Below are 576,716 nucleotides of genomic sequence, written 5' to 3' on the forward strand. Positions count from 1 at the left end.
CATCTCAGTGTTTTCCCTCTGACTTGACGCACATTGTCTAAATGGCAAACCAATTCAGAATTAAAATGCTTTTGATTAAATTGCATATTTTTTGTGTGGACATGTCTACATAATAAAAAGAATATTACACGGTGGCGCAAAGATATGAAGTTTATCTTCTCGTGTTGAAAAATATTTTCACCACTTGAAGATAAACTTCAAATCTTCGCACCACTGTGTTATATCATCAATGTATTTTTCATTCAAAATGAAAAGGTCACATTTTGTAAGTCATGTTACAAAATGTTCAAAGAATCTGATTAAAATATTTGGTGTTTTAATTACAACTTCAATAAAAATATTTTCAAAATGTTTGCAACTTGATCAACACTTTAATTTGCATGTTGCACCATGTGACCAAGACCTGCACATCCACTGTTGCATTTTGTTTTTATGTTTCCTGTTTCAGTGCCATATACTAATTTTATTCCTGTCGTTGCACAAATACCTCACACAGGTCTCTAAAGTCTCTCTGTAGGATTATGTTAACTATGACCATGACAACTATTTACACTTGTTATTTCATTAGTTATTCTAATTTGTTATCATTTACATTTTATCTAAAATCTAGGGCGGCATGGTGGTGTAGTGGTTAGCACTGTCGCCTCACAGCAAGAAGGTCCGGGTTCGAGCCCTGTGGCCAGCGAGGGCCTTTCTGTGTGGAGTTTGCATGTTCTCCCCGTGTCTGTGTGGGTTTCCTCCGGGTGCTCCGATTTCCCCCACAGTCCAAAGTAGTCAGGGGGCCATTTCTGAAATGGGCTTCCGTGAAGACTTTTGCTGCCATGTCAGGGTACAAGATGACAACCTATTTTTTTTTGTAAGAAGGGACCCTCAGGTGAAATTCTGCAGTGGTTGTCAGGCTGAAAAAATGATTTTGTGACTTTTAGGAGCTATTTCAGGGGTAAAAAAACGTTTTGTGTAACACGCTAAACTACAGAAAATGGTGATTATCTCGGGAACCGCAAGGGCCACAGACAAAAACTTGGTATCAAATGAAAGCTGACACTTCTGGGATGTCTGTAGAAGTGTCAGCATGTACATACCTATTACACAATAGGGGGAAAATGGAGCTTGAACATGTAAAAAATCAATCTCCGCCTAAAGTGTACCACTTTATAAAGTTAATATCAGCTTGGAAACACAAGATACAAACTCAAAACCTCTACCAATCAGTACTCCCATCTAGGGGAAAGAGGTGTGCCAAATGTCAGGCATGTATTGTGAAATGGGACAACACTGCACAGGTTTTTAGCATTTATTGACCAGGCGGAAATCTAGACTTCCAATTAAGCCTATACCATTAGGTCCTATTTGACTTAATTCATATACCTGACTGTAAATCCAATTATATTAATAATGATTATAACAATTATAAATGATCTCAATACGCAACTACTGTACTGTATCAAACTAGTGATATATAGTGTGTGTGTGGAATAGAAAACAATAAGTCAACTAATTTTATGTTTTAACCAAAAAGATTGTTTAATAAAAATAAACACACTTTATAAACTTAAAGGAACTTGGACTTCTTTAGGATATCAGAACTTTCATTAGCAGCATGGTAATGTTCATCAAAGCCTGCTGGTAGAAGATTGGTCTGTTGTACTCCGAAGACAATGGAAATTGTATGTTGAAGAAGATGCTGATATCAGAAGACACCTACTGTTTAAGTCATGTCCACATTTTCAGTCAAAGTCCTAAACAGGAATTTAATAGAAGAGTTTGGGGTTAATTTTGTTAACACATAATATCATGTCCTGGACACTCCCTGATGTCTGCCCTGATCTTCAATGCTACCCAGTACAGCCAACTCAATATCTGAGCATCCTTGTCAGTTCCACAGCTAGTCATGGTTGCCTCTTGGGTGTCATCCAGTACATTATCTGTTGATTTCTTCATGTTAAGTATGGCAGCCTCAGCCGTCATTTCAGGGAATATCATTATGGAATCGGTTGGCTTTCTTGAATGCACAAATAGTGCTTTTCCATCAAGCAACCGGTCGAGCTTTTCTTTAAAATGCTGACGTCTGTAACATCCTGGATCCAAGTCAAAGTCTGCAAGCAGCTTACAATATCTTTCCCAAACTGTCTTCATTGAGTATATTTGACCTCTGGCAAGTCCTGCTCTAAGCTCATCTGCTGCATTTTGTAAACAAATGGAATATGGATCATTTTCTCCTGACGATGTACTCTGGTACTTCCTTAAGAATGCCCTGTAGCAGATAAGATGGTACTTGCCCTCTGCGGCAATCAAGTCATTGACTCCTGCTAGCCTTGGTCGTAATTCTGTGTCTTGCTGAGCTAGGTGAAGAATCTTTTCAGATGTACTCAAGACTTGGATGTTGCGCAGTTTCTCTCTGTGCTTCTGACAAAATATACATTTTTCCCAAGTGACTGGAGATACTGATTGTCTAGTGGAGCGGGGGCAGAAGGTGCTTGTCGTTTCCTGTGGTGTACTTGCTTTTTCAAAACTCTTCTTAAGGCGAGAAATGTAAGTAACATTGGTAAAAGCAGCATAGCATGTTTTGTGCCATTTGATTTTGTCTTTTTCTGTGTCTAGGAATGCTTGGATTCGATCCAGAGCATCAGCATATTCCACATCTTTGTATTTTGCTCTTTCACTTGCTCTGACTCTGATACGATTCAGGCCTTCCTCAGATGGTTTTGTTAGCTGCTTCTCTTTCATGTACTTTCCATGGTCTTTTTGACAAATGAAACATTTCTGCCAATTTATACCTCTTGCTATTGGATCTTCTCTGGGTTCTAAGTTTACTGCTCCCTCTGTTTCCATGTTAACTTATCTGAAAAGCGAGGAAATCATTCAACCTTCTTTAGCCTGCTTGTATCTCTTTATATTTCTGTTAGAGCTTTTATATCTCAAAAACTATTGATCATTTGAGCTGAGTAATATGCTATGCTAGTTTAAAAGGTTGCCAACACTTATCTAGAAGAATGTAGAAATGAGCATTGTGCAGAAATAAAAATTTCCAGAACATGTGTACACATAAACATATAGTTATTACCAAGGTACATTAGCTTAATTACCTAGCTGTGAAGTTTAGCTTCTTACGTTTTCTGACATGTTGTGGTGGAATCTGAATTGTTGTAGTAGACTATTAGAAATGAGTGAGATGTTATTAATGAATTCCTGTGAAAACACCGTCTGTGATTATCTCCACTGAACCTCTTTCTTCAGCCCTAGCACATCTGTGGTAACAAAACAGTGCACCTGTGGCGCAATACTCCTTTGGTATGTGTGTTATTCACTTTATTAAAGGTTATATTTGCACATAAGATGGATTCTATTGGAAGCATTTTCAAGAGTACTGTAGGGGAATAAGAATAAGGAAACAGAGGTAAATTCCGATTTTGCCACTTTTAAAGATATAGTCATAAAATGGACAAAATCTCATTTTCCAAGCTGACAACCAGTCTAGATTACATCCCTAGGGGTCAAATATTAATATTTTATAGGTTGTCAGCTTGTACCCTGAGATGGCCACATTGGTTACAATGTCAGTTTTGGCCCCCTGACTAAAAACATGCAGGTTAGGTTAACTGGTGACTCTAAATTGACCGTAGGTGTGAATGTGAGTGTGAATGGTTGTCTGTGTCTATGTGTCAGCCCTGTGATGACCTGGCGACTTGTCCAGGGTGTACCCCGCCTTTTGCCCGTAGTCAGCTGGGATAGGCTCCAGCTTGACTGCGACCCTGTAGAACAGATAATGAGATGAGATGAGATCTAAAATCGACTACAGCGCTTATACGTAATATTGCCACCTCACAGATACAGCTTTCAGTCCTGAGCTTGGGTTAATACGTGTGTAGTTTTACACATACTCCCCATGTTTGTGTGGGTTTCCTCTGGGTTCTCTGGTTTCCTCCTACCATCCAAAACATGCATGTAGGTGGACTGGTTAAGCTAAATTACACATAGCTGTGAATGAGTGTGTGAATGACTGTGTGCATGGTGTCCTGTGATGGACTGGCCTTCTCATGCCTTGCGCTCAGTGTTGCCAGGACAGGTTCTGGATCCAGGACCAGGATAAAGCACTTACTTTGGATGAAAGAAGAAAGCTTGTTCATATGACAAAGTTCAAGAGATTCAAGAATTGTCCACCTTGCTGAAAAGTACAATACAGTCCAGAGGTGTCCACAAACGCCGGTGACCGGCGGTTTTCTCCGCCTACACAGACGGTCTGCGCCGGCTACTTGATCCCAGAAAAAAAATAAATGCCTTTCAATATTCAAGTGATTTATATCATTTCTGCTGCCCATAATTTGCTGCAAAGCCAATTATTCCACCATGATATCATCTTCGATTCAGGTCTCGCATGACCGAAAGCGGCGCCATATTTGTTGATCGATTCTCGCGCTCTGATTGACTGAGCCAGACCACATGGCCATGCTGTAGTGTATGTAGTTATGTTACAGAGCCAGGCAGCATACTACAGAGGGTAACTGAGAAAGCCAAGCACACACACATCTGGAGGGAAATTTCATACAGTGGTGCTTGAAAGTTTGTGAACCCTTTGGAATTTTCTATATTTCTGCATAAATATGACCTAAAACATCATCAGATTTTCACACAAGTCCTAAAAGTAGATAAAGAGAATCCAGTTAAACAAATGAGACAAAATATTATACTTGGTAATTTATACAATGATACAAATATTATACTTGGTCCAGTACAATGTCTGTTGTTGCCCAAATGAGGATGGGTTCCCTTTCTTCTTCATGTCGTCTGAGGGAGTTTTTCCTTGCCACCGTCACCACAGGCGTGCTCATTGGGGATAGATCAGGGAAAAAATTAGCTCATATTTTAAGTCGTTCAAATTCTGTAAAGCTGCTTTGCGACAATATTTATTGTTAAAAGTGCTAAACAAATAAACTTGACTTGGCATTGAGGTCATAACTCTTGAAGATATTGTACTAGACTACCCTATATTTGGAGGCGTTTCTAATATACTGACCCCCACATGTATGTATATATGAAGTACAAAGAATTAGAAAGACCCTTCAGTATAATGCAGTTCAGTACAACGCCAGATTTAACTATTACCACAGTAATCAACATATAGTGGAATGTACAAATTTCTGACAATATCAACAAAAACTGAACATTATAACCTTAAATGATTAAAGCGAGATGGCCTTTCAATTTCAGAAAACTGGTCAAATTTAGTTCCCTCTGAAATTTGGTCATTGTGATGTTCGTTTATTTCTGCAATATCGCAAAAAAAAAAAAACAGGCTATTCTGTGGCTGGGAAGTTATTTAATTTCAGGTGACTCCCGAGCAAATAATGTGCATGAAATCGCTCACTTCACGCAGTTAGGTAGACAGAGGAAGTCTGTGTGCACATACGCAGGTTTATCTTCTTTTGGGTTTTATGGCAGTTGGCATCCACAGTGTTGCATTACTGCCATCTATAGGTTTACCTTTGACTGTGCACTGACAGTTACATCATTCTGTTGCTCAACAAACAACTAATCACACCAAGGTGCTCGCTGACCGCCGATCTTTCTTAGTTTGGTCCTGCATTTCCTTTTCTTCGCAATATAATGTCTTTTCTTCTCACTTTCCGTTACTTTAGTCGGCCTTTCGCATTTCATTTGCATCTTCCATTTTTTCTCTCCTGTTTCAAATTTGTATCCCACAATGCCTTGTGCAAATGGAGAAAGCCCACCACATGATGCATGACATAGTATCTTGAATTGGGTCATGGTGAAGCAGGAAAAAATAGCTGAGAATTTAGGGCCATGTGGCCTTAAATTCATTAATTGTTCTATTTAAAAAAAAAAAAAACTATTAAAATTAGAAGTCTGTGATTCGAATTCAGTAGCTTTTGGTCCACTAAACAAAAATAATTGGGTGTCAGGGAAGATTCTTTTTATGACCTACACCTGAAAAATCTGAAAGGCAGTCTACCTTTAAGAAGCCCTTGAGTGGATATAAATTATTTAAAAAGGTATATAATTATTTCATACTGTTTCTAGAGAGCATCACAGGCTAGCATTACCACCAGTAGATTTAAGTAATAACAGAATGATATTACAACAGTTTGATCACAAAATCCCGAAAATAAAGAGTAAACGTTGTACTCATTGAAGGATACCTTGAGTAGGATGGCCTACAAATTCAACCCCATGGAATTATTCTTTTGGATTGGAAGAAGTTCAGAAGCCTGGGAGTGTATTATCCAGCTTGGACATGAACTTTGATTCCAGGTGCACCATTGTGATTCTATGAAACTGATTCTGGATCTGCATTTAAATAACCCAGTTACCTCTGAGAGAAGAGTCAAACTTGTCAGACATCATTACAGTAGGGCCAGCCTTAAAAAATTCTTTGTTGGTGGTAACCCAGTTGGGTGTTAAAAATAAATAAATGAATAAATAAATAAATAAAAATTGTGGGTGAAACATTTGTTGTAAAAAGAAAAAAGAAAAAAAAAACTTTTAGGCCTGCCGAACGGCCCCTATCGTTCACCGTACCCGTATTGACTGTTGCCAAAACAAATACATGTCACGCCTAGTGACTGGTCCATTTGACACAGTGAAAAGAAAGCTGCTGTCTCATTGGTTGTTCACTGTGTTTGCTAAAATGCTGTCCAACGACCATGCCAACTGCAAGTTGTTTTTAATATCCATAGCAGTGAATAATGACACTAAAATATGCAATAAAGTGGTGCACATTGATTGTTCTTGTCTCGTCTCGTCTTCATCCACTTTATCTGGGGCCGGGTCGCGGAGGCAGCAGTCTGAGCATGGAAGCCCAAACTTCCCTTTCCCCAGACACCTTGGCCAGCTCCTCGGGAAGAACACCGAGGCGTTCCCAGGCCAGCCGAGAGACATAGTCCCTCCAGTGTGTCCTGGGTCTTCGTCGGGGCCTCCTCCCAGGGGGACATGCCTGGAACACCTCCCCAGGGAGGCGTCCAGGAGGCATCCGAAAGAGATGCACGAGCCACCTCAGCGGATTCCTCTCGATGTGGAGGAGCAGCGGCTCTACTCCGAGCTCCTCACAAGTGACTGTGCTTCTCACCCTATCTCTAAGGGAGCGCCCAGCCACCCTGCGAAGGAAACTCATTTTGGCCGCTTGTATCCACGATCTTGTTCTTTCGGTCATTACCCAAAGCTCATGACCATAGGTGAGAATCGAAACGTAGATCGACTGGTAAATCGAGAGCTTCACCTTTTGGCTCAGCTCCTTCTTCACCATGATGGACCGGTAAAGTGACTGCATCACTGCGGAGGCTGCACCAATCCGCCTGTCGATCTCATGCTCTATCCTTCCCTCATGTGTGAACAAGATCCCGAGAAACTTAAACTCCTCCACTTGAGGCAGGACTTCTCCACCAACCTGGAGAGGGCAAGCCACCCTTTTCCGGTCGAGAACCATGGCCTCGGACTTGGAGGTACTGATTCTCATCCCAGCTGCTTCACACCGGACTGCAAACTGCCCCAGTGCATGCTGAAGGTCCTGGTTTGAAGAAGCCAACAGGACATCATCATCCACAAAACACAGAGATGAAATCCTTTGGTTCCCAAACAGGATTCCTTCCGGCCCCTGGCTGCGCCTAGAAATTCTGTCCATAAAAATTATGAACAGAACCGGTGACAAAGGGCAGCCCTGATGGAGTCCAACATGCACCGGGAACAGGTCTGGCTTACTGCCGGCAATGCGAACCAGACTCCTGCTCCGTTCGTACAGGGACCGGACAGCCCTTAGCAAAGAGCCCCGAACCCCATACTCCCGAAGCACCCCCCACAGAATACCACAAGGGGCACGGTCGAATGCCTTCTCCAGATCCACAAAGCACATGTGGACTGGTTGGGCAAACTCCCATGAACCCTCGAGCACCCTGGTCCAATGTTCCACAACCAGGACAAAAACTGCATTGTTCCTCCTGGATCCGAGGTTCGACTATTAGCCAAATAGTCTAAATTGATTGTTCTAAAACTTTCAAAAGTGTTTTCATAGAAAATGTAGACAAATATCAGATATTTGTATAGATGAGGATGCTGATCTTAGTCACGTACATGTTTTCATTCATACAAATGGTGCAAGGGGGAATGCAAGACCTACTGCCAGTGCTGATGAACTTGAGATTGACTTGACTTCTTAAGTTTCACATTTAACTCTGTAGTTGAGATGCAATAACTGCTTCAGTTTTACTTTTTGCAGATATTACAATGTCATGTTGTATGTTATAGGTTTGTGACATTTGATACTTTAAATTGAGATATTTCTGTGTCAGACATTGATTTTTTTTCTGGCCCTATGGAGTGTTAGAAAGATTACTGAAGTTATTCAGTGCAGATCTATAGTTTGTGACATTATATTAAATGGAGGGTTTGATTTAGATATCGAACTGTGTGTTGTGTGTCACATGTAAGTGACAGTTTGATACTCAACAAAGTTATGAACTTGTTCTGTGTCCGATATTAAATTTTTCTAAAGCATTATCAGATTATTTGCATGTCATAAAATTATTTGCTGTAAAATGAATTAGACTGTTGAAAGGCTTGTCATGTATGTAATGTATGGGTTTTTATGTGGCCTGTCTGAAAAAAAAAAAAAATTCTCCACAAATACCTGGTGATCTTGAACGGGCAAAAAAAAAATTTTTGCTGCCTACCTACTGGAATTTTTCATAGCATGTTACAACCAACAAAGAATTTATTAAGGCTGGCCTAAATTTGTTCCCATAAAATGTGGCAAATTACCCATTTAACATGAATCTATGTAGATCCTTTACTTTAAGATTATTGTGTTCTCCTTTTAATTTACACCTGAGGAAGACTCTTAGTGGTTGAAATATTATCAGGCAAATTATTAAGTAAGGATAAATATTGGCTATACAGATATACAGTGTGACATGCTACATAATATGTCCAGTGTTAGATGGGTCATCGCAAAAACACGGACTAACAAAATCTCTGGCAGCTCACAGTCTGCACCATGCACTAATTTACTGACCTCAACCCAGCACTCACAAACCCAACACGATATAATCTGACAGCAGGAGCTACAACCACTGTTTCACAGTTTACTCAGACAGAGAAACAGTGAAAAAGGCCGGTTATGCCATCTGAATCTCTTGCTGTGGCCTCAGTGTCATGTGAACAGAAACATGAAACTACATCACGTTGAATGAAACCGAGAGCAGCATGAACTGTGGTTAAGCCCAACAGCAACTTCTTCAGAGAAACTCAGAGCGGGCACAAAACACACTAACAGACTATCGATGGAAACAACGACGAATTTAAAATAAGAGAGAGAGAGAGAAAGGGAATAAGACACTCAGTTTTTAAGTGTAACGAGACAAATCATACTGCCCCCCTCCCAGTTTATAAAAGCTAAAAACATACACTGCTTTTAACAGCATGTTACTTGAGTAATAAAACATTACTTGGGTACAGTTTACTTGAGAACACGATGTGCAGTATTGTATCTCATACAATGGTGCTTGAAAATTTGTCAACCCTTTAGAATGTTCTATATTTCTGCATAAATATGACCTAAAACATCATCAGATTTTCACACAAGTCCTAAAAGTAGATAAAGAGAACCCAGTTAAACAAATGAGACAAAATATTATACTTGGTCATTTATTTGTTGAGGGAAATGATCCAATATTACCGTACATATCTGTGACTGGCAAAAGTATGTGAACCTTTGCTTTCAGTATCTGGTGTGACCCCCTTGTGCAGCAATAACTGCAACTAAACGTTTCCGGTAACTGTTGACCAGTCCTGCACACCGGCTTGGAGGAATTTTAGCCCATTCCTCCATACAGAACAGCTTCAACTCTGGGATGTTGGTGGGTTTCCTCACATGAACTGCTTGCTTCAGGTCCTTCCACAACATTTCCATTGGATTAAGGTCAGGACTTTGACTTGGCCATTCCAAAACATTAACTTTATTCTTCTTTAACCATTCTTTGGTAGAATGACTTGTGTGCTTAGGGTCGTTGTCTTGCTGCATGACCCACCTTCTCTTGAGATTCAGTTCATGGACAGATGTCCTGACATTTTCCTTTAGAATTCGCTGGTATAACTCAGGATTAATTATTCCAGCAATCATGGCAAGCCATCCTGGCCCAGATGCAGCAAAACAGGCAAGGCAAGTTTATTTATATAGCACATTTCATACACAGTGGCAGTTCAATGTGCTTTAACAGAAGTAAAGACAAAACAGTGAACAAAAAAATAAAATTCCATAAAATAAAAAGGGAAGAAGAGAGAGAAAAATAAAAATAATATGAGAATTAAGCAATAAGAGAAATAAAATAATAAAATGAAGTAAAAGTTCAGTAAAAAAAAAACAGCAAAATAAAATGAAGTAAAAGTTGAGTAAAGTTTAAAACATGTAAAGATGATGACATTTATCAGTTAGCAGAAAGCATCTGAGAACAGCTTGGTCTTTAGTCTAGATTTAAAGCTGCCAACAGCAGGAGCATTTTTGATGTCCTCTGGAAGTTGGTTCCATAGCTGTACTGCATAGTAGCTAAAAGCTGCTTCACCACACTTTGTTTTAACAACAGGTTTTACCAGTAAATTTTGCTGCTGCGATCTGGTAGATCTGATTGGGTTAAGCCGCTGCAACATATCAGAGAGGTAATTGGGCCCTGTACCATTTAGAGACCTTGTGATGACCTGGCGACTTGTCCAGGGTGTACCCCGCCTTTCGCCCGTAGTCAGCTGGGATAGGCTCCAGCTTGCCTGCGACCCTGTAGAACAGGATAAAGCGGCTAGAGATAATGAGATGAGATAAGACCATTTAGAGATTTGTACACCAGTAGCAATGCTTTAAAGTCAATTCTGTAGCTTACTGGAAGCCAGTGAAGGGACCTTAGAATTGGAGTAATGTGCTCTGTTCTTTTTGTTCGTGTGAGAACCCTAGCCGCTGCATTTTGAATCAGCTGAAGTCGTTTGAAGGTCTTTTTTGGCAGTCCTGTAAAAAGGCCATTGCAGTAGTCAACCCTACTAGAGATGAAGGCATGTATAAGTTTTTCCAGATCATTTTTTGACACAAGTCCTCTTAATTTGGAAATGTTTTTAAGGTGATAAAATGCCGATTTAGTGATTGCTTTCATATGACTGTCAAAGTTTAACTCACTGTCAATGAAAACAAGATTTTTAACCATATCTTTTGTTTTAATCCCCTTTGTATCAAGAATAGTGGTAATCCTGAGTCTTTCATCTTTTTTTCCCAAATAGAATTACTTCTGTTTTATGTGTGTTCAGCTGAAGAAAATTTTGTGACATCAAGTTGTTGATTTGGTCGATACACTGGTAGAGACATTCAAGGGGGGCATAATCATTAGGTGATAGAGAAAAGTAAATTTGGGTGTCATCTGCATAGCAGCGATACAAGATTGAGTTGTTCTTGATAATTTGTCCAAGTGGGAGCATATAAAGGTTGAATAATAATGGTCCAAGGATAGACCCCTGGGGGACACCACAGATCAAGGACATTGATGTTGAGATACAATTTCCCATGGTAACAAAGAAGCTTCTATCTTTTAAGTATGATTTTAACCAATTGATAACTTTACCAGTCAACCCAACCCAGTGTTCAAGTCGATATAGCAGTATATTGTGATCAACAGTATCAAAAGGTGCACTGAGGTCCAGTAACACCAGGACCAATGTTTTGCCTGCATCAGTATTAAAACGTATGTCATTTATAACTTTAATCAGCGCTGTTTCGGTGCTGTGATTGGCACGAAATCCTGACTGAAAGTTATCAAAGCAGCTATTTGATATCAAGAAGGCAGTTAATTGATTGAAGACAATTTTTTCAAGGATTTTCCCGATGAATGGTAGATTTGATATTGGCCTGTATTTGTTCAATACTGAAGCATCCAGGTTATTCTTTTTAAGTAGGGGCTTTACAACGGCTTTTTTCAGGGACACAGGAAAAATGCCAGTCTCTAGGGATGTATTTATGATCTGAAGCACATCGATAATTATGAGGTGAAAAACAGACTTAAAAAAGTTGGTGGGCAGAATGTCCAATTCAGATGTTGAGGAACTGAGATTTTGTACAGTTTTTTCAAGAGTCTCGTAATCAATCAAACACAATTCTGACATTGTGTTGAAATTGTCTGTCTGTGTCACTGGTGATTGCAGCTTTTCAGTTATTTGCAACTGAGATATATTATGAGCAATATTCTGCCGTATTTTATCAATTTTACCTTTGAAGAAGGATGCAAACTCATTGCATTTATTAACTGAGAGAAGTTCAGGTGCTAATTGTGGTGGGGGATGAGTTAGCTTCAAACCATGATACTACCACCACCATGTGTCACAGATGGGATAAGGTTATTATGCTGGAATGCAGTGTTTTCCTTTCTCCGAACATTATGCTTCTCATTGAAACCAAAAAGTTCTATTTTAGTCTCATCTGTCCACAAAACATTTTTCCAATAGCCTCCTGGCTTGTCCACATGATCTTTAGCAAACTGCAGACGAGCAGCAATGTTCTTTTTGGAGAGCAGTGACTGTCTCCTTGCAACCCTGCCATGCACACCATTATTGTTCAGTGTTCTCCTGATGGTGAACTCATGAACATTTAACATTAGCCAATGTGAGAGAGGCCTTCAGTCGCTTAGATGTTACCCTGGGGTCCTTTGTGACCCCACCGACTATTGCACTGCCTTGCTCTTGGAGTGATCTTTGTTGGTCGACCACTCCTGGGGAGGCTAACAATGGTCTTGAATTTCCTCCATTTGTAGACAATCTGTCTGACTGTGGATTGGTGGATTCCAAACTCCGTACAGATGGTTTTGCAACCTTTTCCTGCCTGAGGAGCATCGACAGTGCTTTTTCTGAGGTCCTCAGAAATCTCCTTTGTTTGTGCCATGATACACTTCCATAAACATGTGTTGTTAAGATCAGACTTTGATAGATCCCTGTTCTTTAAATAAAACAGGGTGCCCACTCACACCTGATTGTCATCCCATTGATTGAAAACATCTGACTCTAATTTCACCTTCAAATTAACTGTTAATCCGAGAGGTTCACATGCTTTTGCCACTCCCAGATATGTAATATTGGATCATTTTCCTCAATAAATAAATGACCAAGTATAATATTTTTGTCTCATTTGTTTAACTGGGTTCTCTTTATCTACTTTTAAGACTTGTGTGAAAATTTGATGTTTTAGGTCATATTTATGCAGAAATATAGAAAATTCTAAAGGGTTCACAAACTTTCAAACACCACTGAATTACTCACCTCACTCTGCGGTAGCTTGTTAGGGGGATGGGGGGCAGGAAAGCTGGTAAGAGTAGATTAGATTGTATGATAAAAGAGCATCAGATACGGTCTACAACATTATACTTCAGAAAGTCACATCAAACTGTGACACCAAGCCAACCACCTCTTCAGTCTTTCCCATGCTTGTAGCTGAATAAAAAAACAACACAGACTGGGCTCGAATCACAACAGAGCTTAATTTTGATTGACAGCACAGTAAAGTTAGCACATTAAATGAACAGTAACACAAAACAATGTGGGCGGCATGGTGGTGTAGTGGTTAGCGCTGTCATCTCACAGCAAGAAGGTTCGGGTTCGAGCCCCGTGGCCGACGTGGGCCTTTCTGTGCAGAGTTTGTATGTTCTCCCCGTGTCCGTGTGGGTTTCCTCCGGGTGCTCTGGTTTCCCCCACAGTCCAAAGACACGGAGGTTTGGTTAACTGGTGACTAAATTGACCGTAGGTGTGAATGTGAGTGTGAATGGTTGTCTGTGTCTATGTGTCAGCCCTGTGATGACCTGGCGACTTGACATCAATTGCCTTGACCAGAAGTGTAAAGTGATTAAAAGTAAATACCTTTCAATGAATAAAATTGATCGATTTCCTGTATCTTTGACTTTCACATTAAAATGCAATTAAATTCTACACATTTCTTCACAGCTGATTTTATTCAAGCAAAAACTGAGTAAAATCCAATTATTAAATCATTCAAGTTGGTTGAATTCAGCTGAATGTGATTCCAAACTGCATGAAGTCTTTTTTTATTATTTACAGGTTACTATTATTTATTAATTAAATATTAATTAAGCCCTGTGATGACCTGGCAACTTGTCCAGGGTGTACCCCGCCTTTCACCCATAGTCAGCTAGGATAGGCTCCAGCTTGCCTGCGACCCTGTAGAACAGGTTAAACTGGCTAGAGATAATGAGATGAGATGAGATGAGAATATTAATTAACCCATATCCCAGTTTTTACAGTGTACAGGGGAAGCCCACACAATTGGAGGGCTGGCCCATCAAAAAAAGCACATTTTAGTGAGGTATATTACACTGCAGTTTTCTTCATTCATCACAAAACTAGATGTGTGTCCAATGGAGCAAAGATGCCCCTGGCTGAGCAGTTTGATAGAGAATGTAATTGTTGCTATTGGAAAATTTCCTGAATGTCTGTGGGTCACATCCAGTTTGATTCACTAAAAAGTTATGCAAGTTCATATTTTCAAATCTATGACCCAGTTTAAAGTTGCATGAATCTTGAATCACCTTTGGTGGGTGTGGATGGATAACAACACCCCAAAAGTTCCCTAGGCAAACCTACAAACCATATTTGGTGGCTGAGCATCAATATCAACACCCAAAAAGTTATGTGAGTTCATATTTCCCGACTTCTGACCCAGTGAAAAGTAGGTCAAATGTAGGTCAATCTCGCCGCCGTTCAAACTCGTGCTATGTCATCCCCAGATAGACCCCAAAATGAAATTTGGTGCACGTAGGTCAATTTTAACTGTTAAAAATTTGTGTGAGCGTTCTGGATGGACAGATGGACGGACATAGTGAAATCATGATGCTCCTGCCGACTAAAGTCAGGCCAGGGGGCATAATCAAAAAAGAGCTCTCCCAGAGTAGTAAATAAGAATCATTATGATTGACCTTGCTCAGCAACCAGTGTAAACTTTTCTGTGCAATGTGCAGCTGTGTAGCAGGCTAGTTCAATAAAGCGTTCATTTACCTCTCAGCCACACCATACTTTTCCCACCTGTCACTCATGTACACTGTTGTCAGGGGATATAATAAAATGAAACGTTATCCAGTTTCTGTCTCTTGCACTGTCAGAGTGGAAATCACACTCATCTGAAATTTGAAGAGCAAAACTGCAGTTCATTTAGGAATACATGTTGGAATTCAAAACATTCATTTTTTTAATCGCAATAAAACACTTTAAACATTGTGGTTGTGTATCTTTCATCATAGGAATTAAAATAGGCCTGGTTTCCTTTTCAGTCAGTCAGAATACAAGGGCTTCCCTGCAAATCTTACCAATAAAAATATTTTGAATATAGTCACTTTTATCTCGTACTTTCTATTACTAGATTACAATAAACCAAATATAAGATTATTAAACTTGTGATATTTCTAGGCATTTTATTAATTTCAAGCTATATGTTTTCTTACTTTTTTGGTAGATATGTTTGCAAGAACTAAATGCTTAAAATTACCAATTTTTTATGCTAAAAGAACAAGACAAATTAACTGCTTGAAATGAGTAAAAAAATCTAGAAATAAGTTTAATTTTACTTTTGATTTATTGTAATTATGATAGGAAATAATCGGAAAACCAGGGTTCCTACAGATATTTTATGTTGAATTTACTGCCTTTTTACTACCTTCACAATTTTTTTTACTACCACAGCGACAATTTGGATTTGGACATTTTCTCACAATTTAACAAGGTAATATTTGAGTGTATGTGTTAGTCCAAGTGAATGCGCTACATACAAGTTAGTGACAACTCTACCCAAAGAGTTGGATTGATGAGACAAGATAGAAAGAAAATCTGAACGTACCGGTAGTGTAACTCTTTCCCTTTGGATGCATAACAGAACCTCCCATTGCTAGGGCTACACATGGAGTAATGCATATTTGTAAAAAAGAAAACAAACTTCCACATATAATTTATAATTTTATTGAACTGTGAAACTGTGGCCCATAACCTCTTAACAGGTACACAGATTTGCACTAAACCTTGTGTGTCAACACTTCACATTAGGTACAAGATCTGATTACATTTTGTCGGCCAACACTTTCAAGATGGCCAACATTTTGTTTGTTGAACAATCTTTTGAACAGGTGAACAGATTTGCACAAAAAATCTAATGTGCTTAGGTACATCAACTCATTACATTTAGATCAGGTCAAATGGCAAACACGAACCCACACACACACACAAAGCGCACCAGGCGCACGCACACATGGGTGCACACACACATGACAAAGACAAGACACACACCCTAAAGATACAAAACACACATAACCCAAGCCCTATTTTGGCAGTCTCTCAACACATTGCCAAGTTTGCTTAAGATAGTCATTTGCACCAGTCCTGTAGTCGTGAAGGCCCGTGGGCAGAGTCAACACCTTCCTCCCAGAGATCAGTGTTTTAGAGGGTTCATCTTAATCATTTGAACAGTTCAACAGATTTGCTCATCACATTTTGGATGCCTCAAATGGCGCGCGCACAACGCACCAGGCGCGCGCACACACAATGCACCAGGCGCGCGCACACAACGCATCACATGTGCCTCAGTTGTTTGACCTTTTCTTCGATCAACTGTTCAATGAACGCCTCTCGCCGATTGCCATCTACCGCCTTTAGCCAGTCTTTAAAATCAGGTTCCTCCAGCCAGAGGTCTGAAAATTTGCATTTCCCCATTGTTTAATTCTCGTGCAGATGTCGCCAGTCGGGTTAACAGATAGATTTGACTAGAGCCGTATAAACAAAGTCAGTCTCGTACTAAACAATCTCTGGTATAAATTTATACTGGATTCGACCGTTATTGGAATTCAATGCGCATGCGCCACCAACTCCTCACTGCGGTCCTCCTCGATACATAAAAATAAATTCGCCCAAATGTAGTAATTTATGGATATTATGGCATGCAGGTTAATTAAACGAATTAGAAAACACATAGGGCGGCACGGTGGTGTAGTGGTTAGCGCTGTCGCCTCACAGCAAGAAGGTCCTGGGTTCGAGCCCCGTGGCCAGCGAGGGCCTTTCTGTGTGGAGTTTGCATGTTCTCCCCGTGTCCGTGTGGGTTTCCTCCGGGTGCTCCGGTTTCCCCCACAGTCCAAAGACATGCAGGTTAGGTTAACTGGTGACTCTAAATTGACCGTAGGTGTGAGTGTGAATGGTTGTCTGTGTCTATGTGTCAGCCCTGTGATGACCTGGCGACTTGTCCAGGGTGTACCCCGCCTTTCGCCCGTAGTCAGCTGGGATAGGCTCCAGCTTGCCTGCCACCCTGTAGAAGGATAAAGCGGCTAGAGATAATGAGAAAACACATAGGCCCAGTTGGATGGGGGTCAAAAAAATTTACTACCATGTCAGATTACGTTTACTACCTTTTACTACTTTTTACTGGCCATAATTTAGCTTATTTTAATTAACTACCTTTTACTACCTTTTAAAACCCCGCGGGAACCCTGGTATCAAGTTATGTTCACTTGCTAACCTGTCAGTGTTGTTGTTTTGCTGTAGAGTTATGTGTAAATTAGATGATTTAATAAATCTGATGCGGCACAGAGCTGTTCTGGCTATATCTTCTGTTAAACATGAATAAACATGAATTTAATTAGACAGACTATTATAATGGTTCTCCTTACAGATAAGAAATCTTCACTGAAATTAAACTTAGCTAAAATAATAATAAATAACTAAAAATAAATAAAAAATTGTGATTTGTAGATGTTCCCTCACAGTTTAACATCCTAATCCTATATAACTATGGGCAGCATTATGTTTTGAATTCATAAAAAAAAGTTAGGTTTGACATGATAGGCCTGCAAATATTAACAATTAAGCTGCCACTAGTAAGATTTAATAAGAAAAGTTGCAAACAAAAAGAAAAGCCAATCCATTTGAATTAGCTTAACAGCATTATAAAACAGCAGGATTTAATTTCATTGGTGTGATTTCGTTGAAATGTATTATTCTGCACAACTTGGTGCATTTTGTGAAAGCTTCTTTGTTGTGTACATGTTAAGCCTATAGTTTGGTGAAGGTCCTGAAATGTGTTGATTTTATCTGCTCGAGTTGTAACTACAGGAAACAACTGACATTTGTGATGACAATACAATGTGTTGTGAATGGGACACAAGTAGGCTTATGCCAGGATCAGATTACATGATATTTTTGTCTTTTCATGTTAGTCACCATGTCAGTTTCAGCCATTATCATCTCTCATATTATCCATCATGTCAGTTTCAGCAATCACAGTCATCATTCCTTCAATGGAATGATGACTTGGACCCTGTCCAATCGTCATTCATATCCTTGAGTGACGTCGGAAAGGAGGGTCAAGAAATTCTCGATCATGGCCATGAAGGAACATGTCACAGAAAAGGAACAAAATTGTCAAAATCAGGCTGACATTGAAGACTTTCTGCAACCATTTAAGCTCTTTACAGTGACTGCTGGCATTTCTTTTCAAATCTTTACCCACTCAGTTTTCCCCAGGCCCACCCCACTGTTCAATTTCTGGCCAGGGAGCATGTTACTAAAAAATGTGCTTTCACATGTGTTTTTTTTTTACATGAGCTCATGTTAATTACATAATCATGTTATAAATATAAACGAAAAATGTACATGATTTTTCTGTAAGGAAAGACACTCTTGTGCATTGTAGAGTATTGTAGCAGCAGGACTGAGAAACCATCAGATAGCTACAACAGTGCAACTCCCTCCCTGCAGCAACCAATGGCATGATGAAGCTGCGCTCAGGTGCCACCCATTTTCAGTGTGTAAAGCAGGGAATGCCAGGCGCAGCACTCACACTCACACACTCTCACACACACACACACTCTCACACACACACACACACATCCTGCTACTTTTGTGGATTATTGTTTTTATGGCAATGTTTCTGACCTACTTTTTAATAACCACATTTTGTACTACTGTAAGTATTTCACATCATTCTGGGGATGAAAAGGGATTTTATGTCTCTTTCTCATTATCATTAGTGTTATAATGTTAGTCATGTAAAACTCTTCAGAAATTTCCTTTTTGGTAAATGCTTGGCTGGAATTCCCCAGCAACCACAACATTACATTGATTTTCCCTTTTTTTAATGATTTATTATATTTAATTTTTCCATTAAAAATATTAATTTTTCATTGTTTGTTTGATTATTTGATCATTTTGATGTTCTTAATTTTTTTATGGATATAATTATGAATGTGTGATTTATATTTGTGCATAAATAGGTAATCTGGGTTCAAGCTGATAAAGGAGAACTGCAAACGCTCCGTCGACAGAAAAGAGAATGGTTCACCCCTCCAAAGAAGCTGATGGAGAATGTGGATTATACCAATCAAGAATTCATTATGAAAGTGAGCATTTATATTAATAAGACAACTTTCTTGGAGGTTATGTTTTTGCCTCAGTTTGTTTGCTTGTTTGTTTCTTTGTCCGTTTCCAACATACCTCAAATAGTAGTGGTATTTCAAAATAGATTTTGATGAAATTTTGAGGAAAGGTGGGCCATGGGCAAAGGAACAACTGATTACATTTTGATGCAAATTCAGATCTGTGGCTTGACAGAAGTATGCACTCTACCGAGTGCACTTCTAGTTAATACATGACATCACATTTTTACTTATCATGAAGATAAAGTAAAGGTAAAACTAGATACAGACTGTGACTAAAGTCACAGTAATTTGTGCTAGCTGTTACAAACTGGGATGTCAGGTCACCGTGCCCTATAGATCCGGAATGGTAAGAGACATGACGCTTAGTGACAAAAAGTTGCATCCTGCCACCCTGAACAAAAATTAAAAAAAAAAAAAAATCATGAAAATTGATAGTTAGTAGTGATTGGAAAAAAAAATCCCATTTTGCATGGATCACTCTGGTTTGGCGATCCAGATCTCCACCAAAAGTTATAGCAACATAATTCAGCCCAGAGGTATTCTTCATGTGAAATTTGGTGATGACTGATTGAAAACTGAGGGAGAAATAGTGTCCTAAAAATAATACGATAATAAAAAGAATAATAATAATAATAAGAAGGAGTAATTTACAAAGATCCTCAGTGAGAGTAATAGTTTGTGCCAGCGCTGCAAGCACAAATTAATTGTACATGAAGTGAAACATTAAAGTGCATCCAGGTTGTACTGCAATTCTGACAATAAATTGTTTACAGGTACAAGAAAATTAGAGTAACTTCAATTACTTTTTTTTTATGCTGCTATGAATAATGGAGTTCCTCCTTTTGTACTCACAGGCTCAGTTTAGACTTTAGATCAGAGTTTGGATTTTCAAAGTAAGATTTAAATATAAAAAGTGAGCTGTTCATGATTGAATTTAAAGTGGGGAATTTTACCCATTTTTTAGAATTTGTGGTAATTGTTTAAGTTACCAAATATTAAGAGCCTCAAACAAGGAATTGGCCTTTTGTTTATGTACACGATAATCATCTGGTTACTTCTGTTTTGTTGTTATTTGTGCTCAGCACTGGTCCAAATGTCTAGAGCTGATCAAATCATTGTCTACAAGTTTAATTATAGTTTATTTATATTTAGTCGACTTGCTGTGAAGAATCGCCAAGTACACGGACATCAAGGAAGTTGGATTCAGGTTCATCACGATATAATTGTTTCGACTTTGACACCGACAGCAAGTTTAGTATTAAAATGGTTGATGGCAAATAAAATATTTCTAGGATTTTATTTACAAAAATAGTTATAACTAGATATCATGATACTGGTGATGTTTGTTTCCTTAAATAACATCATTACATAATTTTATACTATCGGTTATGTCTCTGTTTATAGTAACTGCTTTTAACAACAATGTGTTGCAGAGCTTATTTAATATAAGGTTTGAGTATTGAAAGTTTGCTGCACTGATTTATTTTCAAGACAGTACTGCACCATATTAGTTTGTCACAGATGTCATGAGCCCTAGTTCCTTTTGAAATCATTGAGCCTCACTGATCTGGACATGAATTCGGTTATTTGGAAATCGTTCACAGAGACATTCACACAAGAAATATGGCATTTATATAAATCCAGTTTCAGTTTGATTTAGCTTATTAAAACATTTAGTAAGTGATCACTAAATGAGGCACACTGTATAAGAAATAAGAAGTATAATGTGGACCATTTTTATTCATAAAACATAGTATGATTAACTCTCAACAAGTAAATTAATTTCCCTTCAAGTACATATCTAACCTAACCATGTCTGTTACCAGTTACTAAGCCCAAAAGCTAAAGATGTCTTACAACCTGAGGATTTGGGGGGGGGGGACAGTTGAGGCATTCCTGAAAGAAGATCAAACAAAATAGATGAGTTTCACTATGCAGTGTTGTCAGTCCTGTGTGAATGCATCACTGCATCACATTAGATCAGGCCAAAGATAACAGATAATGCATGGGACACACTGCAAAAAACAAAACAAAAATAAGGCTACATCCACACGACAATGGCAACGAGATTTTAAAAAAAAATATCGCGTCCACATGGGCAACGGATCAGTAAAATATCAGGTACATATGGCAATGCAACGCTTGCTGAAAACGATGCAATACACATGCCATACCTCTACGTGCGCTGTAAGACGGTCCCATCGGAGACACCAGAACAATAGAAGAAGTACGGCGCATGCGCATAAACCCCTTCTTCTACCCGGCGTCATAGACATATAAACATAGACGCCGCATTGAGCCTGGTGGCCTGTTGCTGGGATATGTCAGGGTGTCCGCCATATTGGATGTGGCAAATCTTCCCCGTAAACCAATGCAAGTAAATGGACTGAATTTCATAAAGCCCCTTTCTACAATAATGTATAACTCGATGCCTTTTATTCACCCATTAAGACACACACGTATACATTTGGGAAACAAACAGGCATCAAAACATATATAACTTTTAATGTGATGGTTATAAATAGTGTGTGAAATACCCGTCAATATTCCGTGGAAGGTGTGACCTAAATTTCCTCAACATGCAGCAGGAATCAGGCTATCGGAAACTTTTTTTTTTTATTCCACTGCTACTATCGTAGGCTACTAACGATATCTACACATCAAGGCATGTTTTGGAGCTCAGCGGGGATCGTGTAGAATAATGTGCTGTGCTTACGCTGCTGAAGCCGTGCCGTCTCCGCATCACTTTCATTAAATGCCGTGCAGATAGGCTATAAAATGTCTCCAAAAACAATTTTTGCAATATACAGTGCTATATGGAAAAAATTCAATTAAACCATATTACAATGGGATTGCTCCATGTGATTGGAAGCATATCAGACTGTGAAGCAATCGCTTCTATTTTTGAGTGTGCCATTACCATCTGACAGCTGGTGGTGAAATTGGTTGGGTGGGCTATGAAAAATTATAAATTTATTTATAAATTATAAATTGTTTGGAGACAGGTTTCACCGAGCGACTATTATGCGCGAGACTTCATATTAGCCACAAAGTCAGAAAAATCTGTTCGTAAAATTACGTTATAATGACCAAATACAATGAAAAGTATTTTTCCAGTCTCACCTGTGAAAGGTAATCCCATGTGATCTCGTTTGGACGGTAAACCTGTTGGTACAGTTAAACGCAGCACATGAATGAGGCATCTTTATTCTCCACTTTGCCCCATCCAATATGGCGGCGAGGATGACGTATGATTCTACGCGGAAGGCGGCGTCTATGTTTATATGTCTATGCCCGGCGTGAAGCACTCACAGTCGTGGTTGTGACGTCATCGTAAACAAATCCGTTCTACTCATCCAGATGACTTTGCAACGGCGCCGTTGCCAGATCTTTCCACTCTGGAACCCGTTCTCAAAAGATTTCGTTTTGGGGCACCCAAAACGCCGGTGCCGTGTGGACGCCAGGACGAAACGATAAACAATTTTATCAGATTCACCTGAATCCGTTGCCGTGTGGACAGGGCCTAATTTTCACAGAATTTTTTTTGCCCTGAATCATCTCTTACTTATCAAATGACCCATAGTACAAGAATAAAACAGATTATATCAGGAGTCCTGAGCATTGTATACGAGTTTCTAAGGAATCAAACAAACATCGGGGACGACATGTTGGCATGTCTGTCTTTGGTTATCTATCATTCAGGCATGATGTTAAGCTTGTGTTTTCCAATGAAACTGCCACCATGTTTCATGTCATGACTTATAGATGTAGTATTGTAAATCAGAAGGGTTAAGACAGAATTTAACACCACAGGATAATCTGGGATGGTCATCATTTAATATGTGTTATGGAGAAAATGTAAAAAAAAATAGCTATATTGTTCAATTAGACAAAAAAGAATTTGGACACTCAGTAGTGGCTTTATGAAAGATCAGTTATGGTGTTTTAGTATTTAATTTGCCATCCTTTGTTTTGCAGACCTTCTTGTCACAGAACGTATAACTTTTGCATATTTTGGCAAACGTTAAAGACGTGAACAGAAACTGTTTCAGTGGAGCCTTTTTGGAGAATTCCATGAGGAAAAGGGGTCAGAACAAGCAAAAAAAAATTAATTGAAAAAAAAAATTGGGTGATAGGAACGGTATTGTGTTATTGTTGCTTGTTTTCTACTAAAAAGTTTTCTTGGTTTTATGAAAACTTGGGTTCAGACATACTTGATAAATATGTAGATGGAAATTCAGATGAAGTTCAGTGGGAGTGCATATAACTGTCAAATACAGGCTGTCTCGCCACAAAAATAATATGTCTAGCCGACTTTGTCCCTAAATCAAGTGTTTTAATGCAAAAAAATAAAAATTCTGGCAGTAATTGCTTGTGCACAAATGGCCTCGATCTCATGTGACTGTCTGATAGCATCAAAATGTACCAAAAAAAAAAGAGCTGTCTATTTGTGATGAAAGCACTGCAATTTCTATCTGGAGAACAAATATTGCTTATTTGGCCTAAATTTGAGTCCCAAAAATCATAACAGTGCACTAAAGAGCAGGGCAAAATTGCACACTGTAAATTATCTGGTACTATAAATGACATAGCCTTATGTAATACTATTTAGTGTGATTCTGTTTAGGACGCAAACTTTAAATTGCTAGCTGTTGTTGAAAACCAATAGAATTTGGCTGTTTGAAAGGATAACAAAAGTATGAAGGAATGAAAACGGGCAAAACAATGGGTAATAGTACTGATATTACACTCCAGTAGACATTGTCTTTACCAAACCACCAAACACTGCATGGCATAAACAAAGATTCCCTTTTATCATGTATATTGGGTCTGCTTATAGATCGAGAGTAAACAGAAGTTGGCATCAGTGGCTATGCGAAAGAGTCAGATCATTAAGTTGTAAGTGCTGTAGCCACTATGTAAGGAATAAAACATGACAGGATGTGCTGTTATACAGTCATGGGAAAAGAAATTATGCCCTCTTTCAATTCAAGGTTTTTATTTATCAGGACCTAAATAACAATTGGGTGGTCTCTGAACCAATGTCTCTGAACTTTCTCAATGCAAAATATGAGAACCTTCTGAAACAAGTTGCAGAGCAGGATACTAAGCTTAAGGCAGTTACTGCAGAGAAGAGTGTTCTGAAACATGAAAAAGGCTTTGAATGACCAGAAAACGTGGCAAAATGAACTGAACAATATGGCTGCCACAAACGCCTCGAATTTCGTGGGATTCCAGAGATCATCAAAGACACCTTTCTGTTTTAGCCAGCATTACCTTTTTCAGCAGTTTGTGCTACAGTCGCTTTTCTGTGGGATTGGACCATCTGGGCTAGCCTTTATGCCCCATGTGAATCAATAAGCCTTTGACACCCATGACCTTGTCGCCGGTTCACCAGTTGTCCTTCCTTGGACCACTTTTGGTAGGTACTAACCACTGCATACTGGGAACACCCCACAAGATGTGCCATTTTGGAGATGTTCAGACCCAGTCATCAAGCCATCATAATTTGACCCTTGTCAAAAACACTCAGATCCTTATGATTGCCCATTTTTCCTGCTTCCAACACATCAACTTCAAGAACTGACTGTTCTCTTGCTGCCTAATATATCCCACTCCTTGATCCCTTTTTTATACGCATGTGTGTCTTCACTTTATATTTGTGCCTCCCACTCTACAATGGCTTGTTATTATTGTATTGCATGGCCATGCCACATAGCTATATTAGCTTGGTAGTCATTTTCTAGGTGGCATTGTACCTAACATATGTAAAGTTTCTTTCTTTTTTTATTTACCAGTGTGTGGCAGGAAATAAACTGTTATCTGTTCACCATACTTAACGTTTGGTCTAGAACTAGAGGAGGGGGTTTGGAGGGTGGGAGCAAAGAACTAGAGACCAGAGGTTTAAGCTGAGATACATGAAAGGTAGGGTGAACGCGTCGCATGGTGAGTGGTAATGCCAGTCTAACAGAACATGGGTTGATTACCTTCTTGATGAGGAAGGGTCCAAGGAACCTGGGTGCTAGCTTGCGAGAGATGGTCCTAAGTGGCAGGTGGCGCGTGAAGAGCATAACTTGTTGACCTACTCGGTAGGTGGGTGCCTTGGAGCAACGTTTGTCTGCCTGCCTCTTGGATGCGAGTGTGGAGCGAATGAGTCTTCTCTGGGCCAATGCCCACGTCCTCCTGTAGCAGTGTAAAGAGCTGGGCTGAAGGTACAGTGACCTCCTCCTCTTGGCTGGGGAACAGTGGTGGTTGGTAGCCTAGTGAGCACGGGAACGGAGAGAGACCTGTGGCAGAGGAAGGGAGAGTGTTATGTGCATATTCAATCCAGGGTAGGTACTTGCTTCAAGAACTGGCATCCCTGAACACCATGGACCTGACTGCAACCTCCAAAGCCTGGTTCACCCTTTCTGCCTGGCCATTGGCCTGTGGGTGGAAGCCTGAGGAGAGACTACAGGTGGCTCCAATGAGTTTGCAGAAGGCTCTCCAGAACTATGCAGTGAATTGAGGACCCCGGTCAGAAACAATGTCGGCAGGCAGACCACGTCAGCAGAAAACGTTGAGTAGTTCTGCGGTCTCTTTGGCTGAGGGGAGCTTGGGCGGAGATATGAAATGGACGGTCTTAGAAAAGCGGTCAATAACAGTAAGGATACATGTGTTGCCACCTGAGCTGGGGAGTCCTGTGATGAAGTCCAGGGCGATGTGAGACCAAGGTCGATGAGGAGTTGGAAGGGGTCTTAATAAGCTGGCAGGGGGTCGATTGGCTCTCTTATTCCGGGAGCACGTGTCGCAGGCTGCCACAAACTCCTGGACGTCCTCCTTGATGGATGGCCACCAAAAGCGCTGCTGGATGAGAGGCAGGGTTCGGGTGGCTCCCGGATGACAGGCCAGCTTGGAGCCATGACCCCACTGCAGCACATGATTTTGCACAGGACAGGGAACAAACAGATGGTTACGAGGAATGTTGTTGGAGTTACCTTCACCGGGGTCCTGCTCCAGGGCCTTCTGCATGAGCGTCTCAACCTCTAGAATAGCGGCTCCCACCAGGCAGCTTGGAGGAAGGATGGTCTCAGGTGGCTTGGACTCTTCTTGGTGGGAAGAGAACATCCTGTACAGGGCATCGGGTTTGCCATTCTTGGAGCCTGGGCGGTAGGAGAGCGTAAAGTTGAACCAGGAGAAAAAGAGAGACCAATGGGCTTGACAGGAATTGAGATGTTTGGTGGACTTGAGGTACTCCAGGTTTTTATGGTCAGTCCAGACTAGGAAAAGGAGCTCAGACCCCTCAAGCCAGTGCCTCCACTCTTCCAAGGCTAGTTTCAAGGCCAGTAGTTCTCAGTCGCTGATGTCGTAGTTCTGTTTGGCTGGGGATAGCCAGCAGGAGAAGGAGCATCAGTGGACCTTGTTGTCGTTGGCCCTCTGGGATAGGATGGCTCCGACCCCTGACTCAAAGGTGTCAACCTTGACGATAAACCGCTTGGTTGAATTGGGTATGGTGAGAATGGGTGCTGTGGTAAACCTGAGCTTGAGAATGGAAGACTTTATCTGCTTCCTCCCCCCACTTGAACTTGGTGTTGATCGAGGTCAGGGCTGAGAGAGGTCTGGCCACCATGCTGAAGTCACGGATGAAGCGCCTGTAGAAGTTGATGAACCCCAGGAAGTGCTGGAGCGCTCATCTCGAAGATGGGGTGGGCCAGACAGTGAGGGGGTCCATCTGGATCTTTGCTGGAGAGATGATGAACCCCAGGAATGAGACAGAGCCTTGGTGGAACTCCTTCTTTTCTGCCTTGACGAACAACTTGTTCTCAAGCAGGCGCTGGAGGACCTGACCCTGATGTTCCTCCAGGGAGCGGGAGAAAATCAGGATGTCATCTAGGTACACGAAAATGAAGATGTTTAAGAAGTCCCTTAAGATGTCAGTAACGAGTGCCTGGAAGACTGCGGTCGCGTTGGTCAGGCCGAAAGGGACCACAAGGTACTCGTAGTGACCAGTGGTGGTGTTAAAGGCTGTCTTCCACTCGTCCCTCTCCCTGATCCTGACGAGATGGTATGCATTGCGCAAGTTTAGCTTAGTGAATACCTTGGCTCCCTGGAGTAGTTCAAAGGCCGTGGTCATGAGCGGTAGTGGGTAGCAGTTCTTGACCGTGATGGCGTTGAGACCCTGATAGTCAATGCAAGGGTGGAGCGACTTGTCCTTTTCCAAGAAGAAGAATCCCGCCCCTGCTGGGGATGAGGAAGGGTGGATGATCCCAGCTGCCAAAGATTCGGGGATGTACTTCTCAATGGCTTGCCTTTCGACGGGAGAGAGAGTAGAGTCGTCCTCTGGGTGGCGCTGTCCTGGGTAGGAGGTCGATTCCACAGTCATAGGGTCTGTGAGGAGGGAGGGACACTGCTCAGGTCTTACTGAAAAGAAGTTTGAGATCCAGATATTCCATAGGCATGTGAGAGAGGTCGGGGAAATCGCCGGCTGAAGGCTGCAGTGGTTTGGTGGGAGGCAGAGCAGAGTTCAGACAGGAAGCTAGGCAGGACTGGCTCCAGCCTAGGATGGTGTTGTCAGCCCAGTTAAGGTGGGGGTTGTACTGCATTAACCATGGTAATCCTAGGACGATGGGTATGTGGGGGTTGTTCATGACGTGAAGCTGGATGGTTTCTGAGTGGTTACCGGAAATCCTTAGGGTGAGTGTGGCAGAAAGGTGGGTGATGCTTGTCAAGCCAGTGCCATTGAGCGTCAGGACAGTGAAAGGGACGTCAAGTGCAAGTAGCGGGATTCCCAGATGCTTGGCAGTAGCAGAGCAAATCAGGTTCCTGTCCGCCCCTGAGTCGATGAGGGCCTGGAAGTGGTGATGCTGGTTGTCACAGATAATGATGACAGGCACTAATGGATGATTAGCAGGGGACTGGTTCTGAGCATTGCCCACCAGGGCCCCTTGATTCACTGGTGGGCTCGTCCTTTTAGTGGGCAGGCTCGGTAGATGTGTCCCAGCTGACTGCAGTAGAAGCAGGCCCCCGTGCTCCGCCGACGATGTCGTTCCTCCGCTGACACCCGAATCTGGTCTACCTGCATGGGTTTGACGGACGAGGCGGGCGGTGGGGAGGAGGTGAAGCTGGAGCGGTTCTTCTCTCTCCTCTGTTGCTGGATCCGCGCGTCAATGCAGTTGGCAAGGTCCATAAGGCTGGAGAGGTCTGATGGCAGTTCCCGCGATACCAATTTTCCTTGATGGCGTCGGACAAGCCGTGCAGGAACGCGTCAATGTAGGCGTTCTCGTTCCAACTGCATGAAGCCGCCAACATCCGGAATTCGATGGCATAATCCGAGGTAGACTGGGACCCCTGCCGCAGCTCCATGAGCTCTCTGGCCGCCTCCCGGCCAGACAGAGGGCAGTTCAAAGTTCGCCTCATCTCCTCGGAGAAATCCTTGAAACTGGAACAAAAGGGTGCATTGGCATCCCAGACTGCTGTTCGCCACTCTCTGGCCTTGCCGGTGAGGAGCGTTATTGTATATGCTACCCGGGAGTGCTCTGTGGGGAAGGCCAGAGGTTGTAGTTCTAGGATCAATGAACATTGAGACAGAAACGATCTGCAGGTACCTGGTTCTCCCTTGTAGGGCTGAGGCCAGGGCTCGAAATTAACTTTTTTTCTTTGTGTCCCCCAGTGGTCCCGAATTCTGTGTTGTATTGTCCCGAATGGAAGCAATAGTGTCCCCATTTTTTTTCCTCTCTGAAATAACCAGTGGTTTATATTATCATATGAAGTTACTATTGTATTTGTAACTATGCGATTTTGAACCCTTTATATCATTTTTACAATAAGTCACAAAACACAAGTGACACGTCCTATACATCATCTACTTCAAAATTACAGTTATTGCATTTTCAGTTTATTAAACTTTGGCGATCTCACTGTATGAATAGATACCCGTTTATTTAAAGGAGCCAACTAGCTCATTCAGAAAATGTTTCAACTCACTACATCTGCAGTACACTTTAGTTGAAAATAAGACCCCTTTTATGTTCATTTCATCTATTTATACCTTGAATATCTGTTGGCATTTATAAGGCCAACTTATAATTTTCACCATGACCGTTATCCATTTTTATGAACTTTCCGTTATCCATTACCGTTATCCATTTTTATGAACTTTCCGTTATCCATTACCGTTATCCATTTTTATGAACTTTCGCTGCCGAAACGTGGGTGCAAATGTTAGCAACATCAACATAGTGCCAGGTCCTAGCCTAGTTGTGCTGTTGACTGACTAAACTTTCTGAACTAGAAAGACACCAAGAAAACTCACTTATTCTGTTGAACGGTATCTTCCGTCAATATCATCCACATCATTCCTGTTGTATTTTATAACGTGTCTAACAGTGTTCATTAAGTTCATTCAGTTGCTAGCGTTGCCTGCAGACCAGCCCTATCCACAGTAGTTCCTACCTAACCATAGCATCATAAGTCATAACCTAATAATCACAAATAACTTACCACATTGACAGGCGATGACACTTTGGATCCTGAAGGTCCCGGAGACGTTATGTCTGGGCTTTCAGTTTCTTCCCCGCGGTCGGTCCGCTTCAACCACTTAAGCATTTTTGTTCTGGCAAGAGTCGGCGCAGCGTGTGCGGTAGCAATTCCATTCCAAGTCCATATAATGCAGACTCCGGCTGAAGATTCTAGAACAGAATGCGCTGCTCTGTAGCCTACGGATGCAGGTGCATCGAAAGTGTAGCTACTAATGTATTTTTCGCTGTTAACGTTTTAAAATTAAAATTGACAAATTAGGTGAATGTCTACGTATGGTTTACGGCTTTGTAAATAATATTAATGTAGAACTTTTTTTCTAGATCTATTTTTTTCCATTGTCCCGGGATTGTCCCAGATATGATAATTTTGTGTCCCGATGACATTTTTTATGGTCCCCGGGACGTCGGGACACCGTTAGTTTCGAGCGCTGGCTGAGGCGCTGGAAGTCTCGGTTCGTGGAGAAAGGCAGTGGCAGGAGCTGAAGTAGGAGACGGCTGAGCAGGGGTAGGCACGGCTTGACAGCGCTGCATCTGCATGGTGAGAAGGTGGAGTGCGTTGGACAGGGTGGCGAGGTTCTGGGTAATTTGTTGTAGGTCTTGTTGGTGGGTCCAGAGGAGAGTCTCTTGCTGCTGGATGGCCGTTCTCAGATGAGCGAGTTCCGCTGGATCCATGTTGGCCAGAACGTACCGTTAGGGTGGTTGGAGGTATGGTGAAGTTCGGATCCAAAAGCAGAACACAGACAGTAATCCAATAAATAAGACGATTTAATACAGGGAAGAAAGGGCGTGGCAAAAGGTAAACAAACAGGACTCCTTCTGCTTAACTTTGACAAGATTGAAGTATTTGTACTAGGACCACATGCAGCTAGAAGTAAGTTTTCTGATTACACAGTAACTCTGGATGGCCTTTGTTTCTTCACGTGCAGCAGTAAAAGACCTCGGAGTGATTATTGACCCCAGTCTTTCATTTGAAACTCATATTGATAACATTACCCAGATAGCTTACTTTCATCTCAGAAATATTGCTAAGATAAGAAATTTAATGTCACTACGTGACGCGGAAAAACTAGTTCATGCTTTCGTTACCTCCAGGTTGGATTATTGCAATGCCTTACTGTCTGGATGTTCCAATAAGTGCATAAACAAGCTCCAGTTAGTTCAAAATGCAGCAACAAGAGTCCTTACTAGAACTAGAAAATATGACCACATCACCCCTGTCTTATCCACACTGCATTGGCTCCCAATCAAATTTCGTATTGATTATAAAGTACTACTGTTGACCTTTAAAGCACTGAATGGTCTTGCACCACAGTACCTGAGTGAACTTCTGCTCCTCTATGACCCGCCACGCCTACTTAGATCAAAAGGTGCAGGCTATCTGCTGGTACCTCGTATAGTGAAGGCTACATCAGGGGGCAGAGCCTTTTCTTACAAAGCCCCACAGTTATGGAACAGCCTTAAATGATATGGAAACATATCTGTTTCGTCAAGCCTTTTGTTCATGGTGTTTATGAGGTAAAGGTGTAGATCTGGAGGGTCCTCAGACATAGTGTGTTTTGGTAAACTGGGATGTATGGATGCTGTCAGTCCCCACTCGCTTGCTCACTCGAGTTTGTTGACGGTGTAGTGGCTGGCTGCTTTATGTCCCGGGGCTCCCTCATGCCTGTGTTACCTTCTGGCTCTCCCCTTTTAGTTATGCTGTCATAGTTGGTTGCCGGAGTCCCTGCTTGTACTCAGTGCAATATGTACTGTATACTGTTCCTACTTATTGAGGTGACATTGGGCATACCTGTGTTTTCTCTCTCTCTCTCTCTCTCTCTCTCTCTGCCCCCCTCCAAATCTGTCCCTCTGAGTTACATGTTGGTCCTGGGATCGAGATGCTGACCTCTTCTGCTCCTCAGACCTGCTTGATCCATCCTGGTGCCCTGTGCCTGGTTGGAGTCTCATCGCATCGCTCCTGTGGAGGACGGCCCCATGAGGACAGTTGAAAGTCACACCTGGAGGACATGCTGGACTCTTACAGTAATGCTTTTATGGCTGAGGACTGCAGTTGACTTGCTAACTTTAGGACTGCAGTTGTCATGAACAGTTTTGCACTCAAGTTTCCATCAATGAAAAGTTTATAACATCAACGAAACTGACTTCATGTTAAAACTGTTAATATTATAGTCATGCTGTCTGTTGTTGCCCAAATGAGGATGGGTTCCCTTTTGAGTCTGGTTCCTCTCGAGGTTTCTTCCTCATGTCGTCTGAGGGAGTTTTTCCTTGCCGCCGTTGCCACAGGCTTGCTCATTGGGGATAGATTAGGGATAAAATTAGCTCATGTTTTAAGTCGTTCAAATTCTGTAAAGCTGCTTTGCGACAATGTTTATTTTTAAAAGCGCTATACAAATAAACTTGACTTAACAGGACAAAAAACAAATGGCAAAAATAGTCTGGGCAAAATGAGAACAAACAACTTGACAAAAACATCAGACAGGCAAAGACAAAAACGCTAGCGCAAAAAACCCTGAACAAGAAAAGACCCTTAGTGCAAAAAAACAAACCAGAAATAACCCTTAGTGCAAAAAACCATGAACCAGAAAAACACTAGTGCAAAAACCATGAACAAGAGAAAACCGCTAGAGAGAAAATCCATGAGAAGTAAGAGAGGCACAGAAATGGCGAGAGTAGCAAAACGAGACATTCTGGCAAAGTATGAGTCTGAGAACAGCCTTTAAATAAGCAGCAGTAAAAACCAGGAAGTGAGTTCAGGAGAGAAGGAATTCCTGTCCCGGATCTGGATCGGCGCTGGCGTGAGAGATCCGTAATCTCCAGAGTGGATGTCCGGGGTGGAGCATGACAGTGCATGATGACCAAACATCTCCATCTTGGTCTCATTAGTTGAAAGAATATTGTTTCAGAACTTTTGTGGTTTGTTCAGGTGCAATTTTGAAAACCTAAGTCATGCTTTGTATCCTTTTTGGAGAGAAGGAGCTTTTTCCAAAACACCTTTCATGAGCGTCATATTGTTCAGTCTTTTTCTGTTTGTACTGTCAAACACAAACATTTAATGTGCTTACAGTGGCCTGTAGGTCACATGATGCAGCTCTTGGGCTTTTATTTATCTCTTTGAGCATTAAACGGTCTGATGTTGGACTGGATTTGTTGGGATGCCCACTCCTGGGAAGATTGACAACTGTCTTGAAGGCTCTACATTTGTAAATGATCCTTCTCGCTGAAGAATGGTCAATTTCGAATTGTCTGAAGAAGACGGCCTTGTATCCCTTCCCAGATTGATGAGCTTCATCAATTGCTTCTCTGAGGCCATGGCTGATGTCTTTTCTTTTTGGCATGAAGTAGACACACAGCTGTGTACTCCAGAACACCAAACTATCAGAAATTCCACTTTTATAGAGGTAGTCACACTTCTTAAGAATTAACTTACTCTTATGCATTTCATTGGTAACATCTGGCTGCAAATTACTCTCTTAATGATTGCAAAAGTGGGAAGGGTGTACTTATTTTTTTTCTCACCTGGGTTCTGATTGTTGGTTTACTTTTTTGGGGAAAAGGTAACATATTGAAATCTGTTGTGCATTTTGTGGTTATGTATTTGTTTATTGAAGTTGATGAGGACCACTCTCAAACTCAAACTTTAGTTGGTGGCTTCTTTCTTGGAGGTGAACCTTTCAGTCCATGGCAATGTAAAACTCACTTGACTGTGAACAGTGTTACAGCATCTTCCAATTCATGGCAGGCCTGTGCCTTGGTGGTTTCCTGGATTGATCCTGACTATCTGAACCACCTTCCTCTCAGCTGAGTGTAACAGTTTGAGTCTTCTTCCAGCAAAGTGGCTTGGCAAGGTGGCTACATCTTGCACGGTGGTGTAGTGGTTAGCACTGTCGCCTCACAGCAAGAAGGTCCTGGGTTCAAGCCCAGTGGCCGATGAGGGCCTTTCTGTGTGGAGTTTGCATGTTCTCCCCGTGTCCGCGTAGGTTTCCTCCGGGTGCTCCGGTTTCCCCCACTGAAGCGGAAGCAAGATGGCGCCAGTGTGTCTGCCGTCAGCTCCGTGAGCTGCTACCTGTCCGATTTGCGCTATGTCTGTTTATGCTGCTACTCATGCTATGCTGCCACTGCTCTGCTGGCCCTACCTGGATTTATGATCGTCAGACTCTGCTACATCTTAGAAGCGCACTGGTGACCACCGATGGGTCTCTTATTCCATACATCGAATGTCATCCTCCATCTGTCTACCCCACCCTGGATTGTGTCCTTCACCTACCTTGTTGTAGTTCTCTACGGAAGAAGCGCCGCAGGCGCCGAGGCAAGCGTGGAGGCGTCCAAGTGGCAATGAGGAAAATCGCGAGTGTTTCTCTCGCCCAGCCTGGGCCTCGTCGGCTCTCTGCAGTCCATCTAGGCCGGACAGATCTCTTCCTGGCCCGTCGTTCGTGGGACCGCTGGTACTCCTGCCATGTTCTCATCACTCTGGAGGACCAACCTCAAACACCTGTCTGCTCTGCCCGCCCGAGACTGCGGATACGTAGCGGTGGGGTGAATTCCTTGAACATCCGCCCTCTGGAATATTCCCCTTGTCCTCAGGCTACGGTCCACTTCACTGCAAAAGTCGCCCTGGTCAACAGCAGGTCTGCGTCTAACAAAACTTTTGTTCTAAATGACTTTTTCTCCCTTTACAACCTGGATTTCCTGTTTTTAACTGAGACATGGATTAGCGCTGGAATTGGCCAGTCTTCTGTCTTTAGTGAACTCTGCCCGCCTCAGTGCTCGTTCATTAGCACACCCAGGTGCGCTGGAAGAGGAGGCGGGGTAGCGCTCATTTTTAAAAACAGTCATAATTTACGGACACTCTCTGTGGGGAGTTTTGTCACATTTGAACTGCAATGCGTAATTGTAGAATGTGCTATGTCACTGCTGGTATGTGTACTCGTCTACAGGCCTCCTAAGCACAACAAAAACTTTATAACAGAATTCTCCGACCTTCTCTCCCACCTCCTGTCATCGCACGATCGCCTTCTTATACTTGGCGACTTTAATATCCATGTCTGCTGTCCTGACAGACCCATGGTTAACGAATTCTGTGGTGTAATAGATGCCTTTGGTCTTACTCAACATATAAACAAAGCTACTCATATCTTGGGACATACACTCGACCTTGTTCTATCCTATGTTTTTTCTGTGGATAACATTGTGATTGAGGATGCCATTTTCTCTGATCATAAACCTATTATGTTTAATGTTAGTCTATCAAATGCTCTGCAAACTGTCAAAACTCAAGGTCGTCACTCTCGCCACATTAACACTCAAACTGCATCCCAGTTCTCAGATAGTTTCATCAGTAACTCTGTTGCAGCTACCATTGCAACAGCGGCATCATCCTCTTCTGGGCCAGACGAATTAGTCAGTCTTTTTCAATCTTCTTGCTCTTCCATACTTAACTCTGTAGCTCCTCTCACGTTCACCCGCCCTAAGCTAAAGTCTCAATATTGGTTGGACGAGGCCACCCGCTCGCTCAGGCAAGCCTGCCGTAAAGCTGAAAGGAAATGGAAAAAGGACCATCTCACTGTTTCCTATGAAATTTTCCAATCGACTTTAGCTTCCTTCCAGACAGCGGCTAAAAAAGCCAGAACTAAGCACCTCTCTGACTTAATTAGTACACACTCCAACAGACCCAATATTCTGTTTAGCACTATTAACTCTTTTCTTAACCCTCCTAACTCTCCAGTTGCTGGCGTATCTACTGAGACCTGTGAAAAATTCCTCAAGTTTTTCACTGATAAAATAGAGAACATCAGATCAGTGTTTACACCCTCCTTATCAACTGCTCTACCTGTTCACTCTCGTGCACTAGCTATTTCTACTTTTAACTAATTTCAGCCCATCTCTCTCAGTGAATTGCAGGAACTAGTTTTACATATGAAACCCACTGGATCCCCCTATGATGCCATTCCTTCCTGTATTATAAAGGATGTTTTTGATGCTGTTGGGCCATCGATTCAAATAATTCTAAATTCATGTCTCACATCTGGCACTGTCCCTACCTTTTTTAAGTACGCAGTCGTCCAACCCCTGCTTAAAAAACCCAACCTCGATGTCCAATGTTTGCAAAATTATCGCCCCATCTCCAAGCTCCCTTTTTTTCAAAAGTTTTAGAAAAAGCTATACTGTTACAGCTGATTCCGTTTCTGTCCACCCGTAACATATTTGAACCTTTTCAGTCAGGATTCAGATCCCTTCACAGCACTGAAACAGCCTTGCTTAAAGTAACTAATGATCTGCTCCTCACTTTAGATTCTGGTGATAATGCCATTTTGGTTTTACTCAACCTTAGCGCTGCGTTTGACACTGTTGACCACAACATCCTTCTCAGCCGTCTAGACCAGCAGGTGGGCATCAGAGACACTGCTCTTCTCTGGTTCAGGTCCTACCTTAAACATAGGACCTTCTCTGTTTCCATTGGCCATTTCTCTTCATCAACTGCCTCTGTCTCCTGTGGGGTCCCCCAGGGGTACATCTTGGGTCCCATGCTTTTCAGTCTCTACATGCTCCCACTTGGTGACATCATTAGAAAGCACAACATTTCCTTTCACCTTTATGCAGATGATTCTCAATTGTATTTGCCCTTAAAATCTAGGGACTCCATCCAATCTCTCCTTGTCTGTCTCGAAGACATCAGAAATTAGATGGCTAACAACTTTCTCCAGCTAAATGGTGACAAGACTGAAGTCATTATTTTTGGTCCCTCCAAGGCAAGATGCACTACAGTGAACAATTTAGGTCACCTCACTCCTCATGTCACACCCTCTGCTAGAAACCTGGGTGTCTTCCTTGATTCCGATCTCTGTCTTGACAAACAGATTAGCACTGTGGTCAAAAATAGTTTTTACCAACTCAGAGTGATTTCCCGTCTCAAATCCTTCCTATCTCATAACGATCTTGAAATAGTCATCCATGCTTTTATCACATCACGACTGGATTACTGCAATTCTCTTTATCTTGGCCTCCCTCAAACCTCACTTAGACGTTTACAGCTGGTCCAAAACGCAACTGCACGTCTGTTAACTGGCACCAGGAGACGTGAGCACGTCACTCCCAGTCTTTTTCAGAATACAATTTAAAGTCTTATTATTTGTTTTTAAAGCACTCAGTGGGCTGGCCCCAGCCTGCATTAACGACCTTTTACAGTCTCACTCAGTCCAAAGGTCTCTAAGATCCTCTAACACAGGGCTTCTTCATGTACCTCGCTCGCGGCTGAAGCAGAGAGGTGACAGAGCTTTTTCTGTTGCTGCTCCACGCCTCTGGAATCAGCTCCCACCGGACATCAGATCTGCTCCCTCCATCTCTGCCTTTAGATCTAGGCTAAAAACCCGTCTCTACTCCTTGGCCTTTCCCTAACCATCAGCTTATTGTTATTGCTCTTATTATAGTTTTATTTTATTTTTTTTTTCTTTTTGATCATTTGTTTTTTAATACTGACTCTGTACAGCACTTTGGTCAGTGTATGCTGTGTTTAAATGTGCTATACAAATTAAACTTACTTACACCTCCCAATAACTTGTACTTACATACAATTCTTTGAACTGATGGTCTTAGAGTCCGCAGTTGTTTAGAAATACTGTAGCTCAAACAATATTCATTTGTGAAAATCTATGATCCTCTTTCTAACATTTGCACTGAGATCCTTCAACTTTCCCATTGTACTGTGTGTTGGTCAATCCAATGAGTGCTGCCAAACAAACCCTTTTTATCTTTCGATTACGTTCATTATGTCTTATATTGAATATTGTTAGTTTTTTCTTTTTTATCAGACATCTAATTTTTTAGGTTTGTTTACCTTCTGACATGTTTCGACGTATGACTGTCGTCTTCCTCAGAGTGTCACCGGATGTTATTGGTGACGCATCTTTTATCAGCTGATGTTTCCGAAGGCGTGGCCTTCCTGTCTGGATTGACAGGTCGGTCACGCCTTCTACTGTCGGTTCGTCCCCTGCAAGATGGCACTCCAGGTATGGGAGAGCATGTATGCTCCCTCATTTCGGTTGATGGTCCTCGGGCTTCGCTTACGGATCTCTATGGCCTCCCTGATCCAGCGCTGATGTTTATTATCTTCTGTGCGGATGACTCTGGCATTCCCCCAGTCTATAATATGATTTTCCCTTTTGCAATGATCTGTTATGGCTGACTTATAATTTTCCTGTTGTGCCTTTTCTTTTATTGTTCGGGTTTGTCTTGTAGCTGTCTCCTTTTCGCACTCTTTCTTATGTTCATTTTTTCTTGTGTTGAAACTCCTTCCTGTCTCCCCAATGTAAGTTTTATTGCATAATTGGCATGGAATCTCATATATGGTGTTGCATCTGTTGTCCGGATGTATTCTGTCTTTAGGATGAACCAGGATCTGACGGAGTATTGTGTGTGGTTTGACAGGTGTGTTAATGTTGTGTTTCCTCATTGCTCTTTGAATGCGTTCCGTTAATCCTCTGATGTATGGTAATGTCACTACTCCCCTGTGTTCTTGTTTGTTGGTTTGTTTTTTCTCTTTCTTCTGTGTTTTATTGTTTTTGACCTGTTCCGCCCCTTTGGATATTGCCCATTGTGGATATTGACATGCCTTCAGTGCGTGTTGTATATGTTGTTCTTCCTGTTCTTTGTCCTGTGCATCTGTAATTATTGCTGCGCGTTCATGTAATGTTCTAACTACGGATATTTTGTGCATTATGGGGTGTTCGGAAGTCCAGTTTAAATATTGGTCGGTGTGTGTGGGTTTCCTGTTTACTTTTATTTTGATATCCCCCTCTTCTGTGTGATGTATTTTTAAGTCCAAAAATGCTATTGACTGTTCCGTTTCCTCTTCATGTGTGAATTTTATATTGCCGGTATTGTCTATAGTATTGAGATGGTCGGTAAGTTGTTGAGTGTGTCCCCTCTTTACTTTTTCCAATATGTCGTCCACATACCGTTTCCAGAGTGTTGGTCTGTATTCTGCTGGTATTGTAGTGAGTGCTTTCTGCTCCAGGTCTTCCATGAAAAAGCCGCACATGATGGCTGATAGTGGGTCTCCCATGGCAAAACCTTCCTTTTGTCTGTAAATTGTGTTCCTGAACTGAAAGTATGTGGATGTGGCGATGAATTGAAGGAGCTGAGTGATGTCTTGTACAGTGAGATTTGTGCGTTTCTTGAGCGTCCTATCTGTTTTTAATCTGTCTTGTACTACCTGTATGGTGGCTTCCGTGGGTGTTCTGGTGAAAAGAGATATGACATCGTGTGAAATGAAAAAAATGCAACAAGACGAAGTTATGTTTTTTAGTTCTTCTGCCAGTTGTTTTGAGTTTTTGCAGTGTTGGTCTGTGAGTCCTAGTAATGGTTTAATTATTTCCGTGAGTGCTTTTGATAAGTTGTATGTGACTGAACCAATGCTATCTACTATGGGGCGTAATGGTGTTCCTGGTTTGTGTATTTTTGGTGTACCGTAAATCCTGGGGATGACATTGGCTGTGGGTACTAAATGATTATATGCCTGTTTATCCATTTTATTTTCATCGAGTAGTGGTTTGAGTAATGCTTTAAGTTTCTTTTTCTTGTCTTCTGTTTTGTCTTTTCTTAATATCTCGAAGGCATTGTCACTGAGTAATTCCATCATTTTGTGTTCATATTCTTCGGTGTCCATAATAACTACTGTTCTGCCTTTATCTGCTGGGAGGATTGTGATGTCTTTATTTTTTGCTAACGTTCTCATGGCTTTGGCTTCCTGTTTGGTGATGTTACTGGGTGGTGGTTTGGCCGTTTTCAATATACCAGCTATTGCGTTTCTTAGTGCTGCTTTTTGTCCCTGATCCTGTATTTTCTCACATGCTAATTCAGTTGCCAGAATGAATTCATCATGTGGTATGTTGTTCGGTGTGACAGCGTAGTTGAGTCCTTTTGCTAATATACTGCGTTCTGCTTGTGAGAGTTTGTACCTTGATATGTTGTGGATCCATTTTTCGTTGATGTGTGCATGCTCCGGTTCTGCCTTCTTTTTCTGTGCAATGAGTTTGTCCAGTTTTCGGATTTGTCGGGTTTTTGTCTCTGTGAATTCCTGCTCATGTATGTCTGCCAAGTGTCCATGTATTGCTATTTCCATTTCCTTGTTTTGGGGAAACCGGCGTTTGAAAGTTTCCATCTCCTTATGTAGTTCGCTGTTGATATTATTGAGTTTGTCAGTTGTGCACCGCATCCGTTCTTTTACCAGAGTCTATGTAGAAGGCGTGACCGACCTGTCAATCCAGACAGGAAGGCCACGCCTTCGGAAACATCAGCTGATAAAAGATGCGTCACCAATAACATCCGGTGACACACTGAGGAAGACGACAGTCGTACGTCGAAACATGTCAGAAGGTAAACAAACCTAAAAAATTAGATGTCTGATAAAAAAGAAAAAACTAACAATATTCAATATAAGACATAATGAACGTAATCGAAAGATTAAGAAGAAGTTATGGAGATGAAAGCATCAAGGAGTTTCGCCACCTTGAAAGACTGACACGGAAACGGGCACGCTACAGGAATCACCTGAGATTCAATCTGCGCTGCCGGGATGAAGAAGTCGTACCGGCCAGCCTGAACATCAAGAACCAGATTCCAACCAGAAATGCGGAAAAGATGATCAGGAAAGTGCGGATGACTCTGGTAAAAGAACGGATACGGTGCACAACTGACAAACTCAATAATATCAACAGCGAACTACATAAGGAGACGGAAACTTTCAAACGCCGGTTTCCCCAAAACAAGGAAATGGAAATAGCAATACATGGACACTTGACAGACATACATGAGCAGGAATTCACAGAGACAAAAACCCGACAAATCCGAAAACTGGACAAACTCATTGCACAGAAAAAGAAGGCAGAACCGGAGCATGCACACATCAACGAAAAATGGATCCACAACATATCAAGGTACAAACTCTCACAAGCAGAACGCAGTATATTAGCAAAAGGACTCAACTACGCTGTCACACCGAACAACATACCACACGATGAATTCATTCTGGCAACTGAATTAGCATGTGAGAAAATACAGGATCAGGGACAAAAAGCAGCACTAAGAAACGCAATAGCTGGTATATTGAAAACGGCCAAACCACCACCCAGTAACATCACCAAACAGGAAGCCAAAGCCATGAGAACGTTAGCAAAAAATAAAGACATCACAATCCTCCCAGCAGATAAAGGCAGAACAGTAGTTATTATGGACACCGAAGAATATGAACACAAAATGATGGAATTACTCAGTGACAATGCCTTCGAGATATTAAGAAAAGACCCAACAGAAGACAAGAAAAAGAAACTTAAAGCATTACTCAAACCACTACTCGATGAAAATAAAATGGATAAACAGGCATATAATCATTTAGTACCCACAGCCAATGTCATCCCCAGGATTTACGCTACACCAAAAATACACAAACCAGGAACACCATTACGCCCCATAGTAGATAGCATTGGTTCAGTCACATACAACTTATCAAAAGCACTCACGGAAATAATTAAACCATTACTAGGACTCACAGACCAACACTGCAAAAACTCAAAACAACTGGCAGAAGAACTAAAAAACATAACTTCGTCTTGTTGCATTTTTTTCATTTCACACGATGTCATATCTCTTTTCACCAGAACACCCACGGAAGCCACCATACAGGTAGTACAAGACAGATTAAAAACAGATAGGACGCTCAAGAAACGCACAAATCTCACTGTACAAGACATCACTCAGCTCCTTCAATTCATCGCCACATCCACATACTTTCAGTTCAGGAACACAATTTACAGACAAAAGGAAGGTTTTGCCATGGGAGACCCACTATCAGCCATCATGTGCGGCTTTTTCATGGAAGACCTGGAGCAGAAAGCACTCACTACAATACCAGCGGAATACAGACCAACACTCTGGAAACGGTATGTGGACGACATATTGGAAAAAGTAAAGAGGGGACACACTCAACAACTTACCGACCATCTCAATACTATAGACAATACCGGCAATATAAAATTCACACATGAAGAGGAAACGGAACAGTCAATAGCATTTTTGGACTTAAAAATACATCACACAGAAGAGGGGGATATCAAAATAAAAGTAAACAGGAAACCCCCACACACCGACCAATATTTAAACTGGACTTCCGAACACCCCATAATGCACAAAATATCCGTAGTTAGAACATTACATGAACCCGCAGCAATAATTACAGATGCACAGGACAAAGAACAGGAAGAACAACATATACAACACGCACTGAAGGCATGTCAATATCCACAATGGGCAATATCCAAAGGGGTGGAACAGGTCAAAAACAATAAAACACAGAAGAAAGAGAAAAAACAAACCAACAAACAAGAACACAGGGGAGTAGTGACATTACCAAACGTCAGAGGAATAACGGAACGCATTCAAAGAGCAATGAGGAAATACAACATTAACACACCTGTCAAACCACACACAACACTCCGTCAGATCCTGGTTCATCCCAAAGACAGAATACATCCGGACAACAGATGCAACACCATATATGAGATTCCATGCCAATTATGCAATAAAACTTACATTGGGGAGACAGGAAGGAGTTTCAACACAAGAAAAAATGAACATAAGAAAGAGTGCGAAAAGGAGACAGCTACAAGACAAACCCAAACAATAAAAGAAAAGGCACAACAGGAAAATTATAAGTCAGCCATAACAGATCATTGCAAAAGGGAAAATCATATTATGGACTGGGGGAATGCAAGAGTCATCCGCACAGAAGATAATAAACATCAGCGCTGGATCAGGGAGGCCATAGAGATCCGTAAGCGAAGCCCGAGGACCATCAACCGAAATGAGGGAGCATACATGCTCTCCCATACCTGGAGTGCCATCTTGCAGGGGACGAACCGACAGTAGAAGGCGTGACCAACCTGTCAATCCAGACAGGAAGGCCACGCCTTCGGAAACATCAGCTGATAAAAGATGCGTCACCAATAACATCCGGTGACACTCTGAGGAAGACGACAGTCGTACGTCGAAACATGTCAGAAGGTAAACAAACCTAAAAAATTAGATGTCTGATAAAAAAGAAAAAACTAACAATAAACCCTTTTTATGTTGGCACTGAGAAGCTACCAGCTGTAGTCAATCAAGATCACAAAAAGTAAGTTAAGAGGCCTTGGCTGTGGCAAATTAAGACATTTTGGAACTTTCAGCACCATTGAATTCATAATCTAAATAGGTGTGCATATTTTTGACCCTGTATGTATAATTTTGACCTTGTGTTTATTTTAGAAAACTCAAAATAAATTAAAATTTGTGCATCAAATTCTTTTTTTAAGCTGTATGTTGTACAGTTATTCTGCCACAGAAAAGACATTCATGTCCCTGTATGGAAACTTCTGACCTCAACTGTAAAATCATAGAATTGAGGGGACTCTCTTTTTTCCATGACTATTGGAAAATAATCAACAAAAAGGTGGTGGACATTTGTTACCACATGGTATTTGATGATTTTCCCATAACGGTATGTACTGAAGTATTTTATTCCTTTTATACCACAGCAATTTGCCAACAATTACAACCTCACCTCAGAAAAAGTTGGAACGGTACATTGAAATTAAAACTGAAAACGGTGTTTTGTAAACAATATTTGACCTGTCTTGCACTCAAAAAAACAGCACATTATTGATGTTTTACCTCATGAATTTTATTTTTTAAAAATAAGCACTTGTTTCAATTTTGATTTTCATCTCATCTCATTATCTCTAGCCGCTTTATCCTGTTCTACAGGGTCGCAGGCAAGCTGGAGCCTATCCCAGCTGACTACGGGCGAAAGGCGGGGTACACCCTGGACAAGTCACCAGGTCATCACAGGGCATAGACACAGACAACCATTCACACTCACATTCACACCTGCGGTCAATTTAGAGTCACCAGTTAACCTAACCTGCATGTCTTTGGACTGTGGGGGAAACCAGAGCACCCGGAGGAAACCCACGCGGACACGGGGAGAACATGCAAACTCTGCACAGAAAGGCCCTTGCCGGCCATGGGGCTCGAACCCAGGACCTTCTTGCTGTGAGGTGACAGCGCTAACCATTACACCACCATGCCGCCAATTTTGATTCTGACGATACATTTTTTTCAAAAGAGTTGGGACAGGAAAGCATTTCCCATTTTATAATGTTGCCTTCCTTCTCACGACACTAAGATGTTTAGGGACTGAACACCAAGTGCTGGTGTTATTTTGTCCCATTCTTCCTGCAAACAAAGTACGGGGTCGTTGTTGTCATATTTTTCTTTTCAAAATTTGCCATACATTCTCTATTGGGGACAGAGGGGACACACCCTCTTCTTCCACAGCCATGCCTTTTTGTTGTGTCCATAATGTGGTTTTGCATTGTCTTGTTGAAATATCCCTGTAAATGATGTTGTCTTGAAGGCAGAATATGTTGCTCCAAAATCTCAATGGACTTTTCTGCATTAATTGTTAGGGTTTTGCTGGGATTCGAACCTGGTTCGTTGGTGTGATAATCCAGCAAACCCCCACTAGGCTACCAGGGGGATGACTCAAATGCAGAGGCGTGAGGCGGAAATAGAAAAAGAATCAAAAAGGTTTATTTATACTATATACACTATATACAGGGCAAAGCAAAAAACAACAAAGAGTATAATCTAACACTGGGAAGACAAAGGGAAAAATAAAATATCAAAAGTATAAGGTCCAAAAAGGAAAAGGCAAAAATGCAAAAGCTCAGAAGATCCAAAAACAGTCACTACTAAATCCAAAAGAAAAGCAAAGTACAAAACAAAGAACACAGTACAGAGGAAACTGGAGATAAACATAACAGCACAAAGACTCCGTGACAAGAGGACTGAACTCAGGGGTATAAATACACAAACTAATTAAGGACACAGGTGAAGATAATCAGGACAAACAGGCAATTAACAAAAACACAAAACACAGGAACAGTGGCGGCCTCTAGAGGCCAAAATAAACATGACATGAAAAGGAAATAACAGCGGCCTCTAGAGGCCAAAACAGTCCTAGTCCTAACAGGACCCCCCCCTCTAGGAGCGTCTCCTGACGTTCCCAGGGCGATCCGGATGGGCCGAATGGAAGTCCCGACATAGTTCTTTATCAAGGACATCCCGAGCAGGAACCCAGCAGCGCTCCTCAGGACCATAGCCCTCCCAGTCCACCAGGTATTGCAACCCGCCGCAGACCCGGCGGGAGTCAAGCAGGCGATGCACAGTGAACACAGTCTGCCCCTGGAAGATGCGGGGGGGTGGGGGGTTCCTAGGGGCAGGGGCATACGTAGACGTCAGTACGGGCCGCAACAGGGAAACATGGAAAGTGGGGTTGATCCTCAGAGTCCGGGGCAACTGGAGCCGGTAGGAGACAGGGTTCACCCTGCGCACCACCTTGAAGGGGCCAATGTAGCGAGGAGCAAGCTTGTGGTTCTTCACCCGCAGCGGAAGGTCCTTAGTAGACAGCCAAACCCGCTGCCCAGGGCGGAAAGCGTGTGCAGGTCTTCTATGGCGGTTGGCCTGAGTCTGGTTGGTTTTGGAGGTCTGTATGAGGGTCTTCCTGACCTTGCTCCAGGTCTTGCGACACCGTCTCACATATTGGTTGACCGAGGGCACCCCCGCGTCCTCCTCCTGGTCCGGAAACAGAGGTGGCTGGAACCCGAATTGGCACTGGAATGGCGACAGCTTGGTGGCCGATGACTGCAGGGTGTTGTGGGCGTACTCTGCCCATGGCAGCCAGGTGCTCCACGATGTCGGGTTATCCATAGCCAGGCCTCGCAGGGTGGTTTCCAGGTCCTGGTTGAGCCTCTCCGTCTGACCGTTGGACTGTGGGTGAAACCCAGAGGAGAGGCTGGCAGTGGCTCCGATGACCTTGCAGAACCCGTGCCACACTCGGGAGGAGAACTGGGGCCCTCAGTCTGAGACGATGTCCTGTGGAAGACCAAAGACTCGGAAGACATGATTGAACATAAGTTTAGCTGTTTCAAGAGCAGAGGGGAGTTTGCACAGTGGTATGAAGCGGCAGGCCTTGGAGAATCTGTCAACTATGACCAAAATGACCATGTTACCTTGTGACTCAGGGAGACCCGTGATGAAGTCGACTGCCACGTGGGACCAGGGATGCCGGGGAATGGTCAGAGGATGCAGGAGACCCTGGGGACGCTGTCGTGGGTTCTTGGTTCTGGTGCAAACCTCACAGGACAGAACAAATGACCTTACTTCCTTCTCCATGTTAGGCCACCAGAAGCATCTTTTCAGGAAGTCCAGGGTCCTCCGAGCTCCCGGGTGGGCGGTGAGAGGGGAAGAGTGACCCCACTGGAGAACCTTGGCCCGGGCTTGACGTGGGACGTACAAGAGGCCCGGTGGCCCCGTCCCAGGACCAGGGTCCTGGCGTTGGGCTCGTCAAACAGCCTCCTCAATACCCCAGCGGACAGGGGCCACAATCCGGGACACCGGAATAATAGGCCCAACTTCATTCTCCCTGTTAGTGGCAGAGAACAGCCTGGACAGTGCGTCAGGTTTGGTGTTCTTGGAGCCGGGGCGGTACGAGAGGGTGAAGTCAAACCGACTGAAAAACAGGGCCCACCTAGCCTGTCGAGGGTTCAGTCTCTTGGCTTGCTGGAGGTACTCCAGGTTCTTGTGGTCAGTCCAAACCAGGAATGGATGTTGCGCTCCCTCCAGCCAGTGCCTCCACTCCTCAAGGGCCAGTTTGACCGCTAGCAGTTCTCGATCCCCCACATCGTACCGGGACTCCACAGGACACAGGCGGTGGGAGAAGTAAGCGCAGGGGTGCAGCTTTCCTTCTGAACGTTGAGAGAGCACCGCGCCGACACCACTGTCCGAGGCGTCCACCTCCACGATGAATGGTTGGGAGGTGTCCGGGAGGACCAGAATGGGTGCCGTGCAGAAGCGGTCCTTGAGGTCTTTGAACGCCTTTTCCGCCTGAGGAGACCAGACATAAGATCCACCTGTCCTTTTGGTGAGGTCTGACATGGGTGCTGCCACAGAACTGAAGTTCCTGATGAACTTGCGGTAGAAGTTAGCGAATCCTAAGAACCGCTGAACCTCCTTAACGGACTTGGGAGTAGGCCAATCCCGGACGGCCAGGGTCCTGGCAGGGTCCATTTGGAGTTGGCCTGTCCGTACAATAAATCCCAGAAAGGAGACCTCGGGAACATGAAATTCGCATTTCTGGGCCTTGGCGAACAGATTGTTCTGTAGCAGCCTCTGGAGAACCTGGCGGACATGGTGGCGGTGCTCCTGCATGGTCTTGGAAAAGATAAGGATGTTGTCGAGGTAGACAAAAACGTACAGGTTAATCATGTCCCTTAAGACGTCGTTGATTAGGGCCTGAAAAACAGCTGGTGTGTTGGTGAGTCCGAAGGGCATCACCTGGTATTCGTAGTGCCCAGACGGGGTGTTAAAGGCAGTCTTCCACTCGTCTCCCTGCCGGATACGGATGAGGTGGTATGCGTTCCGTAGGTCCAACTTGGTGAAGACGGTGGCGCCTTGGAGCAGGTCGAAAGCTGTGGACATCAGCGGAAGGGGATATCGGTTGCGCACAGTGATCTTGTTCAGGCCCCTGTAGTCAATACATGGTCGGAGCCCCCCATCCTTCTTGTCGACAAAGAAGAAGCCGACTCCAGCAGGTGAGGTGGAGGGTCAAATGAACCCAGAGACCAGGGCATCTTTGAGGTATTCCTCCATGGCCTTGCGTTCTGGCTGAGAGAGGGAAAACAGTCTGCCACGAGGAGGGGTAGTCCCAGGGAGCAAATCAATGGCACAGTCGTAGGCCCGGTGTGGAGGAAGAACGGCGGCCCTGCTCTTGCTGAATACCTCCTTGAGATCCCAGTACTCTGTGGGAACTTGAGATAACTCGGTGAGATCAGGGGGCTCGGCAGGAGACACAGGAGAGCTAGAGAGCAGACAAGAGGCATGGCATGCAGGGCCCCATTCCACAACCTGGCTAGTTACCCAGTCTATGCGAGGGTTGTGGCGAGTAAGCCAAGGAAGGCCTAGAATAACTGGGAACTCAGGTGAAGGAATCAGGTGCAGGGATATTTCTTCCTTGTGACCTTGAGACTGGAGGAAGACTGGAGAAGTAACTTGGGTGACTCTTCCATCACCTAACGCTTGGCCATCGAGGGCAGACACAGACAGTGGGACTTCAAGAGGTGCAGTCGGAATATTGATGCTTTGGGCGAAGTGAATATCCATAAAGTTCCCAGCCGCCCCTGAGTCTAACAAAGCTTGACAAGAGTGGACAGACTCACCCCAGGAGATGGAGACCGGGATGTAGATTCCTTGGCCAGGGAGTCCGGGAGAGAGGGTAGGCCCCGTCACAACCCTCCCTCGGCTGGACGGGGCGGTCCTTTTCCCAAGAGTTCGGGACATGATGCTCGGAAGTGACCTGGCTTGCCACAGTAGATGCAGCACTTGTCCCTCCTTCTGCGCTCCCTCTCAGATGCGGAGAGGCGAGTACGACCCAAAACTTGCATGGGTTCTGGACAGTCACTGAAGGAGGTAGACGGTTTCCAGGTAGAGGTAGGGAGGCTGGGGGGGCTCAAGGCTTGGTGGCGTTCTCTCATCCTGTTGTCCAGATGAATAGCATGTGAGATGAGGGTTTCGAGGTCACTTGGGCATCCAATAGAGGCCAGACCGTCCTTGATGGGATCAGACAGACCATGGTGGAAGGCTGACACCAGGGCAGTCTCGTTCCATCCACTTACTGCTGCGAGCGTTCGGAACGAGATGGCGTAATCTGCGACGCTTCCTCCTTGCCGGATGGACATGAGCTTTCGGGCTGCGTCGGTACTGATGTCCGCCTGATCGAAGACCCGAAGCATCTCTTCAGAAAACAGCTGGAAATCAAGGCACTCAGGTCCCTGTCTTTGCCAGATAGCAGTAGCCCAGGCTCGTGCCTTACCATCTAATAAGGTGATCACAAAGGCAATCTTGCGGCAATCCGTAGTGTAGGTGGTAGGCTGAAGCTCAAAGGTGAGTTGACACTGGGTAAGGAACTCTCGGCACTCACTGTGCTTGCCGTCGTACCTCTGTGGTGCAGGAAGGCTGGGTTCGCGAGGTGAAGAAGGCAGCATGGCAGGAGGCACAGGAGCAGGAGCAGGAGCGGGAGCTGGGGCTGGATCAGGAGATGCAGGCAGAGATGTCAGCTGTGCCAGGGTTTTCCCGATTTGCTGAAGCAGTTCCTCGTGGCGAGCAAGGGCCTCACGTTGGCTGGTGAGCGTCCGTCCATGAGCGTCCATGGTCGCTCCGAAGCGTGTCAAAGCTGCCATAATTCCCTGAAGGTTGGCCGGGTAGACAGTTGAAGTAGCCTCTGCTGAGTCGGTCATGACGGAGTCTTTCTGTTAGGGTTTTGCTGGGATTCGAACCTGGTTCGTTGGTGTGATAATCCAGCAAACCCCCACTAGGCCACCAGGGGGATGACTCAAATGCAGAGGCGTGAGGCGGAAGTAGAAAAAGAATCAAAAAGGTTTATTTATACTATATACACTATATACAGGGCAAAGCAAAAAACAACAAAGAGTATAATCTAACACTGGGAAGACAAAGGGAAAAATAAAATATCAAAAGTATAAGGTCCAAAAAGGAAAAGGCAAAAATGCAAAAGCTCAGAAGATCCAAAAACAGTCACTACTAAATCCAAAAGAAAAGCAAAGTACAAAACAAAGAACACAGTACAGAGGAAACTGGAGATAAACATAACAGCACAAAGACTCCGTGACAAGAGGACTGAACTCAGGGGTATAAATACACAAACTAATTAAGGACACAGGTGAAGATAATCAGGACAAACAGGCAATTAACAAAAACACAAAACACAGGAACAGTGGCGGCCTCTAGAGGCCAAAATAAACATGACATGAAAAGGAAATAACAGCGGCCTCTAGAGGCCAAAACAGTCCTAGTCCTAACATTAATGCTCCATCACAGAAGTGTAAGTTACCTTTGCCAAGGGTACTGACATGATGCCATACCATGACACACCCTGGCTTTTGAACTTGTTGCTGGTAACAGTCTGGACGGTCCTTTTGACTTTAGCCCGGAGCACACAGCATCCATTTCTTCCAAAAAAGACCTGGAATACTGATTCATCTGACCACAATATACATTTCCACTGTGTGATGGTCCATTCCAGATGCCTCCGAGCCCAGAGAAGTTGATGGTGCTTCTGGACACAGTTAACATAAGGCTTCCTTTTTGTTCAGTAAAGCTTTAACTGTCATTTCCGGATGTAACTTTGTATTGCAGAGCTTGACAAAGGCTTGCCAAAGTAATCCTTAGCCCATGTGGTTCTATCAGCTATAGATGAATGACGGTTCTTGATGCAGTGTTGTCTGAGGGATCGGAGATCACTGGTGTTCAGATTAGGCTTGTACCCTTCCCCATTACACATCAAAATTCTTCCAGATTCCTTGAATCGTTAAATGGTATTATGCACTGTAGAGGGTGAAATATCCAAATCCCTTCCTATCTTTCTTTGAGGAACATTGTTTTTCAACATTTCAATAATCTTCTCATACATTTGTTGACTAACTGGAGATCCTCATCGAATCTTTGCTCCTCAAAGACTAGGCCTTTCTTGGATACTGATTTTGTACCAAATCATGATTACAATCACCTGTTTCAAATCAAATCATTACTTAATTGTTTGCTTCATTACTAGCCCTAAATCGCCTCTGTCCCAACTTTTTTGGGAATGTGTTGCATTTATGAAACACAAGAATGGATGTATATTAACAAACGACATGAAGCTGACCAGACAAAACATGAAATATCTTGGGGTCATCCTGTCTGCGATGAAATATCAGTCAAAGTTAATTTAAAATCGTTGTTTTCCTTTGTTTATTTGCATTTTCCATACCATCACATTTTTTTCTGGTTTGGCGTTGTATATATTTTTTTATTTATTAAAGAATGGCAAATTATGTATAGTTTATAACAAGTTAATAACTGTCATCACTTATGCTTTAAAAGCTATAAACAGTCAGTTCAGCATTAGTTTTTCTTTTTACAATTAGAAAAAATGCAGCACTTTATGATACACATAAACTACAATGAGCAAACTCTTCTGTCTTGAAGGCTTTCCCCATGGCAGAAAACTTCAAGATTATTTACAGAGATGGTTAAAGCATTATCCCCTAACTGTTACAGAGTGAGACTAGAGACTCCATAAATGTCAATTTCACACCAGGAAACAGCAATATAAGAACATGTTTCTTTGTTCAACAAAACAATATTCAAAAATATGTTAATTATTAGGGTTTTTTTTAAATTGTGCTGTTGCTACAGAAACTATAATATCTACAACGAGCGTGATAATATAAACTTGTGATTTCTTTTGCAGCCTGCAATTCTGTTGCTAAACAAAATTAACCAATACCTTCTGACAGTGGCGGCTCCTGAATTTTTTTTCAGGGGGGGCAATTTTCCCCCGTTATGTCTACACACACCGTAAATGTCCACAGGACTGAAGTAAATTGACCTAGGTAGCAAATCAATTGGCCGAACTTGTTTTTGCCTGGTAAATTCAGATATCAATACAGACAATATCTCTGCTCTCCACTAGGTGGCAACACTAAACAAGTTAAAGGTGGCAAACTAAGGTAGCCTAGTAAACTAGACCCACCCGCCTAGCGGCCAAAAATATTTTTGCCTACGAGTGGCAAATATTCACATTTAGTCTGGCTTGCCAGGCTAAAACTAAGGAAGATTCATTGTGAAGCCTTCAAAGCAAAACATTTGGCATCACAATCAATTAATATTACATTACTCATTTATTTTCTCATTATTCCAGTATTCTATAATAAGTAGACACAAATTCTTAATTATAAACATATTCTAATTTCTTCAATTCTAAAGAATGCAATTAAAGTGGCAGGATATAAATCCAAAACAAGTGTTTATTTAAGTTTTGAAAAAGATGAAGAAAAGCATAACCATCAAACAAACATGTGCAGCTTAATTATGTGTTTTTTTTAAATGGAATTGCACCATTTTAACAACAAATAATTCTAAATAAATTCTGCAGTTTTTTTTCCCAAGAATTCCTCCAGAAAGCCATGCCTTAAAAGGAAATTTAAAGTATTACAAGCATGTCAATGAACACAAAAGGCTTTAGTTATTTAGCTATATACACACAAGGTTACACAAGGTTTTGTAGTCAGTGCAACTTGGCTTAACAAGTTGGAAAAAAGGTAAGGTGCTGCTGGCTCCAATGAACACATATACTGTACAAAATATAAAAACTGAAAATATGCTTAATTTACACCAAGTCAGAGAGAACTTGAGGCTACTGAAATATTCCAAGCATGGCAATGTTAAGCTGCCATTGGTAAAACACACACAAAAACAACTTTTGCCTAGTAAATTCAAATATCAGATATCACTGTACCGTCTGCTGTGCTACTTCCAGGGCGGAAGAGAATGCAAGGGGAGCAAAAACGAGCATTGACTACATCACAGCCAGCCAGCCAAGTTTTCCGGTGGCACCAGTTCTTGTTAAAACCTCTTGAGTAGGTCTTCTCCCCCTTCGTAGACACTTGCTTGATGTTTAAATTCGGTCTAGGAGGTCCTAGCTGTTTGATTGCCGTTTTCTCCTCATTGGTACGACGACTAAAGGGAACTTCTTTCAGAGACGCTATCGTATTGTTGCACTCAACACTCGCCGCCATCTTCCCGCGCAAGTTGCGTTTTCCAGCCCAAAATTATGTTCAAAACCCGCCAAAATGCACTTAAAACCAATCTGGCAACACTTGCGCGGCATAACAGGTGTATGACATAAGCACGCTGCTTGTGCGAGCACATAAAACCTAATAGAAAATGCATTGGGAGCAGGATTTTCGAAAAAAACGTATGTACCATTAGTGTCAATGGGAGATTTTGGGGCAAATCTGAACCTAACAGAAATCGCCCCAAAAGGGCGTGGCTACACCAGGCGCGACCTTAGCCTGATTGGACAATGACATTACTGTTGGTAGTAGGAGTAGATAAAAAAAAAAAAACTCCCTCCCTGTTTGGGAGTGCGTCGCCCAAATCGCCCCTATTAACGAGCCGCCAGTGCCTTCTGACCAGTCAGAATTGAGAATGGAACAGCATTGTATTATAAATACATTTATGAAGAAGACTCACAAGTCGGTAAAATGCTTTGATGCCTGTAACAGGTAGAAATTAAATTATGTTGCATTCATCTACTGTATATATGAAATTGTATGTGTTTGATTTCAGATCCAATGGGGTGAAGAGACCAGGGACAATCTTACATATTCTCTCATAGGATCTGCGGTGGACGAAGGATTATTCACCGTCAACCCAAAGAATGGCTATGTCAGGATCCATGGCATCTTGGACAGAGAGAAAACCGCGACTTATGAAGTGAGTCTATCCTCTGCATAGCCGTGAGCAACATCACATTTTCTGTAATGATAGTGAAGGTAGTGATTTATTTGAATTATTCAAATGTTAAGTAAAAAGCTATTTATTAATTTATAGTAAGAATAATGTAGCACAGTGGTGCAGTGGTTAGCATGGCCACTTCACAGCTCCAGGGTCCACGATTTAATCCTGAGCTTGGGTTACTGTCTGTGTGGAGTTTCACATGTTTTCCACATGTCCATGTTCCTTCCAGGACCCCAGGCTTCCTCACACGATCCAAAAACTTGCTGTGGATTGGCTATTCCCGTAAATAAGATATGTGCTATATGTGCATTCACACCTTGCGCTCTCACCAGGACAAAGCAATTACTGAAGATGAATGAATGAATGAATGAATGAATGAACTCATCAGCAGCTTAACATTAAAACAAATGAACATTTGTATTCACTATCAGAAACCTTATAGAGCAAAACCAAGACAAAATACATTTCTGCAAATCTCTACATCAGTGGTCCCCAAATGGCGGCCCACGGGCCAGATCCGGCCCAGGCACGGCAAATTTTTGGCCCGCCACGTCACATCTGAACAAAGGTAAACAGCGCCATCTATGGCCATGCATGATTAGCGATCTCCCCACTTCAGTGGGAGACATCTCTGCTAGTCATCAAGAGTGAGTGAAATCTTATCTAAGCTTATGACAGTCGTGACAACAGACCATGGCAAGTACAAAAAAACGTAAAGTCGATAGCGAAAATCGTCAGTTTAAACCCGACTGGACGGATCAGTTTTGTTTTATTTTACCTGAGCATCCAAATGCTAAGCCAACATGCCTGATATGCATGCAGACTGTAGCCGTCTGCAAGGCTGACAATATCAAGAGGTACTTCACTACTATGCATGCCGCTATTTTTAATTCAAATTATCCTGAAAACTCAGGTAAACGCAGACAAAAAATAGCCAACATGCATTCCTCATTCAGGCGCTCCGTTTTTACCATGGAGAAATCTACCACAGCACAACAAAGGGCTAGCGCAGCCTCTTTATGTGTTTCCTGGAATCTTGGGAAAGCAAAGAAACTGATGCTGTATTGGTAAAACAGTGTGCAATCGATATGGTTGAAGAGGTTTTATGTCACGACGAGGAAAACAAGCAAAATATTGTGGACCTACCAAAGCAGGTGCCATTGTCGGCCAACACCACAACAAGAAGAGTGGAAGTTTTAGCCAAGGAATGTTCATCCAGACTAAACACTGATCTGATTAAAACAGAGGCCATGTCACTGGCAATAGACTCTTCTTGCGACCGAACCGATATAGAACAGCTATCGGTATTCATCAGATTTTTTTGATGGAAATACATTTCGGGAAGAGCTACTTTGTTTGCTGCCTCTGCCTGGGCGCACAACTGGGGAGATCCTATTTAATGAGCTGACTCAGATCTTTGCGAAGACTGGCTTGGATGTGAACAAAATCATCGCTGTCGTTACCGATGGAGCCCCATCTATGGTGGGACATCGCAAGGGCTTGATGAACAGGCTTTCCGCAATTAACCCAGGGCTTTTGACATTTCATTGTATTATTCACCAATCAGTGCTATGCGCTAAACTTGACAAGGAAATGAAAGTGACATGGATTCGGTGACAAAACTGGCAAATTTTGTTTGGGAGAATTCAAGTCTGCAACACTGCATTTTCAGAACATTGTTGGAGGAAATGTCAGTGGAACACACAGACCTTCTGCTACATAACGATGTTTGCTGGCTTAGGGGCTCATTTCACAGAGTACGATTTGGAAAAAAACACGCGCGACTATGATCGCAGCTGTTTTCCCGTAGTCGCGAGCAAAATCCGTGCAACCTAAACCCATTATTTTCTCTGTACGCTCTATGTTATCTCGTTCGACCTTCGATGTGTACGCTCTACCTGCATCTTATACGCTCTGTAGATGCTTTACATACGCTCTACTTGCGTCTATCCACTCGATCTGATGCGATCTTAACACGACCAAGGCTCATTCTGTTCGACCAATCTGCGACACAGCGTTGATCTCTCGGCGATCTATCCTCGCAAGCGCGCGACCTCGGCCGATCAAGGCTCAATCTTGGCCGATCTAGCTACGTACGAGTTGCAACGTACCCTCAATCAATACGATTTAACCTGCGATATAAACGTTCCAGCCTCGCTCTGTACGCTCAATTCTCGATCTTTTCTAGACAGATTCTCGCCTGAGCTACACGCAAATTTGTCACGGTCGCCCGGATTTGCATGCGACCCACTGCAACCGTATAAAAAGGCCCGGCGATCGGTGGCCGACCATCAGTTTTTGACCAGCCTCCAAAGGGACAACATGGACCCAATCGCTCTGCATCATGCTATGTTATTACAGCACCGTCAGGGGTAAAAGTAACTTTTATTTCTTGCCGGTACTATTATTTTGAGTCATAGTGCACGCGCACAGCGCGCGCTGGAAAATACACCTAATTATTTATTATTGTCTACTTATCAAGCATTCACTAAGACTTCTTATCACTCAGTAGTACTAGTATAGTACTTTATCACACTATCACTCTTTCATCCACCTGTATCAGTTTTTGATTATAAATAAATTGCAAACATCATTTCAACAACACAATTTAATAATTTTTTTTTAGCTGAACAGTTGAAAACTAACTTTTCATTCTGGACATTGGACACAGAACAGTGTAACAGAACAGAAACGTGAAAGTTTTTAGGTAAAACACTTAAAATAAATTCCAAACAGGCTTGAACGTTTGAGAAAGTGCATGCATTCTACAGCAAGTGCGTGTGTTCTCAGTGCACATGCCATGCATTGGTAGCCTAGTTATTCTGCTCGCTCCAACCAGACAGTAATCTAGAATCTTTGCCCCAACTTCCACTCGATTTACGAATTCTGATCAAAGTAATTTTTAAATAGTCTATCATGAAACATTAACATGTTTCTTTATATGCCTTTTTATTTGGGAGACTTTGCAACTAACGTCTGTCTGCTAAAACACTTTGATTACCAGCTATTACCACGTTATAGCACAAGATCTGGTTAAGCCATATGCGCGCTGTAACCAGCGTGCGTACGGCTTAATTTTTTTTTTTAGTATTTACATTTTTTTTTCAGAGACAGTATATTTTTCTTTCCGGTACGGCCAAATCTTTTAGTGGTACGCCGGACCAGCCAGGACCGGCTTACTTTCACCCCTGAGCACCGTGCCCTGCAACTGCAGCAAGACTCTCTGACAGGGTTTCCCATACATAGACCATTGTGTGGCGCAGCGCCACACAATGGATTCCTATCACCACATAATCAGACTTGCGATTTTGAAAAAAAAAAAATTCCGTTGCATATCGTTCCGTTCATTCATAGTGCTCTTTCGTCTCGTTCACATGCGCGCGCACACACACACACACACACACACACACACACACACACACACACACACACACACACACACAGAGCCACGGAGAGGTGTGTACACAGGTCTGCTGTTGCGCATACACCCGGTGCCACGGTCTGATCGTGCGCTGGTATAAATTTACCATGCGCATGCGCAGACCGATTTTTTTTTTTCCCGGTCAACTTCCAGGAAGTCTAGACTGGTGGTAAATTCAGACCGTGACACTGGCCTTATTGCATTATCCCGTTTATCCCGCTTCAGCATTCATGCAAGTTATTAATAATGGCTTGACATTCACAATAAATAAGGATTTCCCACTAGCCTAAATAAAATGCATTACCTTGCACTTACAATCAGGTACCCTGTGGTGGCACACTTATGTCGTTCATATACATGTACGGATGTCATATGGTCGCAAAAGCCATCAAAAATCAGGTCAATGCATTCCCATATTCTCTGAAGTATGGAGGTTCTGCTTTGCGCATGGGGAGTTCCACTATGATGATGATCTCATGATTTAATAAAAATAATTTGTTTCCAACCAAACTTAAGTGGTCTTTAATTATTTAAGAAAAGCATGTGTGACCATAACCATGTGTCTGTGGCGCAATTTGAACAGAAGGAGGACTCTGGGTTTCGTTTCTTTTCTGCATTCAATCTCTATTTGCACAGTGATTTACTACAACCAGAAATGTCACTTCTGCAACAGTGAATACATGCACAAATTAATACAGCTGAACAGAACATATTCTATTTGCAGAAATTTCTTTCTGCCATTTTGCCAAGAAAAAAAACAACAACTATGCAGCAGGAGGGAAGATACTGAGAACCTGAAGGAAACCCACACTGACACAGGGAGAACACACAGACAGGGTTCTGAACTCAGAATCAAAACAGACCCTGCAGCTGTAATGTGGGAATAATAACCACTTGAAAAAGATACTGCAATAAACTTCAAAAGTTAAGGATAATAGAATCGACAATTTGTATGCTTCAGCTCCTACCCCTGCTCTTTATAAGAACGCCTTCAGCTTCAGTCCAAATTTGACTTGGTATCCACAAGTAAAACACAGATGCAGTTATTCCTTGCTAAACAACTTTTCTTTGAGGCCCTGTTTACATTATTTCGAATCAGCGGATCATCAGATTAACGTTTTTAAAACGATTCGCGTGCACACAGAAATGCCAATACACGATTCCCATGCACACAGCAACGCCAATACACGGATACGCTAATCACATGACTAATTAGACGGCACGTCACACGATCCCAGTGCATATCGGGCATGCGCAAGTCACTCACCACTTGCAAGTGGAAGGATGGCAAGCGAACACCTTCTCCAGCAGATAAACACACCTGGCTGTGATGTTCATGTTCTCACTGAGTTTAAGCGCCTGAAGGAGGTTGAAATGTGTAAATAAACCTCAGTGCAGCTCAGCGCTTCCTCCTGCACTCCAAATCACTCCGCCCTAAACAGCGAGTGCCCTCTGGAGGGTGCGCACTCCGGTCCTGCGCAGCTCACAGAGCGCGCGAGTGAAGCGCACGAGCAGTGATTCGGGACTGAGCCGCTGTGTGTGTGATCCCAACGCCAGCGAATCAGGATGGTGGATGTCACAGTGACATTGTCCAATGACGACGTCAGCTAGAGCTCAACACAGCGTATCCTCGTTTCTCAATGTTTACACAGCACCGGATCAGACACGAACTGGATTGAATACGTGGGCTCTGGCGGATTCCCGTTTCCCGGCGTTTTAATGTGAACGGACAGTGCATCCGCAAAGAAAATGAGACAGATACGGTCTAATGTAAACTTGGCCTGAGACTGGGGATAAAGCGGGAAGTGTACTGTTCTCTCTATGTGTTTTGCTCTTGCGTGAACACAGATAGCCAGCCAAACTCCTTATTCAAGAGCCAGGAAGTGAGCGGCTTGCTCCTTTAATATCTTCTCACACTTAAGTCAACATTTCTGACTGCATTGAATTTGGTGTAAAACTAGAAAAGAAAAATACAAAAAAAGTCTTCATAAACAACCATGTAAATATCAGTATCAACGTACCGACTGCTTGATATTAACTCAACAGTTATTAGCACAGCAGGCTAGAAAACAAGGCAAATTAGCAGGTATGTAACACTTATAACCATTGCTTTCTGAGAGATTAACTGCATTGACGCGGCCGTGAGATGATGCGCGCACACATTTTCCCTCTCGTTTAGGTTTTTACTTCCTACTTCCGGTTAGTCGGGAGATTTTCAAAATAAAAGCGCCGCAAATACATAAAAAGGTAAAAAACAGTAAATCAACATTTCAAAGTCATTTTGAGTGTCTTTTAAACATCTCATCTCGTTATCTCTAGCCGCTTTATCCTTCTACAGGGTCGCAGGCAAGCTGGAGCCTATCCCAGCTGACTACGGGCGAAAGGCGGGGTACACCCTGGACAAGTCACCAGGTCATCACAGGGCTGACACATAGGCTACGTTTACATTACGTCGAATCAGCGGATCATCAGATTAACGTTCTTAAAACGATTCGCGTTTACACTAAAACCGTTAGCCGTGCACACAGCAACGCCAATACGCGGATACGCTAATCACATGACTTTAGACGGCGCGTAACATGATCCCAGTGCATTTCAGATGGCGCGTAACATGATCCCAGTGCATTTAGGGCATGCGCAAGGCTCACCACTTGCAAGTAGAAGGATGGCAAGCTGCGCAAGGCTCACCACTTGCAAGTAGAAGGATGGCAAGCTGCGCAAGGCTCACCACTTGCAAGTAGAAGAATGGCAAGCCTAATACACAGATACGCTCGGCTCCGCAGGCATCCTGCGCTCCAAATCACTCCGCCCTGAACAGCGAGTGCCCTCTGGAGGGTGCGCACTCCGGCCCTGCGCAGCTCACACAGCGCGCGAGTGAAGTGAACAAGCCACGATTCGGGACTGAGCCGCTGTGTGTGTGATCCCAGCGCATATCACTTACTGATGGCAAGCCTAAAGACAATCATAACTACACAATGGGCAGTATTTGCATCAGTATTTGCAGTATTTTCATACTTTTATACTCTTTAATGAAAGGTGATACAAGGCGGAAGTCCGCGCCGTTTTTCAGCAGTCGCGTCACATGACCAACGCCAGCAAATCAGGAAGGTGGATGTCACAGTGACGTTGTCCAATGAGACGCCAGCTAGAGCTCAGCACAGCGTATTCGCGTATTCTGAATGTTTACACAGCACCGGAGCTGACACGATCTAGATTGAATACGTGGACGCTGGCGGATTCCCGTTTCCAGGCGTTTCCAGGGGGTTTAATGTAAATGGACAGTGCATCTGCGAAGAAAATGAGACAGATACGGTCTAATGTAAACGTAGCCATAGACACAGACAACCATTCACACTCACATTCACACCTACGGTCAATTTAGAGTCACCAGTTAACCTAACCTGCATGTCTTTGGACTGTGGGGGAAACCGGAGCACCCGGAGGAAACCCACGCGGACACGGGGAGAACATGCAAACTCCACACAGAAAGGCCCTCACCGGCCACGGGGCTCGAACCCGGGCCTTCTTGCTGTGAGGCGACAGCGCTAACTACTACACCACCGTGCCGCCCGTCTTTTAAACATATTAAACATATTCAGGGCAGAACAGGAAGATTATTAGCACATCAGGCGCATGCAGCCACACTATCCAGATTGATCCCCAAGATCAAATCTGTGTCAGGTGAAATTACCTCAGATCCTATTGAGATTAATAAGATATTTTGTTCTTTCTACTCTAACCTCTACTCCTCACAATGTCCTTTAGATGTTTGGGATGGAGATAACCCTCTAGATAAGATTGTTTTTCCTAAACTAAACGAGGATTTGTGTAGGGAGCTGGGAAGTCCAATTTCTATCAAGGAAGTACAGGAGGCAATTATGTCACTTCAGAACAGTAAAACTCCAGGCCCTGATGGGTTCACTGTTGAGTTTAAGCTATTCTCTGCCACCATTGCACCAGCCCTCCAGAGAATGCATAATGAATCCTTTGTTGAGGGCCACCGGCCTCCTACCCTGTCGGATGCCTCTATTTCTCTCCTGCTTAAGAATGATAAAGACCCCTTCATGTGCGGTAGCTATAGACCCATTTCCCTCTTAAATGTTGACCTAAAGATCCTAGCCCAACACCTACAGCGGGTCCTATCAAGTATAATATCAATTGATCAAATGGGTATCATGCTTGGAAGGCACTCATTTCATAACACAAGGAGGCACCTAAATATCATTAATGCTCCTAGTTCGAACACTCCAGAAGTGATTATCTCACTAGATGTGAAGAAGGCCTTCGACAGGGTAGAGTGGAGCTTCCTTTTTTTTTTGTTTTGCAGAAATTCGTTTTCAATCCAGAATTTATATCTTGGATCAAATTGCTTTATGCCAGCCCAGTCGCCTCAGTCCACACAAACAGACTCCAGTCTGCCACATTTCCCCTCTATCATGGAACCAGACAGGGCTGCCCTCTTTCCCCCCTCTTATTTGCCATAGCTATTGAGCCTCTAGCCATCTGGCTGCACCAGGAGGGTGGGTTTGAGGGCATCACCAGAGCTGGGAAAGTTAAAGGACATGGGACATGAAACATAAATGCACGCTATATCAGTTTCTTTCCATTAAAAATATGAATTAATTGCATCAACAAATACAAAATCATCTATTAAATTCAGCAAAATCGTTATATTCGTGATGATTATATGGCATTTCTGCTCAAGCTCTGATTTGCATATTTTACAACCGGAAGAGCCGCTGTCACGTGATCATACGTCACAAAAACTTTCGGGCACAGCACAAGTGGGTAGATGAATGGAGAAGTGAATGACAAGAAAATTGTTTTTTATAGTCTTTAACGTACATTGAACATCATGGTGTATTGTGCTGCTTATGGTTGCAATAATTCCAATGGGAAATGCCCTGGAGTAAGTTTTTTTGCATTCCCCAAGGACCCGAAGCTGAGGAAAGTGTGGGCTCACTACTGCCGTAGAAAAAACTTTGCACCTACTGTTTCCCACAAACTGTGTTCGGACCATTTCACTGAGGATTCTTTCAACATTAATACTCAGGTACTGAGCGATATTAATTGCCAAGCCAAATTTAAGAGGCCGTATAGCCGGGTTCATGGAGGCAGTGATAGCGCCATAATATACAGGGCCTAACATTCCTACAACTGTAGAGACAGTCAAGAAATCCTGTAACATTAATGGACATTTAAATAGGAACAGTCCACCGTACTTCCATAATGAAATATGCTCTTATCTGAATTGAGACGAGCTGCTCCGTACCTCTCCGAGCTTTGCGCGACCTCCCAGTCAGTCAGACGCGCTGTCACTCCTGTTAGCAATGTAGCTAGGCTCAGCATGGCCAATGGTATTTTTTGGGGCTGTAGTTAGATGCGACCAAACTCTTCCACGTTTTTCCTGTTTACATAGGTTTATATGACCAGTGACATGAAACAAGTTCAGTTACACAAATTGAAACATAGCGATTTTCTATGCTATGGAAAGTCCGCACTATAATGACAGGCGTACTAACACCTTCTGTGCGCTTCGACAGCGCATTGATACCTTCACTCGGAGTTGTACCATTATCTTTTAGACAGGGCGGACGGACCAGGGCATTCGCCCGCCTGGCCGTGCCCGACGAGGAGCGCTCTCGGCCGGCTTGGGAGGCAGACGGCAGCCCCTCCTGGAAGTGTGGTTTTACCATGGGCCTCATGCGGAAAAATGCCGAGGTGCATTCGCTAAGCGACTGAAAGCCGAAGTAAGGATTAGTATTATAATTTTGGGTGTATCAATTATTGATTATCATAATTCTGACTCGTTTCGCCATTTTGAATGTTTTCATCTCGGACTCTGGAAGCATTGTATCTCAATCAATCTCGAAAAATATCAGCAAAAAAAAAAACTAGCTTGCAACGGACTTTAGCTAGATCTATGATGAACTTTCAATGTATGATACAAAAATAATACTTCTTTCAACAGATTATTAGCCTTTGAGCAGAATTGTTTTTAACTTACCAGGAAGTGTTATCGAGCTGACCGCTTTTAGTTTCATGGGGATTGAATGAACTCTCACTCTCAGAATCATCTGACCTGTCAGAGTAAAGACAAGATCCATGTTCATGTGAATTTCCAGCTATCGGTTCGAATTGATAGGGTCTAACTTCACATCTCTGTGAAACATCGGGAATGTCACTGTCAATGGTGTCCATTTCGGTAACCTGTTTACATTAGATTCCCAAGCGCTGGCTCCTTGGAAAGTTTTTGTGACGTCACGGGTCACGTGACCACCTAGCTAATTAACGAATCATTGTTTTACGTTGATGTATAAAAAAGTTGAATAATGTGATGATTTTCACATTTTTGACGCCCTGCAGTGATTTAGATGGCATTTCTTATGTCCTTTATACATAATTATACCCAGAAAAAAATCCATGTCCCATGTCCTTTAATAAATTATCGTTGTATGCCGACGGCCTCCTTTTATACATGTCTAATCCAGCTGCCTCTCTCCCCATGGTTCTAAGTATCTTCAACAAATTTGGGTCCGATTCAGGCTATAAACTTAACCTCCACAAGAGCAAACTTCTTCCCATCAATTCTCTGGCCAAAAATATAGCCCCATCTTTTTTCCCTTTCAAAAATGCTACAGACGGATTTAAATATTTGGGGGTGCATATTACAAATTCAATCAATCAACTTTTCTCCAAAAATTTCCCTCCTCTCCTTGAGAGGTGTAAACTAGACTTTGGTAGCTGGTCTGGTCTCCCACTATCCCTAGTAGGTCATGTTAGTTTAGTTAAAATGGTTGTTTTACCCAAGTTTTTATATCTTTTTTCACATATCTCCATCCTTATTAAAAAGTCTTTTTTTAGATCACTCAATCAATTAATAAGTTCCTTCCTTTGGGGAAATAAAAATCCATGCATCAGAAAACCAGTGCTACAGCTCCCAAAGGCTCTTAGTGGCTTAACAATGCCGAATTTCTTACACTATTACTGGTCCTGTAATATTCATCAACTTTTATACTGGATTACTAACACAGCAGACGAAGAGCGCCCTGCATGGGTGGAGATGGAACATGCATCCTCTAAACTCTCTCTTCATTCCCTGGTTTGCTCCCAGCTCCCTTTGATGGCCTCCAACTTTACCTCAAACCCAGTGGTAACTAACTCTGTTAGAATCTGGATTCAAATTAGGAAAAACCTAGGCCTCCATAGGGCCTCAGACCTCTCCCCCATTGTAAACAATCACCTATTTCTGCCCTCTTGCATTGACCTTTCGGACTTGGTTTGACAAAGGGATAACTAAATTTAAGGACCTTTACAACCAAGGGACTTTTATGTCCTTTTCTGAGCTCTCAAAGAAATTTGATTTGCCTAAATCCCACCTATTTCTTTTTTTTTTCAGATAAGGCATTTTATTCAGAATCAGAATCCCAAATTCCTTAGTCATCCCCCGGAAACTCTGGTTGACTCACTCTCTTGATCCTGAACAAAAGTGACTAATTTCTAGCATTTACAGCCTTATCAATTCTACTACTGACACCCCAGCGTCTGGTCCCAAGGATTCTTGGGAGCAAGAGCTTGGAACCACACTGCTTGATGATTATTGGCAACACATTTTACGGTTGGTTCACTCCTCTTCAATCTGTGCGAGGCACGGCCTCCTACAGTGTAAAGTTGTACACAAAGCTCACTACACTAATTTGAGGCTATCTCGGATTTACCCCAATGTAACTGACTCATGTAATAGGTGCAAACAATCTCCAGCTGACCATTCCCATATGTTTTGGTTCTGTCCCAGGCTTGCCACATTCTGGTCTGAAATCTTCAAAACTCTTAGCACAGCATATAACACTACTATCTCTCCTGAACCTCTCTTGGCTTTGTTTGGTGTCCCCCTGCAGCCTTTTACCTCTAAAGTCGTGCAGACTGTTCTTGCCTTTGCCACTCTGTTGGCCAGGCAACTTATACTCCTCAATTGGAAACACCCTCATCTTCCATCTCATAGAAGGTGAGTGAAAGAGGTATGACTGTCCATTAGACTTGAAGAGCTTAGATTTTCCCTCAATGGCTCCTTAAACTCATTTGAAACGACTTGGAGATCTCTCTTAAATTATATTGAATCCTTGACATCTCTGCCTGACTGTGACAATTGAGGCCCCGCTTTTGTTTAAATTTATTTATTTATTTATTTATTTATTCATTCTTTTTTCATTGTTATTTTTAAACATTTTTATTTCATTGATTTATTTAATTCATAATTTTCCTTATTTATGTATTTGTTGTATGTATTCTGTATTGTTTACATGTTGACACTGATTTACATTGAGAACTGTTCTCTTCTGGGTGGGGTGGGATTGTGGGAGGAATAAAAAGACCGGGAAAAAATGATAGACTGGAAGTCCTCTCTGTCATATTGCACTGTCATTTTGTTGCCTGTGAAATTGCTTCCAACAAAGAAAGTTAATAAAAAAATTGAGGATGTGCATCAGATGTTTTTAGCTTCACTGTTGATCGATGGGCCTTAAAAATGATTCAACAACCCATTTGTACAAACCATGAATGCAAATTAGCTGTGCATGACTACTGTAAGAGTGTAGAAACACATACCTAAGCTAGAATTTCATGTGGTGCAGTTGTGGCAAATTTTTAAATTGAGTCATGTCATCCATCCATTATCTATAACCACTTATCCTGTGCAGAGTCGCGGGCAAGCTGGAGCCTATCCCAGCTGACTATGGGCGAGAGGTGGGGTACACCCTGGACAAGTCACCAGGTCATCACAGGGCTGACACATAGAGACATACAGCCATTCACACTCACAGTCACACCTACGGTCAATTGAGAGTCACCAGTTAACCTAACCTGCATGTCTTTGAACTGTGGGGGAACTGGAGCACCCAGAGGAAACCCACGCAGACACAGGGAGAACATGCAAACTCCACACAGAAAGGTCCCCGTCAGCCACTGGGCTTAGATCCAGAACTTTCTTGCTGTGAGGCGACAGTGCTAACACCACGACACCACCGTGCTGCCCATTGTTCATTTCAGATTTGGTCAAATTTGTTGAAGTATAATTTAAATAAATTAATTTGTTCAACTGAACCAAACTACTACAAAATGAATAGTGCTCACAAAACCCTAATTTTAAACAAAACCCTAACCCTTTAAAACCCTAAAGAAACATCTGGATCACATGCTGTATAGAATGCTATGTTCAGTACATGCAAGAATTCCAAGAACTCTTAAGCATTTACATGAATGGTGTGTGTGTGTGTGTGTGTGTGTGTGTGTGTATTTTCATTTAGTTAAAAGGGAGAGTGATACTACCAGAAGGAAAACTCGCTAAAAAGGACCTCAATTTGAGAATCATAGTTGAAGACAAGAATGATGAAGACCCTTATTTTAATATTTCGTTCACTGGTTCTGTTAATGAGCTCAGTGACAAAGGTACATGGACTTTTTTTTTTATTCTTATAATGTGGGGTTTCTTGTTCCCGATAACAGCAAATCCAATAGTATTTTACTCCATAGCAATTTGCCAACATTTTTTTTATTCACCATGTCATAGTTTTAAACATTTTATATTTACATTTAAGGTTGTAGAATATCCACAAGACATCCTGTTCCTGAATCGTGTGCATTATAAAACCGATAAACATCAAGCTTCCCTCATCAGCCTATTTTTTTCTCTTTTGAAATTAATAACACAAAAAAATGCAGATGTCATTTTACAAAAAAAATTAAAAATAAAGCCCTGAATGTTTTTCCAGGATTAGCAAACTTCCTGACTTTTACAAAACACTGACACTGGAAACTCCTGCCTTAAATGTTTTTTAAAAAGTCCTCACAAAAAACTTCACCAGATCAACAATTATGTTTTTTTTTTCCCCTGACACACAATTATTTTTGTTTAGTGGACTGAAAGCTACTGAATTGAAATCACAGACTTCCAATTTTATTAGGTTTTTTTTTTCTTTAAATAGAAGAATTAATGAATTTAGAGCCACATGGCCTCTGCTATTTTTTCTTGCTTCACCAGGACACAATACAAGATACAAATCGTCATGCATCACATGGTGGGCTTTCCCTGTTCGCGCAAGACATTGTGGGACACAAATTTGAAACGGAAGAGGAAAATGGAGGATGCAAATGAAACGGGAAAGACTGACTACAGTAACGGAATGCGAGAAGAAAAGATGTTATGTTGCGAAGGAAAGGAAACGCTGGACCAAACTAATAAATATCGGTGGTCAGCGAGCACCTCGGTGCGATCAGCTGTTTGTTTAGCAAAAGAATGATGTAACTGTCAGTGCACAGTCAAGATAAACTTGTAGACAACAGTAATGCAACACTGGATGCTGCATGTGGGAAAACCCAACAGAAGTAAAAGAAGAAGAAGAAGAAGAAGAAGAAGAGGCTCCAGAGAATGCGCACACCAGACTTCCTCTGTCTGTTCGACTGTGAACAATTTCATGCACAATATTTGCTAGGGAATCCCTTCAAATTAAATAACTTCCCAGCCACAGAATGACCTGGGGTTTTTTATTTATTTATTTTTACAGTAGATATTACAGAAATAAACATATCACAATGACCAAATTTCTGAAGGAAACTAAATTTCACCGATTTTATGAAATCTAAAGGCCATCTAGCTTTAATATAATACTGTGCATTGCAGGTGCACTCCTGTCAGAGCTGTTCTTCTGGAAAATTAATAAACATTTTCTGACCAATCAGAATCAAGAAATCAACAGTGCTTTGCTATATTTTAATTTCCTATCAGCTGCACATAAGAGTGTCATTAATAATAAGTGGTTTCATAAATGGCCATATCTGTGATGTCTCAGGAAAATATTTTGATGTAATTTGTCACAATATCAATTTTGCAACATCATATTTGACATTCTGATTTTTGTTGGGAAAAGGGGAATATGGTCCTTTATAAATGTATCTCATATGGTTCTGTTTCAATGTTAATACTTTTTCTCCTAGACACCTCTGTAATTACAGTCACAGCTTATGATGCAGACGAGCCAGGAACACCAAATTCAAAAATTGCATACAGGATTATTCAGCAGGAGCCGGCGAGAGAGTCAATGTTCAAAATTGAGCGATCGTCTGGTGAAATCAAAGTCAAAATGAACACTCTGGACAGAGAGGTGAGCACCTCAGTCATAAAAAGCAGACATCACAATCACTATTGTGCAGTAAGTTCATCAACAGCCTTGTTGAAAGTGAGCAATTCCAGGAAGAGAACCCTGTCAAAGACATTAAATATTAGACAATATTTAGTTAGAGAAGATTAGAATCTGAGCTTCATACAATCTGAGTTTTATTATCCAAGGCTTTCTTATGCAGTGTCAGAATTATTGACATCCTTGGTAAAGATGGGTAAAAAAAATGTCTCTGTGGTTAATTAGCTTAATCTCATACTGTGGGTGGTAAAAGAGAGCAACTGGACTTGTTTGAAGATTCTTGAAGAGGTTTCACCTCTCATCCGAAAGGCTTCTTCAGTTCTATCTGACTAATAGGGAGTATCAGGTATTTATCCTCTCATGGATGAAAAGCAATCCTAAGGTGTCGTTGAGCCATCCTGCTGGTGTGGGTCACTGGGGGCTGGGTGTGAACAGCCTCGAGAGTCGTTAGGGTGATCAATGGATTGCTGGTTCTCTCTGTTCTCCTGTGAGTCACTGAAAACAGCTGGGTTTTGGTGTGCATTCAGGCCCTGTCCACACGGCAACAGATTCAGGTGAATCCGATACAATTGTTTATCGTTTAGGCCTGGCGTCCACACGGCACCGGCGTTTTGGGTGCCCCAAAACGCAATCTTTTGAGAACGGGTCCCAGAGTGGAAAGATCTGGCAACGTTGCCGTTGCGAAGTCGTCTGGATGAGTAGAACAGATTTGTTTACGATGACGTCACAACCACATGACTGTCAGTGCTTCACGCCGGGTAGAAGTGTAACGAACTCGATGCGAGTTGTCAACAAATCCTGTAACTTGGTTCATGAAACGCACTTACAAAATATTTTCACTGTGAATATTTATTGTGTAATGGTGCAAAGTGAGAGAGAGAGAGAGAGAGAGAGAGAGAGAGAGAGAAAATAGCCCTTAGGGCAGAGTCAATCCCGCCAGCAAAAATAGGGAAAAAAAGGAGCGATCTCACCTCTTCAGATGTTGGTTTAAGTCCTACAATACATTCCTCAAAAAGGGCGTAGAAAAACAAATTAATCCATCAACGTGTAGCATTCAATTTATTCCGGACCATTAAAGACGCCGCCTTCCGCGTAGAATCATACGTCATCCTCGCCGCCATATTGGATGGGTCAAAGCGGAGAATAAAGATGCCTCATTCATGTGCTGCGTTTAACTGTACCAACAGGTTTGCCGTCCAAACGAGATCACATGGGATTACCTTTCACAGGTGAGACTGGAAAAATACTTTTCATTGTATTTGGTCATTATAATGTAATTTTACGAACAGATTTTTCTGACTTTGTGGCTAATATGAAGTCTCGCACATAATAGTTTATGCGCATGCATCCTTACTTCTTCTATTGATCTGGTGTCTCCGAAGGGACCGTCTTACAGCGCCCCTAGAGGTGTGGCATGTGTATTGCATCATTTTCAGCAAGCATTGCGTTGCCATATGGACCTGATATTTTACTGATTGTTGCCCATGTGGACGCGATATTTTTTTAAAATAACATCTCGTTGCCGTTGTCGTGTGGATGTAGCCTCAGTTGTCTGGGAAGTGTGCCAAGGACTGCATTGTAGGTGGCTGATAAATGATGTCTTAGACCCCCACCTCTGTTCAGTGATGGCCGTTCCAGGTTGACAAAAATGGCTTCTTTTTTAACTTTGACAGATTTTCTAATTATTGTGTTTACACTTAGCACTAAAAATACCCAATGTGCATTACTCAAATATGTCACACAACCACTGAAAATACTTTAGACAATCTTTAAACTATAGTAACTTTAAAATGATACAATCTGCTGGAGTAGTCTGTGCTCTCTCCTAAATGAGTTGTAATCCTTAATTTATGTTACCAGGGTGTTTTCATGGCATTCAAACTGGGGAATCCTGCCTCATGGCAATATGAGACATTCTCCTGAGCTACTGATATTTTTCTATTGCGTGCTCCTTTAATGCAAGACAGAATTCAAAACAATTTTTAAATTGTTAATATTTATGGGTCAAGACTATTTTCAACTTTTTCTTACACAGACACAAGAAATGTACAAACTGATAATCACAGGCACAGACATGGACGGACACTATACTGATCCTCAAAACAAACCACGGACAGGAACAGGGACTGTGACCATCAACATACTTGATGTCAATGATAACATCCCCATATTAGAGGACGGCTCTGTGAGTGGGTTTTTTTCTCTGGATTTTTTTCTTATAATGAATAGCTAATGTTAATTGTGTCAGAATTATATAAATCTCTAATAAATTATTTAGTGCATATTGATCTTATTCAAATGGCTTGATGGTGATTGCTAGCTTGGTTAAAATATGTTGTTACATACATGGCATTTGAGTGAAAGTTTGATATGTTGCTATATAGCAGTGGCGGCTGCTGGTTTGTAAAACGGGGAAGCCCATTTTACGCATTCATCGTAAAACCTGTAGGCCGGATATCAAAGCATGGAAAGGTGTGCCCCATTAGCATAGTGAACTAGACAACCCTACCTAGTGGCAGAAAGTATTTTTGCTTGTACATTTCATGTTATAGTCTGGCTTGCCAGGCTAGTGCCTCATATCCTTAATCAAAAATATCAAACATCCAAAAATCACTGGCTATTCAACGAAGAGCCTTGAACATCATACCCTGATATGCAACACAGAGTCTTTAACACAACACCCAGCTGTGCAACACATCCTTGAACATCTTCTGCAACACAGTCTGGAAATTCATAACCAGGTAGGCTATGCAACACACAGAACCTTGAATATTATACCCAGGTATAACCTATAACACAGAGCCCACCATTCTCTTAACATTACTGAACAATATACACACTTCAGATTCATGAACATTATATGATGCACACTATTTATACACAAATTCTGCCCTCCGCTCCTTTTCCAGAAAATGGTCTGTGACCCTGTCATACTAGCTGGTTGTGCTTTCCAGAGACTTCACCAATTTCTGTTAGCAGCTAGCACTGCAGATCCCAATAATGCTCAAGCTAGCCTACAACCAGATTGAACTACAAATGAAATAAATGAGTGAATTCGCGAATGATCAAACTGATAGAATGGATGAAAGTTAATGGAGCACAACGAGTAATATTTACATTTATTTACAGAGTAATGTACAGAGACATCAATGAGAAGAAACGTTTATATGAAAAGAAAGTCGGACAGCACTTTGGCACACGACTACACTTTCTCGACATCCGCTGGGGACTGACTGATCATACTTCCGTGTTCCTCGCCGACGCCGAAGTACAGACCCCGCCCTCCTCATGTCTTTCAAACACTACCTCCAATAATCCTTCATCAGCCCAGCTTCTTGTCCCTCCCACTGTCTCGTTTAGTCCCAGAGAAGCCCGGCTTCCCTGGAAGTGACGATTTTGTCGATTTTAACCAATAACAACTAGCCGAAATTGGCTGTTCAGAGCCCTCTCATAGACTGCAACGGATACCCGGCTGCCAGCCATAGAGCCCATTGAAATAAGAAAGGTTACAGCCAGTGTTGCCAGATTGGGCGGTTTTAAGTGCATTTTGGCAGGTTTTGAACATATTTTGGCTGGAAAACGTCAGCAGTATCTGGCAACGCTGGTTACAGCCTGGCAGCAAAGGTGATTCTCGTAGCAAACTGCAAGTTCGTCAGACATCACTCAAATAAGTTACAGGATAGTTATGAACGTAAATACAATCTTGGGCATATATTATGTTATGCAAGTTATTGTTTTAATGAGAATTCAACGTCGTAGATGCCACAGTTTGGGGAGAGAATTTTAGGGGAAGCTCGGCTTCCCTTGTTGTCTCTGAGAAATCGCCCCTGCTATATAGTGTACGCTTGTGCCATAATGTTGAAATTCAGTGTATAGAAGGTGCTGCAAATATCTTGCATACAACTGTTTTTCCTCCTGTGGGACTGGGATACAAACAGCACCAATCAAACTCTGTAATCAGACTCTCAAAACAGAACACAAAACATCCAACTCATGGCTGAATGCTTCTTCTCACCATGTGTGTGTGATGTTTGCAGTGCATTATTTAGTGCATATTGCAGTGGATTATTTAGTGCATATTGATCTTATTCAAATGGCTTGATGGTGATTGCTAGCTTGGTTAAAATATGCTGTTACATACATGGCATTTGAGTGAAAGTTTGATATGTTGCTATATAGTGTACGCTTGTGCCATAATGTTGAAATTCAGTGTATAGAAGGTGCTGCAAATTTCTTGCATACAACTTTTTTTCCTCCTGTGGGACTGGGTTGCAAATAGCACCAATCAAACTCTGCAATCAGACTCTCAAAACAGAACACAAAATATCCGACTCATGGCTGAATGCTTATTCTCACCACGTGTGTGTGATGTTTGCAGTATGAGGGGACTGTGGAGGAGAATAGAATGAATACGAAAGTGGAAATGGAAGTCCGAATTAAGGCCACAGACAAGGATAAGATTCACACGGAAAACTGGGAGGCTGTGTACACCATCATTTCTGGAAATGAGGCTGGTTACTTCGATATCAGCACGGACCCCAAAACTAACGAGGGCATCCTAACAGTCAAGAAGGTAAGATAGATAATTTACACAGGTGACACAACAGATGAAAACATTGAACATCATGGAAAGCTTTATTTCACATGAAAGTCCAGCGTGAATCTGACTCTGGAAATAGTGGAGGTCTTTATTGTGTACATTCAAATAAATTAAATGTCTATTTATTAGTCTAAATAAATCGTCTAAAATATCACTGGCTGAAACTGAAAGTAATAATCACCTTTTTTGCACAAGCCAAATGTTTTGTGATTTCCACTACAATTGATGAACAGAGTATTGGTCAGGTTATCTTGGATGTTTTGCAGTCATGGAACCTCTTTAAAGATAATCAAAATACAATAAAATCTGTTGATAGACTTATTTATTGAACATGTTCCAAATATTAGGCTCATTATTTACAATGATGTGTTGCCTCTTTTTTCTATTTATCAAACTTACTTGCTTAATCCAGATAATTCAGCATTAAATATATTCAAATGACCCTTAAAAGAGGTTAATAACTAGAACAATTCAGTAATAAATATAAATAATTCAAGAATGGTGGGTTGAGAGTTCCACCACTGTCACTAAATTTCAAAAAGCAAAGAAATTACAACTCCCTTGGCTCTTCCTCATGGACTCCATTTTAAAAACCATGGGTCTAGTCCTGGGGGCGGCATGGTAGTGCAGTGGTTAGCACTGTCACCTCACAGCAAGAAGGTTCTGGGTTCGAGCCCAGTGGCCGACGGGGGCCTTTCTGTGTGGAGTTTGCATGTTCTCCCCGTGTCTGTGTGGGTTTCCTCCGGGTGCTTCAGTTTCCCCCACAGTCCAAAGACACACAGCAAATTCCTCAGTGTTGAATTAACACCCAGAGTGTTTATATAGGTCCAATTGGACCAGTGGCAGCTGGTAGTCCTTCAAACGGGAGGCTGGTCAGTTACGATATTTCCAGATTTAAAAGAAAAAACACATCAATTTTGCCCATACTCTTGCCTCTGATCTGGCTAATTGTTGGCAGGGTCACAAACTGTGAAATAACAGGTTCTTTTGGCCCATTAGCCTACTGTCCAATATACATGATGGTGGTGTTGGGGGGGGTATATTTTAACATTTTACAGTATATTTTAAAATTGTGGCATGTTGTTTAAAAACTGATCATTATTGAAAGCAGCTCTTTGTCAGCAACCTCAGCAGTAACAGCAGAGTGTTCTGGAATAGGCACAAGCACTGACCTTGGGGAGCCAAACATAGAGCTGGGTGCCACACATTTCATTCAATGACACTTTCCCTATATTTTACTTATTTTGACTGAGAAATGTTTTATTGACAATTTTGATAACCCTTCACTTTTAATCCAGGTCTGTAGTGTGAAATGTTCTCGGCTGTGTTTTTGTTTAAAAATGTTTTCCAAATTGTAGCTGTGTTTAATTCATATCCAGAGAAATATATATTCCAATATAATATACTCAGCATAAACATTTTAAATAGATTCTATATTTTTAGTCCACCCATGACATATTACTAAAGTAGCCTATTTACTGTTGTTGATGTGGGTCACTTGCTGTTAGCCAATTCACTTTCTCGTACCAGGAGAGCTGAAAGGAACAAGTATTATTTCCTACCTTTTTCACCAAGTCAATTTGAGGCGTTGGTCTACCCTGCTCTTTAATTTTAATTTTTTCCTCGAAAGGAAGACTGGCAAATGGCTTCGCCAAAATTAAATCAGCAATGCTTGGCATCCGTGTGCAGCTTTCTTGCTAGCTGACTAGCCCCCTCAAGTTCAAGTTCAGTCACTCAAATATACAAAATTTCTGGAACTAAGATAGCAAACTTGACAACACTATATTTACACTTTATTTACAATGAAAATATATACAAACTAAAATAGCTGGTAGAAACCGTATGTAATGAATGAAATCGAAATGTAAGCTGATCTCTTACAATACACCACAGCACTTGCGAATCTGCATGGGACTGAACTGAAATTCACCGCTGCCTGTCTATAGTTGAAACGAGCTGTCAATCAAAGAAAATATCCAGCCGCTTTCACCAATCACCAGTCTCCTCACGGAAACTGCCATGTTCCTCCCACTGTGAGGCTGGGAGTCCGTGGGGCGGGCATTTTCGCAGTATTTGTCCAATAACCGTCTTGCATTTTGAGATTGAAAAGCGCATAGCTCCCAAATGCCATTGAAGTCCACTGAGGCTGGGCTGCATCGCGCTGTCATGAGGGGGAAAAACTCATGCACACATTAGGCGAACTGGGGAAAGTTATAACGGAATGATTTTGCACTGTAGTTGGATTGAGCACATATATTTCTATGATTCTGGATCTGAAATGGCAATGTTATAAAGTCGGCTATAACATAAGCCTAGCGCAATTCATCCTACACGATGTTCGTCATTTTTAGAGGAGGCTGAGCCTCCCTAGTTGTCTTAGAGCAATTGCCCATGAATTGGACCTATATAAACACTCTGGGTGTTAATTCAACACTGGGAATTTTGCTGTGCATGCAGGTTAGGTTAATTTGTGACTCTAAATTGACTGTAGGTGTGAGTGTGAATGTGAATTGTTGTTTGTCTCTATGTGTCAGCCCTGTGATGACCTGGCAATTTGTCCACGGTGTACCCTGCCTCTCGCCCATAGTCAGCTGGTATAGGCTCCAGCTTGCCCGCGGCCCTGCACAGGATAAGCGGTTACAGATAGTGGATGGATGGGTCTAGTCCTGTTCATGTTGTGATTTGGTATGAATTAGCCAAAACCTCCAATATTTTTGTTGATTTGCAGTTGTTTTTGCATGCTCATGAAGGAAAATAAAATTTAATCTCTGCCTTCATGACAAATTTTAGCCTGCATTATTATCACTTCCTGTGATATTAATATTACCCAAAAACTGTATATTAGTAGCAAAATGGAAGAAGCAGACAACTGTGATGAAACTGTTTATGAGGGAGGATTTTTGATGTCTAAAAAATGATGCCAGTCCTCTTTTCCCCATCAATCTCATCATCCCTGTGCTTTTTTTTTTTATCCCTCGTGCTCACCGAACATACTTAGAAAATTCTGCATCACTACATTGAAAAATAAAGAATTTCATCATAATTTTTGGTTTTAGAATGTTGACTTTTTAGTCTAGGACCTTTTTAGTCTTGCACACGATTTAGGAGAGGATAACTCAACTGTTACAGGCTAATTTGACCCCAAGGAATAACTTGGGATGTGTGCCAAAATCGCTATCTGGGGCAAACAGCCTGAAAATGACCGATCCCCATACCCAAAAACCAATAAAATGAGGTATTGCACATACTTCTGTGGTGAGTGGTTCAAAAATTGATATTTTCAATATGGCTACCGGCAACCATCTTGGATTGGTAATTTTTGGCCTGTTCGCCCCAGATAGCGATTTTGGCACACATCCCAAGTTGTTCCTTGGGTTCAAATTACCCTATAACAGTTGAATTATCCTCTCCTAAATTATGTGCATACATTCTCACCAAGGTCCTCTACTATTTGCAATTTTGTGCAACACCTACACTTAAAACATTAATGATGTGTGGAAACATTATGTACGAAGGATAAGACCAGAGAAATATATCAAAATGTATACGCATATGAGTGATGTTGACCATATTTCATAAAAATAAAAATCCTTGAATTCTCACTACCTTCTTATTAGCATACTTTAAACTGTATACAAACTGTAACAGCCTGAATTATGACTAAACTTAAGAATCATACTGTCAACCAAAGCCTATAACATTTATTTACTTTCTACTCTTTCTCTATAAACCCTTATTTAAAAAAAATCTACTTTAATCTCATTGTACATGTTTATAGTGACAATAAAGGCATTCTATTCTATTCTCTTATTTTATTCTCTGATTTATTTTTAATTATCTTTTAAAGGAGCTGAACTATGAAGAGTTGAAAGAGATCGATCTGGAAGTGGTGGTCGACAACAAGGCGCCTTATCACAAGTCGGTGGTGATTGGCGAGCGCAGAAAATACCGCATTAAGATCAGAGTGCTAAATGTGCCTGAAGCCCCTCAGTTCGTCCCCGCTGTCAAAATTGTCTCCATCTCTGAAGACAGTACCACCATTGACCTGAATAAGGTCATCACCATCTTCACAGCCAATGACACTGATACACAATCAACGGCCACTAACATCAGGTGAGAAATATGAACTAAAATTCCAGATGTGAAAGTGTTTCAGATATCAAAATGGAGATTTTTTTTAAAAAATCTAACATAAGCTACCATAAGCATTGTGTTAAATATTAGTGTATACATTATTGATCTCCAATAGAACTGAAGTGAGTGTTTGAATTTATTGTTGAAAATTTAAAGACTTAATTTCCTTGTGGGAACAAGGTCGATTTATTTATGGACAGTGGTGGTTCAATGGTTAAAGGCTCTGAGTAACTAATCAGTATTTCTGTATTTTACATTACTGTCCTGTAATGTACTTTATGTGTGAGAAATAAAGTCCTCTTCGTCTTCTTCGTCTTCTTCTTCTTCTTCTTCTCTTTAACATGACATGTTTACATAGTCACTTGTCTCAATTCTGGGTTTGGCCAGAAAAATCGAGGCTATCAAAAAAATTCCAACTTATAAATTCCCACTCAGATGATTATGTGGGAGCTGACTTTCTCTTTATTAATGCTTCATTACTTATCAATAGATGTATGGCTAAGCCTGAATATCTATTTAGATATTATAGCATGTCAAATTTAGTTATTGCTGCACAAATTAATTACTTTATTAACCTTCAGAAAGCACTTTATCCTAGTCATGGCTGCAAAGGATCCAGAACCTGTCCTTGGATGGGATGGCAGTCCATTGCAAGGCACTATGCACACAAACATTCACACATTCATTCACAATTTAGAATAGCCAGTCCACCTCCAAGCATGTTTTTGGACCACCTTTATTAAAGCATTCATATGAAAGAAGGTAATGTTGGCCTGAACTGTGCACCATGGATTTAGTTCACTTTTAAAACTGTGGCTAAGGTGAATATAATTCATTAATATTTTAACAGATGAGAGAAGAGAATTCGAAAACTTTGCATACTGGAGTGGTCTACATATTAAATAATTTATTAAAATAGCTTTTGGCAAGATATTTCTCTTATTCTTTCTGTTTTATCCTGAATCATATAAACCTAGTTTGTTCATTTTAAGTAGTGTTAATTCTTGCAGCCACCTCACGGAAGAAGTTTTGATATTGTGCAATTGTTCTCTTGCTGTAATTAACATTGGATTTTATACTGGATCTTTGTTTAAAGTTATGGCTAAAGGCTGAAACTGTTGTCAGGGCTAAACATTATCATTATTTTATTGCTGTAGGTATCTAAAAGGAAAAGATGTTGACAACTGGGTGAGCATTAATGAGAAAACAGCTGAGATCAAACTCAACAAATATCCAGACTACGAGTCCAAGTTCCTGATCAATGGAGTTTACTACATGACAATCTTAGGCATCACCAATGGTAAGTTAGCCAAAGATGGGAGCAGCCATGTGGCTGGTCTTTCAAGAATGTGCAATATACAACCCAGTGATACAGATGATAGGATTAGGCAACTGTGACGAGGTCAGGAATTACCTATGCTGTACAGAGGATAATAATTAATGACAGGGAGAGTTGCTTATTTTCATATGAGAACACATCCTTTAATGTTGTATTCCTTTTCATGCTTTTTATTCCTTTATATACATTTTAATCCCTTTATATACATTTTATATTGTGGAATGTCCACCAAAAAAAGTTACATAGTTCCTTTTATCACTTACATACTGTATGTTATAGCAGTGTAGGTGCAATAGGCTTATCAAATCAGTCTCATCAAACCAGTCTCATAAATTCATTAAACATTAATTCAAGCATCTAATAGTTTACAGCTAAACTTAAAATGAATCAAATCAGTCTCATGTAAAAAGGGATCAGTCTCATAAAGTCATTAATCATTAATTCAAGTATCTAATAGTTTATAGCTAAACTATTAAAATCAATGGAATAACTTGGTGGTGATGTTGCTATAGTTTAATGAGTATTGTAGCTCTAATGTAATACATTTACTCTTGATCTATAACATTCATACAACCAAATGGGTGAAGGCAATGAGAATACTTTCCTTGGCAGAGGTTGGCACTTCAGTGAATATTGTAACAATAAACAGGACACAGTTTATTCCAAAGATACCATTTATTGAAATAGCTGACAGGAATTAGCGAACTAATACTGGTCAGATATGGCAACAATAGCAGCCAAGGAATAATTCAATATAAATAGTGATACAATATATACAAATAAGAATCAGTAGTGTGTATGATAATTAAGGCACAAATGGTGATCAGAAGTAATAAGCTATAGCCATTGTTACAGTGTAGGGGCGAGTGGATGTTAAAATGTGATAGGGAAACTACGTGTGTGTGTGTGTGTGTGTGTGTGTGTGTGTGTGTGTGTGTGTGTGTGAGAGAGAGAGGGAGAGAGAGAGAGAACAATGTTTAAGAGGGCACTGGTAAACAGATCCAAATCATGAGACAAAAGGCAGTATAAAAAAAACAGGCAAAGGTCAGGCAAGGCACAAACAGAATATCAGAAGCAATTATTATTAGTAGTAGAAGCAGTAGTAGTAGGTTACATTTATACAGCACCTTTCTCATACCCAAGGTCACTTTACTATTATAAGGGGGGGAGTCCACCAAAAAAAAGGGCAAGATATCATTCCAATGCAGTCCACAGTACAAATAAAATCAAAAAACAGAATCAGCAGAGCGATAACAAAAGGCTGGGTAAAGTCAAATGCAAGGAACTGTGCATATACATCGCAATAAACAGTGAGAGTTGAAGTCCTTAAATAGTGAGTTGGGGTGATTGTGAACATAATGTCAGCACAATGTTCGCAACAAGATCAGATGAGCACAAATGGTCCTTCCATTCAAATATTGGGCATAAGTGAAGACTGGATTATATAATGGCAGAATGGTATGTCAAATGTGTTACAAAGAACTGCAGAGCATACCCTATGCAAAGCCAGCCTTTTGATTCAGACCACCAGATCGTAGTTTTGGATGCCCACTTCCTGAGAAAGAAAATGGTCAGAAAAATCTTTTACAAAAAGTGGGTCTCCAGTGCAGTACATCCAGATCTTCATCACCTAAGAGATGATGCTTCCATTCAAGATGCATAAAGTGCTGATCTTGATTATCTGCTAGCAACTGAGTTATCAGCATAAATGGTTAAAGAAATTGAAGAGTTAGTCACAAATGCCATACAATAGGCTTCTACAGAGACAATTGCTAAGCAAATTAAGGATGAAATCGGAAAACCATGGATAAGTAATGATTATCAAGCACTCTTAGTGCAATACCATGATGAAAAAGACCCAGTAAAAAAAGAAGACAGCCTATGAGGTCAGGAAACTTTGCACAAAATTAAAAAAAGAACCACCTATTTTGAATCTAAGGCAAATGAGCTGAATCTCATGCATGAACAATGCAATACCAAAGAGGAGTTCAGATTGATGAAGAAACACACGTCACTGTCACGTGTGACTAGGCCACTGATTCAGCCAAGGAAACTGGAAGAACATTTCTCAAAACACTTTTCTGGACGTCCCTATGATCCACAGCCTGAACTAGAGACCCTAAGAATTATCCACATCTGCTACCACCAGATGACCTACCTACTATTGAAATATCTACACCCAGTCATGGGGAAGTTGAAATGAGCATGAGGAGGCTATAAAATTGCAGATGTCAGGGCACCAATAAAGTATATTCAAAACAAATGAAATACTCAAGATCAGAAGTCTTGATAAAGTATATCATACTATCTGTAGGTATGATATGGTCCTGCCTGGAAGTCCCCACCAAGTAATCAAGAAAAAGAACAGCTTTATTTATCACACGTACATTTAAGCACAGTGAAATTCCTCTCTGCATTTAACCCATCTGAAGCAGTGAACACACATGTGCACACATGTGAACAATGAGCACACACACATACCCAGAGCAGTGGGCAGCTATGCTGTAGCACCCAGGGAGCAGTTGGGCATTAGATGCCTTGCTCAAGGGCACTTCAGCCCAAGGTCACCCCAGGTTAACCTAACTGCATGTCTTTGAACTGTGGGGGAAACCAGAGCGCCCAGAGGAAATCCACACAGACACAGGAGAACATGCAAACTCCACACAGAAAGGTCCCTGCTTCTGCTGGGCTCGAACCCAGAATAGTGCTGCCAAAAGGATGAGGTCCCACTGAGATTTGAACTCGGATCACTGGATTCAAAGTCCAGAGTCCTAAACATTACATTAACAGCATATATAACCTGTTTGCATAAGAGAGAGTTGAAATCACTAGCTGAAAATTATAGAGGCTTAAATAGAAGTGTGACAATTTCTAAAGTGTTAATAATAATAATAATAATAATAATAATAATAATAATGGCATCCGTCTGTCTCGGGAGACAATGGACTTTTGCGCCTTGGGTCAGTCAGTGGTAGAGGCGCAGCGCCTGCTGTGGCTGAACAGTCCAATTCTGGAGTGGCAGGTCTTGCTGCAGTTGCTGCATGTAAAGGCCTCAGAGGGCAGTGAGTCCACTCTTTGTTTCTTCTGTTGTCGTCTCTGGGTCCACTGCTCCTCTCTCCTGTGTTCGCTCTGTTGGATGCCGAGCTTGACTCTCATCCTCCAGCCATTGCAGTCAGCTTCCAGCTTCTCCCAGCTTGATGGGTTGATGTTGCAGGCTTTCATGTCCTGCTTGCAGACGTCTTTATAGTGCAGAGTTGGCCTGCCCATGGGTCTCGTACTGCTGGCCAGCTCACCGTACAACAGGTCCTTGGGGATGCGGCCATCTTCCATATGGCTCACATGGCCCAGCCAGCACAGGCGGCACTGGGAGAGCAAAGCAAACATGCTTGGTATGTTTGCCTGCTGCAGGACAGCTGTGTTGGAGATGTGGTCCTGCCAGGTGATGCCCAGGAGTCTTCTAAGGCAGCGGAGATGGAAGATGTTGAGCCGTCTTTCCTGGCAGGCGTAGATTGTCCAGGACTTGCTGCTGTAGAGCAACATGCTGAGCATGCAGACCTGGGATACCTTCGTCTTGGTGTTGGTGGTCAGCTTGGTGTTCTCCCACATTCTCTTGGACAAGTGGACCATTGCTGTGGCTGCCTTGCCAATGCACTTGTTGAGCTCTGAATTGAGGGAGAGGTTGATGGAGATGGTGGAGCCCAAGTAAGTGAATTCTTTGACCACCTCCAGTGTGTAGTCACTTCGGCAGATGTTCAAGGCATTGCTGACGTCTTGGCCCATGATGTTGGCCTTTTTCAGACTGATGGTCAGACTGAAGGCATTGTAGGCAGCTGCAAAGCAGTTGATGAGTCTCTGGAGGGCTGTGTCAGTCTGTGCAGTCAGAGCAGCAGCAGCAGCAAACAACATCTCCCTGATCAGGGCTTGGCATGTCTTGGTCTTTGCACGTAGTCAGGCCAGGTTGTACATGCTGCCATCGCTCCTTGTGTGGATGAAGATGCCGTCCTCAGATACAGCAAAGGGGTGGGACAGAAGCAGGGAGAAGAAGATGCCAAAGAGGGTGGGTGCTAGGACACAGCCATGTTTGACTCCACTGCTGATTGGGAAGGGGTCAGATGTGGACCCGTTGAAGAGGACTGTGTCTGTCATGTCTTCATGGAAGGATGTAATTATCCAGAGGATCTTGGGTGGGCACTCAATCTTTTGGAGAAGAGCAAACAGTCCTTTCCTGCTGACCAGGTCAAATGCCTTCGTCAGGTCTATGAAGGCAATGTAGAGGGGCTGTTGCTGCTCTCTGCACTTCTCCTGCAGCTGACGCAATGAGAAGATCATGTTGACAGTAGATCTCCCAGCCCAGAATCCGCACTGAGCTTCAGGGTAGACTCTGTCAGCGAGGGTCTGAAGTCTGTTGAGCACCACCTGGGTGAAGGCTTTCACAAAATTGCTGAGGAGAGAGATGCCTCTGTAGATGTTGCAGTCGCTGCAGTCTCCTTTATTCTTATACAGGGTGATGATGTTTGTGTCCCACATCTCCTGAGGTACTGATCTCTCCTCCCAGCACTGGCAGAGAAGTTGATCCACGTGTTGAAGCATGGCAGTCTGCTTGCCAGCCTTGATGACTTCAGGTGGGATGCCATCTTTTCTTGGAGCTTTGCCACAGGTGAGTCGATGGCCTTGATGACTTCAGCTTTGGTAGGAGGGGTGACAAGTTCCACCAGCACAGGAAGGTCCTCGATGCTGTCCAAGGCAGCCATGGTGACAACGTTTTCCCTGGCATAGAGTTCCTGGTAGTGCTCTGCCCATCTTTCCATCTGCTTGCTGTGGTCTGTGATGATGTCTCCTGTGGAAGATTTCAGTGGCCCAATCTTGGAAATGGCAGGCCCAAACGCCTTCTTCATGCCATTGTACAGGCCTTATATATTGCTGACATCAGCAGAGAGTTGAATGCTCTGACACAGGTTCAGACAGTACTCGTTGGCGCAGTGTTGAGCAATCTGCTGGGCATCACTTCTGGCTCTATGGCGGGCAGCTAGGGTCTTTTCCAATGGGTCCCTCTTATGAGGGATGAGAACTGTTCTTTTGGCCTTAATCGCAGGTTCAAGTTGGGTCAAGCTGGCTTCAAACCAGTCAGGGTTCTTCTCTTCTTTCTTGCCAAAAGTGTCCATTGCTGAGGTGTAGATGGCTTTGTGAATATGTTCCCATCCCTTTTCAGCATTTTCTGTAGGGCAGTCCTGGAGAGCCTGGCTGACTGAGTTGGCAAAGCAGCCAAGCAGGTCAGGGTCAAAGGTTCTGGTGGTGTTGATGCGTGGGTGGCCGTTCTGGTTGGAGCGATGGATCCTCTTGGGCTGGATATGCACTATACTCATGACCAAGGAGTGGTCAGTATCACAGTCTGTACTGTGATAGCTGTGGGTGACAAGCACGTTGTTCAACGCAGGCCATCTGTTGATGGCAAGGTCCAGCTGGTGCCAGTGCCTAGATCTGGGGTGATGCCAGGAGACTCTGTGTTGGCGCTTGGTGATGAAGAATGTGTTGGTGATGCAGAGATTGTGGTAGGAGCAATGTTCCAGAAGTCTTTGCCCATTCTCGTTCAGTTTGCCAACACCTGAGGGCCCGAAGCAGATCGGCCAGGATTCATGGTCAGTTCCTACTCTTGCATTGAATCACCCAGGAGGAACAGTCAAGTCAAGTCAAGTCAAGCTTATTTGTATAGCGCTTTTAACAATAAACATTGTCGCAAAGCAGCTTTACAGAATTTGAACGACTTAAAACATGAGCTAATTTTATCCCTAATCTATCCCCAATGAGCAAGCCTGTGGCAACGGTGGCAAGGAAAAACTCCCTCACACGACATAAGGAAGAAACCTCGAGAGGAACCAGACTCAAAAGGGAACCCATCCTCATTTGGGCAACAACAGACAGCATGACTATAATATTAACAGTTTTAACATGAAGTCAGTTTCGTTGATGTTATAAGCTCTTCATTGATGGAAGCTTGAGTGTAAAACTGTTCATGACAACTGCAGTCCTAAAGTTAGCAAGTCAACTGTAGTCCTCAGCCATAAAAGCATTACTGTAAGAGTCCAGAGTGTCCTCCAGGTGTGACTTTCAACTGTCCTCATGGGGCCGTCCTCCACAGGAGCGATGCAATGAGACTCCAACCAGACACAGGGCACCAGGATGGATTAGGCAGGTCTGAGGAGCAGAAGAGGTCAGCATCTCGATTCCAGGACCAACATGTACAACCCCGATTCCAAAAACGTTGGGACAGAGTACAAATTGTAAATAAAAACGGAATGCAATTATCTGGAAGTTTCAAATTTCCATATTTTATTCAGAATAGAACATAGATGACGTATCAAATGTTTAAACTGAGAAAATGTATCATTTAAAGAGAAAAATTAGGTGATTTTAAATTTCATGACAACAACACATCTCAAAAATGTTGGGACAAGGCCATGTTTACCACTGTGAGACATTCCCTTTTCTCTTTACAACAGTCTGTAAACATCTGGGGACTGAGGAGACAAGTTGCTCAAGTTTAGGGATAGGAATTGTGATATTTTGGTATTGTACCAAGGGATGAAAACATTAATAAATCAAGGAGACCGATTTCGCATGACCAATATGTTTACTTGGGTCTTCAACACATTACATATTGTGTAGTTCTGTTGTACTTGACTTAGGTCCAAACTAACAAGGATGCCACCAACAGGTAAGGAGGTAAACTACAACTACAATACATCACATCTCTCTCCTTAAGATAGATATTCCCTTAACAGTTCTATCCTGTAACTTCTGTTAATTAATGACTTGTCTTTGCAAACCAAAACATATTATTTCTTGTACTAAATAAAACTCTCTTACTTCACTGTTTAACCTTACAACTAAATGTTCCTTGGCAGTATTACTTTTTTCTATTACTTAAAATTCACAACTTAAACAATGCCTTACAGAAACAGAAAATTGCAAAAACTTTTTTTTTCTTCAATACTCAAGTTCTTGGAGAGTAACGTGATGGTGGTTTGATCACTCTGCCCACTCGTGACCTCTTGACCACGTCTTCATTCACGGTAGGTGTTGCAGATGTTTTCACAGGTGACGATGCAGGTGTCTGGAATGATGCGTCACTTTCTGCAGGTTGTCTTTCTCCTGGATCATAGTCTTCCAGATGTGGAGGACTCTGTGTTGTGAAAGTCTTTTCTCTGGTTTTCAGCAGGTGTCGCCTGTTTCTTCTGTAGGTGTTTCCATCAGGTGTTTTGATGACGAAGGATCTTGGCGTATCATGACTTTTCAACACAGTTGCCGGTTGCCAGTTGTCTTTCACTCTTACTCTGATCTTTTCTCCTTCCTCAAGAGCTGGTAGATGTCTTGCTCCACAATCAAAGTAATGTTTCTGTTTCAGCTGTCTGTCTTTGATGTCCTTGTGTGCGTTCTTGTGTATCTGCGGTTTCAGGAGCTGTGTTGATGTAGACAGTTTTGTTTTCAGTCTACGTCCCATTAATAACTGAGCAGGAGACAGCTTAACGCCATCTAGTGGTGCATTTCTGTACTCCATCAAAGCAATGTATGGGTCGTTCTGGCACTCAGCAGCTTTCTTTATCAGATTCTTGACTGTCTGAATTGCTCTTTCACTTTGTCCATTAGACTGTGGAAATCCTGGGCTGGAAGTGGTGTGTACGAATTCCCAGTTCTGTGCGAATGTTCTGAATTCTGCACTTGAGAATTGTGGACCATTGTCTGACACAACTTCATCCAGAATTCCATGTCTTGCGAAGATGGATTTGAGAGCTGTCACTACATGTGCACTTGTTGTCTGTGTGAGCTTGGCGATCTCTGGAAACTTGGAAAAGTAGTCCACACACATCAGATAATCACCTTGATTGTAGTGAAAGAGATCAACGCCAACTTTCGCCCATGCTCTGGCTGGTATTTCATGGCTGATGAGTGGTTCTTTGGTGTTATTGCATTTGAACATATTGCAGACTGAAGACTGCATAACAACATCCTCAATCTCTTTTGCCATTCCTGGCCAGTACATAACATCTCTGGCTCTTTCTTTGCATTTCACGATGCCTAGGTGAGACTCGTGAACTCTCTCCAGCATGTCTGACCTCAAGATGTGCAGTACAACAACTCATGAGCTTTTGAAGAGTAGGCCATCAGAGCATGTGAGCTCTTCTTTGAAAGTCCAATACTTCCTGACCTCTGGTGGAACGTGTCTGATTTCTGCAGGCCATCCGGTCTGAACGCAGTTCATCACCAGTTGCATCTCTTCAACCGCTGCTGTTGATGTCCTGAAAGCATTCAACTTCTCGGTTGAGATTGGCAGGTAAGATGACAAGACATGAACTTGCAATTCATCTTCCAGGAGTGGTTCAGTGTGCTCTTTGAGATAGGCACGGCTCAGTCTCATCTCATCTCATTATCTCTAGCCGCTTTATCCTTCTACAGGGTCGCAGGCAAGCTGGAGCCTATCCCAGCTGACTACGGGCGAAAGGCGGGGTACACCCTGGACAAGTCGCCAGGTCATCACAGGGCTGACACATAGACACAGACAACCATTCACACTCACATTCACACCTACGGTCAATTTAGAGTCACCAGTTAACCTAACCTGCATGTCTTTGGACTGTGGGGGAAACCGGAGCACCCGGAGGAAACCCACGCGGACACGGGGAGAACATGCAAACTCCACACAGAAAGGCCCTCGCCGGACCCGGGGTTCGAACCCAGGACCTTCGTGCTGTGAGGCGACAGCGCTAACCACTACACCACCGTGCCGCCCGGCACGGCTCAGTGTGTCTGCTATATACAACTCTTTGCCAGGTTTATATTTCACTTGTAGATCATAGGGTTGCAGTCTCATGAGCATTCATTGTAGTCGAGGAGGAGCTTTCTGTAGTGACTTTTTGAACACTGTCTCTAGGGGCTTATGGTCAGATTCAACATGCACAGATTTCCCATAGATGTACTGGTTTAATTTCTCACAGCCAAAGACAATAGCTAAAAGCTCTTTCTCAATCTGAGCATATCTTTTCTGACACTCAGTGAGAGACCTCGATCCAAATGCTACAGGCTGTCCTTCTTGTAGTATCACTGCTCCTAATCCTTCAGTACTCACATCTACTGACAGCGTAATGTCTTTGCTGACATCAAAGTATCTCAACACTGGGGTGTTACTCACCAGTGACTTGAGCTTTCTGAAGCTCTCTTGCTGCTCAAAGTCCCAATGCCATGCTATGTCACTTTCTTACAGTTTTTTCACAGGTGCACTCACCTCTGCCAAATTCAGTATGAATTTTGCCAGATATTGCAGCATTCCCAGGAACCTCATCAGAGCTGCTTTATCTTCTGGTTCCGGCATGTCCTGTATCGCTCTGACCTTTTCTGGGTCGGGTTTCAATCTGTCTGCTGACAAGACATGTCCAACATAGCTGACTTCAGTTGAAGTGAGAGTTGAGGATGTCATGAACAATATAAGCAGGTTGACTGTCAAGGGTGAGGAGTGCAGAAGGTGAAGTGGAGGAAACACTGGTGGCTAAGAGACCAGGGACGGCAGGTTTCAGGCATGATACCTGGAAGGTGAAAATTTTTAAGCTCCTGGGAACTGCCATTTCACAAGACTTGAAATGGGAATCAAACATCAACTCCATTCTCGTCTCGTCTCGTCTCGTCTTCATCCGCTTATCCAGGGCCGGGTCGAGGAGGAAGTAGTCTGAGCATGGAAGCCCAAACTTCCCTCTCCCCAGACACCTCGGCCAGCTCCTCGGGAAGAACACTGAGGCGTTCCCAGGCCAGCCAAGAGACATAGTCCCTCCAGCGTGTCCTGGGTCTTCCCTGGGGCCTCCTCCCGGGGGGACATGCCTGGAACACCTCCCCAGGGTGGCGTCCAGGAGGCATCTGAAAAAGATGCCCAAGCCACCTCAGCTGATTCCTCTCGATGTGGAGGAGCAGCGGCTATACTCCAAGCTCCTCCCGAGTGACTGTGCTTCTTACCCTATCTCTAAGGGAGTGCCCAGCCACCCTGCGACGGAAGCTCATTTTGGCCGCGTGTATCCGCGATCTTGTTCTTTTGGTCATTACCCAAAGCTCATGACCATAGGTGAGAGTCTGAATGTAGATCGACTGGTAAATCGAGAGCTTTGCCTTTTGGCTCAGCTCCTTCTTCACCACGACAGACTGGTAAAGTGACCGCATCACTTTGAAGGCTGCATTGATCCACCTGTCGATCTCACGCTCCATCCTTCCCTTACTTGTGAACAAGATCCTGAGATACTTAAACTCCTCCACTTGAGGCAGGACTTCTCCACCAACCTGGAGAGGGCAAGCTACCCTTTTCCGGTCGAGAACCATGGCCTCGGACTTGGAGGTGCTGATTCTCATCCCAGCCTCTTCACACTCGACTGCAAACCACCCCAGTGCATGCTGAACGTCCTGGTTTGAAGAAGCCAACAGGACAACATCATCCGCAAAAAGCAGAGATGAAATCCAGTGGTTCCCAAACAGGATTCCCTCCGGCCCCTGGCTGCGCCTAGAAATTCTGTCCATAAAAATTATGAACAGAACTGGTGACAAAGGGCAGCCCTGCCAGAGTCCAACATGCACTGGGAACAGGTCTGACTTACTGCCGGCAATGCGAACCAGACTCCTGCTCTGTTCATACAGGGACTGGACAGCCCTTAGCAAAGAGCCCCGAACCTCATACTCCTGAAGCACCCCCCCACAGAATACCATGAGGGACACGGTCGAATGCCTTCTCCAGATCCACAAAACACATGTGGACTGGTTGGGCAAACTCCCATGAACCCTCAGGCACCCTATGAAGGGTATAGAGCTGGTCCAGTGTTCCACGACCAGGACAAAAACCATATTGTTCCTCCCGGATCTAAGGTTTGACTATTGGCTGAATTCTCCTCTCCAGTATCCTGGAGTAAACCTTCCCGGAGAGGCTGAGAAGTGTGATTCCCCTATAATTGGAGCGCACTCTCGGTCCCCTTTTTTAAAAAGAGGGACCACCACCCCGGTCTGCCACTCCATGGGCACTATCCCCAACTGCCACGTGATGATGCAGAGGCATGTCAGCCAAGACAGCCCCACAACATCCAGAGACTTGAGATACTCAGGGTGGATCTCATCCACCCCCGGTGCCTTGCCACCGAGGAGCTTGCAAACCACCTCAGTGACTTCAGCTTGTGTAATGGATGAGTCCACCTCTGAGTCATCAGCCTCCACTACCTCAATGGAAGACGTGATGGTGGGATTGAGGAGATCCTTGAAGTATTCTGTCCACCGCCCGACAATATCCCCAGTTGAGGTCAACAGCTCCCCACGCGCACTGTAAACAGTGTTGGCAGAGTACTGCTTCCCCCTCCTGAGGTGCCAGATGGTTTGCCAGAATTTCTTCGAGGCCGACTGATAGTCCTCCTCCATGGCCTCACCGAACTCCTCCTAATTCCGAGTTTTCGCCTCCACAACTGCCCGAGCTGCGGCACGCCTGGCCTGCCGATACCTGTCAGCTGCCTCAGGAGTCCCAGAGGCCAACATGGCCCAATAGGACTCCTCCTTTAGCTTGACAGCATCCCTTACTTCCGGCGTCCACCACCGGGTTCGGGGATTACCACCACGACAGGTACCGGAGACCTTGTGGCCACAGCTCCGAACAGCTGCATCAACAATGGAGGCAGAGAACACGGTCCACTCAGACTCAATGTCCCCTGCCTCCCTCGGAAGCTGAGAGAAGCTCTCCCGGAGGTGGGAGTTAAAGACCTCCCCGACAGAGTGCTCGGCCAGACATTCCCAGCAGACCCTCACCATACGTTTGGGCCTGCCAGGTCTGTCCGGCTTCCTCCTCCGCCAGCGGATCCAACTCACCACCAGGTGGTGATCAATTGACAGCTCAGCCCCTCTCTTCACCCGAGTGTCCAAGACATAGGGCCGGAGATCAGATGAAACAACAAAGTCGATCATCGACCTCCAATCTAAGGTGTCCTGGTGTCACGTGCAATTATGGACACCCCTATGCTCGAACATGGTGTTTGTTTTGGACAAACCGTGACTAGCACAGAAGTTCAATAACAAAGCACCATTCAGGTTCAGATCAGGGAGGCCGTTCCTCCCAATCACGCCCCTCCAGGTGTCACTGTCGTCGCCCACATGAGCATTGAAGTCCCTCAGTAGAACAGTAGAGTCCCCGGTCTAGAGATGAAAGTGGAGCAAAGAAAAAAACCTTGAACTTTTGAAAGTCAAACTAAGATTGGGGGGGCAACTTCCCCCGAAAATGTTTTAATAACATAACACACAAAACCCTGCATTCTAGTGCATTTTAGTACTTATTTTCACTAAAACAAGTTATAACTTTTAAGCCTTTTTATATCATGTACATTAATGATTAACATGTCAAAAATATCAAATTTAATTCCCCTAGTTAATGAGTACTTTTCAGGAGTGCATTTAGAAAACATGGTGATTTTCCTGGCTACACAGTTAATTACTTTGAAAAAAATCATACAGTTGAAGGTAAACTCAGCAAAATCCCAAAAACAGTACTGTTAAAAAGTAAAGGCCTGTTAGAGTTTCTAAAGCTTTCAGGTTTCAATGTTGGGGACATTGAGCCTCGTTTATCAGTCTTTTAGTAGAGTTGTGCATTTCCTTAAGCTAAAGTGAACTAAAAATTTTCCAATTCATATTTATGCGAGTTGAAGCCAATTGTTTACATTAGTTCATATTGTCTGTAAATTTAAACACACCATTGAATACCAAATTGCTCATGTAAATCAGGGGCTTAGCTAGGATTTTTCAAGGGGGGGGTCACACACTGACTGGCAGCCTGAGTACATTATGTAACAAAAAATAATTACCATTGCTAGTTTTAGGTAGCTTAGAAACCGGCTCTTCCATTATTGCTGTTTCTTCCACGTTTTCTTGATGTTGTGTTCTAGAAATGGCACTAAAACTTAGCTTCAAAACCACAAAATCTGGGCTGCCAACTCTCACGCAATGAGCGTGAGACACACGCATTTGACTGTCTTCACACGCTTACACGCCATACCTCCGATTTCTCACGCTAGAAAAAAATCTAGATTATCTATCTGATCTCGGCTACCCATTGCGTCGCGCCAACCACTTGCGATTGATTAATTATGCCTTACGCACGGCTAAACAGGCAGAGAGGTGTTCCATCTGTACACACTCCCCTATGGTAGGTGGTGCACCTAATGATGCTGCACTCGCCGGAAGTTGGATAATTGCCTACCGTCAATTTAGAGGAAGAGGAGGGAGAAGAAGGTATCCGAGTTGAAGACGGGTGTCTCAGACAGGTTTGTACATATGTATGCCGATGTGTGGCGTTACTGGCATAATTATGAACTTATATAAAGTTTCTTAATTGGTGTTGTGAGAATATTTAATGCCATATCGAGAGCTGTGTACTAGGCATGCTAAATCATTATAGGCCTACTGCCGTGCCAAAGCCTCTATCTTCCCCAACAAGCAGCACAGGAGAGCACCTCCTTAGCACACGTTTATTAAGCGCATTTTTAGTTTGTTTACTGTATGTTATCATACTTTATGACTTTATTTGAAGCCATACTGGAAATGTTGTAAAACAGGGCTTTTCAAAGTGTGGGGCGCGCCTCCCCTAGGGGGCGCCAGAGTTCTTCAGGGGGGGCGCAACGTGAGGAAAAATAAACCAGAATAAGTTACTATTGCGGACATTTAGCAAACTTCAGCTAGCCTTTGCCAGAGACAAAATGGATCAATTTTTAGTACCTAAAGCTACCTAAAGCTGAGTGAGGAGACAGAGTCTGGGCCAAGCAAAAAAAGAAGAAAGTATGACCACGATTATTTAAAGTTTGGATTTTCATGGACTGGATCTGATGATGCTCCACTGCCACAGTGTGTTGTCTGCCAAGAGGTGCGAGCTAACAATGCTATGAGATGTTTAAAATGTGTAAAACAAGAAGCTTTTTTTTTTAAAGCACAGATGTTTAAAATGTGTAAAAGAAAAAGATGTTTTTAAAAAGCACAGATGTTTAAAATGTGTAAAAAAAGAGGTTTTAAAAAGCACAGATGTTTAAAATGTGTAAAAAAGAGGTTTTAAAAAAGCACAGATGTTTAAAATGTGTAAAAAAGAGGTTTTAAAAAGCACAGATGTTTAAAATGTGTAAAAGAAAAAGATGTTTTTAAAAAGCACAGATGTTTAAAATGTGTAAAAAAAAGAGGTTTTAAAAAGCACAGATGTTTAAAATGTGTAAAAAAGATGTTTTAAAAAGCACAGATGTTTAAAATGTGTAAAAGAAAAAGATGTTTTTAAAAAGCACAGATGTTTAAAATGTGTAAAAAAGAGGTTTTAAAAAGCACAGATGTTTAAAATGTGTAAAAAAGATGTTTTAAAAAGCACAGATGTTTAAAATGTGTAAAAAAGATGTTTTAAAAAGCACAGATGTTTAAAATGTGTAAAAAAGATGTTTTAAAAAGCACAGAGGTTTAAAATGTGTAAAAAAGAGGTTTTAAAAAGCACAGATGTTTAAAATGTGTAAAAAAGAGGTTTTAAAAAGCATAGAGGTTTAAAATGTTTTAAAAAAAGAGGTTTTAAAAAAGCACAGATGTTTAAAATGTGTAAAAAATGTCAGGGACCAAACAGGAGAGGAGATCAAATGCATTCAAACCACAGTTTATTAATAATAGGGGAAAGGGGAATAGGAAAAACATGTGTGGATGAAGTCCAGTGGCAGGAGAACTGAGAGGCAGGGATGGCTGGTGGTGACATCTGAGGTCTCCCATCCAAGTACTGACCAGGCCCGACCCTGCTTAGCTTCAAAGATGAGACAGGACCAGGCGTAGTCAGAGAGGTGGGGCTGTAGGGCTGAGCGAGCTGGAGATCAGGTGAAGGTACAGGAGGGGCAGGCAAGAGGCAGAGTCGACAGAACAGAAGGCAGATCAGGTTACCGGGGCTGGAGAGCAGACAGAGTCAGACAGAACAGGAAATCTTCACGAGTCAGAGTAATAGGAACACAGAGCAGGTTATCAGGCTGAGAGTTGCAGACGATCTGACACAGGGGCTAGGGAGAACTGCAGCTTAAATACACACAGGGGGAGAGCAGGTGATCGGCAACAGCCAATGACAGTCACTGAAAGATAATAAGAGGAAGTGAGTGCGGGTGTGGCCGGTAATGCTGAGTGGAGATGTTACCTGAAGAGAGAAGCCCACAGGTAGGACCATGACAGAACCCCCCCCTTAAGGGAAGGCTCCAGAAGTCCCTAGCCACAGATCACCAAAGACGGGTGGGAAGAGGGGGAATACCGGTGGAGGGTTAGAACTCCTCAGACCGGTCAGTGTCCATAGCCTCCGCACCCTCTTCACCATCAGAAGAATCGTCATCCAAGGACCCCCGCCCAGGATTCGGTTCGGTGTCAGGCTCAGGCGCTGGAGCAGGGTCTGGAAGTGGATCCGCACGGTGAGAACCCCTACATCGGCCCCGTCGGATGGAGGGCTGGTCGGGGTGTAGCCGATGGAAGTCGGCGATGAGGGTTGGATCCAGAATCCTTCCAGCGGGAACCCACATCCTCTCCTCAGGGCCATAGCCCTCCCAATCCACCGGGTATTGGAGGCCCCTCCCTCTGCGTCATGACTTCAGCAGTCGCCGGACGGAGTAGACCGGGCCACCGTCGATGAGACGAGGAGGAGGAGCAGCTGGGACCAGCGGGATCTCATGCACTGGCTTGATCTTAGAGACGTGGAAGGTGGGGTGCACTCTCATGGACTTGGGCAGTCGAAGCCGGACAGCAGACTGGCTGATTATCCTCTGGATAGGGAATGATCTGACGAACCGAGGTGCTAGCTTACGAGACTCCACCTGGAGGGGCAGGTCCTTGGCAGATAGCCACACCTTCTGGCCCACCCAGTAGGTGGGCGCAGGTGTCCTCCGCTGGTTGGCGCCAGTAGAGTAGCTGATGACTGACCTGAGGAGTGCAGCGCGGGCTTGAGACCAGGTGTGGCAGCATCGGCATGCATAGGTGAGGGCAGCCGGGCAGGTGACCTCTCCCTCCTGGCTGGGGAATAGGGGTGATTGGTAGCCATACACGCACTGGAATGGGGACAGCCTGGTGGCTGAGCTGGTGAGGGAGTTGTGGGAGTATTCCACCCACAGCAGGTGCTCGCACCAGGCCCTAGGGTTGCGTGACGCCATGCACCGAAGTGCCTTCTCCAACTCCTGGTTCGTCCGTTCTGACTGGCCATTGGACTGGGGTCAGAATCCGGAGGTGAGGCTGGCGGTGGCCCCGAGTAGGTGACAGAACTCCTTCCAAAAAGAAGAGGCAAATTGCGGCCCCCGGTCCGAAATGATGTCCTTTGGCAGCCCATGGATGCGAAAGACATGTTGCAAGACGATCTGGGCAGTCTCCTTGGCTGATGGTAGTTTAGGGAGGGGAACAAAGTGAGCCATTTTGTTAAAGCGGTCCATGATGGTGAGTATGACCGTCATCCCGTTAGAAGGGGGATGACCCGTAACAAAATCCAGGGAGATGTGGGACCAGGGTCGCATTGGCACGGGCAGAGGCTGGAGCAAACCGGCAGGAGGCTGGCTGGAGGACTTATTTTGGTTACAGGTAGGGCAGGCTTGGATGAAGTCTTGCACATCCCTGCCCATAGTAGGCCACCAGAACCGTTGGGTGAGCAGGTGGTAGGTGCGAGTGGAACCAGGGTGGCAGGCTAGACGGGAGTCATGTCCCCATTGTATAACCTGGGATCGCAGGTCTGCAGGAATGAAGAGGCGACTTGCGGGGCATGCACTGGGGCTGGGTTGGTCACGGAGGGCTTCCCGCACTCGTTCTTCGATGTCCCAGGTCAGCGCAGCAACAATACAGGGGTCAGGCAGGATGGGAGCCAGGTCCTTGGAGGGGGCATCACCCTTCTGGAACTGGCAGGAGAGTGCGTCAGGCTTGGTGTTGCGAGATCCAGGCCAGTACGAAAGGGTGAAATTGAATCGAGTGAAAAAGAGAGCCCAGCGGGCCTGTCTGGGGTTGAGTCGTTTGGCGGTGCGGATGTATTCAAGATTCTTATGGTCTGTCCAGACCAGGAATGGGACTACGCATCCCTCCAGCCAGTGGCGCCATTCCTCCAGGGCGAGCTTGACCACCAGCAGTTCCCGATTGCCTACGTCGTAATTGCGTTCGGCCGGCAACAGCCAGCAGGAGAAGAACGCACAAGGGTGGAGCTTGTTGTCATCCACAGACCTCTGAGAGCACTGCCCCGACTCCCACATCCGAGGCGTCCACCTCAACGATGAATTGCCGCTCCTCATCAGGCAACAGGAGGATGGGAGCAGTGGTGAACCGAGCCTTGAGGGTGGCAAAGGCTTCATTGGTGGCCAAAGTCCAGGTGAAGGACTGTTTGGTGCTGGTCAAGGCGGTGAGAGGTGACGCAATGGTGCTGTAATTACGAATGAATTTCCTGTAGAAATTTGTGAAGCCCAGGAACTGCTGAGGCTGCTTCCTGCTCTCTGGTACTGGCCGTGAAGTAACTGCAGAGACTTTGGCAGGGTCCATCTGGATGCTCCCTTCTGCCACGATGTACCCCAGGAACCCCACAGACTTGGCGTGAAACTCACACTTCTCTGCCTTGACAAAGAGGGAGTTTTCCAGGAGACGATGGAGCACTCACTGGACATGCTGGGTTTGTTCGGACAGGGTTTTAGAAAAGATCAGGATGTCGTCGAGGTAAACGAACATGAACTTGTTCAACATATCTCGCAGGACATCATTCACCAGAGCCTGGAATACCGCTGGCGCATTGGTAAGGCCAAACGGCATCACCCGGTATTCGTAGTGACCGGTGGGGGTGTTGAACACGGTCTTCCACTCGTCTCCCTCCCTTATCTGAACCAGGTGGTAGGCATTCTGGAGATCGAGTTTGGTGAAGACCGTGGCTCCCTGGAGCAGCTCGAAGGCGGAGGTAAGCAGTGGGAGAGGGTATCGGTTCTTGACGGTGATGTCTTTGAGACCCCTGTAATCGATGCAGGGGCGCAGGGATCCATCCTTCTTTTCCACGAAGATGAACCCAGTGCCGGTGGGAGAAGAGGATGGACAGATAAGGCCGGCAGCCAGAGAGTCACTGATGTAGGTCTCCATAGCCTTCCTTTCCGGGGCGGACAGAGAGTAGAGATGACCCTTGGGTGGTGCAGTGCCTGGGAGGAGATCAATTGCGCAATCGTAGGGCCGGTGAGGAGGCAAGGAAGTGGCCTTGGTTTTACTGAATACCTCCCGAAGGCTGTGATAACACGCTGGGACATTAGTGAGGTCAGGGGCAGAGCTGGCAGATGGAGTATGGGTGTTTAGGATGGCGGCTCGTAAGCAGGTCTGATGGCAGTCCTTGCCCCATTCTCTTATCTCTCCAGTGGCCCAGTCGAGGTGAGGACTGTGCTGGCGGAGCCATGGATAGCCCAGGATGAGAGGTTGGCCGGGGGAACGGAGCAGGTGAAATTGGATGGTTTCATGGTGGTTGCCTGACAGAGTTATCGGAACAGGGGCAGTGAGGCGGGTGACGGTGCCAAGGAGATGGCCATCCAGCGCCCTGGCTGGAACTGGAGAGGATAGGTGGTGGCTTCGCATGCCCAACTGGCGTGCAAGCTCAGTGTCCATGATGTTAGCCTCAGCGCCAGAGTCAACCAGGGCGGCCAGGGTGTGGGTGGAATCCGACAGACGAAGGTAAACTTGGAGCATAGGTTTCTGGCTGGTGGAGGATTGGAGGATCATTGAACCCAACCGGGCCCCTCCTATGTCCGGTAAGCTCTGGCTTCTCAGTGCGGTGATGACTGGCTGAGTCTGGCGGGCCCTCTCTCGTCGACGGGTCTGGACCCGGTGGTCAATGCGGACGGCCAGGGCGATGGCCTCGTCGAGTGTCGACGGTTGCTCGTACGAGACCAATTCGTCCTTCATGTAGTCGGCCAGGCTGTGCAGAAAGGCGTCCACCAGCGCCTGCATGTTCCACTTGCTGCGCCGGGCCAAGGTCCGGAAATCGATCGAGTAGTCAGCCACTGTACGTCCGCCTTGGCGAATACTTATCAGCCTCCGGATGCCTCTACTGATGACGAGCCCAGGTCGAAGACCTTAATCATCTCCACAACAAACAGGGAGAAAGAGGCACATGCCGGTGTCCGGCGTTCATACTTAGCAGTCCCCCACAGGCGGGCGCGGCCAGTCAGATGAGTGATGACAAAGGCCACCTTCGCTGCCTCCGACGCGAAGGTTCTGGGCTGTAGGTCGAAGATCAACCGGCAGCTGGTCAGGAAAGCACGGACTTGGGAGGGGTCACTGTCAAAGCGCTCCGGACTGCCGACCTTGGGTTCCGGGGCATCGAGTGCAGCAGGAGCACCTCCCGGAGGCCCAGGGGGTGCTAGGGCAGTGAGCAGCTGGAGTGCTTGGTCCAGTTGTTGTTGCTGGAGCTGATGGCCATGCTGGATCAGGGTTGTAACATTGGCAGACATCCCCTTCGGTGTGCTGCAGCCGGTCAAGGGCAGAGGGTTTGGGTGCTGACTCCATGCTGGTCAGATCGTTCTGTCAGGGACCAAACCCAACCCTGCTTAGCTTCAAAAATGAGACAGTACCAGGCGTAGTCAGAGAGGTGGGGCTGTAGGGCTGAGCAAGCTGGAGATCAGGCTAAGGTACAGGAGGGGCAGAGTCGACAGAACAGAAGGCAGACCAGGTTACCGGGGCTGGAGAGCAGACAGAGTCAGACAGAACAGGAAATCTTCAGGAGTCAGAGTAGTAGGAACACAGAGCAGGTTATCAGGCTGAGAGTTGCAGACGAACTGACACAGGGGCAAGGGAGAACTGCAGCTTAAATACACACAGGGGGAGAGCAGGTGATCGGCAACAGCCAATGACAGTCACTGAAAGATAATAAGAGGAAGTGAGTGCGGGTGTGGCCGGTAATGCTGAGTGGAGATGTTACCTGAAGAGAGAAGCCCACAGGTAGGACCATGACAAAAAAAGAGGTTTTAAAAAGCACAGATGTTTAAAATGTATAAAAAACATGTTTTAAAAAGCACAGATGTTTAAAATGTGTAAAAAAGATGTTTTAAAAAAGGACAGATGTTTAAAAATGTGTAAAAAAAAAGATGTTTTAAAAAAGCCCATATGTTTAAAATGTGTCAAAGAAAAAAATAAAAATGTGTGCAACAACCATTTTTTTTTTAAATACGAATGGAACATTAAGTATAGCAACAACAAAAATTGTAAGGGGGGGTGCGCTGTTGTTTATTTGCTCTCTGAGGGGGGGCTGACTCTCCCACACTTTGAAAACCCCTGTTGTAAAATAAAGCAAGTAAGAGATAATATTACAAATGCAAGAAGAGCCATTAGCCACCATACCTATTGTTTATTTACAGGGTATTTATTTTTAATTATTTATGATGTATGTAATTGCTCAGTTAAAGTAAATAAAGCATGGTCACCTGTAATATCAAAGAACTTGAACTTGTTGTGAATAATTAAAAAAAAGAGAGAACAATATACTGAGGAAACAGGGTTTCAATGAGGGCAAGACAGGTAGAGAATATTTGTCAGATAACAGGCCCTGATGAATGCTCTATTAATAATAAGAAACATAGATAAGAAATAAATTAATAAGAAATATATTAATATAGCTTATTTAAGTAGGACCAGAATTTTTAAGCCCAACTTTGTATGCACATTCCCACCTATGGCCAAGGTTCAGCCTTTTTGTGTTTCAATACTGTTCAAACTTAATCATTTTAATGTTTCTTGTAGCACATGCACATTTTGCTTACTGTTTAAGCATTTTATTTGTTCTTTTGCTGTTGATATTTTTCCCCATGCCAATCTTCTGCTGAACCCAGTGGTGGGGAAAGCCCTTAAATGCATAATGAATAGTCAGTGAGAGACAATCTTATTTTTGCAACAGTTATTAAAAACTTAACATTTAGTTTCAATTCAGAAGGTGTTTAGGCTTAGCTGATGTAATATTTTCAAACATGAACTTGCCTTTAAATCTGAAACACAGGTCTATAGGGCCACAGGAACATTGGCAGTCATCTGTAGTTTTCTAGTGTGGGGGCTTTTAAGCCAAAACTTGGTGCTTTTGTTGGCCACAAGCTGAAGGCCTGGCAAGTCAGGGTGTGTAAGAATGTAGGTATGGCACAGCAGGCCTCGTCTCGTCTCGTCTCGTCTTCTTCCGCTTATCCAGGACCGGGTCGCGGAGGCAGCAGTCTAAGCATGGAAGCCCAAACTTCCCTTTCCCCAGACACCTCGGCCAGCTCCTCGGGAAGAAAACCGAGGCGTTCCCAGGCCAGCTGAGAGACATAGTCCCTCCAGCGTGTCCTGGGTCTTCCCCGGGGCCTCCTCCCGGGGGCACATGCCTGGAACACCTCCCCAGGGAGGCGTCCAGGAGGCATCCGAAAAAGATGCCCGAGCCACCTCAGCTGGTTCCTCTCGATGTGGAGGAGCAGCGGCTCTACTCCGAGCTCCTCCCGAGTGACTGTGCTTCTCACCCTATCTCTAAGGGAGCGCCCAGCCACCCTGCGAAGGAAACTCATTTCAGCCGCTTGTATCCGCGATCTTGTTCTTTCTGTCATTACCCAAAGCTCATGACCATAGGTGAGAGTCGGAACGTAGATCGACCGGTAAATTGAGAGCTTCGCCTTTTGGCTCAGCTCCTTCTTCACCACAACGGACCGGTAAAGCGACCGCATCACTGCGGAGGCTGCACCGATCCGCCTGTCGATCTCACGCTCCATCCTTCCCTCACTCGTGAACAAGATCCCGAGATACTTAAACTCCTCCACTTGAGGCAGGACTTCTCCACCAACCTGGAGAGGGCAAGCCACCCTTTTCCGGTCGAGAACCATGGCCTCGGACTTGGAGGTGCTGATTCTCATCCCAGCCGCTTCACACTCGACTGCAAACCGCCCCAGTGCATGCTGAAGGTCCTGGTTTGAAGAAGCCAACAGGACAACATCATCCGCAAAAAGCAGAGATGAAATCCTGTGGTTCCCAAACAGGATTCCTTCCGGCCCCTGGCTGCGCCTAGAAATTCTGTCCATAAAAATTATGAACAGAACCGGTGACAAAGGGCAGCCCTGCCGGAGTCCAACATGCACTGGGAACAGGTCTAACTTACTGCCGGCAATGCGAACCAGACTCCTGCTCTGTTCGTACAGGGACCGGACAGCCCTTAGCAAAGAGCCCCGAACCCCATACTCCCGAAGCACCCCCCACAGAATACCACGGGGGACATGGTCGAATGCCTTCTCCAGATCCACAAAGCACATGTGGACTGGTTGGGCAAACTCCCATGAACCCTCGAGCACCCTATGAAGGGTATAGAGCTGGTCCAGTGTTCCGCGACCAGGACGAAAACCGCATTGTTCCTCCTGGATCCGAGGTTCGACTATTGGTCGAATTCTCCTCTCCAGTACCCTGGAGTAAACTTTCCCTGGGAGGCTGAGAAGTGTGATTCCCCTATAATTGGAGCACACTCTCCGGTCCCCTTTCTTAAAAAGAGGGACCACCACCCCAGTCTGCCACTCCAGAGGCACTGTTCCCGACCGCCATGCGATGTTGCAGAGGCGTGTCAACCAAGACAGCCCCACAACATCCAGAGACTTGAGATACTCAGGGCGGATCTCATCCACCCCCGGTGCCTTGCCACCGAGGAGCTTGCAAACCACCTCAGTGACTTCGGCTTGGGTAATGGACGAGTCCACCTCTGAGTCATCAGCCTCAGTCTCCTCAGTGGAAGACATGACGGTGGGATTGAGGAGATCCTCAAAGTATTCCTTCCACCGCCCGACAATGTCCCCAGTCAAGGTCAACAGCTCCCCACCCGCACTGTAAACAGTGTTGGCAGAGTACTGCTTCCCCCTCCTGAGGCGCCGGACGGTTTGCCAGAATTTCTTCGAGGCCGACCGATAGTCCTTCTCCATGGCCTCCCCGAACTCCTCCCAGTTCCGAGTTTTTGCCTCCGCAACTGCCCGAGCTGCAGCACGCCTGGCCTGCCGATACCCGTCGGCTGCCTCAGGAGTCCCGGAGGTCAACATGGCCTGATAGGACTCCTTCTTCAGCTTGACGGCATCCCTTACTTCCGGTGTCCACCACCGGGTTCGGGGATTGCCGCCACGACAGGCACCGGAGACCTTGCGGCCACAGCTCCGAACAGCTGCGTCCACAATGGAGGTAGAGAACATGGTCCACTCAGACTCAATGTCCCCCGCCTCCCTCGGAAGCTGGGAAAAGCTCTCCCGGAGGTGGGAGTTAAAGACCTCCCCAACAGAGTGCTCGGCCAGACGTTCCCAGCAGACCCTCACCATACGTTTGGGCCTGCCAGGTCTGTCCAGCTTCCTCCTCCGCCAGCGGATCCAACTCACCACCAGGTGGTGATCAGTTGACAACTCAGCCCCTCTCTTCACCCGAGTGTCCAAGACATAGGGTCGGAGATCAGATGACACGACTACAAAGTCGATCATCGACCTCCGACCTAAGGTGTCCTGGTGCCACGTGCACTTATGGACACCCCTATGCTCGAACATGGTGTTCGTTATGGACAAACTGTGACTAGCACAGAAGTCCAATAACAAAACACCACTCGGGTTCAGATCGGGGAGGCCGTTCCTCCCAACCCCGCCCCTCCAGGTGTCACTGTCATCGCCCACGTGAGCATTGAAGTCCCCCAGTAGCACAATGGAGTCCCCAGTCAGAGCACCCCTCAGTACCTCTCCCAGGGACTCCAAGAAGGCCGGATACTCTATACTGCTATTTGGCCCGTAGGCACAAACAACAGCAAGAGCCCTCTCCCCAATCCGAAGGCGCAGAGAGGCGACCCTCTCGTTCACTGGGGTAAACTCCAACACATGGCGGCTCAGCTGGGGAGCTATAAGGAAGCCCACACCAGCCCGCCGCCGCTCACCATGGGCGACTCCAGAGAAGTGGAAAGTCCAGCCCCTCTCGAGGAGCTGGGTTCCAGAGCCCAAGCTGTGCGTGGAGGTGAGCCCGACTATCTCTAGCCGGTACCTCTCAACCTCCCGCACAAGCTCAGGCTCCTTCCCCCCCAGCGAAGTGACATTCCATGTCCCAACAGCCAGCCGCTGTGTCCGGGGATCAGGTCGTCGAGGCCCCTGCCTTCGACTGCCACCCAATCCACACTGCACCAAACCCCTACTGCTACCTCTGTGGGTGGTGAACAGCACAGCAGGCCACTCCAAAAATCCACCAGAATGCAGGAACATCTACTAAATCCAAAATCTCAACCCTCCCCCCATTGTCCATCTCCAGCTGGACGACCCACAAACAAAACACCAGAATGCAGGGGGACAAATGAATATCAAACTGAATACAAAATTCCCACTTATTGCGTGGTGTGCGGAAAAATTTTGCCGTCGACCCCCCCCCCCCAAAAAAAAAAAATCTCACTCCAAGGAATTTTGAAAAGTTGGCAGCCCTGACAAAATGCAACTTTGATGGAAAAACAATATATAATAAAATTGCTTACCTCTCTTCACGTCGAAAGAAGGAGGAATGTTTTGCTTGTTTTGACATGGCGAATTATTAACACGAGGAAATACTTGTAATTTGCGACTAAAAAGACTGCAGCTTCACTGGCAGCTTGAACATGCTTTCTAGTGCGATTGTGTTGTGCTTGTGCAGAACGGTGTCAGTCCTGCGCGCCTTAGCACGTGCACCTGTAGGCGCGCCTTGGGCGCACGTGCCTAACGAGCTCCAGCACACGTGCCGTTAACAAAGAACACCTGTCTTTAATCAATGAACTATGTTTGGGCTATTTAAGGACCGCGCCCATGCAAGGACAATGCAAAGTATTACGCTGCATCTAGGAACGTGAAAAATCCAAAAAATAAATTTCTCCATTCGGAAAACCAGAGATTTTCAAGAGTTTTGTCAAATATCCAGATTTCCAGGTAAATCCGGAAGACTTTCATCCCTGCCAGTCTGAGCACCTCTCAGTACCTCTCCCAGGGACTCCAAGAAGGCCGGACACTCTATACTGCTATTCGGCTCATAGGCACAAACAACAGCAAGAGCCCTCTCCCCGACCCGAAGGCACAGAGAGGCAACCCTCTCGTTCACTGGGGTAAACTCCAACACATTGTGGCTGAGCTGGGGAGCTATAAGCAAGCCCACACCAGCCAGCCGCCGCTCACAGTGGGCGACTCCAGAGAAGTGGAGAGTCCAGCCCCTCTCGAGGAGCTGGGTTCTGGAGCCCAAGCTGTGCGTGGAGGTGAGCCCGACTATCTCTAGCCAGTACCTCTCAACCTCCCGCACAAGCTCAGGCTCATTGCCCCCCAGCGAAGTGATATTCCATGTCCCAACAGCTATCCGCTGTGTTTGGGGATCAGGTCGTCGAGGCCCCTGCCTTCGACTGTCGGCCAATCCACACTGCACTGGCCCCCTATGGCTCCCTTTGTGGGTGGTGAACCCACAGGAGGTTGGGCCCACGTCACCGCTTCAGGTTAAACCCGGCTGGGCCCCATGGGCAAAGGCCCAGCCACCAGGTGCTCACATACGAGCCCCAACCCCGGGCTTGGCTCCAGGGTGGGGCCCCAGCTGTGCCATACTGGGCGACATCACGGTCCCTGTTTTTTTTATTTCCATAAGGGGTTTGGTGAACTTCCCTTAGTCTGGCCTGTCACCTAGGACCTGTCTGCCTTGGGAACCCCTAACAGGGGCGTAATGCCCCCGACAACATAGCTCCTAGGATCATTCAAGCACACAAACCCCTCCACCACAATAAGGTGCCAGTTCTTGGAGGAGAAAAAAATTCTAAAAAAAAAACCAGCACAGGATGTATTATTTGTGGTAACTCAAAGTATAGTCTACCACAGGAGCTGCTAACAGTTCTACACCACAGTCACTGAATCGGTCCTGTGCACATCCATCACATTCTGGTTCGGAGCAGTTACAAAACAGGAGTGGAACAGACTGCAGGACATAACCTTTTCCAACTCCTCCCCTCCAGCAGGTGCCATAGAGCATTGCACAGCAAAGCTTCCAGACATAGGAGCAGTATGTGTACTGTATATTTTTGTATATTGTGTCTAATCTGAAAATAACCTGCATATTGTCTGCATATCTTTTATGGCCTACATTGTCGATATTGTAGCTTGCATATATCTTAATATCATGTAATGTCTATATGCTGTCCATTACATACACATATACAGTGCTCAACATAAATGAGTACACCCCCTTTGAAAAGTAACATTTTAAACAATATCTCAATGAACGCAAACAATTTCCAAAATGTTGAAAAGACAAAGTTTAATATAGCATCTGTTTAACTTGTAACGTGAAAGTAAGGTTAATAATATAAACTTACGGAGATTACACATTTTTCAGTTTTACTCAAATTAGGGTGGTGCAAAAATGAGTACACCCCACAACAAAAACTACTACATCTAATACTTTGTAAGGCCTCCATGATTTTTAATGACAGCACCAAGTCTTCTAGGCATGGAATATGAACAAGTTGGTGATATTTGCAACATCAATCTTTTTCCATTCTTCAACAATGACCTCTAGCTTTGTATAAGCACACACATTGCGAGGGCAGTACAGTAAAAAGATACTACACGGCAGGCTCAAGCATTAAAACACAATATTCAGCAAACATGAGTCTACACTCAGGAAAAAATTATCTTAAAGAAGATACCACTACACAGCTAGAAAAAGCTGGTGGAGAACAGCAAACAAAGGCTGTAGATCAAGCAACAAAGAAGAAGGTGACTCATAAAGCATGTGATGCTAAGTCCCAGTCATCCAAAGCATCTACTAGATACTCATCATCATCCTCTTCAGCTACAAAAGTCTATGCTAAGGCGAAAGCTGCGAAGGATGAATTAGCTTTCACTGAATGAGAGGCTGAGATGATGAGGCAGAAAGCTGAGCTGGAAGCAAACCTGCTGAAGCAAAAGGCTAGCTTCGACACTGATCTACATCTCCTACGGTGTCAAAGAGCTGCTGCTGCAGCTGAAGCTGAGGCTACAGCCTTTCAGGAGGCAGAGGTTGAAAGCGGGGCATGCAGCCAGCTTCCAGATGTCAAAGAAGAGCCCTTCAGCAGAATTCAACATACTAGTGAGTACGTCCAACAACATTCTAATATGTTCATCCAGGAACAGCCTTTGGAACCTGTAGTCGTGGAGACACATGAAAGAAAAATGGATAAACAGGAAATACTGGACACTAAGCATAGAGTTTCTCATGACATCCAAAGAAACACACAGCCAGTTTACAGAGATATGAAAAAAGAACCAACAAGGAGTATAGGTCTGAGTGACACTTACCCTTATGGTACTCAGCACACAGCTAACATGAAAGAGAGTACTTACCTGAGTCTAAAGGTGCACAAAACTTCGCGAGATATCTTATCAGAAGAGAGATGGTTAGTGCTGGTCTTCTGCAATTTGATGACAAACCAGAAAATTACTGGGCATGGAAGGCCTCTTTTCTGAGTTCCACGAAAGACTTGAACCTTTCAGCCAGGGAAGAATTAGACCTGTTAACCAAATGGCTGGGAGCTGAATCGTCAGAACAGGCAAAGAGAATTTGTGCAGTGCACGTCCTCAATTCCGCTGCAGGTGTTGCCATGGTTTGGCAATGTCTTGAAGAGTGTTATGGGACTCCCGAGGTCATCAAAGACATATTGCTCAAAAAGACTGAGAACTTTCTGAGGCTGACCAATAGAGATACTGTTAAGCTGAGAGAGCTAAGTGACATTCTCCGTGAATTGGAGTGCGCTAAGCAAGATGGTGCACTGTCTGGGCTCTCATATTTGGATACAGCTCGTGGGGTGAAACAAATAGTGGAAAAGCTCCCTTATAACCTCCAAGAGAAATGGATCAGCTTTGGAAGCAAGTTTAAGGAGGATTATAGAGTGGCTTTTCCTCCCTTCTCTGTCTTCTCAAGGTTCGTTGAACAACAGGCAAAGATAAAAAAAAAATGATCCAAGCTTCACGATAACTCCCAACAGCAGTCATGTCATTTCCAGGATCAAAAAGCCTACAAGGTACAGTGGTAAAGGGTTTGTGGCTGTACATAAAACTGACATCCCTTCAGAGTCATCAGGCATCCAAGCCAGTTCTGCGCTGAAGAAAATGGAAGAACCGGACCGTCAGTGTCCAATACATAAAAAGCCTCACCTGCTGAAAAAGTGCAAGCTCTTTAGAAACAAAACTCTAGAAGAGCATAAATCATACCTCAGAGAGAATCACATCTGTTATAGATGTTGTGGGTCTACTCAACACATGGCAAAAGATTGTAAAATGACTGTCAAATGTTTTGAGTGTAACAGTGACCAACACATTGCAGCGCTGCACCCGGGTCCTCCTCTTCTGACCACACAGAGTGTGGTGGATGACAGAGATGAGAGCGGGGAGCAAAATGAAAGCCCACCATCTTCAGTCACCTCCAAATGTACAGAGGTTTGTGGAAGTGCAGACAGTGCATGGTCTTGTTCCAAGATCTGCGTGGTGAAAGTATATCCTGAAGGGAGAAAGGAGAAGGCAATCAAGATGTATGCTGTGTTAGACGAACAAAGTAATAAGTCTCTCGCCAATACAGAGTTTTTCACTCTTTTTGAAGTAAAAACTAGCTCTGCCCCTTGCACGTTACACCATCGGGGACACTGCTCTTCTCTGGTTCAGGTCCTACCTTAAACATAGGACCTTCTCTGTTTCCATTGGCCATTTCTCCTCATCAACTGCCTCTGTCTCCTGTGGGGTCCCCCAGGGGTCCATCTTGGGTCCCATGCTTTTCAGTCTCTACATGCTCCCACTTGGTGACATCATTAGAAAGCACAACATTTCCTTTCACCTTTATGCAGATGACTCTCAATTGTATTTGCCCTTAAAATCTAGGGACTCCATCCAATCTCTCCTTGTCTGTCTTGAAGACATCAGAAATTGGATGGCTAACAACTTCCTCCAGCTAAATGGTGACAAGACTGAAGTCATTATTTTTGTCCCTCCAAGGCAAAATGCACTACAGTGAACGATTTGGGTCACCTCACTCCTCATGTCACACCCTCTGCCAGAAACCTGGGTGTCTTCCTTGACTCCGATCTCTGTCTTGACAAACAGATTAGCACTGTGGTCAAAAATAGTTTTTAGCAACTCAGAGTGATTTCCCACCTCAAATCCTTCCTATCTCATAACGATCTTGAAATAGTCATCCATGCTTTTATCACATCACGATTGGATTACTGCAATTCCCTTTATCTTGGCCTCCCTCAAACCTCACTTAGACGTTTACACCTGGTCCAAAATGCAGCTGCACGTCTTTTAACTGGCACCAGGAGACGTGAGCACATCACTCCCATTCTGGCCTCCTTGCACTGGCTCCCAGTCTTTTTCAGAATACAATTTAAAGTCTTATTATTTGTTTTTAAAGCACTCAGTGGGCTGGCCCCAGCCTACATCAATGACCTTTTACAGCCCCACTCAGTCCAAAGGTCTCTAAGATCCTCTAACACAGGGCTTCTTCATGTACCTCGCTTGCGGCTGAAGCAGAGAGGTGACAGAGCTTTTTCTGTTGCTGCTCCACGTCTCTGGAATCAGCTCCCACCGGATATCAGATCTACTCCCTCCATCTCTGCCTTTAAATTTAGGCTAAAAACCCATCTCTACTCCTTGGCCTTTCCCTAATCATCAGCTTATTGTTATTGTTGTTATTATTATAGTTTTATTTTATTTATTTCTTTTTTATTTTCTTTTTGATCATTTGTCTTTTAATACTGACTCTGTACAGCACTTTGGTCAGTGTATGCTGTGTTTAAATGTGCTATACAAATTAAACTTACTTACTTACTTACACCCTGAAAACCTGTGGTGGGAAATTGGAGACTTCCGGTAGGAGAGCTGCTAATTTCACCATTGAGTCTGTGGATGGGAAAGTAAAGCTTGCCTTACCCCCCCTTGATAGAGTGCGACATAGTGCCAGATGATAGGACAGAAATCCCCTCCCCAGAGGTTGCATACCATCACCCCCATCTACGGTCAGTTGCTAGTAAAATTCCACCTGTGGACCAAGATACATCAATCCTCCTGCTCTTAGGGAGGGACATCCTAAGGGTACATAAAGTACGTGAGCAAATCAATGGGCCCCACAGCATGCCTTATGCACAGCGGTTAGACCTAGGTTGGGTCATTGTGAGAGATGTGTGCTTGGGCACAGTTCATAAGCCATCAGAGGTGAATGTTTACAAAGCAAATGTTCTGAACAACGGCCGCATATCCTTCCTTAGGCCATGTCCAAACAACATCCACGTGAAGGAAGACTACGGTGGTATGACACAGCATCACAGTGTAATCTTCCCTGCATGCGACGTGAATACAAGTCTCGATGTGAGTACAGACAACCTAGGGTGTTCTGTGTTTGACAGGTCCAAGGATGATAAAAAACTAGCACTGTCCATAGAAGATAAAGCCTTCCTAGCTCTCATGGATTCAGAAGTCTACCAAAATGAGGAGAATAGCTGGGTGGCTCCTTTACCTTTTCGGGTTCCTAGATGACACCTTTCAAGCAACAGGGAGCAAGCTTTGAAATGCCTCTGCTCACTTCAGAGAACCCTGGAGAAAAAGCCTGAAATGAGAGAACATTATATCAAGTTCATGCAGAAGATGGTGGACAGTGACCAAGCCGAGCTTGCTCCGTCTTTGGACAAAGGGAAAGAGCACTGGTATTTGCCAACCTTTGGTGTGTATCACCCGAAAAAGCCCAAACAGGTATGTGTTGTTTTTGACTCAAGTGCTGAATGTGATGGAACTTCACTTAATGATGTCCTCCTTAGTGGACCAGACTTGAATAACACTCTGCTGGGAGTTCTTTTGCGGTTCCGTAAAGAACCCGTCGTTCTTACAGCAGATGTGGAGCAAATGTTTTATTGCTTTGTTGTCCAAGAAGAGGACAGGGATTATCTTTGGTACCTCTGGTATGAGGATAATGATATGTGACAGTGAATGTGACCGAGTACAGGATGAAGGTCCATGTGTTTGGAAACAGTCCTTCACCTTCTGTGGCCATCTACTGCATGAGACGAGCAGCACAAAAAGGTGAACAGGAACATGGTTCGGATGCAAGACAGTTTGTCGAGAGGCAGTTTTAGGTAGACGACGGTCTCACTTCAGTTGCCACACCTGAAGAGGCAATAGATCTCCTCTCATGAACCAGAGAAATGTTGGCAGAATCTAACCTGTGACTGCACAAAGTGGCATCAAACAGTAGTCCGGTAATGGAAGCATTTCCAGTAGAGGACCGTGCCAAGGATCTGAAGGATCTGGACCTTGGAGTGGATCCTCTCCCCCTTCAGAGGAGCCTGGGTCTCTCCTGGAATTTGGAAACAGACAGCTTTACCTACTTGGTGTCCTGTGAAGAAAAATCATACACACAGAGAAGCGTGTTGTCAACGGTCAACAGTTTGTACAACCCTTTGGGCTTTGTAGCTCCTATAACAATGCAAGGGAAAGCACTTCTCCTGGAGTTGTCATCTGAACAGAGCGAGTGGGATGCTCCTCTCCTCCCACAAAAGGAGGCAGAATGGAATTCATGGAGAGACTCTTTAAAGGCTTTGGAAGACTTGCATATAAAGAGGTGCTACATACCAGTTTCGCTGTCCTCAACACAGACAAAAGAACTGTGTATTTTCTCAGATGCTTCCACAGTTGTGATAGGAGTGGTGGCCTATCTGAGAGCTGTAGACACTGAGGGACAGTATCATGTCAGATTTGTCATGGAGAAGTCAAAATTAGCTCCTCGCCCCGCTCACACCATTCCGCGTTTGGAGCTCTGTGCAGCAGTGTTGGCTGTTGAGCTATACAAGCTGATAAGCGATGAGATGGACATCGAGATAGCCACTGTCAATTTCTTCACTGACCATAAGATCATTCTTGGCTACATTCATAACTCTACAAGAAGGTTTTACCTCTATGTCTCCAACCGGGTAACTCGGATTAGATGATCTACACACCCCAACCAGTGGTACTATATACCGACAGATCTGAATCCCGCTGATTGTGTGACCAGATTTATGCCAGCATGCCAACTCCAACACAGCAGCTGGTTGTCAGGTCCAGCTTTTCTCCATCAGGACAATGTAGCGGAGATATCTGAATCTAATATTTTCACCCTTATTGAACCTGAAGCTGATGATGAGATTCGTCCAGAGGTTACTACTCTGGCAACCAAGGCATCGGAGTCTCAGTTGGGCTCCCAACACTTCGTGCGATGCTCAAGCTGGAGAACACTCTATCACACCATAGCCAAACTCATTCACGTTGCGGCATCCTTCAAAGGAAAGTCAGATAAGGCTGAAAGGAAAGGTTGGAAGTGTTTTGGAGGTGCATCCAGCAAAAGTGAGCTTTTAAAAGCCAAAGCTGTGATCATCCGCTCTGTGCAGCACAGTGCCTTTAAGGAGGAATTTAAATGTCTTGAAGGCGGACAGACCTTCCCTAAGCAAAGCACACTCAAAAAGCTCAATCCGATTGTGGATGAAGATGGTCTGCTTCATATCGGAGGACGTCTTTCTTGTGCTGATCTGACAAAAGAAGAAAAATACCCACTGATCATTCCACACCCACACATCACATTGCTACACTACTTGTGAGACACTTTCACGAACAAGTAGCTCACCAAGGGTGACACATTACAGAAGGAGCCATTAGATCAACTGGATACTGGATAATTGGGAGCAAGCATCTGGTGTCTTCTGTCATTCACAAGTGTGTTACCTGCCGCAGACTGCGAGGAAGTTTGGAGGGCCAGAAGATGGCTGACCTTCCTGACGACCGACTCACACCTGAGCCTCCATTTACCACTGTCGGCCTTGATGTCTTTGGGCCATGGTCTGTCATGACATGTCAGACAAGAGAAGGATTTGCGGACAGCAAACGCTGGGCTGTGTTGTTTACATGCATGTCAACCAGAGCAGTGCATATCGAGCTGATAGAAACTATGTCAACAGACAGCTTTATCAACGCTCTCCGGAGGTTTTTTGCACTTTGTGGTCCAGCCAAACTTCTGCAGTCTGACAGAGGGACCAATTTTGTAGGAGCTTGTAAAGAATTGAATATGAACACAGAAGACACAACAGTCAAGAAGTACCTCCAGGAGAAAGGCTGCTCCTGGGTGTTTAATCCCCCTCATGCTTCCCACATGGGTGGCTCCTGGGAAAGGCTCATCGGAGTTGCCAGGCGCATCCTGGATGCAATGTTGCTTCAGACGGGACCAACACGTCTCACACATGAAGTCTTGAGCACTTTCATGGTGGAAGTCATGGCGATCATGAACGCGAGACCTCTTGTGACCATAACCACTGACCCAGATATGACTATGGTGCTCACCCCAGCGATGCTCCTTACTCAAAAGATGAGTGCAGTTTCAGCCCCTTGTGGAAACTTTGACACGGCTCAATTGTATGGCAAGCAGTGGAAGCAAGTTCAGTGTCTTGCTGACACATTTTGGAAGAGATGGAAGGGAGAATATCTATCTACGCTACAGAGCCACAGGAAGTGGACAAAAGACAAACCGAATGTCAAAGAAGGAGATGTCATCTTGCTGAAAGACAGCCAAGCCCACAGGCATGAGTGGCCAATGGGACTGGTTGTTAAAACTTTCCCAAGCAGTGACAACAGAGTCCGCAAAGTAGAGGTGCGGATTGTAAAGGATGGGACAGCTAAAGTGTTCTTAAGTCACAGAGATCGTAGTCCTTCTTTCAGAGACTTAATGTGTATTGTTTCCAGAAGGCATTCCTCTTTAAATTTGTGTGTATTTGGAGTGATATAATGTAATCTTATCAAGCAGGGAGTGTACTGTCTAAGGGTTAAAAAGTTAAAATGTTAAGTTAAAGTTCATAAGTTAATAATTAAGTAGGTTTAAAAAAAGTATATTTTCATTGGTCCAGAGAAACCGCGTCAGACTGAGTGGTTTTTTCATTGGTCCAGAGAAACCATGTCAGAGTGAGTGGTCTTTTCATTGGTCCAGAGAAACCGCGTCAGAGTGAGTGGTCTTTTCTTTGGTTCAGAGAAACTGCGTCGGAGTGAGCGTTCGGCTCGGTAAGTCCGGCTGTGCTGTGTTTTTTCTGTTGCATGCTCAGTACTCATGCTCAGGTGAGAAAAGTGAGCACAGACAGCTAAATAGACTGCTGAAATCATATTGTTAGAGTTTTCCTACGCTTTTGCCTTGGAGAATATTTATCTGTAAGTATTATGTGTGAACAGGGTCATATCATATATGATTGTATATTTTTGTGATTAAGATATGATTAGTTATGTTTTTGGTGAATATACTTTGCTAACTTTCAGTAAATGCTAGCTTTTTTTCATTTTGTGGATCGATGGATGCTAATTGAAATGTACTTATACAATGTTACTTGTACAGTGTTTTAAATTGTGTTTCTATCTCTGTAATAATTTCAGTTTTACGGGGAGAAATTGGAAAAATAGAAGACTTCATTAAAGGACAAGAAAAGTCAAGCCTTGTGGTTTTTTGAAAGACTTCTACTCGTTATCTGACTGTCTAGCTTTGTATAAGCACACGCATTGCGAGGGCAGTACATTTAGTATGCATTTTTCTTTGTATTCCTCACCTTTGCGACGCCATACAGATTTGAAGCCATCGGTTCCAAAAACATTTATCTTGATCTCATCACTCCAGAGTATAGAGTCCCAGTAGACTTCATCTTTGTCAGCATGGGCCCTGGCAAACTCTAGGCGGGCTTTTTTGTGCCTGGGCTTTAAGAGAGGCTTCTTTTGTGGACGGCATCCATGCATGCCATCCCTCTGCAGTGTACGCCGTATTGTGTCACGGAAAATAGTCACCCCAGTTTGGCTTTCTATTTCTTTAGATAACTGCAGTGAACTTGCATGCTGATTTTCTTCAACCCTTTTTGTTGTGTATGGGTATTTCAACTTCACCTCCCATGATACTTAGAGTCATGGGGGGCTATAAAAGAAGACAAAGCTCCCCACTTTCGTTCTCTTCCATACTGCAAGGGGATTGTAGAAAGTCTACACGTTATGTAGTAGCCTAGTGATAAATAAAGTTAAATGTTTTATAGCACTTCTGCCTCCGCCTCCATTAATGTTTTGTAAGATGCGTGCTCCACTTGGACACTACAAACTGGCGATGAGGATGGGATTTGTTAACCATGAAAATTTTTTGGAAGTGGAACGAAGATGCTAGAACTTTATTGAAGCTAGCAAGACACTAGCATAAAGATGGCAGTTTTCAGCAGTGAGATGGGCTTGTGCTTCAATGAAGGCAGTGAAAGTTTGAAGACCTATGAGCAACATTTTGCACAGTTTGTGGAAGCCAACGGAATTCAGCAAGAGAAACAAAAGGCTGTTTTCTTATCTGTGGTAGGTGCAAAGACCTTCTCATTGCTCACAGACTTGCTAGCACCAAAAAAGCTGTCTGATTGCACATTAGAAGACATTCTAAAAGCACTGAGAAAATTTTATGTGCCAGAGAAAAACACCGTAAGTGAACATTACTCATTCTGTGCACGAAAGCAGCAAAGTCAAATCAAATCAAGCTTATTTGTACAGCGCTTTTAACAATAAACATTGTCGCAAAGCAGCTTTACAGAATTTGAGCGACTTAAAACATGAGCTAATTTTATCCCTAATCTATCCCCAATGAGCAAAGTGGAGAGTCACTGGCGGAATATGTTGCCACACTAAAAGGACTGTCGACTACATGTGAGTTCGGTGAAAAGCTGGAAGAGCAGCTAAGGGACCAGTTAGTTTATTGAATTAGCAGTAAAGAGCTACGAACTAAGCTGTTAAGTGCTGCTTATGGAGAATAGTTGAAATGGGCTAAAGTAACCGACATTGTGAATAATTTCGAGTCCACCACTAGCAGTCTGAAAATGTTTCAACAAACCCCGCTAAGAACAGATAGTGTGAGCAGCTACAAAGGAAAGGCTCATGCGTGCCAAAAGGAGCCGGATAGGAAACAAAAGCCAAACGCCAGCGGTGAGAGCATGTGCTACCGATGCCAAAGAGGAGGACAGCCACCTGCTAAGTGCAAATACAAAGACTTTCAGTGCCGAGCGTGCAACAAGAAAGGACATCTTGAGCGAACATGTAGAAACGCATTGACCAAATAATTCGTCAACCAGGGCGGCAGCCCATGAGCAGCCATGAGAAGCGCCCAAACAGAGAGAGACACCCACTATGTCATGAGGGAACCACCAGACCAGGGACCAAGTACTGTGACGCTGAGTCAACAGTCAGCATTGCCCTTGGATGGAATGGCGAACACGCTAGGACAGCCTCCAGGGCCTGAGAACTGTGCGGACATGGAATTGCCAGGGGTCACAAAGGACTTTGAACTGTTTGCAGTGAAAGGTGACAGTGAGTATGTAAAGCCCTACGTGGTCATGGTGAGATGCAATGGTATTAAGATAAAAATGGACCTAGACACAGGTGCAGCTATGAGCATAATTTCAGAGAAACTGTACAAACGGAGTTTTAAGAAGTGTAAACTGTAGCCATGTGATGTGCATCTTAAAACATACTCTGCAGAGCCAATTGTACTGATGGGTAAAATCCAAGTGAAGGTGCAGTGTGGAGATCAGACAGAACAGCTGACTTTATTAGTGTCAAAGGGAAGTGGTCCAACACTAATGGGTAGGAATTGGATTCAGTACCTGCGCTTAGACTGGTCTAGAGTGAATCATGTACCAGTAGCAGATCCTCTTTCAGAGATGTACAAGAAATACTCTCATGTGTTCAATGCAGATCGTGGAGTCATTTCTGGGGTAAAAGCAAAGCTAAGGGTAATGGAGAACGCAATCCCAATATTCTGCAAGGCTAGATCAGTGCCTTATGCCTTGAGCTCAGCCGTTGACAAGCAGTTAGCAAAGTTGCAGGAAATGGGAGTTTGCACTTCAGTGGAATATAGTGAATGGGCAACTCCAGTTGTATGCATACCAAAAAACAATGGTGAGGTCAGAATTTGTGGTGACTATAAAGTAACCATAAATCCCTGGTTAGAGGTGGACAAATACCCTCTTCCTAAAACACAGGATCTTTTTGCCAGGTTAGCTGGGGGCAAATACTTCACAAAGCTAGATCTCACACAGGCTTACCAACAGGTGGACCTAGATGATGAATCTCAGCAGTACTTGACCATCAATACACAAAAGGGGCTCTACCAAATGAATAGGTTACCTGATGGAATAGCTAGTTCACTGGCAATATTCCAATGTATTATGGATCAGATACTTCAAGGCTTACCAAGTGTTGTGTGCTACCTTGACGACATTTAAATAAATCAAACACTGGGAAAATGTTGAACAGGTGTTAAAACGACTACAAGATAGAGGCATTAGGGTAAATCGAGACAAATGTAGCTTCTGTCAACTAAGTGTAACCTACTTGGGACACAAAATTGACAGTGAAGGATTACATCCAGTACCCGAGAATGTGGAAGCGATAGCCAACACGCCAGTTCCTAAGAATGTCACAGAGCTTAGGGTATTTTTAGCGTTATTGGCATACTATGGGAAGTTCCTTGAGAACCTTTTAACAGTCATTAAGCCAATGACAGTGTTGCTACAGAAAGACAGTCCATGGAACTGGTCCACCAATTGTCAAGCAGCTTTTGAGAAGGCTAAAGCACGGTTGTCGTCTTCAACCGTTCTAACTCATTTTGATCCTGAATTGCCAATTTTGTTGGCTTGTGATGCTCGTGCATATGGTCTTGGAGCTGTGATATCCCACCAAATGACTGATAGTAGTGAAAGACCTATAGCATACGCTTCACGCACTTTGAGCAAGACTGAAGTAAATTACTCACAAATTGAGAAGAAAGCATTAGGCATAATTTTTGGTGTACAGAAATTTAGGGATTATCTCTATGGCAGGAAATTTGTATTGGTAACAGACCATAAGCCACTGGTGAAGATTTTGGGGCCAAAGACGTGGGTGCCAGCATTAGCAGCTGCCTGCCTACAGAGATGGGCTTTATTACTGTCAGCTTATCAGTATGACAGTCTACAAAGCCTCCTTAGAACATGCCAATGCAGATGGGTTATCAAGATTACCCTTACAGAAAGAGGCGCCACAAAGCAACTGTAATTGAGAATTTAGAGAATTTAGAGTGTCTTGGTTGGAATTAATTCCTGTATCAGCCAAAGATATAAAGAAAGAGACAGACAAAGACATAATACTTACCAAAGTGAGACATTTAACACAGAATGGATGGCCAAAACATGTGCTGGATGATGAATTGAAATCAGACTGGAACAGATGTGAGGAACTCACTGTAGAAGCAGATTGTGTCTTGTAGGGTTTAAGAGTAATAATACCTAGGGCACTGAGACCTCAGATGTTAAAAGAGCTACATGAAGAGCATTTGGGCATTGTTAGGACAAAGTCATAAGCTAGAAGCCATTTTTGGTGGCCCAGTCAGGATATAGAAATTGAAGACATGGTGAATAGCTGTCTGATCTGTCAAAAGAACAGACATGCACCTAACAAAGCACCAGTGCACTCATGGAAGTGGCCAGAGCTGCCGTGGGAGCGAATTCATATACTGTAGACTTTGCGGAAAAGGGAAAACATCAGTTTCTGTTGGTTAGGGATGCCTATTCACACTGGCCAGAAGTTAAAGTGATGACTAGTACCACCGCTACAGCTACTGTCGAAGCTATGAGGGGTCTGTTTGCAGCTTATGGGCTCCCTCAAGTGGTCGTTTCAGATAACGGCCCACAGTTGGTCTCAAAAGAGTTTGAAACATTTTTGGAAGCTAATGGGGTTAAACATATCAAGTCTGCCCCGTACAGTCCAGCCTCTAATGGATTGGCTGAGAGGTTGGTTCAGACTTTTAAGCAGTCATTGGACAAACAGAAAGATTCTGGACATTCCTTACAACATTGCATAGATAGTTTCCTGTTTAGTTACAGAAACACACCGTCCTCATCTACAGAGAAAGCGCCTTCTCAGCTTTTCCTGAAGAGAAGTGTCAGGACCAGGTTATCACAAGTTACACCAAAATTCTCTGTGCAGATGCAAGAAAAACAAGCAAATGTCAAAAACAACCAGACCCGTGTGAGAGTCTTACAACCAAATCAAGCAGTGCTGGTTAAGAATTTCTGGGGAGGGGAAAGAAAGAAATGGAAATCGGGTAATAGAGCGAGTGCTAGGTCATGTGACTTATTTGGTAAATGTAGAAGGACAAACAAGCAAAAAGCACATAGACCAGCTGATTACTACCAAGATTTCTGGTCAATGCACAAACACTGAGAATGTTGAGATTGCAGAACATTTGTATGACACTCCAGAAACTGAGATTGTACCCAGTCTTGAACTGGAAGAAGATGAATTAAATGAGTGTGTGGAGGGACAAGTGAGCACCCGACCACAGAGAGTCAGGCGAGCTCCTGAACGTTTGAATTTATAACTAGGAATTGAAATGTAAAGATATCTAAGGAAGTTATCCTTGAGGAAAAGATGCAGATGATTTTTGTGTGTGTGTGTGTTCGTACACTGGAATGAAAATGATTTGTAAGTGTGAAGGTAAACATTGTTGTTTTGAGTTACATGAAATGAGTGAGGTTAAAGGTTCCCGGGGAGGAATGTTGTGTATGGGTATTTCAACTTCAGCTCCCATGATGCTTAGAGTCATGGGGGGGCTATAAAAGAAGACAAAGCTCCCCACTTTCGTTCTCTTCCGTACCGCAAGGGGATTGTAGAAAGCCTACATGTTATGTAGTAGCCTAGTGATAAATAAAGTTAAATGGTTTTTTTGTTTTTTTTATTCATATCCAATACAATTATACAAAACAATGACACTACAAAAAAAACAAAATTAACAGTGAGGAATAATGTGTATATGGAGATGTCCGTGTGTGTGTGTATATAAGGAGTAGTACTGACTTACTGTTGGACTGGGGAGATGGAGGCTAGATCGCAGAGAAGGAGGGTTACAAAGGAAATGAGTAATATTATCTTTATGTAGGATAATAATAAGAGAAATAAGAATAGGGATAAGAATAAGAAAAAATTTGATTAACTGACTGATTATAAGGATTGCCTGGGCACCCAAGTATGACCACAGTGTCGTCCCGCCCCCGCACAAGATATACCACAATGAGACAGCAGAGGGAAGGCCCTGCGTGCTAACCAGCCCACGGCCCTTGGCCCAGGGCCCCCAGCACCCACGACCCACCACACCTCAACTCCAGACCATCACACAACACGCCGTATTTGTCCTATATAAGAATGTAAATGGCTATATTGTGGGCTTTCTCTAATGTATTGCATTAAAAGAAGTGTGCGCTCAGGGTGAGTCTCTGCCCAGATTTCGCCCTGCACGCCACAACAACCCTGCGTACTCATGGATATATGCCTCCTCTAAATTGTGTAAGCATTAAAAGAAGTGAGGCGTGCAGTGAAACACCTGCAGAGGGATAGACTAGGGCAAGGGAGGCGTGCATGCAGATGCCTCTGCAGGTGTTTCACTGCACGCCTCGCTTGCCCTAGTCTATTTGTTGATCTTGTTATTGGTAGATGTATGATGTATGCAAACTAATATGTAGTGCATTTAAAAGAGAATAAGGCGTGTTGCATATTGCCAGGAAGAGGTATGTGTGTACATGCAAAGGGCGAGTGCACGGCGGGGGCCCAGAACCCACGAATACCCCACAGGACTGATCAACACCGGTCCCACGTGGCAACCTGACAGGACTGGGCTGCCCGAGCCACCCATGGGGCCCAGGCAGAACAGGGATGAGTGAAGTAGAGAGAGACAGAGAGAAAGGAGGAAAGGAGAGGAAAATTTTAAAAAAATCAAATCAAACGGAACATAGAAAAAGCAACAATCCCAGTCATAAAGAACTCAGCAGGGAAGCTAACCAGCTTACCTGAAGAAATAAATCCGGTTTTCTACAATTTTTATAATAAACTATACTCTTCAGAAATAAACCCCAACCAGGACGCCATTGACTCATTTCTTAACAGCATCACCTTACCACAACTTAATGAAAACCAAACAAATAAATTAGAGTCACCTATAACTCAACAAGAACTGTTCGAGGCTCTTAAACGTATGCCTAATAACAAAGCACCAGGTCCGGTTGGCTTCCCTGCTGAGTTCTACAAACAATTTTGGTCCATTTTGGCTCCACTTTTTATCAGGATGATCAATGAATCAAAAAAAAAGACTACCAGCTAGTATCACCACAGCTTCAATGTCACTTCTCCTTAAGCCCAGTAAGGATCCAACAATGCCATCCAGCTACCGGCCAATCTCCCTACTCAATGTTGACAATAAAATAATCACCAAAATGTTAGCACACAGATTAGAAGAGGTCTCCCCATCCATTATCCACCCAGATCAGACTGGCTTCATCAAAGGCAGAATTTCTCCCTCCAGCACCTGCAGATTGTTTAACATAATGTATCACTCCTCAAGTTTACAAGAAAAAAACATTATAGCAACTCTTGATGTGGAAAAAGCTTTTGATAGGGTCAACTGGAATTTCCTGTTTTCCACATTAGGGCAGTTTGGTTTCGGGGAATCGTTCATTAATTGGATTAAGATTCTCTATAGGCCTCCCAACATTCAAGGATAGACGACTCCACTTCTCCTCGGATGGATTTCCCAAATAGCATGAAAAAATTGCTCCCAATGGCTACACTTTCCTTTTCCAGCCCAAATCTGTCGCGACAAGCAGTGTATCCAGTACATCAAAATTGTGTTCATCCAGGACTTTCAGCTGGCTACAAATCTTTTTCACCATCCAAAAGATACATGTCATCTCCAGTCCTTTCACCCTCAAACCAAATGGAACATTTAGAAAGTCTTGTTTGATGTAGTCTGGGTCCCTGCAAATGGATGTAATGTTGAAAAAAAGCTGGGACCCGATGATGATGTTGACCCTATTCCTGTGTTGATAAGAATCAGAAAACATAGAGCACATTTAACCCTAGGGGTGAACCAATCTAATCTCCTTCCTGTTTTAAAACAGCATCAGAGTGCACAACTAAATATTGCTTCTAAAATTTCTGTAAAGCTAGCTCTTCTGAATATTAGATCACTTTTAAACAAGTCATTTTTAATTAATGATCTCATTTGTAAACACAATCTTGATTTGTTGCTTCTAACTGAAACCTGGCTGGATCAAGCAAATAGTGCTACCACCCTTATCGAAGCAGCTCCCCCAAATTTTAATTTTTTGAATGTTACCCAACAAGGGAAAGGTGGAGGGATCGCAAATATATTCAAAGTCTCTTTTCAATGTAAACAATCCTCACTTGGTGATTTTACGTCCTTTGAACACTTATGTGCACTTGTTACATGCTCTCCTAACATATTATTATTAACTATTTATAGGCCTCCGAGACATTCAGCCAAAGTCTTTCTTGAAGAGTTTGGTGAACTGTTATCAGTCATTTGCTTAGAGTTTGATTGTCTTATTATATCTGGGGATTTTAACTTGCATATAGATAATACTGATAACATTTATGCCAAAGAACTATTTGAAAGTATTGATAACTTTAACCTAGTACAACATGTACAGGGACCGACCCACTCCCGTGGTCATACTCTTGACCTCGTCATCACAAAGGGTCTTACTGTTTCTACTACTATTGTTGACCTGGCCTTATCTGATCATTTCTGTGTTTTCTTTGAAGTTTCTATGTCTCCTCACATCCAGAATAGCTCAACGACTATAGGTAGGAGAGTCATAAACGACAACACATGTGTTCTTTTTGAGCAAGCTCTCTCACAGAACTCAACCAAAATGTCAGACTCTGTAGATGATTTACTGGAATTTTTTAATTTAAATATGACCCAAATTATGGATGATATTGCTCCATTCAAAATAAAAAGAGTCAATGATAAGCAGAAAGCACCATGGAAGCAGTACCCGGCTGTTAAACTGCTAAAGAGAGAATGTAGAAAGACTGAAAGAAAATGGCGCAAATCTAAACTTCACATCCATTATCAAATCCATAAAGAGATGCTTTGTAATTATAATTATGAAATTCGTAAAGCAAGACAGTCTTTCTTCTCCAACATCATCAGCAGGAATATGAACAATGCCCGTGTGCTATTTTCAACAGTAGAGAAGCTAACTAATCCCCCACCACAATTAGCACCTGAACTTCTCTCAGTTAATTAATGCAATGAGTTTGCATCCTTTTTCAAAGGTAAAATTGATAAAATAAGGCAGAATATTTCTCATAATATATCTCAGTTGCAAAAAATTGAAAAACTGCAATCACCAATGACACAGATAGATAACTTTAACACAATGTCAGAATTTTGTTTAATTGATTATGAGACTCTTGAAAAAACTGTACAAAATCTCAGTTCTTCAACATCTGAACTGGACATTCTGCCTACCAACTTCTTTAAGTCTGTTCTTCATCTTATAATTACAGATGTGCTTCAAATTATAAATACATCCTTGGAGACTGGCGTTGTTCCTGTGTCCCTAAAAAAAGCTGTTGTAAAGCCCCTTCTTAAAAAAAATAATCTGGATCCTTCAGTGTTAAATAACTACAGGCCAATATCAAATCTACCATTCATCGGGAAAATCCTGGAAAAAATTGTCTTCAATCAATTAACTGCCTTCTTGATATCAAACAGCCGTTTTGATAATTTTCAGTCAGGATTTCGTGCCAATCATAGCACTGAAACAGCGCTGATTAAAGTTATAAATGACATACGTCTTAATACTGATGCAGGCAAAACATCAGTCCTGGTATTACTGGACCTCAGTGCAGCTTTTGATACTGTTGATCACAACATACTGCTATATTGACTTGAACACTGGGTTGGATTGACTGGTAAAGTTATCAATTGGTTAAAATCATACTTAAAAGATAGAAGCTTCTTTGTTACCCTGGGAAATTGTTCCTCAACGTCAATGCCCTTGACCTGTGGTGTCCCCCAGGGGTCGATTCTTGGACCATTACTTTTCAACCTTTATATGCTCCCACTTGGGCAAATTATCAATAAAAATTCAATTTTGTATCACTGCTATGCAGATGATACCCAAATTTATTTTGCTCTATCACCTAATGACTATGCCCCCCTTGAATGTCTCTACCAGTGTATCGATCAAATCAATAGCTGGATGTCACAAAATTTTCTTCAGCTGAACACAGATAAAACAGAAGTAATTCTATTTGGAAAAAAAGATGAAAGACTCAGGATTACCACTATTCTTGGCACAAAAGGGATTAAAACTAAAGAAATGGTTAAAAATCTTGGTGTTTTCATTGACAGCGAGCTAAACTTTGACAGTCACATGAAAGCAATCACTAAAACGGCATTTTATCACCTAAAAAACATTTCCAAACTAAGAGGACTTATGTCAAAAAATGATCTGGAAAAACTAATACATGCCTTCATCTCTAGTAGGGTTGATTAGTGCAATGGCCTTTTCACAGGCTTGCCAAAAAAGACCATCAAACGACTTCAGCTGGTTCAAAATGCAGCGGCTAGGGTTCTCACACGAACAAAAAGAACAGAGCACATTACCCCAATTCTAAGGTCCCTTCACTGGCTTCCAGTAAGCTACAGAATTGACTTTAAAGTATTGCTGCTGGTGTACAAATCTCTAAAGGGTACAGGGCCCAATTACCTCTCTGATATGTTGCAGCGGCCTAACCCAATCAGATCTACCAGATCGCAACAGAAAAATTTACTATTAAAACCAGTTGTTAAAACAAAGTGTGGTGAAGCAGCTTTTAGCTACTATGCAGTACAGCTATGGAACCAACTGCCAGAGGACATTAAAAATGCTCCTGCTGTTGGCAGCTTCAAATCTAGGTTAAAGACCAAGCTGTTTTCAGATGCTTTCTGTTAAATAATCAATATTTTTACATTTTTTATAATCTTTACTTTCTCTGCATGTTTTAAATTTACTTTAATTTTATTCTATTTTATTCCGCTGGTTTCTTTTTCTCCTTTTTTTGGCAATTTATTATTTTATTTCTACTATTGTTTAATTCTTATTATTTTCTTTTAATTCTTTTAATTCTTTTAATTAATTGTTTTTAGATTAAAAATAAAATGATTGTATGTAATTTTATTTCTCTATTGTTTACTGTTTTTGTTTTTACTTCTGTAAAGCACATTGAACTGCCATTGTGTATGAAATGTGCTATATAAATAAACTTGCCTTGCCTTACACTTCACCCTCAGCCACAGTGATCACCAATGGACTAACATGACACAGTTTCACTCTGCACCGGGGAACTAGACAGGGATGCCCACTCTCCCCTTTATTATTTACCATCTTCAGTGAACCTCTAGCTGCTGCCATCTGTCAGAACCCCCACATTAAGGGAGTTCAGACTCTAAATATGCATCATAAAATCGGCCTCTATGCCGACGACATCCTACTTCTTTTTCAAGACCCCATAGTATCAGTTAAAGAAACCATTACATTCTCTAATATTCCTGAATACTCAATCAATTGGAATAAGTCTGCAATTCTTCCATTACACTCCAACAGCTGGGATGTGACAGCCCATTCATCACCTTTCCCACTATGTATTAATTATATTACATATTTAGGGATAAAGGTTTCCCCCAGGCTGTCAGATATATTTAGTCTAAATTTTACCCCCCTGCTCAATTCAATAGATGACCTCCAGCGATGGATGAACCTTCCACTATCCATCATGGGCAGGATATCAGTTGTCAAAATGTCAATATTACCCAAAATAAATTATTTTTTCTCAATGATTCCAACACAGCCCTCCCCTTCCTGGTTTAAATCACTTGACTCAACAATTATTAAATTCTACTGGAAAAATAAGACACCAAGAATCAAACTGACCACTCTACAAAAACCTAAAATACTCAGAAGACTAGAGGCCCCACACTTCCAACATTATGCCCTGGCCAACCAGCTTCGTTACATATACAAATGGTTACTTCCCACCCCCTCAGACAACACCTGGTTAGACATAGAACAAACCATTTTCAAGGATATTCAGATCTCAGACCTTCCTTTCTGTAGTCAGTCAGTTAAAAAACATCCATCCTTCAAAGCACTAACAATATCATCTAGTCTGACAGCTTGGTGGAAATTCTATCACATCACTGATTCACCTGTAACACCGTCAAATCGCACCCCGAATTGGAATAACCCCAATTTCACTGTCAACAAAAAAACACTCAGTTTTCTCACATGGATAGGCAAGGGCATCACTCAACTTCATCACATTATTCAAGACAAAAATCTGGCTTCATTCCCTTGTTTGGTCCAGAAGCACGGCATTGAGAGTAAACACTTTTTAGAATACCTACAAATTAAATCATCTATCCAAGCTAAAATTAATATCCAGACAGCTAACCTAGACATCCCCTCATCAATCATGGAGTTGATCAACATTCCCTCCCCCAAAAAAAATATTTCCAAAATATACAAAATTATATCTCGTTTAGAAAAACTTTAAGCCTACCATATCACAAATGGGAATCAGATTTGTCCATTACTCCCGGTGCCGACTTCTGGACCCAAATCTGTAAAAACATCTACCTCATGACAAAAAATAGCAATCTACAATTAATACAGTACAAGGTTCTTCACAGATTTCACTTCACTGCACAGAAACTATATAAAATGGGCTTTGACTCTGATTTGTGTTCTCACTGCATGCAAAATAACCCAGACACATACATTCATGTTGTCTGGCATTGCACTCCAATCAACAGGTTTTGGATAAGTGTCACAGAATCACTCTCTACCATTCTTGGCTGTCACATGCCAGCAACCCCTTCCCTATGTGTACTTGGTGATACAACCGCAATCAATCTAAGCACCTCATGCAATAAAATACTGCTAGTAGCACTGACTATTGCCAAGAAAACAATTCTCATGAACTGGAAATCAAGGAATACTGTACACATCACTCATTGGAAAAATTTGTTATCGGATTATATATCATTGGACAATATATCCACTCCAAACTTAAACAACACTCAGGATACACCCTCCCCTTGGACACCCTTCATCACCTTCTTACAGTTATGACCTGACCCTCTGCGCCTGAGATCCAACTCACAACTTTACATCCACATGTAAATAGCTATATAAAATAGGGCGGCGGATGGTAGCTGGAACAATTATTTTTACTATTATTATTTTTTTATATATCATCTCATCTCATTATCTCTAGCCTATATAATCTCTCTTCCCCCCCTCCTTTTTTAAGTTAAATGTTTTATAACACTTCTGCCTCCACCTCCATTAACGTTTTGTAAGATGCGTGCTCCACTTGGACACTACACTTCTCATCAGAAGACGCTCCTGTCGAGGTGTTAACTTCCATGGACAACCTGGACGCCTCTGTGAGATGGTTGCAGTTCCAGATTTCTTAAATTTTTGTACCACCTTTGCTACAGTATTCTGACTGATAAGTAAAGGTTGGCTGATCTTCTTGTAGCCTTCACCTTTGTGGTGTAAAGAAATTATTTTCTTTGGGGAATTCTGAAGAGACAAGTTGAGCATCACACTCCATCCAGCATCCAGTCACTAAAAGAGGTCATTGTTGAAGAATGGAAAAAGACTGGTGTTGCAAAATGTCACCAACTTGTTCATTCTATGCCTAGAAGACTTGGTGCTGTCATTAAAAATCATGGAGGCCATACAAAGTACTAGATGTAGTAGTTTTTGTTGTGGGGTGTACTCATTTTTGCACCACCCTAATTTGAGTAAAATTGAAAAATGTGTAATCTAAGTTATATTATTAACCTTACTTTCATGTTATAAGTTAAACTGATGTTATATTAAACTTTGTCTTTTCAACATTTTTGAAATTGTTTGTGTTCATTGAGATATTGTTTAAAATGTTACTTTTCGAAGGGGGTGTACTCATTTACGCTGAACACTGTACATTTTATTCTTTTTCTGTATCACTAGAGAGACACCAACTGCCATAATCAAATTATATATATATATATATATATATATATATATATATATATATATATACACACACACACACACACACACACACACACACTGAGTTATATACAACTGTAAAACCATGTATAGATGTATCAGTTGTAAAAATATAATGTCCTAAATATTCTAATGTCTCAAATTTTTCCATAGATTTTCCACCCAAAACTGCGACAGGAACTCTTGCAATTCAGGTGCAGAATTTCAATGACCACTGTCCGGTTCTGACCAGCTCAGTCGAAACGCTGTGTTACGGCAACAGGGAACTGAAAGTCACAGCCATGGATAAGGATAAACACCCCAATGCTGAAGCTGTCGAATTCAGTTTGGTTACAAAAGAGAACTGGAGCATTGAGCGTCTCAACGGTTAAGTTTAAAGCTCTTTTAAAGCAGTTTAACATTAATGCTGTAACACTTTCATTATGTAAATGCTCAATTTAATAACTCATACTTGTTTTTCTGATGAATTCCTTTTCCAGAAACAACAGTCACTCTGCGCAGTCAGGAGATCCTGTGGCCAGGACATTACACAGTGGCACTGGATGTCCAAGACCAGGAGGGAAAGTCCTGTGAGGTTCAAAAGCTTCAGGTAGCCGTGTGCACTTGCACTGAGGCACAAGTGTGTCAACATAGGGCACAGACCAGATCAGGCAGTAGACTGGGAACAGGTGGAATTCTGGTAGCACTGCTAGGAATCCTACTTCTTTTGTGTGAGTACCATCACCTCAGTATTTTCATGTTCACCACTGTTCTGTGTTTTTCTCTTAACGTATCTACTGATTCTGATGTTCAGATGGAAATAATGTTCTGAGTCCGAGTAGCATGCAAGAAGAGGCAGGATGTAAAGTGTAATAAAGCAAGAAAATGCAGCTTGGACACAAAGTTAGAAATATCCATGATAAGCCTTTGTGACAAAACAAAGAAACATTAGGGTATACATAGACAAACTAATCAAGAACTAACACAAAACAGGTAGACACAGCTGGATAGCAAACCAATGAAAGGGCATGTGCAAAAACAAGCACATGATGCTTGGCACCATGACAACTGGAGCACAAAGGGGGAATATGTGACAGCACGTATGCTGAATATTTACTTTCAGTAGCTGTCACCTTTGGATATATTTCTCTGAACCAGAAAAACAACCTGGATAGAACTAATAATTATTTAATATGACATTTTAATGCCAAATAAATTATTACAAATGCCTTGGAAAATCTTTACACCTTTATTTTTCCCTTATCCTCTTTAGGCCCTTTAGGATGCATAAGGCCATTAAAGGAACAGTCCACCGTACTTCCATAATGAAATATGCTCTTATCTGAATTGAGACGAGCTGCTCCGTACCTCTCCAAGCTTTGCGCGACCTCCCAGTCAGTCAGACGCAGTCAGACGCGCTGTCACTCCTGTTAGCAATGTAGCTAGGCTCAGTATGGCCAATGGTATTTTTTGGGGCTGTAGTTAGATGCGACCAAACTCTTCCGCGTTTTTCCTGTTTACATAGGTTTATATGACCAGTGATATGAAACAAGTTCAGTTACACAAATTGAAACGTGGCGATTTTCTATGCTATGGAAAGTCCGCACTATAATGACAGGCGTACTAACACCTTCTGCGCGCTTTGGCAACGCATTGATATCTGAGCTCCGTATCAATGTGCTGCCGAAGCGCGCAGAAGGTGTTAGTACACCTGTCATTATAGTGCGGACTTTCCATAGCATAGAAAATCGCCACGTTTCAATTTGTGTAACTGAACTTGTTTCATATCACTGGTCATATAAACCTATGTAAACAGGAAAAACGTGGAAGAGTTTGGTCGCATCTAACTACAGCCCCAAAAATACCATTGGCCATACTGAGCCTAGCTACATTGCTAACAGGAGTAACAGCGCGTCTGACTGCGTCTGACTGACTGGGAGGTCGCGCAAAGCTCGGACAGGTACGGAGCAGCTCGTCTCAATTCAGATAAGAGCATATTTCATTATGGAAGTACGGTGGACTGTTCCTTTAAGTGCCCTCTTCTATCCCCTTCTGTCTTTAGCTGCCACCTCAGGCTTTTACAAAAGACCTACTTGAGTCCTTGCCTCTCTTTCTCAACACTCCTCTTTCAGGTGGTCTGTCTATTCTCCTTTGCCCCTCCGGTGTCCATGTGAGTGTGACCTTTGTTTTGTTGTTATTCCTCCTGAAGATGTGTCCTGTGTACCTCCATTGTCTGGCCAGTGGATTCTCAGGATCCTCCTAAGGCATTTCCTGTGGAACACACCCAGCCTTTTGCTATCTGCTACAGTAACCCTCCATGTTTCAGCACCAGAAAGTTAAATGGATACTAGATTGATGCTAAAGAGCTTGAGCTCCATGCTGCCTGTAGGGCATAGAAAGCAGTACCTGGTATTGTCAGTCTCCTTTGGATGTTTAGATGTCCTTTCTTTGGCATGTTAACAATGAGGGATCTCTTCCAATCATCAGGCACTTTCTGCTCTTTCAGTATGTCACTGAACAATGTAAAGAGTTCAGGTAGAGCTTTCTCTAGGCTCACTTTAAACATCTAGGGTGTGAAGTTGTTGATTCCTGCTCTTCAGTTTCTTGAAGGATTTTTCCACCTTTATGCTCATCTGTACAGTATGTTGACACCATGGTTGCACATGTAGATTTGCAGGTCCTCTGGGATGAGGATGTCGTACTGTTGTGTTTCCTCAGCCTTTGTTTGCAGCTGCTTATAGAAATCATCCTTCCCTTCATCCTCTGCCTCATTAGTCAAGACATACCCTGTAGAAACTGGTACTGATGGTTCTATTGCCTACTGGGTTCTACTTCAGTAGTCTCACTTCATCGTCCAGGACTAGTCCAACACCTCTGTGGTGTTCTCTCTCATGTCCAAAGCCTTTCTGAACCCTATCCCTCTGATCTCACTCAGCCCCAGAATGCTTAACCTGTATCAGCTAAATTGTTTCACAACATTTGTGGTCTTTCCCACCTGGGACATTGTCTTCATGTTCCAGCATCTTACAGTGTTTTTGGTGTGCTCAAGGATGCTTTTTGTGACTCCTTGTGGCCTCTGGCTTCTTGTAGACTTTCCCCAGGTGCCTTCATTTCCCAGTGGAAGTATTCATCATCTGGGATTCTGCAGATCACATATTCACATCTCTGAGTGGTGTCACTTGTTGTAGTGGTATTCTTAAAGCAAGACATGACTGGCATCTTTTCCAACCAATGCCTGGCAGATAGCATGGATTTGCTGTTTGCATTACCTTCTCCGAGCCACAGGTTCAAATTATCAAAGGCACTGGCTGGCCACTCTTTCCTACTGCTACTCTTTGTTACCAGGGTCACCATGTGGAGGTTGTTGCATGTTACTTGTTGGAAGAACGTATTTGACTCAGAAGGCATTCTCGATGTTTTCATGGCACACCTAGTGGCATCAGTGCACCACACTGAGAGCCACACCAGCATTCTGCCCTGTTTTCACCTTTACCCTTGTTTAAAATAAAATGGAAGAATCTGCAAATATGCATGAATGGAAACAAGCTCCAGCTAACCAGCTACTTAACTGCTAGTAAACTAGGTTGCATTTAATTTTCAGTATCTGAATGTGGATGTGTGTCATATTCTCATTGGATTTTTTGTGTGTTTATTTGATTTTTTAATATACCACAACAACTAGGATTTTTAGACTAACAATTAAAGTTCATCTATCTCATTAGGTAGCTAACCATTTAGCAGATCTCTAAACTTGCCCATATTTGTCACAAGGTGAAACAAATGGTATATCAGTTGCTGAGTTCTCATTTTATTTATGTAACAGTAGTCAAAATGTACTTTAAGAACCAAGATTTTTTAAATCAATCTTCTTTTTTTTTAAACAATACTACGGTCTCTGTTTTAAATTTAAAAACGGGAATTTTTACATATTTGAACTAAACACCAGTCTGTGTCACTGGAATGAGCTATCCAAGAGAAGTTGGGCATTTAAAAATTATATCTAGTTACAATGAGTTAAATTGAAATAGGGAAAGTAATGGAACATTTATGATCTATTGCATGTTTAATATATTGGACATACAAATTATTAAATTTACTGTCTTATAATTTGCTGTCATATTCTGAATACTATGAGAGTAAGAGAAGTTGGGTAATGGCTTGAGCTGCCTGAAGCAGTGAAAATTGTTAAATGTGTTTGCAGTGATTCCACTGCTTTTGCTGTTTTGTGAGTGTGGAGATGCTACAACTCTTGATGGTTTCAAGGCCTTCCCCTATGAACAAAGCCAGCAACTTGTCATCGATTGCACTGAAGGCAAAGGAGAGCTTAAGGTAGTGTGTGTTATGCATTTTCAGGTTCTCAATTGGTACAGCTATTTAATAGCACTTCTACAACCCCAATTCCAAAAAAGTTGGGATGCTGTGTAAACTGTAAATAAAAACAGAATGTGATAATCTGCAAATCATGGAAATCCTATGTTTCATTGAAAATCATACAAAGACAACATGGCAAATGTTGAAAGTGAGAAATTTTTACTGTTTTTTGAAAAATATATGCTCATTTTGAATTTGATGTCAGAAACACGTCAAAAAAGTTGGGACAGGGGCAATGTCAATAAGCTTTTCAGCCTGCAGCTGACTTCCTCCCCGGTGGGAGAGGTAATCCATCACCACCATCTGCGCCCCCAGCCTGTGGACCACCCTAAACCTAAAGGGCTGCAGAGGTAGATAAGAGCTGATCCATGTGTTGGCATGGTCTGAACAGAGGATAAAGGAGTGCCTCAGTGGGTAGCACCGGAGGCTGAGGACCGCCCACTTGATGGCCAAACACTCCTTTTCAATGGCGCTGTACTTGGGCCCTGTCCACACGGCAACGGATTCAGGTGAATCTGATAAAATTTATCGTTTCGGCCTGGCGTCCACACGGCACCGGCGTTTTGGGTGCCCCAAAATGAAATCTTTTGAGAACGGGTTCCAGAGTGGAAAAATCTGGCAACGGCGCCATTGCGAAGTCGTCTGGATGAGTAGAATGGATTTGTTTACGATGACATCACAACCACACGACTAGAACAAGCAGCACTCTCGCGCGCATCATTCATAACAACAGAAATTGAAATTGTTTACACATTAACCTGACTGACCTGCCAGACAGACAATTTACACCTGCTTTGATGAACAGAAAGTACAGCCTTCCACACAAAGCAACAGTTACCGGACTATAATGGAGGCAGAGGGGAAAAGGGTCAGAAGACCCTTCAACAGACTGTTTTGTATGAACCACTGCATTGCATTCACTTTTGTATACAGCTTTTCTTTTAAATAAACAAGTAACTGAACCATTTCTTGAATTTCTTTTTTTTATTGGATAAGAATGCTTTTGGGCGGCACGGTGGTGTAGTGGTTAGCGCTGTCGCCTCACAGCAAGAAGGTCCGGATTCGAGCCCCGTGTCCAGCGAGGGTCTTTCTGTGTGGAGTTTGCATGTCCTCCCCATGTCCGCGTGGGTTTCCTCCGGGTGCTCCGGTTTCCCCCACAGTCCAAAGACATGCAGGTTAGGTTAACTGGTGACTCTAAATTGACCATAGGTGTGAATGTGAATGGTTGTCTGCGTCAGCCCTGTGATGACCTGGCAACTTGTCCAGGGTTTACCCCGCCTTTCGCCCGTAGTCAGCTGGGATAGGCTCCAGCTTGCCTGCAACCCTGTAGAAGGATAAAGCGGCTAGAGATAATGAGATGAGAAGACTGCTTTTCAAAATGTTCACACACAATATAAAAAGTTATATAAATTATATAAAAATGCTTTTCAAAATGTTCACACAATAAGAAAATTGTTATATAAAACTATGCACACTAATAAAACTAATTTGTACACACAGAAGGCACGATTTCCTCGCGTAGTCACAGCCACCATCTTGTTGTTGTGTGTTTGTTCCTGTGAGTGCTTCATGCCAGGTAGAAGAAGGGGTTTATGCGTGTAACAGACGTTGCGTTGTGTTGTTCACCAGTCTTTTTATTCTGAAGAAATGAGACACAAATACACTGCTGAGGATGGGCTGCAAATGTCCAGTGGCATTGGCGCTTACATTTCCAAAACGAACTGAAAGAGGCCAGTGCCTCGTTCCCATAACTACCTGCGCTCTTAAAGGGCCAGCGCGGAATTTCCCCACCACTACACACAATGGCAAGTGGAAAAAAATAAACCCGTTACATGCACATGCGTCCTACTTCTATTGTTCTGGTGTCCCCGATGGGACCGTCTTACAGCGCACGTAGAGGTGTGGCATGTGTATTGCATCGTTTTCAGCAAGCGTTGCGTTGCTATATGTATCTGATATTTTACTGATCCGTTGCCCATGTGGACGCGATATTTTTTTTACCTGCTAAAAAAAAAATCTCGTTGTCGTGTGGATGTAGCCTTAGTCTCTCACCCAGAGAGTTTCCGACTAATCTACAGCACTGGGCGCTCCTCCCCCTGCACCATCTGGATCAAAACGACCCCCAGCCCTCTGTCCAATGCATCAGTCTACAAAAAAAAGGGGAGATAGATGTCAAGGGAGTGTAATAGTGGCCCACAACAAAAGTGCAGCCTTTACCTAGGTGAAAGCCCATTGGCACGGCTCTGTCCATAGGACTGGATCTGGTGCCCCTTTTGAGAGCAACAACAAGAGGCCTTTATTTATCACACATACTCTCAAGCAGAGACTTAGCACACAGTGAAATTCCTCCTCTGCATTTAACCCATCTGAAGCAGTGAACACACACCCTATCATAAATCTACAATAATAGCCAGCCAGCCACAGGAACTGTCTCACCCCTTTTAGGTCTTGGGCCTCAGACAAGTCACAATTGCTTCAATCTTGTAAATTTGGGGATGCACCTACCCCTGACCCAAGTGGAAACCCAGATACCATACTTCCACCCACCCAATTGCACACACCTACGAGTTAGCTGTGAGCCCCATGTGCCTCAATGACTCCAGAACAGCCCTGAGGTGTTTTACATGCCGTGGCCAATCATTGCTCTCTCTCATTTTATATATATATATATATATATATATATATATATATATATATATATATATATATATATACATACACATACATACATATACATACACACACACACACACACAATTCTGTCCTCGAGATAGCGCATGAGACGTTGGAACGTTGCTGGGCCCCCGAATAACCTGAACAGAAGGGTAACAAAGGGGTGGAAAAGGCTGTTTTTTTCATGGGAAAGGGGAGTCAAGGGAATTGTGGGTGGTAGAAATGGGCAACTGGACTTGCTTGAAGATTCTTGAAAACGTTTCACCTCTCGTCCAAAAGGCTTCCTCAGTTCTGTCTGACTAATAGGGAGTATCAGATATTTATCCTCTCCTGGATCAGAATCAGAATTCTGATGACCAGCTCATCTAAGGTGTCATTGAGGCATCGTGTTGGTGTGGGTCACTGGAGGCTGGGTGTGAACGGCGAGTCATTAGGGTGATCAAAGGATTGTCCGTTAGGGTGATCAATGGCAATCTGACTCTCTCTGTCCTCCTGTGAGTGACTGAAAACAGCTGGGTTCTGGCGTACACCCAGCCGTCTGGGAAGAGTGTCCAATACCGCCTTGTAGATGGTTGACAAATGATGTCTTAGACCCCCACCTCTGTTCAGTGATGGCTGTTCCAGGTTGACAAAAATGGCTTCTTTAACTCCTCGCTCATACCAACGATCCTCTCTGGCTAAAATGCGTACATTACAATCCTGAAATGAGTGTCCTTTGTTGTTAAGATGAATGTAGACAGCCAAGTCCTGGCCTGAGGAGCTGGCTCTCCTGTGTTGGGCCAAGCGCCTGTATAGCGGTTGTTTGGTCTCACCAATATACGAATCCGTGCAATTCTCACTGCACTGAATTGCATACACTACGTTGTCCTGTTTGTGTCTGGGTATTCTGTCCTTAGGGTGGACCAGTTTCTGCTTCAGGGTGTCACTGGGTCTGAAATGTACCGGAATGTTGTGTTTGTAGAAGATCCTCCTGAGTTTCTCAGATAGACCAGAAATGTAGGGAATGACAATGTTCTTGCGTTTGTTCCTGTTATCATCCTTGTCAGTTATGTTCCTTTTTATGCTCTTTAGGAAAGCCCAGTTGGGATAACCGCAATTCTGAAGTGCTTTCTTGATATGATTCTGCTCCTTCTCTTTTCCCTCTAATGTTGTAGGAATGTTCTGAGCCCTGTGTTGCAAGGTCCTAATGACCCCCAATTTATGTTCCAGTGGGTGGTGAGAGTCGAAAAGTAGGTACTGGTCTGTGTGTGTGGGTTTCCGGTAGACCTCGATACTAAGGCTTCTGTCTTGTCTAATGTGTACATCACAATCCAAGAAGGCTAGATTATTCCCACGGACATCCTCCCGAGTGAAGTTAATGTTGTTATCCACTGCATTGATGTGTTTCGAGAAAGCTTCCACCTCCTGGATTTTGATTTAAACCCAGGTATCATCCACGTATCTAAACCAATGGCTGGGAGCAACTCCTGCAAAAGTGGTCAAAGCTATATGTTCCACTTCCTCCATGTATAAATTGGCCACAATAGGGGACACTGGTGATCCCATGGTGCATCCATGCTTCTGTCTGTAGAAACTTTCATTAAACTGGAAATAAGTGGTAGTCAGGCAGAGGTCAAGCAGGGTGCAAATCTGATCCGTGGTGAGTTTCATTCTATCCAGTAAGGAGCTATCCTGAAGGAGTCGTTTTCTTACAGATTTGACTGCTTTTGTGGTGGGAATGCAGGTGAACAGAGAAGTGACATCATAGGAAACCATGGTTTCATCTGAATCTAGTTTGAGGTCTGCAACTTTAGAAGCAAAATCTTGGGAATTTTTGACATGATATGGTGTATTCCCAACCAGAGGAGCCAAGATATCCCAAAATATCCCAACTTTTCTGGAAATGGGGTTATTAATAATGTACACAAGTGCAGACACCTGATTAGCTATCATAAGCTTAAAAGTCCAAAAAAAAAAAAAGGTTGTTTTATTGTACATGGGCAGCCAATATAGCTTCCAGGATGTGATAAATTTGTTGATAGCCAGGTACCAGAAGTGAAGTGTAGCCAATGTAAACATACTTGTAAGCCTGGATTTAGTCAGTTGAAAAAGAGTATTCTTCAAGTCAGTATGGACAGTGGAGAAACCGGATATCTGTATGAACCTCAGAAAAAGAACAAACAGCATCTGGTAAATGATTTCAGCAGCAAATCATCAGATGATTCTCATGATGAAATCCGTGGTGCTTTGCAAGTGCAAAGTTGGGAAGGCAGGAAAAAGGGTTCAGCAGCTATCTGGTGATGATGTGGAAAGTGTGCCAAGCAGAAAACTGATATTGAATGTGTTTGTTGTAAAGACCATGACCTTTTATGTGATACAATACAGGCACAGTCATTGAATTCTTTCATCTCATACTAGTGATATATCTATCTACTTACTTACTTACTGTGTGAATACAGGTATAGACATACAATGTGCCACAATTGTTTGTTTATTTGGTCTAAATATAGGCTAATGACAGCTTGAAGCTGAGTGCGAGTTTATAGCAGAGCGGAATAAAGCGTGGAGCACCAGACAATGAATTTTAGATCTTTATTTATGTAAGATAGATGTGTTTTTTTATCCAGTGCTTATTTTTAAATCTGCATTTTACAAAATAATAAGAATTATTTTCTGACACTATAGTTTGATGTTTGTTTGAATGTTCTTTGTTTGAATGGTTTGTCTGCAAGTTGGGATGTAGCTCCGGACCTAGTTTTGGGTGTCGGTTTCCTTCAGGTCTTGGTCCACTATGGGTGATGCCTGTGCTACTTGCTGTGGACTGTAGTGAGCTCATTGCTCTTTTAACATCAGGGTTGTCCAGCACTCTGTGTGGCAATGCTTCTTTGCTTGGTACGGTGTTCCGAGCAATGTTTCCCAGTGGCATTGTGGTAGCTGTGCAGATGGTTTGGGACATATAAGTGCTCTGTGTGGCGGTGCTTCTGTGCTCACTTTGTGGATCTATGGCATGGTGTTCCTGGCAATTTTGCCTGGTGGCGTCGCACCAGCTATGCAGGCTATGTGGGATTTACTTTCGTTGCACCTTCTGGTGGGACTGTGGGTAGCTACACCATTGGAATTGCACCCTGACCCTTTTTTGGTGGACTTTTTTTTTTTGTAATTGTTAAGTGACCTTGGGTGTGAGAAAGGCGTTATATAAGTTGAACTAATTGTTAATTATTATTAACACATTTTACATTCCTTGGGAGCTCCACTTTTAGCCAGTGCCTAAATACATACATACATACATACATACATACATACATACATTGAATGTCTATACTATTCTAGTTTATTGGCTTGCATGGCCTGAATCCTTTTTCTGTGGATAGCATCGGAATATTGTTGGCACAGCATCAGGTTTGAGTCTAGCATGACCTGCGTAGCCCAAGAACTCGGCCTGTAGATTCTTTTCAAAGCGATCAGGCTCAAAATGCTCCTCGCATCCAACAGAATTTCTCCCAAAGAAGAGGGTTTCTAAAGTGTGGCCTGTTCCCAAATTGTGTCGCCACTGTTTAGCAAGTCGACAATGTTGCTCGGTTGTCAGCAATAGAAGACAGAAAAAATGCTTTCCCTTATGATGTTTGTTATTCGTTCTATCCAGTAAGGAGCTATCCTGAAGGAGTCGTTTTCTTACAGATCTGTAGATCTCTTTACTACAGATTGTACCCTGGGGAAGCCGTGCCTCTCATATACAGACTCCCCAAGATTCACAAAGAAGGAGCTCCTCTCGGACCTATCAGCAGCAGTATAAACTCGGTCACATATAACATTGCTAAACACCTAGCCACCATCTTGGCTCCTCTGGTTGGGAATACACCATATCATGTCAAAAATTCCCAAGATTTTGCTTCTAAAGTTGCAGACCTCAAACTAGATTCAGATGAAACCATGGTTTCCTACGATGTCACTTCTCTGTTCACCTGCATTCCCACCACAGAAGCAGTCGAATCTGTAAGAAAATGACTCCTTCAGGATAGCTCCTTACTGGATAGAACGAAACTCACCACGGATCAGATTTGCACCCTGCTTGACCTCTGCCTCACTACCACTTATTTCCAGTTTAATGAAAGTTTCTACAGACAGAAGCATGGATGCACCATGGGATCACCAGTGTCCCCTATTGTGGCCAATTTATACATGGAGGAAGTGGAACATATAGCTTTGACCACTTTTGCAGGAGTTGCTCCCAGCCATTGGTTTAGATACGTGGATGATACCTGGGTTTAAATCAAAATCCAGGAGGTGGAAGCTTTCTCGAAACACATCAATGCAGTGGATAGCAACATTAACTTCACTCGGGAGGATGTCCGTGGGAATAATCTAGCCTTCTTGGATTGTGATGTACACATTAGACAAGACAGAAGCCTTAGTATCGAGGTCTACCGGAAACCCACACACACAGACCAGTACCTACTTTTCGACTCTCACCACCCACTGGAACATAAATTGGGGGTCATTAGGACCTTGCAACACAGGGCTCAGAACATTCCTACAACATTAGAGGGAAAAGAGAAGGAGCAGAATCATATCAAGAAAGCACTTCAGAATTGCGGTTATCCCAACTGGGCTTTCCTAAAGAGCATAAAAAGGAACATAACTGACAAGGATGATAACAGGAACAAACGCAAGAACATTGTCATTCCCTACATTTCTGGTCTATCTGAGAAACTCAGGAGGATCTTCTACAAACACAACATTCCGGTACATTTCAGACCCAGTAACACCCTGAAGCAGAAACTGGTCCACCCTAAGGACAGAATACCCAGACACAAACAGGACAACGTAGTGTATGCAATTCAGTGCAGTGAGAATTGCACGGATTCGTATATTGGTGAGACCAAACAACCGCTATACAGGCGCTTGGCCCAACACAGGAGAGCCAGCTCCTCAGGCCAGGACTTGGCTGTCTACATTCATCTTAACAACAAAGGACACTCATTTCAGGATTGTAATGTACGCATTTTAGCCAGAGAGGATCGTTGGTATGAGCGAGGAGTTAAAGAAGCCATTTTTGTCAACCTGGAACAGCCATCACTGAACAGAGGTGGGGGTCTAAGACATCATTTGTCAACCATCTACAAGGCGGTATTGGACACTCTTCCCAGACGGCTGGGTGTACGCCAGGACCCAGCTGTTTTCAGTCACTCACAGGAGGACAGAGAGAGTCAGATTGCCATTGATCACCCTAACGGACAATCCTTTGATCACCCTAATGACTCGCCGTTCACACCCAGCCTCCAGTGACCCACACCAACATGATGCCTCAATGACACCTTAGATGAGCTGGTCATCAGAATTCTGATTCTGATCCAGGAGAGGATAAATATCTGATACTCCCTATTAGTCAGACAGAACTGAGGAAGCCTTTTGGACAAGAGGTGAAACGTTTTCAAGAATCTTCAAGCATGTCCAGTTGCCCATTTCTACCACCCACAGTTTACTATGACCTAGATGATTGAGAATCTTCACAGACATGAGTCAAGGGAATCTGCCAATATCCCTTTATTAAATCCAAAGTCAAATAAAAATGAGTCATACTTAACCAATTGAGCAACTCGTCAATGCGAGGCATTGGGTACACATCAAATTTAGCCACCGCATTGACCTTTCTGTAGTCCACACAGAACTGGACCAACCCATCAGCATTGGGGACCAAGACCATCAGGCTGCTCCGGTTGCTGTGCAACTCCTCGATTATTCCCATTTCACCCATGGCCTCGAGTTTGTTCCGAACTACAGTTTTCTTGTGTTCGGGGAAGCCGTATGGGCAGCTACACACCACCACCCAGGGGCATCTCAGTGTGTGTTGGTCTATGAGGTGGGTGTGACCGGGAATGGGCGAGAACACATCAGAAAATGCAACTTGGCAACCTCTGCGAGTTGGGACAGCAAGAGATGATCTCCACAGGGGACCAGGGTGGGTTGAGCAGCTACATTCATTTTTATCTCTGGCCCCAGCTCCTCCATCTCTGGAACTACCATCGCCAATGCCATGGGAATCCCCTCGTTCCATAGGTTAAGCAGATTGAGGTGGTATATTTGCAGCGCCCCAACTCTGTTCACTTCACCTCATAGTCAACATCCCCAATTCACCATATGACCTTAAAGGGCCTTTGCCACTTGGCAAGCAATTTAGAGCTTCATGTGGGCAATAGCACGAGTATTTTATCTCCTGGTGCAAACTCCTGCAGGCGCACACCCCTGTTATACAGCCAGGACGGACATTCCTGTGCCTGCTGCAAATTCTCATAGGTTAGATGACTGTGTGTAGAGTTTTGCATGCAGGTTGAGAACATATTAAATTTCATTTTTACTAGTAGAAGGTCCCTCCTCCCAATTTTTGTGCATGACATCCAGGATGCCATGTGGCTTATGCCCGTACAATAATTCAAACAGAGAAAACCCTGTGGACACTTGTGGAACCTCTCGTACTGCGAATAACAGGGGCTTGAGCCATTTATCCCAGTTGTGTGTCTTTGCTCATAAATTTCATTCTTAAGTCTTAAAGGGTTCCGTTAAATCACTCAAACAAGCCATCTGTCGGTGGGTGGTAAATGCTTGTGCAGATTGATTTAACCTGCTGTAACTCAGTTTGTGAAGGGTGCGTAACAAACAGTGCCTTAAATAAGTCAGGATTTCTTTCAGATTCCCAACACACAAGATGATTTTAAATAGTGCCTCAACTATTTCAGCACCAGTGTAGCACTCGGTCAGGAGAGGTGAGACACTGAAGCACTTGGACAGGCAGGTCATTTGGAGAAGCTTTTATTTAAGGTTTTCAGCTTGAAACTTCAACTGTTCACACACACAGGGAAGCTTCCCTCATCTCTGCTTCCTCCTTCCATGTAAGCCCTCAGATGTCACTGCAAGACACACATCATTAATGAGACACAGGTGTCATCACTTTGCCACTCACCTTCCTCAGCTTCACCCTCCATTCACAAATTGGTGCTTGACCACATCCTCATTGCCACAAAATATAATAGCCAATTTTGCATTTACTATTGGTGATTTTGGGTAGTTATTATCCTTAGCTCTTAGTGACATGGAGGGTATATTACCAGTCTTACCAAAACCTGGCCATCAATGAAAGAATGGTAGCCACAAGGTCTAGAACTGTGAATTTTGAGAGTAATTAAGCCAATGTTTGGAGTGTCTGAGCCAATGGAGGCTGCAGCAATCACTGAAGTGTCACAGATGGCAGAAAAGAGGCCATGATATCTAGTGACAAATTGTGGACACCAAGTTCTGCTAAGAAAAACAAAGCCTCAACTGGGAGAAAACACTGGGTATTCTGCCTTCAAAGGAAATATGGCAAGACTATTTACAAGTACTTGTATATATCTTGTGTCCATGTGTATTATAGTGGACCATCTTTGTTTCACTGAGTGGTGATGTCAAGGATAGTCAAGCTCAGTGATGACCACTATATTCTGACTTGAGGTTTTTTTTATTCTTTCTTTGCACTTTTGTTCACGTTTTGCATATGCTAGTTTATATTTTACACTTTTATACTTTTGGTAAATAGTTATTTTTGCCTCCTAAAAGCCAACCCCCACATACATGTCAGAGGTGGAAACGGCGCCTTCTGCATGCCTATATTGTATTGTTAACAGGGTTCTGGTGTTAATTTCATGAATGCCTAAATGAGATTAGCAAATTTTAGACTTTGTGAAAGTACACATTTTGTAACTGAGAGTTTCATGCTGTTTCATTTTGTGCCATTTGGAGATTATTTTGTCATTTGTTGATGGTTTGTGCCATTTGGACATGTTATTTTGTCATTTTTAGCAGTGCTTGCAGTTTCTTTTTGTCTATTTTTTGAAGTTTTTTGCCATTTTAAGAGCTTTGTGCCATTTACAGAGACATTGTGCCAATAAGAAGTTTTGTGTCATTTAGAGATTTGTGACACGATGTTTGTTGGCGTTTTGTGCCATTTGGACATGTCCTTTTGTCATTTTTAGTAATGTTTACTATTTCTAGAAGAAGTCTGCTATTTAAGACTGTCATTTCTAGAGGTAGTATGGCAATGGAAGAGGTTTAGTGCTTTTTAGACATATTTTTCAGATTTGGATAACCTTACACAGAATTATAGTGATTGAGGATAACTTCTTCAAATTCTGGATGCTTATGGACCAGCACTTGGGGTAACTCAGTGAGCAGAAATGGGACTGATCTCATTTACTCTGAAGATATGTTTGTCTGACAAAAAAAAAAAAAAAATTATTGATTGAAACTTTCTCTAAAACTGTTGCCCTTAGTAAGCTAGGTAAAAACATCAGTTCTTATGGAAAAACTGGAGATTCCTCAAGCCTGTATATCAGGGTGCAGGTACTTACAGATATAGGTGCAGGAGAGAGTGGGTGCTTCACAAACTGGAAGCCAAATCCAAATCAATAGCTAGAAGACATAGTCAGGGTTGAGCAAGGTTCAGTCAATGTACAAACAGTATATCAGAGGTCAAAGTCATAAAATCAACAGAAAGTAGGGTCGAAGTCAGGAACTGTAATCAAAGGCTTGGTACAATCAGGCACAAGGATACAAAACAATATTTCTCAACCTGAGTGAATGTCAGCTGAGCTTATATAGAGGGGTGATTACTGGGAAGATGGGAAACAGGTGCACTCCTAATATTCCGGAGAGGAGGGGTGCTGTGGCTCTTGGGAAATGTAGTCCAAAGTGGCCATGTTCGGATGCTGCTCTGAACTCATATTTTCAGCGCTGTTATTGACACCGTAGTGTTTACTTTCAAATGAGCCATTAACTACTACTCTGGAGTATGACATAAAAAAAATTCAATACTGAACATGGGTGGCAACAAAACAGGCAGGAATTCCTTGTTTTTTCTTTTTTCGGCCTCTGGTAAAAAAGGGTTAATGACAATCTACAGTGTCTTGCAAAAGTATACATCCCCCTTAGTGTTTGTCCTGTTTTTTCACATTACAAGCTGGTATTAAAATGGATTTTTGAGGAGTTAGCACCATTTTGATTTACACAACATGCCTACCACTTTAAAGGTGCACATTGGTTTGTTATTGTGACACAAACAATAATTAAGATGAAAAAACAGAAATCTGGAGTGTGCATAGGTATTCACCCCCCTCAAAGTCAATACTTTGTAGAGCCACCTTTTGCTACAATTACAGCTCTTGGGGTATGTCTCTATGAGCTTGCCATATCTAGCCACTGGGATTTTTGTCCATTCCTCAATGCAAAACTGCTCCAACTCCTTCAAGTTGGATGGGTTCTGCTGGTGAACAGCAATCCTCAAGTCTGACCACAGATTCTCAATTGGATTGAGGTCTGGGATTTGATTAGGCCATTCCAAGACATTTAAATGTTCCCCACTGCTAAAGTGACACTCCAGTGTCACTTTAGCAGTATGTTTAGGGTCATTGTCCTGCTGGACCGTGAACCTTCATCCCAGTCTCAAACCTCTGGCTGACTCAAACAGGTTTTCCTCCAGAATTGCCCTATCCATCTTTCCTTCAGTCCTGACCAGCTTTCCTGTCCCTGCAGATGAAAAACATCCCCACAACATGATGCTGCCACCACCATGCTTCATTGCAGGGATGGTGTTCTCAGGGTGTTGGGTTACAAACATATTTTTTTATAACCCAACCCTGATCTATACTTCTCCACAACTTTGTCTCTGACCTGTTTGGAATGCTCCTTGGTTTTCATGTTGTTTGCTTAGTAGTGTTGCAGAGTCAGGGTCATTCCAGAACAGGTTGATTTATACAGACATCATGTGACAGATCATGTGACACTTTGATTGCACACAGGTGGATCTTAATCAACTAATTATGTGATTTATGAAGTGAATTGATTGGACCAGCTCTTATTTAGGGGTTTCATACGAAAGGGGGTGAATACCTATGCACACTCCAGATTCAAATTCAGACAACTTTATTAGTCCCCAAGGGGGCAATTCAGTTCAAGCAGTTCCTGAACGTAAAAAACACCAACAGCAACAACCATGGCAACAAGCAGCAGATAGCAGACAGGAGTACAATGTGTCAGAAACAGCAGGCCAGTACATAATTGTATGGAGTGGCACAGTAAAGTAACAAAAAAATAAATAAATAAATAAATAATGATAAATAAGTGGGCACACAGAGATGCACTGCACATACATAAATACAAAAGTTACAAAATACGACTACCGCTAGCCAGGTTTAAGAGCCTAATGGCAGATGGGATGAAAGATTTAGCGTATCTATTTGTCTTCCTGATAGGTGCTATAAAACGGCGGCCTGAAGGCATCACCGTGAACTCAGAGGACAGGATGTGGCCATGTTGGGAAGTTATTCCTTTAGCTTTAGATTTCTGGTTTTTTCATCTTATTGTTTGTGTCACAATAAAAAATTAAAAATAAAAAGTGCACCTTTAAAGTGGTAGGGATATATATATATATATATATATATATATATATATATATATATGTATACACAGTGGGGCAAAAAAGTATTTAGTCAGTCACCAATTGTGCAAGTTCTCCCACTTAAAAAGATGAGAGAGGCCTGTAATTTTCATCATAAGTATACCTCAAATATGAGAGACAAAATGAGAAAAAAAAATCCAGAAAATCACATTGTCTGATTTTTAAAGAATTTATCTGCAAATTATGGTGGAAAATAAGTATTTGGTCAATAACAAAAGTTAATCTCAATACTTTGTTATATACCCTTTGTTGGCAATGACAGATGTCAAATGTTTTCTGTAAGTCTTCACAAGGTTTTCACACACTGTTGCTGGTATTTTGGCCCATTCCTCCATGCAGATCTCCTCTAAAGCAGTGATGTTTTGGGGCTGTCGCTGGGCAACACGGACTTTCAACTCCCTCCAAAGATTTTCTATGGGGTTGAGATCTGGAGACTGGCTAGGCCACTCCAGGACCTTGAAATGCTTCTTACGAAGCCACTCCTTCGTTGCCCGGGCGGTGTGTTTGGGATCATTGTCATGCTGAAAGACCCAGCCACGTTTCATCTTCAATGCCCTTGCTGATGGAAGGAGGTTTTCACTCAAAATCTCACGACACTTGGCCCCATTCATTCTTTCCTTTACACGGATCAGTCGTCCTGGTCCCTTTGCAGAAAAACAGCCCTAAAGCATGATGTTTCCACCCCCATGCTTCACAGTAGGTATGGTGTTGTTTGGATGCAACTCGGCATTCTTTCTCCTCCAAACACGACAAGTTGAGTTTTTACCAAAAAGTTCTATTTTGGTTTCATCTGACCATATGACATTCTCCCAATCCTCTTCTGGATCATCCAAATGCTCTCTAGCAAACTTCAGACAGGCCTGGACATGTACTGGCTTAAGCAGGGGGACACGTCTGGCACTGCAGGATTTGAGTCCCTGGTGGCATAGTGTGTTACTGATGGTAGCCTTTGTTACTTTGGTCCCAGCTCTCTTCAGGTCATTCACTAGGTCCCCCCGTGTGGTTCTGGGATTTTTGCTCACCATTCTTGTGATCATTTTGACCCCACAGTGTGAGATCTTGTGTGGAGCCCCAGATCGAGGGAGATTATCAGTGGTCTTGTATGTCTTCCATTTTCTAATAATTGCTCCCACAGTTGATTTCTTCACACCAAGCTGCTTACCTATTGCAGATTCAGTCTTCCCAGCCTGGTGCAGGTCTACAATTTTGTTCTGGTGTCCTTTGACAACTCTTTGGTCTTGGCCATAGTGGAGTTTGGAGTGTGACTGTTTGAGGTTGTGGACAGGTGTCTTTTATACTGATAATGAGTTCAAACAGGTGCCATTAATACAGGTAACGAGTGGAGGACAGAGGAGACTCTTAAAGAAGAAGTTACAGGTCTGTGAGAGCCGGAAATCTTGCTTGTTTGTAGGTGACCAAATACTTATTTTACCGAGGAATTTACCAATTAATTCATTAAAAATCCTACAATGTGATTTCCTGGATTCTTTCCCCCCATTCTGTCTCTCATAGTTGAAGTGTACCTATGATGAAAATTACAGGCCTCTCTCATCTTTTTAAGTGGGAGAACTTGCACAATTGGTGGCTGACTAAATACTTTTTTGCCCCACTGTGTATATATATATATATATATATATATATCCCTACCACTTTAAAGGTAATGTGTACTCAAGGGTTCAGTACTAATATCCTTCTGCAACTAGGCTTTAATTTGCTAGTTCATGTTATTTTGTTTAACTGCTTAAGCTTATATAATCAAAAGGCAGCAGAACATATTTACATCTGTAAGTCAAGCAATGTTTGTACTCTAGATGTTTAGACTGTAAACCTACCCACTATGTTGGATGATATACAAATCCAAAATGCCATCTTGTGTGAACAATAACTGTGATGCATCTTCGACTTTCTCGAAATATTATAATTCTCTGGAGTCCTCTGCCAAGTCAAGATGAAGGGAAAAAGTTGAAATTTGTGGTTTTAAGCTGTATATGTTAAAGCCATCCAATTATACAGAGGATTTAGCCTCATTACCACTGATTGAATACTCTGATATTGTGAATGATCTCATTCAAAAAAAAAAAGTGCATAAGTAAAACAAAGTTACCGGGTTACTGGAATGGCATTGCTAATATCTCACCTGGCTAACTTGACCCACATTGTTCTCCTTGTGTATCCAAACTCGCTAAGGTTTGCACTGCTTCTAATCTGGCTTTCTTGGCAGATCTTTCATCTATCCTGTTGCTTCTTGATACTGTGAGACGAGTTTTTGTCTTGATCTTATCATGTCCTAATTTGAGTGTTGGTGCCCAATCTGGATTTGTTTTATCGTGTAGGTTTGCTGGTGCTCCTGCAAGGTGAGAAGCAGAATGTTCATGTTAAAGTTCAGTAATTCAATTTAATTAGCAGAAAACATAGCTTTAATTAGTAATGAACTCTTACCAGTTATAAAATGGTCACCATGCACATGGGTGTCATTAGCTTTTTCCTCAGTTAAGTCCTTACAATGTACATTTTTAAACCACAGCACATGACATTCTCTGAACAGTTCTTCATCAGTTTTGTCAACAGTTTTAATTATTTTGGGAATTCTTTCTGAAGAACCGTTTCTCTTTGTCACGAGTAGCATTATTACCGCAATTGTATCCTGCACACAAAGTAGGCATTGTCTTTCTTCAAAGGCAAAGAAATCAAAAGAAAATCACAAAGCATCACAGCAACTCACATGTGAAGCGCCGCTATCTTGGTTATTGTTATCACCCAACATGGCGGACTTCCGGTTTGGAAAATAAGCATGATGTCACAAGCACACGAAGAATAGCATAGAACAGACAGGATGGTACGAGTTGTAAAAGATGGTATGTGTATGTGTGTTTGTGGCTTCAAAGGCCCACAGTAACATCCTTAACTTGGTTACAACTTTGGGGTGAAGAACTTTAGTATAAGGGGTTTTTTGTAAGCAGGGACAGACTGGGACCAAAAAACGGCCTTGGACTTTCCCCCCAAATAGGCCCACTATACTATAGTATATTATACTATAGTGCTATAGTAAAGTGCTATAGTGGCATATTGTCTGTCATAACAAAACCCACACAGATGAACTATTTATGATTGTTTATTCAAGAACTCAAGAACATCTAATATTCAAGAACGACTAAACATCACTTGCATCTCCTAAACAAAAATGAACATAGACATTGTCTTTTATACTGCTATTTTACAGTCACTTCTATGCTTGCATTTTAAAGAGAAATATGTTACAGACAATACAGTGTGTGATTCTCCTCACAGTATGTAAGCCATTTACGGTTAGTACCATCTCTATAGCTGAACAATCTTTGTAGAGACAGGTTTTTGGGATTTTGCTGGGGGTGGTAACTGAAAAACGGCTCCAGGCTGTAACTGTCTGAACTGGGGCGGCTGAAATATTGGGGCACTGATCCCTCATTTTGGCACTTTCCTGGACTCTCCCTGTCATCTTTTGAGCTGTCACTATCTTCAACCTCAATAAACAAACAAATGAAAAGATGAAGTTGGATGCTTATGCTATTGTTGATTATATCTAAACTATGCAATGGCATCTAGGAAAACCCTTCACACTGTGCACTGACATATGCTTGATTAACATTTGTTTAAGAGTATTATTCGGAATGACAGCCTTTAAACCTGTACTTATACCTCAAAATTCTATTTTTAAAAACCAGTCAAAACTTTGGATAAACGTAGCATTTGATACTTAGGCTACAGACAAGAAGAATAAAACGGATTTAGGAAAAACCTCCAAATCTCAATTACATTTTTAGCCTTTTAGGCCTATTCTGTGTAAGCATTAGCCTGCTTGACACATTTTATAGTTTTAATATTATGCTGATTTTTTGGTAGGTAAGCCTGACAAACAGATCTAAAATTAGGCTATTAACAAATTGCACAATGCAATGCTGCTGTGATTAGTTATGATACCATTCGACCAGGGGCGGCACGGTGGTGTAGTGGTTAGCGCTGTCGCCTCACAGCAAGAAGGTCCTGGGTTCGAGCCCCGGGGCCGGCGAGGGCCTTTCTGTGCGGAGTTTGCATGTTCTCCCCGTGTCCGCGTGGGTTTCCTCCGGGTGCTCCGGTTTCCCCCACAGTCCAAAGACATGCAGGTAAGGTTAACTGGTGACTCTAAATTGACCGTAGGTGTGAATGTGAGTGTGAATGGTTGTCTGTGTCTATGTGTCAGCCCTGTGATGACCTGGCGACTTGTCCAGGGTGTACCCCGCCTTTCGCCCGTAGTCAGCTGGGATAGGCTCCAGCTTGCCTGCAACCCTGTAGAAGGATAAAGCGGCTAGAGATAATGAGATGAGATGAGACCATTCAACCAATCATCCTTCAAACAGCATTTGTAGCCTATTCCACAGACATTCCACCACGCACCACGAAAGAGAAGACAAAGATAAATAGTGCCAAAATGGAAAACACTTCTCCCCCTCAAACTTTTGGATAATGATAGGGTAGAGCTTTGGTTCTCTTGAACATAAAGAGCCTAATCTGCATGAATTATGCAGAGGTGAACATATGAAATCGTGGCCATTTGTGCTTGCCTATCTATTTATAATTGGCTTGCTTGGTAGTTACATGTTTGTTTTGACAGCAATAAACCACATATTTCTCATCATCACACCGTAAATCCAGTCAATAGAAGATTAGCCTACTATAAGAGGGGTCTATGAGTGGCCTTTACGTAACCTGTTTTATGCTATAGTTTTATGTCGTTGTCACTTACCGGTACCTCCTCCTCCGGTGAAATTCCCTCAGCTGCCTGCCCCTCATCATGACTATCATCATCAGCATGTGGTTGGTCAGGTTGGATGTCCACCTGGTTCTCAGTCTCGCTCGGTGATAACGTGACATGAACGTTACTGCTGCTGCTTGCAGTTGCACTGCTGCCAAAAAGCTCTGTAAGCTTTCTACATTTTGAAGCATCTTCTTCAAGTGACTTCACTTTCTTTTGTTTTAACTTTTCCCACCCACCTTTCTCCTTACGTTTTCTGCTTGCCATCTTTCTGTTGACAGACACTAACGTTACTCTTCTTTGTTGGCTTTTAGGCCTATGGAATAATGATTGACGGATAAATTATTGTCTTAGCACCACCTGTTGTTAGTTGATAGACTGAAAATTTTGGTTATTGAACAGGGCCGATGGCTGTAGACCGGACAGCCATTCTGGACTTTTCCAGAATGCACAGATTGCCAGTCCGCCCCTGGAGAAGCCTGTAAGTAGGGAGAGAGTGTGAGCATTGAACAAGTGCTCATGGGGTAACACCTGGGTATGAACCTGAAGTTTCAATCAAACCTTCCTCTTCCCTCCTCCAAGTTTGTGCCTGCTTGCATCTTTATTCAAAGGGATAACAGAAAATTTACTTCACAAGCCAACATTTATTTAACTTCTGGTATGTCAGCTGTAGTTGACTCTTAATTGCAGATTTGGTAGCTAGTTCCCTGTGCCGCCCTACTTTATTTAACTGACAAAAGTACAAAGAAAATATTTTCAATAGTTTTATTGACCAACTTAATTGTATTTTGTAAATATAAATGAAGTTAGAATTTGATGCTTGCAACACACTCAAAAAAAAAAGTTGGGAGAGAGGAAAGGATCGTGGTAAGCATTTTGTGCATTGTGAAATAACAAATCACAGATCTTTGTTTTTAGTGCATTTTGGAAAATATCCCAACTTTTCTGGAAATGGGGTTATTAATAATGTACACAAGTGCAGACACCTGATTAGCTATCATAAGCTTAAAAGTCCAAAAAAAAAAAAAGGTTAAGTTTTATTGTACATGGGCAACCAATATAGCTTCCAGGATGTGATAAATTTGTTGATAGCCAGGTACCAGAAGTGAAGTGTAGCCAATGTAAACATACTTGTAAGCCTGGATTTAGTCAGTTGAAAAAGAGTATTCTTCAAGTCAGTATGGACAGTGGAGAAACCGGATATCTGTATGAACCTCAGAAAAAGAACAAACAGCATCTGGTAAATGATTTCAGCAGCAAATCATCAGATGATTCTCATGATGAAATCCGTGGTGCTTTGCAAGTGCAAAGTTGGGAAGGCAGGAAAAAGGGTTCAGCAGCTATCTGGTGATGATGTGGAAAGTGTGCCAAGCAGAAAACTGATATTGAATGTGTTTGTTGTAAAGACCACGACCTTTTATGTGATACAATACAGGCACAGTCATTGAATTCTTTCATCTCATACTAGTGATATATCTATCTACTTACTTACTTACTGTGTGAATACAGGTATAGACATGCAATGTGCCACAATTGTTTGTTTATTTGGTCTAAATATAGGCTAATGACAGCTTGAAGCCGAGTGTGAGTTTATAGCAGAGCGGAATAAAGCGTGGAGCACCAGACAATGAAATTTAGATCTTTATTTATGTAAGATAGATGTTTTTTTTTATCCAGTGCTTATTTTTAAATCTGCATTTTACAAAATAATAAGAATTATTTTCTAACACTATAGTTTGATGTTTGTTTGAATGTTCTTTGTTTGAATGGTTTGCCTGCCGGTTGAGATGTAGCTCCGGACCTAGTTTTGGGTGTCGGTTTTCTTCAGGTCTTGGTCCGCTATGGGTGATGCCTGTGCTACTTGCTGTGGACTGTAGTGAGCTCATTGCTCTTTTAACATCAGGGTTGTCCAGCACTCTGTGTGGCAATGCTTCTGTGCTTGGTACGGTGTTCCGAGCAATGTTTCCCAGTGGCGTTGTGGTAGCTGTGCAGATGGTTTGGGACATATAAGTGCTCTGTGTGGCGGTGCTTCTGTGCTCACTTTGTGGATCTATGGCATGGTGTTCCGGGCAATTTTGCCTGGTGGCGTTGCAGCGGCTATGCAGGCCATGTGGGATTTACTTTCGTTGCACCTTCTGGTGGGACTGTGGGTAGCTACACCATTGGAATTGCACCCTGACCCTTTTTTGGTGGACTTTTTTTTTTGTAATTGTTAAGTGACCTTGGGTGTGAGAAAGGCGTTATATAAGTTGAACTAATTGTTAATTATTATTAACACATTTTACATTCCTTGGGAGCTCCACTTTTAGCCAGTGCCTAAATACATACATACATACATACATACATACATACATACATACATACATTGAATGTCTATACTATTCTAGTTTATTGGCTTGCATGGCCTGAACCCTTTTTCTGTGGATAGTGTCAGAATATTGTTGGCACAGCATCAGGTTTGAGTCTAGCACGTCCTGCGTAGCCCAAGAACTCGGCCTGTAGATTCTTTTCAAAGCGATCAGGCTCAAAATGCTCCTCGCAACCAACAGAATTTCTCCCAAAGAAGAGGGTTTCTAAAGTGTGGCCTGTTCCCAAATTGTGTCGCCACTGTTTAGCAAGTCGACAATGTTGCTCGGTTGTCAGCAATAGAAGACAGAAAAAATGCTTTCCCTTATGATGTTTGTTATTTTTGCAACCAGAAGCTTTACACTCTGCTGTTTTTCAAAAATGTTTTGTACATCCGGCTATATTGCGTTGTCGGGAGCAGCAACCCAACTAAGATACAAGAAACCTTGAGTGTGCAGGAACACAAAAGAATTTTAAAGCACTGCTTTATGCAACGCAGTGTGACAATACAGGGTAGTCAAAATGCATTTGTGTAAAATGTTTATTTTTTGCTGTGGGCATTCTTTAAGATCACAAACAATGAATAGGAAGCCAAACAGTATTTGCCCTTGAAGATGGCAGATTTTATTTGGATCACAAGGAAGATCAATATGTTCAAGCTACATAGCAAAAGGTAAACATTACTATGTGTAAAGCAATAAAAACAAAACATTAAATGGCTTCTTAAAACTAAGATGTTGCTTCTTGACTTAACCAGAAAAAAAGACTGTTGAAAAGAGGAAGAAAGTTTCAGTCACTACTACAGTAGCTTTCTACTTTTTTTTGTGATGGTAGGTATGTGATTTTCAGACAGAGACATTAATCAATATGTCTGTGGCTGCATTAGACAGTTTGATGTTGTACACTATCTTTAGCACCACCCACATATCCATGCTCGACTCACATGGGATCTAGACAAACAAAGTAACCAAATTCAGGACAAGAAGCTTGTCTGGAGGATTATTGCTAATTCACAGACCACACCACCCAGGGGCAAAGTGCTGTAAGTGATGCAACTTGCCTCATGGTTAAAAGTTTTTGGATATCAACCGTGCCAAAGACATCCATCACTGGGAGTCCAGGAGAGTGTAATTGGTCTTGAAAGAACTGACTATGTTTACAATGTAGATTATTATTATTTTTTAATTCTAGTTGTGTAAGTTTTGTTGAAATCCGACCAAAATTACATGGTAAACTGCAGTGTTCTATCTCCCTCTTTCCTCAGGAACTACCACTGCTATCTCAGAGACCCATTGACAGCAGCGGGAAATTCGAAGCTCAATGGCAAACAACTGAAAACTGGAGAAAGTATAGACGGGAATCTGAAGAGCAATACATAAATCACCAGTGGCATGTCAACCAGTATGAGGGTGCCTATGTTGAAAATGCAATTGTAAATGGAAGACATTCTGAAAATGTTACAGTGGACACCCTTGAAAGCATGGCTTTAACCGAGACCTTCTTAGGCAACTACTTTGGAAAGGTTAGTATTTTTTCACAACCCAAAAGAGAACAGAACCTTAATCCAGAATAACTGCATGTTATGCATTAATTAGTCTCACGGTGCAGACATGATCTCAAAGTAGTGGCAGTGTATAACCACAAACATACACACTGTAATACAAGATTGTCTTGATTGGAAATTGAGTTGAGATTTAGAGAGTGCCTGTTGGCACAGTGTGTTGTTCACACTAATTCATTCATTCATTCATTCATTCATTCATTCATTCATCTTCAATAAGCACTCCATCCTGGTATGGATCACAGTGGATTTGGAGCCTGGGTGTGAGGCATAAATACACCCTGAATGGAACACCATTCCATCCGAGGCCACCATGCACACACTCAAATCACATACTTATTCACACCTAGGAACAATTTAGAATAGACATTCCACCTACCAGCATGTGTTTAAAGAGGTAGGAGAAAAAAAAAAAGAGAGAACCAGCAGGACAGCTACATGGGCAAGAACATTGAAAACTCAGTGGGAATCTCAGGAGCTGTGAGGGCCCAATGCTACCTACTCTATTACAGTGCTACCCTGTTTGTGCTCAATCTCACCATAATTCACTGCCAAGTTTTTGAAAGGCTGTCCCTTGAAATGTGTTCTTTTAGAGAGAAGACTATGCCTTCATAACATTTAATTTCACTTTATGGCAAAGGATTTAGGTGGAATATTAGTTTTCACATATACACAAACACTGCGAATACATTTCAAAAATAAAAAGTTTCTGAAGGTGTCTTTTTACATCTACAAAAGATGCAAAAAAAGAATTAAATTCCATGAAAAGAACCTCCAAAAACTGTTTAAGGTTTTTTTTTTCATATCCTGCTATTTGATTGAAGCCTACAAAGAATTTGTTTGGTCTGACAGGTTGACTGATGAAGTTGGTGTTGTGTTTTCTTTTTTACTCTCTAGCTGGACCAATCTGATCTTATTTTGAGTGTAAATGTAGTTGTTATCTGCTGTGTGAATGAGACATAGTTTAGCAGTGTTGAGTTCTGATGTCCTGTGTGTTGTTGCAGAAAGCACTGGATATAGTGAAGCAGGAGGCTACTGCAAACGAGCTGCTGAGGTTTGATGATGAAACCTGCAACTCAGTCACAAGCTCCTTAGAGGACCTCTGTGACTATATAGATGATAAAGATGATCTGGATTTCCTTGATGACCTCGGGCCTCAGTTCAAAAGGCTTGCTGAGATTTGCTGTGGCTCAGCCATTGAATTCGAGGCCAGCTCCACTTCCATGCCTCCCAAAATGGTCTCATCCAGTTCACAAGTGGGTGTCAAAGTAGAAGAAGCTGTTGGTGGTGTCCACAGTAAGGCGACCTCTGTTTCTGCATCCAGCTACTCCTCCACTATGCAAGACACCCAAACTACAAATTATAGAGAGAGTATTATCAGTGGAGGCACCACATCAGCAACCACCATAGGCCAAACGCTGCTCGTACAGCAGCCACCTGTCTACGTTTCCCCTACCCCAATGTATGTGGTGGAACAACAACATCCCACCCTTTTTTTGGCTTCTGGTCCAGTACCAGGTGTTCAAGAAAGCAATGTGGTGCTGGTGGAGAAAGAGGGTACCAACATGGTAATGGCTGCCCAGTACACCCTTCCCAGGCTGGGGTTGCAGCAAGCACATACTAAAGTGCTGGTGGATCCAGGTATTGGAGGCACAGTGGTGCATGGGTTCTCAGGCCACCCTGAGCCTCAGGGCACTATTTCTGGTACCTTTCAGGTTGTAGACAGCATGGAGCCTCTACATGTGGTGCAGAGCTTCTCGCACTCCAGCATCAACAAGAATCAGAGTATGAAGGCCCAAGGGGAAAGTGGAGGGATCATGGCTTTTGGAAATGCATCAGTTATCCCAAGTGCCCTTTCAATGTCACAGTAAGATGTGTCCCTGTTTATTGTGTCAAATGGTAGCACTCACAAAGAGATGACAGAGGAAAGGGTTTCAGTTGTCGAGAAAAGTTTCCAGTCAAGCACCACCTCCTAATGCCTTGACAAAGATACTCAACATTCTACGTGCAGACCCTTATTTTCATGATTCAGCCGTTTGTTCTGTGAAGAACATCCCACAAACCTGATTAACCAGAAGATCAAATTTACACTTAATAAAGAGAAACATGAACAATTTTTCAAGATCCATGAATTAATTGAGAGAGATGGGCATAATTAGTCAAATAATGTCACATATCTGTGAGGCTGTTTGTTATAAAAGTTTAATCAGGATTGAGTAATTGGGAAATTGTTTGTAGTGGCAGTGTGTTCGAGTATTCAGCTTGAATATCCATCACTAATAATGATCAGGACAGGCTTTTTAGGAGGTTTTGATATCCTGATGTGTATTTCCTGTAACTTAGATGGGTATCAGCCATTACATGTATCATCAGTTTATTTCTCACTTCAGATAACAGATAGTGAGTTTTGTTTGTTTGATTGATTGTTTCTCTGTTACTTTTATATTTCTAACCCAGTAATGGAAATAGATTGCAAGATTGTGTGCTTTTGGTATCTGACCTGGGTAAATTTGTGCTGTAAGTGTGCTAAATATCTCTTCATGTGCCAGAATAAACAGGAAGCCATGCTCTGTGTCTTCTTTCGAATTTGAAACCAGTTTTTCTATGAAAGACAAGAACGTTCCCTCCCTAACCTGTATTTGAAGATGTTATCTGTAGATGGAAATATTCACCTGTGGGTTTTTTTAAGCAAATTATGGTGTCAAGCTGGGTGTTGTCCAAGACTATGACCCTGTCCGTCATGTTCATCTCAGTTTATCAGCAATCAGATCGACTGTATCCCAAACAATACACTGTAGACCAGGGGTCTCCAACCTTTTTCCCACAGAGAGCTACTTTTAGAAAATAAAAATGACGGAGAGCTACTCATGTTTTTTTTTTTTTTTTTATATATTATGCGTGACATTTATTCATACAACTATCACACACTTCAACCTGGCTGTCTTAAATGTGTTTGCATGAACATTTGCAAAATACTGCCAACACTCTCACACTCAAAATATAGAAAATGTTACTCAATATCAGTATGCATGTCTGCATTTCTTTATCTTTTTTTTTTAACTGCAAACCTACTAATAAAGTCACTTAAACACAGGCCTCTAACACTCACACTTTGTGCATTAACATATGCTAAATTTAAATTTGAACATCAGCATGTGTAGCATTTATGCATTTCTTTATCTGTTCAACTATCACACACCCACTATGAATCATTTTTTGCATTAAAACAAAACACTAACATCCAATACTCCAGTCTCATTCCTTTAGTTTGCCCACACCACTCTTTCCATCATTTATCCACTAGCTTAGGCTTAAACAAGCACTGTTTTAGTGAGACACTTGACACTGCATGGAGCCAACAAGAGAGCTATATGCTGGAATGTACCCACTTAGGTTCACTCTTAAGGAGTCTTTCAAATGTTCATCAGTGAGTCTTGTTCTGAGTTTAGACTTCATGACATTCATGTCAGAAAAGGCAGATTCACAAAGGTAGGTAGACCCAAACAAAGCAGCTATCTTCAGAGCTGCTTGACACATATTCTTATATTTTTCTGGCTCAGCCAAGGTCCAGAAATGCTTTGCATATTGATGAGATTTAAACTGGATGTCATTCTGGAGGTTTAAAAGTTCAAGTTCAATTTCAACTGGATTGACACAGAAAAGTTCTGCCATCTTTCCAGAAATCTCACTTATGTCCACATCCATGAATGGGTTGGCGATAAATGTCACACAAGGCTCAAGTCTCTCAAAGTCTCTGAATCTGTCTGCAAACTCCTGTCCAAGCCTAATCAAGAGGTCACAGTACTTTCCTGTGTTCAAAACACTCTGTGCATCTGCATGGGTTTCCAGAACCTTTGAGATGGAGGGGAAGTGTTGGAATCTTTTGGCATTTAACTGCTGGACGAAAAAGGCCAGTTTTGCGCTGAATGCATTAACAGCGCTGATCATGTTAAGCACGTCTTTGTCTTTTCCTTGCAACTCTAAGTTCAAATTATTCATTTTCTCTGTTACATCTGTCAAAAATGCAAGATCAAGAACCCACTCTGTATCAGCTAACAGTGTGGCATCCTCCTGCCTCTCTTCCAAGAAAACCTTGATTTCATCCAGCAAGGAAAAAAATCGTTGCAGTACCTTACCCTTGCTGAGCCATCGGACGTCAGTGTGGAGCAGGAGATCTCCATACGCCGCATCGCATTCCTCCAGGAGTTGTTTGAATGTCCTGTGTTGCTTAGCCTTTGCTCTAATGGAGTTGACAATCTTAACAACCGGCTTCATGACATGATCAAACCCCATGACCTTTGCACAGATGGCCTGTTGGTGAATTATACAATGATAGTCCAGAAATGTAGGAAAATCTGGGTCCGATTTGCATTGAGCGATAAATCCAGCGTGATGACCAGTCATTGCGGGTGCTCCGTCAGTGGTTATGGACACCAGTTTTTCAAGAGGTATCTTGTGTTCTGTGAAGTAGTTCTTCACGGCATTGTAGATATCGACTCCCCTCGTAGTAGTTTTAAGTGGAAGTAAAGTCAAAAACTCTTCTTTCACAGTGAAATCATCAAAAGCCATCCGAATGAAAAGCGCCAGTTGAGCTGTATCACTCGCGTCAACAGACTCATCACACTGGATTGAAAACCATTTACAGCGATTAATGTCAATTTCCAACTGTCTTGCAGCGTCCGAAGACAGTGCAGACACTCTCCTTGCTATTGTATTAGCACCAAGTTGTACATCGGCAAAAGCAGACAAAATCTCTGTCTTACATTTATGGTCCTTGAATAACGTTTCAGCCACCGCTGTCATTGCCTCCTTTATGATGCAGCCATCAGTGAAGGCCTTCTTGTGTTTTGTCAGGATGTGTGCCACTTTAAATGAAGCCTCTGTGCAAGCATTAGCCTTCTGTACTGTTCTGGTAAAAAGAGACTGTTGTCGTTGCAGCAGTGTTTTTAACTCCTTGATATTTTCTTTTCGTTTACTGCTACCGGCTGGAAAGTCCTGTGAAAAGGTGCTGTGGACTGTGGTGAAATGGCGCTCAACGTTGCATTTTTTACCAACCGCCACACTTACTCCACAGATCAAGCAGACACACTTATCCTTCACACTTGTGAAACAAAAGTCTGTTTCCCAGTTATCATGAAAAAAGTAGGTTTTCTGCCTCTTGTTTTTTTCAGTAGCCATGACTTTCCACTAGCTTGCTAACATGCAAAACTTGCGTCTGGCTAATAATGACTCTGCTAGAGACTCTGGTAACGCCCTAACCAACGTCACTGAATTACTTTGTCAACAACCAATCAAATTAGACAACAGCGTATTGGTAAAACTGATCGGCAAACAATTGTTTTATTCCAGCAGGGGGCGGAATAAATGTGAAATGTGTTTTTTGTGAAAATCTGTGTTTAATAATTATTTATTTGCTCAGCCTTTGGCGAGCTACTCCATAGGGGGCGGCGAGCGACTGGTAGCTCGCGAGCGACGTGTTGGAGACCCCCGCTGTAGACAATGTGTTTAATATTATGATCACAGTTCATTCTTGTATTTTGTCCCTTTAGAATGCAGTATGTGCATGTGCTGATGTCATGTTTTAATATCACAGTAGTTGCTTTAGCACAGTGGTGTAGTGGTTAGCACTGTCACCTCACGGCAAGAAGGTCCTGGGTTCAAGCCCAGCGGCTGACAAGGGCCTTTCTGTGTGGAGTTGGCATGCTCTCCTCATGTCTGCGTGGGTTTCCACTGGGTGCTCCGGTTTCCCCCACAGTCCAAAGGCATGCAGGTTAGGCTAATTGGTGGCTCTAAATTGACCATAGGTTTGAATGTGAATGGTTGTTTGTGTCTGTGTGTCAGCCCTGCGATGACCTGGCGACTTGTCCAGGGTGTACCCTGCCTCTCACCCATAGTCAGCTGGGATAGGCTCCAGCTTGCCTGCAACCCTGTAGAACAGGATAAGCGGCTACAGATAATGGATGGATGGATGGATGGATGGATGGATGGATGGATAGTTGCCTTAGCTTTCATCACGGCTTATGAAAACACCACAGTCATTTTAAAGAATTTCAAGGTATGAAGAAGGTGTGTGATGGTGACAGATTTATGTGACTTGTTGAACATATGAAAGCATTGTTCGTCTCAAGTATGACTTCATAATTGTGTTAAATTATTAAATTTCTGAACCATTTTAACCTGAGAACTGGAAATGTGCTAGAATTTTTAGCTCATCCGGCTGACAGGCCGATGAGCTTATGCCATTATATGTTGTCCGTCCGTCTGGCATTGTCCGCATTTCATGAAAATTGCTTCTTCTTTCTCAGTTCTTCACTGATCTTTATTCTTTTTGGCAGGAAGGTAGGTCTGCCTGGGGTGCATATCGCTTCTACCCAAATTTGCATAATTGAAATCAATAATGAAGATACAGAGTAATTAAGCCCTAATGAGCAGTTTCCACACAAATCGCTTGTTCTCCCTCAAATCTTCACCGATTTGTATTCTTTCTGGCATGAAAGTAGGTAGGGGTACCTCGGGTGCATATAACTTATACCCAGATTTGTTGAATTACAATTATTAATGAGGTTATGGACTAGTTAAGCCTTAACGAGCAGTTCAACAAAAATTGCTTCTTCTGGGTTAATTCCTCACTGTTTTGGATTCTTTCTGGCAAACAGGTAGGTATTCCTATGGTGTGTGTATGTAGCTTCTACGCAGATTTGCTTCATTACAATTATTAACAAAATTAGAGACTAATTAATCCCAAGCAATTTCCACACAAAAACAATCCCACATGCGGCAGATTGGAGGTGCTCCGACAACAGGAGGAACCTACAGTACTTGCTACTGTACCAAGACAATGCAATAGCCTCTTTCACGTCAGGTGGTCTGTACATCGGACCTACTCCCCAACACTCCTGTTATTGGCTACTGAAAATGTGTGGATTTTTCAACTGGCAACGCTTGCCACGTCGTCTACCATGCATGTGACATCAGGACTACTCTAGTGTTTACTGGTGTGTAAACACTGAGCTCCAGAAATCTCTGAAGCAAAACAATCAAGTAGGCATGGACATGAACAGTGGAGGGCACCTGCAGTTTAAAATGCAGTACTGAGTCTATATATAACGCTAATACAGTGACCTTTTGTGCCAAGTACTACCAGACTATACCCTTTGGATATATAGGGACATTTTGGTGTAAATTTATGGACAAGACTGATGTCAGAAATTTTAAAAATATTTGAGCTGGACTGGTTGAAAGTAGAATTGTGCAAGCTGACCCACTTTAGATCATTCCTTCTGGACTAGATGGGGCCGGATTGAGCTATGCCATCACTGACAGTCTCGTTGCACACAGTGGTGCTTGAAAGTTTGTGAACCCTTTCGAATTTTCTCTATTTCTGCATAAATATGACCTAAAACATCATCAGATTTTCACACAAGTCCTAAAAGTAGATAAAGAGAACCCAGTTAAACAAATGAGACAAAAATATTATACTTGGTCATTTATTTGTTGAGGAAAATGATCCGATATTACATATCGGTGAGTGGCAAAAGCATGTGAACATCTAGGATTAGCAGTTAATTTGAAGGTGAACTTAGTTGTTTTCAATCAATGGGATGACAGTCAGGTGTGAGTGGGCACCCTGTTTTATTGAAAGAACAGGGATCTATCAAAGTATGATCTTCACAACACATGGTTGTGGAAGTGTATCATGGCACGAATAAAGGAGATTGCTGAGGACCTCAGAAAAAGCATTGCTGATGCTCATCAGGCTGGAAAAGGTTACAAAACCATCTCGAAAGAGTTTGGACTCCACCAATCCACAGTCTGACAGATTGTGTACAAATGGAGGAAATTCAAGACCATTGTTACCCTCCCCAGGAGTGGTCGACCAACAAAGATCACTCCAAGAGCAAGGCATGTAATAGTCAGCGAGGTCACAAAGGACCCCAGGGTAAGTTCTAAGCAACTGAAGGCCTCTCTCACATTGGCTAATGTTCATGAGTCCACCATCAGGAGAGAACACAGAACAACAATGGTGTGCATGGCAGGGTTGCAAGGAGAAAGCCACTGCTCTCCAAAAAGAACACTGCTGCTCATCTGCAGTTTGCTAAAGATCACGTGAACAAACCAGAAGGCTATTGGAAAAATGTTTTGTGGACGGATGAGAACAAAGTAGAACTTTTTGATTTAAAGGAGAAGCGTTATGTTTGGAGAAAGGAAAACACTGCATTCCAGCATAAGAACCTTATCCCACCTGTGAGACATGGTGGTGGTAGTATCATGGTTCGGGCCTGTTTTCTGGAACTAGGCCAGGACGGCTTGCCATGATTGATGGAACAATGAATTCTGAATTATACCAGCTAATTTTAAAGGAAAATGTCAGGACATCTGTCCATGAACTGAATCTCAAGAGAAGGTGGGTCATTCAGCAAGACAACGACCCTAAGCACACAAGTCGTTCTACCTAAGAATGGTTAAAGAAGAATAAAGTTAATGTTTTGGAATGGCCAAGTCAAAGTCCTGACTTTAACCCAATTGAAATGTTGTGGAAGGACATGAACCGAGCAGTTCATGTGAGGAAACCCACCAACATCCCAGAGGAAACCCACCAACATCCCAAAATTCCTCCAAGCCGGTGTGCAGGACTGATCAACAGTTACCGGAAATGTTTAGTTTCAGTTATTGCTGCACAAGGGGGTCACACTAGATACTGAAAGCAAAGGTTCATATATTTTAAGTTCGTTTCTTAGACAAGGATATTTTTTAAGCTTGTTACCTTGTTAACAGTTTCGGCGAGAATCTCCCGCCTTCTTCAGAAACAGTCACCAAATGTCGAGTGGTGACGTGCCTTATCAGCTGATGTTGCGTGCAGGAGGCGTGAACGTCCCGCCCAATTTGACAGGTAGTCCACGCCTCCTGCTGTCAGGTCGCTCCTCCAGGACGGCGCTCCAGGTGTGCGACAGTGCATACGCTCCTTCGTCCCGGTTCATCGTCCTCTGCGCCCGCTTGCATATCTCCACTGCCTCTAAAATCCAACGCTGGAATCTATTTTCTTCAGCGCGAATGACTCTGGCCTCTTCCCAATTCATTATGTGATTTTGCCGTTTGCAGTGGTCTGAAATGGCTGATTTTAGGTTTTCTTGGTGTGCTTTTTCTTTTTCGGATCTTGTGAGTCTTCTTGTTGTTTCTTTTTCACATTCTAATTGGTGTTCTTTCCTTCGAGTATGGAAGCATCTGCCCGTTTCACCAATATAGACTTTATTACATGAACGGCAAGGGATTTCATATATGACGTTGCATTAAAAATAAGTTATGGAGAAGATTGTGCCAAAGAGGTACGCTACCTGGAAAAGCTAGGAAAAAAATTGGCACGACAAAGAAACCATCTCCGCTTCAATCTCCGCTGCCGAGACGAAGGTGTCATTCCAGCAAGCCTCTACATAAAAAATCCGATACCAACAAGAAACACGGAAAGGACCATCGAAAGAGCGCGAATGACTCTAGTAAGAGAAAGAATCAGATGCACGACTAACAAAATCAACAATTTAAACACAGAAATAGCACAAAGAAAACAAGAATTCAAACGCCGGTTCAAATTCAGCAGTGACATGGAAAAAAATATGGAAGAACATCTGAATGCAATACAAGAACAAGAGTTTTCAAAAACAAAAACACGCCATATTAAAAAACTGAACAGACTTATCAATAAGAAACAAAATAAATGCAAGGACAAGCAAACAAACAAAAACTGGATTTGCAACCTGTCTAAACACACACTAACAACAGCAGAACGCACTATACTCTCACGGGGACTAAACTATGCCATCACACCAAATAAAATCCCGCATGAAGAATTCATACTGGCTACGGAACTAGCGTGCAACATGATACAGGACCAAGGACAGAAGGCCGCATTAAGGAACGAAATAGCAGGCATCCTCACCTCAGCTAAACCGCCACCCAGAAACATAACCAAACAGGAAATGGAAGCCATCAGAACACTCACAAAGAACAAGAAAATAACAATATTACCGGCTGATAAAGGGAGGACCACGGTTATCATGGACACTAATCAATATGAAAAACAAATGAATGAAATGCTCACGGACCCAAACACATATGAAGTATTAAAAAAAGACCCGACGGAGGAAAAGAAAAGAAGACTAAAGCTATTACTCAAACCGTTACTGGATGACAACAAAATCGATAAACAAACATACAACCACCTCATCCCCACAGCAAACATCACCCCCCGGATATACGGCACACCGAAAATTCATAAACCCGGAGCACCACTAAGACCCATAGTAGACAGTATAGGATCAGTTACTTACAACCTTTCCAAGACGTTGGCAGACATAATCAAACCACTCCTCGGACTCACGGAATACCACTGCAAAAACTCAAAACAACTGGCGAAAGAATTAAAGGAAATCAAGATAAAAAAGGATGAAATGTTTGTATCGCATGACGTCATATCCCTCTTTACAAAAACACCGGTCACAAACACTCTCAACATAGTAGAAAACCGGTTAAAAGCAGACAGAACCCTGAAAAAATGCACAAAACTTACAGTACAGGACATAACAAAACTATTACATTTCATTTCCACTTCCACATTTTTCCAATTTAGAGGCATAATCTATAGACAAAAAGAGGGATTTGCAATGGGGGGACCCGCTATCTGCCACTCTATGTAACTTTTTTATGGAGGATCTGGAAACCCGAGCCATAGAAACAGCACCGGATGACTGCAAACCTATCTTCTGGAAAAGATACGTTGATGACATTCTTGAAATAACCAAAACAGGCCACACACAACAACTCACGGATCATTTAAACTCCATAGACAAGACAGGCAACATCAAATTCACACACGAAGAGGAAACGGACAAGACAATAGCTTTTTTGGACTTAAAAATACACCACACAGAAGAAGGGAACATTAGAATTACAACATACAGAAAACCTACACACACCGACCAATATCTTCTCTGGACATCTGAACATCCCATCACACACAAAATGTCAGTAATCAGAACACTATACGACCGAGCACAGAACATCACGGAGGAGAAAGACAGACAGGAGGAGGAACAACACATCCAACAGGCATTAAAAAACCGCCAATATCCACCGTGGGCAATTCGGAAAGGGAAATTACAGACACAAATAGAAGAAAATAAACAAACAAGAAAAAACACCGAAAAAACAAACCGGGGCTTTGTCACACTACCGTACATAAAAGGAGTCACAGAACGCATCCAACGATCCATGAGGAAATACCACATCAACACCCCGGTCAAACCATACAAGAACCTCCGACAGCTGCTAGTTCACCCCAAAGACAAAATACAACTGGACAATAAATGCAACGTCATATATGAAATCCCTTGCCGTTCATGTAATAAAGTCTATATTGGTGAAACGGGCAGATGCTTCCATACTCGAAGGAAAGAACACCAATTAGAATGTGAAAAAGAAACAACAAGAAGACTCACAAGATCCGAAAAAGAAAAAGCACACCAAGAAAACCTAAAATCAGCCATTTCAGACCACTGCAAACGGCAAAATCACATAATGAATTGGGAAGAGGCCAGAGTCATTCGCGCTGAAGAAAATAGATTCCAGCATTGGATTTTAGAGGCAGTGGAGATACGCAAGCGAGCGCAGAGGACGATGAACCGGGACGAAGGAGCGTATGCACTGTCGCACACCTGGAGCGCCGTCCTGGAGGAGCGACCTGACAGCAGGAGGCGTGGACTACCTGTCAAATTGGGCAGGACGTTCACGCCTCCTGCACGCAACATCAGCTGATAAGGCACGTCACCACTCGACATTTGGTGACTGTTTCTGAAGAAGGCGGGAGATTCTCGCCGAAACTGTTAACAAGGTAACAAGCTTAAAAAATATCCTTGTCTAAGAAACGAACTTAAAATATTTGTAATAGTTAGACATAATGAACATCCACTACGTATTAAAAAGGTTCATATACTTTTGCCACTCACAGATATGTAATATTGGATCATTTTCCTCAATAAATAACTGACCAAGTATAATATTTTTGTCTCATTTGTTTAACTGGGTTCTCTTTATCTACTTTTAGGACTTGTGTGAAAATCTCATGATGTTTTAGCTCATATTTATGCAGAAATGTAGAAAATCCTAAAGGGTCCACAAACTTTCAAGTACCACTGTATCCAGCTATGATATGATGCAGCCTGATGCAAAGTAGAGTTATTCTTACTATCCTATTTCCAATGATTACACATTTTAAGTTAACATTTATCTGTTTATAGTTCCATATAATGTTGCACAATGCAGTGCCAGCCCAAGCTAGGGTCCAAAGCAGAGTTTGAATTGGGGGCCCCTGACAGAGATACATGTTTGGCATGCTTGAAACTGGTACAGGCTGTTCTGATTGGTACTTGTTTTGGCTAGTTAAATCCTTGAGATTTAACTTCGCTCACACATCTGCTCTCTGTTTCCATAAGGTTATTCTGACCAGTGATGTAATGTTCCATCACCCATTGATCTTACTTTGTCATACACAGATAACCTGGCTTCATAAATCCCATCTTCCAATCATTCAGCTACAACACTCTTGAATTTGGATATATACTCATGTTTGTCCTACAATAAACTGAGAAACATCTCTGAACAGCTGTGTCTGCGTCAGTGACTGTTGTTCCTGGATCCATAAGGAAGAATCGCCTGGGTGGCAGATGTCTACATTCCTAAATCATACTTTGTCAATTCAACCTCCTTCAGTACAGACACATCAAAACCGATCAATCCCCCACTGCCTTGGTGCTGCTAATAATATCGACTATTGTCAATGCTTGATCATTCACACGTGTCTGGAACAGAAGGTTATTTTCATTACAGAAATATATACCCAGCAACAAGTTAATTTTAACTAGCTAGCCAGAGAAATGAGGGAGAATCTCGCTACTGTTATATTTTGCTAACTAATTAAAAATTAGCTTAAAATGATAGCTGAACATTCTTCTTCCTTCTTTTCGCTTCTCCACATGTATATGTCCTTTTTTACAACATTACTTTTTTACTGCTTTTTCCATCAATTCAGAGGAGAGGACTGTTACCTGACATAAGTCTGACTGACTGTGCTTGCATCAAAATGCAATGTCCATTACAGTGTGCATGCACATGAACATGACACCAGCTCTGACTGAGGCAGCAGGAGTCAATTAAACCAGAAGTATTAGCTAGCCAGCCTGTTAATATAATATTGCGTGTTGTATGATTACCATTGACATCATATGTCACACACAAAAACATTTCATGTTCTCTTGTGAGACATTTCAAGTGCTCTTGGGGCCCTCTGGTGGCCACAGGGGTCCTAAACAGGCACATCGCTTGCTTATGCATCAGGTCAACCCGAGTAGAACATCCTTGGGACAAAGTTAGTTCCTGTTATCACTCATGTTATAGCAGCTATATACAGCTGTTCCATTTAGCATCCTTTCTTGAAGTTAGTAAAACACAAACAGCTTTTCATATTATCAAATGTTAAACAAAAGCTTCCTTCACCATATCAATGAGTATATGGTTTTCTTTGTCAAATAATGACAAATTTAATCAATTTATTATTTCAGCAAGCATTGTTGATAGAGAAAATTAATCACCTTTTGAATAATCAGATTTAGGAATTCAACAGTGCTATGGTATCAGAACAAGTTTATGTCAGATTAGTTTTTATCATCCAGAGAAGAGTGATTTACTGGGATATAGACACTCGTATTTTTCATACGAACTACATCTGGGACTGGAGTCACATATTTTCCAATATCCTCACTCATGAGGAAATTGATTAATTGTTTTGATAAATTTGGGTACTTTTTGTTTGTGAATGCGTCTATGTCATTAAAAGAAAATCACATCTTGGCTTGAAGATATGAAGTTTATCGTCTCGTATTGAAAAACTTGTATTTTTCATACAAAATACATCCCAGACCTGAGTAACATATTTTCCAACATCTTCACTCTTGAGGATATCGATGATTTCATCTCGGTGTTTTCCCTCTGACTTGACGCACGTTGTCTAAATGGCAAACCAATTCAGAATTAAAATGCTTTTGATTAACTTGGATATTTTTTTGTGTGGACATGTCTACATAATAAAAAGAATATTACACGGTGGCGCAAAGATATGAAGTTTATCTTCTCGTGTTGAAAAATATTTTCACCACTTGAAGATAAACTTCAAATCTTCGCACCACTGTGTGATATCACCAATGTATTTTTCATTCAAAATGAAAAGGTCACATTTTGTAAGTCATGTTACAAAATGTTCAAAGAATCTGATTAAAATATTTGGTGTTTTAATTACAACTTCAATAAAAATATTTTCAAAATGTTTGCAACTTGATCAACACTTTAATTTGCATGTTGCACCATGTGACCAAGACCTGCACATCCACTGTTGCATTTTGTTTTTATGTCTCCTGTTTCAGTGCCATATACTAATTTTATTCCTGTCGTTGCACAAATACCTCACACAGGTCTCTAAAGTCTCTCTGTAGGATTATGTTAACTATGACCATGACAACTATTTACACTTGTTATTTCATTAGTTATTCTAATTTGTTATCATTTATATTTTATCTAAAATCTAGGGCGGCATGGTGATGTAGTGGTTAGCGCTGTCGCCTCACAGCAAGAAGGTCCGGGTTTGAGCCCCGTGGTCAGCAAGGGCCTTTCTGTGTGGAGTTTGCATGTTCTCCCCGTGTCTGTGTGGGTTTCCTCCGGGTGCTCCGGTTTCCCCCACAGTCCAAAGACATGCAGGTTAGGTTAACTGGTGACTCTAAATTGACCGTAGGTGTGAATGTGAGTGTGAATGGTTGTCTGTGTCTATGTGTCAGCCCTGTGATGACCTGGTGACTTGTCCAGGGTGTACCCCGCCTTTCGCCCATAGTCAGCTGGGATAGGCTCCAGCTTGCCTGCGACCCTGTAGAACAGATAATGAGATGAGATGAGATCTAAATTCGACTACAGCGCTTGTACGTAATATTGCCACCTCACAGATACAGCTTTCAGTCCTGAGCTTGGGTTAATACGTGTGTAGTTTTACACGTACTCCCCATGTTTGTGTGGGTTTCCTCTGGGTTCTCTGGTTTCCTCCTACCGTCCAAAACATGCATGTAGGTGGACTGGTTAAGCTAAATTACACATAGCTGTGAATGAGTGTGTGAATGACTGTGTGCATGGTGTCCTGTGATGGACTGGCCTTCTCATGCCTTGCGCTCAGTGTTGCCAGGACAGGTTCTGGATCAAGGACCAGGATAAAGCACTTACTTTGGAAGAAAGAAGAAAGCTTGTTCATATGACAAAGTTCAAGAGATTCAAGAATTGTCCACCTTGCTGAAAAGTACAATACAGTCCAGAGGTGTCCACAAATGCCGGTGACTGGCGGTTTTCTCCGCCTACACAGATGGTCTGCGCCGGCTACTTGATCCCAGAAAAAAAATAAATGCCTTTCAATATTCAAGTGATTTATATCATTTCCGCTGCCCATAATTTGCTGCAAAGCCAATTATTCCACCATGATATCGTCTTCGATTCAGGTCTTGCATGACCGGAAGCGGCGCCATATTTGTTGATCGATTCTTGCACTCTGATTGACTGAGCCAGACCACATGGCCATGCTGTAGTGTATGTAGTTATGTTACAGAGCCAGGCAGCATACTACAGAGGGTAACTGAGAAAGCCAAGCACACATACATCTGGAGGGAAATTTCATACAGTGGTGCTTGAAAGTTTGTGAACCCTTTGGAATTTTCTATATTTCTGCATAAATATGACCTAAAACATCATCAGATTTTCACACAAGTCCTAAAAGTAGATAAAGAGAACCCAGTTAAACAAATGGGACAAAATATTATACTTGGTCATTTATACAATGATACAAATATTATACTTGGTCCAGTACAATGTCTGTTGTTGCCCAAATGAGGATGGGTTCCCTTTCTTCCTCATGTCGTCTGAGGGAGTTTTTCCTTGCCACCGTCACCACAGGCGTGCTCATTGGGGATAGATTAGGGATAAAATTAGCTCATATTTTAAGTCGTTCAAATTCTGTAAAGCTGCTTTGCGACAATATTTATTGTTAAAAGCGTTAGACAAATAAACTTGACTTGACTTGGCATTGAGGTCATAACTCTTGAAGATATTGTACTAAACTACCCTATATTTGGAGGCGTTTCTAATATACTGACCCCCATATGTTTGTATATATGAAGTACAAAGAATTAGAAAGACCCTTCAGTATAATGCAGTTCAGTACAACACCAGATTTAACTATTACTTACCACAGTAATCAACATATAGTGGAATGTACAAATTTCTGACAATATCAACAAAAACTGAACATTATAACCTTAAATGATTAAAGCGAGATGGCCTTTCAATTTCAGAAAACTGGTCAAATTTAGTTCCCTCTGAAATTTGGTCATTGTGATGTTTGTTTATTTCTGCAATATCGCAAAAAAAAAAAAAAAAAAAAAAAACAGGCTATTCTGTGGCTGGGAAGTTATTTAATTTCAGGGGACTCCCGAGCAAATAATGTGCATGAAATCGCTCACTTCACGCAGTTAGGTAGACAGAGGAAGTCTGTGTGCACATACGCAGGTTTATCTTCTTTTGAGTTTTATGGCAGTTGGCATCCACAGTGTTGCATTACTGCCATCTATAGGTTTACCTTTGACTGTGCACTGACAGTTACATCATTCTGTTGCTCAACAAACAACTGATCGCACCAAGGTGCTCGCTGACCGCCGATCTTTCTTAGTTTGGTCCTGCATTTCCTTTTCTTCGCAATATAATGTCTTTTCTTCTCACTTTCCGTTACTGTAGTCGGCCTTTCGCATTTCATTTGCATGTTCCATATTTTCTCTCCTGTTTCAAATTTGTATCCCACAATGCCTTGTGCAAATGGAGAAAGCCCACCACATGATGCATGACGTAGTATCTTGAATTGGGTCATGGTGAAGCAGGAAAAAATAGCTGAGAATTTAGGGCCATGTGGCCTTAAATTCATTAATTGTTCTATTTTTTAAAAAACTATTAAAATTAGAAGTCTGTGATTCGAATTCAGTAGCTTTTGGTCCACTAAACAAAAATAATTGGGTGTCAGGGAAGATTCTTTTTATGACCTACACCTGAAAAATCTGAAAGGCAGTCTACCTTTAAGAAGCCCTTGAGTGGATATAAATTATTTAAAAAGGTATATAATTATTTCATACTGTTTCTAGAGAGCATCACAGGCTAACATTACCACCAGTAGATTTAAGTAATAACAGAATGATATTACAACAGTTTGATCACAAAATCCCAAAAATAAAAAGAGTAAACTTTGTACTCATTGAAGCATACCTTGAGTAGGATGGCCTACAAATTCAACCCCATGGAATTCTTCCTTTGGATTGGAAGAAGTTCAGAAGCCTGGGAGTGTATTCATCCAGCTTGGACATGAACTTTGATTCCAGGTGCACCATTGTGATTCTATGAAACTCATTCTGGATCTGCATTTAAATAACCCAGTTACCTCTGAGAGAAGAGTCAAACTTGTCAGACATCATTACAGTAGGGCCAGCCTTAAAAAATTCTTTGTTGGTGGTAACCCAGTTGGGTGTTAAAAATAAATAAATAAATAAATAAATAAATAAATAAAAATTGTGGGTGAAACATTTGTTGTAAAAAGAAAAAAGAAAAAAAACTTTTAGGCCTGCCGAATGGCCCCTATCGTTCACTGTACCCGTATTGACTGTTGCCAAAACAAATACGTGTCACGCCTAGTGACTGGTCCATTTGACACAGTGAAAAGAAAGCTGCTGTCTCATTGGTTGTTCAGTGTGTTTGCTAAAATGCTGTCCAATGACCATGCCAACTTCAAGTTGATTTTAATATCCATAGCAGTGAATAATGACACTAAAATATGCAATAAAGTGGTGCACATTGATTGTTCTTGTCTCGTCTCGTCTTCATCCGCTTTATCTGGGGCCGGGTCGAGGAGGCAGCAGTCTGAGCATGGAAGCCCAAACTTCCCTTTCCCCAGACACCTTGGCCAGCTCCTCGGGAAGAACACCGAGGCGTTCCCAGGCCAGCCGAGAGACATAGTCCCTCCAGCGTGTCCTGGGTCTTCGTCGGGGCCTCCTCCCAGGGGGACATGCCTGGAACACCTCCCCAGGAAGGCGTCCAGGAGGCATCCGAAAGAGATGCACGAGCCACCTCAGCGGATTCCTCTCGATGTGGAGGAGCAGCGGCTCTACTCCGAGCTCCTCCCAAGTGACTGTGCTTCTCGCCCTATCTCTAAGGGAGCACCCAGCCACCCTGCGAAGGAAACTCATTTTGGCCGCTTGTATCCGCGATCTTGTTCTTTCGGTCATTACCCAAAGCTCATGACCATAGGTGAGAGTCGGAACGTAGATCGACTGGTAAATCAAGAGCTTCACCTTTTGGCTCAGCTCCTTCTTCACCATGATGGACCGGTAAAGTGACTGCATCACTGCGGAGGCTGCACCAATCCGCCTGTCGATCTCATGCTCTATCCTTCCCTCACGCGTGAACAAGATCCCGAGAAACTTAAACTCCTCCACTTGAGGCAGGACTTCTCCACCAACCTGGAGAGGGCAAGCCACCCTTTTCCGGTCGAGAACCATGGCCTCGGACTTGGAGGTGCTGATTCTCATCCCAGCCGCTTCACAATGGACTGCAAACTGCCCCAGTGCATGCTGAAGGTCCTGGTTTGAAGAAGCCAACAGGACATCATCATCCACAAAACGCAGAGATGAAATCCTTTGGTTCCCAAACAGGATTCCTTCCGGCCCCTGGCTGCGCCTAGAAATTCTGTCCATAAAAATTATGAACAGAACCGGTGACAAAGGGCAGCCCTGACGGAGTCCAACATGCACCGGGAACAGGTCTGGCTTACTGCCGGCAATGCGAACCGGACTCCTGCTCCGTTCGTACAGGGACCGGACAGCCCTTAGCAAAGAGCCCCGAACCCCATACTCCCGAAGCACCCCCACAGAATACCACGAGGGGCACGGTCGAATGCCTTCTCCAGATCCACAAAGCACATGTGGACTGGTTGGGCAAACTCCCATGAACCCTCGAGCACCCTATGAAGGGTATAGAGCTGGTCCAGTGTTCCACAACCAGGACAAAAACTGCATTGTTCCTCCTGGATCCGAGGTTCAACTATTAGCCAAATAGTCTAAATTGATTGTTCTAAAACTTTCAAAAGTGTGTTCATAGAAAATGTAGACAAATATCAGATATTTGTATAGACGAGGATGCTGATCTAAGTCACGTACATGTTTTCATTCATACAAATGGTACAAGGGGGAATGCAAGACCTACTGCCAGTGCTGATGAACTTGAGATTGACTTGACTTCTTAAGTTTCACATTTAACTCTGTAGTTGAAATGCAATAACTGCTTCAGTTTTACTTTTTGCAGATATTACAATGTCATGTTGTATGTTATAGGTTTGTGACATTTGATACTTTAAAGTGATATATTTCTGTGTCAGACATTGATTTTTTTTCTGGCCCTATGGAGTGTTAGAAAGATTATTGAAGTTATTCAGTGCAGATCTATAGTTTGTGACATTATATTAAATGGAGGGTTTGATTTAGATATCGAACTGTGTGTTGTGTGTCACATGTAAGTGACAGTTTGATACTCAACAAAGTTATGAACTTGTTCTGTGTCCGATATTACATTTTTCTAAAGCATTATCAGATTATTTGCATGTCATAAAATTATTTGCTGTAAAATGAATTAGACTGTTGAAAGGCTTGTCATGTATGTAATGTATGGGTTTTTATGTGGCCTGTCTGAAAAAAAAATTCTCCACAAATACCTGGTGATCTGGAACGGGCAAAAAAAAAAAAAATTGCTGCCTACCTACTGGAATTTTTCATAGCATGTTACGACCAACAAAGAATTTATTAAGGCTGGCCTAAATTTGTTCCCATAAAATGTGGCAAATTACCCATTTAACATGAATCTATGTAGATCCTTTACTTTAAGATTATTGTGTTCTCCTTTTAATTTACACCTGGGGAAGACTCTTAGTGGTTGAAATATTATCAGGCAAATTATTAAGTAAGGATAAATATTGGCTATACAGATATACAGTGTGACATGCTACATAATATATCCAGTGTTAAAAACACGGACTAACAAAATCTCTGGCAGCTCACAGTCTGCACCATGCACTAATTTACTGACCTCAACCCAGCACTCACAAACCCAACACGATATAATATGACAGCAGGAGCTACAACCACTGTTTCACAGTTTACTCAGACAGAGAAACAGTGAAAAAGGACAGTTATGCCATCTGAATCTCTTGCTGTGGCCTCAGTGTCATGTGAACAGAAACATGAAACTACATCACGTTGAAAGAAACCGAGAGCAGCATGAACTGTGGTTAAGCCCAACAGCAACTTCTTCAGAGAAACTCAGAGTGGGCACAAAACACACTAACAGACTATCGATGGAAACAACGACGAATTTAAAATAAGAGAGAGAGAAAGGGAATAAGACACTCAGTTTTTAAGTGTAACGAGACAAATCATACTGCCCCCCTCCCAGTTTATAAAAGCTAAAAACATGAGAACATGATGTGCAGTATTGTATTTCATACAATGGTGCTTGAAAATTTGTCAACCCTTTAGAATGTTCTATATTTCTGCATAAATATGATCTAAAACATCATCAGATTTTCACACAAGTCCTAAAAGTAGATAAAGAGAACCCAGTTAAACAAATGAGACAAAATATTATACTTGGTCATTTATTTGTTGAGGGAAATGATCCAATATTACCGTACATATCTGTGACTGGCAAAAGTATGTGAACCTTTGCTTTCAGTATCTGGTGTGGCCCCCTTGTGCAGCAATAACTGCAACTAAACGTTTCCGGTAACTGTTGATCAGTCCTGCACACCGGCTTGGAGGAATTTTAGCCCATTCCTCCATACAGAACAGTTTCAACTCTGGGATGTTGGTGGGTTTCCTCACATGAACTGCTCGCTTCAGGTCCTTCCACAACATTTCCATTGGATTAAGGTCAGGACTTTGACTTGGCCATTCCAAAACATTAACTTTATTCTTCTTTAACCATTCTTTGGTAGAATGACTTGTGTGCTTAGGGTCGTTGTCTTGCTGCATGACCCACCTTCTCTTGAGATTCAGTTCATGGACAGATGTCCTGACATTTTCCTTTAGAATTCGCTGGTATAACTCAGGATTCATTGTTCCAGCAATCATGGCAAGCCATCCTGGCCCAGACACAGCAAAACAGGCAAGGCAAGTTTATTTATATAGCACATTTCATACACAGTGGCAGTTCAATGTGCTTTAACAGAAGTAAAGACAAAACAGTGAACAAAAAAATAAAATTCCATAAAATAAAAAGGGAAGAAGAGAGAGAAAAATAAAAATAATGTGAGAATTAAGCAATAAGAGAAATAAAATAATAAAATGAAGTAAAAGTTCAGTAAAAAAAACAGCAAAATAAAATGAAGTAAAAGTTGAGTAAAGTTTAAAACGTAAAGATGATGATATTTATCAGTTAGCAGAAAGCATCTGAGAACAGCTTGGTCTTTAGTCTAGATTTAAAGCTGCCAACAGCAGGAGCATTTTTAATGTCCTCTGGAAGTTGGTTCCATAGCTGTACTGCATAGTAGCTAAAAGCTGCTTCACCACACTTTGTTTTAACAACAGGTTTTACCAGTAAATTTTGCTGCTGCGATCTGGTAGATCTGATTGGGTTAAGCCGCTGCAACATATCAGAGAGGTAATTGGGCCCTGTACCATTTAGAGACCTTGTGATGACCTGGCGACTTGTCCAGGGTGTACCCCGCCTTTCGCCCGTAGTCAGCTGGGATAGGCTCCAGCTTGCCTGCGACCCTGTAGAACAGGATAAAGCGGCTAGAGATAATGAGATGAGATGAGACCATTTAGAGATTTGTACACCAGCAGCAATGCTTTAAAGTCAATTCTGTAGCTTACTGGAAGCCAGTGAAGGGACCTTAGAATTGGAGTAATGTGCTCTGTTCTTTTTGTTCGTGTGAGAACCCTAGCCGCTGCATTTTGAATCAGCTGAAGTCGTTTGATGGTCTTTTTTGGCAGGCCTGTAAAAAGGCCATTGCAGTAGTCAACCCTACTAGAGATGAAGGCATGTATAAGTTTTTCCAGATCATTTTTTGAGACAAGTCCTCTTAATTTGGAAATGTTTTTTTAGGTGATAAAATGCCGATTTAGTGATTGCTTTCATATGACTGTCAAAGTTTAACTCACTGTCAATGAAAACAAGATTTTTAACCATATCTTTTGTTTTAATCCCCTTTGTATCAAGAATAGTGGTAATCCTGAGTCTTTCATCTTTTTTTCCCAAATAGAATTACTTCTGTTTTATGTGTGTTCAGCTGAAGAAAATTTTGTGACATCCAGTTGTTGATTTGGTCGATACACTGGTAGAGACATTCAAGGGGGGCATAATCATTAGGTGATAGAGAAAAGTAAATTTGGGTGTCATCTGCATAGCAGCGATACAAGATTGAGTTGTTCTTGATAATTTGTCCAAGTGGGAGCATATAAAGGTTGAATAATAATGGTCCAAGGATAGACCCCTGGGGGACACCACAGGTCAAGGACATTGATGTTGAGATACAATTTCCCATGGTAACAAAGAAGCTTCTATCTTTTAAGTATGATTTTAACCAATTGATAACTTTACCAGTCAACCCAACCCAGTGTTCAAGTCGATATAGCAGTATGTTGTGATCAACAGTATCAAAAGCTGCACTGAGGTCCAGTAACACCAGGACCAATGTTTTACCTGCATCAGTATTAAAACGTATGTCATTTATAACTTTAATCAGTGCTGTTTCGGTGCTGTGATTGGCACGAAATCCTGACTGAAAGTTATCAAAGCAGCTATTTGATATCAAGAAAGCAGTTAATTGATTGAAGACAATTTTTTCAAGGATTTTCCTGATGAATGGTAGATTTGATATTGGCCTGTAGTTGTTCAATACTGAAGCATCCAGGTTATTCTTTTTAAGTAGGGGCTTTACAACGGCTTTTTTCAGGGACACAGGAAAAATGCCAGTCTCTAGGGATGTATTTATGATCTGAAGCACATCGATAATTATGAGGTGAAAAACAGACTTAAAAAAGTTGGTGGGCAGAATGTCCAGTTCAGATGTTGAGGAACTGAGATTTTGTACATTTTTTTCAAGAGTCTCGTAATCAATCAAACACAATTCTGACATTGTGTTGAAATTGTCTGTCTGTGTCACTGGTGATTGCAGCTTTTCAGTTATTTGCAACTGAGATATATTATGAGCAATATTCTGCCGTATTTTATCAATTTTACCTTTGAAGAAAGATGCAAACTCATTGCATTTATTAACTGAGAGAAGTTCAGGTGCTAATTGTGGTGGGGGATGAGTTAGCTTCAAACCATGATACTACCACCACCATGTTTCACAGATGGGATAAGGTTCTTATGCTGGAATGCAGTGTTTTCCTTTCTCCGAACATTACGCTTCTCATTTAAACCAAAAAGTTCTATTTTAGTCTCATCTGTCCACAAACCATTTTTCCAATAGCCTCCTGGCTTGTCCACGTGATCTTTAGCAAACTGCAGACGAGCAGCAATGTTCTTTTTGGAGAGCAGTGACTGTCTCCTTGCAACCCTGCTATGCACACCATTGTTGTTCAGTGTTCTCCTGATGGTGAACTCATGAACATTTAACATTAGCCAATGTGAGAGAGGCCTTCAGTTGCTTAGAAATTACCCTGGGGTCCTTTGTGACCCCGCCGACTATTGCACTGCCTTGCTCTTGGAGTGATCTTTGTTGGTCGACCACTCCTGGGGAGGCTAACAATGGTCTTGAATTTCCTCCATTTGTAGACAATCTGTCTGACTGTGGATTGGTGGATTCCAAACTCCGTACAGATGGTTTTGCAACCTTTTCCAGCCTGAGGAGCATCGACAGTGCTTTTTCTGAGGTCCTCAGAAATCTCCTTTGTTTGTGCCATGATACACTTCCACCAACATGTGTTGTTAAGATCAGACATTGATAGATCTCTATTCTTTAAATAAAACAGGGTGCCCACTCACACTTGATTGTCATCCCATTGATTGAAAACATCTGACTCTAATTTCACCTTCAAATTAACTGTTAATCCGAGAGGTTCACATACTTTTGCCACTCCCAGATATGTAATATTGGATCATTTTCCTCAATAAATAAATGACCAAGTATAATATTTTTGTCTCATTTGTTTAATTGGGTTCTCTTTATCTACTTTTAAGACTTGTGTGAAAATTTGATGTTGTTTTAGGTCATATTTATGCAGAAATATAGAAAATTCTAAAGGGTTCACAAACTTTCAAACACCACTGTAATTACTCACCTCACTCTGCGGTAGCTTGTTAGGGGGGTGGGGGGGCAGGAAAGCTGGTAAGAGTAGATTAGATTGTATGATAAAAGAGCATCAGATACGGTCTACAACATTATACTTCATAAAGTCACATCAAACTGTGACACCAAGCCAACCACCTCTTCAGTCTTTCCCATGCTTGTAGCTGAATAAAAAAACAACACAGACTGGGCTCGAATCACAACAGAGCTTAATTTTGATTGACAGCACAGTAAAGTTAGCACATTAAATGAACAGTAACACAAAACAATGTGGGCGGCATGGTGGTGTAGTGGTTAGCACTGTCATCTCACAGCAAGAAGGTTCGGGTTCGAGCCCCGTGGCCGACAGGGGCCTTTCTGTGCAGAGTTTGCATGTTCTCCCCGTGTCCGCGTGGGTTTCCTCTGGGTGCTCTGGTTTCCCCCACAGTCCAAAGACATGGAGGTTAGGTTAACTGGTGACTAAATTGACCATAGGTGTGAATGTGAGTGTGAATGGTTGTCTGTGTCTATGTGTCAGCCCTGTGATGACCTGGCGACTTGACATCAATTGCCTTGACCAGAAGTGTAAAGTGATTAAAAGTAAATACCTTTCAATGAATAAAATTGATCGATTTCCTGTATCTTTGACTTTCACATTAAAATGCAATTAAATTCTACACATTTCTTCACAGCTGATTTTATTCAAGCAAAAACTGAGTAAAATCCAATTATTAAATCATTCAAGTTGGTTGAATTCAGCTGAATGTGATTCCAAACTGCATGAAGTCTTTTTTATTATTACTATTATTTATTAATTAAATATTAATTAAGCCCTGTGATGACCTGGCAACTTGTCCAGGGTGTACCCCGCCTTTCACCCATAGTCAGCTGGGATAGGCTCCAGCTTGCCTGCGACCCTGTAGATCAGGTTAAAGTGGCTAGAGATAATGAGATGAGATGAGAATATTAATTAACCCATATCCCAGTTTTTACAGTGTACAGGGGAAGCCCACACAATTGGAGGGCTGGCCCATCAAAAAAAGCACATTTTAGTGAGGTATATTACACTGCAGTTTTCTTCATTCATCACAAAACTAGATGTGTGTCCAATGGAGCAAAGATGCCCCTGGTTGAGCAGTTTGATAGAGAATGTAATTGTTGCTTTTGGAAAATTTCCTGAATGTCTGTGGGTCACATCCAGTTTGATTCACTAAAAAGTTATGCAAGTTCATATTTTCAAATCTATGACCCAGTTTAAAGTTGCATGAATCTTGAATCACCTTTGGTGGGTGTGGATGGATAACAACACCCCAAAAGTTCCCTAGGCAAACCTACAAACCGTATTTGGTGGCTGAGCAACAATATCAACACCCAAAAAGTTATGTGAGTTCATATTTCCCGACTTCTGACCCAGTAAAAAGTAGGTCAAATGTAGGTCAATCTCGCCGCCGTTCGAACTCGTGCTATGTCATCCCCAGATAGACCCCAAAATTAAATTTGGTGCACGTAGGTCAATTTTAACTGTTGTGTGCGTTCTGGATGGACAGATGGACAGACATAGTGAAATCATGACGCTCCTGCCGACTAAAGTCAGGCCAGGGGGCATAATCAAAAAAGAGCTCTCCCAGAGTAGTAAATTTAAGAATCATTATGATTGACCTTGCTCAGCAACCAGTGTAAACTTTTCTGTGCAATGTGCAGCTGTGTAGCAGGCTAGTTCAATAAAGCGTTCATTTACCTCTCAGCCACACCATACTTTTCCCACCTGTCACTCATATACACTATTGTCAGGGGATATAATAAAATGAAACATTATCCAGTTTCTGTCTCTTGCACTGTCAGAGTGGAAATCACACTCATCTGAAATTTGAAGAGCAAAACTGCAGTTCATTTAGGAATACATGTTGGAATTCAAAACAGTCATTTTTTAAATCGCAATAAAACACTTTAAACATTGTGGTTGTGTATCTTTTATCATAGGAATTAAAATAGGCCTGGTTTCCTTTTCAGTCAGTCAGAATACGAGGGCTTCCCTGCAAATCTTACCAATAAAAATATTTTGAATATAGTCACTTTTATCTCGTACTTTCTATTACTAGATTACAATAAACCAAATATAAGATTATTAAACTTGTGATATTTCTAGGCATTTAATTAATTTCAAGCTATATGTTTTCTTACTTTTTTGGTAGATATGTTTGCAAGAACTAAATGCTTAAAATTACCAATTTTTTATGCTAAAAGCACAAGACAAATTAACTGCTTGAAATGAGTAAAAAAATCTAGAAATAAGTTTAATTTTACTTTTGATTTATTGTAATTATGATAGGAAATAATCGGAAAATAAGTATCAAGTTATGTTCACTTGCTAACCTGTCAGTGTTGTTGTTTTGCTGTAGAGTTATGTGTAAATTAGATGATTTAATAAATCTGATGCGGCACAGAGCTGTTCTGGCTATATCTTCTGTTAAACATGAATAAACATGAATAAACATGAATTTAATCAGACAGACTATTATAATGGTTCTCCTTACAGATAAGAAATCTTCGCTGAAATTAAACACAGCTAAAATAATAATAAATAAATAAAAATAAATAAATAATTGTGATTTGTAGATGTTCCCTCACAGTTTATCATCCTAATCCTATATAACTATGGGTAGCATTATGTTTTGAATTCATTAAAAAAAAGTTAGGTTTGACATGATAGGCCTGCAAATATTAACAATTAAGCTGCCACTAGTAAGATTTAATAAGAAAAGTTGCAAAAAAAAAAGCCAATCCATTTGAGTTAGCTTAACAGCATTATAAAACAGCAGGATTTAATTTCATTGATGTGATCTGCTCAGCTGCCAGATTTCGTTGAAATTTATTATTCTGCACAACTCGGTGCATTTTGTGAAAGCTTCTTTGTTGTGTTCATGTTAAGCCTAAAGTTTGGTGAAGGTCCTGAAATGTGTTGATTTTATCTGCTCGAGCTGTAACTACAGGAAACAACTGACATTTGTGATGACAATACAATGTGTTGTGAACTGAAGTGAATTGGGCCACAAGTAGGCTTATGCCAGGATCAGATTACATGTCAGTTTCAGCAATCACAGTCATCATTCCTTCAATAAATTACAAATTGGGCCCTGTTCAATCGTGATACATATCCTTGAGTGACGTTGGAAAGGAGGGTCAAGAAATTCTCGATCATGGCCATGAAGGAACATGTCGCAGAAAAGGAACAAAATTGTCAAAATCAGGCTGACGTTGAACACTTTCTGCAACCATTTAAGCTCTTTCCAGTGACTGCTGGCATTTGGCATTTCTTTTCAAATCTTTACCCACTCAGTTTTCCCCAGGCCCACCCCACTGTTCAATTTCTGGCCAGGGAACATGTTACTAAAAAATGTGCTTTCACATGTGTTTTTTTTTTTTTTTTTTACATGAGCTCATGTTACTTACATAATCATGTTATAAATATAAACGAAAAATGTACATGATTTTTCTGTAAGGAAAGACACTCTTGTGCACTGTAGAGTATTGTAGCAGCAGGACTGAGAAACTCTCAGATAGCTACAACAGTGCAACTCCCTCCCTGCAGCAACCAATGGCATGATGAAGCTGCGCTCAGGTGCCACCCATTTTCAGTGTGTAAAGCAGGGAGTGCCAGTTGCAGCACTCACACACTCTCACACATACACACGCACGTCCTGCTACTTTTGTGGATTACTGTTTTTATGGCAATGTTTCTAACCTACTTTTTAATAACCACATTTTGTACTACTGTAAGTATTTCACATCATTCTGGGGATGAAAAAGGATTTTATGTCTCTCATTATTATTAGTGTTATAATGTTAGTCATGTAAAACTCTTCGGAAATTTCCTTTTTGGTAAATGCTTGGCTGGAATTCCCCAGCAACCACAACATTACATTAATTTTCCCTTTTAAAAATTATTTATTATATTTAATTTTTCCATTAAAAATATTAATTTTTCTTTGTTTGTTTGTTTGATTATTTTGATGTTCTTATTTTTTATGGATATGATTACGAATGTGTGATTTGTATTTGTGCATAAATAGGTAATCTGGGTTCAAGCTGATAAAGGAGAACTGCAAACGCTCCGTCGACAGAAAAGAGAATGGTTCACCCCTCCAAAGAAGCTGATGGAGAATGTGGATTATACCAATCAAGAATTCATTATGAAAGTGAGCATTTATATTAATAAGACAACTTTCTTGGAGGTTATGTTTTTGCCTCAGTTTGTTTGCTTGTTTGTTTCTTTGTCCGTTTCCAACATACCTCAAATAGAAGTGGTATTTCAAAATAGATTTTGATGAAATTTTGAGGAAAGGTGGGCCATGGGCAAAGGAACAATTGATTTAATTTTGATGCAAATCCAGATCTGTGGCTTGACAGAAGTATGCACTCTACCGAGTGCACTTCTAGTTAATACATGACATCACATTTTTACTTATCATGAAGATAAAGTAAAGGTAAAACTAGATACAGACTGTGCCTCAAGTCACAGTTCTTTGCACTAGCTGTTACAAACCGGAATGTCAGGTCACCATACCCTATAGATTCGGAACGGTAAGAGACATGATGCTTACTGACAAAAAGTTGCACCCCGCCACCCTAAACATTTTTTTTTTTAATCTTGTCCAGGGTGTACCCCGCCTTTCGCCCGTAGTCAGCTGGGATAGGCTCCAGCTTGCCTGCGACCCTGTAGAAGGATAAAGCGGCTTGAGATAATGAGATGAGATGAGATGAAAATTAACAATTATTAGTGATTGAAAAAAAATACCATTTTGCATGGATCATTCCGGTTTGGTGATCCAGATCTCCACTGAAAGGCATAGCAACATAATCCAGCCCAGAGGTATTCTTCATGTGAAATTTGGTGATGACTGATTGAAAACTGAGGGAGAAATAGTGTCCTAAAAAAATCATACGAGAATAATAATAATAATAATAATAAGAAGAAGAAGAAGAAGAAGAAGAAGAAGAAGAGATTAATGTACAAAGATCCTCAGTGAGAGTCGTAATTTGTGCCAGCGCTGCAAGCACGAATTAATTGCACATGAAGGGAAACATTAAAGTGCATCCAGGTTGTATTGCAATTCTGACAATAAATCGTTTACAGGTGCAAGAAAATTAGAGTAACTTCAATCGCTTTTTTTTTTTGTTTTAATGCTGTTATGAATAATGGAGTTCCTCCTTTTGTACTCACAGGCTCAGTTTAGACTTTAGATCAGAGTTTGGATTTTCAAAGTAAGATTTAAATATAAAAAGTGAGCTGGTCACAATTGAATTTAAAATGGGGAATTTTACCCATTTTTCAGAATTTGTGGTAATTGTTTGTTACCAAATATTAAGAGCCTCAAACAAGGATTTGGCCTTATGTTTATGTACATGATAATTGTCTGGTAACTTCTGTTTTGTTGTTATTTGTGCTCAGCACTGGTCCAAATGTCTCGAGCTGATCAAATCGTAGTCTACAAGTTTAATTATAGTTTATTTACATTTAGTCGACTTGCTGTGAAGAATCGCCAAGTACACGGACATCAAGGAAGTTGGATTCAGGTTCATCATGAAATAATTGTTTCGACTTTGACACCGACAGCAAGTTTAGTATTAAAATGGTTGATTGCAAATGACAAAATATTTCTAGGATTTTATTTACAAAAATAGTTATAACTAGATGATATGATACTGGTCATGTCTGTTGGCAGGGAAGTTTTTCCTTAAATAACATTACATAATTTTATACGATCGGGTATGTCTCTGTTTATAGGAACTCTGCTTTTAACAACAATGTGTTACAGAGCTCATTTAATATAAGGCTTTGTAAGTTTGAGGATTGAAAAAGTTTGCTGCACCGATTTATTTTCAAAAAAGTACTGCACCATATTAGTTTGTCACAGATGTCATGAGCCCTAGTTCCTTTCGAAATCATTGAGCCTCATTGATCTGGACATGAATTTAGTTATTTGAAAATCATTCACAATCATTCACACAAGAAACATGGCATTTATATAAACCCAGTTTCAGTTTGATTTAGCTTATTAAAACATTCTGTAGGGCGGCACGGTGGTGTAGTGGTTAGCGCTGTCACCTCACAGCAAGAAGGTCCGGGTTCGAGCCCCGTGGCCAGCGAGGGCCTTTCTGTGCAGAGTTTGCATGTTGTCTGCGTGGGTTTCCTCCGGGTGCTCCGGTTTCCCCCACAGTCCAAAGACATGCAGGTTAGGTTAACTGGTGACTCTAAATTGACCGTAGGTGTGAATGTGAGTGTGAATGGTTGTCTGTGTCTATGTGTCAGCCCTGTGATGACCTGGCGACTTGTCCAGGGTGTACCCCGCCTTTCGCCCTTAGTCAGCTGGGATAGGCTCCAGCTTGCCTGCGACCCTGTAGAAGGATAAAGCGGCTAGAGATAATGAGATGAGATGAGAGATATTGTTCGAAATTAGACAAAAAATAATTTGGACATTCAGTAGTGGCTTTATTAAAGATCAGTTATGGTGTTTTAGTATTTAATTTGCCATCCTTTGTTTTGCAGACCTTCTTGTCACAGAACATATAACTTTTGCATATTTTGGCAAACGTTAAAGAGGTGAACAGAAACTGTTTCAGTGGAGTCTTTTTGGAGAATTCCATGAGGAAAAGGGGTCAGAACAAGCAAATAAAAAAAAAAATGAAATGGAAAAAAAATGGTTGAGAGGAACTGTATTGTGTTATTGTTGCATGTTTTCTACTAAAAAGTTTTCTTGGTCTTATGAAAACTTGGGTTCAGACATACGTGGTAAATATGTAGATGGAAATTCAGATGAAATTCAGTGGGAGTGCATATAATCGTCAAATACAGGATGTCTCTCCACAAAAATGTTTAGCTGACTTTGTCCCTAAATCAGGTGTTTTAATGCAAAAAAATACAAATCCTGGCAGTAATTGCTTGTGCACAAATGGCCTCAAGCTCGTGTGATTGTCTGATAGCATCAGAATGTGCCCAAAAAAAAAAAAGAGCTGTCTATTTGTGAGGAAAGCACTGCAATTTCTAATTGGGGAACAAATATTGCTTATTTGGCCTAAATGTGAGTCCCAAAAATCATACCAGTGCACTAAAGAGCGGGGCAAAATTGCACACTGTAAGTTACAGTGGTGCTTGAAAGTTTGCGAACGCTTTAGAATTTTCTATATTTCTGCATAAATATGACCTAAAACATCAGATTTTCACACCAGTCCTAAAAGTAGATAAAGAGAACCCAGTTAAACAAATGAGACAAAAATATTATCCTTGGTCATTTATTTATTGAGGAAAATGATCCAATATGACATATGTGAGTGGCAAAAGTATGTGAACCTTTGCTTTCAGTATCTGGTGTGATCCCCTTGTGCAGCAATAACTGCAACTAAACGTTTCCGGTAACTGTTGATCAGTCCTGTACAAAGGCTTGGCGGAATTTTAGCCCATTCCTCCGTACAGAACAGCTCCAACTCTGGGATGTTGGTGGGTTTCCTCACATGAACTGCTCACTTCAGGACCTTCCACAACATTTCAATCGGATTAAGGTCAGGACTTTGACTTGGCCATTCCAAAACATTAACTTTATTCTTCTTTAACCATTCTTTGATAGAACGACTTGTGTGCTTAGGGTTGTTGTCTTGCTGCATGACCCACCTTCTCTTGGGATTCAGTTCATAGACAGATGCCCTGACGTTTTCCTTTAGAATTCACTGGTATAATTCAGAATTCATTGTTCCATCAATGATGGCAAGCCGTCCTGGCCCAGATGCAGCAAAACAGGCCCAAACCATGATACTACCACCACCATGTTTCACAGATGGGAAAAGGTTCTTATGCTGGAATGCAGTGTTTTCCTTTCTCCAATCATACCGCTTCTCATTTTAACCAAAAAGTTCTATTTTGGTCTCATCCAGCCACAAAACATTTTTCCCATAGCCTTCTGGCTTGTACACATGATCTTTAGCAAACTGCAGACAAGCAGCAATGTTCTTTTTGGAGAGCAGTGGCTTCCTCCTTGCAACCCTGCCATGCACACCATTGTTGTTCAGTGTTGTCCTGATGGTGAACTCATGAACATTAACATTAGCCAATGTGAGAGAGGCCTTCAGTTGCTTAGAAGTTACCCTGGGGTCCTTTGTGACCTCGCCAACTATTACATGTCTTGTTCTTGGAGTCATCTTTGTTGGTCAACCACTCCTGGGGAGGGTAATAATAGTCTTGAATTTCCTCCATTTGTACACAGTCTGTCTGACTGTGGATTGGTAGAGTGCAAACTCTTTAGAGATGGTTTTGTAACCTTTTCCAGCCTGATGAGCATCAACAACACTTTTTCTCAGAAATCTCCTCAGAAATCTCCTTTGTTTGTACCATGATACACTCCCACAAACATGTGTTGTGAAGATCAGACTTTGATAGATCCCTGTTCTTTAAATAAAACAGGGTGCCCACTCACACCTGACTCTAATTTCACCTTCAAATTTACTGCTAACCCTAGAGGTTCACATACTTTTGCCACTCACAGATATGTAATATTGGTTCGTTTTCCTCAATAAATAAATGACCAAGTATAATATTTTTGTCTCATTTGTTTAACTGGGTTCTCTTTATCTACTTTTAGGACTTGTATGAAAATTTGATGTTGTTTTAGGTCATATTTATGCAGAAATATAGAAAATTCTAAAGGGTTCACAAACTTTCAAACACCACTGTAATTACTCACCTCACTCTGCGGTAGCTTGTTAGGGGGATGGGGGGACAGGAAAGCTGGTAAGAGTAGATTAGATTGTATGATAAAAGAGCATCAGATACGGTCTACAACATTATACTTCAGAAAGTCACATCAAACTGTGACACCAAGCCAACCACCTCTTCAGTCTTTCCCATGCTTGTAGCTGAATAAAAAAACAACACAGACTGGGCTCGAATCACAACAGAGCTTAATTTTGATTGACAGCACAGTAAAGTTAGCACATTAAATGAACAGTAACACAAAACAATGTGGGCGGCATGGTGGTGTAGTGGTTAGCGCTGTCATCTCACAGCAAGAAGGTTCAGGTTCGAGCCCCGTGGCTGACGGGGGCCTTTCTGTGCAAAGTTTGCATGTTCTCCCCGTGTCCGCGTGGGTTTCCTCCGGGTGCTCTGGTTTCCCCCACAGTCCAAAGACATGGAGGTTAGGTTAACTGGTGACTAAATTGACCGTAGGTGTGAATGTGAGCGTGAATGGTTGTCTGTGTCTATGTGTCAGCCCTGTGATGACCTGGCGACTTGTCCAGGGTGTACCCCGCCTTTCGCCCGTAGTCAGCTGGGATAGGCTCCAGCTTGCCTGCGACCCTGTAGAAGGATAAAGCGGCTAAAGATAATGAGATGAGATGAGAAGTGTAAAGTGATTAAAAGTAAATACCTTTCAATGAATAAAATTGATCGATTTCCTGTATCTTTGACTTTCACATTAAAATGCAATTAAATTCTACACATTTCTTCACAGCTGAATGAACACTGAATGAACCCAGTGTTCAAGTCGATATAGCAGTATGTTGTGATCAACAGTATCAAAAGCTGCACTGAGGTCCAGTAACACCAGGACCAATGTTTTGCCTGCATCAGTATTAAAACGTATGTCATTTATAACTTTAATCAGCGCTGTTTCGGTGCTGTGTTTGGCACGAAATCCTGACTGAAAGTTATCAAAGCAGCTATTTGATATCAAGAAGGCAGTTAATTGATTGAAGACAATTTTTTCAAGGATTTTCCCGATGAATGGTAGATTTGATATTGGCCTGTATTTGTTCAATACTGAAGCATCCAGGTTATTCTTTTTAAGTAGGGGCTTTACAATGGCTTTTTTCAGGGACACAGGAAAAATGCCAGTCTCTAGGGATGTATTTATGATCTGAAGCACATCGATAATTATGAGGTGAAAAACAGACTTAAAAAAGTTGGTGGGCAGAATGTCCAATTCAGATGTTGAGGAACTGAGATGTGAGAGAGGCCTTCAGTTGCTTAGAAATTACCCTGGGGTCCTTTGTGACCCCACCGACTATTGCACTGCCTTGCTCTTGGAGTGATCTTTGTTGGTCGACCACTCCTGGGGAGGCTAACAATGGTCTTGAATTCCCTCCATTTGTAAACAATCTGTCTGACTGTGGATTGGTGGATTCCAAACTCCGTACAGATGGTTTTGCAACCTTTTCCAGCCTGAGGAGCATCGACAGTGCTTTTTCTGAGGTCCTCAGAAATCTCCTTTGTTTGTGCCATGATACACTTCCACAAACATGTGTTGTTAAGATCAGACTTTGATAGATTCCTGTTCTTTAAATAAAACAGGGTGCCCATTCACACCTGATTGTCATCCCATTGATTGAAAACATCTGACTCTAATTTCACCTTCAAATTAACTGTTAATCCGAGAGGTTCACATACTTTTGCCACTCCCAGATATGTAATATTGGATCATTTTCCTCAATAAATAAATGACCAAGTATAATATTTTTGTCTCATTTGTTTAACTGGGTTCTCTTTATCTACTTTTAAGACTTGTGTGAAAATTTGATGTTGTTTTAGGTCATATTTATGCAGAAATATAGAAAATTCTAAAGGGTTCACAAACTTTCAAACACCACTGTAATTACTCACCTCACTCTGCGGTAGCTTGTTAGGGGGGTGGGGGGGCAGGAAAGCTGGTAAGAGTAGATTAGATTGTATGATAAAAAAGCATCAGATACGGTCTACAACATTACACTTCAGAAAGTCACATCAAACTGTGACACCAAGCCAACCACCTCTTCAGTCTTTCCCATGCTTGTAGCTGAATAAAAAAACAACACAGACTGGGCTCGAATCACAACAGAGCTTAATTTTGATTGACAGCACAGTAAAGTTAGCACATTAAATGAACAGTAACACAAAACAATGTGGGCGGCATGGTGGTGTAGTGGTTAGCGCTGTCATCTCACAGCAAGAAGGTTCGGGTTCGAGCCCCGTGGCCGACGGGGGCCTTTCTGTGCAGAGTTTGCATGTTCTCCCCGTGTCCGCGTGGGTTTCCTCCGGGTGCTCTGGTTTCCCCCACAGTCCAAAGACATGGGGGTTAGGTTAACTGGTGACTAATGCCGCTTTTCCACTACAAACGCGGCTGAGCCGTGCCGTGCCGAGTCGAGCTGAGTCGAGCTGAGCGGGGCTGTTGGAGTTGCATTTCGACTACAACCGCGCTGAACCGTGCTGGCTGGAAGTGGGTGGACACATTGGGTGGAGTTAGCGAAAGTGGGTGGACGTCATGTGATGCCGTTAAGCAGCGCAAACAGTGACATCAGTGACAGTGGCGGAACAAGTCAGAGCCGGGCCGGGGGCGGGGCAAATGACCGGGCCCTTTATTAAAGCTTATCATAACATCATTTTAGGCTACAAAATGTCCGCAACTGCGGTGTTTACCAATTTCAACACTACGGGGTGCAACTATGTTATTTAGTACATCAAGTCCTTCAAACGAACATGTAACTCAGAAACAAAAAACATTAGGATACTGTACATGGCTCATAATAAAACATCAATAGCCTATACTGCGCACATTATTTGAAGGGCATACGAATGAGCGCTCAGAGGTTGCAACGCTGACAGGAAGAGTCAGAAATAAAAGGAGGGCAGTGCAAACCTCACTGAATGCACTGTGTTTACCAATTTCAACACTCCGGGGTGCAACTATGTTATTTTGTACATTAAGTCCTTCAAACGAACATGTAACTCAGAAACAAAAAAAACATTCGGCGACATACTGTACATGGCTCATAATAAAACATTAATAGCCTACTGCGCGCATTATTTGAAGGGCATACGACGAGCCTTGCGCTCCGCGAACTCGTCCACGATGCTCTGTATGTCACTGATTCAGTGATCTTTGAAGCGGTAGCCTCACGACCCGAATAGTAAACAATAAACATGGAGGACATGGAGTCGTTAGTGTTGCTGGTCTCGGTGCTGTGGCTTGTTGTCACCGACAACGCGGACAGATACTGGCAAGAGCGTATAGATGAGGCGAGGCGCATAAGGCTTCAGAAATTCTCGTAATTCATAATTATTCTTCTTCCGGGTTTGTGGTGTTTACAGATCCCAGCGCGCTCGCGGGGCGTGTGTGGGCATGTGAGGACACGCCTCCTCACCAATCAGTGCACAGGGGAGTGTCTGCTCACGCCCCCAACCTCAGTCGGCACGGTTTGGCTCGCTTCAGCCCCACTCCAAAACGGTGCGAGTTTTAGGGGCTAAGCAGGGCTGAAACGAGCTGAGTCGTGCTGGTTTTTGGTAGTCGAAACGCGAGCCGTGTCGGGCTGAAGTGAGCTGAAGCGAGCTGAAGTGAGCTGAAAAAGGGTAGTGGAAAAGGGCCATAAATTGACCATAGGTGTGAATGTGAGTGTGAATGGTTGTCTGTGTCTATGTGTCAGCCCTGTGATGACCTGGCGACTTGACATCAATTGCCTTGACCAGAAGTGTAAAGTGATTAAAAGTAAATACCTTTCAATGAATAAAATTGATCGATTTCCTGTATCTTTGACTTTCACATTAAAATGCAATTAAATTCTACACATTTCTTCACAGCTGATTTTATTCAAGCAAAAACTGAGTAAAATCCAATTATTAAATCATTCAAGTTGGTTGAATTCAGCTGAATGTGATTCCAAACTGCATGAAGTCTTTTTTATTATTACTATTAATTAAATATTAATTAAGCCCTGTGATGACCTGGCAACTTGTCCAGGGTGTACCCCGCCTTTCGCCCGTAGTCAGCTGGGATAGGCTCCAGCTTGCCTGCGACCCTGTAGAAGGATAAAGCGGCTAGAGATAATGAGATGAGATGAGACTATTATTTATTAATTAAATATTAATTAAGCCCTGTGATGACCTGGCAACTTGTCCAGGGTGTACCCCGCCTTTCACCCATATTCAGCTGGGATAGGCTCCAGCTTGCCTGCAACCCTGTAGAACAGGTTAAAGTGGCTAGAGATAATGAGATGAGATGAGAATATTAATTAACCCATATCCCAGTTTTTACAGTGTACAGGGGAAGCCCACACAATTGGAGGGCTGGCCCATCAAAAAAAGCACATTTTAGTGAGGTATATTACACTGCAGTTTTCTTCATTCATCACAAAACTAGATGTGTGTCCAATGGAGCAAAGATGCCCCTGGCTGAGCAGTTTGATAGAGAATGTGATTGTTGCTTTTGGAAAATTTCCTGAATGTCTGTGGGTCACATCCAGTTTGATTCACTAAAAAGTTATGCAAGTTCATATTTTCAAATCTATGACCCAGTTTAAAGTTGCATGAATCTTGAATCACCTTTGGTGGGTGTGGATGGATAACAACACCCCAAAAGTTCCCTAGGCAAACCTACAAACCGTATTTGGTGGCTGAGCTTCAATATCAACACCCAAAAAGTTATGTGAGTTCATATTTCCCGACTTCTGACCCAGTGAAAAGTAGGTCAAATGTAGGTCAATCTCGCCGCCGTTCGAACTCGTGCTATGTCATCCCCAGATAGACCCCAAAATTAAATTTGGTGCACGTAGGTCAATTTTAACTGTTGTGTGAGCGTTCTGGATGGACAGATGGACGGACATAGTGAAATCATGATGCTCCTGCCGACTAAAGTCAGGCCAGGGGGCATAATCAAAAAAGAGCTCTCCCAGAGTAGTAAATTTAAGCATCATTATGATTGACCTTGCTCAGCAACCAGTGTAAACTTTTCTGTGCAATGTGCAGCTGTGTAGCAGGCTAGTTCAATAAAGCGTTCATTTACCTCTCAGCCACACCATACTTTTCCCACCTGTCACTCATATACACTATTGTCAGGGGATATAATAAAATGAAACATTATCCAGTTTCTGTCTCTTGCACTGTCAGAGTGGAAATCACACTCATCTGAAATTTGAAGAGCAAAACTGCAGTTCATTTAGGAATACATGTTGGAATTCAAAACAGTCATTTTTTAAATCGCAATAAAACACTTTAAACATTGTGGTTGTGTATCTTTTATCATAGGAATTAAAATAGGCCTGGTTTCCTTTTCAGTCAGTCAGAATACGAGGGCTTCCCTGCAAATCTTACCAATAAAAATATTTTGAATATAGTCACTTTTATCTCGTACTTTCTATTACTAGATTACAATAAACCAAATATAAGATTATTAAACTTGTGATATTTCTAGGCATTTAATTAATTTCAAGCTATATGTTTTCTTACTTTTTTGGTAGATATGTTTGCAAGAACTAAATGCTTAAAATTACCAATTTTTTATGCTAAAAGCACAAGACAAATTAACTGCTTGAAATGAGTAAAAAAATCTAGAAATAAGTTTAATTTTACTTTTGATTTATTGTAATTATGATAGGAAATAATCGGAAAATAAGTATCAAGTTATGTTCACTTGCTAACCTGTCAGTGTTGTTGTTTTGCTGTAGAGTTATGTGTAAATTAGATGATTTAATAAATCTGATGCGGCACAGAGCTGTTCTGGCTATATCTTCTGTTAAACATGAATAAACATGAATAAACATGAATTTAATCAGACAGACTATTATAATGGTTCTCCTTACAGATAAGAAATCTTCGCTGAAATTAAACACAGCTAAAATAATAATAAATAAATAAAAATAAATAAATAATTGTGATTTGTAGATGTTCCCTCACAGTTGAACATCCTAATCCTATATAACTATGGGTAGCATTATGTTTTGAATTCATTAAAAAAAAGTTAGGTTTGACATGATAGGCCTGCAAATATTAACAATTAAGCTGCCACTAGTAAGATTTAATAAGAAAAGTTGCAAAAAAAAAAAAGCCAATCCATTTGAGTTAGCTTAACAGCATTATAAAACAGCAGGATTTAATTTCATTGATGTGATCTGCTCAGCTGCCAGATTTCGTTGAAATTTATTATTCTGCACAACTCGGTGCATTTTGTGAAAGCTTCTTTGTTGTGTTCATGTTAAGCCTAAAGTTTGGTGAAGGTCCTGAAATGTGTTGATTTTATCTGCTCGAGCTGTAACTACAGGAAACAACTGACATTTGTGATGACAATACAATGTGTTGTGAACTGAAGTGAATTGGGCCACAAGTAGGCTTATGCCAGGATCAGATTACATGGCCATGAAGGAACATGTCGCAGAAAAGGAACAATATTGTCAAAATCAGGCTGACGTTAAACACTTTCTGCAACCATTTAAGCTCTTTCCAGTGACTGCTGGCATTTGGCATTTCTTTTTAAATCTTTACCCACTCAGTTTTCCCCAGGCCCACCCCACTGTTCAATTTCTGGCCAGGGAACATGTTACTAAAAAATGTGCTTTCACATGTGTTTTTTTTTTTTTTTACATGACCTCATGTTACTTACATAATCATGTTATAAATATAAACGAAAAATGTACATGATTTTTCTGTAAGGAAAAACACTCTTGTGCACTGTAGAGTATTGTAGCAGCAGGACTGAGAAACTCTCAGATAGCTACAACAGTGCAACTCCCTCCCTGCAGCAGCCAATGGCATGATGAAGCTGCGCTCAGGTGCCACCCATTTTCAGTGTGTAAAGCAGGGAGTGCCAGTTGCAGCACTCACACACTCTCACACATACACACATACACACGCACGTCCTGCTACTTTTGTGGATTACTGTTTTTATGGCAATGTTTCTAACCTACTTTTTAATAACCACATTTTGTACTACTGTAAGTATTTCACATCATTCTGGGGATGAAAAGGGATTTTATGTCTCTCATTATCATTAGTGTTATAATGTTAGTCATGTAAAACTCTTCGGAAATTTCCTTTTTGGTAAATGCTTGGCTGGAATTCCCCAGCAACCACAACATTACATTAATTTTCCCTTTTTTTAATTATTTATTATATTTAATTTTTCCATTAAAAATATTAATTTTTCTTTGTTTGTTTGTTTGTTTGATTATTTTGATGTTCTTATTTTTTATGGATATGATTACGAATGTGTGATTTGTATTTGTGCATAAATAGGTAATCTGGGTTCAAGCTGATAAAGGAGAACTGCAAACGCTACGTCGACAGAAAAGAGAATGGTTCACCCCTCCAAAGAAGCTGATGGAGAATGTGGATTATACCAATCAAGAATTCATTATGAAAGTGAGCATTTATATTAATAAGACAACTTTCTTGGAGGTTATGTTTTTGCCTCAGTTTGTTTGCTTGTTTGTTTCTTTGTCCGTTTCCAACATACCTCAAATAGAAGTGGTATTTCAAAATAGATTTTGATGAAATTTTGAGGAAAGGTGGGCCATGGGCAAAGGAACAATTGATTTAATTTTGATGCAAATCCAGATCTGTGGCTTGACAGAAGTATGCACTCTACCGAGTGCACTTCTAGTTAATACATGACATCACATTTTTACTTATCATGAAGATAAAGTAAAGGTAAAACTAGATACAGACTGTGCCTCAAGTCACAGTTCTTTGCACTAGCTGTTACAAACCGGAATGTCAGGTCACCATACCCTATAGATTCGGAACGGTAAGAGACATGATACTTAGTGACAAAAAGTTGCACCCCGCCACCCTAAACATTTTTTTTTTAATCATGAAAATTAACAATTATTAGTGATTGAAAAAAATACCATTTTGCATGGATCATTCCGGTTTGGTGATCCAGATCTCCACTGAAAGGCATAGCAACATAATCCAGCCCAGAGGTATTCTTCATGTGAAATTTGGTGATGACTGATTGAAAACTGAGGGAGAAATAGTGTCCTAAAAAATCATACGAGAATAATAATAATAAGAGGAAGAGTAATGTACAAAGATCCTCAGTGAGAGTCATAATTTGTGCCAGCGCTGCAAGCACAAATTAATTGCACATGAAGGGAAACATTAAAGTGCATCCAGGTTGTATTGCAATTCTGACAATAAATCGTTTACAGGTGCAAGAAAATTAGAGTAACTTCAATCGCTTTTTTTTTTGTTTTAATGCTGTTATGAATAATGGAGTTCCTCCTTTTGTACTCACAGGCTCAGTTTAGACTTTAGATCAGAGTTTGGATTTTCAAAGTAAGATTTAAATATAAAAAGTGAGCTGGTCACAATTGAATTTAAAATGGGGAATTTTACCCATTTTTCAGAATTTGTGGTAATTGTTTGTTACCAAATATTAAGAGCCTCAAACAAGGATTTGGCCTTATGTTTATGTACATGATAATTGTCTGGTTACTTCTGTTTTGTTGTTATTTGTGCTCAGCACTGGTCCAAATGTCTCGAGCTGATCAAATCGTAGTCTACAAGTTTAATTATAGTTTATTTACATTTAGTCGACTTGCTGTGAAGAATCGCCAAGTACACGGACATCAAGGAAGTTGGATTCAGGTTCATCATGAAATAATTGTTTCGACTTTGACACCGACAGCAAGTTTAGTATTAAAATGGTTGATTGCAAATGACAAAATATTTCTAGGATTTTATTTACAAAAATAGTTATAACTAGATGATATGATACTGGTCATGTCTGTTGGCAGGGAAGTTTTTTCCTTAAATAACATTACATAATTTTATACGATCGGGTATGTCTCTGTTTATAGGAACTCTGCTTTTAACAACAATGTGTTACAGAGCTCATTTAATATAAGGCTTTGTAAGTTTGAGGATTGAAAAAGTTTGCTGCACCGATTTATTTTCAAGAAAGTACTGCACCATATTAGTTTGTCACAGATGTCATGAGCCCTAGTTCCTTTCGAAATCATTGAGCCTCATTGATCTGGACATGAATTTAGTTATTTGGAAATCATTCACAAACATTCACACAAGAAATATGGCATTTATATAAACCCAGTTTCAGTTTGATTTAGCTTATTAAAACATTCTGTAGGGCGGCACGGTGGTGTAGCGGTTAGCGCTGTCACCTCACAGCAAGAAGGTTTGGGTTCGAGCCCCGTGGCCAGCGAGGGCCTTTCTGTGGAGAGTTTGCATGTTGTCTGCGTGGGTTTCCTCCGGGTGCTCCGGTTTCCCCCACAGTCCAAAGACATGCAGGTTAGGTTAACTGGTGACTCTAAATTGACCGTAGGTGTGAATGTGAGTGTGAATGGTTGTTTGTGTCTATGTGTCAGCCCTGTGATGACCTGGCGACTTGTCCAGGGTGTACCCCGCCTTTCGCCCTTAGTCAGCTGGGATAGGCTTCAGCTTGCCTGCGACCCTGTAGAAGGATAAAGCGGCTAGAGATAATGAGATGAGATGAGAGATATTGTTCGAAATTAGACAAAAAATAATTTGGACATTCAGTAGTGGCTTTATTAAAGATCAGTTATGGTGTTTTAGTATTTAATTTGCCATCCTTTGTTTTGCAGACCTTCTTGTCACAGAACATATAACTTTTGCATATTTTGGCAAACGTTAAAGAGGTGAACAGAAACTGTTTCAGTGGAGTCTTTTTGGAGAATTCCATGAGGAAAAGGGGTCAGAACAAGCAAATAAAAAAAAATGAAATGGAAAAAAAATGGTTGAGAGGAACTGTATTGTGTTATTGTTGCATGTTTTCTACTAAAAATAGAATAGAATAGAATAGAATAGAATAGAATAGAATAGAATAGAATAGAATAATCTTTATTGTCATTGTACCGGGAGATACAACGAAATTGAGGGTGCTCCCACAGAGCCACCATACACCAGAAATAAAATGCACATAAGAGACACAGGATATACAATAAAAAACGTCAGGGAATAAAAACATCAGGGAGTTAATTATAGTCTCAAAATTGAGACATAAAATGTGCAATTTGCAGATAAAAAGCAATAAATATAAAGTACTTAAACAAGAAGCGGAGGTAGATTTGTTGGTTGTTGGGGTGGAGGTGTTTATGTGAGTCCGTTTGTGAGAGAGTGTGTGTGTATGTGTCCATTGTTGTTGGCAGTCCTGATGGCCCATGGGAAGAAGCTGTTTGTCAGTCTGCTGGTGTGGGACTTTATTGACCTGAAGCGTCTCCCCGAGGGCAACAGATCAAACAGGGGGTGGGCAGGGTGTGAGGGGTCTCCTGTGATGGCCTTGGTTCTTCTGAGGCAGCAGGATGTGGAGATGTGTTCCAGGGTGGGCAGAGGGCAGCCGATGATTTTTTGGGCGGTGTTTATGACCCTCTGCACCGCCTTCCTATCCACAGCTGTGGACCCTGCGTACCAAACACCCAGACAGTACGTCAGCACGCTCTCCACAGAGGAGTGATAGAAGGCCAGCAGCAGCTTAGTGTCCAGGTTGTTCTTCCTGAGAACACGCAGAAAGTGCAGCCGCTGCTGAGCCTTCTTTACTAGGGCCCTGATGTTAAAAGTCCAGGTGTGGTCAGCGGAGATGTGGGTGCCCAGAAACTTGAAGGTGGTGACAGTTTCCACCCGTTCTCCATTTATGAGGAGGGGGGGTGGTCCTGTCTTTTCTTCCTGAAGTCCATGATGAGTTCTTTTGTCTTTTGGACGTTCAGGGTCAGGTTGTTCTCTGAGCACCAGAGCGACAGTTTCTCTACCTCAGCCCTGTACGATGTCTCGTCCTCACCACAGATGAGTCCAACCACGGTGGTGTCATCCACATATTTTATAATGTGGTTGGTTGGGTGGGTTGGAGAGCAGTCATGGGTGTACAGGGCGTAGAGTAGAGGGCTCAGAACACATCTTTGAGGGGACCCAGTGCTGAGTGTGAGTGTGGAGGAGTGGTGGGGACCGAGTCTTACAGTCTGTGGGCGACTCATCAGGAAGTTTTTAATCCAGTTGCATATGGAGAGAGGAATCTGTAACTGCATGAGTTTGTTGAAGAGAATGTCCGGGATGATAGTATTAAACGCAGAGCTGTAGTCCACGAAGAGCATCCTCACATAGCTCTTCTTGTTCTCCAGGTGGCTCAGCGCTGTATGGAGTGTCAGGGCGATGGCATCCTCCGTAGACTGATTTGCCCTGTATGCAAACTGGTGAGGGTCGAAGGAGGGAGGGAGGCAGTCTCTGATGTGCTGGGAGACCGATCGCTCTAAACACTTCATGATTACAGACGTCAGGGCTATTGGTCTGTAATCGTTGAGGCTATCTATGGCAGGTTTTTTGGGGATGGGGATGATGGTGGAGGCCTTCAGACATGTGGGGACGGTGGCATGTGTCAGGGAGAGGTTAAAGATCTTGGTGAGGATCCCTGCCAGTTGGTCTGCACATGCTTTAATCACCGCCCCTGGGATACCATCCGGACCAGCAGCTTTCCTGGGGTTCACTGCTCTCAGGTTTTTCCTCACCTCGTGCTCCAAGAGAGAAAGAGGTGGGGTGCTGGAATCAGGGGGAGGCAGTGATTGGAGGTTTGTGGTGGTGGTCTCAAACCGGGCAAAGAAGTTGTTCAGCTCCTCTGCCAGTGTGCTGCTGCTGGGGGAGGCGGGAGGGGTTTGGCCTTTGTAATTGGTTAGGGCCTGGATGCCCCTCCACATCTGTCGTGGGTTGTTGTCCTCCAGGTATCCCTCTATTTTCCTCTTGTAGGAGTCCTTGGCCTGTTTGATGCCCCTCCTCAGATCAGCTCTGGCGGTGCTGTAAAGAGCTCTGTCCCCCATCCTGAAGGCCGAGTTTCGGGCTCTGATCAGGGTCTGGACTTCATTTGTCATCCAGGGCTTCCTGTTTGGGAAGACCCGGATGCGTCTTTCCTCTGTGACGTTTTCTACGCAGCATTTGATGTAGAAGAGGACAGACTCGGTGTATGTGTCCAGGTCCTGATCCTCAAGGATGCTCCACTCTGTGCAGGCAAAGCAGTCCTGCAGTTGGAGGAGAGCATTTCCAGGCCAGGCTTTGATGGTCTGAGTGGCTGGTTTAGTTTGCCTTCTGAGGGGGGTGTAGGCTGGGAAGAGGAGCAGAGAGAGGTGGTCTGATTGTCCAATGTGGGGGAGGGGGGTCGCTCTGTAGGCATGTTTGATATTTGAATAAACATGATCAAGTGTATTTTCTCCCCTAGTTGCACACTTGACGTGCTGGTGGAATTTGGGGAGGACAGACTTGAGACATGCTTTATTAAAGTCCCCAGCGATGATGTGAACGCCATCCGGATGAGCCCTCTGATGTTTGTTTACGATGTGTAGCAAAAGGCCGAGTGCCGTGCTAATGTTAGCATTGGGAGGGATGTAAACAGTGGTCACGATGGCTACCGTTAGCTCCCGTGGCAGGAAGGAAGGTCGGCACTTGACAGACATGGCCTCTAGATCCGGTGAGCAGTGGGTGTTGATTACCTTGCTGTCTGAGCACCAGTCCTCGAGCACGTAAACACACAGTCCCCCTCCTCTGCTCTTACCGGAGGCTTCGTTCCGGTCATAGCGGTGGATGGTGCGGCCTGCTAGTTACACTGTAGCGTCGGGGATTAGCGGGTGTAGCCAGGATTCACTGACGATCAGCAGGCAACACTCACGGATGAAGCGGTTGTATGTGATCTTGGTCTTATGAAAAGTTTTCTTGGTCTTATGAAAACTTGGGTTCAGACATACTTGGTAAATATGTAGATGGAAATTCAGATGAAATTCAGTGGGAGTGCATATAATCGTCAAATACAGGATGTCTCTCCACAAAAATGTTTAGCTGACTTTTTCCCTAAATCAGGTGTTTTAATGCAAAAAAATACAAATCCTGGCAGTAATTGCTTGTGCACAAATGGCCTCAAGCTCGTGTGATTGTCTGATAGCATCAGAATGTGCCAAAAAAAAAATGAGCTGTCTATTTGTGATGAAAGCACTGCAGTTTCTAATTGGGGAACAAATATTGCTTATTTGGCCTAAATTTGAGTCCCAAAAATCATACCAGTGCACTAAAGAGCGGGGCAAAATTGCACACTGTAAGTTACAGTGGTGCTTGAAAGTATGCGAACCCTTTAGAATTTTCTATATTTCTGCATAAATATGACCTAAAACATCAGATTTTCACACCAGTCCTAAAAGTAGATAAAGAGAACCCAGTTAAACAAATGAGACAAAAATATTATCCTTGCTCATTTATTTATTGAGGAAAATGATCCAATATGACATATGTGAGTGGCAAAAGTATGTGAACCTTTGCTTTCAGTATCTGGTGTGATCCCCTTGTGCAGCAATAACTGCAACTAAACGTTTCCGGTAACTGTTGATCAGTCCTGTACAAAGGCTTGGCGGAAATTTAGCCCATTCCTCCATACATTACAGCTCCAACTCTGGGATGTTGGTGGGTTTCCTCACATGAACTGCTCACTTCAGGACCTTCCACAACATTTCAATCGGATTAAGGTCAGGACTTTGACTTGGCCATTCCAAAACATTAACTTTATTCTTCTTTAACCATTCTTTGATAGAATGACTTGTGTGCTTAGGGTTGTTGTCTTGCTGCATGACCCACCTTCTCTTGGGATTCAGTTCATGGACAGATGCCCTGACGTTTTCCTTTAGAATTCACTGGTATAATTCAGAATTCATTGTTCCATCAATGATGGCAAGCCGTCCTGGCCCAGATGCAGCAAAACAGGCCCAAACCATGATACTACCACCACCATGTTTCACAGATGGGAAAAGGTTCTTATGCTGGAATGCAGTGTTTTCCTTTCTCCAATCATACCACTTCTCATTTTAACCAAAAAGTTCTATTTTGGTCTCATCCAGCCACAAAACATTTTTCCCATAGCCTTCTGGCTTGTACATGTGATCTTTAGCAAACTGCAGACAAGCAGCAGTGTTCTTTTTGGAGAGCAGTGGCTTCCTCCTTGCAACCCTGCCATGCACACCATTGTTGTTCAGTGTTGTCCTGATGGTGAACTCATGAACATTAACATTAGCCAATGTGAGAGAGGCCTTCAGTTGCTTAGAAGTTACCCTGGGGTCCTTTGTGACCTCGCCAACTATTACATGTCTTGTTCTTGGAGTGATCTTTGTTGGTCGACCACTCCTGGGGAGGGTAATAATAGTCTTGAATTTCCTCCATTTGTACACAGTCTGTCTGACTGTGGATTGGTAGAGTGCACACTCTTTAGAGATGGTTTTGTAACCTTTTCCAGCCTGATGAGCATCAACAACACTTTTTCTCAGAAATCTCCTCAGAAATCTCCTTTGTTTGTACCATGATACACTCCCACAAACATGTGTTGTGAAGATCAGACTTTGATAGATCCCTGTTCTTTAAATAAAACAGGGTGCCCACTCACACCTGACTCTAATTTCACCTTCAAATTTACGGCTAAACCTAGAGGTTCACATACTTTTGCCACTTACAGATATGTAATATTGGTTCGTTTTCCTCAATAAATAAATGACCAAGTATAATATTTTTGTCTCATTTGTTTAACTGGGTTCTCTTTATCTACTTTTAGGACTTGTGTGAAAATTTGATGTTGTTTTAGGTCATATTTATGCAGAAATATAGAAAATTCTAAAGGGTTCACAAACTTTCAAACACCACTGTAATTACTCACCTCACTCTGCGGTAGCTTGTTAGGGGGGTGGGGGGGCAGGAAAGCTGGTAAGAGTAGATTAGATTGTATGATAAAAAAGCATCAGATACGGTCTACAACATTATACTTCAGAAAGTCACATCAAACTGTGACACCAAGCCAACCACCTCTTCAGTCTTTCCCATGCTTGTAGCTGAATAAAAAAACAACACAGACTGGGCTCGAATCACAACAGAGCTTAATTTTGATTGACAGCACAGTAAAGTTAGCACATTAAATGAACAGTAACACAAAACAATGTGGGCGGCACGGTGGTGTAGTGGTTAGCACTGTCATCTCACAGCAAGAAGGTTCGGGTTCGAGCCCCGTGGCTGACGGGGGCCTTTCTGTGCAGAGTTTGCATGTTCTCCCCGTGTCCACGTGGGTTTCCTCCGGGTGCTCTGGTTTCCCCCACAGTCCAAAGACATGGAGGTTAGGTTAACTGGTGACTAAATTGACCGTAGGTGTGAATGTGAGTGTGAATGGTTGTCTGTGTCTATGTGTCAGCCCTGTGATGACCTGGCGACTTGACATCAATTGCCTTGACCAGAAGTGTAAAGTGATTAAAAGTAAATACCTTTCAATGAATAAAATTGATCGATTTCCTGTATCTTTGACTTTCACATTAAAATGCAATTAAATTCTACACATTTCTTCACAGCTGATTTTATTCAAGCAAAAACTGAGTAAAATCCAATTATTAAATCATTCAAGTTGGTTGAATTCAGCTGAATGTGATTCCAAACTGCATGAAGTCTTTATTATTTACAGGTTACTATTATTTATTAATTAAATATTAATTAAGCCCTGTGATGACCTGGCAACTTGTCCAGGGTGTACCCCGCCTTTCACCCATAGTCAGCTGGGATAGGCTCCAGCTTGTCTGCGACCCTGTAGAACAGGTTAAAGTGGCTAGAGATAATGAGATGAGATGAGAATATTAATTAACCCATATCCCAGTTTTTACAGTGTACAGGGGAAGCCCACACAATTGGAGGGCTGGCCCATCAAAAAAAGCACATTTTAGTGAGGTATATTACACTGCAGTTTTCTTCATTCATCACAAAACTAGATGTGTGTCCAATGGAGCAAAGATGCCCCTGGCTGAGCAGTTTGATAGAGAATGTAATTGTTGCTTTTGGAAAATTTCCTGAATGTCTGTGTGTCACATCCAGTTTGATTCACTAAAAAGTTATGCAAGTTCATATTTTCAAATCTATGACCCAGTTTAAAGTTGCATGAATCTTGAATCACCTTTGGTGGGTGTGGATGGATAACAACACCCCAAAAGTTCCCTGGGCAAACCTACAAACCGTATTTGGTGGCTGAGCATCAATATCAACACCCAAAAAGTTATGTGAGTTCATATTTCCCGACTTCTGACCCAGTAAAAAGTAGGTCAAATGTAGGTCAATCTCGCCGCCGTTCGAACTCGTGCTATGTCATCCCCAGATAGACCCCAAAATTAAATTTGGTGCACGTATGTCAATTTTAACTGTTGTGTGAGCGTTCTGGATGGACAGATGGACGGACATAGTGAAATCATGATGCTCCTGCTGACTAAAGTCAGGCCAGGGGGCATAATCAAAAAAGAGCTCTCCCAGAGTAGTAAATTTAAGAATCATTATGATTGACCTTGCTCAGCAACCAGTGTAAACTTTTCTGTGCAATGTGCAGCTGTGTAGCAGGCTAGTTCAATAAAGCATTCATTTACCTCTCAGCCACACCATACTTTTCCCACCTGTCACTCATGTACACTGTTATCAGGGGATATAATAAAATGAAACGTTATCCAGTTTCTGTCTCTTGCACTGTCAGAGTGGAAATCACACTCATCTGAAATTTGAAGAGCAAAACTGCAGTTCATTTAGGAATACATGTTGGAATTCAAAACAGTCATTTTTTAATCGCAATAAAACACTTTAAACATTGTGGTTGTGTATCTTTTATCATAGGAATTAAAATAGGCCTGGTTTCCTTTTCAGTCAGTCAGAATACGAGGGCTTCCCTGCAAATCTTACCAATAAAAATATTTTGAATATAGACACGTTTATCTCGTACTTTCTATTACTAGATTACAATAAACCAAATATAAGATTATTAAACTTGTGATATTTCTAGGCATTTAATTAATTTCAAGCTATATGTTTTCTTACTTTTTTGGTAGATATGTTTGCAAGAACTAAATGCTTAAAATTACAATTTTTTTATGCTAAAAGAACAAGACAAATTAACTGCTTGAAATGAGTAAAAAAATCTAGAAATAAGTTTAATTTTACTTTTGATTTATTGTAATTATCATAGGAAATAATCGGAAAATAAGTATCAAGTTATGTTCACTTGCTAACCTGTCAGTGTTGTTGTTTTACTGTAGAGTTATGTGTAAATTAGATGATTTAATAAATCTGATGCAGCACAGAGCTGTTCTGGCTATATCTTCTATTAAACATGAATAAACATGAATAAACATGAATTTAATCAGACAGACTATTATAATGGTTCTCCTTACAGATAAGAAATCTTCGCTGAAATTAAACTTAGCTAAAATAATAATAAATAAATAAAAATAAATAAAAAATTGTGATTTGTAGATGTTCCCTCACAGTTTAACATCCTAATCCTATATAACTATGGGTAGCATTATGTTTTGAATTCATAAAAAAAGTTAGGTTTGACATGATAGGCCTGCAAATATTACCAATTAAGCTGCCACTAGTAAGATTTAATAAGAAAAGTTGCAAAAAAAAAAGAAAAGCCAATCCATTTGAGTTAGCTTAACAGCATTATAAAACAGCAGGATTTAATTTCATTGGTGTGATTTCGTTGAAATTTATTATTCTGCACAACTCAGTGCATTTTGTGAAAGCTTCTTTGTTGTGTACATTTTAAGCCTATAGTTTGGTGAAGGTCCTGAAATGTCTTGATTTTATCTGCTCGAGTTGTAACTACAGGAAACAACTGACATTTGTGATGACAATACAATGTGTTGTGAATGGGACACAAGTAGGCTTATGCCAGGATCAGATTACATGATATTTTTGTCTTTTCATGTTAGTCACCATGTCAGTTTCAGCCATTATCATCTCTCATATTAGCCATCATGTCAGTTTCAGCAATCACAGTCATCATTCCTTCAATAAATTACAAGTTGGACCCTGTCCAATCATCATTCATATCCTTGAGTGACGTCGGAAAGGAGGGTCAAGAAATTCTCGATCATGGCCATGAAGGAACATGTCGCAGAAAAGGAACAAAATTGTCAACATCAGGCTGACATTGAACACTTTCTGCAACCATTTAAGCTCTTTCCAGTGACTGCTGGCATTTGGCATTTCTTTTCAAATTTTTACCCACTCAGTTTTCCCCAGGCCCACCCCACTGTTCAATTTCTGGCCAGGGAACATGTTACTAAAAAATGTGCTTTCACATGTGTTTTTTTTTTTTTACATGAGCTCATGTTACTTACATAATCATGTTATAAATATAAATGAAAAATGTACATGATTTTTCTGTAAGGAAAGACACTCTTGTGCACTGTAGAGTATTGTAGCAGCAGGACTGAGAAACTCTCAGATAACTACAACAGTGCAACTCCCTCCCTGCAGCAACCAATGGCATGATGAAGCTGCGCTCAGGTGCCACCCATTTTCAGTGTGTAAAGCAGGGAGTGCCAGTTGCAGCATAGTCCGGGAGCCAAAGGCCCAAATTTGGCTGAACCTGGCTTCGTCGGTTAAAGTTTTTTTTTTTTGCTGTTTGTTGTTGTCCAAGGTCTACTCATTAAGATAAGAGAGGGTGCCCGGTGATATCCCTTGGGCAATTCCGGATATTGGCCCTTTATTGTTGGATGTGCTGCAGTCATAGCCTAAATTCTGACATTTTGACATTCTTCACTTTATGTTCACCAAAGTCTATATATCATACTTATTTTTGTGTTTGTTAACATAATAGGATGAGTTTAAGGCCTGGGGGTGGGGTTCCAGCCATGGTTGGGGGTGTGGCCATGCAATTGGGGGCGGGGCTTATACCAAAAATCCCTTTATTACTCTATTACTTTGGTTGTTAATGCGAGCCTTAAATTATTAGGCATACACTCCATTGTCATCCTTGTGTTTACTTCTGCAGGGGCATATGAGGGACACAATTAGCTAATTCAAGCCAACTTGTGTAGCTATCTTGCTAACTCTGTCAGTCACACTGCCCCCAAAAGATCACAGCACGCATAAGCTAAGCAGAGAAACTATTTGACTGTAATCATGAAAGAGCAGTGACATGTACTCACTGCTCACCAGTGAACTAGACCCATAGTTTCACAACACTGGCTAGCACACCCAACTCTCACCTAGTAAATGCTAGTCACTGATTTTTTTAAGCTAATACATTAAGCTAATAGATTGCTTATTTTAACGATATTGACTGTTGAAATAGTAATGTCCCTGGTTCCCTAGTAAAATTCAGGGCACTGTCCCCGATTATCATCTCAAAAGTCTGTTAACCTTACCCTCACCCCCACTCCAAACCACACTGCTTGTGGACTGAGAGTCATGTGCACTAGCCAGTCCACTGACTAGCACGACTTTTAAAACGTTGGGCAGTAAGGTTTCCTTAAGCTAATACATTAAGCTAATAGATTGCTTATTTTTATGATATTGACTGTTGAAATAGTAATGTTCCTGGTTCCCTAGTAAAATTCAGGGCATTGTCCCCGATTCACCCCCACTCCAAACCACACTGCTCTTCCACTGACTAGCACGACTTTTAAAACGTTGGGGAGTAAGGTTTACTTAACATTCTCCTCTTTACTAGCTGGCATCCAGTACATAAGCATATTTTTACAGACACTAAGCAATGGCAAAGGGTTTAGAGGTTTTTTTTTTTCATCTGAACTCTTAGTTCTTTCCTTAAATAGTTTTTGTGTTTTGTGTGTGTGTTTGCATACTGTATGTAATTATTTTACATAATTATTGCTCATTAGTGTGTGTGCATGTGTATGTGTGTGCGCGTGTGCATGCATGCATGCATGCACGTACATGCTTTATGTACTGTAGTTCTTGTATCAAAATTGTTAATTTTGCAAATTTATGAAAGGGTCAATTACACGTTTGACTAATTTGAATGACAGTAAAGCGTGAATACTGTACAGCCAATTTGGTTAATTGAAAATCAGTATCTTTTGCTATTCTTGTGTGTGTGTGCGCATGCTGTATATGCCATTTTGCATGCTTGATATATTGCATACTGTAGTTTTATAGTGGATCACTGGTGTGAGTGTATATGCATGCTGTATATAGTTCTATTGCATGCTGTATATAGTTCTTTTACATAGTGGATCACTGGTGTGAATGTATATGCATGCTGTATATATTTCTATTTCATGCTGTATATACAGTAGTTCTTTTACATAGTGGATCACTGGTGTGAGTGTATGCATGCTGTATATAGTTCTATTGCATGCTGTAGTTCTTTTACATAGTGGATCACTGGTGTGAGTGTATACATGCTGTATATAGTTCGTTTACATAGTGGATCATTGGTGTGAGTGTATGCATGCTGTATATAGTTCTTTTACATAGTTATTGGTCATTAGTGTGTGTGTGTGTGCATGCTGTATATAGTTCTTTTGCATGCTGTATAGTTCTTACATAGATATTGATCATTATTTTGTATTAACTGTAGAGTTTATGTAATACTTGTATAAAAATCGCTAATTTGGAAAAGTTATGAAAGGGTTAATTAATCCACATTTGATGTATTTGAATGACAAATATAGAGAAAAATGTGAATACCTATCAGACACAGCCAACTTGGTGCATTTAATATCAGTATTTACACTGATATTATTTTTTTTGTAAGTTCTTCCATTATTTGGGCATATAGGGCATTAAAGGGTTAATATATTAAATTGCCCAAGGGATATCACCGGGCACCCTCTTAAATCTTGAAGAGCTACCTCAAATCTATAAGATAAAGCAAAAAAAAAAAAAACTTTAACCAAAAATTCCGGGTCCGACCCCATGGCTCCCGGACTAAGCACTCACACACTCTCACACATACACACGCACGTCCTGCTACTTTTGTGGATTACTGTTTTTATGGCAATGTTTCTAACCTACTTTTTAATAACCACATTTTGTACTACTGTAAGTATTTCACATCATTCTGGGGATGAAAAGGGATTTTATGTCTCTCATTATCATTAGTGTTATAATGTTAGTCATGTAAAACTCTTCGGAAATTTCCTTTTTGGTAAATGCTTGGCTGGAATTCCCCAGCAACCACAACATTACATTGATTTTCCCTTTTTTAAATTATTTATTATATTTAATTTTTTCATTAAAAATATTAATTTTTCTTTGTTTGTTTGTTTGTTTGATTATTTTGATGTTCTTATTTTTTATGGATATGATTACGAATGTGTGATTTGTATTTGTGCATAAATAGGTAATCTGGGTTCAAGCTGATAAAGGAGAACTGCAAACGCTCCGTCGACAGAAAAGAGAATGGTTCATCCCTCCAACGACGCTGATGGAGAATGTGGATTATACCAATCAAGAATTCATTATGAAAGTGAGCATTTATATTAATAAGACAACTTTCTTGGAGGTTATGTTTTTGCCTCAGTTTGTTTGCTTGTTTGTTTCTTTGTCCGTTTCCAACATACCTCAAATAGAAGTGGTATTTCAAAATAGATTTTGATGAAATTTTGAGGAAAGGTGGGCCATGGGCAAAGGAACAATTGATTAAATTTTGATGCAAATTCAGATCTGTGGCTTGACAGAAGTATGCACTCTACCGAGTGCACTTCTAGTTAATACATGACATCACATTTTTACTTATCATGAAGATAAAGTAAAGGTAAAACTAGATACAGACTGTGCCTCAAGTCACAGTTTTTTGCACTAGCTGTTACAAACCGGAATGTCAGGTCACCATACCCTATAGATTCGGAACGGTAAGAGACATGATACTTAGTGACAAAAAGTTGCACCCCGCCACCCTAAACATTTTTTTTTTAATCATGAAAATTAACAATTATTAGTGATTGAAAAAAATACCATTTTGCATGGATCATTCCGGTTTGGTGATCCAGATCTCCACTGAAAGGCATAGCAACATAATCCAGCCCAGAGGTATTCTTCATGTGAAATTTGGTGATGACTGATTGAAAACTGAGGGAGAAATAGTGTCCTAAAAAATCATACGAGAATAATAATAATAATAATAATAATAATAATAATACTAATAATAATAATAATAAGAGGAAGAGTAATGTACAAAGATCCTCAGTGAGAGTCATAATTTGTGCCAGCGCTGCAAGCACAAATTAATTGCACATGAAGGGAAACATTAAAGTGCATCCAGGTTGTATTGCAATTCTGACAATAAATCGTTTACAGGTGCAAGAAAATTAGAATAACTTCAATCGCTTTTTTTTTGTTTTAATGCTGTTATGAATAATGGAGTTCCTCCTTTTGCACTCACAGGCTCAGTTTAGACTTTAGATCAGAGTTTGGATTTTCAAAGTAAGATTTAAATATAAAAAGTGAGCTGGTCACAATTGAATTTAAAATGGGGAATTTTACCCATTTTTCAGAATTTGTGGTAATTGTTTGTTACCAAATATTAAGAGCCTCAAACAAGGATTTGGCCTTATGTTTATGTACATGATAATCGTCTGGTTACTTCTGTTTTGTTGTTATTTGTGCTCAGCACTGGTCCAAATGTCTCGAGCTGATCAAATCGTAGTCTACAAGTTTAATTATAGTTTATTTACATTTAGTCGACTTGCTGTGAAGAATCGCCAAGTACACGGACATCAAGGAAGTTGGATTCAGGTTCATCATGAAATAATTGTTTCGACTTTGACACCGACAGCAAGTTTAGTATTAAAATGGTTGATTGCAAATGACAAAATATTTCTAGGATTTTATTTACAAAAATAGTTATAACTAGATGATATGATACTGGTCATGTCTGTTGGCAGGGAAGTTTTTTCCTTAAATAACATTACATAATTTTATACGATCGGGTATGTCTCTGTTTATAGGAACTCTGCTTTTAACAACAATGTGTTACAGAGCTCATTTAATATAAGGCTTTGTAAGTTTGAGGACTGAAAAAGTTTGCTGCACCGATTCATTTTCAAGAAAGTACTGCACCATATTAGTTTGTCACAGATGTCATGAGCCCTAGTTCCTTTCGAAATCATTGAGCCTCATTGATCATTTTCTGTATGTGGCATGAAATAAACTATCTGTTCACCATACTTAACATTTGATCTAGGGGGTTTGTGGTGACATGCTGTGTTGCCAAACATCACACTGTGCATGATGACCAAACATCTCCATCTTGGTCTCATTAGTTGAAAGAATATTGTTCCAGAACTTTTGTGGTTTGTTCAGATGCAATTTTGAAAACCTAAGTTATGCTTTGTATCCTTTTGAGAGAAGGAGCTTTTTCCAAAACACCTTTCATGAGCGTCATATTGTTCAGTCCTTTTCTGTTTGTACTGTCAAACACAAACATTTAATGTGCTTACAGTGGCCTGTAGGTCACATGATGCAGCTCTTGGGCTTTTATTTATATCTTTGCACATTAAATGGTCTGATGTTGGACTAAATTTGTTGGGATGCCCACTCCTGGGAAGATTGACAACTGTCTTGAAGGCTCTCCATTTGTAAACGATCCTTCTCACTGAAGAATGGTGGATTTTGGATTGTCTGAAGACGGCCTTGTATCCCTTCCCAGATTGATGAGCCACAGCAATTGCTTCTCTGAGGTCATGGCTGATGTCCTTTCTTTTTTGCATGAAGTAGACACACACCTGTGTACTCCAGAACACCAAACTATCTGAAATTCCACATTTAAAGAGGTATTCACACTTCTTAAGAATTAACTTACTCAGGGGCGTGTCTAGGATTTTTTTCTTGGGGGGGGGCCAAATAGGGTCACAATCTGTAGAGGGGTGGCATATTGTATTGTAGGGGTGTAACGATACACAGAAATCACGATTACCTCGGTTTTGGGGTCACGATTCGTTTCGGTACAGTATAGGAATAACATGTTAAACCATTTGCTTGCTCAGCACGTTGTTTATTAAACCAAAACTCTGTCACACATGATCACAGTAGCACAAATCACGGACAAGTTTCCTCATGAATATTTAAAATCCTTCCCTAACCACCCCAATCATGAATGAGTACCCTCTTGAATATTAAAGAGCCACTGCACATGTAGTGGCAGCATGCAATCATGGCCTATGTAAACTGACTGTAGGCTCCCGTTCGATACAGCACTGTATTGAACCTAACGTTCGATTTCGAGCGGTTCGGTAAATGTACTTGTACCTTTACATCCCTATTGTATTGACATAAAATGGTTTAAAGTGTCCTATGACAGCCTCTGATTTTAGGTGATGACAATAATAACCAGTAGACTACATTATAAGTAATATGACTTTATTGATGATTAATTAGTGAGATAATTATTACTGAGTTTATTAACACATTTAAGCACAATTTTACAAAAAAAATAGAGTAAGTACTATTGGCCCAGATCAATGAAAAGATTAAACTAGCCAATAATATATAAAATAGCAAAAGTAGCTCAACCATCTAGGCCTACAGCAGCAAAAAGAAACATAGGCCTAGCCTTCTTATTAATCCAAAATATAAGAGTAAACAATCACAGACAATTTCCTAGACAATGAATGCTTCATTTCTACATTTTGTAGTACACCAATGTGGACTTATTTTAGCTGTATACGCCTGTTTCCGTGACTGTGAGCAAAGCGTCCAAAAAAGTCATCTAGGTTCAACAACCTTGCCCTTCTCCTCTCAATACTGAGCACTCCAAGGTTACTAAGTCTGTCATCAGTCATTGTTGTTCGCAAATGATTTTTAATAAGCTTTAGTGCTGAGAAGCTTATTAAAAGACATTCAGCCTCAACGCGATGGGGTGATATTTTTTGACGAGGCTACTGTCTGCATGTGGGGCTGCGTGTTTTTTTTTTTTCCCCTTGAGGGACGTAGCCTAGTTCAGGCGGCTGCTCAGGACACCGACCTGACTCAAGTCAAATCTATCAGGCTGTGTTAGAGGTGTGCCAAAGGGAAGTTTGTTTATGCGCGAAAAAGTTACTGTACTTAGATCCTCTTTGCACGAATTCATTCCTGGAGAAAAATGAGAATGAATGGGCTGAATTCGGTACTCGCACATGTGCGACCTTTCTATTTTCCTGCTCGAACCGTCTTTTTTGGGACCCATACGCGAGTACATAACTGCACAGCCACACACGGACTGGCCATTGGGAGTAGCGGGAGTTTTCCCGGTGGGCCGGTGGTTCAGTGTGGGCCGGCGGAGAAAAAAAAAAAACAGTTGCGCGCTGGCCTTTAATATGATAAGCAATGTTAACAGTTTCTTAAAGAAACTGTTAACATTGCTTATCATATTAAGAGGATAGTTTCTTTAAGAAACTGTTAACATTGCTTATCATATTAAAGGCCAGCGCGCAACTGTTTTTTTTTTTTTTTTCTCCGGGTTAATATGATAAGCAATGTTAACAGTTTCTTTAAGAAACTGTTAACATTGCTTATCATATTAAAGGCCAGTGCGCAACTGTTTTTTTTTTTCTCCGCCGGCCCACACTGAACCACCGGCCCACCGGGAAAACTCCCGCTACTCCCGATGGCCAGTCCATGTGTGTATGCTGATAACATACTGTCGAGCTAATGTTGCTAACGTTAGCTCCTTAACTTCAGCTACACAAACGTTACCTAATCACCTGCGAAATTCCCAATACATTAAACACTAACATTCACACTTTTTTCACACTTTGGACATTCTCACTTACCTTAATTAATCTTTGTGTTTAACCACCACAGTGGTGGTGTTCTCAGGAACCATACCAGCTTGATGAACATGAAAGAGGTCCAACTTCTTCTGTTGTGATTGGATGAAATTGATGTTCTTCCTGTGCGGCCAATAACCTATTCGCAAAAGCAGTTATACTGTTGCGTACAAAATAATTAAAAATAATATTGCCCAACATCAAAACACTTTTAAATTGTACTTTTATACATATACATGGAAAAATAAATTTTGCAATTAATTAAACCCTCCTTTTTTCTCCCTTACTGAGGTGGGGAGGGGGGGCCACTTAGGGTGGCCAACCAAATTTCAGGGGTAGCCAATGCCACCCCCGGCCACCCCGGTGGCCACGCCCCTGAACTTACTCTTATGCATTTCATTGGTAACACCTGGCTGCTAATTACTCTCTTAATGATTGCAAACTAGGAAGGGTGTACTGATTTTTTTTTTTTCTCACCTGGGTTCTGATTGTTGGTTTACTTTTTTGGGGGAAAAGGTAACATATTGAAATCTGTTGTGCATTTTGTGGTTATGTGTTTGTTGATTTGAAGTTGGTGAGGACCACCCTCAAACTTTAGTTGGTGGCTTCTTTCTTGGAGGTGAATCTTTCAGTTCATGGCAATGTAAAAACTCACTTGACTGTGAACAGTGTTACAGCATCTTCCAATTCATGGCAGGCCTGTGCCTTGGTGGTTCCTGGGTTGATCCCGACTATCTGAACCACCTTCCTCTCAGCTGAGTGTCACAGTTTGAGTCTTCTTAAAGCAAAGTGGCTTGGCAAGGTGGCTACACCTCCCAATAACTTGTACTTGGGTACATACAATTCTTTGAATTGATGATCTAAGAGTCTGCAATTGTTTAGAAATGGTTCCAACAATATTCATTTGTGTAAATCTATGGTCCTCTTTCTAACATTTGCACTGAGATCATTCAACTTTCCCACTGTACTGTGTGTTGGTCAGTCCAATGAGTGCTGTCAAACAAACGCTTTTTATGTTGGCACTGAGAAGCTACCACCTGTAATCATTCAAGATCACAAAAAGTAAGTTAAGAGGCCTTGGCCGTGGCAAATTAAGACATTTTGGAATTTCAGCACCATTGAATTCATAATCTAAATAGGTGTGCGTATTTTTGGCCCTGTATGTATAATTTTGACCTTGTGTTTATTTTAGAAAACCCAAAATAAATTAAAATTTCTGCATCAAATTATTTTTTTAAGCTGTATGTTGTACAATTATTCTGCCACAGAAAAGACATTGATATCCCTGCATGCAAACGTCTGACCTCAACTGTAAAATCATAGAATTGAGGGGACCTTCTTTTTTTCCATTACTATTGGCCCATAATGGCATGTACTGAAGTACTTTATTCCTTTTATACCACAGCAATTTGCCAACAATTACAACCTCACCTCAGAAAAAGTTGGAACGGTATGTTGAAATTAAAACTGAAAACAGTGTTTTATAAGCAATATTTGACCTGTCTCACACTCAAAAAAAAAAAAAACAACAGCACATTATTGATGTTTTACCTCATGAATTTTATTTTTTTAAAATAAGCACTTGTTTCAATTTTGATTCTGACAGTACATTTTTTTTCAAAAGAGTTGGGACAGGAAAGCATTTCCCATTTTATAATGTTGCCTTCCTTCTCACAATACTTAAAGATGTTTAGGGACTGAAGACACCAAGTGCTGAAGCATTTCAGGTGTTATTTTGTCCCATTCTTCCTGCAAGCAGGTCTTAAGGTGTGCAACAGTATGGGGTTGTTTTTGTCATATTTTTCTTTTCAAAACTTGCCATACATTCTCTATTGGGGACAGAGGGCACACACCCTCTTCTTCTACAGCCATGCCTTTCTACTCTGTCCATAATGTGGTTTTGCATTGTCTTGTCAAAATATCCCTGTAAATGTTGTTGTCTTGAAGGCAGAATATGTTGCTCCAAAATCTCAATGCACTTTTCTGCATTAATGCTCCATCACAGAAGTGTAAGTTACCTTTGCCAAGGGTACTGACATGATGCCATACCATGACACACCCTGGCTGTTGGACTTACTGCTGGTAACAGTCTGGACAGTCCTTTTGACTTTAGTCTGGCGCACACGGCATCCATTTCTTCCAAAAAAGACCTGGAATACTGATTCGTCTGACCACAATATACATTTCCACTGTGTGATGGTCCATCCCAGATGCCTCTGAGCCCAGAGAAGTTGACGGTGCTTCTGGACACAGTTAATACAAGGCTTCCTTTTTGTTCAGTAAAGCTTTAACTGTTATTTACGGATGTAACTTTGTATTGTAGAGCTTGCCAAAGGCTTGACAAAGTAATCCTGAGCCCATGTGGTTCTATCAGCTATATATGAATGACAGTTCTTGATGCAGTGTTGTCTGAGGGATCGAAGATCACTGGTGTTCAGATTGAGCTTGTACCCTTCCCCATTACACATCAAAATTCTTCCAGAATCCTTGAATCGTTAAATTATATTATGCACTGTAGAGGGTGAAATATCCAAATCCCTTCCTATCTTTCTTTGAGGAACATTGTTTTTCAACATTTCAATAATCTTCTCATGCATTTGTTGACTAACTGGAGATTCTCATCAAATCTTTGCTCCTCAAAGACTAGGCCTTTCTTGGATATTGATTTTGTACCAAATCATGATTACAATCACCCGTTTCAAATCAAATCATGACTTAATTGTTTGCCTCATTACTAGCCCTAAATTGCCTCCGTCCCAACTTTTTTTGGAATGTGTTGCATGTATGAAACACAAGAATGGATGTATATTAACAAACAACATGAAGTTAACCAGACAAAACATGAAATATCTTGGGGTCATCCTGCCTGCGATGAAATATAAGTCAAAGTTAATTTTAAAATAATTGTTTTCCTTTGTTTATTTGCATTTTCCATTCCATCACTTTTTTTTTCTGGTTTGGGGTTGTACATTTTTTTTTTTTTTTATTAAAGAATGGCAAATTATGTATAGTTTTACTTGTTAACTTCTTTATAACAAGTTAATAACTGTCATCACTTATGCTTAAAAAGCTATAAACCGTCAGTTCAGCATTAGTTTTTCTTTTTACAATTAGAAAAAATGCAGCTCTTTATGATACACATAAACTACAATGAGCAAACTCTTCTGTCTTGAAGGCTTTCCCCATGGCAGAAAACTTCAAGATTATTTACAGAGATGGTTACAGCATTATCCCCTAACTGTTAGAGTGAGACTAGAGACTCCATAAATGTTAATTTCACACCAGGAAACATCAATATATGAACATATGTTAATTATTAGGGGCTTTTTTTTTTTATTTTGCTGTTGCTACAGAAACTATAAAGTATTAGAACGAGCATGTTAATATAAACTTGTGATTTCTTTTGCAGCCTGCAATTCTGTTGCAATACAAAATTAACCAATACCTTCTCACCAGTCAGAATTGAGAATGGAACAGCGTTGTATTATAAATACATTTATGAAGAAGACTCACAAGTCAGTAAAATGCTTTGAAGAAGAAGAAGAAACCTTTAATTGTCACATGCACACTTCAAGCACAGTGAAATTCATCCTCTGCATTTAACCCATCTGAAGCAGTGAACACACACACAGAGCAGTGGGCAGCCATACTAGAGCACCCAGGGAGCAGTCAGGGGTTAGGTACGGTACCTTGCTCAAGGGCACTTCAGCCCAATGCCGCCCCACATTAACCTAACTGCATGTCTTTGGACTGTGAGGGAAACTGGAGCCTACAACAGGTACAAATTAAATTATGTTGCATTCATCTACTGTATATATGAAATTGTATGTGTTTGATTTCAGATACGATCGGATGAAGAGACCAGGGAAGATATTAGATATTATCTAATAGGATCTGCGGCGGATGAAGGATTATTCACCGTCAACCCAAAGAATGGCTATGTCAGGATCCATGGCATCTTGGACAGAGAGAGAAACGCGATTTATGAAGTGAGTGTATCCTCTGCATAGCTGTGAGCAACATCACATTTTCTGTAATGATCATGAAGGTAGTGATTTATTTGAATTATTCAAATGTTAAGTAAAAAGCTATTTATTAATTTATAGTAAGAATAATGCAACGCAGTGGTTAGCATGGCCACTCCACAGCTCCAGGGTCCATGATTTAATCCTGAGCTTGGGTTACTGTCTGTGTGGAGTTTCACATGTTTTCCACATGTCCATGTTCCTTCCAGGATCTCAGGCTTCCTCACACTATTCAAAAACTTGGTCTTCAGTGGATTGGCTACTCTAAGCTTCCCATACGTGTAAATAAGATATGTGCTCCATGTGTATTCACACCTTGTGCTCTTACCAGGATGAAGCAATTACGGAAGATGAGTGAATGAATGAATGTGCTCATCAGCAGCTTAACATTAAAACAAATGAACATTTGTATTCACTATCAGAAACCTTTCATAGCAAAACCAAGAAAAAAACAATTTTCTACAAATCTCTACCTTATAGTATGTTTACTGTAAAGACAAAAAGTGTTGTTGTTTTTATTTATTTTATTTTGCTTGACTGTTTGGCAGGCAACTGTCTTGCATGAACTTGTCCACTATTCCAGGGCTTCTTGGACTTTTGCAGCCAGGGACCCATTTAAATGTACAAAACAAATAATCCAAGCACCTGTTCAAAGATTCAAAAATTCATATTATATATAATATATAAAGATTTTTTTTTTTTTGGTGTGTATGCACTGACTAAAAGCAGAACTCCCAATGAATTTTAACACTTGCCCACTGGATAATGAAAGTTGTATCTTTATTTACATAAGATGGTTGGCTTTTTATTCTGCAGTTATTTTTAATTTGCTTTATAAAAGATAGCATGGGATTATTTATTGACACATTTTACATGTTTATGAGATACATACGATCAGGTACCCTGTGGAGGCACACTTATGTCGTTCATATGCATGTACAGATGTCATACGATCGCAAAAGCCATCAAAAATCAGGTTGATGCATTCCCATATTCTCTGAAGTATGGAGGTTCTGCTTTGCACATAGGGAGTTCCACTATGATGATGATGATGATGATGATGATTTAAAAATAATTTGTTTCCAACCAAACTTAAGTGGTCTTTAATGATTTAAGAAAATAGTGATGTGTTTGGCGGCACGGTGGTGTAGTGGTTAGCGCTGTCGCCTCACAGCAAGAAGGTCCGGGTTCGAGCCCCATGGCCGGTGAGGGCCTTTCTGTGTGGAGTTTGCATGTTCTCCCCGTGTCCGCGTGGGTTTCCTCCGGGTGCTCCGGTTTCCCCCACAGTCCAAAGACATGCAGGTTAGGTTAACTGGTGACTCTAAATTGACCGTAGGTGTGAATGTGAGTGTGAATGGTTGTCTGTGTCTATGTGTCAGCCCTGTGATGACCTGGCGACTTGTCCAAGGTGTACCCCGCCTTTCGCCCGTAGTCAGCTGGGATAGGCTCCAGCTTGCCTGCGACCCTGTAGAACAGGATAAAGCAGCTAGAGATAATGAGATGAGATGAGATGATGTGTCTGTGGTGCAAGTTTCATGCTCTGCTCCGGACATCCACTCCGGAGATTACGAATCTCTCATGCCAGCGCCGATCCGAATCCGGAACGGGAATCCCTTCATGCCTGCATTCACTTCCTGGTTTTCTCTGCTGTTATAAAAACACCATTCATAGACAGGAACTTTGCTGGACGCTTGGAAGGCAAAAAAAAAGGAGGTGCGAAGGGCTGGAGAACACGGTAATCGGGGTAAACGCGGAAGGTTTGAACTCTAAAAACTTCAACTGTACAGTGAATGTAAAGTGGACAATGGCAGAAGAATCAGATGGTTATAGACAAGATAAAGAGGAGGTGGATGATGATATGTTTTGGGAGGAAGTGAGGAGAAGGCAAGTGAGACGACGAAGATCAGATGGTAGCAATAGTAGCGGATCTGTAGAAACAGTTAAGAGAAGTAAACCTATGAGTAAACCTGGGCCCTGTACTACGAAGCGGGTTTTCTGGCTTACCAGGGTAACTTCGAGAGTAACTTGATCACGTGCAGCGTAACTTCCCGATTAACCCATACTACAAAAGTTGGCTATGTTCAAACCGAGGTATGCTGCCATGGCAACTTGCGCTGCATCTCAAACCTGCTCATCTCAGGTTATGTTCTTGGTTAACCCAAGGTTTCCGATTAACCACACCCTTTTTAAACACCACCTCTCCACCGACATTTCCTCTAGAGAGAATGCCAGCGTACCTGGATGACCCGTGCGATATCGGAGCGCAGATTAGAGATGGGATTTATGGCTCTTTGATGGGATCCGCATCTTTGTGATCCGTTCTTTGAAAAGAGCCGTTCAAAAGACTGGCTCATTTGGCTCTTTTTAAATATTTATTCAGTTTTAAGAAGACAGCGTCTAAAGAAGCCAGATCCCTCTGCTTAGACAGTGACATCAATATTTCTGGACATACCTTTTATATAAAGCAACCTAGACTTACGTTATTGTAACCCCTCAATGCTCATAAATAACCATTAAAAAACAATGAGGGCTTCAATGAATGTCCATGCAGAACGGCTTTTCTGTAAAAAAAAAGAACCCACTCAAGAACATAGTTATCAAGAACGCAAGAATATTTTATAGAAAAACACTTGTTTTACAAAAATATTTAAGTCTGAGATACAAAATAGATACAACTACAATAAATATAACACAAGAACTAGTTATCACACAAGAACATTTTAATAGAAAAAAACAAACTTTCTATATTAAAAATATTGAAATTGTAACAAAAATAGATACAACTAAACAGTCAGATAAATAGATAAAGTTATAACAAGAACACAAGATTATTTTAATAGGATAAAACAAACTATTAATGCAAAAAATATATTATTATTAGAAAAATAGATACAACTAGACAAACAGATAAATAAATAAAATGCACAAAAATAGAACAAACAAAATGACGATAGAATAAATTAAATGAACGTCCGTGCAAAGTAGTTTTCCCACAATATTATCATTAATATCACACAACAACATTATAAACTATATACAAAACAACTTGAACTATTAGGCAAACAGATAAAACTTGAATAAATAAAAGGCAAATGAATGCTTGCTTGCACGCGCACACACACCATTATGAATGATGTTTTTATATTTCATTTTCACCTGTTGCCAGGTGCGTTTGGCACTGCTGTTGCCTCTGAAATGTTCACAGGACATACACCAACTTAGTCAAAGGGACTGAACAGTCAGTCATCCTAATTCATGTGACTCTGTGCACATATCAGCTTAAGTAGGCTACTCCATGAATTTACCATACCAAATTTTATTCAGGATTTTTCGGACATTAAACAAGCTATATATGACTGGGGCCACGTCGAAGGACCATTTTCTGTGACTTGTGATTGATCATGAAGCTTTCTCTCATCCTGTACTTCTGTTCTGGAACATGTAGAAGGGAGAATGTACTTACTCATTTACCCGATCGGCAATCCGTTGCCAACATGCTTGCTGCTCCTTAAGGCCTCTGCATGCTCTTGCGACAAGGCTTTCGCAGATAGCTTTTCGCAGACAGTTGTAATTTATCGTTTAGCGGGGAGTAATAGGCGTGCGCGATGTTATTCACCGGCACAACGCAAGGGGGCGCGAAGTCGCTAGGAGTAGTTGGTGGGTGTGGTTAGTGGAGTGTTTATCCTCCGGTTACTTATAATGACTAGAACTTTTTTTTTATTATAATGACTAGAACTGGAGTCGTATAGATGTACGTACTTCCTCACTTCCTCAATCAACCGCTCTTCGTGCTGCTCCATCTTCGCTCGTGTTTTTAAAAATGCCGGTCGTGAAAACAAAACAAACCGGGAAAGTAGGGAACCGGAAGTGCGTGTACAGCGGATGTAGAGTGGACCAATCAGAGCCCTCTTGTCTGCGGCGCTGTCTGCGAGGTTTCTGCGGTGGTCACAATTTCTGGGAGGTGCGCGCAGAGCGTCTGCGAAGGTGGGGGGGCTACGCAGACACTGTCTGCGACGCTATCTGCGAGGACTGGGTTGTCAGCATAAATTGGCCTTTATTGGCAGCTGCTGTGTTAGATTTTGCTCTTAATGTTGTTTTGAACTCCTCGTAGCTTTGCATTATGACAGCGCATTCTTCCTCCGTGAAGTATAGCAACCGTGCCATTGTGAACAGTGGTGATTTGTGCTGATAACCTCCCCTTTAACATGAACGCGCATTAACCCTGATTAGGTTAAACCAGGTTCAACAAATCAACTTCATAACTGGCGTCGTAATACCGTTTAACCCCAAACAAGATAACCAGGTTTTGTCAACCCCGGTTTAGCGGGGGAACCCTGGGTTACTTCTGGGTAGGTTAACCTCCGTTCGTAGTACAGGGCCCTGATAAGGAACCAGCTTGGAAAGTTATCATAGTTTTTGAACAACAAGGGCCAGATTTACACCCCATTCATGTCACCAAAGCCATAGAAAAAGAAATAGGTAAAATCAATCATGCATGCTTCTTAGGAAATGGAAGACTAATGATTTTTGTGATATCTGAAGATCAGAGAAGGGAAATCTTAAAGAAAACATCACTAAATACATATAAAATAACATCACACGTCCCAGGAGCAATAGATAAGAAAAGAGGAGTTATAACAGGGATTCCAGTTTCAGTATCCATTGAAGATATTAAGAATAACCTGAAAGGAGGAGAGATAGTGGATGCAAAACGACTCACCAAAGGTAAAGAGAAAACAGAAAGCCTATCGATTTTACTTTACTTTAAAGATGAAATGCCTGACAAGATACAAATGGGTTTCATGTGCTACCCAGTGAGAGAATATATTCCTCCCCCTTTGCGATGTTTTAAATGCCAACGATTTGGACATGTAGCAGCCCAATGTAAGGGTAAACTTAGATGTGCAAAGTGTGGAGAAAGACATGAATATGGGAAATGTGGAGAAAATGTTCAGTTAAAATGCTGCAATTGTGGAGGTCAGCATAGTGCTGCTTATGGAGGATGTGAGAGGCAGAAAGAAGCAAAGGAGGTCCAGAAATATAAAGTAACTTATCAAGTCTCATATGCAGATGCATTAAAGGAAATAAATAAAGCTAAGAAAGACACGAATGCTAATAGAAATGTCTCTCCATCAAAGCAAGTTTCTTGGACTCCAATAAGTTATGCCCACAGCTCTAGCTTTGTAAGACAGAATGATGATGGGACCAATATGTCTCAGCTAACAAAGGTAGGCCTAACAAAGTCTAACCCAGAGCCAAAATGTTGTGAATGTAAAACACACATTACAAATGACACCCTTTTGATTAAGGAAAATGAATTTATTGCATTCATTTGTACCATAGTAAATGTTACAATGCAACACTCTAGTAAGAGTGACCGAATTAGATCAGTTGTAAAAACTGCAAATGATTTTTTGGGTATTATAACTAAAGCTGATGAAATTCATGAAATGTTAAATAGCAAGTATGGAGAGTCACAAGTTGGTTAAATGCCTAATGGTTTTTATCATTCTCCAGTGGAATGCAAGAAGTCTGATTGCAAATGGACAGGAGTTTAAAAGGTATGTTGAAGAATTAAGCAGTAAACCAGATGTTATATGCACTCAGGAATCATGGTTAAAACCACATTTGGATTTTGTCTTAAAAGGTTACAACAATATAAGACAGGATAGAATAAAAGATAGAGGAGGAGGGTGTGTGACCTTTATCAAAGAAGGGATATCATACAGACATTTAAAAACAGCTGAAGAGCATGAATGTATTGTGAGTGAAATTTTTAATGGTGATAATGGCAAATATACAATTGTTAATTATTATAACCCATGTAAAGCCTTAATAAATGGGCTGTTGAAAGATATTTTCAAAAGATCTCATAGAGAAATATGGTGTGGGGACTTTAATGCCCATAACAGTCTATGGGGAAGTAATTATACAGATCTGAATGGGGAAGTTGTAGAAGAAATGATAAATGACAGAATGCTTGTATGTTTAAATAATGGTACTGGTACAAGGATAAATGTATACAAAAATAAAACATCATGTATTGATCTAACTCTGGTAGACAGGAAATTAGCCAGTATATGCGAGTGGGAAGTTGATCTAAATACAAGCATTGGTAGTGATCACTTTCCAATATTTTGCAGAGTAGGAATTGAATTGAAAACTGAAGAGAGTTACATACATCACAAGTGGAATTTTATTAAAGCAGATTGGGAGAATTTTTTATATAGTTGCAATAATGAAATGAAAAACATGCCAGAGAAAGATCAAACTATAGATCAGGTGAATAATAATATAACCATTCCTATTATCACTGCAGCTAGTCAAAGTATTCCTATCAGTAAAAGTCAGAAGAAAAAAGTGAATGTCCCATGGTGGAATCAAAAGTGTCAAGAAGTCATTAAAGACAGAAACAGAGCTTTCAAAATATTGTGTAAAACATTAACTATGGATAATCTTATGGAATACCAAAGGAAAAAAGCTCTAGCAAGGAAAGTGATTAAACAAGTCAAAAGGGAATCTTGGAGACAGTTTTGTGCTACAATAGGTAGGGAGACAACTTTGAATAAGATGTGGATGATGGTTAAAAAAATGTCAGGCAGGTATAAGCCATCAAATATTCCTGTGTTAATTAGTGACAAGAATTTACAAGCTATATCAGACAATGAAAAGGCTAATATGTTGGCTAAAATATTTGCAGACATACATAAAGGAGATCATCTTGACGAGTGTTATAAAAAAAGGAAAGAGGAAATTTTAAGAGCAAATAAAGGTATATTAAATGCTAAAACAGGAACAGGGTCAATACTTGATGAAGACTTTACATTACCAGAGTTAAAAATGGCTGTTGCTAATACAGCGTACTCATCACCAGGAATTGACAAATTGTTATGCCATGTTTAGGAAACTCCCTGACAAAATGCTGGAAAAGATCCTTGAACTATTTAATAAAATTTGGAATGAAGGGAAATTATCCATATTATGGAAAAAGGCAGTAATTCTTCCATTTCCTAAACCTGGGAAAGATTACTTTCTGGAAAAGGAAGACTTGCTTAAAGGCTATCAAACAGGATTTAGAAGAAGTAAATCAACTAGTGATGCTCTTGTTAAACTTTGTAATGAGGTTGAAAAGACATTAGTTATGAAAGAGGTAATGGTGGCAGTTTTTCTGGATATTGAAAAAGCTTATGATACAATGTGGAGAGAGGGACTATTAGTCAAATTGGAGAAGATTGGAATTGATGGGAAAATGTATAATTACATCCTTGACTTTTTATCACATCGTAGCTTGAGGGTCAGAGTAGGAAATGGACTATCAGATGAGATCATGGTAGAAAGTGGTATTCCACAAGGGAGCGTCATCAGCCCTATTTTATTCAACCTCATGATTAATGACATATTTGAGAAAGGAAGAGAAGGATTATTGTATGCAGATGATGCTGTGATTTGGAAAAGGGGGCGTAACATTTCACATATTGTGGAAAGCATACAAAAAGAGATGCAAATACTAGAACAGGGGGAATAGACTGGGGATTCAAGTTCTCTATACAAAAATCTAAGGTAATGTTTTTTACTAAAAAGAAGGTTCCAAAGACTTATAAAGTAATGTTATATAATCAAACACTTGAAAGAGTAAAAACATTCAAATATCTGGGGATGGTGATGGATGAAACACTTACATGGAAACATCACATAGTACATATAGAAACTAAGTGCAAAAAAGTATTAAACCTTATGAGAATGATTTCTGGGCAACACTGGGGTGCGGATAAAGAATCACTCATGAACATATACAAAGCACTAATCAGATCAACCATAGATTATGGATGTATAGTGTATAGTTCTGCATGTACAACATCTATTAGGAAGCTTGAAAGAGTTCAGTTTAAAGGCCTAAAGGCCTCTGCATGCTCTTGCGACAAGGCTTTCGCAGATAGCTTTTCGCAGACAGTTGTAATTTATTGTTGAGCGGGGGAATAGGCGTGCGTGATGTTATTCACCGGCACAACGCAAGGGGGCGCGAAGTCGCTAGGAGTAGTTGGTGGGTGTGGTTAGTGGAGTGTTTATCCTCCGGTTACTTATAATGACTAGAACTTTTTTTTTTTTTTATAATGACTAGAACTGGAGTCGTATAGATGTACGTACTTCCTCAATCAACCGCTCTTCGTGCTGCTCCATCTTCGCTCGTGTTTTTAAAAATGGCGGTCGTGAAAACAAACCAAACCGGGAAAGTAGGGAAACGGAAGTGCGTGTACAGCGGATGTAGAGTGGACCAATCAGAGCCCTCTTGTCTGCGGCGCTGTCTGCGAGGCTTCTGCGGTGGTCACAATTTTTGGGAGGTGCGCGCAGAGCGTCTGCGAAGGTGGGGGGGCTACGCACACACTGTCTGCGACACCGTCTGCGAGGACTGGGTTGTCAGCATAAATTGGCCTTAAGGATTGCCTTAGGAGCAATCAAAACAACGCCTACCTGTGCACTGTTAAGGCCAATTTATGCTGACAACCCAGTCCTCGCAGACGGTGTCGCAGACAGTGTCTGCGTAGCCCCCCCCCACCTTCGCAGACGCTCTGCGCGCACCTCCCAAAAATTGTGACCACCGCAGAAGCCTCGCAGACAGCGCCACAGACAAGAGGGCTCTGATTGGTCCACTCTACCCGCTGTACACGCACTTCTGCTTCCCTACTTTCCCGGTTTGTTTTGTTTTCACGACCGGCATTTTTAAAAACACGAGCTAAGATGGAGCAGCACGAAGAGCGGTTGATTGAGGAAGTACGTACATCTATACAACTCCAGTTCTAGTCATTATAAAAAAAAGTTCTAGTCATTATAAGTAACCGGAGGATAAACACTCCACTAACCACGCCCACCAACTACTCCTAGCGACTTCGCGCCCCCTTGCGTTGTGCCGGTGAATAACATCGCGCATGCCTATTCCCCCACTCAACAATAAATTACAACTGTCTGCGAAAAGCTATCTGCGAAAGCCTTGTCGCAAGAGCATGCAGAGGCCTTTAGTCGAGGCTGAGGAACCCCCAATTAAATTAAGATTTGAGAAACTGTCTTTAACATACTGGGTTAGGCTTATGGGGAGTACAAATAATCCTGCTCTGTCTGTGCTAAACAACAGTTGGGAATACCAATTAAAGAGTCCTGGTTTTGGGTGGAAAGTTAATGACATGGGGGAGAAATATGGAATTAAAGACTTTAGCTTTAGTCCTGCACTTGTTTTGAGCAAAGTTCCCCCATGGATGTTGCCAGTCCCAAAAGTTGATCTAGAACTGCTGAAAGAGAAAATGGAACAAACTAATGAACGGGCATTAGCTATGTACTGTGAAAGACATCTTATATCTAAATACTATGGGTTTGTAAAGATATTTACAGATGGGTCAAAAGATATACAAAATGGTCATTGTGGAATTGGGATTTTTATCCCAAAATTTAACAAAAGTTATGGATATAGATTAAGTAATTTTTATCACTATACACAATAGAGTTAACTGCAATAATTACTGCACTGAGATGGATTGAAGAAATCAAACCACTTAGATCTGTTATATGCTCTGACTCACTTGCAGTTTTGCTCAGCCTTGAATCAGGTAATACAGTAAGAGAGGATCTGGTAATTGAGACAAGACATTTGCTATTAAATATTAGAAACCTTGGAATATTAGTTCAATTTTGTTGGGTCCCAGCACATGTAGGAATTAAAGGAAATGAAATGGCTGACAAAATTGCCAAGAAAATGCTGGAAAAAGAACATATAGGAATTAATATCTCAATGGGGAAGGGAGAAGCAAAAACTAAACTTAAGTCAGAAATGCTGATCAAATGGCAACATGATTGGAAGGCAGAGCACAATGCCAGGTTCTACCAATCAAATCAGGGAAATGTTTGGGGGAAAAGGGCTACAGGTCTCAACAGAAGGGAAGAGGTTGTGTATAGTAGACTAAGGTTGGGTCACACATGTCTTAATGGTACATTGCAGATAGTAGGGAAGAGTAATGGGTTATGCAGGTACTGCCAAGTTAAAGAGGATGTAGATCATGTTCTATTTAACTGTTACAGATACTCAGAACCAGGGCTTTGAACCAGAATTTTTTTCCTATTGGTTCGTTCCGAACAGAAACGGAATTTTAACGTTTCCGGTTTTGGGTTCCACCATTAAATAGACGTTCCCGAACCGGTTAGAACAAAAAAATTTCGTTCCCGGAACGGTTAATTACATTCCCTGTCAGCTGTTTAACAAATGGCTATAAAATTATGTCTCTGTCTCATCCAGCTTAAGCCAAATGTAGGCTAATTCTATTACAACCTTCATTAAATAAGACAAGAAATAATTCAAAACAATTATTATTTCAAATGTTGGCGATTTGGATTCTCAGTATGTCTTCCCATCTACACAAACAGAAAAAGTGCCAAAAATGAAAGATAATTCGTTTAGTGTGTTACCAAAGGCTAGTCAGGCCCTATAGAGCAGGGGCGATTCTAGCATCTGATCTTTGGGGGTGCTTAGCCCCCAGAACTGACAGAGGCACCTGGCTTGAACGACAGTGTTTCCACGTTTATTCCGCATTTAGACAGACTTAACTAGACAAGAAGACTAGACTAGCAATTCTGCAATGTTTTAATAGAAGCTGACCCAATAAACTATGATATCTACACATTTACAACCACTGACACAAATATTTACGTTATATTTTTAACAAGACCTACTACTGCATTTGTAATGTTGGAGCTATTCATTTTTGAACAGTGGTAATTGTTAATTAATGTGTTGTTGTGTATTGTGTAATAAGTGTGTATTATTATGATTTTACATTAGTAAACGCTATGTTACATTAAATAAAATTGACTAACACACGGTGGTCTAGCACCGTAGCACTTGTACAGCTCTGCACAAAAGTATCTCGATATGGATGATAAATGTCGTTTTTATCATTCTGTTCATAGACCAGAGAACATCAGTATTGCATTATGCATATTATTGTGTTGTGTTTAACAATTGTAACTCCAGTCCGTACCTTCACATTTCCCTATGCCAGTAATACTCAGGTGCTACTTCGAGTTCCTCATCGGCGTGGAATCCAGTTAAAAAAAACACCATGTCGTAGCAAGCACTCACGCGGACAGGCAACCCAATCAGAGGGGACGCAAGGAGGCACAAAATACCTTTGTATTTTACTGGTCATAGAACTATCACGTAACAGGTGAATTCAAGAACACACACACACGCCCGCGCACACATTCATTGCGCAGTGCGCAAGGGCACTTATTTCTGAAAATTACGTCCAAAAGCAGTGTTTTTGAGGGTGCTGAGCTAGGGGGTGCTCAGCTCGTTTTGGGGGGTGCTTGAGCACCCCCAAAAATAGGCTAAACACGCCCCTGCTATAGAGGGCTACCGCATGACGTCACCGCGCCGCGAGATTTTGTTAGGCGCCATATTGGAAGACCAAGTACACATCTATGCAAGTACATACATTCATAAAACAAACTACACCTGAAATGTAGCCAGGGCCGGTTCTGCCCTAATCTGGACCCGGGTGCAACATCGCGCAAACCCCCCCCCCCCCCCCCCCCCCCCAAAAAAAAAACCCACCAGTCTAAATCAGGACAACCATCACATAACTATAACTATAAACATTTTATATCAACTATTTTAACTAAATGGGCTATAATGAATAAGCCTGCAGGCAGCCACGGCGGGCTGCCTCAGAAAAGTAACCATTCAATGACACAACTGAAAGCCTGCAGCCATGGTGGGCTGCCTCAGAAAAGTAACCATTTGTCCTACCGTAAAACTCGTTTTGCATTTTCTGCCTCCTTTTTTGTATTTTCGACCCTCCGTTTATTTTCTTTCCTTTTCTGAAAACCCGATTTGTGTCCAGACATTTTGTTCTGCTACCAATGAACTAACTCGTCAGGTCTCGTCTCTCGAGCCCGCGATGATTCCCGTGGGAAGGGCAACAACTGATACATTTTTACAAACAGCCAATAGGGAGGTTGCAACATTCAGGCTCTTCTTTGCTCAGACACTCAGTAATGCACTTACTCACTTATTATCACATGGAGACGTGATAGTAGTCCACCTTCCCGCTCTCTCCATTCAGTCAGCAAACGTCACACAGGAAGTGAACCCCAGCGGGTCATAGAAACTTGCGCACGAGAAGAATGACTTTTTTTATTTGTAGGCTACGGAAACTTTGAGGAACGAAATAAAAACCGGTATTAACTGGTTACCATTATTTTTAATAAGCGTTTCTGTTCTGGAACATAAAAAATAATAAAGTTTCTGGTTTCGTTTCTGTTCCATGTGAAATAGAAAAAGTTCCCGGTTTTCGTTTTCGTTCCTTGAACCGGTTCAAAGCCCTGCTCAGAACACAGACGACAGTGGAAAGAAAGAGAGGCAGAAAATGGAATAGTGAATATCCTGAAAGAAGTAGGAATGCAAAGAGAAAATGAAATCCCTATTTATTTTTCTCAATAACTCCGGTCTAATGAAAAGGATTTAATTTTTGTTTTGTTTTGTTTGTTTACTTGATCAAATAGCCATAGTCTGCTAAGTCCCTTTACACACTCCTGTACAGTAGGTGGCGGTATGCACCAAAGCGATGTAATCTGCCAATAAACTAAGAAGAAGAAGGAACTTTGCCAGAACATCTTGCTTTGCTTCTAGATGTTTCTGCGCCTCTGTTATGTTTCATGGTTGTTTGCTCAAGCTCATTTTTCTAGTTCATGGTTTTTGCACTAAGGGTTTATTCTAGTTCATGTTTTTTTGCACTAGGGGTGTTTTCTTGTTTTAATTTTTTTGTTCTAGCATGTTTTGTCCTTGCCTGTTTCGTGTTTTTGTCTAGTTTTCTGTCTCTTGTTATTTGGATTATTTTTGCCATTTGTTTTTGTCCCGTTTGTTTACCCTTGTGCCATGCCCTTTTCCCTGATTAAATCTCTCTATTTATTTGATTACTGTCTGTGTTCTGCTTGTGGATCCTTATCTCAGCACACCTCCACGACCCCTAACAGCAAGTTGAATAGAAGGAGGACTCTGGGTTTCTTTTCTTTTTTGCATTCAATCTCCATTTGCATAGTGATTTACTACAACCAGAAATGTCACTTCTCCAACAGTGAATACGAGTACAAATGAATACAGCTGAATGGAACATATTCTATGAGCAGAAACTTCTTTCTGCCATTTTGCCAAAAAAAAAAAACTATGCAGGAGGAGGGAAGGTACTGAAAGCCGGAAGGCAACCCACACTGACATAGGCAGAACACACAGACAGGATTCGGAACTCAGAATCAAAACAGACTCTGCAGCTGTAATGTGGGAATAATACTATCACGCCACCTGCTTGAAAAAGATACTGCAATGCACTTCAAAAGTTAAGGATGATAGAATCGACAATTTGTATGCTTCAGCCCCTACCCCTGCTCTTTATAAGAACGCCTTCAGCTTCAGTCCAAATTTGACTTAATATCCACAAGTAAAACACAGACGCAGTTATTCCTTGCTAAACAACTTTTGAGACTGGGGATAAAGCGGGAAGATTATTAGCACATCAGGCGCGTGCAGCCACACTATCCAGATTGAGCCCCAAGATCAAATCCGTGTCAGGTGAAATTATCTCAGATCCTCATCTCATTCTCATCTCATTATTTCTAGCCGCTTTATCCTGTTCTACAGGGTCGCAGGCAAGCTGGAGCCTATCCCAGTTGACTACGGGCGAAAGGTGGGGTACACCCTGGACAAGTCGCCAGGTCATCACAGGGCTGACACATAGACACCGACAACCATTCACATTCACACCTACGGTCAATTTAGAGTCACCAGTTAACCTAACCTGCATGTCTTTGGACTGTGGGGGAAACCGGAGCACCTGGAGGAAACCCACGCAGACACGGTGAAAACATGCAAACTCCGCACAGAAAGGCCCTCTCCAGCCACGGGGCTTGAACTCGGACCTTCTTGCTGTGAGGCGACAGCGCTAACCACTACACCACCGTGCCGCCCCTACCTCAGATCCTATTGAGATTAAGATATTTTGAGGATGTGCATCAGATGTTTTTAGCTTCAATGTTGATGGGTGGTCCTTAAAAATGATTAAACAAACCATGAATGCAACTAAGCTGTGCATGATTACTGTAAGTGCATATACATACAGTGGTGCTTGAAAGTTTGTGAACCCTTTAGAATTTTCTATATTTCTGCATAAATATGACCTGAAACATCAGATTTTCATACAAGTCCTAAAAGTAGATAAAGAGAATCCAGTTAAACAAATGAGACAAAAATATTATACTTGGTCATTTATTTATTGATATAAATGATCCAGTGTTACATATCTGTAAGTGGCAAAAGTATGTGAACCTCTAGGATTAGCAGTTAATCTGAAGGTGAAATTAGAGTCAGGTGTTTTCAGTCAGTGAGATGACAATCAGGTGTGAGTGGGCACCCTGTTTTATTTAAAGAACAGGGATCTATCAAAGTCCGATCTTCACAGCACATGTTTGTGGAAATGTATCATGGTATGAACAAAGGAGATTTCTGAGGACCTCAAAAAAAGCATTGTTGATGCACATCAGGCTGGAAAAGGTTACAAAATCATCTCTAAAGAGTTTGGACTCCACCAATCCACAGTCAGATTGTGTACAAATGGAGGACATTTAAGACCATTGTTACCCTCCCCAGAAGTGGTTGGCCAACAAAGATTACTCCAAGAGCAAGGTGTGTAATAGTCGGCGAGGTCACAAAGGACCCCAGGGTAACTTCTAAGGCCAAGTTTACATTAGACCGTATCTGTCTCGTTTTCTTCGCGGATGCACTGTCCGTTTACATTAAACCGCCTGGAAACGCCGGGAAACGGGAATCCGCCAGGGTCCACGTATTCAATCCAGATCGTGTGTGGTCCGGTGCTGTGTAAACATTGAGAATACGCGGATACGCTGTGCTGAGCTCTAGCTGGCGTCGTCATTGGACGTCACTGTGACATCCACCTTCCTGATTCGCTGGCGTTGGTCATGTGACGCGACTGCTGAAAAACGGTGCGGACTTCCGCCTTGTATCACCTTTCATTAAAGAGTATAAAAGTATGAAAATACTGCAAATACTGATGCAAATACTGCCCATTGTGTAGTTATGATTGTCTTTAGGCTTGCCATCCTTCCACTTGCAAGTGGTAAGTGATATGCACTGAGATCACACACACAGCGGCTCAGTCCCGAATCACTGCTCGTGCGCTATACTCGCGCGCTCTGTGAGCTGCGCAGGGCCAGAGTGCGCACCCTCCAGAGGGCACTCGCTGTTCAGGGCGGAGTGATTTGGAGCGCAGGATGCCTGCGGAGCCGAGCGTATCCGTGTATTGGTGCTGCTGTGTGCACGCGAATCGTGTATTGGTGTTGCTGTGTGCACACTAATCGTGTATTGGTGTTGCTGTGTGCACACTAATCGTTTTAAAAACGTTAATCTGATGATCTGCTGATACGGTCTAATGTAAACCCCACCTAAGCATCTGAAGGCCTCTCTCACATTGGCTAATGTTAATGTTCATGAGTCCATCATCAGGAGAACACTGAACAACAATGGTGTGCATGGCAGGATTGCAAGGAGAAAGCTACTGCTCTCCAAAAAGAACATTGCTGCTTGTCTGCAGTTTGCTAAAGATCACATGGACAAGCCAGAAGGCTATTGGAAAAATGTTTTGTGGACAGATGAGACCAAAATTCTATTTTGGTTTAAATGAGAAGCATTATGTTTGGAGAAAGGAACACAGCATTAGAACCTTATCTCATCTTTGAAACATGGTGATGGTAGTATCATGATTTGAGCCTGTTTTGCTGCATTTGGGCCAGGACGGCTTGCCATCATTGATGGAACAATGAATTCTGAATTATACCAGCGAATTCTAAAGGAAAATGTCAGGACATCTGTCCATGAACTGAATCTCAAGAGAAGGTGGGTCATGCAGCAAGACAACGACCCTAAGCACACAAGTCGTTCTACCAAAGAATGGTTAAAGAAGAAGAAAGTTAATGTTTTGGAATGGCCAAGTCAACATCCTGACCTTAATCCGATTGAAATGTTGTGGAAGAACCTGAAGTGAGCAGTTCATGTGAGGAAACCCACCAACATCCCACGTTTGAAGTTGTTCTGTATGGAGGAATGGGCTAAAATTCCTCCAAGCTGATGTGCAGGACTGATCAACAGTTACCGGAAATGTTTACTTGCAGTGATTGCTGCACAAGGGGGTCACACCAGATACTGAAAGCAAAGGTTCATATACTTTTGCCACTCACAGATATGTAATATTGGATCATTTTCCTCAATAAATAAATGACCAAGTATAAGATTTTTGTCTCATTTGTTAAACTGGGTTCTCTTTATCTACTTTTAGGACTTGTGTGAAAATCTGAGGATGTTTTAGGTCATTGTAGAAATAGTTTAAGGTGGGTGGAGCGCAGAAGCACGGCAGGCCAGAACTGAGTTCTCACAAAAATTTTTATTGCACTTTTCAGCGTCTTATTTTGCTCGCACACACACACACACACACACACACACACACACACACACACACACACACACGAGTGTTCAGGTTGGGGAGAGCTCCCTTCTTCTGCTCTCCCTCTCATCTTCTAGGGTGTGGTCACTGGGGAAGACACACAAACACAGTCCCATCAGGTGCAGTGATTCTGCCACTTACCTTCTCTGACTCCGCCCTCCATTTACAGACCGACGCTTGACCATGTCCCCACTGCCACATACCCCCACTGCCTGACTCAGGCCGGGGAGCCGTCCAGCCTGCAGCTGACTCCCCCCCTTGCACCCCCGGCCTGTGGACCACCTCGAACTTAAATGGCTGGAGTGCCAGATACCAATGGGTGATCCGCGCGTTGGCATCCTTCATGCGGTGGAACCACTGCATGGGTGCGTGGTCCAAACAGCGTGTGAAAGGGAGCCCCAGCAGGTAGTAGCAGAGGGCAAGGACCACCCACTTGATGGCGAGGCATTCCTTTTCTATTGTGCTGTACCTGCCCTCGCGCACCAACAGCTTCTGGCTGATGTACAGCACTGGACGGTCCTCCCCCTCCACCTCCTGGGACAGAACAGCCCCCAGCCCTCTGTCCTACGCTCCTGTCTGCAAAACAAAGGGGAGAGAAAAGTCAGGGGAGTGTAATAGTGGCCCCCCACACAATGCAGCCTTTACCTCCGAGAAAGCACACTGGCATTGCTCCGCCCACTGGACCGGATCTGGTGCCCCCTTTTTAGTCAGATCAGTCAGTGGGCTGCTGACGTCCAAATAATTAGGTATAAACCTACAATAGTAGCCAGCCAGCCCCAGGAACTGTCTGACCCCCTTTTTGGTCTTGGGCCTTGGGCAGGCCGCAATCGCTGCTGTCTTATTGATTTGGGGACGCACCTGCCCATTGCCCAAGTGGAAACCCAGATACCGTACTTCCACCTGCCCAATCGCACACTTCTTCAGGTTGGCTGTGAGTCCCGCTCGCCTCAGTGACCTAAGGACGGCTCTTAGATGTTCTAAGTGCCGCGGCCAGTCATTACTATAAATAATAATATCATCCATGTATGCAGCCTCATAGGTGGAATGGGGGCGGAAGACCCTATCTATAAGCCGCTGGAATGTAGTGGGCGCCCCAAACAGCCCAAACGGAAGCCTGATGAACTGGTGTAAGCCAAACGGTGTGGAAAAGGCAGTTTTCTCTCTGGATAGCGGAGTCAAGGGGATCTGCCAATATCCCTTTGCAAATCCAGTGTCAAATAAAAATGAGCCCGGCCTAGTCGATCGAGCAGCTCTTCAATACGAGGCATTGGGTACGCATCACATTTAGACACTGCATTGACTTTTCTATAGTCCACACAGAACCGGACCGACCCATCGGCCTTGGGAACCAAGACCACCAGGCTGCTCCAGTCACTGTGGGACTCCTCGACAATGCCCATTTCGAACATGGCCTCGAGTTCTTCCTAAACCACCTTTTTTTTTGTGTTCGGGCAGTCTGTAAGGGCGGCTGTGCACTACTACCCCAGGGGGCATCTCAATGTGGTGTTCTATGAGGTGAATGCGGCCGGGCAGGGGCGAGAACATGTCAGAAAATTCTGTCTGCAACTGGGTGACCTCCGTGAGTTGGGTTGGAGAGAGGTGGTCTCCACAGGGGACCGGAGCGGTGGGTGATGTCAATTTTCCTTTTTGAACTTCCGGCCCCAGCTCCGCCTTCTCTGGAACCACTGACACCAATGCCATGGGGACTTCCTCATTCCAAAGTTTTAACAGATTGAGGTGGTAAATCTGTAATGCCTTAACCCTTGTCCATTCGCCTTACCTCATAGTTGATGTCCCCGACTCGCCATGTGACCTCAAAGGGTCCTTGCCACCTGGCAATCAATTTGGAGCTCAATGTGGGCAACAACACGAGTACTTTATCTCCCAGTGTGAATTCCCTAAGGCGCGTGCCCCTGTTGTACAGACAGACTTGACATTCTTGAGCCTGCTGCGAATTCTCCTGGGTTAGGTGCGTGAGTGTGTGGAGTTTGGTGCGCAGGTCGATAATGTATTGAATTTCATTTTTACTTGTTGAAGGTCCCTCCTCCCAATTTCCATGCAGCACATCTAGAATGTCACGCGGCTCATGCCCATATAATAATTCGAATGGGGAGAACCCTGTGGAGGCTTGCGGGACCTCTCGCACTGCGAATAACAGGGGCTCGAGCCATTTATCCCAGTTGCATGCATCCTCGCTTACAAATTTCCGAATTATGTTCTTGAGGGTGTGATTGAACCGTTCGACTAAGCCATCCATTTGTGGGTGATAAATGCTGGTGTGGATAGGCTTAATTCCCAGTAACCCATACAGTTCACGCAGTGTGCATGACATATAAACGTAGTGCCTTGATCAGTCAGAATTTCTTTGGGGATTCCGACTTGGGAGATGACGCGGAAGACTGCTTCTACAATACTACGTGGTGAGATATTGCGAAGAGGCACTGCTTCCGGATATCGCGTTGCATAGTCCACCACAACTAAAATAAAGCGATATCCTCGTGTTGACTGATCTAATGGCTCAAAGAGATCTATCCCAATTCTTTCGAACAGGGTCTCGATTAATGGCAGAGGGCGCAAAGGCGCTTTTGGAATGGCTGTGGGATTTACTAACTGGCATTCGCGGCACACTGTACACCACCTACGGACATCGCCGTGAATCCCTGGACAATAGAACCGGGCCATTATTTTGGCTAGTGTCTTATCCTGCTCCAAGTGTCCGGCCGTGGGATTAAAGTGAGCTGCCTGGAATATACATTTCCGGCCGCTCTTTGGGATTAAAAGCTGTGTTATCAGTTCCTTAGTCTGAGTGTCCTGCATCACTTGGTGTAACCTATCCTTAATAATGGAGATATAGGGGAAGGACGGGGTGGCGTTTGGCTGGAGCGTTTGACCATCGATTACTCTCACTTGGTCAAACGCATGCTGCAGAGTTTCGTCTCACGACTGCTCTAACAGGAAATCTGCGAGGGATTCCCTGAGAGAGGGAGGAGGAGCCTGCTGCTCCTCACTCTGATGCAGTGATGATGTAGACGGCTCTGTGACAGCTGCTCCCGCCAATGCCACACCGGGACCTCCCCCCATTAAATTATGGCAGGCCCCACTCTTCACTAAATGTGCCATTAATTCCCTAAATCCTGGCCAATCAGTCCCCAAAATTATCAAGTGGGTAAGGCAAGGATTAACTGCCGCCTTTACTCTAAATTTCTCCCCTCGAAATAGAATGTGGACTGACACTAAAGGGTAGTTGTGAACATCCCCATGCGCACACAACACCTTCATCAATTGTGCTTTCCCCAATGCCTCGTCTTGCACCAGGCTTTGGTGGACTGAGGTCTGATTACAGCCGGAGTCCACCAATGCCTGATACATATCCCCTTGGATACTCACCGGTATGCAATACTCTCTGGCCCAATCAAGGGCAGTCCCTGGTCCATCGGGGATCCAGACCACCGCACCCACCTCCATCACCGAGCACTGATGCTGGAGGTGCCCCGGCTCCCTGCAGCACCAGCATACCGGCCCAGGCTCTCCCACTGCACCAGTGTTCCAGAGCTCACTCACCTGAGGGGGGGAAGACACAGACACAGAAGTAGAAAATGGTAGGGCCCCGCGGGTGTGGCAGGCCAGCTGGGGTGGAGCCGGCCCCCGCCTCTGCGGTGGGGGAATGGGGCAAGGACGAGGAACAGAAGGGGAGAGAGAGAGAGAGAAAAGAGGGGAGAAGAGGACATACACTGTCCTGCCATTGGAACAGCCACCAGCACAACGGCCTGATCCAGCGACGCCGGGCGATGGCACTGGACCCACTTCGCTGTTCCTTCTTGAAGTCGGGCTATGAATTGTTCCAGCGCCACCAGGTCGATTATTCTCTTTCATCAGGGCTTTGGGCGGGGAGCTGTAGCGCGGCCAGCTGTGCCTCACCCGTTAGCAGGGGGAGGAGGCGCGCCGTGCGCTGTTCCACCGGCCAACCCCACGCCTCTGCTGCCTGCTCAAAAAGAGCAAGGAAGGCTTTGGGGTCATCATGTGGACCCATCTTCATTAGGGTGAGGTGGGGAGGGTCCGCAGCGGTGGTGATGGTGGACCCTGCCGACATGAGCAAGTGCTGGAACACCTGGCGATCTTCCTGCTGCGCCAGGACCAGGGCTTCGAACTGTTGTTCCTGCTCCTTCTGGAGGGCGACCAGCACCTGGTGCTGGCTCTGTTGGGCCGTGGTGAGGGCATAGACCAGGTCCTTGAAGGGGGAGGACTCCATGAGGCTGTTCTCTTCTGTACTCCGTCCCGGGTTTCGGCACCACTGTAGAAATAGTTTAAGGTGGATGGAGCACAGAAGCATGGCAGGCCAGAACTGAGTTCTCACAAAAACTTATTGCGCTTTTCAGCATCTTATTTTGCTCGCCCACACACACAGGTTGGGGAGAGCTCCCTTCCTCTGCTCTCCCTCAATTCTTATAGGCCACGTTCACTGGGGAAGACACACAAACACAGGTTAATTCCCATCAGGTGCAGCGATTCTGCCACTTACCTTCCCTGACTCCGCCCTTCATTCACAAACTGCTGCTTGACCACGCCCCCACTTTCTATATTTCATGCAGAAATATAGAAAATTCTAAAGGGTTCACAAACTTTCAAGCACCACTGTATACCTAAGGTAGAATTGTATGTGGTGCAGTTGGGGCAAAATTTTAAATTTGGTCATCTCATCCATCCATTATCTGTAACCACTTATCCTGTGCAGGGTCGTGGGCAAGCTGGAGCCTATCCCAGCTGACTATGGGTGAGAGGTTGGGTACACCCTGGACAAGCCACCAGGTCATCACAGGGCTGACACATAGAGACATACAACCATTCACACTCACAGTCACAACTATGGTCAATTTAGAGTCACCCACTAAGACTGTATGGTGTTACCCAAATAACAAGCCCTGGATAACACAGGAAGTCAAAGCTGTCCTCAACAGGAAGAAGGCCATCATTGGGAGCAGGGATAGGGAGGCGATGAAAGCAGCACAGCAGGAGGTGAAACACTGCATGAGGGAAGCTAAGGACAGCTACAGGAGAAAGGTGGAGCAGAAGTTGAAGGAGAACAGCATGAGGGAGGTCTGGGAAGGTGTGAAAACCATCACAGGCCACAACACAAAGACCAGAGTCATAGGGGGGACAGTGGAGAGGGCGAACGAACTGAATAACTTCTTCAAGCGATTCAACCAGTCCACGTCCCCCCACCCTCCCCCTCACTGCAGCCATCTCTCCTTCTTCCCTCAACACACCTCCCCCCAGTCATCGCAACAGCCCCCTCCTCCTCTTCCCTCACCTCAACACTGACTCCTCCATGCATCACTAGCAGACCAGGTCAGAGGTCAACTGAGGAAGCTTCACCCCAGGAAAGCAGCAGGCCCGGACAAGGTGTGTCCCCGACTACTGAAGACCTGCGCTGCTGAACTGGGTGAACCACTCCAATGTATCTTCAAACCTCAGCCTGCAGCTGGGGAGAGTGCCCACCCTCTGGAAGACATCGTTCCAGTTCCCAAGAAGAACTGGCCCAGAGAGCTGAACGACTTCTGATCAGTGGCACTCACTTCACATCTGATGAAGATGTTCGAGCGGCTCTTTCTAAGCCTCCTCAGACCTCAGGTGCAACATGCTCAAGACTGTCTGCAGTTTGCGTACCGGGCAGGTGTTGGTGTGGAAGACACCATCCTCTACCTGCTACACCGAGCCCACTTGCATCTGGATAAGGGAAATGGCACAGTGAGGATCCTCTTCTTGGACTTCTCGAGTGCCTTCAACACCATCCAGCCCCTATTGCTTCAGGACAAACTGAACAGGATGCGAGTGGACCCATGCCTGGTCACCTGGATCTCTAGCTACCTCACTGACAGGCCGCAGTATGTCAGGCTGAAGGACATCATGTCTGACACTGTGATTAGCAGCACCAGAGCACCCCAGGGCACAGTGCTGGCCCCTCTTCTCTTTACCCTGTACACCGCAGACTTCTGCTACAATTCGGAGCTGTGTTACATTCAGAAGTTTGCCAATGACACAGCCATATTGGGGTGTATCAGGTATGACAGAGAGGAGGAGTATAGGATCCTGGTGAGGGGCTTTGTCATTTGGTGCAACAGGCCTTAGGAGGCTGCGGTCCTTTAACATCTGCAGAAAACTCCTGTGGATGTTCTGTCTGTGGTCACCAGTGTCCTATTTTATACCATGGTACTGGGGGGGCAGCACATCCAAGAAGGACACATCCAGGCTGGACAAACTGATCAGGCGGGCCGGCTCTGTGGTCGGCATGAAGCTGGACTCTCTGGTGATGGTGGCAGAGAAGAGGACTATGGATAAACTACTGAACATCATGGAGCATGCCAGTTACCCTCTGCACACCATCATCAGCAACCAGAGGAGCCTGTTCAGTGACAGAATGCTCCTTCCCGAGTGCAGGACTAACAGACTTAAAACCTCCTTTGTCCCTCATGCCATCAGACTGTACAACTCCCCTCTGGGGGGGAGGAGGGGTAACAGAAGGTCAGAGGATGGGAAGGAGCAGTAGCCTAGCCTGACAAAAAGCAATACTGGGCAATGTGCAATATAAATGTGCAATACCTCTCCTGCTGGACTTTTTTCATATCTTTTATTCATATATTTGTATATGTAAATATTTATCTAGAAGTTTTCTAAATACTTTATCTAGAAGTTCTCTCTTTTTTCTATTCTCTGTTTATCCTGTAATGATGCTACTGGAATTTTATTTTCCCTGAGGGAACCCTCCCAAAGGGATCAATAAAGTTCTATCTAATCTAATCAGTTAACCTAACCTGCATGTCTTTGAACTGTGGGGTAAACTGGAGCACCCAGAGGAAACCCACACAGACATGGGGAGAACATGCAAACTCCACACAGAAAGGCCCCTGTCGGCCACTGGGCTTGGACCCAGAACCGTCTTGCTTGAGGAGACAGTGCTAACCACGACACCACCATGCTGCCCCTTGGTCGTTTCAGATTTGGTCAAATTTGTTGAAGTATAATTTAAATAAATTAATTTGTTCAATTGAACTAAACTACTACAGAATGAATAGTGCTCACAAAACCCTAATTTACATATATAGGACTTTTTTCCTCACCCAAATTTGCATGATTTCCACAGTTATTCTTTAGAAATCACCTGCAACACATGTCTGACAGAGGCCTGAATGTCTTGCATTATACAGTATTAGAATTTGCTCAAAATATAAACTGAATACATGTTGATTGAAGCATTGTTTTGACAGATACTGAAACATCTGGATCACATGCTGTATAGAATGCTATGTTCAGTACATGCAAGAAATCTCAAAACTCTCAAGCATTTACATGAATGGTGTGTGTGTGTTTATTTAGCTCAAAGGGACAGCAATGCTACCAGATGGACAAAAGGCTCAAAATGACCTCAAGTTCAGAATCATTGTTGAAGACCAGAATGACTGGCCCCCTTCTTTTATTATTTCATTCACTGGTTCTGTTGAAGAGCTCAGTGACAAAGGTACATGGACTTTTTTTTTTTTCATTTTATCATAATGTGGGTTTTCTTGTTTCCCTATAACAGCACATTCAATAGTATTTTACTGCATAGCAATTTGCTAACATTTTTTTTTTTATTCAACATGTCATAGTTTTAAACATTTTATATTTACATTTAAGGTTGTGGAATATCCACAAGACATCCTGTTCCTGAATCGCATGCATTATTTCATCTCATCTCATTATCTCTAGCCACTTTATCCTGTTCTACAGGGTCGCAGGCAAGCTGGAGCCTATCCCAGCTGACTACGGGCGAAAGGCGGGGTACACCCTGGGCAAGTCGCCAGGTCATCACAGGGCTCGCATGCATTATAAAAGTTATAAACATCAACCTTCCCTCATCAGCCTATTTTTTTCTCTTTTGAAATAAATAACACAAAAAATGCAGATGTCATTTTACAAAAAAAAAAAAAGCTGAATGTTTTTCCAGGATTAGCCAACTTCCTGACATTTACAAGTTACAGCACTGACATTTACAGCACTGACACTGGAAACTCCTGCCTTAATTTTTTTTTAAATCCTCACAGAAAACTTCACCAGATCAACAATTATGGTTTTTTTTTCCCTTGGCTAACTAACAACAATAAAATAATACATATGAGCTTTTAGTCTAGAAAAAAAAAATGTTTTCAAGACAAGTGCATTAAAGGTGTCCTTCCTTTCAGATTTTTCAAGTGTAGGTCATAAAAAGAATTTTCCCTGACATGCAATTATTTTTGTTTAGTGGACCGAAAGCTACTGAATTTAAATCACAGACTTCCAATTTTAGTTTTTTTTTCTTTTTTTTTAAATAGAAGAATTAATGAATTTGGAGCCACATGGCCTCTACTATTTTTTTCTTGCTTCACCATGACACAATACAAGATACGAATCATCATGCATCACATGGTGGACTTTCCCTGTTTGTGCAAGGCATTGTGGGATACAAATTTGAAACGGGAGAGGAAAATGGAGGACATGAAGGAAACGTGAAAGACTGACTACAGTAACGGAAAGCGAGAAGAAAAGACGTTATGTTGTGAAGGAAAGGAAACGCTGGACCAAACGAATAAATATCAGTGGTCAGCGAGCACCTCGGTGTGATCAGCTGTTCGTTTAGCAACAGAATGATGTAACTGTCAGTGCACAGTCAAAATAAACTTGTAGATGGCAGTAATGCAACACTGGATGCTGCATGCGGGAAAACCCAACAGAAGAAGGAAAAGAAGAAGAAGCAGGGCTCCAGAGCATGAGCACACTGGACTTCCTCTGTCTGCTCGACTGTGAGCAATTTCATGCACAATATTTGCTAGGGAATCCCTTCAAATTAAATAACTTCCCAGCCACAGAATGGCCTGTTTTTTGTTTTTTTGTTTTTGTTTTGTTTTTTAGATATTACAGAAATAAACATATCACAATGACCACATTTCTGAAGGAAACTAAATTTCACCAATTTTATGAAATTGAAAGGCCATATAGATAAGATAAGATAGCCTTTATTGTCATTACACAGTCACCCATACAATGAAATTGACGTGCCACAACTGAAGGTGTATTAAAAACATAAAAACAAGAACACATAAAAACAAAAAATTGCTCATGTCATGAAAATGGAACGAACAAATAAATAAATAAATAAAATCAACAGGCGACATCGTGGTGTAGTGGTTAGCGCTGTTACCTCACAGCAAGATGGTCTGGGTTCGAGCCCCGTGACTGGCGAGGGCCTTTCTGTGTGGAGTTTGCATGTTCTCCCCGTGTCCATGTGGGTTTCCTCCGGGTCCTCCGGTTTCTCCCACAGTACAAAGACATGCAGGTTAGGTTAACTGGTGACTCTAAATTGACCATAGGTGTGAATGCGAGTGTGAATGGTTGTCTGTGTCTGTGTCAGCCCTGTGATGACCTGGCGACTTGTCCAGGGTGTACCCCACCTTTCGCCCGTAGTCAGCTGGGATAGGCTCCAGCTTGCCTGCGACTCTGTAGAACAGGATAAAGCGGCTACAGATAATGAGATGAGATGAGACTTTCTGGCCAATCAGAATCAAGAAATTAATAGTGTTTTACTATATTTTAATGTCCAATCAGCTGCCCATAAGAGTGTCATTAATAATAAGTGGATTCATTAATGGTCATATCTGTGATGTCTCAGGAAAATATTTTGATGTAATTTGTCACAATATCAATTTTGCAACATCATATTTGGCATTCTGATTTTCTTTGGGAAAAGGGGAATATGGTCCATAATGAATGTATGTCATATGGTTCTGTTTCATTGTTAATACTCTTTGTCCTAGACACTTCTGTAATTACAGTCACAGCCTATGATGGTGATGAGCCAGGCACACCGAATTCAAAAATTGCATACAGGATTATTCAGCAGGAGCCGGCGAGAGAGTCAATGTTCAAAATTGAGCGATCGTCTGGTGAAATCAAAGTCAAAATGAACACTCTGGACAGAGAGGTGAGCACCTCAGTCATAAAAAGTAGACATCACAATCACTATTGTAAGTTCATCAACAGCCTTTTTGAAAGTGAGCAATTCCAGGAAGAGAACCCTGTCAAAGACATTACATATTAGACAATATTTAGTTAGAGAAGATTAGAATCTGAGCTTCATACAATCTGAGCTTTATTATCCAAGGTTTTCTTATGCAGTGTCAGAATTATTGACATCCTTAGTAAAGATGGGTAAAAAAATGTCTCTGTGGTTAATTAACTTAATCTCATATCAACAATATGAGGGAAATGTAACCTTGAACCTTTGCAGTAATTTCATTCGAAGAAAAAAAAACAAGAGATTTTTTTTAACAAATCCATGCACATTACATTTACTGCCCCTCCACCCCACCCCCGAATTTAGTATTTTGTGCATCACCCCCCCACCCCCTTGCCAAAATAATAGCACTGAGTCTCCTCCTATAAAGCACAATGATATTGGAGAAGACAGAGTGAGGAATCTTATACACTGGTCAGTACAGAATCTCTTGACATCCTCCATGGACCTGGTGGTTCTTGTGCTTTCTTCTCTTCAGCTCATACCACAGGTTTCACTGGGGTTTAGATTAGGGGATTGGAATTACTGTGTCAAAAGCTTGATTCAGCAGTCACTGGAACAAGTTTGTGTGGACTCAGAAGGTGAACAATGTTTGGATCATTGTCATGCTAGAAGGTTCAACCATTGAACCATGACCCAGGTCTTGACAGAGGCAGCCAGATTTATATTTCAACATTTCATGACTCATATGAGTCCAACTGCATTAACAATTAGGATTAGGTTCATGAAGCGATGCACATACAACCATTTTTCATTTTTTATTTCAAGCAAACTTTTGTCTCATCTGACCACAAGACCCTGTTCCAGTAGTGAACTCCAGGCATATACATCTATAACCTGAGCTGTAGTTTGTAGTTCTTCTGGTACATCTTCCAAATAGGTTTATTTTTGCATGGAGGCGGCATCTAATTGAGGTTTGGACAATTAGTGACCGCAGAAAAGGACCATCTTCTGGACACTACTGTTTGCTTGTATTTTTTTAATAAAATGACATTTCTAAAGCTCTTGTCCTTCAGCTCAACATCATTCACATTCCAAACTTTGACAGATTTTCTAATTAATGTGTTTAGACTTAGCACTAAAAATACCCAATGTGCATTAGTCAAATATGTCACACAACCACTGAAAACACTTTAGACAATCTTTAAACTATAGTAACTTTAAAATGACGCAATCTGCTGGAGTAGTCCGTGCTCTCTCCTACCGGTAAATGGGTTGAAATCCTTAATTTATGTTACCAGGATGTTTTCATGGTATTCAAACTGGGGAATCCTACCTCATGGCAATATGAGACATTCTCCTGAGCTAATGCAAGACAGAATTCAAAACAATAATTTTTTAGATTGTTAATATTTATGGGTCAAGATTATTTTCAACTTTTTCTTACACAGACACAAGACACGTACAAACTGATAATCACAGGCACAGACATGGACGGACGCTATACTGATCCCCAAAACAAACCACTGACAGGAACAGGGACTGTGACCATCAGCATACTTGATGTCAACGATAACATCCCCATATTAGAGGACGGCTCTGTGAGTGTTTTTTTTTCTTCTGGATTTTTTTCTTATAATGAATAGCTAATGTTAATTGTCTCAGAATTATATAAATCTCTATTAAAATTAATTAGTTCATATTGATCTTATTCAAATGGCTTAATGGTGATTGCTAGCTTGGTTAAAATGTTGCTACATACATGGCATTTGAGTGAAAGTTTGATATGTTGCTACACAATGTACACTTGTGCCATAATGCTGAAATTCAGTGTATAGAAGGTGCTGCAAATATCTTGCATACAACTGTTTTTCCTCCTGTGGGACTGGGATGCAAACAGCACCAATCAAACTCTGCAATCAGGCTCTCAAAACAGAACGCAAAATATCCGACTCATGGCTGAATGCTTCTTCTCACCATGTGTGTGTGATGTTTGCAGTATGAGGGGACTGTGGAGGAGAATAGAATGAATACGAAAGTGGAAATGGAAGTCCGAATTAAGGCCACAGACAAGGATAAGATTCACACGGAAAACTGGGAGGCTGTGTACACCATCATTTCTGGAAATGAGGCCGGTTACTTCGATATCAGCACGGACCCCAAAACTAACGAGGGCATCCTAGCAGTCAAGAAGGTAAGATAGATAATTTAGAACAGGTGACACAACAGATGAAAACACTGAACATCATGGAAAGCTTTATTTCACATGAAAGTCCAGCGTGAATCTGACTCTGGAAATAGTGGAGGTCTTTATTGTGTACATTCGAATAAATTAAATGTCTATTTATTAGTATAGCTAATCGTATGGGGCTGAGTAAAATTTAGGATTAATTTCACGAGTGATTTTGAAGTTTTGATAATTGCCCTAGTCACGAACATTCAAGTTCACAACATTTGTCATTCACATTTTCTGAACCAATCAGGGTGCAAGACTATCTTGCACATTTGAATCAGTTTCTAAAGCGTCTTTCATCATGACACGGCGACACGACACAAGGACCACAGTTCCACAGAATATTTTCTTGTTTTGTTAGACTTTTGGACTTGTTTGGCTTTTTACCCATTCCAACAAACTAGCCAATAGCATTTCAGAAATACGGCCCCATGTGAAGGAAAAAAGCCCTCCTTGATTGACCAATCAGAATTGAGTAATTTGGCCCTATGTATTATAAGTCTAAATAAATCGTCTAAAATATCACTGGCTGAAACTGAAAGTAATAATCACCTTTTTTGCACAAGCCAAATGTTTTGTGATTTCCACTACATTTGATGAACAGAGTATTGGTCAGGTTATCTTGGATGTTTTGCAGTCATGGAACCACTTTAAAGATATTCAAAATATAATAAAATCTGTTGATAGACTTATTTATTGAACATGTTCCAAATATTAGGCTCATTATTTACAATGATGTGTTGTCTCTTTTTTTCTATTTATCAAACTTACTTGCTTAATCCAGATAATTCAGCATTAAATATATTCAAATGACCCTTAAAAGACGTTAATAACAAACAATTCAGTAATAAATATAAATAATTCAAGAATAGTGGGTTGAGAGTTCCACCACTGTCACTAAATTTCAAAAAACAAAGAAATTACAACTCCCTTGGTTCTTCCTCATGGACTCCATTTTAAAAACCATGGGTCTAGTCCTGGGGGCAGCATGGTGGTGCAGTGGTTAGCACAGTCACCTCACAGCAAGAAGGTTCTGGGTTCAAGCCCAGTGGCTGACGGGGACCTTTCTGTGTGGAGTTTGAATGTTCTCCTCGTGTCTGTGTGGGTTCCCTCCAGGTGCTCCGGTTTCCCCCACAGTCCAAAGACATGCAGGTTAGGTTAATTTGTGACTCTAACGCTATGTTCACACTGCAAGGCTTAATGCTCAATTCCGATTTTTTGGGGAAATCCGATTTTTTTGTGAGGTCGTTCACATTAACAAATATATGCAACTTGTATGTGATCCTCAGTATGAACGAAAAGCGACCTAAAAGTGTTCCGCATGCGCATTGCAGGATACGACGACGTCACACACAGTGAGCATGGCCAGTGTTTACGGAAGTAAAACCGCCCGGTTGCGGTATGACCCATCCAATCTAGCTTGAATAGCTGCATCCCCCCAAATGGAAATCAGCTCCCTAACCTCTGCGTCCTTCCATTGAGAAGATTCTGAACCTTCACAGCCCGAAGCGTCCCTCGCATTGATGTCATGCGCAGGGGCGCAGATACGTTTTTTGAACTGGGGGGGACAAAAAACTGGGGGGGACAAAGCTGCCAGCAAACCAACCCCAACCCCGATATGCCTGTCAGACTTGTTGTTAGTAACCATAGCAACCAAGCTCAAGCTCGCAACCTGTGCAGTCTGCGCAGCTCAACCAACCGAATATCAGTCTTTGTTTTATGCGAGTTGTTGCAACTATGTATACACTGCTGTGCACCTCAATAAACCGAATGGTAATTAGTCTTTTGATTTTTCCGTGAGGTTTGCCTTATAGAAAGAAAGACAGCATAGACGTTTTTTCCTCCCTATAAGTGGGGGGGGACCGCGCGAGGTGAATTTAAATCTGGGTGGGACGAGTCCCACCCCCTATCTGCGCCCGTGATTATGCGCCATGTTGTTGTAACTTTTTTTGAGAGACCCGCCGCCTACTTCAGCGCAGAATAGTGACATTTGTGGCTTGTTGATGACGTGTAAGTCGGAGGAATGCGACCTGGTGGTTCAGACTGAAGTCGCATATGAAAAGAGCGGATAGGGATCGGAATTAGGACCACATATCCAAACGGCCTGGGTCGGATTTGAAAAAATCGGATCTGTGTCGTTCATATTGTCAATAAAAGATAAGATACAGGTCACATATGGGCGAAAAGATCGGATTTGAGTCACTTCAGCCTGCAGTGTGAACGTAGCCTAAATTAACTGTAGGTGTGAATGTGAATGGTTGCTTGTCTCTATGTGTTAGCCCTGCGATGACCTGGTGATTTGTCCAGGGTGTACCCCGCATCTCGCCCATAGTCAGCTGGGATAGGCTCCAGCTTGCCCACGGCCCTGCACAGGATAAGTGTTTACAGATAATGGATGGATGGGTCTAGTCCTGTTCATGTTGTGATTTGGTATGAATTAGCCAAAACCTCCAATATTTTTGTTAATTTGCAGTTGTTTTTGCATGCTCATGAAGGACAATAAAATGTAATCTCTGCCTTCATGACTTAAATTTTAGCCTGCATTATTATCACTTCCTGTGATATTAATATTACCCAAAAACTGTATATTAGTAGCAAAATGGAAGAAGCAGAGAACTGTGATGAAACTGTTTATGAGGGAGGATTTTTGATGTCTAAAAGATGACGCCAGTCCTCTTTTCCCCATCAATCTCATCATCCCTGTGCTTTTTTTTTTTTATCCCTGGTGCTCATCAAACATACTTAGAAAATTCTGCATCACTACCTTGAAAAATAAAGAATTTCATCATAATTTCTGGTTTTAGAATGTCGACTTTTTAGTCTAGGACCTGGCTTAGACATGTATGCACACGGTTTAGGAGAGGATAACGCAACTGTTATAGGCTAATTTGACCCCAAGGAATAACTTGGGATGTGTGCCAAAATCGCTATCCGGGGCAAACAGCCTGAAAATTACCGATCCAAGATGGCCACTGGTATTACGGTATTATTATTATTGTGTTACTCTTCATGTTCCTGACCCTGGTTTATCTCATCTCATTATCTCTAGCCGCTTTATCCTGTTCTACAGGGCCGCAGGCAAGCTGGAGCCTATCCCAGCTGACTACGGGCGAAAGGCGGGGTACACCCTTGACAAGTCGCCAGTTCATCACAGGGCTGACACATAGACACAGACAACCATTCACACCTACGGTCAATTTAGAGCCACCAATTAACCTAACCTACATGTCTTTGGACTGTGAAGGAAACCAGAGCACCCAGAGGAAACCCACACGGACACAGGGAGAACATGCAAACTCCACACAGAAAGGCCCTCGCTGGCCACGGGGCTCGAACCCGGACCTTCTTGCTGTGAGGCGACAGCGCTAACCACTACACCACCGTGCCGCCACCCTGGTTTATGTGACACATAAACAGTAATAATGTGATGTTAAAAGTTGTATTGTTGGCTGTTAAACATTTAGGCTCTCAAGATATCGCTGCCTACGAAAGTAATAAGTTTTGTTTTGTATTTTTCACTTTAGCATTCCATTGATCATAATAGTATGATTGAAAATACAATTTCTTTATATTAATCAAATGCTTGCTTTCTTATACTCTCCTAAATTATATGCATAGGTCTCCCAATTCCATGATTTCATGTTTGAGGTAGAATTATTCTGTTTTTCTAATGTTTTCTGTGAAACTGCAATTTTGGCCAATTTTTGGTGGGCTTTTTCTTTTTTCTTTTTTTTTACCTTGCCCTTTACTATAGCTTGTTCCCTTGTCCATCAATCATGAAAATGATGTCACTAATGAATTCCCCATACCGAAAAACCAATAATATGAGGTATTGCACATATTTCTGTGGTGAGTGGTTCAAAAATTGATATTTTCAATATGGCTACCAGCAACCATCTTGGATTGGTAATTTTCGGCCTGTTTGCCCCAGATAGCGATTTTGGCGCACATCCCAAGTTGTTCCTTGGGTTCAAATTAGCCTATAACAGTTGAGTTATCCTCTCCTAAATTATGTACATACATTCTCACCAAGATTATCTAATATTTGCAATTTTGTGCAACACCTACACTTAAAACATTAATGATGTGTGGAAACATTATGTACAAAGGATAAGACCAGATAAATATATCAAAATGTATACACATATGAGTGATGTTGGTCATATTTCATAAAAATAAAGATCCTTGAATTCTCACTACCTGCTTATTAGGATACTTTAAACTGTATACAAACTGTAACAGCCTGAATTATGACTAAACTTAATAACCATACTGTCAACCAAAACCTATAACATTTATTTACTTTCCACTCTTTCTACATAGACCCTTATTATTTTATTCTCTGATTTCTTTTTAATTATCTATTAAAGGAGCTGAACTATGAAGAGTTGAAAGAGATCGATCTGGAAGTGGTGGTCGACAACAAGGCGCCTTATCACAAGTCAGTGGTGATTGGTAAGCGCAGAAAATACCCCATTAAGATCAGAGTGCTAAATGTGCCTGAAGCCCCTCAGTTCGTCCCCGTTGTCAAAACTGTCTCCATCTCTGAAGACAGCACCACCATTGACCTGAGTAAGGTCATCACCATCTTCACAGCCAATGACACTGATACACAATCAACGGCCACTAATATCAGGTGAGAAATATGAACTAAAATTCCAGATGTGAAAGTGTTTCAGATATCAAAATGGAGACTTTTTTTTAAATCTACCATAAGCTACCATAAGCATTATGTTAAACATTAGCATATACTTTACTGATCTCCAATAGAACTGAAGTGAGTGTTTGAATTTATTGATGAAAATTTAAAGACTTAATTTCCTTGTGGGAACAAGGTCGATTTATTTATGGACAGTGGTGGTCCAATGGTTAAAGGCTCTGGGTTACTAATCAGTAGTTCTGTATTTTACATTACTGTCCTGGATTGTACTTTGTGTGAGAAATAAAGCCTTCTTCTTCTTCTTCTTCTTCTTCTTCTCTTTAACACAACATTTTTATGTAGTCACTTGTCTCAATTCTAGGTTTGGCCAGAAAAATTGAGGCTATCAAAAAAATTCCAACTTATAAATTCCCACTCAGATGATTATGTGGGAGCTGACTTTCTCTTTATTAATGCTTCATTACTTATCAATAGATGCATGACTAAGCATGAATATCTATTTAGACATTATAGCATGTCAAATTTAGTTATGGCTGCACAAATTAATTACTTTATTAACCTTCAGAAAGCCCCTCCTAGAACTGCCACCTTATTGTGGTGGAGGGGTTTGTGTGCTTGAATGATCCTAGGAGCTATGTTGTCTGGGGCATTATGCCCCTGTTAGGGTCTCCCAAGGCAGACAGGCCCTAGGTGACAGGCCAGACCAAGAGCAGTTCACCAAAACCCTTATGGAGAATAATCGATCAAGGACCGTGATGTCGCCCGGTATGGCGCAGCCGGGGCCCCACCCTGGAGCCAGGCCCAGGGTTGGGGCTCGTATGCGAGTGCTTGGTGACCAGGCCTTTGCCCATGGGTCCCGGCCGGGCTTAGCCCGAAGCGGTGACGTGGGCCCGACCTCCTGTGGGTTCACCACCCACAGAGGTAGCCGTAGGGGGCCAGTGCAGTGTGGATTGGGCAGCAGTCGAAGGCAGGGGCCTCGATGACCTGATCCCCGAACACAGCAGCTAGCTGTTGGGACATGGAATGTCACTTCGCTGGGGGGGAAAGAGCCTGAGCTTGTGCGGGAGGTTGAGAGGTATTGGCTAGAGATAGTTGGGCTCACCTCCATGCACAGCTTGGGCTCTGGAACCCAGCTCCTCGAGAGGGGCTGGACTCTCCACTTCTCTGGAGTCACCCATGGTGAGCGGTGGAGGGCTGGTGTGGGCTTGCTTATAGCTCACCAGCTCAGCCGCCATGTGTTGGAGTTTACCCCAGTGAATGAGAGGGTCGCCACTCTACGCCTTCGGATTGGGGAGAGGGCTCTTGCTGTTGTTTGTGCCTACAGGCCGAATAGCAGTATAGAGTATTCGGCCTTCTTGGAGTCCCTGGGAGAGGTACTGAGAGGTGCTCAGACTGGGGACTCCATTGTTCTACTGGGGGACATCAATGCTCATGTGGGCAACAACAGTGACACCTGGAGGGGTGTGGTTGGGAGGAACGGCCTTCCTGATCTGAACCCGAGTGGTATTTTGTTATTGGACTTCTGTGCTAGTCACGGTTTGTCCATAACGAACACCATGTTCGAGCATAGGGGTGTCCATAAGTGCACGGGGCACCAGGACACCTTAGGTCGGAGGTCGATGATCTACTTTTGTCGTTTCATCTGATCTCCGGCCCTATGTCTTGGACACTTGGGTGAAGAGAGGGGCTGAGCTGTCAACTGATCACCACCTGGTGGTGAGTTGGATCTGCTGGCAGAGGAGGAAGCTGGACAGACCTTGCAGGCCCAAACGTATGGTGAGGGTCTGCTGGGAACGTCTGGCCGAGCACTCTGTCGGGGAGGTCTTTAACTCCCACCTCCGGGAGAGCTTCTCCCAGCTTCTGAGGGAGGCGGGGGACATTGAGTCTGAGTGGACCATGTTCTCTGCCTCCATTGTAGATGCAGCTGTTCGGAGCTGTGGCCGCAAGGTCTCCGGTGCCTGTCGTGGTGGCAAGTCTCAAGTCTCTGGATGTTGTGGGGCTGTCTTGGCTGACACGCCTCTGCAACATTGCATGACGGTCGGGGACAGTGCCTCTGGAGTGGCAGACTGGGGTGGTGGTCCCTCTTTTTAAGAAAGGGGACCTGAGAGTGTGCTCCAATTATAGGGGAATCACATTTCTCAGCCTCCCAGGGAAGGTTTACTCCAGGGTACTGGAGAGGAGACTTCAGCCAATAGTTGAACCTCGGATCCAGGAGGAACAATGCGGTTTTCATCCTGGTCACGGAACACTGGACCAGCTCTATACCCTTCATAGGGTGCTCGAGGGTTCATGGGAGTTTACCAACCAGTCCACATATGCTTTGTGGATCTGAAGAAGGCATTCGACCATGTCCCTCATGGTATTCTGTGGGGGGGTGCTTCGGGAGTATGGGGTTCAGGGCTCTTTGCTAAGGGCTGTCCGGTCCCTGTATGAGCAGAGCAGGAGTCTGGTTCGCATTGCCGGCAGTAGGTCAGACATGTTCCCAGTGCATGTTGGACTCCGGTAGGGCTGCCCTTTGTCACCGGTTCTGTTCATAATTTTTATGGACAGAATTTATAGGTGCAGCCAGGGGCCAGAAGGAATCCTGTTTAGGAACCACAGGATTTCATCTCTGCTTTTTGCAGATGATGTTGTCCTGTTAGCTTCTTCAAACCAGGACCTTCAGCATGCACTGGGGTGGTTTGTAGCCGAGTGTGAAGTGGCTGGGATGAGAATCAGCATGTCCAAGTCCGAGGTCATGGTTCTTGACTGGAAAAGGGTGGCTTGCCCTCTCCAGGTTGGTGGAGAAGTCCTGCCTCAAATGGAGGAGTTTAAGTATCTCGGGATCTTGTTCACGAGTGAGGGAAGGATAGAACGTGAGGTCAACAGGCACATCGGTGCAGCCTCCGCAGTGATGTGGTCGCTTTACCGGTCCGTTGTGGTGAAGGAGCAGCTGAGCCAAAAGGCGAAGCTCTCGATTTACCGGTCGATCTACGTTCCGACTCTCAGCTTTGGGTAATGACCGAAAGAACAAGATCGTGGATACAAGCGGCCGAAATGAGTTTCCTTCGCAGGGTGGCTGGGTGTTCCCTTAGAGATAGGGTGAGAAGCACAGTCACTCGGGAGGAGCTCGGAGTAGAGCCGCTGCTCCTCCACATCGAGAGGAATCAGCTGAGGTGGCTCGGGCATCTCTTTCGGATGCCTCCTGGACGCCTCCCTAGGGAGGTGTTCCAGGCATGTCCCCCCGGGAGGAGGCCCCGGGGAAGACCCAGGACATGCTGGAGGGACTATGTCTCTCGGCTGGCCTGGGAACGCCTCGGTGTTCTTCCCGAGGAGCTGGCCATTGTGTCTGGGGAGAGGGAAGTTTGGGCTTCCATGCTCAGACTGCTGCCTCCGCTAACCGGCCCCAGATAAGTGGAAGAAGACGAAACCTTCAGAAAACACTTTATCCTAGTCACGGTTGCACTGGATCCAGAGCCTGTCCTTGGATGGGATGGCAGTCCATCGCAAGGCACTATGCACACAAACATTCACACATTTATTCACAATTTAGAATAGCCAGTCCACCTTCAAGCATGTTTTTGGACCACCTTTATTAAAGCATTCATACAAGAAGGTAATATTGGCCTGAACTGTACACCATGGATTTAGTTCACTTTTAAAACTGTGGCTAAGGTGAAGAATAGAATTCATTAATATTTTAAAAGATGAGAGAAGAGAGTTCGAAAACTTTGCATCCTGGAGTGGTCTACATATTAAATAATTTATTAAAATAGCTTTTGGCAAGGTATTTCTCTTATTCTTTCTGTTTTATGCTGAATCATATAAACCTAGTTTGTTCATTTTACTGTAAGTAGTGTTAATTCTTGCAGCCACCTCACACTCACCTCACGGAAGAAGTTTTGATATTGTGCAATTGTCCTCTTGCTGTAATTAACATTGGACTTTTATGAAAATATACTGGATCTTTGTTTAAAGTTATGGCTAAAGGCTGAAACTGTTGTCAGGGCTAAACATTATCATTATTTTATTGTTGTAGGTATCTAAAAGGAAAAGATGTTGACAACTGGGTGAGCATTAATGAGAAAACAGCTGAGATCAAACTCAACAAATATCCAGACTACGAGTCCAAGTTCCTGAACAATGGAGTTTACTACATGACAATCTTAGGCATCACCAATGGTAAGTTAGCCAAAGATGGGAGCAGCCATGTGGCTGGTCTTTCAAGAACGTGCAACGTACAACCCAGTGAGATAGATGATAGGATCAGGCAACTGTGACAAGGTCAGGAATTACCTATGCTGTACAGAGGATAATAATTAATGTCGGGGAGAGTTGATTATTTTCATATGGGAACACATCCTTTAATGTTATATTCCTTTTCATGCTTTTTATTCCTTTATCTACATTTTATCTTGTGGATTGTCCACCAAAAAAGTTACATAGTTCCTTTTATCACTTACTAGCAGTGTACGGTAGGTGCAATAGGCTTATCAAATCAGTCTCATAAATTCATTAAACATTTGTTCAAGTATCTAATAGTTTATAGCTAAACTTAAAATGAATCAAATCAGTCTCATATAAAAAGGGATCAGTCTCATAAAGTCATTAATCATTGATTCAAGTATCTAATAGTTTATAGCTAAACTATTAAAATCAGTGGAATAACTTGGTGATGTTGCTATAGTTTAGTGAGTATTGTAGCTCTAATGTCATATATTTACTCTCGATCTATAACATTCATACAACCAAATGGGTGAAGGCAATGAGAATACTTTCCTTGGCAGAGGTTGGCACTTCAGTGAATATTGTAACAATAAACAGGACACAGTATATTCCAAAGATACCATTTATTGAAATAGCTGACAGGAATTAGCCAACTAATACTGGTCAGATATAGCAAGAATAGCAGCCAAGGAATAATTCAATATAAATGGTGATACAATATATACAAATAAGAATCAGTCGTGTGTATGATAATTAAGGCACAAATGGTGATCAGAAGTAATAAGCTATAGCCAGTGTTACAGTGTAGGGGCGAGTGGATGTTAAAATGTGATAAGGAAACCACGTGTGTGTGTGTGTGTGTGTGTGTGTGTGTGTGTGTGTGTGTGTGTGTGTGTGTGTGTGTGAGAGAGAGAGAGAACAATGTTTAAGAGGGCACTGGTAAACAGATCCAAATCATGAGACAAAAGGCAGTATAAAAAAAAAACAGGCGAAGGTCAGGCAAGGCACAAACAGAATATCAGAAGCTGCTATTATTATTATTATTAGTAGTAGTAGTAGTAGTAGTAGTAGTAGTAGTAGTAATAGTAGTAGTAGTAGTCGTAAGTTACATTTATACAGCACCTTTCTCATACTCAAGTTCACTTTACAATTATAAGGGGGGGGAGTCCACCAAAAAAAGGGCAGGATGTCATTCCAATGCAGTCCAAAGTACAAACAAAGTCAAAAAACAGAATCAGCAGAGCAATAACAAAAGGCTGGGTAAAGTCAAATGCAAGGAACTGTGCATATACATCGCAATAAACAGTGAGAGTTGAAGTCCTTAAATAGTGAGTTGGGGTGATTGTGAACATAGTGTGAGCACAATGTTCGTAACAAGATCAGATGAGCACAAATGGTCCTTCCATTCAAATATTGGGCATAAGTGAAGACTGGATTATATAATGGCAGAATGGTATGTCAAATGTGTTACAAAGAACTGCAGAGCATACCTTATGCAAAGCCAGGCTTTTGATTCAGACCACCTGATTGTAGTTTTGGATGCCCACTTCCTGATAAAGAAAATGGTCAGAAAAATCTTTTACAAAAAGTGGGGCTCCAGTGCAGGACATCCAGATCTTCATCACCTAAGAGATGATGCTTCCATTCAAGATGCATAAAGTGCTGATCTTGATTATCTGCTAGCAACTGAGTTATCAGCATAAATGGTTAAAGAAATTGAAGAGTTAGTCACAAATGACATACAATAGGCTTCTACAGAGACAATTGCTAAGCAAATTAAGGATGAAATTGCAAAACCATGGACAAGTAATGATTATCAAGCACTCTTAGTGCAGTACCATGATGAAAAAGACCCAGTAAAAAAAAGAAGACATTAACCTATGAGGTCAGGAAGCTTCGCACAAAATTAAAAAAAGACACCGATTTTGAATCTAAGGCAAATGAGTTGAATCTTGTGCGTGAATAATGCAATACCAAAGAGGAGTTCAGATTGATGAAGAAACACACATCACTGTCACGTGTGACTAGGCCACTGATTCAGCCAAGGAAACTGGAAGAACATTTCTCAAAACACTTTTCTGGACATCCTTATGATCCACAGCCTGAACTAGAGACCCTAAGAATTATCCACATCGACTACCACCAGATGACCTTCCTACTATTGAAATATCTACACCCAGTCATGGGGAAGTTGAAATGAGCATGAGGAGGCTATAAAATTGCAGATGTCAGGGCACCAATAAAGTATAGTCAAAACAAATGAAATACTCAAGATCAGAAGTCTTGATAAAGTATATCATACAACCTGTAGGTATGATATGGTCCTGCCTGGAAGTCCCCACCAAGTAATCAAGAAGAAGAACAGCTTTATTTATCACACGTACACTTAAGCACAGTGAAATTCCTCTCTGCATTTAACCCATCTGAAGCAGTGAACACACATGTGCACACACACGTGAACAATGAGCACACACACATACTCAGAGCAGTGGGCAGCTATGCTGTAGCACTCAGGGAGCAGTTGGGTGTTAGATGCCTTCCTCAAGGGCACTTCAGCCCAAGGTCACCCCAGGTTAACCTAGCTGCATGTCTTTGAACTGTGGGGGAAACCAGAGCACCCAGAGGAAATCCACACAGACACAGGAGAACATGCAAACTCCACACAGAAAGGTCCCTGCTTCTGCTGGGCTCGAACCCAGAATAGTGCTGCCAAAAAGATGAGGTCCCACTGAGATTTGAACTCGGATCACTGCATTCAAAGTCCAGAGTCCTAAACATTACATTAACAGCATATATAACCTGTTTGCATAAGAGAGAGTTGAAATCACTAGCTGAAAATTATAGAGGCTTAAATAGAAGTGACAATTTCTAAAGTGTTAATAATAATAATAATAATAATAATAATAATAATGGCATCCGTCTGTCTCGGGAGACAATGGACTTTTGCGCCTTGGGTCAGTCAGTGGTAGAGGCGCAGCGCCTGCTGTGGCTGAACAGTCCAATTCTGGAGTGGCAGGTCTTGCTGCAGTTGCTGCATGTAAAGGCCTCAGAGGGCAGTGAGTCCACTCTTTGTTTCTTCTGTTGTCGTCTCTGGGTCCACTGCTCCTCTCTCCTGTGTTCGCTCTGTTGGACGCCGAGCTTGACTGTCATCCTCCAGCCATTACAGTCAGCTTCCAGCTTCTCCCAGGTTGATGGGTTGATGTTGTAGGCTTTCATGTGCTGCTTGCAAACGTCTTTATAACGCAGAGTTGGCCTGCCCATGGGTCTTGTACTGCTGGCCAGCTCACCGTACAACAGGTCCTTGGGGATGCGGCCATCTTCCATATGGCTCACATGGCCCAGCCAGCACAGGCGGCACTGGGAGAGCAAAGCAAACATGCTTGGTATGTTTGCCTGCTGCAGGACAGCTGTGTTGGAGATGTGGTCCTGCCAGGTGATGCCCAGGAGTCTTCTAAGGCAGCGGAGATGGAAGGTGTTGAGCCGTCTTTCCTGGCAGGCGTAGATTGTCCAGGACTTGCTGCTGTAGAGCAATGTGTTGAACATGCAGGCCTGGTATACCTTCGTCTTGGTGTTGGTGGTCAGCTTGGTGTTCTCCCACATTCTCTTGGACAAGTGGACCATTGCTGTGGCTGCCTTGCCAATGCACTTGTTGAGCTCTGAATCGAGGGAGAGGTTGCTGGAGATGGTGGAGCCCAAGTAAGTGAATTCTTCGACCACCTCCAGTGTGTAGTCACCTCTGCAGATGTTCGGGGCAGTGCTGACATCTTGGCCCATGATGTTGGTCTTTTTCAGACTGATGGTCAGACCAAAGGCATTGTAGGCAGCTGCAAAGCAGTTGATGAGTCTCTGGAGGGCTGCTTCAGTCTGTGCAGTCAGAGCAGCAGCATCAGCAAACATCTCCCTGATCAGGGCTTGGCGTGTCTTGGTCTTTGCACGTAGTCAGGCCAGGTTGTACATGTTGCCATCGCTCCTTGTGTGGATGAAGATGCTGTCCTCAGATGCAGCAAAGGGGTGGGACAGATGAGAACTGTTCTTTTGGCCTTAATCGCAGGTTCCAGTTGGGTCAAGCTGGCTTCAAACCAGTCAGGGTTCTTCTCTTCTTTCTTGCTAAAAGTGTCCATTGCTGAGGTGTAGATGGCTTTGTGGATATGTTCCCATCTCTTTTCAGCATTTTCTGTAGGGCAGTCCTGGAGAGCCTGGCTGACTGAGTTGGCAAAGCAGCCAAGCAGGTCAGGGTCAAAGGTTCTGGCGGTGCTGATGCGTGGGCGGCCAAAACTGGACCGAGACACAAATTAAAAATGCCCATGTTTGCAGTGTTCATTTTATATCCAGTGAAGTTTTCAGTGTAGTTTAATACAGATCTAATAAGTAATACAGTGAAGTTGTTGTGAATGTAGCGATGCCTCAGCTTTTCAGTAAGAGAGAGAAATTCCGCCGAATCCCATCTGTTATTACAGCATTAATATAGACCTAAACCTGTGTAGGTGATATTAGAGGAATATTACAGGACCCTGGCTGTTAAAATGCTAAATTCCCTTGACTCCTGCTGTAACACTTCAGGTGGGATGCGGTCTTTTCTTGGAGCTTTGCCACAGGTGAGTGAGTCAATGGCCTTGATGACTTCAGTCTCGGTAGGAGAGGTGCTGAGTTCCACCAGCACAGGAAGGTCCTCGATGCTGTCCAAGATGGTCATGGTGACAATGTTTTCCCTGGCATAGAGTTCCTGGTAGTGCTCTGCTCATCTTTCCATCTGCTTGCTGTGGTCTGTGATGTCTCCTGTGGAAGATTTCAGTGGCCCGGTCTTGGAAATGGCAGGCCCAAACACCTTCTTCATGCCATCGTACAGGCCTTATATATTGCTGATATCAGCAGAGAGTTGAATACTCTGACACAGGTTCAGCCAGTACTCATTGGCGCAGTGTTGAGCAATCTGCTGGGCATCGCTTCTGGCTCTATGGCAGGCAGCTAGGGTCTTTTCCAATGGGTCCCTCTTATGAGGGATGAGAACTGTTCTTTTGGCCTTAATTGCAGGTTCCAGTTGGGTCAAGCTGGCTTCAAACCAATCAGGGTTCTTCTTTCTTGCTAAACGTGTCCATTGCTGAGGTGTAGATGGCTTTGTGGATATGTTCCCATCTCTTTTCAGCATTTTCTGTAGGGCAGTCCTGGAGAGCCTGGCTGACTGAGTTGGCAAAGCAGGTCAGGGTCAAAGGTTCTGGCAGTGTTGATGCGTGGGCGGCCTTTCTGGTTGGAGCGATGGATCCTCTTGGGCTGGATATGCACTATACTCATGACCAAGGAGTGGTCAGTATCACAGTCTGTACTGTGATAGCTGTGGGTGACAAGCACGTTGTTCAGTGCAGGCCATCTGTTGATGGCAAGGTCCAGCTGGTGCCAGTGCCTAGATCTGGGGTGATGCCAGGAGACTCTGTGTTGGGGCTTGGTGGTGAAGAACATGTTGGTGATGCAGAGATTGTGGTAGGAGCAAAGTTCCAGAAGTCTCTGCCCATTCTCGTTGAATTTGCCAACACCTGAGTGCCTGAAACAGATCAGCCAGGATTCATGGTCAGTTCCTACTCTTGCATTGAAATCGCCCAGGAGGAACAGGTGTTCAGCTGTGGGAGTACCTCTTATGGTTGCGTCAAGGATTTCATAAAACTGATCCTTGGTCTCCGTACTGGAGCAGAGAGTTGGGGCATATACACTCAGTATGTTGACGTCCCTGAGTTGATTGATAGCCTGAGGGAGAGGATTCGCTTTGATCCACCGGATGGAGGTTCTGTGGCAGAGAGCAAGTTGTTGTACACTGCAAATTCAATGCTATGTTGTTGAGGTTCCCTGGGCTCCTTTCCTTGCCAGAAGAAGGTGTAATTCTGCTCCCTGAGGCTACCCTGTGATGACAGCCTCGTCTCTTGCAGTGCAGCTATGTTGACATCAGCTCTTGGTCGATGATTGCCATCTTCCTGATGTCAGAGACCTGGAGCAGATCGTCTGAAAGGCCAGGGCACATGGTCCTGACATTCCATGTTGCTAGCCATAGGGCTTGGGAGTGTGGCATCCCCTTGTAGTTTTTCTTTTGTTGTTTGCCTGGTGCAGTGTTTTACAGTCTGCTTGTCGAGCTGCCTCTTAGCTCCATGCACCCAGTGAAGCAGGAAGACTGTGGCGGGTCAGCACCTGACTAGCTGGGGGCTGCCCAGCTTGAGGTGGGTGATAGCTGACCAGTGGGACATTTATCTCTCCCACCATTGGAGTCAGCCTGTAGTGCCCCTTCCTACACCAGTCGGTGTGGGGCTTATCACTCGTAACTGCTGACTCTCATGTTGTTCTGTCACTGTGGTCAGCAGCACTGGAGTGACCTCTCCAGGGTGCAAGCCTGGGCAGGATGTATGGAGAACCTGGGCTGCCCAAACATCAGGATCCGTCTCTCGGCCTCACTGGTGAGGTCCAAAGGAAAGCAGAGCAATACATTTGGCACAAGGTCGGCTGTAGGAGCTGCCAGAGGGAAGTCAGTGTTGACCACCAGCTGCCTTAGGGGCTCCACTCCGGATTTTCTGTCTGGGTTTACTCCTGTAGCCTTTTCTCCTCCTGAAGATGTCCCTCAAGGCAGAGGGCCATGACCTGTGGTGGGACACGGCTGCAGGAAGCTCAAGGCACATCCTTGGACCCAAGGTCTTCATGTGCCAAAACTGTCATGCATGCCTAGGCACTTCAAGGGTTTGGAGTCAGAGTTTTCCTTCTCCTAGACTGGCTGCCATCCAAGGCTGACGAGCCCAGTCTGCCCAACCCAGTTATAGCGCTGGGCACTCAGTCATGCCAGAACATAGCAAACATTGCGAGAACAGGGACATCATGAGTAGGTGTTGCTATGGGCACAGTAATGTAGGAGAGGCCATGTGCAAGTAACCAGCTGCACAGAAGTTCTGCACAGTGGCTCTGTGGTGATCACTACACTACACCTGGAGGAAGAGGCTATTTGAGACACGTTACCTCCCTTGAGTGTGCGGGATGTCTGGCCCCTAATAATAATCTCGTCTCGTCTTCTTCCACTTATCCGGGACTGGGTCGCGGAGGCAGCAGTCTAAGCATGGAAGCCCAAACTTCCCTTTCCCCAGACACCTTGGCCAGCTCCTCGGGAAGAACACCGAGGCGTTCCCAGGCCAGCCGAGAGACATAGTCCCTCCAGCGTGTCCTGGGTCTTCCCCGGGGCCTCTTCCCAGGGGGACATGCCTGGAACACCTCCCCAGGGAGGCGTCCAGGAGGCATCCGAAAAAGATGCCCGAGCCACCTCAGCTGATTCCTCTCGATGTGGAGGAGCAGCGGCTCTACTCCGAGCTCCTCCCGAGTGACTGTGCTTCTCACCCTATCTCTAAGGGAGCGCCCAGCCACCCTGCAAAGGAAACTCATTTCGGCTGCTTGTATTCGCGATCTTGTTCTTTCGGTCATTACCCAAAGCTCATGACCATAGGTGAGAGTCGGAATGTAGATCGACCGGTAAATTGAGAGCTTCGCCTTTTGGCTCAGCTCCTTCACCACGACAGACCGGTAAAGCGACCGCATCACTGCGGAGGCTGCACCAATCTGCCTGTCGATCTCACGCTCCATCCTTCCCTCACTTGTGAACAAGATCCCGAGATACTTAAACTCCTCCACTTGAGGCAGGACTTCTCCACCAACCTGGAGAGGGCAAGCCACCCTTTTCCGGTCGAGAACCATGGCCTCGGACTTGAAGGTGCTGATTCTCATCTCAGCCGCTTCACACTCAAATGCAAACTGCCCCAGTGCATGCTGAAGGTCCTGGTTTGAAGAAGCCAACAGGACAACATCATCCGCAAAAAGCAGAGATGAAATCCTGTGGTTCCCAAACAGGATTCCTTCTGGCCCCTGGCTGCGCCTAGAAATTCTGTCCATAAAAATTATGAACAGAACCGGTGACAAAGGGCAGCCCTGCCGGAGTCCAACATGCACTGGGAACAGGTCTGACTTACTGCCGGCAATGCGAACCAGACTCCTGCTCCATTCGTACAGGGACTGGACAGCCCTTAGCAAAGAGCCCCGAACCCCATACTCCTGAAGCACCCCCCACAGAATACCACGGGGGACATGGTCGAATGCCTTCTCCAGATCCACAAATCACATGTGGACTGGTGAGGCAAACTCCCATGAACCCTTGAGCACCCTATGAAGGGTATAGAGCTGGTCCAGTGTTCCGCAACCAGGACGAAAACCGCATTGTTCCTCCTGCATCTGAGGTTTGACTATTGGTCAAATTCTCCTCTCCAGTACCCTGGAGTAAACCTTCCCTGGGAGGCTGAGAAGTGTGAAATCCCCTATAATTGGAGCACACTCTCTGGTCCCCTTTCTTAAAAAGAGGGACCACCATCCCAGTCTGCCACTCCAGAGGCACTGTTCCCGACCGCCACGCGATGTTGCAGAGGCGTGTCAACCAAGACAGCCCCACAACATCCAGAGACTTGAGATACTCAGGGCGGATCTCATCCACCCCAGTGCCTTGCCACCGAGGAGCTTGCAAACCACCTCAGTGACTTCGGCTTGGGTAATGGACGAGTCCACCTCTGAGTCATCAGCCTCAGTCTCCTCAGTGGAAGACATGATGGTGGGATTGAGGAGATCCTCAAAGTATTCCTTCCACCGCCCGACAATGTCCCCAGTCGAGGTCAACAGCTCCCCACCCGCACTGTAAACAGTGTTGGCAGAGTACTGCTTCCCCCTCCTGAGGCGCTGGATGGTTTGCCAGAATTTCTTCGAGGCTGACCGATAGTCCTTCTCTATGGCCTCCCCGAACTCCTCCCAGTTCCGAGTTTTTGCCTCCGCAACTGCCTGAGCTGCGGCACGCCTGGCCTGCTGATACCCATCAGCTGCCACAGGAGTCCCAGAGGCCAACATGGCCCGATAGGACTCCTTCAGCTTGACGGCATCCCTTACTTCCGGTGTCCACCACCGGGTTCGGGGATTGCCGCCACGACAGGCACCGGAGACCTTGCGGCCACAGCTCCGAACAGCTGCGTCCACAATGGAGGTAGAGCACATGGTCCACGCAGACTCAATGTCCCCTGCCTCCCTCGGAAGCTGGGAAAAGCTCTCCCGAAGGTGGGAGTTAAAGACCTCCCCAACAGAGTGCTCAGCCAGACGTTCCCAGCAGACCCTCACCATACGTTTGGGCCTGCCAGGTCTGTCCAGCTTCCTCCTCCGCCATCGGATCCAACTCACCACCAGGTGGTGATCAGTTGACAGCTCAGCCCCTCTCTTCACCCGAGTGTCCAAGACATAGGGCCGGAGATCAGATGAAACGACTACAAAGTCGATCATCGACCTCCGACCTAAGGTGTCCTGGTGCCACGTGCACTTATGGACACCCCTATGCTCGAACATGGTGTTTGTTATGGACAAACCGTGACTAGCACAGAAGTCCAATAACAAAACACCACTCGGGTTCAGATCAGGGAGGCCGTTCCTCCCAACCACGCCCCTCCAGGTGTCACTGTTGTCGCCCACGTGAGCATTGAAGTCCCCCTGTAGCACAATGGAGTCCCCAGTCTGAGCACCCCTCAGTACCTCTCCCAGGGACTCCAAGAAGGCCGGATACTCTATACTGCTATTTGGCCCGTAGGCACAAACAACAGCAAGAGCCCTCTCCCCAATCCGAAGGCGCAGAGAAGCAACCCTCTCATTCACTGGGGTAAACTCCAACACATGGCAGCTGAGCTGGGGAGTTATAAGCAAGCCCACACCAGCCCGCCGCCGCTCACCACGGGCGACTCCAGAGAAGTGGAATGTCCAGCCCCTCTCAAGGAGCTGGGTTCCAGAGCCCAAGCTGTGCGTCGAGGTGAGCCCGACTATCTCTAGCCAGTACCTCTCAACCTCCCGCACAAGCTCAGGCTCTCCCCCCCCCCCCCCCAGCGAAGTGACATTCCATGTCCCAACAGCCAGCCGCTGTGTCCGTGGATCAGGTCGTCAAGGCCCCTGCCTTCGACTGCCACCCAATCCACACTGCACCAATCCCCTACTGCTACCTCTGTGGGTGGTGAACCTAATAGTAGTAATAATAATAATTGATCTGGCAACTTCAGGGTGTATCCCGCCTCTCGCCCATAGTCAGCTGGGATAGGCTCCAGCTTGCCTGTGACCCTGTAGAACAGCATAAAGTCACTAGAGATAATGAGATCTCATCTCATCTCATCATCTCTAGCCGCTTTATCCTTCTACAGGGTCGCAGGCAAGCTGGAGCTTATCCCAGCTGACTACGGGCGAAAGGCGGGGTACACCCTGGACAAGTCGCCAGGTCATCACAGGGCTGACACATAGACACAGACAACCATTCACACTCACATTCACACCTACGGTCAATTTAGAGTCACCTGTTAACCTAACCTGCATGTCTTTGGACTGTGGGGGAAACTGGAGCACCCGGAGGAAACCCACGCAGACAAGGGGAGAACATGCAAACTCCACACAGAAAGGCCCTCGCCAGCCCCGGGGCTCGAACCCAGGACCTTCTTGCTGTGAGGCGACAGCGCTAACCACTACACCACCGTGCCGCCCAGATAATGAGATGAGATAATAATAATCTCATCTCATTATCTCTAGCCACTTTATCCTTCTACAGGGTCGCAGGCAAGCTGGAGCCTATCCCAGCTGACTACGGGCGAAAGGCGGGGTACACCCTGGACAAGTCGCCAGGTCATCACAGGGCTGACACATAGACACAGACAACCATTCACACTCACATTCACACCTACGGTCAATTTAGAGTCACCAGTTAACCTAACCTGCATGTCTTTGGACTGTGGGGGAAACCGGAGCACCCGGAGGAAACCCACGCGGACACGGGGAGAACATGCAAACTCCGCACAGAAAGGCCCTCGCCGGCCACGGGGCTCGAACCCAGGACCTTCTTGTTGTGAGGCGACAGCGCTAACCACTACACCACCGTGCCGCCGATAATAATAATAATAATAATAATAATCATAATAAAGTTGCATTTATATCACAGCTTTCTCAAACTCAAGGTCGATTTACATAGGTCAAAGAAAACAGCACAAAAAAGAGAGTTGCTAAAGAGTGGTGAGTTTATGCACTGGTGGAGAAATGTTCATGAAACAGAAAGGTTTTTAGAGGAGATTTCAAGAAAGAAAGAGAAGAGCAGTCACGGAGGGGTTGAGGAAGGGAATCCCAGAGCTTGGGGGCCAGGGCAATGAAGGGCCTGCCACCCAGGCAGGGTAGAGAGTCTAATTCTGAATGTATTGTCATCTTTGAAGGGATTTAGTAGGGAGTCCAATGAGAAGGAAGTTACAATAATCTAGGCGGGACATAATGAAGGAGTGGACCAACATTTGAACATCAATAGTGGAAAGAAAGGGGTGAAGGCGGGCAATGTTCTGGAGGTGGAAGAAAGCAGTCTTGGTGAGGGATTTAATATGGGAATCAAAGTTGAGTGAAGGGTCAAGCAATATTCCAAGGTTTCTAACAAAAGGTGAAGATTTAACAAGTCCACTGTCGATGTTAAGACTGAAACTGGAGGATTTGGACAATGAAGATTTGGGGCTGATAAGCATGATTTCTGTTTTATCTGTGTTAAGTTTTAGAAAGGGCAGCATGGTGGTGTAGTGGTTAGCATTGTCGCCTCACAGCAAGAAGGTCCAGGTTCGAGCCCTGTGGCCGACGAGGGCCTTTCTGTGTGGAGTTTGCATGTTCTCCCCGTGTCCACGTAGGTTTCCTCTGGGTGCTCTGGTTTCCCCCACAGTCCAAAGACATGCAGGTTAGGTTAACTGGTGACTCTAAATTGACCGTAGGTGTGAATGTGAGTGTGAATGGTTGTCTGTGTCTATGTGTCAGCCCTGTGATGACCTGGCGACTTGTCCAGGGTGTGCCCCGCCTTTCGCCCATAGTCAGCTGGGATAGGCTCCAGCTTGCCTGCGACCCTGTAGAACAGGATAAAGTGGCTAGAGATAATGAGATGAGATGAGAAGGGGAGGTTGGAGATCAGTTGATAATTAGACAGAGAGGTTGGATCTGAATCAGGCTTCTTTAAAATGGGAGTAACTGCAGCCATTTTGAGGGCAGTGGGAACAACACCAGAGTTGAGGCATCAATTAACCAACAATGCAATTGGTTTACAGATGATTGTGGAGCATGCCTTGAGTACAGCAACTGGGGCAGGGTCAAGCTGACATGAGGAGGAGTCAGACTTAGCAATGATATTAGAGACAGAAAGGGAGTCAACAGTTGTGAAGTGGGTGAGTTTAGGGCCCAGAGGAGGAGAATAGGGTGAGAAAAATAGAGCAGTAAGTTGAAAGCACTGATAAATTTGATTAATTTTGTCTTCAAAATTTAAGAAAGCCTGACACTGTTCAGCTGTCTTGGGGCAGGCTGCCACAGGTGGTTTGAGAAGTTTATCAACAGTCCTAAACAGTGTTTTTGGCCTAAACTTAGAACCACTTACGATTAATGAGTAGTAGTTAGAACGGGCAGCATTTAAGGCATCCCTATACTTATAAATGTGCTCAGTGTAGAGCAACGAGTGGACAGTAAGACCAGTTTTCTTATGCAAGCACTCAAGACGTCAGCCAGTGGCCTTCATTACTCTGAGCTCAGGGGTGAACCAGGGACAGGTGCAGGTGGGCAGGGACAAGCCTATTCTTTATAGGGGCAAAGTCATCCAACAAGCTCAAAAGAGTGGCATTGTATATGGCAACCAAATTGTCAGGGGAGGAGAGCTCATCATGTAGATCAAACAAGGGTGATGCTTGTATAGAAGCAGCAAAGAGGTTGTGGTTAATAGACCTCATATTCCGGTAGGTGACAGATGTTTTCTTAAATGCGGGAGGAGGAATGGTAGTATGGAAGCTGCAAACAATGAGCTTATGATCAGAGACACCAGAGACAGAGGTGTCATTTAGACCAGTGGAACAAAGCAGGTCAAGAGTGTGACCTTGAATGTGGGTGGGGAAGTCAACATGCTGTGTTAGGTTAAAACAATCCAAAACAGAAATGAGCTCAGAGGTGTAAGAACATTTGGTATCAACATGGATGTTAAAGTCACCAAGCATAATTACAGCAGGACAGAAAGGTGAGATAACTGTAAGGAGTTCATTCAATTCAGACAAAAAATTGGCAGATGGTTTAGGGGGCCGATAAACTAACAACAGTATTAGTGGAGAGGTTGAAACAATCTTAAAGCAATGTTTTCAAAAGATGTCACACTGAATAGTGTTAGTTCATTAACAGTCAGATTCGAGCAATACACAACAGCCAACCCACCACCTCTCCCTACTGATCTGGATTTAGATAAGTAGGAATAACCATGGGGAGTCAGCAAGTTTAAGTGCATGCATTCACCAGGATGTTGTCAGGTTTCAGAGACACAAAATATGTCCATTTTCTTCTGGAGGATGAGGTCATTGATTTAATGAGGTTTTATTGGCAATGGATTGTGCATTCAAGTGGGTGATGTTAAAGTAACAACGAACTGGAGAGGAAGGAGCAGTCAGTATAGGAATATGATGAAGATGGTCATGATTTCTTCCTCTACTGGCTTTTTTCAGGAGTCGACAAGCATAAGTACATACAGTTGGAATTTGGGCATCACATCTGTAGATAAGCGACAGTCCTCTTTTGGAGTAGTGTATGTAACATGGGCGACAAGTAATTCCAAGTGAGTAGCATAGGTTATAAGATGCCGAGTCCAGAGGGGCATGATGACGGAGTAGTTTGAGATCTGTCGAGGTGTATAAAGGCTACATTGCCAGATGGTAAAAAAGTACACATGCACAGCACAACACCAGAGCATGAAAAGGTGGACTGAGAAGGCTTTAATCCAAACACCAGCAAACACCAGACAGTAGAACTGTCACATACATAACACCACCATGCTAATGCTGCATGTTAGCCAACCAAACTCCCAACACAACCCAGCAAGAACTATGATCAATGCAAGTTTAAAACACTTACCACAGAAACACACTGGCGACAACAATGAGGCAAGAGGGTAAAGACACACTCACCACAGATGTAGTCACTGTGAAGCAGAAGGAAGAAGGCTCATACAGGTGAGAAGCAGGTGTGCTAGGAGACAGAAACTAGTAAACTGGCAGAGCGAGTGTACAGTTCAGCAAGCATCAGCAATAGCAGCAATTTAGTCCAAAGTTTCCGCAAAACACCAGATAGTAAAGGTGAAAGTAATCCAATAGTGTTCTAGGAGTTCCCCAAAATGAAAAACAGTTGCAAAAAACACCGGAGAGTAGCGGCAGCCAGATGCACACAGCGTTCACTCAACCGGAAATGCAGGGATGGTGGGGAAACTGCATAGCCCAAAATATAAGGGATTAGATTTTGGGCAAATAGATGACAAGTGATGTGATATTCATCTTATGCCGGATACTTGAAACTTGAGAAAAATAAAGAACCCCAATTTTCCTCACCTTCATCAACCTTAAAGCTGCATATGACTGGGTCCCACGAGATGCCTTATTCCACTGTCTCAACATTCGACTCAGATGTCCACACTTGATAGCTATACTGTCTGCTCTGTACGCTGGTCTGAAGGCTTATCTTAAAGGAATGCCTAGTTTCTTTGAAACCCTGGAGGGATGCCGTCAAGGTGCTTTGCCCTCTTCTCAAGGCCCTCTTCTTTTTAACATCTATATGGAATTTGTTGTGTGAGTGGCCCAACATGAAATACTGAAAAGGTTCCCTGAGTCAGGATTCAGATTGGAGTACTGTATCCCCAATGAAGTATCTCCCAGGGAACTCTGTCATCAAGTGCCAGCATCTGGTCACAATCAAATCACTGAACTTTATGCCGATCAAGTTGTATTTGCTAACTCATTACAAGAACTGCAGAGTGTACTAAAGATTTATGATGAGACATTTAAATAATTTGGAATGCAGATGTCATATGATAAGACTGAAACAATGGTATTCAATGTCGATGAAAGATTAATGAAACAGGTGAGTATAATAACTCTTGGAGTAAACATCAGAACATTCAATTACCTTGGATATACCTTCACTAATTTTGAAAACACTTTATCTCCCCTTCACACAAGAATTGGTGCTGCATTCCAGAAATGTCTCATCTCATCTCATTATCTCTAGCCACTTTATCCTTCTACAGGGTCGCAGGCAAGCTGGAGCCTATCCCAGCTGACTACGGGCGAAAGGCGGGGTACACCCTGGACAAGTCGCCAGGTCATCACAGGGCTGACACATAGACACAGACAACCATTCACACTCACATTCACACCTACGGTCAATTTAGAGTCACCAGTTAACCTAACCTGCATGTCTTTGGACTGTGGGGGAAACCGGAGCACCCGGAGGAAACCCATGCAGACACGGGGAGAACACGCAAACTCCGCACAGAAAGGCCCTCGCCGGCCACGGGGCTCGAACCCGGACCTTCTTGCTGTGAGGCGACAGGGCTAACCACTACACCACCGTGCCGCCCAACTTTCAGAATATGAACTTAAACTTGAAGTGACACGGCATGGTTTCCTAAGGAAAATGGCCCGAGGAGGATTTGAACATAATGTTCCCAGTTGGAGAGATCAAAGAAAGAATATGGACCCTAAAACACAAGTTGAGGGTGACCTGGACTGGAGCTTTAAGATTTTTAACAAACAGCTACATTGTATAACAAACACTTTCCCAATTCATGACTTCTGTTACTTACAACATCTAAAGCATGTAGGTCATATATGTAGGCTTGACAGTTGTGAACTTCAGAAACAGGTTTTATTTCATCTGAGAACTCCTAAAAAGATTTGGCATAGAATTGAGAGGTTGCTGGATATTGATGTCCAGCAGGCCAGGAGGACGATGTTCAGGAGAACGGACTACTTGCGACTGCTGGATCAGCGATTCAGACAGGAGTGCCCCAAGGCCACTACTGAGCCAAGTGGGAGATGATGATGATAAGAACTCAGGAGACTGTGAGTGGTGAGGTAAAGTATGGGTATTGTAGTCTGTGACAGCTATATTTGAAGGCCACTGTGAATTCTGGGAAGTGGAGTTTTGAGTGCAAGCAGGTTACAACATGACAGGAGGGTTATAAAATTTTCCAACTGTAACAATTGTGATTGTCCTCCAATCAGGAACAAGCTAGAGTGATTACACTCACTCCACACATGCTCACTGGGGCGGCACGGTGGTGTAAGTGGTTAGCACGGTCGCCTCACAGCAAGAAGGTTCTGGGTTCGAGCCCAGCGGCCGGCAAGGGCCTTTCTGTGTGGCATTTGCATGTTCTCCCTGTGTCTGCGTGGGTTTCCTCCGGGTGCTCCGGTTTCCCCCACAGTCCAAAGACACGCGGTTAGGTTAATATGGGACAGCCTTGGGCTGAGGTGCCCTTGAGCGAGGCACCTAACTCCCAACTGCTCCCCGGGCGCTGTTAGCATGGCTGCCGACTGCTCTGGGTATGTGTGTGTGCTCATTGCTCACGTGTGTGTGCATGTGTGTGTTCACTGCTTCAGATGGGTTAAATCCAGAGAGGAAATTTCACAAGTGTGCGATGAATAAAGTTGTGCTTTCTTGCTTTCTTTCTTTTCTTTCTTTCACATGCATGCAAAATAAAAAAATGTGCTCAAATAGTTTGAGAAATTATCCAGTAAATATTTGAATGACATGATGTCACCTAGCACCCCATTAACAATAATAACTTAATTATTGGGGTGCAAGGTGACATCATGATACAGTAACACACACACACACACACACACCCATCCCAGTTCATTCTGGGAGCAATACTTTTTCTTGAGTGGTGAGGGCCTGGTTTATCAGGGTGCTTGGCATGGAATTCTTGGCAAAGGCATGGGTCTAAGATGTCCTTGGCTGGGACCCAGCAGTGCTCCTTGGTGCCATAGCCCTGCCACTCAACCAGGTATTCTAGGTTGCCTCCTTTGCAGTGAGAGTTGAGGACGTCATTAACAATATAAGCAGGTTGACTGTCAAGGGTGAGGGTTGCAGGAGGTGATGTGGAGGAAAAATTGGTGGCTAAAGGCCTCTGCATGCTCTTGCGACAAGGGTTTCGCAGATAGCTTTTCGCAGACAGTTGTAATTTATTGTTGAGCGGGGGAATAGGCGTGCGCGATGTTATTCACCGGCACAACGCAAGGGGGCGCGAAGTCGCTAGGAGTAGTTGGTGGGTGTGGTTAGAACTCATCTCATCTCATCTCATTATCTCTAGCCGCTTTATCCTTCTACAGGGTCGCAGGCAAGCTGGAGCCTATCCCAGCTGACTACGGGCGAAAGGCGGGGTACACCCTGGACAAGTCGCCAGGTCATCACAGGGCTGACATATAGACACAGACAACCATTCACACTCACATTCACACCTACGGTCAATTTAGAGTCACCAGTTAACCTAACCTGCATGTCTTTGGACTGTGGGGGAAACCGGAGCACCCGGAGGAAACCCACGCGGACACGGGGAGAACATGCAAACTCCACACAGAAAGGCCCTCGCCGGCCCCGGGGCTCGAACCCAGGACCTTCTTGCTGTGAGGCGACAGTGCTAACCACTACACCACCGTGCCGCCCATGGTTAGAACTTTTTTTTTTTAATGACTAGAACTGGAGTCGTATAGATGTACGTACTTCCTCACTTCCTCAATCAACCGCTCTTCATGCTGCTCTATCTTCGCTTGTGTTTTTAAAAATGCCGGTCGTGAAAACAAAACAAACCGGGAAAGTAGGGAAGCGGAAGTGCGTGTACAGTGGATGTAGAGTGGACCAATCAGAGCCCTCTTGTCTGCGGCGCTGTCTGCGAGGCTTCTGCGGTGGTCACAATTTTTGGGAGGTGCGCGCAGAGCATCTGCGAAGGTGGGGGGGCTATGCAGACACTGTCTGCGACACCGTCTGCGAGGACTGGGTTGTCAGCATAAATTGGCCTTAAGGGACCAGGGATGGCAGGTTTCAGGCATGATACCTGGAAGGTGGAAATCTTTAAGCTCCTGGGAACTGCCATTTCACAAGACTTGAAATGGGAATCAAACATCAACTCCATTCTCGTCTCGTCTTCATCCGCTTATCCGGGGCCAGGTCGCGGAGGAAGCAGTCTGAGCATGGAAGCCCAAACTTCCCTCTCCCCAGACACCTCAGCCAGCTCCTCGGGAAGAACACTGAGGCATTCCCAGGCCAGCCGAGAGACATAGTCCCTCCAGCGTGTCCTGGGTCTTCCCCGGGGCCTCCTCCCGGGGGGACATGCCTGGAACACCTCCCCAGGGTGGCATCCAGGAGGCATCTGAAAAAGATGCCCGAGCCACCTCAGATGATTCCTCTCGATGTGGAGGAGCAGTGGCTCTACTCCGAGCTCCTCCCGAGTGACTGTGCTTCTTACCCTATCTTTAAGGGAGCGCCCAGCCACCCTGTGAAGGAAACTCATTTTGGCCGCTTGTATCCGCGATCTTGTTCTTTTGGTCATTACCCAAAGCTCATGACCATAGGTGAGAGTCGGAACGTAGATCGACTGGTAAATCAAGAGCTTCGCCTTTTGGCTCAGCTCCTTCTTCACCACGACAGACCGATAAAGCGACCGCATCACTGTGGAGGCTGCACTGATCCGCCTGTCGATCTCACACTCCATCCTTCCCTTACTCGTGAACAAGATCCCAAGATACTTAAACTCCTCCACTTGAGGTAGGACTTCTCCACCAACCTGGAGAGGGCAAGCCACCCTTTTCCGGTTGAGAACCATGGCCTCGGACTTGGTGGTGCTGATTCTCATCCCAGCCGCTTCACACTCGACTGCAAACCGCCCCAGTGCATGCTGAAGGTTCTGGTTTGAAGAAGCCAACAGGACAACATCATCTGCAAAAGCAGAGATGAAATCCTGTGGTTCCCAAACAGGATTCCCTCTGGCCCCTGGCTGCACCTGGAAATTCTGTCCATAAAAATTATGAACAGAACCGGTGACAAAGGGCAGCCCTGCAGGAGTCCAACATGCACTGGGAACAGGTCTGACTTACTGCCAGCAATGTGAACCAGACTCCTGCTCTGCTCATACAGGGACTGGATAGCCCTTAGCAAAGAGCCCCGAACCTCATACTCCTGAAGCACCCCCCACAGAATACCACGAGGGACACGGTTGAATGCCTTCTCCAGATCCACAAAACACATGTGGACTGGTTGGGCAAACTCCTATGAACCCTCGAGCACCCTATGAAGGGTATAGAGCTGGTCCAGTATTCCATGACCAGGACAAAAACTGCATTGTTCCTCCCAGATCCGAGGTTCGACTATTGGCCGAATTCTCCTCTCCAGTATCCTGGAGTAAACCTTCCCGGGGAGGCTGAGAAGTGTGATTCCCCTATAATTGGAGCACACTCTCAGGTCCCCTTTCTTAAAAAGAGGCACTACCACCCCGGTCTGCCACTCCAGAGGCACTGTCCCCAACCGCCATGTGATGATGCAGAGGCATGTCAGCCAAGACAGCCCCACAACATCCAGAGACTTGAGATACTCAGGGCAGATCTCATCCACCCCCGGTGCCTTGCCACCGAGGAGCTTGCAAGCCACCTCAGTGACTTCGGCTTGTGTAATGGATGAGTCCACCTCTGAGTCATCAGCTTTCTCTTCCTCACTGGAAGATGTGATGGTGGGATTGAGGAGATCCTTGAAGTATTCCTTTCACCGCCCGACAACATCCCCAGTCGAGGTCAACAGCTCTCCACCTGCACTGTAAACAGTGTCGGCAGAGTACTGCTTCCCCCTCCTGAGGCGCCAGACGGTTTGCCAGAATTTCTTCGAGGCTGACCGATAGTCCTCCTCCATGGCCTCATCGAACTCCTCCTAATTCCGAGTTTTTGCCTCCGCAACTGCCCGAGCTGCGGCACGCCTGGCCTGCCGATACCCATCAGCTGCCTCAGGAGTCCCAGAGGCCAACATGGCCCGATAGGACTCCTTCAGCTTGACGGCATCCCTTTCTTCCAGTGTCCACCACCGGGTTCGGGGATTGCCGCCACGACAGGCACCGGAGACCTTGAGGCCACAGCTCCGAACAGCTGCATCGACAATGGAGGCAGAGAACATGGTCCACTCAGACTCAATGTCCCCCGCCTCCCTCGGAAGCAGAGAAGCTCTCCCGGAGGTGGGAGTTAAAGACCTCCCCGACAGAGTGCTCAGCCAGACGTTCCCAGCAGACCCTCACCATATGTTTGGGCCTGCCAGGTCTGTCCGGCTTCCTCCTCCACCAGCGGATCCAACTCACCACCAGGTGGTGATCAGTTGACAGCTCAGCCCCTCTCTTCACCCAAGTGTCCAAGACATAGGGCCGGAGATCAGATGAAACGACAACAAAGTCGATCATCGACCTCCAATCTAAGGTGTCCTGGTGCCACGTGCAATTATGGACACCCCTATGCTCGAACATGGTGTTTGTTTTGGACAAACCATGACTAGCACAGAAGTCCAATAACAAAGCACCACTCGGGTTCAGATCGGGGAGGCCGTTCCTCCCAATCACACCCCTCCAGGTGTCACTGTCGTCGCCCACATCAGCGTTGAAGTCCCCTAGTAAAACAGTGGAGTCCCCAGTCTAGAGATGAAAGTGGAGCAAAGAAAAAACCACTTAACTTTTGAAAGTCAAACTAAGATTGGGGAGGGGGCAACGTCCCCCAAAAATATTTTAATAACATAACACGCAAAACCCTGCATTCTAGTGCATTTTAGTACTTATTTTCACTAAAACAAGTTATAACTTTTAAGCCTTTTTCTTTCATGTACATTAATGATTAACATGTGAAAAATATCAAATTTAATTCCCCTAGTTAATGAGCAATTTTCAGGAGTGCATTTAGAAAACACGGTGATTTTCCTGGCTACACAGTTAATTACTTTGAAAAAAAATTATACAGTTGAAGGTAAACTCGGCGGCACGGTGGTGTAGTGGTTAGCGCTGTCGCCTCACAGCAAGAAGGTCCTGGGTTCGAGCCCCGGGGCCGGCGAGGGCCTTTCTGTGTGGAGTTTGCATGTTCTCCCCGTGTCCGCGTGGGTTTCCTCCGGGTGCTCCGGTTTCCCCCACAGTCCAAAGACATGCAGGTTAGGTTAACCGGTGACTCTAAATTGACCGTAGGTGTGAATGTGAGTGTGAATGGTTGTCTGTGTCTATGTGTCAGCCCTGTGATGACCTGGCGACTTGTCCAGGGTGTACCCCGCCTTTCGCCCGTAGTCAGCTGGGATAGGCTCCAGCTTGCCTGCGACCCTGTAGAAGGATAAAGCGGCTAGAGATAATGAGATGAGATGAGAAGGTAAACTCAGCAAAATCCCAAAACAGTACTGTTAAAATGTAAAGGCCTGTAAGAGTTTCTAAAGCTTTCTTGTTTCAATGTTGGGGACATTGAGCCTCGTTTATCAATCTTTTAGTAGAGTTGTGCATTTGCATAAGCTAAAGTGAACTAAAAATTTCCAATTCATATTTATGCGAGTTGAAGCCAATTGTTTACATTAGTTCATATTGTCTGTAAATTTAAACACACCAATGAATAACAAATTGCTCATGTAAATCAGGGGCGTAGCTAGGATTTTTCAAGGGGGGGGGGGGGGTCACACACTGACTGGCAGCCTAAGTACATTATGTAACAAAGATAATTACCATTGCTAGTTTTAGGTAGCTTAGAAACCGGCTCTTCCATTATTGCTGTTTCTTCCACGTTTTCTTGATGTTGTGTTCTAGAAATGGCACTAAAACTTAGCTTCGAAACCACAAAATGCAACTTTGATGGAAAAAAATATATAATAAAATTGCTTACCTCTCTTCACGTCGAAAGGAGGAGGAAAGTTTTGCTTGTTTTGACATGGCGAATTATTAACAAGAGGAAATACTTGTAATTTGCAACTAAAAAGACTGCAGCTTCACTGGCAGCTTGAACATGCTTTCTAGTGCGATTGTGTTGCGTTGCGCAGAACGGTGTCAGTCCTGCATGCCTTAGCACGTGCACCTGAAGGTGCGCCTTGGGCGCACACGCCTAACGAGCTCCAGCACGCGCGCCGTTAACAAAGAACACCTGTCTTTAATCAATTAACTATGTTTGGGCTATTTAAGGACCGCGCCCATGCAAGGACGATGCAAAGTATTACGCCGCATCTAGGAACGTGAAAAATCCAAAAAATAAATTTCTCCATTCGGAAAACCGGAGATTTTCAAGTTTTTTCAAATCTCCGGATTTCCGGGTAAATCCGGAAGACATTCATCCCTGCCAATCTGAGCACCTCTCAGTACCTCTCCCAGGGACTCCAAGAAGGCCGGATACTCTATAGTGCTATTCGGCCCATAGGCACAAACAACAGCAAGAGCCCTCTCCCCAACCCGAAGGCGCAGAGAGGCGACCCTCTCGTTCACTGGGGTAAACTCCACAACATGGCAGCTGAGCTGGGGAGCTATAAGCAAGCCCACACCAGCCAGCCACCGCTCACAGTGGGTGACTCCAGAGAAGTGGAGAGTCCAGTCCCTCTCGAGGAGCTGGGTTCTGGAGCCCAAGCTGTGCGTGGAGGTGAGCCCGACTATCTCTAGCCAGTACCTCTCAACCTCCCGCACAAGCTCAGGCTCTTCCCCCCCAGCGAAGTGACATTCCATGTCCCAACAGCTATCCGCTGTGTTTGGGGATCAGGTCGTCGAGGCCCCTGCTTTCGACTGCCGCCCAATCCACACTGCACTGGCCCCCTACGGCTACCTTTGTGGGTGGTGAACCCACAGGAGGTCGGGCCCACATCACCGCTTCAGGCTAAGCCCGGCCGGGCCCCATGGGCAAAGGTCTGGCCACCAGGCACTCACATACGAGCCCCAACCCCTGGCCTGGCTCCAGGGTGGGGCCCCGGCTGTGCCATACCGGGCGACGTCATGGTCCTTGTTTTTTTTTATTTTCATAAGGGGTTTGGTGAACTGCTGTTAGTCTGGCCTGTCACCTAGGACCTGTCTGCCTTGGGAACCCCTAACAGGGGCTGCCTAAGAGCTGCTAATTTCACCATTGAGTCCATGGATGGGAAAGTAAAGCTTGCTTTACCCCCCCTTGATAGAGTGTGACATGGTGCCAGACGATAGGACAGAAATCCTCTCCCCAGAGGGTGCACACCATCACCCCCATCTACGGTCAGTTGCTAGTAAAATTCCACCTGTGGACCAAGATACATCAATCCTCCTGCTCTTAGGGAGGGACATCCTAAGGGTACATAAAGTACATGAGCAAATCAATGGGCCCCACAGCACGCCTTATGCACAGCGATTAGACCTAGGTTGGGTCATTGTGGGAAATGTGTGCTTGGGCACAGTTCATAAGCCATCAGAGGTGAACATTTACAAAGCAAATGTTCTGACAATGGCCACATATCCTTCCTTAGGCTATGTCCAAACAACATCCACGTGAAGGAAGACTACGGTGGTATGACATGGCATCACAGTGTAATCTTCCCTGCATGTGACGTGAATACAAGTCTCGATGTGAGTACAGACAACCTAGCGTGTTCTGTGTTTGACAGGTCCAAGAATGATAACAAACTAGCACTGTCCATAGAAGATAAAGCCTTCCTAGCTCTCATGGATTCAGAAGTCTACCAAAATGAGGAGAATAGCTGGGTGGCTCCTTTACCTTTTCGGGTTCCTAGACAACACCTTTCAAGCAACAGGGAGCAAGCTTTGAAACGCCTCTGCTCACTTCAGAGAACCCTAGAGAAAAAGCCTGAAATGAGAGAACATATCAAGTTCATGCAGAAGATGGTGGACAGTGACCAAGCCGAGCTTGCTCCGTCTTTGGACAAAGGGAAAGAGCACTGGTATTTGCCAACCTTTGGTGTGTATCACCCGAAAAAGCCCAAACAGATACGTGTTGTTTTCGACTCAAGTGCTGAATGTGATGGAACTTCACTTAATGATGTCCTCCTTAGTGGACCAGACTTGAATAACACTCTGCTGGGAGTTGTTTTGTGGTTCCGTAAAGAACCCATCACTCTGACAGCAGACGTGGAGCAAATGTTTTATTGCTTTGTTGTCCGAGAAGAGGACAAGGATTATCTTCGATACCTCTGGTATGAGGATAATGATATGTGACAGTGAATGTGACCGAGTACAGGATGAAGGTCCATGTGTTTGCAAACAGTCCTTCATCTTCTGTGGCCATGAGACGAGCAGCACAAAAAGGTGAACAGGAACATGGTTAGGATGCAAGACAGTTTGTTGAGAGGCAGTTTTAGGTAGATGACGGTCTCACTTCAGTTGCCACACCTGAAGAGGCAATAGATATCCTCTCACGACCCAGAGAAATGTTGGCAGAACCTAACCTGTGTCTGCACAAAGTGGCATCAAACAGTAGTCCGGTAATGGAAGCATTTCCAGTAGAGGACCGTGCCAAGGATCTGAAGGATCTGGACCTTGGAGTGGATCCTCTCCCCCTTCAGAGGAGTCTGGGTCTCTCCTGGAATTTGGAAACAGACAGCTTTACCTACTTGGTGTCCTGTGAAGAAAAATCGTACACACAGAGAGGTGTGTTGTCAACGGTCAACAGTTTGTATGACCCCTTGGGCTTTGTAGCTCCTATAACAATGCAAGGGAAAGCACTTCTCCTGGAGTTGTCATCTGAACAGAGCGAGTGAGATACTCCTCTCGTCCCACAAAAGGAGGCAGAATGGAACTCATGGAGAGACTCTTTAAAGGCTTTGGAAGACTTGCATATAAAGAGGTGCTACATACCAGTTTCGCTGTCCTCAACACAGACAAAAGAACTGTGTATTTTCTCAGATGCTTCCACAGTAGCAATAGGAGCGGTGGCCTATCTGAGAGCTGTAGACACTGAGGGACAGTATCATGTCAGATTTGTCATGGGGAAGTCAAAATTAGCTCCTCGCCCCGCTCACACCATTCCGCATTTGGAGCTCTGTGCAGCAGTGTTGGTTGTTGAGCTATACAAGCTGATAAGCGATGAGATGGACATCGAGATAGCCACTGTCAATTTCTTCACTGACAGTAAGATCGTTCTTGGCTACATTCATAACTCTACAAGAAGGTTTTACCTCTATGTCTCCAACCGGGTAACTCGGATTAGACGATCTACACACCCCAACCAGTGGTACTACTTGCCGACAGATCTGAATCCCGCTGATTGTGCGACCAGATTTATGCCAGCATGCCAACTCCAGCACAGCAGCTGGTTGTCAGGTCCAGCTTTTCTCTATCAGGACAATGTAGCGGAGATATCTAAATCTAATATTTTCACCCTTATTGAACCTGAAGCTGATGACGAGATTCATCCAGTGGTTACTACTGTGGCAACCAAGGCATCGGAGTCTCAGTTGGGCTCCCAACACTTCGTGCGATGCTCAAGCTGGAGAATGCTCTATCACACCATAGCCAAACTCATTCACGTTGCGGCATCCTTCAAAGGAAAGTCAGATAAGGCTGAAAGGAAAGGTTGGAAGTGTTTTGGAGGTGCATCCAACATAAGTGAGCTTTAAAAGCCAAAGCTGTGATCATCCGCTCTGTGCAGCACAGTGCCTTTAAGGAGGAATTTAAATGTCTTGAAGGAGGACAGACCTTCCCTAAGCAAAGCACACTCAAAAAGCTCAATCTGATTGTGGATGAAGACGGTCTGCTTCATATCGGAGGTCGTCTTTCTTGTGCTGATCTGACAAAAGAAGAAAAATACCCACTGATCATTCCACACAAACACATCACATTGCTACACTACTTGTGAGACACTTTCACGAACAAGTAGCTCACCAAGGGTGACACATTACAGAAGGAGCCATTAGATCAACTGGATACTGGATAATTGGGAGCAAGCGTCTGGTGTCTTCTGTCATTCACAAGTGTGTTACCTGCCACAGACTGCGAGGAAGTTTGGAGGACCAGAAGATGGCTGACCTTCCTGACGACCGACTCACACCTGAGCCTCCGTTTACCACTGTCAGTCTTGATATCTTTGGGCCATGGTCTGTCATGTCATGTCGGACAAGAGGAGGATTTGCGGACAGTAAACGCTGGGTTGTGTTGTTTACGTTCATGTCAACCAGAGCAGTGCATATCGAGCTGATAGAAACTGTGTCAACAGACAGCTTTATCAACGCTCTCCGGAGGTTTTTTGCAGTTCGTGATCCAGCCAAACTTCTGCGGTCTGACAGAGGGACCAATTTTGTGGGAGCTTGTAAAGAATTGAATATGAACACAGAAGACACAACAGTCAGGAAGAACCTCCAGGGGAAAGGCTGCTCCTGGGTGTTTAATCCCCCTCATGCTTCCCACATGGGTGGCTCCTGGGAAAGGCTCATCAGAGTTGCCAGGCACATCCTGGATGCAATGTTGCTTCAGACGGGACCAACACGTCTCACACATGAAGTCTTGAGCACTTTCATGGTGGAAGTCATGGCGATCATGAACGCGAGACCAAATGTGACCATAACCACTGACCCAGATATGACTATGGTGCTCACCCCAGCGATGCTCCTTACTCAAAAGATGAGTGCAGTTTCAGCCCCTTGTGGAAACTTTGACACGGCTCAGTTGTATGGCAAGCAGTGGAAGCAAGTTCAGTGTCTTGCTGACACGTTTTGGAAGAGATGGAAGGGAGAGTATCTATCTACGATACAGAGCCGCAGGAAGTGGACAAAAGACAAACCAAATGTCAAAGAAGGAGATGTCTTGCTGAAAGGCAGCCAAGCTCACAGGCATGAGTGGCCAATGGGACTGATTGTTAAGACTTTCCCAAGCAGTGACAACAGAGTCTGCAAAGTAGAGGTGCGGATTGTAAAGGATGGGACAGCTGAAGTGTTCTTAAGGCCGGTCACAGAGATCGTAGTCCTTCTTTCAGAGACTTAATGTGTATTGTTTCCAGAAGGCATTCCTCTTTAAATTTGTGTGTATTTGGAGTGATATAATGTAATCTTATCAAGCGGGGAGTGTATTGTCTTTAAGGGTTAAAAAGTTAAAATGTTAAGTTAAAGTTCATAAGTTAATAATTAAGTAGGTTTAAAAAAAGTATATTTTCATTGGTCCAGAGAAACCGCATTAGAGTGAGTGGTCTTTTCATTGGTCCAGAGAAACCGTGTCAGAGTGAGTGGTCTTTTTATTGGTTCAGAGAAACCGTGTCAGAGTGAGTGGTCTTTTCTTTGGTTCAGAGACACCGTGTCGGAGTGAGCGTTCAGCTCGGTAAGTCCGGCTGTGCTGTGTTTTTTCTGTTGCATGCTCAGTACTCATGCTCAGGTGAGAAAAGTGAGCACAGACAGCTAAATAGACTGCTGAAATCATATTGTTGGAGTTTTCCTACGCTTTTGCCTTGGAGAATATTTATCTGTAAGTATTATGTGTGAACAGGGTCATATCATATATGATTGTATATTTTTGTGATTAAGATATGATTAGTTATGTTTTTGGTGAATATACTTTGCTAGCTTTCAGTAAATGCTAGCTTTTTTTCATTTTGTGGATCAATGGATGCTAATTGAAATGTACTTATACAATGTTACTTGTACAGTGTTTTAAATTGTGTTTCTATCTCTGTAATAATTTCAGTTTTACGGGGGAGAAATTGGAAAAATAGAAGACTTCATTAAAGGACAAGAAAAGTCAAGCCTTGTGGTTTTTTGAAAGACTTCTACTCGTTATCTGACTGTCTAGCTTTGTATAAGCACACGCATTGCGAGGGCAGTACATTTAGTATGCATTTTTCTTTGTATTCCTCACCTTTGCGACGCCATACAGTTTTGAAGCCATCAGTTCCAAAAACATTTTTCTTGATCTCATCACTCCAGAGTATAGAGTCCCAGTAGACTTCATCTTTGTCAGCAGAAACAAAGGGCTGTTTTCTTATCTGTGGTAGGTGCAAAGACCTTCTCATTGCTCACAGACTTGCTAGCACCGAAAAAGCTGTCTGATTGCACATTAGAAGACATTCTAAAAGCACTGAGAAAATTTTATGTGCCAGAGAAAAACATCGTAAGTGAACGTTACTCATTCTGTGCACGAAAGCAGCAAAGTGGAGAGTCACTGGCGGAATATGTTGCCACACTAAAAGGACTGTCGACTACATGTGAGTTCGGCGAAAACCTGGAAGAGCAGCTAAGGGACCAGTTAGTTTATGGAATTAGCAGTAAAGAGCTACGAACTAAGCTGTTAAGTGCTGCTTATGGAGAACAGTTGAAATGGGCTAAAGTAACCGACATTGTGAATAATTTCGAGTCCACCACTAGGAGTCTGAAAATGTTTCAACAAACCCTGCTAAGAACAGTGTGAGCAGCTACAAAGGAATGGCTCATGTGTGCCAAAAGGAGCCGGATAGGAAACAAACGCCAGCGGTGAGAGCATGTGCTACCGATGCCAAAGAGGAGGACAGCCACCTGCTAAGTGCAAATACAAAGACTTTCAGTGCCGAGCGTGCAACAAGAAAGGACATCTTGAGCGAACATGTAGAAACGCATTGACCAAAGAATTCGTCAACCAGGGCGGCAGCCCATGAGCAGCCACGAGAAGCACCCAAACAGAGAGAGACACCCACTATGTCATGAGGGAACCACCAGACCAGGGACCAAGTACTGTGACGCTGAGTCAATGGTCAGCATTGCCCTTGGATGGAATGGCGAACATGCTAGGACAGCCTCCAGGGCCTGAGAACTGTGCGGACATGGAATTGCCAGGGGTCACAAAGGACTTTGAACTGTTTGCAGTGAAAGGTGACAGTGAGTATGTCAAGCCCTACGTGGTCATGGTGAGATGCAATGGTATTAAGATAAAAATGGAAGTAGACACAGGTGCAGCTATGAGCATAATTTCAGAGAAACTGTACAAACGGAGTTTTAAGAAGTGCAAACTGCAGCCATGTGATGTGCATCTTAAAACATACTCTGCAGAGCCAATTGTACTGATGGGTAAAATCCAAGTGACGGTGCAGTGTGGAGATCAGACAGAACAGCTGACTTTATTAGTGTGAAAGGGAAGTGGTCCAACACTAATGGGTAGGAATTGGATTCAGTACCTGCGCTTAGACTGGTCTAGAGTGAATCATGTACCAGTAGCAGATCCTCTTTCAGAGATGTACAAGAAATACTCTCATGTGTTCAATGCAGATCGTGGAGTCATTTCTGGGGTAAAAGCAAAGCTAAGGGTAATGGAGAATGCAATCCCAATATTCTGCAAGGCTAGATCAGTGCCTTATGCCTTGAGCTCAGCCGTTGACAAGCAGTTAGCAAAGTTGCAGGAAATGGGAGTTTGCACTCCAGTGGAATATAGTGAATGGGCAACTCCAGTTGTATGCATACCAAAAAACAATGGTGAGGTCAGAATTTGTGGTAACTATAAAGTAACCATAAATCCCTGGTTAGAGGTGGACAAATACCCTCTTCCTAAAACACAGGATCTTTTTGCCAGGTTAGCTGGGGGCAAATACTTCACAAAGCTAGATCTCACACAGGCTTACCAACAGGTGGACCTAGATGATGAGTCTCAGCAGTACGTGACCATCAATACACAAAAGGGGCTCTACCAAATGAATAGGTTACCCGATGGAATAGCTAGTTCACTGGCAATATTCCAATGTATTATGGATTAGATACTTCAAGGCTTACCAAGTGTTGTGTGCTACCTTGACGACATTTTAATAAATCAAACACTGGGAAAATGTTGAACAGGTGTTAAAAGGACTACAAGATGGAGGCATTAGGGTAAATCGAGACAAATGTAGCTTCTGTCAACTAAGTGTAACCTACTTGGGACACAAAATTGACAGTGAAGGATTACATCCAGTACCCGAGAATGTGGAAGCGATAGCCAACACGCCAGTTCCTAAGAATGTCACAGAGCTTATGGCATTTTTAGCATTATTGGCATACTATGGGAAGTTCCTTGAGAACCTTTTAACAGTCATTAAGCCAATGACAGTGTTGCTACAGAAAGACAGTCCGTGGAACTGGTCCACCAATTGTCAAGCAGCTTTTGAGAAGGCTAAAGCACGGTTGTCGTCTTCAACCATTCTAACTCATTTTGATCCTGAATTGCCAATTTTGTTGGCTTGTGATGCTCGTGGATATGGTCTTGGAGCTGTGATATCCCACCAAATGACTGATAGTAGTGAAAGACCTATAGCATACGCTTCACACACTTTGAGCAAGACTGAAGTAAATTACTCACAAATTGAGAAGAAAGCATTAGGCATCATTTTTGGTGTACAGAAATTTAGGGATTATCTCTATGGCAGGAAATTTGTATTGGTAACAGACCATAAGCCACTGGTGAAGATTTTGGGGCCAAAGACGTGGGTGCCAGCATTAGCAGCTGCCTGCCTACAGAGATGGGCTTTATTACTGTCAGCTTATCAGTATGACAGTCTACAAAGCCTCCTTAGAACATGCCAATGCAGATGGGTTATCAAGATTACCCTTACAGAAAGAGGCGCCACAAAGCAACTGTAATTGAGAATTTAGAGAATTTAGAGTGTCTTGGTTGGAATTAATTCCTGTATCAGCCAAAGATATAAAGAAAGAGACAGACAAAGACATAATACTTACCAAAGTGAGACATTTAACACAGAATGGATGGCCAAAACATGTGCTGGATGATGAATTGAAATCAGACTGGAACAGATGTGAGGAACTCACTGTAGAAGCAGATTGTGTCTTGTAGGGTTTAAGAGTAATAATACCTAGGGCACTGAGACCTCAGATGTTAAATGAGCTACATGAAGAGCATTTGGGCATTGTTAGGACAAAGTCATAAGCTAGAAGCCATTTTTGGTGGCCCAGTCTGGATATAGAAATTGAAGACATGGTGAATAGCTGTCCGATCTGTCAAAAGAACAGACATGCACCTCACAAAGCACCAGTACACCCATGGAAGTGGCCAGAGCTGCCGTGGGAGCGAATTCATATACTGTAGACTTTGCGGAAAAGGGAAAACATCAGTTTCTGTTGGTTAGGGATGCCTATTCACACTGGCCAGAAGTTAAAGTGATGACTAGTACCACCGCTACAGCTACTGTCGAAGCGATGAGGGGTCTGTTTGCAGCTTATGGGCTCCCTCAAGTGGTTGTTTCAGATAACGGCCCACAGTTGGTCTCAAAAGAGTTTGAAACTTTTTTGGAAGCTAATGGGGTTAAACATATCAAGTCTGCCCCGTACAGTCCAACCTCTAATGGATTGGCTGAGAGGTTGGTTCAGACTTTTAAGCAGTCATTGGACAAACAGAAAGATTCTGGACGTTCCTTACAACATTGCATAGATAGTTTCCTGTTTAGTTACAGAAAGACACTGTCCTCATCTACAGAGAAAGCGCCTTCTCAGCTTTTCCTGAAGAGAAGTGTCAGGACCAGGTTATCACAAGTTACACCAAAATTCTCTGTGCAGATGCAAGAAAAACAAGCAAATGTCAAAAACAACCAGACCCGTGTGAGAGTCTTACAACCAAATCAAGCAGTGCTGGTTAAGAATTTCTGTGGAGGGGAAAGAAAGAAATGGAAATCGGGTAATAGAGCGAGTGCTAGGTCATGTGACTTATTTGGTAAATGTAGAAGGACAAACAAGCAAAAAGCACATAGACCAGCTGATTACTACCAAGATTTCTGGTCAATGCACAAACACTGAGAATGTTGAGATTGCATAACATTTGTATGACACTCCAGAAACTGAGATTGTACCCAGTCTTGAACTGGAAGAAGATGAATTAAATGAGTGTGTGGACGGACAAGTGAGCACCCGACCACAGAGAGTCAGGCGAGCTCCTGAACGTTTGAATTTATAACTAGGAATTGAAATGTAAAGATATCTAAGGAAGTTATCCTTGAGGAAAAGATGCAGATGATTTTTTTTTGTGTGTGTTCGTACACTGGAATGAAAATTATTTGTAAGTGTGAAGGTAAACATTGTTGTTTTGAGTTACATGAAATGAGTGAGGTTAAAGGTTCCCGGGGAGGAATGTTGTGTATGGGTATTTCAACTTCAGCTCCCATGATGCTTAGAGTCATGGGGGGGGCTATAAAAGAAGACAAAGCTCCCCACTTTCGTTCTCTTGCGTACCACAAGGGGATTGTAGAAAGCCTACATGTTATGTAGTAGCCTAGTGATAAATAAAGTTAAATGTTTTTTTTGTTTTTTTATTCGTATACAATACAATTATACAAAACAATGACACTACAAAAAAACAAAATTAACAATGAGGAATAATGTGTATATGGAGATGTCCGTGTGTGTGTGTGTGTGTGAGTGTATATAAGGAGTAGTACTGACTTACTGTTGGACCGGGGAGATGGAGGCTAGATCGCAGAGAAGGAGGGTTACAAAGGAAATGGGTAATATTATCTTTATGTAGGATAATAATAAGAGAAATAAGAATAGGGATAAGAATAAGAAAAAATTTGATTAACTGACTGATTATAAGGATTGCCTGGGCACCCAAGTATGACCACAATGTCGTCCCGCCCCCACACAAGATATACCACAATGAGACAGCAGAGGGAACGCCCTGCGTGCTAACCAGCCCACGGCCCTTGGCCCAGGGCCCCCAGCACCCACGACCCACCACACCTCAACTCCAGACCATCACGCAACACGCTGTATTTGTCCTATATAAGAATGTAAATGGCTATATTGTGGGCTTTCTCTAATGTATTGCATTAAAAGAAGTGTGCGCTCAGGGTGAGTCTCTGCCCAGATTTCGCCCTGCACGCCACAACAACCCTGCGTACTCATGGATATATGCCTCCTCTAAATTGTGTAAGCATTAAAAGAAGCGAGGCGTGCAGTGAAACACCTGCAGAGGCATAGACTAGGGCAAGTGAGGCGTGCATGCAGATGCCTCTGCAGGTGTTTCACTGCACGCCTCGCTTGCCCTAGTCTATTTGTTGATCTTGTTATTGGTAGATGTATGATGTATGCAAACTAATATGTAGTGCATTTAAAAGAGAATAAGGCGTGTTGCATATTGCCAGGAAGAGGTATGTGTGTACGTGCAAAGGGCGAGTGCATGGCGGGGGCCCAGAACCCACGAATACCCCACAGGACTGACCAACACCGGTCCCACGTGGCAACCTGACAGGACCGGGCTGCCCGAGCCACCCATGGGGCCCAGGCAGAACAGGGATGAGTGAAGTAGAGAGAGACAGAGAGGAAGGGAAAGGAGGAAAGGAGAGGAAAATTTAAAAAAAAATCAAATCAAACGGTACATAGAAAAACCAACAATCCCAGTCATAAAGAACTCAGCAGGGAAGCTAACCAGCTTACCTGAAGAAATAAATCCGGTTTTCTACAATTTTTATAATAAACTATACTCTTCAGAAATAAACCCCAACCAGGACGCCATTGACTCATTTCTTAACAGCATCACCTTACCACAACTTAATGAAAACCAAACAAATAAACTAGAGTCACCTATAGCTCAACAAGAACTGTTCGAGGCTCTTAAACGTATGCCTAATAACAAAGCACCAGGTCCGGTTGGCTTCCCTGCTGAGTTCTACAAACAATTTTGGTCCATTTTGGCTCCACTTTTTATCAGGATGATCAATGAATCAAAAAAACAAAAAGACTTCCAGCTAGTATAACCACAGCTTCAATTTCACTTCTCCTTAAGCCCAATAAGGATCCAACAATGCCATCCAGCTACCGGCCAATCTCCCTACTCAGTGTTGACAATAAAATAATCACCAAAACGTTAGCAAACAGATTAGAAGAGGTCTCCCCATCCATTATCCACCCAGATCAGACTGGCTTCATCAAAGGCAGAATTTCTCCCTCCAACACCCGCAGATTCTCATCTCATCTCATTATCTCTAGCTGCTTTATCCTGTTCTACAGGGTCGCAGGCAAGCTGGAGCCTATCCCAGCTGACTATGGGCGAAAGGCGGGGTACACCCTGGACAAGTCACCAGGTCATCACAGGGCTGACACATAGACACAGACAACCATTCACACTCACATTCATACCTACGGTCAATTTAGAGCCACCAGTTAACCTAACCTGCATGTCTTTGGACTGTGGGGGAAACCGGAGCACCCGGAGGAAACCCACGCGGACACGGGGAGAACATGCAAACGCCGCACAGAAAGGCCCTCGCCGGCCACGGGGCTCGAACCCGGACCTTCTTGCTGTGAGGCGACAGCGCTAACCACTACACCACCGTGCCGCCCCCACCCGCAGATTGTTTAACATAATGTATCACTCAACTTTCCAAGAAAAAAACATTATAGCAACTCTTGATGTGGAAAAAGCTTTTGATAGGGTCAACTGGAATTTCCTGTTTTCCACATTAGGGCAGTTTGGTTTTGGCAAATCGTTCATTAATTGGATTAAGATTCTCTACACTTCACCCTCAGCCACAGTGATCACCAATGGACTAACATCACACAGTTTCACTCTGCACCGGGGAACTAGACAGGGATGCCCACTCTCCCCTTTATTATTTACCATCTTCAGTGAACCTCTAGCTGCTGCCATCTGTCAGAACCCCCACATTAAGGGAGTTCAGACTCTAAATATGCATCATAAAATCAGCCTCTATGCCAACGACATCCTACTTCTTTTTCAAGACCCCATAGTATCAGTTAAAAGAAACCATTACATTCTCTAATATTCCTGAATACTCAGGCTACATCCATACGAGAACGGCAACGAGATGTTATTTAAAAAAATATCGCGTCCACATGGGCAACGATCAGTAAAATATCAGGTCCATATGGCAACGCAACGCTTGCTGAAAATGATGCAATACACATACCACACCTCTAGGGGCACTGTAAGACAGTCCCTTCGGAGGCACCAGAACAATAGAAGTAGGGACGCATGCGCATAAACTATTATGCGCGAGACTTTATATTAGCCACAAAGTCAGAAAAATCTGTTCGTAAAATTACATTATAAAGACCAAATACAATGAAAAGTATTTTTCCAGTCTCACCTGTGAAAGGTAATCCCATGTGATCTCGTTTGGACGGTAAACCTGTTGGTACAGTTAAATGCAGCACATGAATGAGGCATCTTTAGTCTCCGCTTTGACCTATCCAATATGGCGGCGAGGATGACGTATGATTCTACGCGGAAGGCGGCGTCTTTAATGGTCCGGAATAAATTGAATGCTACACATTGATGGATTAATTTGTTCTTCTACGCCCTTTTTGAGGAATGTATTGTAGGACTTAAACCAACATCTGAAGAGGTGAGATCGCTCCTTTTTTTCCCTATTTTTGCTGGCAGGATTGACTCTGCCCTAAGGGCTATTCTCTCTCTCTCTCTCTCTCTCTCTCTCTCTCTCTCTCTCTCTCTCTCTCTCTCTCTATCACTTTGCACCATTACACAATAAATATTCACAGTGAAAATATTTTGTAAGCGCGTTTCATGAACCAAGTTATAGGATTTGTTGACAACTCGCATCGAGTTCGTTACACTTCTACCCGGCGTGAAGCACTCACAGTCATGTGGTTGTGACATCATCATAAACAAACCCGTTCTACTCGTCCAGACGACTTCGCAACGGCAACGTTGCCAGATCTTTCCACTCTGGAACCCGTTCTCAAAAGATTGCGTTTTGGGGCACCCAAAACGCCGGTGCCGTGTGGACGCCAGGCCGAAACGATAAACAATTGTATCGGATTCACCTGAATCCGTTGCCGTGTGGACAGGGCCTCAATCAATTGGAATAAGTCTGCAATTCTTCCATTACACTCCAACAGCTGGGATGTGACAGCCCATTCATCACCTATCCCACTATGTATTAATTATATTACATATTTAGGGATAAAGGTTTCCCCCAGGCTGTCAGATTTATTTAGTCTAAATTTTACCCCCCTGCTCAATTCAATAGATGATGATCTCCAGCGATGGATGAACCTTCCACTATCCATCATGGGCAGGATATCAGTTGTCAAAATGTCAATATTACCCAAAATAAATTATTTATTCTCAATGATTCCAACACAGCCTTCCCCTTCCTGGTTTAAATCACTTGACTCAACAATTATTAAATTCTACTGGAAAAATAAGACACCAAGAATCAAACTGACCACTCTACAAAAACCTAAAATACTCAGAGGACTAGAGGCTCCACACTTCCAACATTATGCCCTGGCCAACCAGCTTTGTTACATATACAAATGGTTACTTCCCACCCCCTCAGACAACACCTGGTTAGACATAGAACAAACCATTTGCAAGGATATTCAGATCTCAGACCTTCCTTTCTGTAGTCAGTCAGTTAAAAAACATCCATCCTTCAAAGCACAAACAATATCATCTAGTCTGACAGCTTGGTGGAAATTCTATCACATCACTGATTCACCTGTAGCACCGTCAAATCGCACCCCGAATTGGAATAACCCCGATTTCACTGTCAACAAAAAAACACTCAGTTTTCTCACATGGATAGGCAAGGGCATCACTCAACTTCATCACATTATTCAAGACAAAAATCTGGCTTCATTCCCTTGTTTGGTCCAGAAGCACGGCATTGAGAGTAAGCACTTTTTAGAATACCTACAAATTAAATCATCTATCCAAGCTAAAATTAATATCCAGACAGCTAACCTAGACATCCCCTCACCAATCATGGAGTTGATCAACATTCCCTCCCCCCAAAAAAATATTTCCAAAATATACAAAATTATATCTCGTTTAGAAAAACTTTAAGCCTACCATATCACAAATGGGAATCAGATTTGTCCATTACTCCCGGTGCCGACTTCTGGACCCAAATCTGTAAAAACATCTACCTCATGACAAAAAATAGCAATCTACAATTAATACAGTACAAGGTTCTTCACAGATTTCACTTCACTGCACAGAAACTATATAAAATGGGCTTTGACTCTGATTTGTGTTCTCACTGCATGCAAAATAACCCAGACACATACATTCATGTTGTCTGGCATTGCACTCCAATCAACAGGTTTTGGATAAGTGTCACAGAATCACTCTCTACCATTCTTGGCTGTCACATCCCAGCAACCCCTTCCCTATGTGTACTTGGTGATACAACCGCAATCAATCTAAGCACCTCATGCAATAAAATACTGCTAGTAGCGCTGACTATTGCCAAGAAAACAATCCTCATGAACTGGAAATCAAGGAATACTGTACACATCACTCATTGGAAAAATTTGTTATCGGATTATATATCACTGGACAATATATCCACTCCAAACTTAAACAGCACTCAGGATACACCCTCCCCTTGGACACCCTTCATCACCTTCTTACAGTTATGACCTGACCCTCTGCGCCTGAGATCCAACTCACAACTTTACATCCACATGTAAATAGCTATATAAAATAGGGCGGCGGATGGTAGCTGGAACAATTATTTTTACTATCATTATTTTTTTTATATATCATCTCATCTCATTATCTCTAGCCTATATAATCTCTCTTTCCCCCCCCCCCTTTTAAGTTAAATGTTTTATAACACTTCTGCCTCCACCTCCATTAATGTTTTTTAAGATGCGTGCTCCACTTGGACACTACACTTCTCATCAGAAGACGCTCCTGTCGAGGTGTTAACTTCCATGGACAACCTGGACGCCTCTGTGAGATGGTTGCAGTTCCAGCTTTCTTAAATTTTTGTACCACCTTTGCTACAGTATTCTGACTGATAAGTAAAGGTTGGCTGATCTTCTTGTAGCCTTCACCTTTGTGGTGTAAAGAAATTATTTTCTTTGGGGAATTCTGAAGAGACAAGTTGAGCATCACACTCCATCCAGCATCCAGTCACTAAAAGAGGTCATTGTTGAAGAATGGAAAAAGACTGATGTTGCAAAATGTCACCAACTTGTTCATTCCATGCCTAGAAGACTTGGTGCTGTCATTTAAAAATCATGGAGGCCATACAAAGTACTAGATGTAGTAGTTGTTGTTGTGGGGTGTACTCATTTTTGCACCACCCTAATTTGAGTAAAATTGAAAAATGTGTAATCTAAGTTATACTGTATTATTAACCTTACTTTCATGTTATAAGTTAAACTGATGTTATATTAAACTTTGTCTTTTCAACATTTTGGAAATTGTTTGTGTTCATTGAGATATTGTTTAAAATGTTACTTTTCGAAGGGGGTGTACTCATTTACGCTGAACACTGTACATTTTATTCTTTTTCTGTATCACTAGAGAGACACCAACTGCCATAATCAAATTTTATATATATATATATATATATATATATATATATATATATATATATATATATATATATACACACACACACACACACACACACACACTGAGTTATATTATACAACTGTAAAACCATGTATAGATGTATCAGTTGTAAAAATATAATGTCCTAAATATTCTAATGTCTCAAATTTTTCCATAGATTTTCCACCCAAAACTGCGACAGGAACTCTTGCAATTCATGTGCAGAATTTCAATGACCACTGTCCAGTTCTGACCAGCTCAGTCGAAACGCTGTGTTACGGCAAGAGGGAACTGAAAGTCACAGCCATGGATAAGGATAAACACCCCAATGCTGAACCTTTCCAATTCAGTTTGGTTACCAACAGCACAAAAGAGAACTGGAGCACTGAGAATCTCAACAGTTAAGTTTAAAGCTCTTTTAAAGCAGTTTAACATTAATGCTGTAACACTTTCATTATGTAAATGCTCAATTTAATAACTCATACTTGTTTTTCTGATGAATTCCTTTTCCAGAAACAACAGTCACTCTGCGCAGTCAGGAGATCCTGTGGCCAGGACATTACACAGTGGCACTGCATGTCCCAGACCAGGAGGGAAAGTCCTGTGAGGTTCAAAAGCTTCAGGTAGCCGTGTGCACTTGCACTGAGGCACAAGTGTGTCAACATAGGGCACAGACCAGATCAGGCAATATACTGGGAACAGGTGGAATTCTGGTAGCACTGCTAGGAATCCTACTTCTTTTGTGTGAGTACCATCACCTCAGTATTTTCATGTTCACCACTGTTCTGTGTTTTTCTCTTAATGTATCTACTGATTCTGATGTTCAGATGGAAATAATGTTCTGAGTCCGAGTAGCATGCAAGAAGAGGCAGGATGTAAAGTGTAATAAAGCAAGAAAATGAAGCTTGGACACAAAGTTAGAAATATCCATGATAAGCCTTTGTGACAAAACAAAGAAACATTAGGGTATACATAGACAAACTAATCAAGAACTAACACAAAACAGGTAGACACAGCTGGATAGCAAACCAATGAAAGGATGTGCAAAAACAAGCACATGATCCTTGGCACCATGACAACTGGAGCACAAAGGGGGAATATGTGACAGCATGTATGCTGAATATTTACTTTCAGTAGCTGTCACCGTTGGATATATTTCTCTGAACCAGAAAAACAACCTGATGATGATAATGAAATATGCTCTTATCTGAATTGAGACGAGCTGCTCCGTACCTCTCCGAGCTTTGCGCGACCTCCCAGTCAGTCAGACGCAGTCAGACGCGCTGTCACTCCTGTTAGCAATGTAGCTAGGCTCAGTATGGCCAATGGTATTTTTTGGGGCTGTAGTTAGATGCGACCAAACTCTTCCGCGTTTTTCCTGTTTACATAGGTTTATATGACCAGTGATATGAAACAAGTTCAGTTACACAAATTGAAATGTGGCGATTTTCTATGCTATGGAAAGTCCGCACTATAATGACAGGCGTACTAACACCTTCTGCGCGCTTCGGCAGCGCATTGATATCTGAGCTCCGTATCAATGCGCTGCCGAAGCGCGCAGAAGGTGTTAGTACGCCTGTCATTATAGTGTGGACTTTCCATAGCATAGAAAATCGCCACGTTTCAATTTGTGTAACTGAACTTGTTTCATATCACTGGCCATATAAACCTATGTAAACAGGAAAAACGCGGAAGAGTTTGGGGATAGATTAGGGATAAAATTAGCTCATGTTTTAAGTCGTTCAAATTCTGTAAAGCTGCTTTGCGACAATGTTTATTGTTAAAAGCGCTGTACAAATAAACTTGATTTGATTTGATTTGGTCGCATCTAACTACAGCCCCAAAAAATACCATTGGCCATACTGAGCCTAGCTACATTGCTAACAGGAGTGACAGCGCGTCTGACTGCGTCTGACTGACTGGGAGGTCGCGCAAAGCTCGGACAGGTACGGAGCAGCTCGTCTCAATTCAGATAAGAGCATATTTCATTATGGAAGTACGGTGGACTGTTCCTTTAAGTGCTCTCTTCCATCCCCTTCTGTCTTTAGCTGCCACCTCAGGCTTTTACAAAAGACCTACTTGAGTCCTTGCCTCTCTTTCTCAACACTCCTCTTTCAGGTGGTCTTTCTATTCTCCTTTGCCCCTCCAGTGTCCATGTGAGTGTGACCTTTGTTTTGTTGTTATTCCTCCTGAAGATGTGTCCTGTGTGCCTCCATTGTCTGGCTAGTGGATTCTCAGGATCCTCCTAAGGCACTTCCTGTGGAACACACCCAACCTTTTGCTATCTGCTACAGTAACCCTCCATGTTTCAGCACCAGAAAGTTAAATGGATACTAGATTGATGCTAAAGAGCTTGAGCTCCATGCTGCCTGTAGGGCATAGAAAGCAGTACCTGGTATTGTCAGTCTCCTTTGGATGTTTAGATGTCCTTTCTTTGGCATGTTAACAATGAGGGATCTCTTCCAATCATCAGGCACTTTCTGCTCTTTCAGGATGTCACTGAACAATGTAAAGAGTTCAGGTAGAGCTTTCTCTAGGCTCACTTTAAACATCTAGGGTGTGAAGTTGCTGATTCCTGCTCTTCAGTTTCTTGAAGGATTTTTCCACCTTTATGCTCATCTGTATGTTGACATCATGTTTGCACATGTAGATTTGCTGGTCCTCTGGGATGAGGATGTCGTACTGTTGTGTTTCCTCAGCCTTTGTTTGCAGCTGCTTATAGAAATCATCCTTCCCTTCATCCTCTGCCTCATTAGTCAAGACATACCCTGTAGAAACTGGTACTGATGGTTCTATTGCCTACTGGGTTCTACTTCAGTAGTCTCACTTCATCGTCCAGGACTAGTCCAACACCTCTGTGGTGTTCTCTCTCATGTCCAAAGCCTTTCTGAACCCTATCCCTCTGATCTCACTCAGCCCCAGAATGCTTAACCTGTATCAGCTAAATTGTTTCACAACATTTGTGGTCTTTCCCACCTGGGACATTGTCTTCATGTTCCAGCATCTTACAGTGTTTTTGGTGTGCTCAAGGATGCCTTTTGTGACTCCTTGTGGCCTCTGGCTTCTTGTAGACTTTCCCCAGGTGCCTTCATTTCCCAGTGGAAGTATTCATCATCTGGGATTCTGCAGATCACATATTCACATCTCTGAGTGGTGTCACTTGTTGTGGTATTCTTAAAGCAAGACATGACTGGCATCTTTTCCAACCAATGCCTGGCAGATAGCATGGATTTGTTGTTTGCATTACCTTCTCCGAGCCACAGGTTCAAATTATCAAAGGCACTGGCTGGCCACTCTTTCCTACTGCTACTCTTTGTTACCAGGGTCACCATGTGGAGGTTGTTGCATGTTACTTGTTGGAAGAACGTATTTGACTCAGAAGGCATTCTCGATGTTTTCATGGCACACCTAGTGGCATCAGTGCACCACACTGAGAGCCACACCAGCATTTTGCCCTGTTTTCACCTTTACCCTTGTTTAAAATAAAATGGAAGAATCTGCAAATATGCATGAATGGAAACAAGCTCCAGCTAACCAGTTACTTAACTGCTAGTAAACTAGGTTGCATTTAATTTTCAGTATCTGAATGTGGATGTGTCTCATATTCTCATTGGATTTTTTGTGTGTTTATTTGATTTTTTTTAATATACCACAACAACTAGGATTTTTAGACTAACAATTAAAGTTCATCTCTCTCATTAGGTAGCTAACCATTTAGCAGATCTCTAAACTTGCCCATATTTGTCACAAGGTGAAACAAATGGTATATCAGTTGCTGAGTTCTCATTTTATTTATGTAACAGTAGTCAAAATGTACTTTAAGAACCAAGATTTTTAAAATCAATCTTCTTTTTTTTTTTTTTTAAACAATACTATGGTCTCTGTTTTAAATTTAAAAATGTTAATTTTTACATATTTGAACTAAACACCAGTCTGTGTCATTGGAATGAGCTATCCAAGAGAAATTGGGCATTTAAAAATTATATCTAGTTACAATGAGTTAAATTGAAATAGGGAAAGTAATGGAACATTTATGATCTATTGCATGTTTAATATATTGGATATACAAATTATTAAATTTACTGTCTTATAATTTGCTGTCATATTCTGAATACTATGAAAGTAAGAGAAGTTGGGTAATGGCTTGAGCTGCCTGAAGCAGTGAAAATTGTTAAATGTGTTTGCAGTGATTCCAGTGCTTTTGCTGTTTTGTGAGTGTGGAGATGCTACAACTCTTGATGGTTTCAAGGCCTTCCCCTATGAACAAAGCCAGCAACTTGTCATCTACTGCACTGAAGGCAAAGGAGAGCTTAAGGTAGTGTGTGTTATGCATTTTCAGGTTCTCAATTGGTACAGCTATTTAATAGCACTTCTACAACCCCAATTCCAAAAAAGTTGGGATGCTGTGTAAACTGTAAATAAAAACAGAATGTGATAATCTGCAAATCATGGAAATCCTATGTTTCATTGAAAATCATACAAAGACAACATGGCAAATGTTGAAAGTGAGAAATTTTTACTGTTTTTTGAAAAATATATGCTCATTTTGAATTTGATGTCAGAAACACGTCAAAAAAGTTGGGACAGGGGCAATGTCAATAAGCTTTTCAGCCTGCAGCTGACTTCCTCCCCGGTGGGAGAGGTAATCCATCACCACCATCTGCGCCCCCAGCCTGTGGACCACCCTAAACCTAAAGGGCTGCAGAGGTAGATAAGAGCTGATCCATGTGTTGGCATGGTCTGAACAGAGGATAAAGGAGTGCCTCAGTGGGTAGCACCGGAGGCTGAGGACCGCCCACTTGATGGCCAAACACTCCTTTTCAATGGCGCTGTACTTAGGCCCTGTCCACATGGCAACGGATTCAGGTGAATCTGATAAAATGTATAGTTTCGGCCTGGCGTCCACACGGCACCAGCGTTTTGGGTGCTCCAAAATGAAATCTTTTGAGAACGGGTTCCAGAGTGGAAAAATCTGGCAACGGCGCCATTGCGAAGTTGTCTGGATGAGTAGAATGGATTTGTTTACGATGACATCACAACCACATGACTAGAACAAGCAGCACTCTCGCGCGCATCATTCATAACAACAGAAATTGAAATTGTTTACAGATTAACCTGACTGACCTGCCAGACAGACAATTTACACCTGCTTTGATGAACAGAAAGTACAGCCTTCCACACAAAGCAACAGTTACCGGACTATAATGGAGGCAGAGGGGAAAAGGGTCAGAAGACCCTTCAACAGACTGTTTTGTATGAACCACTGCATTGCATTCACTTTTGTATACAGCTTTTCTTTTAAATAAACAAGTAACTGAACCATTTCTTGAATTTCTTTTTTTTATTGGATAAGACTGCTTTTGGGCGGCACGGTGGTGTAGTGGTTAGCGCTGTTGCCTCACAGCAAGAAGGTCCGGGTTCGAGCCCCGTGTCCAGCGAGGGCCTTTCTGTGTGGAGTTTGCATGTTCTCCCTGTGTCCGCATGGGTTTCCTCCAGGTGCGCCGGTTTCCCCCACAATCCAAAGACATGCAGGTTAGGTTAACTGGTGACTCTAAATTGACCATAGGTGTGAATGTGAGTGTGAATGGTTGTCTGTGTCTGTGTCAGCCCTGTGATGACCTGGCGACTTGTCCAGGGTGTACCCCGCCTTTCGCCTGTAGTCAGCTGGGATAGGCTCCAGCTTGCCTGCAACCCTGTAGAAGGATAAAGCGGCTAGAGAAAATGAGATGAGAAGACTGCTTTTCAAAATGTTCACACACAATATAAAAAGTTATATAAATTATATAAAAATGCTTTTCAAAATGTTCACACAATAAGAAAATTGTTATATAAAACTATGCACACTAATAAAACTAATTTGTACACACAGAAGGCACGATTTCCTCGCGTAGTCACAGCCGCCATCTTGTTGTTGTGTGTTTGTTCCTGTGAGTGCTTCATGCCGGGTAGAAGAAGGGGTTTATGCGTGTAACAGACGTTGCGTTGTGTTGTTCACCAGTCTTTTTATTCTGAAGAAATGAGACACAAATACACTGCTGAGGATGGGCTGCAAATGTCCAGTGGCATTGACGCTTACATTTCCAAAACGAACTGAAAGAGGCCAGCGCCTCATTCCCATAACTACCTGCGCTCTTAAAGGGCCAGCGCGGAATTTCCCCACCACTACACACAATGGCAAGTGGAAAAAAATAAACCCGTTACATGCACATGCGTCCTACTTCTATTGTTCTGGTGTCTCCGATGGGACTGTCTTACAGCGCACGTAGAGATGTGGCATGTGTATTGCATCGTTTTCAGCAAGCGTTGCGTTGCTATATGTATCTGATATTTTACTGATCCGTTGCCCATGTGGACGCGATATTTTTTTTACCGGCTAAAAAAAAAAATCTCGTTGTCGTGTGGATGTAGCCTTAGTCTCTCACCCAGAGAGTTTCCGAATAATCTACAGCACTGGGTGCTCCTCCCCCTGCACCATCTGGATCAAAACGACCCCCAGCCCTCTGTCCAATGCATCAGTCTACAAAAAAAAGGGGGAGATAGACGTCAAGGGAGTGTAATAGTGGCCCACAACAAAAGTGCAGCCTTTACCTAGATGAAAGCCCATTGGCACGACTCTGTCCATTGGACTGGATCTGGTGCCCCTTTTGAGAGCAACAACAAGAGGCCTTTATTTATCACACATACTCTCAAGCAGAGACTTAGCACACAGTGAAATTCCTCCTCTGCATTTAACCCATCTGAAGCAGTGAACACACACCCTATGATAAATCTACAATAATAGCCAGCCAGCCCCAGGAACTGTCTCACCCCTTTTAGGTCTTGGGCCTCAGACAAGTCACAATTGCTTCAATCTTGTAAATTTGGGGATGCACCTACCCCTGACCCAAGTGGAAACCCAGATACCATACTTCCACCCACCCAATTGCACACGCCTACGAGTTAGCTGTGAGCCCCATGTGCCTCAATGACTCCAGAACAGCGCTGAGGTGTTTTACATGCCGTGGACAATCATTGCTCTCTCTCATTTTATATTATATATATATATATATATATATATATATATATATATATATATACATACACACACACACACACACACACACACACACACACACACAATTCTGTCCTCGAGACAGCGCATGAGATGTTGGAATGTTGCTGGGCCCCCGAATAACCTGAACAGAAGGGTAACAAAGGGGTGGAAAAGGCTGTTTTTTCATGGGAAAGGGGAGTCAAGGGAATTGTGGGTGGTAGAAATGGGCAACTGGACTTGCTTGAAGATTCTTGAAAACGTTTCACCTCTCGTCCAAAAGGCTTCCTCAGTTCTGTCTGACTAATAGGGAGTATCAGATATTTATCCTCTCCTGGATCAGAATCAGAATTCTGATGACCAGCTCATCTAAGGTGTCACTGAGACATCATGTTGGTGTGGGTCACTGGAGGCTGGGTGTGAACGGCGAGTCATTAGGGTGATCAAAGGATTGTCCGTTAGGGTGATCAATGGCAATCTGACTCTCTCTGTCCTCCTGTGAGTGACTGAAAACAGCTGGGTCCTGGCGTACACCCAGCCGTCTGGGAAGAGTGTCCAATACCGCCTTGTAGATGGTTGACAAATGATGTCTTAGACCCCCACCTCTGTTCAGTGATGGCTGTTCCAGGTTGACAAAAATGGCTTCTTTAACTCCTCGCTCATACCAACTATCCTCTCTGGCTAAAATGCGTACATTACAATCCTGAAATGAGTGTCCTTTGTTGTTAAGATAAATGTAGACAGCCGAGTCCTGGCCTGAGGAGCTGGCTCTCCTGTGTTGGGCCAAGCGCCTGTATAGCGGTTGTTTGGTGTCACCAATATACAAATCCGTGCAATTCTCACTGCACTGAATTGCATACACTACGTCAGGGGTGTCAAACCTGATCCATAAAGGGCCTTGTGGCTGCAGGTTTTCATTCCAGCCATGCAGCAGCACACCTGACTTGGCTCATTCAATCAATTGAACTGTCTTCACACAGTCAAACACTTGCAGCCACACCCACCCTTGATTAAAGGGTGGGTGTGTCAGTTGATTGAATAAGCCAAATCAGGGTGCTGCTGCATGGCTGGAATGAAAACCTGCAGCCACACGGCCCTTTATGGATCAGGTTTGACACCCCTGCACTACGTTGTCCTGTTTGTGTCTGGGTATTCTGTCCTTAGGGTGGACCAGTTTCTGCTTCAAGGTGTTACTGGGTCTGAAATGTACCGGAATGTTGTGTTTGTAGAAGATCCTCCTGAGTTTCTCAGATAGACCAGAAATGTAGGGAATGACAATGTTCTTGCGTTTGTTCCTGTTATCATCCTTGTCAGTTATGTTCCTTTTTATGCTCTTTAGGAAAGCCCAGTTGGGATAACCGCAATTCTGAAGTGCTTTCTTGATATGATTCTGCTCCTTCTCTTTTCCCTCTAATGTTGTAGGAATGTTCTGAGCCCTGTGTTGCAAGGTCCTAATGACCCCCAATTTATGTTCCAGTGGGTGGTGAGAGTCGAAAAGTAGGTACTGGTCTGTGTGTGGGGGTTTCCGGTAGACCTCGATACTAAGGCTTCTGTCTTGTCTAATGTGTACATCACAATCCAAGAAGGCTACATTATTCCCACGGACATCCTCCCGAGTGAAGTTAATGTTGCTATCCACTGCATTGATGTGTTTCGAGAAAGCTTCCACCTCCTGGATTTTGATTTAAACCCAGGTATCATCCACGTATCTAAACCAATGGCTGGGAGCAACTCCTGCAAAAGTGGTCAAAGCTATATGTTCCACTTCCTCCATGTATAAATTGGCCACAATAGGGGACACTGGTGATCCCATGGTGCATCCATGCTTCTGTCTGTAGAAACTTTCATTAAACTGGAAATAAGTGGTAGTCAGGCAGAGGTCAAGCAGGGTGCAAATCTGATCCGTGGTGAGTTTCATTCTATCCAGTAAGGAGCTATCCTGAAGGAGTCGTTGGTATGAACCTGGGTATGAACCTGAAGTTTCAATCAAACCTTCCTCTTCCCTCCTCCAAGTTTGTGCCTGCTTGCATCTTTATTCAAAGGGATAACAGAAAATTTACTTCACAAGCCAACATTTATTTAACTTCTGGTATGTCAGCTGTAGTTGACTCTTAATTGCAGATTTGGTAGCTCGTTCCCTGTGCTGCCCTACTTTATTTAACTGACAAAAGTACAAAGAAAATATTTTCAATAGTTTTATTGACCAACTTAATTGTATTTTGTAAATATAAATGAAGTTAGAATTTGATGCTTGCAACACACTCAAAAAAAAAAAAGTTGGGAGAGAGGAAAGGATCGTGGTAAGCATTTTGTGCATTGTGAAATAACAAATCACAGATCTTTGTTTTTAGTGCATTTTGGAAAATATCCCAACTTTTCTGGAAATGGGGTTATTAATAATGTACACAAGTGCAGCCACCTGATTAGCTATCATAAGCTTAAAAGTCCAAAAAAAAAAAGGTTAAGTTTTATTGTACATGGGCAACCAATATAGCTTCCAGGATGTGATAAATTTGTTGATAGCCAGGTACCAGAAGTGAAGTGTAGCCAATGTAAACATATTTGTAAGCCTGGATTTAGTCAGTTGAAAAAGAGTATTCTTCAAGTCAGTATGGACAGTGGAGAAACCGGATATCTGTATGAACCTCAGAAAAAGAACAAACAGCATCTGGTAAATGATTTCAGCAGCAAATCATCAGATGATTCTCATGATGAAATCCGTGGTGCTTTGCAAGTGCAAAGTTGGGAAGGCAGGAAAAAGGGTTCAGCAGCTATCTGGTGATGATGTGGAAAGTGTGCCAAGCAGAAAACTGATATTGAATGTGTTTGTTGTAAAGACCACGACCTTTTATGTGATACAATACAGGCACAGTCATTGAGTTCTTTCATCTCATGCTAGTGATATATCTATCTACTTACTTACTGTGTGAATACAGGTATAGACATGCAATGTGCCACAATTGTTTGTTTATTTGGTCTAAATATAGGCTAATGACAGCTTGAAGCCGAGTGCGAGTTTATAGCAGAGCGGAATAAAGCGTGGAGCACCAGACAATGAAATTTAGATCTTTATGTAAGATAGATGTTTTTTTTATCCAGTGCTTATTTTTAAATCTGCATTTTACAAAATAATAAGAATTATTTTCTAACACTATAGTTTGATGTTTGTTTGAATGTTCTTTGTTTGAATGGTTTGTCTGCCGGTTGGGATGTAGCTCCAGACCTAGTTTTGGGTGTCGGTTTCCTTCAGGTCTTGGTCCGCTATGGGTGATGCCTGTGCTACTTGCTGTGGACTGTAGTGAGCTCATTGCTCTTTTAACATCAGGGTTGTCCAGCACTCTGTGTGGCAATGCTTCTGTGCTTGGTACGGTGTTCCGAGCAATGTTTCCCAGTGGCGTTGTGGTAGCTGTGCAGATGGTTTGGGACATAAGTGCTCTGTGTGGCGGTGCTTCTGTGCTCACTTTGTGGATCTATGGCATGGTATTCTGGGCAATGTTGCCTGGTGGCGTCGCAGCGGCTATGCAGGCCATGTGGGATTTACTTTCGTTGCACCTTCTGGTGGGACTGTGGGTAGCTACACCATTGGAATTGCACCCTGACCCTTTTTTGGTGGATTTTTTTTTTTTTTTTTGTAATTAAGTGACCTTGGGTGTGAGAAAGGCGTTATATAAGTTGAACTAATTGTTAATTATTATTAACACATTTTACATTCGGGCGGCACGGTGGTGTAGTGGTTAGCGCTGTCGCCTCACAGCAAAAAGGTCCTGGGTTCAAGCCCTGGGGCCGGCGAGGGCCTTTCTGTGCGGAGTTTGCATGTTCTCCCCGTGTCCGCGTGGGTTTCCTCCGGGTGCTCTGGTTTCCCCCACAGTCCAAAGACATGCAGGTTAGGTTAACTGGTGACTCTAAATTGAGCGTAGGTGTGAATGTGAGTGTGAATGGTTGTCTGTGTCTATGTGTCAGCCCTGTGATGACCTGGCGACTTGTCCAGGGTGTACCCCGCCTTTCGCCCGTAGTCAGCTGGGATAGGCTCCAGCTTGCCTGTGACCCTGTAGAAGGATAAAGTGGCTAGAGGAGATGAGATGAGACATTTTACATTCCTTGGGAGCTCCACTTTTAGCCAGTGCCTAAATACATACATACATACATACATACATACATTGAATGTCTATACTATTCTAGTTTATTGGCTTGCATGGCCTGAATCCTTTTTCTGTGGATAGTGTCGGAATATTGTTGGCACAGCATCAGGTTTGAGTCTAGCACGACCTGCGTAGCCCAAGGACTCGGCCTGTAGATTCTTTTCAAAGCGATCAGGCTCAAAATGCTCCTCGCAACCAACAGAATTTCTCCCAAAGAAGAGGGTTTCTAAAGTGTGGCCTGTTCCCAAATTGTGTCGCCACTGTTTAGCAAGTCGACAATGTTGCTCGGTTGTCAGCAATAGAAGACAGAAAAAATGCTTTCCCTTATGATGTTTGTTATTTTTGCAACCAGAAGCTTTACACTGCTGTTTTTCAAAAATGTTTTGTACATCCGGCTATATTGCGGTGTCGGGAGCAGCAACCCAACTAAGATACAAGAAACCGATCAACAGTACTATGTCAAGCTGACCTTTGACACTGGCAATATGGCTGCACCCTTGAGTGCGCAGGAACACAAAAGAATTTTAAAGCACTGCTTTATGCAACGCAGTGTGACAATACAGGGTAGTCAAAATGCATTTGTGTAAAATGTTTATTTTTTGCTGTGGGCATTCTTTAAGATCACAAATAATAAATAGGAAGCCAAACAGGATTTGCCCTTGAAGATGGCAGATTTTATTTTGATCACAAGGATCAATATGTTCAAGCTACATAGCAAATGGTAAACATTACTATGTGTAAAGCAATAAAAACAAAACATTAAATGGCTGCTTAAAACTAAGATGTTGCTTCTTGAGTTAACCAGAAAAAAGACTGTTGAAAAGAGGAAGAAAGTTTCAGTCACTACTAGCTTTCTACTTTTTTTGTGATGGTAGATATGTGATTTTCAGACAGAGACATTAATCATTATGTCTGTGGCTGCATTAGACAGTTTGATGTTGTACACTATCTTTAGCACCACCCACATATCCATGATCGACTCACATGGGATCTAGACAAACAAAGTAACCAAATTCAGGACGAGAAGCTTGTCTGGAGGATTATTGCTAATTCACAGACCACACCACCCAGGGGCAAAGTGCTGTAAGTAATGCAACTTGCCTCATGGTTAAAAGTTTTTGGATATCAACCGTGCCAAAGACATCCATCACTGGGAGTCCAGGAGAGTGTAATTGCTCTTGAAAGAACTGACTATGTTTACAATGTAGATTATTATTATGTTTTAATTCTAGCTGTGTAAGTGTTGTTGAAATCCGACCAAAATTACATGGTAAACTGCAGTGTTCTATCTCCCTCTTTCCTCAGGAACTACCACTGCGATCTCAGAGACCCATTGACAGCAGCGGGAAATTCGAAGCTCAATGACAAACAACTTGTTAGGTCAAATTTTATTATCAGTAGGTTAAATCAAGATATATGTAGATATATGTAAGTTTAGTTAAGTATTAATTCTTGGCTTATTCTGTGTCAAAATTATATTAGTTGAAACGACCTGAGTCCGGCTGGACATTGTTTTGGAACATTTTGTTTATTCTTTGATATGAATGTGTATTTTGAACAGAGAAGTGTCTGAAGGTCTGTTTTAGTGTCAGATCGACTCACACACGCTCTGAAATGGTAGAATTAAAGTTCATGTTAATTCATTCAGTTGAAACCTAGGTCATAGCTTCATAAAAGCTATGAAATATACTGAAATATATTGAAATATACTATGGTAGTGATTTGGATCCCGTAATTAATGAATGCATTCCGTGATTAATGTTAGTTTTATAGTTCTAGATTAGTTTCATAATGACATTATAATTATAATTAAGATCTTATGATTCTAAGGGTTTTTAGTTTAAAAGCATTAACCTAATTTAGTTAATTAACCTGTTAGTTGTTTAATTGTTCTCTCTCTTTCAGACATATTCTCATTGTTCTTGTGGTTAAGTTGTTCTTATTTTTATGTTTATTTTCTTATAACATTCCTTGTTTTAGCATTATTAAAGACATATTGTTATCTGTTATTTTGCTTATGTTGATGAAATCAGGATGTAATTTACTGACTTAACACACATTCATGTGTTAAGAAATTATGTTAAATTATTAGATCCTTTCTGTGCAAACTAATGTCTTTGACCTTCTCTGAATAGACTCCGTAGACTATACATTATCTGTGTTTAGACATTCCATGCTCTAACCATAATATTTATCTATCTGTACCTTACTGTCATCAGAAATATGTTTTTATATTATGATTGATTCAAGATCATTACCCACTTCTACATAGACGCACACCCATTACACACACACACCCCTCTCTGAGGTCACATACAAACACACACACATTTGACAGACACAATAGCCGTTTGGAGAGATTATGATTTGTTATAAAAGGTGTTTGTAATCTTTCATCTTTGACGAAGTGACTGTGCGAATAAACTGGCATGTGAATCTCTGATTCCTTGTCTGTTTTCTCTCGACCTGATCATTCTCATCCTCGGCCGAGGGTGGCCCACGAAGGAATCGGGGTCTCTGACTGGGGTGAACCCCAACACAACTGAAAACTGGAGAAAGTATAGACGGGAATCTGAAGTGCAATACATAAATCACCAGCGGCATGTCAACCAGTATGAGGGTGCCTATGTTGAAAATGCAATTGTAAATGGAAGACATTCTGAAAATGTTACAGTGGACACCCTTGAAAGCATGGCTTTAACCGAGACCTTGTTCGGCAACTACTTTGTAAAGGTTTGTATTTTTTCACAACCCAAAAGAGAACAGAACCTTAATACAGAATAACTGCATGTTATGCATTAATTAGTCTCACAGTGCAGACATGATCTCAAAGTAGTGGCAGTGTATAACCACAAACATATACACACTGTAATCCAAGATGGCTGAGAAATTGTGTCTTGATTGGAAATTGAGTTGAGATTTAGAGAGTGTCTGTTGGCAGAGTGTGTTGTTCACACTCATTCATTCATTCATTCATTCATCTTCAATAAGCACTCCATCCTGGTATGGATCACAGTGGATTTGGAGCCTGGGTGTGAGGCATAAATACACCCTGAATGGAACACCATTCCATCCGAGGCCACCATGCACACACTCAAATCACATACTTATTCACACCTAGGAACAATTTAGAATAGACATTCCACCTACCAGCATGTGGTTTAAAGAGGTAGGAGGGAAAAAAAAGAGAGAACCAGCAGGACAGCTACATGGGCAAAAACATGGAAAACTCAGTGGGAATCTCAGGAGCTGTGAGGGCCCAATGCTACCTACTCTATTACAGTGCTACCCTGTTTGTGCTCAATCTCACCATAATTCACTGCCAAGTTTTTGAAAGGTTGTCTCTCGAAATGTGTTCTTCTAGAGATAAGACTATGCCTTCATAACATTTAATTTCACTTTATGGCAAAGGATTCAGGTGGAATATTAGTTTTCACATATACACAAACGCTGCGAATACATTTAAAAAAAAATTTCTGAAGGTGTCTTTTTACATCTACAAAAGATGCAAAAAAAGAATTAAATTCCATGAAAAGAACCTCCAAAAACTTTTTAAGGGTTTCTTTTCATATCCTGCTATTTGATTGAAGCCTACAAAGAATTTCTTTGGTCTGACAGGTTGACTGATGAAGTTGGTGTTGTGTTTTCTTTTTTACTCTCCAGCTGGACCAATCTGATCTTATTTTGAGTGTAAATGTAGTTGTTATCTGCTGTGTGAATGAGACATAGTTTAGCAGTGTTGAGTTCTGATGTCCTGTGTGTTGTTGCAGAAAACACTGGATATAGTGAAGCAGGAGGCTCCTGAATACCAGCTGCTGAGGTTTCATGATGAAACCTGCAACTCAGTCACAGGCTCCTTAGAGGACCTCTGTGACTATATAGATGATGAAGATGATCTGGATTTCCTTGATGACCTCGGACCTCAGTTCAAAAGGCTTGCTGAGATTTGCTGTGGCTCAGCCATTGAATTCGAGGCCAGCTCCACTTCCATGCCTCCCAAAATGGTCTCATCCAGTTCACAAGTGGGTTTCAAAGTAGAAGAAGCTGTTGGTGGTGTCCACAGTAAGGCGCCCTCCATCTCTGCATCCAGCTACTCCTCTACTATGCAAAATGCCCAAACTACAAATTATAGAGAGAGTATTATCAGTGGAGGCACCACATCAGCAACCACCATAGGCCAAACGCTGCTCGTACAGCAGCCACCTGTCTACGTTTCCCTTACCCCTATGTATGTGGTGGAACAACAACATCCCACCCTTTTTTTGGCTTCTGGTCCAGTACCAGGTGTTCAAGAACGCAATGTGGTGCTGGTGGAGAAAGAGGGTACCAACATGGTAATGGCTGCCCAGTACACCCTTCCCAGGCTGGGGTTGCAGCAAGCACATACTAAAGTGCTGGTGGATCCAGGTATTGGAGGCACAGTGGTGCATGGGTTCTCAGGCCACCCTGAGCCTCAGGGCACTATTTCTGGTACCCTTCAGGTTGTAGACAGCATGGAGCCTCTACATGTGGTGCAGAGCTTCTCGCACTCCAGCATCAACAAGAATCAGAGTATGAAGGCCCAAGGGGAAAGTGGAGGGATCATGGCTTTTGGAAATGCATCAGTTATCCCAAGTGCCCTTTCAATGTCACAGTAAGATGTGTCCCTGTTTATTGTGTCAAATGGTAGCACTCACAAAGAGATGACAGAGGAAAGGGTTTCAGTTGTCGAGAAAAGTTTCCAGTCAAGCTCCACCTCCTAATGCCTTGACAAAGATGCTCAACATTCTACGTGCAGACCCATATTTTCATGATTCAGCCGTTTGTTCTGTGAAGAACATCCCACAAACCTGATTAACCAGATCATCAAATTTACACTTAATAAAGAGAAACATGAACAATTTTTCAAGATCCATGATTTAATTGAGAGAGATGGGCATAATTAGTCAAATAATGTCACATATCTGTGAGGCTGTTTGTTATAAAAGTTTAATCAGGATTGAGTAATTGGGAAATTGTTTGTAGTGGCAGTGTGTTCGAGTATTCAGCTTGAATATCCATCACTAAGAATGATCAGGACAGGCTTTTTAGGAGGTTTTGATATCCTGATGTGTATTTCCTGTAACTTAGATGTGTATCAACCATTACATGTATCATCAGTTTATTTCTCACTTCAGATAACAGATAGTGAGTTTTGATTATTTGATTGATTGTTTCTCTGTTACTTTTATATTTCTAACCCAGTAATGAAAATAGATTGCAAGATTGTGTGCTTTTGGTATCTGACCTGGGTAAATTTGTGCTGTAAGTGTGCTAAATATCTCTTCATGTGCCAGAATAAACAGGAAGCCATGCTCTGTCTTCTTTCGAATTTGAAAACAGTTTTTCTACGAAAGATAAGAACGTTCAAGACAGCCTGACTATAATATTAACAGTTTTAACAGGTATAACCCTCAACTGTCCTCATGGGGCCGTCCTTCACAGGAGCAGTGTGATAAAACTCCGACCAGACACAGGGCACCAGGATGGATCAAGCAGGTCCGAGGGGCAGAAGAGGCCAGCATCTCAATCACAGGATCAACATGTAACTCAGAGGGACAGATTGGGGGGGGGGGGGGGGGGAGAGAGAGAGAAAGAAAACACATTGTTAGGTATTCCCTAAAAATGCCAAGTATTAAATCTGTGTGGTAGGCTCGCAGAGACGAGAGTCTTTACATCAGGCATAACACACAAGAATGGCATGTTAATATGGTAAAATATATCATGACCTGCTCTGGCTGGATGCTTGATTGGGTGATGGGAGCACACTCCTCAGCAATGATGAGATGCAGATGGGACCCTTAGAGCTGGCCAAGACAATTCAGTTACATTTCACCGGGTCTGGGACATGCGACAGAATGTCTGATGGCCGATTCCCTGCAGGCTACGATAGCCAGTCGAGGTCTCCACCCTCTCCACCAAAAGATTTCCTGTTGACTCCCTGTAACTCAGAGGGACAGATTTGGGGTGGGGGGGAGGGAAAGAAAACACAGGTGGTTAGGTATGCCCAATGTCACCTGAATAAGTAGGAACAGTATACATATTGCACCGAGTACAAGCAGGGACTCCGGCAACTAACTATGACAGCATAACTAAAAGGAGAGAGCCAGAAGGTAACACAGGCATGAGGGAGCCCCGGGACATAAAGCAGCCAGCCACTACACCGTCAACAAACTCGAGTGAGCAAGCGAGTGGGGACTGACAGCATCCATACATCCCAGTTTACCAAAACACTCTATGTCTGAGGACCCTCCAGATCTACTCCTTTACCTCATAAACACCATTAACAAAAGGCTTGACTAAACAGATATGTTTTCAGCCTAGACTTAAATGCTGAGACTGTGTCTGATTCCTGAACATTACTTGGAAGGCTGTTCCATAACAGTGGGGCTTTGTAAGAAAAGGCTCTGCCCCCTGATGTAGCCTTCACTATACGAGGTACCAGCAGATAGCCTGCACCTTTTGATCTAAGTAGGCGTGGCAGGTCATAGAGGAGCAGAAGTTCACTCAGGTACTGTGGTGCGAGACCATTTAGTGCTTTAAAGGTCAATAGTAGTATTTTATAATCAATACGAAATTTGATTGGGAGCCAATGCAGTGTGGATAAAACAGGCGTGATGTGGTCATATTTTCTAGTTCTAGTAAGGACTCTTGCTGCTGCATTTTGAACTAACTGGAGCTTGTTTATGCACTTATTGGAACATCCAGACAGTAAGGCATTACAATAATCCAACCTGGAGGTAATGAAAGCATGGACTAGTTTTTCTGCATCATGCAATGACATTAAATTTCTTATCTTTGCAATATTTCTGAGATGAAAGAAAGCTATCTGGGTGATGTTATCAATGTGAGTTTCGAATGAAAGACTGGGGTCAATAATCACTCCAAGGTCTTTTACTGCTGCACGTGAAGAAACAGAAAGGCCATCCAGAGTTACTGTGTAATCAGAAAACTTACTTCTAGCTGTATGTGGTCCTAGTACAAGTACTTCAGTCTTGTCAGAGTTAAGCAGAAGGAAATTAATAAGCATCCAGTGTCTAATGTCCTTAACACATTCCTCAATTCTATTAAGCTGGTGTCTCTCATCAGATTTTGCAGAGACATACAACTGTGTGTCATCAGCATAACAGTGGAAACTAATACAATGTTTACGAATAATATCGCCCAGAGGTAACATATTTAGAGAAAAAAGCAGTGGACCCAAGACAGAACCTTGTGGAACACCAAACTTTACCTCGGTACGTCTAGAAATATCACCATTTATATCAACATACTGATAACGATCAGTTAGATAAGACCTGAGCCAGGAGAGGGCCATTCCCTTAACTCCCACAACATTTTCTAGTCTATCCAGAAGAATGGAATGATCAATGGTATCAAATGCTGCACTAAGGTCAAGCAACACAAGTAGCGAGACACAGTAGTTGCTTTAGCACAGTGGTGTAGTGGTTAGCACTGTCACCTCACGGCAAGAAGGTCCTGGGTTCGAGCCCAGCGGCTGAGAAGGGCCTTTCTGTGTGGAGTTGGCATGCTCTCCTCGTGTCTGTGTGGGTTTCCACTGGGTGCTCCGGTTTTCCCCACAGTCCAAAGGCACGCAGGTTAGGCTAACTGGTGGCTCTAAATTGACCATAGGTTTGAATGTGAATGGTTGTTTGTGTCTGTGTGTCAGCCCTGCGATGACCTGGCGACTTGTCCAGGGTGTACCCTGCCTCTCGCCCATAGTCAGCTGGGATAGGCTCCAGCTTGCCTGCAACCCTGTAGAACAGGATAAGCGGCTACAGATAATGGATGGATGGATAGTTGCCTTAGCTTTCATCACGGCATATGAAAACACCACAGTCATTTTAAAGAATTCCAAGGTATGAAGATGTGTGATGGTGACAGATATATGTGACTTGTTGAACATATGAAAGCATTGTTCGTGTCAAGTATGACTTCATAATTGTGTTAAATTATTAAACACAATTTCTGAACCATTTTAACCTGAGAACTGGAAATGTGCTAGAATTTTTAGCTCATCCAGCTGACGAACAAAGGAGATTGCTGAGGACCTCAGAAAAAGCATTGCTGATGCTCATCAGGCTGGAAAAGGTTACAAAACCATCTCTAAAGAGTTTGGACTCCACCAATCCACAGTGCGACAGATTGTGTACAAATGGAGGAAATTCAAGACCATTGTTACCCTCCCAAGGAGTGGTCAACCAACCAAGATCACTCCAGGAGCAAGGCATGTAATACGGTCGTCAGCAAGGTCACAAAGGACCCCAGGGTAACTTCTAAGCAACTGAAGGCCTCTCTCACATTGGCTAATGTTAATGTTCATGAGTCCACCATCAGGAGAACACACAGAACAACAATGGTGTGCATGGCAGGGTTGCAAGGAGAAAGCCACTGCTCGACAAAAAGAACATTGCTGCTCATCTGCAGTTTGCTAAAGATCACATGTGCAAGCCAGAAGGCTATTGGAAAAATGTTTTGTGGACGGATGAGAACAAAATAGAACTTTTTGATTTAAAGGAGAAGCATTATGTTTGGAGAAAGGAAAACATTGCATTCCAGCATAAGAACCTTATCCCACCTGTGAGACATGGTGGTGGTAGTATCATGGTTCAGGCCTGTTTTGCTGGAACTAGGCCAGGACGGCTTGCCATGATTGATGGAACAATGAATTCTGAATTATACCAGCAAATTCTAAAGGAAAATGTCAGGACATCTGTCCATGAACTGAATCTCAAGAGAAGGTGGGTCATTCAGGAAGACAACGACCCTCAGTACACAAGTCGTTCTACCTAAGAATGGTTAAAGAAGAATAAAATTAATGTTTTGGAATGGCCAAGTCAAAGTCCTGACTTTAACCCAATCGAAATGTTGTGGAAGGACCTGAAGCGAGCAGTTCATGTGAGGAAACCCACCAACATCCCAGAGTTGAAGCTGTTCTGTACGGAGGAACGGGCTAAAATTCCTCCAAGCCGGTGTGCAGGACTGATCAACAGTTACCGGAAACGTTTAGTTGCAATTATTGCTGCACAAGGGGGTCACACCAGATACTGAAAGCAAAGGTTCACATACTTTTGCCACTCACAGGTATGTAATATTGGATCATTTTCCTCAATAAATAAATGACCGAGTATAATATTTTTGTCTCATTTGTTTAACTGGGTTCTCTTTATCTACTTTTAGGACTTGTGTGAAAATCTCATGATGTTTTAGCTCATATTTATGCAGAAATGTAGAAAATTCTAAAGGGTTCGCATACTTTCAAGCACCACTGTATCCAGCTATGATATGATGCAGCCTGATGCAAAGTAGAGTTATTCTTACTTTCCTATTTCCAATGATTACACCTTTTAAGTTAACATTTATCTGTTTATAGTTACATCTAAATGTTGCACAATGCAGTACCAGCCCAAGCTAGGGTCCAAAGCAGAGTTTGAATTGGGGGCCCCTGACAGAGAAACATGTTTGGCATGCTTGAAACTGGTACAGGCTGTTCTGATTGGTACTTGTTTTGGCTAGTTAAATCCTTGAGATTTAACTTCACTCACACATCTGCTCTCTGTTTCCATGAGGTTATTCTGGCCAGTGATGTAATGTTCCATCATCCATTGATCTTACTTTGTCATACACAGATAACCTGGCTTCATAAATCCCATCTTCCAATCATTTAGCTACAACACTCTTGAATTTGGATATATACTCATGTTTGTCCTACAATAAACTGAGAAACATCTCTGAACAGCTGTGTCTGCGTCAGTGACTGTTGTTCCTGGATCCATAAGGAAGAATCGCCTGGGTGGCAGATGTCTACATTCCTAAATCATACTTTGTCAATTCAACCTCCTTCAGTACAGACACATCAAAACCGATCAATCCCCCACTGCCTTGGTGCTGCTAATAATATCGATTATTGTCAATGCTTGATCATTCACACGTGTCTGGAACAGAAGGTTATTTTCATTACAGAAATATATACCCAGCAACAAGTTAATTTTAACTAGCTAGCCAGAGAAATGAGGGAGAATCTCACTACTGTTATATTTTGCTAACTAATTAAAAATTAGCTTAAAATGATAACTGAACATTCTTCTTCCTTCTTTTCGCTTCTCCACATGTATATGTCCTTTTTTACAACATTACTTTTTTACTGCTTTTTCCATCAATTCAGAGGAGAGGACTGTTACCTGACATAAGTCTGACTGACTGTGCTTGCATCAAAATGCAAATGTAAATGCAAAATGTAAAGTTTGGTGTTCCACAAGGTTCTGTCTTGGGTCCACTGCTTTTTTCTCTATATATGTTACCTCTGGGCGATATTATTCGTAAACATTGTATTAGTTTCCACTGTTATGCTGATGACACACAGTTGTATGTCTCTGTAAAACCTGATGAGAGACACCAGCTTAATAAAATTGAGGAATGTGTTAAGGACATTAGACACTGGATGCTTATAAATTTCCTTCTGCTTAACTCTGACAAGACTGAAGTACTTGTGCTAGGACCACATACAGCTAGAAGTAAGTTTTCTGATTACACAGTAACTCTGGATGGCCTTTCTGTTTCTTCACGTGCAGCAGTAAAAGACCTCGGAGTGATTATTGACCCCAGTCTTTCATTCGAAACTCACATTGATAACATCACCCGGATAGCTTTCTTTCATCTCAGAAATATTGCAAAGATAAGAAATTTAATGTCATTGCATGATGCAGAAAAACTAGTCCATGCTTTCGTTACCTCCAGGTTGGATTATTGTAATGCCTTACTGTCTGGATGTTCCAATAAGTGCATAAACAAGCTCCAGTTAGTTCAAAATGCCGCAGCAAGAGTCCTTACTAGAACTAGAAAATATGACCACATCACGCCTGTCTTATCCACACTGCATTGGCTCCCAATCAAATTTCGTATTGATTATAAAATACTACTATTGACCTTTAAAGCACTAAATGGTCTCGCACCACAGTACCTGAGTGAACTTCTGCTCCTCTATGACCCGCCATGCCTACTTAGATCAAAAGGTGCAGGCTATCTGCTGGTACCTCGTATAGTGAAGGCTACATCAGGGGGCAGAGCCTTTTCTTACAAAGCCCCACTGTTATGGAACAGCCTTCCAAGTAATGTTCGGGAATCAGACACAGTCTCAGCATTTAAGTCTAGGCTGAAAACATATCTGTTTAGTCAAGCCTTTTGTTAATGGTGTTTATGAGGTAAAGGAGTAGATCTGGAGGGTCCTCAGACATAGAGTGTTTTGGTAAACTGGGATGTATGGATGCTGTCAGTCCCCACTCGCTTGCTCACTCGAGTTTGTTGACGGTGCAGTGGCTGGCTGCTTTATGTCCCGGGGCTCCCTCATGCCTGTGTTACCTTCTGGCTCTCTCCTTTTAGTTATGCTGTCATAGTTAGTTGCCGGAGTCCCTGCTTGTACTCGGTGCAATATGTATACTGTTCCTACTTATTCAGGTGACATTGGGCATACCTAACCACCTGTGTTTTCTTTCTCTTCCCCCCCCCACCCCAAATCTGTCCCTCTGAGTTACATGGAGTCAACAGGAAATCTTTTGGTGGAGACGGTGGGGACCTCGACTGGCTATCGTAGCCTGCAGGGAATCGGCCGTCAGACGTTCTGTCGCATGTCCCAGACCCGGTGAAATGTAACTGAATTGTCTTGGCCAGGCCTAAGGGTCCCATCTGCATCTCATCATTGCTGAGGAGTGTGCTCCCATCACCCAATCAAGCATCCAGCCAGAGCAGGTCATGATATATTTTTTACCATATTAACATGCCATTGTGCGTCATGCCTGATGTAAAGACTCTCGTCTCTGCGAGCCTACCACACAGATTTAATACTTGTCATTTTTAGGGCATACCTAACAACGTGTTTTCTTTCTCTCCCCCCCCATCTGTCCCTCTGAGTTACATGTTGATCCTGGGATTGAGATGCTGGCCTCTTCTGCCCCTCGGACCTGCTTGATCCATCCTGGTGCCCTGTGTCTGGTCGGAGTTTTATCGCCCCACTCCTGTGAAGGACGGCCCCATGAGGACAGTTGAGGGTTATACCTGTTAAAACTGCTAATATTATAATCAGGCTGTCTGTTGTTGCCCAAATGAGGATGGGTTCCCTTTTGAGTCTGGTTCCTCTCGAGGTTTCTTCCTCTTGTCGTCTGAGGGAGTTTTTCCTTGCCACCGTCGCCACAGGCTTGCTCATTGGGGATAGATTAGGGATAAAATTAGCTCATGTTTTAAGTCGTTCAAATTCTGTAAAGCTGCTTTGCGACAATGTTTATTGTTAAAAGCGCTGTACAAATAAACTTGATTTGATTTGATTTGATGTCCATTCCAGTGTGCATGCACATGAACATGACACCAGCTCTGACTGAGGCAGCAGGAGTCAATTAAACCAGAAGTATTAGCTAGCCAGCCTGTTAATATAATATTGCGTGTTGTATGATTACCATTGACATCATATGTCACACACACAAAAACATTTCATGTTCTCTTGTGAGACATTTCAAGTGCTCTTGGGGCCCTCTGGTGGCCACAGGGGTCCTAAACAGGCACATCGCTTGCTTATGCATCAGGTCAACCCGAGTAGAACATCCTTGGGACAAAGTTAGTTCCTGTTATCACTCATGTTATAGCAGCTATATACAGCTGTTCCATTTAGCATCCTTTCTTGAAGTTAGTAAAACACAAACAGCTTTTCATATTATCAAATGTTAAACAAAAGCTTCCTTCACCATATCAATGAGTATATGGTTTTCTTTGTCAAATAATGACAAATTCTCATCTCATCTCATTATCTCTAGCCGCTTTATCCTTCTACAGGGTCGCAGGCAAGCTGGAGCCTATCCCAGCTGACTACAGGCGAAAGGCGGGGTACACCCTGGACAAGTCGCCAGGTCATCACAGGGCTGACACATAGATACAGACAACCATTCACACTCACAGTCAATTTAGAGTCACCAGTTAACCTAACCTGCATGTCTTTGGACTGTGGGGGAAACCGGAGTACCCGGAGGAAACCCACGCGGAAACCATGCAAACTCTGCACAGAAAGGCCCTCGCCGGCCCTGGGGCTCGAACCCAGGACCTTCTTGCTGTGAGGCGACAGCGCTAACCACTACACCACCGTGCCGCCCTTAATGACAAATTTAATCTATTTATTATTTCAGCAAGCATTGTTGATAGAGAAAATTAATCACCTTTTGAATAATCAGATTTAGGAATTCAACAGTGCTATGGTATCAGAACAAGTTTATGTCAGATTAGTTTTTATCATCCAGAGAAGAGTGATTTACTGGGATATAGACACTCGTATTTTTCATACGAACTACATCTGGGACTGGAGTCACATATTTTCCAATATCCTCACTCATGAGGAAATTGATTAATTGTTTTGATAAATTTGGGTACTTTTTGTTTGTGAATGCGTCTATGTAATTAAAAGAAAATCACATGTTGGCTTGAAGATATGAAGTTTATCGTCTCGTATTGAAAAACTTGTATTTTTCATACAAAATACATCCCAGACCTGAGTAATATATTTTCCAACATCTTCACTCTTGAGGATATCGATGATTTCATCTCAGTGTTTTCCCTCTGACTTGACGCACGTTGTCTACATGGCAAACCAATTCAGAATTAAAATGCTTTTGATTAACTTGCATATTTTTTTGTGTGGACATGTCTACATAATAAAAAGAATATTACACGGTGGTGCAAAGGTATGAAGTTTATCTTCTCGTGTTGAAAAATATTTTCACCACTTGAAGATAAACTTCAAATCTTTGCACCACTGTGTTATATCACCAATGTATTTTTCATTCAAAATGAAAAGGTCACATTTTGTAAGTCATGTTACAAAATGTTCAAAGAATCTGATTAAAATATTTGGTGTTTTAATTACAACTTCAATAAAAATATCTTCAAAATGTTTGCAACTTGATCAACACTTTAATTTGCATGTTGCACCATGTGACCAAGACCTGCACATCCACTGTTGCATTTTGTTTTTATGTTTCCTGTTTCAGTGCCATATACTAATTTTATTCCTGTCGTTGCACAAATACCTCACACAGGTCTCTAAAGTCTCTCTGTAGGATTATGTTAACTATGACCATGGCAACTATTTACACTTGTTATTTCATTAGTTATTCTAATTTGTTATTATTTATATTTCATCTAAAATCTAGGGCGGCATGGTGGTGTAGTGGTTAGCGCTGTCGCCTCACAGCAAGAAGGTCCGGGTTTGAGCCCCGTGGCCGGCGAGGGCCTTTCTGTGCGGAGTTTGCATGTTCTCCCCGTGTCTGCGTGGGTTTCCTCCGGGTGCTCTGGTTTCCCCCACAGTCCAAAGACATGCAGGTTAGGTTAAAGTAGTTCTAGAATTTGAAAATTGCCTTTGCCTGTAACGATGAATACTAATATTTGTAGTATATTACAAAAAAAAATCACTAAAAAATGTTTATCCGTTATGATTTTATAGAGGATTTTCTGCAATAGCCCACGAGCAAAACGTCGCGCCGCGATCACGTGACCGATGACGTAGTAAATTGACAAGCTAGACAGCTCACTGCCTGTACATACTGTGACTGTGAGTGACAATTCGCGGATCTACGGATTATTTCCACTGTATACGATGGTAAAAAAGTGTGTAGTGAAAGTTCATTATGTCTACCTATTGAAACTATTCTTTAAATTCGTTTCTTAAGACAAGGATTTTTTTAAGATGTTACCTTGACAGTTTCGGCGATAAACTTCAAAGCGTGCCTCAAGATTCTCCCATGGACTATAAAAAACACTTTTCCCTTTACACTCACCAGCATAAATGTGCGCACTAGCCTTCAACTAGCACCAGTCTGCCCTCGTCCGCTTTACTTGCCGGTTCCACTCAGCGAGATCGTATCCATTATTCTTATCAGGATCAGGGAACTGATGCAGAGATACTCCGTCTTTGTTGGTTTTAGAACAGCTGTACGCGACACACTTTTTTACCATTCTTTAAATTCGTTTCTTAAGACAAGGATTTTTTAAGATGTTACCTGGCCAGCGGGAGTTTTCCCGGTGGGCCGGTGGTTCAGTGTGGGCCGGCGGAGAAAAAAAAAAAAGCAGTTGCGCGCTGGCCTTTAATATGATAAGCAATGTTAACAGTTTCTTTAAGAAACTGTTAACATTGCTTATCATATTAAAGGCCAGCGTGCAACTGTAATAAGCAATGTTAACTGTAATAAGCAATGTTAACAGTTTCTTAAAGAAACTGTTAACATTGCTTAGCATATTAAAGGCCAGCGCGCAACTGCTTTTTTTTTTTTTTTCTCCGCCGGCCCACACTGAACCACCGGCCCACCGGGAAAACTCCCGCTGGCCAGGTAACATCTTAAAAAATCCTTGTCTTAAGAAACGAATTTAAAGAATGGTAAAAAAGTGTGTCGCGTACAGCTGTTCTAAAACCAACAAAGACGGAGTATCTCTGCATCAGTTCCCTGATCCTGATAAGAATAATGGATACGATCTCGCTGAGTGGAACCGGCAAGTAAAGCGGACGAGGGCAGACTGGTGCTAGTTGAAGGCTAGTGCACATATTTATGCTGGTGAGTGTAAAGGGAAAAGTGGTTTTTATAGTCCATGGGAGAATCTTGAGGCGCGCTTTGAACGAGCTTCCCGAACCTTTAGGACAATTAAAGGGTTCTTTAAACAAGAACTAGACGATCCCTGGACGAGTTCCTGCTTTGCACTTCTACGATACAGCCGTGACTGTCCCCATTCAGGCCCGCATTTTTCTTCTCCCCAAGCTCCGAACGCACACAAAGCAGACTTTGACAGCTGCAGTCATTTCCGTGTTGTTGGAAAGGCCGCTTGAACGCCATCAGTTCGCCCCAAATATACTGCTGATCACGACGCACATTTCGGCCCAGACCTCTGATTTAGTAGAAAAAATGTTGTGCATCGACTCACCTCGACTGGAACACGATTCACTTTTGTTCGCTTGTGTTTATACTGGATGCTGCCATCCTGGTCAATTTACTACGTCATCGGTCACGTGACTCCCGACTGAGATTTCTAGGAAATGCTTCCCAGAAGCTCGGTTTTGTCGCTCAAATACACCCCTTTGATGGGGAAATTTTTTATTTTTAATTTGCATACATTGAATATATACCCTTATACTACATTTTCAGGGCGGCACGGTGGTGTAGTGGTTAGCGCTGTCGCCTCACAGCAAGAAGGTCCTGGGTTCGAGCCCCGGGGCCGGCGAGGGCCTTTCTGTGTGGAGTTTGCATGTTCTCCCCGTGTCCGCGTGGGTTTCCTCCGGGTGCTCCGGTTTCCCCCACAGTCCAAAGACATGCAGGTTAGGTTAACTGGTGACTCTAAATTGACCGTAGGTGTGAGTGTGAATGGTTGTCTGTGTCTATGTGTTAGCCCTGTGATGACCTGGCGACTTGTCCAGGGTGTACCCCGCCTTTCGCCCGTAGTCAGCTGGGATAGGCTCCAGCTTGCCTGCGACCCTGTAGAAGGATAAAGCGGCTAGAGATAATGAGATGAGATGAGACTACATTTTCATCAATAGTGGGTTCTAAAATTCTAGAACTACTTTAAGTATCAAACTGTCACTTACATGTGACACACAACACACAGTTCGATATCTAAATCAAACCCTCCATTTAATATAATGTCAAAAACTATAGATCTGCACTGAATAACTTCAATAATCTTTCTAACACTACATAGGGCCAGAAAAAAAAATATATCAATGTCTGACACAGAAATATATCACTTTAAAGTATCAAATGTCACAAACCTATAACATACAGCATGACATTGTAATATCTGCAAAAAGTAAAACTGAAGCAGTTACTGCATCTCAACTACAGAGTTAAATGTGAAACTTAAGAAGTCAAGTCAATCTCAAGTTCATCAGCACTGGCAGTAGGTCTTGCATTCCCCCTTGTACCATGTGTATGAATGAAAACATGTACGTGACTTAGATCCAGAGCCGGCCCGTGGCATAGGCAATATAAGCAAATGCTAAGGGCACTGCGTCCATCCAGGGGCGCAGAAACGGGGGGAGAAAAATTATGACTTCCACTATTCTGAAAACGAGTCAGCATTATAATGTCTTAGCCTAATTTAATTGTACAGCAAAGCATGTAGTCAGGGTGCGATTTGTCAAAAAAAGCGGGGTGTGGTGGTGGTTGTTAGTGCCCTGTCACACTACGACGTTCTCACCAGCGTTCGAGTAACGTGTTGCGAAACGCAGAGGAACGTCGAGAACGTTAGAAAAAAGTTACAAGAAAGTTAGACGAGCGTCGGCAAACGTTGGGGAACGTCGAGGGACGTCGGCGAACGTTGAGGGTGAAAAATAGTTTTGGGTGTGCACAAAAATTCAGGACGTTCTATCAAAACGCTACTTACACGTTAGAGGAACGTTACACGAAAGTTTGCGGGCGTTACTCGAACGTTACTCGAAAGTCAGGACGTTCCCTGGACGCTAGGCGGACGCCGGCCCATCAGGGTCGAGTGTCCAGCGCGTGCCTAGCGCTTGGGTAACGCTTGCCTAACGCCTGTGTAACGTCCATCGAACGTCTGTCCAGCGTGTCGCCAACGTTTTTCAGCGTTCGCCGAGCGTTCTTAACGCTCATGTAACGCTCTTTCAACATCTTTCTAACGTCTGTCAGCGTTCTGAATTTTTCCAGCGTCTGTGTAACGTCCATGTAGCATCCTTGTAACGCGCCTGTAACCTACTGGTAGCGTTCAGGAGCATTTGGCAGGCACTTGCCAGAAATATATTTAAAGGGGCTTGCAGAGGCCACCGACAGTCCTGTTGGAACTTTCACAGAGTGAAGACTTCAGAACAATGACAGACCAAGAGAAACACCAGTATGCTGTTGCTGCTCTCATGCATCACAACAACCTGGTTGAAATGGTGGTTGAAATGGAAGTGATGCACTCTGGCCAAAAGCCCCCCCTTTTATACTGCGTGTCCAGCCGCAGGTTGGCGAAACGTAACAGGAACGTCACACAAACGCTCCACGTGTTACTCGAACGCTACAGGAATGCTAGGCAGACGCTCTGGAAACGTCGAGAACGTCAGCTAGACGCTGGACAAACGTCGAGAACGTTACCTGGACGCAAGGCAGATGCTACCCAAACGCTATGATAACGCTATCAAAGCGCTGTGGACGCTATGAGAACGCTAGGTTTTGCTGCTATTTTCGACCACAAACGTCGCCTGACACTGAGGGAACGTTGGCTGAGCGTTACCCAAGCGTTACAAGAACGTTACAACATCGTTGACCTAGAAACTTAATTTGAAGAACGTCGATGTTCCCCGGCGTTTCTCAAATTTTTAAAAACGCAACCAAACGTCGAACAAAACGCTATAGTGTGACAGGGCCATTAATCATGAAACAATAAGCGCTCAACAGTGGTTCGCCCTGTCTATAGTGTGTCTTCGGGCGCGCAAGTGCGCATCCGCGGCTATTCTCTGTTTTGGCCATGTAATAGCCTAAGTGTTGTTGGCTAAAGAGTGTTTTTGCATAACGTAGATAACTGACATAGATCTGTTGCTTGTTTTGAATATGGCTGCACTTGGAGCAGTCTGTCGGTGTCGTTGAGCAGTCTGGGCTGAAGTAAAGGTCTTTTATGCACCGAACACGTTTCGCAGCGAGATATTCCAATGGTGCCTGGAACGTTTTTTTTTTTTTAAATAAAACAAAGTTGCTTTGTTGATCTGTGTTCTCATTAAAATGACAGTTTAGCAGCTCATTCAAGCAACCATGTTGCGAAGAGCTTCCTGGAGGAAAATATAATAAACGCGTTGAAAACAAGAAACAATCTCAGTGCGTCAAGACTGCAGGGAAATGAAACAAGCACTCAGATGTGTTCTCTTTACAAATAGCATAAATGGCACACTTTCTCTCCTGTAAAGGAAGAAGACACAAAAGCAACTCACCGAACGGGTGGTGAGGAATTCAGTAAATAATAATAATAATAATAATAATAATAATAATTATTATTATTATTATTATTATTATTATTATTATTATTATTATTAATAGACCTGTTACTTTCCCAAGGCGCCCCCTCTCGTCCGACCAGGCTTTACATATGCTAGACTACTACTTGGGGAGGATGGTCGTGCTTTAATGCAAGCTGAAAAAATGTCAAAACGTCCAAAATTGTCAGGAGCCCAGGGGAGAAAGAAAAGGAAAGAAGAGGAGGAAAAACGCGACAAAGACAGAGGTAATGTCACACTCAGTAAAGATGATGTCGATATTATTTTTCTGTTGTAAAACCATGATTGATAACGTCATTAACCACTTGTTTTCTAGGCTATGCAGCAAAGCAATGGATAACATTATATCAGCGTACATAATTAATGTTAGAGCATAACTTGGCATTCTCACATGCTATATCAGTTAACTAATTATTTGCCTTCTGCTAATTTTATTGTCAATTTCCTCACATGCACCAGTCATACAAAGGAGCTGAAATTACGTTTTTCACTCTCCCATACGTGGACAGAGACAGGACAGACATCAAAGTGCTGAGAAAAAAAAATAGGAAAGCAGCACAACACATCAACATATAGTAAAACTAGTATTTCCCTTGTACTATAGACAATATCAACATATACACATATAGTTACATATCAACAGTTTTTATTCCCCCCCCCCATTTAGTTTTTCAATAGTTGAAGTTGAAGGCAGTACCAAAAAACACCACTAGAGGTCTTTTTAATATCACAATTTAATATTTTTTTTATTTTTATTTAAATCCTTGTATTTTTCATGCACACTGGTTTCTTTAATATCTTATTTTGTGTAATGCCTTATTTATATTGCATTTATGAATTACAACACTTGTTTACATTTTTTATTTTGGGAGTACTGTAAATGTAATACTTTATGTAAGCCATTTATATTATGTTTCATATATTCAGTTAATATTTTGTATTTGTTTCTTTAATTCAGTATTAAATATTTTGAATGTGCAATTTCTTTATTTAATGCCTTTAATTAAGTATTTTGAACGTGCAATTTTTTTGTTTAAATAAAAGAATGTTTTAAGACAAAGCTATTCCATTTCTTGTTAGTATAGATACACTATCAGTGGCTTTAACTGGTGTTGGGGAGGGGGCGCCACCTAAAATCTTGCCTAGGGTGTCAAATTGGTAAGGGCCGGGCCTGCTTAGATCAGCATCCTCGTCTATACAAATATCTGATATTTGTCTACATTTTCTATGAACACACTTTTGAAAGTTTTAGAACAATCAATGCACACCACTTTATTGCATATTTTTTTAATGTATTGTAATATGTAATGTATGTAAAGGTATTAAAAACAACTTGCAGTTGGCATGGTTGTTGGACAGCATTTTAGCAAACACACTGAACAACCAATGAGACAGCAGCTTTCTTTTCACTGTGTCAAATGGACCAGTCACTAGGCGTGACACGTATTTGTTTTGGCAACAGTCAATACGGGTACGGTGAACGATAGGGGCCATTTGGCAGGCCTGAAAGTTTTTTTTTTCTTTTTCTCTTTACAACAAATGTTTCACCCACAATTTTTATTTATTTATTTATTTATTTATTTATTTATTTATTTTTAACACCCAACTGGGTTACCACCAACAAAGAATTTTTTAAGGCTGGCCCTACTGTAATGATGTCTGACAAGTTTGACTCTTCTCTCAGAGGTTCCTGGGTTATTTAAATGCAGATCCAGAATGAGTTTCATAGAATCACAATGGTGCACCTGGAATCAAAGTTCATGTCCAAGCTGGATGAATACGCTCCCAGGCTTCTGAACTTCTTCCAATCCCAGGGAGGAACCATGGGGTTGAATTTGTAGGCCATCCTACTCAAGGTATCCTTCAATGAGTACAAAGTTTACTCTTTTTATTTTCGGGATTTTGTGATCAAACTGTTGTAATATCATTCTGTTATTACTTAAATCTACCGGTGGTAATGTTAGCCTGTGATGCTCTCTAGAAACAGTATGAAATAATTATATGCCTTTTTAAATAATTTATATTCACTCAAGGGCTTCTTAAAGGTAGACTGCCTTTCAGATTTTTCAGGTGTAGGTCATAAAAAGAATTTTCCCTGACACCCAATTATTTTTGTTTAGTGGACCAAAAGCTACTGAATTCAAATCACAGACTTCTAATTTTAATAGTTTTTTAAAAAACAGAACAATTAATGAATTTAAGGCCACATGGCCCTAAATTCTCTGCTATTTTTTCCTGCTTCACCATGACCCAATTCAAGATACTACATCATGCATCATGTGGTGGGCTTTCTCCATTTGCTCAAGGCATTGTGGGATACAAATTTGAAACAGGAGAGAAAAAATGGAAGATGCGAATTATTCTGTCCTCTAAGCGTGTGTGTAGGTGGGCATGATTCGACAGATAGGTAAACAGTCAATATTCAGTGTTGAATGATGAGCCAGATGCGGGAATAAAGTTGTCTCCTTTACTCTGAATTGTCTTGACCATCACAGCTTCCTAAACATTGAGTCTGTGAAACTTAACACAAAATAAAGCTTCCTTTAGTCTAAATACTTGGTACAAATCGTACATTTCTCATACACAAACGGTGTAAATAATCTAAATAAAGTTTATATGTAAGTACACATTTCTTGAGTGTAAGACTGCTTATTTTACATAGCATATTACAACGTTGAACCTTGTAACACGGTAGGGTGAGCTGCTTATGTTACACAGCGTCACAACACGTGCAAAGTGCACCAATCTACAAAATACACATATACGTCTAATGCTTAACGTTATCTTAACAACATTACAAGCAATGCTTTCCCAAGGCTTTAAACAAGCAGATGGCATGGGATACAACATTGATACACCAACGTGCTCTCCTGTTTACGATTTGACAAAAATGGCTGAACTGAAAGTAGTTTCCTTATCACATGACCTCTCTAAACCAATGAACTAGAGTCCCTTTAGGCAAGCAGAAACTGGCTGTACTGCCATGTTAAAATGACCAGCGGGTGTCGCTAAACACAAAACAATTTTGCACATAACATGACACGAATGAAATGCGAAAGACCGACTACAGTAACGGAAAGTGAGAAGAAAAGACATTATATTGCGAAGGAAAGGAAATGCAGGACCAAACTAAGAAATATCGGCGGTCAGCGAGCACCTTGGTGTGATCAGTTGTTTGTTGAGCAACAGAATGATGTAACTGTCAGTGCACAGTCAAAGGTAAACCTATAGATGGCAGTAATGCAACACTGTGGATGCCAACTGCCATAAAACCCAAAAGAAGATAAACCTGCATATGTGCACACAGACTTCCTCTGTCTACCTAACTGCGTGAAGTGAGCGATTTCATCAGTGGCGTGCACAGACATTTTGGGGGGCAAGTGCTCTGGGGGGAAAAAAGGGCACTTTTTTGCGCATGTGGAACACCTTATTATAAAAGTCTGAGATTTAACCCTCCTCTTGTGTTTGGGTTGCCACTGACCTGTTTTAGTTTTTAAAGGTGTAAAACAACCACTTAATGTTAATTTATTACATCAAGGCTTTTTGACTTTGCCAGGAATCTCTAGTTGAACAAAATAGAAAAATAAATTTTTATTTACCTAAATCTGAAAATGGTCTAGCAAAAAATATAATACTTATGTGCAGTTGTTTCTGTATGCGACGGGCTACTTCACGACAAAATAATTACAGCTTGGGCTTAGAGGGCAAACAATACATTTTCACTCGATTCATGTGTTACCTGGCTGGTGGGGCAGGGGAAGAGCTGACTGACTGCCCGATGTGTTGTCTGCGCTACGACAAGGCCGTGGCTTCCAGGACGCTATGCTGCTGCAACCTCACATTGAATGCACTGCACACTTGTTCACGTGACAGAGCAAGAGAGACAGAGGTCCGGTGTGTGTGCGGAGGGGGCACACATCGGGACATTATTTTCACACACGCTTTTAATGCCGCGGCTTTTCTAAAAGATCATGTCAACATTGGCCTCAGTAAACTGTAAAAAAAAAATAAAAAATTCAAAAGGGCACTTTTTTGGACAGAGGGCAGAGGGGCAGGTGCTTGAGCGCCACCTTGTGTCTATCTGTGCACGCCACTGGATTTCATGCACATTATTTGCTCGGGAGTCCCTTGAAATTAAATAACTTCCCAGCCACAGAATAGCCTGGTTTTTTTTTTTTCGATATTGCAGAAATAAACGAACATCACAATGATCAAATTTCAGAGGGAACTAAATTTGACCAGTTTTCTGAAATTGAAAGGCCATCTCGCTTTAATCATTTAAGGTTATAATGTTCAGTTTTTGTTAATATTGTCAGAAATTTGTACATTCCACTATATGCTGATTACTGCGGTAATAGTTAAATCTGGTGTTGTACTGAACTGCATTATACTGAAGGGTCTTTCTAATTCTTTGTACTTCATATTTACATACATGTGGGGGTCAATATATTAGAAACCCCTCCAAATATAGGGTAGTCCAGTACAATATCTTCAAGAGTTATGACCTCAATGCCAAGTCAAGTCAAGTTTATTTGTTTAGCGCTTTTAACAATAAATATTGTCGCAAAGCAGCTTTACAGAATTTGAATGACTTAAAATATGAGCTAATTTTATCCCTAATCTATCCCCAATGAGCACGCCTGTGGCGATGGTGGCAAGGAAAAACTCCCTCAGATGACATGAGGAAGAAAGGGAACCCATCCTCATTTGGGCAACAACAGACATTGTACTGGACCAAGTACAATATTTGTATCATTGTATAAATGACCAAGTATAATATTTTGTCTCATTTGTTTAACTGGGTTATCTTTATCTACTTTTAGGACTTGTGTGAAAATCTGATGATGTTTTAGGTCATATTTATGCAGAAATATAGAAAATTCCAAAGGGTTCACAAACTTTCATGCACCTCTGTATGAAATTTCCCTCCAGATGTGTGTGTGTGTGCTTGGCTTTCTCAGTTACCCTCTGTAGTATGCTGCCTGGCTCTGTAACATAACTACATACGCTACAGCGTGGCCACATGGTCTGGCTCAGTCAATCAGAACGCGAGAATCGATCAACAAATATGGCGCCGCTTCCGGTCATGCAAGGCCTGAATCGAAGACGATATCATGGTGGAATAATTGGCTTTGCAGCAAATTATGGGCAGCGGAGATGATATAAATCGCTTGAATATTGAAAGCCATTTTTTTTTTTCTGGGATCAAGTAGCCGGCGCAGACCGTCTGTGTAGGCAGAGAAAACTGCCGGTCACCGGCATTTATGGACACCTCTGGACTGTATTGTACTTTTCAGCAAGGTGGACAATTCTTTAATCTCTTGAACTTTGTCATATGAACAAGCTTTCTTCTTTCATCCAAAGTAAGTGCTTTATCCTGGTCCTGGATCCAGAACCTGTCCTGGCAACACTGAGCGCAAGGCATGAGAAGGCCAGTCCATCACAGGACACCATGCACACAGTCATTCACACACTCCTTCACAGCTATGTGTAATTTAGCTTAACCAGTCCACCTACATGCATGTTTTGGACGGTACTAGGAGGAAACCAGAGAACCCAGAGGAAACCCACACAAACATGGGGAGTACGTGTAAAACTACACACGTATTAACCCAAGCTCAGGACTGAACGCTGTATCTGTGAGGTGGCAATATTATAAGCGCTGTAGTCGATTTTAGATCTCATCTCATCTCATTATCTGTTCTACAGGGTCGCAGGCAAGCTGGAGCCTATCCCAGCTGACTACGGGCGAAAGGCGGGGTACACCCTGGACAAGTCGCCAGGTCATCACAGGGCTGACACATAGACACAGACAACCATTCACACTCACATTCACACCTACGGTCAATTTAGAGTCACCAGTTAAAGTAGTTCTAGAATTTTAGAACCCACTATTGATGAAAATGTAGTATAAGGGTATATATTCAATGTATGCAAATTAAAAATAAAAAATTTCCCCATCAAAGGGGTGTATTTGAGCGACAAAACCGAGCTTCTGGGAAGCATTTCCTAGAAATCCCAGTCGGGAGTCACGTGACCGATGACGTAGTAAATTGACCAGGATGGCAGCATCCAGTATAAACACAAGCGAAATGAGTGAATCAGACAGCGATTATTCAGACGAAATTGCGTCTGAAGACGAAAGTGAATCATGTTCCAGTCGAGGTGAGTCGATGCACAACATTTTTTCTACTAAATCAGAGGTCTGGGCCGAAATGTGCGTCGTGATCGGCAGTATATTTAGGGCGAACCGATGGCGTTCAAGCGGCCTTTCCAACAACACGGAAATGACTGCAGCTGTCAAAGTCTGCTTTGTGTGCGTTCGGAGCTTGGGGAGAAGAAAAATGCGGGCCTGAATGGGGACAGTCACGGCTGTATCATAGAAGTGCAAAGCAGGAACTCGTCCAGGGATCGTCTAGTTCTTGTTTAAAGAACCCTTTAATTGTCCTAAAGGTTCGGGAAGCTCGTTCAAAGCGCGCCTCAAGATTCTCCCATGGACTATAAAAACCACTTTTCCCTTTACACTCACCAGCATAAATATGTGCACTAGCCTTCAACTAGCACCAGTCTGCCCTCGTCCGCTTTACTTGCCGGTTCCACTCAGCGAGATCGTATCCATTATTCTTATCAGGATCAGGGAACTGAAGCAGAGATACTCCGTCTTTGTTGTTTTTAGAACAGCTGTACGCGACACACTTTTTTACCATTCTTTAAATTCGTTTCTTAAGACAAGGATTTTTTAAGATGTTACCTGGCCAGCGGGAGTTTTCCCGGTGGGCCGGTGGTTCAGTATGGGCCGGCGGAGAAAAAAAAAAAAACAGTTGCGCGCTGGCCTTTAATATGATAAGCAATGTTAACAGTTTCTTTAAGAAACTGTTAACATTGCTTATCATATTAAAGGCCAGCGCGCAACTGCTTTTTTTTTTCTCCGCCGGCCCACACTGAACCACCGGCGAAAAGAAGGAAGAAGAATGTTCAGCTATCATTTTAAGCTAATTTTTAATTAGTTAGCAAAATATAACAGTAGTGAGATTCTCCCTCATTTCTCTGGCTAGCTAGTTAAAATTAACTTGTTGCTGGGTATATATTTCTGTAATGAAAATAACCTTCTGTTCCAGACACGTGTGAATGATCAAGCATTGACAATAGTCGATATTATTAGCAGCACCAAGGCAGTGGGGGATTGATCGGTTTTGATGTGTCTGTACTGAAGGAGGTTGAATTGACAAAGTATGATTTAGGAATGTAGACATCTGCCACCCAGGCGATTCTTCCTTATGGATCCAGGAACAACAGTCACTGACGCAGACACAGCTGTTCAGAGATGTTTCTCAGTTTATTGTAGGACAAACATGAGTATATATCCAAATTCAAGAGTGTTGTAGCTAAATGATTGGAAGATGGGATTTATGAAGCCAGGTTATCTGTGTATGACAAAGTAAGATCAATGGATGATGGAACATTACATCACTGGCCAGAATAACCTCATGGAAACAGAGAGCAGATGTGTGAGCGAAGTTAAATCTCAAAGATTTAACTAGCCAAAACAAGTACCAATAAGAACAGCCTGTACCAGTTTCAAGCATGCCAAACATGTTTCTCTGTCAGGGGCCCCCAATTCAAACTCTGCTTTGGACCCTAGCTTGGGCTGGCACTGCATTGTGCAACATTTAGATGTAACTATAAACAGATAAATGTTAACTTAAAAGGTGTAATCATTGGAAATAGGATAGTAAGAATAACTCTACTTTGCATCAGGCTGCATCATATCATAGCTGGATACAGTGGTGCTTGAAAGTATGCGAACCCTTTAGAATTTTCTACATTTCTGCATAAATATGAGCTAAAACATCATGAGATTTTCACACAAGTCCTAAAAGTAGATAAAGAGAACCCAGTTAAACAAATGAGACAAAAATATTATACTTGGTCATTTATTTATTGAGGAAAATGATCCAATATTACATACCTGTGAGTGGCAAAAGTATGTGAACCTTTGCTTTCAGTATCTGGTGTGACCCCCTTGTGCAGCAATAATTGCAACTAAACGTTTCCGGTAACTGTTGATCAGTCCTGCACACCGGCTTGGAGGAATTTTAGCCCGTTCCTCCGTACAGAACAGCTTCAACTCTGGGATGTTGGTGGGTTTCCTCACATGAACTGCTCGCTTCAGGTCCTTCCACAACATTTCGAATGGGTTAAAGTCAGGACTTTGACTTGGCCATTCCAAAACATTAATTTTATTCTTCTTTAACCATTCTTAGGTAGAACGACTTGTGTACTGAGGGTCGTTGTCTTCCTGAATGCCCCACCTTCTCTTGAGATTCAGTTCATGGACAGATGTCCTGACATTTTCCTTTAGAATTTGCTGGTATAATTCAGAATTCATTGTTCCATCAATCATGGCAAGCCGTCCTGGCCTAGTTCCAGCAAAACAGGCCTGAACCATGATACTACCACCACCATGTCTCACAGGTGGGATAAGGTTCTTATGCTGGAATGCAATGTTTTCCTTTCTCCAAACATAACGCTTCTCCTTAAAATCAAAAAGTTCTATTTTGTTCTCATCCGTCCACAAAACATTTTTCCAATAGCCTTCTGGCTTGCACATGTGATCTTTAGCAAACTGCAGATGAGCAGCAATGTTCTTTTTGTAGAGCAGTGGCTTTCTCCTTGCAACCCTGCCATGCACACCATTGTTGTTCTGTGTGTTCTCCTGATGGTGGACTCATGAACATTAACATTAGCCAATGTGAGAGAGGCCTTCAGTTGCTTAGAAGTTACCCTGGGGTCCTTTGTGACCTTGCTGACTACTGTATTACATGCCTTGCTCTTGGAGTGATCTTTGTTGGTTGACCACTCCTTGGGAGGGTAACAATGGTCGTGAATTTCCTCCATTTGTACACAATCTGTCGCACTGTGGATTGGTGGAGTCCAAACTCTTTAGAGATGGTTTTGTAACCTTTTCCAGCCTGATGAGCATCAGCAATGCTTTTTCTGAGGTCCTCAGCAATCTCTTTTGTTCGTCAGCTGGATGAGCTAAAAATTCTAGCACATTTCCAGTTCTCAGGTTAAAATGGTTCAGAAATTTAATAATTTAACACAATTATGAAGTCATACTTGACACGAACAATGCTTTCATATGTTCAACAAGTCACATATATCTGTCACCATCACACACCTTCATACCTTGGAATTCTTTAAAATGACTGTGGTGTTTTCATAAGCCATGATGAAAGCTAAGGCAACTATCCATCCATCCATTATCTGTAGCCGCTTATCCTGTTCTACAGGGTTGCAGGCAAGCTGGAGCCTATCCCAGCTGACTATGGGCGAGAGGCAGGGTACACCCTGGACAAGTCGCCAGGTCATCGCAGGGCTGACACACAGACACAAACAACCATTCACATTCAAACCTATGGTCAATTTAGAGCCACCAGTTAGCCTAACCTGCGTGCCTTTGGACTGTGGGGAAAACCGGAGCACCCAGTGGAAACCCACACAGACACGAGGAGAGCATGCCAACTCCACACAGAAAGGCCCTTCTCAGCCGCTGGGCTCGAACCCAGGACCTTCTTGCCGTGAGGTGACAGTGCTAACCACTACACCACCGTGCTAAAGCAACTACTGTGTCTCGCTACTTGTGTTGCTTGACCTTAGTGCAGCATTTGATACCATTGATCATTCCATTCTTCTGGATAGACTAGAAAATGTTGTGGGAGTTAAGGGAATGGCCCTCTCCTGGCTCAGGTCTTATCTAACTGATCGTTATCAGTATGTTGATATAAATGGTGATATTTCTAGACGTACCGAGGTAAAGTTTGGTGTTCCACAAGGTTCTGTCTTGGGTCCACTGCTTTTTTCTCTATATATGTTACCTCTGGGCGATATTATTCATAAACATTGTATTAGTTTCCACTGTTATGCTGATGACACACAGTTGTATGTCTCTGCAAAACCTGATGAGAGACACCAGCTTTATAGAATTGAGGAATGTGTTAAGGACATTAGACACTGGATGCTTATTAATTTCCTTCTGCTTAACTCTGACAAGACTGAAGTACTTGTACTAGGACCACATACAGCTAGAAGTAAGTTTTCTGATTACACAGTAACTCTGGATGGCCTTTCTGTTTCTTCACGTGCAGCAGTAAAAGACCTCGGAGTGATTATTGACCCCAGTCTTTCATTCGAAACTCACATTGATAACATCACCCAGATAGCTTTCTTTCATCTCAGAAATATTGCAAAGATAAGAAATTTAATGTCATTGCATGATGCAGAAAAACTAGTCCATGCTTTCGTTACCTCCAGGTTGGATTATTGTAATGCCTTACTGTCTGGATGTTCCAATAAGTGCATAAACAAGCTCCAGTTAGTTCAAAATGCAGCAGCAAGAGTCCTTACTAGAACTAGAAAATATGACCACATCATGCCTGTCTTATCCACACTGCATTGGCTCCCAATCAAATTTCGTATTGATTATAAAATACTACTATTGACCTTTAAAGCACCAAATGGTCTCGCACCACAGTACCTGAGTGAACTTCTGCTCCTCTATGACCCACCACGCCTACTTAGATCAAAAGGTGCAGGCTATCTGCTGGTACCTCGTATAGTGAAGGCTACATCAGGGGGCAGAGCCTTTTCTTACAAAGCCCCACTGTTATGGAACAGCCTTCCAAGTAATGTTCGGGAATCAGACACAGTCTCAGCATTTAAGTCTAGGCTGAAAACATATCTGTTTAGTCAAGCCTTTTGTTAATGGTGTTTATGAGGTAAAGGAGTAGATCTGGAGGGTCCTCAGACATAGAGTGTTTTGGTAAACTGGGATGTATGGATGCTGTCAGTCCCCACTCGCTTGCTCACTCGAGTTTGTTGACGGTGTAGTGGCTGGCTGCTTTATGTCCCGGGGCTCCCTCATGCCTGTGTTACCTTCTGGCTCTCTCCTTTTAGTTATGCTGTCATAGTTAGTTGCCGGAGTCCCTGCTTGTACTCGGTGCAATATGTATACTGTTCCTACTTATTCAGGTGACATTGGGCATACCTAACAACCTGTGTTTTCTTTCCCTCCCCCCCACCCCAAATCTGTCCCTCTGAGTTACAGGGAGTCAACAGGAAATCTTTTGGTGGAGAGGGTGGAGACCTCGACTCGCTATCGTAGCCTGCAGGGAATCGGCCGTCAGACATTCTGTCGCATGTCCCAGACCCGGTGAAATGTAACTGACTTGTCTTGGCCAGCCCTAAGGGTCCCATCTGCATCTCATCATTGCTGAGGAGTGTGCTCCCATCACCCAATCAAGCATCCAGCCAGAGCAGGTCATGATATATTTTACCATATTAACATGCCATTGTTGTGTGTTATGCCTGATGTAAAGACTCTCGTCTCTGCGAGCCTACCACACAGATTTAATACTTGTCATTTTTAGGGCATACCTAACAACGTGTTTTCTTTCTCTCCCCCCCCCCCAATCTGTCCCTCTGAGTTACATGTTGATCCTGGGATTGAGATGCTGGCCTCTTCTGCCCCTCGGACCTGCTTGATCCATCCTGGTGCCCTGTGTCTGGTCGGAGTTTTATCGCACCGCTCCTGTGAAGGACGGCCCCATGAGGACAGTTGAGGGTTATACCTGTTAAAACTGTTAATATTATAGTCAGGCTGTCTGTTGTTGCCCAAATGAGGATGGGTTCCCTTTTGAGTCTGGTTCCTCTCGAGGTTTCTTCCTCATGTCGTCTGAGGGAGTTTTTCCTTGCCACCGTCACCACAGGCTTGCTCATTGGGGATAGATTAGGGATAAAATTAGCTCATGTTTTAAGTCGTTCAAATTCTGTAAAGCTGGTTTGCGACAATGTTTATTGTTAAAAGCGCTATACAAATAAACTTGATTTGATATTAAAACATGACATCAGCACATGCACATACTGCATTCTAAAGGGACAGAATACAAGAATGAACTGTGATCATAATATTAAACACATTTTCTACAGTGTATTGTTTGGGATGCAGTCGATCCGATTGCTGATAAACTGAGATGAAGATGATGGACAGGGTCGTAGTCTTGGACAACACCCAGCTTGACACCATAATTTGCTTAAAAAAAACACAGGTGAATATTTCCATCTACAGATAACATCTTCAAAAACAGATTAGGGAGGGAACGTTCTTATCTTTCATAGAAAAACTGGTTTCAAATTCGAAAGAAGACACAGAGCATGGCTTCCTGTTTATTCTGGCACATGAAGAGATATTTAGCACGCTTACAGCACAAATTTACCCAGGTCAGATACCAAAAGCACACAATCTTGCAATCTATTTTCATTACTGGGTTAGAAATATAAAAGTAACAGAGAAACAATCAATCAAATAATCAAAACTCACTATCTGTTATCTGAAGTGAGAAATAAACTGATGATACATGTAATGGTTGATACACATCTAAGTTACAGGAAATACACATCAGGATATCAAAACCTCCTAAAAAGCCTGTCCTGATCATTATTAGTGATGGATATTCAAGCTGAATACTCGAACACACTGCCACTACAAACAATTTCCCAATTACTCAATCCTGATTAAACTTTTATAACAAACAGCCTCACAGATATGTGACATTATTTGACTAATTATGCCCATCTCTCTCAATTAAATCATGGATCTTGAAAAATTGTTCATGTTTCTCTTTATTAAGTGTAAATTTGATCTTCTGGTTAATCAGGTTTGTGGGATGTTCTTCACAGAACAAACGGCTGAATCATGAAAATATGGGTCTGCACGTAAAATGTTGAGCATCTTTGTCAAGGCATTAGGAGGTGGAGCTTGACTGGAAACTTTTCTCGACAACTGAAACCCTTTCCTCTGTCATCTCTTTGTGAGTGCTACCATTTGACACAATAAACAGGGACACATCTTACTGTGACATTGAAAGGGCACTTGGGATAACTGATGCATTTCCAAAAGCCATGATCCCTCCACTTTCCCCTTGGGCCTTCATACTCTGATTCTTGTTGATGCTGGAGTGCGAGAAGCTCTGCACCACATGTAGAGGCTCCATGCTGTCTACAACCTGAAGGGTACCAGAAATAGTGCCCTGAGGCTCAGGGTGGCCTGAGAACCCATGCACCACTGTGCCTCCAATACCTGGATCCACCAGCACTTTAGTATGTGCTTGCTGCAACCCCAGCCTGGGAAGGGTGTACTGGGCAGCCATTACCATGTTGGTACCCTCTTTCTCCACCAGCACCACATTGCGTTCTTGAACACCTGGTACTGGACCAGAAGCCAAAAAAGGGTGGGATGTTGTTGTTCCACCACATACATAGGGGTAAGGGAAACGTAGACAGGTGGCTGCTGTACGAGCAGCGTTTGGCCTATGGTGGTTGCTGATGTGGTGCCTCCACTGATAATACTCTCTCTATAATTTGTAGTTTGGGCATTTTGCATAGTAGAGGAGTAGCTGGATGCAGAGACGGAGGGCGCCTTACTGTGGACACCACCAACAGCTTCTTGTACTTTGAAACCCACTTATGAACTGGATGAGACCATTTTGGGAGGCATGGAAGTGGAGCTGGCCTCGAATTCAATGGCTGAGCCACAGCAAATCTCAGCAAGCCTTTTGAACTGAGGTCCGAGGTCATCAAGGAAATCCAGATCATCTTCATCATCTATATAGTCACAGAGGTCCTCTAAGGAGCCTGTGACTGAGTTGCAGGTTTCATCATGAAACCTCAGCAGCTGGTATTCAGTAGCCTCCTGCTTCACTTATCCAGTGCTTTCTGCAACAACACAAAGGACATCAGAACTCAACACTGCTAAACTATGTCTCATTCACACAGCAGATAACAACTACATTTACACTCGAAATAAGATCAGATTGGTCCAGCTGGAGAGTAAAAAAGAAAACACAACACCAACTTCATCAGTCAACCTGTCAGACCAAAGAAATTCTTTGTAGGCTTCAATCAAATAGCAGGATATGAAAAGAAACCCTTAAAAAGTTTTTGGAGGTTCTTTTCATGGAATTTAATTCTTTTTTTGCATCTTTTGTAGATGTAAAAAGACACCTTCAGAAACATTTTTTTTAAATGTATTCGCAGCGTTTGTGTATATGTGAAAACTAATATTCCACCTAAATCCTTTGCCATAAAGTGAAATTAAATGTTATGAAGGCATAGTCTTATCTCTAAAAGAACACATTTCGAGAGACAACCTTTCAAAAACTTGGCAGTGAATTATGGTGAGATTGAGCACAAACAGGGTAGCACTGTAATAGAGTAGGGCCCTCACAGCTCCTGAGATTCCCACTGAGTTTTCCATGTTTTTGCCCATGTAGCTGTCCTGCTGGTTCTCTTTTTTTTTTTCCTCCTACCTCTTTAAACACATGCTGGTAGGTGGAATGTCTATTCTAAATTGTTCCTAGGTGTGAATAAGTATGTGATTTGAGTGTGTGCATGGTGGCCTCGGATGGAATGGTGTTCCATTCAGGGTGTATTTACGCCTCACACCCAGGCTCCAAATCCACTGTGATCCATACCAGGATGGAGTGCTTATTGAAGATGAATGAATGAATGAATGAATGAATGAATGAGTGTGAACAACACACTGTGCCAACAGGCACTCTCTAAATCTCAACTCAATTTCCAATCAAGACACAATTTCTCAGCCATCTTGGATTACAGTGTGTATGTTTGTGGTTATACACTGCCACTACTTTGAGATCATGTCTGCACCGTGAGACTAATTAATGCATAACATGCAGTTATTCTGTATTAAGGTTCTGTTCTCTTTTGGGTTGTGAAAAAATACTAACCTTTACAAAGTAGTTGCCGAACAAGGTCTCGGTTAAAGCCATGCTTTCAAGGGTGTCCACTGTAACATTTTCAGAATGTCTTCCATTTACAATTGCATTTTCAACATAGGCACCCTCATACTGGTTGACATGCCGCTGGTGATTTATGTATTGCTCTTCAGATTCCCGTCTATACTTTCTCCAGTTTTCAGTTGTGTTGGGGTTCACCCCAGTCAGAGACCCCGATTCCTTCGTGGGCCACCCTTGGCCGAGGACGAGAATGATCAGGTCGAGAGAAAACAGACAAGGAATCAGAGATTCACATGCCAGTTTATTCGCACAGTCACTTCGTCAAAGATGAAAGATTACAAACACCTTTTATAACAAATCATAATCTCTCCAAACGGCTATTGTGTCTGTCAAATGTGTGTGTGTTTGTATGTGACCTCAGAGAGGGGTGTGTGTGTGTAATGGGTGTGCGTCTATGTAGAAGTGGGTAATGATCTTGAATCAATCATAATATAAAAACATATTTCTGATGACAGTAAGGTACAGATAGATAAATATTATGGTTAGAGCATGGAATGTCTAAACACAGATAATGTATAGTCTACGGAGTCTATTCAGAGAAGGTCAAAGACATTAGTTTGCACAGAAAGGATCTAATAATTTAACATAATTTCTTAACACATGAATGTGTGTTAAGTCAGTAAATTACATCCTGATTTCATCAACATAAGCAAAATAACAAATAACAATATGTCTTTAATAATGCTAAAACAAGGAATGTTATAAGAAAATAAACATAAAAAATAAGAACAACTTAACCACAAGAACAATGAGAATATGTCTGAAAGAGAGAGAACAATTAAACAACTAACAGGTTAATTAACTAAATTAGGTTAATGCTTTTAAACTAAAAACCCTTAGAATCATAAGATCTTAATTATAATTATAATGTCATTATGAAACTAATCTAGAACTATAAAACTAACATTAATCACGGAATGCATTCATTAATTACGGGATCCAAATCACTACCATAGTATATTTCAATATATTTCAGTATATTTCATAGCTTTTATGAAGCTATGACCTAGGTTTCAACTGAATGAATTAACATGAACTTTAATTCTACCATTTCAGAGTGTGTGTGAGTCGATCTGACACTAAAACAGACCTTCAGACACTTCTCTGTTCAAAATACACATTCATATCAAAGAATAAACAAAATGTTCCCAAACAATGTCCAGCCGGACTAAGGTCGTTTCAACTAATATAATTTTGACACAGAATAAGCCAAGAATTAATACTTAACTAAACTTACATATATCTACATATATCTTGATTTAACCTACTGATAATAAAATTTGACCTAACAAGTTGTTTGCCACTGAGCTTCGAATTTCCCGCTGCTGTCAATGGGTCTCTGAAATAGCAGTGGTAGTTCCTGAGGAAAGAGGGAGATAGAACACTGCAGTTTACCATGTAATTTTGGTCGGATTTCAACAACACTTACACAGCTAGAATTAAAACATAATAATAATCTACATTGTAAATATAGTCAGTTCTTTCAAGAGCAATTACACTCTCCTGGACTCCCAGTGATGGATGTCTTTGGCATGGTTAATATCCAAAAACTTTTAACCATGAGGCAAGTTGCATCACTTACAGCACTTTGCCCCTGGGTGGTGTGGTCTGTGAATTAGCAATAATCCTCCAGACAAGCTTCTCGTCCTGAATTTGGTTACTTTGTTTGTCTAGATCCCATGTGAATCGAGCATGGATATGTGGGTGGTGCTAAAGATAGTGTACAACATCAAACTGTCTAATGCAGCCACAGACATAATGATTAATGTCTCTGTCTGAAAATCACATATCTACCATCACAAAAAAAGTAGAAAGCTAGTAGTGACTGAAACTTTCTTCCTCTTTTCAACAGTCTTTTTTCTGGTTAACTCAAGAAGCAACATCTTAGTTTTAAGCAGCCATTTAATGTTTTGTTTTTATTGCTTTACACATAGTAATGTTTACCTTTTGCTATGTAGCTTGAACATATTGATCTTCCTTGTGATCCAAATAAAATCTGCCATCTTCAAGGGCAAATCCTGTTTGGCTTCCTATTCATTATTTGTGATCTTAAAGAATGCCCACAGCAAAAAATAAACATTTTACACAAATGCATTTTGACTACCCTGTATTGTCACACTGCGTTGCATAAAGCAGTGCTTTAAAATTCTTTTGTGTTCCTGCACACTCAAGGTTTCTTGTATCTTAGTTGGGTTGCTGCTCCCGACACCGCAATATAGCCGGATGTACAAAACATTTTTGAAAAACAGCAGAGTGTAAAGCTTCTGGTTGCAAAAATAACAAACATCATAAGGGAAAGCATTTTTTCTGTCTTCTATTGCTGACAACCGAGCAACATTGTCGACTTGCTAAACAGTGGCGACACAATTTGGGAACAGGCCACACTTTAGAAACCCTCTTCTTTGGGAGAAATTCTGTTGGTTGCGAGGAGCATTTTGAGCCTGATCGCTTTGAAAAGAATCTACAGGCCGAGTTCTTGGGCTACGCAGGTCGTGCTAGACTCAAACCTGATGCTGTGCCAACAATATTCCGACACTATCCACAGAAAAAGGATTCAGGCCATGCAAGCCAATAAACTAGAATAGTATAGACATTCAATGTATGTATGTATGTATGTATGTATTTAGGCACTGGCTAAAAGTGGAACTCCCAAGGAATGTAAAATGTCTCATCTCATCTCCTCTAGCCGCTTTATCCTTCTACAGGGTCGCAGGCAAGCTGGAGCCTACCCCAGCTGACTACGGGCGAAAGGCGGGGTACACCCTGGACAAGTCGCCAGGTCATCACAGGGCTGACACATAGACACAGACAACCATTCACACTCACATTCACACCTACGGTCAATTTAGAGTCACCAGTTAACCTAACCTGCATGTCTTTGGACTGTGGGGGAAACCGGAGCACCCGGAGGAAACCCACACGGACACGGGGAGAACATGCAAACTCCACACAGAAAGGCCCTCGCCGGCCCTGGGGCTCGAACCCAGGACCTTCTTGCTGTGAGGCGACAGCGCTAACCACTACACCACCGTGCCGCCCGAATGTAAAATGTGTTAATAATAATTAACAATTAGTTCAACTTATATAACGCCTTTCTCACACCCAAGGACACTTAATCACAAAAAAAAAAGTCCACCAAAAAAGGGTCAGGGTGCAATTCCAATGGTGTAGCTACCCACAGTCCCACCAGAAGGTGCAACGAAAGTAAATCCCACATGGCCTGCATAGCCGCTGCGACGCCACCAGGCAACATTGCCCGGAATACCATGCCATAGATCCACAAAGTGAGCACAGAAGCACCGCCACACAGAGCACTTATATGTCCCAAACCATCTGCACAGCTACCACAACGCCACTGGGAAACATTGCTCGGAACACCGTACCAAGCACAGAAGCATTGCCACACAGAGTGCTGGACAACCCTGATGTTAAAAGAGCAATGAGCTCACTACAGTCCACAGCAAGTAGCACAGGCATCACCCATAGCGGACCAAGACCTGAAGGAAACCGACACCCAAAACTAGGTCCGGAGCCACATCCCAACCGGCAGACAAACCATTCAAACAAAGAACATTCAAACAAACATCAAACTATAGTGTTAGAAAATAATTCATATTATTTTGTAAAATGCAGATTTAAAAATAAGCACTGGATAAAAAAAAAAACATCTATCTTACATAAATAAAGATCTAAATTTCATTGTCTGGTGCTCCACGCTTTATTCCGCTCTGCTATAAACTCGCACTCGGCTTCAAGCTGTCATTAGCCTATATTTAGACCAAATAAACAAACAATTGTGGCACATTGCATGTCTATACCTGTATTCACACAGTAAGTAAGTAGATAGATATATCACTAGTATGAGATGAAATAATTCAATGACTGTGCCTGTATTGTATCACATAAAAGGTCGTGGTCTTTACAACAAACACATTCAATATCAGTTTTCTGCTTGGCACACTTTCCACATCATCACCAGATAGCTGCTGAACCCTTTTTCCTACCTTCCCAACTTTGCACTTGCAAAGCACCACGGATTTCATCATGAGAATCATCTGATGATTTGCTGCTGAAATCATTTACCAGATGCTGTTTGTTCTTTTTCTGAGGTTCATACAGATAGGGGAGAGCGGGGTAAGATGAGCCACTTTTTACATTTTTCATCATAACTACATGTTAAAGCCATTTTTGCTTCCAGTCTACACACCATACCAAATTTCAAAGTGTACTGTTACTATCTGAGCAAAAAATAATTGATAAGCTCTTATGGTTAGAGTGATATTACCTCTTGAAAAAAAAAATGTCAAGTGGCTCAACTTACCCCATGCACGGGGTAAGATGAGCCACTGTGTGGGGTAAATTGAGCCAACACAAAACATGTTAGGTTAACAAAGTAAACAACTTTTATTATTAGAAATGCAATCAGTGAATCAAGTCAAGTCAATCAAGTGGGGGATAGGGCCGTTGCATAGAGAAGGGGAGATGAAGAGAGAGGTGATAGAACGAGATGGGATAGGGAGGGATAGATAGATGGATAGAGAGAGAGAGATATGCATAGATAGATAGAAAGAGGGATGGTTAGAGAGGGAATGAGAGATATACTATATTATAGAAATTACTAAAACAGTAGAACAGTGCCAAAAAAATCTTATTTCTTTCAGTAGGTTAAAACATTGCTAAAACATGCAGCAATCATCCCATCAATCATTTCATCATTATTCAATGTTCCAAGCGTTCAAATTGCAAGGGAACACCATTTGCCTCTCCCTCCGTGCTGTCCCCCCAACAGTAAAGGGGTGGGGCAATTTTTTCACAATATCCTGTCTTGACAGGACAGCCTTATCTTTCTCTTTGAAGACAAAGGTTGGCTTTCTTGCAGAGCCATGGCATGACCAACTTCTTTTGACAAATCTTGCCTCTATTTCGAAGACATCCAATTTGATTATCTGGCCAATGAAGAAATGCACTTTCTTCTTCCCCGTGAATTTTGCCACAACATAATCCCCCACATCTAACAACTGGTCTTCCTCATCTGATGTCATATATATATATATGTTGTTGTCATATATGACCAGTAAATGTGAAAACTTAAGTGTCATCCATATTGGGTAAGCTCAGCCACCAATGGGGTAAGTTGAGCCAGTGGCTCAACTTGCCCCACATCTAATGGCTCGTCTTACCCCATGGCCACCATTTTGTAGAAAAATGCTAATAAAGGGGATTAGGCTAATCAAAATTATTTTAATTAGCATTCATATCATAGCTTAGAAAGCCACTAACTTAACCCTAATGTGTCTAAATATTATTCTACTTTTGTCTTCTCTAAATCATCTTCACTGTGGACAAACATGGAATTGACTTAGAAAGCACAAAAATACATTTTTATAAATATCTCCCTCACCTAGTTTGACATGTGGTGCTCCTCTCCACAAGTGTAAGTAAATGGTCCCGCCCCCCCTTTGAATGTGGTCACATTTGTTTACTGTTTCTTAGAAACAGGGGGTGGCTCATCTTACCCTCTGGCTCATCTTACCCCGCTCTCCCCTATCCGGTTTCTCCACTGTCCATACTGACTTGAAGAATACTCTTTCAACTGACTAAATCCAGGCTTACAAATATGTTTACATTGGCTACACTTCACTTCTGGTACCTGGCTATCAACAGATTTATCACATCCTGGAAGCTATATTGGTTGCCCATGTGCAATAAAACTTAACCTTTTTTTTTTGGACTTTTAAGCTTATGATAGCTAATCAGGTGGCTGCACTTGTGTACATTATTAATAACCCCATTTCCAGAAAAGTTGGGATATTTTCCAAAATGCACTAAAAACAAAGATCTGTGATTTGTTATTTCTCAATGCACAAAATGCTTACCACGATCCTTTCCTCTCTCCCAACTTTTTTTTTTTGAGTGTGTTGCAAGCATCAAATTCTAACTTCATTTATATTTACAAAATACAATTAAGTTGGTCAATAAAACTATTGAAAATATTTTCTTTGTACTTTTGTCAGTTAAATAAAGTAGGGCGGCACAGGGAACTAGCTACCAAATCTGCAATTAAGAGTCAACTACAGCTGACATACCAGAAGTTAAATAAATGTTGGCTTGTGAAGTAAATTTTCTGTTATCCCTTTGAATAAAGATGCAAGCAGGCACAAACTTGGAGGAGGGAAGAAGAAGGTTTGATTGAAACTTCAGGTTCATACCCAGGTGTTACCCCATGAGCACTTGTTCAATGCTCACACTCTCTCCCTACTTACAGGCTTCTCCAGGGGCGGACTGGCAATTTGTGCATTCTGGAAAAGTCCAGAATGGCTGTCCGGTCTACAGCCATCGGCCCTGTTCAATAACCAAAATTTTCAGTCTATCAACTAATAACAGGTGGTGTCAAGACAATATTTTATCCGTCAATCATTATTCCATAGGCCTAAAAGCCAACAAAGAAGAGTAACGTTAGTGTCTGTCAACAGAAAGATGGCAAGCAGAAAACGTAAGGAGAAAGGTGGGTGGGAAAAGTTAAAACAAAAGAAAGTGAAGTCACTTGAAGAAGATACTTCAAAATGTAGAAAGCTCACAGAGCTTTTTGGCAGCAGTGCAACTGCAAGCAGCAGCAGTAACGTTCGTGTCACGTTATCACCGAGCGAGACTGAGAACCAGGTGGACATCCAACCTGACCAACCACATGCTGATGATGATAGTCATGATGAGGGGCAGGCAGCTGAGGGAATTTCACCAGAGGAGGAGGTACCGGTAAGTGACAACGACATAAAACCATAGCATAAAACAGGTTACGTAAAGGCCACTCATAGACCCCTCTCATAGTAGGCCAATCTTCTTTTGACTGGATTTGTGGTGTGATGATGAGAAATGTGGTTTATTGCTGTCAAAACAAACACGTAACTATCAAGCAAGCCAATTATAAATAGATAGGCAAGCACAAATGGCCACGATTTCATATGTTCACCTCTGCATAATTCATGCAGATTAGGCTCTTTATGTTCAAGAGAACCAAAGCTCTACCCTATCATTATCCAAAAGTTTGAGGGGGAGAAGTGTTTTCCATTTTGGCACTATTTATCTTTGTCTTCTCTTTCGTGGTGCGTGGTGGAATGTCTGCGGAATAGGCTACAAATGCTGTTTGAAGGATGATTGGTTGAATGGTATCATAACTAATCACAGCAGCATTGCATTGTGCAATTTGTTAATAGCCTAATTTTAGATCTGTTTGTCAGGCTTACCTACCAAAAAATCAGCATAATATTAAAACTATAAAATGTGTCAAGCAGGCTAATGCTTACACAGAATAGGCCTAAAAGGCTAAAAATGTAATTGAGATTTGGAGGTTTTTCCTAAATCCGTTTTATTCTTCTTGTCTGTAGCCTAAGTATCAAATGCTACGTTTATCCAAAGTTTTGACTGGTTTTTAAAAATAGAATTTTGAGGTATAAGTACAGGTTTAAAGGCTGTCATTCTGAATAATACTCTTAAACAAATGTTAATCAAGCATATGTCAGTGCACAGTGTGAAGGGTTTTCCTAGATGCCATTGCATAGTTTAGATAAAATCAACAATAGCATAAGCATCCAACTTCATCTTTTCATTTGTTTGTTTATTGAGGTTGAAGATAGTGACAGCTCAAAAGATGACAGGGAGAGTCCAGGAAAGTGCCAGAATGAGGGATCAGTGCCCCAATATTTCAGCCGCACCAGTTCAGACAGTTACAGCCTGGAGCCGTTTTTCAGTTACCACCCCCAGCAAAAACCCAAAAACCTGTCTCTACAAAGATTGTTCAGCTATAGAGATGGTACTAACCGTAAATGGCTTACATACTGTGAGGAGAATCACACACTGTATTGTCTGTAACATATTTCTCTTTAAAATGCAAACATAGAAGTGACTGTAAAATAGCAGTATAAAAGACAATGTCTATGTTCATTTTTGTTTAGGAGATGCAAGTGATGTTTAGTCATTCTTGAATATTTGGTGTTCTTGAGTTCTTGAATAAACAATCATAAATAGTTCATCTGTGTGGGTTTTGTTATGACAGACAATATGCCACTATAGCACTTTACTATAGCACTATAGTATAGTATACTATAGTATAGTGGGCCTATTTGGGGGGAAAGTCCAAGGCCGTTTTTTGGTCCCAGTCTGTCCCTGCTTACAAAAAACCCCTTATACTAAAGTTCTTCACCCCAAAGTTGTAACCAAGTTAAGGATGTTACTGTGGGCCTTTGAAGCCACAAACACACCTACACATACCATCTTTTACAACTCGTACCATCCTGTCTGTTCTATGCTATTCTTCGTGTGCTTGTGACATCATGCTTATTTTCCAAACCGGAAGTCCGCCATGTTGGGTGATAACAATAACCAAGATAGCGGCGCTTCACATGTGAGTTGCTGTGATGCTTTGTGATTTTCTTTTGATTTCTTTGCCTTTGAAGAAAGACAATGCCTACTTTGTGTGCAGGATACAATTGCGGTAATAATGCTACTCGTGACAAAGAGAAATGGTTCTTCAGAAAGAATTCCCAAAATAATTAAAAATGTTGACAAAACTGATGAAGAACTGTTCAGAGAATGTCATGTGCTGTGGTTTAAAAATGTACATCGTAAGGACTTAACTGAGGAAAAAGCTAATGACACCCATGTGCATGGTGACCATTTTATAACTGGTAAGAGTTCATTACTAATTAAAGCTATGTTTTCTGCTAATTAAATTGAATTACTGAACTTTAACATGAACACTCTGCTTCTCACCTTGCAGGAGCACCGGCAAACCTACACGATAAAACAAATCCAGATTGGGCACCAACACTCAAATTAGGACATGATAAGATCAAGACAAAAACTCGTCTCACAGTATCAAGAAGCAACAGGATAGATGAAAGATCTGCCAAGAAAGCCAGATTAGAAGCAGTGCAAACCTTAGCGAGTTTGGATACACAAGGAGAACAATGTGGGTCAAGTTAGCCAGGTGAGATATTAGCAATGCCATTCCAGTAACCCGGTAACTTTGTTTTACTTATGCACTTTTTTTTTTTTTTGAATGAGATCGTTCACAATATCAGAGTATTCAATCAGTGGTAATGAGGCTAAATCCTCTGTATAATTGGATGGCTTTAACATATACCAGGGTCTCTGCACATTTCTGACCAGCAAAAATAATACTTTTTAAGACCATTTTAAGACCACTGAGTATAAAAAATAAGACCACTACCGCGGAACAAATACGTACAGTAAAAAAAAAAAAGCACACTCTAGGTTAAGTTCAAAGCATTTTTTTTATAAAAAATGTGCATCTTCAGTTTACAAAACAGAACATTAGCTGCCTTCTCGATATTTTAATAGTAGGGTACTGCCATGAACAAACAGTGAGGAAGCAAGGAAGTTTGACTACTGATCGAACTGCCTCTGGGGACTGTTGTTGCCCGACTAGCAGCATAGCGCATATGCTTTTCCCCTTTTGAGTGAGCGTCAAGGGCTTTACAGCCCATTGTTGTTAACTTGATGTCTTTCCGACATACCTTACATCTCGCTTCATATTCTGAAGTTGCTGTTGTTAGCCAACTTTTGTATTTTGGCTCCTCAAGCCACTTGTTACTAAACTTACACTTCCCCATCTCTGTTCATGTTCAAGTTCAACCACTTCTTCCTCGTCTGCTCTACTCTCAATGGTTCTATTACCAGTGTTGGGCACGTTACTTTCAAAAAGTAATTAGTTATAGTTACTAGTTACTTTTCCCAAAAAGTAACCGAGTTAGTAACGGAGTTACTTTGTCATAAAAGTAACTAATTACCAGGGAAAGTAATTATTCCGTTACATTTTGTTCCCCCTCAAAAAAAAAATCAAATTCAATTAGTGTAATCATAATAAAAGTGAATGTTAAATGTGTTTAATGACTGAAATGGACACTTAACAGAACCAATTAGTAAATGTTATCTACACTATATTAATATTTTTGTGGGACAATGGGAGATAAGACATCTATCAAATGTAATATATTTTTGTAGTTATTAAAATTGTTACTAATTACTGGCCACTGACGAGGACAAACGCTTTGTTCCTCGACATAATGTGCATTGCACGTAAACACTCTTGCCTTTTATTTCAAGTAATGAAAAGTCCTGGCTGTATTTCCAGTGTGAAAGCGCAGTGCTGGGCTGACCGCTCGCCATCGCTGGGTCTTCCGATTGAAAGAGCGCGCAGTAGTGCAGTAGGCGTGGCCTACCTATGTATGTTGTCCAAATCTACTCTGATTGGCTTACTGTGCCGTTGTCTCGCGTCTCCCCGCCCCACACTAAAGCAGAGTAAAGAAAGGCTGAGCGAGCAGCGTGCCAGATGAGAACAGCTTTAATAAAGTAACGCATAGTATTTTATTGTAAGTAACGGGAACGGCGTTATAACGATGTAAAAAGTAATTAGTTAGATTACTCGTTACTAAAAAAAAGTAACGCCGTTAGTAACGCCGTTTATTTCTAACGCCGTTATTCCCATCACTGTCTACTACATGGATAAAAGAACACACTGCCCCCAGTGGCGTGGTTCCTGCGCTATTAGAACTAGTGCTAGACACACAACGGCTCTTGTGCTACTTGTTCAGCATCTTGATAACAAACGACGCTGGTTGAATAAATAACGTTAGCGCGGAAAAAAAATCCAGACATATCTTTTTTTTTTCATTTACTGTAGGCTACCCGGATGAAATTTAATACCTCCCATGTGAAATTTAATACCATAGCTCAAAAAATAGCGAAATATAATGCTTTTTAAGACCTTAAAAAACACATATTAAAAATAAGACTTTTTAAGACTTTTTAAGGATCCGCGGAGACCCTGATATACAGCTTAAAACCACAAATTTCAACTTTTTCCCTTCATCTTGACTTGGCAGAGGACTCCAGAGAATTATAATATTTCGTGAAAGTCGAAGATGCATCACAGTTATTGTTCACACAAGACGGCATTTTGGATTTGTATATCATCCAACATAGTGGGTAGGTTTACAGTCTAAACATCTAGAGTACAAACATTGCTTGACTTACAGATGTAAATATGTTCTGCTGCCTTTTGATTATATAAGCTTAAGCAGTTAAACAAAATAACATGAACTAGCAAATTAAAGCCTAGTTGCAGAAGGATATTAGTACTGAACCCTTGAGTACACATTACCTTTAAAGTGGTAGGGATATATATATATCCCTACCACTTTAAAGGTGCACATTTTATTTTTATTTTTAATTTTTTATTGTGACACAAACAATAAGATGAAAAAACCAGAAATCTAAAGCTAAAGGAATAACTTCCCAACATGGCCACATCCTGTCCTCTGAGTTCACGGTGATGCCTTCAGGCCGCCGTTTTATAGCACCTATCAGGAAGACAAATAGATATGCTAAATCTTTCATCCCATCTGCCATTAGGCTCTTAAACCTGGCTAGCGGTAGTTGTATTTTGTAACTCTTGTATTTATGTATGTGCAGTGCATCTCTGTGTGCCCACTTATTTATCATTATTTATTTATTTTTATTTTTTTTGTTACTTTACTGTGCCACTCCATACAATTATGTACTGGCCTGCTGTTTCTGACACATTGTACTCCTGTCTGCTATCTGCTGCTTGTTGCCATGGTTGTTGCTGTTGGTGTTTTTTACGTTCAGGAACTGCTTGAACTGAATTGCCCCCTTGGGGACTAATAAAGTTGTTTGAATTTGAATCTGGAGTGTGCATAGGTATTCACCCCCTTTCGTATGAAACCCCTAAATAAGAGCTGGTCCAATCAATTCACTTCATAAATCACATAATTAGTTGATTAAGATCCACCTGTGTGCAATCAAAGTGTCACATGATCTGTCACATGATGTCTGTATAAATCAACCTGTTCTGGAATGACCCTGACTCTGCAACACTACTAAGCAAACAACATGAAAACCAAGGAGCATTCCAAACAGGTCAGAGACAAAGTTGTGGAGAAGTATAGATCAGGGTTGGGTTATAAAAAAATATTTTTGTAACCCAACACCCTGAGAACACCATCCCTGCAATGAAGCATGGTGGTGGCAGCATCATGCTGTGGGGATGTTTTTCATCTGCAGGAACAGGAAAGCTGGTCAGGACTGAAGGAAAGATGGATAGGGCAATTCTGGAGGAAAACCTGTTTGAGTCAGCCAGAGGTTTGAGACTGGGATGAAGGTTCACGGTCCAGCAGGACAATGACCCTAAACATACTGCTAAAGTGACACTGGAGTGTTACTTTAGCAGTGGGGAACATTTAAATGTCTTGGAATGGCCTAATCAAATCCCAGACCTCAATCCAATTGAGAATCTGTGGTCAGACTTGAGGATTGCTGTTCACCAGCAGAACCCATCCAACTTGAAGGAGTTGGAGCGGTTTTGCATTGAGGAATGGACAAAAATCCCAGTGGCTAGATATGGCAAGCTCATAGAGACATACCCCAAGAGCTGTAATTGTAGCAAAAGGTGGCTCTACAAAGTATTGACTTTGAGGGGGGTGAATACCTATGCACACTCCAGATTTCTTTTTTTTCATCTTAATTATTGTTTGTGTCACAATAACAAACCAATGTGCACCTTTAAAGTGGTAGGCATGTTGTGTAAATCAAAATGGTGCTAACTCCTCAAAAATCCATTTTAATACCAGCTTGTAATGCAAAAAAACAGGACAAACACTAAGGGGGATGTATACTTTTGCAAGACACTGTAGATTGTCATTAACCCTTTTTTACCAGAGGCCGAAAAAAGAAAAAACAAGGAATTCCTGCCTGTTTTGTTGCCACCCATGTTCAGTATTGAATTTTTTTTATGTCATACTCCAGAGTAGTAGTTAATGGCTCATTTGAAAGTAAACACTACGGTGTCAATAACAGCAATGAAAATATGAGTTCGGAGCAGCATCCGAACATGGCCACTTTGGACTACATTTCTCAAGAGCCACAGCACCCCTCCTCTCCGGAATATTAGGAGTGCACCTGTTTCCCATCTTCTCAGTAATCACCCCTCTATATAAGCTCAGCTGACATTCACTCAGGTTGAGAAATATTGTTTTGTATCCTTGTGCCTGATTGTACCAAGCCTTTGATTACAGTTCCTGACTTCGACCCTAGTTTCTGTTGATTTTATGACTTTGAACCTCTGATATACTGTTTGTATTTTATGACTTTGACCTCTGATATACTGTTTGTACATTGACTGACCCTTGCTCAACCCTGACTATGTCTTCTAGCTATTGATTTGGATTTTGCTTCCAGTTTGTGAAGCACCCACTCTCTCCTGCACCTATATCTGTAAGTACCTGCACCCTGATATACAGGCTTGAGGAATCTCCAGTTTTTCCATAAGAACTGATGTTTTTACCTAGCTTACTAAGGGCAACAGTTTTAGAGAAAGTTTCAATCAATAAAAAGTTTTGTCAGACAAACATATCTTCAGAGTAAAATGAGATCAATCCCATTTCTGCTCACTGAGTTACCCCAAGTGCTGGTCTATAAGCATCCAGAATTTGAAGAAGTTATCCTCAATCATTATAATTCTGTGTAAGGTTATCCAAATCTGAAAAATATGTCTAAAAAGCACCAAACCTCTTCCATTGCCATACTACCTCTAGAAATGACAGTCTTAAATAGCAGACTTCTTCTAGAAATAGTAAACATTACTAAAAATGACAAAAGGACATGTCCAAATGGCACAAAACGCCAACAAACATCGTGTCACAAATCTCTCTAAATGACACAAAACTTCTTATTGGCACAATGTCTCTGTAAATGGCACAAAGCTCTTAAAATGGCAAAAAACTTCAAAAAATAGACAAAAAGAAACTGCAAGCACTGCTAAAAATGACAAAATAACATGTCCAAATGGCACAAACCATCAACAAATGACAAAAAAATCTCCAAATGGCACAAAATGAAACAGCATGAAACTCTGTTACAAAATGTGTACTTTCACAAAGTCTAAAACTTGCTAATCTCATTTAGGCGTTCATGAAATTAACACCAGAACCCGGTTAACAATACAATATAGGCATGCAGAAGGTGCCGTTTCCACCTCTGACATGTATCTGGGGGTTGGCTTTTAGGAGGCAAAAATAACTATTTACCAAAAGTATAAAAGTGTAAAATATAAACTAGCATATGCAAAACGTGAACAAAAGTGCAAAGAAAGAATTAAAAAAAACCTCAAGTCAGAATATAGTGGTCATCACTGAGCTTGACTATCCTTGACATCACCACTCGGTGAAACAAAGATGGTCCACTATAATACACATGGACACAAGATATATACAAGTACTTGTAAATAGTCTTGCCATATATCCTTTGAAGGCAGAATACCCAGTGTTTTCTCCCAGTTGAGGCTTTGTTTTTCTTAGCAGAACTTGGTGTCCACAATTTGTCACTAGATATCATGGCCTCTTTTCTGCCATCTGTGACACTTCAGTGATTGCTGCAGCCTCCATTGGCTCAGACACTCTAAACATTGGCTTAATTACTCTCAAAATTCACAGTTCTAGACCTTGTGGCTACCATTCTTTCATTGATGGCCAGGTTTTGGTAAGACTGGTAATATACCCTCCATGTCACTAAGAGCTAAGGATAATAACTACCCAAAATCACCAATAGTAAATGCAAAATTGGCTATTATATTTTGTGGCAATGAGGATGTGGTCAAGCACCAATTTGTGAATGGAGGGTGAGGCTGAGGAAGGTGAGTGGCAAAGTGATGACACCTGTGTCTCATTAATGATGTGTGTCTTGCAGTGACATCTGAGGGCTTACATGGAAGGAGGAAGCAGAGATGAGGGAAGCTTCCCTGTGTGTGTGAACAGTTGAAGTTTCAAGCTGAAAACCTTAAATAAAAGCTTCTCCAAAGTAATGACCTGCCTGTCCAAGTGCTTCAGTGTCTCACCTCTCCTGACTGAGTGCTACACTGGTGCTGAAATAGTTGAGGCACTATTTAAAATCATCTTGTGTGTTGGGACTCTGAAAGAAATCCTGACTGATTTAAGGCACTGTTTGTTACGCACCCTTCACAAACTGAGTTACAGCAGGTTAAATCAATCTGCACAAGCATTTACCACCCACCGACAGATGGCTTGATTGAGTGATTTAACGGAACCCTTTAAGACTTAAGAATGAAATTTATGAGCAAAGACATGCAACTGGGATAAATGGCTCAAGCCCCTGTTATTCGCGGTATGAGAGGTTCCACAAGTGTCCACATGGTTTTCTCTGTTTGAATTATTGTATGGGCATAAGCCACATGGCATCCTGGATGTCATGCACAAAAATTGGGAGGAGGGACCTTCTACTAGTAAAAATGAAATTTAATATGTTCTCAACCTGCATGCAAAACTCTACATACACAGTCATCTAACCTAGGAGAATTTGCAGCAGGCACAGGAATGTCCGTCCTGGCTGTACAACAGGGGTGTGCGCCTGCAGGAGTTTGCACCAGGAGATAAAATACTCATGCAATTGCCCACATGAAGCTCTAAATTGCTTGCCAAGTGGCAAAGGCCCTTTGAGGTCATATGGTGAATTGGGGATGTTGACTATGAGGTGAAGTGAACAGAGTTGGGGCGCTGCAAATATACCACCTCAATCTGCTTAACCTATGGAACGAGGGGATTCCCATGGCATTGGCGATGGTAGTTCCAGAGATGGAGGAGCTGGGGCCAGAGATAAAAATGAATGTAGCTGCTCAACCCACCCTGGTCCCCTGTGGAGATCACCTCTTGCTGTCCCAACTCGCAGAGGTTGCCAAGGAGCATTTTCTGATGTGTTCTCGCCCATTCCCGGTCACACCCACCTCATAGACCACCACACACTGAGATGCCCCTGGGTGGTGGTGTGTAGCTGCCCATACTGCTTCCCCGAACACAAGAAAACTGTAGTTCGGAACAAACTCGAGGCCATGGGTGAAATGGGAATAATCGAGGAGTTGCACAGCAACCAGAGCAGCCTGATGGTCTTGGTCCCCAATGCTGATGGGTTGGTCCAGTTCTGTGTGGACTACAGAAAGGTCAATGCGGTGGCTAAATTTGATGTGTACCCAATGCCTCGCATTGACGAGTTGCTCAATTGGTTAGGTATGACTCATTTTTATTTGACTCTGGATTTAACAAAGGGATATTGGCAGATTCCCTTGACTCATGTCTGTGAAGATTCTCAATCATCTAGGTCATAGTAAACTGTGGGTGGTAGAAATGGGCAACTGGACTTGCTTGAAGATTCTTGAAAACGTTTCACCTCTCGTCCAAAAGGCTTCCTCAGTTCTGTCTGACTAATAGGGAGTATCAGATATTTATCCTCTCCTGGATCAGAATCAGAATTCTGATGACCAGCTCATCTAAGGTGTCAATGAGGCATCATGTTGGTGTGGGTCACTGGAGGCTGGGTGTGAACGGCGAGTCATTAGGGTGATCAAAGGATTGTCCGTTAGGGTGATCAATGGCAATCTGACTCTCTCTGTCCTCCTGTGAGTGAATGAAAACAGCTGGGTCCTGGCGTACACCCAGCCATCTGGGAAGAGTGTCCAATACCGCCTTGTAGATGGTTGACAAATGATGTCTTAGACCCCCACCTCTGTTCAGTGATGGCTGTTCCAGGTTGACAAAAATGGCTTCTTTAACTCCTCACTCATACCAACGATCTTCTCTGGCTAAAATGCGTACATTACAATCCTGAAATGAGTGTCCTTTGTTGTTAAGATGAATGTAGACAGCCGAGTCCTGGCCTGAGGAGCTGGCTCTCCTGTGTTGGGCCAAGCGCCTGTATAGCGGTTGTTTGGTCTCACCAATATACGAATCCGTGCAATTCTCACTGCACTGAATTGCATACACTACGTTGTCCTGTTTGTGTCTGGGTATTCTGTCCTTAGGGTGGACCAGTTTCTGCTTCAGGGTGTTACTGGGTCTGAAATGTACCGGAATGTTGTGTTTGTAGAAGATCCTCCTGAGTTTCTCAGATAGACCAGAAATGTAGGGAATGACAATGTTCTTGCGTTTGTTCCTGTTATCATCCTTGTCAGTTATGTTCCTTTTTATGCTCTTTAGGAAAGCCCAGTTGGGATAACCGCAATTCTGAAGTGCTTTCTTGATATGATTCTGCTCCTTCTCTTTTCCCTCTAATGTTGTAGGAATGTTCTGAGCCCTGTGTTGCAAGGTCCTAATGACCCCCAATTTATGTTCCAGTGGGTGGTGAGAGTCGAAAAGTAGGTACTGGTCTGTGTGGGTTTCCGGTAGACCTCGATACTAAGGCTTCTGTCTTGTCTAATGTGTACATCACAATCCAAGAAGGCTAGATTATTCCCACGGACATCCTCCCGAGTGAAGTTAATGTTGCTATCCACTGCATTGATGTGTTTCGAGAAAGCTTCCACCTCCTGGATTTTGATTTAAACCCAGGTATCATCCACGTATCTAAACCAATGGCTGGGAGCAACTCCTGCAAAAGTGGTCAAAGCTATATGTTCCACTTCCTCCATGTATAAATTGGCCACAATAGGGGACACTGGTGATCCCATGGTGCATCCATGCTTCTGTCTGTAGAAACTTTCATTAAACTGGAAATAAGTGGTAGTCAGGCAGAGGTCAAGCAGGGTGCAAATCTGATCCGTGGTGAGTTTCATTCTATCCAGTAAGGAGCTATCCTGAAGGAGTAGTTTTCTTACAGATTCGACTGCTTCTGTGGTGGGAATGCAGGTGAACAGAGAAGTGACATCATAGGAAACCATGGTTTCATCTGAATCTAGTTTGAGGTCTGCAACTTTAGAAGCAAAATCTTGGGAATTTTTGACATGATATGGTGTATTCCCAACCAGAGGAGCCAAGATGGTGGCTAGGTGTTTAGCAATGTTATATGTGACCGAGTTTATACTGCTGCTGATAGGTCTGAGAGGAGCTCCTTCTTTGTGAATCTTGGGGAGTCCGTATATGAGAGGCACGGCTTCCCCAGGGTACAATCTGTAGTAAAGAGATCTACAGATCTGTAAGAAAACGACTCCTTCAGGATAGCTCCTTACTGGATAGAACGAATAACAAACATCATAAGGGAAAGCATTTTTTCTGTCTTCTATTGCTGACAACCGAGCAACATTGTCGACTTGCTTAACAGTGGCGACACACTTTGGGAACAGGCCACACTTTAGAAACCCTCTTCTTTGGGAGAAATTCTGTTGGTTGCAAGGAGCATTTTGAGCCTGATCGCTTTGAAAAGAATCTACAGGCCGAGTTCTTGGGCTACGCAGGTCGTGCTAGACTCAAACCTGATGCTGTGCCAACAATATTCCGACACTATCCACAGAAAAAGGATTCAGGCCATGCAAGCCAATAAACTAGAATAGTATAGACATTCAATGTATGTATGTATGTATGTATGTATGTATTTAGGCACTGGCTAAAAGTGGAGCTCCCAAGGAATGTAAAATGTGTTAATAATAATTAACAATTAGTTCAACTTATATAACGCCTTTCTCACACCCAAGGTCACTTAACAATTACAAAAAAAAAAAGTCCACCAAAAAAGGGTCAGGGTGCAATTCCAATGGTGTAGCTACCCACAGTCCCACCAGAAGGTGCAACGAAAGTAAATCCCACATAGCCTGCATAGCCGCTGCGACGCCACCAGGCAACATTGCCTGGAACACCATGCCATAGATCCACAAAGTGAGCACAGAAGCACCACCACACAGAGCACTTATATGTCCCAAACCATCTGCACAGCTACCACAACGCCACTGGGAAACATTGCTCGGAACACCGTACCAAGCACAGAAGCATTGCCACACAGAGTGCTGGACAACCCTGATATTAAAAGAGCAAAGAGCTCACTACAGTCCACAGCAAGTAGCACAGGCATCACCCATAGCGGACCAAGACCTGAAGGAAACCGACACCCAAAACTAGGTCCGGAGCCACATCCCAACCGGCAGACAAACCATTCAAACAAAGAACATTCAAACAAACATCAAACTATAGTGTTAGAAAATAATTCTTATTATTTTGTAAAATGCAGATTTAAAAATAAGCACTGGATAAAAAAAAAACATCTATCTTACATAAATAAAGATCTAAATTTCATTGTCTGGTGCTCCACGCTTTATTCCGCTCTGCTATAAACTCGCACTCGGCTTCAAGCTGTCATTAGCCTATATTTAGACCAAATAAACAAACAATTGTGGCACATTGCATGTCTATACCTGTATTCACACAGTAAGTAGATAGATATATCACTAGTATGAGATGAAAGAATTCAATGACTGTGCCTGTATTGTATCACATAAAAGGTCGTGGTCTTTACAACAAACACATTCAATATCAGTTTTCTGCTTGGCACACTTTCCACATCACCAGATAGCTGCTGAACCCTTTTTCCTGCCTTCCCAACTTTGCACTTGCAAAGCACGACGGATTTTATCATGAGAATCATCTGATGATTTGCTGCTGAAATCATTTACCAGATGCTGTTTGTTCTTTTTCTGAGGTTCATACAGATATCCGGTTTCTCCACTGTCCATACTGACTTGAAGAAGACTCTTTTTCAACTGACTAAATCCAGGCTTACAAGTAGGGGAGAGCGGGGTAAGATGAGCCAGGGGGTAAGATTAGCCACCCCCTGTTTCTAAGAAACAGTAAACAAATGTGACCATGTGACCACATTCAAAGGGGGCCGGGACCATTTACTTACACTTGTGGAGAGGAGCACCACATGTCAAACTAGGTGAGGGACATATTTATAAAAATGTATTTTTGTGCTTTCTAAGTCAATTCCATGTTTGTCCACAGTGAAGATGATTTAGAGAAGACAAAAGTAGAATAATATTTAGACACATTAGGGTTAAGTTAGTGGCTTTCTAAGCTATGATATGAATGCTAATAAAAATAATTTTGATTAGCCTAATCCCCTTTATTAGCATTTTTCTACAAAATGGTGGCCATGGGGTAAGATGAGCCATTAGATGTGGGGCAAGTTGAGCCACTGGCTCAACTTACCCCATTGGTGGCTGAGCTTACCCAATATGGATGACACTTAAGTTTTCACATTTACTGGTCATATATGACAACAACATATATATATATATATGACATCAGATGAGGAAGACCAGTTGTTAGATGTGGGGGATTATGTTGTGGCAAAATACACGGGGAAGAAGAAAGTGCATTTCTTCATTGGCCAGATAATCAAATTGGATGTCTTCGAAATAGAGGCAAGATTTCTCAAAAGAAGCCAGTCATGCCATGGCTCTGCAAGAAAGCCAACCTTTGTCTTCAAAGAGAAAGATGAGGCTGTCCTGTCAAGACAGGATATTGTGAAAAAATTGCCCTGCCCCTTTACTGTTGGGGGGACAGCACGGAGGGAGAGGCAAATGGTGTTCCCTTGCCATTTGAACGCTTGGAACATTGAATAATGATGAAATGATTGAATGATTGATGGAATGATTGCTGCATGTTTTAGCAATGTTTTAACCTACTGAAAGAAATAAGATTTTTTTGGCACTGTTCTACTGTTTTAGTAATTTCTATAATATAGTATATCTCTCATTCCCTCTCTAACCATCCCTCTTTCTATCTATCTACGCATATCTCTCTCTCTATCCATTTATATATCCCTCCCTATCTATCCTTATCTATCCCTCGTTCTATCACCTCTCTCTTCATCTCCCCTTCTCTATGCAACGGCCCTATCCCCCACTTGATTGACTTGACTTGATTCACTGATTGCATTTCTAATAATAAAAGTTGTTTACTTTGTTAACCTAACATGTTTTGTGTTGGCTCAATTTACCCCACACAGTGGCTCATCTTACCCCGTGCATGGGGTAAGTTGAGCCACTTGACATTTTTTTTTTCAAGCGGTAATATCATTCTAACCATAAGAGCTTATCAATTATGTTTTGCTCAGATAGTAACAGTACACTTTGAAATTTGGTATGGTGTGTAGACTGGAAGCAAAAATGGCTTTAACATGTAGTTATGATGAAAAATGTAAAAAGTGGCTCATCTTACCCCACTCTCCCCTATGTTTACATTGGCTACACTTCACTTCTGGTACCTGGCTATCAACAAATTTATCACATCCTGGAAGCTATATTGGCTGCCCATGTACAATAAAACTTAACCTTTTTTTTTTTTTTTTGGACTTTTAAGCTTATGATAGCTAATCAGATGGCTGCACTTGTGTACATTATTAATAACCCCATTTCCAGAAAAGTTGGGATATTTTCCAAAATGCACTAAAAACAAAGATCTGAGATTTGTTATTTCACAATGCACAAAATGCTTACCACAATCCTTTCCTCTCTCCCAACTTTTTTTTTTTTGAGTGTGTTGCAAGCATCAAATTCTAACTTCATTTATATTTACAAAATACAATTAAGTTGGTCAATAAAACTATTGAAAATATTTTCTTTGTACTTTTGTCAGTTAAATAAAGTAGGGCGGCACAGGGAACTAGCTACCAAATCTGCAATTAAGAGTCAACTACAGCTGACATACCAGAAGTTAAATAAATGTTGGCTTGTGAAGTAAATTTTCTGTTATCCCTTTGAATAAAGATGCAAGCAGGCACAAACTTGGAGGAGGGAAGAGGAAGGTTTGATTGAAACTTCAGGTTCATACCCAGGTTCATACCAACGACTCCTTCAGGATAGCTCCTTACTGGATAGAACGAAACTCACCACGGATCAGATTTGCACCCTGCTTGACCTCTGCCTGACTACCACTTATTTCCAGTTTAATGAAAGTTTCTACAGACAGAAGCATGGATGCACCATGGGATCACCAGTGTCCCCTATTGTGGCCAATTTATACATGGAGGAAGTGGAACATATAGCTTTGACCACTTTTGCAGGAGTTGCTCCCAGCCATTGGTTTAGATACGTGGATGATACCTGGGTTTAAATCAAAATCCAGGAGGTGGAAGCTTTCTCGAAACACATCAATGCAATGGATAGCAACATTAACTTCACTCGGGAGGATGTCCGTGGGAATAATCTAGCCTTCTTGGATTGTGATGTACACATTAGACAAGACAGAAGCCTTAGTATCGAGGTCTACCGGAAACCCACACACACAGACCAGTACCTACTTTTCGACTCTCACCACCCACTGGAACATAAATTGGGGGTCATTAGGACCTTGCAACACAGGGCTCAGAACATTCCTACAACATTAGAGGGAAAAGAGAAGGAGCAGAATCATATCAAGAAAGCACTTCAGAATTGCAGTTATCCCAACTGGGCTTTCCTAAAGAGCATAAAAAGGAACATAACTGACAAGGATGATAACAGGAACAAACGCAAGAACATTGTCATTCCCTACATTTCTGGTCTATCTGAGAAACTCAGGAGGATCTTCTACAAACACAACATTCCGGTACATTTCAGACCCAGTAACACCCTGAAGCAGAAACTGGTCCACCCTAAGGACAGAATACCCAGACACAAACAGGACAACGTAGTGTATGCAATTCAGTGCAGTGAGAATTGCATGGATTCGTATATTGGTGAGACCAAACAACCGCTATACAGGCGCTTGGCCCAACACAGGAGAGCCAGCTCCTCAGGCCAGGACTTGGCTGTCTACATTCATCTTAACAACAAAGGACACTCATTTCAGGATTGTAATGTACGCATTTTAGCCAGAGAGGATCGTTGGTATGAGCGAGGAGTTAAAGAAGCCATTTTTGTCAACCTGGAACAGCCATCACTGAACAGAGGTGGGGGTCTAAGACATCATTTGTCAACCATCTACAAGGCGGTATTGGACACTCTTCCCAGACGGCTGGGTGTACGCCAGGACCCAGCTGTTTTCATTCACTCACAGGAGGACAGAGAGAGTCAGATTGCCATTGATCACCCTAACGGACAATCCTTTGATCACCCTAATGACTCGCCGTTCACACCCAGCCTCCAGTGACCTACACCAACACGATGCCTCAATGACACCTTAGATGAGCTGGTCATCAGAATTCTGATTCTGATCCAGGAGAGGATAAATATCTGATACTCCCTATTAGTCAGACAGAACTGAGGAAGCCTTTTGGACGAGAGGTGAAACGTTTTCAAGAATCTTCAAGCAAGTCCAGTTGCCCATTTCTACCACCCACAATTCCCTTGACTCCCCTTTCCCATGAAAAAACAGCCTTTTCCACCCCTTTGTTACCCTTCTGTTCAGGTTATTCGGGGGCCCAGCAACATTCCAACGTCTCATGCGCTATCTTGAGGACAGAATTGTGTGTGTATATATATATATATATATATATATATATATATATATATATATATAAAATATAAAATGAGAGAGAGCAATGATTGGCCACGGCATGTAAAACACCTCAGGGCTGTACTGGAGTTATTGAGGCACATGGGGCTCACAGCTAACTCGTAGGCGTGTGCAATTGGGTGGGTGGAAGTATGGTATCTGGGTTTCCACTTGGGTCAGGGGTAGGTGCATCCCCAAATTTACAAGATTGAAGCAATTGTGACTTGTCTGAGGCCCAAGACCTAAAAGGGGTGAGATAGTTCCTGGGGCTGGCTGGCTATTATTGTAGATTTATTATAGGGTGTGTGTTCACTGCTTCAGATGGGTTAAATGCAGAGGAGGAATTTCACTGTGTGCTAAGTCTCTGCTTGAGAGTATGTGTGATAAATAAAGGCCTCTCGTTGTTGCTCTCAAAAGGGGCACCAGATCCAGTCCAATGGACAGAGCCGTGCCAATGGGCTTTCACCTAGGTAAAGGCTGCACTTTTGTTGTGGGCCACTATTACACTCCCTTGACGTCTATCTCCCCTTTTTTTTGTAGACTGATGCATTGGACAGAGGGCTGGGGGTCGTTTTGATCCAGATGGTGCAGGGGGAGGAGCGCCCAGTGCTGTAGATTAGTCGGAAACTCTCTGGGTGAGAGACTAAGGCTACATCCACACGACAACGAGATTTTTTTTTTAGCGGGTAAAAAAGATATCGCGTCCACATGGGCAACGGATCAGTAAAATATCAGATACATATAGCAACGCAATGCTTGCTGAAAACGATGCAATACACATGCCACACCTCTACGTGCGCTGTAAGACGGTCCCATCGGAGACACCAGAACAATAGAAGTAGGACGCATGTGCATGTAACGGGTTTATTTTTTTCCACTTGCCATTGTGTGTAGTGGTGGGGAAATTCCGCGCTGGCCCTTTAAGAGCGCAGGTAGTTATGGGAACGAGGCACTGGCCTCTTTCAGTTCGTTTTGGAAATGTAAGCGCCAATGCCACTGGACATTTGCAGCCCATCCTCAGCAGTGTATTTGTGTCTCATTTCTTCAGAATAAAAAGACTGGTGAACAACACAACGCAACGTCTGTTACACGCATAAACCCCTTCTTCTACCCGGCATGAAGCACTCACAGGAACAAACACACAACAAGATGGCGGCTGTGACTACGCGAGGAAATCGTGCCTTCTGTGTGTACAAATTAGTTTTATCAGTGTGCATAGTTTTATATAACAATTTTCTTATTGTGTGAACATTTTGAAAAGCATTTTTATATAATTTATATAACTTTTTATATTGTGTGTGAACATTTTGAAAAGCAGTCTTCTCATCTCGTTATCTCTAGCCGCTTTATCCTTCTACAGGGTTGCAGGCAAGCTGGAGCCTATCCCAGCTGACTACGGGCGAAAGGCGGGGTACACCCTGGACAAGTCGCCAGGTCATCACAGGGCTGACACAGACAACCATTCACACTCACATTCACACCTATGGTCAATTTAGAGTCACCAGTTAACCTAACCTGCATGTCTTTAGACTGTGGGGGAAACCGGAGCACCCGGAGGAAACCCACGCGGACACGGGGAGAACATGCAAACTCCACACAGAAAGGCCCTCGCTGGACACGGGGCTCGAACCCGGACCTTCTTGCTGTGAGGCAACAGCGCTAACCACTACACCACCGTGCCGCCCAAAAGCAGTCTTATCCAATAAAAAAAAAAGAAATTCAAGAAATGGTTCAGTTACTTGTTTATTTAAAAGAAAAGCTGTATACAAAAGTGAATGCAATGCAGTGGTTCATACAAAACAGTCTGTTGAAGGGTCTTCTGACCCTTTTCCCCTCTGCCTCCATTATAGTCCGGTAACTGTTGCTTTGTGTGGAAGGCTGTACTTTCTGTTCATCAAAGCAGGTGTAAATTGTCTGTCTGGCAGGTCAGTCAGGTTAATGTGTAAACAATTTCAATTTCTGTTGTTATGAATGATGCACGCGAGAGTGCTGCTTGTTCTAGTCATGTGGTTGTGATGTCATCGTAAACAAATCCATTCTACTCATCCAGACAACTTCGCAATGGCGCCGTTGCCAGATTTTTCCACTCTGGAACCCGTTCTCAAAAGATTTCATTTTGGGGCACCCAAAACGCCGGTGCCGTGTGGACGCCAGGCCGAAACGATAAATTTTATCAGATTCACCTGAATCCGTTGCCGTGTGGACAGGGCCTAAGTACAGCGCCATTGAAAAGGAGTGTTTGGCCATCAAGTGGGCGGTCCTAAGCCTCCGGTGCTACCCACTGAGGCACTCCTTTATCCTCTGTTCAGACCATGCCAACACATGGATCAGCTCTTATCTACCTCTGCAGCCCTTTAGGTTTAGGGTGGTCCACAGGCTGGGGGCGCAGATGTTGGTGATGGATTACCTCTCCCACCGGGGAGGAAGTCAGCTGCAGGCTGAAAAGCTTATTGACATTGCCCCTGTCCCAACTTTTTTGACATGTTTCTGACATCAAATTCAAAATGAGCATATATTTTTCAAAAAACAGTAAAAATTTCTCACTTTCAACATTTGCCATGTTGTCTTTGTATGATTTTCAATGAAACATAGGATTTCCATGATTTGCAGATTATCACATTCTGTTTTTATTTACAGTTTACACAGCATCCCAACTTTTTTGGAATTGGGGTTGTAGAAGTGCTATTAAATAGCTGTACCAATTGAGAACCTGAAAATGCATAACACACACTACCTTAAGCTCTCCTTTGCCTTCAGTGCAATAGATGACAAGTTGCTGGCTTTGTTCATAGGGGAAGGCCTTGAAACCATCAAGAGTTGTAGCATCTCCACACTCACAAAACAGCAAAAGCAGTGGAATCACTGCAAACACATTTAACAATTTTCACTGCTTCAGGCAGCTCAAGCCATTACCCAACTTCTCTTACTCTCATAGTATTCAGAATATGACAGCAAATTATAAGACAGTAAATTTAATAATTTGTATGTCCAATATATTAAACATGCAATAGATCATAAATGTTCCATTACTTTCCCTATTTCAATTTAACTCATTGTAACTAGATATAATTTTTAAATGCCCAACTTCTCTTGGATAGCTCATTCCAATGACACAGACTGGTGTTTAGTTCAAATATGTAAAAATTCCCATTTTTAAATTTAAAACAGAGACCGTAGTATTGTTTAAAAAAAAAGAAGATTGATTTTAAAAATCTTGGTTCTTAAAGTACATTTTGACTACTGTTACATAAATAAAATGAGAACTCAGCAACTGATATACCATTTGTTTCACCTTGTGACAAATATGGGCAAGTTTAGAGATCTGCTAAATGGTTAGCTACCTAATGAGAGAGATGAACTTTAATTGTTAGTCTAAAAATCCTAGTTGTTGTGGTATATTAAAAAAATCAAATAAACACACAAAAAATCCAATGAGAATATGACACACATCCACATTCAGATACTGAAAATTAAATGCAACCTAGTTTACTAGCAGTTAAGTAGCTGGTTAGCTGGAGCTTGTTTCCATTCATGCATATTTGCAGATTCTTCCATTTTATTTTAAACAAGGGTAAAGGTGAAAACAGGGCAGAATGCTGGTGTGGCTCTCAGTGTGGTGCACTGATGCCACTAGGTGTGCCATGGAAACGTCGAGAATGCCTTCTGAGTCAAATACGTTCTTCCAACAAGTAACATGCAACAACCTCCACATGGTGACCCTGGTAACAAAGAGTAGCAGTAGGAAAGAGTGGCCAGCCAGTGCCTTTGATAATTTGAACCTGTGGCTCGGAGAAGGTAATGCAAACAGCAAATCCATGCTATCTGCCAGGCATTGGTTGGAAAAGATGCCAGTCATGTCTTGCTTTAAGAATACCACTACAACAAGTGACACCACTCAGAGATGTGAATATGTGATCTGCAGAATCCCAGATGATGAATACTTCCACTGGGAAATGAAGGCACCTGGGGAAAGTCTACAAGAAGCCAGAGGCCACAAGGAGTCACAAAAGGCATCCTTGAGCACACCAAAAACACTGTAAGATGCTGGAACATGAAGACAATGTCCCAGGTGGGAAAGACCACAAATGTTGTGAAACAATTTAGCTGATACAGGTTAAGCATTCTGGGGCTGAGTGAGATCAGAGGGATAGGGTTCAGAAAGGCTTTGGACATGAGAGAGAACACCACAGAGGTTTTGGACTAGTCCTGGACGATGAAGTGAGACTACTGAAGTAGAACCCAGTAGGCAATAGAACCATCAGTACCAGTTTTTACAGGGTATGTCTTGAGTAATGAGGCAGAGGATGAAGGGAAGGATGATTTCTATAAGCAGCTGCAAACAAAGGCTGAGGAAACAGAACAGTACGACATCCTCATCCCAGAGGACCAGCAAATCTACATGTGCAACCATGATGTCAACATACAGATGAGCATAAAGGTGGAAAAATCCTTCAAGAAACTGAAGAGCAGGAATCAACAACTTCACACCCTAGATGTTTAAAGTGAGCCTAGAGAAAGCTCTACCTGAACTCTTTACATTGTTCAGTGACATCCTGAAAGAGCAGAAAGTGCCTGATGATTGGAATAGATCCCTCATTGTTAACATGCCAAAGAAAGGACATCCAAAGGAGACTGACAATACCAGGTACTGCTTTCTATGCCCTACAGGCAGCATGGAGCTCAAGCTCTTTAGCATCAATCTAGTATCCATTTAACTTTCTGGTGCTGAAACATGGAGGGTTAATGTAGCAGATAGCAAAAGGCTGGGTGTGTTCCACAGGAAGTGCCTTAGGAGGATCCTGAGAATCCACTGTCCAGACAATGGAGGCACACAGGACACATCTTCAGGAGGAATAACAACAAAACAAAGGTCACACTCACATGGACACCGGAGGGGCAAAGGAGAATAGAAAGACCACCTGAAAGAGGAGTGTTGAGAAAGAGAGGCAAGGACTCAAGTAGGTCTTTTGTAAAAGCCTGAGGTGGCAGCTAAAGACAGAAGGGGATGGAAGAGAGCACTTAAAGGAACAGTCCACCGTACTTCCATAATGAAATATGCTCTTATCTGAATTGAGACGAGCTGCTCCGTACCTGTCCGAGCTTTGCGCGACCTCCCAGTCAGTCAGACGCAGTCAGACGCGCTGTCACGCCTGTTAGCAATGTAGCTAGGCTCAGTATGGCCAATGGTATTTTTTGGGGCTGTAGTTAGATGCGACCAAACTCTTCCGCGTTTTTCCTGTTTACATAGGTTTATATGACCAGTGATATGAAACAAGTTCAGTTACACAAATTGAAACGTGGCAATTTTCTATGCTATGGAAAGTCCGCACTATAATGACAAGCGTACTAATGCCTTCTGCGCGCTTCGGCAGTGCATTGATACGGAGCTCAGATATCAATGCGCTGCCAAAGCGCGCAGAAGGTGTTAGTACGCCTGTCATTATAGTGCGGACTTTCCATAGCATAGAAAATCGCCACATTTCAATTTGTGTAACTGAACTTGTTTCATATCACTGGTCATATAAACCTATGTAAACAGGAAAAACGCAGAAGAGTTTGGTCGCATCTAACTACAGCCCCAAAAAATACCATTGGCCATACTGAGCCTAGCTACATTGCTAACAGGCGTGACAGCGCGTCTGACTGCGTCTGACTGACTGGGAGGTCGCGCAAAGCTCGGAGAGGTACGGAGCAGCTCGTCTCAATTCAGATAAGAGCATATTTCATTATGGAAGTACGGTGGACTGTTCCTTTAATGGCCTTATGCATCCTAAAGGGCCTAAAGAGGATAAGGGAAAAATAAAGGTGTAAAGATTTTCCAAGGCATTTGTAATAATTTATTTGGCATTAAAATGTCATATTAAATAATTATTAGTTCTATCCAGTTTGTTTTTCTGGTTCAGAGAAATATATCCAAAGGTGACAGCTACTGAAAGTAAATATTCAGCATACGTGCTGTCACATATTCCCCCTTTGTGCTCCAGTTGTCATGGTGCCAAGGATCATGTGCTTGTTTTTGCACATCCTTTCATTGGTTAGCTATCCAGCTGTGTCTACCTGTTTTGTGTTAGTTCTTGATTAGTTTGTCTATGTATACCCTAATGTTTCTTTGTTTTGTCACAAAGGCTTATCATGGATATTTCTAACTTTGTGTCCAAGCTTCATTTTCTTGCTTTATTACACTTTACATCCTGCCTCTTCTTGCATGCTACTCGGACTCAGAACATTATTTCCATCTGATCATCAGAATCAGTAGATACGTTAAGAGAAAAACACAGAACAGTGGTGAACATGAAAATACTGAGGTGATGGTACAGTACTCACACAAAAGAAGTAGGATTCCTAGCAGTGCTACCAGAATTCCACCTGTTCCCAGTCTATTGCCTGATCTGGTCTGTGCCCTATGTTGGCACACTTGTGCCTCAGTGCAAGTGCACACGGCTACCTGAAGCTTTTGAACCTCACAGGACTTTCCCTCCTGGTCTTGGACATCCAGTGCCACTGTGTAATGTCCTGGCCACAGGATCTCCTGACTGCGCAGAGTGACTGTTGTTTCTGGAAAAGGAATTCATCAGAAAAACAAGTATGAGTTATTAAATTGAGCATTTACATAATGAAAGTGTTACAGCATTAATGTTAAACTGCTTTAAAAGAGCTTTAAACTTAACCGTTGAGACACTCAATGCTCCAGTTCTCTTTTGTGCCCTTGGTAACCAAACTGAATTGGAAAGGTTCAGCGTTGGGGTGTTTATCCTTATCCATGGCTGTGACTTTCAGTTCCCTATTGCTGTAACACAGCGTTTCGACTGAGCTGGTCAGAACTGGACAGTGGTCATTGAAATCCTGCACCTGAATTGCAAGAGTTCCTGTCGCAGTTTTGGGTGGAAAATCTATGGAAAAATTTGAGACATTAGAATATTTAGGACATTATATTTTTACAACTCATACATCTATACATGGTTTTACAGTTGTATAATATAACTCAGTGTGTGTGTGTATATATATATATATATATATATATATATATATATATAAACAATTTGATTATGGCAGTTGGTGTCTCTCTAGTGATACAGAAAAAGAATAAAATGTACAGTGTTCAGCGTAAATGAGTACACCCCCTTCGAAAAGTAACATTTTAAACAATATCTCAATGAACACAAACAATTTCAAAAATGTTGAAAAGACAAAGTTTAATATAACATCAGTTTAACTTATAACATGAAAGTAAGGTTAATAATATAACTTAGATTACACATTTTTCAATTTTACTCAAATTAGGGTGGTGCAAAAATGAGTACACCCCACAACAAAAACTGCTACATCTAGTACTTTGTATGGCCTCCATGATTTTTAATGACAGCACCAAGTCTTCTAGGCATGGAATGAACAAGTTGGTGACATTTTGCAACATCAGTCTTTTTCCATTCTTCAACAATGACCTCTTTTAGTGACTGGATGCTGGATGGAGTGTGATGCTCAACTTGTCTCTTCAGAATTCCCCAAAGAAAATAATTTCTTTACACCACAAAGGTGACGGCTACAAGAAGATCAGCCAACCTTTACTTATCAGTCAGAATACTGTAGCAAAGGTGGTACAAAAATTTAAGAAAGCTGGAACTGCAACCATCTCACAGAGGCGTCCAGGTTGTCCATGGAAGTTAACACCTCGACAGGAGCGTCTTCTGATGAGAAGTGTAGTATCCAAGTGGAGCACACATCTTACAAAATATTAATGGAGGTGGAGGCAGAAGTGTTATAAAACATTTAACTTAAAAAAGGAGGGGGGGGTGAAGAGAGATTATATAGGCTAGAGATAATGAGATGAGATGATATATAAAAAAAATAATAATAATAGTAAAAATAATTGTTCCAGCTACCATCCGCCACCCTATTTTATATAGCTATTTACATGTGGATGTAAAGTTGTGAGTTGGATCTCAGGCGCAGAGGGTCAAGTCATAACTGTAAGAAGGTGATGAAGGGTGTCCAAGGGGAGGGTGTATCCTGAGTGTTGTTTAAGTTTGGAGTGGATATATTGTCCAATGATATATAATCCGATAACAAATTTTTCCAATGAGTGATGTGTACAGTATTCCTTGATTTCCAGTTCATGAGGATTGTTTTCTTGGCAATAGTCAGCGCTACTAGCAGTATTTTATTGCATGAGGTGCTTAGATTGATTGCGGTTGTATCACCAAGTACACATAGGGAAGGGGTTGCTGGGATGTGACAGCCAAGAATGGTAGAGAGTGATTCTGTGACACTTATCCAAAACCTGTTGATTGGAGTGCAATGCCAGACAACATGAATGTATGTGTCTGGGTTATTTTGCATGCAGTGAGAACACAAATCAGAGTCAAAGCCCATTTTATATAGTTTCTGTGCAGTGAAGTGAAATCTGTGAAGAACCTTGTACTGTATTAATTGTAGATTGCTATTTTTTGTCATGAGGTAGATGTTTTTACAGATTTGGGTCCAGAAGTCGGCACCGGGAGCAATGGACAAATCTGATTCCCATTTGTGATATGGTAGGCTTAAAGTTTTTCTAAACGAGATATAATTTTGTATATTTTGGAAATATTTTTTTGGGGGGAGGGAATGTTGATCAACTCCATGATTGGTGAGGGGATGTCTAGGTTAGCTGTCTGGATATTAATTTTAGCTTGGATAGATGATTTAATTTGTAGGTATTCTAAAAAGTGTTTACTCTCAATGCCGTGCTTCTGGACCAAACAAGGGAATGAAGCCAGATTTTTGTCTTGAATAATGTGATGAAGTTGAGTGATGCCCTTGCCTATCCATGTGAGAAAACTGAGTGTTTTTTTGTTGACAGTGAAATCGGGGTTATTCCAATTCGGGGTGCGATTTGACGGTGCTACAGGTGAATCAGTGATGTGATAGAATTTCCACCAAGCTGTCAGACTAGATCAGGGGTGGCCAACCAGTTGGAGACCAAGAGCCACATTTTTTACTGTATTACCGCAAAGAGCCACATCATACACATGGGCACACGAACATCACCCATCCCTTCCTCTCTCTCTCACACACACACACCTCTGCTCAGCCAGATTAATAGTAAATGTCACACACCAACATATTTACTCCTACAGTACTAAGACCACAGGCTGAGGCCAGTCATTTTTAACAATGAACATTGTGTGCACTTACTATGCATGCTGCTTAGTGGGACTCATGGCATTACCAAAAAAAAGCCACACCATACACATGACCACACATGTGTACCATACATGTGACCCCCCTCGCTCTCTCTCTCTCCCTCACAGACACACACGCTCAAGCACACACCTCTGCTCAGCCAGATTAATAGTAAATGTCACACGCCAACATGAGAGAAATTTACTCCTTCAGTCAGTACTAATACCACAGGCCAGTCATTTACAGCAATCAATATTGTGTGCACTTACTATGCATGTTGCTTAGTGGGACTTCTGACATTCCTTGCCTTGAACAATCCTCTTCAAATCTGGCTTGTATTCCGTCGTTGCCACTCGAAGCAGTTCTTTCACATGGGTGTCAGTCAGAACAGAACGATGCTTTGACTTCACGTGTTTCATGGTAGAGAACACAGACTCGCAGACGTATGTTGACCCAAACATTGACAGTATCTTAAGCGCAGCCCGTTTCACATTCGGGTATTTTTCCAATGGCACACTTTTCCAAAACTCAATGGTGCCTTCCCTCAAAACAGGTTTCAGTTGGTCTTCCTCACGAAGATCGATCATCTCCAACTCAGCCGCAGCCTCATCTGTGACAAGCGGGGCTTTCAAACAGTCTGTCTCCGCATTGAATGGGTCGACAAGGAACGTAATCTGTGGCCTTTTCAGTTGTATATCACGGAACCGGGTTACAAAGCTTTCGTGCAGGTTTTCAATTAGTGTTGCATATCTGGCTCCTTGCTTATTCAGGGAGGCGGGAAGCTTTGAAATGAGCTAATGATGACTGACATATAAGGCAGAATGGCTTGCCATTACGTTCAACAAAAAAGTATAAACTCTCCCACTCTGTTAAAAATGTCCTATGTTCGTCTTCATATTTTCGTTTTGCTGTGCATTTTTTCATTGCCATTTTGAGAGGCTACTTGACACAAGATACACCTTGCCCAAAAACTTAGCAATTATCTCACGCACATGCACATTTGACATGACCTGAAAATACCGTAATGTACCCAAGCAAAGCGAAGATGTATTTGACGAAAATACCATACTGAACTCAAGCAAAGCGCACACGCACATAAAAAAAAAAAACACAAACACAAACTTCGATATGAAAGTAAGAGCCGCATGACACCGGGCAAAGAGCCGCATGCGGCTCGCGAGCCGCGGGTTGGCCACCCAAGGACTAGATGATATTGTTAGTGCTTTGAAGGATGGATGTTTTTTAACTGACTGACTACAGAAAGGAAGGTCTGAGATCTGAATATCCTTGCAAATGGTTTGTTCTATGTCTAACCAGGTGTTGTCTGAGGGGGTGGGAAGTAACCATTTGTATATGTAATGAAGTTGGTTGGCCAGGGCATAATGTTGGAAGTGTGGAGCCTCTAGTCCTCTGAGTATTTTAGGTTTTTGTAGAGTGGTCAGTTTGATTCTTGTTGTCTTATTTTTCCAGTAGAATTTAATAATTGTGGAGTCAAGTGATTTAAACCAGGAAGGGGAAGGCTGTGTTGGAATCATTGAGAATAAATAATTTATTTTGGGTAATATTGACATTTTGACAACTGATATCCTGCCCATGATGGATAGTGGAATGTTCATCCATCGCTGGAGATCATCATCTATTGAATTGTGCAGGGGGGTAAAATTTAGACTAAATAAATCTGACAGCCTGGGGGAAACCTTTATCCCTAAATATGTAATATAATTAATACATAGTGGGATAGGTGATGAATGGGCTGTCACATCCCAGCTGTTGGAGTGTAATGGAAGAATTGCAGACTTATTCCAATTGATTGAGGCCCTGTCCACACGGCAACGGATTCAGGTGACTCCGATACAATTGTTTATCGTTTCGGCCTGGCGTCCACACGGCACCGGCGTTTTGGGTGCCCCAAAATGCAATCTTTTGAGAACGGGTTCCAGAGTGGAAAGATATGGCAACGTTGCCGTTGCGAAGTCGTCTGGATGAGTAGAACGGATTTGTTTATGATGATGTCACAACCACATGACTGTGAGTGCTTCACGCCGGGTAGAAGTGTAACGAACTCAATGCGAGTTGTCAAAAAATCCTATAACTTGGTTCATGAAATGCGCTTACAAAATATTTTCAATGTGAATATTTATTGTGTAATGGTGCAAAGTGATAGAGAGAGAGAGAGAGAGAGAGAGAATAGCCCTTAGGGCAGAGTCAATCCTGCCAGCAAAAATAGGGAAAAAAAGGACTGATCTCACCTCTTCAGATGTTGGTTTAAGTCCTACAATACATTCCTCAAAAAGGGCATAGAAGAACAAATTAATCCATCAATGTGTAGCATTCAATTTATTCCGGACCATTAAAGACGCCGCCTTCCGCGTAGAATCATACGTCATCCTCGCCGCCATATTGGATAGGTCAAAGCGGAGAATAAAGATGCCTCATTCATGTGCTGCGTTTAACTGTACCAACAGGTTTACCGTCCAAACGAGATCACATGGGATTACCTTTCACAGGTGAGACTGGAAAAATACTTTTCATTGTATTTGGTCATTATAATGTAATTTTACGAACAGATTTTTCTGACTTTGTGGCTAATATAAAGTCTCGCGCATAATAGTTTATGCGCATGCGTCCTTACTTCTATTGTTCTGGTGTCTCCGAAGGGACCGTCTTACAGTGCCCCTAGAGGTGTGGCATGTGTATTGCATCGTTTTCAGCAAGCGTTGCGTTGCCATATGGACCTGATATTTTACTGATCGTTGCCCATGTGGACGCGATATTTTTTTAAATAACATCTCGTTGCCGTTGTCGTGTGGATGTAGCCTGAGTATTCAGGAATATTAGAGAATGTAAAGGTTTCTTTTAACTGATACTATGGGGTCTTGAAAAAGAAGTAGGATGTCGTTGGCATAGAGGCTGATTTTATGATGCATATTTAGAGTCTGAACTCCCTTAATGTGGGGGTTCTGACAGATGGCAGCAGCGAGAGGTTCACTGAAGATGGTAAATAATAAAGGGGAGAGTGGGCATCCCTGTCTAGTTCCCCGGTGCAGAGTGAAACTGTGTGATGTTAGTCCATTGGTGATCACTGTGGCTGAGGGTGAAGTGTAGAGAATCTTAATCCAATTAATGAACGATTCCCCGAAACCAAACTGCCCTAACGTGGAAAACAGGAAATTCCAGTTGACCCTATCAAAAGCTTTTTCCACATCAAGAGTTGCTATAATGTTTTTTTCTTGTAAAGTTGAGGAGTGATACATTATGTTAAACAATCTGCGGGTGGGGGCAGCACGGTGGTGTAGTGGTTAGCGCTGTCGCCTCACAGCAAGAAGGTCCAGGTTCGAGCCCCGTGGCCGGCGAAGGCCTTTCTGTGCGGAGTTTGCATGCTCTCCCCGTGTCCGCGTGGGTTTCCTCCGGGTGCTTCGGTTTCCCCCACAGTCCAAAGACATGCAGGTTAGGTTAACTGGTGGCTCTAAATTGACCGTAGGTGTGAATGAGAGTGTGAATGGTTGTCTGTGTCTATGTGTCAGCCCTGTGATGACCTGGCGACTTGTCCAGGGTGTACCACGCCTTTCGCCCATAGTCAGCTGGGATAGGCTCCAGCTTGCCTGTGACCCTGTAGAACAGGATAAAGCGGCTAGAGATAATGAGATGAGATGAGAATCTGCGGGTGTTGGAGGGAGAAATTCTGCCTTTGATGAAGCCAGTCTGATCTGGGTGGATAATGGATGGGGAGACCTCTTCTAATCTGTGTGCTAACATTTTGGTGATTATTTTATTGTCAACATTGAGTAGGGAGATTGGCCGGTAGCTGGATGGCATTGTTGGATCCTTATTGGGCTTAAGGAGAAGTGAAATTGAAGCTGTGGTTATACTAGCTGGAAGTTTTTTTTTTTTTTTGATTCATTGATCATCCTGATAAAAAGTGGAGCCAAAATGGACCAAAATTGTTTGTAGAACTCAGCAGGGAAGCCAACTGGACCTGGTGCTTTGTTATTAGGCATATGTTTAAGAGCCTCGAACAGTTCTTGTTGAGTTATAGGTGACTCTAGTTTATTTGTTTGGTTTTCATTAAGTTGTGGTAAGGTGATGCTGTTAAGAAATGAGTCAATGGCGTCCTGGTTGGGGTTTATTTCTGAAGAGTATAGTTTATTATAAAAATTGTAGAAAACCAGATTTATTTCTTCAGGTAAGCTGGTTAGCTTCCCTGCTGAGTTCTTTATGACTGGGATTGTTGCTTTTTCTATGTTCCGTTTGATTTGATTTTTTTTTTAATTTTCCTCTCCTTTCCTCCTTTCTCTCTGTCTCTCTCTACTTCACTCATCCCTGTTCTGCCTGGGCCCCATGGGTGGCTCGGGCAGCCCAGTCCTGTCAGGTTGCCACGTGGGACCGGTGTTGGTCAGTCCTGTGGGGTATTCGTGGGTTCTGGGCCCCCGCCGTGCACTCGCCCTTTGCACGTACACACATACCTCTTCCTGGCAAAATGCAACACGCCTTATTCTCTTTTAAATGCACTACATATTAGTTTGCATACATCATACATCTACCAATAACAAGATCAACAAATAGACTAGGGCAAGCGAGGCGTGCAGTGAAACACCTGCAGAGGCATCTGCATGCACGCCTCGCTTGCCCTAGTCTATGCCTCTGCAGGTGTTTCACTGCACGCCTCGCTTCTTTTAATGCTTACACAATTTAGAGGAGGCATATATCCATGAGTACGCAGGGTTGTTGTGGCGTGCAGGGCGAAATTTGGGCAGAGACTCACCCTGAGCGCACACTTCTTTTAATGCAATACATTAGAGAAAGCCCACAATATAGCCATTTACATTCTTATATAGGACAAATACGGCGTGTTGCGTGATGGTCTGGAGTTGAGGTGTTGTGGGTCGTGGGTGCTGGGGGCCCTGGGCCAAGGGCCGTGGGCTGGTTAACACGCAGGGCCTTCCCTCTGCTGTCTCATTGTGGTATATCTTGTGTGGGGGCGGGACGACACTGTGGTCATACTTGGGTGCCCAGGCAATCCTTATAATCAGTCAGTTAATCAAATTTTTTCTTATTCTTATCCCTATTCTTATTTCTCTTATTATTATCCTACATAAAGATAACATTACTCATTTCCTTTGTAACCCTCCTTCTCTGCGATCTAGCCTCCATCTCCCCGGTCCAACAGTAAGTCAGTACTACTCCTTATATACACTCACACACACACACGGACATCTCCATATACACATTATTCCTCACTGTTAATTTTGTTTTTTTGTAGTGTCATTGTTTTGTATAATTGTATTGTATACGAATAAAAAAACAAAAAAACCATTTAACTTTATTTATCACTAGGCTACTACATAACATGTAGGCTTTCTACAATCCCCTTGCGGTACGAAAGAGAACGAAAGTGGGGAGCTTTGTCTTCTTTTATAGCCCCCCCATGACTCTAAGCATCATGGGAGCTGAAGTTGAAATACCCATACACAACATTCCTCCCCGGGAACCTTTAACCTCACTCATTTCATGTAACTCAAAACAACAATGTTTACCTTCACACTTACAAATCATTTTCATTCCAGTGTACGAACACACACACAAAAAAATCATCTGCATCTTTTCCTCAAGGATAACTTCCTTAGATATCTTTACATTTCAATTCCTAGTTATAAATTCAAACGTTCAGGAGCTCGCCTGACTCTCTGTGGTCGGGTGCTCACTTGTCCGTCCACACACTCATTTAATTCATCTTCTTCCAGTTCAAGACTGGGTACAATCTCAGTTTCTGGAGTCATACAAATGTTCTGCAATCTCAACATTCTCAGTGTTTGTGCATTGACCAGAAATCTTGGTAGTAATCAGCTGGTCTATGTGCTTTTTGCTTGTTTGTCCTTCTACATTTACCAAATAAGTCACATGACCTAGCACTCGCTCTATTACCCGATTTCCATTTCTTTCTTTCCCCTCCACAGAAATTCTTAACCAGCACTGCTTGATTTGGTTGTAAGACTCTCACACGGGTCTGGTTGTTTTTGACATTTGCTTGTTTTTCTTGCATCTGCACAGAGAATTTTGGTGTAACTTGTGATAACCTGGTCCTGACACTTCTCTTCAGGAAAAGCTGAGAAGGCGCTTTCTCTGTAGATGAGGACGGTGTGTTTCTGTAACTAAACAGGAAACTATCTATGCAATGTTGTAAGGAACATCCAGAATCTTTCTGTTTGTCCAATTACTGCTTAAAAGTCTGAACCAACCTCTCAGCCAATCCATTAGAGGCTGGACTGTACGGGGCAGATTTGATATGTTTAACCCCATTAGCTTCCAAAAAAGTTTCAAACTCTTTTGAGACCAACTGTGGGCCGTTATCTGAAACGACCACTTGAGGGAGCCCATAAGCTGCAAACAGACCCCTCATAGCTTCGACAGTAGCTGTAGCGGTGGTACTAGTCATCACTTTAACTTCTGGCCAGTGTGAATAGGCATCACTAACCAACAGAAACTGATGTTTTCCCTTTTCCGCAAAGTCTACAGTATATGAATTCCCTCCCACGGCAGCTCTGGCCACTTCCATGGGTGCACTGGTGCTTTGTTAGGTGCATGTCTGTTCTTTTGACAGATCGGACAGCTATTCACCATGTCTTCAATTTCTATATCCAGACTGGGCCACCAAAAATGGCTTCTAGCTTATGACTTTGTCCTAACAATGCCCAAATGCTCTTCATGTAGCTCTTTTAACATCTGAGGTCTCAGTGCCCTAGGTATTATTACTCTTAAACCCTACAAGACACAATCTGCTTCTACAGTGAGTTCCTCACGTCTGTTCCAGTCTGATTTCAATTCATCATCCAGCACATGTTTTGGCCATCCATTCTGTGTTAAATGTCTCACTTTGGTAAGTATTGTGTCTTTGTCTGTCTCTTTCTTTATATCTTTGGCTGATACAGGAATTAATTCCAACCAAGACACTCTAAATTCTCTAAATTCTCAATTACAGTTGCTTTGTGGCGCCTCTTTCTGTACGGGTAATCTTGATAACCCATCTGCATTGGCATGTTCTAAGGAGGCTTTGTAGACTGTCATACTGATAAGCTGACAGTAATAAAGCCCATCTCTGTAGGCAGGCAGCTGCTAATGCTGGCACCCACGTCTTTGGCCCCAAAATCTTCACCAGTGGCTTATGGTCTGTTACCAATACAAATTTCCTGCCATAGAGATAATCCCTAAATTTCTGTACACCAAAAATGATGCCTAATGCTTTCTTCTCAATTTGTGAGTAATTTACTTCAGTCTTGCTCAAAGTGTGTGAAGCGTATGCTATAGGTCTTTCACTACTATCAGTCATTTGGTGGGATATCACAGCTCCAAGACCATATGCACAAGCATCACAAGCCAACAAAATTGGCAATTCAGGATCAAAATGGGTTAGAATGGTTGAAGACGACAACCGTACTTTAGCCTTCTCAAAAGCTGCTTGACAATTGGTGGACCAGTTCCACGGACTGTCTTTCTGTAGCAACACTGTCATTGGCTTAATGACTGTTAAAAGGTTCTCAAGGAACTTCCCATAGTATGCCAATAACGCTAAAAATGCCCTAAGCTCTGTGACATTCTTAGGAACTGGCGTGTTGGCTATCGCTTCCACATTCTTGGGTACTGGATGTAATCCTTCACTGTCAATTTTGTGTCCCAAGTAGGTTGCACTTAGTTGACAGAAGCTACATTTGTCTTGATTTACCCTAATGCCTCTATCTTGTAGTCCTTTTAACACCTGTTCAACATTTTCCCAGTGTTTGATTTATTAAAATGTTGTCAAGGTAGCACACAACACTTGGTAAGCCTTGAAGTATCTGATCCATAATACATTGGAATATTGCCAGTGAACTAGCTATTCCATTGGGTAACCTATTCATTTGGAAGAGCCCCTTTTGTGTATTGATGGTCACGTACTGCTGAGATTCATAATCTAGGTCCACCTGTTGGTAAGCCTGTGTGAGATCTAGCTTTGTGAAGTATTTGCCCCCAGCTAACCTGGCAAAAAGATCCTGTGTTTTTGGAAGAGGGTATTTGTCCACCTCTAACCAGGGATTTATGGTTACTTTATAGTCACCACAAATTCTGACCTCACCATTGTTTTTTGGTATGCATACAACTGGAGTTGCCCATTCACTATATTCCACTGGAGTGCAAACTCCCATTTCCTGCAACTTTGCTAACTGCTTGTCAACAGCTGAGCTCAAGGCATAAGGCACTGATCTAGCCTTGCAGAATATTGGGATTGCATTCTCCATTACCCTTAGCTTTGCTTTTACCCCAGAAATGACTCCACGATCTGCATTGAACACATGAGAGTATTTCTTGTACATCTCTGAAAGAGGATCTGCTACTGGTACATGATTCACTCTAGACCAGTCTAAGCGCAGGTACTGAATCCAATTCCTACCCATTAGTGTTGGACCACTTCCCTTTCACACTAATAAAGTCAGCTGTTCTGTCTGATCTCCACACTGCACCTTCACTTGGATTTTACCCATCAGTACAATTGGCTCTGCAGAGTATGTTTTAAGATGCACATCACATGGCTGCAGTTTACACTTCTTAAAACTACGTTTGTACAGTTTCTCTGAAATTATGCTCATAGCTGCACCTGCGTCTACTTCCATTTTTATCTTAATAACATTGCATCTCACCATGACCACGTAGGGCTTTACATACTCACTGTCACCTTTCACTGCAAACAGTTCAAAGTCCTTTGTGACCCCTGGCAATTCCATGTCCGCACAGTTCTCAGGCCCTGGAGGCTGTCCTAGCGTGTTTGCCATTCCACCCAAGGGCAATGCTGACCGTTGACTCAGCGTCACAGTACTTGGTCCCTGGTCTGGTGGTTCCCTCATGACATAGTGGGTGTCTCTCTCTGTTTGGGTGCTTCTCATGGCTGCTCATGGGCTGCCACCCTGGTTGACGAATTCTTTGGTCAATGCGTTTCTACATGTTCGCTCAAGATGTCCTTACTTGTTGCACGCTCGGCACTGAAAGTCTTTGCATTTGCACTTAGCAGGTGGCTGTCCTCCTCTTTGGCATCGGTAGCACATGCTCTCACCGCTGGCGTTTGTTTCCTATCTGGCACCTTTTGGCACACATGAGCCTTTCCTTTGTAGCTGCTCACACTATCTGTTCTTAGCGGGGTTTGTTGAAACATTTTCAGACTCCTAGTGGTGGACTCGAAATTATTCACAATGTCGGTTACTTTAGCCCATTTCAACTGTTCTCCATAAGCAGCACTTAACAGCTTAGTTCGTAGCTCTTTACTGCTAATTCCATAAACTAACTGGTCCCTTAGCTGCTCTTCCAGGTTTTCGCCGAACTCACATGTAGTCGACAGTCCTTTTAGTGTGGCAACATATTCCGCCAGTGACTCTCCACTTTGCTGCTTTCGTGCACAGAATGAGTAACGTTCACTTACGATGTTTTTCTCTGGCACATAAAATTTTCTCAGTGCTTTTAGAATGTCTTCTAATGTGCAATCAGACAGCTTTTTCGGTGCTAGCAAGTCTGTGAGGAATGAGAAGGTCTTTGCACCTACCACAGATAAGAAAACAGCCCTTTGTTTCTGCTGACAAAGATGAAGTCTACTGGGACTCTATACTCTGGAGTGATGAGATCAAGATAAATGTTTTTGGAACTGATGGCTTCAAAACTGTATGGCGTCGCAAAGGTGAGGAATACAAAGAAAAATGCATACTAAATGTACTGCCCTCGCAATGCGTGTGCTTATACAAAGCTAGACAGTCAGATAACGAGTAGAAGTCTTTCAAAAAACCACAAGGCTTGACTTTTCTTGTCCTTTAATGAAGTCTTCTATTTTTCCAATTTCTCCCCCGTAAAACTGAAATTATTACAGAGATAGAAACACAATTTAAAACACTGTACAAGTAACATTGTATAAGTACATTTCAATTAGCATCCATCGATCCACAAAATGAAAAAAAGCTAGCATTTACTGAAAACTAGCAAAGTATATTCACCAAAAACATAACTAATCATATCTTAATCACAAAAATATACAATCATATATGATATGACCCTGTTCACACATAATACAGATAAATATTCTCCAAGGCAAAAGCGTAGGAAAACTCCAACAATATGATTTCAGCAGTCTATTTAGCTGTCTGTGCTCACTTTTCTCACCTGAGCATGAGTACTGAGCATGCAACAGAAAAAACACAGCACAGCCGGACTTACCGACCTGAACGCTCACTCCGACACGGTGTCTCTGAACCAAAGAAAAGACCACTCACTCTGATACGGTTTCTCTGAACCAATAAAAAGACCACTCACTCTGACATGGTTTCTCTGGACCAATGAAAAGACCACTCACTCTAACGCGGTTTCTCTGGACCAATGAAAATATAGTTTTTTTAAACCTACTTAATTATTAACTTATGAACTTTAACTTAACATTTTAACTTTTTAACCCTTAAAGACAATACACTCCCCGCTTGATAAGATTACATTATATCACTCCAAATACACACAAATTTAAAGAGGAATGCCTTCTGGAAACAATACACATTAAGTCTCTGAAAGAAGGACTACGATCTCTGTGACCAGCCTTAAGAACACTTTAGCTGTCCCATCCTTTACAATCCGCACCTCTACTTTGCGGACTCTGTTGTCACTGCTTGGGAAAGTCTTAACAATCAGTCCCATTGGCCACTCATGCCTGTGAGCTTGGCTGCCTTTCAGCAAGACATCTCCTTCTTTGACATTTGGTTTGTCTTTTGTCCACTTCCTGCGGCTCTGTAGCGTAGATAGATACTCTCCCTTCCATCTCTTCCAAAACGTGTCAGCAAGACACTGAACTTGCTTCCATTGCTTGCCATACAACTGAGCCGTGTCAAAGTTTCCACAAGGGCCTGAAACTGCACTCATCTTTTGAGTAAGGAGCATCGCTGGGGTGAGCACCATAGTCATATCTGGGTCAGTGGTTATGGTCACAAGAGGTCTCGCGTTCATGATCGCCATGACTTCCACCATGAAAGTGCTCAAGACTTCATGTGTGAGATGTGTTGGTCCCGTCTGAAGCAACATTGCATCCAGGATGCGCCTGGCAATTCTGATGAGCCTTTCGGGAGCCACCCATGTGGGAAGCATGAGGGGGATTAAACACCCAGGAGCAGCCTTTCTCCTGGCGGTTCTTCCTGACTGTTGTGTCTTCTGTGTTCATATTCAATTCTTTACAAGCTCCCACAAAATTGGTCCCTCTGTCAGACCGCAGAAGTTTGGCTGGACCACGAACTGCAAAAAACCTCCGGAGAGCGTTGATAAAGCTGTCTGTTGACACAGTTTCTATCAGCTCGATATGCACTGCTCTGGTTGACATGCACGTAAACAACACAACCCAGCGTTTACTGTCCGCAAATCCTCCTCTTGTCCGACATGGCATGACAGACCATGGCCCAAAGACATCAAGACTGACAGTGGTAAACGGAGGCTCAGGTGTGAGTCGGTCATCAGGAAGGTCAGCCATCTTCTGGTCCTCCAAACTTCCTCGCAGTCTGTGGCAGGTAACACACATGTGAATGACAGAAGACACCAGACGCTTGCTCCCAATTATCCAGTATCCAGTTGATCTAATGGCTCCTTCTGTAATGTGTCACCCTTGGTGAGCTACTTGTTTGTGAAAGTGTCTCACAAGTAGTGTAGCAATGTGATGCGTTTGTGTGGAATGATCAGTGGGTATTTTTCTTCTTTTGTCAGATCAGCACAAGAAAGACAACCTCCGATATGAAGCAGACCGTCTTCATCCACAATCAGATTGAGCTTTTTGAGTGTGCTTTGCTTAGGGAAGGTCTGTCCACCTTCAAGACATTTAAATTCCTCCTTAAAGGCACTGTGCTGCACAGAGCGGATGATCACAGCTTTGGCTTTTAAAAGCTCACTTATGTTGGATGGACCTCCAAAACACTTCCAACCTTTCCTTTCAGCCTTATCTGACTTTCCTTTGAAGGATGCCGCAACGTGAATGAGTTTGGCTATGGTGTGATAGAGCGTTCTCCAGCTTGAGCATCGCACGAAGTGTTGGGAGCCCAACTGAGACTCCGATGCCTTGGTTGCCACAGTAGTAACCACTGGATGAATCTCGTCATCAGCTTCAGGTTCAATAAGGGTGAAAATATTAGATTTAGATATCTCCGCTACATTGTCCTGATAGAGAAAAGCTGGACCTGACAACCAGCTGCTGTGCTGGAGTTGGCATGCTGGCATAAATCTGGTCGCACAATCAGCGGGATTCAGATCTGTCGGCAAGTAGTACCACTGGTTGGGGTGTGTAGATCGTCTAATCCGAGTTACCCGGTTGGAGACATAGAGGTAAAACCTTCTTGTAGAGTTATGAATGTAGCCAAGAACGATCTTACTGTCAGTGAAGAAATTGACAGTGGCTATCTCGATGTCCATCTCATCGCTTATCAGCTCGTATAGCTCAACAACCAACACTGCTGCACAGAGCTCCAAACGCGGAATGGTGTGAGCGGGGCGAGGAGCTAATTTTGACTTCCCCATGACAAATCTGTCATGATACTGTCCCTCAGTGTCTACAGCTCTCAGATAGGCCACCGCTCCTATTGCTACTGTGGAAGCATCTGAGAAAATACACAGTTCTTTTGTCTGTGTTGAGGACAGCGAAACTGGTATGTAGCACCTCTTTATATGCAAGTCTTCCAAAGCCTTTAAAGAGTCTCTCCATGAGTTCCATTCTGCCTCCTTTTGTGGGACGAGAGGAGTATCTCACTCGCTCTGTTCAGATGGCAACTCCAGGAGAAGTGCTTTCCCTTGCATTGTTATAGGAGCTACAAAGCCCAAGGGGTCATACAAACTGTTGACCGTTGACAACACACCTCTCTGTGTGTACGATTTTTCTTCACAGGACACCAAGTAGATAAAGCTGTCTGTTTCCAAATTCCAGGAGAGACCCAGACTCCTCTGAAGGGGGAGAGGATCCACTCCAAGGTCCAGATCCTTCAGATCCTTGGCACGGTCCTCTACTGGAAATGCTTCCATTACCGGACTACTGTTTGATGCCACTTTGTGCAGACACAGGTTAGGTTCTGCCAACATTTCTCTGGTTCGTGAGAGGATATCTATTGCCTCTTCAGGTGTGGCAACTGAAGTGAGACCGTCATCTACCTAAAACTGCCTCTCGACAAACTGTCTTGCATCCTAACCATGTTCCTGTTCACCTTTTTGTGCTGCTCGTCTCATGGCCACAGAAGATGAAGGACTGTTTGCAAACACATGGACCTTCATCCTGTACTCGGTCACATTCACTGTCACATATCATTATCCTCATACCAGAGGTACCGAAGATAATCCTTGTCCTCTTCTCGGACAACAAAGCAATAAAACATTTGCTCCACGTCTGCTGTCAGAGTGATGGGTTCTTTACGGAACCGCAAAAGAACTCCCAGCAGAGTGTTATTCAAGTCTGGTCCACTAAGGAGGACATCATTAAGTGAAGTTCCATCACATTCAGCACTTGAGTCGAAAACAACACGTATCTGTTTGGGCTTTTTCGGGTGATACACACCAAAGGTTGGCAAATACCAGTGCTCTTTCCCTTTGTCCAAAGACGGAGCAAGCTCGGCTTGGTCACTGTCCACCATCTTCTGCATGAACTTGATATGTTCTCTCATTTCAGGCTTTTTCTCCAGGGTTCTCTGAAGTGAGCAGAGGCATTTCAAAGCTTGCTCCCTGTTGCTTGAAAGGTGTTGTCTAGGAACCCGAAAAGGTAAAGGAGCCACCCAGCTATTCTCCTCATTTTGGTAGACTTCTGAATCCATGAGAGCTAGGAAGGCTTTATCTTCTATGGACAGTGCTAGTTTGTTATCATTCTTGGACCTGTCAAAAACAGAACACGCTAGGTTGTCTGTACTCACATCGAGACTTGTATTCACGTCACATGCAGGGAAGATTACACTGTGATGCCGTGTCATACCACCGTAGTCTTCCTTCATGTGGATGTTGTTTGGACATAGCCTAAGGAAGGATATGTGGCCATTGTTCAGAACATTTGCTTTGTAAATGTTCACCTCTGATGGCTTATGAACTGTGCCCAAGCACACATTTCCCACAATGACCCAACCTAGGTCTAATCGCTGTGCATAAGGCATGCTGTGGGGCCCGTTGATTTGCTCATGTACTTTATGTACCCTTAGGATGTCCCTCCCTAAGAGCAGGAGGATTGATGTATCTTGGTCCACAGGTGGAATTTTACTAGCAACTGACCGTAGATGGGGGTGATGGTGTGCACCCTCTGGGGAGGGGATTTCTGTCCTATCGTCTGGCACCATGTCACACTCTATCAAGGGGGGGTAAAGCAAGCTTTACTTTCCCATCCATGGACTCAATGGTGAAATTAGCAGCTCTCCTACCAGAAGTCTCCAATTTCCCACCACAGGTTTTCAGGGTGTAAGGGGCGGAGCTAGTTTTTACTTCAAAAAGAGTGAAAAACTCTGTCTTGGCGAGAGACTTATTACTTTGTTTGTCTAACACCGCATACATCTTGATTGCCTTCTCCTTTCTCCCTTCAGGATATACTTTCACCAAGCAGATCTTGGAACAAGACCGTGTACCGTATGCACTTCCACAAACCTCTGTACATTTGGAGCTGATTGAAGATGGTGGGCTTTCATTTTGCTCCCTGCTCTCATCTCTGTCATCCACCACACTCTGTGTGGTCAGAAGAGGAGGACCCGGGTGCAGAGCTACAATGTGTTGGTCACTGTTACACTCAAAACACTTGACAGTCATTTTACAATCTTTTGCCATGTGTTGAGTAGACCCACAAAATCTATAACAGATGTGATTCTCTCTGAGGTATGATTTATGCTCTTCTAGAGTTTTGTTTCTAAAGAGCTTGCACTTTTTCAGCGGGTGAGGCTTTTTATGTATCGGACACTGACAGTCCGGTTCTTCCATTTTCTTCAGTGCAGAACTGGCTTGGATGCCTGATGACTCTGAAGGGATGTCAGTTTTATGTACAGCGACAAACCCTTTACCACTGTACCTTGTAGGCTTTTCGATCCTGGAAATGACATGACTGCTGTTGGGAGTTATCGTGAAGCTTGGATCGTTTTTTATCTTTGCCTGTTGTTCAACGAACCTTGAGAAGACAGAGAAGGGAGGAAAAGCCACTCTATAATCCTCCTTAAACTTGCTTCCAAAGCTGATCCATTTCTCTTGGAGGTTATAAGGGAGCTTTTCCACTATTTGTTTCACCCCACGAGCTGTATCCAAATATGAGAGCCCAGACAGTGCACCATCTTGCTTGGCGCACTCCAGTTCACGGAGAATGTCACTTAGCTATCTCAGCTTAACAGTATCTCTATTGGTCAGCCTCAGAAAGTTCTCAATCTTTTTGAGCAATACGTCTTCGATGACCTTGGGAGTCCCATAACACTCTTCAAGACGTTGCCAAACTATGGCAACGCCTGCAGCAGGATTGAGGACATGCACTGCACAAATTCTCTTTGCCTGTTCTGACGATTCAGCTCCCAGCCATTTGGTTAACAGGTCTAATTCTTCCCTGGCTGAAAGGTTCAAGTCTTTTGTGGAACTCAGAAAAGAGGCCTTCCATGCCCAATAATTTTCTGGTTTGTCATCAAATTGCAGAAGACCAGCACTAACCATCTCTCTTCTGATAAGATATCTCACGAAGTCTTGTGCACCTTTAGACTCGGGTAAGTACTCTCTTTCATGGTTAGCTGTGTGCTGAGTATCATAAGGATAAGTGTCACTCAGACCTATACTCCTTGTTGGCTCTTTTTTCATATCTCTGTAAACTGGCTGTGTGTTTCTTTGGATGTCATGAGAAACTCTATGCTTAGTGTCCAGTATTTCCTGTTTATCCATTTTTCTTTCATGTGTCTCCACGACTACAGGTTCCAAAGGCTGTTCCTGGATGAACATATTAGAATGTTGTTGGATGTATTCACTAGTATGTTGAATTGTGCTGAAGGGCTCTTCTTCGACATCTGGAAGCTGGCTGCGTGCCCCGCTTTCAACCTCTGCCTCCTGAAAGGCTGTAGCCTCAGCTTCAGCTGCAGCAGCAGCTCTTTGACACCATAGGAGATGTAGATCAGCATCGAAGCTAGCCTTTTGCTTCAGCAGGTTTGCTTCCAGTTCAGCTTTCTGCCTCATCATCTCAGCCTCTCGTTCAGCGAAAGCTAATTCAGCCTTCGCAGCTTTCGCCTTAGCATAGACTTTTGTAGCTGAAGAGGATGATGATGAGTATCTAGTAGATGCTTTGGATGACTGGGACTTAGCATCACATGCTTTATGAGTCACCTTCTTTGTTGCTTGATCTACAACCTTTGTTTGCTGTTCTCCACCAGCTTTTTCTAGCTGTGTAGTGGCATCTTCTTTAAGATAATTTTTTCCTGAGCGTAGACTCATGTTTGCTGAATATTGTGTTTTAATGCTTGAGCCCGGCGTGTAGTATTTACTGTACTGCCCTCACAATGCGTGTGCTTATACAAAGCTAGACAGTCAGATAATGGGTAGAAGTCTTTCAGAAAACCACAAGGCTTGACTTTTCTTGTCCTTTAATGAAGTCTTCTATTTTTCCAATTTCTCCCCCGTAAAACTGAAATTATTACAGAGATAGAAACACAATTTAAAACACTGTACAAGTAACATTGTATAAGCACATTTCAATTAGCATCCATCGATCCACAAAATGAAAAAAGCTAGCATTTACTGAAAGCTAGCAAAGTATATTCACTAAAACCATAACTAATCATATCTTAATCACAAAAATATACAATCCTATATGATATAACCGTGTTCACACATAATACTTACAGATAAATATTCTCCAAGGCAAAAGCGTAGGAAAACTCCAACAATATGATTTCAGCAGTCTATTTAGCTGTCTGTGCTCACTTTTCTCACCTGAGCATGAGTAATGAGCATGCAACAGAAAAAACACAGCACAGCCGGACTTACCGAGCTGAATGCTCACTCCGACACGGTGTCTCTGAACCAAAGAAAAGACCACTCACTCTGATACGGTTTCTCTGAGCCAATAAAAAGACCACTCACTCTGACACGGTTTCTCTGGACCAATGAAAAGACCACTCACTCTAACACGGTTTCTCTGGACCAATGAAAAGACCACTCACTCTAACGTGGTTTCTCTGGACCAATGAAAATATACTTTTTTTAAACCTACTTAATTATTAACTTATGAACTTTAACTTAACATTTTAACTTTTTAACCCTTAAAGACAGTACAGTGCCTACAGTGACACATGGTGGTGGCAGTGTCCTTATGTGGGGCTGCATGAGTGCTGCTGGTCTCAGGGAGCTGCATTTCATTGATGGCATCATGAATTCACAGATGTATTGCTCTATACTGAAAGAGAAGATGCTATCATCACTCTGTGCCCTTGGTCATTGTGCACTTTTCTAACATGACAATGATCCTAAACACATATCTAAGACCACTGTTGGATTTCTGAAGAACAGGGTGAAAGTGATTCAGTGGCCAAGTATGTCTCTTGACCTGAACCCAGTCGAACACCTATGGGGAATTTTGAAGAGACAAGTTGAGCATCACTCTCCATCCAGCATCCAGTCATGAAAAGAGGTTATTGTTGAAGAATGGAAAAAGATTGATGTTGCAAAATGTCGCCAACTTGTTCATTCCATGCCTAGAAGACTTGTTGCTGTCATTAAAAATCATGGACGCCTTACAAAGTACTAGATGTAGTAGTTTTTGTTGTGGGGTGTACTCATTTTTGCACCACCCTAATTTGAGTAAAACTGAAAAATGTGTAATCTACGTAAGTTTATATTATTAACCTTACTTTCACATAAGTTAAACAGATGCTATATTAAACTTTGTCTTTTCAACATTTTGGAAATTGTTGGAAATGAAAAAAGCTAGCATTTACTGAAAGCTAGCAAAGTATATTCACTAAAACCATAACTAATCATATCTTAATCACAAAAATATACAATCCTATATGATATAACCGTGTTCACACATGATACTTACAGATAAATATTCTCCAAGGCAAAAGCGTAGGAAAACTCCAACAATATGATTTCAGCAGTCTATTTAGCTGTCTGTGCTCACTTTTCTCACCTGAGCATGAGTACTGAGCATGCAACAGAAAAAACACAGCACAGCCGGACTTACCGACCTGAACACTCACTCCAACACGGTGTCTCTGAACCAAAGAAAAGACCACTCACTCTGATATGGTTTCTCTGAGCCAATAAAAAGACCACTCACTCTGACACGGTTTCTCTGGACCAATGAAAAGACCACTCACTCTAACACGGTTTCTCTGGACCAATGAAAAGACCACTCACTCTAATGTGGTTTCTCTGGACCAATGAAAATATACTTTTTTTAAACCTACTTAATTATTAACTTATGAACTTTAACTTAACATTTTAACTTTTTAACCCTTAAAGACAGTACAGTGCCTACAGTGACACATGGTGGTGGCAGTGTCCTTATGTGGGGCTGCATGAGTGCTGCTGGTCTCAGGGAGCTGCATTTCATTGATGGCATCATGAATTCACAGATGTATTGCTCTATACTGAAAGAGAAGATGCTATCATCACTCTGTGCCCTTGGTCATTGTGCACTTTTCTAACATGACAATGATCCTAAATACACATCTAAGGCCACTGTTGGATTTCTGAAGAACAGGGTGAAAGTGATTCAGTGGCCAAGTATGTCTCTTGACCTGAACCCAATCGAACACCTATGGGGAATTTTGAAGAGACAAGTTGAGCATCACTCTCCATCCAGCATCCAGTCATGAAAAGAGGTTATTGTTGAAGAATGGAAAAAGATTGATGTTACAAAATGTCGCCAACTTGTTCATTCCATGCCTAGAAGACTTGGTGCTGTCATTAAAAATCATGGACGCCTTACAAAGTACTAGATGTAGTAGTTTTTGTTGTGGGGTGTACTCATTTTTGCACCACCCTAATTTGAGTAAAACTGAAAAATGTGTAATCTACGTAAGTTTATATTATTAACCTTACTTTCACATTATAAGTTAAACAGATGCTATATTAAACTTTGTCTTTTCAACATTTTGGAAATTGTTTGCGTTCATTGAGATATTGTTTAAAATGTTACTTTTCAAAGGGGGTGTACTCATTTACGCTGAGCACTGTATATGTGTATGTAATGGACAGCATATAGACATTACATGATATTAAAATATATGCAAGCTACAATATCGACAATGTAGGCCATAAAGGATATGCAGACAATATGCAGGTTATTTTCAGATTAGACACAATATACAATATACAGTACACATACTGCTCCTATGTCTGGAAGCTTTGCTGTGCAATGCTCTATGGCACCTGCTGGAGGGGAGGAGTTGGAAAAGGTTATGTCCTGGATGTGAAGAGTCCTTAATGATTTTCTCTGTCTGCTTCCTGATTTGTAATATGTCCAAGTCATGGAGGTTGGGCAGGGGAGCCCCAATGATTCTTTCTGCTGTCCTTACTATTTGATGCAGTCTGTTCCTCTTCTGTTTTGTAACTGCTCCGAACCAGAATGTGATGGATGTGCACAGGACCGATTCAGTGACTGTGGTGTAGAACTGTTAGCAGCTCCTGTGGTAGACTATACTTTCCGAGTTACCACAAATAATACATCCTGTGCTGTTTTTTTTTTTTTGAGAATTTTTTTTCTCCTCCTAGAACTGCCACTCCTCCTAGAACTGCCACCTTATTGTGGTGGAGGGGTTTGTGTGCTTGAATGATCCTAGGAGCTATTTTGTCGGGGGCATTACGCCCCTGTTAGGGTTTCCCAAGGCAGACAGGTCCTAGGTGACAGGCCAGACTAAGAGCAGTTCACCAAACCCCTTATGAAAATAAAAAAAAACAAGGACCGTGACGTCGCCCGGTATGGCACAGCCGGGGCCCCACCCTGGAGCCAGGCCAGGGGTTGGGGCTCGTATGTGAGTGCCTGGTGGCCAGACCTTTGCCCATGGGGCCCGGCCGGGCTTAGCCTGAAGCGGTGATGTGGGCCCGACCTCCTGTGGGTTCACCACCCACAAAGGTAGCCATAGGGGGCCAGTGCAGTGTGGATTGGGCGGCAGTCGAAGGCAGGGGCCTTGACGACCTGATCCCCAAACACAGCGGATAGCTGTTGGGACATGGAATGTCACTTCGCTGGGGGGGAAGAGCCTGAGCTTGTGCGGGAGGTTGAGAGGTACTGGCTAGAGATAGTCGGGCTCACCTCCACGCACAGCTTGGGCTCCAGAACCCAGCTCCTCGAGAGGGACTGGACTCTCCACTTCTCTGGAGTCACCCACTGTGAGCGGTGGCTGGCTGGTGTGGGCTTGCTTATAGCTCCCCAGCTCAGCTGCCATGTTGTGGAGTTTACCCCAGTGAACGAGAGGGTCGCCTCTCTGCGCCTTCGGGTTGGGGAGAGGGCTCTTGCTGTTGTTTGTGCCTATGGGCCGAATAGCACTATAGAGTATCCGGCCTTCTTGGAGTCCCTGGGAGAGGTACTGAGAGGTGCTCAGATTGGCAGGGATGAATGTCTTCCGGATTTACCCGGAAATCCGGAGATTTGAAAAAACTTGAAAATCTCCGGTTTTCCGAATGGAGAAATTTATTTTTTGGATTTTTCACGTTCCTAGATGCGGCGTAATACTTTGCATCGTCCTTGCATGGGCGCGGTCCTTAAATAGCCCAAACATAGTTAATTGATTAAAGACAGGTGTTCTTTGTTAACAGTGCGCGTGCTGGAGCTCGTTAGGCGCGTGCGCCCAAGGCGCACCTTCAGGTGCACGTGCTAAGGCATGCAGGACTGACACCGTTCTGCGCAACGCAATCGCACTAGAAAGCATGTTCAAGCTGCCAGTGAAGCTGCAATCTTTTTAGTTGCAAATTACAAGTATTTCCTCTTGTTAATAATTCGCCATGTCAAAACAAGCAAAACTTTCCTCCTCCTTTCGACGTGAAGAGAGGTAAGCAATTTTATTATATATTTTTTTTCCATCAAAGTTGCATTTTGTGGTTTCAAAGCTAAGTTTTAGTGCCATTTCTAGAACACAACATCAAGAAAACATGGAAGAAACAGCAATAATGGAAGAGCCGGTTTCTAAGCTACCTAAAACTAGCAATGGTAATTATTTTTTGTTACATAATGTACTTAGGCTGCCAGTCAGTGTGTGACCCCCCCCTTGAAAAATCCTAGCTACGCCCCTGTTTTACATGAGCAATTTGGTATTCATTGGTGTGTTTAAATTTACAGACAATACGAACTAATGTAAACAATTGGCTTCAACTCGCATAAATATGAATTGGAAATTTTTAATTCACTTTAGCTTATGCAAATGCACAACTCTACTAAAAGATTGATAAACGAGGCTCAATGTCCCCAACATTGAAACAAGAAAGCTTTAGAAACTCTTACAGGCCTTTACATTTTAACAGTACTGTTTTGGGATTTTGCTGAGTTTACCTTCAACTGTATGATTTTTTTTCAAAGTAATTAACTGTGTAGCCAGGAAAATCACCGTGTTTTCTAAATGCACTCCTGAAAATTACTCATTAACTAGGGGAATTAAATTTGATATTTTTCACATGTTAATCATTAATGTACATGAAAGAAAAAGGCTTAAAAGTTATAACTTGTTTTAGTGAAAATAAGTACTAAAATGCACTAGAATGCAGGGTTTTGCGTGTTATGTTATTAAAATATTTTTGGGGGACGTTGCCCCCTCCCCAATCTTAGTTTGACTTTCAAAAGTTAAGTGGTTTTTTCTTTACTCCATTTTCATCTCTAGACTGGGGACTCCACTGTTTTACTAGGGGACTTCAACGCTGATGTGGGCGACGACAGTGACACCTGGAGGGGTGTGATTGGGAGGAACGGCCTCCCCGATCTAAATCCGAGTGGTGCTTTGTTATTGGACTTCTGTGCTAGTCACGGTTTGTCCAAAACAAACACCATGTTCGAGCATAGGGGTGTCCATAATTGCACGTGGCACCAGGACACCTTAGATTGGAGGTCGATGATCGACTTTGTTGTCGTTTCATCTGATCTCCGGCCCTATGTCTTGGACACTTGGGTGAAGAGAGGGGCTGAGCTGTCAACTGATCACCACCTGGTGGTGAGTTGGATCCGCTGGTGGAGGAGGAAGCCGGACAGACCTGGCAGGCCCAAACATATGGTGAAGGTCTGCTGGGAACGTCTGGCCGAGCACTCTGTCGGGGAGGTCTTTAACTCCCACCTCCAGGAGAGCTTCTCAGCTTCCGAGGGAGGCGGGGGACATTGAGTCTGAGTGGACCATGTTCTCTGCCTCCATTGTCGATGCAGCTGTTCGGAGCTGTGGCCGCAAGGTCTCCGGTGCCTGTCGTGGCAGCAATCCCCGAACCTGGTGGTGGACACTGGAAGTAAGGGATGCCGTCAAGCTGAAGGAGTCCTATCGGGCCATGTTGGCCTCTGGGACTCCTGAGGCAGCTGATGGGTATCGGCAGGCCAGGCGTGCCACAGTTCGGGCAGTTGCGGAGGCAAAAACTCGGAATTAGGAGGAGTTCGGTGAGGCCATGGAGGAGGACTATTGGTCAGCCTCGAAGAAATTCTGGCAAACTGTCTGGCGCCTCAGGAGGAGGAAGCAGTACTCTGTTGACACTGTTTACAGTGCAGGTGGAGAGCTGTTGACCTCGACTGGGGATGTTGTCGGGCGGTGGAAGGAATACTTCAAGGATCTCCTCAATCCCACCATCACGTCTTCCAGTGAGGAAGAGGAAGCTGATGACTCAGAGGTGGACTCATCCATTACACAAGCCGAAGTCACTGAGGTGGTTTGCAAGCTCCTCGGTGGCAAGGCACCGGGGGTGGATGAGATCCGCCCTGAGTATCTCAAGTCTCTGGATGTTGTGGGGCTGTCTTGGCTGACATGCCTCTGCATCATCACATGGCGGTTGGGGACAGTGCCTCTGGAGTGGCAGACCGGGGTGGTAGTGCCTCTTTTTAAGAAAGGGGACCTGAGAGTGTGCTCCAATTATAGGGGAATCACACTTCTCAGCCTCCCCGGGAAGGTTTACTCCAGGATACTGGAGAGGAGAATTCGTCCAATAGTCGAACCTCGGATCTGGGAGGAACAATGCAGTTTTTTTCCTGGTCATGGAATACTGGACCAGCTCTATACCTTTCATAGGGTGCTCGAGGGTTCATAGGAGTTTGCCCAACCAGTCCACATGTGTTTTGTGGATCTGGAGAAGGCATTCAACCATGTCCCTCGTGGTATTCTGTGGGGGGTGCTTCAGGAGTATGAGGTTCGGGGCTCTTTGCTAAGGGCTATCCAGTCCCTGTATGAGCAGAGCAGGAGTCTGGTTCGCATTGCTGGCAGTAAGTCAGACCTGTTCCCAGTGCATGTTGGACTCCTGCAGGGCTGCCCTTTGTCACCGGTTCTGTTCATAATTTTTATGGACAGAATTTCTAGGCGCAGCCAGGGGCCTGAGGGAATCCTGTTTGGGAACCACAGGATTTCATCTCTGCTTTTGCAGATGATGTTGTCCTGTTGGCTTCTTCAAGCCAGAACCTTCAGCATGCACTGGGGCGGTTTGCAGTCGAGTGTGAAGCGGCTGGGATGAGAATCAGCACCTCCAAGTCCGAGGCCATGGTTCTCAACTGGAAAAGGGTGGCTTGCCCTCTCCAGGTTGGTGGAGAAGTCCTGCCTCAAGTGGAGGAGTTTAAGTATCTTGGGATCTTGTTCACGAGTAAGGTTAGGATGGAGTGTGAGATCGACAGGCGGATCGGTGCAGCCTCCACAGTGATGCGGTCGCTTTATCGGTCTGTCGTGGTGAAGAAGGAGCTGAGCCAAAAGGCGAAGCTCTCGATTTACCAGTCGATCTACGTTCCGACTCTCACCTATGGTCATGAGCTTTGGGTAATGACCAAAAGAACAAGATCGCGGATACAAGCAGCCAAAATGAGTTTCCTTCACAGGGTGGCTGGGCACTCCCTTAAAGATAGGGTAAGAAGCACAGTCACTCGGGAGGAGCTCGGAGTAGAGCCATTGCTCCTCCACATCGAGAGGAATCATCTGAGGTGGCTCGGGCATCTTTTTCGGATGCCTCCTGGATGCCACCCTGGGGAGGTGTTCCAGGCATGTCCACCCGGGAGGAGGCCCCGGGGAAGACCCAGGACACGCTGGAGGGACTATGTCTCTCGGCTGGCCTGGGAACGCCTCAGTGTTCTTCTCGAGGAGCTGGCCGAGGTGTCTGGGGAGAGGGAAGTTTGGGCTTCCATGCTCAGACTGCTTCCTCCGCGACCTGGCCCCGGATAAGTGGATGAAGACTAGACGAGAATGGAGTTGATGTTTGATTCCCATTTCAAGTCTTGTGAAATGGCAGTTCCCAGGAGCTTAAAGATTTCCACCTTCCAGGTATCATGCCTGAAACCTGCCATCCCTGGTCCCTTAGCCACCAATGTTTCCTCCACTTCACCTTCTGCACCCCTCACCCTTGACAGTCAACCTGCTTATATTGTTCATGACGTCCTCAACTCTCACTGCAAAGGAGGCAACCTAGAATACCTGGTTGAGTGGCAGGGCTATGGCACCAAGGAGCACTGCTGGGTCCCAGCCAAGGACATCTTAGACCCATGCCTTTGCCAAGAATTCCATGCCAAGCACCCTGATAAACCAGGCCCTCACCACTCAAGAAAAAGTATTGCTCCCAGAATGAACTGGGATGGGTGTGTGTGTGTTACTGTATCATGATGTCACCTTGCACCCCAATAATTAAGTTATTATTGTTAATGGGGTGCTAGGTGACATCATGTCATTCAAATATTTACTGGATAATTTCTCAAACTATTTGAGCACATTTTTTTTATTTTGCATGCATGTGAAAGAAAGAAAAGAAAGAAAGCAAGAAAGCACAACTTTATTCATCGCACACTTGTGAAATTTCCTCTCTGCATTTAACCCATCTGAAGCAGTGAACACACACATGCACACACACATGAGCAATGAGCACACACACATACCCAGAGCAGTCGGCAGCCATGCTAACAGTGCCCGGGGAGCAGTTGGGAGTTAGGTGCCTCGCTCAAGGGCACCTCAGCCCAAGGCTGTCCCATATTAACCTAACCACGTGTCTTTGGACTGTGGGGGAAACCGGAGCACCCGGAGGAAACCCACGCAGACACAGGGAGAACATGCAAATGCCACACAGAAAGGCCCTTGCGGGCCGCTGGGCTCGAACCCAGAACCTTCTTGCTATGAGGCGACCGTGCTAACCACTTACACCACCGTGCTGCCCCAGTGAGCATGGGTGGAGTGAGTGTAATCACTCTAGCTTGTTCCTGATTGGAGGACAATCACAATTGTTACAGTTGGAAAATTTTATAACCCTCCTGTCATGTTGTAACCTGCTTGCACTCAAAACTCCACTTCCCAGAATTCACAGTGGCCTTCAAATATAGCTGTCACAGACTACAATACCCATACTTTACCTCACCACTCACAGTCTCCTGAGTTCTTATCACCATCATCATCTCCCACTTGGCTCAGTAGTGGCCTTGGGGCACTCCTGTCTGAATCGCTGATCCAGCAGTCGCAAGTAGTCCGTTCTCCTGAACATCGTCCTCCTGGCCTGCTGGACATCAATATCCAGCAACCTCTCAATTCTATGCCAAATCTTTTTAGGAGTTCTCAGATCAAATAAAACCTGTTTCTGAAGTTCACAACTGTCAAGCCTACATATGTGACCTACATGCTTTAGATGTTGTAAGTAACAGAAGTCATGAATTGGGAAAGTGTTTGTTATACAATGTAGCTGTTTGTTAAAAATCTTAAAGCTCCAGTCCAGGTCACCCTCAACTTGTGTTTTAGGGTCCATATTCTTTCTTTGATCTCTCCAACTGGGAACATTATGTTCAAATCCTCCTCGGGCCATTTTCCTTAGGAAACCATGCCGTGTCACTTCAAGTTTAAGTTCATATTCTGAAAGTTGGGCGGCACGGTGGTGTAGTGGTTAGCCCTGTCGCCTCACAGCAAGAAGGTCCGGGTTCGAGCCCCGTGGCCGGCGAGGGCTTTTCTGTGCGGAGTTTGCATGTTCTCCCCGTGTCTGCATGGGTTTCCTCCGGGTGCTCTGGTTTCCCCCACAGTCCAAAGACATGCAGGTTAGGTTAACTGGTGACTCTAAATTGACCGTAGGTGTGAATGTGAGTGTGAATGGTTGTCTGTGTCTATGTGTCAGCCCTGTGATGACCTGGCGACTTGTCCAGGGTGTACCCCGCCTTTCGCCCGTAGTCAGCTGGGATAGGCTCCAGCTTGCCTGCAACCCTGTAGAACAGGATAAAGCGGCTAGAGATAATGAGATGAGATTCTGAAAGTTCCCATGCTTGAACACTATATAGAAGGTGTGACCATACACACACACAAATTTCACTTGAGTTACGAGTCATATACACTTATCGGTCAGGACTTGTTTTAACTCCTTCCATTTCTGGAATGCAGCACCAATTCTTGTGTGAAGGGGAGATAAAGTGTTTTCAAAATTAGTGAAGGTATATCCAAGGTAATTGAATGTTCTGATGTTTACTCCAAGAGTTATTATACTCACCTGTTTCATTAATCTTTCATCGACATTGAATACCATTGTTTCAGTCTTATCATATGACATCTGCATTCCAAATTATTTAAATGTCTCATCATAAATCGTTAGTACACTCTGCAGTTCTTGTAATGAGTTAGCAAATACAACTTGATCGGCATAAAGTTCAGTGATTTGATTGTGACCAGATGCTGGCACTTGATGACAGAGTTCCCTGGGAGATACTTCATTGGGGATACAGTACTCCAATCTGAATCCTGACTCAGGGAACCTTTTCAGTATTTCATGTTGGGCCACTCTCACAACAAATTCCATATAGATGTTAAAAAGAAGAGGGCCTTGAGAAGAGGGCAAAGCACCTTGACGGCATCCCTCCAGGGTTTCAAAGAAACTAGGCATTCCTTTAAGATAAGCCTTCAAACCAGCATACAGAGCAGACAGTATAGCTATCAAGTGTGGACATCTGAGTCGAATGTTGAGACAGTGGAATAAGGCATCTCGTGGGACTCAGTCATATGCAGCTTTAAGGTTGATGAAGGTGAGGAAAATTGGGGTTCTTTAGTTTTCTCAAGTTTCAAGTATCCAGCATAAGATGAATATCACATCACTTGTCATCTATTTGCCCAAAATCTAATCCCTTATATTTTGGGCTATGCAGTTTCCCCACCATCCCTGCATTTCCGGTTGAGTGAATGCTGTGTGCGTCTGGCTGCCACTACTCTCCGGTGTTTTTTGCAACTGTTTTTCATTTTGGGGAACTCCTAGAACACTATTGGATTACTTTCACCTTTACTATCTGGTGTTTTACGGAAACTTTGGACTAAATTGCTGCTATTGCTGATGCTTGCTGAACTGTACACTCGCTCTGCCAGTTTACTAGTTTCTGTCTCCTAGCACACCTGCTTCTCACCTGTATGAGCCTTCTTCCTTCTGCTTCACAGTGACTACATCTGTGGTGAGTGTGTCTTTACCCTCTTGCCTCATTGTTGTCGCCAGTGTGTTTCTGTGGTAAGTGTTTTAAACTTGCATTGATCATAGTTCTTGCTGGGTTGTGTTGGGAGTTTGGTTGGCTAACATGCAGCATTAGCGTGGTGGTGTTATGTATGTGACAGTTCTACTGTCTGGTGTTTGATGGTGTTTGGATTAAAACCTTCTCAGTCCACCTTTTCATGCTCTGGTGTTGTGCTGTGCATGTGTACTTTTTTACCGTCTGGCAATGCAGCCTTTATACACCTCGACAGATCTCAAACTACTCCGTCATCATGCCCCTCTGGACTCGGCGTCTTATAACCTATGCTACTCACTTGGAATTACTTGTCGCCCATGTTACATACACTACTCCAAAAGAGGACTGTCGCTTATCTACAGATGTGATGCCCAAATTCCAACTGTATGTACTTATGCTTGTCGACTCCTGAAAAAAGCCAGTAGAGGAAGAAATCATGACCATCTTCATCATATTCCTATACTGACTGCTCCTTCCTCTCCAGTTCGTTGTTACTTTAACATCGCCCACTTGAATGCACGATCCATTGCCAATAAAACCTCATTAAATCAATGACCTCATCCTCCAGAAGAAAATGGACATATTTTGTGTCTCTGAAACCTGACAACATCCTGGTGAATGCATGCACTTAAACTTGCTGACTCCCCCTGGTTATTCCTACTTATCTAAATCCAGATCAGTAGGGAGAGGGGGTGGGTTGGCTGTTGTGTATTGCTCGAATCTGACTGTTAATGAACTAACACTATTCAGTGTGACATCTTTTGAAAACATTGCTTTAAGATTGTTTCAACCTCTCCACTAATACTGTTGTTAGTTTATCGGCCCCCTAAACCATCTGCCAATTTTTTGTCTGAATTGAATGAACTCCGGGCGGCACGGTGGTGTAGTGGTTAGCACTGTCGCCTCACAGCAAGAAGGTCCTGGGTTCGAGCCCCGGGGCCGGCGAGGGCCTTTCTGTGTGGAGTTTGCATGTTCTCCCCGTCTCCGCGTGGGTTTCCTCCGGGTGCTCCGGTTTCCCCCACAGTCCAAAGACATGCAGGTTAGGTTAACTGGTGACTCTAAATTGACCGTAGGTGTGAATGTGAGTGTGAATGGTTGTCTGTGTCTATGTGTCAGCCCTGTGATGACCTGGCGACTTGTCCAGGGTGTACCCCGCCTTTCGCCCGTAGTCAGCTGGGATAGGCTCCAGCTTGCCTGCGACCCTGTAGAAGGATAAAGCGGCTAGAGATAATGAGATGAGATGAATGAACTCCTTACAGTTATCTCACCTTTCTGTCCTGCTATAATTATGCTTGGTGACTTTAACATCCATGTTGATACCAAATGTTCTTACACCTCTGAGCTCATTTCTGTTTTGGATTGTTTTAACTTGACGCAGCATGTTGACTTCCCCACCCACATTCAAGGTCACACTCTTGACCTGCTTTGTTCCACTGGTCTAAATGACATCTCTGTCTCTGGTGTCTCTGATCATAAGCTCATTGTTTGCAGCTTCCATACTATCATTCCTCCTCCCGCATTTAAGAAAACATCTGTCACCTACCGGAATATGAGGTCTATTAACCACAACCTCTTTGCTGCTTCTATACAAGCATCACCCTTGTTTGATCTACATGATGAGCTCTCCTCCCCTGACAATTTGGTTGCCATATACAATGCCACTCTTTCGAGCTTGTTGGATGACTTAGCCCCTATAAAGAATAGGCTTGTCCCTGCCCACCCGCACCTGTCCCTGGTTCACCCCTGAGCTCAGAGTAATGAAGGCCACTGGCTGACGTCTTGAGTGCTTGCATAAGAAAACTGGTCTTACTGTCCACTCGTTGCTCTACACTGAGCACATTTATAAGTATAGGGATGCCTTGAATGCTGCCCGTTCTAACTACTACTCATTAATCGTAAGTTGTTCTAAGTTTAGGCCAAAAACACTGTTAAGGACTGTTGATAAACTTCTCAAACCACCTGTGGCAGCCTGCCTCAAGACAGCTGAACAGTGTCAGGCTTTCTTAAATTTTGAAAACAAAATTAATCAAATTTATCAGTGCTTTCAACTTACTGCTCTATTTTTCTCACCCTATTCTCCTCCTCTGGGCCCTAAACTCACCCACTTCACAACTGTTGACTCCCTTTCTGTCTCTAATATCATTGCTAAGTCTGACTCCTCCTCATGTCAGCTTGACCCTGCCCCAGTTGCTGTACTCAAGGCATGCTCCACAATCATCTGTAAACCAATTGCATTGTTGGTTATTTCATGTCTCAACTCTGGTGTTGTTCCCACTGCCCTCAAAATGGCTGCAGTTACTCCCATTTTAAAGAAGCCTGATTCAGATCCAACCTCTCTGTCTAATTATCAACTGATCTCCAACCTCCCCTTCTCATCTCATCTCATTATCTCTAGCCACTTTATCCTGTTCTACAGGGTCGCAGGCAAGCTGGAGCCTATCCCAGCTGACTATGGGCGAAAGGCGGGGCAAACCCTGGACAAGTCGCCAGGTCATCACAGGGCTGACACATAGACACAGACAACCATTCACACTCACATTCACACCTACGGTCAATTTAGAGTCACCAGTTAACCTAACCTGCATGCCTTTGGACTGTGGGGGAAACCAGAGCACCCAGAGGAAACCTACGTGGACACGGGGAGAACATGCAAACTCCACACAGAAAGGCCTTCGTCGGCCACAGGGCTCGAACCTGGACCTTCTTGCTGTGAGGCGACAACGCTAACCACTACACCACCATGCTGCCCTTTCTAAAACTTAACACAGATAAAACAGAAATCATGCTTATCAGCCCCAAATCTTCATTGTCCAAATCCTCCAGTTTCAGTCTGAACATCGACAGTGCACTTGTTAAATCTTCACCTTTTGTTAGAAACCTTGGAATATTGCTTGACCCTTCACTCAACTTTGATTCCCACATTAAATCCCTCACCAAGACTGCTTTCTTCCACCTCCAGAACATTACCCGCCTTCACCCCTTTCTTTCCACTATTGATGTTCAAATGTTGGTCCACTCCTTCATTATGTCCCGCCTAGATTATTGTAACTTCCTTCTCATTGGACTCCCTACTAAATCCCTTCAAAGATGACAATACATTCAGAATTAGACTCTCTACCCTGCCTGGGTGGCAGGCCCTTCATTGCCCTGGCCCCCAAGCTCTGGGATTCCCTTCCTCAACCCCTCCGTGACTGCTCTTCTCTTTCTTTCTTGAAATCTCCTCTAAAAACCTTTCTGTTTCATGAACATTTCTCCACCAGTGCATAAACTCACCACTCTTTAGCAACTCTTTTTTTTTTTTGTGCTGTTTTCTCTGACCTATGTAAAGCGACCTTGAGTTTGAGAAAGCTGTGATATAAATGCAACTTTATTATTATTATTATTATTATTATTATTATCTCATCTCATTATCTGGGCGGCACGGTGGTGTAGTGGTTAGCGCTGTCGCCTCACAGCAAGAAGGTCCTGGGTTCGAGCCCCGGGGCCGGCGAGGGCCTTTCTGTGTGGAGTTTGCATGTTCTCCCCGTGTCTGCGTGGGTTTCCTCCGGGTGCTCCGGTTTCCCCCACAGTCCAAAGACATGCAGGTTAGGTTAACTGGGGACTCTAAATTGACCGTAGGTGTGAATGAGAGTGTGAATGGTTGTCTGTGTCTATGTGTCAGCCCTGTGATGACCTGGCGACTTGTCCAGGGTGTACCCCGCCTTTCGCCCGTAGTCAGCTGGGATAGGCTCCAGCTTGCCTGCGACCCTGTAGAAGGATAAAGCCGCTAGAGATAATGAGATGAGATCTCATTATCTCTAGCGACTTTATGCTGTTCTACAGGGTCACAGGCAAGCTGGAGCCTATCCCAGCTGACTATGGGTGAGAGGCGGGATACACCCTGGAGAAGTTGCCAGGTCAATTATTAGGGCCCGAGCCCTATGGGCGAAGGCCCTATTGTTCTTGTAAGAGTTCACTATTATTATTCTTCTTCCGTCTTCCTCTTCTTCTTCTTCTTCTTCCGTCTTCTTCTTCTTCTTTATTTTTCTCCGCTGTTGGGCCATTTTCGGGGCGCTTGCCATGGGCGAAAACGCACGAAATTTGGCACCAGTTCCGAGAATTGCCACCGCTACTCAGAACCAGAAGCCCAAACTTGGCCGGGGCTCCGGGCCTCTATAGCGCCCCCTAAGTCGTTGTGATTTTGGCCTCCCGCATTAAGGTGCCTGGGTGCCATGTACTTTGTGGTAGTGGCATGCCATTTGGTACGCATATGTATCTCACTAAGCCGGACAAAAATGTAATGCCAATGCATTAGCCACGCCCAACAGGGAGTGAGGTAATTTCACTTTTGTGCGAAATGCATGGCCACGAACACGGCGCAACTCCTCCTAGACCGTTCATAGGAATGTCACCAAAATTGATACACATCATCTACAGACATGGCTGACAAAAGTTACTAAATACGTTTCACGTAGGATAAACCGTTCAGAAGTTATACGTCAATCAATTTTCGATGCAAAATTTTACATGCTTAAAAATTCATAACAAATCTTCTGATTGCTCAAAACTGCTCATACTTCACACGCAAATCACTCATTGGGCTTCTGACATGTTACCCAATTTCTGTGATATTTCGCCACTGGGGGCGCTATTTTTGGGCAAAAATTCCAATCTTTCCTCAACTTTGGTCAAACTTCACGGCCACCCTCTTACTACCTCCCATGTCATGTATACCACATTTTGGAAATTTTCGTCCATGGGGGGCGCTGTTTTTGGCCGACGCTATTGCTCCATAACGGGTTTTTGGTAAATAATTCCATAATGCTTTTCCTTCACACCACTACCTTGTGATAGTACGTTGCTGTTGTAGACACTTATTTTTCCAACTCATAATCGCTCATGTACAGCATAGCGCCACCTACTGACATGGGAAAAACCAAAAAATTTATTCTTCAAAAATCTATATCTCATCTTCTATTTACTCAATTGTCATCAAACTTCATACGCAGACTCTTCATAGCTCACCTGACATCTACACCAAATTTTGTGCACTTTCGCCCCTGGGGGTGCTGGTTATGGCAAAAATGATATTGCAGCTTCTGATCTGTCAAACTTGCCAAGCAAACTCTTTACAAGACCCTTATTGGGGCACTTGCCATGGTCGACAATGCACGAAATTTGGCTCCTTTTTCTTAGACTGCCACCGCTACTGAGAACCAGAAGCCCAGATCCAGGCGGGCCTCAGGGCCTCTATAGCGCCCCCTGACTCGTTGTGATTTTGGCCTCCCACATTAAGGTGCCTGGTTGCCATGTAGTTTGTAGTAGTGGCATGCCATTTGGTACGCTTATGTATCTCACTAAGCCGGACAAAAATGTAATGCCAATGCATTAGCCACGCCCAACAGGAAGTGAGGTAATTTCACTTTTGTGCGATATGCATGGCCACGAACACGGCGCTACTCCTCCTAGACCGTTCATAGGTATGTCACCAAAATTGATAGACATGCTCTACAGACATGGCTGACAAAAGTTTCTAAATACGTTTCACGTAGCATAAACCGTTCAGAAGTTATACGTCAATCAATTTTCACTGCAAAATTTTACATGCTTAAAAATTCATAACAAATCTTCTAATTGCTCAAACCTGCTCATACTTCACACGCTAATCACTCATTGGGCTTCTGACATGTTACCCAATTTCTGTGATATTTCGCCACTGGGGGCCCTATTTTTGGGCAAAAAATCCAATCTTTCCTCTAATTTGGTCAAACTTCACGGCCACCCTCTTACTACCTCCCATGTCATGTATACCACATTTTGGGAATTTTCGTCCATGGGGGGCGCTGTTTTTGGCCGACGCACTTGCTCCAACACGGGTTTTTGGTACATAATTCCATAATGCTTTCCCTTCACACCACTACCTTGTGGTAATGTCTCTTGCCGAAGAAGCTGTGGAAGGTATTTCGCGGGGACGCATGCCCCCGCCCCCCTTGGCCGCTGGCGCGAGGGCCCGTCGAGGCCGCTTGCGGCTTTAATTATTATTATTACTATTAGGTTCACCACCCACAGAGGTAGCAGTAGGGGATTGGTGCAGTGTGGATTGGGTGGCAGTCGAAGGCAGGGGCCTCGACGACCTGATCCCCGGACACAGCGGCTGGCTGTTGGGACATGGAGTGTCACTTCGCTGGGGGGGAAAGAGCCTGAGCTTGTGCGGGAGGTTGAGAGGTACTGGCTAGAGATAGTCGGGCTCACCTCCACGCACAGCTTGGGCTCTGGAACCCAGCTCCTCGAGAGGGGCTGGACATTCCACTTCTCTGGAGTCGCCCGTGGTGAGCGGCGGCGGGCTGGTGTGGGCTTGCTTATAGCTCCCCAGCTCAGCTGCCATGTGTTGGAGTTTACCCCAGTGAACGAGAGGGTCACCTCTCTGTGCCTTCGGATTGGGGAGAGGGCTCTTGCTGTTGTTTGTGCCTACGGGCCAAATAGCAGTATAGAGTATCCTGCCTTCTTGGAGTCCCTGGGAGAGGTACTGAGGGGTGCTCAGACTGGGGACTCCATTGTGCTACTGGGGGACTTCAATGCTCACGTGGGCGACAACAGTGACACCTGGAGGGGCGTGGTTGGGAGGAACGGCCTCCCTGATCTGAACCCGAGTGGTGTTTTGTTATTGGACTTCTGTGCTAGTCACAGTTTGTCCAAAACAAACACCATGTTCGAGCATAGGGGTGTCCATAAGTGCACGTGGCACCAGGACACCTTAGGTCGGAGGTCGATGATCGACTTTGTAGTCATTTCATCTGATCTCCGGCCCTATGTCTTGGACACTCGGGTGAAGAGAGGGGCTGAGCTGTCAACTGATCACCACCTGGTGGTGAGTTGGATCCGCTGGCGGAGGAGGAAGCTGGACAGACCTGGCAGGCCCAAACATATGGTGAGGGTCTGCTGGGAACGTCTGGCTGAGCACTCTGTTGGGGAGGTCTTTAACTCCCACCTTCGGGAGAGCTTTTCCCAGCTTCCGAGGGAGGCGAGGGACATTGAGTCTGAGTGGACCATGTTCTCTACCTCCATTGTGGACGCAGCTGTTCGGAGCTGTGGCCGCAAGGTCTCCGGTGCCTGTCATGGCGGCAATCCCCGAACCTGGTGGTGGACACCGGAAGTAAGGGATGCCGTCAAGCTGAAGGAGTCCTATCGGGCCATGTTGGCCTCTGGGACTCCTGAGGCAGCTGATGGGTATCGGCAGGCCAGGCGTGCTGCAGCTCGGGCAGTTGCGGAGGCAAAAATTCGGAACTGGGAGTTCGGGGAGGCCATGGAGAAGGACTATCGGTTGGCCTCGAAGAAATTCTGGCAAACCGTCCGGCGCCTCAGGAGGGGGAAGCAGTACTCTGCCAACACTGTGTACAGTGCGGGTGGGGAGCTGTTGACCTCGACTGGGGACATTGTCGGGCGGTGGAAGGAATACTTTGAGGATCTCCTCAATCCCACCGTCATGTCTTCCACTGAGGAGACTGAGGCTGATGACTCAGAGGTGGACTCGTCCATTACCCAAGCCGAAGTCACTGAGGTGGTTTGCAAGCTCCTCGGTGGCAAGGCAACGGGGGTGGATGAGATCCGCCCTGAGTATCTCAAGTCTCTGGATGTTGTGGGGCTGTCTTGGTTGACACGCCTCTGCAACATTGCGTGGCGGATGGGGACAGTGCCTCTGGAGTGGCAGACTGGGGTGGTGGTCCCTCTTTTTAAGAAAGGGGACCGGAGAGTGTGCTCCAATTATAGGGGATTTCACACTTCTCAGCCTCCCAGGGAAGGTTTACTCCAGGGTACTGGAGAGGAGAATTCGACCAATAGTCGAACCTCGGATCCAGGAGGAACAATGCGGTTTTCGTCCTGGTCGCGGAACACTGGACCAGCTCTATACCCTTCATAGGGTGCTCAAGGGTTCATGGGAGTTTGCCCAACCAGTCCACATGTGCTTTGTGGATCTGGAGAAGGCATTCGACCATGTCCCCCATAGTATTCTGTGGGGGGTGCTTCAGGAGTGTGGGGTTCGGGGCTCTTTGCTAAGGGCTGTCCGGTCCCTGTACGAACGGAGCAGGAGTCTGGTTTGCATTGCCGGCAGTAAGTCAGACCTGTTCCCAGTGCATGTTGGACTCCGTCAGGGCTGCCCTTTGTCACCGGTTCTGTTCATAATTTTTATGGACAGAATTTCTAGGCACAGCCAGGGGCCGCAAGGAATCCTGTTTGGGAACCACAGGATTTCATCTCTGCTTTTTGCGGATGATGATGTCCTGTTGGCTTCTTCAAACCAGGACCTTCAGCATGCACTGGGGCGGTTTGCAGTCGAGTGTGAAGCGGCTGGGATGAGAATCAGCACCTCCAAGTCCAAGGCCATGGTTCTCGACCGGAAAAGGGTGGCTTGCCCTCTCCAGGTTGGTGGAGAAGTCCTGCCTCAAGTGGAGGAGTTTAAGTATCTCGGGATCTTGTTCACGAGTGAGGGAAGGATGGAGCATGAGATCGACAGGCGGATCGGTGCAGCCTCCGCAGTGATGCGGTCGCTTTACCGGGCTGTCGTGGTGAAGAACGAGCTGAGCCAAAAGGCGAAGCTCTCAATTTACCGGTCGACCTACATTCCGACTCTCACCTATGGTCATGAGCTTTGGGTAATGACCGAAAGAACAAGATCGCGAATACAAGTGGCCAAAATGAGTTTCCTTTGCAGGGTGGCTGGGCGCTCCCTTAGAGATAGGGTGAGAAGCACAGTCACTTGGAAGGAGCTCGGAGTAGAGCCGTTGCTCCTCCACATCGAGAGGAATCAGCTGAGGTGGCTCGGGCATCTTTTTCGGATGCCTCCTGGACGCCTCCCTGGGGAGGTGTTCCAGGCATGTCCCCCCGGGAAGAGGCCCCGGGGAAGACCCAGGACACACTGGAGGGACTATGTCTCTCGGCTGGCCTGGGAACGCCTCGGTGTTCTTCCCGAGGAGCTGGCCGAGGTGTCTGGGGAAAGGGAAGTTTGGGCTTCCATGCTTAGACTGCTGCCTCCGCGACCCGGTCCCGGATAAGTGGAAGAAGACGAGACGAGATTATTATTAGGGACCAGACATCCTGCACACTCAAGGGAGGTAACGTGTCTCAAATAGCCTCTTCCTACAGGTGTAGTGTAGTGATCACCACAGAGCCACTGTGCAGAACTTCTGTGCAGCTGGTTACTTGCACATGGCCTCTCCTACATTACTGTGCCCATAGCAACACCTACTCATGGTGTCCCTGTTCTCGCAATGTTTGCTATGTTCTGGCATGACTGAGTGCCCAGCGGTATAACTGGGTTAGGCAGACTGGGCTCGTCAGCCTTGGATGGCAGCCAGTCTTGGAGAAGGAAAACTCTGACTCCAAACCCTCGAAGTGCCTAGGCATGCATGACAGTTTTGGCACATGAAGACCTTGGGTCCAAGGATGTGCCTTGAGCATCCTGCAGCCGCGTCCCACCACAGGTCATGGCCCTCTGCCTTGAGGGACATCTTCAGGAGGAGAAAAGGCTACAGGAGTAAACCCAGACAGAAAATCCGGAGTGGAGCCCCTAAGGCAGCTGGTGGTCAACACTGACTTCCCTCTGGCAGCTCCTACAGCCGACCTTGTGCCAAATGTATTGCTCTGCTTTCCTTTGGACCTCACCAGTGAGGCCGAGAGACGGATCCTGATGTTTGGGCAGCCCAGGTTCTCCATACATCCTGCCCAGGCTTGCACCCTGGAGAGGTCACTCCAGTGCTGCTGACCACAGTGACAGAACAACATGAGAGTCAGCAGTTATGAGTGATAAGCCCCACACCGACTGGTGTAGGAAGGGGCACTACAGGCTGACTCCAATGGTGGGAGAGATAAATGTCCCACTGGTCAGCTATCATCCACCTCAAGCTGGGCAGCCCCCAGCTAGTCAGGTGCTGACCCGCCACAGTCTTCCTGCTTCACTGGGTGCATGGAGCTAAGAGGCAGCTCGACAAGCAGACTGTAAAACACTGCACCAGGCAAACAACAAAAGAAAAACTACAAGGGGATGCCACACTCCCAAGCCCTATGGCTAGCAACATGGAATGTCAGGACCATGTGCCCTGGCCTTTCAGACGATCTGCTCCAGGTCTCTGACATCAGGAAGATGGCAATCATCGACCAAGAGCTGATGTCAACATAGCTGCACTGCAAGAGACGAGGCTGTCATCACAGGGTAGCCTCAGGGAGCAGAATTACACCTTCTTCTGGCAAGGAAAGGAGCCCAGGGAACCTCAACAACATGGCATTGAATTTGCAGTGTACAACAACTTGCTCTCTGCCACAGAACCTCCATCCGGTGGATCAAAGCGAATCCTCTCCCTCAGGCTATCAATCAACTCAGGGACGTCAACATACTGAGTGTATATGCCCCAACTCTCTGCTCCAGTACGGAGACCAAGGATCAGTTTCATGAAATCCTTGACGCAACCATAAGAGGTACTCCCACAGCTGAACACCTGTTCCTCCTGGGCAATTTCAATGCAAGAGTAGGAACTGACCATGAATCCTGGCTGATCTGTTTCAGGCACTGAGGTGTTGGCAAATTCAACGAGAATGGGCAGAGACTTCTGGAACCTTGCTCCTACCACAATCTCTGCATCACCAACATGTTCTTCACCACCAAGCCCCAACACAGAGTCTCCTGGCATCACCCCAGATCTAGGCACTGGCACCAGCTGGACCTTGCCATCAACAGATGGCCTGCACTGAACAACGTGCTTGTCACCCACAGCTATCACAGTACAGACTGTGATACTGACCACTCCTTGGTCATGAGTATTGTGCAAATCCAGCCCAAGAGGATCCATCGCTCCAACCAGAAAGGCCGCCAACACATCAACACTGCCAGAACCTTTGACCCTGACCTGCTTTGCCAACTCAGTCAGCCAGGCTCTCCAGGACTGCCCTACAGAAAATACTGAAAGGAGATGGGAACATATCCACAAAGCCATCTACACCTCAGCAATGGACACGTTTAGCAAGAAAGAAGAACCCTGATTGGTTTGAAGCCAGCTTGACCCAACTGGAACCTGTGATTAAGGCCAAAAGAACAGTTCTCATCCCTCATAAGAGGGACCCATTGGAAAAGACCCTAGCTGCCTGCCATAGAGCCAGAAGCGATGCCCAGCAGATTGCTCAACACTGCGCCAATGAGTACTGGCTGAACCTGTGTCAGAGTATTCAACTCTCTGCTGATGTCAGCAATATATAAGGCCTGTACAATGGCATGAAGAAGGTGTTTGGGCCTGCCATTTCCAAGACCGGGCCACTGAAATCTTCCACAGGAGACATCACAGACCACAGCAAGCAGATGGAAAGATGAGCAGAGCACTACCAGGAACTCTATGCCAGGGAAAACATTGTCACCATGACCGTCTTGGACAGCATCGAGGACCTTCCTGTGCTGGTGGAACTCAGCACCTCTCCTACCGAGACTGAAGTCATCAAGGCCATTGACTCACTCACCTGTGGCAAAGCTCCAAGAAAAGACCGCATCCCACCTGAAGTGTTACAGCAGGAGTCAAGGGAATTTAGCATTTTAACAGCCAGGGTCCTGTAATATTCCTCTAATATCACCTACACAGGTTTAGGTCTATATTAATGCTGTAATAACAGATGGGGTTCGGCGGAATTTATCTCTCTTACTGAAAAGCTGAGGCATCGCTACATTCACAACAACTTCACTGTATTACTTATTAGATCTGTATTAAACTACACTGAAAACTTCACTGGATATAAAATGAACACTGCAAACATGGGCATTTTTAATTTGTGTCTCGGTCCAGTTTTGACCGCCCACGCATCAACACCGCCAGAACCTTTGACCCTGACCTGCTTGGCTGCTTTGCCAACTCAGTCAGCCAGGCTCTCCAGGACTGCCCTACAGAAAATGCTGAAAAGAGATGGGAACATATCCACAAAGCCATCTACACCTCAGCAATGGACACTTTTAGCAAGAAAGAAGAGAAGAACCCTGACTGGTTTGAAGCCAGCTTGACCCAACTGGAACCTGCGATTAAGGCCAAAAGAACAGTTCTCATCTGTCCCACCCCTTTGCTGCATCTGAGGACGGCATCTTCATCCACACAAGGAGCGATGGCAGCATGTACAACCTGGCCTGACTACGTGCAAAGACCAAGACACGCCAAGCCCTGATCAGGGAGATGTTTGCTGATGATGATGCTCTGACTGCACAGATTGAAGCAGCCCTCCAGAGACTCATCAACTGCTTTGCAGCTGCCTACAATGCCTTTGGTCTGACCATCAGTCTGAAAAAGACCAACATCATGGGCCAAGATGTCAGCACTGCCCCGAACATCTGCAGAGGTGACTACACACTGGAGGTGGTCGAAGAATTCACTTACTTGGGCTCCACCATCTCCAGCAACCTCTCCCTCGATTCAGAGCTCAACAAGTGCATTGGCAAGGCAGCCACAGCAATGGTCCACTTGTCCAAGAGAATGTGGGAGAACACCAAGCTGACCACCAACACTAAGACGAAGGTATACCAGGCCTGCATGCTCAGCACATTGCTCTACAGCAGCAAGTCCTGGACAATCTATGCCTGCCAGGAAAGACGGCTCAACACCTTCCATCTCCGCTGCCTTAGAAGACTCCTGGGCATCACCTGGCAGGACCACATCTCCAACACAGCTGTCCTGCAGCAGGCAAACATACCAAGCATGTTTGCTTTGCTCTCCCAGCGCCGCCTGTGCTGGCTGGGCCATGTGAGCCATATGGAAGATGGCCGCATCCCCAAGGACCTGTTGTACGGTGAGCTGGCCAGCAGTACAAGACCCATGGGCAGGCCAACTCTGCGTTATAAGGACGTTTGCAAGCGGGACATGAAAGCCTACAACATCAACCCATCAACCTGGGAGAAGCTGGAAGCTGACTGCAATGGCTGGAGGATGACAGTCAAGCTCGGCATCCAACAGAGCGAACACAGGAGAGAGGAGCAGTGGACCCAGAGACGACAACAGAAGAAATAAAGAGTGGACTCACTGCCCTCTGAGGCCTTTACATGCAGCAACTGCAGCAAGACCTGCCACTCCAGAATTGGACTGTTCAGCCACAGCAGGCGCTGCGCCTCTACCACTGACTGACCCAAGGCGCAAAAGTCCATTGTCTCCCGAGACAGACGGATGCCATTATTATTATTATTACTACTATCACTTTAGAAATTGTCACACTTCTACTTAAGCCTCTATAATTTTCAGCTCATGATTTCAACCCTCTCTTATGCAAACAGGTTATATATGCTGTTAATGTAATGGTTAGGACTCTGGACTTTGAATCCAGCGATCTGAGTTCAAATCTCAGTGGGACCTCATCCTTTTGGCAGCATGATTCTGGGTTCAAGCCTAGCAGAAGCAGGGACCTTTCTGTGTGGAGTTAGCATGTTCTCCTGTGTCTGTGTGGATTTCCTCTGGGTGCTCTGGTTTCCCCCACAGTTCAAAGACATGCAGCTAGGTTAACCTGGGGTGACCTTGGGCTGAAGTGCCCTTGAGGAAGGCATCTAACACCCAACTGCTCCCTGAGTGCTACAGCATAGCTGCCCACTGCTCTGACTATGTGTGTGTGCTCATTGTTCACGTGTGTGTGCACATGTGTGTTCACTGCTTCAGGTGGGTTAAATGCAGAGAGGAATTTCACTGTGCTTAAGTGTACGTGTGATAAATAAAGCTGTTCTTCTTCTTGATTACTTGGTGGGGACTTCCAGGCAGGACCATATCATACCTACAGGTAGTATGATATACTTTATCAAGACTTCTGATCTTGAGTATTTCATTTGTTTTGACTATACTTTATTGGTGCCCTGACATCTGCAATTTTATAGCCTCCTCATGCTCATTTCAACTTCACCATGACTGGGTGTAGATATTTCAATAGTAGGTAGGTCATCTGGTGGTAGTAGATGTGGATAATTCTTAGGGTCTCTAGTTCAGGCTGTGGATCATAAGGATGTCCAGAAAAGTGTTTTGAGAAATGTTCTTCCAGTTTCCTTGGCTGAATCAGTGGCCTAGTCACACGTGACAGTGATGTGTGTTTCTTCATCAATCTGAACTCCTCTTTGGTATTGCATTGTTCACGCACAAGATTCAACTCATTTGCCTTAGATTCAAAATCGGTGTCTTTTTTTTTTATTTTGTGCGAAGCTTCCTGACCTCATAGGTTAATGTCTTCTTTTTTTTACTGGGTCTTTTTCATCATGGTACTGCACTAAGAGTGCTTGATAATCATTACTTGTCCATGGTTTTGCAATTTCATCCTTAATTTGCTTAGCAATTGTCTCTGTAGAAGCCTATTGTATGGCATTAGTTACTAACTCTTCAATTTCTTTAACCATTTATGCTGATAACTCAGTTGCTAGCAGATAATCAAGATCAGCACTTTATGCATCTTGAATGGAAGCATCATCTCTTAGGTGATGAAGATCTGGATGTACTGCACTGGAGACCCACTTTTTGTAAAATATTTTTCTGACCATTTTCTTTATCAGGAAGTGGGCATCCAAAACTACAATCTGGTGGTCTGAATCAAAAGGCGGGCTTTGCATAAGGTATGCTCTGCAATTCTTTGTAACACATTTGACATACCATTCTGCCATTATATAATCCAGTCTTCACTTATGCCCAATATTTGAATGGAAGGACCATTTGTGCTCATCTGATCTTGTTACGAACATTGTGCTCACACTATGTTCACAATCACCCCAACTCACTATTTAAGGACTTAAACTCTCACTGTTTATTGCGATGTATATGCACAGTTCCTTGCATTTGACTTTACCCAGCCTTTTGTTATTGCTCTGCTGATTCTGTTTTTTGACTTTGTTTGTACTTTGGACTGCATTGGAATGACATCCTGCCCTTTTTTTGGTGGACTCCCCCCCCCTTATAATTGTAAAGTGACCTTGAGTATGAGAAAGGTGCTGTATAAATGTAACTTACAACTACTACTACTATTACTACTACTACTACTACTACTACTAATAATAATAATAATAATAATAATAATAATAATAATAATAGCAGCTTCTGATATTCTGTTTGTGCCTTGCCTGACCTTTGCCTGTTTTTTTTTTTTTTTATACTGCCTTTTGTCTCATGATTTGGATCTGTTTACCAGTGCCCTCTTAAACATTGTTCTCTCTCTCTCTCACACACACACACACACACACACACACACACACACACACGTGGTTTCCCTATCACATTTTAACATCCACTTGCCCCTACACTGTAACACTGGCTATAGCTTATTACTTCTGATCACCATTTGTGCCTTAATTATCATACACACGACTGATTCTTATTTGTATATATTGTATCACCATTTATATTGAATTATTCCTTGGCTGCTATTGTTGCTATATCTGACCAGTATTAGTTGGCTAATTCCTGTCAGCTATTTCAATAAATGGTATCTTTGGAATATACTGTGTCCTGTTTATTGTTACAATATTCACTGAAGTGCCAACCTCTGCCAAGGAAAGTATTCTCATTGCCTTCACCCATTTGGTTGTATGAATGTTATAGATCGAGAGTAAATATATGACATTAGAGCTACAATACTCACTAAACTATAGCAACATCAAGTTATTCCACTGATTTTAATAGTTTAGCAATAAACTATTAGATACTTGAATCAATGATTAATGACTTTATGAGACTGATCCCTTTTTATATGAGACTGATTTGATTCATTTTAAGTTTAGCTATAAACTATTAGATACTTGAACAAATGTTTAATGCATTTATGAGACTGATTTGATAAGCCTATTGCACCTACACTGCTAGTAAGTGATAAAAGGAACTATGTAACTTTTTTGGTGGACAATCCACAAGATAAAATGTAGATAAAGGAATAAAAAGCATGAAAAGGAATATAACATTAAAGGATGTGTTCCCATATGAAAATAATCAACTCTCCCCGTCATTAATTATTATCCTCTGTACAGCATAGGTAATTCCTGACCTTGTCACAGTTACTTACCATTGGTGATGCCTAAGATTGTCATGTAGTAAACTCCATTGTTCAGGAACTTGGACTTGTAGTCTGGATATTTGTTGAGTTTGATCTCAGCTGTTTTCTCATTAATGCTCACCCAGTTGTCAACATCTTTTCCTTTTAGATACCTACAACAATAAAATAATGATAATGTTTAGCCCTGACAACAGTTTCAGCCTTGAGCCATAACTTTAAACAAAGATCCAGTATATTTTCTTAAAAGTCCCATGTTAATTACAGCAAGAGGACAATTGCACAATATCAAAACTTCTTCCGTGAGGTGAGTGTGAGGTGGCTGCAAGAATTAACACTACTTATGGTAAAATGAACAAACTAGGTTTATATGATTCAGCATAAAACAGAAAGAATAAGAGAAATACCTTGCCAAAAGCTATTTTAATAAATTATTTAATATGTAGACCACTCCAGGATGCAAAGTTTTCGAACTCTCTTCTCTCATCTTTTAAAATATTAATGAATTCTATTCTTCACCTTAGCCACAGTTTTAACCCTTTGGTGACTGACCCCTTGAAAATGGTTCCTCCAGGAACAATGACGTTTCAGTTGTCAAGACAACGGAAAAACTAAAATACAAAAACAGAAAAATACGTCACAATGCTCTTGTGCACAAAACAAAATGCTCTTGTATTTTAGTTTTTCTGTTGTCTTGACAACTGAAACGTCATCATTCCTGGAGGAACGATTTTCAAGGGGTCAGTGACCAAAGGGTTAAAAGTGAACTAAATCCATGGTGTACAGTTCAGGCCAATATTACCTTCTTGTATGAATGCTTTAATAAAGGTGGTCCAAAAACATGCTTGAAAGTGGACTGGCTATTCTAAATTGTGAATAAATGTGTGAATGTTTGTGTGCATACTGCCTTGCGATGCACTGCCATCCCATCCAAGGACAGGCTCTGGATCCAGTGCAACCGTGACTAGGATAAAGTGTTTTCTGAAGGTTTCGTCTTCTTCCACTTATCTGGGGCCGGTTAGCGGAGGCAGCAGTCTGAGCATGGAAGCCCAAACTTCCCTCTCCCCAGACACCTCGGCCAGCTCCTCGGGAAGAACACCGAGGCGTTCCCAGGCCAGCCGAGAGACATAGTCCCTCCAGCATGTCCTGGGTCTTCCCCGGGGCCTCCTCCCGGGGGGACATGCCTGGAACACCTCCCTAGGGAGGCATCCAGGAGGCATCCAAAAGAGATGCCCGAGCCACCTCAGCTGATTCCTCTCGATGTGGAGGAGCAGCGGCTCTACTCCGAGCTCCTCCCGAGTGACTGTGCTTCTCACCCTATCTCTAAGGGAACACCCAGCAACCCTGCGAAGGAAACTCATTTCGGCCGCTTGTATCCGCGATCTTGTTCTTTCGGTCATTACCCAAAGCTGAGAGTCGGAACGTAGATCGACAGGTAAATCGAGAGCTTTGCCTTTTGGCTCAGCTGCTCCTTCACCACAACAGACCGGTAAAGCGACCACATCACTGCGGAGGCTGCACCGATGTGCCTGTTGACCTCACATTCTATCCTTCCCTCACTCGTGAACAAGATCCCGAGATACTTAAACTCCTCCATTTGAGGCAGGACTTCTCCACCAACCTGGAGAGGGCAAGCCACCCTTTTCCAGTCAAGAACCATGACCTCGGACTTGGACATGCTCATTCTCATCCCAGCCACTTCACACTCGGCTACAAACCACCCCAGTGCATGCTGAAGGTCCTGGTTTGAAGAAGCTAACAGGACAACATCATCTGTAAAAAGCAGAGATTAAATCCTGTGGTTCCTAAACAGGATTCCTTCTGGCCCCTGGCTGCACCTAGAAATTCTGTCCATAAAAATTATGAACAGAACCGGTGACAAAGGGCAGCCCTACCGGAGTCCAACATGCACTGGGAACATGTCTGACCTACTGCCGGCAATGCGAACCAGACTCCTGCTCCGTTCATACAGGGACCGGACAGCCCTTAGCAAAGAGCCCTGAACCCCATACTCCCGAAGCACTCCCCCACAGAATACCATGAGGGACATGGTCGAATGCTTTCTTCAGATCCACAAAGCACATGCGGACTGGTTGGGAAACTCCCATGAACCCTCAAGCACCCTATGAAGGGTATAGAGCTGGTCCAGTGTTCCGCGACCAGGACGAAAACCGCATTGTTCCTCCTGGATCCGAGGTTCGACTATTGGCTGAAGTCTCCTCTCCAGTACCCTGGAGTAAACCTTCCCTGGGAGGCTGAGAAGTGTGATTCCCCTATAATTGGAGCACACTCAGGTCCCCTTTCTTAAAAAGAGGGACCACCACCCCAGTCTGCCACTCCAGAGGCACTGTCCCCGACCGTCATGCAATGCTGCAGAGGCGTGTCAGCCAAGACAGCCCCACAACATCCAGAGACTTGAGATACTCAGGGCGGATCTCATCCACCCCTGGTGCCTTGCCACTGAGGAGCTTGCAAACCACCTCAGTGACTTCGGCTTGGGTAATGGACGAGTCCACCTCTGAGTCATCAACCTGTCAAGGTCAACAGCTCCCCACCCGCACTGTAAACAGTGTTGGCAGAGTACTATTTCCCCCTCCTGAGGCGGCGGACGGTTTGCCAGAATTTCTTTGAGGCTGACCGATAGTCCTTCTCCATGGCCTCCCCGAACTCCTCCCAGTTCTGAGTTTTTGCCACTGCAACTGCCCGAGCTGCGGCACACCTGGCCTGCCGATACCTGTCAGCTGCCTCAGGAGTCCCAGAGGCCAACATGGCCCGATAGGACTCCTTCTTCAGCTTGACGGCATCCTTTACTTCCAGCGTTCACCACTGGGTTTGGGGATTGCCGCCACGACAGGCACCGGAGACCTTGCGGCCACAGCTCCGAACAGCTGCATCTACAATGGAGGCAGAGAACATGGTCCACTCAGACTCAATGTCCCCCGCCTCCCTCAGAAGTTGGGAGAAGCTCTCCCGGAGGTGGGAGTTAAAGACCTCCCCAACAGAGTGCTCGGCCAGACGTTCCCAGCAGACCCTCACCATATGTTTGGGCCTGCCAGGTCTGTCCGGCTTCCTCCTCCACCAGCGGATCCAACTCACCACCAGGTGGTGATCAGTTGACAGCTCAGCCCCTCTCTTCACCCGAGTGTCCAAGACATAGGGCCGGAGATCAGATGAAACGACAAAAGTCGATCATCGACCTCTGACCTAAGGTGTCCTAGTGCCCCGTGCACTTATGGACACCCCTATGCTCGAACATGGTGTTCGTTATGGACAAACTGTGACTAGCACAGAAGTCCAATAACGAAATACCACTCGGGTTCAGATCAGGAAGGTCGTTCCTCCCAACCACGCCCCTCCAGGTGTCACTGTTGTTGCCCACATGAGCATTGATGTCCCCCAGTAGAACAATGGAGTCCCCAGTCTGAGCACCTCTCAGTACCTCTCCCAGGAACTCCAAGAAGGCCGAATACTCTATACTGCTATTCGGCCTGTAGGCACAAACAACAGCAAGAGCCCTCTCCCCAATCCGAAGGCGTAGAGTGGCGACCCTCTCATTCACTGGGGTAAACTCCAACACATGGCGGCTGAGCTGGGGAGCTATAAGCAAGCCCACACCAGCCTGCCACCGCTCAACATGGGTGACACCAGAGAAGTGGAGAGTCCAGCCCCTCTCGAGGAGCTGGGTTCCAGAGCCCAAGCTGTGCGTGGAGGTGAGCCCACCTATCTCTAGCCGATACCTCTCAACCTCCCGCACAAGCTCAGGCTCTTTCCCCCCCAGCGAAGTGACATTCCATGTCCCAACAGCTAGCTGCTGCGTTCGGGGATCAGGTCATCGAGGCCCCTGCCTTCGACTGCTGCCCAATCCACACTGCACCGGCCCCCTACGGCTATCTCTGTGGGTGGTGAACCCACAGGAGGTCGGGCCCACGTCACCGCTTCGGGCTGAGCCCGGCCGGGCCCCATGGGCAAAGGCCCGGTCACCAAGCGCTTGCATATAAGCCCCAACCCTGGGCCTGGCTCCAGGGTGGGGCCCCGGCTGCGCTATACCGGGCGACATCACGGTCCTTGATCGATTATTCTCCATGAGGGTTTTGGTGAACTGCTCTTGGTCTGGCCTGTCACCTAGGGTCTGTCTGCCTTGGGAGACCCTAACAGGGGCATAATGCCCCAGACAACATAGCTCCTAGGATCATTCAAGCACACAAACCCCTCCACCACAATAAGGTGGCAGTTCTAGGAGGGGCTTTCTGAAGGTTAATAAAGTAATTAATTTGTGCAGCCATAACTAAATTTGACATGCTATAATGTCTAAATAGATATTCATGCTTAGTCATGCATCTATTGATAAGTAATGAAGCATTAATAAAGAGAAAGTCAGCTCCCACATAATCATCTGAGTGGGAATTTATAAGTTGGAATTTTTTTGATAGCCTCGATTTTTCTGGCCAAACCTAGAATTGAGACAAGTGACTACGTAAAAATGTTGTGTTAAAGAGAAGAAGAAGAAGAAGAAGAAGAAGAAGGCTTTATTTCTCACACAAAGTACAATCCAGGACAGTAATGTAAAATACAGAACTACTGATTAGTAACCCAGAGCCTTTAACCATTGGACCACCACTGTCCATAAATAAATCGACCTTGTTCCCACAAGGAAATTAAGTCTTTAAATTTTCAACAATAAATTCAAACACTCACTTCAGTTCTATTGGAGATCAGTAAAGTATATGCTAATGTTTAACATAATGCTTATGGTAGCTTATGTTAGATTTAAAAAAAAGTCTCCATTTTGATATCTGAAACACTTTCACATCTGGAATTTTAGTTCATATTTCTCACCTGATATTAGTGGCCGTTGATTGTGTATCAGTGTCATTGGCTGTGAAGATGGTGATGACCTTACTCAGGTCAATGGTGGTGCTGTCTTCAGAGATGGAGACAGTTTTGACAACGGGGATGAACTGAGGGGCTTCAGGCACATTTAGCACTCTGATCTTAATGGGGTATTTTCTGTGCTCGTAAATCACCACTGACTTGTGATATGGTGCCTTGTTGTTGACTACCACTTCCAGATCGATCTCTTTCAACTCTTCATAGTTCAGCTCCTTTAATAGATAATTAAAAAGAAATCAGAGAATAAAATAATAAGGGTCTATGTAGAAAGAGTGGAAAGTAAATAAATGTTATAGGTTTTGGTTGACAGTATGATTATTAAGTTTAGTCATAATTCAGGCTGTTACAGTTTGTATACAGTTTAAAGTATCCTAATAAGCAGGTAGTGAGAATTCAAGGATCTTTATTTTTATGAAATATGACCAACATCACTCATATGCGTATACATTTTGATATATTTATCTGGTCTTATCCTTTGTACACAATGTTTCCACACATCATTAATGTTTTAAGTGTAGGTGTTGCACAAAATTGCAAATATTAGATACCGGTAATCTTGGTGAGAATGTATGTACATAATTTAGGAGAGGATAACTCAACTGTTATAGTCTAATTTGAACCCAAGGAACAACTTGGGATGTGCACCAAAATCGCTATCTGGGGCGAACAGGCCGAAAATTACCAATCCAAGATGGTTGCTGGTAGCCATATTGAAAATATCAATTTTTGAACCACTCACCACAGAAATATGTGCAATACCTCATATTATTGGTTTTTCGGTATGGGGAATTCATTAGTGACATCATTTTCATGATTGATGGACAAGGGAACAAGCTATAGTAAAGGGCAAGGTAAAAGAAAAAAGAAAAAGCCCACCAAAAATTGGCCAAAATTGCAGTTTCACAGAAAACATTAGAAAAACAGAATAATTCTACCTCAAACATGAAATCATGGAATTGGGAGACCTATGCATATAATTTAGGAGAGTATAAGAAAGCAAGCATTTGATTAATATAAAGAAATTGTATTTTCAATCATACTATTATGATCAAGGGAATGTTAACTTAAAGTGAAAAATACAAAACAAAACTTATTACTTTAGTAGGCAGCAATATCTTGAGAGCCTAAATGTTTAACAGCCAACAATACAACTTTTAACATCACATTATTACTGTTTATGTGTCACATAAACCAGGGTGGCGGCACGGTGGTGTAGTGGTTAGCGCTGTCGCCTCACAGCAAGAAGGTCCGGGTTTGAGCCCCGTGGCCGGCGAGGGCCTTTCTGTGTGGAGTTTGCATGTTCTCCCTGTGTCCGCGTGGGTTTCCTCTGGGTGCTCTGGTTTCCCCCACAGTCCAAAGACATGTAGGTTAGGTTAATTGGTGGCTCTAAATTGACCGTAGGTGTGAATGGTTGTCTGTGTCTATGTGTCAGCCCTGTGATGAACTGGCGACTTGTCCAGGGTGTACCCCGCCTTTCGCCCGTAGTCAGCTGGGATAGGCTCCAGCTTGCCTGCGGCCCTGTAGAACAGGATAAAGCGGCTAGAGATAATGAGATGAGATAAACCAGGGTCAGGAACATGAAGAGTAACACAATAATAATAATACCGTAATACCAGTGGCCATCTTGGATCGGTAATTTTCAGGCTGTTTGCCCCGGATAGCGATTTTGGCACACATCCCAAGTTATTCCTTGGGGTCAAATTAGCCTATAACAGTTGCGTTATCCTCTCCTAAACCGTGTGCATACATGTCTAAGCCAGGTCCTAGACTAAAAAGTCGACATTCTAAAACCAGAAATTATGATGAAATTCTTTATTTTTCAAGGTAGTGATGCAGAATTTTCTAAGTATGTTTGATGAGCACCAGGGATAAAAAAAAAAAAGCACAGGGATGATGAGATTGATGGGGAAAAGAGGACTGGCGTCATCTTTTAGACATCAAAAATCCTCCCTCATAAACAGTTTCATCACAGTTCTCTGCTTCTTCCATTTTGCTACTAATATACAGTTTTTGGGTAATATTAATATCACAGGAAGTGATAATAATGCAGGCTAAAATTTAAGTCATGAAGGCAGAGATTACATTTTATTGTCCTTCATGAGCATGCAAAAACAACTGCAAATTAACAAAAATATTGGAGGTTTTGGCTAATTCATACCAAATCACAACATGAACAGGACTAGACCCATCCATCCATTATCTGTAAACACTTATCCTGTGCAGGGCCGTGGGCAAGCTGGAGCCTATCCCAGCTGACTATGGGCGAGATGCGGGGTACACCCTGGACAAATCACCAGGTCATCACAGGGCTAACACACAGAGACAAGCAACCATTCACATTCACACCTACGGTTAATTTAGAGTCACAAATTAACCTAACCTGCATGTCTTTGGACTGTGGGGGAAACCAGAGCACCTGGAGGGAACCCACACAGACACGAGGAGAACATTCAAACTCCACACAGAAAGGTCCCCGTCAGCCACTGGGCTTGAACCCAGAACCTTCTTGCTGTGAGGTGACAGTGCTAACCACTGCACCACCATGCTGCCCCCAGGACTAGACCCATGGTTTTTAAAATGGAGTCCATGAGGAAGAACCAAGGGAGTTGTAATTTCTTTGTTTTTTGAAATTTAGTGACAGTGGTGGAACTCTCAACCCACTCTTCTTGAATTATTTATATTTATTACTGAATTGTTTGTTATTAACATCTTTTAAGGGTCATTTGAATATATTTAATGCTGAATTATCTGGATTAAGCAAGTAAGTTTGATAAATAGAAAAAAGAGACAACACATCATTGTAAATAATGAGCCTAATATTTGGAACATGTTCAATAAATAAGTCTATCAACAGATTTTATTATATTTTGAATATCTTTAAAGAGGTTCCATGACTGCAAAACATCCAAGATAACCTGACCAATACTCTGTTCATCAAATGTAGTGGAAATCACAAAACATTTGGCTTGTGCAAAAAAGGTGATTATTACTTTCAGTTTCAGCCAGTGATATTTTAGACGATTTATTTAGACTTATAATACATAGGGCCAAATTACTCAATTCTGATTGGTCAATCAAGGAGGGCTTTTTTCCTTCACATGGGGCCGTATTTCTGAAATGCTATTGGCTAGTTTGTTGGAATGGGTAAAAAGCCAAACAAGTCCAAAAGTCTAACAAAACAAGAAAATATTCTGTGGAACTGCGGTCCTTGTGTCGTGTCGCCGTGTCATGATGAAAGACGCTTTAGAAACTGATTCAAATGTGCAAGATAGTCTTGCACCCTGATTGGTTCAGAAAATGTGAATGACAAATGTTGTGAACTTGAATGTTCGCGACTAGGGCAATTATCAAAACTTCAAAATCGCTCGTGAAATTAATCCTAAATTTTACTCAGCCCCATACGATTACCTATACTAATAAATAGACATTTAATTTATTCGAATGTACACAATAAAGACCTCCACTATTTCCAGAGTCAGATTCACGCTGGACTTTCATGTGAAATAAAGCTTTCCATGATGTTCAATGTTTTCATCTGTTGTGTCATCTGTTCTAAATTATCCATCTTACCTTCTTGACTGTTAGGATGCCCTCGTTAGTTTTGGGGTCCGTGCTGATATCGAAGTAACCGGCCTCATTTCCAGAAATGATGGTGTACACAGCCTCCCAGTTTTCCGTGTGAATCTTATCCTTGTCTGTGGCCTTAATTCGGACTTCCATTTCCACTTTCGTATTCATTCTATTCTCCTCCACAGTCCCCTCATACTGCAAACATCACACACACATGGTGAGAAGAAGCATTCAGCCATGAGTCGGATATTTTGCGTTCTGTTTTGAGAGCCTGATTGCAGAGTTTGATTGGTGCTGTTTGCATCCCAGTCCCACAGGAGGAAAAACAGTTGTATGCAAGATATTTGCAGCACCTTCTATACACTGAATTTCAACATTATGGCACAAGTGTACATTGTGTAGCAACATATCAAACTTTCACTCAAATGCCATGTATGTAGCAACATTTTAACCAAGCTAGCAATCACCATTAATCCATTTGAATAAGATCAATATGAACTAATTAATTTTAATAGAGATTTATATAATTCTGAGACAATTAACATTAGCTATTCATTATAAGAAAAAAATCCAGAAGAAAAAAAAAAACACTCACAGAGCCGTCCTCTAATATGGGGATGTTATCGTTGACATCAAGTATGCTGATGGTCACAGTCCCTGTTCCTGTCAGTGGTTTGTTTTGGGGATCAGTATAGCGTCCGTCCATATCTGTGCCTGTGATTATCAGTTTGTACGTGTCTTGTGTCTGTGTAAGAAAAAGTTGAAAATAATCTTGACCCATAAATATTAACAATCTAAAAAATTGTTTTGAATTCTGTCTTGCATTAGCTCAGGAGAATGTCTCATATTGCCATGAGGTAGGATTCCCCAGTTTGAATACCATGAAAACATCCTGGTAACATAAATTAAGGATTTCAACCCATTTACCGGTAGGAGAGAGCACGGACTACTCCAGCAGATTGCGTCATTTTAAAGTTACTATAGTTTAAAGATTGTCTAAAGTGTTTTCAGTGGTTGTGTGACATATTTGACTAATGCACATTGGGTATTTTTAGTGCTAAGTCTAAACACATTAATTAGAAAATCTGTCAAAGTTTGGAGTGTGAATGATGTTGAGCTGAAGGACAAGAGCTTTAGAAATGTCATTTTATTAAAAAAAATACAAGCAAACAGTAGTGTCCAGAAGATGGTCCTTTTCTGCGGTCACTAATTGTCCAAACCTCAATTAGATGCCGCCTCCATGCAAAAATAAACCTATTTGGAAGATGTACCAGAAGAACTACAAACTACAGCTCAGGTTATAGATGTATATGCCTGGAGTTCACTACTGGAACAGGGTCTTGTGGTCAGATGAGACAAAAGTTTGCTTGAAATAAAAAATGAAAAATGGCTGTATGTGCATCGCTTCATGAACCTAATCCTAATTGTTAATGCAGTTGGACTCATATGAGTCATGAAATGTTGAAATATAAATCTGGCTGCCTCTGTCAAGACCTGGGTCATGGTTCAATGGTTGAACCTTCTAGCATGACAATGATCCAAACATTGTTCACCTTCTGAGTCCACACAAACTTGTTCCAGTGACTGCTGAATCAAGCTTTTGACACAGTAATTCCAATCCCCTAATCTAAACCCCAGTGAAACCTGTGGTATGAGCTGAAGAGAAGAAAGCACAAGAACCACCAGGTCCATGGAGGATGTCAAGAGATTCTGTACTGACCAGTGTATAAGATTCCTCACTCTGTCTTCTCCAATATCATTGTGCTTTATAGGAGGAGACTCAGTGCTATTATTTTGGCAAGGGGGTGGGGGGGGGGGGGGGTGATGCACAAAATACTAAATTCGGGGGTGGGGTGGAGGGGCAGTAAATGTAATGTGCATGGATTTGTTAAAAAAAATCTCTTGGTTTTTTTTCTTCAAATGAAATTACTGCAAAGGTTCACGGTTACATTTCCCTCATATTGTTGATATGAGATTAAGTTAATTAACCACAGAGACATTTTTTTACCCATCTTTACTAAGGATGTCAATAATTCTGACACTGCATAAGAAAGCCTTGGATAATAAAGCTCAGATTGTATGAAGCTCAGATTCTAATCTTTTCTAACTAAATATTGTCTAATATGTAAATGTCTTTGACAGGGTTCTCTTCCTGGAATTGCTCACTTTCAAAAAGGCTGTTGATGAACTTACAATAGTGATTGTGATGTCTACTTTTTATGACTGAGGTGCTCACCTCTCTGTCCAGAGTGTTCATTTTGACTTTGATTTCACCAGACGATCGCTCAATTTTGAACATTGACTCTCTCGCCGGCTCCTGCTGAATAATCCTGTATGCAATTTTTGAATTCGGTGTGCCTGGCTCATCACCATCATAGGCTGTGACTGTAATTACAGAAGTGTCTAGGACAAAGAGTATTAACAATGAAACAGAACCATATGACATACATTCATTATGGACCATATTCCCCTTTTCCCAAAGAAAATCAGAATGCCAAATATGATGTTGCAAAATTGATATTGTGACAAATTACATCAAAATATTTTCCTGAGACATCACAGATATGGCCATTAATGAATCCACTTATTATTAATGACACTCTTATGGGCAGCTGATTGGACATTAAAATATAGTAAAACACTTTTAATTTCTTGATTCTGATTGGCCAGAAAGTCTCATCTCATCTCATTATCTGTAGCCGCTTTATCCTGTTCTACAGAGTCGCAGGCAAGCTGGAGCCTATCCCAGCTGACTACGGGCGAAAGGCGGGGTACACCCTGGACAAGTCGCCAGGTCATCACAGGGCTGACACAGACAACCATTCACACTCGCATTCACACCTACGGTCAATTTAGAGTCACCAGTTAACCTAACCTGCATGTCTTTGGACTGTGGGGGAAACCGGAGGACCCGGAGGAAACCCACATGGACACGGGGAGAACATGCAAACTCCACACAGAAAGGCCCTCGCCAGTCACGGGGCTCAAACCCAGACCATCTTGCTGTGAGGTAACAGCGCTAACCACTACACCACGATGTCGCCTGTTGATTTTATTTATTTATTTATTTGTTCGTTCCATTTTCATGACATGAGCAATTTTTTGTTTTTATGTGTTCTTGTTTTTATGTTTTTAATACACCTTCAGTTGTGGCACGTCAATTTCATTGTATGGGTGACTGTGCAATGACAATAAAGGCTATCTTATCTTATCTATATGGCCTTTCAATTTCATAAAATTGGTGAAATTTAGTTTCCTTCAGAAATTTGGTCATTGTGATATGTTTATTTCTGTAATATCTAAAAAACAAAACAAAAACAAAAAAACAAAAAACAGGCCATTCTGTGGCTGGGAAGTTATTTAATTTGAAGGGATTCCCTAGCAAATATTGTGCATGAAATTGCTCACAGTCGAGCAGACAGAGGAAGTCCAGTGTGCTCATGCTCTGGAGCCCTGCTTCTTCTTCTTTTCCTTCTTCTGTTGGGTTTTCCCGCATGCAGCATCCAGTGTTGCATTACTGCCATCTACAAGTTTATTTTGACTGTGCACTGACAGTTACATCATTCTGTTGCTAAACGAACAGCTGATCACACCGAGGTGCTCGCTGACCACTGATATTTATTCGTTTGGTCCAGCGTTTCCTTTCCTTCACAACATAACGTCTTTTCTTCTCGCTTTCCGTTACTGTAGTCAGTCTTTCACGTTTCCTTCATGTCCTCCATTTTCCTCTCCCGTTTCAAATTTGTATCCCACAATGCCTTGCACAAACAGGGAAAGTCCACCATGTGATGCATGATGATTCGTATCTTGTATTGTGTCATGGTGAAGCAAGAAAAAATAGTAGAGGCCATGTGGCTCCAAATTCATTAATTCTTCTATTTAAAAAAAAAGAAAAAAAAACTAAAATTGGAAGTCTGTGATTTAAATTCAGTAGTTTTCGGTCCACTAAACAAAAATAATTGCATGTCAGGGAAAATTCTTTTTATGACCTACACTTGAAAAATCTGAAAGGCAGGACACCTTTAACACACTTGTCTTGAAAACATTTTTTTTTCTAGACTAACAGCTCATATGTATTATTGTATTGTTGTTAGTTAGCCAAGGAAAAAAAAAACATAATTGTTGATCTGGTGAAGTTTTCTGTGAGGATTCGAAAAAAAATTAAGGCAGGAGTTTCCAGTGTCAGTGCTTTGTAAATGTCAGGAAGTTTGCTAATCCTGGAAAAACATTCAGCTTTTTTTTTTTTTTGTGAAATTACATCTGCATTTTTTGTGTTATTTATTTCAAAAGAGAAAAAAATAGGCTGATGAGGGAAGGTTGATGTTTATAACTTTTATAATGCATGCGAGCCCTGTGATGACCTGGCAACTTGTCCAGGGTGTACCCCGCCTTTCGCCCGTAGTCAGCTGGGATAGGCTCCAGCTTGCCTGCGACCCTGTAGAACAGGATAAAGTGGCTAGAGATAATGAGATGAGATGAAATAATGCATGCGATTCAGGAACAGGATGTCTTGTGGATATTCCACAACCTTAAATGTAAATATAAAATGTTTAAAACTATGACATGTTGAATAAAAAAAAAATGTTAGCAAATTGCTATGCAGTAAAATACTATTGAATGTGCTGTTATAGGGAAACAAGAAAACCCACATTATGATAAAATGAAAAAAAAAAAGTCCATGTACCTTTGTCACTGAGCTCTTCAACAGAACCAGTGAATGAAATAATAAAAGAAGGGGGCCAGTCATTCTGGTCTTCAACAATGATTCTGAACTTGAGGTCATTTTCAGCCTTTTGTCCATCTGGTAGCATTGCTGTCCCTTTGAGCTAAATAAACACACACACACCATTCATGTAAATGCTTGAGAGTTTTGAGAATTCTTGCATGTACTGAACATAGCATTCTATACAGCATGTGATCCAGATGTTTCAGTATCTGTCAAAACAATGCTTCAATCAACATGTATTCAGTTTATATTTTGAGCAAATTCTAATACTGTATAATGCAAGACATTCAGGCCTCTGTCAGACATGTGTTGCAGGTGATTTCTAAAGAATAACTGTGGAAATCATGCAAATTTGGGTGAGGAAAAAAGTCCTATATATGTAAATTAGGGTTTTGTGAGCACTATTCATTCTGTAGTAGTTTAGTTCAATTGAACAAATTAATTTATTTAAATTATACTTCAACAAATTTGACCAAATCTGAAACGACCAAGGGGCAGCATGGTGGTGTCGTGGTTAGCACTGTCTCCTCAAGCAAGAAGGTTCTGGGTCCAAGCCCAGTGGCCGACAGGGGCCTTTCTGTGTGGAGTTTGCATGTTCTCCCCATGTCTGTGTGGGTTTCCTCTGGGTGCTCCAGTTTACCCCACAGTTCAAAGACATGCAGGTTAGGTTAACTGATTAGATTAGATAGAACTTTATTGATCCCTTTGGGAGGGTTCCCTCAGGGAAAATAAAATTCCAGTAGCATCATTACAGGATAAACAGAGAATAGAAAAAAGAGAGAACTTCTAGATAAAGTATTTAGAAAACTTCTAGATAAATATTTACATATACAAATATATGAATAAAAGATATGAAAAAAGTCCAGCAGGAGAGGTATTGCACATTTATATTGCACATTGCCCAGTATTGCTTTTTGTCAGGCTAGGCTACTGCTCCTTCCCATCCTCTGACCTTCTGTTACCCCTCCTCCCCCCCAGAGGGGAGTTGTACAGTCTGATGGCATGAGGGACAAAGGAGGTTTTAAGTCTGTTAGTCCTGCACTCGGGAAGGAGCATTCTGTCACTGAACAGGCTCCTCTGGTTGCTGATGATGGTGTGCAGAGGGTAACTGGCATGCTCCATGATGTTCAGTAGTTTATCCATAGTCCTCTTCTCTGCCACCATCACCAGAGAGTCCAGCTTCATGCCGACCACAGAGCCGGCCCGCCTGATCAGTTTGTCCAGCCTGGATGTGTCCTTCTTGGATGTGCTGCCCCCCCCCAGTACCATGGTATAAAATAGGACACTGGCGACCACAGACAGAACATCCACAGGAGTTTTCTGCAGATGTTAAAGGACCGCAGCCTCCTAAGGCCTGTTGCACCAAATGACAAAGCCCCTCACCAGGATCCTATACTCCTCCTCTCTGTCATACCTGATACACCCCAATATGGCTGTGTCATTGGCAAACTTCTGAATGTAACACAGCTCCGAATTGTAGCAGAAGTCTGCGGTGTACAGGGTAAAGAGAAGAGGGGCCAGCACTGTGCCCTGGGGTGCTCTGGTGCTGCTAATCACAGTGTCAGACATGATGTCCTTCAGCCTGACATACTGCGGCCTGTCAGTGAGGTAGCTAGAGATCCAGGTGACCAGGCATGGGTCCACTCGCATCCTGTTCAGTTTGTCCTGAAGCAATAGGGGCTGGATGGTGTTGAAGGCACTCGAGAAGTCCAAGAAGAGGATCCTCACTGTGCCATTTCCCTTATCCAGATGCAAGTGGGCTCGGTGTAGCAGGTAGAGGATGGTGTCTTCCACACCAACACCTGCCCGGTATGCAAACTGCAGACAGTCTTGAGCATGTTGCACCTGAGGTCTGAGGAGGCTTAGAAAGAGCCGCTCGAACATCTTCATCAGATGTGAAGTGAGTGCCACTGATCAGAAGTCGTTCAGCTCTCTGGGCCAGTTCTTCTTGGGAACTGGAACGATGTCTTCCAGAGGGTGGGCACTCTCCCCAGCTGCAGGCTGAGGTTGAAGATACATTGGAGTGGTTCACCCAGTTCAGCAGCGCAGGTCTTCAGTAGTCGGGGACACACCTTGTCCGGGCCTGCTGCTTTCCTGGGGTGAAGCTTCCTCAGTTGACCTCTGACCTGGTCTGCTAGTGATGCATGGAGGAGTCAGTGTTGAGGTGAGGGAAGAGGAGGAGGGGGCTGTTGCGATGACTGGGGGGAGGTGTGTTGAGGGAAGAAGGAGAGATGGCTGCAGTGAGGGGGAGGGTGGGGGGGACGTGGACTGGTTGAATCGCTTGAAGAAGTTCCCTAATTCCCTAAATCCTGGCCAATCAGTCCCCAAAATTATCGAGTGGGTAAGGCAAGGATTAACTGCCGCCTTTACTCTAAATTTCTCCCCTCGAAATAGAATGTGGACTGACACTAAAGGGTAGTTGTGAACATCCCCATGCGCACACAACACCTTCATCAATTGTGCTTTCCCCAATGCCTTGTCTTCACTAAATGGCACATTTAGTGAAGAGTGGGGCCTGCCATAATTTAATGGGGGGAGGTCCCAGTGTGGCATTGGCGGGAGCAGCTGTCACAGAGCCGTCTACATCATCACTGCATCAGAGTGAGGAGCAGCAGGCTCCTCCTCCCTCTCTCAGGGAATCCCTCGCAGATTTCCTGTTAGAGCAGTCGTGAGACGAAACTCTGCGGCATGCGTTTGACCAAGTGAGAGTAATCGATGGTCAAACGCTCCAGCCAAATGCCACCCCGTCCTTCCCCTATATCTCCATTATTAAGGATAGGTTACACCAAGTGATGCAGGACACTCAGACTAAGGAACTGATAACACAGCTTTTAATCCCAAAGAGCCGCCGGAAATGTATATTCCAGGCAGCTCACTTTAATCCCACGGCCGGACACTTGGAGCAGGATAAGACACTAGCCAAAATAATGGCCCGGTTCTATTGTCCAGGGATTCACGGCGATGTCCGTAGGTGGTGTACAGTGTGCCGCGAATGCCAGTTAGTAAATCCCACAGCCATTCCAAAAGCACCTTTGCGCCCTCTGCCATTAATCGAGACCCTGTTCGAAAGAATTGGGATAGATCTCTTTGAGCCATTAGATCAGTCAACACGAGGATATCGCTTTATTTTAGTTGTGGTGGACTATGCAACGCGATATCCGGAAGCAGCGCCTCTTCGCAATATCTCACCACGTAGTATTGTAGAAGCAGTCTTCCGCGTCATCTCCCAAGTCGGAATCCCCAAAGAAATTCTGACTGATCAAGGCACTACGTTTATATGTCATGCACACTGCGTGAACTGTATGGGTTACTGGGAATTAAGCCTATCCACACCAGCGTTTATCACCCACAAATGGATGGCTTAGTCGAACGGTTCAATCACACCCTCAAGAACATAATTCGGAAATTTGTAAGCGAGGATGCATGCAACTGGGATAAATGGCTTGAGCCCCTGTTATTCGCAGTGCGAGAGGTCCCGCAAGCCTCCACAGGGTTCTCCCCATTCGAATTATTATATGGGCGTGAGCCGCGTGACATTCTAGATGTGCTGCATGGAAATTGGGAGGAGGGACCTTCAACAAGTAAAAATGAAATTCAATACATTATCGACCTGCGCACCAAACTCCACACACTCACGCACCTAACCCAGGAGAATTTGCAGCAGGCTCAAGAATGTCAAGTCTGTCTGTACAACAGGGGCACGCGCCTTAGGGAATTCACACTGGGAGATAAAGTACTCGTGTTGTTGCCCACATTGAGCTCCAAATTGATTGCCAGGTGGCAAGGACCCTTTGAGGTCACATGGCGAGTCGGGGACATCAACTATGAGGTAAGGCGAACGGACAGGGGTGAGGCATTACAGATTTACCACCTCAATCTGTTAAAACTTTGGAACGAGGAAGTCCCCATGGCATTGGTGTCAGTGGTTCCAGAGAAGGCGGAGCTGGGGCCGGAAGTTCAAAAAGGAAAATTGACATCACCCACCGCTCCGGTCCCCTGTGGAGACCACCTCTCTCCAACCCAACTCACGGAGGTCACCCAGTTGCAGACAGAATTTTCTGACATGTTCTCGCCCCTGCCCGGCCGCATTCACCTCATAGAACACCACATTGAGACGCCCCCTGGGGTAGTAGTGCACAGCCGCCCTTACAGACTGCCCGAACACAAAAAAAAGGTGGTTTAGGAAGAACTCGAGGCCATGTTCGAAATGGGCATTGTCGAGGAGTCCCACAGTGACTGGAGCAGCCCGGTGGTCTTGGTTCCCAAGGCCGACGGGTCAGTCTGGTTCTGTGTGGACTATAGAAAAGTCAATGCAGTGTCTAAATGTGATGCGTACCCAATGCCTCGTATTGAAGAGTTGCTCGATCGACTAGGCCGGGCTCATTTTTATTTGACACTGGATTTGCAAAGGGATATTGGCAGATCCCCTTGACTCCGCTATCCAGAGAGAAAACTGCCTTTTCCACACCGTTTGGCTTACATCAGTTCATTAGGCTTCCGTTTGGGCTGTTTGGGGCGCCCACTACATTCCAGCGGCTTATAGATAGGGTTTTCCGCCCCCATTCCACCTATGAGGCTGCATACATGGATGATATTATTATTTATAGTAATGACTGGCCGCGGCACTTAGAACATCTAAGAGCCGTCCTTAGGTCACTGAGGCGAGCGGGACTCACAGCCAACCTGAAGAAGTGTGCGATTGGGCAGGTGGAAGTACGGTATCTGGGTTTCCACTTGGGCAATGGGCAGGTGCGTCCCCAAATCAATAAGACAGCAGCGATTGCGGCCTGCCCAAGGCCCAAGACCAAAAAGGGGGTCAGACAGTTCCTGGGGCTGGCTGGCTACTATCGTAGGTTTATACCTAATTATTTGGACGTCACCAGCCCACTGACTGATCTGACTAAAAAGGGGGCACCAGATCCGGTCCAGTGGGCGGAGCAATGCCAGTGTGCTTTCTCGGAGGTAAAGGCTGCATTGTGTGGGGGGCCACTATTACACTCCCCTGACTTTTCTCTCCCCTTTGTTTTGCAGACAGGAGCGTAGGACAGAGGGCTGGGGGCTGTTCTGTCCCAGGAGGTGGAGGGGGAGGACCGTCCAGTGCTGTACATCAGCCAGAAGCTGTTGGTGCGCGAGGGCAGGTACAGCACAATAGAAAAGGAATGCCTCGCCATCAAGTGGGTGGTCCTTGCCCTCTGCTACTACCTGCTGGGGCTCCCTTTCACACGCTGTTTGGACCACGCACCCATGCAGTGGCTCCACCGCATGAAGGATGCCAATGCGCGGATCACCCGTTGGTATCTGGCACTCCAGCCATTTAAGTTCGAGGTGGTCCACAGGCCGGGGGTGCAAGGGGGGGGAGTCAGCTGCAGGCTGGATGGCTCCCCGGCCTGAGTCAGGCAGTGGGGGTATGTGGCAGTGGGGACATGGTCAAGCGTCGGTCTGTAAATGGAGGGCGGAGTCAGAGAAGGTAAGTGGCAGAATCACTGCACCTGATGGGACTGTGTTTGTCTGTCTTCCCCAGTGACCGCACCCTAGAAGATGAGAGGGAGAGCAGAAGAAGGGAGCTCTCCCCAACCTGAACACTCGTGTGTGTGTGCGAGCAAAATAAGACGCTGAAAAGTGCAATAAAAGTTTTTGTGAGAACTCAGTTCTGGCCTGCCGTGCTTCTGTGCTCCACTCACCTTAAACTATTTCTACAATGACCTAAAACATCCTCAGATTTTCACACAAGTCCTAAAAGTAGATAAAGAGAACCCAGTTAAACAAATGAGACAAAAATATTATACTTGGTCATTTATTTATTGAGGAAAATGATCCAATATTACCTATCTGTGAGTGGCAAAAGTATATGAACCTTTGCTTTCAGTATCTGGTGTGACCCCCTTGTGCAGCAATCACTGCAAGTAAACATTTCCGGTAATTGTTGATCAGTCCTGCACATCAGCTTGGAGGAATTTTAGCCCATTCCTCCATACAGAACAACTTCAACTGTGGGATGTTGGTGGGTTTCCTCACATGAACTGCTCACTTCAGGTTCTTCCACAACATTTCAATCGGATTAAGGTCAGGATGTTGACTTGGCCATTCCAAAACATTAACTTTCTTCTTCTTTAACCATTCTTTGGTAGAACGACTTGTGTGCTTAGGGTCGTTGTCTTGCTGCATGACCCACTTTCTCTTGAGATTCAGTTCATGGACAGATGTCGTGACATTTTCCTTTAGAATTCGCTGGTATAATTCAGAATTCATTGTTCCATCAATGATGGCAAGCCGTCCTGGCCCAAATGCAGCAAAACAGGCTCAAATCATGATACTACCATCACCATGTTTCAAAGATGAGATAAGGTTCTAATGCTGTGTTCCTTTCTCCAAACATAATGCTTCTCATTTAAACCAAAATAGAATTTTGGTCTCATCTGTCCACAAAACATTTTTCCAATAGCCTTCTGGCTTGTCCATGTGATCTTTAGCAAACTGCAGACAAGCAGCAATGTTCTTTTTGGAGAGCAGTAGCTTTCTCCTTGCAATCCTGCCATGCACACCATTGTTGTTCAGTGTTCTCCTGATGATGGACTCATGAACATTAACATTAGCCAATGTGAGAGAGGCCTTCAGATGCTTAGGTGGGGTTTACATTAGACCGTATCAGCAGATCATCAGATTAACGTTTTTAAAACGATTAGTGTGCACACAGCAACACCAATACACGATTAGTGTGCACACAGCAACACCAATACACGATTCGCGTGCACACAGCAGCACCAATACACGATTCGCGTGCACACAGCAGCACCAATACACGGATACGCTCGGCTCCGCAGGCATCCTGCGCTCCAAATCACTCCGCCCTGAACAGCGAGTGCCCTCTGGAGGGTGCGCACTCCGGCCCTGCGCAGCTCACAGAGCGCGTGAGTATAGCGCACGAGCAGTGATTCGGGACTGAGCCGCTGTGTGTGTGATCTCAGTGCATATCACTTACCACTTGCAAGTGGAAGGATGGCAAGCCTAAAGACAATCATAACTACACAATGGGCAGTATTTGCATCAGTATTTGCAGTATTTTCATACTTTTATACTCTTTAATGAAAGGTGATACAAGGCGGAAGTCCGCACCGTTTTTCAGCAGTCGCATCACATGACCAACGCCAGCGAATCAGGAAGGTGGATGTCACAGTGACGTCCAATGACGACGCCAGCTAGAGCTCAGCACAGCGTATCCGCGTATTCTCAATGTTTACACAGCACCGGACCACACACGATCTGGATTGAATACGTGGACCCTGGCGGATTCCCGTTTCCCGGCGTTTCCAGGTGGTTTAATGTAAACGGACAGTGCATCCGCGAAGAAAACGAGACAGATACGGTCTAATGTAAACTTGGCCTTAGAAGTTACCCTGGGGTCCTTTGTGACCTCGCCGACTATTACACACCTTGCTCTTGGAGTAATCTTTGTTGGCCAACCACTTCTGGGGAGGGTAACAATGGTCTTAAATGTCCTCCATTTGTACACAATCTGACTGTGGATTGGTGGAGTCCAAACTCTTTAGAGATGATTTTGTAACCTTTTCCAGCCTGATGTGCATCAACAATGCTTTTTTTGAGGTCCTCAGAAATCTCCTTTGTTCATACCATGATACATTTCCACAAACATGTGCTGTGAAGATCGGACTTTGATAGATCCCTGTTCTTTAAATAAAACAGGGTGCCCACTCACACCTGATTGTCATCTCACTGACTGAAAACACCTGACTCTAATTTCACCTTCAGATTAACTGCTAATCCTAGAGGTTCACATACTTTTTCCACTTACAGATATGTAACACTGGACCATTTATATCAATAAATAAATGACCAAGTATAATATTTTTGTCTCATTTGTTTAACTGGATTCTCTTTATCTACTTTTAGGACTTGTATGAAAATCTGATGTTTCAGGTCATATTTATGCAGAAATATAGAAAATTCTAAAGGGTTCACAAACTTTCAAGCACCACTGAATGTATATGCACTTACAGTAATCATGCACAGCTTAGTTGCATTCATGGTTTGTTTAATCATTTTTAAGGACCACCCATCAACATTGAAGCTAAAAACATCTGATGCACATCCTCAAAATATCTTAATCTCAATAGGATCTGAGGTAGGGGCGGCACGGTGGTGTAGTGGTTAGCGCTGTCGCCTCACAGCAAGAAGGTCCAGGTTCAAGCCCCGTGGCTGGAAAGGGCCTTTCTGTGCGGAGTTTGCATGTTTTCGCCGTGTCTGCGTGGGTTTCCTCCAGGTGCTCCGGTTTCCCCCACAGTCCAAAGACATGCAGGTTAGGTTAACCGGTGACTCTAAATTGACCGTAGGTGTGAATGTGAATGGTTGTCGGTGTCTATGTGTCAGCCCTGTGATGACCTGGCGACTTGTCCAGGGTGTACCCCACCTTTCGCCCGTAGTCAACTGGGATAGGCTCCAGCTTGCCTGCGACCCTGTAGAACAGGATAAAGCGGCTAGAAATAATGAGATGAGAATGAGATGAGGATCTGAGATAATTTCACCTGACACGGATTTGATCTTGGGGCTCAATCTGGATAGTGTGGCTGCACGCGCCTGGTGTGCTAATAATCTTCCCGCTTTATCCCCAGTCTCAAAAGTTGTTTAGCAAGGAATAACTGCGTCTGTGTTTTACTTGTGGATATTAAGTCAAATTTGGACTGAAGCTGAAGGCGTTCTTATAAAGAGCAGGGGTAGGAGCTGAAGCATACAAATTGTCGATTCTATCATCCTTAACTTTTGAAGTGCATTGCAGTATCTTTTTCAAGCAGGTGGCGTGATAGTATTATTCCCACATTACAGCTGCAGAGTCTGTTTTGATTCTGAGTTCCGAATCCTGTCTGTGTGTTCTGCCTATGTCAGTGTGGGTTGCCTTCCGGCTTTCAGTACCTTCCCTCCTCCTGCATAGTTTTTTTTTTTTTTTGCAAAATGGCAGAAAGAAGTTTCTGCTCATAGAATATGTTCCGTTCAGCTGTATTAATTTGTACTCGTATTCACTGTTGGAGAAGTGACATTTCTGGTTGTAGTAAATCACGATGCAAATGGAGATTGAATGCAAAAAAGAAAAGAAACCCAGAGTCCTCCTTCTATTCAACTTGCTGTTAGGGGTCGTGGAGGTGTGCTGAGATAAGGATCCACAAGCAGAACACAGACAGTAATCAAATAAATAGAGAGATTTAATCAGGGAAAAGGGCATGGCACAAGGGTAAACAAATGGGACAAAAACAAATGGCAAAAATAATCCAGATAACAAGAGACAGAAAACTAGACAAAAACACGAAACAGGCAAGGACAAAAAATGCTAGAACAAAAAAATTAAAACAAGAAAACACCCCTAGTGCAAAAAAACATGAACTAGAATAAACCCTTAGTGCAAAAACCATGAACTAGAAAAATGAGCTTGAGCAAACAACCATGAAACATAACAGAGGCGCAGAAACATCTAGAAGCAAAGCAAGATGTTCTGGCAAAGTTCCTCCTTCTTCTTAGTTTATTAGCAGATTACATCGCTTTGGTGCATACCGCCACCTACTGTACAGGAGTATGTAAAGGGACTTAGCAGACTATGGCTATTTGATCAAGTAAACAAACAAAACAAAAATTAAATCCTTTTCATTAGACCGGAGTTATTGAGAAAAATAAATAGGGATTTCATTTTCTCTTTGCATTCCTACTTCTTTCAGGATATTCACTATTCCATTTTCTGCCTCTCTTTCTTTCCACTGTCGTCTGTGTTCTGAGCAGGGCTTTGAACCGGTTCAAGGAACGAAAACGAAAACCGGGAACTTTTTCTATTTCACATGGAACAGAAACGAAACCAGAAACTTTATTATTTTTTATGTTCCGGAACAGAAACGCTTATTAAAAATAATGGTAACCAGTTAATACCGGTTTTTATTTCGTTCCTCAAAGTTTCCGTAGCCTACAAATAAAAAAAGTAATTCTTCTCGTGCGCAAGTTTCTATGACCCGCTGGGGTTCACTTCCTGTGTGACGTTCGCTGACTGAATGGAGAGAGCGGGAAGGTGGACTACTATCACGTCTCCATGTGATAATAAGTGAGTAAGTGCATTACTGAGTGTCTGAGCAAAGAAGAGCCTGAATGTTGCAACCTCCCTATTGGCTGTTTGTAAAAATGTATCAGTTGTTGCCCTTCCCACGGGAATCATCGCGGGCTCGAGAGACGAGACCTGACGAGTTAGTTCGTTGGTAGCAGAACAAAATGTCTGGACACAAATCGGGTTTTCAGAAAAGGAAAGAAAATAAACGGAGGGTCGAAAATACAAAAAAGGAGGCAGAAAATGCAAAACGAGTTTTAAGGTAGGACAAATGGTTACTTTTCTGAGGCAGCCCACCGTGGCTGCAGGCTTTCAGTTGTGTCATTGAATGGTTACTTTTCTGAGGCAGCCCGCTGTGGCTGCCTGCAGGCTTATTTATTATAGCCCATTTAGTTAAAATAGTTGATATAAAATGTTTATAGTTATAGTTATGTGATGGTTGTCCTGATTTAGACTGGTGGTTTTTTTTTTGGGGGGGGGGGGTTGCGCGATGTTGCACCCGGGTCCAGATTAGGGCAGAACCGGCCCTGGCTACATTTCAGGTGTAGTTTGTTTTATGAATGTATGTACTTGCATAGATGTGTACTTGGTCTTCCAATATGGCGCCTAACAAAATCTCGCGGCGCGGTGACGTCATGCGGTAGCCCTCTATAGGGCCTGACTAGCCTTTGGTAACACACTAAACGAATTATCTTTCATTTTTGGCACTTTTTCTGTTTGTGTAGATGGGAAGACATACTGAGAATCCAAATCGCCAACATTTGAAATAATAATTGTTTTGAATTATTTCTTGTCTTATTTAATGAAGGTTGTAATAGAATTAGCCTACATTTGGCTTAAGCTGGATGAGACAGAGACATAATTTTATAGCCATTTGTTAAACAGCTGACAGGGAATGTAATTAACCATTCCGGGAACGAAATTTTTTTGTTCTAACCGGTTCGGGAACGTCTATTTAATGGTGGAACCCAAAACCGGAAACGTTAAAATTCCGTTTCTGTTCGGAACGAACCAATAGGAAAAAAATTCTGGTTCTGAGTATCTGTAACAGTTAAATAGAACATGATCTACATCCTCTTTAACTTGGCAGTACCTGCATAACCCATTACTCTTCCCTACTATCTGCAATGTACCATTAAGACATGTGTGACCCAACCTTAGTCTACTATACACAACCTCTTCCCTTCTGTTGAGACCTGTAGCCCTTTTTTCCCAAACATTTCCCTGATTTGATTGGTAGAACCTGGCATTGTGCTCTGCCTTCCAATCATGTTGCCATTTGATCAGCATTTCTGACTTAAGTTTAGTTTTTGCTTCTCCCTTCCCCATTGAGATATTAATTCCTATATGTTCTTTTTCCAGCATTTTCTTGGCAATTTTGTCAGCCATTTCATTTCCTTTAATTCCTACATGTGCTGGGACCCAACAAAATTGAACTAATATTCCAAGGTTTCTAATATTTAATAGCAAATGTCTTGTCTCAATTACCAGATCCTCTCTTACTGTATTACCTGATTCAAGGCTGAGCAAAACTGCAAGTGAGTCAGAGCATATAACAGATCTAAGTGGTTTGATTTCTTCAATCCATCTCAGTGCAGTAATTATTGCAGTTAACTCTATTGTGTATATTGATAAAAATTACTTAATCTATATCCATAACTTTTGTTAAATTTTGGGATAAAAATCCCAATTCCACAATGACCATTTTGTATATCTTTTGACCCATCTGTAAATATCTTTACAAACCCATAGTATTTAGATATAAGATGTCTTTCACAGTACATAGCTAATGCCCGTTCATTAGTTTGTTCCATTTTCTCTTTCAGCAGTTCTAGATCAACTTTTGGGACTGGCAACATCCATGGGGGAACTTTGCTCAAAACAAGTGCAGGACTAAAGCTAAAGTCTTTAATTCCATATTTCTCCCCCATGTCATTAACTTTCCACCCAAAACCAGGACTCTTTAATTGGTATTCCCAACTGTTGTTTAGCACAGACAGAGCAGGATTATTTGTACTCCCCATAAGCCTAACCCAGTATGTTAAAGACAGTTTCTCAAATCTTAATTTAATTGGGGGTTCCTCAGCCTCGACTAACAGTACACAGGTAGGCGTTGTTTTGATTGCTCCTAAGGCAATCCTTAGGCCTTTAAACTGAACTCTTTCAAGCTTCCTAATAGATGTTGTACATGCAGAACTATACATCCATAATCTATGGTTGATCTGATTAGTGCTTTGTACATGTTCATGAGTGATTCTATATCCGCACCCCAGTGTTGCCCAGAAATCGTTCTCATAAGGTTTAATACTTTTTTGCACTTAGTTTCTATATGTACTATGTGATGTTTCCATGTAAGTCTTTCATCCATCACCATCCCCAGATATTTGAATGTTTTTACTCTTCCAAGTGTTTGATTATATAACATTACTTTATAAGTCTCTGGAACCTTCTTTTTAGTAAAAAACATTACCTTAGATTTTTGTATAGAGAACTTGAATCCTCAGTCTATTCCCCACTGTTCTAGTATTTGCATCTCTTTGTATGCTTTCCACAATATGTGAAATGTTACGCCCCCTTTTCCAAATCACAGCATCATCTGCATACAATAATCCTTCTCTTCCTTTCTCAAATATGTCATTAATCATGAGGTTGAATAAAATAGGGCTGATGACACTCCCTTGTGGAATACCACTTTCTACCATGATCTCATCTGATAGTCCATTTCCTACTCTGACCCTCAAGGTACGATGTGATAAAAAGTCAAGGATGTAATTATACATTTTCCCATCAATTCCAATCTTCTCTAATTTGACTAATAGTCCCTCTCTCCACATTGTATCATAAGCTTTTTCAATATCCAGAAAAACTGCCACCATTACCTCTTTCATAACTAACATCTTTTCAACCTCATTACAAAGTTTAACAAGAGCATCACTAGTTGATTTACTTCTTCTAAATCCTGTTTGATAGCCTTTAAGCAAGTCTTCCTTTTCCAGAAAGTAATTTAATCTGGCCACTACCAATTTTTCCATTAACTTTCCTAAGTGTGAGGTTAAAGCTATTGGTCTGTAGTTACCTGGATTACTAGAATCTTTCCCAGGTTTAGGAAATGGAAGAATTACTGCCTTTTTCCATAATATGGGTAATTTGCCTTCATTCCAAATTTTATTAAATAGTTCAAGGATCTTTTCCAGCATTTTGTCAGGGAGTTTCCTAAACATGGCATAACATAATTTGTCAATTCCTGGTGATGAGTACGCTGTATTAGCAGCAGCCATTTTTAACTCTGGTAATGTAAAGTCTTCATCAAGTATTGACCCTGTTCCTGTTTTAGCATTTAATATACCTTTATTTGCTCTTAAAATTTCCTCTTTCCTTTTTTTTATAACACTCGTCAAGATGATCTCCTTTATGTATGTCTGCAAATATTTTAGCCAACATATTAGCCTTTTCATTGTCTGATATAGCTTGTAAATTCTTGTCACTAATTAACACAGGAATATTTGATGGCTTATACCTGCCTGACATTTTTTTAACCATCATCCACATCTTATTCAAAGTTGTCTCCCTACCTATTGTAGCACAAAACTGTCTCCAAGATTCCCTTTTGACTTGTTTAATCACTTTCCTTGCTAGAGCTTTTTTCCTTTGGTATTCCATAAGATTATCCATAGTTAATGTTTTACGCAATATTTGAAAGCTCTGTTTCTGTCTTTAATGACTTCTTGACACTTTTGATTCCACCATGAGACATTCACTTTTTTCTTCTGACTTTTACTGATAGGAATACTTTGACTAGCTGCAGTGATAACAGGAATGGTTATATTATTATTCACCTGATCTATAGTTTGATCTTTCTCCGGCATGTTTTTCATTTTTTCATTATTGCAACTATGTAAAAATTTCTCCCAATCTGCTTTAATAAAATTCCACTTGTGATGTATGTAACTCTCTTCAGTTTTCAATTCAATTCCTACTCTGCAAAATATTGGAAAGTGATCACTACCAATGCTTGTATTTAGATCAACTTCCCACTCGCATATACTGGCTAATTTCCTGTCTACCAGAGTTAGATCAATACATGATGTTTTATTTTTGTATACATTTATCCTTGTACCAGTACCATTATTTAAAAACATACAAGCATTCTGTCATTTATCATTTCTTCTACAACTTCCCCATTCAGATCTGTATAATTACTTCCCCATAGACTGTTATGGGCATTAAAGTCCCCACACCATATTTCTCTATGAGATCTTTTGAAAATATCTCTCAACAGCCCATTTATTAAAGCTTTACATGGGTTATAATAATTAGCAATTGTATATTTGCCATTATCACCATTAAAAATTTCACTCACAATACATTCATGCTCTTCAGCTGTTTTTAAATGTCTGTATGATATCCCTTCTTTGATAAAGGTCACACACCCTCCTCTATCTTTTATTCTATCCTGTCTTATACTGTTGTAACCTTTTAAGACAAAATCCAAATGTGGTTTTAACCATGATTCCTGAATGCATATAACATCTGGTTTACTGCTTAATTCTTCAACATACCTTTTAAACTCCTGTCCATTTGCAATCAGACTTCTTGCATTCCACTGGAGAATGATAAAAACCATTAGGCATTTAACCAACTTGTGACTCTCCATACTTGCTATTTAACATTTCATGAATTTCATCAGCTTTAGTTATAATACCCAAAAAATCATTTGCAGTTTTTACAACTGATCTAATTCGGTCACTCTTACTAGAGTGTTGCATTGTAACATTTACTATGGTACAAATGAATGCAATAAATTCATTTTCCTTAATCAAAAGGGTCTCATTTGTAATGCGTGTTTTACATTCACAACATTTTGGCTCTGGGTTAGACTTTGTTAGGCCTACCTTTGTTAGCTGAGACATATTGGTCCCATCATCATTCTGTCTTACAAAGCTAGAGCTGTGGGCATAATTTATTGGAGTCCAAGAAACTTGCTTTGATGGAGAGACATTTCTATTAGCATTGGTGTCTTTCTTAGCTTTATTTATTTCCTTTAATGCATCTGCATATGAGACTTGATAAGTTACTTTATATTTCTGGACCTCCTTTGCTTCTTTCTGCCTCTCACATCCTCCATAAGCAGCACTATGCTGACCTGCACAATTGCAGCATTTTAACTGAACATTTTCTCCACATTTCCCATATTCACGTCCTTCTCCACACTTTGCACATCTAAGTTTACCCTTACATTGGGCTGCTACATGTCCAAATCGTTGGCATTTAAAACATCGCAAAGGGGGAGGAATATATTCTCTCACTGGGTAGCACATGAAACCCATTTGTATCTTGTCAGGCATTTCATCTTTAAAGTAAAATCGATAGGCTTTCTGTTTTCTCTTTACCTTTGGTGAGTCGTTTTGCATCCACTATCTCTCCTCCTTTCAGGTTATTCTTAATATCTTCAATGGATACTGAAACTGGAATCCCTGTTATAACTCCTCTTTTCTTAGCTATTGCTCCTGGGATGTGTGATGTTATTTTATATCCATTTAGTGATGTTTTCTTTAAGATTTCCCTTCTCTGATCTTCAGATATCGCAAAAATCATTAGTCTTCCATTTCCTAAGAAGCGTGCATGATTGATTTTACCTATTTCTTTTTCTATGGCTTTGGTGACATGAATGGGGTGTAAATCTGGCCCTTGTTGTTCAAAAACTATGATAACTTTCCAAGCTGGTTCCTTATCAGGGCCCTGTACTACGAACGGAGGTTAACCTACCCAGAAGTAACCCAGGGTTCCCCCGCTAAACCGGGGTTGACAAAACCTGGTTATCTTGTTTGGGGTTAAACGGTACTACGACGCCGGTTATGAAGTTGATTTGTTGAACCTGGTTTAACCTAATCAGGGTTAATGCGCGTTCATGTTAAAGGGGAGGTTATCAGTGCAAATCACCACTGTTCACAATGGCACCATACTTCACGGAGGAAGAATGCGCTGTCATAATGCAAAGCTACGAGGAGTTCAAAACAACATTAAGAGCAAAATCTAACACAGTGGCTGCCAATAAGGAGCGGCAAGCATGTTGGCAACGAACTGCCGATCGGGTAAATGCGCAAGTACATTCTCCCTTCTACATGTTCCAGAACAGAAGTATAGGATGAGAGAAAGCTTCATGATCAATCACAAGTCACAGAAAATGGTCCTTCGACGTGGCCCCAGTCATATATAGCTTGTTTAATGTCCGAAAAATCCTGAATAAAATTTGGTATGGTAAATTCATGGAGTAGCCTACTTAAGCTGATATGTGCACAGAGTCACATGAATTAGGATGACTGACTGTTCAGTCCCTTTGACTAAGTTGGTGTATGTCCTGTGAACATTTCAGAGGCAACAGCAGTGCCAAACGCACTTGGCAACAGGTGAAAATGAAATATAAAAACATCATTCATAATGGTGTGTGCATGTGTGCGCGTGCAAGCAAGCATTCATTTGCCTTTTATTTATTCAAGTTTTATCTGTTTGCCTAATAGTTCAAATTGTTTTGTATATAGTTTATAATGTTGTTGTGTGATATTAATGATAATATTGTGGGAAAACTACTTTGCACGGACGTTCATTTAATTTATTCTATCGTCATTTTGTTTGTTCTATTTTTGTGTATTTTATTTATTTATCTGTTTGTCTAGTTGTATCTATTTTTCTAATAATTTTTTTTGCATTAAGAGTTTGTTTTTTCCTATTAAAATAATCTTATGTTCTTGTTATAACTTTATCTATTTATCTGACTGTTTAGTTATATCTATTTTTGTTACAATTTCAATATTTTTAATATAGAAAGTTTGTTTTTTTCTATTAAAATGTTCTTGTGTGATAACTAGTTCTTGTGTTATATTTATTGTAGTTGTATCTATTTTGTATCTCAGACTTAAATATTTTTGTAAAACAAGTGTTTTTCTATAAAATATTCTTGCGTTCTTGATAACTATGTTCTTGAGTGTTTTTTTTTTTTTTTACAGAAAAGCCGTTCTGCATGGACATTCATTGAAGCCCTCATTGTTTTTTAATGGTTATTTATGAGCGTTTAGGGGTTACAATAATGTAAGTCTAGGTTGCTTTATATAAAAGGTATGTCCAGAAATATTGATGTCACTGTCTAAGCAGAGGGATCTGGCTTCTTTAGACACTGTCTTCTTAAAACTGAATAAATATTTAAAAAGAGCCAAATGAGCCAGTCTTTTGAACGGCTCTTTTCAAAGAACGGATCACAAAGATGCGGATCCCATCAAAGAGCCATAAATCCCATCTCTAATCTGCGCTCCGATATCGCACAGGTCATCCAGGTACGCTGGCATTGTCTCTAGAGGAAATGTCGGTGGAGAGGTGGTGTTTAAAAAGGGTGTGGTTAATCGGAAACCTCGGGTTAACCAAGAACATAACCTGAGACGAGCAGGTTTGAGATGCAGCGTAAGTTGCCATGGCAGCATACCTCGGTTTGAACATAGCCAACTTTCGTAGTATGGGTTAATCGGGAAGTTACGCTGCACGTGATCAAGTTACTCTCGAAGTTACCCTGGTAAGCCAGAAAACCCGCTTCGTAGTACAGGGCCCAGGTTTACTCATAGGTTTACTTCTCTTAACTGTTTCTACAGATCCGCTACTATTGCTACCATCTGATCTTCGTCGTCTCACTTGCTTTCTCCTCACTTCCTCCCAAAACATATCATCCACCTTCTCTTTATCTTGTCTATAACCATCTGATTCTTCTGCCATTGTCCACTTTACATTCACTGTACAGTTGAAGTTTTTAGAGTTCAAACCTTCCGCGTTTACCCCGATTACAGTGTTCTCCAGCCCTTCGCACCTCCTTTTTTTTTTTGCCTTCCTCTATGAATGGTGTTTTTATAACAGCAGAGAAAACCAGGAAGTGAGTGCAGACATGAAAGAATTCCCGTTCCGGATTCGGATCGGCGCTGGCATGAGAGATTCGTAATCTCCGGAGTGGATGTCCGGAGCAGAGCATGAAACTTGCACCACAGACACATCATTATTTTCTTAAATCATTAAAGACCACTTAAGTTTGGTTGGAAACAAATTATTTTTAAAATCAACATCATCATCATCATCATCATAGTGGAACTCCCCATGTGCAAAGCAGAACCTCCATACTTCAGAGAATATGGGAATGCATCAACCTGATTTTTGATGGCTTTTGCGATCGTATGACATCTGTACATGCATATGAACGACATAAGTGTGCCTCCACAGGGTACCTGATCGTATGTATCTCATAAACATGTAAAATGTGTGAATAAATAATCCCATGCTATCTTTTATAAAGCAAATTAAAAATAACTGCAGGATAAAAAGCCAACCATCTTATGTAAATAAAGATACAACTTTCATTGTCCAGTGGGCAAGTGTTAAAATTCATTGGGAGTTCTGCTTTTAGTCAGTGCATACACACCAAAAAAAAAAAAAAATCTTTATATATTATATATAATATGAATTTTTGAATATTTGAACAGGTGCTTGGATTATTTGTTTTGTACATATAAATGGGTTCCTGGCTGCAAAAGTCCAAGAAGCCCTGGAATAGTGGACAAGTTCATGCAAGACAGTTGCCTGCCAAACAGTCAAGCAAAATAAAATAAATAAAAACAACACTTTTTGTCTTTACAGTAAACATACTATAAAGTAGAGATTTGTAGAAAATTGTTTTTTTTTTCTTGGTTTTGCTATGAAAGGTTTCTGATAGTGAATACAAATGTTCATTTGTTTTAATGTTAAGCTGCTGATGAGCACATTCATTCATTCACTCATCTTCCGTAATTGCTTCATCCTGGTGAGAGCACAAGGTGTGAATACACATGGAGCACATATCTTATTTACACGTATGGGAAGCTTAGAGTAGCCAATCCACTGAAGAGCAAGTTTTTGAATAGTGTGAGGAAGCCTGAGATCCTGGAAGGAACATGGACATGTGGAAAACATGTGAAACTCCACACAGACAGTAACCCAAGCTCAGGATTAAATCATGGACTCTGGAGCTGTGGAGTGGCCATGCTAACCACTGTGTTGCATTATTCTTACTATAAATTAATAAATAGTTTTTTACTTAACATTTGAATAATTCAAATAAATCACTACCTTCATGATCATTACAGAAAATGTGATGTTGCTCACAGCTATGCAGAGGATACACTCACTTCATAAATCGCGTTTTTCTCTCTGTCCAAGATGCCATGGATCCTGACATAGCCATTCTTTGGGTTGATGGTGAATAATCCTTCATCCGCCGCAGATCCTATTAGATAATATCTAATATCTTCCCTGGTCTCTTCATCTGATCGTATCTGAAATCAAACACATACAATTTCATATATACAGTAGATGAATGCAACATAATTTAATTTGTACCTGTTGTAGGCTCCGGTTTCCCTCACAGTCCAAAGACATGCAGTTAGGTTAATGTGGGGCGGCATTGGGCTGAAGTGCCCTTGAGCAAGGTACCGTACCTAACCCCTGACTGCTCCCTGGGTGCTCTAGTATGGCTGCCCACTGCTCTGTGTGTGTGTTCACTGCTTCAGATGGGTTAAATGCAGAGGATGAATTTCACTGTGCTTGAAGTGTGCATGTGACAATTAAAGGTTTCTTCTTCTTCTTCAAAGCATTTTACTGACTTGTGAGTCTTCTTCATAAATGTATTTATAATACAATGCTGTTCCATTCTCAATTCTGACTGGTGAGAAGGTATTGGTTAATTTTGTATTGCAACAGAATTGCAGGCTGCAAAAGAAATCACAAGTTTATATTAACACGCTCGTTCTAATACTTTATAGTTTCTGTAGCAACAGCACAATTTAAAAAAAAAGCCCCTAATAATTAACATATGTTCATATATTGATGTTTCCTGGTGTGAAATTAACATTTATGGAGTCTCTAGTCTCACTCTAACAGTTAGGGGATAATGCTGTAACCATCTCTGTCAATAATCTTGAAGTTTTCTGCCATGGGGAAAGCCTTCAAGACAGAAGAGTTTGCTCATTGTAGTTTATGTGTATCATAAAGAGCTGCATTTTTTCTAATTGTAAAAAGAAAAACTAATGCTGAACTGACGGTTTATAGCTTTTTAAGCATAAGTGATGACAGTTATTAACTTGTTATAAAGAAGTTAACAAGTAAAACTATACATAATTTGCCATTCTTTAATAAAAAAAAAAATGTACAACCCCAAACCAGAAAAAAAAAGTGATGGAATGGAAAATGCAAATAAACAAAGGAAAACAATTATTTTAAAATTAACTTTGACTTATATTTCATCGCAGGCAGGATGACCCCAAGATATTTCATGTTTTGTCTGATTAACTTCATGTTGTTTGTTAATATACATCCATTCTTGTGTTTCATACATGCAACACATTCCAAAAAAAGTTGGGACGGAGGCAATTTAGGGCTAGTAATGAGGCAAACAATTAAGTCATGATTTGATTTGAAACGGGTGATTGTAATCATGATTTGGTACAAAATCAATATCCAAGAAAGGCCTAGTCTTTGAGGAGCAAAGATTTGATGAGAATCTCCAGTTAGTCAACAAATGCATGAGAAGATTATTGAAATGTTGAAAAACAATGTTCCTCAAAGAAAGATAGGAAGGGATTTGGATATTTCAACCTCTACAGTGCATAATATAATTTAACGATTCAAGGATTCTGGAAGAATTTTGATGTGTAATGGGGAAGGGTACAAGCTCAATCTGAACACCAGTGATCTTCGATCCCTCAGACAACACTGCATCAAGATCTGTCATTCATCTATAGCTGATAGAACCACATGGGCTCAGGATTACTTTGGCAAGCCTTTGTCAAGCTCTACAATACAAAGTTACATCCGTAAATAACAGTTAAAGCTTTACTGAACAAAAAGGAAGCCTTGTATTAACTGTGTCCAGAAGCACCGTCAACTTCTCTGGGCTCAGAGGCATCTGGGATGGACCATCACACAGTGGAAATGTATATTGTGGTCAGACGAATCAGTATTCCAGGTCTTTTTTGGAAGAAATGGATGCCGTGTGTGCCAGACTAAAGTCAAAAGGACTGTCCAGACTGTTACCAGCAATAAGTCCAACAGCCAGGGTGTGTCATGGTATGGCATCATGTCAGTACCCTTGGCAAAGGTAACTTACACTTCTGTGATGGAGCATTAATGCAGAAAAGTACATTGAGATTTTGGAGCAACATATTCTGCCTTCAAGACAACAACATTTACAGGGATATTTCAACAAGACAATGCAAAACCACATTATGGACAGAGTAAAAAGGCATGGCTGTGGAAGAAGAGGGTGTGTGCCCTCTGTCCCCAATAGAGAATGTATGGCAAGTTTTGAAAATAAAAATATGACAAAAACAACCCCATACTGTTGCACACCTTAAGACCTGCTTGCAGGAAGAATGGGACAAAATAACACCTGAAATGCTTCAGCACTTGGTGTCTTCAGTCCCTAAACATCTTTAAGTATTGTGAGAAGGAAGGCAACATTATAAAATGGGAAATGCTTTCCTGTCCCAACTCTTTTGAAAAAAAATGTACTGTCAGAATCAAAATTGAAACAAGTGCTTATTTTTAAAAAATAAAATTCATGAGGTAAAACATCAATAATGTGCTGGGTTTGTTTTTAATTTCAACATACCGTTCCAACTTTTTCTGAGGTGAGGTTGTAATTGTTGGCAAATTGCTGTGGTATAAAAGGAATAAAGTACTTCAGTACATGCCATTATGGGCCAATAGTAATGGAAAAAAAGAAGGTCCCCTCAATTCTATGATTTTACAGTTGAGGTCAGACGTTTGCATGCAGGGATATCAATGTCTTTTCTGTGGCAGAATAATTGTACAACATACAGCTTAAAAAAAGAATTTGATGCAGAAATTTTAATTTATTTTGGGTTTTCTAAAATAAACACAAGGTCAAAATTATACATACAGGGCCAAAAATATGCACACCTATTTAGATTATGAATTCAATGGTGCTGAAATTCCAAAATGTCTTAATTTGCCACGGCCAAGGCCTCTTAACGTACTTTTTGTGATCTTGAATGATTACAGGTGGTAGCTTCTCAGTGCCAACATAAAAAGCATTTGTTTGACAGCACTCATTGGATTGACCAACACACAGTACAGTGGGAAAGTTGAATGATCTCAGTGCAAATGTTAGAAAGAGGACCATAGATTTACACAAATGAATATTGTTGGAACCATTTCTAAACAATTGCAGACTCTTAGATCATCAATTCAAAGAATTGTATGTACCCAAGTACAAGTTATTGGGAGGTGTAGCCACCTTGCCAAGCCACTTTGCTGGAAGAAGACTCAAACTGTGACACTCAGCTGAGAGGAAGGTGGTTCAGATAGTCGGGATCAACCCAGGAACCACCAAGGCACAGGCCTGCCATGAATTGGAAGATGCTGTAACACTGTTCACAGTCAAGTGAGTTTTTACATTGCCATGAACTGAAAGATTCACCTCCAAGAAAGAAGCCACCAACTAAAGTTTGAGGGTGGTCCTCACCAACTTCAAATCAACAAACACATAACCACAAAATGCACAACAGATTTCAATATGTTACCTTTTCCCCAAAAAAAGTAAACCAACAATCAGAACCCAGGTGAGAAAAAAAAAATCAGTACACCCTTCCTAGTTTGCAATCATTAAGAGAGTAATTAGCAGCCAGGTGTTACCAATGAAATGCATAAGAGTAAGTTCAGGGGCGTGGCCACCGGGGTGGCCGGGGGTGGCATTGGCTACCCCTGAAATTTGGTTGGCCACCCTAAGTGGTCCCCCCTCCCCACCTCAGTAAGGGAGAAAAAAGGAGGGTTTAATTAATTGCAAAATTTATTTTTCCACGCATATGTATAAAAGTACAATTTAAAAGTGTTTTGATGTTGGGCAATATTATTTTTAATTATTTTGTATGCAACAGTATAACTGCTTTTGCGAATAGGTTATTGGCCGCACAGGAAGAACATCAATTTCATCCAATCACAACAGAAGAAGTTGGACCTCTTTCATGTTCATCAAGCTGGTATGGTTCCTGAGAACACCACCACTGCGGTGGTTAAACACAAAGATTAATTAAGGTAAGTGAGAATGTCCAAAGTGTGAAAAAAGTGTGAATGTTAGTGTTTAATGTATTGGGAATTTCGCAGGTGATTAGGTAACGTTTGTGTAGCTGAAGTTAAGGAGCTAACGTTAGCAACATTAGCTCGACAGTATGTTATCAGCATACACACATGGACTGGCCATCGGGAGTAGCGGGAGTTTTCCCGGTGGGCCGGTGGTTCAGTGTGGGCCGGCGGAGAAAAAAAAAAAAAAACAGTTGCGCGCTGGCCTTTAATATGATAAGCAATGTTAACAGTTTCTTTAAGAAACTGTTAACATGGCTGCTAATTACTCTCTTTAAGAAACTGTTAACATTGCTTATCATATTAAAGGCCAGCGCGCAACTGTTTTTTTTTTTTCTCCGCCGGCCCACACTGAACCACCGGCCCACCGGGAAAACTCCCGCTACTCCCAATGGCCAGTCCGTGTGTGGCTGTGCAGTTATGTACTCGCGTATGGGTCCCAAAAAAGACGGTTCGAGCAGGAAAATAGAAAGGTCGCACATGTCTCTCATCTCATTATCTCTAGCCGCTTTATCCTTCTACAGGGTCGCAGGCAAGCTGGAGCCTATCCCAATTGACTACGGGCAAAAGGCAGGGTACACCCTGGACAAGTCGCCAGGTCATCGCAGGGCTGACACATAGACACAGACAACCATTCACACTCACGGTCAATTTAGAGTCACCAGTTAACCTAACCCGCATGTCTTTGGACTGTGGGGGAAACCGGAGCACCCGGAGGAAACCCACACGGACAACATGCAAACTCCACACAGAAAGGCCCTCGCCGGCCACGGGGCTCGAACCCGGACCTTCTTGCTGTGAGGCGACAGCGCTAACCACTACACCACCGTGCCGCCCTGAACCAACAGGTGCATTTGGATAAGTAAAGCCTATTTTTCTGCATTTTTGTAGTCCTGGTAATCTTTTATCAAATCAAGTTTATTTGTACAGTGCTTTTAACAATAAACATTGTCGCAAAGCAGCTTTACAGAATTTGAACGACTTAAAACATGAGCTAATTTTATCCCTAATCTATATTTCTTAACCTCCTATAATCCTATATTGTCCTATAACCTATAATCTTTTATATTGGCAAAGTTGTTTATAGGACAATTTCTCTTTGTTTTTTTAATCAATAGTTTTTCAGTAATAACTTAATATTTAACATATCACTCAATTTTAATCACAAAAAGAGAAAATCGCAACAATTTCTCGCAACTTTCACTTCCTCCCGCAATGTAATCGCAACAAAAACCTAAAAAACACCGCAACTTTCATCGCAATTTTTTTGGAAAACCCCCCGCAACATCAGACATTTTAGCCCGCGACAATCACAAAAAAGGCCCGCAGAATCCTGGGGGGACTGGAAAAAGAAGGAAGTATGACCACGATTATTTAAAGTTTGGATTTTCATGGACTGGATCTGAAGATGCTCCACTGCCACAGTGTGTTGTCTGCCAAGAGGTGCTAGCTAACGATGCTATGGGATGTTTAAAATGTGTAAAACAAGATGTTTTAAAAAGCACAGATGTTTAAAATGTGAAAAAGAAAAAAATAATGTGTACAACAACCATTTTTTAAAAATACGAATGGAACATTAAGTATAGCAACAACAAAAATTGTAAGGGGGGCGCTGTTGTTTATTTGCTCTCCGAGGGGGGCTGACTCTCCCACACTTTGAAAACCCTTGGGCCCTGTACTACGAACGGAGGTTAACCTACCCAGAAGCAACCCAGGGTTCCCCCGCTAAACCGGGTTTGACAAAACCTGGTTATCTTGTTTGGGGTTAAACGGTACTACGACGCCAGTTATGAAGTTGATTTGTTGAACCTGGTTTAACCTAATCAGGGTTAATACGCGTTCACGTTAAAGGGGAGGTCATCAGCGCAAATCCCCACTGTTCATAATGGCACGGTCGCCGCACTTCACGGAGGAAGAATGCGCTGTCATAATGCAAAGCTACGAGGAGTTCAAAACAACATTAAGAGCAAAATCTAACACAGCGGCTGCCAATAAGGAGCGGCAAGCATGTTGGCACCGAATTGCCGATCGGGTAAATGCGCAAGTACATTCTCCCCTCTACATGTTCCAGAACAGAAGTATAGGATGAGAGAAAGCTTCATGATCAATCACAAGTCACAGAAAATGGTCCTTCGACGTGGCCCCAGTCATATATAGCTTGTTTAATGTCCAAAAAATCCTGAATAAAATTTGGTATGGTAAATTCATGGAGTAGCCTACTTAAGCTGATATGTGCACAGAGTCACATGAATTAGGATGACTGACTGTTCAGTCCCTTTGACTAAGTTGGTGTATGTCCTGTGAACATTTCAGAGGCAACAGCAGTGCCAAACGCACCTGGCAACAGGTGAAAATGAAATATAAAAACATCATTCATAATGCTGTGTGCATGTGTGCACGTGCAAGCAAGCATTCATTTGCCTTTTATTTATTCAAGTTTTATCTGTTTGCCTAATAGTTCAAATTGTTTTGTATATAGTTTATAATGTTGTTGTGTGATATTAATGATAATATTGTGGGAAAACTACTTTGCACGGACGTTCATTTAATTTATTCTATCGTCATTTTGTTTGTTCTATTTGTGTATTTTATTTATTTATCTGTTTGTCTAGTTGTATCTATTTTTCTAATAATATATTTTTTGCATTAATAGTTTGTTTTTTCCTATTAAAATAATCTTGTGTTCTTGTTATAACTTTATCTATTTATCTGACTGTTTAGTTGTATCTATTTTTATTACAATTTCAATATTTTTAATATAGAAAGTTTGTTTTTTTCTATTAAAATGTTCTTGTGTGATAACTAGTTCTTGTGTTATATTTTTGTATCTATTTTGTATCTCAGACTTAAATGTTTTTGTAAAACAAGTGTTTTTCTATAAAATATTCTTGCGTTCTTGGTAACTATGTTCTTGAGTGTTTTTTTTTTTTACAGAAAAGCCGTTCTGCATGGACATTCATTGAAGCCCTCATTGTTTTTTAATGGTTATTTATGAGCGTTTAGGGGTTACAATAATGTAAGTCTAGGTTGCTTTATATAAAAGGTACGTCCAGAAATATTGATGTCACTGTCTAAGCAGAGGGATCTGGCTTCTTTAGACGCTGTCTTCTTAAAACTGAATAAATATTTAAAAAGAGCCAAATGAGCCAGTCTTTTGAACGGTTCTTTTCCAAGAACGGATCACAAAGATGCGGATCCCATCAAAGAGCCATAAATCCCATCTCTAATCTGCGCTCCGATATCGCACGGGTCATCCAGGTACGCTGGTATTGTCTCTAGAGGAAATGTCGGTGGAGAGGTGGTGTTTAAAAAGGGTGTGGTTAATCGGAAACCTCGGGTTAACCAAGAACATAACCTGAGACGAGCAGGTTTGAGATGCAGCGTAAGTTGCCATGGCAGCATACCTCGGTTTGAACATAGCCAACTTTCGTAGTATGGGTTAATCGGGAAGTTACGCTGCACGTGATCAAGTTACTCTCGAAGTTACCCTGGTAAGCCAGAAAACCCGCTTCGTAGTACAGGGCCCTGGGCCCTGTACTACGAACGGAGGTCAACCTACCCAGAAGTAACCCAGGGTTCCCCCGCTAAACCGGGGTTGACAAAACCTGGTTATCTTGTTTGGGGTTAAACGGTACTACGACGCCAGTTATGAAGTTGATTTGTTGAACCTGTGTTAACCTAATCAGGGTTAATGCGCGTTCACGTTAAAGGGGAAGTTATCAGCGCAAATCACCACTGTTCACAATGGCACGGTCGCCGTACTTCATGGAGGAAGAATGCGCTGTCATAATGCAAAGCTACGAGGAGTTCAAAACAACATTAAGAGCAAAATCTAACACAGCGGCTGCCAATAAGGAGCGGCAAGCATATTGGCAACGAATTGCCGATCGGGTAAATGCGCAAGTACATTCTCCCCTCTACATGTTCCAGAACAGAAGTATAGGATGAGAGAAATCTTCATGATCAATCACAAGTCACAGAAAATGGTCCTTCGACGTGGCCCCAGTCATATATAGCTTGTTTAATGTCCGAAAAATCCTGAATAAAATTTGGTATGGTAAATTCATGGAGTAGCCTACTTAAGCTGATATGTGCACAGAGTCACATGAATTAGGATGACTGACTGTTCAGTCCCTTTGACTAAGTTGGTGTATGTCCTGTGAACATTTCAGAGGCAACAGCAGTGCCAAACGCACCTGGCAACAGGTGAAAATGAAATATAAAAACATCATTCATAATGGTGTGTGTGTGTGCGCGCGCGTGCAGGCAAGCATTCATTTGCCTTTTATTTATTCAAGTTTTATCTGTTTGCCTAATAGTTCAAATTGTTTTGTATATAGTTTATAATGTTGTTGTGTGATATTAATGATAATATTGTGGGAAAACTACTTTGCACGGATGTTCATTTAATTTATTCTATCGTCATTTTGTTTGTTCTATTTGTGTATTTTATTTATTTATCTGTTTGTCTAGTTGTATCTATTTTTCTAATAATATATTTTTTGCATTAATAGTTTGTTTTTTCCTATTAAAATAATCTTGTGTTCTTGTTATAACTTTATCTATTTATCTGACTGTTTAGTTGTATCTATTTTTATTACAATTTCAATATTTTTAATATAGAAAGTTTGTTTTTTTCTATTAAAATGTTCTTGTGTGATAACTAGTTCTTGTGTTATATTTTTGTATCTATTTTGTATCTCAGACTTAAATGTTTTTGTAAAACAAGTGTTTTTCTATAAAATATTCTTGCGTTCTTGGTAACTATGTTCTTGAGTGTTTTTTTTTTTTTTTTTTTTTACAGAAAAGCCGTTCTGCATGGACATTCATTGAAGCCCTCATTGTTTTTTAATGGTTATTTATGAGTGTTTAGGGGTTACAATAATGTAAGTCTAGGTTGCTTTATATAAAAGGTATGTCCAGAAATATTGATGTCACTGTCTAAGCAGAGGGATCTGGCTTCTTTAGACGCTGTCTTCTTAAAACTGAATAAATATTTAAAAAGAGCCAAATGAGCCAGTCTTTTGAACGGTTCTTTTCCAAGAACGGATCACAAAGATGCGGATCCCATCAAAGAGCCATAAATCCCATCTCTAATCTGCGCTCCGATATCGCACGGGTCATCCAGGTACGCTGGCATTGTCTCTAGAGGAAATGTCGGTGGAGAGGTGGTTTTTAAAAAGGGTGTGGTTAATCGGAAACCTCGGGTTAACCAAGAACATAACCTGAGACGAGCAGGTTTGAGATGCAGCGTAAATTGCCATGGCAGCATACCTCGGTTTGAACATAGCCAACTTTCGTAGTATGGGTTAATCGGGAAGTTACGCTGCACGTGATCAAGTTACTCTCGAAGTTACCCTGGTAAGCCAGAAAACCCACTTCGTAGTACAGGGCCCTGGTCTAGGAAATTGTCTGTGATTGTTTACTCTTATATTTTGGATTAATAAGAAGGCTAGGCCTATGTTTCTTTTTGCTGCTGTAGGCCTAGATGGTTGAGCTACTTTTGCTATTTTATATATTATTGGCTAGTTTAATCTTTTCATTGATCTGGGCCAATAGTACTTACTCTATTTTTTTTGTAAAATTGTGCTTAAATGTGTTAATAAACTCAGTAATAATTATCTCACTAATTAATCATCAATAAAGTCATATTACTTATGTAGTCTACTGATTATTATTGTCATCACCTAAAATCAGAGGCTGTCATAGGACACTTTAAACCATTTTATGTCAATACAATATGGGTGTAAAGGTACAAGTACATTTACCGAACCGCTCGAAATCGAACGTTAGGTTCAATACAGTGCTGTATCGAACGGGAGCCTACAGTCAGTTTACATAGGCCATGATTGCATGCTGCCACTACATGTGCAGTGGCTCTTTAATATTCAAGAGGGTACTCATTCATGATTGGGGTGGTTAGGGAAGGATTTTAAATATTCATGAGGAAACTTGTCCGTGATTTGTGCTACTGTGATCATGTGTGACAGAGTTTTGGTTTAATGAACAATGTGCTGAGCAAGCAAATGGTTTAACATGTTATTCCTATACTGTACCGAAACGAATCGTGACCCCAAAAACGAGGTAATCGTGATTTCTGTGTATCGTTACACCCCTACAATACAATATGCCACCCCTCTACAGATTGTGACCCTATTTGGCCCCCCCAAGAAAAAAATCCTAGACACGCCCCTGAGTAAGTTAATTCTTAAGAAGTGTGAATACCTCTTTAAATGTGGAATTTCTGATAGTTTGGTGTTCTGGAGTACACAGGTGTGTGTCTACTTCATGCCAAAAAGAAAGGACATCAGCCATGACCTCAGAGAAGCAATTGATGTGGCTCATCAATCTGGGAAGGGATACAAGGCCGTCTTCAGACAATTCAAAATCCACCATTCTTCAGTGAGAAGGATCGTTTACAAATGGAGAGCCTTCAAGACAGTTGTCAATCTTCCCAGGAGTGGGCATCCCAACAAATTTAGTCCAACATCAGACCATTTAATGCTCAAAGATATAAATAAAAGCCCAAGAGCTGCATCATGTGACCTACAGGCCACTGTAAGCACATTAAATGTTTGTGTTTGACAGTACAAACAGAAAAAGACTGAACAATATGATGCTCATGAAAGGTGTTTTGGAAAAAGCTCCTTCTCTCAAAAGGATACAAAGCATAACTTAGGTTTTCAAAATTGCATCTGAACAAACCACAAAAGTTCTGGAACAATATTCTTTCAACTAATGAGACCAAGATGGAGATGTTTGGTCATCATGCACAGTGTGATGTTTGGCAACACAGCATGTCACCACAAACCCCCTAGATCAAATGTTAAGTATGGTGAACAGATAGTTTATTTCATGCCACATACAGAAAATGATCAATGAGGCTCAATGATTTCGAAAGGAACTAGGGCTCATGACATCTGTGACAAACTAATATGGTCCAGTACTTTCTTGAAAATAAATCGGTGCAGCAAACTTTTTCAATCCTCAAACTTACAAAGCCTTATATTAAATGAGCTCTGTAACACATTGTTGTTAAAAGCAGAGTTCCTATAAACAGAGGCATACCCGATCGTATAAAATTATGTAATGTTATTTAAGGAAAAAACTTCCCTGCCAACAGACATGACCAGTATCATATCATCTAGTTATAACTATTTTTGTAAATAAAATCCTAGAAATATTTTGTCATTTGCAATCAACCATTTTAATACTAAACTTGCTGTCGGTGTCAAAGTCGAAACAATTATTTCATGATGAACCTGAATCCAACTTCCTTGATGTCCGTGTACTTGGCGATTCTTCACAGCAAGTCGACTAAATGTAAATAAACTATAATTAAACTTGTAGACTACGATTTGATCAGCTCGAGACATTTGGACCAGTGCTGAGCACAAATAACAACAAAACAGAAGTAACCAGACGATTATCATGTACATAAACATAAGGCCAAATCCTTGTTTGAGGCTCTTAATACTTGGTAACAAACAATTACCACAAATTCTGAAAAATGGGTAAAATTCCCCATTTTAAATTCAATTGTGACCAGCTCACTTTTTATATTTAAATCTTACTTTGAAAATCCAAACTCTGATCTAAAGTCTAAACTGAGCCTGTGAGTGCAAAAGGAGGAACTCCATTATTCATAACAGCATTAAAACAAAAAAAAGCGATTGAAGTTACTCTAATTTTCTTGCACCTGTAAACGATTTATTGTCAGAATTGCAATACAACCTGGATGCACTTTAATGTTTCCCTTCATGTGCAATTAATTTGTGCTTGCAGCGCTGGCACAAATTATGACTCTCACTGAGGATCTTTGCACATTACTCTTCTTCTTCTTATTATTATTATTATTCTCGTATGATTTTTTTAGGACACTATTTCTCCCTCAGTTTTCAATCAGTCATCACCAAATTTCACATGAAGAATACCTCTGGGCTGGATTATGTTGCTATGCCTTTCAGTGGAGATCTGGATCACCAACCCGGAATGATCCATGCAAAATGGTATTTTTTTTCAAATCACTAATAATTGTTAATTTTCATGATTAAAAAAAAATGTTTAGGGTGGCGGGGTGCAACTTTTTGTCACTAAGCATCATGTCTCTTACCGTTCCGAATCTATAGGGTATGGTGACCTGATATTCCGGTTTGTAACAGCTAGTGCAAAGAACTGTGACTTGAGGCACAGTCTGTATCTAGTTTTACCTTTACTTTATCTTCATGATAAGTAAAAATGTGATGTCATGTATTAACTAGAAGTGCACTCGGTAGAGGGCATACTTCTGTCAAGCCACAGATCTGAATTTGCATCAAAATTTAATCAATTGTTCCTTTGCCCATGGCCCACCTTTCCTCAAAATTTCATCAAAATCTATTTTGAAATATCACTTCTATTTGAGGTATGTTGGAAACGGACAAAGAAACAAACAAGCAAACAAACTGAGGCAAAAACATAACCTCCAAGAAAGTTGTCTTATTAATATAAATGCTCACTTTCATAATGAATTCTTGATTGGTATAATCCACATTCTCCATCAGCTTCTTTGAAGGGGTGAACCATTCTCTTTTCTGTCGACGGAGCGTTTGCAGTTCTCCTTTATCAGCTTGAACCCAGATTACCTATTTATGCACAAATACAAATCACACATTCATAATAATATCCATAAAAAATAAGAACATCAAAATAATCAAACAAACAAACAAACAAAGAAAAATTAATATTTTTAATGCAAAAATTAAATATAATAATAAATAATTTAAAAAAGGGCGGCACGGTGGTGTAGTGGTTAGCGCTGTAGCCTCACAGCAAGAAGGTCCTGGGTTCGAGCCCCGGGGCCGGCAAGGGCCTTTCTGTGTGGAGTTTGCATGTTCTCCCCGTGTCCGCGTGGGTTTCCTCCGGGTGCTCCGGTTTCCCCCACAGTCCAAAGACATGCAGGTTAGGTTAACTGGTGACTCTAAATTGACCGTAGGTGTGAATGTGAGTGTGAATGGTTGTCTGTGTCTATGTGTTAGCCCTGTGATGACCTGGCGACTTGTCCAGGGTGTACCCCGCCTTTCGCCCATAGTCAGCTGGGATAGGCTCCAGCTTTCCTGCGACCCTGTAGAAGGATAAAGCGGCTAGAGATAATGAGATGAGATGAATTTAAAAAAGGGAAAATCAATGTAATGTTGTGGTTGCTGGGGAATTCCAGCCAAGCATTTACCAAAAAGGAAATCTCCGAAGAGTTTTACATGACTAACATTATAACACTAATGTTAATGAGAAAGAGACATAAAATCCCTTTTCATCCCCAGAATGATGTGAAATACTTACAGTAGTACAAAATGTGGTTATTAAAAAGTAGGTCAGAAACATTGCCATAAAAACAGTAATCCACAAAAGTAGCAGGACGTGTGTGTGTGCGTGTGTATGTGTGAGAGTGTGTGAGTGCTGCAACTGGCACTCCCTGCTTTACACACTGAAAATGGGTGGCACCTGAGCGCAGCTTCATCATGCCATTGGTTGCTGCAGGGAGGGAGTTGCACTGTTGTAGCTATCCGAGAGTTTCTCAGTCCTGCTGCTACAATACTCTACAGTGCACAAGAGTGTCTTTCCTTACAGAAAAATCATGTACATTTTTCGTTTAGATTTATAACATGATTATGTAATTAACATGAGCTCATGTAAAAAAAAAAAACACATGTGAAAGCACATTTTTTAGTAACATGTTCCCTGGCCAGAAATTGAACAGTGGGGTGGGTCTGGGGAAAACTGAGTGGGTAAAGATTTGAAAAGAAATGCCAAATGCCAGCAGTCACTGTAAAGAGCTTAAATGGTTGCAGAAAGTGTTCAACGTCAGCCTGATTTTGACAATTTTGTTCCTTTTCTGCGACATGTTCCTTCATGGCCATGATCGAGAATTTCTTGACCCTCCTTTCCGACGTCACTCAAGGATATGTATCACGACTGAACAGGGCCCAATTTGTAATTTATTGAAGGAATGATGACTGTGATTGCTGAAACTGACATGTAATCTGATCCTGGCATAAGCCTACTTGTGGCCCAATTCACTTCAGTTCACAACACATTGTATTGTCATCACAAATGTCAGTTGTTTCCTGTAGTTACAGCTCGAGCAGATAAAATCAACACATTTCAGGACCTTCACCAAACTTTAGGCTTAACATGAACACAACAAAGAAGCTTTCACAAAATGCACCGAGTTGTGCAGAATAATAAATTTCAACAAAATCTGGCAGCTGAGCAGATCACATCAATGAAATTAAATCCTGCTGTTTTATAATGCTGTTAAGCTAACTCAAATGGATTGGCTTTTTTTTTTTTTTGCAACTTTTGTTATTAAATCTTACTAGTGGCAGCTTAATTGTTAATATTTGCAGGCCTATCATGTCAAACCTAACTTTTTTTAATGAATTCAAAACATAATGCTACCCATAGTTATATAGGATTAGGATGTTAAACTGTGAGGGAACATCTACAAATCACAATTTTTTATTTATTTTTATTTATTTATTATTATTTTAGCTAAGTTTAATTTCAGCGAAGATTTCTTATCTGTAAGGAGAACCATTATAATAGTCTGTCTGATTAAATTCATGTTTATTCATGTTTATTCATGTTTAACAGAAGATATAGCCAGAACAGCTCTGTGCCGCATCAGATTTATTAAATCATCTAATTTACACATAACTCTACAGCAAAACAACAACACTGACAGGTTAGCAAGTGAACATAACTTGATACTTATTTTCCGATTATTTCCTTTCATAATTACAATAAATCAAAAGTAAAATTAAACTTATTTCTAGATTTTTTTACTCATTTCAAGCAGTTAATTTGTCTTGTTCTTTTAGCATAAAAAATTGGTAATTTTAAGCATTTAGTTCTTGCAAACATATCTACCAAAAAAGTAAGAAAACATATAGCTTGAAATTAATTAAATGCCTAGAAATATCACAAGTTTAATAATCTTATATTTGGTTTATTGTAATCTAGTAATAGAAAGTACGAGATAAAAGTGACTATATTCAAAATATTTTTATTGGTAAGATTTGCAGGGAAGCCCTCGTATTCTGACTGACTGAAAAGGAAACCATGCCTATTTTAATTCCTATGATAAAAGATACACAACCACAATGTTTAAAGTGTTTTATTGCAATTTAAAAAATGACTGTTTTGAATTCCAACATGTATTCCTAAATGAACTGCAGTTTTGCTCTTCAAATTTCAGATGAGTGTGATTTCCACTCTGACAGTGCAAGAGACAGAAACTGGATAACGTTTCATTTTATTATATCCCCTGACAATAGTGTATATGAGTGACAGGTGGGAAAAGTATGGTGTGGCTGAGAGGTAAATGAACGCTTTATTGAACTAGCCTGCTACACAGCTGCACATTGCACAGAAAAGTTTACACTGGTTGCTGAGCAAGGTCAATCATAATGATTCTTAAATTTACTACTCTGGGAGAGCTCTTTTTTGATTATGCCCCCTGGCCTGACTTTAGTCGGCAGGAGCGTCATGATTTCACTATGTCCGTCCATCTGTCCATCCAGAACGCTCACACAACAGTTAAAATTGACCTGCATGCACCAAATTTAATTTTGGGGTCTATCTGGGGATGACATAGCACGAGTTCGAACGGCGGCGAGATTGACCTACATTTGACCTACTTTTTACTGGGTCAGAAGTCGGGAAATATGAACTCACATAACTTTTTGGGTGTTGATATTAATGCTCAGCCACCAAATACGGTTTGTAGGTTTGCCTAGGGAACTTTTGGGGTGTTGTTATCCATCCACACCCACCAAAGGTGATTCAAGATTCATGCAACTTTAAACTGGGTCATAGATTTGAAAATATGAACTTGCATAACTTTTTAGTGAATCAAACTGGATGTGACCCACAGACATTCAGGAAATTTTCCAAAAGCAACAATTACATTCTCTATCAAACTGCTCAGCCAGGGGCATCTTTGCTCCATTGGACACACATCTAGTTTTGTGATGAATGAAGAAAACTGCAGTGTAATATACCTCACTAAAATGTGCGTTTTTTGATGGGCCAGCCCTCCAATTGTGTGGGCTTCCCCTGTACACTGTAAAAACTGGGATATGGGTTAATTAGGGCCCGAGCCCTATGGGCGAAGGCCCTATTGTTCTTGTAAGAGTTCACTATTCTTCTTCTTCTTCTTCTTCCGTCTTCTTCTTCTTCTTTATTTTTCTCCGCTGTTGGGCCATTTTCGGGGCGCTTGCCATGGGCGAAAACGCACGAAATTTGGCACCAGTTCCGAGAATTGCCACCGCTACTCAGAACCAGAAGCCCAAACTTGGCCGGGGCTCAGGGCCTCTATAGCGCCCCCTAAGTCGTTGTGATTTTGGCCTCCCGCATTAAGGTGCCTGGGTGCCATGTAGTTTGTAGTAGTGGCATGCCATTTGGTACGCATGTGTATCTCACTAAGCCGGACAAAAATGTAATGCCAATGCATTAGCCACGCCCAACAGGAAGTGAGGTAATTTCACTTTTGTGCGAAATGCATGGCCACGAAGACGGCGCAACTCCTCCTAGACCGTTCATAGGAATGTCACCAAAATTGATACACATCATCTACAGACATGGCTGACAAAAGTTACTAAATAGGTTTCACGTAGGATAAACCGTTCAGAAGTTATACGTCAATCAATTTTCGCTGCAAAATTTTACATGCTTAAAAATTCATAACAAATCTTCTGGTTGCTCAAAACTGCTCATACTTCACACGCAAATCACTCATTGGGCTTCTGACATGTTACCCAATTTCTGTGATATTTCGCCACTGGGGGCGCTATTTTTGGGCAAAAATTCCAATCTTTCCTCAAATTTGGTCAAACTTCACGGCCACCCTCTTACTACCTCCCATGTCATGTATACCACATTTTGGGAATTTTCATCCATGGGGGGGCGCTGTTTTTGGCCGACGCAATTGCTCCAAAACGGGTTTTTGGTAAATAATTCCATAATGCTTTTCCTTCACACCACTACCTTGTGATAGTACGTTGCTGTTGTAGACACTTATTTTTCCAACTCATAATCGCTCATGTACAGCATAGCGCCACCTACTGACATGGGAAAAACCAAAAAATTTATTCTTCAAAAATCTATATCTCATCTTCTATTTACTCAATTGTCATCAAACTTCATACGCAAACTCTTCATAGCTCACCTGACATCTACACCTAATTTTGTGCACTTTCGCCCCTGGGGGTGCTGGTTATGGCAAAAATGATATTGCAGCTTCTGATTTGTCTAACTTGCCAAGCAAACTCTTTACAAGACCCTTATTGGGGCGCTTGCCATGGTCGACAATGCACGAAATTTGGCTCCTTTTTCTTAGACTGCCACCGCTACTGAGAACCAGAAGCCCAGATCCAGGCGGGCCTCAGGGCCTCTATAGCGCCCCCTAACGTGTTGTGATTTTTGCCTCTCGCATTAAGGTGTCTGCTTGGCGTATAGTTTCTAGTTATTATTATTATTATTAGGGCCCGAGCACCGTACAGTGCGAGACCCTATTGCTTTTGAAGGTTTATTATTATTATTTTTATTATTAGGGCCCGAGCACCGTACAGTGCGAGACCCTATTGTTGCCATGTGTCCAATTCTGTGCTTTGTCGCCATTGTGGGAGTAATGTCTCTTGCCGAAGAAGCTGTGGAAGGTCTTTCGCGGGGACGCATGCCCCCGCCCCCCTTGGCCGCTGGCGCGAGGGCCCGTCAAGGCCGCTTGCGGCTTTAATTAATATTCTCATCTCATCTCATTATCTCTAGCCACTTTAACCTGTTCTACAGGGTTGCAGGCAAGCTGGAGCCTATCCCAGCTGACTATGGGTGAAAGGCGGGGTACACCCTGGACAAGTTGCCAGGTCATCACAGGGCTTAATTAATATTTAATTAATAAATAATAGTAATAATAAAAAAGACTTCATGCAGTTTGGAATCACATTCAGCTGAATTCAACCAACTTGAATGATTTAATAATTGGATTTTACTCAGTTTTTGCTTGAATAAAATCAGCTGTGAAGAAATGTGTAGAATTTAATTGCATTTTAATGTGAAAGTCAAAGATACAGGAAATCGATCAATTTTATTCATTGAAAGGTATTTACTTTTAATCACTTTACACTTCTGGTCAAGGCAATTGATGTCAAGTCGCCAGGTCATCACAGGGCTGACACATAGACACAGACAACCATTCACACTCACATTCACACCTACGGTCAATTTAGTCACCAGTTAACCATGCCGCCCACATTGTTTTGTGTTACTGTTCATTTAATGTGCTAACTTTACTGTGCTGTCAATCAAAATTAAGCTCTGTTGTGATTCGAGCCCAGTCTGTGTTGTTTTTTTATTCAGCTACAAGCATGGGAAAGACTGAAGAGGTGGTTGGCTTGGTGTCACAGTTTGATGTGACTTTCTGAAGTATAATGTTGTAGACCGTATCTGATCCTCTTTTATCATACAATCTAATGTACTCTTACCAGCTTTCCTGCACCCCCCCACCCCCCTAACAAGCTACCGCAGAGTGAGGTGAGTAATTACAGTGGTGTTTGAAAGTTTGTGAACCCTTTAGAATTTTCTATATTTCTGCATAAATATGACCTAAAACAACATCAAATTTTCACACAAGTCTTAAAAGTAGATAAAGAGAACCCAGTTAAACAAATGAGACAAAAATATTATACTTGGTCATTTATTTATTGAGGAAAATGATCCAATATTACATATCTGGGAGTGGCAAAAGTATGTGAACCTCTCGGATTAACAGTTAATTTGAAGGTGAAATTAGAGTCAGATGTTTTCAATCAATGGGATGACAATCAGGTGTGAGTGGGCACCCTGTTTTATTTAAAGAACAGGGATCTATCAAAGTCTGATCTTAACAACACATGTTTGTGGAAGTGTATCATGGCACAAACAAAGGAGATTTCTGAGGACCTCAGAAAAAGCACTGCCAATGCTCCTCAGGCTGGAAAAGGTTGCAAAACCATCTGTACGGAGTTTGGAATCCACCAATCCACAGTCAGACAGATTGTCTACAAATGGAGGAAATTCAAGACCATCGTTAGCCTCCCCTGGAGTGGTCGACCAACAAAGATCACTCCAAGAGCAAGGCAGTGCAATAGTTGGCGGGGTCACAAAGGACCCCAGGGTAATTTCTAAGCAACTGAAGGCCTCTCTCACATTGGCTAATGTTAAATGTTCATGAGTTCACCATCAGGAGAACACTGAACAATAATGGTGTGCATGGCAGGGTTGCAAGGAGACAGTCACTGCTCTCCAAAAAGAACATTGCTGCTCGTCTGCAGTTTGCTAAAGATCACGTGGACAAGCCAGGAGGCTATTGGAAGAATGTTTTGTGGACAGATGAGACTAAAATAGAACTTTTTGGTTTAAATGAGAAGCGTAATGTTCGGAGAAAGGAAAACACTGCATTCCAGCATAAGAACCTTATCCCATCTGTGAAACATGGTGGTGGTAGTATCATGGTTTGAAGCTAACTCATCCCCCACCACAATTAGCACCTGAACTTCTCTCAGTTAATAAATGCAATGAGTTTGCATCCTTCTTCAAAGGTAAAATTGATAAAATACGGCAGAATATTGCTCATAATATATCTCAGTTGCAAATAACTGAAAAGCTGCAATCACCAGTGACACAGACAGACAATTTCAACACAATGTCAGAATTGTGTTTGATTGATTACGAGACTCTTGAAAAAACTGTACAAAATCTCAGTTCCTCAACATCTGAATTGGACATTCTGCCCACCAACTTTTTTAAGTCTGTTTTTCACCTCATAATTATCGATGTGCTTCAGATCATAAATACATCCCTAGAGACTGGCATTTTTCCTGTGTCCCTGAAAAAAAGCCGTTGTAAAGCCCCTACTTAAAAAGAATAACCTGGATGCTTCAGTATTGAACAACTACAGGCCAATATCAAATCTACCATTCATCGGGAAAATCCTTGAAAAAATTGTCTTCAATCAATTAACTGCCTTCTTGATATCAAATAGCTGCTTTGATAACTTTCAGTCAGGATTTCATGCCAATCACAGCACCGAAACAGCGCTGATTAAAGTTATAAATGACATACGTTTTAATACTGATGCAGGCAAAACATTGGTCCTGGTGTTACTGGACCTCAGTGCAGCTTTTGATACTGTTGATCACAACATACTGCTATATCGACTTGAACACTGGGTTGGGTTGACTGGTAAAGTTATCAATTGGTTAAAATCATACTTAAAAGATAGAAGCTTCTTTGTTACCATGGGAAATTGTATCTCAACATCAATGTCCTTGACCTGTGGTGTCCCCCAGGGGTCTATCCTTGGACCATTATTATTCAACCTTTATATGCTCCCACTTGGACAAATTATCAAGAACAACTCAATCTTGTATCGCTGCTATGCAGATGACACCCAAATTTACTTTTCTCTATCACCTAATGATTATGCCCCCCTTGAATGTCTCTACCAGTGTATCGACCAAATCAACAACTGGATGTCACAAAATTTTCTTCAGCTGAACACACATAAAACAGAAGTAATTCTATTTGGGGAAAAAAGATGAAAGACTCAGGATTACCACTATTCTTGATACAAAGGGGATTAAAACAAAAGATATGGTTAAAAATCTTGTTTTCATTGACAGTGAGTTAAACTTTGACAGTCATATGAAAGCAATCACTAAATCGGCATTTTATCACCTAAAAAACATTTCCAAATTAAGAGGACTTGTGTCAAAAAATGATCTGGAAAAACTTATACATGCCTTCATCTCTAGTAGGGTTGACTACTGCAATGGGCTTTTTACAGGCCTGCCAAAAAAGACCATCAAACGACTTCAGCTGATTCAAAATGCAGCGGCTAGGGTTCTCACACAAACAAAAAGAACAGAGCACATTACTCCAATTCTAAGGTCCCTTCACTGGCTTCCAGTAAGCTACAGAATTGACTTTAAAGCATTGCTGCTGGTGTACAAATCTCTAAATGGTCTCATCTCATCTCATTATCTCTAGCCGCTTTATCCTGTTCTACAGGGTCGCAGGCAAGCTGGAGCCTATCCCAGCTGACTACGGGTGAAAGGCGGGGTACACCCTGGACAAGTTGCCAGGTCATCACAAGGTCTCTAAATGGTACAGGGCCCAATTACCTCTCTGATATGTTGCAGTGGCTTAACCCAATCAGATCTACCAGATCGCAGCAGCAAAATTTACTGGTAAAACCTGTTGTTAAAACAAAGTGTGGTGAAGCAGCTTTTAGCTACTATGCAGTACAGCTATGGAACCAACTTCCAGACGACATCAAAAATGCTCCTGCTGTTGGCAGCTTTAAAGCTAGACTAAAGACCAAGCTGTTCTCAGATGCTTTCTGCTAACTGATAAATGTCATCATCTTTACATGTTTTAAACTTTACTCAACTTTTACTTCATTTTATTTTGCTGTTTTTTTTACTGAACTTTTATTTCATTTTATTATTTTATTTCTCTTATTGCTTAATTCTCATATTATTTTTATTTTTCTCTCTCTTCTTCCCTTTTTATTTTATGGAATTTTATTTTTTTGTTCACTGTTTTGTCTTTACTTCTGTTAAAGCACATTGAACTGCCACTGTGTATGAAATGTGCTATATAAACTAGACAGGGACACTCTAACGAGTGCAAACCCCGCCTTTTCCCTATTAAAATACATTGGGCGAAAATTTCGAAGTTCTGCCATGACCTTGACCTTTGACCTTTGACCTCCAAAATTTAATGGTTTCCTTCCTGGGTGATTGGCAATACATGTACAAAATTTGGTCCAAATTGATCCATTGGTTCTTGAGATATCTTGCAGACACACAGACAGACAGACAGACAGACAGACAGATACACACACACACACAGACTGACGCAGGTGAAAATAATAACCCCTCCGACTACTGTCGGCGGGGTTAATAAACTTGCCTTGCCTGTTTTGCTGCATCTGGGCCAGGATGGCTTGCCATGATTGCTGGAACAATGAATCCTGAGTTATACCAGCGAATTCTAAAGGAAAATGTCAGGACATCTGTCCATGAACTGAATCTCAAGAGAAGGTGGGTCATGCAGCAAGACAACGACCCTAAGCACACAAGTCATTCTACCAAAGAATGGTTAAAGAAGAATAAAGTTAATGTTTTGGAATGGCCAAGTCAAAGTCCTGACCTTAATCCAATGGAAATGTTGTGGAAGGACCTGAAGTGAGCAGTTCATGTGAGGAAACCCACCAACATCCCAGAGTTGAAGCTGTTCTGTATGGAGGAATGGGCTAAAATTCCTCCAAGCCGGTGTGCAGGACTGATCAACAGTTACCGGAAACGTTTAGTTGCAGTTATTGCTGCACAAGGGGGTCACACCAGATACTGAAAGCAAAGGTTCACATACTTTTGCCAGTCACAGATATGTACGGTAATATTGGATCATTTCCCTCAACAAATAAATGACCAAGTATAATATTTTGTCTCATTTGTTTAACTGGGTTCTCTTTATCTACTTTTAGGACTTGTGTGAAAATCTCATGATGTTTTAGATCATATTTATGCAGAAATATAGAACATTCTAAAGGGTTGACAAATTTTCAAGCACCATTGTATGAGATACAATACTGCACATCGTGTTCTCAAGTAAACTGTACCCAAGTAATGTTTTATTACTCAAGTAACATGCCGTTAAAAGCAGTGTATGTTTTTAGCTTTTATAAACTGGGAGGGGGGCAGTATGATTTGTCTCGTTACACTTAAAAATTGAGTGTCTTATTCCCTTTCTCTCTCTCTCTTATTTTAAATTCGTCGTTGTTTCCATCGATAGTTTGTTCGTGTGTTTTGTGCCCGCTCTGAGTTTCTCTGAAGAAGTTGCTGTTGGGCTTAACCACAGTTCATGCTGCTCTCGGTTTCTTTCAACGTGATGTAGTTTCATGTTTCTGTTCACATGACACTGAGGCCACAGCAAGAGATTCAGATGGCATAACCAGCCTTTTTCACTGTTTCTCTGTCTGAGTAAACTGTGAAACAGTGGTTGTAGCTCCTGCTGTCAGATTATATCGTGTTGGGTTTGTGAGTGCTGGGTTGAGGTCAGTAAATTAGTGCATGGTGCAGACTGTGAGCTGCCAGAGATTTTGTTAGTCCGTGTTTTTGCGATGACCCATCTAACACTGGACATATTATGTAGCATGTCACACTGTATATCTGTATAGCCAATATTTATCCTTACTTAATAATTTGCCTGATAATATTTCAACCACTAAGAGTCTTCCTCAGGTGTAAATTAAAAGGAGAACACAATCTTAAAGTAAAGGATCTACATAGATTCATGTTCAATGGGTAATTTGCCACATTTTATGGGAACAAATTTAGGCCAGCCTTAATAAATTCTTTGTTGGTCGTAACATGCTATGAAAAATTCCAGTAGGTAGGCAGCAAATTTTTTTTTTTTTTTTGCCCGTTCAAGATCACCAGGTATTTGTGGAGATTTTTTTTTTCAGACAGGCCACATAAAAACCCATACATTACATACATGACAAGCCTTTCAACAGTCTAATTCATTTTACAGCAAATAATTTTATGACATGCAAATAATCTGATAATGCTTTAGAAAAATTTAATATCGGACACAGAACAATTTCATAACTTTGTTGAGTATCAAACTGTCACTTACATGTGACACACAACACACAGTTCGATATCTAAATCAAACCCTCCATTTAATATAATGTCACAAACTATAGATCTGCACTGAATAACTTCAATAATCTTTCTAACACTCCATAGGGCCAGAAAAAAAATCAATGTCTGACACAGAAATATATCACTTTAAAGTATCAAATGTCACAAACCTATAACATACAACATGACATTGTAATATCTGCAAAAAGTAAAACTGAAGCAGTTATTGCATCTCAACTACAGAGTTAAATGTGAAACTTAAGAAGTCAAGTCAATCTCAAGTTCATCAGCACTGGCAGTAGGTCTTGCATTCCCCCTTGTACCATTTGTATGAATGAAAACATGTACGTGACTTAGATCAGCATCCTCGTCTATACAAATATCTGATATTTGTCTACATTTTCTATGAACACACTTTTGAAAGTTTTAGAACAATCAATTTAGACTATTTGGCTAATAGTCGAACCTCGGATCCAGGAGGAACAATGCAGTTTTTGTCCTGGTTGTGGAACACTGGACCAGCTCTATACCCTTCATAGGGTGCTCGAGGGTTCATGGGAGTTTGCCCAACCAGTCCACATGTGCTTTGTGGATCTGGAGAAGGCATTCGACTGTGCCCCTCGTGGTATTCTGTGGGGGGTGCTTCGGGAGTATGGGGTTCGGGGCTCTTTGCTAAGGGCTGTCCGGTCCCTGTACGAACGGAGCAGGAGTCTGGTTCGCATTGCCGGCAGTAAGCCAGACCTGTTCCCAGTGCATGTTGGACTCCGTCAGGGCTGCCCTTTGTCACCGGTTCTGTTCATAATTTTTATGGACAGAATTTCTAGGCGCAGCCAGGGGCCGGAAGGAATCCTGTTTGGGAACCAAAGGATTTCATCTCTGCGTTTTGTGGATGATGATGTCCTGTTGGGTTCTTCAAACCAGGACCTTCAGCATGCACTGGGGCAGTTTGCAGTCCAGTGTGAAGCGGCTGGGATGAGAATCAGCACCTCCAAGTCCGAGGCCATGGTTCTTGACCGGAAAAGGGTGGCTTGCCCTCTCCAGGTTGGTGGAGAAGTCCTGCCTCAAGTGGAGGAGTTTAAGTTTCTCGGGATCTTGTTCACGCGTGAGGGAAGGATAGAGCATGAGATCGACAGGCGGATTGGTGCAGCCTCTGCAGTGATGCAGTCACTTTACCGGTCCATCATGGTGAAGAAGGAGCTGAGCCAAAAGGTGAAGCTCTCGATTTACCAGTCGATCTACGTTCCGACTCTCACCTATGGTCATGAGCTTTGGGTAATGACTGAAAGAACAAGATCGCGGATACAAGCGGCCAAAATGAGTTTCCTTCGCAGGGTGGCTGGGCACTCCCTTAGAGATAGGGTGAGAAGCACAGTCACTTGGGAGGAGCTCGGAGTAGAGCCACTGCTCCTCCACATCGAGAGGAATCCGCTGAGGTGGCTTGTGCATCTCTTTCGGATGCCTCCTGGACACCTCCCTGGGGAGGTGTTCCAGGCATGTCCCCCTGGGAGGAGGCCCCGACGAAGACCCAGGACACGCTGGAGGGACTATGTCTCTCGGCTGGCCTGGGAACGCCTCGGTGTTCTTCCCAAGGAGCTGGCCAAGGTGTCTGGGGAAAGGGAAGTTTGGGCTTCCATGCTCAGACTGCTGCCTCCGCGACCCGGCCCCAGATAAAGCGGATGAAGACGAGACGAGACAAGAACAATCAATGTGCACCACTTTATTGCATATTTTAGTGTCATTATTCACTGCTATGGATATTAAAAACAACTTGCAGTTGGCATGGTAGTTGGAGAGCATTTTAGCAAACACACTGAACAACCAATGAGACAGCAGCTTTCTTTTCACTGTGTCAAATGGACCAGTCACTAGGCGTGACACGTATTTGTTTTGGCAACAGTCAATACGGGTACGGTGAACGATAGGGGCCATTCGGCAGGCCTAAAAGTTATTTTTTCTTTTTTCTTTTTACAACAAATGTTTCACCCACAATTTTTATTTATTTATTTATTTATTTATTTTTAACACCCAACTGGGTTACCACCAACAAAGAATTTTTTTAAGGCTGGCCCTACTGTAATGATGTCTGACAAGTTTGACTCTTCTCTCAGAGGTAACTGGGTTATTTAACCCTTTGGTGACTGACCCCTTGAAAATGGTTCCTCCAGGAACGATGACTTTTCAGTTGTCAAGACAACAGAAAAACTAAAATACAAAAACAGAAAGATACGTCACAATGCTCTTGTGCACAAAACAAAATGCTCTTGTATTTTAGTTTTTCCGTTGTCTTGACAACTGAAACGTCATCGTTCCTGGAGGAACCATTTTCAAGGGGTCAGTCACCAAAGGGTTAAATGCAGATCCAGAATGAGTTTCATAGAATCACAATGGTGCACCTGGAATCAAAGTTCATGTCCAAGCTGGATGAATACACTCCCAGGCTTCTGAACTTCTTCCAATCCAAAGGAAGAATTCCATGGGGTTGAATTTGTAAGCCATCCTACTCAAGGTATCCTTCAATGAGTACAACGTTTACTCTTTTTATTTTTGGGATTTTGTGATCAAACTGTTGTAATATCATTCTGTTATTACTTAAATCTACTGGTGGTAATGTTAGCCTGTGATGCTCTCTAGAAACAGTATGAAATAATTATATACCTTTTTAAATAATTTATATCCACTCAAGGGCTTCTTAAAGGTAGACTGCCTTTCAGATTTTTCAGGTGTAGGTCATAAAAAGAATCTTCCCTGACACCCAATTATTTTTGTTTAGTGGACCAAAAGCTACTGAATTCGAATCACAGACTTCTAATTTTAATAGTTTTTTAAAAAATCGAACAATTAATGAATTTAAGGCCACATGGCCCTAAATTCTCAGCTATTTTTTCCTGCTTCACCATGACCCAATTCAAGATACTACGTCATGCATCATGTGGTGGGCTTTCTCCATTTGCACAAGGCATTGTGGGATACAAATTTGAAACAGGAGAGAAAAAATGGAAGATGCAAATGAAATGCGAAAGGCCGACTACAGTAACGGAAAGTGAGAAGAAAAGACATTATATTGCGAAGGAAAGGAAATGCAGGACCAAACTAAGAAAGATCGGTGGTCAGCGAGCACCTTGGTGCGATCAGTTGTTTGTTGAGCAACAGAATGATGTAACTGTCAGTGCACAGTCAAAGGTAAACCTATAGATGGCAGTAATGCAACACTGTGGATGCCAACTGCCATAAAACCCAAAAGAAGATAAACCTGCGTATGTGCACACAGACTTCCTCTGTCTACCTAACTGCGTGAAGTGAGCGATTTCATGCACATTATTTGCTCGGGAGTCCCCTGAAATTAAATAACTTCCCAGCCACAGAATAGCCTGTTTTTTTTTTTGTTTTTGTTTTTTTGCGATATTGCAGAAATAAACGAACATCACAATGACCAAATTTCAGAGGGAACTAAATTTGACCAGTTTTCTGAAATTGAAAGGCCATCTCGCTTTAATCATTTAAGGTTATAATGTTCAGTTTTTGTTGATATTGTCAGAAATTTGTACATTCCACTATATGTTGATTACTGTGGTAAGTAATAGTTAAATCTGGTGTTGTACTGAACTGCATTATACTGAAGGGTCTTTCTAATTCTTTGTACTTCATATATACATACATATGGGGGTCAGTATATTAGAAACGCCTCCAAATATAGGGTAGTCTAGTACAATATCTTCAAGAGTTATGACCTCAATGCCAAGTCAAGTCAAGTTTATTTGTTTAGCACTTTTAACAATAAATATTGTCGCAAAGCAGCTTTACAGAATTTGAACGACTTAAAATATGAGCTAATTTTATCCCTAAACTATCCCCAATGAGCACGCCTGTGGTGACGGTGGCAAGGAAAAACTCCCTCAGACGACATGAGGAAGAAAGGGAACCCATCCTCATTTGGGCAACAACAGACATTGTACTGGACCAAGTATAATATTTGTATCATTGTATAAATTACCAAGTATAATATTTTGTCTCATTTGTTTAACTGAGTTCTCTTTATCTACTTTTAGGACTTGTGTGAAAATCTGATGATGTTTTAGGTCATATTTATGCAGAAATATAGAAAATTCCAAAGGGTTCACAAACTTTCAAGCACCACTGTATGAAATTTCCCTCCAGATGTGTGTGTGTGTGTGTGTGTGTGTGTGTGTGTGTGCTTGGCTTTCTCAGTTACCCTCTGTAGTATGCTGCCTGGCTCTGTAACATAACTACATACACTACAGCATGGCCATGTGGTCTGGCTCAGTCAATCAGAGTGCGAGAATCGATCAACAAATATGGCGCCGCTTCCGGTCATGCAAGACCTGAATCGAAGACGATATCATGGTGGAATAATTGGCTTTGCAGCAAATTATGGGCAGCGGAAATTATATAAATCACTTGAATATTGAAAGGCATTTATTTTTTTTCTGGGATCAAGTAGCCAGCGCAGACCATCTGTGTAGGCGGAGAAAACCGCCGGTCACCGGCATTTGTGGACACCTCTGGACTGTATTGTACTTTTCAGCAAGGTGGACAATTCTTGAATCTCTTGAACTTTGTCATATGAACAAGCTTTCTTCTTTCTTCCAAAGTAAGTGCTTTATCCTGGTCCTTGATCCAGAACCTGTCCTGGCAACACTGAGCGCAAGGCATGAGAAGGCCAGTCCATCACAGGACACCATGCACACAGTCATTCACACACTCATTCACAGCTATGTGTAATTTAGCTTGACCAGTCCACCTACATGCATGTTTTGGACAGTAGGAGGAAACCAGAGAACCCAGAGGAAACCCACACAAACATGGGGAGTACGTGTAAAACTACACACGTATTAACCCAAGCTCAGGACTGAAAGCTGTATCTGTGAGGTGGCAATATTACGTACAAGCGCTGTAGTCGATTTTAGATCTCATCTCATCTCATTATCTGTTCTACAGGGTTGCAGGCAAGCTGGAGCCTATCCCAGCTGACTACGGGCGAAAGGCGGGGTACACCCTGGACAAGTCGCCAGGTCATCACAGGGCTGACACATAGACACAGACAACCATTCACACTCACATTCACACCTACGGTCAATTTAGAGCCACCAGTTAACCTAACCTGCATGTCTTTGGACTGTGGGGGAAACCGGAGCACCCGGAGGAAACCCACGCAGACAACATGCAAACTCCACACAGAAAGGCCCTCGCTGGCCACAGGGCTCGAACCCGGACCTTCTTGCTGTGAGGCGACAGCGCTAACCACTACACCACCATGCCGCCCTAGATTTTAGATAAAATATAAATGATAACAAATTAGAATAACTAATGAAATAGCAAGTGTAAATTGTTGTCATGGTAATAGTTTACATAATCCTACAGAGAGACTTTAGAGACCTCTGTGAGGTATTTGTGCAACGACAGGAATAAAATTAGTATATGGCACTGAAACAGGAAACATAAAAACAAAATGCAACAGTGGATGTGCAGGTCTTGGTCACATGGTGCAACATGCAAATTAAAGTGTTGATCAAGTTGCAAACATTTTGAAAATATTTTTATTGAAGTTGTAATTAAAACACCAAATATTTTAATCAGATTCTTTGAACATTTTGTAACATGACTTACAAAATGTGACCTTTTCATTTTGAATGAAAAATACATTGGTGATATCACACAGTGGTGCGAAGATTTGAAGTTTATCTTCAAGTGGTGAAAATATTTTTCAACACGAGAAGATAAACTTCATATCTTTGCGCCACCGTGTAATATTCTTTTTATTATGTAGACATGTCCACACAAAAAAATATGCAAGTTAATCAAAGCATTTTAATTCTGAATTGGTTTGCCATTTAGACAACGTGCGTCAAGTCAGAGGGAAAACACCGAGATGAAATCATCGATATCCTCAAGAGTGAAGATGTTGGAAAATATGTTACTCAGGTCTGGGATGTATTTTGTATGAAAAATACAAGTTTTTCAATACGAGACGATAAACTTCATATCTTCAAGCCAACATGTGATTTTCTTTTAATTACATAGACGCATTCACAAACAAAAAGTACCCAAATTTATCAAAACAATTAATCAATTTCCTCATGAGTGAGGATATTGGAAAATATGTGACTCCAGTCCCAGATGTAGTTCGTATGAAAAATACGAGTGTCTATATCCCAGTAAATCACTCTTCTCTGGATGATAAAAACTAATCTGACATAAACTTGTTCTGATACCATAGCACTGTTGAATTCCTAAATCTGATTATTCAAAAGGTGATTAATTTTCTCTATCAACAATGCTTGCTGAAATAATAAATTGATTAAATTTGTCATTAAGGGCGGCACAGTGGTGTAGTGGTTAGCGCTGTCGCCTCACAGCAAGAAGGTCCTGGGTTCGAGCCCCGGGGCCGGCGAGGGCCTTTCTGTGCGGAGTTTGCATGTTCTCCCCGTGTCCGCATGGGTTTCCTCCGGGTACTCCGGTTTCCCCCACAGTCCAAAGACATGCAGGTTAGGTTAACTGGTGACTCTAAATTGAGCGTAGGTGTGAATGTGAGTGTGAATGGTTGTCTGTGTCTATGTGTCAGCCCTGTGATGACCTGGCGACTTGTCCAGGGTGTACCCCGCCTTTCGCCCGTAGTCAGCTGGGATAGGCTCCAGCTTGCCTGCGACCCTGTAGAAGGATAAAGCGGCTAGAGATAATGAGATGAGATGAGAATTTGTCATTATTTGACAAAGAAAACCATATACTCATTGATATGGTGAAGGAAGCTTTTGTTTAACATTTGATAATATGAAAAGCTCTTTGTGTTTTACTAACTTCAAGAAAGGATGCTAAATGGAACAGCTGTATATAGCTGCTATAACATGAGTGATAACAGGAACTAACTTTGTCCCAAGGATGTTCTACTCGGGTTGACCTGATGCATAAGCAAGCGATGTGCCTGTTTAGGACCCCTGTGGCCACCAGAGGGCCCCAAGAGCACTTGAAATGTCTCACAAGAGAACATGAAATGTTTTTGTGTGTGTGACATATGATGTCAATGGTAATCATACAACATGCAATATTATATTAACAGGCTGGCTAGCTAATACTTCTGGTTTAATTGAGTCCTGCTGCCTCAGTCAGAGCTGGTGTCATGTTCATGTGCATGCACACTGGAATGGACATTGCATTTTGATGCAAGCACAGTCAGTCAGACTTATGTCAGGTAACAGTCCTCTCCTCTGAATTGTTGGAAAAAGCAGTAAAAAAGTAATGTTGTAAAAAAGGACATATACATGTGGAGAAGCGAAAAGAAGGAAGAAGAATGTTCAGCTATCATTTTAAGCTAATTTTTAATTAGTTAGCAAAATATAACAGTTGCGAGATTCTCCCTCATTTCTCTGGCTAGCTAGTTAAAATTAACTTGTTGCTGGGTATATATTTCTGTAATGAAAATAACCTTCTGTTCCAGACACGTGTGAATGATCCAACATTGACAATAGTCGATATTATTAGCAGCACCAAGGCAGTGGGGGATTGATCGGTTTTGATGTGTCTGTACTGAAGGAGGTTGAATTGACAAAGTATGATTTAGGAATGTAGACATCTGCCACCCAGGCGATTCTTCCTTATGGATCCAGGAACAACAGTCACTGACGCAGACAGCTGTTCAGAGATGTTTCTCAGTTTATTGTAGGACAAACATGAGTATATATCCAAATTCAAGAGTGTTGTAGCTAAATGATTGGAAGATGGGATTTATGAAGCCAGGTTGTCTGTGTATGACAAAGTAAGATCAATGGATGATGGAACATTACATCACTGGCCAGAATAACCTCATGGAAACAGAGAGCAGATGTGTGAGCGAAGTTAAATCTCAAGGATTTAACTAGCCAAAACAAGTACCAATCAGAACAGCCTGTACCAGTTTCAAGCATGCCAAACATGTTTCTCTGTCAGGGGCCCCCAATTCAAACTCTGCTTTGGACCCTAGCTTGGGCTGGCACTGCATTGTGCAACATTTAGATGTAACTATACACAGATAAATGTTAACTTAAAAGGTGTAATCATTGGAAATAGGATAGTAAGAATAACTCTACTTTGCATCAGGCTGCATCATATCATAGCTGGATACAGTGGTGCTTGAAAGTATGCGAACCCTTTAGAATTTTCTACATTTCTGCATAAATATGAGCTAAAACATCATGAGATTTTCACACAAGTCCTAAAAGTAGATAAAGAGAACCCAGTTAAACAAATGAGACAAAAATATTATACTTGGTCATTTATTTATTGAGGAAAATGATCCAATATTACATACCTGTGAGTGGCAAAAGTATGTGAACCTTTGCTTTCAGTATCTGGTGTGACCCCCTTGTGCAGCAATAATTGCAACTAAACGTTTCCGGTAACTGTTGATCAGTCCTGCACACCGGCTTGGAGGAATTTTAGCCCGTTCCTCTGTACAGAACAGCTTCAACTCTGGGATGTTGGTGGGTTTCCTCACATGAACTGCTCGCTTCAGGTCCTTCCACAACATTTCGATTGGGTTAAAGTCAGGACTTTGACTTGGCCATTCCAAAACATTAATTTTATTCTTCTTTAACCATTCTTAGGTAGAACGACTTGTGTACTGAGGGTCGTTGTCTTCCTGAATGCCCCACCTTCTCTTGAGATTCTGTTCATGGACAGATGTCCTGACATTTTCCTTTAGAATTTGCTGGTATAATTCAGAATTCATTGTTCCATCAATCATGGCAAGCCGTCCTGGCCTAGTTCCAGCAAAACAGGCCTGAACCATGATACTACCACCACCATGTCTCACAGGTGGGATAAGGTTCTTATGCTGGAATGCAATGTTTTCCTTTCTCCAAACATAACGCTTCTCCTTAAAATCAAAAAGTTCTATTTTGTTCTCATCCGTCCACAAAACATTTTTCCAATAGCCTTCTGGCTTGCACATGTGATCTTTAGCAAACTGCAGATGAGCAGCAATGTTCTTTTTGTAGAGCAGTGGCTTTCTCCTTGCAACCCTGCCATGCACACCATTGTTGTTCTGTGTGTTCTCCTGATGGTGGCCTCATGAACATTAACATTAGCCAATGTGAGAGAGGCCTTCAGTTGCTTAGAAGTTACCCTGGGGTCCTTTGTGACCTTGCTGACTACTGTATTACATGCCTTGCTCTTGGAGTGATCTTTGTTGGTTGACCACTCCTTGGGAGGGTAACAATGGTCGTGAATTTCCTCCATTTGTACACAATCTGTCGCACTGTGGATTGGTGGAGTCCAAACTCTTTAGAGATGGTTTTGTAACCTTTTCCAGCCTGATGAACATCAGCAATGCTTTTTCTGAGGTCCTCAGCAATCTCCTTTGTTCGTCAGCTGGATGAGCTAAAAATTCTAGCACATTTCCAGTTCTCAGGTTAAAATGGTTCAGAAATTTAATAATTTAACACAATTATGAAGTCATACTTGACACGAACAATGCTTTCATATGTTCAACAAGTCACATATATCTGTCACCATCACACACCTTCATACCTTGGAATTCTTTAAAATGACTGTGGTGTTTTCATAAGCCGTGATGAAAGCTAAGGCAACTATCCATCCATCCATTATCTGTAGCCGCTTATCCTGTTCTACAGGGTTGCAGGCAAGCTGGAGCCTATCCCAGCTGACTATGGGCGAGAGGCAGGGTACACCCTGGACAAGTCGCCAGGTCATCGCAGGGCTGACACACAGACACAAACAACCATTCACGTTCAAACCTATGGTCAATTTAGAGCCACCAGTTAGCCTAACCTGCGTGCCTTTGGACTGTGGGGAAAACCGGAGCACCCAGTGGAAACCCACACAGACACGAGGAGAGCATGCCAACTCCACACAGAAAGGCCCTTCTCAGCCGCTGGGCTCGAACCCAGGACCTTCTTGCCGTGAGGTGACAGTGCTAACCACTACACCACCGTGCTAAAGCAACTACTGTGTCTCGCTACTTGTGTTGCTTGACCTTAGTGCAGCATTTGATACCATTGATCATTCCATTCTTCTGGATAGACTAGAAAATGTTGTGGGAGTTAAGGGAATGGCCCTCTCCTGGCTCAGGTCTTATCTAACTGATCGTTATCAGTATGTTGATATAAATGGTGATATTTCTAGACGTACCGAGGTAAAGTTTGGTGTTCCACAAGGTTCTGTCTTGGGTCCACTGCTTTTTTCTCTATATATGTTACCTCTGGGCGATATTATTCATAAACATTGTATTAGTTTCCACTGTTATGCTGATGACACACAGTTGTATGTCTCTGCAAAACCTGATGAGAGACACCAGCTTTATAGAATTGAGGAATGTGTTAAGGACATTAGACACTGGATGCTTATTAATTTCCTTCTGCTTAACTCTGACAAGACTGAAGTACTTGTACTAGGACCACATACAGCTAGAAGTAAGTTTTCTGATTACACAGTAACTCTGGATGGCCTTTCTGTTTCTTCACGTGCAGCAGTAAAAGACCTCGGAGTGATTATTGACCCCAGTCTTTCATTCGAAACTCACATTGATAACATCACCCAGATAGCTTTCTTTCATCTCAGAAATATTGCAAAGATAAGAAATTTAATGTCATTGCATGATGCAGAAAAACTAGTCCATGCTTTCGTTACCTCCAGGTTGGATTATTGTAATGCCTTACTGTCTGGATGTTCCAATAAGTGCATAAACAAGCTCCAGTTAGTTCAAAATGCAGCAGCAAGAGTCCTTACTAGAACTAGAAAATATGACCACATCATGCCTGTCTTATCCACATTGCATTGGCTCCCAATCAAATTTCGTATTGATTATAAAATACTACTATTGACCTTTAAAGCACCAAATGGTCTCGCACCACAGTACCTGAGTGAACTTCTGCTCCTCTATGACCCACCACGCCTACTTAGATCAAAAGGTGCAGGCTATCTGCTGGTACCTCGTATAGTGAAGGCTACATCAGGGGGCAGAGCCTTTTCTTACAAAGCCCCACTGTTATGGAACAGCCTTCCAAGTAATGTTCGGGAATCAGACACAGTCTCAGCATTTAAGTCTAGGCTGAAAACATATCTGTTTAGTCAAGCCTTTTGTTAATGGTGTTTATGAGGTAAAGGAGTAGATCTGGAGGGTCCTCAGACATAGAGTGTTTTGGTAAACTGGGATGTATGGATGCTGTCAGTCCCCACTCGCTTGCTCACTCGTGTTTGTTGACGGTGTAGTGGCTGGCTGCTTTATGTCCCGGGGCTCCCTCATGCCTGTGTTACCTTCTGGCTCTCTCCTTTTAGTTATGCTGTCATAGTTAGTTGCCGGAGTCCCTGCTTGTACTCGGTGCAATATGTATACTGTTCCTACTTATTCAGGTGACATTGGGCATACCTAACAACCTGTGTTTTCTTTCCCTCCCCCCCACCCCAAATCTGTCCCTCTGAGTTACAGGGAGTCAACAGGAAATCTTTTGGTGGAGAGGGTGGAGACCTCGACTCGCTATCGTAGCCTGCAGGGAATCGGCCGTCAGACATTCTGTCGCATGTCCCATACCCGGTGAAATGTAACTGACTTGTCTTGGCCAGCCCTAAGGGTCCCATCTGCATCTCATCATTGCTGAGGAGTGTGCTCCCATCACTCAATCAAGCATCCAGCCAGAGCAGGTCATGATATATTTTACCATATTAACATACCATTTTTGTGTGTTATGCCTGATGTAAAGACTCTCGTTTCTGCGAGCCTACCACACAGATTTAATACTTGTCATTTTTAGGGTATACCTAACAACGTGTTTTCTTTCTCTCTCTCTTCCCGCCCCCCCAATCTGTCCCTCTGAGTTACATGTTGATCCTGGGATTGAGATGCTGGCCTCTTCTGCCCCTCGGACCTGCTTGATCCATCCTGGTGCCCTGTGTCTGGTTGGAGTTTTATCGCACCGCTCCTGTGAAGGACGGCCCCATGAGGACAGTTGAGAGTTATACCTGTTAAAACTGTTAATATTATAGTCAGGCTGTCTGTTGTTGCCCAAATGAGGATGGGTTCCCTTTTGAGTCTGGTTCCTCTCGAGGTTTCTTCCTCATGTCGTCTGAGGAAGTTTTTCCTTGCCACCGTCGCCACAGGCTTGCTCATTGGGGATAGATTAGGGATAAAATTAGCTCATGTTTTAAGTCGTTCAAATTCTGTAAAGCTGCTTTGCGACAATGTTTATTGTTAAAAGCGCTATACAAATAAACTTGATTTGATTTGATTTTAAAACATGACATCAGCACATGCACATACTGCATTCTAAAGGGACAGAATACAAGAATGAACTGTGATCATAATATTAAACACATTGTCTACAGTGTATTTTTTGGGATGCAGTTGATCCGATTGCTGATAAACGGAGATGAAGATGATGGACAGGGTCGTAGTCTTGGACAACACCCAGCTTGACACCATAATTTGCTTAAAAAAAACAGGTGAATATTTCCATCTACAGATAACATCTTCAAAAACAGATTAGGGAGGGAACGTTCTTATCTTTCGTAGAAAAACTGGTTTCAAATTCGAAAGAAGACACAGAGCATGGCTTCCTGTTTATTCTGGCACATGAAGAGATATTTAGCACGCTTACAGCACAAATTTACTCAGGTCAGATACCAAAAGCACACAATCTTGCAATCTATTTTCATTACTGGGTTAGAAATATAAAAGTAACAGAGAAACAATCAAATAATCAAAACTCACTATCTGTTATCTGAAGTGAGAAATAAACTGATGATACATGTAATGGTTGATACACATCTAAGTTACAGGAAATACACATCAGGATATCAAAACCTCCTAAAAAGCCTGTCCTGATCATTATTAGTGATGGATATTCAAGCTGAATACTCGAACACACTGCCACTACAAACAATTTCCCAATTACTCAATCCTGATTAAACTTTTATAACAAACAGCCTCACAGATATGTGACATTATTTGACTAATTATGCCCATCTCTCTCAATTAAATCATGGATCTTGAAAAATTGTTCATGTTTCTCTTTATTAAGTGTAAATTTGATCTTCTGGTTAATCAGGTTTGTGGGATGTTCTTCACAGAACAAACGGCTGAATCATGAAAATATGGGTCTGCACGTAGAATGTTGAGCATCTTTGTCAAGGCATTAGGAGGTGGAGCTTGATTGGAAACTTTTCTCGACAACTGAAACCCTTTCCTCTGTCATCTCTTTGTGAGTGCTACCATTTGACACAATAAACAGGGACACATCTTACTGTGACATTGAAAGGGCACTTGGGATAACTGATGCATTTCCAAAAGCCATGATCCCTCCACTTTCCCCCTGGGCCTTCATACTCTGATTCTTGTTGATGCTGGAGTGCGAGAAGCTCTGCACCACATGTAGAGGCTCCATGCTGTCTACAACCTGAAGGGTACCAGAAATAGTGCCCTGAGGCTCAGGGTGGCCTGAGAACCCATGCACCACTGTGCCTCCAATACCTGGATCCACCAGCACTTTAGTATGTGCTTGCTGCAACCCCAGCCTGGGAAGGGTGTACTGGGCAGCCATTACCATGTTGGTACCCTCTTTCTCCACCAGCACCACATTGCGTTCTTGAACACCTGGTACTGGACCAGAAGCCAAAAAAAGGGTGGGATGTTGTTGTTCCACCACATACATAGGGGTAAGGGAAACGTAGACAGGTGGCTGCTGTACGAGCAGCGTTTGGCCTATGGTGGTTGCTGATGTGGTGCCTCCACTGATAATACTCTCTCTATAATTTGTAGTTTGGGCATTTTGCATAGTAGAGGAGTAGCTGGATGCAGAGATGGAGGGCGCCTTACTGTGGACACCACCAACAGCTTCTTCTACTTTGAAACCCACTTGTGAACTGGATGAGACCATTTTGGGAGGCATGGAAGTGGAGCTGGCCTCGAATTCAATGGCTGAGCCACAGCAAATCTCAGCAAGCCTTTTGAACTGAGGTCCGAGGTCATCAAGGAAATCCAGATCATCTTCATCATCTATATAGTCACAGAGGTCCTCTAAGGAGCCTGTGACTGAGTTGCAGGTTTCATCATGAAACCTCAGCAGCTGGTATTCAGTAGCCTCCTGCTTCACTATATCCAGTGCTTTCTGCAACAACACACAGGACATCAGAACTCAACACTGCTAAACTATGTCTCATTCACACAGCAGATAACAACTACATTTACACTCGAAATAAGATCAGATTGGTCCAGCTGGAGAGTAAAAAAGAAAACACAACACCAACTTCATCAGTCAACCTGTCAGACCAAAGAAATTCTTTGTAGGCTTCAATCAAATAGCAGGATATGAAAAGAAACCCTTAAAAAGTTTTTGGAGGTTCTTTTCATGGAATTTAATTCTTTTTTTGCATCTTTTGTAGATGTAAAAAGACACCTTCAGAAACATTTTTTTAAAATGTATTCGCAGCGTTTGTGTATATGTGAAAACTAATATTCCACCTAAATCCTTTGCCATAAAGTGAAATTAAATGTTATGAAGGCATAGTCTTATCTCTAAAAGAACACATTTCGAGAGACAACCTTTCAAAAACTTGGCAGTGAATTATGGTGAGATTGAGCACAAACAGGGTAGCACTGTAATAGAGTAGGTAGCATTGGGCCCTCACAGCTCCTGAGATTCCCACTGAGTTTTCCATGTTTTTGCCCATGTAGCTGTCCTGCTGGTTCTCTCTTTTTTTTCCCTCCTACCTCTTTAAACACATGCTGGTAGGTGGAATGTCTATTCTAAATTGTTCCTAGGTGTGAATAAGTATGTGATTTGAGTGTGTGCATGGTGGCCTCGGATGGAATGGTGTTCCATTCAGGGTGTATTTACGCCTCACACCCAGGCTCCAAATCCACTGTGATCCATACCAGGATGGAGTGCTTATTGAAGATGAATGAATGAATGAATGAATGAATGAATGAGTGTGAACAACACACTGTGCCAACAGGCACTCTCTAAATCTCAACTCAATTTCCAATCAAGACACAATTTCTCAGCCATCTTGGATTACAGTGTGTATGTTTGTGGTTATACACTGCCACTACTTTGAGATCATGTCTGCACCGTGAGACTAATTAATGCATAACATGCAGTTATTCTGTATTAAGGTTCTGTTCTCTTTTGGGTTGTGAAAAAATACTAACCTTTACAAAGTAGTTGCCGAACAAGGTCTCGGTTAAAGCCATGCTTTCAAGGGTGTCCACTGTAACATTTTCAGAATGTCTTCCATTTACAATTGCATTTTCAACATAGGCACCCTCATACTGGTTGACATGCCGCTGGTGATTTATGTATTGTTCTTCAGATTCCCGTCTATACTTTCTCCAGTTTTCAGTTGTGTTGGGGTTCACCCCAGTCAGAGACCCCGATTCCTTCGTGGGCCACCCTCGGCCGAGGACGAGAATGATCAGGTCGAGAGAAAACAGACAAGGAATCAGAGATTCACATGCCAGTTTATTCGCACAGTCACTTCGTCAAAGATGAAAGATTACAAACACCTTTTATAACAAATCATAATCTCTCCAAACGGCTATTGTGTCTGTCAAATGTGTGTGTGTTTGTATGTGACCTCAGAGAGGGGTGTGTGTGTGTAATGGGTGTGTGTCTATGTAGAAGTGGGTAATGATCTTGAATCAATCATAATATAAAAACATATTTCTGATGACAGTAAGGTACAGATAGATAAATATTATGGTTAGAGCATGGAATGTCTAAACACAGATAATGTATAGTCTACGGAGTCTATTCAGAGAAGGTCAAAGACATTAGTTTGCACAGAAAGGATCTAATAATTTAACATAATTTCTTAACACATGAATGTGTGTTAAGTCAGTAAATTACATTCTGATTTCATCAACATAAGCAAAATAACAAATAACAATATGTCTTTAATAATGCTAAAACAAGGAATGTTATAAGAAAATAAACATAAAAAATAAGAACAACTTAACCACAAGAACAATGAGAATATGTCTGAAAGAGAGAGAACAATTAAACAACTAACAGGTTAATTAACTAAATTAGGTTAATGCTTTTAAACTAAAAACCCTTAGAATCATAAGATCTTAATTATAATTATAATGTCATTATGAAACTAATCTAGAACTATAAAACTAACATTAATCACGGAATGCATTCATTAATTACGGGATCCAAATCACTACCATAGTATATTTCAATATATTTCAGTATATTTCATAGCTTTTATGAAGCTATGACCTAGGTTTCAACTGAATGAATTAACATGAACTTTAATTCTACCATTTCAGAGTGTGTGTGTGAGTCGATCTGACACTAAAACAGACCTTCAGACACTTCTCTGTTCAAAATACACATTCATATCAAAGAATAAACAAAATGTTCCCAAACAATGTTCAGCCGGACTAAGGTCGTTTCAACTAATATAATTTTGACACAGAATAAGCCAAGAATTAATACTTAACTAAACTTACATATATCTACATATATCTTGATTTAACCTACTGATAATAAAATTTGACCTAACAAGTTGTTTGCCATTGAGCTTCGAATTTCCCGCTGCTGTCAATGGGTCTCTGAGATAGCAGTGGTAGTTCCTGAGGAAAGAGGGAGATAGAACACTGCAGTTTACCATGTAATTTTGGTCGGATTTCAACAACACTTACACAGCTAGAATTAAAACATAATAATAATCTACATTGTAAACATAGGGCGGCACGGTGGTGTAGTGGTTAGCGCTGTCGCCTCACAGCAAGAAGGTCCTGGGTTCGAGCCCCGGGGCCGGCGAGGGCCTTTCTGTGTGGAGTTTGCATGTTCTCCCCGTGTCCGCGTGGGTTTCCTCCGGGTGCTCCGGTTTCCCCCACAGTCCAAAGACATGCAGGTTAGGTTAACTGGTGACTCTAAATTGACCGTAGGTGTGAATGTGAGTGTGAATGGTTGTCTGTGTCTATGTGTCAGCCCTGTGATGACCTGGTGACTTGTCCAGGGTGTACCCCGCCTTTCGCCCGTAGTCAGCTGGGATAGGCTCCAGCTTGCCTGCGACCCTGTAGAAGGATAAAGCGGCTAGAGATGAGATGAGATGAGATTGTAAACATAGTCAGTTCTTTCAAGAGCAATTACACTCTCCTGGACTCCCAGTGATGGATGTCTTTGGCACGGTTGATATACAAAAACTTTTAACCATGAGGCAAGTTGCATCACTTACAGCACTTTGCCCCTGGGTGGTGTGGTCTGTGAATTAGCAATAATCCTCCAGACAAGCTTCTTGTCCTGAATTTGGTTACTTTGTTTGTCTAGATCCCATGTGAGTCGAGCATGGATATGTGGGTGGTGCTAAAGATAGTGTACAACATCAAACTGTCTAATGCAGCCACAGACATATTGATTAATGTCTCTGTCTGAAAATCACATATCTACCATCACAAAAAAAAGTAGAAAGCTACTGTAGTAGTGACTGAAACTTTCTTCCTCTTTTCAACAGTCTTTTTTTCTGGTTAAGTCAAGAAGCAACATCTTAGTTTTAAGCAGCCATTTAATGTTTTGTTTTTATTGCTTTACACATAGTAATGTTTACCTTTTGCTATGTAGCTTGAACATATTGATCTTCCTTGTGATCCAAATAAAATCTGCCATCTTCAAGGGCAAATACTGTTTGGCTTCCTATTCATTGTTTGTGATCTTAAAGAATGCCCACAGCAAAAAATAAACATTTTACACAAATGCATTTTGACTACCCTGTATTGTCACACTGCGTTGCATAAAGCAGTGCTTTAAAATTCTTTTGTGTTCCTGCGCACTCAAGGGTGCAGCCATATTGCCAGTGTCAAAGGTCAGCTTGACATAGTACTGTTGATTGGTTTATTGTATCTTAGTTGGATTGCTGCTCCTGACACCGCAATATAGCCGGATGTACAAAACATTTTTGAAAAACAGCAGAGTGTAAAGCTTCTGGTTGCAAAAATAACAAACATCATAAGGGAAAGCATTTTTTCTGTCTTCTACTCCTGACAACCGAGCAACATTGTCGACTTGCTAAACAGTGGCGACACAATTTGGGAACAGGCCACACTTTAGAAACCCTCTTCTTTGGGAGAAATTCTGTTGGTTGCGAGGAGCATTTTGAGCCTGATCGCTTTGAAAAGAATCTACAGGCCGAGTTCTTGGGCTACGCAGGACATGCTAGACTCAAACTTGATGCTGTGCCAACAATATTCTGACACTATCCACAGAAAAAGGATTCAGGCCATGCAAGCCAATAAACTAGAATAGTATAGACATTCAATGTATGTATGTATGTATGTATGTATGTATGTATGTATTTATTTAGGCACTGGCTAAAAGTGGAGCTCCCAAGGAATGTAAAATGTGTTAATAATAATTAACAATTAGTTCAACTTATATAGTGCCTTTCTCACACCCAAGGTCTCTTAACAATTACAAAAAAAAAAGTCCACCAAAAAAGGTTCAGGGTGCAATTCCAATGGTGTAGCTACCCACAGTCCCACCAGAAGGTGCAACGAAAGTAAATCCCACATGGCCTGCATAGCCGCTGCGACGCTACCAGGCAACATTGCCCGGAACACCATGCCATGGATCCACAAAGTGAGCACAGAAGCACCGCCACACAGAGCACTTAAAAAACCTGAAAATGCATAACACACACTACCTTAAGCTCTCCTTTGCCTTCAATGCAATCAACGACAAGTTGCTGGCTTTGCTCATAGGGGAAGGCCTTGAAACCATCAAGAGTTGTAGCATCTCCACACTCACAAAACAGCAAAAGCACTGGAATCACTGCAAACACATTTAACAATTTTCACTGCTTCAGGCAGCTCAAGCCATTACCCAACTTCTCTTACTCTCATAGTATTCAGAATATGACAGCAAATTATAAGACAGTAAATTTAATAATTTTATGTCCAATACATTAAACAGGCAATAGATCATAAATGTTCCATTACTTTCCCTATTTCAATTTAACTCATTGTAACTAGATATAATTTTTAAATGCCCAACTTCTCTTGGATAGCTCATTCCAATGACACAGACTGGTGTTTAGTTCAAATATGTAAAAATTCCCATTTTTAAATTTAAAACAGAGACCATAGTATTGTTTAAAAAAAAAAGAAGATTGATTTTAAAAATCTTGGTTCTTAAAGTACATTTTGACTACTGTTACATAAATAAAATGAGAACTCAGCAACTGATATACCATTTGTTTCACCTTGTGACAAATATGGGCAAGTTTAGAGATCTGCTAAATGGTTAGCGACCTAATGAGAGAGATGAACTTTAATTGTTAGAGTCTAAAAATCCTAGTTGTTGTGGTATATTAAAAAAATCAAATAAACAAACAAAAAAAATCCAATGAGAATATGAGACACATCCACATTCAGATACTGAAAATTAAATGCAACCTAGTTTACTAGCAGTTAAGTCGCTGGTTAGCTGGAGCTTGTTTCCATTCATGCATATTTGCAGATTCTTCCATTTTATTTTAAACAAGGGTAAAGGTGAAAACAGGGCAGAATGCTGGTGTGGCTCTCAGTGTGGTGCACTGATGCCACTAGGTGTGCTATGAAAACGTTGAGAATGCCTTCTGAGTCAAATACGTTCTTCCAACAAGTAACATGCAACAACCTCCACATGGTGACCCTGGTAACAAAGAGTAGCAGTAGGAAAGAGTGACCAGTCAGTGCCTTTGATAATTTGAACCTGTGGCTTGGAGAAGGTAATGCAAACAGCAAATTCATGCTATCTGTCAGGCATTGGTTGGAAAAGATGCCAGTCATGTCTTGCTTGAAGAATACCACTACAACAAGTGACACCACTCAGAGATGTGAATATGTGATCTGCAGAATCCCAGATGATGAATACTTCCACTGGGAAATGAAGGCACCTGGGGAAAGTCTACAAGAAGCCAGAGGACACAAGGAGTCACAAAAAGCATTCTTGAGCACACCAAAAACACTGTAACTAAGATGCTGGAACGTGAAGACAGTGTCCCAGGTGGGAAAGACCACAAATGTTGTGAAACAATTTAGCTGATACAGGTTAAGCATTCTGGGGCTGAGTGAGATCAGAGGGGTAGGGTTCAGAAAGGCTTTGGACATGAGAGAGAACACCACAGAGGTTTTGGACTAGTCCTGGACGATGAAGTGAGACTACTGAAGTAGAACCCAGTAGGCAATAGAACCATCAGTACCAGTTTCTACAGGGTATGTCTTGACTAATGAGGCAGAGGATGAAGGGAAGGATGATTTCTATAAGCAGCTGCAAACAAAGACTGAGGAAACACAACAGTACGACATCCTCATCCCAGAGGACCAGCAAATCTACATGTGCAACCATGGTGTCAACATACAGATGAGCATAAAGGTGGAAAAATCCTTCAAGAAACTGAAGAGCAGGAATCAACAATTTCACACCCTAGATGTTTAAAGTGAGCCTAGAGAAAGCTCTACCTGAACTCCATACATTGTTCAGTGACATCCTGAAAGAGCAGAAAGTGCCTGATGATTGGAAGAGATCCCTCATTGTTAAGATGCCAAAGAAAGGACATCTAAACATCCAAAGGAGACTGACAATACCAGGTACTGCTTTCTATGCCCTACAGGCAGCATGGAGCTCAAGCTCTTTAGCATCAATCTAGTATCCATTTAACTTTCTGGTGCTGAAACATGGAGGGTTACTGTAGCAGATAGCAAAAGGCTGGGTGTGTTCCACAGGAAGTGCCTTAGGAGGATCCTGAGAATCCACTGGCCAGACAATGGAGGCACACAGGACACATCTTCAGGAGGAATAACAACAAAACAAAGGTCACACTCACATGGACACCGGAGGGGCAAAGGAGAATAGACAGACCACCTGAAAGAGGAGTGTTGAGAAAGAGAGGCAAGGACTCAAGTAGGTCTTTTGTAAAAGCCTGAGTTGGCAGCTAAAGACAGAAGGGATGGAAGAGGGAACTTAATGGCCTTATGCAGCCAAAAGGGCCTAAAGAGGATAAGGGAAAAATAAAGGTGTAAAGATTTTCCAAGTCATTTGTAATAATTTATTTGGCATTAAAATGTCATATTAAATAATTATTAGTTCTATCCAGGTTGTTTTTCTGGTTCAGAGAAATATATCCAAAGGTGACAGCTACTGAAAGTAAATATTCAGCATACGTGCTGTCACATATTCCCCCTTTGTGCTCCAGTTGTCATGGTGCCAAGGATCATGTGCTTGTTTTTGCACATCCTTTCACTGGTTTGCTATCCAGCTGTGTCTACCTGTTTTGTGTTAGTTCTTGATTAGTTTGTCTATGTATACCCTAATGTTTCTTTGTTTTGTCACAAAGGCTTATCATGGATATTTCTAACTTTATGTCCAAGCTTCATTTTCTTGCTTTATTACACTTTACATCCTGCCTCTTCTTGCATGCTACTCGGACTCAGAACATTATTTCCATCTGAACATCAGAATCAGTAGATACGTTAAGAGAAAAACACAGAACAGTGGTGAACATGAAAATACTGAGGTGATGGTACTCACACAAAAGAAGTAGGATTCCTAGCAGTGCTACCAGAATTCCACCTGTTCCCAGTATATTGCCTGATCTGGTCTGTGCCCTATGTTGACACACTTGTGCCTCAGTGCAAGTGCACACAGCTACCTGAAGCTTTTGAACCTCACAGGACTTTCCCTCCTGGTCTTGGACATCCAGTGCCACTGTGTAATGTCCTGGCCACAGGATCTCCTGACTGCGCAGAGTGACTGTTGTTTCTGGAAAAGGAATTCATCAGAAAAACAAGTATGAGTTATTAAATTGAGCATTTACATAATGAAAGTGTTACAGCATTAACGTTAAACTGCTTTAAAAGAGCTTTAAACTTAACCGTTGAGACGCTCAATGCTCCAGTTCACTTTTGTGCCCTTGGTAATCAAATTGAAGTGGAAAGGTTCAGCATTGGAGTGTTTATCCTTATCCATGGCTGTGACTTTCAGTTCCCTATTGCTGTAACACAGCGTTTCGACTGAGCTGGTCAGAACTGGACAGTGGTCATTGAAATTCTGCACCTGAATTGCAAGAGTTCCTGTCGCAGTTTTGGGTGGAAAATCTATGGAAAAATTTGAGACATTAGAATATTTAGGACATTATATTTTTACAACTGATACATCTATACATGGTTTTACAGTTGTATAATATAACTCAGAGTGTGTGTGTGTGTGTGTGTGTGTATATATATATATATATATATATATATATATATATATATATATAAAATTTGATTATGGCAGTTGGTGTCTCTCTAGTGATACAGAAAAAGAATAAAATGTACAGTGTTCAGCGTAAATGAGTACACCCCCTTTGAAAAGTAACATTTTAAACAATATCTCAATGAACACAAACAATTTCCAAAATGTTGAAAAGACAAATTTTAATATAACATCAGTTTAACTTATAACATGAAAGTAAGGTTAATAATATAACTTAGATTACACATTTTTCAATTTTACTCAAATTAGGGTGGTGCAAAAATGAGTACACCCCACAACAAAAACTACTACATCTAGTACTTTGTATGGCCTCCATGATTTTTAATGACAGCACCAAGTCTTCTAGGCATGGAATGAACAAGTTGGTGACATTTTGCAACATCAGTCTTTTTCCATTCTTCAACAATGACCTCTTTTAGTGACTGGATGCTGGATGGAGTGTGATGCTCAACTTGTCTCTTCAGAATTCCCCAAAGAAAATAATTTCTTTACACCACAAAGGTGACGGCTACAAGAAGATCAGCCAACCTTTACTTATCAGTCAGAATACTGTAGCAAAGGTGGTACAAAAATTTAAGAAAGCTGGAACTGCAACCATCTCACAGAGGCGTCCAGGTTGTCCATGGAAGTTAACACCTCGACAGGAGCGTCTTCTGATGAGAAGTGTAGTATCCAAGTGGAGCACACATCTTACAAAACATTAATGGAGGTGGAGGCAGAAGTGTTATAAAACATTTAACTTAAAAAAGGAGGGGGGGTGAAGAGAGATTATATAGGCTAGAGATAATGAGATGAGATGATATATAAAAAAATAATAATAATAGTAAAAATAATTGTTCCAGCTACCATCCGCCACCCTATTTTATATAGCTATTTACATGTGGATGTAAAGTTGTGAGTTGGATCTCAGGTGCAGAGGGTCAGGTCATAACTGTAAGAAGGTGATGAAGGGTGTCCAAGGGGAGGGTGTATCCTGAGTGTTGTTTAAGTTTGGAGTGGATATATTGTCCAATGATATATAATCCGATAACAAATTTTTCCAATGAGTGATGTGTACAGTATTCCTTGATTTCCAGTTCATGAGGATTGTTTTCTTGGCAATAGTCAGCGCTACTAGCAGTATTTTATTGCATGAGGTGCTTAGATTGATTGCGGTTGTATCACCAAGTACACATAGGGAAGGGGTTGCTGGGATGTGACAGCCAAGAATGGTAGAGAGTGATTCTGTGACACTTATCCAAAACCTGTTGATTGGAGTGCAATGCCAGACAACATGAATGTATGTGTCTGGGTTATTTTGCATGCAGTGAGAACACAAATCAGAGACAAAGCCCATTTTATATAGTTTCTGTGCAGTGAAGTGAAATCTGTGAAGAACCTTGTACTGTATTAATTGTAGATTGCTATTTTTTGTCATGAGGTAGATGTTTTTACAGATTTGGGTCCAGAGGTCGGCACCGGGAGTAATGGACAAATCTGATTCCCATTTGTGATATGGTAGGCTTAAAGTTTTTCTAAACGAGATATAATTTTGTATATTTTGGAAATATTTTTTGGGGGGGAGGGAATGTTGATCAACTCCATGATTGGTGAGGGGATGTCTAGGTTAGCTGTCTGGATATTAATTTTAGCTTGGATAGATGATTTAATTTGTAGGTATTCTAAAAAGTGTTTACTCTCAATGCCGTGCTTCTGGACCAAACAAGGGAATGAAGCCAGATTTTTGTCTTGAATAATGTGATGAAGTTGAGTGATGCCCTTGCCTATCCATGTGAGAAAACTGAGTGTTTTTTTGTTGACAGTGAAATCGGGGTTATTCCAATTCGGGGTGCGATTTGACGGTGTTACAGGTGAATCAGTGATGTGATAGAATTTCCACCAAGCTGTCAGACTAGATGATATTGTTAGTGCTTTGAAGGATGGATGTTTTTTAACTGACTGACTACAGAAAGGAAGGTCTGAGATCTGAATATCCTTGAAAATGGTTTGTTCTATGTCTAACCAGGTGTTGTCTGAGGGGGTGGGAAGTAACCATTTGTATATGTAACGAAGCTGGTTGGCCAGGGCATAATGTTGGAAGTGTGGAGCCTCTAGTCCTCTGAGTATTTTAGGTTTTTGTAGAGTGGTCAGTTTGATTCTTGGTGTCTTATTTTTCCAGTAGAATTTAATAATTGTTGAGTCAAGTGATTTAAACCAGGAAGGGGAGGGCTGTGTTGGAATCATTGAGAATAAATAATTTATTTTGGGTAATATTGACATTTTGACAACTGATATCCTGCCCATGATGGACAGTGGAAGGTTCATCCATCGCTGGAGATCATCATCTATTGAATTGAGCAGGGGGGTAAAATTTAGACTAAATAAATCTGACAGCCTGGGGGAAACCTTTATCCCTAAATATGTAATATAATTAATACATAGTGGGAAAGGTGATGAATGGGCTGTCACATCCCAGCTGTTGGAGTGTAATGGAAGAATTGCAGACTTATTCCAATTGATTGAGTATTCAGGAATATTAGAGAATGTAATGGTTTCTTTAACTGATACTATGGGGTCTTTAAAAAGAAGTCGGATGTCGTCGGCATAGAGGCCGATTTTATGATGCATATTTAGAGTCTGAACTCCCTTAATGTGGGGGTTCTGACAGATGGCAGCAGCTAGAGGTTCACTGAAGATGGTAAATAATAAAGGGGAGAGTGGGCATCTCTGTCTAGTTCCCCGGTGCAGAGTGAAACTGTGTGATGTTAGTCCATTGGTGATCACTGTGGCTGAGGGTGAAGTGTAGAGAATCTTAATCCAATTAATGAACGATTCCCCGAAACCAAACTGCCCTAATGTGGAAAACAGGAAATTCCAGTTGACCCTATCAAAAGCTTTTTCCACATCAAGAGTTGCTATAATGTTTTTTTCTTGTAAAGTTGAGGAGTGATACATTATGTTAAACAATCTGCGGGTGTTGGAGGGAGAAATTCTGCCTTTGATGAAGCCAGTCTGATCTGGGTGGATAATGGATGGGGAGACCTTTTATAATCTGTGTGCTAACGTTTTGGTGATTATTTTATTGTCAACATTGTCAACATCCCCTCCTAGAACTGCCACCTTATTGTGGTGGAGGGGTTTGTGTGCTTGAATGATCCTAGGAGCTATGTTGTCGGGGGCATTATGCCCCTGTTAGGGTTTCCCAAGGCAGACAGGTCCTAGGTGACAGGCCAGACCAAGAGCAGTTCACCAAAAAAACCCTGTGGAGAAAAAATCCAGGACCGTGATGTCGCCCGGTAGGACGCAGCCGGGGCCCCACCCTGGAGCCAGGCCCGGGGTTGGGGCTCGTATGCGAGCGCTTGGTGGCCGGGCCTTTGCCCATGGGGCCCGGCCGGGCTCAGCCCGAAGAGGTGACGTGGGCCCGACCTCCTGTGGGTTCACCACCCACAGAGGTAGCAGTAGGGGTTTGGTATAGTGTGGATTGGGTGGCAGTCGAAGGCAGGGGCCTCGACGACCTGATCCCCGGACACAGCGGCTGGCTGTTGGGACATGGAATGTCACTTTGCTGGGGGGGAAGGAGCCTGAGCTTGTGCGGGAGGTTGAGAGGTACCGGCTAGAGATAGTCGGGCTCACCTCCACGCACAGCTTGGGCTCTGGAACCCAGCTCCTCGAGAGGGGCTGGACTTTCCACTTCTCTGGAGTCGCCTGTGGTGAGCGGCGGCGGGCTGGTGTGGGCTTCCTTATAGCTCCCCAGCTCAGCCGCCATGTGTTGGAGTTTACCCCAGTGAACGAGAGGGTCGCCTCTCTGCGCCTTCGGATTGGGGAGAGGGCTCTTGCTGTTGTTTGTGCCTACGGGCCAAATAGCAGTATAGAGTATCCGGCCTTCTTGGAGTCCCTGGGAGAGGTACTGAGGGGTGCTCAGACTGGGGACTCCATTGTGCTACTGGGGGACTTCAATGCTCACGTGGGCGATGACAGTGACACCTGGAGGGGCGTGGTTGGGAGGAACGGCCTCCCCGATCTGAACCCGAGTGGTGTTTTGTTATTGGACTTCTGTGCTAGTCACAGTTTGTCCATAACGAACACCATGTTCGAGCATAGGGGTGTCCATAAGTGCACGTGGCACCAGGACACCTTAGGTCAGAGGTCGATGATCGACTTTGTAGTCGTGTCATCTGATCTCCGACCCTATGTCTTGGACACTCGGGTGAAGAGAGGGGCTGAGTTGTCAACTGATCACCACCTGGTGGTGAGTTGGATCCGCTGGCGGAGGAGGAAGCTGGACAGACCTGGCAGGCCCAAACGTATGGTGAGGGTCTGCTGGGAACGTCTGGCCGAGCACTCTGTTGGGGAGGTCTTTAACTCCCACCTCCGGGAGAGCTTTTCCCAGCTTCCGAGGGAGGCGGGGGACATTGAGTCTGAGTGGACCATGTTCTCTACCTCCATTGTGGACGCAGCTGTTCGGAGCTGTGGCCGCAAGGTCTCCGGTGCCTGTCGTGGCGGCAATCCCCGAACCCGGTGGTGGACACCGGAAGTAAGGGATGCCGTCAAGCTGAAGAAGGAGTCCTATTGGGCCATGTTGACCTCCGGGACTCCTGAGGCAGCCGACGGGTATCGGCAGGCCAGGCGTGCTGCAGCTCGGGCAGTTGCAGAGGCAAAAACTCGGAACTGGGAGGAGTTCGGGGAGGCCATGGAGAAGGACTATCGGTCGGCCTCGAAGAAATTCTGGCAAACCGTCCGGCGCCTCAGGAGGGGGAAGCAGTACTCTGCCAACACTGTTTACAGTGCGGGTGGGGAGCTGTTGACCTCGACTGGGGACATTGTCGGGCGGTGGAAGGAATACTTTGAGGATCTCCTCAATCCCACCGTCATGTCTTCCACTGAGGAGACTGAGGCTGATGACTCAGAGGTGGACTCGTCCATTACCCAAGCCGAAGTCACTGAGGTGGTTTGCAAGCTCCTCAGTGGCAAGGCACCGGGGGTGGATGAGATCCGCCCTGAGTATCTCAAGTCTCTGGATGTTGTGGGGCTGTCTTGGTTGACACGCCTCTGCAACATCGCGTGGCGGTCGGGGACAGTGCCTCTGGAGTGGCAGACTGGGGTGGTGGTCCCTCTTTTTAAGAAAGGGGACCGGAGAGTGTGCTCCAATTATAGGGGAATCACACTTCTCAGCCTCCCAGGGAAAGTTTACTCCAGGGTACTGGAGAGGAGAATTCGACCAATAGTCGAACCTCGGATCCAGGAGGAACAATGCGGTTTTCGTCCTGGTCGCGGAACACTGGACCAGCTCTATACCCTTCATAGGGTGCTCGAGGGTTCATGGGAGTTTGCCCAACCAGTCCACATGTGCTTTGTGGATCTGGAGAAGGCATTCGACTGTGTCCCCCGTGGTATTCTGTGGGGGGTGCTTCGGGAGTATGGGGTTCGGGGCTCTTTGCTAAGGGCTGTCCAGTCCCTGTACGAACGGAGCAGGAGTCTGGTTCGCATTGCCGGCAGTAAGTCAGACCTGTTCCCGGTGCATGTTGGACTCCATCAGGGCTGCCCTTTGTCACCGGTTCTGTTCATAATTTTTATGGACAGAATTTCTAGGCGCAGCCAGGGGCCGGAAGGAATCCTGTTTGGGAACCACAGGATTTCATCTCTGCTTTTTGCGGATGATGTTGTCCTGTTGGCTTCTTCAAACCAGGACCTTCAGCATGCACTGGGTCGGTTTGCAGTCGAGTGTGAAGCGGCTGGGATGAGAATCAGCACCTCCAAGTCCGAGGCCATGGTTCTCGACCGGAAAAGGGTGGCTTGCCCTCTCCAGGTTGGTGGAGAAGTCCTGCCTCAAGTGGAGGAGTTTAAGTATCTCGGGATCTTGTTCACGAGTGAGGGAAGGATGGAGCGTGAGATCGACAGGCGGATCGGTGCAGCCTCCGCAGTGATGTGGTCGCTTTACCGGTCCGTCGTGGTGAAGAAGGAGCTGAGCCAAAAGGCGAAGCTCTCAATTTACCGGTCGATCTACGTTCCGACTCTCACCTATGGTCATGAGCTTTGGGTAATGACAGAAAGAACAAGATCGCGGATACAAGCGGCTGAAATGAGTTTCCTTCGCAGGGTGGCTGGGCGCTCCCTTAGAGATAGGGTGAGAAGCACAGTCACTCGGGAGGAGCTCGGAGTAGAGCCGCTGCTCCTCCACATCGAGAGGAACCAGCTGAGGTGGCTCGGGCATCTTTTTCGGATGCCTCCTGGACGCCTCCCTGGGGAGGTGTTCCAGGCATGTCCCCCCGGGAGGAGGCCCCGGCGAAGACCCAGGACACGCTGGAGGGACTATGTCTCTCGGCTGGCCTGGGAACGCCTCGGTGTTCTTCCCGAGGAGCTGGCCGAGGTGTCTGGGGAAAGGGAAGTTTGGGCTTCCATGCTTAGACTGCTGCCTCCGCGACCCGGTCCTGGATAAGCGGAAGAAGACGAGACGAGATGAGACATTGGGTAGGGAGATTGGCCGGTAGCTGGATGGCATTGTTGGATCCTTATTGGGCTTAAGGAGAAGTGAAATTGAAGCTGTGGTGATACTAGCTGGAAGTCTTTTTTTTTTTTTATTCATTGATCATCCTGATAAAAAGTGGAGCCAAAATGGACCAAAATTGTTTGTAGAACTCAGCAGGGAAGCCAACCGGACCTGGTGCTTTGTTATTAGGCATACGTTTAAGAGCCTCGAACAGTTCTTGTTGAGTTATAGGTGACTCTAATTTATTTGTTTGGTTTTCATTAAGTTGTGGTAAGGTGATGCTGTTAAGAAATGAGTCAATGGCGTCCTGGTTGGGGTTTATTTCTGAAGAGTATAGTTTATTATAAAAATTGTAGAAAACCGGATTTATTTCTTCAGGTAAGCTGGTTAGCTTCCCTGCTGAGTTCTTTATGACTGGGATTGTTGCTTTTTCTATGTTCCGTTTGATTTGATGTTTTTTAAAATTTTCCTCTCCTTTCCTCCTTTCTCTCTGTCTCTCTCTACTTCACTCATCCCTGTTCTGCCTGGGCCCCATGGGTGGCTCGGGCAGCCCAGTCCTGTCAGGTTGCCATGTGGGACCGGTGTTGATCAGTCCTGTGGGGTATTCGTGGGTTCTGGGCCCCCGCCGTGCACTCGCCCTTTGCATGTACACACATACCTCTTCCTGGCAATATGCAACAGGCCTTATTCTCTTTTAAATGCACTACATATTAGTTTGCATACATCATACATCTACAGTGGTGCTTGAAAGTTTGTGAACCCTTTAGAATTTTCTGTATTTCTGCATAAATATGACCTAAAACATTATCAGATTTTCACACAAGTCCTAAAAGTAGATAAAGAGAACCCAGTTCAACAAAATGAGACAAAAATATTATACTTGGTCATTTATTTATTGAGGAAAATGATCCAATATTACATATCTGTGAGTGGCAAAAGTATGTGAACCTTTGCTTTCAGTATCTGGTGTGACCCCCTTGTGCAGCAATAACTGCAACTAAACGTTTGTGGTAACTGTTGATCAGTCCTGCACACCGGCGTGGAGGAATTTTAGCCCATTCCTCCACACAGAACAGCTTCAACTCTGGGATGTTGGTGGGTTTCCTCACATGAGCTGCTCGCTTCAGGTCCTTCTTCAACATTTTGATTAGATTAAGGTCAGGACTTTGACTTGGCCATTCCAAAACATTAACTTTATTCTTCTTTAAGCATTCTTTGGTAGAACGACTTGTGTGCTTAGGGTCGTTGTCTTGCTGCATGACCCACCTTCTCTTGAGATTCAGTTCATGGACAGATGTCCTGACATTTTCCTTTAGAATTCGCTGGTATAGTTCAGAATTCATTGTTCCATCAATGATGGGAAGCCGTCCTGGCCCAGATGTAGCAAAACAGGCCCAAACCATGATACTACCACCACCATATTTCACAGATGGTATAAGGTTCTTATGCTGGAATGCAGTGTTTTCCTTTCTCCAAACATAACGCTTCTCATTTAAACCAAAAAGTTCTATTTTGGTCTTATCCATTCACAAAACTTTTTTGCAATAGCCTTCTGGCTTGTCCCCGTGATCTTTAGCAAACTGCAGATGAGCAGCAATGTTCTTTTTGGAGAGCAGTGGCTTTCTCCTTGCAACCCTGCCATGCACATCATTGTTGTTCGGTGTTCTCCTGATGGTGGACTCATGAACATTAACATTAGCCAATGTGAGAGAGGCCTTCAGTTGCTTAGAAGTTACCCTGGGGTCCTTTGTGACCTCACTGACTATTACACACCTTGCTCTTGGAGTGATCTTTGTTGGTCGACCACTCCAGGGGAGGGTACCAGTGATCTTGAATTTCCTCCATTTGTACACAATCTGTCTGACTGTGGATTGGTGGAGTCCAAACTCTTTAGAGATGGTTTTGTAACCTTTTCCAGTCTGATGAGCATCAACAACGCTTTTTCTGAGGTCCTCAGAAATCTCCTTTGTTCGTGCCATGATACACTTCCACAAACATGTGTTGTGAAGATCAGACTTTGATAGACCCCTGTTCTTTAAATAAAACAGGGTGCCCACTCACACCTGATTGTTATCCCATTGATTGAAAACACCTGACTCTAATTTCACCTTCAAATTAACTGCTAATCCTAGAGGTTCACATACTTTTGCCACTCACAGATATGTAATATTGGATTATGTTCCTCAATAAGTAAATTACCAAGTATAATATTTTTGTCTCATTTGTTTAACTGGGTTCTCTTTATCTACTTTTAGGACTTGTGTGAAAATCTGATGATGTTTTAGGTCATATTTATGCAGAAATATAGAAAATTCTAAAGGGTTCACAAACTTTCAAGCACCACTGTACCAATAACAAGATCAACAAATAGACTAGGGCAAGCGAGGCGTGCAGTGAAACACCTGCAGAGGCATCTGCATGCATGCCTCCCTTGCCCTAGTCTATCCCTCTGCAGGTGTTTCACTGCACGCCTCGCTTCTTTTAATGCTTACACAATTTAGAGGAGGCATATATCCATGAGTATGCAGGGTTGTTGTGGCGTGCAGGGCGAAATCTGGGCAGAGACTCACCCTGAGCGCACACTTCTTTTAATGCAGTACATTAGAGAAAGCCCACAATATAGCCATTTACATTCTTATATAGGACAAATACGGCGTGTTGTGTGATGGTCTGGAGTTGAGGTGTGGTGGGTGCTGGGGGCCCTGGGCCAAGGGCCATGGGCTGGTTAGAACGCAGGGCCTCTGCTGTCTCATTGTGGTATATCTTATGCGGGGGCGGGATGACACTGTGGTCATACTTGGGTGCCCAGGCAATCCTTATAATCAGTCAGTTAATCAAATTTTTTCTTATTCTTATCCCTATTCTTATTTCTCTTATTATTATCCTACATAAAGATAATATTACTCATTTCCTTTGTAACCCTCCTTCTCTGCGATCTAGCCTCCATCTCCCCGGTCCAACAGTAAGTCAGTACTACTCCTTATATACACACACACACACACACACACACACGGACATCTCCATATACACATTATTCCTCACTGTTAATTTTGTTTTTTTGTAGTGTCATTGTTTTGTATAATTGTATTGTATACGAATAAAAAAACAAAAAAAACATTTAACTTTATTTATCACTAGGCTACTACATAACATGTAGGCTTTCTACAATCCCCTTGCGGTACGGAAGAGAACGAAAGTGGGGAGCTTTGTCTTCTTTTATAGCCCCCCCATGACTCTAAGCATCATGGGAGCTGAAGTTGAAATACCCATACACAACATTCCTCCCCGGGAACCTTTAACCTCACTCATTTCATGTAACTCAAAACAACAATGTTTACGTTCACACTTACAAATCATTTTCATTCCAGTGTACGAACACACACACACAAAAAAATCATCTGCATCTTTTCCTCAAGGATAACTTCCTTAGATATCTTTACATTTCAATTCCTAGGTATAAATTCAAACGTTCAGGAGCTCGCCTGACTCTCTGTGGTCGGGTGCTCACTTGTCCGTCCACACACTCATTTAATTCATCTTCTTCCAGTTCAAGACTGGGTACAATCTCAGTTTCTGGAGTGTCATACAAATGTTCTGCAATCTCAACATTCTCAGTGTTTGTGCATTGACCAGAAATCTTGGTAGTAATCAGCTGGTCTATGTGCTTTTTGCTTGTTTGTCCTTCTACATTTACCAAATAAGTCACATGACCTAGCACTCGCTCTATTACCCGATTTCCATTTCTTTCCTTCCCCTCCCCAGAAATTCTTAACCAGCACTGCTTGATTTGGTTGTAAGAGTCTCACACGGGTCTGGTTGTTTTTGACATTTGCTTGTTTTTCTTGCATCTGCACAGAGAATTTTGGTGTAACTTCTGATAACCTGGTCCTGACACTTCTCTTCAGGAAAAGCTGAGAAGGCGCTTTCTCTGTAGATGAGGACGGTGTGTTTCTGTAACTAAACAGGAAACTATCTATGCAATGTTGTAAGGAACGTCCAGAATCTTTCTGTTTGTCCAATGACTGCTTAAAAGTCTGAACCAACCTCTCAGCCAATCCATTAGAGGCTGGACTGTATGGGCCAGACTTGATATGTTTAACCCCATTAGCTTCCAAAAAAGTTTCAAACTCTTTTGAGACCAACTGTGGGCCATTATCTGAAACAACCACTTGAGGGAGCCCATAAGCTGCAAACAGACCCCTCATAGCTTCGACAGTAGCTGTAGCAGTGGTACTAGTCATCACTTTAACTTCTGGCCAGTATGAATAGGCATCACTAACCAACAGAAACTGATGTTTTCCCTTTTCCGCAAAGTCTACAGTATATGAATTCGCTCCCACGGCAGCTCTGGCCACTTCCATGAGTGCACTGTTGCTTTGTTAGGTGCATGTCTGTTCTTTTGACAGATCGGACAGCTATTCACCATGTCTTCAATTTCTATATCCAGACTGGGCCACCAAAAATGGCTTCTAGCTTATGACTTTGTCCTAACAATGCCCAAATGCTCTTCATGTAGCTCTTTTAACATCTGAGGTCTCAGTGCCCTAGGTATTATTACTCTTAAACCCTACAAGACACAATCTGCTTCTACAGTGAGTTCCTCACATCTGTTCCAGTCTGATTTCAATTCATCATCCAGCACATGTTTTGGCCATCCATTCTGTGTTAAATGTCTCACTTTGGTAAGTATTATGTCTTTGTCTGTCTCTTTCTTTATATCTTTGGCTGATACAGGAATTAATTCCAACCAAGACACTCTAAATTCTCTAAATTCTCAATTACAGTTGCTTTGTGGCGCCTCTTTCTGTAAGGGTAATCTTGATAACCCATCTGCATTGGCATGTTCTAAGGAGGCTTTGTAGACTGTCATACTGATAAGCTGACAGTAATAAAGCCCATCTCTGTAGGCAGGCAGCTGCTAATGCTGGCACCCACGTCTTTGGCCCCAAAATCTTCACCAGTGGCTTATGGTCTGTTACCAATACAAATTTCCTGCCATAGAGATAATCCCTAAATTTCTGTACACCAAAAATGATGCCTAATGCTTTCTTCTCAATATGTGAGTAATTTACTTCAGTCTTGCTCAAAGTGCGTGAAGCGTATGCTATAGGTCTTTCACTACTATCAGTCATTTGGTGGGATATCACAGCTCCAAGACCATATGCATGAGCATCACAAGCCAACAAAATTGGCAATTCAGGATCAAAATGAGTTAGAACGGTTGAAGACGACAACCGTGCTTTAGCCTTCTCAAAAGCTGCTTGACAATTGGTGGACCAGTTCCACGGACTGTCTTTCTGTAGCAACACTGTCATTGGCTTAATGACTGTTAAAAGGTTCTCAAGGAACTTCCCATAGTATGCCAATAACGCTAAAAATGCCCTAAGCTCTGTGACATTCTTAGGAACTGGCGTGTTGGCTATCGCTTCCACATTCTCGGGTACTGGATGTAATCCTTCACTGTCAATTTTGTGTCCCAAGTAGGTTACACTTAGTTGACAGAAGCTACATTTGTCTCGATTTACCCTAATGCCTCTATCTTGTAGTCGTTTTAACACCTGTTCAACATTTTCCCAGTGTTTGATTTATTTAAATGTCGTCAAGGTAGCACACAACACTTGGTAAGCCTTGAAGTATCTGATCCATAATACATTGGAATATTGCCAGTGAACTAGCTATTCCATCAGGTAACCTATTCATTTGCTAGAGCCCCTTTTGTGTATTGATGGTCAAGTACTGCTGAGATTCATCATCTAGGTCCACCTGTTGGTAAGCCTGTGTGAGATCTAGCTTTGTGAAGTATTTGCCCCCAGCTAACCTGGCAAAAAGATCCTGTGTTTTAGGAAGAGGGTATTTGTCCACCTCTAACCAGCGATTTATGGTTACTTTATAGTCACCACAAATTCTGACCTCACCATTGTTTTTTGGTATGCATACAACTGGAGTTGCCCATTCACTATATTCCACTGGAGTGCAAACTCCCATTTCCTGCAACTTTGCTAACTGCTTGTCAACGGCTGAGCTCAAGGCATAAGGCACTGATCTAGCCTTGCAGAATATTGGGATTGCATTCTCCATTACCCTTAGCTTTGCTTTTACTCCAGAAATGACTCCACTATCTGCATTGAACACATGAGAGTATTTCTTGTACATCTCTGAAAGAGGATCTGCTACTGGTACATGATTCATTCTAGACCAGTCTAAGCGCAGGTACTGAATCCAATTCCTACCCATTAGTGTTGGACCACTTCCCTTTGACACTAATAAAGTCAGCTGTTCTGTCTGATCTCCACACTGCACCTTCACTTGGATTTTACCCATCAGTACAATTGGCTCTGCAGAGTATGTTTGAAGATGCACATCACATGGCTACAGTTTACACTTCTTAAAACTCCATTTGTACAGTTTCTCTGAAATTATGCTCATAGCTGCACCTGTGTCTACTTCCATTTTTATCTTAATAACATTGCATCTCACCATGACCACGTAGGGCTTTACATACTCACTGTCACCTTTCACTGCAAACAGTTCAAAGTCCTTTGTGACCCCTGGCAATTCCATGTCCGCACAGTTCTCAGGCCCTGGAGGCTGTCCTAGCGTGTTCGCCATTCCATCCAAGGGCAATGCTGACTGTTGACTCAGCGTCACAGTACTTGGTCCCTGGTCTGGTGGTTCCCTCATGACATAGTGGGTGTCTCTCTCTGTTTGGGCGCTTCTCATGGCTGCTCATGGGCTGCCGCCATGGTTGACAAATTCTTTGGTCAATGCGTTTCTACATGTTCGCTCAAGATGTCCTTTCTTGTTGCACGCTCGGCACTGAAAGTCTTTGTATTTGCACTTAGCAGGTGGCTGTCCTCTTTGGCATCGGTAGCACATGCTCTCACTGCTGGCGTTTGGCTTTTGTTTCCTATCCGGCTCCTTTTGGCACGCATGAGCCTTTCCTTTGTAGCTGCTCACACTATCTGTTCTTAGCGGGGTTTGTTGAAACATTTTCAGACTGCTAGTGGTGGACTCGAAATTATTCACAATGTCAGTTACTTTAGCCCATTTCAACTGTTCTCCATAAGCAGCACTTAACAGCTTAGTTCATAGCTCTTTATGGCTAATTCCATAAACTAACTGGTCCCTTAGCTGCTCTTCCAGCTTTTCACTGAACTCACATGTAGTCGACAGTCCTTTTAGTGTGGCAACATATTCCGCCAGTGACTCTCCACTTTGCTGCTTTCGTGCACAGAATGAGTAACGTTCACTTACAATGTTTTTCTCTGGCACATAAAATTTTCTCAGTGATTTTAGAATGTCTTCTAATGTGCAATCAGACAGCTTTTTTGGTGCTAGCAAGTCTGTGAGCAATGAGAAGGTCTTTGCACCTACCACAGATAAGAAAACAGCCCTTTGTTTCTCTTGCTGAATTCCGTTGGCTTCCACAAACTGTGCAAAATGTTGCTCATAGGTCTAGAAACTTTCACTGCCTTCACTGAAGCACAAGCCCATCTCACTGCTGAAAACTGCCATCTTTATGCTAGTGTCTTGCTAGCTTCAATAAAGTTCTAGCATCTTCGTTCCACTTCCAAAAAATTTTCATGGTTAACAAATCCCATCTTCATCGCCAGTTTTGTAGTGTCCAAGTGGAGCACGCATCTTACAAAACATTAATGGAGGTGGAGGCAGAAGTGCTATAAAACATTTAACTTTATTTATCACTAGGCTACTACATAACGTGTAGACTTTCTACAATCCCCTTGCAGTATGGAAGAGAATGAAAGGGGGGAGCTTTGTCTTCTTTTATAGCCCCCCATGACTCTAAGTATCATGGGAGGTGAAGTTGAAATACCCATACACAACAAAAAGGGTTGAAGAAAATCGGCATGCAAGTTCACTGTAGTTATCTAAAGAAATAGAAAGCCAAACTGGGGTGACTATTTTCCGTGACACAATACGGCGTACACTGCAGAGGGATGGCATGCATGGATGCCGTCCACAAAAGAAGCCTCTCTTAAAGCCCAGGCACAAAAAAGCCCACCTAGAGTTTGCCTTCCAGAGTTTAAGCAGATTGAGGTGGTAAATCTGTAGCGCCCCACTCCTGTCCGTTTGCCTCACCTCATAGTCAACATCCCCGACTCGCCGTGTGACCTCAAAGGGTCCTTGCCACTTGGTGATCAATTTGGAGCTCGACGTGGGCAACAGTACGAGTACCTTATCTCCCGGAGTGAACTCTCTAAGGCGCGTACCCTTGTTGTACAGGCGGGCTTGCCGTTCCTGGGCCTGCCGCAAATTCTCCTGAGTTAGGTGGGTGAGCGTGTGGAGTTTTGCGCGCAGGTCCATAATGTACTGAATTTCATTCTTACTTTGTGAAGGTCCCTCCTCCCAATTTTTCCGCAGCACATCCAGGATGCCGCGCGGCTTACGCCCATATAATAATTCGAACGGGGAGAACCCCGTGGAGGCTTGGGGGACCTCTCGCACTGAGAACAGCAAGGGTTCGAGCCACTTATCCCAATTACGTGCGTCCTCACTTACGAATTTCTTAATAATATTTTTGAGGGTGTGGTTGAATCGTTCTACCAAACCGTCTGTTTGTGGGTGATACACGCTGGTGCGGATCGGCTTAATCCCCAATAACCCGTACAGTTCGCGCAGTGTTCGTGACATAAACGTAGTGCCTTGATCAGTCAGAATCTCTTTCGGGATTCTGACTCGGGAGATGACGCGGAAGAGTGCCTCTGCAATACTGCATGCTGAGATATTGCGCAGAGGCACGGCTTCCAGGTATCGCGTTGCATAATCCACCAGAACTAATATAAAGCGGTACCCTCGTGCTGACCGATCTAATGGCCCGACGAGATCCATCCCAATTCTCTCAAACGGGGTCTCGATTAACGGTAGAGGGCGCAAAGGCGCTTTTGGAATGGCCACTGGGTTTACTAACTGGCATTCGCGGCATGCCATACACCACCTACGGACATCGCCACGAATCCCCGGCCAATAGAATCGGGCCATTATTCGGGCTAGTGTTTTATCCTGCCCCAAGTGTCCAGCCATGGGATTAAAGTGAGCCGCCTGGAATACCAATTCCCGGCGGCTTTTCGGAATTTAAAGCTGCGTGACTCGCTCTTTAGTTTGAGTGTCCTGCGTCACTCGGTATAATCTATCCTTCATAATCGCGAAGTAGGGGAAGGACAGGGTGGCGTTTGGCTGGAGCGTTTGACCATCGATTACTCTCACTTGGTCAAACGCATGTCGCAGAGTTTCATCTCGTGACTGCTCTAATGGGAAATCCGCGAGGGATTCCCCAATAGAGAGAGGAGGAGCCGGCGGCTCCTCACTCTGACGCGGAGATGACGTAGACGGCTCTGTGACAGCTGCTCCCGCCAAGGCGACACCGGGACCTCCCCCTGTCAAATGGCAGGACCCACTCTCTACTAGGTGCATCATTAAACCCCGAAATCCCGGCCAATCAGTCCCCAAAATTATCGAGTGGGTAAGGCGAGGATTAACCACCGCCTTCACTATAAATTTTTCCCCTCTGAAAATAATGTGGACCAACACCAAAGGGTAGCTGTGAACATCCCCGTGCACACACAACACCTTCACCCCTTGTGCTCCCCAATGCCTCGTTTTGAACCAGGCTTTGGCGAATTGAGGTCTGATTACAACCAGAATCCACCAACGCCTGATATGTAGCCCCTTGGATACTCACCGGTATGCGATACGCTCCGGCCCGATCGAGGGCGGCCTCTGGCGCGTCGGGGATCCGAACCACCGTGCCCACTTCCATTGCTGTGCACTGCTGATGAAGGTGGCCCGGGTCCCCGCAGCGCCAGCAAACTGGCCCGGGCTTTCCCTCTGCACCGGTGATCTGGGGCTCACTCACCTGAGGTGGGGGAGAGACAGACACAGAAGGGAGAAACGGGAGGGCACCGCGGGTGCAGCGGGCCGGCTGGGGTGGTGCCGGCCCCCGCCTCCGTGGTGGGGGAATGGGGCGAGGACGGGACACAGGAGGAGAGGGAGAGAGAGAGAGAGAGAGAGAGAAGAGATGATGCCATCTGCTGTCCTGCCGCCGGGACAGCTGCCAGATGATCCTCCGCCAGCTCGACTGCCTGATCCAGTGACGCCGGGCGGTGGCACTGGACCCACTCCGCAGTTCCGGCTGGTAAGCGGGCGACGAACTGTTCCAGTACCACCTGGTCGACGATTCCCTCGGCGTCACGATTGTTGGCCCTCAGCCACCGCCAGCAGGCGTCCCGGAGCTGCTGGCCGAACGCGAACGGCCGGCCGACTTCCTCCAGTCGCAGCGCGCTGAAGCGCTGGCGCTGTTGCTCCGGTGTGCGCCCCACGCGCTGGAGGACGGCCCGGCGGAGGTCCGCGTAGGCCAGCCGGCGGTCGGCGGGGAGCTGTAGCACGGCCAGCTGTACCTCTCCCGTGAGCAGGGGGAGGAGGCGCGCCGTGCGCTGCTCCATCAGCCACCCCGAGGCTTCGGCGACCTGTTCAAACAACGTGCTGAACGCCTCGGGGTCGTCCTGCGGGCCCATCTTGGTGACAACAAGGAGAGACGGGCCCGCGGCTGGAGCGCTGGTGGACCCCGCCGATGTGAGGAGATGCCGGAACGCCTCGCGATCTTCCTGCTGGGCCAGCACCAGGGCTTCGAAGCGCTGCTCCTGCTCCTTTCGGAGCGTGACGAGTGCCTGGTGCTGGCTTTGCTGAGCCGTGGCGAGGGCGTGGACCAGATCGGCGAACGGGGAGGATTCCATGGGGCTGCTGGTTTGGTGCTCCACTGGCCCGGGTTTCGGCACCACTATAAAACTCCCTATGTGTGGGTGGAGCACAGAGGACGGCAGGACAGAGATCGGGTTTTATAATCTGGCTTTATTGCCACACTTTTCAGTTTAGCACGTCACTCGCACAGACACACACACAACCGGCGTCTGGTTCAGGGATGAGCTCCTTTCGCTCTCACTCTCCCTCCTCATATAGGGCGCGGTCACTGGGAAGACACACAAACACAGGTTAATTGCTCTCAGGTGTCGTGATTCTGCCACTTACCTTCCCTGACTCCGCCCTCCTGTCACAGACCGGCGCTTGACCACACCCCCACTGCCACACTTAGGTTTTCAAAATTGCATCTGAACAAACCACAAAAGTTCTGAAACAATATTCTTTCGACTAATGAGACCAAGATGGAGCTGTTTGGTCATCATGCACAGTGTGATGTGTGGCAACAAACACAGCATGTCACCATAAACCCCCTAGACCAAACCTTAAGTATGGTTAGCAGACAACAGTTTATTTCCTGCCACACACAGAAAATAAAAAAGAAAGAAACTTTATATGTGTTAGGTACAATGCCACCTAAGAAATGACTACCAAGCTAATATACGTAGCTATGTGGCATGGCCATGCAACACAATAATAACAAGCCATTGTAGAGTCTCATCTCATCTCATTATCTCTAGCTGCTTTATCCTTCTACAGGGTCGCAGGCAAGCTGGAGCCTATCCCAGCTGACTACGGGCGAAAGGCGGGGTACACCCTGGACAAGTCGCCAGGTCATCACAGGGCTGACACATAGACACAGACAACCATTCACACTCACATTCACACCTACGGTCAATTTAGAGTCACCAGTTAACCTAACCTGCATGTCTTTGGACTGTGGGGGAAACCGGAGCACCCGGAGGAAACCCACGCGGACACGGGGAGAACATGCAAACTCCACACAGAAAGGCCCTCGCCGGACCCGGGGCTCGAACCCAGGACCTTCTTGCTGTGAGGCGACAGTGCTAACCACTACACCACCGTGCCGCCCCCCCATTGTAGAGTGGGATGCACAAATATAAAATGAAGACACACATGCGTATAAAAAAGGTATCAAGAGGTGGGATATATTAGGTAGCAAGAGAACAGTCAGTTCTTGAAGTTGATGTGTTGGAAGCAGGAAAAATGGGCAATCATAAGGATCTGAGCGTTTTTGACAAGGGTCAAATTGTGATGGCTCGATGACTGGGTCTGAACCTCTCCAAAATGGCACATCTTGTGGGGTGTTCCCAGTATGCAGTGGTTAGTACCTACCAAAAGTGATCCAAGGAAGGACAACTGGTGAACCGGCAACAAGGTCATGGGTGTCAAAGGCTCATTGATTCACATGGGGCATAAAGGCTAGCCCAGATGGTCCAATCCCACAGAAGAGCGACTGTAGCACAAACTGCTGAAAAAGTTAATGCTGGCTAAAACAGAAAGGTGTCTTTGATGGTCTCTGGAATCCCACGAAATTCAAGGCATTTGTGGCAGCCATATTGTTCAGTTCATTTTGCCATGTTTTCTGGTCATTCAAAGCCTTTTTTATGTTTCAGAACACTCTTCTCTGCAGTAACTGCCTTAAGCTTAGTATCCTGCTCTGCAACTTGTTTCAGAAGATTCTCATATTTTGCATTGAGAAAGTTCAGAGACATTGGTTCAGAGACCACCCAATTGTTGGTTCAGAGACCACCCAATTGTTATTTAGGTCCTGATAAATAAAACCTTGAATTGAACAATAACACAGTTCCTATCACCCAAATTCATTTTTTTTCATTCTTTCTTTTTTTTAATTTGCTTGTTCTGACCCCTTTTCCTCATGGAATTCTACAAAAAGGCTCCACTGAAACAGTTTCTATTCACCTCTTTAACGTTTGCCAAAATATGCAAAAGTTATACGTTCTGTGACAAGAAGGTCTACAAAACAAAGGATGGCAAATTAAATACTAAAACACCATAACTGATCTTTAATAAAGCCACTACTGAATGTCCAAATTCTTTTTTGTCTAATTTTGAACAATATACGTAGCTATTTTTTTTTTTCATTTTCTCCATAACAACACATATTAAATGATGACCATCCCAGATTATCTTGTGGTGTTAAATTCTGTCTTAACCCTTCTGATTTACAATACTACACTGTAAAAAATGATTTGTTGTTTTAACTTAAAAAAGTTAGTGCAAGGGTTGCCTTAAGGGCTGCCTTAAAATTTTGAGTTCACTGAAATTAATATAGTAAGTTCACAACAATTTAACTTACTATGTGAATTCCAGTGAACTCAAAATTTTAAGGCAGCCCTTGCACTAACTTTTTTAAGTTAAAACAACAAATATTTTTTTACAGTGTACATCTACAAGTCATGGCATGAAACATGGCGGAGGTTTCATTGGAAAACACAAGCTTAACATCATGCCTGAATGATATATAACCAAAGACAGACATGCCAACATGTCGCCCCCGATGTTTGATTCCTGAGAAACTCGTATACAATGCTCAGGACTCCTGATATAATCTGTTTTATTCTTATAATATGGGTCATTTGATAAGGAAGAGATGATTCAGGGCAAAAAAATTCTGTGAACATTATTTTTGTGTTTTTTTTGCAGTGTGTCCCACGCATTATCTGTTATCTTTGGCTTGATCTAATGTGATGCAGTGATGCATTCACACAGGACTGAAAACACTGCATAGTGAAACTCATCTATTTTGTTTGATTTTCTTTCAGGAATGCCTTAACTGTTTTTTCCCCTCTCCAAATCCTCAGGTTGTAAGACATCTTTAGCTTTTGGGCTTAGTAACTGGTAACAGACATGGTCAGGTTAGATATGTACTTGAAGGGAAATTAATTTGCTTGTTGAGAGTTAATCATACTATGTTTTATGAATAAAAATGGTCCACGTTATACTTCTTATTTCTTATAAAGTGTGCCTCATTTCGTGATCACTTACTAAATGTTTTAATAAGCTAAATCAAACTGAAACTGGATTTATATAAATGCCATATTTCTTGTGTGAATGTCTCTGTGAACGATTTCCAAATAACTGAATTCATGTCCAGATCAGGGCGGCACAGTGGTGTAGTGGTTAGCGCTGTCGCCTCACAGCAAGAAGGCCTGGGTTCAAGCCCCGTGGCCGGCGAGGGCCTTTCTGTGCGGAGTTTGCATGTCCTCCCCGTGTCCGCGTAGGTTTTCTCCGGGTGCTCCGGTTTCCCCGCAGTCCAAAGACATGCAGGTTAGGTTAACTGGTGACTCTAAATTGACTGTAGGTGTGAATATGAGTGTGAATGGTTGTCTGTGTCTATGTGTCAGCCCTGTGATGACCTGGCAACTTGTCCAGGGTGTATCCTACCTTTCTCCCATAGTCAGCTGGGATAGGCTCCAGCTTGCCTGCGGCCCTGAAGAACAGGATAAAGCGGCTACAGATAATGAGATGAGATGAGATGTTCCCTGGCCAGAAATTGAACAGTGGGGTGGGCCTGGGGAAAACTGGGTGGGTAAAGATTTGAAAAGAAATGCCAAATGCCAGCAGTCACTGGAAAGAGCTTAAATGGTTGCAAAAAGTGTTCAACGTCAGCCTGATTTTGACAATTTTGTTCCTTTTCTGTGACATGTTCCTTCATGGCCATGATCGAGAATTTCTTGACCCTCCTCTCTGACGTCACTCAAGCATATGAATTGGACAGGGTCCAACTTGTAATTTATTGAAGGAATGATGACTGTGATTGCTGAAACTGACATGATGGCTAATATGAGAGATGATAATGGCTGAAACTGACATGGTGACTAACATGAAAAGACAAAAATATCATGTAATCTGATGCTGGCATAAGCCTACTTGTGGCCCAATTCACTTCAGTTCACAACACATTGTATTGTCATCACAAATGTTTCCTGTAGTTACAACTCGAGCAGATAAAATCAACACATTTCAGGACCTTCACCAAACTTTAGGCTTAACATGAACACAACAAAGAAGCTTTCACAAAATGCACTGAGGTTTGCAGAATAATAAATTTCAACGAAATCTGGCAGCTGAGCATATCACACCAATGAAATTAAATCCTGCTGTTTTATAATGCTGTTAAGCTAACTCAAATGGATTGTTTTTTTTTTTTTGCAACTTTTCTTATTAAATCTTACTAGTGGCAGCTTAATTGTTAATATTTGCAGGCCTATCATGTCAAACCTAACTTTTTTTTAATGAATTCAAAACATAATGCTACCCATAGTTATATAGGATTAGGATGTTAAACTGTGAGGGAACATCTACAAATCACAATTTTTTATTTATTCTTATTTATTTCAAGCAGTTAATTTGTCTTGTTCTTTTAGCATACAAAATTGGTCATTTTAAGCATTTAGTTCTTGCAAACATATCTACCAAAAAAGTAAGAAAACATAGTTTGAAATTAATTAAATGCCTAGAAATATCACAAGTTTAATAATCTTATATTTGGTTTATTATAATCTTGTAATAGAAAGTACTAGATAAAAGTGACTATATTCAAGATATTTTTATTGGTAAGATTTGCAGGGAAGCCCTCGTATTCTGACTGACTGAAAAGGAAACCAGGCCTATTTTAATTCCTATGATAAAAGATACACAACCACAATGCTTAAAGTGCTTTATTGCGATTAAAAAATGACTGTTTTGAATTCCAACATGTATTCCTAAATGAACCGCAGTTTTGCTCTTCAAATTTCAGATGAGTGTGATTTCCACTCTGACAGTGCAAGAGACAGAAACTGAATAACATTTTATTTTATTATATCCCCTGACAACAGTGTATATGAGTGACAGGTGGGAAAAGTATGGTGTGGCTGAGAGGTAAATAAACACTTTATTGAATGAGCCTGCTACACAGCTGCACATTGCACAGAAAAGTTTACACTGGTTGCTGAGCAAGGTCAATCATAATGATTCTTAAATTTACTACTCTGGGAGAGCTCTTTTTTGATTATGCCCGCCAGCTTGACTTTAGTCGGCAGGAGCATCATGATTTCACTATGTCCGTCCATCTGTCCGTCCAGAGCTCACACAACTTTTTAACAGTTAAAATTGACCTACATGCACCAAATTTAATTTTGGGGTCTATCTGGGGATGACATACCGGTAGCATGAGTTCAAATGGCGGTGAGATTGACCTATATTTGACCTACTTTTCACTGGGTCAGAAGTCAGGAAATATGAACTCACATAACTTTTTGGGTGTTGATATTGATGCTCAGCCACCAAATACGGTTTGTAGGTTTGCCTAGGGAACTTTTTGGGTGTTATTATCCATCCACACCCACCAAAGGTGATTCAAGATTCATGCAACTTTTAACTGGGTCATAGATTTGAAAATATGAACTTGCATAACGTTTTAGTGAATCACACTGGATGTGACCCACAGACATTCAGGAAATTTTCCAAAAGCAACAATTACATTCTCTATCAAACTGCTCAGTCAGGGGCATCTTTGCTCCTTTGGACACATATCTAGTTTTGTGATGAATGTTAAGAAAACTGGAGTGTAATATACCTCGTTAAAATGTGCTTTTTTGGATGGGCCAGCCCTCCAAATGTGTGGGCTTCTCCTGTACACTGTAAAAACTGGGATTTGGGTTAATTAATATTTAATCAATAAATAATAGTAACCTGTAAATAATAATAATAAAAAAACACTTCATGCAGTTTGGAATCACATTGAGCTGAATTCAACCAACTTGAATGATTTAATAATTGCATTTTACTCAGTTTTTGCTTGAATAAAATCAGCTGTGAAGAAATGAGTATAATTTAATTGCATTTTCGTGTGAAAGTCAAAGATGCAGGAAATCGATCAATTTTATTCATTGAGAGGTATTTACTTTTAATCACTTTACACTTCTGGCCAAGGCAATTTATGTCACACTCTTCAGTATTTCATGGACTGCCATTTTCCTAAAGGTAAGACAATTATTATTAGCTGAGGAACAATTTGTAACCAGGTTGCGTAGTTGAACATTGTTTTGTCTCATCTCATCTCATTATCTCTAGCCGCTTTATCCTTCTACAGGGTCGCAGGCAAGCTGGAGCCCATCCCAGCTGACTACGGGCGAAAGGCGGGGTACACCCTGGACAAGTCGCCAGGTCATCGCAGGGCTGACACATAGACACAGACAACCATTCACACTCACATTCACACCTACGGTCAATTTAGAGTCACCAGTTAACCTAAACTGCATGTCTTTGGACTGTGGGGGAAACCGGAGCACCCGGAGGAAACCCATGCGGACACGGGGAGAACATGCAAACTCCGCACAGAAAGGCCCTCGCCGGCCCCGGGGCTCGAACCCAGGACCTTCTTGCTGTGAGGTGACAGCGCTAACCACTACACCACCGTGCCGCCCACATTGTTTTGTGTTACTGTTAATTTAAAGTAGTTCTAGAATTTGAAAATCGCCTTTGCATGTAACGATGAATATTTGTAGTATATTACAAAAAAAATCACTAAAAAATGTTTATCCGTTATGATTTTATAGAGGATTTTCTGCGATAGCCCACGAGCAAAACATCGCGCCGCGATCACGTGACCGATGACGTAGTAAATTGACAAGCTAGACAGCTCACTGCCTGTACATACTGTGACTGTGAGTGACAATTCGCAGATCTACGGATTATTTCCACTGTATACGATGGTAAAAAAGTGTGTAGTGAAAGTTCATTATGTCTACCTATTGAAACTATTCTTTAAATTCGTTTCTTAAGACAAGGATTTTTTTAAGATGTTACCTTGACAGTTTCGGCGATAAACTTCAAAGCGCGCCTCAAGATTCTCCCATGGACTATAAAAAACACTTTTCCCTTTACACTCACCAGCATAAATGTGCGCACTAGCCTTCAACTAGCACCAGTCTGTCCTCGTCCGCTTTACTTGCCGGTTCCACTCAGCGAGATCGTATCCATTATTCTTATCAGGATCAGGGAACTGATGCAGAGATACTCCGTCTTTGTTGGTTTTAGAACAGCTGTACGTGACACACTTTTTTACCATTCTTTAAATTCGTTTCTTAAGACAAGGATTTTTTAAGATGTTACCTGGCCAGCAGGAGTTTTCCCGGTGGGCTGGTGGTTCAGTGTGGGCCGGCGGAGAAAAAAAAAAAAAAAAAGCAGTTGCGCGCTGGCCTTTAATATGATAAGCAATGTTAACAGTTTCTTTAAGAAACTGTTAACATTGCTTATTACAGTTAACATTGCTTATTATACAGTTGCGCGCTGGCCTTTAATATGATAAGCAATGTTAACAGTTTCTTAAAGAAACTGTTAACATTGCTTATCATATTAAAGGCCAGCGCGCAACTGTTTTTTTTTTTTTTCTCCGCCGGCCCACACTGAACCACCGGGAAAACTCCCGCTACTCCCGATGGCCAGTCCGTGTGTGGGCCGGTGGTTCAGTGTGGGCCGGTGGAGAAAAAAAAAAAAACAGTTGCGCGCTGGCCTTTAATATGATAAGCAATGTTAACAGTTTCTTTACTGTTAACATTGCTTATCATATTAAAGGCCAGCGCGCAACTGTAATAAGCAATGTTAACTGTAATAAGCAATGTAATAAGCAATGTTAACTGTAATAAGCAATGTTAACAGTTTCTTAAAGAAACTGTTAACATTGCTTATCATATTAAAGGCCAGCGCGCAACTGCTTTTTTTTTTTTTTTTCTCCGCCGGCCCACACTGAACCACCGGCCCACCGGGAAAACTCCCGCTGGCCAGGTAACATCTTAAAAAATCCTTGTCTTAAGAAACGAATTTAAAGAATGGTAAAAAAGTGTGTCGCGTACAGCTGTTCTAAAACCAACAAAGACGGAGTATCTCTGCATCAGTTCCCTGATCCTGATAAGAATAATGGATACGATCTCGCTGAGTGGAACCGGCAAGTAAAGCGGACGAGGGCAGACTGGTGCTAGTTGAAGGCTAGTGCATATATTTATACTGGTGAGTGTAAAGGGAAAAGTGGTTTTTATAGTCCATGGGAGAATCTTGAGGCGCGCTTTGAACGAGCTTCCCGAACCTTTAGGACAATTAAAGGGTTCTTTAAACAAGAACTAGACGATCCCTGGACGAGTTCCTGCTTTGCACTTCTACGATACAGCCGTGACTGTCCCCATTCAGGCCCGCATTTTTCTTCTCCCCAAGCTCCGAACGCACACAAAGCAGACTTTGACAGCTGCAGTCATTTCCGTGTTGTTGGAAAGGCCGCTTGAACGCCATCGGTTCGCCCCAAATATACTGCCGATCACGACGCACATTTCGGCCCAGACCTCTGATTTAGTAGAAAAAATGTTGTGCATCGACTCACCTCGACTGGAACACGATTCACTTTCGTCTTCAGACGCAATTTCGTCTGAATAATCGCTGTCTGATTCATTCATTTCGCTTGTGTTTATACTGGATGCTGCCATCCTGGTCAATTTACTACGTCATCGGTCACGTGACTCCCGACTGGGATTTCTAGGAAATGCTTCCCAGAAGCTCGGTTTTGTCGCTCAAATACACCCCTTTGATGGGGAAATTTTTTATTTTTAATTTGCATACATTGAATATATCCCCTTATACTACATTTTCATCAATAGTGGGTTCTAAAATTCTAGAACTACTTTAACTGGTGACTCTAAATTGACCGTAGGTGTGAATGTGAGTGTGAATGGTTGTCTGTGTCTATGTGTCAGCCCTGTGATGACCTGGCGACTTGTCCAGGGTGTACCCCGCCTCTCGCCCGTAGTCAGCTGGGATAGGCTCCAGCTTGCCCGCGACCCTGTAGAACAGATAATGAGATGAGATGAGATCTAAAATCGACTACAGCGCTTATAATATTCCCACCTCACAGATACAGCGTTCAGTCCTGAGCTTGGGTTAATACGTGTGTAGTTTTACACGTACTCCCCATGTTTGTGTGGGTTTTCTCTGGGTTCTCTGGTTTCCTCCTAGTACCGTCCAAAACATGCATGTAGGTGGACTGGTTAAGCTAAATTACACATAGCTGTGAAGGAGTGTGTGAATGACTGTGTGCATGGTGTCCTGTGATGGACTGGCCTTCTCATGCCTTGCGCTCAGTGTTGCCAGGACAGGTTCTGGATCCAGGACCAGGATAAAGCACTTACTTTGGATGAAAGAAGAAAGCTTGTTCATATGACAAAGTTCAAGAGATTAAAGAATTGTCCACCTTGCTGAAAAGTACAATACAGTCCAGAGGTGTCCATAAATGCCGGTGACCGGCAGTTTTCTCTGCCTACACAGACGGTCTGCGCCGGCTACTTGATCCCAGAAAAAAAAAAAAATGCCTTTCAATATTCAAGCGATTTATATCATCTCCGCTGCCCATAATTTGCTGCAAAGCCAATTATTCCACCATGATATCGTCTTCGATTCAGGTCTTGCATGACTGGAAGCGGCGCCATATTTGTTGATCGATTCTCGCGCTCTGATTGACTGAGCCAGACCATGTGGCCACGCTGTAGTGTATGTAGTTATGTTACAGAGCCAGGCAGCATACTACAGAGGGTAACTGAGAAAGCCAAGCACACACACACACACACATCTGGAGGGAAATTTCATACAGTGGTGCATGAAAGTTTGTGAACCCTTTGGAATTTTCTATATTTCTGCATAAATATGACCTAAAACATCATCAGATTTTCACACAAGTCCTAAAAGTAGATAAAGAGAACCCAGTTAAACAAATGAGACAGAATATTATACTTGGTCATTTATACAATGATACAAATATTATACTTGGTCCAGTACAATGTCTGTTGTTGCCCAAATGAGGATGGGTTCCCTTTCTTCCTCATGTCATCTGAGGGAGTTTTTCCTTGCCACCGTCGCCACAGGCATGCTCATTGGGGATAGATTAGGGATAAAATTAGCTCATATTTTAAGTCATTCAAATTCTGTAAAGCTGCTTTGCGACAATATTTATTGTTAAAAGCGCTAAACAAATAAACTTGACTTGACTTGGCATTGAGGTCATAACTCTTGAAGATATTGTACTGGACTACCCTATATTTGGAGGGGTTTCTAATATACTGACCCCCACATGTATGTAAATATGAAGTACAAAGAATTAGAAAGACCCTTCAGTATAATGCAGTTCAGTACAACACCAGATTTAACTATTACCGCAGTAATCAGCATATAGTGGAATGTACAAATTTCTGACAATATCAACAAAAACTGAACATTATAACCTTAAATGATTAAAGCAAGATGGCCTTTCAATTTCATAAAACTGGTCAAATTTAGTTCCCTCTGAAATTTGATCATTGTGATGTTCGTTTATTTCTGCAATATCGAAAAAAAAAAAAACACAGGCTATTCTGTGGCTGGGAAGTTATTTAATTTCAAGGGACTCCCAAGCAAATAATGTGCATGAAATCCAGTGGCGTGCACAGATAGACACGAGGTGGTGCTCAAGCACTTGCCCCTCTGCCCTCTGTCCAAAAAAGTGCCCTTTTGAATTTTTTTTTTTACAGTTTACTGAGGCCAATGTCGACATGATCTTTTAGAAAAGCCGCGGCATTCAAAGCGTGTGTGAAAATAATGTCCCGATGTGTGCCCCCTCCGCACACACACCGGACCTCTGTCTCTCTTGCTCTGTCACGCGAACAAGCGTGCAGTGCATTCAATGTGAGGTTGCAGCAGCATAGCGTCCTGGAAGCCACGGCCTTGTCGTAGCGCAGACAACACATCGGGCAGTCAGTCAGCTCTTCCCCTGCCCCACCAGCCAGGTAACACATGAATCGAGTGAAAATGTATTGTTTGTCCTCTAAGCCCAAGCTGTAATTATTTTGTCGTGAAGTAGCCCGTCGCATACAGAAACAACTGCACATAAGTATTATATTTTTTGCTAGACCATTTTCAGATTTAGGAAAACAAAAATTTATTTTTCTATTTTGTTCAACTAGAGATTCCTGGCAAAGTCAAAAAGCCTTGATGTAATAAATTAACATTAAGTGGTTGTTTTACACCTTTAAAAACTAAAACAGGTCAGTGGCAACCCAAACACAAGAGGAGAGTTAAATCTCAGACTTTTATAATAAGGTGTTCCACATGCGCAAAAAAGTGCCCTTTTTCCCCCCCAGAGCACTTGCCCCCCAAAATGTCTGTGCACGCCACTGATGAAATTGCTCACTTCACGCAGTTAGGTAGACAGAGGAAGTCTGTGTGCACATACGCAGGTTTATCTTCTTTTGGGTTTTATGGCAGTTGGCATCCACAGTGTTGCACTACTGCCATCTATAGGTTTACCTTTGACTGTGCACTGACAGTTACATCATTCTGTTGCTCAACAAACAACTGATCGCACCAAGGTGCTCGCTGACCGCCGATATTTCTTAGTTTGGTCCTGCATTTCCTTTCCTTCGCAATATAATGTCTTTTTTTCTCACTTTCCGTTACTGTAGTCGGTCTTTCGCATTTCATTCGTGTCATGTTATGTGCAAAATTGTTTTGTGTTTTAGCGACATCCGCTGGTCATTTTAACATGGCAGTACAGCCAGTTTCTGCTTGCCTAAAGGGACTCTAGTTCATTGGTTTAGAGAGGTCATGTGATAAGGAAACTACTTTCAGTTCAGCCATTTTTGTCAGATCGTAAACAGGAGAGCATGTTGGTGTATCAATGTTGTATCCCATGCCATCTGCTTGTTTAAAGCCTTGGGAAAGCATTGCTTGTAATGTTGTTAAGATAACGTTAAGCATTAGACGTATATGTGTATTTTGTAGATTGGTGCACTTTGCACGTGTTGTGACGCTGTGTAACATAAGCAGCTCACCCTACCGTGTTACAAGGTTCAACGTTGTAATATGCTATGTAAAATAAGCAGTCTTACACTCAAGAAATGTGTACTTACATATAAACTTTATTTAGATTATTTACACCATTTGTGTATGAGAAATGTACGATTTGTACCAAGTATTTAGACTAAAGGAAGCTTTATTTTGTGTTAAGTTTCACAGACTCAATGTTTAGGAAGCTGTGATGGTCAAGACAATTCAGAGTAAAGGAGACAACTTTATTCCCGCATCTGGCTCATTATTCAACACTGAATATTGACTGTTTACCTATCTGTCGAATCATGCCCACCTACACACACGCTTAGAGGACAGAATAATTCGCATCTTCCATTTTTTCTCTCCTGTTTCAAATTTGTATCCCACAATGCCTTGAGCAAATGGAGAAAGCCCACCACATGATGCATGATGTAGTATCTTGAATTGGGTCATGGTGAAGCAGGAAAAAATAGCAGAGAATTTAGGGCCATGTGGCCTTAAATTCATTAATTGTTCTGTTTTTTAAAAAACTATTAAAATTAGAAGTCTGTGATTCGAATTCAGTAGCTTTTGGTCCACTAAACAAAAATAATTGGGTGTCAGGGAAAATTCTTTTTATGACCTACACCTGAAAAATCTGAAAGGCAGTCTACCTTTAAGAAGCCCTTGAGTGGATATAAATTATTTAAAAAGGCATATAATTATTTCATACTGTTTCTAGAGAGCATCACAGGCTAACATTACCACCGGTAGATTTAAGTAATAACAGAATGATATTACAACAGTTTGATCACAAAATCCCGAAAATAAAAAGAGTAAACTTTGTACTCATTGAAGGATACCTTGAGTAGGATGGCCTACAAATTCAACCCCATGGTTCCTCCCTGGGATTGGAAGAAGTTCAGAAGCCTGGGAGCGTATTCATCCAGCTTGGACATGAACTTTGATTCCAGGTGCACCATTGTGATTCTATGAAACTCATTCTGGATCTGCATTTAAATAACCCAGGAACCTCTGAGAGAAGAGTTAAACTTGTAAGACATCATTACAGTAGGGCCAGCCTTAAAAAATTATTTGTTGGTGGTAACCCAGTTGGGTGTTAAAAATAAATAAATAAATAAATAAAAATTGTGGGTGAAACATTTGTTGTAAAGAGAAAAAGAAAAAAAAAAACTTTTAGGCCTGCCAAATGGCCCCTATCGTTCACCGTACCCGTATTGACTGTTGCCAAAACAAATACGTGTCATGCCTAGTGACTGGTCCATTTGACACAGTGAAAAGAAAGCTGCTGTCTCATTGGTTGTTCAGTGTGTTTGCTAAAATGCTGTCCAACAACCATGCCAACTGCAAGTTGTTTTTAATACCTATAGCAGTGAATAATAACACTAAAATATGCAATAAAGTGGTGTGCATTGATTGTTCTAAAACTTTCAAAAGTGTGTTCATAGAAAATGTAGACAAATATCAGATATTTGTATAGACGAGGATGCTGATCTAAGCAGGCCCGGCCCTTACCAATTTGACACCCTAGGCAAGATTTTAGGTGGCGCCCCCTCCCCAACACCAGTTAAAGCCACTGATAGTGTATCTATACTAACAAGAAATGGAATAGCTTTGTCTTAAAACATTCTTTTATTTAAACAAAAAAATTGCACGTTCAAAATACTTAATTAAAGGCATTAAATAAAGAAATTGCACATTCAAAATATTTAATACTGAATTAAAGAAACAAATACAAAATATTAACTGAATATATGAAACATAATATAAATGGCTTACATAAAGTATTACATTTACAGTACTCCCAAAATAAAAAATGTAAACAAGTGTTGTAATTCATAAATGCAATAAAAATAAGGCATTGCACAAAATAAGATATTAAAGAAACCAGTGTGCATGAAAAATACAAGGATTTAAATAAAAATAAAAAAAATATAAAATTGTGATATTAAAAAGACCTCTAGTGGTGTTTTTTGGTACTGCCTTCAACTTCAACTATTGAAAAACTAAATGTAGGGGGGGGGAATAAAAACTGTTGATATGTAACTATATGTGTATATGTTGATATTGAATATAGTACAAGGGAAATACTAGTTTTACTATATGTTGATATGTTGTGCTGCTTTCCTATTTTTTTTTCTCAGCACTTTGATGTCTGTCCTGTCTCTGTCCACGTATGGGAGAGTGAAAAACGTAATTTCAGCTCCTTTGTATGACTGGTGCATGTGAGGAAATTGACAATAAAATTAGCAGAAGGCAAATAATTAGTTAACTGATATAGCATGTGAGAATGCCAAGTTATGCTCTAACATTAATTATGTACGCTGATATAATGTTATCCATTGCTTTGCTGCATAGCCTAGAAAACAAGTGGTTAATGACGTTATCAATCATGGTTTTGCAACAGAAAAATAATATCGACATCATCTTTACTGAGTGTGACATTACTTCTGTCTTTGTCGCGTTTTTCCTCCTCTTCTTTCCTTTTCTTTCTCCCCTGGGCTCCTGACAATTTTGGACGTTTTGACATTTTTTCAGCTTGCATTAAAGCACGACCATCCTCCCCAAGTAGTAGTCTAGCATATGTAAAGCCTGGTCGGACGAGAGGGGGCGCCTTGGGAAAGTAACAGGTCTATTAATGATAATAATAATAATTATTATTATTATTATTATTATTATTATTATTATTATTATTTACTGAATTCCTCACCACCCGCTCGGTGAGTTGCTTTTGTGTCTTCTTCCTTTACAGGAGAGAAAGTGTGCCATTTATGCTATTTGTAAAGAGAACACATCTGAGTGCTTGTTTCGTTTCCCTGCAGTCTTGACGCACTGAGATTGTTTCTTGTTTTCAACGCGTTTATTATATTTTCCTCCAGGAAGCTCTTCGCAACATGGTTGCTTGAATGAGCTGCTAAACTGTCATTTTAATGAGAACACAGATCAACAAAGCAACTTTGTTTTATTTTTTAAAAAAAAAACGTTCCAGGCACCATTGGAATATCTCGCTGCGAAACGTGTTCGGTGCATAAAAGACCTTTACTTCAGCCCAGACTGCTCAACGACACCGACAGACTGCTCCAAGTGCAGCCATATTCAAAACAAGCAACAGATCTATGTCAGTTATCTACGTTATGCAAAAACACTCTTTAGCCAACAACACTTAGGCTATTACATGGCCAAAACAGAGAATAGCCGCGGATGCGCACTTGCGCGCCCGAAGACACACTTTAGGGCCCTGTCACACTACGACGTTCTCACCAGCGTTCGAGTAACGTGTTGCGAAACGCAGAGGAACGTCGAGAACGTTAGAAAAAAGTTACAAGAAAGTTAGACGAGCGTCGGCAAACGTTGGGGAACGTCGAGGGACGTCGGCGAACGCTGAGGGTGAAAAATAGTTTTGGGTGTGCACAAAAATTCAGGACGTTCTATCAAAACGCTACTTACACGTTAGAGGAACGTTACACGAAAGTTTGCGGGCGTTACTCGAACGTTACTCGAAAGTCAGGACGTTCCCTGGACGCTAGGCGGACGCTGGCCCATCAGGGTCGAGTGTCCAGCGCGTGCCTAGCGCTTGGGTAACGCTTGCCTAACGCCTGTGTAACGTCCATCGAACGTCTGTCCAGCATGTCGCCAACGTTTTTCAGCGTTCGTCAGCGTTCGCCGAGCGTTCTTAACGCTCATGTAACGCTCTTTCAACATCTTTCTAACGTCTGTCAGCGTTCTGAATTTTTCCAGCGTCTGTGTAACGTCCAGAACATTACCTGGACGCAAGGCAGACGCTACCCAAATGCTATGATAACGCTATCAAAGCGCTGTGGACGCTATGAGAACGCTAGGTTTTGCTGCTATTTTGGACCACAAACGTCGCCTGACACTGAGGGAACGTTGGCTGAGCGTTACCCAAGCGTTACAAGAACGTTACAACATCGTTGACCTAGAAACTTAATTTGAAGAACGTCGACGTTCCCCGGCGTTTCTCAAATTTTTAAAAACGCAACCAAACGTCGAACAAAACGCTATAGTGTGACAGGGCCCATAGACAGGGCGAACCACTGTTGAGCGCTTATTGTTTCATGATTAACAACCACCACCCCACCCCACTTTTTTTGACAAATCGCACCCTGACTACATGCTTTGCTGTACAATTAAATTAGGCTAAGACATTATAATGCTGACTCGTTTTCAGAATAGTGGAAGTCATAATTTTTCTCCCCCCGTTTCTGCGCCCCTGGATGGACGCAGCGCCCTTAGCATTTGCTTATATTGCCTATGCCACGGGCCGGCTCTGGATCTAAGTCACGTACATGTTTTCATTCATACACATGGTACAAGGGGGAATGCAAGACCTACTGCCAGTGCTGATGAACTTGAGATTGACTTGACTTCTTAAGTTTCACATTTAACTCTGTAGTTGAGATGCAATAACTGCTTCAGTTTTACTTTTTGCAGATATTACAATGTCATGTTGTATGTTATAGGTTTGTGACATTTGATACTTTAAAGTGATATATTTCTGTGTCAGACATTGATTTTTTTTTTTTCTGGCCCTATGTAGTGTTAGAAAGATTATTGAAGTTATTCAGTGCAGATCTATAGTTTGTGACATTATATTAAATGGAGGGTTTGATTTAGATATCGAACTGTGTGTTGTGTGTCACATGTAAGTGACAGTTTGATACTTAAAGTAGTTCTAGAATTTTAGAACCCACTGTTGATGAAAATGTAGTATAAGGGTATATATTCAATGTATGCAAATTAAAAATAAAAAAAATTTCCCCATCAAAGGGGTGTATTTGAGCGACAAAACCGAGCTTCTGGGAAGCATTTCCTAGAAATAACAGTCGGGAGTCACGTGACCGATGACGTAGTAAATTGACCAGGATGGCAGCATCCAGTATAAACACAAGCGAAATGAGTGAATCAGACAGCGGAGGCCATTTGGCGAAGGGAGGAGACGATAGAGAGTCTGTTGAGAGTAGCTGTATATTTATTCTCTGATCAGATTAAGGCTGGTTTTGCGTTATTTCTGTGCAGGTAATTTGTGTTGGAGCGCATTAGCTGGAAGTGAAAGCCAAAATCCAAGTGGAGGACGAGTGGGCAAGTTTTCGTTTACTTTATTAGTTTTTTGAGTTGTTTTGGTAGAGCGGGGGTGTAGGTCCGACGGCTGTCGGCTGGCCTGCACTCCTGCTTTATTTCATTCTTTTGCCCACATCGCTTCACTATGGAGGAGGCTGAAAATGAGGAAGGAGGGGAGGTACGAGCTGAATCTCAGAGTGATACGCGGGCTAACTTTTGGAGCAATGAGGGGAACAGGCAAGTCGCTGACCGGAGAAAAAGGAGGATGGAGGGAGGAGGAGGGAGCCCCATAAGTAAGGGGAGAAAGGTTGAGGGGGAAGAGTTTAAAGTGTTAATCAAGTTCAAGGGAGATATTGGTAAGCATGACATCTCCAACCCTATGAGACTTACGAAAGTGTTGAAGGACGCTATGGGTGACATAGCATCGGCAAGTTACGTAGGTGCAGATAAGGTGATGGTGTTCTGTAAAACTAAGGAGCAACAGGTAAATGCCTTGAGAGTGACACAGTTAGGGAAGGAGGAGGTTGAATGCTCACAACCAGGATCACGAACAGAAGTAAGAGGGGTCATTACTGGAGTCCCGCTATCCATTACGGAGGAGGTAATGAAATCATACATGGAAGGTGGCACACTAGAGAAGGCAACTCGATTTAACACTACTATTGAGGGGAAGAAGGTACCATCAACAACAATACTGTTGAGCTTTAGTGATTCATGTCTACCCCAGAGGGTTATGATAGGATTTGTTAGTTACCCTGTTAGGCAGTATGTTCCCGACCCGTTAAGGTGCTTTAAATGCCAGCGACTAGGACATGTGGCTGCAGTGTGTAAATGGAGGAGGAGATGCTGCTGGTGTGGAGGGGATCACGATTACGGGAAATGTGGCGAGGGAGTGGCACCCAAGTGCTGCAACTGTGGAGGGGCACATAGTGCAGCATATAAAGGATGCGTAATTCAACAGCAGGAGCAGGAGGTACAGAAATTTAAGGTGGCTAAAGGGGTATCATACGCAGAGGCAGTTCGACAAGTCAAGAAAGTACAGAGTCCTGGAACAGTCGTGGGAATGACAGAAACTCAGCATAGGACATCAGGGGGAGAGGGACCCCTGAGCAGAGGCCAGGTGGGACCAAACACAATGTTGGTGGATAAAACACATTTCCTTGCATTTCTTGCATATGTGATTAACGTCGGAGCCCTAGTAAAGACCCGTACTGAACGCATTGAAGCAATTGTAGCTGCAGCAAAGACATACCTAGATATGACTGATGTGACAATAGAACAGGTTACAGGAGCTCTGCAGAGGGGCAAGAAGAAGCTTGCACAGACAGGTGAATGACATCAAAACCATTGACAATATTACAGTGGAACGCAAGGAGTTTGGTGGCTAACGGCCAAGAGTTTAAAAAATTTGTCTATGAACTCCCTGTACTCCCTGACCTCCTATGTATACAAGAAACGTGGCTGGCACCGCACTTGCAGTTTAAAATTCCAGGGTATATGGCAGTACGTAAAGACAGAGTAGACGGGCACGGAGGTGGTTGCTGCACATTTATAGGAGAAAGACTGGTATATAGGGAACTGCAAGTGAGGGGCAAGAGTGAATGTGTGGCTGTAGAGGTGGGGTGGACGGGGGGGTGAATATTGTGGTAATGAACTTCTATAACCCATGTAAAGAACTATCTAGGGAGCTCCTAGAAGGAATAGTTGAAACAGGTAGGGAAAAGGTGGTGTGGTGTGGGGATTTTAATGCGCACAACACGCTGTGGGGGAGTGAAACCACTAATAAGAATGGTGAGGCGGTAGAAGATTTTTTGGATAACCAGGCACTAGTATGTCTGAATGATGGAACGGGCACAAGGATAAATAGCAGCACTGGAGCCCTTACAGCCTTAGACCTCACATGTGTATCAAGTTCAATAGCTGGAGTGTGTGAATGGGAGCTGTTAAGTGAGTCTACAGTTGGTAGCGACCACTTCCCAATAGTGTGTAAAATAGGAGTGGATGTTGGTAAGGAAGACAACTGGTATCCAGGGAGGTGGTGCTGGGAAAAGGCAAACTGGGAAAAATTCAACCAAATGTGTGAGGCACAGGTAGAGAATATCACAGTAGGAGAGCAGGTGGACGAAGTGGCAAGGGCTTTAGCGAATATGTTACTAGCGGCCACATCAGCTGCTGTACCAAGGTCGACAGGGAAACAAAGGAAGTGCCATGGTGGACACAAGAATGCACCGAAGCCATACAGACGAGAAACAGAGCATTCAAGGTGTTACGAAGGACACTTACTCCAGAGAAAGTTTTAGAGTACCAAAGAACAAGAGCAGTAGCAAGGAAGGTAATCAAGGATGCAAAAAGAAAATGCTGGAAAGAGTACTGTTTCCAGATAGGGCAGGAGGTAGAAGTACAAGAAGTGTGGGGCATGATCAAGAGAATGATGGGGGCAAGTAAAACAAAGAAAATGGCAGTGTTAGTAGAAGGGGACAGGGTGGCCAGCTCCACTAAAGAAAAAGCAGAAATGCTAAAAAATGCTTTTGTGAAGGCACATAGCTCCGCCAATTTAGGCGCTGAGTGGGCAACACAGCGGCAGACACTAATAAGGCAGTGGGGAGATGTTTGTAAGAAACTAACTGAGTTCGAGAGCCCTTTAGATGCCAAGATAACATTGTTCGAGCTTAAAAGCGCCTTGGCTAGCACAGCTCAGACATCGCCAGGGCAGGATGGTGTGTGCTATGTAATGCTGAAACATGTGTCTGATACAGTGCTAAAGAAGATACTAGAGCTGTACAACAAAGTATGGGTAGAGGGTAGGGTCCCAGTAACATGGAAACATGCACTGATAGTGCCCATAGCCAAGCCAGGGAAGGACCCATCTCAGGCAACTAACTACAGGCCGATTGCACTTACTTCGAACCTGTGTAAACTTATGGAGAGGATACTGGTAAATAGGCTGTCATACTATATGGAGAGTAAGGGTTTGTTTTCCAGCTATCAGTGCGGATTCAGGAAAGGACGGTCAACCATAGATGCAATGGTAAGACTAGAAACCGATATTAAGAAAGCACTGGCTATGAAAGAGGTGATAGTGGCAGTATTCTTTGACATACAAAAAGCATACGATATGCTATGGAAAGAAGGACTCATGATGCAGTTAAATAGGCTTGGGGTGGGGGGGCGCATGTACAACTGGATACTGAGCTTTTTGTTTGGACGCACAATACAGGTCAGGGTAGGATCAGATCTATCATCGGTTGTAGAGGTAGAAAATGGAACTTCACAAGGCAGCGTCATTAGCCCAGTATTGTTCAACATCATGATAAATGACATTTTTAAAAATGTAGGTTCAGATATAGTGGTCTCACTCTACGCAGACGATGGAGCACTGTGGAGAAGGGGAGGAAATGTTAACCTGGTAGTTAACAAAATCCAACAGGCTATAATGGAGGTGGAGAAATGGGCAGGGGAATGGGGGTTTAAGTTCTCCATATCAAAAACGTGCTGTGAATTTTTCACCAATAAGAAGGTGGGCAGCAATGTGAAGCTGTATTTGTATGGCAAGCCACTGGAAAGAGTGGAGGTTGTGAGATATTTGGGGCTATGGTTTGACAAAAAGCTGACATGGAGAATCCATATAAAGAAAGTTGAGACAAAATGCAAAAGGGTAATAAATGTCATCAGATGTTTAAGTGGACTGGACTGGGGGGCCAATAGAGCCTCCCTGATGACTATGTATTATGCATTGGTACGTTCAACAATTGATTACGGGTGCATGGTTTATGGATCAGCAGCGACCACACAGCTGAAAATACTAGACAGAGTCCAATCTCAGGCACTTAGGCTTTGCAGTGGAGCACTGAGGACCTCCCCTGTGGTCAGCCTACAGGTGGAACTGGGGGAAACACCATTGGCATTAAGAAGGAAGAAGCTAGCCCTAGCTTATTGGGCAAATCTGGGGGGCCATGAGAGGGAACACATTGCACAGACAGTCCTGGAGCAGTGCTGGGAATATGTTGCAAAACGGGGCTGGGGATTTGGGTGGAGCATAGGATCCTGGGCACAAGAGGCAGGGCTCCAAAGAGAAATAATTGCCCCAACTGTTCCAATATCTCCAGTCCCGCCATGGTTCTTTCCTCAACCAACAGTTGACATGGCAATACTGCAGTATGTGCACGAGGGGACAGAGATGGAAGTAGAGTCCTTGGCAGGATATGTCAATCAGTACATTAAAGACACACACCATCCTTGCACTGAAATCTACACAGATGGCTCTAAGGACCCAGTAACAGGGCGAGCAGGGGCCTCCATGGTTGTCAGGAGAAGGGGAATTAGCCTGATGTGGAGACTGACAGATGAGCTGTCAGTCTATGCCACGGAAATGACAACAATAATTAAAGCGCTAGAGTGGGTGGAAGAGGCCAGGCCAGGAAAGGTAGTTATATGTTCAGATTCTGCTGCGGTGATAAACAGCATACAGTCATCTAAGTCATGTAGGATGGACTTATTGTATGAAGTGTATATGGGTTTATACCGTTTGGAAAGATATGAAATCACTGTAATATTCATGTGGATTCCAGCACATGTTGGAGTGTGGGGCAATGAAAGGGCTGACAACATGGCCAAAGAAGCGCTAGAGAGACCAGAACCCGACATAACAGTCCACTTGGGCTGGGGGGAAATGAAAGTGCTAATTAAGAGGGCAGTGATGAAGCAGTGGCAGATGATATGGGACAGGGAGAGTAAGGGAAGGCACTTGTACAATATCCAAAGGGAGGTGGGGAAAGGAGTTAAGGTGAGTGGTAGCAGGAGAGATGAGGTGGTGATAACTAGATTACGGATAGGCCACTCATTACTGAACAGCACTCAGTTCAGATTTGAAAGAGTGGCATCAGGGCAGTGTGAAGGCTGTACTTTGGAGGAGGAAACAGTCCAACATGTTTTGTTTGAATGCCTAGCATATGAGCAGGAAAGGAAACATTGGAAAGATGAGCTTCTTAGAGAGGGTAGAGCTGACTTTAATCAGGCCGCAGTACTGGGAAGGGAGGCCAATATAAGGGCAATTCTGAGATATTTAACAACAACAGGGCTATATGCCCGCATTTAAGTAGTAGAGGGTAGCAGAGTCTCCCAGGAACCAGTAGGTGGAGGTATGCGCAAACTAAGCGTAACCCGCCAGTAAACCCAAAAGAAGAAGAAGAAGAATCAGACAGCGATTATTCAGACGAAATTGCGTCTGAAGACGAAAGTGAATCGTGTTCCAGTCGAGGTGAGTCGATGCACAACATTTTTTCTACTAAATCAGAGGTCTGGGCCGAAATGTGCATCGTGATCGGCAGTATATTTGGGGCGAACCGATGGCGTTCAAGCGGCCTTTCCAACAACACGGAAATGACTGCAGCTGTCAAAGTCTGCTTTGTGTGCGTTCGGAGCTTGGGGAGAAGAAAAATGCGGGCCTGAATGGGGACAGTCACGGCTGTATCGTAGAAGTGCAAAGCAGGAACTCGTCCAGGGATCGTCTAGTTCTTGTTTAAAGAACCCTTTAATTGTCCTAAAGGTTCGGGAAGCTCGTTCAAAGCGCGCCTCAAGATTCTCCCATGGACTATAAAAACCACTTTTCTCTTTACACTCACCAGCATAAATATGTGCACTAGCCTTCAACTAGCACCAGTCTGCCCTCATCCGCTTTACTTGCCGGTTCCACTCAGCGAGATCGTATCCATTATTCTTATCAGGATCGGGGAACTGATGCAGAGATACTCTGTCTTTGTTGGTTCTAGAACAGCTGTACGCGACACACTTTTTTACCATTCTTTAAATTCGTTTCTTAAGACAAGGATTTTTTAAGATGTTACCTGGCCAGCGGGAGTTTTCCCGGTGGGCCGGTGGTTCAGTGTGGGCCGGCAGAGAAAAAAAAAAAAAAAAGCAGTTGCACGCTGGCCTTTAATATGATAAGCAATGTTAACAGTTTCTTACTGTTAACATTGCTTATCATATTAAAAGCCAGCGCGCAACTGCTTTTTTTTTTTCTCCGCCGGCCCACACTGAACCACAGGCACAGCTGTTCTAAAACCAACAAAGACGGAGTATCTCTGCATCAGTTCCCTGATCCTGATAAGAATAATGGATACGATCTCGCTGAGTGGAACAGGCAAGTAAAGCGGACGAGGGCAGACTGGTGCTAGTTGAAGGCTAGTGCGCACATTTATGCTGGTGAGTGTAAAGGGAAAAGTGTTTTTTATAGTCCATGGGAGAATCTTGAGGCGCGCTTTGAAGTTTATCGCCGAAACTGTCAAGGTAACATCTTAAAAAAATCCTGGTCTTAAGAAACGAATTTAAAGAATAGTTTCAATAGGTAGACATAATGAACTTTCACTACACACTTTTTTACCATCGTATACAGTGGAAATAATCCGTAGATCCGCGAATTGTCACTCACAGTCACAGTATGTACAGGCAGTGAGCTGTCTAGCTTGTCAATTTACTACGTCATCGGTCACGTGATCGCGGCGCGACGTTTTGCTCGTGGGCTATCGCAGAAAATCCTCTATAAAATCATAACGGATAAACATTTTTTAGTGATTTTTTTTGTAATATACTACAAATATTAGTATTCAGCGTTACATGCAAAGGCGATTTTCAAATTCTAGAACTACTTTAAATTAACAGTAACACAAAACAATGTTCAACTATGCAACCTGGTTACAAATTGTTCCTCAGCTAATAATAATTGTCTTACCTTTAGGAAAATGGCAGTCCATGAAATACTGAAGAGTGTGACATAAATTGCCTTGGCCAGAAGTGTAAAGTGATTAAAAGTAAATACCTCTCAATGAATAAAATTGATCGATTTCCTGCATCTTTGACTTTCACACGAAAATGCAATTAAATTATACTCATTTCTTCACAGCTGATTTTATTCAAGCAAAAACTGAGTAAAATGCAATTATTAAATCATTCAAGTTGGTTGAATTCAGCTCAATGTGATTCCAAACTGCATGAAGTGTTTTTTTATTATTATTATTTACAGGTTACTATTATTTATTAATTAAATATTAATTAACCCAAATCCCAGTTTTTACAGTGTACAGGAGAAGCCCACACATTTGGAGGGCTGGCCCATCCAAAAAAGCACATTTTAACGAGGTATATTACACTCCAGTTTTCTTAACATTCATCACAAAACTAGATATGTGTCCAAAGGAGCAAAGATGCCCCTGGCTGAGCAGTTTGATAGAGAATGTAATTGTTGCTTTTGGAAAATTTCCTGAATGTCTGTGGGTCACATCCAGTTTGATTCACTAAAACGTTATGCAAGTTCATATTTTCAAATCTATGACCCAGTTTAAAGTTGCATGAATCTTGAATCACCTTTGGTGGGTGTGGATGGATAATAACACCCCAAAAGTTCCCTAGGCAAACCTACAAACCGTATTTGGTGGCTGAGCATCAATATCAACACCCAAAAAGTTATGTGAGTTCATATTTCCTGACTTCTGACCCAGTGAAAAGTAGGTCAAATATAGGTCAATCTCACCGCCATTCGAACTCATGCTACTGGTATGTCATCCCCAGATAGACCCCAAAATTAAATTTGGTGCATGTAGGTCAATTTTAACTGTTAAAAAGTTGTGTGAGCGTTCTGGATGGACAGATGGACGGACATAGTGAAATCATGATGCTCCTGCCGACTAAAGTCAGGCCAGGGGGCATAATCAAAAAAGAGCTCTCCCAGAGTAGTAAATTTAAGAATCATTATGATTGACCTTGCTCAGCAACCAGTGTAAACTTTTCTGTGCAATGTGCAGCTGTGTAGCAGGCTCATTCAATAAAGTGTTTATTTACCTCTCAGCCACACCATACTTTTCCCACCTGTCACTCATATACACTGTTGTCAGGGGATATAATAAAATAAAATGTTATTCAGTTTCTGTCTCTTGCACTGTCAGAGTGGAAATCACACTCATCTGAAATTTGAAGAGCAAAACTGCGGTTCATTTAGGAATACATGTTGGAATTCAAAACAGACATTTTTTAATCGCAATAAAGCACTTTAAGCATTGTGGTTGTGTATCTTTTATCATAGGAATTAAAATAGGCCTGGTTTCCTTTTCAGACAGTCAGAATACGAGGGCTTCCCTGCAAATCTTACCAATAAAAATATCTTGAATATAGTCACTTTTATCTAGTACTTTCTATTACAAGATTATAATAAACCAAATATAAGATTATTAAACTTGTGATATTTCTAGGCATTTAATTAATTTCAAACTATGTTTTCTTACTTTTTTGGTAGATATGTTTGCAAGAACTAAATGCTTAAAATGACCAATTTTGTATGCTAAAAGAACAAGACAAATTAACTGCTTGAAATAAATAAGAATAAATAAAAAATTGTGATTTGTAGATGTTCCCTCACAGTTTAACATCCTAATCCTATATAACTATGGGTAGCATTATGTTTCGAATTCATTAAAAAAGTTAGGTTTGACATGATAGGCCTGCAAATATTAACAATTAAGCTGCCACTAGTAAGATTTAATAAGAAAAGTTGCAAAAAAAAAAAAAGACAATCCATTTGAGTTAGCTTAACAGCATTATAAAACAGCAGGATTTAATTTCATTGGTGTGATCTGCTCAGCTGCCAGATTTCATTGAAATTTATTATTCTGCAAACCTCAGTGCATTTTGTGAAAGCTTCTTTGTTGTGTTCATGTTAAGCCTAAAGTTTGGTGAAGGTCCTGAAATGTGTTGATTTTATCTGCTCGAGTTGTAACTACAGGAAACAACTGACATTTGTGATGACAATACAATGTGTTGTGAACTGAAGTGAATTGGGCCACAAGTAGGTTTATGCCAGCATCAGATTACATGATATTTTTGTCTTTTCATGTTAGTCACCATGTCAGTTTCAGCCATTATCATCTCTCATATTAGCCATCATGTCAGTTTCAGCAATCACAGTCATCATTCTTTCAATAAATTACAAGTTGGACCCTGTCCAATTCATATGCTTGAGTGGCGTCAGAGAGGAGGGTCAAGAAATTCTCGATCATGGCCATGAAGGAACATGTCACAGAAAAGGAACAAAATTGTCAAAATCAGGCTGACGTTGAACACTTTTTGCAACCATTTAAGCTCTTTACAGTGACTGCTGGCATTTGGCATTTCTTTTCAAATCTTTACCCACCCAGTTTTCCCCAGGCCCACCCCACTGTTCACTTTCTGGCCAGGGAACATCTCATCTCATCTCATTATCTCTAGCCGCTTTATCCTGTTCTTCAGGGCCGCAGGCAAGCTGGAGCCTATCCCAGCTGACTATGGGAGAAAGGCAGGATACACCCTGGACAAGTTGCCAGGTCATCACAGGGCTGACACATAGACACAGACAACCATTCACACTCATATTCACACCTACAGTCAATTTAGAGTCACCAGTTAATCTAACCTGCATGTCTTTGGACTGCGGGGAAACCGGAGCACCCAGAGAAAACCTACGCGGACACGGGGAGGACATGCAAACTCCGCACAGAAAGGCCCTCGCCGGCCACGGGGCTTGAACCCAGGCCTTCTTGCTGTGAGGCGACAGCGCTAACCACTACACCACTGTGCCGCCCTGATCTGGACATGAATTCAGTTATTTGGAAATCGTTCACAGAGACATTCACACAAGAAATATGGCATTTATATAAATCCAGTTTCAGTTTGATTTAGCTTATTAAAACATTTAGTAAGTGATCACGAAATGAGGCACACTTTATAAGAAATAAGAAGCATAACGTGGACCATTTTTATTCATAAAACATAGTATGATTAACTCTCAACAAGCAAATTAATTTCCCTTCAAGTACATATCTAACCTGACCATGTCTGTTACCAGTTACTAAGCCCAAAAGCTAAAGATGTCTTACAACCTGAGGATTTGGAGAGGGGAAAAAACAGTTAAGGCATTCCTGAAAGAAAATCAAACAAAATAGATGAGTTTCACTATGCAGTGTTTTCAGTCCTGTGTGAATGCATCACTGCATCACATTAGATCAAGCCAAAGATAACAGATAATGCATGGGACACACTGCAAAAAAAACCCACAAAAATAATGTTCACAGATTTTTTTTGCCCTGAATCATCTCTTCCTTATCAAATGACCCATATTATAAGAATAAAACAGATTATATCAGGAGTCCTGAGCATTGTATACGAGTTTCTCAGGAATCAAACATCGGGGGCAACATGTTGGCATGTCTGTCTTTGGTTATCTATCATTCAGGCATGATGTTAAGCTTGTGTTTTCCAATGAAACCTCCGCCATGTTTCATGCCATGACTTGTAGATGTACACTGTAAAAAAATATTTTTGTTTTAACTTAAAAAAGTTAGTGCAAGGGCTGCCTTAAAATTTTGAGTTCACTGGAATTCACATAGTAAGTTAAATTCTTGTGAACTTACTATATTAATTTCAGTGAACTCAAAATTTTAAGGCAGCCCTTAAGGCAGCCCTTGCACTAACTTTTTTAAGTTAAAACAACAAATCATTTTTTACAGTGTAGTATTGTAAATCAGAAGGGTTAAGACGGAATTTAACACTACAGGATAATCTGGGATGGTCATCATTTAATATGTGTTGTTATGGAGAAAATGAAAAAAAATAGCTACGTATATTGTTCAAAATTAGACAAAAAAGAATTTGGACATTCAGTAGTGGCTTTATTAAAGATCAGTTATGGTGTTTTAGTATTTAATTTGCCATCCTTTGTTTTGCAGACCTTCTTGTCACAGAACGTATAACTTTTGCATATTTTGGCAAACGTTAAAGAGGTGAACAGAAACTGTTTCAGTGGAGCCTTTTTGTAGGATTCCATGAGGAAAAGGGGTCAGAACAAGCAAATTAAAAAAAAAGAAAGAATGAAAAAAAATGAATTTGGGTGATAGGAACTGTGTTATTGTTCAATTCAAGGTTTTATTTATCAGGACCTAAATAACAATTGGGTGGTCTCTGAACCAACAATTGGGTGGTCTCTGAACCAGTGTCTCTGAACTTTCTCAATGCAAAATATGAGAATCTTCTGAAACAAGTTGCAGAGCAGGATACTAAGCTTAAGGCAGTTACTGCAGAGAAGAGTGTTCTGAAACATGAAAAAGGCTTTGAATGACCAGAAAACATGGCAAAATGAACTGAACAATATGGCTGCCACAAATGCCTTGAATTTCGTGGGATTCCAGAGACCATCAAAGACACCTTTCTGTTTTAGCCAGCATTAACTTTTTCAGCAGTTTGTGCTACAGTCGCTCTTCTGTGGGATTGGACCATCTGGGCTAGCCTTTATGCCCCATGTGAATCAATGAGCCTTTGACACCCATGACCTTGTTGCCGGTTCACCAGTTGTCCTTCCTTGGATCACTTTTGGTAGGTACTAACCACTGCATACTGGGAACACCCCACAAGATGTGCCATTTTGGAGAGGTTCAGACCCAGTCATCGAGCCATCACAATTTGACAGGAGGGTCAAGAAATTCTCGATCATGGCCATGAAGGAACATGTCACAGAAAAGGAACAAAATTGTCAAAATCAGGCTGACGTTGAACACTTTTTGCAACCATTTAAGCTCTTTACAGTGACTGCTGGCATTTGGCATTTCTTTTCAAATCTTTACCCACCCAGTTTTCCCCAGGCCCACCCCACTGTTCAATTTCTGGCCAGGGAACATCTCATCTCATCTCATTATCTCTAGCTGCTTTATCCTGTTCTTCAGGGCCGCAGGCAAGCTGGAGCCTATCCCAGCTGACTATGGGAGAAAGGCAGGATACACCCTGGACAAGTTGCCAGGTCATCACAGGGCTGACACATAGACACAGACAACCATTCACACTCATATTCACACCTACAGTAAATTTAGAGTCACCAGTTAACCTAACCTGCATGTTTTTGGACTGCGGGGAAACCGGAGCACCCGGAGAAAACCTACGCGAACACGGGGAGGACATGCAAACTCCGCACAGAAAGGCCCTCGCCGGCCATGGGGCTTGAACCCAGGCCTTCTTGCTGTGAGGCGACAGCGCTAACCACTACACCACTGTGCCGCCCTGATCTGGACATGAATTCAGTTATTTGGAAATCGTTCACAGAGACATTCACACAAGAAATATGGCATTTATATAAATCCAGTTTCAGTTTGATTTAATTTATTAAAACATTTAGTAAGTGATCACGAAATGAGGCACACTTTATAAGAAATAAGAAGTATAACCTGGACCATTTTTATTCATAAAACATAGTATGATTAACTCTCAACAAGCAAATTAATTTCCCTTCAAGTACATATCTAACCTGACCATGTCTGTTACCAGTTACTAAGCCCAAAAGCTAAAGATGTCTTACAACCTGAGGATTTGGAGAGGGGAAAAAACAGTTAAGGCATTCCTGAAAGAAATTCAAACAAAAGAGATGAGTTTCACTATGCAGTGTTTTCAGTCCTGTGTGAATGCATCACTGCATCACATTAGATCAAGCCAAAGATAACAGATAATGCGTGGGACACACTCCAAAAAAAAACACAAAAATAATGTTCACAGAATTTTTTTGCCCTGAATCATCTCTTCCTTATCAAATGACCCATATTACAAGAATAAAACAGATTATATCAGGAGTCCTGAGCATTGTATACGAGTTTCTCAGGAATCAAACATCGGGGGCGACATGTTGGCATGTCTGTCTTTGGTTATCTATCATTCAGGCATGATGTTAAGCTTGTGTTTTCTAATGAAACCTCCGCCATGTTTCATGCCATGACTTGTAGATGTAGTATTGTAAATCAGAAGGGTTAAGACGGAATTTAACACCACAGGATAATCTGGGATTGTCATCATTTAATATGTGTTGTTATGGAGAAAATGAAAAAAAAAAAGCTACGTATATTGTTCAAAATTAGACAAAAAAAGAATTTGGACATTCAGTAGTGGCTTTATTAAATATCAGTTATGGTGTTTTAGTATTTATTTTGCCATCCTTTGTTTTGCAGACCTTCTTGTCACAGAACGTATAACTTTTGCATATTTTGGCAAACGTTAAAGAGGTGAACAGAAACTGTTTCAGTGGAGCCTTTTTGTAGAATTCCATGAGGAAAAGGGGTCAGAACAAGCAAATAAAAAAAAGAAAGAATGAAAAAAAATGAATTTGGGTGATAGGAACTGTGTTATTGTTCAATTCAAGGTTTTATTTATCAGGACCTAAATAACAATTGGGTGGTCTCTGAACCAACAATTGGGTGGTCTCTGAACCAGTGTCTCTGAACTTTCTCAATGCAAAATATGAGAATCTTCTGAAACAAGTTGCAGAGCAGGATACTAAGCTTAAGGCAGTTACTGCAGAGAAGAGTGTTCTGAAACATGAAAAAGGCTTTGAATGACCAGAAAACATGGCAAAATGAACTGAACAATATGGCTGCCACAAATGCCTTGAATTTCGTGGGATTCCAGAGACCATCAAAGACACCTTTCTGTTTTAGCCAGCATTAACTTTTTCAGCAGTTTGTGCTACAGTCGCTCTTCTGTGGGATTGGACCATCTGGGCTAGCCTTTATGCCCCATGTGAATCAATGAGCCTTTGACACCCATGACCTTGTTGCCGGTTCACCAGTTGTCCTTCCTTGGATCACTTTTGGTAGGTACTAACCACTGCATACTGGGAACACCCCACAAGATGTGCCATTTTGGAGAGGTTCAGACCCAGTCATCGAGCCATCACAATTTGACCCTTGTCAAAAACGTTCAGATCCTTATGATTGCCCATTTTTCCTGCTTCCAACACATCAACTTCAAGAACTGACTGTTCTCTTGCTACCTAATATATCCCACCTCTTGATACCTTTTTTATACGCATGTGTGTCTTCATTTTATATTTGTGCATCCCACTCTACAATGGCTTGTTATTATTGTGTTGCATGGCCATGCCACATAGCTACGTATATTAGCTTGGTAGTCATTTTTTAGGTGGCATTGTACCTAACACATATAAAGTTTCTTTCTTTTTTATTTTCTGTGTGTGGCAGGAAATAAACTGTTATCTGCTCACCATACTTAAGGTTTGGTCTAGGGGGTTTATGGTGACATGCTGTGTTTGTTGCCACACATCACACTGTGCATGATGACCAAACAGCTCCATCTTGGTCTCATTAGTCGAAAGAATATTGTTTCAGAACTTTTGTGGTTTGTTCAGATGCAATTTTGAAAACCTAAGTGTGGCAGCGGGGGCGTGGTCAAGCGCCGGTCTGTGACAGGAGGGCGGAGTCAAGGAAGGTAAGTGGCAGAATCACGACACCTGAGAGCAATTAACCTGTGTTTGTGTGTCTTCCCAGTGACCGCGCCCTATATGAGGAGGGAGAGCGAGAGCGAAAGGAGCTCATCCCTGAACCAGACGCCGGTTGTGTGTGTGTCTGTGCGAGTGACGTGCTAAACTGAAAAGTGTGGCAATAAAGCCAGATTATAAAACCTGATCTCTGTCCTGCCGTCCTCTGTGCTCCACCCACACGTAGGGAGTTTTACAGTGGTGCCGAAATCCGGGCCAGTGGAGCACCAAACCAGCAGCCCCATGGAATCCTCCCTGTTCGCCGATCTGGTCCACGCCCTCGCCACGGCTCAGCAAAGCCAGCACCAGGCACTCGTCACGCTCCGAAAGGAGCAGGAGCCGCGCTTCGAAGCCCTGGTGCTGGCCCAGCAGGAAGATCGCGAGGCGTTCCGGCATCTCCTCGCGTTGGCGGGGTCCACCAGCGCTCCGGCCGCGGGCCCGTCTCCCCTCGTTGTCACCAAGATGGGCCCGCAGGACGACCCCGATGGAGCAGCGCGCGGCGTGCCTCCTCCCCCTGCTCACGGGAGAGGCACAGCTGGCCGCGCTACAGCTCCACGCCGACCGCCGGCTGGCCTACGCGGACCTCCGCCGGGCTGTCCTCCAGCGTGTGGGGCGCACACCGGAGCAACAGCGCCAGCGCTTCCGCGCTCTGCGACTGGAGGAAGTCGGCCGGCCGTTCGCATTTGGCCAGCAGCTCCAAGACGCCTGCTGGCGGTGGCTGAGGGCCAACAATCGCGACGCCGAGGGAATCGTCGACCAGGTGGTACTGGAACAGTTCGTTGCCCGCTTACCAGCCGGAACCGCGGAGTGGGTCCAGTGCCACCGCCCGGCGTCACTGGATCAGGCAGTCGAGCTGGCAGAGGATCATCTGGCAGCTGTCCCGGCGGCAGGACAGCAGATGGCATCGTCTCTTCTCTCTCTCTCTCTCCCTCTCCTCCTGTGTCCCGTCCTTGCCCCATTCCCCCACCACGGAAGCGGGGGCCGGCACCACCCCAGCCGGCCCGCCGCACCCGCGGTGCCCTCCTGTTTCTCCCTTCTGTGTCTGTCTCTCCCCCACCTCAGGTGAGTGAGCCCCAGATCACCGGTGCAGAGGGAAAGCCCGGGCCGGTTTGCTGGCGCTGCGGGGAGCCGGGCCACCTTCATCAGCAGTGCACAGCAATGGAAGTGGGCGCGGTGGTTCGGATCCCCGACGCGCCAGAGGCCGCCCTCGATCGGGCCGGAGCGTATCGCATACCGGTGAGTATCCAAGGGGCTACATATCAGGCGTTGGTGGATTCTGGTTGTAATCAGACCTCAATTCGCCAAAGCCTGGTTCAAAACGAGGCATTGGGGGGAGCACAAGGGGTGAAGGTGTTGTGTGTGCACGGGGATGTTCACAGCTACCCTTTGGTGTCGGTCCACATTTTTTTCAGAGGGGAAAAATTTATAGTGAAGGCGGCGGTTAATCCTCACCTTACCCACTCGATAATTTTGGGAACTGATTGGCCGGGATTTCGGGGTTTAATGACGTGCCTAGTAGAGAGTGGGTCCTGCCATTTGACAGGGGGAGGTCCCGGTGTCGCCTTGGCAGGAGCAGCTGTCACAGAGCCATCTACGTCATCTCCACGTCAGAGTGAGGAGCCGCCGGCTCCTCCTCTCTCTATTGGGGAATCCCTCGCGGATTTCCCATTAGAGCAGTCGCGAGACGAAACTCTGCGACATGCGTTTGACCAAGTGAGAGTAATCAATGGTCAAACGCTCCAGCCGAACGCCACCCCGTCCTTCCCCTACTTCGCGATTATGAAGGATAGATTATACCGAGTGACGCAGGACACTCAAACTAAAGAGCGAGTCACGCAGCTTTTAATTCCGAAAAGCCGCCGGGAATTGGTATTCCAGGCGGCTCACTTTAATCCCATGGCTGGACACTTGGGGCAGGATAAAACACTAGCCCGAATAATGGCCCGATTCTATTGGCCGGGGTTTCGCGGCGATGTCCGTAGGTGGTGTACGGCATGCCGCGAATGCCAGTTAGTAAACCCAGCGGCCATTCCAAAAGCGCCTTTGCGCCCTCTACCGTTAATCGAGACCCCGTTTGAGAGAATTGGGATGGATCTCGTCGGGCCATTAGATCGGTCAGCACGAGGGTACCGCTTTATATTAGTTCTGGTGGACTATGCAACGCGATACCTGGAAGCCGTGCCTCTGCGCAATATCTCAGCACGCAGTATTGCAGAGGCACTCTTCCGCGTCATCTCCCAAGTCGGCATCCCGAAAGAGATTCTGACTGATCAAGGCACTACGTTTATGTCACGAACACTGCGCGAACTGTACAGGTTATTGGGGATTAAGCCGATCTGCACCAGCATGTATCACCCACAAACGAATGGTTTGGTAGAACGATTCAACCGCACCCTCAAAAATATTATTAAGAAATTCGTAAGTGAGGACGCATGTAATTGGGATAAGTGGCTCGAACCCTTGCTGTTCTCAGTGCGAGAGGTCCCCCAAGCCTCCACGGGGTTCTCCCCGTTCGAATTATTATATGGCCGTAAGCCGCGCGGCATCCTGGACGTGCTGCGGGAAAATTGGGAGGAGGGACCTTCACAAAGTAAGAATGAAATTCAGTACGTTATTGACCTGCGCGCAAAACTCCACACGCTCACCCACCTAACTCAGGAGAATTTGCGGCAGGCCCAGGAACAGCAAGCCCGCCTGTACAACAAGGGTACGCGCCTTAGAGAGTTCACTCCGGGAGATAAGATACTCGTACTATTGCCCACGTCGAGCTCCAAATTGATCGCCAAGTGGCAAGGACCCTTTGAGGTCACACGGCGAGTCGGGGATGTCGACTACGAGGTGAGGCGAACGGACAGGGGTGGGGCGCTACAGATTTACCACCTCAATCTGCTTAAACTCGGGAACGAGGAGGTCCCCGTGGCGTTGGTGTCGGTAGTTCCGGAGAAGGCGGAGCTGGGGCCGGAGGTGCAAAAAGGAACATTGGCATCACGTACCTCTCCGGTCCCCTGTGGAGACCACCTCTCCCCGACCCAACTCACGGAGGTCGCCCAGTTGCAGACCGAGTTTTCGGATGTGTTCTCGCCCCTGCCCAGTCGCACTAACCTCATAGAGCACCACATAGAGACACCCCCGGGGGTGGTAGTGCGTAGCCGCCCTTACAGGCTACCCGAACACAAAAAAAAGGTGGTTCAGGAAGAACTTCAGACCATGCTCGAAATGGGCATCGTCGAGGAGTCCCACAGTGACTGGAGCAGCCCGGTGGTCTTGGTACCCAAGGCCGACGGGTCGGTCCGGTTCTGTGTGGACTATAGAAAAGTCAACGCGGTGTCTAAATTCGACGCGTACCCAATGCCTCGTATTGATGAGTTGCTCGATCGACTCGGCACTACTCGATTTTATTCGACACTGGATTTGACGAAGGGATATTGGCAGATCCCCTTGACTCCACTATCCTGAGGAAAAACTGCCTTTTCCACACCGTTTGGTTTACACCAATTCGTCACCCTTCCGTTTGGGCTGTTTGGGGCGCCCACGATGTTTCAGCGGCTGATGGACAGAGTCCTCCGCCCTCACGCCACGTATGCGGCAGCATATTTAGATGACATCATCTATAGCAATGACTGGCAGCGGCACCTCGAACATCTGAGAGCCGTCCTCAGGTCGCTGAGGCGAGCGGGGCTCACAGCCAACCCAAAGAAGTGTGCGATTGGGCGGGTGGAAGTACGGTACCTGGGCTTCCACTTGGGCAACGGGCAGGTGCGTCCCCAAATTAATAAGACAGCAGCAATTGCGGCCTGCCCGAGGCCCAAGACCAAAAAGGGGGTGAGACAGTTCCTGGGGCTGGCTGGCTATTATCGTAGGTTTATACCTAATTATTCGGACGTCACCAGCCCGCTGACTGATCTCACTAAAAAGGGGGCACCAGATCCGGTCCAGTGGACGGAGCAGTGCCAGCAGGCTTTCTCAGAGGTAAAGGCTGCACTGTGTGGGGGGCCACTTCTACACTCCCCTGACTTTTCTCTCCCCTTTATGTTGCAGACCGATGCGTCGGACAGAGGGCTGGGGGCGGTTTTGTCCCAGGAGGTGGAGGGGGAGGACCGCCCTGTCCTGTATATCAGCAGGAAGCTGTCGGTGCATGAGGGGCGCTACAGCACCATAGAGAAAGAGTGTCTGGCCATCAAGTGGGCGGTTCTCGCCCTCCGGTACTACCTGCTGGGGCGCCCTTTCACCCTCTGTTCGGACCACGCGCCCCTCCAGTGGCTCCACCGCATGAAAGATGCCAACGCGCGGATCACCCGTTGGTATCTGGCGCTCCAACCCTTTAATTTCAAGGTGGTCCACAGGCCGGGGGCGCAGATGGTCGTGGCGGACTTCCTCTCCCGTCAAGGGGGGGGGAGTCAGCTGCAGGCCGGACAGCCGCCCGGCCTGAGTCGGGCGGTGGGGGTATGTGGCAGCGGGGGCGTGGTCAAGCGCCGGTCTGTGACAGGAGGGCGGAGTCAAGGAAGGTAAGTGGCAGAATCACGACACCTGAGAGCAATTAACCTGTGTTTGTGTGTCTTCCCAGTGACTGCGCCCTATATGAGGAGGGAGAGCGAGAGCGAAAGGAGCTCATCCCTGAACCAGACGCTGGTTGTGTGTGTGTCTGTGCAAGTGACGTGCTAAACTGAAAAGTGTGGCAATAAAGCCAGATTATAAAACCCGATCTCTGTCCTGCCGTCCTCTGTGCTCCACCCACACGTAGGGAGTTTTACACTAAGTTATGCTTTGTATCCCTTTAGGAGAGAAGGAGCTTTTTCCAAAACAGCTTTCATGAGCGTCATATTGTTCAGTCTTTTTCTATTTGTACTGTCAAACACAAACATTTAATGTGCTTACAGTGGCCTGTAGGTCACATGATGCAGCTCTTGGGCTTTTATTTATATCTTTGAGCATTAAATGGTCTGATGTTGGACTGAATTTGTTGGGATGCCCACTCCTGGGAAGATTGACAACTGTCTTGAAGGCTCTCCATTTGTAAACGATCCTTCTCGCTGAAGAATGGTGGATTTCAAATTGTCTGAAGACGGCCTTGTATCCCTTCCCAGATTGATGAGCTGCATCAGTTCCTTCTCTGAGGTCATGGCTGATGTCTTTTCTTTTTGGCATGAAGTAGACACACACTTGTGTACTCCAGAACACCAAACTATCAGAAATTCCACTTTTATAGAGGTAGTTCCACTTCTTAAGCATTAACTTATTCTCATGCATTTCATTGGTAACTCTCATAATGATTGCAAAAGTAGGAAGGGTGTACTTATATTTTTCTTACCTGGGTTCTGATTGTTGGTTTACTTTTTTGGGGAAAAGGTAACATTGAAATCTGTTGTGCATTTTGTGGTTATGTGTTTGTTGATTGAAGTTGGTGAGGACCACCCTCAAACTCAAACTTTAGTTGATGGCTTCTTTCTTGGAGGTGAACCTTTCAGTCCATGGTAATGTAAAACTCACTTGAACAGGGTTACAGCATCTTCCAGTTCATGGCAGGCCTGTGCCTTGGTTTGATCCTGGATCGATCCTGACTATCTGAACCACCTTCCTCTCAGCTGAGTGTAACAGTTTGAGTCTTCTTCCAGCAAAGTGGCTTGGCAAAGTGGCTACACCTCCCAATAACTTGTACTTACATACAATTCTTTGAACTGATGGTCTTAGAGTCCGCAGTTGTTTAGAAATGGCTCCAACAATTAATTTGTGAAAATCTATGGTCCTTTTTCTAACATTTGCACTGAGATCCTTCAACTTTCCCATTGTACTGTGTGTTGGTCAATCCAGTGAGTGCTGTTAAACAAACCCTTTTTATGTTGGCACTGAGAAGCTACCAGCTGTAGTCAATCAAGATAAAAAAAAAAAAGGAAGTTAAGAGGCCTTGGCTGTGGCAAATTAAGACATTTTGGAACTTTCAGCACCATTGAATTCATAATCTAAATAGATGTGCATATTTTTGACCCTGTATGTATAATTTTGACCTTGTGTTTATTTTAGAAAACCCGAAATAAATTAATTTGTGCATCAAATTCTTTTTTTAAGCTGTATGTTGTACAATTATTCTGCCACAGAAAAGACATTTATGTCCCTGTATGCAAACTTCTGACCTCAACTGTAAAATCATAGAATTGAGGGGACTTTCTTTTTTCCATGACTATTGGAAAATAATCAACAAAAAGGTGGTGGACATTTGTTACCACATGGTAATTGATGATTTTCCCATAATGGCACATACTGAAGTATTTTATTCCTTTTATACCACAGCAATTTGCCAACAATTACAACCTCACCTCAGAAAAAGTTGGAATGGGAAGTAGAAACTGAAATTAAAACTGAAAACAGTGTTTTGTAAACAATATTTGACATGTCTCGCACTCAGAAAAACAGCACATTATTGATGTTTTACCCCATGAATTTTATTTTTTAAAAATAAGCATTTGTTTCAATTTTGATTCTGACAATACATTTTTTTTAAAAAGAGTTAGGACAGGAAAGCATTTCCCATTTTATAATGTTGCCTTCCTTCTCACAGCACTTTAAGATGTTTAGATTAGATTAGATTAGATTAGATTAGATTAGATTAGATTAGATTAGATTAGATTAGATTAGATTAGATAAAACTTTATTGATCACTTTGGGAAGGTTCCCTCAGGGAAATTAAGATTCCAGCAGTATCATTACAGATAAACAGAGAAAAGAAATTGAGAACTTCTAGATAAATTAAAATAAATTAAGTATATACATATACAAATATAAAAAGAATAAGATATGGGGAAGAGAGGAAGGGGGAGAGAGAGGAGGGGGTAAAAGGGGGAGGGGGTAAAAGGGGGAGGGGGCAGCAGGAGAGATATTGCAATTTATATTGCACATTGTCCGGTATTGCTTATTGTTAGGCTAGGCTACTGCTCCTTCCCATCCTCTGTCCTCCTGTTACCCCTCCTCCCCCCCAGAGAGGAGTTGTACAGTCTGATGGCATGAGGGACAAAGGAGTTTTTAAGTCTGTTCATCCTGCACTTGGGAAGGAGCATTCTGTCACTGAACAGGCTCCTCTGGTTGCTGATGACGGTGTGCAGACGGTGACTGGCATCGTCCATGATGTTCAATAATTTGTCCATAGACCTCTTCTCTGCCACCGTCACCAGAGAGTCCAGCTTCATGCCAACCACAGAGCCAGCCGTTTAGGGACTGAAGACACCAAATGCTGAAGCATTTCAGGTGTTATTTTGTCCCATTCTTCCTGCAAACAGGTCTTAAGGTGTGCAACAGTACGGGGTCGTTGTTGTCATATTTTTCTTTTCAAAATTTGCCATACATTCTCTATTGGGGACAGAGGGGACACACCCTCTTCTTCCACAGCCATGCCTTTCTGCTGTGTCCATAATGTGGTTTTGCATTGTCTTGTCGAAATATCCTTGTAAATAATGTTGTCTTGAAGGCAGAATATGTTGCTCCAAAATCTCAATGTACTTTTCTGCATTAATGCTCAGTCACAGAAGTGTAAGTTACCTTTGCCAAGGGTACTGACATGATGCCATACCATGACACACCATAGCTTTTGGACTTATTGCTGGTAACAGTCTGGATGGTTCTTTTGACTTTAGTCCAGAGCACACGGCATCCATTTCTTCCAAAAAAGACCTGGACTACTGATTCGTCTGACCACAATATACATTTCCACTGTGTGATGGTCCATCCCAGATGCCTCCGAGCCCAGAGAAGTTGACGGTGCTTCTAGACACAGTTAACATAAGGCTTCCTTTTTGCTCAGTAAAGCTTTAACTGCCAATTACGGATGTAACTTTGTATTGTAGAGCTTGACAAAGGCTTGCCAAAGTAATCCTGAGCCCATGTGGTTCTATCAGCTATAGATGAATGACGGTTCTTGATGCAGTGTTGTCTGAGGGATCGGAGATCACTGGTGTTCAGATTAGGCTTGTACCCTTCCCCATTACACATCAAAATTCTTCCAGATTCCTTGAATTGTTAAATGATATGATGCACTGTAGAGGGTGATCTACTCTTGGTGATCCAAATCCCTTCCTATCTTTCTTTGAGGAACATTGTTTTTCAATATTTCAATAATCTTTTCATGCATTTGTTGACTAACTGGAGATCCTCATCAAATCCTTGCTCCTCTGTCATGCTCCGCTCCGGACATCCACTCCGGAGATTACGAATCTCTCACGCCAGCACCGATCTGAATTCGGAATGGGAATTCCTTCATGCCTGCATTCACTTCCTGGTTTTCTCTGCTGTTATAAAAATGCCAGACAGGAGCTTTGCCAGAATGTCTGGCTTTGCTTCTAGCTATTTCTGTGCCTCTGTTATGTTTCATGGTTGTTTGCTCAAGCTCATTTTTCTATTTCATGGTTTTTGCACTAAGGGTTTATTCTAGTTCATGGTTTTTTTGCACTAGAGTTTTTTTCTTGTTTTTGTTTTTTTGTCCTAGCATTTTTTGTCCTTGCCTGTTTTGTGTTTTTGTCGAGTTTTCTGTCTCTTGTTATCTGGATTCATTCATTCATTCATTCATTCATTCATTCATTATCTCTAGCCGCTTTATCCTTCTACAGGGTCACAGGCAAGCTGGAGCCTATCCCAGCTGACTATGGGCGAAAGGCGGGGTACACCCTGGACAAGTCGCCAGGTCATCACAGGGCTGACACGTAGACACAGACAACCATTCACACTCACACCTACGGTCAATTTAGAGTCACCAGTTAACCTAACCTGCATGTCTTTGGACTGTGGGGGAAACCGGAGCACCCGGAGGAAACCCACGCGGACACGGGGAGAACATGCAAACTCCGCACAGAAAGGCCCTCGCCGGCCCCGGGGCTCGAACCCAGGACCTTCTTGCTGTGAGGCGACAGCGCTAACCACTACACCACCGTGCCGCCCTGTTATCTGGATTATTTTTGCCATTTGTTTTTGTCCCATTTGTTTACCCTTGTGCCATGCCCTTTTCCCTTGATTAAATCTCTCTATTTCTTTGATTACTGTCTGTGTTCTGCTTGTGGATCCTTATCTCACCACACCTCCATGACCCCTAACATCCTCAAAGACTAGGCCTTTCTTGGACACTGATTTTGTACCAAATCATGATTACAATCATCTGTTTCAAATCAAATCATTACTTAATTGTTTGCCTTATTACTAGCCCTAAATTGCCTCCATCCCAACTTTTTTTGAAATGTGTTGCATGTATGAAACACAAGAATGGATGTATATTAACAAATGACATGAAGTTGACCAGACAAAACATGAAATATCTTGGGGTCATCCTGTCTGCGATGAAATATAAGTCAAAGTTAATTTAAAAATCATTGTTTTTCTTTGTTTATTTGCATTTTCCACACCATCACATTTTTTCTGGTTTGGGGTTGTATATATTTTTTTATTTATTAAAGAATGGCAAATTATGTATAGTTTTACTTATTAACTTGTTTATAACAAGCAGGGGCGATTTCTCAGAGACAACAAGGGAAGCCGAGCTTCCCCTAAAATTCTCTCCCCAAACTGCGGCATCTATGACGTTGAATTCTCATTAAAACAATAACTTGCATAACATAATATATGCCCAAGATTGTATTTACGTTCATAACTGTCCTGTAACTTATTTGAGTGATGTCTGACGAACTTGCAGTTCGCTACGAGAATCACCTTTGCTGCCAGGCTGTAACCAGCGTTGCCAGATACTGCTGACGTTTTCCAGCCAAAATATGTTCAAAACCCGCCAAAATGCACTTAAAACCGCCCAATCTAGCAACACTGGCTGTAACCTTTCTTATTTCAATGGGCTCTATGGCTGGCAGCCGGGTATCCGTTGCAGTCTATGAGAGGGCTCTGAACAGCCAATTTCGGCTAGTTGTTATTGGTTAAAATCGACAAAATCGTCACTTCCAGGGAAGCCGGGCTTCTCTGGGACTAACGAGACAGTGGGAGGGACAAGAAGCCGGGCTGATGAAGGATTATTGGAGGTAGTGTTTGAAAGACATGAGGAGGGCAGGCTCTGTACTTCGACGTTGGTGAGGAACACGGTAAGCGCATGATCAGTCAGTCCCTAGCGGATGTCGAGAAAGTGTAGTCGTGTGCCAAAGTGCTGTCCGAATTTCTTTTCATATAAACGTTTCTTCTCATTGATGTCTCTGTACATTACTCTGTAAATAAATGTAAATATTACTCGTTGTGCGCCGTTAACTTTCATCCATTCTATCAGTTTGATCATTTGTGAATTCACTCGTTTATTTCATTTGTAGTTCAATCTGGTTGTAGGCTAGCTTGAGCCTTATTGGGATCTGTAGTGCTAGCTGCTAACAGAAATTGGTGAAGTCTCTGGAAAGCACAACCAGCTAGTATGACAGGGTCACAGACCATTTTCTGGAAAAGGAGCGGAGGGCAGAATTTGTGTATAAATAGTGTTCATGTTCATGAATGTGAAGTGTGTATATTGTTCAGTAATGTTAAGAGAATGGTGGGCTCTGTGTTATAGGTTATACCTGGGTATAATATTCAAGGTTCTGTGTCTTGCATAGCCTACCTGGTTATGAATTTCCAGACTGTGTTGCAGAAGATGTTCAAGGATGTGTTGCACAGCTGGGTGTTGTGTTAAAGACTCTGTGTTGCATATCAGGGTATGATGTTCAAGGCTCTTCGTTGAATAGCCAGTGATTTTTGGATGTTTGATATTTTTGATTAAGGATATGAGGCACTAGCCTGGCAAGCCAGACTATAACATGAAATGTACAAGCAAAAATACTTTCTGCCACTAGGTAGGGTTGTCTAGTTCACTATGCTAATGGGGCACACCTTTCTATGCTTTGATATCCGGCCTACAGGTTTTACGATGAATGCGTAAAATGGGCTTCCCCTGTTTTAAAAACCAGCAGCCGCCACTGATAAGTTAATAACTGTCATCACTTATGCTTTAAAAGCTATAAACAGTCAGTTCAGCATAAGTTTTTCTTTTTACAATTAGAAAAAATGCAGCACTTTATGATACACATAAACAACAATAAGCAAACTCTTCTGTCTTGAAGGCTTTCCCCATGGCAGAAAACTTCAAGATTATTGATAGAGATGGTTACAGCATTATCCCCTAACTGTTACAGAGTGAGACTAGAGACTCCATAAATGTCAGTTTCACACCAGGAAACATGAACATGTTTCTTTGTTCAACAAAACAATTTTCAAAAATATGTAAATTATTACAGGTTTTTTTTTTAAAATTGTGCTGTTGCTACAGAAACTATAATGTATTAGAACGAGCGTGTTAATATAAACTTGTGATTTCTTTTGCAGCCTGCAATTCTGTTGCTAAACAAAATTAACCAATACCTTCTCACCAGTCAGAATTGAGAATGGAACAGCATTGTATTATAAATACATTTATGAAGAAGACTCACAAGTCAGTAAAATGCTTTGATGCCTGTAACAGGTAGAAATTAAATTATGTTGCATTCATCTACTGTATACAGTATATGAAATTGTATGTGTTTGATTTCAGCTCCTATGGGGTGAAGAAACCAGGGGCGATCTTACATATTTTCTAATAGGATCTGCGGTGGATGAAGGATTATTCACCGTCAACCCAAAGAATGGCTATGTCAGGATCCATGGCATCTTGGACAGAGAGAAAACCGCGACTTATGAAGTGAGTGTATCCTCTGCATAGCCGTGAGCAACATCACATTTTCTGTAATGATAGTGAAGGTGGTGATTTATTTGAATTATTCAAATGTTACGTATAAATATATTTATTAATTTATAGTAAGAATAATGCAGCACAGTGGTGCAGTGGTTAGCATGGCCATTTCACAGCTCCAGGGTCCATGATTTAATCCTGAGCTTGGATTACTGTCTGTGTGGAGTTTCACATGTTTTCCACATGTCCATGTTTCTTCCAGGATCTCAGGCTTCCTCACACTATTCAAAAACTTGCTCTTTGGTGGATTGGCTACTCTAAGCTTCCCATACATGTAAATAAGATATGTGCTACATGTATATTCACACCTTGTGCTCTCACCAGGATGAAGCAGTTACTGAAGATGAATGAATGAATGAATGAATGAATGAACTCATCAGCAGCTTAACATTAAAACAAATGAACATTTGTATTCACTATCAGAAACCTTTCATAGCAAAACCAAGGCAAAACAAATTTCTACAAATCTCTATATTATAGTATGTCTACTGTAAAGACAAAAAGTGTTGTTGTTTTTATTTATTTTATTTTGCTTGACTCTTTGGCAGGCAACTGTCTTGCATCAACTTGTCCACTATTCCAGGGCTTCTTGGACTTTTGCGGCCAGGGACCCATTTAAATGTATAAAACAAATAATCCAAGCACCTGTTCAAAGATTCAAAAATTCATATATTTTTTTAAATGAGGGCAACATTTTTAATATTCATCAAATATATATATATATATATATATATATATATATATATATATATATATATATATATCAGCTGGATAGTCTACTGTATATTTTTGTCTACTGTATTGATGTCTACTGTACTGATATATATATCAGCTGGATAGTACAGTGGTAATGCTCACTGACTACGACGTGGGAGATCGGGGTTCGAATCCCGGTCGGGGCAAAACATCATCCAGTAAGGGTCCTCCTCATGATATATCAGCCTACCTCAGGAATGAGTGATGACATAACTGATAGAAGTCATAACTGATAGAAGTCATACCGGCTCAGATGTCGCCCGGGCCAACAAGGTCTGCGTCAGTTGCTAGGGAACCAGGGCAAACTGATGAGAAATGGGCTACTGGAACAAGACAGAACAAGGACAGAAAATACGGATTTGCTGGAATGCTAAAGCAATCCCAGAGCGAGGGGATACATGCGAATGTGGGATGCTAAGCTGAGTTGCCAAGTACCTTCAGAAGATCTACTAGTAGATGTGAATGCTGCTCTGAAGACAATCTCCACAAGAACCATCAAGCTGATACACAGTACAGCAACATCATGGAGATGCTTGGACACAAGGTGGACATAACAAATAGGAACAGATATCCACCATGGAAGAGATTAGAGGCCAAGATAAAGGCAGCAAGGAGAGAAGTTAGCCAGCTAGCTGAACTACAGAAAGGGAACATGGTGAATAAAGGGGCACCCAGGAAGTACAACTCACTCTCCATATGAGGCACTCGAAACTGCCAAACAGCTCTGGCCGGCCAGGAGAATAAACAAGCCAAGGTGTACTCTCAGTGGCAGGGGAACAACAACCGGTCAGACCCACCAAGAGCTGAGGTGGAAAGACATATGGGAAAGATTGATGCCCACTGATGCCCTGATAGTTAGTGGACCTAAGAGCTGACCACAGCAACCTCCCAGAACAAGAACCAGTAACCATCTCAATGGCAGACGTCCAAGAAAGAGTGTCAAAGATGAAGAGCTGGACAGCACCAGGCCCCGATATGATCCATACGTACTGGCTGAAGAAGCTAACTGTACTCCATGAATGCCTAGCAGCACAGATGAACCAGCTGCTGAGGGATGGGACCCACCCAGAATGGCTAACCCAAGGCAGGACAGTCCTAATCATGAAGGACCCCCAGAAGGGACCCATCCCATCCAACTACCGGCCAATTACCTGTCTCTGCACAACATGGAAGGCCCTGTCAGGCATCATTACGGCAAAAATGAGTAAGCATGTGGCTCAATACATGAGCGAGGCACAGAAAGGAATTGGCAGTAACACCAGAGGAGCCAAGCACCAGCTTGGTTGATAGAACAGTCGCCCGAGACTGTAAGAAGAGACAGACCAACCTGTGCACTGCCTGGATTGACTATAAGAAAGCCTACGACTCAATGCCACACACATGGATACTGGAATGTCTGGAACTGTATAAGATCAACAGGAACCTAAGGACCTTCATCCAGAACTCAATGGAAATGTGGAAGACAACCCTAGAGGCCAACTCAAAACCCACTGCCCAAGTCAACATCAAGTGCGGCATATACCAAGGAGATGCACTATCACCACTGCTGTTCTGCATAGGCCTGAACCCCCTCAGTCAGATCATCAAGAAGAGCGGCTATGGGTACCGATTCCGTAGTGGGGCAACAATCAGCCACCTGCTCTACATGGATGACATCAAGCTGTATGCCAGGAATGAGCGAGAAATAGACTCGCTGATCCACACCACCTGGATCTACAGCGATGACATAGGGATGTCATTCGGATTGGACAAGTGTGGCCGGATGGTCTCAAAGAGAGGCAAGATGATCCGGACTGAGGGGATTGACCTACCAGAGGGCAACATAGGTGATATCCAAGACAGCTACAAGTACCTTGGCATCCCACAGGCTAATGGAAACCATGAAGAGGCCACAAGGAAGTCAACCACAGCCAAATACCTCCAGAGAGTAAGGCAGGTCCTGAAAAGTCAGCTGAATGGTAAGAACAAGGTCCGAGCAATCAACATGTACGCACTACCAGTCATCAGATACCCCGCTGGTATCATAAACTGGCCAAAGGAGGAGACAGAAGCCACAGATATCAAGACTAGAAAGCTCCTCACCATGCATGGAGGGTTCCACCCCAAGTCCAGCACCCTGAGACTATACACTAAGCGGAAAGAGGGAGGCCGAGGGCTAGTCAGCATCAAGACCACGGTCCAGGATGAAACATCGAAAATCCGAGAATACATCAGAAAGATGGCCCCAAAGGATGAACTGATAAGTGAATGTCTCAGGCAGCAGAATCCTGATGAGAGAGCAGAGGAGGAGGAGGAACAGACAACCTGGAAGGACAAACCCATACATGGCATGTACCACCGTCAGATAGAGGAAGTGGCTGATATCAAGAAATCCTACCAGTGGCTGGATAATGCAGGACTGACAGACAGCACAGAGGCACTCATCATGGCAGCACAAGAACAGGCCATAAGCACAAGAGCCATAGAGGCCAGGATCTACCAGAGTAGATCAGACCCAAGATGCAGACTGTGCAAAGAAGCCCCTGAAACAGTCCAGCACATAGTAGCAGGGTGTAAGATGCTAGCTGGATCAGCGTACATGGAGAGGCACAACCAAGTGGCTGGGATAGTATACAGGAACATCTGCAACCAGTATGGAATAGAAGTACCCAAGTCCCAATGGGCCATACCACAGAAAGTGGCTGAGAACAACAGGGCCAAGGTTCTGTGGGACTTCAGCTTCCAGACTGACAAACAGATCCTGGCTAACCAACCAGACATAGTGGTGGTGGACAAAAAGCAGAAGAGGGTGGTGGTGATAGATGTGGCGATCCCAGCTGACGCCAACATCAGGAAGAAGGAACATGAGAAACTTGAGAAGTATCAAGGGTTGAAAGAGCAGCTGGAACAGATGTGGAAGGTCAAGGGTTGCGTGGTCCCTGTGGTAGTGGGGGCACTTGGGGCAGTAACCCCCAAACTGGGAGAGTGGCTCCAGCAAATCCCAGGAACAACATCTGAAGCCTCAGTCCAGAAGAGCGCAGTCCTAGGAACATCGAAGATACTGCGCAGAACCCTCAAACTCCCAGGCCTCTGGTAGAGGACCCGAGTTTGAGGATGACATGGATACCCCCCCACCCCCACCCACCCCCACCCCCCCGCCGGGGGTGAGAAGGAGAGATTTTTTATATATATATATATATATATATATATATATATATATATATATATATATGAGTGATTCCACGCTTATAGGTACTGAAATGGGGACATGAATTTATTTTTAAAAATTCACCTAAAACCATTTCTTTTTTTACCATCAGGTCACAAAACATGTAATCTTTAATGAATGATATGTTAAAAGATAACTTTAATTTTCTGAGATGTAATAAAAACATATTTATATGCCAAAGTCAAGCCTATGAGTTCCAAAATGATCTGTTACATTACTTCTGTTACGATTGTCCATCTCGCGTCTGTTACAAATTAATTACAATCTAGCTATATACCATGTTAATCTTATTGAAAGAATGCGTATGTTTATTCTACTACACATGTTTATTAATTATATTTGCTAAAACATCACCTTCCTATGTTTCAAAAAGTAATTCTACATTGTTAAAATTGAGAATATATATGTCCACAACACTTCTGTTACGTTCTGACTTTGGCATATAAATATGTTTTTATTACATCTCAGAAAATTAAAGTTATCTTTTAACATATCATTCATTAAAGATTACATGTTTTGTGACCTGATGGTAAAAAAAAGAAATGGTTTTAGGTGAATTTTTAAAAATAAGTTCATGTCCCCATTTCAGTACCCATAAGCGTGGAATCACTCATATATATATGTAGTGGTTAGCGCTGTCGCCTCACAGCAAGAAGGTCCGGGTTCGAGCCCCGTGGCCAGCGAGGGCCTTTCTGTGTGGAGTTTGCATGTTCTCCCCGTGTCCGCATGGGTTTCCTCCGGGTGCTCCGGTTTCCCCCACAGTCCAAAGACATGCAGGTTAGGTTAACCGGTGACTCTAAATTGACCGTAGGTGTGAATGGTTGTCTGTGTCTATGTATCAGCCCTGTGATGACCTGGCGACTTGCCCAGGGTGTACCCCGCCTTTCGCCCGTAGTCAGCTGGGATAGGCTCCAGCTTGCCTGCGACCCTGTAGAAGGATAAAGCGGCTAGAGATAATGAGATGTGTGTGTGTGTGTGTGTGTGTGTGTGTGTGTGTGTGTGTGTGTGTGTGTGTGTGCGCACTGCCTAAAAGCAGAACTCCTGATGAATTTTAACACTTGACCACTGGACAATGAAATTTGTATCTTTATTTACATAAGATAGTTGGCTTTTTATCCCGCAGTTATTTTTTATTTGCTTTTTAAAAGATAACATGGGATTATTTACTAACACATTTTACATGTTTATGAGATACATACGATCAGGTACCCTGTGGTGGCACACTTATGTCGTTCATATGCATGTACGGATGTCATATGGTCCCAAAAGCCATCAAAAATCAGGTTGATGCATTCCCATATTCTCTGAAGTATGGAGGTTCTGCTTTGCGCATGGGGAGTTCCACTATGATGATGATGATGATTTAATAATAATTTGTTTCCAACCAAACTTAAGTAGTCTATAATTATTTAAGAAAAGCATGTGTGACCATAATGATGTGTCTGTGGTGCAAGTTGAACAGAAGGAGGACTCTGGGCTTCTTTTCTTTTTTGCATTCAATCTCCATTTGCACAGTGATTTACTACAACCAGAAATGTCACTTCTGCAACAGTGAATACATGCGCAAATTAATACAGCTGAACGGAACATATTCTATTAGCAGAAACTTCTTTCTGCCATTTTGCCAAGAAAAAAAAATATGCAGGAGGAGGGAAGATACTGAGAGCCTGAAGGAAACCCACACTGACACAGGCAGAACACACAGACAGGATTCTGAACTCAGAATCAAAACAGACCCTGTAGCTGTAATGTGGGAATCATACTATCACGCCACCTGCTTGAAAAAGATACTGCAATGCACTTCAAAAGTTAAGGATGAGGATGTGCACCAGATGTTTTTAGCTTCACTGTTGATGGCTGGTCCTTAAAAATGATTAAACATCCCATTCGTACAAACCATGAATGCAACTAAGCTGTGCATGACTACTGTAAGTGTATATACATATACCTAAGGTAGAATTTTATGTGGTGCACTTGTGGCAAAATTTTAAATTTGGTCATGTCACCCATCCATTATCCATAACCACTTATCCTATGCAGGGTCGCAGGCAAGCTGGAGCCTATCCCAGCTGACTATGGGTGAGAGGTGGGGTACACCCTGGACAAGTCACCAGGTCATCACAGGGCTGACACTTAGCCCATGTTTACATTAGACCGTATCAGCGGATCATCAGATTAACGTTTTTAAAACGATTAGTGTGCACACAGCAACACCAATACACGATGTGCGTGCACACAACAATACCAATACACGGATACGCTCGGCTCCGCAGGCATCCTGCGCTCCAAATCACTCCGCCCTGAACAGCGAGTGCCCTCTGGAGGGTGCGCACTCCGGCCCTGAGCAGCTCACAGAGCGCGTGAGTGAAGCACACTAGCAGTGTTTTCGGGACTGAGCCGCTGTGTGTGTGATCCCAGTGCAGATCACTTACCACTTGCAAGTGGAAGGATGGCAAGCCTAAAGACAATCATAACTACACAATGGGCAGTATTTGCATCAGTATTTGCAGTATTTTCATACTTTTATACTCTTTAATGAAAGGTGATACAAGGCGGAAGTCCGCGCCGTTTTTCAGCAGTCGCGTCACATGACCAACGCCAGCGAATCAGGAAGGTGGATATCACAGTGACGTTGTCCAATGAGACGCCAGCTAGAGCTCAGCACAGCATATCCGCGTATCTCAATGTTTACACAGCACCGGAGCAGACACGATCTGGATTGAATACGTGGACGCTGGCGGATTCCCGTTTCCCAGCGTTTCCAGGCGGTTTAATGTAAATGGACAGTGCATCCGCGAAGAAAACGAGACAGATACGGTCTAATGTAAACGTAGCCATAGAGACATACAGCCATTCACAGTCACATTCACACCTACGGTCAATTTAGAGTCACCAGTTAACCTAACCTGCATGTCTTTGAACTGTGGGGGAAACTGGAGCACCCAGAGGAAACCCACACAGACACGGGGAGAACATGCAAACTCCACACAGAAAGGCCCCTGTCGGCCACTGGGCTCGGACCCAGAACCTTCTTGCTTGAGGTGACAGTGCTAACCATGACACCAACGTGCCACCCCTTGGTCATTTTAGATTTGGTCAAATTCGTTGAAGTATAATTGAAATAAATTAATTTGTTCAACTGAACCAAACTACTACAGAATGAATAATGCTCACTAAACCCTAATTTACATATATAGGACTTTTTTCCTCACCCTAATTTGCATGATTTCCACAGTTAGTCTTTAGAAATCACCTGCAACACATGTCTGACAAAGGCCTGAATGTCTTGCATTATACAGTATTAGAATTTGCTCAAAATATAAACTGAATATGTGTTGATTGAAGCACTATTTCGACAGATACTGAAACATCTGGATCACATGCTGTATAGAATGCTATGTTCAGTACCTGCAAAAATTCCAACAACTCTTAAGCATTTACATGATTTTTTTTTTTTTTTTTTTTGTGTGTGTGTGTGTGTTGTTGTTTTTTTTTCATTTAGCTCAAAGGGAGAGTGAAGCTACCAGATGGTAAATTCACTGAAAATGACCTCAATTTGGAAATCATAGTTGAAGACCAGAATGACTCGGACCCTTCTTTTAATATTTCGTTCACTGGTTCTGTTGATGAGCTCAGTGACAAAGGTACATGGACTTTTTTTTAATTTTATTATAATGTGGGTTTTCTTGTTTCCCTATAACAGTCCATCTGATAGTATTTTACTCCATAGCAACTTGCCAACATTTCTTTTTTATTCAACATGTCATAGTTTTAAACATTTTATATTTACATTTAAGGTTGTGGAATATCCACAAGACATCCTGTTCCTGAACTGTGTGCATTATAAAAGCTATAAACATCAACCTTCCCTTATCAGCCTATTTTATTTTCTCTTTTGAAATAAATAACACAAAAAATGCAGATGTCATTTACAAAAAAAAAAACCCTGAATGTTTTTCCAGGATTAGCAAACTTCCTGACTTTTACAAAGCACTGACACTGGAAACTCCTGCCTTAAATGTTTTGGGGCGTTACGACCAGGGGTTAAATTGGGCCGGGGCTGTCCGGGGCTGAGCCCCGGCACATAAGCTCGGAGCGGATGGCATATGATCACGCACACATCAAAAGCAACAAACCCTTTTCACGATTTTCAGTTCTGAATAATTAAATATCGTTTTATTAATCAATAAACCCATGACTTTTATGAGATAGATCATAGTTTTCCTGATAACAAGACGACCTGTCAAAGCTATTTAGAACAGAACTTGCGATCAGAGATTCTGGTTTCTGGAACACTGCGTGGGTTGCCAATTCCGCTTTTTATAAGCGACTTTGGGGTTTCTTTTTTTGTGAGCTCGCTTTAAAAAAAAATCAGAAGTCGTGGTTTGCGGGTTTTTGGGCTTGTGTTTCAGCGTTGTGACTTGTTTATAATTTTCTCCGTACACCGTCTCCCCTTTTACCTGCATACGATCCTAATCCATCAGAGGTGCTTGAACGAACTGTCTGTGCATTTGGCGAGTTCAATTTCCATAGTCCCCAGTTATCGACAGAAATTAGCCAGGGGGAAGGGGGAGATGTTTTTTGCTTTTTGACTTTTGCTGCATTCAAATGATTGTGCTTCTATTTTGCTGCTATAATATGCTCATCTTATGTATGTTCTAGACAATACAAAAAGGACCACATGCCAAATAAATAATTGAATACATAATAATAACAATAATAATAAATGCTTCCAATGTTATAGTGTTGTTTGTATTTGGTTGCATTCACTGCATGAATATATTTGATTGACAATTTGACTGACAGTGTTTTGGCATATTTAACATTTATCCTCCAAAATAAATCAACTGTTTTGGTTTAAGATTGTGCAAGCCTTCAAATTTTCTCACTGAACATTTCTCCTTCACATTTTTCACCTGTAGGCATGTGACAAGATTTAACATGATATTGCTCAACCTACCTCTGTAAAGTCAGCTAACAACTTATTAAAATGCACCAGAATTCAGCAAATAACATGTATGATAATAAAAAACTTCTGGGGGAGGACCCCCAGACCCCCCACTAATCATTTCCTTCAAACCAATGTACAACAACCTGTACAATCTGTTACATTGACCAACCAATCTACATTCAAACTGCCATAATGTGTAGGGGGGCACTACAAGACACGCATAGGCCTACAACACACAGATAAGGTGTATATCTCTGTGCAATATGATATGGTTATCAAATTAGAGGGTTATTTTCCAAAAAGTATATTGGGGCAGGGCGGCGGGGGCAGGGGCGGGTACGAGGCAGAGCCCCCCCACATAACCAATCCCAATTTAACCCCTGGTTATGACCCTGGTGCCAGGGGTCATGTGTGTGGGTGCGTGTGGGTGTCTCTCTCTCTCCCTTCCTCAGGTAGGCGCCCCTTCCTCCTACACGCAGCTGTTCCCACTCACCTCGTTGAGGGGCCATGTTAAAAGTGAGAGGGAGATGCCTCTCGAGGGAGTGTGTGAGCCGGTGGGCTGTGACGGTGACAGTTGGGAGAGAGAGAGAGTTGTGAGCTGCATCTAGAGAGAGTGTTCTGCTCCTTTCAGAAGAAAGGAGCATGCGTAATCCCTGACCTGTTTGGTTGTGGTTCATTTGTTGTAGTTTTGGTGAGAAAACCTGGCTCTTGTGTTTGTTTTTCCTTTGTTTGGAGACCAGTGACTTTAGTTTTTTTTTTTCTATTTTGCGAATAAAAACGGTTTCCGTTTCGGCCCTGAGTCCACCTCCTTGTCCTCTTTTTCCTCCTGGGTCTTTTTGGTTTATCTCTGTTGCTTTCCCCCATTCCCTATTTGCCATGGGGAATGTAACAAGTGGGGGCTCGTCCGGGAGCTCTCCATCGAAGGAGTGGGTTTTGGTGGTGGATCACCGGCGTGTGTGTGTGGTTTTTGACAGTCTCCCTGGTTGAGATAGGTGACTGTCCAGCTAGGCTGATTTCAGTCTTTCCATCAGGCACTCGTTTATTATTTTGCCTTTTTTGTTTTTGGAGTAATCCTGGGTGGGGATATACTTCCCTGGCGGGGATAGGCGTTCGGGGCTCCGGCCGCCAAGGGGTAGCCTTTAAAGTCGCCTCGAGCCCAGCACACTCCGAGAAGATTGAGGTAAGTGAAGTTTTGGTTAGGTAGGAACCGGGGGTGAGCTGTTAGCCGGTGGGTCTGTTTTGTGTAGTGGGTTAGTTGTGCTCTTTTGTTTTGTGGCTGTAGCACTACTGTTAGCCGTGGGCTAGGTTGGCTGTGGGGGCTGGTTAGCCATGGCGACATTTGATGTAGCGACATTTGCGGCTGGTCCTACGTGGGGTCAGTTGGAGGAGTGTAGGAAACAGGACCTATTCGAAATCGCCAGGCACTATGGTGTCTCCGTCCCATTTTCTCTCCGTAAGTGTGACCTGAAGGCTGCGGTTGCGGAGGCTCTAGTGGCTAAGGGGGTGCTTAGCCCGGCGCCCGGGGAATTCCCAAGTGGTATCAGGGAGACAAATGTTGCGGTGAGCCACCCCTCTTCTCCTTTGGAGGAGCCGGCTGAGGCCCAGCTGACTGGGTTGACTCCTCACTCCTGTGTGCTGGGGGAAAAGAAGCCAGTCACTCTGCTGCAATTTGACCCCTTTTCAGTCGAGTCCTCCCCTGGTTCAAAGATTGACGCTCGGCTGAAGATTCGCCTCGCTCGCCTCCAGCTGGAGAAGGAGGAGCGTGAGAGGGAATTCCAACTTCGGAGGGAGTTGGAATTGAGGAAACTGGAGGCAGATACGGCAATTAAAATGAGGCAGTTGGAACTGCAGACAGGGTCAAGGGTGGTGACCAAGTCGCTGCCGTCTCTGACTGGAGGGGGCTTCGATGTGGGTAAAAACATTCCCCTGGTCCCGGTGTTCTGCGAGGCTGAGGTTGAGACCTATTTTAGTGCATTCGAGTGAATCGCTGTAGCATTAAGCTGGCCACAGGAGGTGTGGGCAGTTTTGCTACAGTGCAAGCTAAGTGGTAAAGCCCAAGAAGCTTGTGCATCGCTCTCGGTTACTGATAGCCTAGAATATGATAAACTTAAAGGAGCTGTCCTGCGGGCATATGAGCTGGTGCCAGAGGCGTACCACCAGTGCTTCAGGGGGCTCAGGAAAAACCATAGCCAAACTTATGCCGACTTTGCCTGGGAAAAGGGCGTGTTGTTTGACAGGTGGTGTGCGGCATGTAAGGTTGGGGATGTAGCCTCCTTGCGGGAACTGGTGCTGGTGGAAGAGTTCAAGAACTGTGTCTCTGACTGAATTGTTACATACTTAAATGAGCGAAAGGTGTCAACACTGCAGCAGGCTGCAATGCTGGCAGATGAGTTCTCACTGACGCACAAAACCAACTTCGACCAGCATGACCCCTTTTCCACCCGCACCTTTTCCCGCAAGGCTGTTGACTCGCCGGTGGGTCCAGCTCCCCGTGCCAGTCCACCTGCTCAGGGCCCAAGAGGGGGAAAGCTCTGCTTTTATTGCCTCAAGCCGGGCCACCTGGTCGCTGACTGTGAGGCACTGAAACGGAGGCAGCAGGGGGCTGCACCGAAACCACCAAAAGGAGTGGGTCTGATTAAAACGGTGGCCTCGTCTCCGATCAGTCAGTGTCCTGCCATACCCGAGTCAGATGAATGTTTTAAACCGTTCATTTCTCATGGGTTTGTGTCACTCACGGGTAGAGTGGAGGATCAGCATCCGGTTACCATCCTCCGTGACACTGGTGGTTCCCAGTCGTTTATACTATCCAGCGTTTTACCTTTGAATAAAGAGTCTGCCTGTGATGTGAGTGCTGTGGTTAGGGGGATTGGGATGAGTTTTGTGCCTGCGCCCCTCCACCGCTTCTATGTGCAATCACAGTTAGTGACTGGTTTCTTTTCGGTGGCTGCTTGCACCTCTTTCCCTATAGAAGGTGTTCAATTCATTATGGGGAATGACCTGGCGGGTGGGAAAGTTTACCCTCCTCCAGAAGTCGTGAGTGTCCCTATCTCTGTTCATGAGCCTGATGTCTTAGCTGAAAAACACCCAGATGTGTTCGGCATCAGTGTTTTGACCAGAGCTCAGGCCTGTAAGCAAGGTAAAGAAGTTAACCTGTCTGACTCTCTGTTCGTTACCACCCTGTTTGAGGACAAGCTGCCCCCTTCTGTTGAGTTGACAGAAGTAGTGGAGACGGTCACCGCTCCTGATGTCACCCTGCCACTAAATCGGGATGCCCTTATAAAAGCCCAGAAGGCTGACCCCTCTCTGGAAAAGTGTTTTGCTGCTGTTGGTGATGGTAATCACGGAAATAAAAGAAAATCATTGTACTTACTGGATGATGGCTTGTTGGTGCGGAGGTGGGTTCCTCGACCGGGAGGGGTGGATGAGGACTGGGGGTCGGTCCATCAAATAGTGATTCCGGAGGGTTGTAGGCAGCATGTGTTGTCGTTGGCCCATGAGCATCTGTGGTCTGGTCACCTGGGGGTGACTAAGACATATGATCGGGTCCTAAAACATTTCTTTTGACACGGAATGAAAGCGGACGTAGCCCGCTTTTGCCGAATGTGTCACACATGCCAGATAACTGGTAAACCAAATCAAAAGGTTCCTCCAGCCCCGCTGTGTCCCATTCCCGCTGTTGGCGCGCCGTTCGAGCATGTTATTGTAGACTGTGTGGGTCCCCTACCAAAAACTAAATCCGGTAACCAGTTCCTATTGATGGTGATGTGCGTCACGACTCGTTTTCCTGAAGCCATTCCCCTTCGGAAAATTACTGCATCGGTGGTGAGTAAAGCCCTCCTAAAGTTCTTCACCACTTTTGGCCTCCCACATATCATGCAGATGGATCAAGGCACGAATTTTATGTCAAAAGCATTCCAACAGGCCCTGCAGTCCCTGGGGATTTCCCATTCCATAAGTAGCGCTTACCACCCAGAGTCACAGGGTGCGCTGGAGCAATGGCACCAAACCCTGAAATCGATGTTGCAGAAATATTGCTACGAATCAGGGAAAGATTGGGATGAGGGGCTGCCGTTTATGCTCTTTGCTATCCGTGATGCTAAGCAGGAGTCACTTGGGTTTAGTCCGTCTGAGCTGGTGTTTGGCCACAATATACGTGGCCCCTTAAAAGTGTTACAGGACCAGTTCATGACCAGTTCCCCTCCTGAAACCAATGTTTTAGATTTTGTGTCACAGTGTAGAGCCCGATTACATAGCGCCACTTTGCTGGCGAGGGAAGCCCTCTCTGCTTCCCAGGGGGATATGAAGAGGTGGTATGACCTTAAGGCGGTGGTGCGCCAATTCCACCCTGGTGATCAAGTGATTGTGTTGCTGCCCGTGCCTGGTTCTGCTCTCACCGCCCGGTTTCTGGGTCCGTATGTGATAGACAAAAGGGCATCAGACACGGATTATATCATCCGCACCCCTGAACGTAGACGTAAAACACGACTGTGTCATGTAAACATGTTGAAACCTTATTTCCCCAGAGACCCGTCTCAGGTGTGGGGCAGCGCTGGGCAGCCGGCTTCCCTGGTGTGTGCTGAGGTACCAGCGGATGACAGACTCAATGTCCCCTCTGGTGGCCAACAGAGTGGTACATTAACAAATTCTGAGTTTCTGTCGGATGCTGACTCCCGTCTTTCTTACCTCCCGGCCGAACAGCAATATGAAATTCTAAGCTTGTTTCAGTCCTTTCCCACCTTGCTCGGGGATGTGCCGTCTCGTACCAAGGTATTGCAGCATGATATTGATGTGGGGGGTGCTGCCCCTATTAAGCAACATGCCTATCGATGCTCAGTAGATAAGCGTCAGCTAATGAAGGCTGAGGTGGAGTACCTGGTGGAAAATGGTTTAGCTAAGCCTAGTTGCAACCCCTGGAGTTCCCCGTGTTTGTTAGTGCCAAAAACTGATGGAATGCCCTGTTTCTGTACCGATTTTAGGAGGGTAAATGCGGTCACGGTGTCAGACAGTTTCCCTTTGCCCCGTATTGATGACTGCATGGACAGCATTGGTCCAGCCACTTACATCATCAAGTTAGATCTCTTAAAAGGGTACTGGCAGGTCCCGCTAACACTCCGAGCATCTGACATCTCGGCTTTTGTGACCCCCGACCACTTCATGCAGTACACAGTCATGGCATTTGGGTTAAAGAATGCGCCCGCTACTTGGTGCATTAAGCGCCAGCGCTTAATGCACCAAGTGTTGGGAGATGTTCCACAGTGTAATGTGTATCTCGATGATGTGGTGGTGTACTCTAGTAAGTGGTCAAGCCACCTGTCCACCTTGAGGACAGTGTTTCAGCGGCTGGCAGATGCGAATCTAACTCTCAATCTTGCCAAATGTGAATTTTGCAAGGCTACTGTCACCTATCTGGGTAAACAGGTGGGGCAGGGGCAGGTCCAACCGGTGGAGGCTAAAATCACGGCTGTGGTAGCCTACCCAGTTCCCACCACCAGGCATGAGCTGCGCCGTTTTTTGGGCATGACAGGCTATTATCTGTGCTTCTGTAAAAATTTCTCTGTTGTAGTCGCCCCTCTTACTACTCTGTGTGGCCCGAACGTCCCTTTTGTGTGGACCAGAGAGTGTCAGCATGCTTTCGAAGCTGCTAAATCTCTCTTGTGTAGTGCCCCTGTACTTGTTGCACCTAACTTCTCTCTTCCCTTCCAGCTAGAAGTCGACGCTAGTGCATCCGGGGCCAGTGCTGTGTTGCTCCAGAGTGGTGGTAGTGGGGTTCCTCACCCAGTGTGTTTCTTCTCTGCAAAATTCAAACCCCATCAGCTGAACTACTCCACCATTGAGAAGGAAACCCTAGCCATGTTACTCACTTTGCAGCACTTCGAGGTCTATGTAGGCTCAAGTACACTCCCAGTGACCATGTACACTGACCATAATCCCCTCGTGTTTCTGGCCCAGATGTACAACCATAACCAACGGCTGATGCGTTGGTCTTTGTTGGTGCAGGGGTACAACATTGAGATTAAACACAAAAAAGGGGTTGATAATGTAGTAGCTGACACTCTCTCCCGTGGGTGAGGTAAGAGATTGAAAACTGTAAACCGGTGTTCCCTACCACTTTCCTAAACAAACTGGGGTTTGTTTTTTATGGGTGGCGGTGTTACGACCCTGGTGCCAGGGGTCATATGTGTGGGGTGCGTGTGGGTGTCTCTCTCTCTCTCCCTCCCTCCCTCAGGTAGACGCCCCTTCCTCCTATACGCAGCTGTTCCCACTCACCTCGTTGAGGGGCCATGTTAAAAGTGAGAGGGAGATGCATCTCGAGGGAGTGTGTGAGCCAGTGGGCTGTGGCGGTGACAGTTGGGAGAGAGAGACTTGTGAGCTGCATCTAGAGAGAGTGTTCTGCTCCTTTCAGGGGAAAGGAGCATGCGTAATCCCTGTCCTGTTTGGTTGTGATTCGTTTGTTGTAGTTTTGGTGAGAAAACCTGGCTCTTGTGTTTGTTTTTCCTTTGTTTGGAGACCAGTGACTTTAGTTGTTTTTTTTCTATTTTGCGAATAAAAATGGTTTCCGTTTCGGCCCTGAGTCCACCTCCTTGTCCTCTTTTTCCTCCTGGGTCTTTTTGGTTTATCTCTGTTGCTTTCCCCCATCCCCTATTTGCCACGGAGAATGTAACATGGGTTTTTTTTTTAATCCTCACAGAAAACTTCACCGGGGGGGCACGGTGGTGTAGTGGTTAGCGCTGTCGCCTCACAGCAAGAAGGTCCAGGTTCGAGCCCCGTGGCCAGCGAGGGCCTTTCTGTGTGGAGTTTGCATGTTCTCCCCGTGTCCGCGTGGGTTTCCTCCAGGTGCTCCGGTTTCCCCCACAGTCCAAAGACATGCAGGTTAGGTTAACTGGTGACTCTAAATTGACCGTAGGTGTGAATGCGAATGTGAATGGTTGTCTGTGTCTATGTGTCGGCCCTGTGATGACCTGGCGACTTGTCCAGGGTGTACCCCGCCTTTCACCCATAGTCAGCTGGGATAGGCTCCAGCTTGCCTGCGACCCTGTAGAACAGGATAAAGCGGCTAGAGATAATGAGATGAGATGAGATGAGATAAATAAAATAAATGTAGTTAAAGTTATTGCACTTCATAAAAATAGCAAAGAACATTTTAGCAACCCATGCGTGTATTAAGTGTCCTGACAGCTTTAATATAATACTGTGAATTCCAGGTGCACTCCTGTCAGAGCTGCTGTTCTGGAAAATTAATGAACACTTTCTGGCCAATCAGAATCAAGAAATTAATTGTGTTTTGCTGTATTTTAATGTACAATCAGCACAATTAATAATAATAAGTGGATTCATTAATGGCCATATCTGTGATGTCTCAGGAAAATATTTTGATTTAATGTGTCACAATATCAATTTTGCAATATCATATTTGACATTCTGATTTTCGTTGGGAAAAGGGGAATATGGTCCATAATGAATGTATCTCATATGGTTCTGTTTCATTGTGAATAGTCTTTGTCCTAGACACTTCTGTAATTACAGTCACAGCCTATGATAAAGACGAGCCAGACACACTGAATTCAAAAATTGCATACAGGATTATTCAGCAGGAGCCGGCGAGAGAGTCAATGTTCAAAATTGAGCGATCGTCTGGTGAAATCAAAGTCAAAATGAACACTCTGGACAGAGAGGTGAGCACCTCAGTCATAAAAAGTAGACATCACAATCACTATTGTAAGTTCATCAACAGCCTTTTTGAAAGTGAGCAATTCCAGGAAGAGAACCCTGTCAAAGACATTAAATATTAGACAATATTTAGTTAGAGAATATTAGAATCTGAGCTTCATACAATCTGAGCTTTATTATCCAAGGCTTTCTTATGCAGTGTCAGAATTATTGACATCCTTGGTAAAGATGGGTAAAAAAAAAATGTCTCTGTGGTTAATTAACTTAATCTCATATCAACAATATGAGGGAAATGTAACCTTGAACCTTTGCAGTAATTTCATTCGAAGAAAAAAAAAACGAGTTTTTTTTAACAAATCCATGCACATTACATTTACTGCCCCTCCACCCCACCCCCAAATTTAGTACTTTGTGCAACACCCCCACCCCCACAACAAAATAATAGCACTGAGTCTCCTCCTATAAAGCACAATGATATTGGAGAAGACAGAGTGAGGAATCTTATACACTGGTCAGTACAGAATCTCTTGACATCCTCCATGGACCTGGTGGTTCTTGTGCTTTCTTCTCTTCAGCTCATACCACAGGTTTCACTGGGGTTTAGATTAGGGGATTGGAATTACTGTGTCAAAAGCTTGATTCAGCAGTCACTGGAACAAGTTTGTGTGGACTCAGAAGGTGAACAATGTTTGGATCATTGTCATGCTAGAAGGTTCAACCATTGAACCATGACCCAGGTCTTGACAGAGGCAGCCAGATTTATATTTCAACATTTCATGACTCATATGAGTCCAACTGCATTAACAATTAGGATTAGGTTCTTTTCTGTACAACCATTTTTCATTTTTTATTTCAAGCAAACTTTTGTCTCATCTGACCACAAGACCTTGTTCCAGTAGTGAACTCCTGGTATATATTTTTATAAGTGTATTAATGTAGTTTGGATTTCGGGGTAGTTAAAAAGGGGTGGGAAATTAAAAAAAGTATTGTACTTCTTCCCACTCCTTTTTCGAACAATGTGCGGTGTATTGTAATGTATTAGCTCTTTATATTATTTTATTTATTCTTTTTTTGTCACTTTTTTCATTTTCTTTCTTTTGTATGTATAAATAGTTACATACATTTTTATACATGTTCGAAATAAATAAATTCATTCATTCATTCATTCATTCATTCATTCATTCAACTCCAGGCATATACATCTATAACCTGAGCTGTAGTTTGTAGTTCTTCTGGTACGTCTTCCAAATAGGTTTATTTTTGCATGGAGGCGGCGTCTAATTGAGGGTTGGACAATTAGTGACCGCAGAAAAGGACCATCTTCTGGACATTACTGTTTGCTTGTATTTTTTTTTAATAAAATGAAATTTCTTCAGCTCAACATCATTCACACTCCAAACTTTGAGAGATTTTCTAATTATTGTGTTTACACTTGGCACTAAAAATACCCAATGTGCATTAGTCAAATATGTCACACAACCACTGAAAATACTTTAGACAATCTTTAAACTATAGTAACTTTAAAATGATGCAATCTGCTGGAGTAGTCTGTGCTCTCTCCTAAATGGGCTGTAATCCTTAATTTATGTTACCAGGGTGTTTTCATGGTATTCAAACTGGGGAATCCTACCTCATGGCAATATGAGACATTCTCCTGAGCTAATGCAAGACAGAATTCAAAACAATAATTTTTTAGATTGTTAATATTTATGGGTCAAGATTATTTTCAACTTTTTCTTACACAGACACAAGACACGTACAAACTGATAATCACAGGCACAGACATGGACGGACACTATACTGATCCCCAAAACAAACCACTGACAGGAACAGGGACTGTGACCATCAGCATACTTGATGTCAACGATAACATCCCCATATTAGAGGACGGCTCTGTGAGTGTTTTTTTCCTCTGGATTTTTTTTCTTATAATGAATAGCTAATGTTAATTGTCTCAGAATTATATAAATCTCTATTAAAATTAATTAGTTTATATTGATCTTATTCAAATGGCTTAATGGTGATTGCTAGCTTGGTTAAAATATGCTGTTACATACATGGCATTTGAGTGAAAGTTTGATATGTTGCTATATAGTGTACGCTTGTGCCATAATGTTGAAATTCAGTGTATAGAAGGTGCTGCAAATATCTTGCATACAACTGTTTTTCCTCCTGTGGGACTGGGATGCAAACAGCACCAATCAAACTCTGCAATCAGGCTCTCAAAACAGAACGCAAAATATCCGACTCATGGCTGAATGCTTCTTCTCACCATGTGTGTGTGATGTTTGCAGTATGAGGGGACTGTGGAGGAGAATAGAATAAATACGAAAGGGGAAATGGAAGTCTGAATTAAGGCCACAGACAAGGATAAGATTCACACGGAAAACTGGGAGGCTGTGTACACCATCATTTCTGGAAATGAGGCTGGTTACTTCAATATCAGCACAGACCCCAAAACTAACGAGGACATCCTAACAGTCAAGAAGGTAAGATAGATAATTTACACAGGTGACACAACAGATGAAAACATTGAACATCATGGAAAGCTTTATTTCACATGAAAGTCCACCGTGAATCTGACTCTGGACATAGTGGAGGTCTTTATTGTGTACATTTGAATAAATTAAATGTCTATTTATTAGTCTAAATAAATCGTCTACAATATCACTGGCTGAAACTGAAAATAATCACATTTTTTGCACAAGCCAAATGTTTTGTGATTTCCACTACAATTGATGAACAGAGTATTGGTCAGGTTATCTTGGATGTTTTGCAGTCATGGAACCTCTTTCAAGATAATCAAAACACGGGCGATTGCTCTAAGACAATGAGGGAGGCTCAGCCTCCTCTAAAAATGACAAACATCCTGTAGGATGAACTGCACTACGCTTATGTTATAGCCCACCTTATAACATTGCTATTTCAGATTCAGAATCATAGAAATATATGTGCTCAACCCAACTACAGTGCGAAATCATTCCGTTATAACTTTCCCCAGTTTGCCTAATGTGCGCGTGAGTTTTTCCCCCTCGTGACAGCGCGATGCAGCCCAGCCTCAGTGGATTGGGAGCTATGTGCTTGTCAATCTCAAAATGCAAGACGATTATTGGACAAATACTGCGAAAATGCCCGCCCACGGAGTCTCACGGACTCCCAGCCTCAGTGGACTTCAACAGCATTTGGGAGCTCTGCGCTTTTCAATCTCAAAATGCAAGACGGTTATTGGACAAATACTGCGAAAATGCCCACCCACGGACTCCCAGCCTCACATGGGAGGGACATGGAAGTTTCCGCGAGGAGACTGGTGATTGGTGAAAGCAGCCGGATATTTTCTTTGATTGACAGCTCGTTTCAACTATAGACAGGCAGCGGTACAGTGTTGCCAGATTGGGCAGTTTTAAGTGCATTTTGGCGGGTTTTGAACATATTTTGGGCTGGATAACGTCAGCAGTATCTGGCAACATCAGTTCAGTCCCATGCGGATTCACAAGTGCTGTGGTGTAAGAGATCAGCTTACATTTTGATTTCATTCATTACATACGGTTTCTACCAGCTTTTTTAGTTTGTATATATTTTCATTGTAAATAAAGTGTAAATATAGTGTTGTCAAGTTTGCTATCTTAGTTCCAGAAATTTCGTTTATTTGAGTGACTGAACTTGAACTTGAGGGGGCTAGTCAGCTAGCAAGAAAGCTGCGCACGGATGCCAAGCATTGCTGATTTAATTTCAGCGAAGCCATTTGCCAGTCTTCCTTTCGAGGAAAAAAATTAAAATTAAAGAGCAGGGTAGACCAACGCCTCAAATTGACTTGGTGAAAAAGGTAGGGAATAATACTCGTTACTTTCAGCTCTCCTGGTATGAGAAAGTGAATTGGCTAACAGCAAGTGACCCACATCAACAACAGTAAATAGGCTACTTTAGTAATATGTCCTGGATGGACCAAAAATATAGAATCTATTTAAAATGTTTATGCTGAGTATATTATATTGGAATATATGTTTTTCTGGATATGAAACACAGCTACAATTTGGAAAACATTTTTAAACAAAAACACAGCCGAGGTCAATTTTTAAACAACATGCCACAATTTTAAAATATAAAATGTTAAAATATAAACACACACCCCCAACACCACCATCATGTATATTGGACAGTAGGCTAATGTGCCAAAAGAACCTGTTATTTCACAGTTTGTGACGCTGCCAACAATCAGCCAGATCAGAGGCAAGAGTATGGGCAAAACTGATGTGTTTTTTCTTTTAAAATCTGGAAATATCATAACCGACCAGCCTCCCCTGTTTGAAAGACTACCAGCCGCCACTGAATCAAAATATAATAAAATCTGTTGATAGACTTCTTTATTGAACATGTTCCAAATATTAGGCTCATTATTTACAATTATGTGTTGCCTCTTTTTTTCTATTTATCAAACTTAATCCAGATAATTCAGCATTAAATATATTCAAATGACCCTTAAAAGAGGTTAATAATGAACAATTCAGTAATAAATATAAATAATTCAAGAATTGTGGGTTGAGAGTTCCACCACTGTCACTAAATTTCAAAAAACAAAGAAATTACAACTCCCTTGGCTCTTCCTCATGGACTCCATTTTAAAAACCATGGGTCTAGTCCTGGGGGTGGCATGGTGGTGCAGTGGTTAGCACGGTCACCTCACAGCAAGAAGGTTCTGGGTTTGAGCCCAGTGGCCGACAGGGGTCTTTCTGTGTGGAGTTTGCATGTTCTCCCCGTGTCTGTGTGGGTTTTCTTCAGGTGCTCCAGTTTCCCCCATAGTCCAAAGACATGCAGGTTAGGTTAATTTGTGACTCTAAATTGGCCGTAGGGGTGTGTGTGAATGGTTGTTTGTCTCAATGTGTCAGCCCTGCGATGACTTGATTTGTCCAGGGTGTACCCCGCCTCTCACCCATAGTCAGCTGGGATAGGCTCCAGCTTGCCCGTGGCCCTGCACAGGATGTGTTTACAGATAATGGATGGATGGGTCTTGTCCTTTTCATATTGTTGTGATTTGGTATGAATTAGCACAAACCTCCAATATTTTTGTTGATTTGCAGTTTTTGCATGCTCATGGACAGTAAAATGTAATCTTTGCCTTCATGACCTAAATTTTAGCCTGCATTATCATCACTTCCTGTGATATTAATATTACCCAAAAACTGTATATTAGAAGCAAAATGGAAGAAGCAGACAACTGTGATGAAACTGTTTTGTTAACTTGTAGTTAATTTAAGTTATTGTAGTCAATGAAGAGGCTTGGTATTCCATCCATTACATTTACTTCGGAACTTAACAGGAGCAGATACAAAAAAAAACCCACATGTATGCAGTGCGTAGGCTTAACAACAACATCCAGTCTCTTCTTCTCTTACTTCCTCCCCAAATCTCATTACCATCGTGCACCATCTAGTGGCACAGAACACAACATATTCCCCTCTTACTTAAGAATTGAACATCCATGTTAATCAGGCTATATACGTAATAACCTCAGGTAACACATACACAAGTAAATGCATGACATTTCTAAAGAGTATACCAGTAATTTATAAACTAGAAATAAATGTATCTCTGCATTAAACTTAAGCATAAATCAACAAAAAGTATCTCTTCAATTAGGCAGTAAATTTCAACATTAACTGTAAAGGATATTTATTCAACAAAGTCCTCCAGCCAGCATGGTGGTCGTCTCATGCGAGCTGGCACCTCCATGGCTGGAACTGGATGTTCGTGAGGAGCAGCTGGTTCAACTGCAGCTGGCTCTTCAGGCAGGTCAGTCACAGGAAAGTCTGTATGAACCGGCCTTGCAGGAGCACTGGACATTGTTAAACGAGAGGCGTGCCACTTCTTCCCGTCCTGTAGCAGGTAAGTCGCAGGACCGACCTTTCTTTGAATCCGCATTGGCTCGGTGAACCTTGGGTGTGCTTTTGGTACCTGCATTGGTTTCCGAACATGCACGCTCTCTCCCTCTTTGAAAGTAGGAGAGCGCGCACCTCATCTGGCGTCCATGTAAGTTTTCATCTTTTCCTGTTGAGCTGTAACTCTCTGACAGGGCAGCAGTATCCTTTGAAGACGCTAGTGGCAGAACGTTGAGGCGAGTGCGCATGTTCCTCCCGAAGAATAATTCAAATGGAGACATCCCAGTTGTAGAATGGGAAGTAGAGCGATAGACTTGAAGGAAGTCATTGACAGTCTTTTTCCAGGGCTTCTTCTCTAGGATGGCAGATTGAATGCAGCTTTTAAGCACTCAGTGGAAACGCTCAATAGCGCCATTTGCAGCAGGGTGGTAAACAGATGTGCATATGTGCTGTATGTCTCTGGATTTCAGAAATTCTGCAAGCTCAGCAGATGTGAATTGAGTTCCATTATCTGTCACTATGCTACAAGGATTTCCAAATCTGCTGAAGACTGATGTGAGGAAGGTTATGACATTGTCAGACGTAATAGAGGCAGTGAAAGCCACCTCTGGCCATTTACTGTGGTAATCAGTCAAGGTGATCGCATACCTGCAGTCCCATGGAGCAACTTCCATCGGCCCGACTATGTCCATAGCTAACTTTTCCCATGGCTGAGATGGAAACGGCACCGGCTGTAGTGGGGCAGCTGCAGGTGTAGCAGTTTTGTTGCATGACTGGCACAACTGGCATCCCTTGACTTATCTGTTAACTTGCTCATCCATGCTCGGCCACCAGTATAAGTCACGTAGTCTCTGTTTTGTCCTAATTATTCCTTGGTGACCCTTGTGTGCCAAACTGACTAAAGTGTTGCGTAGGGAGAGTGGAGCAACAAGACGAGTGCCTCTGAACACGTAGTCATTTTGCACACTGAACTTGTCTCGCAAGTGAAAGTAAGGGCGAACAGTGTCAGGAAGCATAGAGGAAGAGCGTGGCCAGCCTTTTTCAATTTGTGAGTGCAGGGCAGCAAGTTCAGGGCAAGCAGCAGATACAGACGCAAAGTCAGTGGGTGACATGGCTGTCATTGTAGTAGACAGCATTGCAACGAACTCTGGCTCGGAGTCCATGCAGCCATCCGCAACGGCAGGGAGCGGTATGCGTGACAAACAGTCTGCAGTGCTGTTTTGAGAGCCAGATCTGTAGATCACGTCATAGGTAAAGCAAAGTAGACGCGCAGCCCATCGCGCAATTCTCATGCCTGCGTGGTCAGTTCCCTTTGAAGTCAGCAGGGTGGTCAGTGCTTGATGGTCTGTACGCAAGGTGAACTTCCGCCCCCAGAGTTAAGTTCTCCACTTTTCCACGGCCCAGACGCAGCTCAGAGCTTAATTTTCTATCATCGAATACTTGCGTTCAGCAGATGACAATGTTCTCGAGGCAAAGGCAACAACACGCTCTGTCTGGCCATGCATCTGGGTGAGGACAGTACCTAATCCATAGTTGGACGCATCAGTTGACACTATGGTAGGCAAGTCAGGATCGAATAAAGCAAGAGCTGGACTGTCTGTCAGCAACTGTTTGGCAGTCTCGAAGCTGTGCTGAGCCTCTTTGGTCCAGGTGAACTCTATCCTGACGGATGCAAGCGCGCAGTGGTTCAACAACTGTGGAGAAGTTTGGAATTAATTTGTTATACCAGGATAACAGTCCCAGGAAGGATCGCAGTGTTGGAGCATCAGAAGGAGGGGGTGCGTTCATGATTGTGGAGAGATGGTCGTCAGTTGGTTGGATGCCTTGGGGTGTAACTGTGTGTCCAAGGAAGCGCAAAGTGGATTTATTAAACTGACATTTGTCTCTGTTCAGCTGTAGACCTGCCTCCTGTAAGCGCTGTAGGACAGAGGCAAGAGTGGCATCATGATCAGCTCGTGTTTTCCCCCATAATATGATATCATCCAAATAATTAGCTACATTGGGCGAGCCTTGTAGTATGGTAGCCAGCATCTTTTGGAATGCAGAAGGGGCTGAGGCTAAACCATATGGAACTCGACAAAATCTGAACAACCCTTCGTGCATGATGAAAGCAGTCAGATCACGGCTCTCTTCATGTAAGGGCAGTTGGAAGTATGCGGCTTCTAAATCTATCATAGAAAAGACAGTTGCATCCTTGAGACGTGACAGCAGCTCATCAATGTGTGGAAGGGGGTAACTATCCGTAACAACAGCCTTATTCGGCTCTCGTAAGTCGACGCACATTCGAATACCTCCCAATTTTTCTGGATGACCACAATGGAGGACACCCACGATGAGGCATCGATTTTCTCTATTATCCCTTCTTTGAGGAGTCTGTCTATCTCCTTACTCACCATGTCTCTGACGGAGAGTGGCAAGTGACGCAGTTTCTGTTTCACAGGGGTAACTGTACTCGAGACCTTCACTTTGTGCATGAACTGTTTTGCGCAGCCATAGCCCGATGGCAGTGGTGGTGTGGTGGACAGATCCATCACAGGAGCAGTTGCAGTAGGCCTGTGTACTTCCTGTATTGTAGAGCCATTGATACACAGTTCAAGTCCTCTGATGAGATCCATGCCAAGAAGTGCAGTCCCTGATTCAACAACAAACAGCTGAGTAGAGCAGGAGGCATCATTATGTGACACAAGGACAGGTAGGCATCCCAGCACAGGAATTGGAGATTGTGAATAAGTAACTAGATTGGCAGTAGGGGGTTGCAGTGTATCATGACTAAATTTAGCATTGTACAGTGATTTTGGTATAATGGAAACTGAGGAGCCTGAGTCCACAATGAACTCGACAGAGGCAGTGGCAGACGACGTCTTAACTTTGGCAGTGCACTGAATTCTGCCAGCTGGGACAGCATCATTCAGGTACAGTATCTGAATTTCAGGTAAGTCAACTACATCAACGTGATGTGTCTGCTTCTGTGCAGAGCGACAAAACACGTGAGAAATGTCCAGTCTTTTGGCAATTGTTGCATTTGGCTGTGGCAGCAGGGCAGGACTTGTGGTTTGCCATGTGTTTATCAGAGCCACAGTGGTAGCATGAATGTGAAGACGGAGAGGCAGCAACATGTCCTGCATTGGAAGCAGCAGGCTGTTTCTTAGGGCGAGGGTGGCGCGGACGATTCTTGCCCTCTGTGGATTTAGTATGCACAGCGTTGACTGGGGCCACGGCAGATATTGACTTTGCCTGCGTCAAGGTAGCTTCAATTTGTGTAGCAAGGGTAACTGCTCTTTCCAACGTTAAGTTGGTTTCTAGTAGCAAACGTTCTCGTATACGCTGACTAGCAATGTGTTCCACCAATTGGTCACGTAACATTTCATCCTCTGTTTCCAAACCCACATGTAGTAGCTAAGTCTCTTAGCGCGGCAAGATATTGTAGAATACTTTCATCTTGGGGCGGCACGGTGGTGTAGTGGTTAGCGCTGTCGCCTCACAGCAAGAAGGTCCTGGGTTCGAGCCCCGGGGCCGGCGAGGGCCTTTCTGTGTGGAGTTTGCATGTTCTCCCCGTGTCCGCGTGGGTTTCCTCCGGGTGCTCTGGTTTCCCCCACAGTCCAAAGACATGCAGGTTAGGTTAACTGGACTGTAAATTGACCGTAGGTGTGAATGTGAGTATGAATGGTTGTCTGTGTCTATGTGTCAGCCCTGTGATGACCTGGCGACTTGTCCAGGGTGTACCCTGCCTTTCGCCCGTAGTCAGCTGGGATAGGCTCCAGCTTGCCTGTGACCCTGTAGAAGGATAAAGCGGCTAGAGATAAT

The 576,716-nt window shown here is 42.8% G+C and overlaps 3 protein-coding genes and 1 pseudogene across 6 annotated transcripts; 2 read left to right on the forward strand and 2 right to left on the reverse strand.

The window, feature by feature from the left end:
- Positions 1 to 18,908: 18,908 nt before the first annotated feature.
- LOC132879777 (desmoglein-2-like protein) lies at positions 18,909 to 154,762 on the forward strand. Its single transcript, XM_060913746.1, has 14 exons — positions 18,909 to 18,976; positions 19,284 to 19,409; positions 53,246 to 53,392; positions 66,140 to 66,281; positions 67,827 to 67,993; positions 70,065 to 70,214; positions 72,408 to 72,602; positions 76,477 to 76,742; positions 77,921 to 78,063; positions 126,212 to 126,424; positions 126,538 to 126,768; positions 130,239 to 130,366; positions 151,925 to 152,182; positions 153,226 to 154,762. Exons 1-14 carry the CDS (start codon positions 18,929 to 18,931, stop codon positions 154,090 to 154,092), a joined length of 3,081 nt encoding a protein of 1,026 aa, XP_060769729.1. The 5' UTR covers positions 18,909 to 18,928; the 3' UTR covers positions 154,093 to 154,762.
- On the reverse strand, positions 105,027 to 457,713 carry LOC132880299 (desmoglein-2-like protein). Of its 2 annotated transcripts, none has more exons than XM_060913787.1 (13): positions 457,621 to 457,713; positions 456,801 to 456,926; positions 444,333 to 444,479; positions 425,004 to 425,145; positions 422,556 to 422,722; positions 420,915 to 421,064; positions 420,320 to 420,514; positions 416,696 to 416,961; positions 411,872 to 412,014; positions 365,760 to 365,981; positions 365,416 to 365,646; positions 361,826 to 361,953; positions 105,027 to 105,255 (listed from the first exon to the last, which is right to left on the reverse strand). In XM_060913787.1, the coding sequence occupies exons 1-13, from the start codon at positions 457,666 to 457,668 to the stop codon at positions 105,232 to 105,234; spliced, it is 1,989 nt and encodes a 662-aa protein (XP_060769770.1). In that variant the 5' UTR covers positions 457,669 to 457,713; the 3' UTR covers positions 105,027 to 105,231. The 2 variants fall into 2 exon arrangements, with proteins under 2 accessions (XP_060769770.1, XP_060769766.1); XM_060913783.1 differs by lacking the exon at positions 105,027 to 105,255 and adding an exon at positions 336,603 to 337,166.
- Positions 180,343 to 303,657, forward strand: LOC132879931 (desmoglein-2-like protein). Of its 3 annotated transcripts, XM_060913758.1 has the most exons (15): positions 180,343 to 180,430; positions 180,728 to 180,853; positions 192,679 to 192,804; positions 206,543 to 206,668; positions 214,790 to 214,936; positions 238,894 to 239,035; positions 241,347 to 241,513; positions 242,998 to 243,147; positions 243,546 to 243,740; positions 248,150 to 248,415; positions 252,458 to 252,600; positions 290,919 to 291,140; positions 291,254 to 291,484; positions 294,928 to 295,055; positions 303,215 to 303,657. In XM_060913758.1, the coding sequence occupies exons 1-15, from the start codon at positions 180,383 to 180,385 to the stop codon at positions 303,272 to 303,274; spliced, it is 2,277 nt and encodes a 758-aa protein (XP_060769741.1). In that variant the 5' UTR covers positions 180,343 to 180,382; the 3' UTR covers positions 303,275 to 303,657. The 3 variants fall into 3 exon arrangements, with proteins under 3 accessions (XP_060769741.1, XP_060769750.1, XP_060769758.1); XM_060913767.1 differs by lacking the exons at positions 180,343 to 180,430; positions 180,728 to 180,853 and adding an exon at positions 192,282 to 192,377; XM_060913775.1 differs by lacking the exons at positions 180,343 to 180,430; positions 180,728 to 180,853; positions 192,679 to 192,804 and adding an exon at positions 206,154 to 206,241.
- A 23,091-nt stretch (positions 457,714 to 480,804) lies between the features above and the next one.
- On the reverse strand, positions 480,805 to 515,929 carry LOC132890071 (desmoglein-2-like protein; annotated as a pseudogene).
- Between the last annotated feature and the right edge of the window lie 60,787 nt (positions 515,930 to 576,716).

The sequence above is a fragment of the Neoarius graeffei genome, chromosome 1 (assembly GCF_027579695.1).
Source record: "Neoarius graeffei isolate fNeoGra1 chromosome 1, fNeoGra1.pri, whole genome shotgun sequence".
Taxonomy (NCBI): domain Eukaryota; kingdom Metazoa; phylum Chordata; class Actinopteri; order Siluriformes; family Ariidae; genus Neoarius; species Neoarius graeffei.

Bases quoted from the DNA above. Each gene is read 5' to 3' on its own strand.
- LOC132879777 (XM_060913746.1), top strand. From the start codon at position 18,929: ATGGCAATGTTTCTGACCTACTTTTTAATAACCACATTTTGTACTACT. The intron at 67,994-70,064 runs GTGAGCACCTCA...TTTCTTACACAG, and splicing joins TGAACACTCTGGACAGAGAG to ACACAAGAAATGTACAAACT. The intron at 126,769-130,238 runs GTGAGTACCATC...ATGTGTTTGCAG, and splicing joins AGGAATCCTACTTCTTTTGT to TGATTCCACTGCTTTTGCTG.
- LOC132879931 (XM_060913758.1), top strand. From the start codon at position 180,383: ATGGCAATGTTTCTAACCTACTTTTTAATAACCACATTTTGTACTACT. The intron at 192,805-206,542 runs GTGAGCATTTAT...GTGCATAAATAG, and splicing joins ATCAAGAATTCATTATGAAA to GTAATCTGGGTTCAAGCTGA. The intron at 291,141-291,253 runs GTTAAGTTTAAA...TTCCTTTTCCAG, and splicing joins GAGCACTGAGAATCTCAACA to AAACAACAGTCACTCTGCGC.
- LOC132880299 (XM_060913783.1), bottom strand. From the start codon at position 457,668: ATGGCAATGTTTCTGACCTACTTTTTAATAACCACATTTTGTACTACT. The intron at 421,065-422,555 runs GTGAGCACCTCA...TTTCTTACACAG, and splicing joins TGAACACTCTGGACAGAGAG to ACACAAGACACGTACAAACT. The intron at 416,962-420,319 runs GTAAGATGGATA...TATCTATTAAAG, and splicing joins GCATCCTAACAGTCAAGAAG to GAGCTGAACTATGAAGAGTT.